The 574,879-nt window shown below is 41.0% G+C and overlaps 12 protein-coding genes and 2 long non-coding RNA genes across 27 annotated transcripts; 6 read left to right on the top strand and 8 right to left on the bottom strand.

The window, feature by feature from the left end:
* Positions 1-31,874: 31,874 nt before the first annotated feature.
* Positions 31,875-74,516, bottom strand: DMRTB1 (DMRT like family B with proline rich C-terminal 1). Its single transcript, XM_055724963.1, is given in 6 exon segments — positions 31,875-31,981; positions 35,092-35,236; positions 36,881-37,113; positions 38,754-39,145; positions 39,147-39,365; positions 74,452-74,516. Coding segments are annotated over 6 exon segments (1,161 nt in total).
* Positions 74,517-114,425: 39,909 nt separating this feature from the next.
* On the top strand, positions 114,426-308,679 carry LRP8 (LDL receptor related protein 8). 3 transcript variants are annotated; one of them, XM_055725293.1, is made up of 19 exons: positions 114,427-114,593; positions 115,443-115,562; positions 232,708-232,830; positions 265,273-265,401; positions 281,545-281,907; positions 288,374-288,496; positions 288,845-288,967; positions 291,911-292,030; positions 292,160-292,285; positions 294,144-294,315; positions 296,206-296,433; positions 296,985-297,103; positions 298,510-298,649; positions 301,050-301,191; positions 301,626-301,778; positions 302,438-302,668; positions 304,813-304,881; positions 305,103-305,275; positions 306,255-308,679. In XM_055725293.1, the coding sequence occupies exons 1-19, from the start codon at positions 114,524-114,526 to the stop codon at positions 306,291-306,293; spliced, it is 2,763 nt and encodes a 920-aa protein (XP_055581268.1). In that variant the 5' UTR covers positions 114,427-114,523; the 3' UTR covers positions 306,294-308,679. The 3 variants fall into 3 exon arrangements, with proteins under 3 accessions (XP_055581269.1, XP_055581268.1, XP_055581270.1); XM_055725294.1 differs by lacking the exon at positions 288,845-288,967 and having other exon boundaries at positions 114,426-114,593; XM_055725295.1 differs by lacking the exons at positions 114,427-114,593; positions 115,443-115,562 and adding an exon at positions 211,668-211,762.
* Positions 308,680-324,998: 16,319 nt separating this feature from the next.
* Positions 324,999-333,806, bottom strand: LOC114016169 (uncharacterized). Its single transcript, XR_003560486.2, has 3 exons — positions 333,540-333,806; positions 328,689-328,806; positions 324,999-328,568 (listed from the first exon to the last, which is right to left on the bottom strand). It is a non-coding gene; the product is annotated as an uncharacterized LOC114016169 (long non-coding RNA).
* Positions 331,330-333,215, top strand: MAGOH (mago homolog, exon junction complex subunit). The gene is made up of 5 exons (XM_055725311.1): positions 331,330-331,486; positions 331,629-331,687; positions 331,843-331,953; positions 332,259-332,341; positions 332,949-333,215. The coding sequence occupies exons 1-5, from the start codon at positions 331,399-331,401 to the stop codon at positions 333,046-333,048; spliced, it is 441 nt and encodes a 146-aa protein (XP_055581286.1). The 5' UTR covers positions 331,330-331,398; the 3' UTR covers positions 333,049-333,215.
* A 115-nt stretch (positions 333,807-333,921) lies between the features above and the next one.
* Positions 333,922-340,756, top strand: CZIB (CXXC motif containing zinc binding protein). 3 transcript variants are annotated; one of them, XM_055725308.1, is made up of 8 exons: positions 333,922-334,127; positions 334,215-334,298; positions 334,717-334,773; positions 335,504-335,585; positions 336,056-336,087; positions 336,521-336,598; positions 339,622-339,687; positions 340,515-340,756. In XM_055725308.1, the coding sequence occupies exons 1-8, from the start codon at positions 334,122-334,124 to the stop codon at positions 340,590-340,592; spliced, it is 483 nt and encodes a 160-aa protein (XP_055581283.1). In that variant the 5' UTR covers positions 333,922-334,121; the 3' UTR covers positions 340,593-340,756. The 3 variants fall into 3 exon arrangements, with proteins under 3 accessions (XP_055581283.1, XP_055581284.1, XP_055581285.1); XM_055725309.1 differs by having other exon boundaries at positions 336,521-336,602; positions 339,626-339,687; XM_055725310.1 differs by lacking the exon at positions 334,215-334,298 and having other exon boundaries at positions 333,957-334,127.
* A 1,801-nt stretch (positions 340,757-342,557) lies between these two features.
* Positions 342,558-349,247, bottom strand: CPT2 (carnitine palmitoyltransferase 2). Its single transcript, XM_055725300.1, has 5 exons — positions 349,090-349,247; positions 348,186-348,266; positions 347,964-348,070; positions 344,457-345,761; positions 342,558-343,536 (listed from the first exon to the last, which is right to left on the bottom strand). Exons 1-5 carry the CDS (start codon positions 349,218-349,220, stop codon positions 343,205-343,207), a joined length of 1,956 nt encoding a protein of 651 aa, XP_055581275.1. The 5' UTR covers positions 349,221-349,247; the 3' UTR covers positions 342,558-343,204.
* A 1,442-nt stretch (positions 349,248-350,689) lies between these two features.
* Positions 350,690-405,292, top strand: SLC1A7 (solute carrier family 1 member 7). 3 transcript variants are annotated; one of them, XM_027806977.2, is made up of 11 exons: positions 350,690-350,971; positions 352,032-352,111; positions 366,371-366,586; positions 378,786-378,828; positions 379,727-379,946; positions 383,804-383,903; positions 385,451-385,684; positions 394,265-394,459; positions 397,594-397,728; positions 401,814-401,913; positions 404,236-405,292. In XM_027806977.2, exons 1-11 carry the CDS (start codon positions 350,831-350,833, stop codon positions 404,392-404,394), a joined length of 1,623 nt encoding a protein of 540 aa, XP_027662778.1. In that variant the 5' UTR covers positions 350,690-350,830; the 3' UTR covers positions 404,395-405,292. The 3 variants fall into 3 exon arrangements, with proteins under 3 accessions (XP_027662778.1, XP_027662777.1, XP_005440425.1); XM_027806976.2 differs by having other exon boundaries at positions 403,981-404,348; XM_005440368.3 differs by having other exon boundaries at positions 350,691-350,971; positions 403,939-404,348.
* Positions 405,293-415,240: 9,948 nt separating this feature from the next.
* Positions 415,241-441,856, bottom strand: PODN (podocan). 2 transcript variants are annotated; one of them, XM_055725301.1, is made up of 11 exons: positions 441,694-441,856; positions 438,013-438,269; positions 436,018-436,111; positions 434,361-434,425; positions 430,055-430,164; positions 427,650-427,806; positions 425,524-425,639; positions 422,854-423,511; positions 420,071-420,219; positions 417,981-418,182; positions 415,241-416,666 (listed from the first exon to the last, which is right to left on the bottom strand). In XM_055725301.1, exons 1-10 carry the CDS (start codon positions 441,839-441,841, stop codon positions 418,014-418,016), a joined length of 1,923 nt encoding a protein of 640 aa, XP_055581276.1. In that variant the 5' UTR covers positions 441,842-441,856; the 3' UTR covers positions 415,241-416,666; positions 417,981-418,013. The 2 variants fall into 2 exon arrangements, with proteins under 2 accessions (XP_055581276.1, XP_055581277.1); XM_055725302.1 differs by lacking the exon at positions 441,694-441,856 and adding an exon at positions 440,699-440,838.
* Positions 441,857-447,948: 6,092 nt separating this feature from the next.
* SCP2 (sterol carrier protein 2) lies at positions 447,949-469,527 on the bottom strand. Its single transcript, XM_055725304.1, has 16 exons — positions 469,393-469,527; positions 466,993-467,047; positions 466,349-466,420; positions 464,328-464,459; positions 463,346-463,410; positions 462,146-462,272; positions 461,216-461,279; positions 460,866-460,952; positions 460,138-460,288; positions 459,088-459,235; positions 457,010-457,117; positions 455,267-455,420; positions 452,222-452,315; positions 451,504-451,633; positions 450,018-450,097; positions 447,949-448,856 (listed from the first exon to the last, which is right to left on the bottom strand). Exons 1-16 carry the CDS (start codon positions 469,432-469,434, stop codon positions 448,761-448,763), a joined length of 1,605 nt encoding a protein of 534 aa, XP_055581279.1. The 5' UTR covers positions 469,435-469,527; the 3' UTR covers positions 447,949-448,760.
* ECHDC2 (enoyl-CoA hydratase domain containing 2) lies at positions 469,433-476,740 on the top strand. 3 transcript variants are annotated; one of them, XM_055725307.1, is made up of 10 exons: positions 469,590-469,744; positions 471,174-471,241; positions 471,850-471,937; positions 472,444-472,530; positions 473,711-473,803; positions 474,434-474,490; positions 474,884-475,071; positions 475,521-475,571; positions 475,834-475,881; positions 476,531-476,740. In XM_055725307.1, the coding sequence occupies exons 1-10, from the start codon at positions 469,627-469,629 to the stop codon at positions 476,606-476,608; spliced, it is 876 nt and encodes a 291-aa protein (XP_055581282.1). In that variant the 5' UTR covers positions 469,590-469,626; the 3' UTR covers positions 476,609-476,740. The 3 variants fall into 3 exon arrangements, with proteins under 3 accessions (XP_055581280.1, XP_055581281.1, XP_055581282.1); XM_055725305.1 differs by lacking the exon at positions 471,174-471,241 and having other exon boundaries at positions 469,433-469,744; XM_055725306.1 differs by lacking the exons at positions 471,174-471,241; positions 476,531-476,740 and having other exon boundaries at positions 469,433-469,744; positions 475,755-475,881.
* Positions 476,741-476,893: 153 nt separating this feature from the next.
* Positions 476,894-499,303, bottom strand: LOC102046092 (protein zyg-11 homolog B). Of its 5 annotated transcripts, XR_008734830.1 has the most exons (15): positions 498,987-499,096; positions 493,350-493,515; positions 490,196-490,950; positions 487,395-487,535; positions 485,994-486,170; positions 485,765-485,829; positions 485,028-485,127; positions 484,893-484,943; positions 484,120-484,281; positions 483,967-484,014; positions 483,122-483,319; positions 482,978-483,030; positions 482,237-482,334; positions 481,005-481,221; positions 479,769-479,907 (listed from the first exon to the last, which is right to left on the bottom strand). XR_008734830.1 is itself a non-coding variant. In XM_055725298.1 (14 exons), exons 1-14 carry the CDS (start codon positions 499,047-499,049, stop codon positions 477,361-477,363), a joined length of 2,157 nt encoding a protein of 718 aa, XP_055581273.1. In that variant the 5' UTR covers positions 499,050-499,097; the 3' UTR covers positions 476,894-477,360. The 5 variants fall into 5 exon arrangements, 4 of the variants coding, with proteins under 4 accessions (XP_055581273.1, XP_055581272.1, XP_055581271.1 ...); XM_055725298.1 differs by lacking the exons at positions 479,769-479,907; positions 481,005-481,221 and adding an exon at positions 476,894-477,440 and having other exon boundaries at positions 498,987-499,097; XM_055725297.1 differs by lacking the exons at positions 481,005-481,221; positions 498,987-499,096 and adding an exon at positions 499,206-499,303 and having other exon boundaries at positions 477,908-479,907.
* Positions 499,304-501,639: 2,336 nt separating this feature from the next.
* Positions 501,640-503,704, top strand: LOC102045922 (cytochrome c oxidase assembly factor 7). Its single transcript, XM_055725292.1, has 3 exons — positions 501,640-501,839; positions 501,920-502,060; positions 503,124-503,704. Exons 1-3 carry the CDS (start codon positions 501,734-501,736, stop codon positions 503,570-503,572), a joined length of 696 nt encoding a protein of 231 aa, XP_055581267.1. The 5' UTR covers positions 501,640-501,733; the 3' UTR covers positions 503,573-503,704.
* Positions 503,705-515,075: 11,371 nt separating this feature from the next.
* On the bottom strand, positions 515,076-534,349 carry LOC114016181 (uncharacterized). The gene is made up of 4 exons (XR_003560500.2): positions 534,182-534,349; positions 519,827-519,937; positions 517,222-517,353; positions 515,076-515,150 (listed from the first exon to the last, which is right to left on the bottom strand). It is a non-coding gene; the product is annotated as an uncharacterized LOC114016181 (long non-coding RNA).
* A 7,320-nt stretch (positions 534,350-541,669) lies between these two features.
* SHISAL2A (shisa like 2A) lies at positions 541,670-562,310 on the bottom strand. Its single transcript, XM_055725011.1, has 4 exons — positions 562,097-562,310; positions 554,364-554,503; positions 547,426-547,511; positions 541,670-542,143 (listed from the first exon to the last, which is right to left on the bottom strand). Exons 1-3 carry the CDS (start codon positions 562,276-562,278, stop codon positions 547,480-547,482), a joined length of 354 nt encoding a protein of 117 aa, XP_055580986.1. The 5' UTR covers positions 562,279-562,310; the 3' UTR covers positions 541,670-542,143; positions 547,426-547,479.
* Positions 562,311-574,879: the final 12,569 nt, after the last annotated feature.

The following is a 574,879-nucleotide window of genomic DNA, read 5'->3' as shown; positions in this document are numbered from 1 at the left end:
AAGCTCAAGCTTTTCATTATATAAAAAACCAAAGCTTGTTCTGTTCCTGTTTACTAGCTACATTCTTTCACAAGCTATAGAAGTAATCATCCTTTCAGTGCTATAGAAGTGCCTCTGCAATTGAGCAAATGAGATGTACATATGTGACATATCGTGACAAAATAACACTATTTTGGTGCCATAATTCTGGTGTGGCAACGTAACACAGGAATTTGCAAGACCAGAGCCTCAGGTCTGCAGTAGGAATGGTTATAGCCTATAGCAGGTATCAGATATGCTCTCATGGAAGGAATACAGTCGGTGAATACATTTTCAGATCATGTTTTCTAGTTACATACACACCAAACAGCAGGAACAGCTGCTGCTTGTGGAAAGGCTTCCCTGCCTGCAATTTTCCTTTCAACTGGATACATTTTCTAAATGGTAGAAGTCCAAAAAAACAAATTCCAGAGCACATTAAGAGCACCGGTTTGATACTGCAATAGATGTCAGTTACGCAAGCAGTGCAAAAAACCAAGCGGTTAAAACAACAACCAAGTATGTGAAAATAAACAGTGACTGTAAATTGAATTTAAATTGCATAAGAGTAAAAGATTTCAATGGTTTTTGTTAAGATCTTATTAAAACCTACATGAGTTTAGTTCAGTTCTCCGGTAATATATTTGTATTAAATTAGATCAGCACAACAGAAGAAAAAATAGCCAGCCTATATCACTTAATTCACTGACAGCAAAAAGACATTGGAATATTCCCTTCTGAGATCTGCAGTTAGACTAAAAGCTGTTCTCTACTTAAATTTCAAAGCAAACTACCAGGTCCCTTTAAGTGATTTGGAAGTCCATGGCCCAAAGTCAGCAGAAGAAGAGCTGTAGATGTCTAGATTGTCAAAGCCTTGCAAGGTTGCATGTCTTGGCTCCACTCATAGCTGCAAAACCAGTCAAACCATGACAGGCATTTTTCTTTAAAGCATCTAAACCATAGAAAGTACCAATCTAGTTAAAGCCCTCACAAGACTGAGCTTTCTACCTGGTTTCTACTGAGATGAAAAGAAATTTGCCCATTCCCTTGGCAAAAAAGATTTTTGTAGTGGTGGGGAAGCCAGAAAAAAGATCAAATAACTCTGCTGTGCAACACAGATTTTCTGGCCAGAGCCAGTAACTCTCATTCAAAACCAAGTGACTCAACTTTAAAAGTGTATTTCTGGCCCTGTGTTACATAGTTCTCTTCAATTAATGAAGGACACCAAGAAAAGCATGATGTTAATTTTCAAAACTTTTGCTAGTTTTGGGCTGCTTAATTTCAAAGGATTTTCTCCCCTCCTTCTGACAGAACCCTCGAAGTGTGCCTGGGTGGCAAGCAGCACACTGGAATGTGCTGCTGGACACAGGGATGATACAGAAACATGGCAGGACATGGGAATACAATGGCCAGGGACCGGGCTAGGAAGGGAGTGCATTAAACTGGTTTATTGGAGGATTAGATCCACCCTCCCACGCTTTCAGGTTTCCTTTTTTCAGAAGGGCACCATAACACCACTCATCCTCTAGGCAATGGCAACCAAGAGAGCCCCAGTGCAGCTCTTCCCCTCCTAGCACCCAAGTTCAATATGTGGTTCAGACAGCAGATTCAGGATTTTCCTCTTAAATAACTAACGGATGGCTTCATTTCACCCTACTCCAGGCATCCATGAGTTCTCAAACCAGCACCCTGGCTTCTTCTCAGGTGCTGGGAAGGGAAAGATGGCTCCAAAGGGGGAGTCAACCTGTCTCAGGAAGACAGTGAGAAGCCGCAATCTTCACTGATGGACATAACAATTTAGACAACAGAAACCCCTCCCAGCATATGCCATGTAACAAGGAAGGCTGAGCCTGCAGTGTGCCACTGTCCTACGATCTCTCCTAAGCAGCCAGTACTCCTCTGCAAAACAGAGCGTGACCCCACACATGACAATCTGCACCACCTCTTTGAGCGAAACTGGTGACCACTGGCACCAAAAGACATCCCTCTGAGTCAGCGTTCGCCCTGAATATAACCCAAAACAACATTGCTGATTTGCAGCGGGCTGAGGGACAGATTTTTTTAAAGGTGTCCAAACACCTAAAGATGAAAAAAGGGCATTAAGTGGGATTTTTCACAAGTGCCTTAAATTGCTTTAATTTAATCCCCAGGTTTTTAATTCCTTCTGAAAAATCCTTTTAGGTGCCTATTTGCATCTTTAGGCACATTCTGCAGATCTGGGCTATATCTCTTTGGATTGAGAACGACACATTTGCCTAAGGAATTCTCTGTGGAGCTGAAATCTGTTAGGATTATAAATATAGGCTGAGATGGGAACAGGCTTTGGAAACTGCCATGAAGACCATGTACAGAAAACAGTGATTCTAGTCACACAAGATACCTGATATAGTTGGCAGGAAGGCAAAGCTAAACAAATGCAGGTTTACATTTTACTATTTAAAGAATAAAATATTCAGCTTGAGTTCCATTAACACCTGTCAGGACTTTGGTATATACTCAAATCCACATTTCTAATTTTACTGCTAAATAATCCCAAACTTGGCAGTTAGAAGGTAAAGCAAAATACCCAAGCTAAACATCTGAAGCAAACTGTAGCTCTCCCGAAGAGCCCTTCTGCTGTATAAATGAAGGTCATATGTATAAATGATTAGAAGCTTAAGGAAATATGTCTTCTGCTTTTCTAAATTGATAACACACACATATTGCATTAATATTCCCACATCAATTATTGGACATGTTCCCTGCTGTAAGAAAAACGATATTTTTTTTTTTTTAATAATCCCTTGGAATAATATTCTTACACTAGCACAATTAACTCTTGCAGTGCAGAGGGAAAAAAGGTTGATTTAATAAACTACATCCCAGAAATGCAGTGCATCAGCCCCTGGAGATGCCACCACCTAGGTGCACCCTGGTTTTGGGGGCGGTTGACCAAGATGCAAGAGTCCTCCTTTCCCTGGTGAAGAAGTGCCAGAGGTGACAGGTCCTCATAGGGATGGGGTAGGGGGGAGCAACCCAAATATCTTGCCTTTAGTGTTACAGCCATGGCAGCACACTGATGACAAACCTGGGAGCTCTGTTTGTTTATCAGCAGCAAAATAAACCCAACAAACATTGCAGAAGACTCATTAAACACTTGCTTTCTCTCTGTAAGGGGCAACTCATGCTTGGCAGCAAGCACGGGGCAAGGTCTCGCCCCACCAGTGCCCAGGCTCTTTAACAGGCAGACTTCCCAGACCCTGCCCACGGGATGCACTGCTGAAGTCAGGGGAGGGTCAGGGCAACTGTTGTCAGTGACCATCACCCCTCTGGCTGCTGCTAAATCACACTTGCAAGAAAGAACTCAATCCTAGGGCCCATAAAAATACTTCTGAAACAGATTTTTTTTCCACTTTGAAGTGCACCAGATCCCACTAAATACCAAGTATTTTTCCACAAATGTTCCCAGGCTAAAATACACCTGGAGCCATCTATAGATGGCTTCGTACCTATGGCTATTGCATACATGTATCCCATTATGCCCTGATTGCCTGGGGCATGGCCAAACACCCCCTATTTCAAAGGGAGGTGGTCTTGGCACAGACACGAGAGCGCCCAGCTCTGGTGCTCTGTGCAAGAGAAAGGCAGAAGAGTTACCAATTTATCACAGCTGATGCTGAGCACAGCAAGCACAAAAATGCAAACAGTATTTATCACTTCTGACAGATTCCTTTATTTTCTGCTTTTTATTCGCTGACATAAAGTTAGGCTTTTTGTCAGAGACAAAAGTCCTTAAAATGGGGGGGGGGGGGGGGGGGGGGGGGGGGGGGGGGGGGGGGAGGGGGGGGGGGACAGACATGACAACAGGAGAATTATTTCCATTGAATATTACTTCCGTATTTTTATCAAGCATCAGAACTCTGTGAGATCACGGCTATGTACAAATTATAGTGCCAGTTTCAAATTTTGCAAGACCATAGCCACAAATGCCCATGTTTTCTTGTCCCAGTGGATGGAAGTATGTACAGACTTACAGGAAAAGCTACTGGAAATTGCCTGCCTATTGAACACCACCTTCCCCTGCACATTTCCAGTTGATAGTCCCGCACTTTTCTGATATTTCTCTTTTCTCACAAGAGGGAGCTCTGGCTCTGGCATAACGGTATGAAAATGTCCTGCCCAGACCCTGCTCTGCTGCCTCTGAAAGCATCCATCTCCTGTCCAAAGTCAAGCTTATAGGGTTCCTTTTGCAGTTAAAACCTCATCACCAAGTGCTTGAATCTCAACATGAATTTCAATGATCAAAAAGATGTCGTAGTCGTAAACTTGCCCAGAAATTTTCCAAGCAAGTTTGATGTTTTTGAACAGTGCCAGAAGGAGTAGTGACTGTATAATAATTTTTTTCCTTAAAAAATAAAAAACAGATGGGCATTATGGCTGAGCAATGAAATCTGATCAGTCAGAAGTAATACAAGGGCCAAGGAATCAGACAACAAGAGTACCAGTAATCCTTATAAGGTCCATTATTGCTATTTTTCTGATGCGAAGACCTCCCGCAAATCCCAGCTAAAGTAACAGTTTGCACAGACTGCATAAACCCTGTGTCAAGATCCACTCCTGCCTCCTGCTCAGGCTCATGGACACCTCCGTGGCTGGCCATGCTGGGCACAGGGCAACAAGCGCACAAGCACAGCCACTGCTCTCCTTCATGGCTGAGTGAAGGAAGAGAGAAAAGCCTCTGTCCCTGGGTAAGGTTAAACTGGAGATGCAATCCACATACACAGGACAGCTGCAAGTCTGCCTGCGATTGGACTGACAGCCATGGAGGGAGCTTTAAAAAAACAACGACCACCCAATTTCAAAGCAAAGTTATGAGCAGCTACCATGGGTTTCCGTGAGAGGTATTTAGTAGGGGCAGGATTTTTGACCCTTCTGTCTGTGGAAGATTGTTCCACACCTTTGCTACATCGGTGCTTAGTGATGGTCTGCTCTGTCCAATGGGCACAGCTTTACACTTTATATTGTTGCTTTTCTTCCCCGCTTCTCTTAATGTACACGGCAAGACCAGTCAATTTTTCCTACGTGATTTTTCAGTCTGAACTGCTGTCACCAGAGCACTGTGTTAGCACACCCTGGATTTCTGTGCTGATCTCATTATTAACAATATTAAGAAAAAAGTCCCTTCACAACTGAGTCTCCCACTCAGCTCTCTTCTTTCCAGCACAACCCAGGTGGCCTCACAGAGCCACTGCACAGTTTGGGGGCTTAAAAATAAGATACTGCAACACTCAAGGGCAGAGTTTATGTCAGGAACACTTCAGCATCCAGGAAACTTGAGTTGGTACGAAATCCAACATTGAGACCGCATGTCCTTGAGCTCCCTCTGCTGACCCCATTATTACTTACACATACAAAAACATTAAGTGCTCTGCTTATCACTGCAACGTCAGGAGTATCTCCAATAACCCAGAGAAATATCCCCAGGCTGATACCAGGTGCACAAGGCTCCTTTGGGGCAGGGAGCAGAGGAACGTGCTAGACTCCTATCTTCTAGGGAAGCCAACCCAGAACAGGCTCCATACGTGGCCCAGGCACAGGCAAATACCCTTCACTAATTGTAGAAGCAGGCAGCAGTGGCTGGGAGAAACGATTGTGCAGCCAGAGGCCCACTGCCCTCCTGCAGAGCACTCTGCATCAGGCTCCCAAAACTGGGCATCCATCCTAGGAATTGCCAGGCAAAGCAGCACATGGCTGGGCTGCAGGGGAAGATCAGTTCCTTCTGATTTACACTAAACAACAAATCTGTCTTGAAAGTATAAATCTGCAAGGATTTTCTGTGACCAGCAACCAAAAGAATTTCATATTCATCTAAGCTTAAAGTTAAGGCGGCATAAAGGCTGTGTGACAGCTTGGCTGTGGGGTCCACATGGCAACTGCAACAGCCACTTTCCAGTCTTGCATTTTATCTATTGCATACTGAACTAAGTTGGAGTAATTAAATGCAGTACATATTTGTGACATAGTGTGAACAAAAATATAAAAAAGATTAAAAGGCGACTGTGGAAAGCTAGCGTGCTCCTCACATAATTAAAACAAGTTGTTCAATGACTGCTGCTTGCCTGCTAGCACAGAGGCTATGGGCAGATTTGCAGGCTAGAAACAAGTCCTGGCCTCAAAACAGCTCTGCCAGAGCCATCAATGGCACCTGGAGTCACACAGGGTGATATTTGGGTCCGGAGCATCTCTCTGCCTTGCCTTCTTTTGCATATCTCCATTTTGCAGTCTTGGTCTGCCTCAGTTTCCCTACATGTAAAACATGTTATCATGCTCACTCCCAATTTTAGAAAGTTATTTTATATCTGTGGATTAAGGATTTTATATCCATGGATCAAGGTCTGAAATTATCTCACTGTCTTCCTATTCAGCTCAGCTTTGTTTAATTAAGACTATGATTAACTGTGAGAGAGAATGAGAACTTGGTTCTTCCAGACAATGATAAAAGTCTGTCTTTACAAATATCTGTTTTGCTCACAGTCTAGTGCAAATACAAATGCCATAACAGTTTATTTACTACAAAATGTTTTTTGAAGCACTATTAGCAACACATAAAACCTTTACTCATGCAATAGATTCCCTCTAGTCCTATTTAATTGTTTCTATTATAAGCTATTTCTATGAAATATTTATTATACAAGAAATACATAATAATTCATTGCAGCAATATTTCTCGACTGACATTTATATTATACAGTATCAAAAACTATGATCAATATAAATACGTTCTATATTCAGATTGTGTCTGAAAAATATTGATTTAAAGGAACTTTAAAAATTTTTTTCTGTTTTCTCCAATAAAACTAATACCCTACTTCCTTTCTCAGATCCATTTTAAACACCCAGCAGATTCCAATAGTTGCAACTTAAACATTTAAAAAACCCCAAAAGACAGAATTTGCCATATCTCCAAACTTAAGCATATAAAACCCACACGTTGACATCTAAATAAAAACTGTCAAATGTTGAACTGTTTGGCAAAGTGGTTCTTTCAGTTATATAAAATCAAAGTATATAATAAGGGTAGAGCTCATGATGGGGAAAAAAAAAAAAAAAAGTTCTGCAGCTCTAATTGAGTCATTTTTTTCCACTCCCAATTTGAAGTTTTAAGGAAAAGTTGGCTGGTTGCACTTGATGAAGCAGCTACCCAAGTTGAAGTCAGCTCTGAATTGAAGATCCAGTGTATTTTAGCCAGAAAAATTCCCTAACAAAGAGATCTTTTTGTTCATATCCCAGCACTTTGCAGCAATGCCTAGGCCTGTATTTGCAAGTCACGTTGCTGATCTGTGCTGGCCATCCCCAGCAGCGTCAGTGCTCTGCACACACCAACCCATGGCAACTACCCTTGCAGCTGCAGGCCCAGATAGATCTGCACCATGGCCAAGCAAACTACACCTTTGTTTACTTAATGGTGCAATGAAAATCAAAGGAAAACTGGCAAATTCAAACATGTTATTCTGGGAAATTCTTGATTTTCTAGTATGGCTGAAAGTATCTGAAACAATCTTAATTTAGGGGTTATATTGGTGGAAATAACTGCTCCCCAGGAGCAATCAGGAAACCTTCCTGGCCAACTCTGTGGACTTCATAAGTGGCAGAGCCTGTTGTGTTGTGTTTCCACTTTTTGCTTTTCCAGAGGTGGAAATTCACCACAGGCAACATCGAGAAAAAGCTGGTGGAGTTCAAGGACGACTGAAAACACAGCTGCCACCTCTCTGCCAGTAAAGCCACTGGCCTTCATTCTTCTAGCCAGAAGAAAAGAGACTGAAATGTGCAGATAGGTGGATCTGCATCAGCTGGTCTTTTGCTTGCAGGACTAGATTTCTTTATGCTAATGTGCAGTTTCCCATCTTGTAAGCTGGCTGACTTGACTGCACAATGAGTAACAGGAGGCAGTGCCAAGCATTTCCCTTCCAACCACCATCCTGTGACAGCAGCAGTCAACATTTGCACTGGAATTCAGTATTACAGCAAGAATGGAAAAAACCTCGTCAGGGAACAAATTAGCTTCACTGAAGAAACGTCCCTGATCCATTCACTGTGCCAAAACAACACAACTTTCTGATCCTCTGCATACACAGTCCTCCCATGAAACCTTGTTTTAAAATCAGCCCAAGTGGGACACAGAAGTTTAGGTGCTGATGTTTTTCAATTGAACTGCTTAGCAAAGTAGCTTAGTTTTTCAGAAACTGGTGGAGCAGAGATGAGATCAAACACAGGAGCAAATTATTTTTAGTGAAGGAAGCAATTAAGATTGTGAACGTAACCTACTGCACATGTGCATTTCTATATTTCTGTTCCTTTTTGTACCATGCAAAAGTTATGCCTGACACATGTATCTTTAAATTAAATGCTGCATTCTTTCTCCAAAAGAAACCATAATGGTCTTTTGTAAATAATTTTATCTACTGTTCAGCATTTTACTAGTCTTGCTATGTTATACTATAGCATTCAGTATTTTACAAGTGTTTGTGTTCTCTGGTGGGAAACCCTGTAAAAAACTTAGAAACTTAAATAATTTTTTTCATCTACTGAATTTATAATAAACATGGGACTCAACAGACAGTTACTCAAACTGTAAGCCATTTGGTTTGTGTCAGGGGAAATGCTGGTTAATCAGGACAGCCTGCTGTTCTGCACTGGCTAAACTAAAGCAAACATACACAAAGTTAAACCTCTTTCACTCTATATATGGGATTTTACAGCTAATGGAGCCTAGCAGATTGCCCAGCATTCCCCCAAACCTCCTAGCTGATTCTGTAAGGATCATGTCCTATGAGAACAAGGATGACAACCCTGGACAAAAGCATTTCTCAGCTCCAAGGATTTCTCCAAAAGTGTCTGCAAGCTGCCTAGAAGTCAGCCCTGCTCTGCAACATCTCACAAATGGGATTTGCCTGGACTCTGGGGGACAGTGCAACATATTTCCCCTAGCCCAGGATGGCCCAGGTCGAACAGTTCACAGCACTGGACAGAGCTCCTAGCACAAAATACTGCTTACAGTCCGATAGAGATGTGTGTCACTGTGTCACAGCTCAATGTCAACAAAATAATGTTTCACTTTTTCATGTACTTTTAGAGTACTCAAGCCTAGGGCTTTTTCTTCTTTGAAAACTAACAGATACTTATCATTTATAAACTGCAGGTACTTCCTCCAGTACTTTTGGCATTTTTGTATGCTGTTCACACTCAGATGGCTTACTACTGTTATTTCTTCTTCTGTTTTCTCATGTTTCCTCTGGGTTTGGTGTTCTGTGTTTTGGGTGTTTGGGGTTTTTTTGGTGTGGTGTGGGGTTTTTTTGTTTGGTTGGTTTGGTTTGGGTTTTTTTTTTATCTTTTCCCTGCACTGTGAAGCCAGCTACAGGCTTCTATTATTGCTTCACCTTTTGGGTATGTTCTGCCCCCAAGGCGCTGGTGGTTTAAGCTCCAAATCAGCAGAAAATGTAGCTCTTGGAAGAATTCACAGATCTTGGACTCTAAAAAATGCCTTTTTGTAGCAGCATGATTTTTCATTATCACTTTTAAGGTTCGTTGTGCCTGCAGGACAGTGTCACAGCAAACAGAAAACAAAAAGGTCACAGCCCATCTCTGCCAGAGTGAAGGATACCAGGTATCTGGAGATACCTGGACATCGTACTTGGGAAGCCTCACTAACAACCAGAAAAACTCATTTCAGTTTTTGGAAGGTCATTTTTCCCTCCTGGATCTTGTCAGTAATGTAGTTGGTGAGACATCTGCCTTGCTCAAGGGCAAGGAACAGCAGACCAGGGGCTAGAGGACGGCTCGTTCCCAAACCCAGGGCTTGGCATGCAAGCACAAGCATATGGGGGTGCAGGGGTTCAGACTGAGTGCCTGAAGCATGGCCCCAAGCAAGGATTCATTTTTAATCTGGTTCTTTGAAAAAGCTTAATTTCTTGTTACTATGCTGCCACAGGGGGGATACACTCCCCCGCCCCACCACTCAGCAGTACATATTTGCCAACATTTCATCAACTTCCTTTCTGAAATAGAAACTGTCATTTTTATATGATCTCTCCCAGTATTGTTAATGAATTACCAACACTGATGCAGTATCTTACTGGTTATGGTGCTCATTACTAAAGATTTCAGATCTGATTTTCAACTGCCTGCTTATGCTTATTTAATTAAAATTATGGTTGATTTCAGGGTAATATTTGTTACATGTTATTTTCCATTCACTTTTAGGTATTTTGGTAATGAAAAACACATGACATTCATGGTGTGCATTTCAGCTTTTGCTTATCCCATACAATACACTATACTTACTTCAGGTTCATTGCTTTTAATATTCATGTGGCCCTACCTGAAGCAGAAGCAACATTTTAGAAGGCTGAACACTCTTAATGTGAATAATCTTCCTCCTCTACACCAGCAGGTGTATTTGTGCAGGTTTGAAAAATGGGTAACACTTGCAGAGATCGCTTTTCCCCATGTAAATTATTATTAATAAAACCAATACTTATTAGCATAATGACTATTTAAAAAATAAAAAAGCAACTCTGCATTACTTTCCCATTGGCCCTGGAGGGATTTTGGCACTCTCCTGATACTATGACCAGGAGCTGCAGGTCGGTGGTCCCAAGAACATTGGGCAATGCCCATTTTGCCAGCTGGGGACAGAAGCCGGTCTGCAAGGTAGTTCCCCAGTGTTGTGCAGCTGCATGCACTTCTGATATCCCACTTTTCTCACTCACTAGACATTCAGTAAGGGAAAGACACGGTAACACATTAAAACACTGCAGGAGAATAGCTGTAATATTTGTCTGATGATTTAAGCATCTGAAAAATTGGTTTTCAGCAATTGTTTTAATTAATAACTTCTCTAGATGTGTACACACACTGTCTAGGATCACTTTCCCCATCATTTTAGATTACCTGGCCATGTCTTTAAACAACCACCTAAAAAACCCAGTAACATTATTCAAAATAACACAATCTGCAAAATAGATAACTGTAATGAAACTAATTAGCCAAATAGTTTATTCCTTTCAGACTCCAACTCTCCTTTTCAAATAATAACTTTGCATGGATAGAAAAACGCCAGCATCTCACCTCACCATACCTGCCTTCTAGTATATTAAACCTTGCTTCTCAGAGCCTTGTGCTAATGAGAAGCATGGACTAATTACTTCCCAAATTACTGGCACACTTCATCAACCAAGAAAAAATACTAGTAGTCATCTTGTTCAGCCTGCAAGCATACACCAAAACAGCACCAAAAGCAAATTTTGAATGGTCATCTCCTGAGAAAACACAAGATTGGTACTGGGGGTAATGAAAGAGATAATTAAAGGTAACGCAAGAAAGATGGGGGGAAAAAGGATTACAGAGGCCAAGGGAGTATAATCAGGAACTGATATGTGGGAGTTTATGATGTCTAGCTAATAGCTTTCTTTAATGAATTAGACAACATTTAAACACAACTTAGTAATAGCTGTATGTCAGAAATTATCCTAAAAGCAATGGCTTCAAGTCTAGCAAGTTAATATTTAAGGCCAAAACAATGATGCATGAAGGTTTCCAGAGATGTTGTGGGAAGGTAAACAATATTGCTGAAGCTATTTTAGTGCTGTGATACTCTTCTAAGTTTCTCCTCACTGGAGAGTCTTTGAAACAGTTAGAAATACAATATGGCAGCTTAAAAATGCTGCTGCCAGACTGTGTTCCTTCAAAGAGAAAACAAAAGACACAACTTGAAAAAGATGAGAGATGCATTTGATACTTTCATTTGTTTTCACACTGGCTTCTCAAACTACCTCAGCAATAATCACTAGATTAAGTAAAGCCTTACAAGTGCTAAAACTGGAAGGTTCGAAAACCAAAAAGAAAAGGAAGACAGTTTATGTCCTCCAGGCAGAGTTAAATTCTGGCAGATAAAACTGGAGTGAAAACATCTTGCCAATTAATTAGTGCCTTTATTATTTTAACTGACGTTATGCTGCCCAGTGACCTTTTGTTGAACATTACGTACTAAATAAAGCTATAAATACCGCTGGAAGTTTTACTTAACAAGATTAAAGCTGAATAACACAACATATGATTGACTCTGCATGCTGGGACTCAGCATCCCAAACTGGCTCATGAGGCAGTTTCCAGTTACACACACATCATCAGTACCTTTGCAGAATAGTCAGCAAATTATGCTATCAGCAATATTTAACACAGCCACAGTCTTTGCCCCTAGCAGCAAGTTTTTCCATCTATGAGAAGTGATGCAAATGAGGAAGCATTTCCCAGCAGTACAGACTGGATGGATAAAGAGAGGATCCTGGGGCCTCACCCTGTGAGTTGTCCCCAGATGCTCCTCAAACTGTGAACAAGTTTAAAAAAAAAAAGTTATAGTGACTACTGCTATGCAGGTTGCAGAGTGAGGCCTCCAATGATCAATATTTTTTAAAGGCCAAAACAGAAAAGTGAAGCCCCTCCCTGAAAACCTCGTGGGTAGATTCAGAGAAGAAAATCTGATGTGCTTGAGATAAAGCCACAGAGGCTGCTGAGCACCAGTGATTCATGGGGAAAGGAACAGACAGCACTGGACACGGAACAGCCAGTGCAGGACATGTAGGGGTTGGAAGGAGTGGGACATGCCAGAGGAGTCATACTAGCAAGGAGCTACTCTTCATAGGCAGGGGAAGCTTGAAGCGACCCATCCCAGTGCGGAAAGGTGAGTGGTAAAGTAAATAGAAGCAATTGGAAGGAGCCAGAACAAGCAGAAATGTAGGATCTGAATGGGAATTGTCCAAAACCTGAAGGTAACAGAATCGACACTGAGCCATATTGTACATTACTGTAAGAACAAGAGCTAGAATAGCAGCAAGAAAGATGTTTCTACAAAGTGGGCATCTGAAGAGCCATTCTGAATGACTCATCTCTGCTTCCCAGTAGAAGTTAGCCTGCAACAAAGGGCTGTGATCAAAGATTGGGGTTTTTTGAAGTTTCTTTACTTCCAAGCCGTTTTCTTCAGTTTGTTCAGTATGTGCACAAAACGCACCCAACACAAGAACCCTCCAGAAAAGAAAAGGCAAGTTCTGTAGGGGATTTTTCAGAATATGACACTCTCCGTCTCTGTTAGTGTTGAACTAATTCCCAGTTCGGTGCTGGGGAAATAGAGCTGCTGGAAAGATAATCTTTCATATAAGAAATAAAACCAAACCCTTGATTATTTATTATTAAGTGACTACCTCATGACACTTTAAAAGAAAGAAAGAAAGAAAAATTTTAATCCTAAGGTCTTGGCCAGCTTGCATTCTTCCTCACCAAAAGTTTCAACAGAAGTAATTTCTCATCAGCTGCTGGATGTGTCAGGCGGGGAGAGCAGCCAGCCCCTGGCTGGCAGTGATGCTCCCCTCCACGGCAATTTGCCCCACCCTCAGCAGTTTTGTGCCTCTAAAGTGAAATGAATCAGCTGTAAAACTGGTTTAATAAACTGGATAAACCAGGCTTAATGCTGCACAGACACCAGTGGCTCCAGCAGAGTCACTGGGTGCTGACAATGCCAGTAACAGCCTAAGAACTGAAAAAGACAGAAAAAAAAGAGATGTATCTGAAAGCCAAAGAGAAACTGCTCCGTAATGTAGGCTCCTTGCTGGCACCAGTTCTCCCTGGAATATGCAATTTGGATGCAGCACTGGTGTTTGGAGCCAGGGAAAAGCAGGGACACAAACACAAGCTCTCCTTGAACAGCTGCAATGCTGTTAGAAGCTTGGGGTGAAAGGTGGTGACACAGAGCTGTCTCACAGAGGAAAAGCCAAAGGGGTGAACCCAAAATACAAGGAAATGCAGCATCAATTGTCTGACCAAGGCTGGCAGCAGATTACTATGTGGATGCTATCAAAAGTAGCAAATTAAATATTTTTCATTGAAAGCAATAAACTGATGAAGAACACCAAGGAAGCCTTACCTCCTTCCCAAAGCAAACTCCACAAAACTGCACACAGAACAAAACTCAAGGTGACATCCAGGCCGACGATAAACTGCATTGGCTCTCAGCATCCTGCTCTGAGCAGATCTGGGCACCGAGTGCTGCCAGAGATTCCCCTCCTGTTACTATGGGATGGTCACATCCATTTAAGAAATTTCTCATGTCAGCATAGCCTCATTGTTCCCCTGGGTACCACACTAGGTCCCAAGGCTTGTCTCAACCTACACACCCTTACTGGCAAGGTCTGGATGGAGCCCGAGCTAAGAAGCAACACAACCTTCACTCGGAGTTTCCCAAGTGCAGAGGATGCTCCAAGCTTTGCCCTCTTTACCAGAAACACATATTAATGGTGACACACAAAAGACAAATAAAAAACTTAAGATAAAATAGTCACCTCACTAAGTGGAGTTTTTGATCCCAGGACAGACTAGGAGAAGACACACCATATGACCGATGCCAGCTGTACCATTTAATGCACAAGTAAATGCTTAGATGCTGCTCTAACAAACCAGATGCTCAAAAGACCAGCTGGGCTCAAAGGTGGGCCAGAGAACTTGGAAAAATTCTCAGTTAAAAAAAAAATCCACTTTCTAAATCAGGAGAGAAGACAATGTGTTGTCTCTGTATAGGCTTGCTGTTGTGCTGTGTCCAGCCTGAGCATGCTTCTTTGGATTATATGGTATTTTTAAAAATATTTTTTGTATCTACAAGTTTTGGTTCCCATTTGTGTCTAGTTCCAGTTCCTTTCTTCAGTCCTCTGCTGGTTTTCTTCATTTTGCCTATATATTTTTCAGAGCAAAAGGATGGTGTTTTTGGAGCTGTGGCTTAGCTGGGTCTTGAATTTGCTCTCACTGCACACTAACATAAATAATAATCCATAATAATGATATACAAGTGCTTTATGCATGATACGTTCCTGGCCAAAGATGAGGCGTAAACCTCCATTTTCAGGCTTCCAGATTTCCTTGTAGTACTTGATAACAGTGGGTGATGCAACTGCCTTGCCTTTCATATGCCAGAGGGATAATCTCTAAAAAGCCCACAACTAACTCACTTTTGACCATCTGAAAGGGTTTTTGGGTTTGGTTTTGGTTTGTCTTTTTACTGTAAATGACGGAGAGCTGGGCACATAGGCAAGACGATGTGCATAAAGGCTGGGCGGCACAGTGACATAAATGAAGTCAGAAGTTCATAGAAACTTCAGCAGCTTCAGCAAATTCAATATCTGAGCCTGACTTCATTCAGTGTCTGGGTACAGTTGCTACACAAGCAGACAATCAAGTGCAAACATTAAGCTGTAAAGTGTTTCACTACTTGCCAGGTCTTCCCACTATGCAAGAGTTTGCATTACAGAACATTTTATTACAGTGTTTTGACTAGAACCAGCTTTTTCCTTTCACCCAAGCAGAAAAGTAACAGAGTAATTAAAAAAGTAATGAAAACTCAGTAAAAATTCCTTAAACCAAAGACCCACGTTGTTGCGATTTCAAAGAGCATATGTCAAGGAAGAATCCTGCTCACTGTCATTTAGCAGGTTGTTAAAAAGTTTCAAAAACGAAATAAAAGTTAATACAAGTTATAAGATTTTTTTCTTTTGTCTCAATTTTTAACTATCTTTTCTACTCAGAGCAGATATGAGAGCACAAATCAGTCGGCACAAATCAGTCAGAACAGTAACTTACAGAATTTCATCCTATGACTTACAAAATTCTTTCATGCAAAGAGCCATGTTGGCTTTAGTGGAATAATTTGCACAGCCAGTACATGTAGGTAGTAGAACTCTGGCCCAAAGCTGTCTAATATTGATTATACAACAGGTACTTGCTTTACAGAAAAATCTTCCTAGGAAGTGTGGCTGATATTTCAGTACACCAGACTCATTCCATTGAAAACCAGTGAAGAAAGCTTTCTTTCATGGTATTGAAAGGTGCTGAAAAGATGATGGTAATTTAAACCATCATCACAAAATACATCCAGCATTATGCAGATAGTCATGTGAATATACTTTTGCCATCAAAAGCTTGTTTTTAAAATAAGCCTTGACTTAGGATGGCATGTAAAATAACATTTTAGAAAGCAGTATCTAGGCAGTAATCAAAGTCCTATTCCTCATTTGCAGTCAAAGTCACAGTACTTAAAAACATTAATTTAGTGTAGTGTTTGTTTCTTTTTTTTAATGGGAATTTATAAAATATTATATAGGAGAAACATAGCAATCAGGCTTAGCCCAGAATATAATGGGCTTTTAGATCCTCTAATGAGTTGTGTAAGAACAGCGTACTAAGAAAAGTCATGCATGTCATACATCTCTCCCTCATTGTAAAACATTGTTCTTAGATTTTATTGCAGCCAAAACAACCTTATCTTTTTAATTAAAAATAAAAAGAAAAAAAGGTATCCAATGTCACTAAGCTTATGCAGGAAGAATATGTTTTGAGTTCTTGAAATCACATTGCAACACTGGTGGATTAAAAGAGGCAGGAGTTCAGGTATATGGAAGGGAGAAGCGTGAGTAAGGCTGAGGCTACCCTAGTGCTCACTGGTGCTAGCTGATGCTTTCTCATGGACGCAAGGGAACCAGAATACCAGAGGGTGGAGAAACAGAGATGATGGCACCTAACACTGGGGCAAGGCAAGATTTTAGGGGAGACGATGATCAAAGGGGAGCACAAGCTAACAAGCTTCACTAAGTCCAACTAAACCACTTTGCTCCCTACCTGGGGATGTCAGAGCTGCCATCTATAGGTCAGCATCAGAAGACACCCAGCAGGAATGGCCCAGAGCTTACAGGAAAAATTCACCTGTGCAGACACTTGGCTCCAGCCCCGATCTCTGGGAACATCCATTTGTCAGCACTCTTGATACTTCTGTTTCTCTGAAGGCAGTGGGTTTTGCTGGATCTGACAGTCACGTCACAAAGTGTCAAACAAAGAATTATGTCAAAAATATAAAATCCCATCTTTGCCAGGATAGTAAACACTGTTCCACACACCTACTAAGTGCCTGGAGGAGTGTGCTGTATCCTCAGCGAACAGCCCATGCCTGTCATCCCCTCCCAGTGCTGAGCATTGCTGAAGCTGTGGAGGTGACTTGAGCTTTTATGCATTTTCTATAGCACAAAAAGAGGGTCCTCAGTAGCTTTACTCCCACAACACAGCAGAGCTGCCCAGCTTTAGGTAACAAAGCCACTTCAGGTATCAAACTCCTTTGCATTCTCACACTTCATGCTAAAAGTGTCTCAGCTATTTGGGACATGGGGCAGAAAAATGGCATAAAATAAATATTTAGGATGTGTTTAGGACTGTAAGACTCCAATTCTAGTTACCACCAAATAAAGAATAATTTTAGTTTACGATTTTGCATCTGCTCTTAGAAAATGTGAATTTCTGCCCATTTTGTTGTGGGGTTTTTTAAGATTAAGTGATGAATACAGCAGGTCAGAATCTGAAGATATCCACAGACTATTCCAAGTAAATGCTACTTCAGTTAGTCAGACAGCTGCAGTGAACAGCTTTTTCTAGCAGGGCTGGCTTCAGACACTGCATACCTAAAACAAACTAAATCCTACCATTAAGAGGTTTAGCCCAGCTATGACTGTCAAAAGCTGTCGATCACAAGGCCGATTTCTCCTGTGTTCAGAGAATTAACAATGAAAGTACCTTTTGACATGCTAAATGAGATTTTGGGACACTTAACAACAGTTGGCTCAAAAGTGCTACCTCAAGAAATATAAAATGCCAGCAATGTTGACATTGTATGACAAATTATATGTTCCTTAATATACTGTGTCACTCCATTCAGTTTTATAATTGGCACTGACTGTAGCTGAAATCTGATCCAAAGTATACAGAATTAACTGGCACTTGTTTTGTCCCTGTTAGCATTTTCTAGGCTACAGATCTTTGTAAATATTTACATAACAGGGTGGCATACTAATTTTTCCCATAAAATATACATGTCCATATCTGTAATTATATAATTAATTTTTTTCTGTCAGATGATGGGCTAGCTGTGTACAGCAGCTTAGACTGCAAGTGATGGGAAACTGCCTTTTGAGTTCAAGCAAAGAAAAACCTATATATAAAGATTATTGTACCCTTTGACTTGTGCCAAACTCATTAAAACCATTGAAATTACAGAGGTTAATAGCCAGCTCATACTTGCTCAGCAGAAAGATTTTCAAGGAACCATTGTTCCAGGGAAAAGTACTGTCAGCATTAAGTCTGGGAATGCACCAATTAAACCTCCTATTCAGTACCCTGTTCTCCTGCCCTGGATGGTGCTGTATAATAGCCCTCATGGGCCTCTCCCCATGATTTTGTCCAATTCCTATCAAAATAATTTAGTCTTTTTGGTCTTGGTAGCATTCTGCCACATAACAGCATGTGCCCTGGGGTCTTCTTACTTTTTGCAACTGAGTTTATTTTGCATTTGCTGACTCTCTGGTGATTAGGATTCTGTAAACCTCTGTTACCTCCATTCCTAAATCTCTTTGAGGACTCAAAAGTCCTAATCAGCTTAATCTCCCCTAGCATGGAAACACCTCAGTTGTGCTGGCTACCTCTGCCTCTCTCTGGGTCAGCCTCAACTCAACAGAGAGGAAGAGTGTCTCAATCCCTGGAGCTGTCCTGGCTCTCTCCAGCTCTCTGTGCTTGGGGAAGAGTTGCAAAGACAGGCAACCCAAGTGCTGGAAATTCCCAGGGATGTTGCAGGGATCAGAAGTCAGGACACCACCTCCCCACCCCACCCCCATACCCTTCCCCTAAACAAATCCACATCTGGACACAAATGATCCACTAATCCTATTAGAAAACAACATTTCAGACCCATGCTGTAGTCAAAGCTCCATCTGCATTCACAGTAATGTAACTCAGGAATGACCCAGATTTACAACAGATAGAACAGTGACATAATGTTAGTACAAGACGAATTACGTTCTCATATATATATATACACACGCAGATAAATATATATTAAAAAACCCACATTTATATTTATTAGAGAACATAGTAAACTCCCCAGATTGTCTCCTGGTAGCAAAACAAAAGCATGTAGCTTGTACTTTTCCGGAACATTAAAATGCCATTTCCTTCTAAACAGAAGAAATTCAGACTATGGTTGGCTTTATTTTCCCCAAAGCTGATCAGTCATTGCAGAGATTTTCAGAAGTCTCGGAAGCACAAAGCTCTCACTGGCACACCCGCCAGGATCGCTGCTTGCAGGTTTGTAGTCAGACATTACTTTTAGAAACATTTCCAAGGATTTTTTAACTGGGCCTGAGGATGTGCCAAACAAGTGAAACTTATTACAGAATCAAGCTCCTAGCATGAGAATTACTTGAAGGGGAGAAAATTTGCTCTGTTTTTAATTTACAAAGCACAGAAACAGCATTTTGGTTTCAGATATTTTCAGGAATTAGAATTATTCATATACACTTGACCTCTAAATGATGCTGGTCTTGATGCAAATGACAGCTCTAATATGACTTAAATATCATTTTCTAAGACAATGTGTACTTATTTCCTCAACTATTTCTCATGCAATTATTTGTCACTAACATTTTCTGGTAGCGCCAGATCTGGCAACATTTTGAGGGCAGCATGCAATAATAACCTGAAAGACACAGGCAGCACCCGGGTTGGATTGTGTGACACCCAGCATATGCATCCAGCCACATCCAGGACTTCACCCCAGACATAAAAGAATCAGTTGAAGATTCCTGGGCTTTGCTGAAGGTTCATCTCCTCCTACAGCCACATCATGCCATCACTATCTTTATTTATTTTTTTAAACCATAATCACTTGGGCTTCCGAGTAATTGGAACAATTAGGGTGATTAATTGCATGTTTGCAATAAAAACAGAAGACCTGGGAGGGTTACATTACAAGCTAAATATTTTCAGAAACCTCTATCAGCTGGTAGACATAACAAATGCGATCAGTCCAATGCAACATGAAGCTGCGTACATTGTGCAAACTGGTTTGCTCTGGAACTCAAAACTCCTCAAAAGAAGCCAAAGTGTTTAAAAAAATAAACTCTGTCAGAGTGCATAGGGGGAAAAGAAATATTGACATGTGAGGCTGCTCTACTTCTAACATAAAGAAACATTGTTTTCCCTTTGGTCCTTTTATTGTCTAAATAGAAAGTGCAAAGCACAGGAGAAAGCTCACAACAAGGCAAAGTGCACAAGTGAAGGTCATTAGCTTTTGCTGGGAAGCAATGAGTTACACTGAAAGGAAAATTAGAAAAACACAGAGTGGGATACCTACAATACTGGCACATTCCTTAATGACAGCAAGAAGGCAAACTAACCTGTTTGCCACTACAACTCAAACACCAAGGGTCTTGGAGAGGGAGGTTAAACCCAAGATCGGAAGATACTCAGACTGAAAGTTTCATTTGTTGAATCCTTGTGTACAAATCTCGGCTCTCATCTTATACTCATTGGTACGCTATTGAAATGCTTAAATACAGCTTCAACCAATGTCTCTTTCTGGATTTCTTTGCAACCACCTGGTCTCCAAAGATCTACTATAGCTAAAAAGAGCATGAACACTTACTCAGATACACTTACCGAAGAACAAGAAACTTGAGTCAAGAACAGGCATTGCCCCATCCCTGCCATTAATGATGTGCCAGTGTATGGCACAGTGCAAAATTCCCTGTAAAGGAGAGAATGTCCTGGATCTCCCACAGCCAAGCCAGGCATGGCTCATCCATCACAACATTGTTATCGTGGCCATCATTTTCCTGGCTGCCTTCTAAAGAACATGACTGCTGCCAGTGTTGTGTGATAAAGCTCAGGTGTGCACTGTAGAAAGGGCTGACAAGACAGGGCACAGCTCCTCCCCGAAGTGGGCAGAATTCTGTCAGCTCATAAGCCACAGCTCTTGCCATCATCAGCAGAGAGCTGTTTGCCCCATGCTCCACCCAGACACACCCTTGTGCAGCTCGGTCCAAACCAATCTTTAACATCAGTGACTCTACAGGACCTAGTCCATGGTGCTCATCAGTTAGTCTTACCTTTGGCTGAGCCTTTACCAGGCTACTCACTGAGGTACGCTATAAAATTTCTACACAAATAAAAAGCCAGCTTCTTATATTGCCCACACTATCACATACTTGCTTGGAGAAAGAAGCGAATAAGGAAAGGTTTTATGTTGCATTGGTATGATTGGAGACTGTGCTTTAACACAAGCACTGGGGTCACAGGGCAGGAACATGGTGTTTTCTTTCCAGTCAGCATGAAACTGACATTTATTAGATGAGTGTTGTGTTCTATTTGTTTTAAGTCGATTACATTTTAACTCAGTTCAACAATGCTGGAAAACCTTACAAAATATTCCAGAGTGTTTGATCAACATAAGCACAATGGACAAATGTCTGAAATTTAAAATCAGGGTATACTGCAACAAAAATATGTTCTTTACACCAGTAGATCTGTCTTTTTGATTCCAGTTGCTGCCAAGTGTTTGTGTCTCGGCATTTGGGAAATCTGTGTTCAACATTTCTCTTTAGTTGAGAAAAGTGCTCAGAGAAATGCCAGTGTTTCTTGAGATTAATTATTGAAGAAATTGTTGGGGTTTTTTAATTTAACTGTGAAATTTTTGTCAAGTTCATTAAACCACCAAGTCCTCACCTATTTAAGAGAATAAGCAACATGAATGCATAAAAGGAGTAGAGGGCTGTGGAAGAGTGCTGAGGTACACACCAGTAGTATTTCTGTACATTCCCTCCAGAAGGGGCCTGTATTTTCTATACGTGTTTTCATGTTTCATCACATTCCAATCAAAAAAAAAAACCCAAAATTAAAAGACTGGCTCTTCTGCACTCAAATGCAGAATCTATTATCAATCCCAAACAGGTTAAACACCAAACTTCTGAACGCATTTTCCGTCCTCTGTTAAAGCCTCACTTACTACACAGGAGCAGGCTTCCTCTACCTCCTCATAGCTGCATTAGTCCCCAACTACATGGTGATTCAGTGCTGCCACTGCCTTCTCTGCAGTGGGGACATGAAAGAGCTGCTGTGGCAGCTGAGACCACCAAAAGTCACTTCTGCCAGCACCTGGGTGCAGCCTGACTGGGACCAAGGCTCTTGGAGATGGAAGCTGTTGACACTTGGGCACAGCTCAGTGCTAGCATCCTTCTCCATCTTAGACCAAGCTTTGCATCAAATATCCAATTTCTTACTGGGATACTAACTACAGTTTGATCACTGCAAAAAAGGCAAAGAGAGTCACCTTGAGAGCCCATTTCAATGGCTAAGTGACTGTACAACAAAATTAATGTTTCCATTGTCATTTTTGTCACTATCACTACTCAAGAGAAAGCATATGCTTATTCCTTTAATATTCACCTGTTACACAGAAAAGTATTCTGAATCCCATGGAGCTCTAACTTCATGTTTAAACCAAGGTCCAGAAAAATTAATATAAAACCAACAAGCACCACTTCAGTGAGAACTTCTGCAAGCATAGGAAACATTCATGAAACAGTGACTAAAATGAGTATTTTTTAAAAAATGTAAAGCCATTTTAATTCACTTCTCACATTATTTAGTACACTACTCTTAACCCATTCACATCTTGTAAAATACTCCTTAAATGGAACAGAAAGATACCTAAAAATTCTTTTTCTGAAAAGCCTTTTTTTAAGCTGTAAAATATACAGTACCTCTGTTTAATGGGTAGTATTCTAAAATAGTGAATAAAGCTGGCTAACACATACAAGAAAATGAACTACCTATTGGAAAAGATCTTATTTTCCCAGTCAGGACACTAAAAACAGCCTCTCCAACATGAGCTTGATTATGTTAACACAACCAGTACCTAGTCATAAGGGTAGTATTACCTGAGGGTAAAGCACGTTGCTGAGAAGACAAAATGAACTTCTGATGATCCAGAAATTCCCCGGAGAAAGGCATGAGTCTGGTTTCTTCATTTCAGTCACTGCTCAGGTTGAACAATTCTGTCACTAGTCACTCAAAACCTACAGATCATCCCCTCTCAAAACAGTTTATTATACTTGCTGAAACTTTGCAGTGCATTGAGATTGTAGTTTCAAGCTTTTTTTACTGCCAGGGACAGAAGTCCCAGTGAAAGTCTTGCTTTGAGCCAAGTGGTTAATGTTATGCTCAAACTCCAAGTTAAGGAAAATGCTTAAATGACTGTGAGTTAGGGAACTGATGCCATGTAGAGAAGCTCACATTAACCAAAGCACTGGAGGCAGTTTCAGAATACGGTGACTTAGATTTAATCTTCTTCTTGGGTTGATCTAACAAGGAAAGCTGCACTGTTGTAATTCAATGACTTCTCATATAAGATGTAGCTCACTTACACCCAAGTCAGACACTTCTGAACTGCATTAGTTCTGCATGCGTTCTCCAAAGACTGATGCAGTCCTTCTCCTATTAAGAAACTGTGCCTCAACATCATGCATGTTTCATGCTTTTAAAAGGATTCTATTGAAAATGATAAATTCTGCTTTGGGATTTTCATTTCAGAGTAACACTGGGTATTCTAGCTAAACATCATACACTGTCCTTTGCCAGAGATACTTACGGTTTTGCATTCTGGATCACGCTGCTTTTCTTCCACAAAATGAACATATTTTGTAAGATTCTGAGCCTGCATTCTGCTTGTAGTTCAATGTGTAGTTCTCTTTGCATTTCTCAGAGCTAGTCTGTGTTTTTGTTGCCTCTGACCACACATCCCTCTAAAAGGAACTAAACTCACTGGAATAAACACTAGCACTCCAACTGCAGTCACTTTTTTGCATGTATCCAGCTTCAGATTTATTTCTCTAGTGACTCTCAATTAGATATAAAAGCATTTATATTTGAAAGGAGAAAGTCTTGTGCCTAGTACGGACAAAGTCAATATTCTAGAACTGTTGTGCTTAAATGTATCAGAAGATAAAACGTAGGAAGTCAGGCTTGAAATACATGAAGTTGAAAAGTGAACTGTGACCAAATGTAAGTAAGGTTGTGCAACTGCTACAAGGTCCTCATTGGGTCTTTTTAGGCTCTGAGCCAGTGTCATTTCCAATAGCTCTCCCTGCTTGAGATCCCACTCCATTGTGATACATTCTAGAGCTTTACCTGCAAAGGTTCTTCGTTTCCTTATTCTCTCACTCAGGTTTGAAAACAGAATGCCATTTTTCTGGGACAGAAGTTTATGGTACTTTAGAATTGCCTTAATTATAATCTACTGCTCTAGAACACTAGCACAAGAGATACCATACAAACCAGATCTGTACACAGGCTGTACTTCCACAGGTTTATATTATACAATTTGAAAATCTTGCAGACATAATTTTGCTGCAAATATTTCAAGTCCAAAGAAGGTCTGTAAAACCACTGATCTGACGAAACCAGGATAAGAAGAGAATTAACTGCCTGACTTTACTCAGTAGGCCTGAGGTCAGGTATTGAACAAAGCCTTCCTGACTCAGCTTCAACTGCTATACCACCCTGGTTCATGAATCATCTACCAAGAGCTAGCTTATTTAACATCTACTTAAAAGCTCTATGATTTAAACACTGTAATAATCACTAATCACTTTGACAAGCTTGAGCTTAGAGGGGGAAAGCTAGAAACTTGGTGTAAAAATATCTTTGACCAATCTTTTCCTTACAGTTACACAAAGACGTTTATATTACTATAGAAGTATATGTAACTCTCATGGAAAGAGGTCCTCAAAAACAGGGTCTTAATCTGAAGGTAACACAATATAGGTCAAACTGCACCAACCACCACTGAACATGCTCTAGAGTCTGAATACCACTGCTTGCCATACTGAAACAAATGGACAGTCCTCACACCACATTATTCTCTTATAGTACTAGGTCCTCTTAGCAGGAAGGTTGAGAGTGGCCTACCCCAAGAGGCAAGTGCCCTCCTGAGCTGCAGACTGTTCTATGGCACCAAGAGCAGTCATTATCCTCTGACCTATCCATTGCATGAGACAGACTGCATTTAACTTGGATTTCTTCAACACACCCACCTGCAATTCTACTAGAGAAGCACGCTTACTCATTTTAGACTTAGAGTAATGGAAAATTCACATCACCCTGTTGGTAACCTGTTCCACTGGTTAACTGTCTTCTCCTGAAGTTTCACTTTTGAACTTGGAAGCTGATGTAAACAAACCAAGTAAGTTTAGCCAGAAAGAAGCACTGTAAAGACTTAAATTGGTCTGAAGGAGTCAGATTTTGTTTGACCTTGAATCTTCTTAAGACTGAAGAAGTTCAACGTGAATAAGCACAAGTCTCACAGGGCTAACATTAGGGCTAAATTTAAGTCCACGGACTCCAAAGCCACAAATAACTGTTGAATTACTGTAAAAATACAGGTATTTTGGCTTGTCTTAAATATCTCCCTTCCCTGTTTTTAAGCTCAGGGTGGTGTGTTTTTTTTCTTTTTAGACTTTTCAAATGGCAAAAATACTCTGAAAGCATGACATTTAGAAATGGGTATGAAATGTAAAGCTACATCAGGTACTGGTACCACAAGTTCCAGGCTTGATTTTTACTTTAAAAGGCAATGCCATATATGCCTTACAAAACTTGGTTTTAAACTGTAGTTGTTACTTTCTGTTTAAGCAGTCAGACAGACAACATAACATGACCTTGTCCTTTACATGCTAGTAAGGAGTTAGATATGGTAACTGACAAAAGTTGCACATTTATGAAGTTGCTAGAGATGTCCAACATGACGTACCCCCAAGCCTTGCTGTCCAAGAACTGTGGCAAACATCCAGCCACCATTACCCTCTCAGTGCTGGCAAACACTTTTCTTCGAACTTTGTTGGAGAGCTTGCTGTTTGCTCTTTACTGGTGAACACACACAAATGCATCAATAGATAACCTTCTTAGTGGACCATTTCCCCCTTTACACTACTAAGGCTGTAGTAAGGCACATTCATTAAAGGGTGCCAATCAGCAGCCCAACCCGACCACAAAGCCACCATTTGCAATCTATTCCTTTGCCAATGCAACACACGGAGAAATTTTACATCACGTGTGGCAACAGGAAAACTGCAAGGGAATCGTGACCTCAACCCGAGAACGCTTGCATGGTTGAACTACGGGAGTAAGCGCACGTCTTATTACGCCCAGGGCTGAGGTGGGCGGCCCCCTACTCACCGCAGGCCTCCTGAGGTGCCGGCCGCCTCAGCCCGCCTCACGCCGCCAGGCGACGCTCGGAGGCGGGAAGCGCGCGGTCCTGCCGCCCGCCAAAGCCGCCGCCCTGTGTCTACCTCAGCGCGCGCGCCCGCCCGCCTTCCCTCTGCCGGGCCTGTGAGGGGAGGTGAGCGTAGGTCGCTGCGAGGGATCCCGCCCGGAAGAGGTGGTCGTCCCCTTCCCTCATAGCCTGGCGTCCCGACACTACTCAGGGGCAGGGTGTGCTTCTGTGCGGCCCCAGGGCTGAGTGGAGTGTGGCCAGGGGTGTCCTAGCTGTGCTGCTGGGGCTCCTGGTCACCCTTTTGCTCCAGGCAGAAGTGACAGGGTCAGGTTGTGCCTCTTGCCGTGGGAATGGGTGTAGTGATATGGCCTTTCTTTTACAGACTCTTAAGTATGCGTTTGCTGAAGTGTATTGATGGCACCTTGGTCTTCAAAAACAAAATTGTGAGGCATCTCCCACTATATGAAAGCAACCATTGGACTTACCTGGATGCTGATGATGGACAGGTGGCTTTCATCTCCATAAGGAAACATGAATCCAGGTTCTGATTTTTCCATCTTCCTCTACAGTATTCCCTTTGAGGGTGCCAGGTGCTTTGCTTCCTTAGATGAAAATTACTTTATTATTTCTCTGTATTTTTTTTTACATTTGTTTCTCTGATTCATTTGTATGCCATTATTGCACTGGCTGCCATGAAAAAGAAAGTGTTTTGAGGAAGAACAAAACCCAGCTGCAGACTCAGTAAAGACAGTAAATTAAGCAGGTGTGGCTTCTGCAGGTCTCTCATCAAAGCTCGGCAATTTTGGGGAATGGGATTACTAGCCTTGTGCATGCTTTTAGAAAGACCAGCAGGAAGATGGCCAAAATGCCCAGAGACATTTAAAACCAAACTTGTAATCCCAGGACTGAGGAACGTCAGGAAGTAAAGAACCATTTCATGATGTGAGACAGTCCATGAGGAAGAGAATATGAAAAATTAACTATCTACAGGTACGTCAGACTTTTGAATTACTTGAATGTAAGTGTGTATTTACTGTTGGAAGAGCAAGAGAAACAGACAATTTGCACCTTGATCAAAAGAACACATTTCTTAATGGGAAACAGAGCCTATTGTGGAAAAACTAGAAAGGTTCTCCCAGGGAACTATGCATATAACTGTTATTGAAACCACATTTTGTAAAAAGAAAATGTTTTGTATTGCTCTAGCTTATGTGGCCTGGACGCTTTTGAGTAGACTGTACCAGCAAGACTATAAAACTCTGACAGTAATTAGTAAATGAAGCCAGAAGTGCCTTCAATAAATCCAGTTGTGTAAAATAAAAGTGAAAACAGCATAAGACCACAGCTGGCCTATCATTAGATCCATAGGGGATCACCTTATGAAGCCAGTAGCAAGGTTGCCACTAATGTTGCCCAGCTGAGGACAATATCTAAAGAGCTAGTGGGATAGGCAAGGAAAGAGAAACATGTTAGCTGCTGTAAATAAAAGTAATACCAAAATAAGCCTGCTGGTTCGGGTGGGGGCTTTTTCAGAAATTTCTAGTTTAGGCTTTTCAAGCCCAACTCTTAAGACATGCCTGTAAGTAAAATGCATAGGTGGGTGAAAGGTCACCTGTGGTGGATCTAGAGCTTTCTCAGTGGCCTGGGCTACAATAAAACATGCAGTGACACTCTGATTTCAGGAACAGACTCCACAAAGTTTTTCTTTACATTTGGATTTCTCCCTTATGTTCTGGCAAGCTAAAGAGAGACATAACTCTGTGACTAATGCTAATGTTGCAGTAGTAAAATATTGGGCAAAAAAATAGGAAAACCAGACCTGCCTGCCCATAAGAATGATTTAATTAAAGTTTCCACTCTTCCAGAATAGGTATGTTTCACATCATAAAGAATTTTTCTGTCATGAAAATTATTTTTTTAAGGGGAGGGAGAATTTTGTTTGCAGCAAGCTGACTTTATTGGTAGGCAATTAAGTATTTCTTTGGATTGCTGTTCAACATTAATTACTCATTAATGTGGAAAAAACAGCTATAGTCTTGCTGTGGATTCAGAGGTTTCCAACTGGGTGCATCTAATTCCAAGAAGAAACAGGAAAAAAAGACCTAGAAAGAGTATTATAATTACTGTCATACAAAAACCTGCTTCAGTCCAGATGTAGAAGCTGATACTGCAGGAAGTGTTAACATCTACCAGTTTGCTGCAGGGCAATGACAAATGAATCTTGCATATGTTTGCAGAATGAATATATTACGTGATCCTTCTAGAATCCCTTGGGTTTGTTTTCTTTTTTCCAAAGCTGCTACAGAAAATGCAAATCTACAATAATCTGAGGTTTTGGGCAGTGTCATTGACACCTCTATATAAAACTTGGATTCTAAACTTGCATACCTAACCAACGTTGTCAACTCTGTACCCTCACAAATAATTCCACTGAAAGTAATGAAATTAGCAGTATGAGTAGATTTTAAAGAACTGGTTCCTAATTTCAGGTTTTTCCCCTTCAGTGTACAAAGCTTGCTGCTCTGTGATGACCTAGGGGTTTGAAGTGAGGACAGAGGATTGACAGAAGTGTCAGGTGTTAGGAATCACATCTTCAGAAGTTCAGATGTATTTAGCAAGGAAGTCACTCCTTAGAAATCAGAAAATAATGATAAATGTTACGTGCAGAATTTCTACTGCAGTCAGTAGCAGCTTGCACGCAGAAAGATTTCAGAAGCGGGTATCATAACTAACTTTCTTTTTTCTGCCCAAATTTTATTAATTTGGCCAAAGTCTCTGTGGCTTCAGCCTTAATAAAAACCAATAAAATTCTGGGATGATTTAGTCTGGAACAACCTCTGAGTGACTTGTCTAATCCAAATCATTCCATTTTAATCCAAATTGATTTCATTATCCCTAAGTCATTTATTTAAATAAATGGAGTCAGAAGAGATCACAGAGTTTAATTATTGGAAACATTGGTTGGCACTAAGTTTGGAATTAAAATTATTCACTTTGAAGTCCTTAAGTGCACAGTATGACAATACCAGTTGTCAAGCAACATTTTTTCCTTGGTTAAAAAGGACAAGCTGAGTATAAAATGGAAGAATGAAACCTTGAATTATCCACATAATTCTTCCTGTCAACTAGAGAGTTACTCACTTCAATTCTCTTACCAAGTCATTTACTTTTCCATGCAGAGATAGATGCAAGGAATTGGGGAAAAATTTCCTAACATGTAAAAATCTGAAATGACACAAAAAGAAGTTTGACTAATTGTGCATATTAAATAGTATTGGCCTTACTATTGATGCTCTAGGAAAGCCAATTGTAACTGTTAAGACTTTAGACTGCAGTAGATGCCTGTCATTTCCTTATGGAAGGCAATAAGGCTGGTCAGATGTCATTTGCCCCTGCCCGCATCACCTTCTTGTCCTTCATGTGTATGGACGTAGCAAGGTTTGGTAATGGTTTTTTGCATCTATTTTGCCACAGCTGACGTGACGTTTTAAAACTGAGCCGTATCCCCCCTCAACTTTCTTCTCTCCAAACAGAAAACTAGTCTATTTTTAGACTCCCCTTGTAAGACAACTTCTCCATCTCCTTGGTCAATTTAGAGTTGCCCTTCACTGGCTCTTTAAAGTTGCTACACTCCTCTGGAGATGAACACTGGTCTGCAGCAATTTAGTGAGAGATATCCTGCTGGAGTACCATACCATCATTCAAACAGCCAAAGTAAAGGTTTTGGTTTACTCACTGACAGTTCAAAAAGATGGAAGGAAAAGAAAATAAGGAGTTTGGCTTGGCAATCTGGAAGCAGTCATTGGCACAGCAAAACAGAGAAAATAGTACTGTGTATGCAGTATATCTGCAATGACTGTGCATTACAGTCAGTGAAATGGGCTGGAGTCCATCTTACTTTGAGATTTAAGGAGTAATACAACACTGAATATGTCTAAAAAGTATCTGGGAAGATTATTCATTTTGTACATTACTATTTCCTTAAACCATTATATTATGTATATAAAACCCCCCAACTCGCCATCCACAGAGAACCTGCTTTGTGGGTGCCGCTGGTGTTTCTATTTGTAGATTTATTGTATTTTGAAAAGAACTTTGCTCTATCCAGATACCTTAAAGAAGTATCCAGATTTTCCCAAGCAGACAGCAGTTTTAAAAGCAGGTTTAGGACAGTCCTGGGAGCAAAGATCCTGTTCTAAGTTAGTATATAACAAGTTGTATATCGGATTATTTGCTATAGATACATGTGTTTTTCAGTTTTTCCTCTTGGCAGTTCTAAGTTTGCCACTTTCACTTTTGTCCCAAATCCCTGTGTGCTGGAAAGCATTCCAGCAAATCATCTACTACATAAAAACAAAAATTAAAAATTAGCTTATATAATTTCTTTACATTTTGCACTGTGCAAGGGATTACTAGTACAAGTAGCAGAAAAAGAAGGTTTATTTAACTGTGCTTACCTCTACTGCAGCAGTGAAAAAGTTGTAGAAGAAAAATACTCAAGCCTAAATCTCTGTCTGTTATACAGTCTGTTATACAGAGCTGTTCAGGGCAACATCTGACATTTGGCTAGAAAAATTATGTGTAGATATGCAAGCCTCAAATCATCAAAACCATACCAACAATCTAATTATTTTTTTTAATTATACAAAAACCTTCCCCAAATTACTCAAGCATTAACAACTGATCCACTTAATACAAACCAAATTCCTCTAGGCAAAGCAGTAGAGGAACATACTTTTCATTTTTAATTAAACATTTTTATTGAAAATGGTAATATGTATGGGTTTAATTATTATTCTAAACGGTGTTTAGTCCTAGTTTCCTAGGCAATCTCTCCACACCTTTGATACGCCACAGTGCACTTCCAATACACAAGTATAAAGCTGTCTACACCAGACCTTTAGAAACAAATAGTACTCTTTAGTTCAGCTGTACTGAGTTAAACAACACTGAAATTATGTATAAACCACCAAGGACATTCAATATCCTGAAGCCTGTGTGACAAAAGGCAATTCCAAATCAGTCTGTCCCAAACCTGAACAGAAGGTGCCTTAAAGGCAATTCACCCAGAAAACAATACAGAGGGCACTGGATTTCAGCCTATACCAAACCTTTCTGCAAATTCCTCCCATGCCCTTCTTGACAAGCATCTGCTGTTCCCTTACCCTGCTGAATCCAGCGAATCAGGTTCTTAAGCAGCCAAGTAAATCAGCAACCCAGAGTGTCTTCCCATCCTCTCTCACTCAGTCTTCAGGCTCCGTATCACCTAATTTTTCCATAATACTCAGAACTAGGTTTCCTTTAAAGCAAATCATATACTAACATATTTTTTACTACTGTCGTGAACATGAGAAGGCTACAGAACATACGTGGCTCAGAGACTTCAAAGTCACAGAGCCATCTAACCTCAGCAAAGGAAACAAATTCAGAGTCATAATAATTTCCTGCTTCCACCTGCTTATGGGGGAAGGGATTTACCATGGCTCTAAAAACCCTCTTCTAGGAACACGAGCTTTACAGTGCTAGGGAGGCAGAGCTGTGAGCCTGGTAGCTATAACATGATAAAGGGAGGCAGAGGAATCTAATCCCCTTCTTATAGCTGTTGTAACTACTCAGCAACTAAATGTCACTCTATGAAAATGAATGAAATAAATGAAAGTAGTGCTGCCTGCTACTCAGCTCTTCTCCAGCCCATTTACTGTTCAGAATATACAGACTGGTCTCTGCTTGTTTCTTCTGGGGAAGATGATGGTTGGCTAGGTTCACAAACCACCCCTGAATCCTGACTGTCAGCTTCAGTAGCTGAAATAAAAATGAAGAACAGAAAAAGGTCAGTTAAACACAAACAAGCCCCAAACCCTGTATTTCAGTTTGCATTACACCTGGTATCAATCACATTTGCAGAGGTAAATTCTCAATGCAAAATTATATTTGTCAATCCAATTTGTTTTTCAACCTAGTTAATTGAAAGGTGCTTGACATTAAGAGCTGTAGCTCTCTGAACTAAGACACTGCACTGCAAACAGCAGTTGATTGTTTCAGCCATGCTTAAAGCAATATAGCAAGAGTGCTTCAAGACGGCAAGTGTTTATACTGCACTGGAAGAGAAGTATGAGGCAGACTCTTTTGCCCACTTAACTGCAGCAAATCTGCCATGCCTTTCTAACACTCCTGCAAATTCTCAAAGGCCTTGACAGACTGAATAATTCCTTCTTCAAATCTAACTAGAGATTCTCATTTTATAAAGTATTTACTTGCCAATTTGCATTAAAAGCTCCCTGATTTCCTCACAGGCAACTTGGGGTTTTATTTTTCTGTGGCTTGCTCTTTTAGAAAGCCAACAATCTGCAATCAGATTCTGTCCTCAGATGCTGTACTGGCTGTTTTACTGGACATACCTTGTGTTTGTTTTGTCAAATTTCCCCAACATTACTAGTCAATACTGCATGAAATTGTGTAACAACATGGCCTATACTTCACATCACCATTGTAAACCTAACTGGCCTCAGTCATTCAAATGCAGTCAACTTTTGACTCAAATATTTCTGGTAGCAGCTTCTAGCCTTGGAAAATCTTTTTCAGACAGGAAGATGTCTTCATCTCAGATTCTGTTTGGGGCAACAGATTACAAACATTTCTTGTCACCAGTTGTCCCCTGCTAGAGTTTTCTATATCCATTTTTCTGCAATAGTTTTGCCAGAAAGCCCGTTTCACCAAGTCTAAGTACAGGTTTGAGTCAGTTCCTTTCTTGGGAAAAAAAAAGACATGATGCAATTCTAACACATCCCTGTGCACTAAATGTTACAGCTTTTCTCTTTTTTTTCAAGCATCTTGGATACTAGAATCAAAGAATTACTAGTTTCACTGTAGCTTCCCTCTACATCTGCATCTTCTTGCTGGCAGGCTGTTTTGTGTATGACCTCATGCAGAAGTATCCCCCCCTCACTGGGTCACAATTGCAAATTCCTACATATCCTGGAGCATAAATGCTATGTAGTGCAATTAATCTGTACTTTCTCTGTAATACTAAAAAAACTGGATTGTTCTCCAAGCAGCACAATCCATGACGCATTGTTTCCTATGGCTTTGTGCCTGGGTTGTGATTTCCGTAGTGTGTAATAAGGGCTGAGGTAATTGGATAGCATTGTGTTCTCTGGGGGGGTGCTCTCATGACCTCTCTTCCCTATCCAGTTGCCCGTTTTCATGATTTTTTGGTCAGTACAACTTCACTCTACCAATACAGGACTGGATTTCCTGTTTTCCTCATGCAATACCACTACTGGTCTCCATGTCCCCCATGCCTGTCTGCTACTCCCAGTTCGTTCCCATTCCCACATACTCCAACAGAATAGCTGCAGCTCCTTGCATGTTCTCTGCCACTGCAGTATCCCCCAGATCTTTTTCCCCTCCAAATCACAACACCCATTAATCCTCACTTTCTGGTTTGCCTGCCAGCCCTTGTTTTCCTCTCTTCCCCTCAAGCTCAGCCTGTATTATTTCACCTCCAGCACACTAGTATCTCCTACATGCTGCATGGAATGCCTTTTGCAGTATCCTAAAATAACTTTACATTTCTATGATGTCTGTATACAACCCCCACTGCCATGTTCTCCATATTCCCCTTGTCCACAACATCTCCTGCTTACTTTTCTTTGGCTTTCCAGCCAGACAAGAAGCAGGTACGCTCTGATTGCTCTGGAGATATGTGCCCACTGCTGGGCTGAGTGGCAGGCACTTGGTTGTTGGCCAAGTTACACACATGTCAGTTGGGAACTGAGTGCAAGCTGACAGCCAGCCAACCACCATGACATGGCTGCAAACAAATGGTTTTGTGGCAGGCATCTGCTTCCCTTGCAGATCAATATTGTGTAGGCCTGTGATCACAACAGATAACGTTTGGCTGAAAATAACTAATGGGTTGAAAAGTTATGAGAGGACTGACATTCACAGAAAATGAAACTGCGCAAGCCTTATGTTGTTGAGAAACCAGTCCAAAAAACCCCCCACCTTACTATATTTTGTCCCTTATAACTACCATCAACCTCTTTTCAATTCAAATGAGTTAATTAGACTCCTCTTTTTCTCCGCCCAGTTATACAAAAGATTTCATTTTTCACTGGGTGGTTATTCTAATTTTTTCATAAACAGACAGATTAACAATTTTGTATTCTCATGTTCAAGAAGAGAAATAAAATTGTATTTATCTCCATTTTCAAAAAGATTTTAAAATAAAACTGGCTATTCATTCATGCAGTGCTAGTGGTTTAATTCTCTGAGCAGCTCTACCCTCTTGTGGTCACAGCTAGCTGCAGCCAAATGAAAAACATGCAAATATAATCACAAATGTCCACATGTAGGCACAATACATGAAAGAGACACAAAAGAGGGGGCAGGAAGACTTAACGTATGCCAGAAATTTAAAATCCTGTGAGATTCAATAAAAGAACTTGAGATTTTGAAGATTCAATCTTTCATTTACAGCTATTAAAATGTAGAATTTTCAGATGAACAAGAAATTTCTTCTTTTCATGCTGTTAGTCTGCTTTTTTTTAAACGTTTTGTCTAAATTGCAACAGAGCCAAATAATTTTAAAAATATGTCCTGCAAACTAGCTATTTAGAAAATTATTTTCATTTTGAGAACATCAACAATTCATATTCTGAAATAGCTCTGAGTCCTGGGGCCTTCAAATGTCTGCATGAGATGCTTGTCAGCTGGAAAGCCCAAGCACGTCAGTCTGCTTGTGCTAGGTCTGCCCTTTGCAGATCCTTCAGGATCTCAGTCCTGGCTCCATCACAGGGATCTGGGAACCCCTGTAAACTAGTTAGAATCAGGGTCTCGGGATTTCCACCTCTAGACACTGAAATCAAGTTAAAACTGTATCTCCCAGGGCCCATCTCATACATCCTTACCATGTGCTTCCTTGGTGATTTCAGCTGACGTGTTCAGTGGAAGGGGAGGTGGAATGTAATGAATCCCTGGCAGAAAACTTGGTGGGATGAACTGAGGCAGAGGAGTGTAGTATCCTTGATGGAAGTTTCCACCTCCATCTGGAATCTGCAGCAACACAAACAGTAAAGCATCTTCCATCTAAAGACTCTCTCCAGGATACATCTGCAGTATCAAACGTCTGTTTCAAATTTTACCTGTGAATATTGCATGTTTTGTCCATTTTGTGGCCATACGCCACCACATCCATGCATGTATTCGCACATGCAAAGCCTGTGCATAGTGTAGCATGTTGAAGCTGAGAAGTAGCAGCTTCTCAGACCATATCTCAGCTGAAATTGACCTTCTAAGTCCTCATCACCTGTTCTGGCATCTCATTAGAGCAGTTGGTTAAAACCAGGAGCAGCTCACCTTCAGCACTGACCTGGTGCATTTGCCACTGAACAAGTCTGGAAGTCTGCATGCAACAGAGTGGCAGTCTAGGAAAATGCTCCTTCCTTGCTACCACCTCCCTGCTAGTCTGTAGAGGCACTCTACCTATGGTGAGGGGCTGGTGTGCAGCACAGGGTGCCCTACAGCCCTGATCTTCTGTGATCACCAGATCTGTTAGTGCATGATAAAACTCATTCCATGTGCAAGGAGGCATTTCCATCCCTCAGAAACACTAGCATCAGAGAAATCAGAGTTTCTTCTCTGGGATCTGGCCGTGCACCCTGCTACAGATAGAACTGGTATGACAACTTTCCACCTGTTTAAGGACAGTTAAAAATTAAGTTCAAAACTATATACAGTGATGGTCTAGATAAAGCATTTCCCAACCTGTGTATATCCAGCCCACCAGGGTAATATGTCTGGACCTAAGACTGCTGCTAGCCACCCTCTTTCTCAATAGCCCCTAAAATATGATGGGGAATTTCTATGCAAGCATAATAAATCTAGAAGTGTTAAAGAAGGTCACTCTGCTTTAACCTGAACTAATGAATTGTACTCCATGCAGACAGAATAGCGCATGGTAGCTGGAAATCTGATAATGTGCCCAACTGTGGTACAAAAACTAGACACCACCAGTTTGAACCAACATGACTGACAGCACTGAAAGGAACTGGAAATGCCCACACATACCATTACAACTGACAAGCAATTTAGCATCTTGTTTCTTACCACGTCTGTGTGGTTTGAAGGTGTGGGCCCTATGATGCTAAACATAATTTTTCATCTGAAACTTCTGTTAACCACAGAATTTTCCACTGTTTTTGAGAAACCAAATGTCTCAAGAAATATCCAACCATGCTGATTCTTTTCCTTGTGGAAGCCAATTTTCCCCTGTTCTTCTCTGTGACTGTGGTGCCTTGGCCAAGCCCTGACACTCTCCCTCCCCATTAGATTTGTCCTGCATGAGAGAAGAAGAACCTCTCAATGTGTATTCTGTGCCATCTGCATTGGCACAGCATGACCATATTAAGTGTCCAACTGCCATCATTCCAAAAGGCTGATGCAGGTATTAGCAGGATGTGTAAGGCCCCAAACACTTCACAAAATCTGTCCCCTTGCAAGTGCATGGGTTTGCTCTACTGGGTTTAGGTCAGGCTATTAACATCACTGTTTGCTGATGTTTTCTTCAGCATAATATAGCAAAATGCTGTGAAGTAACTGATAAGCAGGATAACTTTTCATGGGTGCTTTAGCAGCAAGAAGGCAGCTATAAGTCAAGACAGTAGTATTTCTGGAGCTGATTAAAAGACTGCTACTTACCGACACAGAAGCTGCATTCCCTGGCCCGTAGTTGCTAGGAATGTGTCGGAAAGCTCTCTGAAGTGATATCCCTGGAGGTGATGGTGCTCCTCTACCGCTTGACTCATTGATGGCAAATCCCATGGGAAATGGGTGGTAAGGATATACCCCAGCATGCCCAGGGTACACTTTTGGAGGTTCTTTCTCTCGGCATTCTGGGTTGACCAGGTATTCTGGAGGAACAGCAGTGTGAGCTAGGAAACAATGAAAAAAGAACACATAAAAGTATCCATGTAATTCTACTGAGTTCATTAGAAGAAGCTGCAGCAACAAATTCCACTCTCAGACAGGAGAATCTGGCCCTTTGGTTTCATGGTTAGCACATTATTTTGTGATTTTTCTTTTACGGAGCTATGGAAAGGCACAGCAGCAGATACTGTAACACAGAATAATCTGCATTTCTTTCCTGCCTTGTGCATTGTGAAGCTAGTCCTTAGTAAAGCACTTGGCTGCAGAATCTTAATTCAGTACATCAGCAACAACAAAACGACCTTCCTTAAGACTTTGAACTCTAGCAGAACTTAGAAATTTACAGAAATAATAGAGGTCTAACTTTAGTCCTATCCATCACTTCTCAGTTCACAAAGGTTTGGTTTTAGGGACATATACAGGCAATTTCAGATGCAGGAATCAGTTACTTCCTTTGTTTCTTATCTTGCATCTGGAATCCTCTGAAGTCTTAACAAAGAGAGTGGTAATTTGAATACCGATAGTGTTTTTCTTGTCTGCACATCCTCCTGTTGGTAGAGAAGTGGAAAAATTTTCTTCAGGAGTACAAGTACTAGAATTATACTATTTGTTCCTAAACTTTTTTTAAATTGGCCAGCAGGTTAAAAATGTTATTAAGGGAAAGACTGGCAGGCCCAGGTACAGTTAGTGTCATCCATAAACATGATTTTCTTAGGAAACAAAGCTAGAAAAAAAAGGTAACAGTTATTGACAGATTAGGTGGGAACTAGTGGTGTCCAAAATGAGTCTTTCCTCTGGGATTCTCAGAACAGCATTTTGTCTTGCAGGCTGCCAACCCTCCATAGGCTCTGACTAAATGACTACTGCAGTCTCTAGGGTTTTCCATAAAATTACTATAGCAAATAGTAGTAGTATGAAGTTACTGTAATAAATGCTAATAAACTAGACAAGTCACATGGAAGACTCTATTAAAGGAAGCAATTTAAGAGGTGATAGACCATACAACTGTTCCACCTGCAAAGCCTATGCTCTGCTCTTAAATACCAAATGCATTTTTACACAAGCGATCCCAGCCAAGTTCAGTCTTTGCTGCAGGAATTAAGGCCAAAAGGTCTCTTTCTTTTACAGTGCTATCATAAAATGCTCGCTTCAGGCAACTGGAGCAGTAACTTCCCCATTTACCTGCCGTCACCGAGTTTTTTTAGCATTTTTGTTGCTAGATGCTTGCACCTGTGAATTTATAAACAGTGAGACAGCACTCAGAGAAACATGCATGAGCTCCTGCAGTGCATAGTGGATCACAGTTTGGTTTCTCTCCGGACTAATTTCCCGCTCAGAGAAAAGCCACTTGATAAAACTTGAACTTTGCAATGAGTGGCAAGGCTGAGCACATTGCTCCTGCTGCTGCAGAGCTGCATGAGTCGCATTGCAGACCCTCCAAAAGGGAAAATAAATGCAGGATTGCACACTCAACATGCAAGCTGAGTACCTGTGTCCACTGGGGAAGGAAAGTGGGAGACAGCAGGTATGGCTCTGCAGGCAGTTGGAGCCTGAGGAATCGGCAGGTGCAAACTGCACAAGTGGCAGTGTTTGGTGGAGGGAAGAGGAGTAGACAAGGAAAGAGGGTTTGGGGACAGACCCTTACCGTAGTCCCAGAAAGGAGGGCTGCTGGGAGGTGGCGGCAGCCCCCTGCACGTCATGCCTTTGCTGCCGGTAGGCTGGGTATCCTTCACTGCTTCACGGACGGTCTGCCTGGAGGCACTGGCCACCCCAGGGCCTTCGCCTCGGGGAGCGGGCCCTGCAGCTGCCCCAGCCGGGAAGTCGGGCATCTGCTGCCTCAGGGCCTTCTGGGCAGCCATGATCTTCTGGCGCTCAGTGATGAGAGCGCATTTGTCGCACCGGCAGAGCTTCCAGCGGCACTGGCCGGCATGGCCCTTCACTGGCACCACGAAGCCATGGTTCCGGCAGCGGGAGCACTTGGGTGTCCGCACTGCTGCCTTCGCTGCCACTGCTGTGGCCTCCTCAGCCTCCATGGCACTGGTTAACTACCCTGGCACAACTGGGCCAGCTCCTCAGGGCTTTTATATAGGGCACAGTGTTTGTTGCCCCAACATGTAGCAGCCTGGGCAGGCGGGGCAGGAGAGCCCACCGAAGTGGGTGGGGAATGCCCTGCTCTGGGGAGCCTGCAGCACCCTCCTCTCTCTCAGCCAGGCATGGCTGTACCTGCCCACCTCCCCCTGCAGCCCCTTGGTGCAGGCTGGAGCCTCAGCCATGGGGGGCTGGAGAGAGAGAGAGAGTGAGCAGGGACTGTGTCTGCAGGAGCAGGGGAGAATGTTCCACACATTGGAGTACATTTCCCTGAGCTGGTGCATGCAGAGATGGGGTGTTTTGGATGGGTGGGGTGTGCATGGGAGAGAAATGCAGTGTCTTTTACAGTACTGCCTTAAGTGATAGCTTTCCCTTTTGGCATTTTAACATACACAGTCACTTTCATACTTCTCATGCATTCACCTTTAATATGCATAAGATTTCAGTTCCGTTTTGTTTCCAATTTGCAGCATGCTTCTCTTGATCAGGAGTGACTGCCTCAGGAGAAAAAAAAAAACCCACTTTCATCATTCTGTTTTTCAAAACAAGATACTAAGATGAAGGCAGAAAGCATATGTCATTTGAAAGACCTGTCTCCTTTTCTTGGAATTCCTTCTCTGGAAACAAAAGACAGGCTTACAATTAGAAATACAGGAGTGCTCCAGTTCCAGTATTGCTTAGAAAGCACTTGTTATTTGTTACTGCTGGTAGCTACAAAACCATAGTTTACACAGTAGCCTATTTCCAGGAGAAAACTCTCCACTTTGATATTTCTCACATACACAATAGCTAATTCTGTTTTAAAATCCTGAGATGCCAACAGCCTCTTGTACATTAACAAGAATACCATAAAAATAAACTACCAATTAGTTGTGAAGTTTTTTACCAGTTAGTTTCAAAAGAACCATGTAACATCTATATGCTGCTCTGAAACAATTCTAATATGCAACAGTTTGTTTCACCAGCAGCCCTTCCCATGGAGCAAACCTTCCTGCAAGACTTGGGTGCACCCCTTAACATCTGTGGGGGTGTGTGGGTGTGGGTGCATAGCAGGCCCTTTAAGAGATTTGGCAACAGTCTAATTTGCCTTTGCAGTGGGCAGCCACCCCTGTGCAAGCCCCCGAGGCTCAGCCTAGTTTCAGGCTTCTCACTTTGCAAAAGACCCAGTAGGACTTTGCATCTGAGTCCTGCAGTTTTCCAGTAGGATTTAATCTCCTGGGGAGATGTTTTCCTAAGTGCAATGCCAGCATACAAGCCCAGACTTGCTCTTGAAAGCAATTCAGACCCAAATTCTCAAATGCACACAATCCCTAGACCACCCAGCACAGCTGCAGTCCCAGCCTGCAGATTTTGCCATCCCAGTTGCAGGCTGGGTGTTTGGTAGCTGCTTTTGCAAGGGGCTGTCAGCCACACCTTTTCACCCATGCGTTCAGGAATCCTGTGCAGGAGCAAGGCCAAATCTGCCCAATAACAAAGCAGGTCAGGTGGGAGAGAGCATGGCAGTGCTCTGTAGAAACTGGGTGCTGAACTGCATGCACAACAGCTGCTTTTGTGAGTGGGAGACAGCAAAGCACACATGCAAATGTCATGAGCTCCCTGTCCTCACTTTCAGACCATTTTCCCCAGAAGAATTCTACAGTCTAGAAAGCCAGTTTCATGTGTGTGGGGGTGTGTGCATGGTGGCTAAATATCTCTGAAAATTTGACCTGAAAGTGTTCCCATTCCTTTCTCGTTCAGAAAGGTACTTGGCTGATAGGCCTTTAATAGTAGTAACTCTTAAATACAGTCTTGAAGTGGTGCTCACTTGTGCCAGGGTCGTGATGTTGCTGTAATCATTCAAAACACTGACTCTGTATTAAATATAGACAGATAATATATTCCTAATTTTATGCTCTGTATTTTTGCTGTATGTTAAGAATGTGCATATTTAGCTGTAGAATTAAAGAGGATGGATGACAGATTGTAAAAAACTGTAATTATATCTTTCCATAGATACACAATCTGTGTTCATTTGGATGCTTAAGCAGTGGACAAGAAAGGTAGGCTATGTACATTTTCCCCAGTAATTTTCTATTCTGAGTCACATAATACTATTATTCAAGACATTTACTCAAACATTAAATGTAAAAAAACCCTTAAATCTATCTCTCTCCTCGCTTGAAAAAAGTATACCAGCCATGGGCTGTAGAAGTTTCTCAATTAATAAATTATTTCTTCCAAATTCATATGGATTTTTCTTTTGAACAGTTTTCACCTAAGCATCCAGGATTTATTGTATTCTGGATATAGTTTGTTTCAAACAGAACTAGTCTTGCTTGTTATAGAAAAGTGACCATTTTACTTTGCTTGTGAGGTAAATGTTTATTTCTGCAGACAGTTCAAAGAACTCTGCTATTCCAATCCTGTTACATGTTTCTCTATAAATTTCAGTTAGCTTATCACACACTTTTAGCAAGACAATCACACAGAGAATAGAGAAATAAATTTTTGGAATGAGATGTAGAATTGTATGTGGATGCAGCTTGAGGTCTATTATCATTTCCTTCTTTATTCATATTTGAAAGAAAATGAGGTACAATGAAGACTTTTCTCTAAAACTTACTTGGTTTACTGTAGTGTTATATATAACATATGGTGAGAGTGTAACATAAAGTGTGTGCAGACAGAGTTCTGTATTAAAATAGCATTTATAAGAATTACTATCTTGCCAAAATGAAAGTATCCTGCTGATTTCATGTTATTGAAATCAATAGCAATAATGTCTCTACTTCTTTCAAACCTCTGAATCATATAGTGTGGTTTTGGTATACAGTTTGCTTTGTATGTGAAACAGTGAAGAAAAACAATGATTTAGCTGAAAGGGAACAAATGAAAAGACTGTCTGACTTTAAACTGATTAGCAGAAAATTGGGGTTTGGGTTTTTTCCCTCTTTCTCAGACTTTGCAGCTAACATTTTATGCAGTAAATGTTTTTTGGCAAGGAAATTGTTCTGCTTAGATCTGACATTTCACAGAGCAATACCAACATAATCAAGAAATTTGTTTAGTCTGAGATCTCCATTAACAAATATTTGGAAACTCAGTTCAAAATAAATGTTTTCTTATATGTAACAATGAAGAATGTATTTTATATTTTTCAGACATCACATACAATGATAAAATCTTCTCTTAAAAAATTATCTTATTAGTTTGGAAGTGTTCATTATGTACCACCATAAGCTGTTATATAAAAATTGATATAGTGGATAGTATTATAAGCTTTTCTACATTATAACTGATGAGTCTCATGTTTATGGCTATCTGTTATACTATAATAAACATATAAATGCAGACATTTACCTGCACAGGCAGAACTGCCCAAAGAGGACTAGACAGACTTCAGATGTTCCCCACCACACATGCAATCCCTTTCTGTTTATGCAGTCTTAACAAACACCTTGAACTCACCTGTGAATTGGTAACTGATCTCCTGGCACCACTCACTTTTGGGTTTACAGGGAGATTACTGTGGCTTCCTGCACTGGCTGATAAACTTGCAAGTTAATTTCCAGTCCCTTACTGATCCCTATTCAAATCAGGTCTGGTCCATAGGCTGGCAAGAAACCTCTAAACTGCCAGAGAACACCAGTACTCCCTTCCCTGTCTTGTTGCTGGGAAGACGCTGCTTTCTCCTCCTTATGTGTCCCTGGTATATTTGTTCATTAACATATAGCTTCATTATCTCCACACTTCCCTTTCGAAAGGGAAGCAAAATTCCTTTCATATTTTACCCCCTATCAGCTCACATTCACTGTCAAGATGTGGACTCTCACCTTTGCCTGGCCCAGAATGTCCTTTTACTAAGTAGCACTGATAGCACACCTTCATGCTTTCTTCTGTAGTCATCCTCATGTTTAGAAGCTCCTTATAAAAAACATGAAAGCCTTTAAAACATCCTCTGAGTGACCTTCATTATAAAATCTCCCTTTCACCGCTGAGCTAACACTAGTGCATATCCATCAGTGATACCGGTCACAGAATTGCAAGGTTCAGATATCTACTGACATGCTTATGAGGTTGTCTAATCCTGCCCAAAGCAAGCCTACCTGACAATGAATAAAGTTCTTTGAGTTGCTTCTGTAGACTGTAATTTCCACTTTTCTAATCACTGTGAAATTGTATTGTGGTATACATCTTTTTAAAATGTGAGGAAAAGTGCAGTATAGAAACAGTTCAATATGATTAGATCATGATAAATATGATTAGATCATATTTACCTTAAGATTAGAAATGGCTAAAATGTGTTTGTGTTACACCATTTTTAAATTGGTCCCAGTTAAGTTGTTTAAATGAATATAAAATATTTACCCTTTCAGTTCTCTTTCAGTGCCAATTCCTTTACTTTAAAATGTCGTGTTCAGTAGTTCAAATGGAATTCCACCGGGGTGATTTTTTTTTAATTGTTATTCAAGTTTTAAATGGAGCACAAATGGATGTTGATTTTCATCTGCTCTATCAAAAAGGTGAAACTCTGCTATGATCAGAGAAAACTGGATGGAGTTCATACATAAGTTTAAAATCTTAAAAATTTATAAAAGTTATATAAAGCACTTCTGGTTTCTTTAACAAACACAACTAAAATAAAGCTTGTGTACTTAAAAATGTGGATCTTTTTAATATATAACAGGAAAATTTAGTTCTTAAATATTAACAACAGAGACTTTATTAGTATGACTGCTGTTTGTTTATTGTAACAAGATCTTTAAGAGAAAAGCAATAGTGATTAAACTGGAAACTCTGTGTTCTGCTTATTTCATGAGTACCAGAAGGGCAGGGTGGACTGGGAGAGAAATCAGCCCCAGCAAAGAAACAAAACACATAATAGTTCTTATTCTGCATTAATATATTTCCCATATAAGCAGGAAATAAAATGCATTAAAGGGAAAAGAATGAGACAGACATAAATATACACATGCAGTGTTTCCCAAATTTCCCCAAATAAGTGATGGAGTGTTTAAAAATCCCTATCTAGAAAAAAATAGCTGTGCTAAAAACCTTCTGTGGAAGATGTTCAGTCAGTTTGCAATAAATAAGGATCACTATACTGTTGAAGTCTGATTGTTTTCTTATATTCCTCTGTTTAAGAAACTTAATAATTATCCTTTCAGGAGAAATATTTTGTTTCTTTAGAAGGTCACCTTTGTAGGCATTGATAAAGAAGAGAAACTGAACACCCAGATAGTCTACTCTGTTAGTGCTATGGCAGCTGCAGGGATGCCTTAGTTACAACACCATTTTACTTTAGAAAGCTCCCAAATTTAGCGGGTTTTAGCCTGGATACCACTAGGCTTGTCAATCGGTCTTCTGCCTAAAGAAATATACACATTTTTAATCCGGAGTCCTCATTCTCCTTCCCCTCAGCTACAGTTCCTGTCGTATGCTCTTAGACACAAAGAACACAAAATTATGTTTGAATTCTCCCAAACAGCAAAAAAGGGATTTCATGCAGAAACAGTCACGCTTACCACAGTAAGTACATAGCCCATTTAGAGTCATCTTTGCTTAGCACCTATTTTGTGCTGAAATTGTCATATTACCTTGTCAGCAAGCCTAAAGCAATGCTAATAGATAGATAAGGCAGGAGACAGCTGAAAGACTACTACAAACATCAAGTGTACTCGCTGTGGGCAGGTTTCCATTTGTGATTGTCAACATTGGTATATATCCCACGTTTTCTAACCGCATTTCTCCACCTCACATCTGAATTAGATTTCAGAGTATCTTAAGTAGCTTAAACAATGCAAAATAAATAAAACCAGCTGTATGCCATAGTTTCTTCCTCTTCAGCCTGGACTCTTCACAGATACTTCAATGAAGCAAATAAAAAGACCAAATAGTAGTTACTTATCAGCATAGCATGAAGAGTATCATCAAAATGTTTACCTTGTAGTGAGAACAGAAAAGAATAGTAAAGATTAACCTCTGGCATGCATGCTAGTATTGTTTTCTGGTATTCATACCAATAACACATAATCTGCTCTTTAGGCATGATTCTGGAAATTGGTAGACTCAATATTCACCTCAGTGTGATAAAGCTTCTTCCTGGCTCCTTAACCCATATGTCAGAGGCAAACTGTGGTTTGTAGTGAGAAAGCGAAAACAAGCACTAGCAGTGATGGATTTGCATTAGCTGATTCCAGCCAGGTATACTGAAGGATGCTGTTCAGAAGCATTCCTTCTATGTTATTTCCATAAAATTCTGCTGTGGACAATGACACAGAATATTTCCAATTTAGTCAAAATTAGATTTTATGTATGCACACTAAATGTATATGTACATATATTCAAGGTATATTTTCACTGGAGGGGACTTCTGCAAACATAAACGTAAAAACACGAGTTGACAGAATGCCTGTCTGTCTGCAGCTTGAGGAAGTAAAGCTCTCCTCCCTTGACAGACTTACTTTCTTGCTATGTTAAGACAACTTGCATTTTTCTCTCTTTCCAACATGAAATGTGTTGATGAGCTACCTCAGCTGGCTCCTGGCACTTCAAAGTCCACTAACACAATGTAGAAAGTAAAAAATGGAATAGAAAATAAAATTAATGCATCAGTAGGTCATCCTCCTCTTCTACTTCCTTGATGCGGTCATTTAAAAAAGCAGAGACTTATTCCACAGTGAACAGCAAATCACCTGTGGCAGCAGAGATTACGGACAAAGATGGCATGAAAGTAGCAGAGGGCTGACAAGCAGCTTTGACAGATAGAATGATAAGAGGATGCTGGTGTGAAGCCATACTGAAGTATTTTCACTGTGGAAGCAAGAGGGAAACCAAAGAGGCCCATTTTCTTGGCATTTCATACTTTATGAACATAAAATCAGACTGTCTTTCATCACAATAAATGGAACTATTTGCAAGACAAGTTATTATGAAGCATAAAAATAACATAATCAGACCATAGGATGTTAGCAGTATTTCCTTCAAATCTAAAACAAAACTGATTTTAAGTCAGGAAAGTTTAGTTTGATCAACTCCAGAAAACAAATAGAAAAAGACACCAAATCATCTCTTCAATTTCCCTGAAGCTGTGGGACCTAACTGTCACAAAGGTTGCCTTTTGCTGCAGGGTTGTGCTGTTGGAAAGACTGACCTACGCAGCAGTGGCTCCTCCAGGCAGTCTCCTCTTTAGCTTTTTCCTCAGCAGTGGGCTGTTTCTCTGGGCAACTGCTTTGCTCTGAGATCCAGCTTCTCTGAAGTACCATGCTTAGGGCAGCCATGGCAGTCATCAACACACTCTGGCTCTCTACAACAGCAGGAAGAAATCAAAGGGCAGCTGAATGCCCAGCAGCAGGCCATACAGCCTTCACCATCCAGTACACAGACGTAATGTAGCTGCTTGAAACCTTTCAGACTTACACTTATTCCCATGCCTGTTATATACATATGAAATAAAAGGAAATACAATGTCAGCAGTGGTGGGAAGTCATTGCTACCTGATGGCTGATGGTGAGCACCCTGTTAGTGATCCTTGGTTTTGGCTGAGTAACAGCAGTCCTCTGTCTTTCTACATATGTATCTTCACCTTTAAAATAACAGCACCAGCAAACACACACATTTTCATTTAAAATAAAATACTGGAGGGTTGAAGTCTTACCAAAATTACTTCCACTGCACATTTAAACTGAGGACAGGAGTTGCGTTTCTGGGAGGAGGTGAGGTATGCCTGCTTTGACATATCAGTACAATAACCCCAGCATGAGGAGTATATTTCATGCACAGTATTCCATTTGGGCATAATGTGCTGTAGGGTATGCTGAGCTCTACCTCAGGCATCCTTGGCATCTACCACCAGAAATGTCTTTATTCCTTAAAGACAGTTCACTTTCAAAATAGATTGAGCCCATGGATTTCACACTTTAGTCAATTCACACACAACATTACTGTTGTCTTAAAGTTTGTTAGGACTCTAGTTCTAATAACATGTCTTACCACGACTCCTGTATTCCATGGACAATGAATCTGAAAATGTTGAACTGGAACATGCTGTAATCCAATACTATAGTAAACATTCTCATAGATATTTAGCAGAACATTTATCTTTCAATATTTAATGGAATGAAAACACTAACATGGCTACACGTAATAAAGTTAATTAATGAATTCACATAATGATAAGTGTTCCTGACTAAAGTGCGTATCTATCTACGCAGTTTGTTAAAACCACATATTTACAATATTTGTATTTTATTTTAGCATTCTTTGTGTCAGAGCTCATACAAACCCAAGCAAGTTTGATATTTTTTGAGCACACTGTATTCTTAAAGGTTGAAGTGTTAATGGTAGTTACTGTTATTTGCAGTTGGCAGAAGTGTTCACAGAATATTTACTGGAAGACATCCAAAGGTCTCCTTGCTCTTTAACAGAAAATCTGTACATGCCTGTACTGTATTTTAAATGATTAACCGGGGATAGAAGAGTAGATATAATCTATGCACTAATTAGACACAGTATCTGTCTTTTAAAAAACCACAGCTTTCTAAAAGTACAGTTTTAAAATAATGTCATTAATTTTCTCTGATAAAGGAATAAGGCAACATCACAACTAAAATAAAATATTTGTGTACATTCTTTATTCAGACAAGCCCTACTCAGTACACATATCTTAATCCTTTCTTTTCCCAAGTGTTATTTGTTAAGTGTTACAGTTTTAAAAACAAATTGTTAAAAAGCAAATAAAAATATAATTAAGTATAGGAAATTTTATACATACAATTTCTGATTACTGTAAATAATAGAGATTATAATGAATATTTGTGTTCTGGTAGTAAATGAGGTATGATATGGGTATTTATGGGTGATAACAGAGGACTAAGAATTAGACAACAACCCTCCCAAAATTATATATTTTAGACCTGATGTATTGGCTACATTATCATGACAATAATCTATCCAACAGTCTTGTGATTCAAAATGCTGAACAGGTGAATATTATAGTTTGCTAGTGACTTGATACTAAGCCTGGGGAAAGAAGCTGAACTATCTTCATTATCTCAGTAAGACAAGTAGCAGTCTTTTCCACCTGTCCTAGCACTCAAACATGGAGAATAAAAATTATTTTTCTTGAGATTTCAGGAATGCCTTGTACAGTGGTATTATTTTCATTTATCTACTAGCAATATCACACCTAGAACATTTTAAGATCGTGTTTAGCTTTTCCACACATGTCTTCACAGTAGTGACTCATAGGTAGCCTGTGTTCAACTAACGTATCTCTTCCATGTTTGGTTTCCAGTGCTCAGCTCCTGCTATTGGTTTTTCATACAGTCATTGTATGCTGTTAAATTTCATTTAATTTGTCTTATTCCAGTTGTCACAGCATCTATTTTTCCCTATATGAGCCTTTAATCCTCTTCAGTATCAGTAATATCTCTCAGTGTTTGTTTTCAACAAAATTTCATTAGCATACTCTTTTTGTGTCACAGTTATTACTGGAAATGTTAAATAAGACAGATTCCAATACTGATCCTTTAAAAATTACAATAATACCCTCCCTCTAGACAACAGCTCTTCTTCAAGCACAACTAAGAGGTTTTTCTGCTTTAACATTTTATTCACAACTTAATTTACAAAGGCCTAATAGGTGGTATCTATAGCACTTCCTGCTGATTAAACCATCAGTTACAATCAACAGAAATATATTCACTCAACCTGTTTTACCTTTGGTAAACTTCATTGCATTTTGTCCCATTTTCCATTTATGTCTACTTACACAGATGTTTTTCTTAAAAAATACCTTCTAGAGCCTTGAATATTGTTGAGGTCACTCGTAACGTTTTCTGGTTATCCTTTTTTCTCCTTTCTGAAATACAAGCAAGAGGTCTGTTTTTCAGTGATGATACGCTACCAGTTGTTGGCTTTATTAACAATCCTTGCTGCTGGACATGCAATTTCATGTGCCAGTTCTCTCAGAACCCAGGGACGGAGATTATCCTGTCCCTCAAATTTCAGCGCTTTAAGCTCTTTGAGTTTTTCTTCTACCTCACATATGATAATTTCCATTTATATATCCTTATTCCATTTACATGTTACATTTTTCTTTTCTGGATAGCTTTATCTTTAATTACAAAGTGCCTGGCAAAGCAATTCTTATTAGGATTTATTTTCATAATAAAGGTCCTTCAATAAATCACACTTTGATGTGAATTATTAGGCTTTGCCACAATAAATAAAAACCCCATAGTTCTGGGGTTTGTGCGGGTTTTTACAGCCAGTTCTATATATAAACTTTACTGTGAAAGGAAAGAAACAGTTATGCATCCATGCATGTAATAGTGCTATGACAATGTTACTACTATCAGACCATGCACTGTTTAGAATACAAATACATCCGAAAATAACTGGCTTTGTGAAGTGTGAATGGCAGAACTGAACAGAGAACAGTGCAATTAAATGACTTCCAGGATGAGAGATTTCAGTCTGTTATCAGGCTATTTCATTCATGAACCTCCACCGCATCCCTCTGAGCTCCACAGTTACTTTGTTCGGGAATTACAAAACTTCATAGTCTAAAGTTTGGTGGCTTCTGTACTTCCCAGAGTAGGGTGAGTTCCTGTGGGCTGTTTAGGAAACGGTTATTATTACTTCTGAGGGTTTTCCAGGGTAAGGCTCCTAAGAGTCACTGGTCTAGAGCTGTGAATTAGGACAGTATAATTTTTAGTAATTTATCCTAACAGACAATTGATAAATGGTCTGTTTCTTTTGTATTTGCCATATGATAATTAGCTTGCACCTTGAGTTACCTGTATACTAGCCCTAGATACTCAGAAAGTGGTTGTGGGCAAATGGCTACTCCATCAGCCTTGGGTTATCAGTGAACCTGATGTAAAGAAAAAATTAAATACAGGCCTTATAAGAAGGCCCTGGTATATCCTGATTTGTTTTTCTCAGATTGTGCCTGTATGCAAATTATTGAGTAGCTGTAATGGCATGTACAAAGTCTATGTGCTGTGTACCTAATATCAAGGAAATAAGGAAAAATTGCAAGGCTACATTGCCTGGCAGAAAATTACACTTAATTCTCAAAGTAAGATCTAAAGAAATTTCATTAAAGAAAAAAAATTATTATTTTTCTCAGTTTGAACTCTGTGCACTTGTGTATGAAAAAGATGAAGCAAAGTGTCTCCCTTTTACACTGATTTCCATGATGAAAGTGGGGTTCACAGGGTGAAAAGCATGAGAACAAAAACGTGACGAACAGAGTATGTGGTGAAGAAAGACAGACTAGAAATGGAATTAATGAGAAATAATTTAGAAAGAAAATGTATGCCTGAGAAAAAAATGACAGGGAATCAATATGTATGGGAGCAGAAAAAAGAATGGAGGTTAGATTTACAGAATTAAGTGGAAATGTTGTGATCAGGGTTTTCAGCCTGGTTTTGATCAGTCTTACATTAGATGATTAATAGAAAAATAAAATTTATGTGGGGCACTGAAGGAGGAGGGAACTTATATTTTTAATTTCTTTATGCTCATAATAATGCTTCCAGAATATAGCAATGTATTATTAACAAAAGTTACAATAGATGATCCTAATTCATTGGGCAGAAAGCCTTTGCATTCATCACATGGAACTGTATAACAATACAAGCATTTTAGCAATTCATGAAACAATAGACTTGTTTCTCAGAAAGAACTCCCCTGTAAAGCGTGTTACCTGGTGTCAAAACAGAACAATCATCAACGTAATGGTATATAACAGTTCTGGTGCTGTTGGTACTTACACATGGAATTTAGGCAGTCTTCAACCAAGCAGAAGAAGGGATAAACTGGTTGATATGCATCCTTTCAGTAAAGACTATTGGAAGCAAAAATAATTAATGACAAAATCTGGCCTTATTTATGATCATTTTAGACTGACAATGCAGAAGAGTCTACTCTGACTTTTTACTAGAGTAAATAAAAAAAGCTCTACTTAATTTAATGAAATTACACTAAATTGATATCAGTATAGTCAAGAGCAGAGAAAAACTCATAAAAGAATCATACCAATGTGTTTTTCCAGCAGGGCAGAATCTGGTTCACAGATGTTCACGTGCAGGCAGATGGCATATGTATGTAGTACATGTAGAGGACTAATATTCAGGCATATATAATGACTTTAAAAGCACAATTGGATTTCCCCAAGGGCTTAAAAGGAGGGTTTCAGTATTAACTCAGATATTTTTTTCCTGAACTTTGGTGCTCCCAAGAAATCTTTTCAGGCATCAGAGTGATGACTGTAAAGACACGGAACATCCTGAACTGTGGCATTACCTGAAAGATAAGCCTCTTTCTATGTAAACATGAAACTGGGGTACAGATTATCTGGAAATTTTAGTCAAAATTCGATGGAGGGAACCACAAGTATAGCTGACTCCTCAAATTCAGCCCCTCAAAATGACCAGAGGCAAGCAGAGCTCCTGCCTTTCATGCCGCTGCTTCGCTGACTGGGCCCCTCACTCTCCTCTGCTCTTTGTGTCTAAACAACAAAAGACTAGAATGAGCAAATACAGTACTTCCATTTAAAGAAAAGCACTGTAGCAGCAGAAAGCTCTGCCTGCCACCCTGTGCCCCCTGGTCTTCCTCATGGTGCTCCTTCCCTGCCCTGCAGCACAGCAGCCATTTTGCTGTGCAGAAGGAGGTATGATGATAGAGTAGGTCCCCATGGCCTGCAGCTCAGTCCCTGGATCTAGAGGCTGGCGTGTTCGTCAGGTCTAGGCGAGGGAGATTTTCATGGCAGCTTTTGTGCTTGTGTGTGGGTTGGAGCTCCTCGGGGTCCCTGTATACCTGCCTGCCCCAGCGGGACCCTCCCTGCACCCAGTCCTGCCTCTGCACCACAGTGAAGGGGCTGAGGTGAGAAAAATAACGTGGCCACTGCAAGTGGAACATGAAGCCCAGTGCTGCTGCTGGGGAGAATAGGTGTGTATGGCATCCCTGAAAGTGAACAATGCCAAGGAAGAAATAAAGACACCACAATATGGGGTATCCAAAGTGGGCATTACATGGTGGGGAGCCATTATTCACCCTCCTGTCTTTAGGCCTTGTGTCTCTGCCCTGTGCAGCAGGGGCAAGAGACCCAGCACGTCAGGCAGCAGCTGCCATTGCTGGAGATCCTCACGGGAAGTGTTAGCCCCTCCTTCAGGGAGGCGCTGCCCCAGGAGAGGCACAACATGGCAGTCCCTGAGGTGGCAAAAGAAGCACTCTCACCAGCCTGGCAGATGGTGCAGGGCAGCAGTGCACGGGATGAGCAGGCACAGCGCTGGAAAGATCCCAGGCCTCAGGAGGACAAACTGCAGAGGAAAAGGTTAGGGTTTTTTAACTAAGGAGGTTGGTTTGTGTCTCTTTAGCATTCCGAGGGACTCAGGTGTGGCTAAGAACTTGGCACTGTTATGGCACTGCCTGTTTTTGTAGTACCTGGGGCTGTGGCAGCAGCTGGTGGCTTCTGTGGCTCATTCTGACAGAAACTCCGGGGCAAAAATACAAGTGGGAGAGGAAGGTGGGCTAAACCTGGAGGTTTATATTCTCTCAAAAAATAAGTTTCCTAGAGCTGTCTGCTCTGCAGTCCTTCCTTGGGCACAGAAGCTGCTTCAGCTTCCTTAGCCTGGCACTGCAGAGGTTTTATGTGCTGTGATTATAAACTTAAAAGGGCAGGACGCAAGGGTAGTAAAGGGCTAACAGGCCCTGGCACCACTAGCCCTGCTCAGGAGTCTGGCGCTAACAGCTTCATCCATAGCATCACCTGATTTTTTTTGCTGGCTCTGGCCCTCCTTGGTTGGAGCTGATGTTCTGCCCCTCACTGTCTCTTAATAAAACTCATGACAAAATTTTGCTGTGTTGCAGGTAGATCTAGATAAAGAATTCATGAAGAGGGTTTGGGGATGTGTCTGTTTTTTCAACAGAGTGCTGTTTCTAGAAATTGAAATTAAAATAGACAGTTCTCTTAAGAAAATGTTCTAAGCTTCTGCTAGATCTTATTCCTTTATGCCAGGCATTTATGCTTTGTTTCTGTCACAGTGAAAGGTGGAAGTTTCGTATGGATAAAAGTATCCCTGGCAAGGACTAATTAGCAGAATGTTATGGATTAGGTGGTGTTCCCTGTGCAAGGGTAGAATCAAGGCAAAACTTGTGAGGAGAAAGAAAAGGCTGCAGTGACGAATTTGTACTACTGCCGGTTCTGTTCTTAGTGACCTGTAAAATTAACACAACTTTTAGTGTTTACAGTGCTTTGGGCATATTATTGAAGAAAAATGTAAATGTACATTACATTTGGAAAGAACTGAGTTGAAAGCACTGTTTCAGGAAGTGCAGCCAGGTCCAGAAGAAACTGCTGCACTGTGCATGCATGCTCTATGTACATGACCCTGGTTTTCACAGTATGTACGTATGCCTGAGGGGCCCGTGATGTACTGCATTCTTGTGACGGTTGAAAATCATCTAGCTAATGTCATTATTGATAGAAAAGGAAACATACTTAAATTGCTCTTCAGAGAGAATAAAGCACATAATTAAACATTTTTCAGGCTTCTTTTAATTATATGGGGTCTACTTTTTATCTTCTACTTAAGCCCTGGATGTCTTTGTCTTTGGATAAACAGATAATATGATTTTAATTAATAGCGAGCAAAGACCTCCGGACAGAAATGGAATCCTACAGAAAGAGTTCTGTTGTTGTGCTTTATTATATGAACAAATCTCCAAAGGAAACTTCTAGTGTCCTAATTTTTCTCTTTGAATATTCTTATTCCTCTGAGTAGACTCCAGTTTGGACAGAGGTCAGTGCACATGTTGTCTATCTGGGTCATTTTGCTGTCAGGTGTGACTGCACTTGCCTGTAGCATTCTTTCTCTCTGTTGGTAAAATGGTGTATTTTTGACCCTGCACATCCCCTTTTCTCTCTGTTGCCAGCAGGCTGTGTGCAATGCTAGCTCAGCGAGAGTAATTCCAGAGGTTTTCCTGCAGTGAATTCCTCATGAAACTCAAGGAGTTCAGCAGTGCACCCCAGGCTATGGAGTGAAGTATTGCTTCTCTTTCCTTGTTACCTACCACAGTGATACATAGTCGTTTCTGGACACCACTCTTAGGCTGTGAGCTGTGTTTAGGATGGCAAAAACCTAAGTATATTTGAACATTTTCCTGCATGTAAAGCTACAGGGGCACAAACAAATGAGTTGGGGAATGGAGCAGTTCTCAGAATGTTTCATAGCACTGCTAAACGCCAGTTCAGGGAGGTACAAATAACATCTCATCCATCCTTTCTCAAGAAGAGGGAAACAACAGGATAAAATCAGCCCCAAATCTCAATACACAGTCACTGCTTTGTCTCCACATGGTTAATTTTATAGAAAGTGTTTGTTCTGCCTGCATTGTTTCCAGTGTTTGAAATTTTAGATGCAGTCTTTTTCCAAATGCCCTGTTACTCTTCATACAGGTTTAATCTTCCTTGGTCTCTCTGTCAGCAATCTGGTGTAGTTATTTGAAAAAAAACCCCAAAATAAAACAAAACCAAAAATCCAACTCAGTTATTTTTAAAGAGAGCTGGCATTAAACCTATTTTGAATGCTTTTCAGGCTGAATACCCAAGATGATGGCTTGCGTGTTTTATAAAACAGAGTGCTGTATATCTTTTATGAAAATGATAATGGACCAAACAACAATGATTTTACTCTGATACATCTCATTTAGTCCTACTTAAGTGAAGGTAGGACTGAGTAAAATCTTATGCAAAAATATTTGGTTTTCTACAGAAAGAGGATTTATTTGTATTCATTTTCTAAAGATGCATGACAGTATGTGACATGCATTATTTCAATTCTAACATGCTCAGTGTGTGCAGTGCTTTTCTCAAACATGGGGTGAGGTGGGTATGTGTGCTAGCTCAGGAAAAGATTGCCTTCATCCCAGAACGTGGGACCAAAACAAGTCAAAATTTTCTGAATTATGCAAAGCCTGGAAAGTAGCTTTGCAGTTGTGACTAACAGTATGGCATCGGGAGGTGTAAGAACTGGGCACGTGCAATTAGGGAGCAGAGAGTGCTTGTGCTGACACGATAGAGTCAAACTTGTCAAACTACAGCATTAGTTACAGCAATGAAGTTCAATATAGCTATAGCCCTGCTGTACGCACCAGACTTGTTTATTTGGCCCTTCTTACAGCGGGATATACCTTTGTTTGAAACAGCTAAGATCTGCCTGAAGGCAGAGCGGGGTGGTTTCTGATATGCCGTGCCAGCTTTGAATCAGTAGATGGAGCTCCAAGACAAATCGTGCGAGCCCTGAAGCATTGCAATCAATTAAACATACAGCTGTTAAGAGACGACAGTAATTACAAGACTAAATGATATCCTTGAATAATCACTAGGGATTTATACATCTTATTCTAAAAAACTTGTCATACATACATAGAGGTTTATTAGAGAGAGAGAAAAAATAATTTTTTACTCTCTGCAGATCTCTCTGGTGTCTTTCCAAGTGTTTAGAAGACTGAATGATAGCCAGTCATACATGTATGTACTCTTGGCATCAGTGCTTTTTCTTCAACTGCCTATTGCAGTGTGATTTGTAGAAGTTTGCTTATGATAATATGCTTTAATTTTTACACTCTTAAATTCATTGTATTTTTCCCTTATAATATGAACAGTTAGTACTGACTTCCATGGTTTCTCCACTTTACTATTTTGGCCCTTGGTCTCCTGAATTATGGTCTATATTTAGTGCTGTAATAATTGTTCAAAAACCTGACCCTCTACTTCAGTGCACTTTTAAAATTGTCTTCGACATCTGCTGTTCACATATTTGCTTATTGTTCCCACTGTTTAAATACATTACTTAGAACTTAGGGAACTGGAGATGGCTGAGTGCCTGATTAAAAAAATGCTTTGAGTAAAACAGCAGAAACATCAACAATAAGAATTAACCCTTTAAACTGTGTTGTCTATAAAAGATGCAGTTTTCTGACAATATTTTTATTGTGGCAGCAGTAAAAAATAAAGTCAGAGCACAATTAAATGATCTTAAAGTTATTAATAAAATGACTGAGGATATGACAGGAACGACAGTTGGTTTTATGAGAATTTTAACTTCAGCAAAATAATTTTCAGAGAAACACAAACCAATCAGAACATAGCAAGAAGATTGCCATGCAGCTTCTTTCCAAGTAAGTGAAATTGGGAAGAGTTAGAAGGTTATGAGAACAGGCTCATTTTTTGGAGATGAAAGACAAGATAAGGATTGACTCTTGTAGGAAACTTGGATTAAATCTGAATTAATGTCTTCTTGTTCACAGTGTGGGATGGGAAATGCTGCTGGTTTTGTCTTGTGTTTGGCAGTCTGATAATTTTGTGAAGTACCGGTGAAACCAGGGTTACTATACTAATTTATTTGGACTCTGGCTGCATCCTTTTAGTTAAATAAATATGTATTTGCTTCTTCTGATGTGTGAGAAATCCACAGAGAAGCATTAGCAATATTATATATTAATGTAAAATGAAATTAATAGTGATGTGAGCTAATAGGCTAGACTTTGGACTTTGGCTGCAATAAGGAAGATTTCTTGCTTGATCTTACATCTCAGATAGAGGGATAGTAATCTTCAAGTAGGTGATAGAAAGATGCTGGGACCTATCATTGCAAATCCTAGTAACATGAATTGTTGGAGATGATGAATCACACACCTTGGGGACCTGTTTCCATCTTCACTTTCATTCCTGCTCGTGATTTTCTCAGGGCTGCACCTCACACAGCATCCCAGCTTACCTTCCTGTACCCTTGGAAGAATGAAACCCTGCTTTGTGAAAAGAGCAGATTGACAATGAAAATAATCAGTCTGCTCATCTCATAAAGCTGAGATACAGATTTATTGTGAATGTTACTTGGAAAAGGCATTCATTAGAGCTAGAGTGCACAGCTGACAGTGAAAGTTGAGATAATGTTCCTTCCCTTGGGAACAATGCTGAGACAGAACTCCTTACTTAGCTCCCTGCTCCACCATGCTGCAGGCCCTGCTGCAGGCTAGCAGGAAGATGCAGATGTGTAGCCTTCTACGAGTCTCTGCTGCAAAATGGCTGTGCTTTAGAGGACCAGCTCCCTCCCCTTCCAATGACCTTGGAGGATACAGTAGAGCATGTGCATATAAGGAGCTGGGTCTAAGCTATGTTTGCTGGAGTTTTGCAGCAGAAATTTTCTCTCAGGTTCTGCAGTGTTCCCCTGCTGCAACCTCCTTGCAGTATTTATGAATATTTTTGAGTAAGCTTGTGAGCCCCAGTAAATACCCAAGAGATCTGCATGCAGGATTTCCATTGATGCCACTTGCTGTTAACTTTCACCAAAATCCTTGAGTATCAAAAAACCCCAAACCCAGACCTCAAAGGGAAATCCTTTAAAAAAAGGAAATTAATTAGCTGGGAAAAGCAAAACACTTTCCCCTGTTTGAAAATTCAGTTCCATGTAACTGTAACCCTTGGTACTCAGAGCAGCAAGTTTAATCAGAACCATGGCTGATTTTTTTAGCTATGTTTTCTACTGCAGTCCAGCTTTGCTATTAAAACTCATTCTTCTGTTATGCCTTGAAGGAGAGAGCGTTCTGTTGGGAATAACACAAAACATGTATATTGGATTTCTTTTTTTAAAAAAGAGGTTAAAATAGCAATAGCAACCTTGTCACACAACACTGGCTGAGGAGCAGCTTGTGGAAGCTAATAGCCCCTGGCCTTGCCTTCAGTGATCCAGCCTCACAAGTGATTGTCTGTCCATTGAAAATACTGTCAGTGTTGATTGTTATTTTTAATAATTAAGGTAAACATTTTAAGTTAGATAAGAGCTAAGAAGTATAGCTTTTCAGTTAAAGTAATATCTGAAATATATTAATGGTGAAATTTCCATCTTTTAAAATCCTTTGGGATTTTATTGAAGGAAAGACAGACACGTATATGATGAAGTTTAAGCAGAAAAGCTGTAAGATTTTGCTAAGAAAGTGCTATGGAACACAACCTGAATTCTTAAGCCAGGCACAGATGAATTTGACCATGAACTCCATGATCAGAGCTACTTCAGTCTCCATGTACCTACTGAACAGCACCTGCAGGGAGAAAAGTAGATAGTGAAATGCTTTCTATGTAAAATATTTCTTTGTATTCCTTCAAGTTGACTCTGCTTGCATGAAGTGGAGAAGTAAGCTAAATGAGAATGTTATCAAGAAGTTTCACAGGAAAAAAGGAAATGTAGGATGAATCAAATTTTTGGCATTTCCCTTTCTGCCTGGCATAAACCAGCCGAGTAGCAAGCACTCATTATAAGCAGCACTCTAGGAGAAATTCTCCTGGAAAGATACTGAATGTTCATTTTTTTCATTGCACCACCTGCCCCAAGGCCAAACCTGTCCAGAATTTTAAACAAGCGGTCCCAGGCAAAAACTATTAAAACAGCTGTAGCTTATTTATTTTTTCTTGAGTAAGTACAGTTTGTTCACAGACACTGAAGCTTCAGGGAGCTTGCTCTTGTGTGCTTGTTAATGTGAGTATAAAATATAGTACTGAGCCAAAATACAGGAGCAACAGGAGGGAGAGGTTAAGGGGAGGGGACACATGCTACTGATAGAAATAAAAACTATGCTGTATACCATATCCTTTCTTCTACATCCTATCAGCAGGACCCGCAGACATTGAATGCTTTCTGGCCAAAAGGCAAGAGAAGCAAAAAGAGCTGTAGCCCAAACCAGTGTAACAGAACTGTTGCTCCCTCTTAATGCTTTGTCTTTCTGCAGCCTCTGCCTGGGAATATCAGTTCCTCATTTATCGTCCATCCTTCAAAACTGCAGTCTTTCCCTGGAAAGGTTTCAAAGGAATTAGGGAAGAGCAAAGAAATAAGGAAACAAATGTAGCAACAGAATTCCATCCTCTCATAAATTGCTTGCTGGTCTAAGCTTTAGCTGGAATTTCAAGGCAGATGTTAATGTTCTGATAAGACTTATAGTCACTGGATTTTTTTTTTTTAATAGAAATAGCATTGATAATACTGATTCAGTATTGAAAATAATGATTCAGGAAATGATCCACTTCAGACTAAAACCTCAAAGATAGACAGGCTAGGCTCATTTACTGGAGAAACCGCCCATGTAAAATAATACGCCTCAAATCTCTCTGACCAGGAGACAGCTTATTTCAGAGACAGTCATCCAAGACCTCAGCTAGTGTAAATCAGCATAGCTTGACTGATTGAATCCTGTGAAAACATAATTGTGTAGTGTATCCCCTCCACTCCATTTCTTGGAGAGAGGTAAGGACAGGCCCAGTTCCTGTGGCAAAGAGGAGAGAAGCTGTCACCAGTAGAAGTCTACAGTAGTGACATAAAGAAAGAGAAATAAATTTGTCTGTCAAAGGATTCAAAACAGTTTGAAACAATAAAAAAATGCAATATAGCTGCTCATTTTCAAGAAAGTGTCATAAAAAGGCTGATCAAAAACTCCATCCCACTTTGCAGAACAAAAGATTAAGTAAAATGATACCATTTTCAGTGGAAATTGTAGGGAGAAAAAAGCAAAAGATCTCAGCTCTGCAGAGTAATTACTAAGACATACCTAGTCAATAGCTTTGTTCTGTCAGAGATCATGATAACATATACAAAGATAAAGCCAGACAGTCTGTTTGGCTAGACATCTCCAGATTCCCTCTCCAGATACAAATCTGCTAATGAATCACAATTCAGTTATATTCATAACCAGGATAATGTCTTTCAAACTGTATTTTAACTGGGCAGTATTTTGCTTCATACATCCCACAGACCAATTAAGCATTTTGTATACAGCTATACTATAGATAATGAATGTACTGTACAAAAATGCTTAATTCAGTTTTTGAAGAGAAAAACAGCTTATGTTCGGCTTGTTTTAGTAAAAAGCCAAATGGGATGATTTGCGGGACCTCTCTAAAATGGAGTTCTACAAAGAAGAGAGCAGGGCAATTTTAAGTCTGGGTAGCAGCATGACAGATAGCAAGATTAGCCATTGAAGAAATTGGTGCCTAATCTGATTTTGCAGCATGTCAGTCACAGTATGCTAATATCACAGTCTTTAGTGAGCCTCCCCCAGAGATAGATTTGGCCCACTTAATTTAGCTAGGTCTACAAAGGGTGAAGTCCTATCAGTAAAACATGAAATGGCTGGGAAGCATAAACTCATCCACTAATAGAAGGCAGGACTTTGTAACTCTCTTCTCTCATCGCAGCCACATGGATCTACTCTAGGCAGCTTTTTTTTTACCAGGTCTGAACTCTGCATTAAAATCTTCAATGACTGAATTTAAATTAAATCCTATCCATCCTTGCAAAGAGAAATTACAGAGGAAATCCTAAAGCAAAAATATGCATATGGTTCAGAATCAGAATAGAATCCAACCTCTGCACCAGACTTCAAACAGTGAACTATTTTAATAAATAGAAATTTGCAGGAAGATCAGTAAAAAGCTTTCACAAAGGTTGTCTTTCTCTCCTCGTATAAACAGACAAGCCACTTCAGTCACAGAAGAATCATCGTATCAGCATCTTAATATTAGGGTTTAAGTAACATCAGACCATTTATTAGTCCAGGTTTTCCCCCAAAGATAACTGGGTTTATCTTTGTCCAGTAAAGATTAAAAAGAATGTATGCGACAGAAAAAAATATCTGTGAAGACCTTTTGTTGTCAGATATTTTGGAGCATCTTTTAGGCTGTTCCCTGACGGCTTGAATTCTGATTACTTATCTTCAGTAAGTCAGTATGATATTAGTTCCACTGATCTTGTTGGCTTTGCTTTCATGTGCAGCAGGTAACGCTGGGGAAAAGCAGAAAAGGTGGAGTCATTATGGATTCTGAAAGAAGTGAAAACAAACACCCACCACAGAGCACTTTGAAGAGCATAGGAAACCCTGCAGCACAGTTCTGCCATAACAGCCACCTCATCCCCACAAGCTTTATCTTTCTGAGTGGAAAATTTGCATGGCAATACAGACAAGCTTGTGTGAGAGGTGCAGGCTAAGCCTCAGCTACAGGCAACTAAGAGTGCTTTCCAGCAAAAGAAAAAGACAACTGGGAAATGCACAGTGCTGGACAGAAAATCTTGATGGATTCCAGTTCCCTGATCTACCCAGTCTTGAGGGAAATAATCACTCTACGTAAGCATTAGTCTCTGTCCCTGTGTACTCAGTCCATATTTGAGTTTTATGAATCAGCTGTAGAACGGGCGAGGTTTGCAGTGGTATTTAGGTGCTGGAAGCTGCTGCTAGGTAGATAGTACATTTTTTCCAGATGCCCAGAGAGAGGAGATACTTAGTCCCAATAGAAGTCAGGCAGGTCTTTCCTACTAGGAGAAGTATGATACTAGATGCATATCGCTGTGTTCTGAAATGATTTTGAAGGTTTGATCCTTGTTTTGTTTAGCTCATGCTGCCAGACCCCTTGTTCTAAACACTGCAGCTCCTAGGCTGGACTAAGTAAAATCTAAGTTAATCAAAGTTGATTAGTAAAGTGGTCATTAGGAAATACAAAGCAGATACACTCCCTCGTATTCCCACACCTCTCATATCAGATCCACACACTTATCTACATGTCTTCCTTATACATATGTTCAAGGCACAAGGAGATACCTCATCTGGACATGTCTGGGATTTTGCTTCCTTATTATGCAAATAATGTAGGATGTAGCAAAGTTGATCGTTTTCAACTGTGAGCTCAGCACTGCAACTCCTTATTAAAGAATAGTTCATCTTTCCTGAAGCATGAGAAGGTTCTTGTCTGTAGTAAGTTTTTTACAAATTGAGGCTGCTTTGTATTGCAAAGGAAAATCTGTTTCGCCTGGTTTCTTCTTCAGCTTATTTGTCATATGGTAGAATTGCTTATGTAGAGTGCAAAGAAGAGAACAGGAGCTCTGGTGCTCAGGGAAGAGCATGTAGATGACCTTAATTTTGCAGATCCCCAAGGTATCAATCAAATAAAATGCAAAGGTTTTGCAGCAAAAACCATGGCATACAAGACTAACATATCAATTGAACCAAGGTGAACAATCAAACTGTTATTAGATAGTTTTTCCTATGAAGTGCTAAAAAGCTAAGGCGCTGCCGCTGAAAAAACAGGGAAGTCAGAGAGGGAAAACATGCACACACATCTATGTGTATTTCAGATGGTGGAACTGGAATATTTTATTCACAGCACATGCTAGTAATTGCTATTTTACAGCACTCCAAACTGCATTAGGGTTTGCATTGATAGATTTGCACATTGATAGCTTTGCACTGACGTCCTCTCAAAGCTGCATTTCCCCCAAAAGCTAATACTGAAAAGGAGAGACTTGCTGAGCTGTGCTAATACATAGCTCTGCAAACTCAGATGCTGACATTCATATGACCCATTGATGATCTTATTGGCTAAAGTGCCATGTTAAGAGATTGAGTGTCGATTTGATAGAGCCAGAAGATGAAACCACATGTCCAGGCTTTGATACTTGTACTTGACAGCTGGATTCATATCCCATCACAAAATCTCTCTAAAGATATCAGTGTCTCCCAGTGAAGCAAAAACCCCCAAAAGACAAGGGCAGAATCTTCATATGAGAGGAGAAGGGTGAAGCAAAGACGATAAAATATTTTGCCTGGCTAACATACAGATGCAGAATAATTAGATTTGAATTCAGAACGACACCTCTAAATCCAGGATTGAATGACCAGGTATTTTGCAGGCTGACTTCTTCCATCCCAGCCTGTCAGAAAGGCTGAAGCAGACGGGCAGGTGTATGGTCATACCTACCACTGCAGGTACAGTAGCTATGAGGCAAAACCTGAATTTGTGTTGACTTGTATTTACTAACCCTTCCCCACCTGGCAGGGTTCCCCTGCTGAATGTAACAGGAATATTTTTTATTTCCTCTGAGACATGATTTAAGGCTTCTGCAGAATTCAGAACAGCTGTGCAATGTGAAAAAGACAAGGGACTGTACAAAATGCAAGGAAAAGGCAGAGTAAGTGAAATTAAAGCTAAGTGGAGTGACAGTGGGTAATATAAGGAAATAAAAGCATGACCCTTGCTAAGGCTGCAAGCAAGAGCTTATTAAGTTCTACAGATGTTTTCCCTTGTATTCAGTGGTCTTTTAACCAACTCCGTATCTGAGATTAGGATCAATAGAACTTCTTTTTACCAGTTCCCCAGTGTATAAACACTACTGGTACTAAGAACCAGAAATGGAGGACATCATAATGTTGTTCCACTCACAGAGGACTGCTCTGCACCACTGTGGAGAGCTCATCAGTCTACTCAAGGTGATTTGTAAAGAGATTTTGTGTGGTGTCAGCCTAGCTGTGTCAGGGAACAGAAGGACAGAGTGAATTATTGAAACAAACAGGCAAAATTTGCATGAAGATCTAACTTAACTACCCAGTTAGGATTTGTTATATGGCAGATATGCAAAACTGAAATAGAATCTGGAAGAATACTAATAAATTGATAAAATAAGGATTTTTTGATGGGCACTATGGATCCTCATATCCTCTACCTTATCCCACGTACCAGATTAATCTATCTTCCTGTGAAAGAGCCACAGAGAATAAATTGAGAGATGCAGAAACTGCCAAGATAGGACTTGTCAACTTATGTGAAGGGGCTTTCTGATTGATTGAAGATTTTTAGCAAAACCAGCACATGCTTTCCTGCCCTTGCCCAGGACAGCTTCTGTAGAAGGAACTATTAAAGACAAAGATGATGCCTGATTATTTTCAAATGGAGAAATACTTTTATTAAAGGGGGCATATAGTTCACAGGCAATGTTATGACTTAATTTTTATATGCCTCATGAAACTCATAAATAGTAGTTTATCGCAGCAAGTAAAGAACTGCACTAGGGAAATCTTCTGCAAAATAAAGCAACCAAACCAAAACAAAAAATTGCAGTGTTGTATAGCAGCTCCTACAGGGTACTGTCACTGTGGTTATAGTCAGACAGATGGGACTGCAAAACACCTAGAGCTTGACTTGCACATTTAATGTTCCTCTGCTCCAACACAACAGCAATCTTGGGGCCGAGCCATCTCAGGGCATCCATGGCACTGGCTATGAGAAGAGACATTGAGTGACAGGGAGGCATTTGCTGCAGAAGTTCCCAGCATGGTTCTAGCCAGTCACCCCTGGGGAAATAGGCACTCTTACTGTAAGAATAAACTTGCTAGATTGCAGTTGCTAGTACTAGCCCCTTTTCACCAGCCTTTCCTTAAAACAAAAATGACAGGCAGGCAGCCTGGCTCTGTATTAGAAATTAGTATGGCTGAGGAAAGAATGTTTTCTAGAAATTAAAGGGAAGAATAACTAGAAAAGCTAGTCACCAGTCTTGACTATGCTTTTGGCCACCAAAACAGCTGAATGTCCTATATTAAGTTCTTTCTGTGGTAGTTATAGACAACAGAGAAAGAGAGAGAGAAGAACTGAAAAGTCATTCCAGTTGTGATACAATGATAAGCTGATAAATCAGTCCATGAGGAGCAGAACCACAGATGTACAATGCAAAACTGTATATGCTACAGTGCATCTGAAATTACATTATTAGAGAGTAAATTTGGCCATGTTCTGCACAGCAGAGCCTGAAACAGTCAAAAATCTGTTGTAATTATTCTCTGTTTTAGGAGTAGCATTAAACATTTTGATGTGAGATTTAACAAGCAGTATTCTGTGAAGGAAAAAGATCCTTCAGTAGTGTGCTATCTGGGGAAGAAAGTTAATAGACAGTTCATAAGTCATGTGGCAAAGGCACAAGTGGCTTACATACATACATACACCTTTTAATTCAGTGCCTCTCTCTGCTCATTTCTGGTGTGACCTTCAAAAAGCCATGACAGGTTGCTCTGAGAAACCTGTCTTTGACTAGCTGTCGCAATTCCTCCTGGATGTGCTCACATTTACTCCTATCTGCCTCATCTGAGAAGACTGAATTCTCTGAGGTTGGAGCAGTCACAGTGTCTACATACTTCGCTTCCCATGGTAGGCCCTGATCTCAGCAGGGGCTTGACGTGTCACTGATAATGAAAACTGTAGCCACTACCTTTGGGGAGTGTATGTGGGAATGGTCTGACCTCGTTTCATCCCAAGGCAGGGGTGATATTCAGTACTTTTCTTAAATGCCTATGATCGAGAGGCAAGTGGTAACATGAATTTACTTTCCTTTGGAGAGAAGCCTTGATTTTTCTCTTCTCACAAGAAGCATTTTTAACAAAATACAGACTCCTCAATCATGTGTGTCACAAGCTGCTGCAAAAACTGCTAGGACTTCAGTTTCCAGGAAAAAGAGGCTGCTTTTACTGAGGCAGACTTAGGTGCACAGGAATTTCCAGGGACTCGTGTCTTTCCTCCTGCATTTTGCAGCCTCTTTTCACTACTTTATTGTAAGTTTGGACTGACAGTCCACTGGAGTAGTCTGGGGAGAGTTTGTCTGCACGCAGTCTTTTTATCTGAAAGACCATCATGTCAGCACATCATTTGCAAATGTTAGTGCAACAGGAATTACTTGAAAGGTGTTCATCAGTATGCATACAGCAGCTGCTGTGCACAAATATGTATGAAATTTTGATCACTGGTATTGAAATGGTGATCCTGAATATAAATTAGGAGGCTTCTAAATGTATAAAATTTCAGTTAAATGGGAACCAAGTAAATACTGCATTTTAAAATTATAGACATCTTCCATTTTAAAAAGGGAAATCTGATGTTAGTTCTTTCTTCAGGCTAGCTAAAGACCTTTAGGGGATGTAAAAAAAATAATCCTTAAAATAGTACACACGTTTAAATTTGAAAAATAATTGCCTAGGCATAAGCAAGACTTTTATCATGCATGTGAAGCTTTTAAATCTTTAGATGCTGTTGAGATATGAAAGATAGTACACAAAAATGCTTACCTGTGCAATACCTTTCTATTATCTGCTCAGGGAATAAGTTCTCAAATAAATTGATTATCCTAAACAAACAAAAAACCCCTCTAAACAGAGATAGAATGTACTGTATCTGGTTCCAGCTACCACTTGTGAGGAGTTTGCCTTTACATCATGCTTACTATGGCAGCTCTCTGAAAACCATTAAATCATTGGTCATCTTCTTCCCCTAACATTAAAGAAGAAGAAAGAATTCTTATCATTAGAGATGTAGAAAAGCCAACTTCAAATTTTCTTCAACTCCCTTTGCACAGGAGCTGAAATCCACCTTCCTTTTGTGTTGTCAGCTGTAATCGTGTGAGCAGCAGTTCATACAGTCAATACAGAACCTCACATAGGAAAGACAGCGGTAATTTTTTCTTGCTTTACCAGTCCTTGTCTAGCAAACCCTATTTAATTACCTGTCTCTCTAACAGAGGCTTTTAATTCAACCTGCGAGAAACACCTTGCATCAACAGTGCAATCTTTCAAGTTTGTAAACAGTACATTTATTTATGGTTTTGAGGCAAAGGTTTTCTATCATCAAAATACCAAGAATTACCTAGCAAGATCCCAGTGCTTCTCCTTGTTTAGGAGCTGTTACTGCCTTCACGCCAAATTGCACTTGAGGAGCAAATCTGCTATGTGATAGGACTTGCTGTGTGTTCAGTCATGTTCTGTAGCTTCTGTGCATTTTCCTTGTACAAGAAACACATGGTATGTTAGTACTGCACATGTTCAAATCACCATGATGTAAATATTTAATTAGTTATCTGTTTGTCTTCAGCCAGTCTATGCTTAAGACATCAAATAGGTATGCTTTAATTTTGGAAAAAAATGAATGCAATGAATAGTAAAGGAAATAATGGGAAAGGATATAAAAAAATCAAAAATCATTTGGGAATAACAGTTCAGAAGGCAGCACATTACTGGTAGACTATTATCTCAGTCTCCAAAATAGCATTGGTACAAGATGCATCTGTGTAATAGAGCCACTATCTTTGTGGTGAAACATTACAGTGTAGCATTACTTGCAGTATATTAGGCATGCTGTACAGCATTCTGTCCTGCTGCTGTATGTTTTGGATTGTGTACAAGCTGGACTTCTCCAGAATGTCAGGACGGGAACACAAACACTAATAAATCCAACAACTGTAGTTATCCTGTTTTCCCTCAGATACAGTCCATGGATCTATGGAGGACAATCCTCTGCTTTTAGCCATATTCCATATTCCATCCTGGAAGAAGGAGGAGTGAATGCATTTTCATGCTCTGCTGGGTCCACACTTTCCTCTTATATTGCATATTACTGTTGTCACCCACTTGTGTTTTCTCTGACTTTCTGCAAACTCGTTGGGTCCTGAGCATATTGTTTGGTGCTCACACATCATGCCATATGTGCTGCCACATGCGTGTATTGCACACTAGGCAATGTGTGTTTTGTTTTCTGATACCTCCAACGTGCCCCTGTTTTAGCATTTAACTGTGAAATTGCAGCAAAAGGAGGCTCCTCGTTTTTGGTTGCCTCAGAAATCTAGTTGTATAGGTTTAATCAATAAAGGTAGTCAATCAATGACTTGACAACTCTCTGTCAACAGTTTTGACATGACAATTATTTTTGAACCATATGGAGATGAGTGAAATTAGTGCTATCTTATGTATCTTCGACTGTCCTCCCAAATCACCTTCATCAGATTTCTGCATAGCTGTCCACACCAGTTATATTGGAGACTGTGTTTTTGGCCTGACATCATCTCCCATTTTATCCCCACCACAGCAAGTTACAAACTATGATCCTGACAAACATTCTGCCCTCACTGCAAGTACAAATACGGCACCTGAGTTTCCTCCTTATTCATTGGTATAAGTGGAGCAACTCCACTGAAATCGATGAAATTATGTGACTGCAAAAGTTGTGCAATATGATAAGTGGTTTGAGAGCACTGCAAAAAACAAAAAGCAAGTTTTTCTTAACTTGATACACCTGCTTAACCTCATGCCCTGCTGTATACTAATGCATGGCTTTGCCTTTCAATCAGGATTGTTATGTACAGTGTAATTTCCAAACAGAAGTCCTTCTTAAATGACACGTAAATGAATTTTCAAATTTATTAATTCTGTTTTATGACAGACTTTTATTTCTGGCATGAACTAGACTTCAAATAAAACTTTACCTGAGGCTCTGAGGATTTAACAAGTAGCAGGTTGTTTTTTTTTGTGTATAAGACTTCTACAAATCAATGAGGCTGAGTTCTGATCTGGAGTGTCTGGTCTTTGTGATATTTAATTTCCCGGTATTTTATGACATATTTCCTCTTCCTAGTTGGAGTATGTGATTAGAGGAAAACACATTTTGAGTGGGTGAAAATCATCCCCCTAAGAGACAAGTACTTACAAGCACAAATCCTACTCATGCCCTATTGAAAATTAAGAACACTGCAGACACTTTGTGCTAGCCATAGGAAAGTCATCTGATACATGCTTCTGTGTGGTTTTTTTTTTTCTTTAATGATGATAATATTTATGCAAACAGTAAGCATATATATGAAGAGAAGGCTTGGAAAAAAAACCCCCAGCATTTCAGTGGAATGGCATTTCCAATTGCATCTAATATAGTTAATGTTGTACTGATAAAATGCAGGTCTTGCTGATTACAATACATATCCTTTACTTCATTTCCTTTGCAGGCAGCAAGAAAGCTATCATTCAGATTTTTCTCTTAGTCTACATCTGTCTTAGGCAGTATTCTCAGTGTATAGTACCGTAACAGCATCATGTAAGTTGATGGCTTAATGCCTGATCCTGTTGTTCAAGCCATTTCAGTGAGCAGAAGGGTTCCACAAAATTTGAGAGTTGCGTGAACATCTGAAACTCTTAAGTTAAAGAGGGAAAGCTGCTGATCAGCTGCAAAAGCAATCAATTAATTTTATACCCTTTCCCTCTTCTTGCTTACCACAGTGCAAGAGTGAAGTTGCAGACTGAACAATGATACAGGCAAAAGAAATATTCATGTACAAAGCGAAGTCATGCATCTTTTCAAAGGTGCTAAGATGGAAATCTAAAAACCAATAAAGTAATGGATTCACCATCTCCAGTGAGTTGGCATCTATTCACTTACAGTAAACTGCACTTCTGTGCAAAGACCTATGCACTGTTTCAGTATCATTTGAGCTCAGTATTGCCCCTTTCAGTGGGAATATATGTGTTCTTTAGTACACTTATTTTCATTCAAATTTATAATTCACTGACTCGTCTCACTGGTCACAATCATCTTCTTTCTATCTAGGCATCAGAACTGTTCCTTACTCATATGACAATCCTGTTAACTGAATCTTTTCTGCAGTAATTGAAGAAAATAACTTGTTGTTATTGTAGTTGATGTGGGCATAAAGAGAAGCTTGACTTGAAATACAACATGAAAAGCTGGGAATGGAGACCTAGAATTTTGCCACTGATGGGTAACTTGATGAAACTGCTCAGTGGATTTTTGTATTTGTTTGTATCCCTGTCACTCTAAATCAAAATTGACAATGGTAAATGTACAGACTCATATTTTGTTTTTTCTTTAATTCACATATATTATAAAGTTAGTTACTAATCCTGTATGTCACACCGATTTTAGAGAATGTTAAAACAAGAACAAACTTTGTGATGCATAAAATTGTAAAGTAGAAACAGTTCAATAGAATAAAGCAATGATTATTGCAATGTACAAACATGAAAGCTGCCCTGAGGAGGTCCCTTAAACACATCGTTATAAGAAATGCTTACAAATTGGGTTTTTCCATGTCACTAAAGTCTACTGCTACAAAATACTCCATCACTCAAAGCAAAACTGGAAAGATGCCTCTGGCAGAGTGGAATCACTCAAAAGCATAGGGATAGATCATGCCCAGCCTGTGAAAGACAACAAAAGAAACATTTCTGTGTCCATTCTGGGTCACTCCTGTTTTCCTGTTGGGCAGCAGTTCCAAAACTCTTATTTATTTTCATTAGACCTGCTCCCACTGTAAATTCTGTCTTTAGTCATACATGTAAATTTAATTCCATATTTGAGAAGTAGATCTGGTGGTTCTGTCTTTGTTCATTGCTTTAAGAGTACAGTTGCTAAGGTCTTGCCTGGTTGGTGCTCGTTTTTTCTCCAATGTTGTGGTCATACAAACACGTGTGTGTATGTGTAAGAAAGAGAGCAAGAGCAGAAATGGGGAAGAAGAAAAGAAATAAATGTTAGTCCTTTCTTCAGAATACATTCTCAGAGATGCCTGGATATCTTCAATTTTATTTTTCAGAACTATAACTCCTTTCTCCAGAGTTTTTACCCTGCTTTACAAGCAGGGGAATGTTATCTTCCCTTTCAGAGAGACAGAAAAATTTACACACAGTTTATGCCCAAAGTTATCCAACAATTTCTGTTTCATGTTTTGTTTGTGTTTTTTTTTTAATTGTGTTATTCATCAAATATATTCCTTCATCTAATTCATATCTCTCAAAATGTCTACCTACAAAATACCTATTTTTGCATGGGTTGAGCTTTTTTTGGCCTTAAAATGTCATTCCTTTGGTGCAGAGACTGAGTCTTTTGCAAAAAAGCACCCAGGTGAACTGCCAAGTCAAGACTGAGGGAGGCTTTGAGAATAATAATAATTAGCTATACTTGCTCCTGGATTTGTATTTTAATCTATAAATTCTCCTATTTTGCAAGTTCTAGGGAAGTTTAGTTATAATTTTTGCTTTTCTACTGCAGCATTAATTTATCACAAAGTGATATTTTAAAGCAGGTCAGTAAAACTTTGATCTCAATTTTTTAAATATAGCTGTCTTTTGCCTGACATCCAGTAACTTAAAGAGTATATGATTTACAGACCGTGCATGCTCAGCACTTCCTGAAAGCAAAGTCCCTGTCTTGTCTTTCATGTTCAAAAAGAGAAGCATCCCAAAACATCAGACACATTTTGGAAGTCAAAGTGAATCTTCGCTATAGCATATTTGGTGTCACTGACTGATTTACTTTTTTCTCTGTGTGTTTGGGCATAAGATTACTAAATCTCTCTTGTAGCCTATGTATGTGGAGTAGAATAGATGATCCTTGAAAAATAATTCTTATGTTTGTGTTCATTATTTTCAAAACCTCAAGCTATTTAGGTCTCTGAAAATAACCATTCAGCAGCATTAGAGGTTCTTCATGAGGCAAGTCTGTTCCATTACACTGAAGCACCCAGCCTGAAGGAAGATGACTGATCAAATTGTCATCTGCATCTTTCAGACTTCACACCTGCTTGGAGTCAAGACAGTTTTCCATTCATAGACTTTCTCCCCTCATCATGTTGGCCAAAGCAATTCTTAGTAGTACTGAGCTGAAACAGCAGGTAATTCATACTTGTAAATAAAGGACCAGCTTCTACTGATGCAGATGCATGCAAAACAACACAGTTGTTACACTGAAACCTTTTCACTGCTAATACAGACTGAAAGGCAGAGTCTTACTTCCTGCCATAACATGCATTTACTCATCCCTTTATCACCACAGAGCAGAAGTGGTTTTCACCTGTCACAAAACTACTGGAACTCGTCTTCGTGCCACTAGCATAAGGGTTTCTTTGAAAATTTCATGGGAGAGCCATTTGCGTGCAGTACATTGTGGACATGCTCCAAATGCTGCTGCACCAGAGGCATACAAATGTAGAAATCTTATAAAATAGGGTTTGTCGTGGCTAGTCCTTGAGAGGCGGCATATTGGAAAGAGAAAAATAAATGTATTAATTGAGACCATAGCCATTCATCCCTTATGAGAAGCGTGTCATCTGCCCTCCATTGGTAGTGCTAGTCAATGCCAACTTTAGAGAGACCTTCACATGAAGAAATCTCTGAAGAGACAAGTGGGAATGTACACGGACTTAAGGATTGATATGGAGCGGCTGCAACATTTGCAAATAAAATTTCTAAGACCTTTGATTCAGGAGATGCAGATGTTCATACTGGGGTATTTATGGCTTAGTTTATGTCTAGTAAATAATGAAGTGGCAACAATGGGCAAAAAAAAGGGAAGGTCTTTCCTGACACAGAAAGAACTTGCATAACCATATTACAAGATCCATACAAATGCAGGGATTAATGAACAGCAAGGCATGTAGATGAAGGGCATAATGTATATTTTCAGCATCTCACTTTTTTTGCTATCACAGATCCTGTAGGTAGCAGAAATAACCAGCAGTATGATTCATCATTTTACTGTATAGTATATCCTTTGCTTTTATCATCTTTCACTGATGTGATATATAAAACTTGGTGATTTCTGGATATTTTGTTTTCTATTCAGTAAAATATGTTTACTGCGGTCTCAAGGTATGTGCAACTTATAAACAACAATTAAAACATAAGGAACTGGCATAGCAGTTCAAAATATATCTCCCCAGATGGCAGGGAAGACAAATGTTTGTGTTCTTATCAGTTATCTAACTGGCATAAAAATATTTTGAATCTTTCATTGTCTGTTCCCTGCCTATTTGAGGACAAATTCAGTATGGAAGTGCATTGGTTGTTCCCCTCTAGGAACTAAGATTCTGAGACTGAAAAGGAGACACTTTTACTTCTTCATCAGAAGAGAAAGGATGTGCACATGGGTTGAGAATAGATCTCTGAGTCAGGAATCTTGCACTATTTCCTGTGGAATATGCTTCAGTTTAGGAGATCAGAAAAGGTAGTTGAAAAAACGTATTATTAGGAAGCTTAAATTTGCCATACATGGAGCCACATCCCTATGTCAAACAGGGCTATTCAAGTTGAAAATGTTAATAACTTCATTAATGATTTCAATGAGGTGTTAGAGAACATTATGATTAAATTTTCAGATTAACACCAGAATTGAAGGGCTGCAAGCATTTTGGAAGATAGGATTAGTATTCAAAGCAGTGTTTATAAATTAGAGAGATGAACTGAAAAAATGTGAAGACAACTTGGTAAGAACAAGGGCAACACAGGTAGGAATGATCGCTACAACATCAGGAAAACAGAATGACTGGCTAGAGAGAGTTCTGCGGAAAGGAGTCTAGGGGACTTCAGCAGATCATAAATTGGACTTCAGTCAACAGTGTTGTACTATTGTGCAGATAGCAAACACTTGAGCTGTCCGAACTGAAGCACAGCACGTAAGTGCTCCATGTTTCCTTCACCTCAACAATTTGACCCATTTGGCACATCGCACTTTGAGAAAGACTTGGACCAACTAGTCCTCAACAATGGTAGCCAGAGGATCAGAGGTCAAAAAAACCATGGCTTTGAGGTTGAAGAAGTTGGGATAGTCCAAGGATGTCAGGGTTGATGGGGGTGGGGGAAAGAGAAAAAAAAATTACCATGTAGTAATAAGAAACTTCTTCTTACATCTGTATTCTGTCAGTAGTGTTCTGTTATCATTGGACTTCTAAGGAAATATCTCTGGACAGTGCATTTAGCTTTTTTACTCGCCTACAGTATAAAAATATTTATATCCATTTTCTTGGATAAACAGATAGGAGGATGTCAAAGAAGTCCCATTTTTCTAGGCCAATTTGACAGAAATAATTCAAATATTGCTGTTTATTGTTACCTAATATGACTTTAAAGTTGAAATGCAATAGAAATGACTGACTTTGTGATGGAAATACTGGAGTTTGAATTAGACTTTTTATTTAGCTGCTCTTAATAAAAGAGATTTCCCATACTTACTTTCAAGTATGTAGCTCAGCAGGAACAGGAAAATTATTAATGTTGTTAGTATATGACTTGTTAGCATTTCACACTTATTTTAACTGTTTATTTTATGGTGTGCTTAGATCTTTCTGGGATCCACATCAACTAGGACATTAGTGATTTTTCTTTTTCTTGTCTTTTCCAGAAGAGGATGGAATTGGGAGTGTTTTACAGGCATCAAAGTGGTAGATGAGCAAATCATGCTATGGACATTAGCACTTAATTCTCCCCTTTTAACAAACAAAAACATTTATTTTCCTTGGTTTTGTCTCAAAACTAAGTACAGTATGAAAACAAAAGCAAAAAAAAGAAGGGAACACTGCTGTTATGAGCCTCTGTTACTTTGCTGATGCTAATTTTCAGATTAAGATAAAAGGCGTTTTTTTTGGTAAGAGATCATGCCATTCTGCAGACATAGGTGGACTCTTTCTGAGAGCATCATAGTAATTTTGCCCTTGACCATTTGTATCAAAATAGACATGTGGAAACATCTATGATTGTGCGGCTATGTAATTTTAAAATTATTTTAATGAAGTGATATGTAGTTCATTTAACTATTTTTCAAACATCAACTGTTTCACCAATAAATCTCTGAAACTTACCTATCATTTGAAGTATCAGCCCAAGCAATGTAGAAGGGCTTTAGAGACAGCTTGTGGCTGTCCATGTCTATTGATGATCCTCAGCCTCTTCTGCATTCACTCATGTCACAGGTATTTTTCCAGCAGGTATTGTTTTCCTTTATCTGATGAGCACTGGATTTATGTCCAGGGTATATAGAGTTGACTTGTCTACACAAAGATAGACAGTGCCTTATATTGATAAACTAGTAATTTATTTTCAAGGTTAGTTATTAGGGGCATAGCTAACACTTCTGGTTAGGATATTTTATTAAGATCTGAATCAAAGTTTTAAGATTCAAACAGCTAGGAATGGATAATACTTTGCAGGGCACCTCCAGTGATTACAGCAATTTTCTTAGAATAACATGCTCTTCCATGAAGTGCATCTGTAATTATTTATCTCATTAATTGGATAATCTGCTTTTATCAGCCTGACCATATGAAAATGCATTTCAACATACAGACACAATGCTAATGCTTTGTGTGTGTTTTTATTAATTTTTCAGCCTTTGAAGTATTAGTGTCTTCAGAATGTATCTGTGCAGCAAAGATACTAAATTTTTTGTCACTGTCCTAGGACTAGTATGCATAGCATCGTTACAGATGCATCCAACTTCAGTGTACTATACTGCCTTGGTATCTTTCATACTGCCTTTACATGATGAATCTTTCTTTTCCTCAATACTTTTTTAGGATTTTTTTTTCTTATATTATGTTCTGGTTTGATCTTTCCCCTTTGTTAGTCTTTCATTTTGCCCACTAAACTAACTTAATCTTCAAGGACGAAATGAATCTAGATCTTGACACTGGATTTTGCCTTCCTATAGCTGAATGAAGTTTGGAAATTTTACATGAGCAATTACTAGTTCTTTAATTCTTCTTTGAGAACATGCTTAGTTCAGGGGCTTAAGTGAGGCTGACTGGGCTGTATTTACCTGAGTCCTCTTTTTTATCTTTTTTATAGGTGGGTTTTGCCTTTCTCAAATCATTGGGGTCATAGGACTAGTCCAGCTCTTCTCCCAGTGTTTCTGACACAAGAGATCCAGGGAATCAGGTTGGCAAAGACTGGCTATTGATGCCGCACACCAACAGAGGACCCTTATTGGGATGATCTGGGATTACCCTGATTTTATACAATGGGACAAAAGAAGACTACAAAAAAATCTGATTCTTTATTTTAAATTATAAATAACTTGCACCCCTCTGCATGTAAACAAGGGACTAATGAAACTCTTTTGGTGTGCTTTAGCTGAGGATCTGGCAAAAGCTTACATCCCAGAACAGTGTTTTATTCAACCAGCATAGTAAAAAGGAGATCAATGTGTATTGGTGTCTGGTGATAGGGGTGATAAGGCATGGAAGGAGATAGCAGCACCAATGGAAAAGGACATGCACACTACAAAAAATGATAGTAAAAGGCAGTTATGTGTGACCTAATTTCTATTCAGACAAGTACAATACTATGAAGGCAAGTTACCAAATGGAATAGTAATATAGGGAAATCTCTTTGCCAGTTACTGAAGGCAAATTGGAAGGAATGTGCCCAAACAGTGGTGAACGATTTCAAGCAGCTGTTTTCTCATGTAAGAGGTGTTAATGTATTCCAAGGATTTTACAGCTTTCTGTATACATGAAGTAATTTGCTGGAAATAGCAGTACAAGGGAAAGCCATAGCTACATAATACCAATGTGAGGAACTGCTAAAGTTGCTGAAATCACTTTGCCCCAAGGTACAGAGGAAATGAGACTTCAGCATCACAGTGTGATATCATGCTCCTTTAGGAGGTAACTTGTCCTTTATCTAAGGTTTTATCTTTCAGAGGAGACAGACAGTACCATGAAACAGAGACTATGGAAATTTCTAAAATAAATTAGAAGAAATTAAGAATGGGAAGAGCTCTCTAAAGATGTGGTTATCTCTGGCTGTCATGTGGGTTACTGAATGTACTCCCTACAGCCTCAAGGATCTGTGTGAAAGAGGACAGAGTCATATTCAGTTGTGCTAACTTAGGCAGAGGAAGTGATTTCAACTCATAATATATAAATCAATGATTTGTTCTTAATAATCAATAATAAATGAACTATAAAAACTGGAATCTTTACTCAGCTCAATAAACTGTTGGACAACTGTGAAGCAGCAGACTTCTAAGATGTTCTGCTTTATGCAATGTTATATTCTGTAATGTAAGCAACTCTTAAGGCCATCTCAAATAACATGCATAACCTTAGAACCTGTCTATGATTCTCTGTCCGGCTCTACAGAACAAAGTTGTGCAAGCAGAGCTATGACAATGTGGCAGGGTTACAAACTTTATGATTTTTATTGGCATACTCAGGGTAGCAAAATCCCTGGTGTGAACACAGCTGTTCCAGGAATGATTTTTTTCAGCTTGCTTCATGTTGTTTAGAGAGGTTGTGTTAACTTCTTCTAAAAAAATAACCAACCCCATTCCTTCTGCCATGGTATGCTGTGTTTCCAGCAGCTCTGTGTGCACAGTGGCTGCAGTAAAGGTACAGCTTGAGGCCATATGGGTTCAGAAAAAGTGATCCTGTTTTGCACTACCCTTAGTTTTCTGTGTAGCAATGTTTTGTATGTGTTCTCTGCATACTACCTGCCACAAGGTAGAGAGTTCTCTGTGTACTACCTGCTGTGAGCTGTATGTTGGGCAGTATGGAAGGGCATTTTGTAGGACACTGGGAAAACACTAATAATTATTGATTTCATATGTCTTGAGTTATTCAGAGCTTCTACTTAAGGAAGCTTCTTTTAATTCAGGATTTTCTCTGTTTCATGAGAAATAAGGTACATACTTATCCTCTCTTACACAATCGGCGTCAGTGGAATGAAAACCTTGTGGTTAATTCCCTCCAGGGCTGGGACAGGTACTGCTAATTCCTCTATTTTCTGACAGCTAACCCTTGCAGTTGTTCATCCCGTAACATAAACCAGCTGATGTTAAGTCATCTGTAAGTGGAAGGAGGACCAGACAGTGGAACAGCAGCCAGCTTTCACTTTAAGCAAGTTAACAATATTTTCTCACTGCACGGGGCTCCACCAGGCCATCCACTACACTGATGCACTAATTTTTTATATTCAACCTGAGAAACAAACAGTCTATCATCTGTAGAAGAACAGTGTTCCCCATTACATACAGGATACGCTAAACTGATGCAAGTGGCCAGCTGGGGGCATTGGCCCCCAGAGACTGGCAAGAGAATATGAGGGAGAAATAATAGTGCAACAGCCATTGCACTTCATGTTATTGTAAAGATTGTAAAGAAATACCTGCCTTAAACTGAGACTCAGTGGTGCAGCAGTGGAATCCAAGGAGTTTCCTTCCAGCATGATTCCTGCTATCATGGTGCATAAATTTTCTGTTTGTCGAAAGAGGGGCTTATAGTGTTGTTGCTAATGACTGAAGAAATGCACAAAAAGTGGTTTTGAAATATTCTACCCTTAAGTAGTTAAATGCCGCTTTCTAATATGGTTAAGTTTGAATAAGTAAAGTGTCCTTCAACAGGCTATTTAGCCATCCAACAGCAAATAAATAATATTTGCAAAGAGTATTAGAACTGTTGCTCATCTCCAAGAACTGCTCCTTAGGGAAGCTCTGAGTTTGTGTACTGGATGCTTGTCTGCTTTGGCACCTTTTTTTCATCTTTCCCTCTTTCTTCATATCTTTATCCCATAAAACTAATCCTACCACAAATCAGTTCCTGTAAGATGTATGCAGATCTGTCCCAAATAACTCAGGAACGGGGATTGGTATAGGAGACAAGAAAGCTGCAAGGGTGAATTGAATGGATGTGACATCTCTATTCTCCACTTCTGCATTATGGCTCTTATTTTCCTTGAGGAATGAGACAAATGGGGCTTGTTTCCAAGCTAGTGAGTATAAAGTTGAAGTAATTGCATCCGCAAATATGTGGTCATGGTTTATATGGTTGAAATAAATGACATTGTGTCTCGGTGTTCAGTGATGTAGAAAACACAGTTGGAGACAGAAACATGTTTATTTTTCTTTTTTCTTTTTTTCTTCTCCCTGATTAACCAACATGTCGCATCCTCCTTTTATCTGAACTCTACCTGATGTTGTGATAAGCAGCTGTGTGCTCATTGGAGTACAATCTGCAACAAAACACCTGTGACATGGACATTTGCAAGAGATTTTAATGGTGCTCCTCCAACATTAAACATGGTCTGATTTGTTATTCACTTTGTGAAATCCTGAGTATACAGCACAAGGAGAAACATAGATTTGTTATGCTTTAGCAAACAAACAGCATTTGTGAAAGAGCCAAAATAATGCTATCCACGTCTTAAATACAGGTTGCTCTATTAAAAAGTATGGGGCTTTCCATCAGTGGAGTTCAAATTAACACTTTAGTAGTTAAATTTTATTAACTTAATATCTAATACATACTTTTGCACGGTTCAATTAAGTTAAATTTCAAAGAAAAATTACCTCACTGTGGTTTGTTACTTTAAAGGAAAGTTATCCTCATTTTCAGAAGTCGTGTTACTATACTTGCTGTTGATTCATGGCTGTGTTTTACAAGTAAAAGCAACATTTTTCTCAAACTGTATTTGGGTTAATCATCAAATTTAATCTTGCTGCCTTATTCATGGGAATGAGCCCTTAGATGCTAGTGTAGTAAGATCAACCTGCCACAGGGCAAGAGCTGCCTGCTGTAATAACAGGCCGGACTGATCGCATCTCTATCCCCTAGTGCAGCTATTTTCAAATCTGCTTGCTTATTTGAACTGGTGCCTAGGGTCTCCACTGCAGATTCAGAGTCTGCTGGTTGCTTTAAAACACAACATGAAAGCACTGCCTGTTCCCAGGAGAGACACACATGGGAGAGAATGTACAAATGGGGGACTTGGATACATACAGATATGTAGATACATACAGAGATGTAGTGGTATGTCCATGGATCATTTTACCGAATTGCCAAACTGCTCCTGTAGATAGTGGGGAAAAGGTTGGAAGGAGTGGTTTGGAAGGAGGCTCTTGAGGGAGAATTGTGAAATCCATGTCCCTCTGCCAATAGTAGGAGTGCTGGTACGGCCTTCAGTATAACTATTGAACTCAGATAGTGTGGCATTCAGGGAAGACTGGGCTGAGTTGTATTTATTTTTTGGACACAAATTCACTGTTAATTCTTAAACTTTATATGGTACACGCTGTGATTATTTTAATGAGAATTCCCATCAGAATCCAGATTGCTCCATGTACTTAACAAGGGAGATTTCTAATTCTTAGAAAAAGTTGAGGCACAGTTCTAGATTTATCTGCTTAAGAAGGAGCTCTTCAAGAAAATACATATTGGTATCTAATGATGACTGACTCTGCCCTAAGGGTCTGTCCTAACTTCAGGTTATAAACAGAAGGTTTTTTTGAGAATAATAGGAGTAGTGGGTTGACACTGGTTGGATGCCAGATGCCTACCAAAGCTGCTCTATCACTCATCTCAACTGGACAGGGGAGAGAAAATATAATGAAAGGCTTGTAAGTGGAGGTAAGGACAGGGGGAGATCACTCAGCAGTTACTGTCACAGGCAAAACAGACTAAACTCAGGAAAATTAATTTTATTTATTACCAAATCTAGATCAGACTAGGGTAATGTGAAATAAAACCAAATCTTAAAACACCTTCCCCCACCCCTCCCTTCTTCCTGGGCTCAACTTCACTCCCAATTTTCTCTGCGTTCTCCCCCGAGCAGTGCAGGGGACAGGGAATGGGGTTTGCAGTCAGTTCATCATAAATTGTCTCTGCTGCTCCTTCCTCCTCAGGGGGAGAACTCCTCACCACACTCTTCCCCTGCTCCAGCATGGAGTCCCTCCTATGAAAGACAGGTCTCCAGGAACTGCTCCAGTGTGGGTCCCTTCCGTGGGGTGCAGTCCTTCAGGAACAGACTGCTCCAGCACATGTGCCCCGCAGGGTCACAAGCCCTGTCAGCAAAACTGCTCTAGCCCAGGCTCTTCTGCCCGTGGGGCTGGGGATCCTGCGAGGAGCCTGCTCCAGTGCAGGCTGCCGGTGGGGTCACAGCCTCTTTGGGCACCCCCCTGCCCTGGTGTGGGGCCCTCTCCAGGCTGTGGGTGGTGGGTGGGGATCTGCTCCACCGCTAACCTCCATGGGCTGAGGGGCACAGCCTGCCTCACCATGGGCTTCACCACAGGCTTCCAGGGAATTTCCAGTGCCTGGAGCACCTCCTCCTCTCCTTCTTCACTGACCTGGGTGTCTGCAGGGCTGTTTCTTTCACATATTCTCACTCTTCTCTGCACTGCTGTTGTTCCGCAGTTCCCCCACACCACACTTTTTAAATATGTTATCCCAGAGGTGCTGCCACTGTTGCTGATGGGCTCAGTCCTGATCAGTGGGTCTGTCTTGGAGCTGGCTGGCATTGGCTCTGTTGGACATGGGGAAGCTTTTCACAGAAACAAGCCCTGTAGTCCCCTGGCTACCAAAACTTTACCACACGAACCCAATACAATAGGAAAGAGCATCTCAGCTTGGGCATACAGTCTACTTCTACACCTATATGGTTGAAAAGGGTGCATTGGCGTACCCTTCCATATTCTGTATGAAGTAAAAGGTCATGATGTGCTGGATAAGAGACAGATGCACAGACAGCAATAGCTGCAGTGAAAACACATTCTTCCTTTTTCCTAGCCTAGTTGCTAAAGACAGCTGGAGAGAGTGCAGCCTGGGTACCCTTAGCACTTCTGCATAATTTTGCACTTAGTAATGATTAAAAATTTGCTCATTTACCAATTTCTAAGAAGTCAGTTCCAGTTCAGCTGTGAATAAGTTATTTTTCCAGCTGCATCTAAATGATTGTTTTCATATTCAGCACCATGATTAATGATTTCAGAAACAGTAAGAAAAAGTATAGTTTTCATAGGCATATTTATAATCCTTGCGAATCTGGAAAGTTCCTGTAAATAACTTAGTAAATAATATTTATTTGTGTTGGTTTCTTTCCCCTCTTTGTTTACCTGAACACTGTAAAAAAGGCTTCTAGATGAGTGCCATGTGTTTAAATAGCCAGTGTCCCAGTTTATCCTGCTCATATGATGTAGTTCAAAGCAAACCTGCCTTCAGTGCAAATCTGGAGTAATCCCACTATTGTTAATGAAAGTACTCCAGAATTATACGAGTTCAAATGAGAATATAATATCGTTCTGTGATACAAATCCCAAGCATCCAGCTGAACTCAGCCCTTAAAGTCATTACCATACATGTATTACAGAGCTATGGCTACACAAAGTCACCACTACCCAGTCGATTTTAGATGTGTTCATTTTTATTCCCAGCAAACCTGAAATGCCATCGAATGGTAAATAAAATTCTCTCCATCAGAATGTGAAATCTTGAAATATTCAGCTTTGCTATTTTGTGTTCCAACACTTGACGGCAAATTGATTAATTCTTCTTGCAGTTTTATGAACATGTGAAACTAGTGTCATGAATTAAAGCACCAGTTTGGTCCTGCATTCCTGGATTCCTCTTGTAAGTCCTATGTGCTGTGCTTCAGCTTGTATTTTGGCCTGGGCTGGGTAACTACAGCAAGCACATGTGAGGACACTCATATATATATATGCTTTGGACTGTTAGATTGGTAGGAAGAGATAGGTATATGATTAACGATGAAAACTACTAAGAGCATTTTATTAAAGAACTGCCATTGTTTATGCTTCATGTTTGCTGAAGTGTCTGTCACTATAAGAAAGTGCGTTCAACATGGTGAACCATCTTGCTGTGGCTTTGTGAAGGACGTTATTAGAACTGTGCTATCTGTCTCAACATTGCTGGCTGACCGCAAACCGACATAGAGGCCCTGTAGAGAACTTGTCTATATCTGGCTTCGGCGGGCCACGGACATTTACCCAAAGACCGCTGCATCTGCTTGACCACGAAAACCACACATCTCCTTTTTGTACCCTCACTCCAGCAAGTACACCCAGACCCCAGAGGATGAAAAGTTCTCTGATAAGATGGTATGGGTGCTTGCACCACTGCCAAGTGAGGGGTGAGGCTATGCAAAACAGCTCTTGGAAGGAGCAGAGACTTTTGGGTGAACAACTCTCGAACATCTATAAAAGAACCGTGACAACCAGCACCGAGTGGAATTCCCCACCTGACGTGAAGTCGATCCGGGCTGACAGGACCCCCAGCTCTGTGCGGTGGTAGCTATTGCACCTTTCTTTACTTTATTTTTCCTCTCCTTCTCTCCGTTTCCTGCCTCTATGCAAGTACCATTAAACTTCTTTTCTTTATGGCATTTGACCTCGTTTGGGTCTTAATCTCACTCTGGGAATCACAAAGAATCTCCCCAGACCCGACCATTCCGGACCTGGACAGGCTTCATTTGCTGAAGCCAATTTGGACAGGTATAAACAGATGTAAGTTCAGATCCAGTGATCCATTGACCCACTGATCCATTGGCAACTCCACTGAATTTAGTCCATGAAAGGACAGAACCCCGTATGGCTCCCTGTAGAACATGGTTTCTTCCTTATGTATCAGAAGCTGATTTCAGAGTGTTTCAACAGGTTTTTACCAGAGCTGATAGCTTCTGTCATGTCTTGTACATTGACTTTTTCTAGCTGTGGAGGACTTCGAGCATGAGTTTCATTTCCAGGACTAGTTTATGCTTGGTTTTTCTGAAAATATGAGTTCTTAGCACTGTATTCACTGTTGGTGGCATTTTGGAGATAGTGCAGTACTTAACTTTTACCTTACCAGGCAGTCATTATAAAAAAAAGTTGCTTTACTTGGTTGTGTCTTAATGAATGCTTATTAGCAAGTGCACTAACGTAGTAAGTTTTTTGGCAAGCTGCAGGCTGAGGCTTACTTCTCAGGCACCATTCCTTTATTTGAAAGTTCTCCTCTGCTGTAGACTGAGTTCCTCTGTGGCATAAGTGCTTCCTTGAGCACCCTAGGTAAAGGAGATGTGGCTGACAATTTGTCTTCAAAATGCCCTGTTTTCTTTAGGAAGGCTTATTATTAATAGATCCCTTTATCAGATAGTGAATCTTTTTATTGTTGATTTCCAGTCTGTAAAGATCGCTCATACTTCACCATAGCAATAGTCATCATTACCTTGTAAAGATGTTTTGTTTGCTTCTGTCATGAGCTCATTGTCATTGCACACATTAATCTGAATAAACTGCATGTTGTTTATCTCCATAATTTCTGCAAGCTGATGATGAGCTTTTTCAGTCTCAGAAATATCGAGATGAATGGGTTTCCTTGGAAAACCAATGCCAGGGCAGGGAGCAACAATGACAAATTAAAAGAATAAAGCGCTGAGGAAAAGAAAGGTGACACTTGAAAACTGGGTGTAAAATTGAATCTCCTGGATTTAAAAATAAGATTAAATTCTTTTTGGCTAAACTGTTGGTAGATTGCCTTTGAATTCTCTAAAGACAGTGGGAATTTTGCCTGCCTTCCATGGGAGCAGGATCTTGTGTGAAAATGGTTACATATTTCTTACCGGGTAATTTCTGAGCAGATACAGAGTCCTTTGGAGTTGGTTGAGCCCATTGATTAAGCTAAATACAATACGACCCTGCAGACCACTCAGTTGATCAGATACATGTGACAGCCTACGTGGTGGATTAGAGCCCAAGGCTCTCACCCAGATCTATGTTCATCATGTGAGGAAAACCAATGCGACCGATCTGCTGAACCTTCTTCCTTTCCGTGTAGTTTTAACAAGGCTGTTTCTTTGAAACCTGCAGCTAGGAGAGGTTATACATTTCAATCAGGAGGGCATGAGTGCTTTATGCACTGCTGTAGCTATGTTCAGTGTGCATTTGGAGAGAAATTACAAATGAATAAATTATGATGTCAGACTGCACAAATTATTTCAGTGGGTTGCTTTAAGAGGAATGGCTTTATTTTTATTGTTACACTGACAGTTCAAAGTGTTTAATGCTGATGAGCAGCTGTGAAGAGACACCAGCACCCACATGCTCTTCTGAATCTCGTTTCACTGAAGCACCTCTGAATAAATTGAAGCCCCTCGTAGTTGCTATGGGAGAGTCACTGTGTCTTGCTTCTTACCTTGTAAAGTACAGTACAGGAAACAGTGGAAGTGCAGTACAGAAATCTGTAAATATGCAGAGATCCACCTCTAGCAGCAGAGAGGGAGAAAATCTTCCCCAGGTTTGTTTTCAAGAATTAAATTGAGTGAAAATCTTGCTATAGCTGAAAATCTTTGGATTCAGATAAGCTTTTCCAATATATTTCTTATCTCCCTTGGCTGCTGATAATGACTGACCTTTTCACCTGCAGAACTGCTCAAGAGCACATTAGAATGTCAAGAGCGAAATGAAAGCAGGTGGCACATATTCATGAATGCAAGCGGTAGCTTATGTCCCAGTTTCCAATGAGCAGTTTCATTTGATGTGACAGAAAGCATGCAAATTGGGATATTGGCCTGAACAAAAAAAGTTTTTTGTGCATATCAAGTTACAAAAGAAAGCATCAGTGTCTACATATATTAAACGAATCTGTTATTAAGGTAGCAGTACTTGGAGGAACAGCTCTTCTTGCATTCAGTGGTTTAAAAACTGAATTGGGATTACACAGCAACTTACAGAGAGGGTTTTCATACCAAAGAAATATGTAATTCATGAGGGTGACTGTCCACAAGTGCTATCAGTGGAAAGCCCACAATCATAAGTCCCAAACCACAGGTTAGATTACAACAGTGTCTGGTCACGTGCCTAATGCTAATTAAGTACTAAGCATTCTGAGATTTCTGACCTAAAACCTTAATTGGTGTTAAAATAAACAACAACACACCCCCACCCCCCAAACAGAGGTCAGGCAAATTCACAAGGTTGTGTTTTGTTGGGTTTTTTTTCTTCCTAGAAGTTCATTTAGATTTAAATGGAAAATGCCACTGTTGACATATTTATAGTTTTCTCTCTGGGTTGTGAGGTCTCTGACTTTATGACAAAGCAGAGGAGTGAAAGCTCTGCAGAACAGTTGTGCAAAATATTGGCAGTAAGGAAATACCAAGGAACAGAAATTTAGGCAGATTTGGTAGCCCCCCTTCCTTTTTGCCTCCTTTCTTGCTCTGTTTGCTGGGTCTCTTCCCTTTTTTCTTGAGGCATATTTTCATTTTGTATGTTGTTGCTCATGTTACAAAGCTCCATGTTGCGTGTCAGATATAGGTAGCTCTTAAAGGGTGAACCCAATGATTTGGAGAAAGGAGGATTTTCCTTACCTGTGCAGCAGCTGCTTTCTTTTCCATTGGCACTGATCAAAAACACATGATTGGATCATGGTAGTATGTTCGATCTTCTGTGTATAGGTCAGCTGCTAGCATGTGTAGTTGGTGTTTTTGTTGTGGTTCTCCTCCTTAATGCTGACACTGTTACCAGTACTTTGCTGAGAAGTTAATCTCTGTCCTGTTTTTTGCATTTTAAATTTTCCACTAAACAAATTCTGTTTATCAGTAGAATATCCCTGTGATTCTGGAGCAGGACTTGCAACAACTGTTTCCACATCTTGAACTGTCCAGTGATTCACTCCCCCAAATAAAGTCTGCCAACTCCATATTCAGACATACTCAGTTATACATACGTTGCTGTGTCTACCTCCAGACATCTGATATCTGCCGATATCCCAAAGTGACCCTCTGAGACAGTGGTCTTGTTGAGGAGGAAGAGGAAAAAAAGATGTTCTTCTACTGGCTATTTTCAAGATGATATAGTGGAAAATTTAAGGTTTTTAAATTTTATTTTCAGTGTTTAAAAGTGGAATGAGCTGCAGACAGAATAGAACTTCACCTTTTGATAGCTTGTTCTGCAGATGTGTATCTTGGAAAAGGCTAATTTTATATTGTAATGCTGGACTGTGTTCAAGATGGAGAGAATAAACTGAGTTGGCAGAAGATATGAGCTATAGTTTGTATCTATAACTGACTTATTGGCCTGAAATGAAAGGCAGAAGGCCTGGCATGTGTATACTACCAACCCAAGCCTCCAGCATTTTGGGGACACCTACTGCCCTGCAACAACTATTAAAGTTACATGTGCCATGCAGGTGGGGTGTGCTGAACTGCCCCTTTGTTAGATATCTGCAGCAGATAAAAAGGTTTCCACCTCAAAAAGGCAGGCTGTAGTCATGGCACCTGGAACAGTTCAGAAAGGAAAAATGTTGGAAATGTTTTCTTTTCCCATTCCTTTTTCACTTAAACTAGTGTTCATGAGGGCTTGATCCATGCCCACTGTCTTTCTCTCATTCCTGGCAGCTTGAAGCTCTTCATTTTTCTGAAATATTTGGCCATCTTCTTGCATCTCATATTTTCCCTCCCTTTCTTATTCCTTTAATAGTTTGTTTGCAATTTTGATAACCAAATTGTTTTACAGCTAGTGTCTTTTCTTCACTTAGCTTCTCACTCACAATGTTCAAAAGGCAAGTAAAAATTTTGCAAGATGTCTGGTGACCCATAGTCCATCCTGGACTGCAAGACTTGCACTGTCTTTGTGTTTTTCTCTCTTGAGCTCATTTACACTTTAAAACGGTTTCTTGCTGTCAGCTTCCCTATTTATCTCCTCTATTTCTCCTCGTTGCTTCTGCCAGCATTCTTGCCTGCCACCTATCGTAAGTTTGGAGATGTCATCGCTTTTCCCTAAGCCATCTTTGCACTGAGCACACATATTTAAATATGGATGAGCCTGGATAGATTCCACTTTGTCTTTTGCCTGGCACTGTTATAAGCTTGTCATAAACACTTCCTAAAGGATTGCCACATTGAAATATTTAAGAAGCTGTTTAATCTAGTCACACTGATTAAAATTATTTAGTTCTTTAACGCACCTTCTTTGTCTGGTTATATTTGTTATATTTACTGTGCTAGTTTGCAAATTTGCTGAGAAAAAAGACCAACAAATAATGATACTAATCTTAACAACTTGCATGCTTTTGTCATGAAAGGCTCATCTTTTGCCACTTTCTGCAAAGGAGGAGTTGGCAGGAAAGAAATACACAAAAGAAATATAAATATAAAATATTTATAAAATGTAAAAGAAATACAGTGGCGGGGGTGTTCAACAATTGCTTGGGCAGAAAAAAAGCTATAATTGAAAAGACATTCAAATAATTTGATTCCAGAACTTCAAGCCTAAATTATAGTATCAGTGGCAGTTATGCCACTTCTGTTATTTGGGAAAATTTTTTACTGCCTTTCAATGTCTGGCAAAATCAACAGTCACCTGAGAAGTGTCAAATTATTCATGACTTCTGTTCTGAATGCAGTAAGCTCCTGCTTTATGTGTCATTAGTTCAAAGCCAGTAAGGACAACCAGGTTTTGCTTGTTCTTTATCTTTTATTCCCCTGGATAGCTTGCCATATCTAATTAATATTTTGTTATCCATCACTATATAAGTTCTCAATGCCGTCTTCCATATGAAATGTTTTAATCTGTTTTGCTCTTTGTACCATGTGTTATATAATGGGGTCTAGCCAGTAGACAATAGAAGCAGCAGCTTCTAAAATGTGTGGCAAACATGTCCTGTTCCTTGCTGTGCTGCTTTGAAGCTCAAATCTCATGGTAAGGCTCAAAAGTCAGAAGCCTGAAATAAAAATTAGTCTAGAGAGACAAAAATATTCTATTATCACCAGCAAGTAGCAAGAGTCCATGTTACCTTGTCCATTGTTCTGTGAGTCAAATGAATGACATATGTGGTGCTGGTGGTGAAGAAATAAATAGTAGAAAATAATAATAAGTTTAAAGTATCTTCATGGTACATATTTGTAAAAAGACAGCTCTAGGTTTGTGGAAGACTTTATGAATTTGGAGATAATCATCAGTTGTGTTTTAACCCCAGCCAGCAACTAAGGCTCACACAGCTGCTCGCTCGCTCCCCCTCAACAGGGTAGAGGAGATAATCAGAAGAGTAAAAGTAAGAAAATGCATGAGTTGAGCTAAAGACAGTTTGATAAGTAAAGCAAAAGCCACGTGCAAGCAAAGCAACACAAGGAGTTCATTCACCACTTCACATCGGCAGGCAGGTGTTCAGCCATTCCCAGGAAACCAGGGCTCCATTACACTTAACGGTTGCTTGGGAAGACAAATGCCATCACTGCAAATGTCCCCTCCTTCCTTCTTCTTCCCCCAGCTTTATATGCTGAGCGTGATATCATGTGGTATGGAATATCCCTTTGGTCAGTTGGGGTCAGCTGTCCTGGCTGTCTCCCCTCCCAGCTTCTTGTGCACCCCCAGCCTCCTCGCTGCTGGGGTGGTGTGAGAGGCAGAAAAGGCCTTGGTTCTGTGTAAGCCCTGCTCAGCAATATCAAAAACATCTCTGTATTATCAACCGTATTTTCAGTGCAAATCCAAAATATAGCCCCATACCAGACTGTGAAGAAAATTAACTATATCCCAGCCAAAACCAGCACACCATTGAGGCTTTTTGAGCCTTGGAGAATTGGTCCAGGAGTCTCTCAAAGAGGAAAATGCTGAGCAAAATTTTAATACTGTTTTTTCCTGACTTTTTTTTCAGAGGTTTATCTGCTTGCTGCATATTGGAACTTCTTTTTCTGGTATAATGTGACCAGGTGAGATACAAAACATTACCATGAATTATGGGAAGAAGAAAAGAGCCAACCTTGATCAAGGCTATTGAAAGGTGCCACTACTCATTTTTTCCCACTTATGGTTAGATTTGGCATCTTCCTGCTTATTCAATAATGTTTCAAAAATCTCTCCAAACGTCTTCCAGATGCCTTGTGAAATTAAGCTGGGTGCATGAAATACAAGTCTGCAAAAGTCATATGATTTAGCAAAGCACTGAGTGACCACCCTTTAAAATTTTTAAGGTGTCATAAATTAGTCTTTTTTTTTTTTTTTTTGCGTCTAACAATTGATATAAGTATTCCAAACTTATTGCTAATTTCTGCAAAATCTTGCCTGACATTACTTTGACCTAATTAATTTCTACTTCTTTAACTCTGTTACACCATTTACATGAATATTCCTCATCTACTTCACAGATTTTAACAATACTGAGCTTGTTACTCTGGTATTTATCTCAGTACTTCCATGAAACTGACATTTTTGAAGCCAGATCCTCTGTTTGAGAGAATGGGAAGGCAGAATGATTTGGAAAAACTTACAGAGTACTTCTGCATTGTTGGGAAGTCTCAATATGCTGTAAAGCATCTCAGAAGCATCTGTGTGCCAGCGCTCTCTACCTCTGTCATTGGATGGGTACACAGACAAGCTCTACTGGCCTCTAAGAATAAGATAATTTATCTTTTTATTTATGTTGCGTACTTTGTGTGTTCTCTCTTAGCACTTTACAGGTGGAGATACAGAAATTTAACTGACAGTGAATTGTCCTTTCCCCATCTCTTATGTGGGTTACCACAAGATGCTTGTGATTTAGCAGGAACCAGAATATGGATATTCCACAGCAAGCTCTGTGCTTTTTTCTTTATCCTCTCTTGGGAATCCAACAGCAGAGGATAAGCCACAATGGCATTTAGGCAGATCTTGCCTTTAGGGAGCACTTTGTTTAGGAGGCCACAGCGCAGATGTGCACCTGCAGCTGGTTTTCCTGAGACTTACCTCCATGCATCCAACTCCCTGACTCCCGAGTCCCATGAAAATGCCAGCATGCATAGGATGGCCTCCCTCCTGTCCCCTTTCAAAGGTGAGTCCTGTGCTGTGGAGCTCTGTGGGAACTGCTCAGCAGGCAGAGAGGGCAGAGGTAGCCTTCCCTGCCTGCCTCTTGCCTACCAGGCATTTGTGCACCTGCTCCTGTGGCTGGCTGCAGAAGTGCTCTGGCCCCACTGTAGCAGCATTTGGCACTGAGCCAAGGGAAGTGTGGTAAACCAAACCTTAACTTAGTCTGTGCAATACTACATGTGCTGTGGGCATGATCTAACCAAACCTGTGTGCAACTCAGCAATAATTTCCAGCTCCCTCTTCCTTCATTTCAATGGAAGGAATTTTTTTGTATTTTAGTTTTTCTTGGGAGAAGACTCCTTCAGAACTGAAATCTTGGGACATACTGTTTTGCAATCAATACAAATGTGCTTATCAGTAGCCTTGGGCTTGAGAGGCATACAGACTGTGGCAGTACCTATCTATTGACTCTCATACATTAGCTGACTAAAGTACATTCAAAGAAAATAGCAGCAGTTTGACCTCTAAGTAATGCTGCACTCCCATATATCCTGTGAACTAGGCTTCTTCATTCCTGTTGCTCAGAGAATGTGGATGCTGGAGCATGCAAAAGCAGGGAGATGAGAATTTCACCCTGCAGGTTCAGCCATCACCATTTTTCCTTGTCTCTCCAGCCCCATCTCAGCCCGATGTACATCTATGTAACTGATAAACAGAGCTGGAAATTGGTCAAAATAACTGGGTTGTTATAGTAGGAGAGCCTTTCCCTTTCTAGTTGAGGTGTAAGAACTGGAACCCTTGCTTGCCTGAAGAGCTTTTATTTCAGGAAAGCCACAGTGGCAATAAATTCCATTCTGGGCTTCAGTCTAAAGGAGGCTAGAATGCCAAATCTCCTGCAAAAGGTGGCCACTGGCCAGCTGATCTGATGACCCCAGACTGCTTCTGGTTAAGCAACAGAAGCCAAAACCCATCAGGAATGGTTTTGTTTGTTTGTTCTTTGAGGTTCAGATAATGGTTTCCTGTGGTTCTTTGGGCCTGAATTCTATTTGAAGCTATTTATTTTTTAGGAATTTGTGTAGCAGTGACCTGTATTATTATTGTATCACAAAAGGTATCAATTGACAATAGGGCTATAATGTGGGTCCTACCATATTTACTGATAGTTGGTGGGTAGGGTAAGCATCAATGAGACTTTAAAGCAATCTTTAGTTTTCAAAAGGCTTGGGTGTCCAGGGGATTGAAGACATTTAAACTTTTAATCAAGATAGAAGGGGGTAGCAGAACCGTTTAACCAAACTGGATAATAACATAAAGGTGAATTGAGCAGGGTAAACATGTCAGGCTGTTGCACTGGATGAAATAGTGGCGTTAAACTCTTTCAGTTCTTATACTGAAGAATACAACTTACCTCTTGGTTCTGTATGTTAGAAGCTGGGGTCCTGCTAGTGCCTGCTATGTTAATTTTCTGGAATGAATACAGGAGTCTTTTTATGAGCATAAAGTATTTTGAAACCTTTCCTTGCTTGGGGTAGAAGGGCATTTGTTTATGCTTATGAAGCCAGATTTTACCATGTGCTCTACATAAGAAGTCCCACTGAAATCAATTAAAGAATATATGTCATAAGTGACCATTCAGTATGAGTAAGGATGGCAAAATCTGCTCTTTTGGATAAACCACAGGGGGAGGAAAGTCTGTCTTAATACTTTGTTTTTATAAATCCTGAAGAAAACACAAGACAGATTGGTACAAACATGTTACAGAAATTGAGGTGAGCAGGATTTCTTCTAAATATTCTAATAACTGGGTTGCACCCTACAAGATTGATCTGGCAATGAAACCAGAAATAAACTCATTAGCAGCATTTTCTGTGAGAGACATATCCTCCTGTATTAGCCCAAAGCACTGGGAACCAAAGAAAAGAGAGACAGATGAAAGAATGGAAAATAAAGGCCTTTAAAGGAAAAGACAAAAGAAAAAAAACCCCCACATTTCTGCTTCTGAAGAGATTCCAAATGGATGATTGACATAAAGGATCCTGTTGTCTCCCACCTTCTGTTAGGGCTGTCTTATGGCTTGAACTGAGGAAATCTTTATTTTCTAGACTGGCGTAAATGCAAAAGCATCTTGAATTCCCTGGCCCAATGCCCTATTGAAACATCAATTCATATGCTGTTTCAGAATGGGCCTGGCTAACAAGTGCTTCTGTTTGAGTCCTGAAAAGCTTTCAAGGATATGCAGTGGCTGTTGCCTGGCAAACAGAGAGAAGCTGTCTGTTGAAATCCATAGCTGGTGTACATCTGAAGAGCTGGACAACTGAACATCATACCTGCTCTACTTAATATGTATGAAGAAATCAGCAGGTTGGTGTGGAAGGATGTAGTACTAAGACAGAATTAATGTTGTGTACCTAATTATCATTAGTAACAAAAGACTGACAAAGGGATGTGTTCACTTATCAGGTAACAGCTAAAGCCAGAAAAACTTAAGTAATTTTTTTCTGATTTAAATTTCTTAAAAATGACTGCTGTGATTATTGCACATTTGAATGACAAACAGAAGTACATAGTTGTAATTAAAATAAAACTAGAGAATGCACAATGCCACACTAGGAAGAGACACAAAGAAGAAAAAGAAGAAGAAGAAAAAAAAGAAGAGAAAGAAGACGAGGAAGAAGAAGAAGAAGAAGAAGAAGAAGAGAAAGAGGAGTGTAGTCATGGTCCAGAAGACAAACATGAAGGGAGTTGTGTCATCTCTAGGGCACATGCAGCCCTCATCTGACTCATGGTGGTGATGGGCAATTGCAGCTGTGGTTGATGATGGTGGGCACTGACCAGTGCTAATGTGAGACAAACACCTAAAGCCCCAAGAAATCCCGGCAACCTCAGCCTTTATGTAAGGTGAGACAGCAGAGGTGAGTGTGACATCCAGTGTGTACCATGATGAGGTTACCAGTTATGGCTGGGTAAGGAACAGGATGTGGAAATGTGGAATGAACTGCTTTGCTCTGCTGGGCTTCTGTACCCTGGCAGGAGTACCGGTACTTGGGTCATGTTTTATACACACAGAACGATGTACCAAGATGTAAAGATACTATTTTGTTAAAATTGTAGGTGGCTACATGTAATGAACTGCTACTAGTGCTCTGTTCTAATGACAGTGCCTTTCATGTTCAAAGGATCTTTCTTCCAAGAATTTTGAAGTATTTCAAATTAACCAAGGGCAACCTGAAATTTGTGCAGTTTTGTGTGATGCTACTATCCAGCCTTCTATGCTTCCCATGTTGAAGCCACCTCTGGTTGCTCACTGATGATTCCCTCAGATTTTATTGATTGGGCCATGGCAGAGAACAATTCTTTAGGTACTTTCCTGTATGGGCCACTTGAAAACTTGAGGCTGCTCTTGGCTCCTACAGCCATGCTGGCAAATGACCAGACCAAGGAAACTAGTAGTTCTGAATTGAAACAAGTTCTCCCCCTTACTCAGCAAAGTGGTGGGGAAGAGAGGGGGGAGGAGGAGGGATACATTTCCAATTTACTGGACTTACAGATGTAGTCATTTGTAGTTTGTCAGCTTTTCTGAGATGTCTCTCTATAAATTCATAGAAAATAGACTGCAGCAATCTTTTGCATGATTGATAATGTTGTATACTTCATCTAGTTTTAAACTCTACAACCTTATGTTCTGAGCAGTGTTTCCATATCACTTTTCAGAGGAAAGATACAAATTATCTTGAAGTGTCCTTTTTGTGCTTTATTAGCATTATTAATATATTTTGTTTCCAGTTCAGTCCCATTGAAGTCATATCTTCAAACACATTCACTGCTGAATATCTCATCAGAGAGCGCTATATATTTATAATCCCTGTTAAGAGCTTGCCAGTCATACAGTCTCATGCTTTTCTTCCTTCAGAACAATTTCATTTTTCAGTGTATCAATAGCTCTGACAGTAGAAGCCATGGGTGCTCTATTCTGGACTGTTTGCTTTTACATTCTTGCTCCTTAATGTGTTATACGGTAGTTTCATCTTTCTATCTCCTCCATTCCTTTGCTTATGGAATCACTGTAAATTTATTTTCTATAACCTCCTGTTTTGTACAAGTCTGGGAAAAACATGAGCAATAAAATCCCCATTCTCTCCTCTTCAGGGGAACATGCAGGCAAACTGTAGTGATTATTAGTACAGAGGACAAAAAGAGATTTTAAATCTAAGTAGCTGGATTAAAAGAATGGATACTTTATTATTCCATTAGGTAATTTGTGTGATAGTCACGTTGCTTTATCATCCCACTCCTTTATCACTTCTATTAATAATCATGTTTATTTTCTATTAAATTGTTCCTGGAACTTACATCCCTGGAGCCATAAATTGTGCTGAAATATGTTGAGACTGTGTACTTGTTTATGCAATTTTGCTAAAGCCAAATTGGCTAACAATGGCTGAAAGTGATGCTCAGGATTTAATTCCATTGAATACTCTATCAAAAACATAAAATAATGGATAGTAATTAAATGGTGCAAGCAACTGATTAATGCTTTGTGAATCTGCATATGTAGTCTGCCCTATTGCTGCTGTTTTCAAACAAAGGGCTATGACAGTCACTCTATGCTTCATTGACTTGTGTGAAAAAAATAAAACTTGTACAGCAAGGCCACTTGCATGGTCATTTCACTGCTGACATCTTGATACAAAACCCTTAGGGGTCTAACAGAGATCAGTTTATCAGTACAGTAATTAAGTGCCAGGGAAATCATAAAGCATTAATGTTGTAATGCGTTCAGATTTTGGTCATTATTATGTTAGGAAAATGTTATTAATAATACTTTATGTCTGTTTATAGGAATTCTTACAAGCAATTTGAGATACTAAATGGCAGGTGGGTTGGTCATGCTCTCTTTAGTCAACGAGCTTCTGGATGAAAAGGCAGGGACTCTTCATTTTTCTATTACTGCAGACCTCTGGTACAGCATGGGACAAGTTACCTGAGTCAGTGCAGTGGCACTGACACCGCCTTACATCACAAGTCTCTTCATGCACACTGAGCATTCCTACCTGTCCAAAACACTGTTAAGAACTTCAACTTTAATCCTTCAAATATAACTGTTAAAGACAACCATAGCTGAATAGTACTGTCTTGTGATTCATGCATAGCTAAATTGTGCTGTAGGAAAGGTGAGTCATCCAAGTTTTCATAAATGAGGTCCTCCTCCATTCCCATAGTTGTTCTAGTTCCCTCTAAAGCACTATGACAATGAGCTGAGCCTAATGCCAGACATCTTAGCTGCAAGTGTGAGGGGCAGCTGTGTACTTGCATCCCCTCAGGAGATGCTATAGCTGGTATTGCTACGTATGGCTTTAGTTAACATCTGATGCCAGCTGGCACCTAGGGAAATGGTGATCAGTATCAGTTTCTTCAATTCTTCAGGAAAATAGCACTTTATTTTATGTGCAGTGCCTCTTTTCGCAATATTTCAGAGTGATGGTGATTTCCCCTTAAAAGGCACTGGAATATGTTGCTAATTTTGTGGAGTATACCTTCGGGAGATTAACAGTGTCATATAATTTTACTAACGAAACTATAAGGCACACCAAAGGCATTTCCAGCTCTTCCTACGGCACAATGTAGCTATGCATTAATAACATTAGGAAATGCCAGAACAATGGTACTGACATACTAAACTTTACCTGGACTCTCGATACCCAACCAGGCTTTGTGTTTTAAAGCAACAAATGCATATGGTACTCAGAGGCTTGAAGTTACATGCCCAGGTACCCAGGAGCTAGTCATATCATCAAAGATGCTTTTTAGCACAAATTCTACTTAATCTGCTTTTGGGATTTAGGGGGGTGGTTCGTTCCTTCCTTCCTTCCTTCCTTCCTTCCTTCCTTCCTTCCTTCCTCCCTTTCCTCCCTTTCCTCCCTTTCCTTTCTCTCTCTCCCCCCCTTTATCCCCTCCCTTTTATGCTCGCCCTCCTTTTATTTTTTTTTACTAGAGTGCTTATTGTTTAAGGACAGAAGCAGACTGTTCTTCCTGGTCCCCAGTGACAGGAAAAGAGACAATGAGCACAAACTGAACTGCAGGAAATTCCACATTAATGTCAGAACCTTTTTTATTATGAATTGGTTGAACACGGGAACAGGTTACCCAGAGAGGCTATGATTTCTCCATCCTTTGAGATTGGAGTCTGACTGGACACAGCCCAGGGCAACCTGCTTTAGCTGTCTCTGCCCTGAGCAGGGGGTTGGAGGTGGGGATCTCCAGAGGTTCCTTCCCACCTCAACTATTCTGTGATTCCTCAGAGAAGAAAAATTTGGTACAGATTATGTAATGTTATGGAAATATTAAATATAACTATGTGAATACAGGACAGAAGATAGACTGTCTAAAAGATATAGCAGAGAGAATTTACACACTTATTATCACAGCTGATGTATATTAGCTCCCAGAGAGAATGTAGAGCTTACTATTACCTCTGAGAGGAAGGCCAGGATGTCAGCTAATACTCAAGTCAGTGCTTAATTAACCAAGGAAAAAATATCAATAGAGGTGCATCTGAATGTCACAGATAATATGGAAATACTGTTTCTAATTTAATGCAGTAAAGTCTCTAGACATGCCCACCCCATATAAATGAGATCTAGGCCATTATTAAATAGAAAGGATGATAAAGCAGGGAAAGAAAGGCTAATCTGAAACAGCTTGCTGTAACTTTATCAGAGATATACTGATAGGGAACATCTGTGTTTCTTAACAACTGTACTTTCAGTTTCGTAAATAATTGTTTTAAATGAGTTAATTTGTCATTCAGACTTCTGATTAGAAGTCAGTGCTTCACTATGGTTCAAACAAATAAATAAATCTACCACTGTTTCTTAACCTGAAGGCATTGGATTGATAATATAGTGTAAATTGCAGAGTAGGAGCATCTTTTTTCAGAGCTGCAGCAAGCCTTGCCTGCTGAACCCAAGCTAGAAAGGGTGCCCAGACCCTGCCTGGTATCTGCAGTATCTGAAGCAAAACAGTCCCTGGCCTTTTCACTGCCAGTCCTGCGCTGCTTAATTCCTGAGAGTGGTGTTGGCATATGGAGTTGTTCATACGCATTTACTTTATGTTACTGGAACATCTGGAAGTAATGTACCTGGAAGTAGAGCAAGGTGTTTTCTCTGCTATTTTATTGGGGAACCCAGTGTGGCAGATAGCTGACATTGTCATTGGCAAGAGTACCTGCTAACTGTTGAATCATTCATATTGAGCTAAATGTTTGTGTGTGCAATGCAGATTGTTGTTGCCTTGAACTGAAATAACTCCAGTAAATTGTGTACTGCTGTTTCTTAGCGGGTCTGTAACAGTAGGTTATTTCAAAGTCAGATATGCTTCAGTGGCATGGACTTACACTGAATTTCTGGGATGTTACACTGCAGTCTGAAAGGAAATGGTTCTAAAGTAATATATAAGATGTTGTTTTCCTTTTCTCCTGCTGCCTAAATAATCTATCGCACTTTGGTTGTGTCCTTATTTTCCTGCACTTGAGCTCTAAGATTTGCATACTAGTCACAATGCTTTCTGCACAGTATATCAAATGGGTTGTGTAGTCCGTAGCAACATCATCTGTTTCAGTTCTTGTCATAAGCCTCCTGCACTCACCCAGCTTCATCCTTCACTGTGACTTAGGGGTACTTTTATGACAACAAACCAGTAAATGTTCTTTGATTTGATAAATCTCTCTGTAAGCATGTGTTCTATTCATGAACAGTAGTGGGTAGTCCTAGACACTATACATCTTTTCCTTATCAAACAAAGATAGTGTGGACAGTGATGATGGATATCCTCAACCTCTTGCACAGTAGTCCAGAGTCTTCAAATGTTAATACCAACTGGGGGCCAAACAGTTTCCATAGTTCAGGTGCTTTTCTAGTATCAGTGGGAACATCCAATCCCACCATACAAGGCCTCATTATCTAACACTGTGTAAATTAACAGTTCTGCTTAAAAGTAAATCCACCGGTGTTATTAATTACGATGATCTAGGGATTCCTGTATACCAGGAATTCCCTGAAGTACTGTTTTGCTGAAGCATATGTCAGAAGAGGATCGCACAGGTATACTCTTTTCCCAGGTGCCTGCTGCTGACCACTGCTGGGAGGAGGATACTATTGCTATGCACATTCTTGTCTGGGCCAGTGCAGAAGTGATGTCCTCAAATCAGCTGCTTGCTGAGGGCAACTTCCTGTTTCAAGTGATCTAAATTAATTTGAGCCAGCGGTTTAATTTTAAATGCTCCTTGTTTCATGACTGTAACACATAGTTCTCTGGTTGTGTTAATTGTGGCTATATTCAGTTAGGTCAAAACAGTAAAAATAGTAGCAAAAGGAAATACCCGTGGAGAGTGGAGAAAGTGTGGGAAAAATCAGTATTTGTCAACGTGAAAGCACCAATAGTAAAGAAAAAAAGTGGTTTTTCAGACCCATTAATAAGAAATACAATAAGACAGAGAAGCTTTTGCTCTCTTTTGTGAAAAAAGAGGAAATATAAAGATGGCTGAATTAATTCAGTTAGGAGAATAAGTAAGAATCATTGAGTACCTCAGTACTTCACAGCATGTAATTGATTTTTAACTAATTCTACACCCAGAGAAACTAATCCTTGTGTGAAAAAATCATTGGGTCTAAATAAGTTCTTACTTGAACAAGCAGGTCAACATCTGTGCAAACAAATATTGTCCCAGGGAAGCACATACTGTAATACCACTCAACAGGTACATTAGTCTTCACAGTTTTAAGGAGTCTGATTGTGCACTGCCTCCACTGAAATAGTTACAATTTTGTAGTGAGCTCAGTCAGGACAAAATTACACATCCTAGGAGAAGCATGAGCAGCAGTTTAAGGATGCCCAGACCTGGACATTTTTTTTTGTGCTGCAGTACTTCAAAGCCCCTTTTCTCTGACTGCCCTTGTCTGAAGATGTAACAAAGCTCCTCTTGGCCAAGATGGGCGCTCTGTGCTGTTTGGTCACTGGTCCTGTTTGCCCTCACTCTCTAGGCAGAGCACTGTGAGCAGAGTTTCTTGCTTCCATATAGTTCTCTGAACACCCACCCACTCCTCTGATCTTAAGCAACAACACCAACCTACCTAATAAGGTGCCTTGCTGTGCGTTCCCTTTTTGTGCTTCATGCCAGCTACTGTCTGGGAATATCACACCACTGCACAATAATGTTTCCATTAATATAAGTGCAATTTCCTGGTGCTGCATATCCCTTTATCTTGTGCTCATATGCACAACAGCCTGTATCTGTGCTGTGCAGAAGAATGCATCCAGAATTCATTTTCTTTCTCATGTAATATGAAAGGTATTTCTGAAAGAGTAACTAGTGAAGTGGTGAGAATCCTTCAGGCTTTGAAGGCTAAGCTTTGCTGATGTGATTAGTTTAAATGACTCATTTGCCATATAGGGAAGTGGTATTGATGCATTTGGGTGTCTTCACCCCCCTCTTCTGTTTTGCAATTTGATATCTCCCAACAAGTGCTATTTGGATCAAGCTCAAAGCTGCTCTTGTGTTTCCCTACAGGAGCCCTCCAATATATGTGCAAAGAGGAAATTATCTGGCATTTCTGAGCTGTACTTTTGGTTGCCCATGTGCTACTTTACAATGAATGTGTTTGAGAAGACCGTGGTGGGTGTATAATACAAGCTTAGTTGGAATCTTTCCTCTCCATAAGCCTAGGGCACTTCTGAAGATACATGTTTCTGACTCATAGTTAGACAATTGCAAATGCTTACAAGAGCAGATCCAAGTTCTCTATGCACCCAGCTGGACCTTTTCTGTAACAGTTATTCAACTCCTCAAACAGTCTCCCACAATGAGGATTTATCTTCATGTTTGTTGCCTCAGTCATCTCCTCCTCATTAAAATAAGCTCTCAGCCAACATAACCAAGACATATCTTCCATTTATGTGGTCCAGACTTCCCTGTGGCTGGATATTAAGATGGACTGCATGATAAGAAAACTCGCTTACGCTGAAGACTGACTTGATTTACCAACACACAAAACAATCAATCCTAGAACTCATCATAAAAAAACATTTCAGTTTCTCAAAGCCTCTTGTTACTCAACTACTCCTGTTTCTGCGTTCAGCCCAGGAACAGAGAGAACGGTAGGATCCAGAGATAGATATAAGCTGTAGAGACATAGAGGGATCAGTGTATTGCTGTCATCATTTAAAGTCTGGCTGGAGCGTTATCTTTACATGTTTGAATTTTCCTGTGGATAGTCATCTGCATGCTGACAGCCCAACATCCATATGGATTGAGTCCAAAAAGGCTTGCCAGAGCATCACAGTTGAAACCTCCTATAGTCATATAGTCACTGTGTGCAGTGAGCATGGTCTGCTCTAGCTGAGCAGGGTTTAATTGCAATCATGGGATACTTTAAGTGAGGCTAGGCACCCATCCTCCCTCTTCTTACAGCCCAACAACTGCAAAAGCAAGCTGTCTGACTGACAGTCTGAGATATCAGCTGAGTCTATGGTTTTTGCCAAAAAAGAGAACAGACTTTACGTACATATGCTTAGAAAACCTATGACAAAGGACCACTAAAATGACAGTTAAGTTCACAAAAGATGAGCTTTCCTATGGTGCATTAATTCAGCTATTTTACACACTTGAATTTGGCTAATCTGTAATTACAGGATTCCACACTATATTATTTTGCTTGGGACCTTTGCTTCATTTAAAAGCTAGCATAATGGAGTTTGCTCTGGAGATAAATCAATAGTCTGTAGTGAATGAGCACCAAAGCCTCTCCTGTTCAGAAAGTGAAGAGCACATAGCCAGTGATGCAAGGATCTGCAGAAGGAAAAATGATAGCGCTGTGATGGCTTTCTCTTGTGGCAAGTAAATAGCAGAGGAATTAATTTTATCTCCACATGTGCCAGAGAACACTTGATTCTAAGCATCCTGCTTGCACGAAACAAAACTTTTAAAGAGAGTTTGTCTTTTTTTGTGGTACACAGCTAAGATCTCAGGGTTGTAAACGGGGTAATTGTTAAGCAAGCAGTTCCAGCTGAAGCCACTGGGATCTTAATCTTGAATATATGAAGTACTGTATAGTAGTCTGAAAACACAGGTTTTAAACAGCTTGTGTTAGGTACCCGAGTTTAGCTGGTACTTCTTACTCAGTTCATGTTCCATAAAAATGGCAAAACTGTAACCTTAACATCCCAGAAAGTTTATAAAAATAAATGCATTGATGTCTGAAGCATTCATACTATTCTGATAAGCACTACAGAAAAGTCTATGAAGAAATGAATAATTCTGTTTTTAAAGCAGAATCTGAATAGTGTGTAATAAATAATGCCTGGTGAGAGTGAATAATGAAGGGAAAATAAACTATTGAAAGCTACACATTAGTTGAACATTGTTCATTCTGCGTACTGAATGAGGTAAGGGTCTTATGGAAAAGAGAATATGTGACAGTGTCATTTACAGTGCTATTGTGGTGCCTGTGCACGAAGCACTTGAATTACTGTTTCACAGGCAACCACACCATTTTATGTGCTTGATTAGCAGCCTTTATAATGTAAGCATAGCATAGTTTTTGTGTGCAATAAATAAGTTACATGGTTTTTAACTCATTTGAAGTCCCTATTTCAAGATCTGAAGGTTCTGAAGCCTTTTCAGTTAAATGGTACTATGGTTACTCTATTCCTTCATGTGGGGGAACAATATATTCTCCCTGCTTTAGTTGTCTGAAATACGTGAACTGTTTTGTCTGAAACTAAGAAAGAAAATAAAGAGTCAGCCTGGTGCTGGTACCTCACAATGAATTTTATTAATACTGTAAATGAAAACATAATTTGATCATGGAAAGTATTGGGCAGGGGCTAAGACGTTCATTGGTAACTTCAGGGTTTCCTGTTGTACCACTGTTATTTAGGAACGTGGTGGTTCCTGCACCTCGCAACAGTAGTGACTGGAGATGCCGGACTAGTTTTTTCCTTGGTGGAGTAATCAGTCTTATTTATATTTATGTCCTATGCTGCTGTTACTTACAGAAAAAAAAAAACAAAACATGTAATTATCCATCTTCAAGGATAGAGGAGCAGTTTGGTTAGCCTCCAGGTGGCAAGGATGAATTGCCTATTTTCATAACTGGTTTTTGTAAACAAATACTGGTTAACACCAATAGGATTTCAAGGGTACTCTATGTGGAAGAGAGTAATGCAGTATATAGAGTTCTGAGCTAGGTGGAAGTGAATTGTGAGGTGTTCAGGTTGCTCACAAGGTTGTTGTGAGGATGGATTTATATCGAGTTCACTGCTGCCTAGATAAATATTAGTGCTGGTGACACAGAGGAAGGTGTCAGAAGATACTGGTCAGTCTGACTTCCCATATAGCAGAAGACAGAGAATTTGGGATTTGCCGAAAGCCATGAACAGCCTCAGGGGTATTAAGTAATAAGCTCCTCTGCCCACAGCAATAACTAAAGACAGGCTACCATTCAACTTAAATTTTACTTTTCAGCCTTTTTAGGGGTACTTTTCAGGGATTTGCCCACCAACAAATTCCTGTTCTGCTGTGCAGAACTCAGACATTGGCTTATTTCAAGATAAATTCTCTTAAATACTGATGTCTTTTACATCTGAATCCTTGTAAACTTGGTTAAAAAAAACCACAACACCAAACCACCATGTTTTACTATGTTCGTTGTTTACTCTTGCATTTAATCACAGGAACACTGTCTTGCCCTTTGAGTTTCCTTTGAAGATGGATGAATTCCCAGAGATGTCTAAAGGAAATGAGAATAACGACAATTTTAAAATTTTATAAGGGTGCCAACCATGCTGATTTAATTTTTGATAAGGCATGATACTATATTTCTGCATTTTTAATAAAAAGACTAACAAAAGAGTCATTTAAGCTACCTAGAAAGACAAACTTTTACAACAGGACTGTAACCAACTTAATTGTTAATGGTAAGGATACCAGGACAGTCTGTCTTAAAAGATACACTTACTAGTGTTGCTGCATAAAAGTCAAAAGATTACTTTTGACTTGCAGACACATTATACAATGCTTTCAGATTCTTAGAATTGATTTGGAAATCATTTTGACACTGTGAAAAACTAACATAATAAAATCCATGGAAATACCACCCCACGCTGCAGATAAAACCAGAAAGACCTTAACCCTACTGGATATGTTTGTTAAGGGAAGATTTTGATTTTATATTACCAGAATTTTTTATTTGTTTCAGAAAGATAAATAACCTCAGGTTACTAAACTCTTAAGAATATAATGTATAAGAAAAGATTACTGCTACCATTGGTACAAATTTCAAGTGTATGATACGTGTTATGATCAATAGATCATAACACAAGGATATAAGGCAAAGTAATACCGATGTATTTTTTATTTCACAGCCTAGCTTTACAGATTGTCCTTGCTTAAGAAGAGTGATGTTTATCCATGAAACATTTACACTATGAGCACCACTGCAAGAAATATGACTGGACACGTTTTCTCAAGGTTGGATTTGTGCACTTTGGCTATTTTTGGGGGGCATTGAGTTATGAATTGAGACCTATCATCATCCATCCATCAGCTATGCTAGATGGGTTTAATGGTAAGAAGAAGGGCTCAGTTGATGGGGAACAGGGCTTTTGATAGGGTTTCTATGCATGCAGGGCCCTACTACCTGGTATACTCCCCAGCTGCAAGGCAGTGCCATGGCCTATGTATCAACTATGCCCTCTCCACAGTGGAGAGAAGTCTGACCATCTGCACCCTGCATATGTGACCACAAACAGGGAGAGAAAGGTCACAGTGCAGAGTTGCATGTGGATTTGATCGGATTTGAGCCTCACTGTGGGAAGTGTGCAACAGGAGGTAACGACATTGCTTCCAGCACTGTGAGTAAGATGTACAAGGCTGTTGGTTGCCTTTTGTGGGCCTGTTCAGCCCTGTCTCATTTTTCTTACCTCTCTAAAATGGGTCCTGCATAAATTTTCCTGGCCTGGCAAATTTTTGAGAGGCCAATAATGCTGTCAGACCCTAGATGAACATGAATAATAGCCTGTTTGCACAGCTGATAACTGAGCTGTAAAAACGAATCTGCTCCCAGATGAAACTTGACATGCAAAATTTAAGCTTGGAGAGCAATTCTTTGTATGTATTCTGGAAAAAAAAAGGTGGCTTGGACTGCTTAATTTTTATTCATCGTTAAAATAAAAAACCTTACAGGAGGGTTAGCAGGGAAGGCTTCTGTGTTTTGACATAGAACTTGGAATTAGCTTTAAACATAAAATACAGCAAGTGTTTAATCTCTAATAAAGTTGAATCTGCTCATTTTGGAGAAGAACAATGGCTGAGGGTCGAAGCTTTGGGTTCTGCAGTTGCCAGATGGGATCATTTCCAAAAGGGAATTTGGATGGTAATCAGTGTCCACTGGGATCCATGCCCACTGCTCCGAGTCCGCGTGCCACAAAGGAGAGATTAGGGGCAGAATGAGAATGTGCAGGGTTGGCATGAATCAAAGGGACTCCCTGTAAAACCTATTACATCTGCGCTCTAAAAAATGCATGGAGAAACTGACAGTCAGGAAAATGCAGTTTTGATTGTGCTTTGATGGCTGAGAAACTAAAATTGTGTGGGTGGGTGGCTAAGTGTAACTCCATGTCCATGCCAGCTTTATTTGACTGAGAGAGCCAGAGTTAGGCCAGTTTTCATTGTCCTTTCAGGACTTTCAGAGCAGCAGGATAAATAAAGGAATGAAACGGGGAAATGAATTTATAGACTTTGGTTGTCAAATGATTAACAAAAGGCCCAAGCCTTATGTTTTGTTCTATTGATTTTGTTTTGGCAAGGCAAAGATAAGATTGTGAACCTGTACAAAGGGAGGTGGCCTTTGCTTCCCTCTGTGTCTTTGTGACGGCTGGGTGATTTGCTGAACTGAAGTTTGACTTTCAGACTGAAAGCAGGTGTTACTCTACACTGAATTATGAGATACAAGCATTATGCCATGTTTTTAGGGCCCACAGAGTTGGCTGGTATTAAATTGAAACAGAGTCCAAATGTTTGGGTGGGAATATCTGAATTTCTCCAGTGTCTGCTTTGTAAGAGAAACAATCCTCTTCCCAGATCAAGTTTCATGCGAACTACAAGCACTTGTCATGATCTTTGGGAACCATGTTAGTCCTTGAGACCTGTGCCCTCTAGCAGGTGAGTGTGCCCATGGTTTGGGTCCTAGCCCTTTAACCAGCTGAAGAACATGAGCTGCTTTAACCTGATCTGGCCATGGGATGTATCATTTGCAGGTGAAAGGGAACCGCTGTGCAGGATTGTGATGTCGGCTGCAGCCCTTCAGTGCTCTCCTCCAGTGCTTTGTGTTGGCCTAGTGTTGCCCTTCTGTCCTCCTAGGGATCATGGGCCCCCTTCCCACATGCCAAGACCTGCCTTTGATAACTAGCAGACAACAAATATTTAGCAATTCTACTGAGTGGCACAGGTTATATTGAAATAGAAAAGTTATTTAAAAAAACAGTAACTCTGGGATTAGTTTGAGCATGTTTAAGATTTCTAACGAGTGAATGAAAGGGAGACAAGGTCTTTCTGAGACAGTAACAGGAGTCTTAAGAGGAAAAATTGAAGTGCTTTGACCAAGTGCTGTGGAAAGTGCTTGTGGAAGTTCACACTGTATGAGTCCGACAAGACCTGTACAGACATACAAATGCATAAATACTGTGCTTTATAAGAGCCATAAGAGAACCCAGGGCTGAAGCACAAGAGGTGCAGCAAATCAGGACCAGCTGAATTAGCAGGAGCTGGTTTAGGTTAGTTTGGGCTACAAGTATCTATACGCTTGTACTCTTTCAGGCAGGATTCATCTTAACGTGTGGAACTAAGAGACAATTTTGTTTTGGAAGAAAGGATTGGGGATGGGGGAATATTTTGAAGGGTGTACTAGTAAGGGTAGGAGGAGAGCTGTTTTGTGCTTCTAGAAACTATGTCTCTAGGACATGTTATTCTGAAGTGCATCTATCACTTGATGCTTTATGTGATATGACAAAACGCCACAGGGATCGATCCATCAGTTGCTGTTGTTGCAACATGGTATAACAGGCAGTAAATCTGAAAGGACATGTTTTCTGAAACTTTGTTTAAAAGAACTGTAGCTCTGGGAGTGCACATAAACATGTCTATCACTCATACAAGCATGGATTCAACACATGGCATGAGCTCTGTTCTAACATTTGTGAGAAAAGGTTTCTCAACTTCAAAGAAACAAGTTTTTCACAACTCAGTTACATTGATAACTCTTCTCAAACATATGTAAACAAGGCTGCATTTGTGTAACTAATTTATCTGTAATGAAGCTATACATAGATTATATATACACATACCTATGTACCCAGAAGAATTTTGTCATTGACTGAACAAAACACCGTACAAAGTGAGGAGATATTTGAACATCAGGCCTACATTTGCAAGACAATAATTGGATTCTTTTTCTCTCTTGGAAAAAAGACATCCTAATGTTTCTCTTTTCCTCCCCTCCCACCATTCCTCTTTTGGGGGGATTTTAAAAACAAGTTTGATGTTTATCCACTCTGAAAACAAATAATTCCACTCTGACCAAGCTCAGATCTATTCATTCTCTTGTTATTTAGGAATTGAAAGTGATGAGATGGCAATATCTGATGAGATAGCTTTGAAAAAAATTATTAAAGACAAGCTAGTAAATCAAAAGAGAAAGCAAAAAAAAAAAAAAGCACTCAGAATCCAACCTTGAAAAATTTGCTTTAATGAGCTTTCACTTAAAAAGTAAAACAAATGTTGGGTTCATATTCCTTCATAAAGAAAGACAGCCTTGTCAAGTATCTAAAACAATTTACAAATTAGATGACTTAGACCTTGCCCGCCACTTAGCATGAACGCAGTAGATTCAGCACTAGCTTGAAAGCAAGACGGGTTTTAAAGTGTTCTGCTGTCATACAAAATCCATACAAAAATAATGAGAAACATTCCATGCAGACATCATCCTAAATTCCCATTTGGGTATTATTTTCTCATTGATGTTGTAATTAATGCTAAAATAATTTGTCTGTGAGTCTTCAAGATGCTTAGAGCTTTCCAGAGGGCTGCTAGGAGCTGAGGGAATTTTGCACCTCACAGAACCAGACGTTGTCTCCGCTTCTGCCATCCATGCACGATATACCACTTCTTTGCAGCATTGGGGCCTAAACAAATAAGGTGTGGGAGAAAAATGGAGTAAGCCCTAGCTCACAGAATTTTTAAGAAAGAGAAAAGGAAAAAAAAATAAAATCCAGGCTTGGTACTGCTACTAGATTTCACTGTTTGTATCTAAGCCCTTTGGGAGCCATAGAGCAAACAGCAGCCTGTGGTACTAATCTGCTGCTTTACAGCATTGGTATATGGTTACTGTAGAGTTACACGAGACACTGTCAACTTCAGTTTTGCTCCAATTCATGATTCCTTTGTTAGTAGTAATAGGATAAATAGTTTGAAGTGAAACATCTTGAAAAAATCCCACTGTACTTGTTACTAACTATGGCCTCAAGTCTGCATTTCTGTTAGCTTTCACGGTGATTAGTCACTGTATGACAGCAAAGAGTAGATCAGTCTATAGCAGTGCTTCTCTAGCATGCAAAAGATCTTGCCAGACACCTAATCCTCACTTTTTTTCTTCTTGGTCCCTTCATTCTTATGCTCATTAAAATTAATGGGAAAGGTCCCTATTGTGACTGTAGGTTTGGTTGCACTCAAAGATCTATTATCTAGGGATACTGCTATGGCAGGGTGTTCAGCCTTGGGATGGGAAAGAAGGGCAGGAGCCTTGTGTTAACTCTTCTCTAGCTGAATAAAAACTTTACCAATGGACTGCAAAGCATCTCTTATTTTCCCCCTACTCCCGTGCAGGAGCAAGAGCATGAAGTGGAAGAAGATGAATTTGAAGCCATAGTTGAAAAGTATTGTGAGTAATGCAGTGCTCTCCAGGAAGCCAGGTTCCCAGGGAGCTGCTCTTCCCAGCTGCTTTTACATGGCCAGAGTACTGCTGAATGGCACTGGGCAATAATTCAGTTGATTTGCTAAGGAAAACCAGGAGGAGGTAGTCAAAGTGGGCTAACTTGTGTTTGCAGTTACATATCTCTATATCTCTATAAAAGTTTAAGAGAGTGGTTGCAAGTAAGAATTGCTCTGAAGAATCTGTGAGCATGAGATACAGACTGTTATCTATGCATGTATATATGCAGTTAGTAAATGTGTGATGCAGTTTGTTCTACATTTAAGGGGAAGCTTCGGTCATTAAGTGTTGTAGTCTCATAGCTGAACAATAAGTACTACTGAGATTCTGTTTGGCCAGCAGTGTGGCGGTGTTATTTCACACTGCTACTTATGCTTGAATACAGGAGAACTGAGTGACAGTTTTAGGGCAAAGAAGAATTATGGCTATGGAAGTGAGAGATTCTGGCTTGTAGGAGAGACAATTCTGGGATGATAAATGGAGGGGGCTTGTAGTTTGATTTAAATCTGATTGTGTGATGTCCTCCTTTCTTTACTAGGCCATGAGCTAACTAAAAATAAGGATATCATTAGAAGACTTCGAGTGTTCTAAGGCGGTTAAATTGACCTTTTAGACAGGAAACAAGGAAAAAGAAAGTCCCAGTGGCTGTCAAAGGTCCCTAGAATGTGGCCCCTAGAAAGGGGAAGATGCATCCAATAGACAGAGTATACAGAGTGTGGATTTAAATGAGAAATATGAAAAGCAAAACAGCAAACAGCTGACTTGGGAGATTGGAGTCCTCTGGAAAGAAGCTGAAGTTAAAAGAGAATAAAATTAAGCTGAGAAACAAAAGAGATTATAAAAGATATTGAACAAAGCATTTTAAAAAATAAAAGTTGCAAAAATAAGAGCATAGAAAGGGGAGATCAAGGTATGGACACCATTTAGTCAGATACAAAAAAAATACGATGTGGAAAAAAACCCTCAAGAATTATAGCCCTAACATGCTTTCACACATGCAGAAGAGGATGTGTGCAAATGAAGAGTAGTATCACCTGTCATTAAAACTGCCCTTAGGAAGAGGCAGGTGGGGATGGTCACAATCGGCCCCAGTAAGGGGGCTGGAGGGTAAAATGTTAATGAACACTAATGCTATGGTAACAGTCAGTGGTCAAATGCATGAATTAGGGAAAATTCCTTTAGCCACATGAACAAGGGTAGAAGTATTTAAGTAAGTTAGTAGGGGAAAGTTTTTAATTAGCAGATCCTGGAAGTCAGTCAGGGAAAACTATGAAAAGAGGGGAAATAGAAGAAACTGTCCTGTGCAGTTTAAAATGGGCAGATTTTGAAGAAATTCATCAAAAGCAGAAGACTAAAGTGTCTTAACAGATAAAAACAGTAAGTAGAACATTTTGAAACAGTGTTGAACAAAGTATGAACAAAAATAGGCTTGGTAATCCCAAAAATAGGAAAGAAGGTTGTGAAAAGTGTTAGTAATTTTGAGCACAGCAGGTAAAAATCAGGAGCTATCTAAGAGTCTTAGGGACAAGTTCTGATCAGAAGTGAGCATGTATTTATGCTCCACTGGGTTTGTGGCTTGTTTTGAGCCTGACTTTGTCAAAGCAGCAGAAAATGAATTTTAGCTTTAAATGTAATATACAATACTACCTATAGCAGCAAACTCACAGTAGTTTTGGCAAGAGAATTTTATTTTAAAATGTAAATAATATTGCCGGTACTGACGTATCATTTGGTAGTTTAAGGGATGTGACTGCTAGTGCATTAGTTCAACTAACTTTAATTAAAAGGTTTAATTTAAATACCTGTTTGCAAAACATATTATGTTAGCATATCTAAAAGCCATGTAGGGATTGAAGGAATTAGATTTGTCTAGTTGAAAGACAAGACTGGAAAAGTCAGTCTAAGGGATGGGAGATATTTTTAAAGGTTATTATACAAATAGAGGAGGACAGTTTTTTAAATTCCCATTTGAAAAAAAAAAAGAAATATATTGTAGGAGGGCATTAAGATGTTTGGAGGGAAATGGGGGGGCAGGATGTTAACACAAATATCTTAAGAAACGTGGTCTCCATGGCTTGAAGAGTTTCAGCAGATGGACTGAAGGCTTCCCAGTGGAAGTATGGAAGTATATGTACACTAGTCCCATTCTTTCTCTTCCCTGACAGTCTGTTTTGTTGTTGTTTGTTTTAAAAAAAAAATATCTAGCAAAGATTTTATTGACAAAAAAATTAGGCATCCACCATTTTGCCATACTTGAGAGAGCTCTCTTTGGTTGGAGCTGTCTCTCTGACAGTGGTCACAGGGTGGGGAAGCTGGGGAGGTCCATGGCTTCTTGACATTCCTGATTGTGAGTGGCAGTAAATAAACTAGGGTAAGTCTGTTACCACTCTAACTTGGCATGATCGTGCGCAGGTTCTCATTGTTAAAATAGATGAAATCTGTTGTCTGTCCCTAAGTCGGCATGGATGGTGGTGGTCACCTCATCTTGCACAGGTGGTCTGTGGCCTCTTCAGCTGCAATGTGGTGAATACTAGAACGTCCTGGGTATTGTACATCAGGTGGAAGTGCTCGTAGCATGCTTGGTCTGAACCTGTGTAGTAGTGTTCTGCAAAAGAAGGAAAAGTGTGTATACAATGGACAAAAGCTGGAAACAGCAGATGAACTTTCACTAAAATAGAATTGTAGAATGGTTAGGGTTGGAAGGGACCTTAAAAATCATCTAGTTCCAACCATTTGGTGCACTGCTTTTTACATGCTTCTGAATGATTTTTCCAATTCAAATACAATCTGTGATTACAAGGGTGTGCATCTGCATACCTGTGTGAGTAAACAACAAAAGAACCTGCTATACTAATACGAGCCTGCAGAAAATCCAGTGTGCAGGCTATGGATGCATGTGCTAACATGATCAATCAGTTATTCATCATGACACTGAAGAGACTTTTCTGGTGTATGAACTATAGTTATAATGAGATACATATGGATTTAAGTGACCAGTTGTTGAAAGATGTAAGTATGGAAAAACATACCTGTATTAGGAAAAAAATTCCAGCTATAAAAATAATTTTGTTAAATAGATCAAAGAAATGGTATGGATGATGAACATAGCAGAGCTAGCTGATGGGAAGCTCCATCTGGATGAAGCTCTATAGAAACAGCATTCACTGTTTTGAGGTACCTCCTTGCTGTTAGCGGCTGGCTGATTTGTTGGTTCATGTTGTTTTATGTGCAGCGGTGTATGACCAGAAGTAGAAGAAAATTAGGAGACTACACATAGCGCAGGTTATTGAACTGTCCTTCCTTCACAGCACTTTGATGTGGTCTGAGAGCCTCCTGCTCCCTTCTTCTTTGTGCCCTGGGGCTGAGGCTGACCCATTGCTGGTTGGCCTGCCTGAACTTTTAGGATGACTTTGAATGTTTAGTTAGTAGGTAGAGGTAGAACATACCAGTCACTCAGATGGAGAGAAAAGAGTTGACTCAGCAGCCTAAGCCCAATTCCTAATGAAAACTATACATAACAGCCAGTGGAGACAGTCTGCTACAGCAGGAGCCCTGTACTAACTAGCTTGAGAAGTGTTGAATAAAGCTGGGTCACCTTTATGCTACAGATCAATCAAAAATAAGGAACACGTAGTTCAACTCTGTGCTGGTCTTCTAAAAATCATTAGGATGGCACTGTGTTCCTACGTTTACTTACATTACTTATAAGCTGAAATATTTCCATGTGTGGCAAGAGCACATGTTCTGTGCTATACACCTGGAGCCAGTGAAGACACCAGAGCAACCTGCAGCAGAGGTACGTCACACAACACGTAGAGCTTGGAAACTCCTTGCTTCGGGATGTGACCCCTGCTAAAGCTTTTACTTATATTTGGAAAGAAACTGATATTCATGAAAACTTATTCAGGACTACGTGAATGTCCAGTAAGTCCTTGAGCCACTAATGGCTGGAAGATGGGAAACTGTTCTGGGCAAGCATTGCTGTATGCTGGCTCTGGTCTTGCATTCCCTCTCAGGCATCTGCTATCAGCTGCAGTGTGGGTCAGAAGGAGCTAGAAGGGACCCTTGGTCTCATCTACCATGACCAGTCTTGAGGTAGGAGACAGACTGGTTTATGTATGTCAAATCTATAAAAAAACTCAGTTGCCAACTAGGAAATGCAGTGTGTTACATGTATTTTGTATATGATGGTTACTACACGTTGCATATTAGCTGTTGGAGACTTACTGTTTGGCCAAATATGTGTGTGCTGTTGCTTTACAGATTTCCATACAGTCTGGATAAAAGAAGCAGGAGTTCCTGTTCCAGTTTCTGACTCGAGGTGAGCTCCTGAAAGACACATCTTGGGAGGTAAATTAACAGTCTTAATTAACTATTGGAACATAATGGATAAAACTAGATTTAATTTCTCTTACAAACCAAATGGTTTCCCTTGCCAAGTTACTTCCCCTTTAGCACCTCTAGTTTCTTTCTTGCCTCTGCAATTCCTTGGAGACACATATGTCCACCAGATGGTACTAGGCTACAAGTAGCCCCTGCAATGGCTGGTCAGTGAAGGCTGTTGAAATTGCTGTTGGTGAGGTGTCATCAGAGCATTTAACTAAAAAAATCCCCCCAAAACCAAAAAACCAAACCCCCAAAACTTATTAATAATGTTTTCTGTGAGAGGCAGTCAGGCAAAAATACCTGTTTGGTACTTTCTAGTAAAACAAAATCCTGACAGGAATTGTAGCAAATCATTGCTGTGACTGATGCTCTGCACACTCACACCTCTCTCATAATGGATAGCTTCATTATTGTCTTTGGAGCCACTTCCAATTTAAACTAATTTTGGAAAGAGAAGAATGAGGCCAGGAATTATAGTAGCTTTATGAATCTATGTTTTGGCACATTTAAAAAAGATTTAATGTGTTATAAATACCTCATTTGCTTTAAGCAATTATTGTAATCTATCACATTGATCCAGCCAACACAAACATGCGCTACATTTTGCATGCTAAAAAGTTGTTCAAAAAGGCTTGAATAAATTGTTAATACTCTATAAGCTGCTAGTGAAATAGCTCTATGATTAGCTCTTCTCCTCTTCACATGATTCAAACGCATTAGTGATGCTACTGACTAATGACTTGCAACATTTTTGTTAAAGGCACAGGTGCATTTTTAAATGGTGGACAGTTCTGAAGTCAATGGCATTTCAAGCTTTGAAACGGAAAAGTTTTGTTACATTGGTTTATGTAAAATTAGTGCTTTTTTTTTTAATACCATTCCACATATAATCATGTTAATCCCGTTGTGATGCTAGAATCAAGTTACTCCAGAAAAAAAAAAATTCATAGTAAGATTACTGAAATACTCTTCATCCTGACTGTATGAACAAGGATGCAATGTTAATTACAGACAGCAAACCGTTTTCTCATCAGCACTGTGCAAATAGAGTGATAAACATGGCCCCTGATAGCCTGTAAAACGTTTCCTTTGTAATTACTGATCAAACTGCATAGCTTAAGCAGCAGCAGCAAGGGCAAAGCCTTCCCGGGAAGGGAGGTTACCACCTTTAGCACGATTCACACGTGTTTCACTAATTTGAACACAATTAAGTGGAGATGACCACATCAGGATGGTCATAATGAAATCCCTCAGTGGGAAATCTGAAATAACGAGGAGCGCACGCAATTTGCGACTCGAGGCCATTGAAGAGGGTCTGCGTGTGTAATTGGCTTCGTAAAATTAAGATCACGAACGCTGCCGTCCCTGTAAGCGGGCAGATGGAGGGAGGCCCGTGACCGGCGGGCCCGGCTCGGCGCAGGCCTGGCCCGGCAGGAGCGCCGGGGTTCGCGCAGGGGGCCGGGCCCGGGCCCGCCCCGCTCCTTCGGGGCCCGGCGATGCCGGCCGCCGCCACCGGGGCGGAACGCGGTCCCTCGCCAGGCGCAGCAGGTGAGCCCGGCCGCCGCGACCAAGGCCACCGTCCCCCGCGAGCTGGCCCGCGGATGCGGGCCCGAGCGCGGCGTGTGCCGTCCGCGGGGCTTTCGATAGCTGCCGCCGTTGGCACGGGCGTACGGAGGGAGGCGTTCCGCAGCGTCCCTCCGGCTACGGCCCCTTCGGAGCTCGCCGCGGCGCCGAGCGAGGGGGCGGGGGCCGCTCTCCCCAGGGGCGGCGGCCGGGGCCGTGCCGTGCCGTGCCTTGCCGAGCCGAGCCGAGCGGCGGCGCGCGGGGCCCGCCCAGCGGGGCGCGTCACGGCGCGGCGGCGGCGCGCGGCGGGGCGGGGGCGGCGCCGGCCGCAGTCGGCACGGGGCAGCGAGCGGCGCGCCGGCAGCGCGCACCCCGCACACTGCCACCGAGGGAGCGAGCACCATGTGCCGGCCAGCGCTCGCTCGGCTGCTGCTCCTCCAGCTGCTGCTGCTGAAGCTGCACCTCGGCAAAGGTGGGTCCGGCGCGGCCCGGCGGCTGTCCCTCAGCGCCGGGGCGGTCGCGGCAAGTGCGAGCCTCGCCGCGGTGCTCCCGGGGAGGGGGCGAGCGACCCGCCTGCCCGGGCGCCCACTCGCCCCGGTGCCCCGCGCGAGTTTGGGATCTGCGGAGGGGCCGGGCGCGCTCGGGGGTTGCGACCTGCGGGGGCCGGGCGCGCTCTGTAGCCGGCGAATGCAACCCGCCCACTGGTGACAGGAGCTGCCACCTTTAATCCCTTTCTGAGGGGATTTGTGCCTCATCAAAGCGGCGCTGCACCGTGTCTGCAAAGCAGATTTGCTCCGTGCTGTCCCGCCTCCCCACCCACCCCACCCCCTCGCCCTCAACTTTAGTTGGGTCAGTTCCCTTTTCCCGGGACGGCGCTGGTGCCTGTTACCCCCCCGCGTCCTCAGGTATCTGCGCGTTTCGCACCGGTAACGGACGCGCAGGAGCTCCTAGCATCGCAGTGCTTCATAATTTTTCTTTGTCTTTTGCATTTCGGGTTTAACCGTCTTCCATTCCCAGGCTCCTCTCCCCCCGCGCCTTTAAAACAATGCGGGGAAGCACGGGAACGGTCCCTTTTATCCTGCACAAAGCAGCTTCGGGATCACTGCCGTCCTCCCGCGGAGGCGCGTCTCCCCCAGCCCCGCACCGAGCCGCTGTGCCCTGGCGAGCCCAGTCCCAGTCCCCCCACCCTCGGCCGGCAGCTCCCGGTGCTCTGGGCGGCCGGTGCGCTGCGGGGCTGGGCGGCGAGGCGGCCCCGCGATGCCCCCGCCGCCTCGCGTGGGAGCGCGCCCCGCTGACCCAGGCGCGGCCCCGTGTCTCGCAGGCGCCGTCAAGGAGTGCGAGGAGGACCAGTTCCAGTGCCGGAACGAGCGGTGCATCCCTGCCATCTGGAAATGCGACGAGGACGACGACTGCTCGGATAACAGCGACGAGGCGGATTGCCGTGAGTGTCCGGCCCCGGGCACGGTGGGGCGGAGAGCCGGGGACACGGCCCTCCCCGCGCCGAGCCTGGAAGGGCGCGCTTCCCAGCTGCGCTGCGCCTCTTTTTTATGAATGAATGAATGAAGTCGCGCCGTCCCCGGCTCCGGCGCTGATTGGCTGCCGGGAGCAGCAGATCCGTGACGCGGCTGCTCGCTGCCGGCCGCGCTGACTCGGCCGGGGACACCCGTGAGGTTTCGCCCTCGCCTCCAGCAGCCCTTACGCTCAGAGCGCCTAACGCGGACGGCACACTTTGTGCCCTCAGGGCAGTTGGGAGCGATGTTTAACGCAGGGGGAGGCAGTGCTAAGGGCCAGTGACAGGTGCTCCTGTGAAACGCTGCTTTCGAGTATCCTACAAGATGGTTGGTGTCAGTTTTGTGTTTATATATATTTATTTGCAGTCATGATGAGAAGGGAGATGAACAAGTAACGCTGCTTTGCATTGTCAGCCACGTAACACTGACTGATTCCCTGGTGGTGTAAGGGAAGAGAGAGCAAGGAGATCTATACTTTCAGTCCTGAGAAGATGGCAGTCTTGCCTTCTCCTGTGGTATGGCCCTCGTGCATGTGAGTGGCACCCAGTAAACTTTGGATCGTTTGTAGGGTTGTGCTGTTATTACCTCCCTGTTATCTTGCTTACAGCCTAGGAGAATTTGTCTCAACCATGGCGTGTAAGAAGCCTCTGTAAAAGAAGTTCTAGAGCCCAAGTCTCCAAATAAAAGATACTTGTCTTTAAGTTTTAAGTTGCAAATATTGTATCAAGTCTCTTGAATTATTTCTGTAAGATAATAGACATTGAATGTGCATCAGGCTATAATTCACTGAATGAACTCTTGAAAGTTCATACACCTAGAGAATGTTTCAAGAAAAGTCACTGGCTATGTGTTTTTTTCAGGATGTGACTATTCTGTTTACAGCTTCACTGATAAATCTGTCAGGTGATGCTTAGAGTGAAGTCTAAATAGACCCGTTTAGAGAGAGCAGGGATTCCCAAACTCTTGTTCATGGGAAACATCTCAATGTTGTAACGTAAAACATAAGATTTATTTTGGGTGGGTTTGTATTCAGATGACTTGATAGGGTTTTATATATGCCTAAGTTTATGATCTGAGGAGTTAGCAGCATTACTTAATTCAGATGTAGAAATGGTTTATGCAGGAATTACATTTGCACTAGTTAGAGGTAACTTAGATTTGGAATGTTTCAAATTACAGAAGACTCAGGAAGCCACGGCTGACTGAGAACTAGCTTGGAGTTCTGCGTAGTCATAACTGGGGCAAGTTTTCTTGTAAGTGTTCGAGTTTCCAGAGAGAGACACTAACCTGTAGAAGTGCCAGCAGTCTCTGAGCAGGCTGGTATTGGTATTCTTGAAGCCTCCTATTTAAAAGTCCCTCTGTGCGCTGTTGTACAAAGGCTCAGTGAGCTGCAGGTAGCCTATGGGCTGTGCTTTGGGAGCTGTTTTGGGATCATGGCTAGAGTAGCACCTTGAGGAACAGATTGTGCACCCCGCACTCCACATTGAAGAATAGGTTTGTGGCTTGAGCTCCTTGCCTGGCATGAGTGGGTGGGTTAGTATCTGAGCTTCTGGGCTGCCTTCTCCCCGCCCCCCCCCCCCCGTCAAGTTGTGATCTGCCCTCTAAGCATTCTGTCAGAAAAGAGGGTGTAAAACAATACCCCGTTGAATGTCAGCTCTTTGTGAATTGTGCTGTGTTGGGATGGTTAGATGGATAATTGCATCTGGCTTAGTTTTATTTCAGAGAGTTTTTACAGTTGTTGGGTTTGGGGGTGGTAAAAATGTGATGGCTAGATTGTGGTAGAATGGTGACTTTTGAGATGTGAGGAAAAAGAATTTTTGGATGTGGAGACATCAGAAAGTGTTCTTTGCTTTAATCTGAACTTCGCATATTATTGATTGGTGAACAGACTACAGAAATTACTTATGGACTGTTAATTTAGTTCATATATATATTGACTTTGCAGTTGCTTCTCCAGCAGAGACATCTACATCACATTTTTTCACACACATTTTTCTCACTTATATTGTTCTGAACACTGTTTTCTTTTAAAAATGCATACTGCTTTTCAGCGTATGTAATGTTTCAAGTTATACTCAGTGGGTGAAAGAATATGTTCCACATGTTTTTGCTTCTAGATATCACCTCTGTTATCACTGCTGTCATAAACAGATATTAATTTAAAAACTGTCTTATGAACGTACTCAATGGAAGAAACTGTTCTGGAAAACTCAGCATGCCAGAGTGGTGACAGAGAGGGAGAAGAATATGCTGGTAGGCTGCTGGTAGTAAGTACTGGCACATACCCTGATAATCCCTGTAATTACTTGCTGATGCACTTTTCCAGAGTTTATAACATATTTGTAACAGCTCATTGCTGTTTTCTGTATGTCATCCCTTGTTGAAGAGAAGGATGGTCTTCATCTGTGTTAAAAACTGGTTTATGAAACAAGCTTGTCCTTGCGGTAGACGGTCTATATACACTGGAAGATTTTGTAACCAAGAGTATCTTAAATAGTTCTGGAAGGAGACAATTTTTCTGGCAGTACTCCATGTGCTTCCTACTAGAAGCCATCTTTGCTAAGACTGACATTTTGGGTTTTTTTCTATGTTTCTGTTTTTTTTCTCCCACTTCCTTTAGGGCTTTGCTGGTATAATTTGGCTTTTTTGAAGGAATTTTAGACTCTAAGGAAGGCGTCTTGGTAATCATCCTGTATCATCATCTTGGAATTTGCTTTCTGTTCAGTAATTCTTTTCTGTTGTAGTTGGCCATTCAAGTTACCTGCCATAGGATTGATGTGTGAGTTAATATGGCAGGTGTAGGAACTGAAGCATGAAAAAGTAATGATCTGAGCTGTTACACAATTCAGATTACTTGGTACTGGTTTGTAAGGTGTGTAAGTTTATCCTAGGTTGCTCAGTAACCTCCTTATAATATAGGGCCAAATTCTTGGCAGTTGACTTCAGAGGTTTTACTTGTGGGAAATGAATGAAATGAAAGGAATCCAGTTTGTTTTTCTTCTTTAAGAAAAAAAAAACGTTTAACACATTTTCTTCAACTGATTTTGCTGACCAAGGCAGAATTTATGAGCGCTCTGGCCACATAGCTCACTTATGGTAACAGGCAGTAGAGACTAGGCGCGTGTTAGAGAATTGAGATTTGTTGCTTGCACTATTTGAATTATTAGGCATTGGTTATTTTCGTAAGGTACCCACTGCAATACAGACTAGAGTATGTATATCTCTTTGGTTTCAGTTATCTTCAGAGTTTTAGCATATTCCAGGAAGCATCTTTAAAGTTGAAACATCGTGCCTTCTTGGTCTTCCTCATTTGAGCAAGTATCGGTTCTACATATGGTTCATAATTCATATTGCACACTTCAGTATTAGCAAGTTCTTTAAGTAGTGTTGATGATTTAAAACAGTCAGAGGGCCAACAGAAAAAAATAGATGACTCTCACAGTATGAAGACAAAGCGCTGAGGACTTATGGAAGAGCAGGAAAACAGGGATTGCAGAAAGTGCCTCGTCTGTTGGGGAAAGGTAAAAAAGGAACCGAATACATGTAGGTAGCAAGTATGAATATAGTTACTGCCTTACAAGAGGTAAAAGGAAACAAATCCTGGTAGCAAAGGAGACTACGAGGAAGAAGGGAGGCAGTGCTCATTTGTCTGTAGACATGTGGCTTGTGAAGTGTTAACAAAAGAGGAAGAGGAGGTAAAAATTTGTGTGCATGGTGGAAATATATAAAGCTGTATATATAAGATGAAACGCATAAAGCTGGTTGCTTAAATGTGAAGATGCCTCTATTCTCTCATGTTTTCAGAAAGTTAGGGTTTTCTAGGAAAGAAAAGAAAAAGAAGTTCCTTAAAATGTTCCTGTGTATCTACTAAAAGGAAACTAAACTCATAGGAGCAAAATAGTGAAAGTTCTGGTGTTTGAGCTGCTGGGGAAATCAAGTCTTAAGCTCTGGAATTAGAAATCTTGGCTAGCTTTTACAAGGTTTAAATCTGTATAAGACTAATGACTCTGCTTTATGCAAAATTATTTACTTGAGCTCAATCCAGTTTGCATAGGCCTGACAAGACAAAAACCCAGTCACAATTTACAGCTTGTACTGTCATGATCCACACTGTATGTGATCCATACAATGAGAGCAGGGCTCTAGGGCAGTTTTGAACATTGTTTAGATGCATTTTACTCCTTCCCTGTACAAGCAAGTGATGTTTTTTTCCTCTCAGGAAACTCTGGAAAGTCAACACAATTTATAACCTATTTTGGAGAATATTTGCAGATACACAGTCATCAAGACTTGTCCTTAACGGTACAGCAGCAATATTATAAACCACCAAAGCTATTTTTATAGTGAGAAAAATGTCCATTTTATGAAGACCAGTGTTTTGGCAAAGATTACTCTTTGCTGAGATACTCAGAATGTGGGTTGAGTTTTTTTCTATGTCGCTGTCAGGGTAGGTGGATGCTGCAGGGCCAGGTCAGCCTTTGGGCCCGCAGGCTGTGTGCCCAGGGTGCCTACTGCTGTGTGACACATTGCCCAGAATGGAAAATCCTAGAGAGCTGCTTTGATGGGGGAGTGGCTCTTGTTTGCCCAGTTTTGCAAGTTTCTTCTTGTTTGGCACTGCTGCCAGCAGAAAACAAGGAAGAATTTTCAAATTGTAGCCAGACACAATAGTTTTAACATAAAATAAGAGCTCTTAGTTTGATGGTTGTGTTTGATAGGATTTTATTTTTCTGTGGCAAGTAGGGTTCACATTATCTTAACCCAGACCTGAGGGTGGGTAAAAGAGACTGGAAGACCTCTGTTTGAATGTTTCATTGTTGATTAATCCTTAAATGGGGCAAAGAGTACAGCTGCAAAAAGCAAGCAGTAGCTTAACCAGTTCCCTCAAATGAAACACAAGCTGCAAGGCTACTTCAGCTTTGTATACCTGCCTGCAGGGGGACACAGCCAAATGCAGAATTACTATTTCTTTTTTACAGCTCTATTTTCCATCTTTGTATTGGGATCCTTTCTGTGGTGTTGCTTGCTGGTGAGTACTGTTCATAGGGGTATTTTATACTGGGCAGGATTGAGGCTGCTTCAGGTATGAGATGCAGTCTGGAGAAAGTTACTGTTTCAAAGACTGTTCCTATGCATCCGTAATTCAGGGTAAACAGGTGGCATCTGCAAACTTCTTCCTGCATCAGCCCTTGCCCTGCCTTGGGGCCTCAGTGTGTGACTGTATAGCCGAGACATGCCTCCCTTACTATTGGCAGGAGGAGAGACCGCTGTTCTCCTGCTGGCTTTGTGCATAAAGAATCTGCAGAGAGTTGGTCTCCTGCTGCCTTTGTGAAAGCCCAGGAGGCAGCCTGATAGTCTCCTTGCTTTTCAGTTCAAGTTTCACTAGAGCTGGAATTTGGGAATAAAAGTACATGAAAAGCCTGTTTGAGAACTAAAATCTGGATCCTGTGAAGAGTTAAATGCGGCCTGAGTGGCTTTGAAACACGGAAGTGTAATGGTGTGCCATGCTTGCACATTTTGGGACATGGCAAGGTGAGACAGCAAGTGGTCACAATTGCTACATCTATTCTATAAATTTTTTGTCCTCTGTTATCCGTTGCTCTAATTTTTCTTAATGTTCAGTGGTAAGACAGTATTCTCTGTGCTGAGTGACAGCTGCATGTTACTCTTGAGATGCTGGTGTATCTTTGATATGTGTACATCACCATGTGGAGAGTTTTAGGTTTCATCGACATGTGCATGGTCATACGCTCTTGAGTATGTCTGTGATAGTTCGTGAGTTGCGTGGCCAGCTTACATGCTCATGCCAAAACTGGAAGCACTGGAAAGAGTGGTGCAGAGAGGTAGGGCTTGTTTGCTTGCCTGTGTGCCTGTTGCCTGCCTGTCCTGGTCTGCACTGTATATAATGTGTAAGCTAGGTTCAAAACCAGTTTACTGATCCCTTGTGTTCCACAGTGAATGTTATTTGCTTATCTTCATTTTTTCATTATATTCTTGTTGTCTGCTCTGAGAAAACTAACTTGTGTATTTCTTGGGTGTGGGTTATCTTCCCTGTGCTGCATCCTTTATGTAGAAATTCAAGCATGAAGTATATGTGGGAAATATGTTCTCCATTTCCTCATTTCCTGGCACATTCGCTTGAGGAGTTTTATTATTTCTAGATACTAACGGCTTTCCAGGAGGTTGTGTTTTTCTGTCACTCCTGCTCATGATCTGGGAAAGATATATAGAGAGAACCGCAATATGACCACTGAAGAGACACAGAAGGGAACCTGGGTGTGTGGAATAGCCACTGTGGGCATTACACAGGTACAGAGGGAAGAGTACTTGATTTTATGGAGTGCTGCTCTGTTACAGCAAGAAAGCACAAGTGTTGCTCTACATACAGTTACAGGAACAAGCTGTGATCTGAAAAGCTTTCCTGAGGTCAAGGAGAATGGAAAGACTGAAAATAATGATTAAGTTAAAGAAGAAAATTACAAAAGTGCAGTCAAAACCCACTGTCACTTGGTTTGTTTATCAAAGAGCTCAGAGCTGTCCTTTCAGAGGGTATAAACATATTCCACATTTTGAGCCAAGGTGGGCAAGCTTCATCCAGAGCATTTTAATGTATAAAAAGATAAAAGTAAATGTAGGCCACTTTGTCTGCAATGTTATAGACCCAAGATTAGCACAGGTTTGAGACGTGTTTTATTATTGGATGATGTTAGAGTGGAAAACACTTAGGATAATTTAATATTAATCAGAAAATGTTTAGAGACTAATTCAAATGAACAAATTGCAATTATGAGAACGGAGAAACCAAGTGTAATGTGTTGGTGAATGCATTTATCTGACACGCCTAGACTAAGAGATGGCCTGTGCTAGAAATAATGAGTTTTCTTGACTCCGTTGTCCATCTAAAGGACCATTAAATGTTCTCTAACACCTGAAGATGTCTGACAATTAATGATTCTCTTCGCTGTTTCTAACAGAGCAGACACCCAGCTTTTGTTTCTGCCACCTTTTTTAATGGCACCAGCTTTTTAAAATCATCGGCAAATTTACCGTGTCTTTGATGTGCCTCAGAGGCTGTGATGTTGTATTAGAGAGATGTTTCTGGTAGACTGGATTTGGTGTGAAGTTCTCCTAGTCCTTGTACTGTTGCTTCTCAGAGTCCTTTTTGTCTCTACAACTTTCCCATTTACCTGCAGCTTTTCCCTGGTAATTGCAAAGATGTTCCCAAAGCACATTACTGCTCAGCTTTGCTTTTCAGTGTCGTTACATGACTTATAAAATGCTGTAAGATGTCATTTTCTCTTCTTTTGCTTTGCCCGGGAAAACAAATCGGTAAGCTGAGTGTGAGTGATGGGGATGAGGATTTGTTTTGCTATTTGTTTTCTTATGCAATGGCATGCCATAGGTAGAAAAGTAGTCTGCCTGCTCCAGTGTACCCTGCTTCCAGTTCAGATAGCTGGTTTTAGCTAAAGGGAAGCCTACACTATTTTACGGTGCATGTGAGGGAATGAAAATGATGAATGTAGTTTTTTTAACTCTATTTCCTGTTAAAATTATTAATATTTAGATAGCCATAAGGGAAAGGAAGGGGATAAAAGGCCCTGTGATAAAACTAATGCATGTTTTCTGCTCTGTGGAAAATTCTGACTGAAATACAAGAGATACCAAACTGTAGACTTTAAAAGTTATAATGATGCTGTAAGCTAGTTGAAAAATAAAACTAAACCCATGAAACTGAAGGATTTTCAAACCCCAGATTTTAACTTAAGAGAAACCAGAAGATTGTTAAAGAGAGGCTGTGAGCTCCCATCTCTGGTCTCTCTTTGTGTCTTGCCCTCATAATGATGCTGTGGTAGATTTGTGGTTCCGTTCCTGGCAAGGACTGTGATTTCTTCCCAGAGCTGAGGCTGATCTGGCCGCCCTATGCCTTGCTTCTCATGAAGAGGTAGATAAATGGTGTTATAGTTCTCTGCAGGTGGGAGCTGGCCCTGACTGAGTTGTGCTTGTACAAGCAGCCAGCAGCAGAGCCAAGAACAGAAATGAGGTCTCTTACCTGCATCCACTGCTCGATAAGTACAACCATATTGCTTACTGCGGAGGTACCTGTCAGGCTAGTGAAAGTGTTTCAGGTTTTCCTGCAGATTTCCTGGCTTTTTCCAGTCTTAAGCTAAGGCCTAGCAGTCAATTTAACCTTACAGTTAATGTCAAGAGCAAGTACTAGGGGAGAACAGGATTTGTAGTTGACTTAGAGTAAGGCTAGTAGTCTTTGGGCTGCGGCCATGTAAAGTGAGTTTTATTGCCAATTTTTATCTTTAGATGTTCTGCTTCTGATAGATCAACATTATTTTTGCATTATTAATATTTATTAAATGCTTGAGAGCATGTGTGGCACTGTACCAGGACCAGAGCAGTCAGGGACTCAGTTTCCATGGCAGCAGGAGCACAGTCCTGTACTTGTGGAACCAGAAGGGCTCTTTTTGGCAACTGCTGTCTATGCTGTGATTACTTTTTCTTTTTAAAGATAGATATATAATTAAAAATCTAATTCATTAGTGCTGCAGAATCTTGTCCATCCTGGGTGAGAATTTTGTCTGCTGTAAGTTGCTTTATCTTTTCTGGAGTTCTAGCTTGGTTTCTGTAGCTTTTGTATGTGTGATTTCTTTTACTAGCAAAACCTTGAAAGAGGGGAAAAAGTGTGTTTAAAATCTATTGAAATAGATGGAAATTTCCTCTTGAATTTGGTTAAATTTGAAATGTTTTGTTGTAGGTTTCTCTCCCTTTCCAAGTAGCCTTAGTGTAGTTTTAGCAATTAAAAAAAATAATCGTTGAAGAAACTAGTGTGCACAACTGATATTAAACTCCTAACTGTACTTTTTTCATCGTTTAGGTAACTGCTCTGATTCCAGATTTTAACTTTGTTTTGTATTTTAACTGGTCTTGGTTTGTACTTTTTTTCATGCCTCCATCCTAGAGATGTAATGTGTAGTATGATGTGCATTGAGGTGAAATTTTGCTTCGTTTCAAAGGGTGAATTAAAATTTTCTTTTGATCCTGAGTCTTTGTTCAGTTGTGCATTACCCGGTAGAGGTTTTCTGTCCGTCTTTGCTTTCCATGTATAAAGTTAATGTGATTAATTTCTTTAGTGGCTTTTCAGGCTTTTTCTATTTTCATTGATCTAGATGAGTAACACTATAGGTATCTTTCCATTTTCCTCTGGCATGTGGCTCCTATGATACCAGCTGCTTGGCTTGCTGATTTAGCAGTGATTGTAAATCAATAAATCTTACTGGATTTTCTAGACTTACTCCATTCAGATATGATGCTACTCTGTGTGATCCAGGGAATAGTTAAGAGCATGAAAATCAGTGATAGCAGGAGTAGTGAATACACTTGCACAGAGAATTTAAGAATTTCAGGTGTCAACTTAGAACTGTTCCTGTAGACTGCTCATCCTGAATCACAATTGCATCTCTGCAGCTACTTAGAAACACAGAGAAATGCCCCAGTTTCTTTGATAACAAATGTCAGTGCTGACTGATATAGGCCAAGAAATATACTACTTGTCTCTGTAACTGAGTGGTTCTGTTCTTGTTAGTGTAGTTGCGTTATGCTGTCATCCACTAGTGGCTGGTTAGCAGTTAAGCTTTCTATAAATCTTCACCATACAAATGAACTAACTACTATCTTAAGGATGTGAAAACTGATGCTCAGAGAAGTTTTCCTTTGCCCAAGGCTGTAGAGTGATTGTCGTGGTTTAACCCCGGCCGGCAACCAAGTACCACACAGCCGCTTGCTCACTACCCAGAGGAATGGGGAGGAGAATTGGAAAGAAATGTAAAACTCAAGGTTGAGATAAGAACAGTTTAATAGGTAAAGCAAAAGCCGTGCATGCAAGCAAAGCAAGGAATTCATTCACTACTTCCCATGGGCAGGCAGGTGTTTGGCCATCCCCAGGACAGCAGGGCTCCATCACGCGTAAGGGTTACTCGGGAAGGCAAACGCCATAATGCAGGATGTCCCCACATTCCTTCTTCTTCCCCCAGTTCATATACTGAGCATGCCGTTCCATGGTATGGAATACCTCTTTGGCTAGCTTGGGTCAGCTGTCCTGGCTCTGTCCCCTCCCAGTTTCCTGTGCCCCTCCAGCCCTCTCGCTGGCTGGGCCCAAGAAACTGAAAAGTCCTTGATTTAGTATAAATATCACCCAGCAACAACTAAAAACATCAGTGCAGTGCGGTCATCAGCATTATTCTCACATCACAGCCAAAACACAGCACTGTACTAGCTGCTGAGAAGAAAGTTAACTCCATCCCAGCTGAAACCAGGATAGTGATTCAGCAGCTCATCGTGAACATTAGTGACTCGTGAAGAATGTTCCAAATTTCTTGTTTTCTGGTTCATTATCACATTGTTTTACACAGATAATCCTGTTCCTTGGATTAAATCACTGCTCAAGGGCTTAGTCTTTGCCTTTGACATATACAGTTTTTAAAATATTTAGAAAAATCCCAGTGTTGAGATAACTCGGTTTCAAAATTTTAGTGTTGGGTCAAGTGCAAGATACTTCAAATGAATCACTTGTGTTTGATATCAAAGACAGACAAAATACAGGTCTTTGAGGGGGAACGTTGTATTCCTTTTGCTTTTCAAAACAGTCATCTTATAATAGAGCACAGCATGTATATGGTCAGTCATCACTGCAGCCGCCTCTTCAGCTGGCTGGAAGTCCCCGTTTTGAGATTGCACACAACAGATTTTTTCATTGCTAAAGAGGCTCTTTCCGTTTCATGGACAAAACTGTCTCACCACACCTTCTTTACCTCCATGCCCACACCTTGCTGTTATCTGAGCACTGACTGTTGAAGTGATTTATTACTAGTTCACACTTGCCTTGATAAACATATCCTTGACTGGCTATAACCAAGATGACTAGGGAGGTTTAATTTGCAATTATATGTTTTATTGCTGCCTCTCTTCCTTTTTCCTTTCTTGTGTATAACTATAAAGGTACAATTTAGATTGTACAACTCTCTTAAGCTTGTGCAACAATATTAATTTCTGCTAACTTGATAAGTAGGGCTGTGTCCTTACCTTGATGGCAATAACAGATAACATTTAAATTAGCTGGGTACTACTGGGTGATCCCACTGGACTTGTGCCCATATAGGTTACCCCTTCTAAACTGTGTAACAATTCTTTGGTGGATGATAAATAATGAGTTTCAAAGGGAAGTTCTGGAACAATCTCTGCCAGGATCACATTGGAGTAATGAAATTGTATTCTTTACTTCAAGGAGTTGCTCTTTACTGGGTGATTTCTGTTCCCCTTTATACAAGAGCTTTTTAACAAAGGATTTTGTCCTATTTTTTATAAAATAATGTGTTATGTATGTTTGCCCAAGGTGCCAGTGCATGTTGATCCCTGAAGTTAAATAAGGATTAAGGAGCTGCATTGACAGGTGCTGAAAAGAATCACATCCATCCAGTTCTTGACTGGGGGGACTCGGATCATGGCATGGTACTTCAAAGAGTGTCGGTGCAGAGAGGGGAGAAATCCTGAGGCCTGCGGTATAAATCCAGGCACCCTCTTCTAGAGGGAAATGATAAAGAACATAGTTAATTTTTCTTCATGGTTGTGGATGTGCCTGAGCAATGTGGAGCCTTTCCCTGGCTTGCGCGCAGCATCTCATTGTCTTGCTAGAATCCTTTTCCTTCAAGTCCTTCCACGTGAGTTTAGCCATTAACTCTCATAGCCCTGTTTTGCAGAGTTCCTGTCCTCAGCAGCAATGCACAAAGCCTTTGTTAACACCTTCTCTTGCTCAGGCATTGAAGCAGACTCTGCAAAGCTTGGCAGAGAGCAGCAGGCATTTCTTCACATTTGATTATGCACACAATCATGTGAATACAACCAGCCTTATTTTGTGCAAATACTTGTAGAAAGGCTTAATAGCTTCTGCACAGATGTACTTCTGTTGGCTAGAAGCTTCTAAGTTCACATTGTCCAGACCTGTTTAGTTCATTTACAGTATTTTTAAACTTTGAGACTGAGATCCAGATTGAGGCTGCTAGGGTGACAGTGCTGGAGAGACTGGAGCTGACATGGAGCTTCACACCTGCCTGCTGTTGACTCCAATTAAGTTCATGGCATTTGCGCACCAAATTGTTGGGCATACTGTGAAGTGTATTGGCAAATGATAACCCAGCAGACGTGTGTTCGTAGAACAAAAGCCATCACCTGTCACTGAGCAGTTCTGATCCTCCAGCTTGCAAGGTCAGGACTGAGGTATTCAGCACCATGGGAAATGTTGCCTTCCTGCAGCAAGAGTCAGGTTTGTGCTGGGGCTGACAGGGTTCTTGGCTTATGGGGCTGTTGCCCTGGCACCTTAATCTCTGCCGGCTCAGCACACGGTAGGAGTGTTTCAAGAAAACTTGAAACCAAAATATCCTTTTAGGAGACTGTTTTCTTTCCTTCCTTCTTCATGCAAGCTGGATAGCTGTCAGTGGGTTGTCCATAATAGTAAGGGTTGAGCAGCGAGTGATCTTTGTTACTAACAGGTTCCTTTTCTGTACCATGTTGTGCAGGCTTCATTATCATATCACAGGGTTAATTTTAGAGTGCAAAAAAGATGCTTCTCTGGCAGTGAAAACCACAGAGGGGGAGGAAGGCAGCCAAGTACAGGACCGAATTTGCCCCCTTCCCACAAGATTTTTTTTTTTTTTTCTTTCTGTGGGGGAGTGTGAGTTTGAATGTGGCATTAGAAACATATTCAATGACTGGTTTAGGGCAGAATCTTGCTGTATTGTTTTTGAATATGGTTTTCTCCCTGCTGCTTGTTTTTATTGAAGTCTTGTGGGATTAGGTTTCTTGAGGGAAAGAACAAGCCTGATGAGACCTAGAACAACAAACCAAAATTCCCTAAACCTTTTCTTTTAAAATTGTGGCCATTTTTTTGTGACTGGTACACCTGAAAGCTGGTGTCATTCCTTGAGCTGGTTGGGGGTGGATTTCCTGTAGATGAAGCTTTTTGGTGCATCAGCTTGACCTTTAATATAGAAAAAGAGCATGTGTAAATGTCATTTTTCTACAGTAATCAGCCGGGATTATCTGTTACTGTGTTGGGGTTTTTTTCCACTTTTATAATAGCAGAGATTTTTACAGCAGTTTGACATATAAGAATGGTGGTTTCACTGTCTTACATTGGATAAATTCTTATCAGTAGATGGGAGGGGGAAGATTCATACCTGTTAGTGCTCTGTGTGTGTGACAGAGAGAGTATTGTATTTCTCATTGGATATGTATTGGAAGATCGAGGCTTTCATTCTATTATGTTAGAATGTTAGAAATCAAAATATTAAATGATACGTGTCTCGGGATTTGGGGAATATATTTGCTGTGCGTTCTGCTCTAATTAATTGTGGCGTTTGGTGGGGTTTCCTTATTACTTTAATCTATGGACAGCACCATTCCCTGATGCTGAAATTTGAATAAGGAAAACATCTTGTCTGCCTGATGGCTCAGCCTGATCTTGCTGCTGCAGAAGCCTCTGAGGAAATGCTGATCTGTTATTTCAGATTGCTGACTAACAACTTGGCCCTGCAGCTTCATAGCACAGGCCTGACCTTCTCTCTGCTGGTGTAGCACTGTTGAGACTGATGTCTCTTAGCTGGAAAAAGTGCTGCTGTGGGCCCAGAAGGGCTGAAAGGAGACAGGTTTGTGTGGTCCATGTGGTTCTGCTGAGAGAAGAGCCCTGGTCAGGGTTTTCTGTGGGACTGTACCCACGTAGCTGTGCTGGCAGGGGCTCCTCCAGTGTACACAGGGACACTGTTTCCCATCCAGGCAGAGTTTTACCTTGGGTACGTTTTATCTCCTGAGGTGAAATAATGCCTTGTGCAATAATGGTGAGGGGAGCAATGTTGTTATGAGAGTACGCTGCATGAAACGTCCCATTTTTAAATGGTGTTTCAAGGGTTCTTTTTGTCCTCCACAGTTATGAACATTCACAGCTGACAACGAGGAACCTTTTCAAACTCAAAAATCAATGGTTTCAGTCCTGTTTTGTTCACTTAAAATGTTTTCTGCAGCAGTTTTTGCTAGGGTATTACCCTGGTTACTTTTAGCCTCCAGAAGTGTATGGACCATTATTATGGACCTACAAAAAATCAAGATCAGTCCTGGTCCATGATGTGTGCTTTGTAATGGTACAGATTGAAGTGGTTTCTGCAGTACTGCAGCCAGGAATAATGGTGTGCAGGAAGAAGAGGAGGCTTGCTGGGGAGATACCATATTTGATGACTACTCCTTGGTCGCAGTCAAGTTGTCAGTTCCCACCTAGTTACGTGCAGAGTAGGCTTGATGAGTGGGCAGCAATTTCTGGGCTTGGACCACTGTTTTGTTCCAAATGAGAATTAACTCCTCTGTAATTGTGCCTTGGAGAAGAAAATACATTTTATTGTGTTCCAGATCCTATACATCCCCCAGCTACATCACTGTGTGAGGACTTGCCATAGGCAAGCCATGAAAATAGAAGCCATCCATTTTTTATTGATTATTCATTCAGTCTGTATCCAGTACTTCTCTTGCCTGTGTTCTCCAGTGTCCAGGCAAAGGGAAGATCAATCACAGGCATATTTTAGCTTGTAATATCCCCAGTCGAAGTATGATCTTGCTTTCAATTTGGAGATTGTAAAATTGCCCTCTCACCTGCTGGTAGGATCCTTAGTCTGCATTTACAGCTCTGCTTTTTTGTGGAAGGGACCGAGCTCACTCCAACAGATGCTGTGTTATTCATACAGCTGAAGCAGATTCTTCGTGTGCTGAACTACAGGTCTCTGTTTTGTGGAGCAGAAAGACCCAGAGTTCTCAGTGGAGTATAGGTGTAGTGCATAGATCTGAAGTGTAACACAGGAAGGCTAAAAGAGCAAGAAATCACAAGGGTTAACATTTTTAAATTGTACTGAGAGCCTGCTTATGGCAGTAAAAGAATCCTCACAGTTGCTTTGACTTGCCAGTGGCTGGTGTTCATCCTGCCTTAGACAATGAACATTGCAGCGCCTAAGGTTTCTCCAGACTTGGCCCATAGCTTGCAACCTTACGTATGACAGCAGAGATGGACCCAAGGGAAATAAGCAGTGTTTCTCAGTCCCACAAAGTGGTGTGCAGGCTATGCTCCTGCCAATGCTTGATTTGAGTATCTCCAGTTGAAGCTCCTTGTCCTGCCTGACAGTCTCATATCCTGGCCTGGATATGGTTTGCAAAGCCTCGATATTATTGCTTTAGTCCACTTGCTTATGGAAAAAACCTTCTACGTTCATCTTCTGTTTTAGATATTGTGCAATTTATTCAACTGATAAAGCCAAACAAAACCAGAAAACCAACTCTGAACCATTTGGAGACATGGTTTCTCCTGCTAAGCCGCAGGATATTAGATTGCACACAGAACTCTTGTTGAGTTCAAAGTGCGTTTATTGTTGCTGTGAGAGTATTTAGTGAGTCACTGTAAACCTCTCTAATTCTGTTAAACAGTGTGGTAACTTACATCCTGCTTTTTCAGTACCCATTCCGCAGCTAGTAATAATAGGATTTTCCTGTAATATATAAATACTAAAACACTTCCAGGGTATTAGATTTTTCGTTTGACTGCAGAAAATGGCCAGGAAGAATTTCCAAATGTGAATAGGCACTCTTAAGTTTCTGTCCCTGATGTGCACTTGTTTATATGAATTTGATGGAGATTTGTTTTGATGAGCTTTTCCCAGGCTGAACTTTTGTTCAAACAGCATTATGTCTGAATAAGTGAGTCAAGCTGCCTTTGCATTTTCCAGATTCTGTCTTCTCCTCCAGATGGAGAGCAGGTAGTCATAGTTAGTCCTCCCTATTGTATTACCAAGTTTTTCTCATAAGGTGACTATAGAGTAAAATAGTACTGCTCTTGCCAGGATCCTTGCTCACAAAGGCTTAATGCAGCCCCTCTGGGGACAGTGTTCAGGGGCTGTGTTCTGGGGGAGCATGCAGGTGAGAGCCACGCCTGCTGAAGGGTGATTTGGGTGCTTTGGACAGTTAGATCTGCAGTTGTCCACTGGAAAGGTGCCTCCCTGTGCACACAGCTTGTAGAGTAAGCATGCCTGATTGGGCACAGACACTGGAAGACAAGGGTAACCAAAAGAGAAATAAAATGTCACCAGGGCTGAGAATGAAACCCCTGTGCAAGGTCTGGTGAATCAGCCAGAGACTCAGCTGCGCCTGAATTTTGTGGTTTTAATAAATGAAGCCTGTGTGATGGCTGTTCAGAAAATATGCCCAGTATGGAGAACCCATAAAGGGCAGAAAGAGGATGTTATGGGAAAGGCAGGCTGAAAACCTGACAAAACGTCCCTGTTTCAACAGGCTCTGTGGCAGGCTTTCCCCTCCTCACCCACAGAAACTGTGTAAACTTAACCTCAAATGTCATCAGAGGAAGTCCTCATCTGGAAATGAAGTGCTGTTTGTGCTGAGGCTGTTCATTCCTTAGCCTCAGCGTGTTGTCAGTAATTGTGATGATGTATTCTGCATCATGGAGAACTCACCAGTTCTTTGGGAGTCGATAACTGTCTTCCAGCATCAGATGATGCTAGTTTGATCCCACCTGTCATGCTGTAAAGGTGAGTGGCTTTCTCCATCTCATGACCAAGTCTGATGGGTTGACAGCACAGTTACTGAAACTTGCCAAGCAGCAGATGCACCACAGGAAAGCAGGAAACCTTCGCATTGATTTATTGTAGCTATTTCTTGTGGAACTGGCTTTGCATACAGAAAACTATCACTGTCAATGCCAAGAATTGGAAGGATGCAACTGCATGTCTTTTTGGCTATTAGTGGGGCAGGTAAGTATTACTTTTGTGGCCTAAGTTATTCAGTAACTGCTCGTTTCTTAAAATGAAAACAAGGAAGTCTCAGTTTAGCCATCCAGAGATGCTGGGTACTTAGATCTAAGTGGGCTATTTATTCAGGCAAGGGCAGGGACTTCGTATAAAATACCTTTTTTTATTTTATATTGGTGCCTTTCTAAGTTTGCATTAACAAGGTCCTTAGCTCCTTCAGCTCTCATTTTCGATTTACCCATTTACCTGCTTGTGAGATGGGGAAATTTTAGTTAAATATGTGTGCTTGCAAACAAAATCAGCAAATTGGCATTTGGTCAAGAGCAGCAGCTTTCAAGTTTAGAGGGACGGACTTCTGAATCCAGTAAGAATATTGCATGCAATCCAGATGGCGTCCTGGAGGGAAGTTTTGTGGCATCAATTAGCTTGTAGGTGACCATGCTTCTAGCCAACTGTGAGTTATTTGGCAGCTTGCCATTTGACTGTTAGTGAAAATTCAAGAGCAATGAGATAAAATAGAGTTCCTGAGAGACAAAGAGAATGATGTCTTCACTTGAGCAAAGAGATTTGTGGATACCATTTCTTAAATGATTTAAGCTGTCTACTCTTGTACAGCCACATATCTCAGCCTCATTTATATAAATTTCTTTGCCACATTTGTATAAATAAACCCATTTAAAAATTCTGTCAAATTTCACATGTAATAAGGTTTCAGGAAGGAATCTGCAAAGAAAAGGTCCACCAATAGTTGGACTAGTGCCCTTGTAGCTATTAGAAAGTGAGCTTGATTTAACATTTCCTTCTGAAGATGATGTTCTTACTAGACTTTAGGACTTGGGTATTTCTACTGCAGGTTAAGACTAAATGAAGTTGTTGCACTGTCAACTCAAAAGGAGCTGCCAAATCCTGAAAAACTGGCTGTAGTGTAGTAGATTATAGTACCACAGTTTCATATCAGCCCACTGAGAACTGAGTCTAAAGTGCAGTAAGTCAACACCTGTTATGGGACAGCTGTGAGAATGTGACTTATCTGATACTGGAATGAACTGGGATAATTTTTTGTTGACTTACAGAATGTGCATTAGCTTACAGAAATATTTCTGCATGGCTTTCTTTTTCTTTTTTTTAAGTCCATTTTACAGGGACTTAATCATCTCCATGGCTCTCCGTGTCTTAGGTGCTAACATTTCCAGTGGTTTTTGCATCTGTGCAATGACAGATAGTTAGATTTGTAGAGCAGATGTTCTGGAAGCCTGCACTGCAGCATGCCTGGCTGTTTCTGGCTACAAAGATTTACCCCTGGGTGCACTTGTTTTCTTTTTATGTAGGCGAACAGCAAATACCCCAACAATCTTCTGTATCCAGTGAGGACTTCAAGATCTCATACCAGATTTAATCAGTAAATGTTTCACTAAGAACTTTAGAAAGCAAGTTTAGCTCTCAATTTATTTCAGCTGCTTAGTACTGAGTTTTCACTCTGCACTGAAATGTGTTGTAGCTTTTTCAAAATGAGCAGAAGTGTTTGCAAAGAAGTAATGATCGTGAGATTTTTCACTCCATTCTCCTGAGGCATAGCAATTTAAAAATACACAACAAAACAAACAAAACCCCAGGGAAAGTAGAATTACACCATTATCCCAGAATTGCATTCTGTTTTGTGTTACCTTGTGCCATGCTGCCTGTTAAAGGAGCAAATGTGATTTTGTAAATAACCAGATAGGAACAAGGATATGAATTGTGAATATGGATGTATGCTAAGAGTGACCTAGGGCTAGCTTTATAAAATACGGGATGTTCTTCACGACACTTTTTGGTCTGGAGATGTGGTTTTGCTCAGTTTTATCATATCATGCAGGGTTGCATGCTTCTCCCAGTGTAGCTGTTACAAAAAAGGCAGTGTTTTGTTTTTGAAAAGCATTAAATGCAAAAAGCTGTTAAATTGAGGAAGACTTTTCTTGGTTTTTTTTTTAATCAAAAAGTTACATCTGACTTTTTACAGAACAGATCAATATTATATGCAGATGTGCTTTCTCTCATTGTTTTGTTCAGGTATGCCTGTTTTTTCATAGACAAGGGCTTGGACAGCTGATCTACTGTGTTTCAAAGGCCACCAATTTGCTTCCATTCCAGAGGGGACAGGTCTCCAAAAATTACTTTCCTAGGTCATTCCTTCTGGCATTAGTTCAGTACAGCACACATGTTTGTTTTTTACAACTTCAAAAAGATGTGATATGAGAAACAACAGTAGCTTCAAGGAAGAACCTGGAGACATAGCACTAAAAAATTAAAAGCTTTCAAAGCTTCACAGGAGTGCATGTATGGGGAAAAATCCAAAGCAATACAGTGGGAGATTCTTTGGGTGTATGCTTTCAACTGTGAATCAGAAATGGATACTGGTTTCTTGTTTCCATCTTAGTGCTACAGAGTTCGGGTCAGTTACGTTGCAGTTGAGCAAACTCATCTCCAGTTCGAAGTCAATGGGAATTGTAGGGATTTCCTTGATCTAGTTCTTGTGTTGCATAGTGACTACTGACGAAAGAAACATGGATATGCACTCTCAGGCATTTTACAAGTAAAGCCAAAGCATAACGTTATTTTTAGATCTGAGGTTTTTTTAAATGCCTGCTGAAAAAGCTTTCTGTCTTCACTTTGCATAAGAACGAACCTGGCAATCAGATTCTTATGTAAATAAAACCTGCAGCTCACTCAATCAATATTTTGTTCTTTTCTTGGCATGTATAGAATAAAATCACAGAAGAGCTAATTAATTTTCAAAATTAATGCTGATCTTGCAACAGCAGTCACAATTTTGAGTCACCTGAAATCTAAGTCTCTGCAAAATGCTGGTCAGAGGTTTTTTTTCTTTCTCCAGAGGCTGCATTGTCGTGGCACTCTTCGGTTCTGAGGATTTTAATTTTCCTATCGCTTTTGGCAGAATCATGTTTGAGGGCTGCATGTTTCTTCTCTTTAAATACCACAATAACTAGGAAGACATCCTGACAACTGAGTCATCTGAGTGACTTTCCTCTCATCCTCAATACAGGATGAATCCCTCTCATGCCTGATGCACAGGAATGTTCAATTCCTTCCTCTCAATTACTTCCAGTAGTTTATGCAGTGATCTATCAGATGCTGCGAGAGAGAGAGGAAACAATAAATATGGCAAAGGGCTGCTATGCATATACAATTTGTGTTGCTGGCAAAGTTCAAAGTCTGTTTCAGTTTTCCCTTGATTCTTTCCAAAGAAATCCTCCAAAACGTTCTAATATCTTTTCAGGGCTGTGCTCCAAGGATACTGGATGAACTGGCAAAAACCAAAGTGCTACAGTGCTTCCCGTATGCAACAGCAGCTGCTGCAAGGCGGAGAGGGAGCAGTGCACTGTTTCCTTCTGTTAGCAACAGCAGGAAGATCTTGTAAGGGGCACTGTAATACTTTAATACCTGCTGGGACATTTTATTTTCTTTTTACCTCTGAGGCAGAAAAGTCTCAGCAAGCTGTAAGGCACTTACAATTTGGAAAGTCAGCTGCTGATCATCAGCACCAAGAGCTGAACTTTAAAACTGATGCAGCCAAAGCTGTCTGAGGCTAACTGATTTTGAAGGCACTGGGATGTTTCCAGATATATGATCATTAATCTTCAGAGTAGACAAGACCTTGATTTAACCTCTGAGCCCTCTGCAGTGTCTGTTGTTGTGTTGATGTGTTACTGGTCAGTGTAAGAAGTTCAATTTAATCCTCGGGTCAGAATTTGAACTCATGTGGCTTTCACATTTTTAAGGCAGCACTGCTACTCCTGTGGGATCATCTGGTGTGGGTTTATGCAGGAGCTGTGAGGACATTGGTTTTTCCATTAATGTGAGGCAAATGCTCGTGCTCTTCTCTCTCTCCCAAAGGTTTTTGGCACAGTATTGCATTCCTATCAAGTCATTCCTCTTAGGCTCATGACTGTCCTATAGTCATGGGACATTTTACATTCAGTTTTTCCATTTCATCATGGTGGGTACTACTTGGTGGTTTTGTTGAATGTCTGATCTGACTTATTTATTTTTTTTTTAAATGCTTGTCATCTTTTGTAGAAAAGGCAAAAGGAGGACTCTCCTCTTACCCTCTGATCTAGTGGTGCCAGGAATTCAGGTCAAGTGGCCCAGTGTGATTTGTGTTGGTAGTCCCAGGTGTAGACAGAACAGAAAAGAACATGTTCCCCAAAGAAGTACAGCTTTGTTCTTGTTTCCTGCTTAATTCTCATGCTTAGGTTTGTGTGGCGTTTGTGCCATGTTGACCTCTACATCTGCAAACAGAGTGGTGACAAAATCTTCTCTACAGACTTGTTTTGGCAGCACCAAAATCAGAGGAAAAATGTGGTTTGTTTTCTCTGTCTTGAAAATCCTCCTGCAGAAAGGGTGCAAGCATGGTGGCAGAAGTCACAAAATAAACAGCTGTTGGGTGAGTTCAGACTCTGACTACTTCCCTCTCAAGTAGGAATAATATATTTTGATCAATGCTTACGTTGGCTTGAGATGGAGCAGGGTTTTAAGTGCTAAATATTTCACAGGGAGTTACGGAATCAGAGCTATCCAGCTATCCCATTTTGGTGTTTCCTTAAGTCTTCAGTAGAATCCCTATCTTTCCATTCCAACTTTTATTACTCACAGCAAGGTTGCTTTTAGGATTTCTAATGGCTTTCTGTGTCATTTGACTTTTGTATTTTGCAATATATTATACAAAACTTTGGTCTGATTCCTCATCTGATTACCTCCTGTTCAGTATTTTTCTGAGATGAGTACCTGAAAAGCACAATGAGTCCATGACACTAATGCCGCTAATTATGGCTAGCGAGTGTTTTTTAAAGCATTCTCACGTGCAAATCCAAACCCAGCCTAGCAATGTTTCAGGCTACTGCTTTTTTTTCTTATTATTATTTTTATATATTTTAATTAAGTTTTAGAATTTAATCTTTCAAAGTTTGGCCATAGACAATTGTTGGCTTTTCTTTAGGTCTCTAAGCACCCTGGCTCTGGCTGGAGGCATAGTCTTTATATTACACATCAACATAGAATGAATCTTTTCCATTTCACAAAATTTAAAAATAATTTGGCTCTTTTTAAGTTTCTGCTCTCATTGTAGGTTTGAAATTCAGTCCTGAATCTTCCATTCTCATTTTTTAAGTATGTCTCTATTTTTGCTTGGTTTGTTTGATTTGGTCATACATTGTTAGCTCATAGTTGAGAAGATTGGTGAGATTAGATTTTTTTCTTAATCAGGAGGCATTTATTGAAGAAAATTGCAGTTAGATACAAAACAAGACTTTCCATAAGCACTCATCTTAATAAAATCTGAGCCACATACTGTGTGTCTTACCTGCATTTTCACCCTCCTAGCCCCCAGGAGTCGGCCAGATTTCTATCATCCTGCTTTCAAGAGAACAGAAAAAGCCAGGTACTCTGTGTGAAGCTATGGATACTCTGATTGGATTGTCAGTGCATTGCTGACTGCCACCAAACAGGATGTGTGCAAAGGCTGAGATTTGCTTTCCTTCCATGAGGATTCTAATTCAGAGTGCTCTCACACAGGCTGTCATTTTCTGAATCTGAGTAAGTTCCTATAAAGATAATAATCTTTGAGACCTATACTGTGTTTTCAGATTTGACTGAAATTAATCAGCTGGTTTGATTAGTGGATATTAACGAGGTATAACAGACAGAAAAACAGCATGGTCACATAATCCTTGTGTCTCTACAATACCAGTTTACAAACAGACTGGGCTTCCACTAAACTGGAGTTGCAGCTTTGTCTCTGCCAGTACCGGGGATAAATTCGAGATAAATAACACAGACATCTAGTGGCTGAATACCATACTGCGAATAGAGGTGCCACTGGCAGATCCTGGCTCCGTGTGGATGCTGTACAGGAGAGATACTTCCAGAATATGAGATCTATCAATGTTTACAGCTCCAGAATAATGAAAAATTTGACCTGCTTCAGGGGTGCAGTTGGTTGTGCTCTGCAGAGTGGAATCAATACAGAAATCCCCTGTAAATACCCATGAAGGTGGTAGATTGCAACTGGGAGCAGATTTATTGCTTACGTTGTTGGTCTTTGTTATAGAGAAGTAGACTGGTAAGTTCAGGACTTAAAGTTGCTATAAGAAATGCAGTTCGGAATCAGAGGAAGGCGATGAGTTTCTGGCATGGGATATTAATTGGTTTACATGGTGCTGTAGATAGATGTTTAATGTTCATCTTTCTGTAAACCACAGACATTTTTCTTCCTCTGATTTGATTTCATATTATATTTTACCCTCATAATAGATATTTTTCATGTACATTTGGATGAAGTTTTGTTTAGCCGTGAAGTGCAGCTGTCCCATGTTGGCTCAAAGGACGCTTGTCAGTCTGCTGTGAGGTGATCTAGACCTGATGTTTGTGTTTGGACGGAGCAGTTTTTAGGCAGTTTCTGGCTTTAATCCCGGAATATTTGCCTTGAGGCTCAGACTTGGTGTCTGTGATGCCTCTCTGGCAGTAGAGGCTTTGCCCTGGCTATGAAATTGGTACCATTTCATTAGTACCAAGTCTCAGGCTTGTGACTGTTCCCATGAACTACCTTATTTGACTGCAAAGAATTTATTTTGTTTTCTTTGATTCCATTGATCTGGATTTCCTCATGGAAATCTGATTTCTTCAAGCTGTTTTTCCTTCTCCTTACTCTGCAAAGAAGAGCCTTCATCTGCTCTCCCCTGTACGGAGTTTGGTATGTGCTTGCTAGAGGCCTCACTAGTCCACCTTGACTGTGCAGACTGGCTTCCACAGCCCTGGAGACCTTCAGAAGTGCAACCTTTGATAATGGGGCTGCAGCGTTGGCTAGGGTGCTTAAGCTGTAGGTAGAGAGGATCTCCATGCATTACTTTTTTTTTTTTTTTTTTGTCCTGATTGTGTAAAGTTCTGAACACGTCCTCCTTTTGTGATGGGCTGATGGAGCTCTTAATTTCAAACGATTAATTCAAGCCCTTGGGCACAAACCCTTGCATTTTAATCTGTGTTAGCTGTTTAGCTTGGACTGGAAAATGTGTGGTTTCTTATAGCAGGAATCGAAGCTGCAAATGGTAATTCCAAGGATGAGACTGACAGAAGTCAAGTGTATTCTTGGAGTTTTTTGTTACTGACCTGCAGATGCAGTTTGATGCTCATGAAATACTAGAAGTTGGTATTAAGACTAAGCAAGGAGTGTTATTTATGTGCTATCCTTTGTTGTTGTTAAGTAGGTAAGGTAGTCAACAACTGCTGAAGAAATGTAGTGTGATCACAGTGATGAAAAATGCATTTTGGAGTGTGAATAATGGTGTCACAGGAGAGACATGCAAGGTAACCTTTCTAGTGGAGCTTCTTTCCAAGGAAGTACTTTGAGACTAGTATTGGACATTCAGATTTTTCGTAAAGGAGATTTAGACCTTAATGTCCAAAGGGTGGTAACAATGAAGCTGTGGTATGGACTGTTTAGGGGCTATGTCTGTCACTGGAAATTTTAAGAACAAACTTCTGTCAGGAATGGCACTCAAGGCATTTGATCCTGTCTTGGCTCAAGAGTTCGAGGAGGACATTTCAAAATCCCTTCTGTCCTACTTCATGTATTTCCCTTTGCTGGGAAGGAAGGCGTGGCTGCATAATTTTCCTGCTGCTTCCTCTTTGTGCCCAAATTCAGAGGGGGTGAATTGTTTTGTTCTTGGTTGAGCTGTTGTTTATATAAAAAAATGTATCGGTCACAAAACTGATTGTATCAGTGTGGGAAGGAGGTGCTCTCCTAAAATCATGAGAGTTGTTATTCTTTGGAGTTTGCAGGTTATACTGTGACAGATGCCTATTAAGTTTGCTTACTTACAGGAAATGCAACGCTTCTTCAGATGCTGCAATTGCTCTGTCTGTTTTAATGAGTTTTGTAATTTGTGAGATCTACATACAGAAAAACACACCAAATCTTAGATATCCGTAAAGTACATGTTGTTTTCAACTGACAATTATTGCTGCTGTATTTCAGTTAAAAAAAAAAAAAAAAAAAAAAAAGAATATTCCTCTTTCCGAGCTTCAGATCTCAGCTGTGAGAACGTGATCATAGAACTGTTTGCCTCAGAAGGAACCTTTAAATATTATCTAGTCCAAACCCCCTGCTATGGGCAGGAACATCTTTCACTAGGTCAGGTTGCTCAAAGCCTCATCTAGCCTGGCCTTGAACATTTCCGGGGATGAGGCATCCATAACTTCTTGGGGCAACCTGGTCCAGTGTCTCACCACCCTCACAGTAAATAATTTCTTCCTTGTATCTAATCTAAATCTACTGTCTTTTAGTTTAAAACCATTACCTTTTGTCCTATCACTACAGGCCCTGCTAAAAAGTATCTCTCCATCTTTCTTGTAAGTCACTTCATATATTGAAAGGCTGCAATAAGTTCTTCTGGAGCCGCCTTTTCTCCAGGGATCTTCAGGATGTGTCTGTGTCTCCCGTAGTAAAAGTGATTCAGGGGTATGGGATGTTTTCACACTTGGATTCTGTGATACAGATACCTACTCAGCAAGGCAAAGGGGAGAAAAATGCAAGGATGCTAAAATTGCAGTAGTCTCAGAAAATAAGCATGTATGGGATTCTGATTTCACTGTTGGAGGACAAAAAACCAGTAAGAATCTGAAAGTCTAGACTGCTTATTGAACAGAAAATCCAGTTGTATTTGAATCTGAAACAGAGGCCCTGGCAATTAAAACTTGTAGGTCCTAATTTAGTTTTCAAAAAGGCCAGACTGGTAGTGGTGTTGGGTAGCTTGGGTCCAGGGCTGTGCCTGCCTGCTGCTAGGCTCCATCAAAGGGGGCTGCTGACTCTGTGCTGGGATTTTCTGGTGGCTGTCAGTGCCGAAATGTATTCATTAAAGGGGATGGTGCTGGTGTCAGACATCCACATGCAGGGTTGTCACAATCTGGTTATTCTGCAAAGATTAGTTCTTTTATTGACTTTTTGCTGAAGATTGGCATGCATTTCCTAAAGAAAATCTGGATACCCAGCCCTAAAAACAGCTGAAGACAACTACCTTCTGAGTAGTTTGCAGCCAGTCTGTGGCCTTGGAGGAAACAAATCTGTTCATGAGCTTCTGGAGCCAATCTAATACGTGACTCTGTCCAGTCTTTTACGTGTTCTATTAGCCCAAAGCTTAGACTAGTTCACAAAATCACCCAAAGTGCAACCTCTCTAATAAATTTGGTTAGGATTTAGGAGGTCACTGTGACTCTGAACCCTTGTGCTGGATATGGCTGCCCCAGGTAAATCCCACAGAGGGATTTAGGGTATGTAACCTTGGTCTGAGCTATCAAGCAGTTGAAGTTTTGCTGGACTGGACTATGTTCGCGAAATTGTGATATGTCCATGTAATCAATGAGAAAAATCAATAGGACTCAGCATGTGTACATGAGCGGATAGGATTAATGGTTGTATAACTCACTGTCCTGTTACAGGTCTGCATACCAGGGAAAGGTAATAAGTACCAGTATGTACAGAGAGATGCAGAGGTGTAAATAATTTGCCATGCCTGTATCTACCATCTTTTGGAAGAAATGTGACTCAACTGTGTGGGAATGGCTGTGATGTGACGGCAGAGAGTGAACTGAGGCAAGGTGTCTGTGCTTCGCTGCTTTTCAGAAATTGGTCTGTCCTTGGCTTCAGCTGCATTTTTATGTGACATTGGACAAATGGCTTAACCTCTCTGGGCATCGTTGCTTAAAATGGAACTTGCCAACCTTTGTGAGCTATCACTGGATTAATAGATAAAAATTGCTATATAAAGTGTAAGCATCATTTACAATGTATTTTATCTTGTTTACTTGCAAAGCAGCTGGGCTACCTTGAAGTGTAGCCGAAAGTGTGAGAGGGGACCTACCATGTTTGCCTGAGTCAAGATAGCCCCAAAATTAAGATTACTTATAAATTCTTGGGATTGGTTTAGAAACATATTTTAAATAGGGTTTATTTAGTGTTTGAAGTTTGATGTAGAGCAGAATGTTGCTTTCTCTAATAGGCTGTCTTGAGTGCCATGCTTTCAAAAAGTGCTTAGGAAGATGGCAGCATAGACACTGATAACCATAGCCATCATAAGCAAACCTGGGTAGGCAGAGGAAGAGAAAAAACATAGTCATACTTCCAAATAAGCCATCTTCTGCCTTACTTGTTTAATTCCTTTGATCTTTGTCTTTAGCCTTCTACCTTTAAGCAAACTCTTCCTGTGCATTTTCATTGTGATTATAATATTTAAAATTACAATAAGTATAGTATCTAACTACTTTTTAGTTGCCTTCACTGAGAAAAAGAGCATTAGTATGAAAAGTGACAAATTGTCACAAAGAAAGTGTTTTAAAGGGAAGGTATTTCAGATTACTCCACATAGGATGAGCAGCATACACATGGACAGGTACTGAAGATCAGTTGACGAGTAGCATTTCCCTGTGATAAGGTGTTTCTTCTCCCCACTTCCAACACAGAAATTTAAGACAATGCCTTAGATTTAAATCCTTGAGGGGTGGGGTGGGTGGGAATAATCTTTGATGCTGTTCAAGATGACATCTGTCTTTAGGCACACATGTGCTTAGAATTAGCAGTCCACACTGGACCTGAGAGTGCCCCATATCCTGTTTTTCTGGCGTGTAACTCTGTCCTCTTGCTTTGCTGTTGTGGAATCATCAGCCAGTCCTCCTGCTTACAGCTGCACTGCTTCCGTCCCTGAGGTGATGTTCAGCCCTTGGGTAGTTCTTGGAAGCAGTAACTTTTACTGCCAGGTTGTTTCAGGTCTACAGAATTTGTACTGAAATGATTGTTCGCTGTGCTGTTCAGATGCATCCTCCTGTATCAGACAGTCACTATTTCAGAGTGGCCTGAAAATCTCGCAGCATTGTTCTTGGGCACAGTTACTCTGGAAAAATGGGTGGCCTGAGATTCTCAGCTGTTCTAAGCCAAAACAGCCCACAGAAATAAGGGGCCAGTGGGGGAGAATAGTGAGCACAAGTTGGAGCAACACATCTGAGAAATCTGGCTATTATGGTACCACTTGGCATTTCTGCACTGGACCAGGGCACCATGATGTTGGCCACTCTGCAAACACATAGCAAAGGCTGGGCTCAGAGGTTTTTAATTCTCTGCTAGATGCTGATAGCTGAGAAGTGAGAAGAAACACTAAGATACAAGTGTCTTGTAAGAGTAGGGTATGATAAGGCAGAACAAATGTCTTCGAGTATCAGTCCATCTCCTTGTCTGTGTGACCCTTTGCTATTTATTCTTCGAGCCTTCTGAATGTACTGGTAGAACCATGTTTTCTCACTGCTGGAAAAACTGTGTGTGGCAAATGTAGTGTGACTCAAGCTGTGATTGGCAAGGACTGGCTGAGATTGTCCCTCAAAAGCTTGTTGAGGTTTGCCTGGAACTCAAAGAGGGATAACGGGGAAGGGCTGGGGCAGGAAAGAATCAGTAGCCAGCAGTGTTGTCTTGGGCCAAGCACTGTCATCGCAAAACCCTTTCACTAAGCTAGGAGGAAGATGTTGGGGTGTTCATTTTGATTCCTTAAGCCACAACGGCTGTCTGCTTTTGTTAGCAAGCTTCCCTGTTATCCCGTAATCCCTTCAGACACTTGAATTTGTCTGCTTTTCTGCTGAGATGGTGGGGGGTGTTGGGAGGCTTCTTGTTTCAGAGACAGTTGTGGTCTTTGAATGCAACTTTTTACCCTAATGTGACAAAAACGGAGGCACAAAGCCAGAAATAGCATGCTGTGCTGTTTATTGCTTGATTTATTTGTGGCCATGTCTGTCACACAGATGCCAACAAGTTTTATCTTCATTTACAATAGCCCAAAATGTTTCACCTGGACTGATATACAGTCCTAGGCCAGACAAGGAGGTTCCATAGGGAGATTTTTCTTAGCCTGTAGCTTGTTGCTGTGATTATTTTTTTTTTTTTAACCCCTGCTTTCCTCTCCGACCTTAAGTTTGCTTGTAAAGCTGTGCATGTTTTCAGTGCACAGTTTGGATAATTAAAAATAGCTGCTTGCGGCGCTTGGCTTCTGTGCAGTCTTTTATCAATAGTGCCTCTGAGAATACCTTGTGTTTGGATGAATGGTTTTAAATAGAGTGGTGAGAACTGCATGGAAGACAAATCAAGCAGGCCTCTTTCACAGCAATCTTTTTTACTTTCAAATGCCTAGAAATGATTTTTAAACTGAAGGCAAAGCTTACCAATGTTTAAAATATAATGAATCCTTGTTAATCTTGTTTTCTAGTTACTATTTTTTTTTTCCTTACTGGTGGAAGATTTGTGCTTACAGAAATTAGTTATCAGTGGGTCATTCTCAGAGTGGTGCAAGACATGCAGCACCTGTCACTGCAAGTCTGTCACAGCAGCCCATCCTCATTATTCTGTCCTGTGAAGAGCCCCGATGTGGTGGGCTTAAAGACGTGGTGCCAGAAGCCAGTTAGAAAACCATCAGTGAAAGCTGCTACATAATCTCCTTCAATGATTATCTTAGGCTCTGAAACTGAAGGCATTATATCCCATTAAAACTAGAATTCCCATTTAAAAAAAAAAAACAACAAACGCAAATGCTATGAATGTACTTACGGTCAAAAGATTTGTCTAATTTCTTTTCTACATTTCTGCAGAAACCTCCTCCTTCCTCACACCCCAAATCTCTGGGATACATGGTCATGTTTTCTACTGGAAATCCATGTGATGTTTAAAATCTTCCCCTGATTTATTTGTGGCTCTTCAGCTTCCTAGTTTGCCATGAGCCATGTATTATAAGAGCCTGCAGAGTTCCTAATACCCTTTTGTTTCCTGTGCCATTTATTTATTAAAATACTTTCCTATGCTTTCTCTTCATCTCCTCTCAGTGTTAAACACAGGCTTACTGGAAGTAAGATACATGAATTGCTGTCGTCTGTGGTGTACTGTCAACTTAAATTTTCAAATATTCAAAGCCTTTGTTCTGGTATGTTTTATGAGCAATGCATTCTCTTAAATAACGGTATGTAGATGTAAAGGGAAAAGATTTCACTTCTTTACATGCAATTTTTGGAACATACTGATTCTTGTATTTTATTTTGCAGAAAAATCACATGCGGGTCTCAGTATCTTATTTCTTTTTTAAAAAAAAAGTCGAGTAAGGCTCTTCTGAGCATACTGGACATTCCATGAGCTTCTTGGGTTTTTTGGGGTTTGTTGTTTGTTTGCTTGGTTTTGGTTGGTTGTTTTTTTTTTTTTAAAAAAAAACAGAAATAGCCTCCTAATAGAAGTGGAATAAACCTATGCCCCAGTAGTGTTGCATTGTAATCATAACTTGCAAGTCTGCATGTGTAACGTTATCCAGTACAAACCTTACTCACTTTCTAGGAAGCTTCTGGCCTGAAGAGCTTGAAATCAAAGGTGGTAGGTTTTCTTTAAGCATATACACGCACTTAAAAGTAAAGAACCGTACTTGGGGTGTGTGTACCTTTTTATGATAGGTAATTAAGTCATGTGTTACTGCAGTACTGATTTTTCATCATTGACAGACTTGGTGATGTCTGAGCTATTGATATTTTGAGTCCTGGAGTTGTAGGTGGGTAACATGATAGGTTTGATACTATACTAAATCATCTTGATAATGTTTTAATTTTACCTCTGGTGAATTTCTGATGCTGACTCTTTTGCCTTATACTTTGGGGGAGAAAAGTAATTTATGCGCTCTGAAGAGTGTTTGTAGAAAGGGAAAAAAATAATGAAGCCGTAACATCTTGGTGGTATTTTTTCTCCATTTTTCTTTCCTGTCCTCTGTTTTGCAGTCATATTATGGAGAAGTGAAATGGGAATTTGGTTATGGATGAAGAGCTGCAGAAATAAATTCTCAGGGAGGGCAAAATCTTTGTGTGTGTGTACAAATACACATGAGGATCTGGACCAGGCTATCTCCAAAAGTTTGCTTCCTAGAGAAAATCTCACTGAAATATGTATGTACTTCCTGGTGGTAGGGCTTCCTTTTGGAAAGAATCAGCTTCCCCTTACTGTTTGTGTTCAAGAACAGACAGCAGAGTTTCAGGCTGCCTCTGTGTTGACTGTTATTCTTGTGTTAATTAGCAGATAGCTGTTAGTCTGGTGTGTATGTGGTTTTCAGTGTCTTTCTGACTTCACTTGCTTATCATGATTTTAAATGAGAATTAAATATATAATAAGACCTAAAACCTGCTAAGCACTGACATGGCAGCAATACTCAGCTCTTCTCCTGGTCTGACCAGCAGTATATAAGAAGCTAAATGAATATTAATGCATTCCTTGCAACTAGCAGCTTGGTTTACTTGTTTCTTTCATCTTCTCAATGAAGTATGAGCTTTCTGGCTGGGTCATCAATAAAACAGCTAGTCGGTGATTTATTTTACCCAAAGTACTAGTTGGCCATTGTGCCTCCACTGTCAGCAGTGAATGGCTTTTCTGCTGTTGTCATGGTCTCCCCCTTAGTAATCACAAGGATTTAGGAGGATGCGAAGGACTAGTAGCTTGGGGAACTTGCTTCCCTCACGTCTTGCTCCTGTTGTTCTCATTGTGCAGTTTTCAACTGAACGTGAATCCTCTGTTTCTGGGAGACACCAAGGCCACCTAGGCCTCTCAGTAAAAATGCAGGGACCTTGCCGCATCCCTTCTGGTGCAGGGCAGATTGGACTGCTGTAGCTGGTAAAAAAGAATATAAATAAATAAATAGATAGATAGATAAATAAAAAAATATATATAAACATTTTTTTTCCAGACTGCTGAAGATAGATGGTGTCTGTCCTTTCTGGTCTGGAGGCTGCCTTACCAGCCATCTTCTGTGTGTCTGGTATCTTCATGGCTCCAGGTCTTGACTTTGGGCTGCCTTGGGACAAAGTGCTGATTACCTGTCAGTCTTCGGGAAATATATTATTTAGAGTAACAAAGGTGCTCTGTAGTCTCATTTAAGTGTAAAACAAGCAATTTCATGCAGTGATCTGAAAAACATGATCATCTACTCTGAATGAATCTAATATGTATTAAGGAGAGGGATCTTCCTCTAGAGTGTCAGAAATAGGCTTAAGTTAATTGTTCTGGATTTGGGCCGCTATTCAGTTCAATTAGACCTTAGCAGAAGAACTTGATTCAAAGCTAAATAGGTCAGCAGTGAACTGTGATGTGGCAAAAAGTGTCCTGGCATATCTAGACACACAAACTTCTGAAACAGATCTGAAGGCTGTAACATATATATGGCTTAGACCAGTCAATTTTATTAGAAAAATGAATGGCATCTCTTCCCCTGCTAATTTTGGTATATAATAATCTTTACCACTTGTTTCCAGTCATTAAAAAAAATCTGGAACAAGTCCTGGTTCCAGGGCATTCATTCTTTTGCCTATGGTTTTAGTGGAAGCTGCACATGCATATGCTGGTTACTGCTGAACTAGCCAGAACATTGTGAAAATTCTTCTCATGGATACACTCTTGCAAGCAGGTGATTACAGGTCTAAAGAGGTAAGTATATAATTTCAAAGGCTTCTGTACAGTGCACATTTCCATATATGCAGATGAATGTTTCTCTTTTCTCCTTGTTCTTTTTCCTCTCTTGGGTTTTTTTTTTATTATTATTATTGTTATGTTTTTTCCCCCAGGCACATTTTAGGCGTCTGCTGTCAAAAAATTTGCCCCTTCATTAAGATGCCAACTTTAAAAGACACTGAAAAGCTGAAATAACCATTTCAGCTGGTATAAGCAATTACAGATATTTCCAGACAGCAAAATGACAACCTCAGTGAAGCTTGGACAATTGCTACATAGACATTAATCAAGAGGGACACAGGCAGATTCCTGAATTATTAAAAATGCAATAACATTTCTGAAGCCTTGATGTGCCCTGATGAACCATGCTTAGGGAACAGATTTTGCCTGTCCTAAGTTCTCTTATCTGGTACAGCAGAGTAAGAACTGAGCAGCCTCCTCTCGTTGCCTTTCATCAGTTGGAACATCTTTTCAGCTTTGAATTTCTGAGGCTGTTTCATTGCTTGTGCTGCCATTCCCCCTCCCACCCTTCTGCTTTGTTTGCTTGACAAGAAGAAAAGGCAGAAAGTGAAGCACGCAGCCACATTTCCATAAGCTTAGACAAATTATTTCTTTTTTTTCTACCCCAGACAGGGTGCTTATAATCAGTCATCCCTGCTGTGGTTGAAGCAGAACTTTTAGAAGAAAGCTTTGGTGGTTTCTTACCAGCAAGAACGAGAGTGAAAAATAAAACTAACGCAGTTCATTAATTTGGGGAATACTTGTTAGCCTTGTAATCCAGACAAATAATTTTCTTCAGCCATGTTCGTTAGAAATACTGGAGCTGAGACCTAGTGGTACTTTTCCCAGTCATGCTGAGATCAGACAGTGCTGGCAGCATTTGGTGTCTTGAAGCTGAACACAGAATTAAAATCTTCTTTAGAAAGCAGGCTATTAAAGTGGCGCTAAGAAAACTTGTTACACTGCTTAATGGTTGGGTGGGTAATCTGAGCTTCTGCTTTTAATTAAAAGTGGACCCACGTTGCAGAATGCAGGCCTGGGTTGAGAGGGTGTTTTGTGTGTGTATTTTAAGTCCTCCTAAAACTGGCAGTATTGAGCTCTTGGGTTTTGGCCAATGAGCCGTTCTAGTGCTGAGACAGAGAAGAAAAAGAAGTGGTGAAATAAAACTTAAAGGAAATCTTGCTTCCTACTAGGGAAGTCTAGAGCGTAAATGGTATTGCAGACTCTTCCTGGTAAGAATTTTAAAGCAGCTGTTTGGTGGTAAGATGTGAAATACATGATGATTAACCTTTTAGTTTAAGTGATGGAGAGAAGTTATTTCTGTCACTGTTCTTAATACTTGCTGTGTCATTATCCTGTCTTGTAAGGAGCTAAGATGTGATCTAGCCTTCTCTAACCCTGCAAAGCTTACTCTCTCATCCTTTTTATAGTAGAAAAGGAAATAAAAAATACACTGAAAAATACATACATAGACTTTGGCTATGAAAGTCATATTGTGTTGGAGCAGCTAAGGGGATGAGTCCTTGTAAGTAATGCATAAAATTTCCCTTTGATTTCATTTAAGACAGTTGAGTGTACAAAGCTTGTTGGTGTACAAAGCTGAGCTCCAAATACAGCTCAAATGTAGTGTGAATTCAGGACTTGTTTACACATTGCAGGAATGACTAGCATATTATTACGTATTCTATTGGTGCAAAAATTAGGCCCTCAATGCTACTTTTGCCACATGATAGATTCTTAGAACTGTTGATTCCTATTTAATAGACATAATGTGAACACCAGTTCATTAAATCTGCCTGATTTCTTCTTTTTTGGTTACCAGAGGCAGGTTTGGTTATTTCCCGATATAAACATGAAATCACATTTTTAAGTTATGTTTAATTACTCTGGAAAATTAGTTCTTGCTGGAAACTTGCACCACTGTTGAATTGAGAAATGGTTCAGAATTGCTTGCTCATTCCGGGGGGAGGAACAAGGATATAAAAAAAGGCTTGACTTTCTTAAGCAGTAGAGATTCAGAATTTGGAAAGTTAACCACTGCTATGCCAGGTATTACCTAGTTTTTATTGAAGTAACTGAAATTCTCTTTTACCACTATACATCAGATTTACCATTTAACTGAGTTGTAATTGACCCTTTTATTATTATAATGACGAGAATAATGTTCTGGTAAATATATTTTCCAGTTGCTGATTTTGGTAATAAAAAAACAGCCTTAGATTGCAAAAGACAGAATCTCAGTTTCATGGAAATAAGCTGTTCTTCCATTTTAAAGATAACAGGGTCTTCTTTTAACGTTGGATGGCACTCCCTAACTTGTTTCCTGTCTTTTCTTCATTATGTTGGCTCCTTGCCTTGAAAAGGAGATGGCTTTTTAATACAGCCACTAAATTCCACCAACTCAGAATCTTTCAATCCAATTACTATGGTAGATTAGTCTTGACTCTTTCCCTCTGCAACTATAGCACTTGTGAATCAAGGGTTTGTTTTTAATTGGAAGTTTTTTTGCTAGAATCAAAGGGTTTTCTTTTTTTCTTGTGACTTAGCTTGCATTGTTAGTACAGCTCTCAATGTTAATGACAACAGTTTTTTGTAAAGCATCAGCTAGGCACTGATAAAGCTTGTTGTAAAGTTGTGCTCAGAGACAAAGCAAAGGTTCATATCCTAGAGCTGTGAATGTGGCTGGAAAAGAGTTAATCCTAGCTGATGTTTTGCACCCCCACTTTCTCCCCCAGGAATATTAGTGTTAGTATAGTACAAGTTCTTGTATTGTAGCACCAGTTTGAGGACAAAGCATAGAATGATAAACATAAAAATTGTTAACCTTAGTTATAATCTAGGGAATGTGCCATAAATTCTGAGGTGAAAAATCATCTTCTTGTCTGGCAAGGATCACAATCCTTTGATCTAGAAATGCCAGTTTTAAAATAGGTAGGCTCAGGCTGACATAGCTCATTGAAGGGTAAGATACTTATTAGAAATTATTGCCAGATGTATTTTTGGATTCTAACCTCTCAGTGTATTCTACTGAGTGCCCCCAGCATAGAGTGCAGAAGTTGGATTTGACTTAAAGCATTTTTGCTCATGCTCTGGGAAGGGAGGGTTTAGCCTATATGTTACACTGATCCTCAAGTGGCACCAAAACCTGGCTGGCTGCTGGCATCCCTTTAGGGGAGGGCTGCTCTGCTCTGTGCCACCTAGAAAAGTCAGTTTGCTGGCCAGAAATCACTGTAGTGCTGTCTAATGCCATCCTTGCACATCTGTGGTGTATTTGGTCTTCTCCTTCCCTTCGCCAGCTGATCCCCTCCTCCTGAGGGGACTCCACAGCCATTGCCATAGTGCACGTCAGCCCCAAAGTTACTGAACTGTGCTTGGACATGACCCGTTTAGAGATGTAAAGCTTGTTTACTGTGACTTGTTCTAGTTTAGCATGTAAAGTTTGGCAGAGAAAACTGTCACTATGAAAAATTGTTTACCTACCTAGTTATTTCTTCTAGTGCAGAACATGTTCTGTGTTTAAGAGGACAGATTTTTGTCTCCGAAGTACCTTGCTTTATGCTAGTTTCCAAATGGGAACTTGATTTCTAAGCCAGTTTCTGCTGCAATTTATACCGAAGTTTCAGAAATAGTTGGGACTGGATGCACTGTGAATACGTTAAAGCAAATCCTGTATTTGTGCTCTATTCCCTCGTATAGGAATTGAGCATCTGTTTTGACTGGCAAGTGTCCCTCAGCTGTATTCACACTTATAACATGGGAGTCTGCAGTCAGATGAGATGTGTACAGACATCTCTTGTACATTCAAAAATGTGCAAATGTCTTTACTGCAGGTAATAGAAAGAAATGAACAAAATATGCCAAAAGATACAGAATAAATTCCAGGTATGATGGCATATATAGCAATATATCAAAGCAATATTTTTTTTTTATTTATTGTGTTCCTGAAGACGTAGCTGTCCAACAAATGAGAGAGCAGGCTGGAGCACGTTTTAAAACACATATAAAATGGTGACTTTGCATCTCAGTCAATGAGATTGGAGTTTTTGAGCCTATGTCTTTATGTCTTTGGCCTATTTGCCCATAACATAATGTGCAACTTTTTTCGCATAAGATATGATACACACAAAACCAATAAAAAATAAATAAAACCCATAACAACAGCAAAACCATCTCCAAATACTACCCTAATGCTCCTCTTGTGAGATTATTAATATATCTCAGGTAGTTTTTCTCCATGAGTATTCTTCCTTTTAGTTCACAGATTGTCTTTATGCAAAATTTATGCAAAATATATCAAGTTTATAGCCTGCTGATGATAAATTGAAAGTTTTGAAAACCTCTCCTGTTATATATGTGTAATGAGGATTAAATACTAAATGAAAGGTAAGTAATGTGAATGTAGGCAAAATAGAGATAGGGTGGTTGGCTGGTACTGCTACATGCAGTTAATGTAATTTAGACAAGGATGTTGAGACACTATAGATACCCATTTGAAACTTTACTTCTCCAGCCCTGTGAAGCTGTGTTAATCATTTACAGGCAGATGATTCCCGTCTGGGGTTGCAAGTATCTGTTGCTGTGCTTCTCTGGGTGGCCTGCTACAATGAAAGCTATCAGAGAGGACTTGGGTTCAGACAAATGGGCCAATCTGTGAGCTGAGGGCAGCCAGTAACCACTCTATGTCTCTCAGGCCTCACACCATGGCAGTGCTTATCAGCCCTGCAGAACTACTAGAGACTTCACATTGTTCAAAGTGGAGTTTTGAAGTCCTTCATGCAGTGGAATATACCATTAAAACATGTAATGTGAATAAACACTCTTAATCCTTCAAACCAGTAATATGTATTTGAATTACTGAGCATTAAATAAACATAAAAAAATCCAGGAACATCTTTGGAAAAATTGTATCAAGTTGATGCTTATGTTGTAAATGTATTGCAGTAGTTTCACGAAAATATTTTAAAGAATTAATTTAAAACTAAAAAGGTTTAATAAAAGATTGTATTTAACAGAATAGATCTTAAACATTGAATAGAACAAAATCCAAATTGGAGGGAAACCAACAATATTATTCTACAGCCTTACGTATAATATAATTTCTAGTCTTTAAAAACATTTAATGGATGAATGTAGTAGTATAGCCAGAGTTTTATATATTTCCAAAGTTCACTGTTTTTAAGCAGTATGTGCTGCTTTGTTGGATGAGCTAAATCACACTTTCTGTTAACTCACCTCTTGTAAGCAACCTTTCCGAGCAGGCCTCCCTGAGTTTCCTTTGAGGCAGATTACAACTTCGTACTGCCTTTTACTTCATGGCTGCATCACAGCAGGGTTTGGGGTTTCTTAATGCAACAAGGCACCATTCATTTTTATAGGGAGGCAGGCTTTATGTATGCAGTTGATTAATGTAGCTCATGGGAAGACTAAGCCCTTCCAGATTTTACAATGAAATGTGTCCTCTATTAACTGTCTTTCTTTGCAAGGAAAAAATATTCCAACCATCTCACCTTTACTTCAGATTTGTAATTGTATTTATGGTATGGATTAAATTCCCACATTTAAGCCTAACTTTCTGTGTTCTACTGTTTAAAATTGAAAATTGTGTCACATACTTCAGATACTGGTATTAAACTCTGTTCTCCCTTTATAAGGGAGAAGACTATCCATATATATATATATATAACATAAACATGCGCACATACACTAATTATCTAATCAGTCTGTTTTCAGAGTGATTTTGAACATGCGTTTTTCCTTGTTCTGTTTTAATTTAGTTTGTCTTTTCTTGTGGATACACATCTTTATTGCGACTTTCACTATTTTGATTTCCTAAGAGCAGTTATAAAGAAAAGGGTGATAGCAGATTGATGACTGAACTCTTTTTAAAAAGAAGAGCTGTGAAAAGAAAGACAAAACAAATGAATGTTTCCTTATCAGGTGTGTCTTGCAGATTTTTCCAGTTTTTAAGAACAGTGTCAGCTCCATCAGTTTCTCCAGCAGAACTGGGAATTTTGATGCACACTGTTGTTTGTATTATGCTACCTAATCTTGTTCCAGTGCTTAAAATATTAGAGAGAGAGCTGTTACACTAAGGCTGTCAACATTACTAATGTGAAATTTTGAACAGTTGTTGACAGCAAAGAAAACATTGCACAGTTTCCCCAGTTTTAGATAAGACCATGAAGGGAAGTGTGTTTTAAAATAATGGGAAGTAAAGGCAAAGACACATTGGACAGAAATCTGTTCTTTAGATAATTCTTTATTATACGCTTCACAGTATAGAGAAGATTGGAGGGTCTGCAAAGTCTCTGAACAAATGTCTCACCGGGTTCTGTGTCATGCTTAGATTTCTTTACCTTAGGGCATAAGCTGTCAATGCATCACATAGAGAGAACGTATTCTCATTTGAAAACATCTAGGAAAGAAAAACTTCTGTGGATGCATCACCAAACAGTTGCCTTTATAATTTATGCCTCTCTCTTGCTGCATTTCAAGCTGCCTTTGCTCTGGCAGTGGTGAGGAGCTGAATCCTATTTTGCTCTTCCGGTCTTGTTTGAGGCTCCACTTTCAGCATGCAGTGGCAGGGTGACCCAGATTCCCAGGAGTGTCTTGTGAATGCAGTGCTGATGAATTGCTTTCAAAGTCCTTGGTTAGCAAGTCTTATCCCAGCTAGACAATGTTATTTTCTTCCCTGCTCATCAGTGTATCTACCAGTAGCGGTTTAATATAGTTAGCATTAACTAGCAGCATGTGTGCCTGGATATTTGTATGAATACAAATGGAAATGACAGTTGGATGAAGGGGAAGACAGGTGTGTTTAATAAAACAGATCAGTGGGAGGGGGTGGAGAGAGAGGAAAAAAGCCCACAGGCATAGGAGGTTTATGGTAGAGCCTGAGAAGCTGTGAAGCCAGGTAAGCTTGAGAGGGTTGGAAAAACCGTAATGGAAATAAGATGAGACGGGTGGCTTCTTCCTGGTTGGGAGCAAAAGGAAGCGGGAGTGGGAGCAGATGGCTCTAAATTGTGTAACCCCCTGATGCTCTGTGCCTGTCTGGGATGAAACTGTGATTGACTTCTTATTTGAAGGTGGAACTGAGGCTTTTACAATTGATATGTAGAAAATCAGATCCTTAAAAGGCAAACCCACAATTTTTGTAACTCCTGAAATGGAGCTTGTGGGTGTACGTCTGTGTTGCAAGAGAGTGGGGCATGAACAGCTGTGAGCCTTCTCTCATGGGTCATCATGTTTAAAAGTCACCAAGTCTGTTCATCTTATATTGTCTTAGTTCATTGTGCTTTTTTTTCTTTTTATCTTTTTAGCAACTATAAAAGCAAGGTAGATTGAGGGATTGTTTTTAACAGCTCTCTCAGGTTAGATACTGTATCTAGGGTTCTTCTACCAGGAGCTCTTTACTGCTGCCTGTAGACTCAGTATGTTTAAAGTTGTTTTTTGTTGTGGGGTTGGGTGTTTTTGTTTGTTTGTAAATATACTTGGATCCTAAAACACAGGCATATAATGATATTGCTTGTTAAGACAGCAGACTGAGTTTATAGCTTACCAGAGGAATGCCATGTGAGTGGGGCATTGCAGGGATCCCCAGGGAATCTTCAGATCCCACAACAGTTTTTAGTTTTTCTTTTCTGTGAAGTAAATTATTGATGCTTTTAGGAAAGCCCACCATGAATCATGAGAGGGTAAAGATGCCTCCCAGTCTGTACCTGGCAAGCGACTAGCAGAGCTGGTAAAATAATTTGTATGGGGTCGCCAGTGACTGAGATCCTGGGAGGAGAGGCCTTTCTTGGACCCCAGTGCACAGTGTATCCTATGGTCTGTCTTTTTTGTGCGCTGCTTGTTTCTGTTAACTGAAAGGACAACTTTTAGCAACCAGATTGTTTCCTGGCTGTCCATTAGGCAGAAAAACTTTTGGTTAAGTTCCAGGAACATACTGTATGATGCTCTGCTCTCTGTGGACACTGCAGAACACACTCCTGTTCTAAAAAGGTTTTGATACGGAAAACTATCAGAAGAAGTGAATAGCTTTTGGAATCCTACTAGATTTTATACCACTTCTCAAATATTTCTATATATTCAGAAGAATGACTTTTTGATTTCAGGCTTCCCCCTCAGTCTCAGACATACATCTACTCATTTTACTATATGACTTTAGAGGCTGTGTAGGTCTTATAAGCATTGTCCTTTGCTTTGGGATCTTACTGCCTTTTTTAAGTGAGTGCTTCAAAACATGGCCAGTAACTACAGAATTTGGCTTCAGAAGACTTAAGAAAAGGTGCCTGATGTTTTGTTTGTTGTTTTTATTTATTCCACTTTTTTTTATCATACCTTATCTTTATACTTACGGTGTATATCTGGTGCTCCTCTGACATACGTTTAATTCAGTTAAGCCATTTTTGATGTGTATTGCTAAGACTATAGTCAAGCCAAGAGCTCTTGTTTTTTGAGGAAAAACAAGCCATGGAGTTTCAAACGCTGCTGGTTTAAGTGTGCTTGGCTGAAAGGCATGAAAGCCTTACTTCTGTGCAAGCAGCTGTGTGTTTGCAGCTGCACAGAAATGTGGGTGTGCAAGTTATGAACTCTCAGGCTGTAAGACAATCCTCTGTCTTCAGCCCCTGCTGGGATAAGCTGGCATAACTCAACTGAAAGGTTGCTTTAGGATGGGCAGAGTTTTATGGTCTGTGGTGCAGACTATATTTGTTAGTCTGTTTGCAGGATTGCTGGTCTCTAGGTATTCCTTCCCTTGGCTAGCTTACTCTGTTGACCCTTCAGGGAGGTTAAACATACATCTGTCATGATAATTGGAGCCATGAGAAGTACTGAGGGAATTCCATGTCCTTGTTCATCAGGTCCTGCTTCTGGAGGTAGCAGCAGCTTTCTGGGCATCCCTAGGACACAAGCCAGGGTTTAACTGTTTTGACTGAGCTTGGTTGACTGGAATCGGATAATGATGGTTTTGGAAGAGCAGCAAGAGAGGACTTAAAGTGCAGCTCAGTGAAAAGTTAAGAGGACACCTTGGTTTCAGTTCAGGGAGTCCGTCACATTGGATTGATGACAGATGGTGTGAATGGAAGTTGGCTGTGTCAGGAGACTGTTTTGGCAACCAGAAAGAAATTTGAGCAGACAGACACAGCAAGACAGGAGCTGCAGAAAAGGCCAAGGGTGTAGGAGGGGATGGGTAGAGCACTATGGTGTCTGTACCTTGATGTCCCACCTTCTTATAAATTTCCTTGAGAATTAGATAAGTTGCATTTGTGGTACTGTGCGTTTGGTACAACTCTTGACCAACATTTGAAAAGACCCTTGGAAATACCAAGTTAACTGTACCAGGCCAATGAGAAACTGCTAGGTGTTACATTTCTGGAACCAAGTTATTGTTTGCTGTCAGATCCACAGCCCAGCCTTAAGATTTACTGGAAGGAGTTTATTCCAGGAGAGTCCAGACAGGCAAAGGTAGTAGCACTGACAGTGTGAAACACCTGATGATTTTGGATTGCCTGGGGTAGCATGTTTCAAACTGTGGCCTACAGAGAGCTGTCTGGTACTGGACCGTAAGAGCAGAGAAGGAGAATCTATTGTGGCAGCTGGACAAAAAAAGCTGGAGAACATTGCAAGTCTGCTGTGGGGAAACCCAGCAGTAGTTCCTCTGTTCTGAATGCTTGATGCTTTTCAACTCAATTTAAAGGATTCCCGTGGTCTGCAGGAAGGGTGCTAATGACCTTTCCCTCTTCCTCTGTTTGTGGCGGGCATTTGAAATATAACAGGAAGAAAGCTTGCAGACCATGAAAGTCCAACTATAACATTCTTTTCAGGTTTTGTTGATATAAAAATTGTATTTTCCTTTTGTTGGGTTGTTTTATAAGACTAGCAGGATGTTTCTAAAATACTGGCCAATGTTACTGCCAAAGGAACAAAAAAATATGCAAGAATGTGTGCTTGTGAATACTGCTTGCAGTTGCATGTTCTCCTGTTCTGGGATTATGTTCTTCAGTTATGATGTGCCTTGATCTGCACCATAAAATTCCTGTGTTCAGTGGTGAATATGTTGGACGCACAAGAGGGCAGAACTAAGATTGTACAACTCTTTTGTGTGCTTGATGCTGCAACATAACTAGTTTTAAAATACATTGTCTAGATAATGTAGGATGTAGTATTTATGGCAACAGAAATATTTCAGGATTATGCCTGGAGCAATAAGAGCAGGAAGGGTTATAAGAATGTGCAGATTGTAGTATGCAAAAGTAGAAGATACATAGAAGATACTCATAGCTATTATGTTTAGGGGATGTGTCATTGCTGGCAGAGAGAGCTGAAAATGATAGGGACAAGTCTGGGTGGACCCTGATATCCCTTGAAATTGGCACTTGAAAGCAGGCATGTGTAAAAGGGAAAGGTTACAGCATCCTTGCCAGGAATGACAAAATGGGCAAACTCTTCACTGCTGCTAGCAGATCTGGAAGATGCTGGTGGATTATGAGGAAGCCTGTGGTTAGAGGTGAGTAACAGGTACAGGTGCTTTATCTTCTAGTTAATTTCAGTTTTACATGAATTAATAGTTACCATGACGGAACTGCTTCTGTCAGTGATGAGGATCTATCGTGTAACTTCATTGGTCTGAGAGAAAGCTGTAGATGGCTCATTTTTGGAGAACAGCTTGGCTCTCACTGGTATTCTCTGGTTGGACAGAAGAAGTTCTGTTCTCTCTGTTGGCATGAAAACTGCATGAAGACAGCAAAAGGATGTGAAGATGTGAGTAGGTATCTCTTTCTCCATCCTCCTGTGCAGGCTTGAGGCAGGGTAAAAGTTACAGCTCGGTAGAAGAAAATGCTGTTGATTTCCATACTACAGAGTCTTTGGTATATAGTGTTGAACACTATAAAAATAAACTTTAACAAATATATGCTCTTCTAACTGTCAAAAATTGCAAAAACATGCACTGGGTTTGATGAGCAGTTGTCTAGGCATTGTAAATATATTCCTAAGAAACTGAGTTTGACAGACAGGGGAGGACATGCAAGCTGCAGGATTTCAGCATTTTTGAAACCTCATTTTCATTTCTGGACTCTTGAGTCTTCTTTTGTTTGCATGTGCACAAATACCCTTGAAGGCAGCGTTCCCATTGCAAACTAGTTTCCAACTTTGATGGTTTAGAAGTCTAAAATTGTGCTGTTCGCATTTCAAACAATACCAGAGTTTCTGTAGCATAGGGGTGCCCTAGGCAGCAGTATGCCCGGAGGGGTATCTGTTGGCTGCTGGCTGGCTCTAGAGGAGGCAAGTGTTCAAGGTAACCCAGAGTTTGCCCAGCTAAGGGGCAGGCTGTGTGTTTAAAAAAAAAAAAATATCTGTTGGAGCAATTCTTCTGGAATAAGAATTTTGGGAGAGCTGTTGCGATAAACTTCCATGTGCAGATTACTTCCGACTATCTTATTTTCCTTCTCCACTAATTGCCTTAGGCTCCTGCTAACAATCGCCCATTCCTTGCATATGGAAGGGCAGTTGGGGGGTGGCAGGGATGGGCAGTGCACAGACCTGGTAGGTATTGCAGCCAGCCTGGCTGGCTGCTGTGCCCCACGGCCTCCCTGCCGTACAGCTCTGCAGAAGGACAAGGAGGGGACTGCACGGGGAAGCTCCATGGGGCACAGGCGGTGCTTTGGTATCCAATTCAGAGGATTAATACCACTTTCTGTTCCTTGGACACTGCAGCCAGTTGGCCTAGTGTTCATATTCAGTTTGCCCACTTCTTGAGTGCACTTACTTGTGTAAATCTGCTCAAGCGTTTAAGTCTGAAAGAGCAAACAAACAGGGAAATGAGCAGACGGCTCTGCTGGCTCTGGAGGGGTCGCTTGCTTCTCTTTCCTTGTTTCCATGAATGTGGCCCCTTGCAGTACATACAATGCCGTCTGTCAGCTCTCCTTTTCCAGATGAGGGCTTTGCTGTGGAGTGTAAAGCGCCGTCTGTGCACCCAGCATCATTGCTCCTTTAGAAATGTTTGTTGGGAACTGGACACATACTCATTCCTCTTCCTCAAGGCTCAGTTTCTCTGCTGCTGCCTGTTTGTGCCCTAGTGCCAGGGGCAGGATGGATGACTGAGCCCCCAGGGGTCTGCCAGGAGGAGCTGCCCCAGTGCTTGGTGGCTGCCTGTAAACAAACAACAGAGAAGTGTACACATAGGGAGAGATTGTGCTCTATGCAAAATTGCATTTAAGGAGGTTGGAGGCCTTTGGCTATGTGTGTTCAAACACCGTGGCTTGTCCCATAACTGATGGGCCTCTACTTTATTAAGTAGCATGGTGTGGATTGGCCTGCTTTACATGCTGACCGTACCACAGAGCTATTAATCAAGTCAGGCTGATATCATCTAATAGGTTTTCCCTTGCAAAAGTGCCAGTGCTATTTTATTGAAGGTTCAGGCTTGGTTTGGTACGTGCATACACTTATTACTGAAGAAATTTGTCCATGTTTAAGATTCTCAAGATTATTTTTCTACTCTGTATTACTTCTGTTAAATTGCAATGGTTTTGTTAATCCCTTGCTGATCACCCAGGGAATCTCAATTGTTTTGGATGCTTTGGTCTCCCAGATTATTGCAGGGGTTCTTGGAAACACCTTTCTCTTGCAGAGATCCTATGCTAGATTTTAACATACGCAGTATTGCACCTTCTGCATTTTGGCATAGTGCTTTCTGTATATTACCCTGCATGCTTTGTCATTTCTATCCTCTTAACCTTCATAACTTTCAGTCTTGCACTGAATGCCTAGCTCCTGATTTGAGTAAGTTAGACAAAGCAAACTTTCTGACCAGATTCAGGTCAGAGTTTCAGGCTAGATTTCTCATGGGTAATTGGATTTGCCTATTTTAAATTTCTATGCAACCACCTCAGATGTGACATTTATTCCAGTCTCTAACTCTTCTATGTCAATGTCTGTACTGTTTTTAAAGGCTGCTGCAGTCCGTCCTTGAGTATCTGGCATTATAAAGGCTAAAGACTGCCTTAGTGCAGAATTGGTCCTGACAGTATATTCTCAGTTGAAGGAAAACTGTAATGACTATAATGCTGTCGTGGAAATTCTGTGTTCCTGCTGTCAAAGGAGTGTCATTAGGCAAAACCGAAAAAAAAATCTTAAGATCTGCCACATATTTTAATAGCAATTTGTATATTAAGCCTGTTTTACTCAGTTTAGTGCTATATAATGTATTTGGGGCATTTGGTCACAGAGTCTTCCAGGAGGAAGGTTCTTATTCTTTGGTGTCAGCTGGATATGGTATGGACCCCCAGACAGCAGTGTTAGAGAGGGAATCAAGCAGGTTCTGGACACTTCTGTACCTCAGGTCTATTTCCTCAGTCTGTGCTGGTCCTGTAAGTATCTGGTTTGCTGTGCCATCCATTTCAACATATGCTTCCCTAAGCTGGCTGGTTCATTTAAAATCCAGTGCTTTGTTGGGAGGCCAGTTCTCCAGGTTTTTTGCAATGAATTATGTTTCAAAGCTGATGGATTTTGCTTTTTTAATTGAGCTATGATGTCAGTTTTTTTCAGTGGAACGTTTGGACAAAAGTGGCTCTCAAACTTTTCTGCTTGTGTCTCCATTTTCTGTTGCAAACTCTGCTGCTGCTGTTGAATTTCATCTGACTTGAATCCTTTCCTACTTTCCTACTTTCCTAGACACTCATAGAAGTGTATTGCTTTCTGCCAGACTCCATCAGGAGCTGCTGCTGCTGCTCAAATCCTGAAAGGCATTCTTTTGGTGATACTTGCTCTTGCTTTAGGTGCAGAACGCCGTGCCAAAATAATTCCTGGCATATCTGCATCAAAACCAGGGACTTATTTGCTACGCTGCTGATGATTTTAGTGTTATTACAGAGTGTTTGGCTTTAGTTTAAAATGTCAGCCCTAATCAAACACACAGATGCTCCATGTTGATTGTATCTCAGGTTTCCTACAAGAGCAGTTTGTTTATAAATAATATTTGCAATTCCTGTTTAAGTCCTATGTGAACTCCAGTAAAGTTACCACACCGTTGATTCCCTTCCCCTCCCTTTTCACCGAGGTAAGATGTTTTCTCTGGCTTTTTAGCAGTGCTGTCAGACTCAGCTCTCCATCCAGATAACTTGCCCTATTGCTTTGCATTCATCCAGGCTTCTGTCCCTTGCTATTAAACAGCTGTTTAAAATGTCACAGTACTCACCAGCCTGCATTTTGCCCAGTTCATTTATGAGTATTTATTTTCCTTCCGGTGATGACCTGCTATAAGACTGGGGAGGAAGGGGACTGGGTGAATTTCATGACACCCAAGGTCACCTCCCAGATGGAAGGTCAGTAGCACAGCAAGAGCATTAAAAGACTTACTGATGGGAGCTGCTGGAGAACCCTACTAGCCTGAAAGCTTGTCTGCAGTCTCTCAGTGAGCAGGAAAACTGTCCCTTGAGGCAGGCAGCCCAACCCCAAGGACAGAGGCTTGTCATGTGAAGGTTCGCCATGGGTAAGACATCCAGGTAGAGGTGTATGTTGTGAGACACAGGGAACCTTGTCACAGAAACTATGGGATAGGATGAGAGGAGAAAGAAGGTGGAAAATTTTGGTAACTACCAGTGTGGAGATGGTTCTGTGTTACAAGATGGGTTGTTCTTAAGCCCTTGTAGCTCTCCAGGGTGATAACCAGAGTGCAAGGTCCTGGGGCAAAGAGATTGATGGTTCATTTGAGTCTGACCCTTTGTTTTTTTTCTTGGTTGGCATTGCTGTGTGAAGTCTGGTGACTAACTGCACTAGCAATACCTCCTGTTCCAGATTAGGTAATTCTGTTGTGCTAATACACTGCTTGACTCACAAGTCATGTTCTCTTTTTCTCTGTTTCAGAGTAGAATTTTACATCCCCATCAAATATGTTGCCAAATCCAAAATTGCAGTAAAACTGAAGCTGGCTTTCTTTGGCTTAATTCTGCCATCGATTTTGGGTCTTGACTTGCAGTAGCCTAATCCCAGATGAGGCACTGGGTTCAGTGTGCTGCAGAAGTGGCATAGATTGCCTCACCTGTTCATCTTTTGAGACACTGGAACTACATCATTGCTTAACTGGCCCTGAGCTGCGTCTTCGGGAGATCTGCCAAGGCACTCTGTACCACTTCTTTGACATCTGGATCATGTGTATGGATCTTGGATCTCACTTGTGTTGGAAAGTCCATGTCCTTCTGAGTTGGGATGCTTTGAAGAAAAATGAAAAGGTGTCAGGATTAAGGTAGCTCAATTCATCTGAATTTCATCCTGCCTCAGATTCGGGCTTCTTTTCATCAGAGGAAGACTGGTTCATTACCCTAGGGCAAGTGTCTGCACCTCTGCCCACCTTTTAAGTATTTCTTTCTGGGCTGCTCTGAAACAGTTATCAGATGTGTGATCCTCCAGTAGCACGCCAGCAGTCTTGGATCCTTTTTCGTTTTAGTTGGGGTTGGGGGGGGGGGGAGATGCAAAAACAGTTCCTGGGAGCCCTTAGGAAAAAAATACCATGCCTTGTAAAATTGAGTGGGTTTACTTATTGCCATTGAGGAGTCAATTAACTGGCTAATTAAAGCAATTTCTCATTACATAATTGAATTCTAGTTCATCACCATTTCTGCTCTGCAAGACTGCCCTAGAGAGCAGAGCCATTTCTGAGTGCTTGCTATCACGAATGGAAGAACCAATCACTCTCTAAGTGTACAGGTGTGGCACAGAGGTACTCATGAGTCTGGAAAAGGGAGAGAAGGTTGGATGGGAGTTCCCTTGATTGCTTGAGGAAAGAAACAATGGAATGACATCCATATGGTTAAGAAAAGGGCAGTTTTCTCAGACATGTTTCTAGTGTCAAAGATACATGAAGAAAGGAGGTGATGAATACTGGATACCTAACTGTTAGCACAGAAAACATGAGGTTTAGGATGCCCAGGGTTGTGGGACTCAAGGTTACACTTTAGAATATTAGAATGTCTCAAGCTCAAAGCATTATGCTGGGTTTGGATGTGCCAGTGCTCATCAAATATACTGTTAAATTGGCTGAGAGGAGAGAGCTTTTAAATTCTGGCAGCTTCCTCTTACAGCTTACAGAAAGATAGACTGAAGATGGAGTTATTTTTTAATGAAAGATGAATTAGAAAAGTGTTGATGTACTGAAATGTTGTATGGAAATGAAAGGTATATGGGGGAAAAATTAATTATGAGAATTTGAAATACTTAAAAATCTGCAATATGAGATTTTAATGATGGTAGCTAAAAACAAGCATGGTGTCAAGCCATGCTATCTGAAGAAGGGAGGGCCAGGTTAATGACATTTGTTTCTGGTGAGCCATGATTTGACAGTGAGGGCTTGTGGCAGAGATATTTTTGAAGTTAGGATATAAGTACTTCAAAGCCCAGAGGAAATTGCATTTGGCAGCTGATGTGGACTTTGAAGACTGAATGAGACACAATTAAAAGAGCTGCATGTAACATGTTCAGCTTCCCTTGCTAGTGTGATACCCAGTGACTGAATTCCCTGATCACGTGGTACCTTGGAAATAGGACTCGGGTGGAGTAGAAGCCATATTCACACTGAAGGAGGAAACTAGTTAAAATTAATGTTGTGGATTTACTTAGAAGTCGGGTATTTTAACGGGTGTCTCATTAATGAACACAAAGTGCTTGAGAGAAAATTGTGTGATTATTTCCTTGTTTGTTTGGGGTTTTTTTTTGTTTTGTTTGTGAAGGTGGGGGCGTTGTTTTGTTTTCAGCATTCTTTTCAGGCTACAGATCCCTGGGCTCCTTCCTGAGTATAAGACACCACTGCTTAGGTGCCTTGTTTTCTGAGCCCAGTTTCTCATTTAGAAATTGAATGCATTGCCTCTACATCACAAGAATGCTTTGGGGCACAGTCACTAGTGATTGCACATCCCTCATACCTTGTTGATAATGACCCCTAACAAAAATAACTAGGCTTTTAAAACTCAATGGGAAATGGTTTCATGCTTAAAAAAAAAAGATACTGTACTTTGAGAACTGCACGATTTACCGGATAAGGAAGAGTAAGAGCAGAATTTTAAATAAAATTGGAGTCTGTTGGTAGTATTCAGTGTCTTTGGAGAATGATGAAGGGAGAAAGAAGAGAGAGTAGTGATGGCTTTACACGGTATGGTATTTGTTCCCTGTACTTGGATTTTTTGGTCAAAGTACAGAATGGAAAAAAGGGAAGCAATGGAGGCAGATTGCAATATGAAAGCTGGGGGAGGGAAGAGGAAGGTTAGGAGGAATAGAAAATGCCTGTCTTAACGTATGTTGTAAGGAGGGAAGGAGTGGGTATAGTTCTGTGAAAGACTACCCCAGAAGTGGGAAAGAGCATTAGATTGTTAATGATTGAGTTGCATTTGATAAATATGTTGCCAAGAAGAAATGGGAAATAAAATCTGTGAGAACAGCATATTTTAAACTATTCAGTCAGAAGCTGGAGTGTAAAAAGCCCTAGGATGTGTTGTAGGGAGCTGCCTAGCAGTGGTGGAAACGGATCACCTGTAGAAACAGATCTTTTGTGGGCTCAGTTTAGGTGAGTTTTGCTGTGGGTTGAGTGTGAAGGGGTTTGCTTTTGTTTTGTGGGTTAGGTTTTAGGTGGTTTTTTGTGTTTGTTTTCCCTGCAGCTGGAGTGTGGTAGGAGGATAAAATCCAGGCAACTTTTTTTTGTTGTTGTTCTTAAACGCATAATGTTTCACTTCCAATTGCCGCTGCTTAGTGTCAAATTCTGCTGGAGCTCAGTTCCCACCCTTGACCAGCGGCATCAGCCTCCATATGTTCCCGATACCACGGGTGAAATGGGCATTCCTGATTTCGCATGGTCTGACAGATGCTGGTTTTTACAGTGGCAGTCTTTTCCTCTCTCAATCAAGTTATTAGTGTCATTGTCATGAAGCGCTTAACATCTTTCAGCCCTTAGGGAAGAGGAGCCTAGTTTGGAACAGAAACCTGTGCATCCTGACAGCACACATTGAAGGACTGTGGAGTTAAAATGTACTCATGTTTGTTGTCCCTTAGGAAGCACTCTCATTCCCAGGCTGGCACTTCTGGTATAACTCAATTATGGAATCGTAAGTAAACAATTGACATAGGCCAGGGAACTTAAAAGCAATCGGTACAGTCATAATAGGTTCTAGCTTGATAAATAAGCAATGCTAGTATAGTCTAAAGAATTCTTAATTTCTTTTTTCTTTTTTTTTTTTTTTTCTTTCTGTCTTAGATCAAAGCTTCTTCCTTGAACTGCAGCCTGGCAACTTTTCTTGACTCTTTCTTCCCCCCACATACCCTGCTGATCTCTTGGTACAAGCATCATTACCCATGGGACTGGGTAGCACTTTTCTTTGCAAGGTGTACTCCATCCACTAAATTAATTGGATCCTGATACACATTTGCATGCAAAGTAATTCTTGGAGAATTATTCTTGGCCAGCATCTTGTTGTTGTTGTATTGGCACACGTAGCCTGGCCTCTCAGGTAATGAGGATTACTTTTATGTTGGTTATAACAGTTACGTCCATGCTGTGTGCTCTTTCAGTTGCCTGCATCACAGCGTTGTACCCACATACTAGGGTTTTGTTCCCAACAAGACCAGGACACAGTGAGGGGGTGGCTGAGGTGGTGTTGTTTGCACAGCTTGAGAAGGTTGCTTAGGCCTTTCCCCCAGACCATTTATTACACTTAAAAGCATTTGGTTGATGCATCTCATCTTCACTGAGCCCAAGACTCTTTAAGATATCCAGTCCCTCATTACCAGACTGAAAACATCATGGGACTATCTGAGTGTCGTATGAATCAGTGACAAGCCTTGTGATAAACTTGCTCTGGGTTCAACACCCTTTTTTTGTGCTGCCCTTTTTCTTTGCGTGTCATTGGTATCGGTAGCAAGCTGACCACAGGAAGGTGTGGAGGGGAGCAGGTGCCTACTGTGCTGCCTCTGGCTGCGCTCTGCGGCCTTTGCAGGGAACATGCATTACGTAAAAATTTCCAGTCTAAAATACGGCGAGTCATATATCTGAATTTGTAGTTCTAGCTTAACTTGTGAAGTGTGAACCCAAGCAGTAAATATATTGCGAACAGCTTTTCCTGTTTGTCCTTAGCAGTGGCATGGTGCTGGCTCCAAGGAAAGGGTTCCTCGTGCTTCTGTGTCACAGTGCCAAGTCTGGCACCACCTCTGGAATGGCGAGGGGGTAAAGAAAGCAGCAGGTGCAAGCAGGGTCCTGCCATGAGCATTTAAATGCTGACATGTCAGGAGCTGGGAAATTGTGTGATAGACAGTTTCTGTGTGACCTGGATCCTGAGAGCTTAAGGAGGTCTGGAACTTTTTTTTTTTTTTTTTTTTTAAGTTGATGCATTAATAACAAGCTTATTGCGTGTATATGTGGGAGATTTTTGCATAAGAAGATTGACTTTCTGAGAAATCCCATGTGACGCCTGGGTGTTGATGCACAAGACCACGTACTACTGGGCTACCTCCTGTCCAGAGGAGGAAGTTGCCAGAGTATTCTGATTAAAAACCAAACACACACACACACCCCTAATTCCAAATAAACAGGGAATGAGAAGTCACTGATATTGTTAGCTTCCTAACAGTTGCGTTTACAATGAATTCTGTCAGCAAGGACAAATAGCATCTCTAATTTGGGATTAACAGAGAGAGCCCAATCTCTGAGGAGCTGATCTTTTTGAATATACTGAGAGCTCTCTGGCCTGCCACAAGAGACCCATGTCAAAATAGCGCAGAGCCTGTGCCACGGTCTTTGGCCCAAAATTGTTTGATAAATATTTTAGTGTTTTGCACATCTTGTTGCCAAAAATTCAGAGTCTAAAACTGTCTTCCAGGGAAAGGGATCTTTATGCATGCTCATGTTTGATTCAAGAACTTGTCCTTACTCTGTGTGGTGCAAAAAAGCAAGCTTTAAAATGAATTCTTTACTCTATTAGCATCCTCAAAGGATGTCTCTGGTCACATCAGAGGCAATCTGCTCGCTGTCTACTATATTATTTTAATTTGTTTTGTTTAAAACTTCATCATCTATGAAATCATCTGTCACCCTCTGCAGAGGCCTGTCAGGGCACTGTGTGTATCTGCCTCTGGATGGGAATAACAAAGAAGGTTCTCTGTTGCAGGCTGTCTGTCTGCCTCCTCCATCAGCTGAGGGAGAAGTGGTTTGCTGAGTTTTCGTGGCCCATTTGGTCCTTGGCCTCCTTGCTCATGTAGCTGTTAAGGATGCCAATTAATGTTAATCTGAAGGTATATGCTTCTCTATTAGATCCTGGAGTAATGCCATCAGCTAGTCTCACATGGGTCACCAGGCAGCTGTCAAGCAATAATGTTTATTGCAGTTTTACTTCATATCCTTTACTTCAAGACTGATCACTGTGGCTTATATAAAACTAATAAAATTGACAAAACTTATTGTGAAACCAAGTAAGCAGAAAGTGGGCATGAGAGCAGAGTTCATAGCCAGCAGCTTTACCTACAGTCATTGAGAATACAGAGGAAGGAGAGACAGTGAAATTAAGTGCAAATAAAGGTGTGTTTTGCTTAGATGTCAAACAGGAACCTTGAAAATTTTCCTTGTCAGGTAAGGATGTGATGTTCTGTAGCATGCTTTTAATTCACATATTTTATCTTGTCCTTTATGGTGCTGTATTTTCTGTCCACCCTTGCACACTCACCACTGGATAGGAACAACTGTCAGGGTGATATTTACCTGCCTAGGAAACGGTAAGGTAGTGTAATTTATGCTTCTGATTACCCTCATGATTTATAATTAAGCAGTGAGCTGGACAGTTTGGACTCAGTGCTAGTTAATTGTTCCCACATCATAAGTAAAGTCACTTTATTCATCCTATAATACTACTGTTAAAGAGCTGGATAAAGTGAAAGCGGGATTAGGCTGGTCGATACGGGAGCTCTGCTGTGATGCTGGCGGCCTCTCTGAGCACACCACGACTCACTAGCAAATCTCGGCAGCATGTGCCTGGCCACAAGTGAGGGTATGGACCTGGCGGAGCCCATGGAGCCAGCCGTGCTTAAAATGAAGTGCTCTGTTGGACTCTATCCACAGGCCTCGTTTTGATTGTTTACAATTGAGTATATCAGGCCTGTCCCCGTGGAAATAATGGGATCAATCCTGGTGTGACAGCAGAGTGAAACCTTGCATGCTTAATACAGTCCAATTTTTTCCAGTTTCTGGTCCTTTACTCACATGTCTTGCTTCTTGAATGCATTCCTTTAAATGCATCATGGATCAAAACTGTAAAATACCATCTGTCAGCATGGGTGTAATCCCTGTGCAGTTCGGGTAACCAGCAAATTGACTTTCATTTATTTGGAATATGGGGCACTTAGCCATCCTACTAATGTTGCAGATTTGTGATTTTGTTGTGTGATGGTTTGGGTTTTTTATCTTCAGGTCATTACTTACATAATCTATAGACTAATGGTTGCTGTATGGTTTACATGTAAGTTGCTTTCTAGAAGCCATGTGTAGGCAGGGAACTCAGGATGACATAAAGTAGGATTAAATAATTGTAATATTATGTTGCAGTGCAAAAAAGGGGGTGACTGCAGTATGCGAATGTATCCAGTTAAACCGTATCCAGGCAGAACAGGCAGGAGTGGTACAGCGTACAGACGGATATGTCTTCCTTGACTCATTGTTCTCTGCAGCTAAAATCCTTTCTGCTGTCTTTTAGGTAGATTTGGGAGGACAGAGCTTTCCTAGTGATGCCACTGTAAATTGCAACTGAATTTATCCCAGTCTCACTGAGCTGTGAGCCTAGCTTGTTCTACTGGTGTATTAGTGCCTTGTGATTGTGTGTAGCTTAGTTTGGTATCCCCCATCAGTAAATTTTGCTAATATTTAGCAAATTTAAAATGTTTCTACTCCATTTTCTCCCTAATCAACACCAACTTTTTAGATCAACAGTTTGTAGCTTTAAATAAGCATCTGAGATTTTGTTATTGTCTTTGTTTGGTTTTAATTCTGCTTTGGAACTGTTTGTACCTAAACATGTTTTGACTCAGTGTGAGGTCTTCCTGCCTTAGCTCAGAAACACAGGTTTGCTGAACTCAGCTGGAAAAGGCTTTTGTCAGTGGAGAGTGGAAAGGTGAAAGGAGGTGCTGGAAAAATTCAGTTAACACTTCACTGCAGTGCTTATAGCCCAGCTATTGGCATGTTCTTAGAATGTGAGCACGAATATAGAGTATGAACAGCACGATTTTGTTATACCCAGGATGAACCAAAAAGAAGCAAAAAAATGCAAGATGTGGTCAGGTAAGTTACAACCTAAAATTACTTCCTTTACAGATACCCAGGAGTTCCTACTAAACACAACGAAGATATTTATTTTTCCTTAAGGAATACTTTTTTATGATTGTTACTTATTTAGCCAGAAAAACCCTTAAAGAATGGTACTATGTGTTTGTTCCCATGAGGGCTGCAATTTTCTGCTATGAGAAGTGGGAAAATTCAAGCCCAAGCCTCAATACAAATCTACAAGAAAAAATACATGAGGGTAGACACAGGTGTGCCTTGTCTCTACAAGTGTCTGCAGGGTCTCCCTGTACTCCAGGACAGCCTCCTGTCATTGTGTGCCATGAAGTAATATGTTCACTATCAAACTAAAGCGGTTGGAGTGGCAGTGCCTTTGGGCTCATTATCCTTTGTGGACAATGCAGTGTGACAGTGAAATGGCTGATGAAATCTAATGCTGTCTTTTCAGTTAAAAGGCAGTGTGATGATTGCAGCCATTCATTTCCTGAAGGCAGCTGAGTGGCAGGGATTAACGAGAGCCAGGCAACTGTACTACATCTAATGACCAAAGGTTGTACTGCAGTGTGGAGGTGACCTACCTCCTGAGCAGCCAGACCAGCTCTGGCCTGAGCCCACAAGGTTGTGGTGGCCAGTGTGGTGGTGCTGTGATAGGTTAAGGTCTGAGATAAATTCAAAGGAAAAACAGTTAATGTACGCAGAAAGCAATTAGGTTAACAGCATTGGATGATGTGTAAATGAATGTGTGTGGTCAGGGTGACTGTTCACTCAGGCTGGGTGCTACCTTGAGAGCTTCTATGCGCACAAGGTGAAATTTCCCTGAGCCTTTGATGCTTGTTCTGCAACCCAGAGAATGCTACTTTTGTATGGTTTGTGGCTACTGTTTCTGATGTGGAAGGGTCTTTGGTCTTTTCTTGGGAACCGGGAGGGTTAATTGTAAACCTTAGTGGTAGTTACAAGTCTGAGGACCAGCTGAAGGTCTGCAGGAGTCTTGCACTTGGTGCTGAGGTTGTGGGTGGGTGGGGAGCATGCTTAATAAGGCACAGCTGGAGGCAAGATTGAATTTTTTTCTGTATTTGGTTGCGGACGTGCACTTGTGCTGTTGGAGACCATTGTTGGAGAGGGTGGGTAAATTATACCAGCTTAAGTCATGTTCTTTCCTCAGTGCAGATTTTCTTATGCATTGATTTATCTGCTTTGGGATGCATTGCTAAACTTCAAATAGCACTGTCTATAGAAATTATCAGAACTGGATACTGTACTGTCACTGGAAGCAGGTATGTCGAGCTTCATTTAGCTACATTTCATGAGTTACGGCTTCTTAGACTTACTGTTGAGCATCCTCTGCTGAGGCTCCCGTGGATGTTCCCTGGGATCTGGCTTTCTCACTGGTTCTTTGCAAGATGGTTACAGGCAGTGTCTCTTTACGCTTGGAGCAGTTAAGGTTTTGATGATTTTAAGGATACTTATGCAGTCCGGAGAAGATGCATATTAACTCCTCATACAGCCCTACCAGGGTGTCATCTGATGAACCAGTGCTGACATCTCCAAAGAGCTTAGTGTTTGCCTAGCTGCTGTAGTCACCTTGTGCTGCCATGTTGTCAGTCAAGGGCGTGCTGATTGTTGAAATAAATGCTGTCCATCTAATTAGTATGTGTAGCAGCAGAAGGTTTTAATTATATGGTTAAATCCACAGAAATACAGAATTGTCATATTGGATCAGTCTGTTGGCCCTTTGTGGCTGACATCCTGCCTCCATCAGTAGCCAGTGCTGGATATATTAGTGCATAATATATTTCTTTTTGCCCTCAGAGTAATATGCACAAGCTGTTACCGCAAAATTTCCCCCTCTTGCTTTGTTGAAGCCAGTTTGTGTCCAGAAGAGTAATTACTCCTCTGTGAGCTCATTCATTCTGCTGTGGTTCACGTTAACCCAGGAACTTTGTATTTTATGTTTTCTAGCCAAAATATGGAAGATGAATGAGCTCGCTTATTTTTTCCCTGTTTTTTAACAGGAGACTTGGTCTCTTCAGCATTTCCTGAAATTTGTGGTTTCTCCAGGTCTTCCAAATGCTTACTTGTGCCTGCCTAGTGGAAATTCATTTGATAGGTGACCAACTGGAAAGCTTCCAGAATATTTATGCTCCTGTTACTCTTTCCTTTTCACCTTTTCTTGTGAATATTTCTTGTGCAAATCAGTCTTGCAATTTTTGTTAATGATTTCAGGTTGGTTTAGGTTGTTAGGTTTTTTTGTATTATTTTCACTTTCTATTTAATTAGGCATTGACTGCTGGCAGCTAATTACACAGCTGTGATCTGGAGATGCATAAAATGGTAAGCCAAAACTGTATTTTGGTTCACATGGGATGTGCTGTGTCTCAGTTTGAGCAGGTGAGTATGGAAGGGATGAAGAGAGCAAAGCATTCTTCCTGGTGGCAGTGTCCATGCAGGGGATGTTTCACCATGTGGATGGTGTGTGATGGGAAAAGCTGCTGTTCCTTTAGCATTGTGACCATTCTGCCTTCCTGTTGCGTACGGGAAGAAAGATGTGAAGCAGCTATTGCCATGTGATGTTGCAGGATCCCAGCTGAGTGAATTTTAGTTTTCTCCAAGTCATACTGTCTCCTGCCATATGGAAGGCTTGCTAAATCAGCTATGTTGGTGTTAGAAATAATGGTAAACTCACTCACTGAGAGTCAAGAGGTCTCAACATTTCATTCGCAGAGGTTACTTGAGTGTGTGAATACCAGTCTGCATAAAAGATTTTAATCTGTGGCCATCTGGGAGCCTCCGACCAAGGCTCTGTGGAGTCAGAGTGACTCATCAGCTGAGCCCAGGCAACCTTTGGTACAGATGCAGCTGTTGTCAGCAAAGGAGTAGCACTTCTGCAACAGTTTTTGATCTCTCCCAGACAAATCAGTGACACCTGCAAAAGCCGCAGTCTTGTGCGCATTTAAGTGGCACAAGGGTTTTTCCAGAATGCAAGAATTATCATGAAGCCTCTGTAGCCCGGCAGTTTGTGTGTCTTGAGCTGTAGACCAGTAACACATTTATCTTGAAGGGGCAGGAGTCATATACCCGTGGTTGAAACGTAGATTATAAAAAGGCTCACTGAAGGTCTCTGCAAACTGTGAGATGCTTTTGCTTCTTTGCATACCTTGCACACAGAATTCAGCACAGAGGGTGCAGGAAGATTCCTGGGAAAGTGGGTTCCTGCAAGATGTAAATTCCAGTCACTCAGTGAACACGTATCAGAGTATGTCATAATCTGGGCTAAACGACTGAGTGTTATTTTTTCATTGTGAATGCTGATAAAGGATTTAGAGATCCCACTGGACTGAGAGATAAGCCTAACAGGAATTTTCCTGATTACTTGTTACTCTTTTGACACTAACTAAATTGGAAGGGGGAGGGTGGAAAGATACGGCTCTAATGGTGTGTAGATTTGATTGGTTTAGATGTGGTTGTGGGGGTTCATTTCCCCCTAATTTGGGAGATGTTGTTTAGGACTTGAGGTAATGGATATTCTCTATGTGTGAAATACACTGGAAGCTAATCCACCAAATTAAATGTTCTGTTTCCACAGGTGGAAAAAATTACCTTCAGAAGTTCCTGTCCTCCCAGGTTTCCACCCACTATGCTAACCCCACGCCCTGGTCCGCAGCCCCTTCCCTTGGGCTTCTGCAGTTACTCTGGTGCAGTGTTATAACTGGATTAGCACAGTAACAATGTTTTGGAGTTTTGTGGGGGTTTTCTTTTCATTTTTATTTTTTTTTCTTTTTAAAGAAACAGCACTGGAGAAAATGTAATAATGTAATGCCAGACTGTACCCTTCGCTGCAGGAGTTTACGTGAGATCTCTGATAATAGTATTTGGTGGATTGTAGGTTGTGTAAATGAAGTGATCATCCAATACTGCAAACATACTGATTTAAAAGGTTAAGGTAAGAGAAAAGGATAGTATTAAGGAGTGAGTTTACAGTCTGAGAAGAAAGGAGTACAAGTGTTTGCTATATTGATATGTGTCTTTCTTTCCCAGGACAGTGATTTTTCCTAGGTGGTGCATGCTATATAGGTATTTAGCTATCCTGCTGGATATTTACAAAGCTCACGAAATACACAGCTGCCTGTAAGTTTGAGGTTTTACGTGCAGTTTGCATACAGCTTTCCTGCATGCTCTCATAGGAAGGGAATGGTGAGAGTGAGAGTGTCATGGAGGTTGCTGGATACTCTATTCTTATTCACAGCATTTTGGTGCTTAGTTCACAAAAGGTATAGGAACTGTTTACCTTTTCAATTTATTCTTTCTTTGCTCATAGATAGTTTAACAAAGACATATTCTCCTTCCCTTTTGTAGGGTTTGCTTGGAGACTGTCTATCACTGCCAGAGGAACCGTATTAGAGTAAAATGGTTATAGCAGAAGTACTGATTGTGTGTGAACACTGTTCAAAGCTTCCCTTTTTAAAACCCAGCTTTCAGTTGTCCTAGTTTAGCTATCTAGACCCAAATACGCTGTACATCTGCTTCAGACAGGTTTTGTTGATAAAGCAAAAGATGAGCTATTTATCACAGACTTAAGGAAAATAGTCTCAGTTATGTATGTGGTTTTTAGTCTTTACTGAAGAACTTGAGTCATTAAGGGCTTGAAATCTGTCATGGCTTTGCCTTTGTGTTGAGGATGTGCTTTTAATAGCACCATTAAAATTTGGCTGGGCATAAATCTTCGTGCAAATCTCTGTAGATGCACCTTTAGCTTCCATCCTGGAATTCTAATTTTTCTGTCTTTTTTTTTCTTCTTCTCTTTCCAAAACCTGAGAATAATCTTCAAGGATTTATATTAAAAGAACATTGAAGCCATAGTCAAGCACTAAAAAATTAGATATTGTCAGAATTGACAGTAGGAGCTGTTTTTGCAACCTCTGATACTATTTTAATCTAACTCTTTATCTGCACATTAAATATCTTACATATGATCTGAACCTGGAAGCAGAGTTCCACAATTTCTGGTTCCTTAAAAGGAATTGTACTTTGCTAGAATAGAGAAAGTGTGACAGATGATTTGGGGGGGGGGGCGGCGGCAGGGGAATAGACATTTTTGGTGACACTTACTTAAAAAACTACACTGTAAAAGGGAAATGTACCTGTAGCTTGTGGTAGGTAGCACATGTTGGGAGCAAGCAAGCAGCTTGTGCTTCTGGCCTGGCAATGAGATGAGCTCAGAGTCCAAAATCTTGCAGGTCGGTCCAGGTTGTAAAGAAATTTTAGCAATTCATTAAATACCTTTGCTTCTTTAATGATGGATGGTATTACTTAAAACCTCAAATAGAGAACACATTGAACACCACCCTCCTATAATTTTGACTGGTAATTATTCATGAAGGATATGTCTAAACAAAGCCATTGCATTACTTGGCTTTTCTTTTTCTAAACTGCAATATCTGTCGTCCCTTTGAGAAGCACCGAGACAGTTTTTTGTAAGATTTTCTGCAGCGCCTGCTAGAGGGTATCATTTACTACCAACAGAAGCGATTGCTGTACCTCCCATTCCTCCCATTGTAAGTGGACTGCCACCAATCTTAAAGCAAAATAAGATAGAGCAGCACAGCAGACATAGTTGCCCATTGGTTCACAGGTAGTACAGACCTGATTCTGTTAACATTTTTTTCTTGCAGTGTGATTGCTCTGATTCCACTGTAACTTTTTATATCACTGTAGTTGAGAACAAAATTAGGCCCCCTGTGTTTACTGATGAAATAATGATTCCAAAATACAGCTTTTTAGCTCTGCTGGTATCCCCACAGTTATCTATATTCCAATTGTTTAGGAATTCCCATTGCTTTAGCTTGTGTTTCTGCACATCCCCTGTTGTTGCTGTACCACGGGACTGGACTGCACCAAAATCCACTTACAGTTGCACCTGCCCCAGGAGCTGCTGAATGGGTCTGTCACACAGTAAGGGTTTCTCATCTGTACTGGTATTAAAAGAGCAACTGTAGCTGTGCATCACGCATGCTTAAATGTCAAACCTGGCTGCCAGCAACAATTGGCTTTGTCTTTTTTAGTTCTAATGTCAGTAACAGGTTAATGTGTATATCTTATCTGCTATTAGTATCACATGGGATACTAAACGTAGTAAATCTTGCTAAGAGAAGCGTTTCCATGGCAGGAGAGCTGAAGCAGTAGGATGGACTCAAACTACAGAGGCATTTTTGTAGCACTTAAATTGTCTAGAAATTCTGCTGTGTTTTGAAGTAGCACAGGAGAAATTTCCTTCAGCAAATGATGCCTGGTCACAGAACTTGATGTTTTTAAGGTGGATTGTGTTAGTACTCTGCAGCATGCTTGGTCAGATGATTTGGATTTGGGTTTGGGAAAGCAGCTTAAGTGCTGACTCGAATTGTGAGTCATGGAATCACATGTCTGTGGAGCTGATGGGTGTTCGGGCCGCTCAAAGCGTGTGGTACGGGAAGGAGTCAGGTGAACTTGAGGAGAGGAGAAATACAGTTTATGCAAGTGGAAGTGGGCAATGCTGTCAGTGCAGGAGCAGCCAAGGAAATGTTCTGCCAGGAACAGTGATTACAGATTACATAACCCAAGTTTAGTATTATCAAATACAGCACTGTGGAAGGTGAGGAGGAGAGGAGGGGTTGAGTTTTTTGCACGTCCCCATCGAGCAGGATTGTAGAGGGCTAGAGATCTGGGGTAGAGCAGTAAGAAAGATGGGGACATGGGATAAAATTGGATCACTGTGATTTGCTGGAAGGCAGAGGCATAGGTTGTGGAGACTGAGGGGCTTTGTTTAAGAGCAGAAAGAAAAAAAGACTGGAATGGTAATCTTTTGAACATGGAATTTAATCTGACCAGCCTTCCAGACTGAGCCTCGCTTTTTGTGATCCCTTGGTTTTAGACTGAATATAATTAATCCTCTGTTCCTCAGAGTTTTGTATTGTGTCACAAGAAGTTGTCACCTGTGCAGAGTCCTGGCATCATTTGCACTGTAATGCCTCATCACTCACCTTAGCCATGTGCTTTGGAGGGTCTTCTGTCACGTTAGGTCTCCCTTACTCTGTCCTGCAGGTTTGGCTGCTGGTTCTTGCTTTTGCTGCTTTGCACTCCCTTTTTCAGGGCTGGAAAGAAAGGGAAAGTGATTTTTCTTGCTTTGCTCTAGAGACAGACAGTATTACCCTGTTTTATTGCCTTGTTTGTTATATGGAGAAGAAAGCAGGTGATTTCTGCTTTTTCCTCACCTCTCTGAGCAGAAGACAGCTCAACTTGCCTTCCCCCAGTAACTGGGTTTTGAAATGTGCACATTTTGCACTACTTCTGAGTGACTTGATGACAACAAATCCCAGGTATGACAATGAAGGATGTGAGCATCGCTCCTCCAAGCAAAGACTTGTGTGGCTGAATTGCGGTTTCTGTCGCTGCTTTAGGTCCTATCCAGGCTTTTTGAAAACCTGTCATGGGAGCATTTATAAAGTAGAAATTATCAGCTTGTTATGAAGTTTCACTGAAAATAGAAATAGTAGTGTGAAAACATATCAATACTGAGGTTTCTGTATACAAATGGAAACCATCTGACAGATTTCAAACATGCTATGAGTTGCAAGTAGAGGAAAAGAGAAGAAAACGCCAGGGAAGGAAACATGAGGAGACATATATGAATCAAGGAGATATCACAGGTTGTGGTGTTTGCTGTGAGACAGAATTAAAGATGTGCTCTTTGCTTCAGGCGACAATGCAGAAGATTTGTGTTAATGCATTACAGTCTCTTGTGCCATGGGCAGTGACCTCCTAACTGCCTCTTCCTGCCAAGGAAGTGACAGCAAAATGCACCCAGTGGGCTGACCCCACTAAAAGGGACACAGTAGATCTGCAGGCAAATGAGATGGAAGGGCAGCACTGCAACTTGTGAGCCTACTAAAGATAATAGCAACCTTCCATATAAAGAATGAACCTGGACTGTGCCATAAAGTGTTGATTGCCTTTCCAGCACCCTCCATTTGGAATCTGTTCTTTGGTGATGCTGATGAAATATATAAATGAATAGCTATAACCAGTGCTGTGTGCAGAAAGGAGGGCAGTAGTTTTAACCAGGGAGGTGAATACAGTCATTGTTCCGTAAGAACCAGTAGCAGGTGCCCTCTGTCCAAGCCCTGCCTCACACGCGTATCTTTCTCATTCATTGTCATGCCAACTCTTTACCCTTTTAGTGTCTTTATGTCTCCACTAAAAGTGCAAAGATCCCAGTGAAAGTTCATTGCTGTGCTCCTGCTAAGTGAAAGTTCACTGCTGTGGTCCTGGTATGCTAATGGCTCTTGTGAGGTCCCCTTCACCCAGTTCGCATACTCTACTTTTAGCTTTTGCTTTAATGTGGATCAAAGTTGCATGGTGGGTTTTTTTGCTGTAAATTTTGACCTGATAATATCCAGTATGAATGGAAGGCTAACCTCTTGGATGGCTAAATTGAGTCTTCATTGTAACATTTGAGTTGGCCTTAGTCAATGCTGACTGCCCTTGGAAATTGAGAGCTGGATTTCTCTTTTGCTGGGCTAGTGCTATTATCTTTGCTGGGCTAGTGCTATTATCTTTGCTGGAGCTTGTTCTTAATTTACCCTGCAGCAAGTGAGAACGGCCCCCAGCCTGGGAAAGCAAGCTGAGTGAAATCTACAGCAAGAGAAAGAAACCCTGAGAGAAAAACGCTAATTATATATTTTGACCTTGTTGCATTAGAGATGGCATCACCCACATTAGCCACTACTCATGATCGTTCCCCAGGGCCTGAATTGCTTCTGGACAAGTAGAGAAGTCTGGGGCTTTTATTCTGGCTGCCTGGTTAAGTTACAGAATGAAATATATACCATGTAATGCTTTTGGACAAATTCAGTGGTTCTTAACAGCTACAGAAGACAAATGGCAGGCAAAAGCAGCTAAGTAACTTCTGTAGCAGACAACAATTACAAGGCCGAAATAAAATCCTGAGCAGAGGATGGGAGTGAGCTGCCCAAAGAGGGCAGGGTTGAGCACAGCATTCCCTTTGTGGAAGAGGAGGTAAGTTAGTAAATTCACAAAGGAATTTGTTCTACTCATTTGCTTTAAATGTTGGCAGGTGGCTCAGTTGTTTGCATACATGCCTGGGAGCCAGGATTTGCATTGCAATGTCATCCTGCTCAGTCATCCTTTGAAAATGTTCTTGAGTCCTCAGCTCCTACTCTTTGGTACCTCATACAAGGCAAGATATCTCCCAAATGAGAGTTGGTAACAGATTGAGTTAAGTCTGCTCACGCTCTAAGGGTAGGAAGGGAGTGGGCAGAGGCAAGTGGGAAAGAGGCACTTTGTGAAGAATGATGAGAACAAGTTATTTTCTGTAAACCTTCTTAAATTAAACCAGTGCGGTATTTGTGAGAGGTAGAAGAGCTTAGTGCCTAGACATGAACATGACTGGCATCCTCTGACTGACTCGATACACTCTACCGCTTCCCTTCTTGGAAGAAGCAGTCTACCTGCCTTGAATCTGATTAGAATTAGGTCCAGTTTGTCACAAGGTGTGTTGAGCTCTGCCTAACACACAGCTCTGCCTTTTCCTGTAAAAAACCAAGACTGGTATACACTCACTCTCAGCATATAGGTGTCTGGCTTCTTTTATTTGTGAACTGATTTTCATGGCATTTGAATGAGGGATGGAGGACTCAAAACTGTAAGGAAGTAGGTCCTCCTGCCTCTATCTTTTGAGTTTCTTGGGTTTTTTAGGGGATTGGAGAAAGAGTCTTATACAGTTACATAAGACATCGCAGTATCTGCACCAAGAAATCATGTTCTAGTCTCAGAGAACACTTCATTCATCTCTTGAACATTTTCTACACCAAATCCATTGAAAACTGAGCTCCAGGAAGTGCAGAGATTAATTTGTGTTCTGCATCTGAAACCAAAGTTTTTGTTCGTGAGCACTGATCCACGTCCCAGTGGTGAGCAGTTGGCTTTACCCCAGTCAGACACCAGCTTGTTTTGCAGTAAAGAATGACAAGATTCACAGTGGTGGTCAGTCCTTCAGCTCTGCTTCCACAAATCGCAAACCGAAGAAGCAAAACGGGTAGTAACGCACAGGATGGGATGCTGGACTTCCTTCTTTAGGATTGCCTGTTTAAGCTTCCCAGACTTTGGAAAAGAAACACACATATTTAAAATTTGTTGTAAAACTGTAACTGTATAGATTAGATCTGCCTTTATCTCTTAGGTGTTACCCTTCCCTGTGAGAAGCCTGTGTAATTTTCATACATTAAGCACACATTGTCCATCTCTGCATCCTAACAGTGTCATTTGTAAAGGTACTGATGCTGTTTTTCCTGTGGGTAGAACAAGTTGCCTCACAGAGTGCACCTTGATCTGGTTTGTCATCAGTTCATCTCATTTTCTAAGACTATATTTTATATTGTGGCATTTTCAAACCTGGGCCAAGCACAGATACAGTCTAAACTATTGCCTCATTTTTATTTATTTAAGTCCCATGCTGCCAACTTGACCCATTTTTTCCATTCTACCGACTGTTCAAATCTTGCAGATTAATTAGTCAAGGAAGGCACAGCTGATCCTGGAGCGAAATCCATACCCACACATTCTGCCTTGCTGTGATCCAATCCTCTTGGTTTCTTCCTCATTCTGGGATGTAGGCTGTCTGTATTACACTGTGCTGTAATAGACCTGACTGGCCATTATCATTAGCAGTGGGTACCAGCTTAAAAACCCAGTCATCGAAGAACAAAAATGCTGGCAGCTAAATTGAGAAATCCAGCCAGGAGGAAAACAACCCAGAGCATCAGCCAGACGGCTGCTACTCCCTGTACAGAAGAGGAGGACCATGCAAGAAAAGTAATCTGAATGTTGTCTGACATTTAAAAACAACTGTTGTGTTGTATTTGAGAATGTTAAGAAACACCAGCCCAATGCAAATTGCTGTCAGCACGCCTCAAAATGACCACAAACAGCAAACAGGCTGAATCCCTTTGTTGTGTGTGTGTGCATGCTTGTATGTATATGCAGCCAGTTATCTTGTGTATTGTACAGGGGCCATGTCCCTTATTTATTAGAGCCCTAGGATGTCTTTGAGCTTGCTTGCCCAAACCTTGGCAAATCCTGTTACACCTGAGACCCCGATTTGTGTTCACATCCTACTGAATTTAGCTTTTTCAGGTTTTCTCCCCTTCCCCCCCTTTTATTTTTTCCTTTTCCTTTTTTTTTTTTTTTTTTTTTTCTTTGAAAATGTTATTAACTGGAGCATTAAATGCTGGCCTCCAGCAGGGCCTCTCCATATGTTTACAACAAATGTTTCCTCCATAGGAGGAGGATGTATGCATGTGAGAGAGCATGCAGATATAGTGGGGCAGCTCCCAGATCCTGTCTCCCTGGGAGGCAAAACTCAAGCACTAGAAAATGCTTATCAGTTCAAGTAACTCAGATGGAAACAGATTGTAACATCTCCCAATGCACCTTTCACCCGTGGTGAGGGGAGGACTGCAAGCACAACGACCAGGTTTTTCTCCCTTGTGATGAGTGAAGATTGGCCTGTCTCCTGGGGGAGCGCAGACTGTTATTTGGTGTGGTAGAAACTGCTTTATCAGGCAGGTTGGACTTCAAAGCCAGTTGGACTGACTTGTACCTCTCCACTCTTCTTTCAATCCAAATTCTGTACCTAAAACGCGTTTCTTATCAAGCCATGACCTGCTTGCCCTGTGAGCAGTTGGGAGGATGTAGAGCATCTGCCTTGAGCGTTCCTGAACATCTATCTTTGCTGCTGGCTGGTGCCGCGTGGAGGGCTTTGAGGTTATATGGCTGCTGCAAGCCCTGAGCTGCAGCATTCCCAGAAAACAGCCCTTTCCTATAGTAGACAGGGATCGAGACACTGTTGAAAGTGACTTTTGTAATGCAATTCCCATGGTTTTCAGTTGGAGCTGGGCATCACTGTGTTCCCCTAGTGTCAGTGCTTTGTAGGTTAACTGTTCAGGTAATAGCAAAGGCAGAGTTAATTGCAGCTGTTTTGAACTAGAAATAACAAATAATTTTCATCGGTCATATCCCTTTTTTGGCTTGTAAATAATTCATAAGCTGACCCTTATTCTATAGAAATATGTGCTGCTCACAACAATGTACTTTGAAGGTCTTATTTTCATTTAGTGTATGCTCATCAGCTCCTTCACCTTCATAATTTGTTCTGCTGTGGCTGTCACCTAACAGTGAAGTTTTTGTTTCTGCTTCCTGCTCAGCAATTGAAATTTAAATGGGGAGAAGCAAATAGAGTAACAAATAATATGCTTTGGTACACATTTTCATGAGGAACAATTGTTTGAACTAAAAGCTTTCAGGATTCGTTAACCACTGGGCATTTGTGGAAATGCTATCAGAGTATTTATGAATAATGGAACATGAGTGACTATTGCACACTGAACTCTGCCCTTTTAGTTTATGCAAATATTTGTGACTCTAATTGTGTATATTGTAACATCTCCCAAATCAGCTCCCCGCTATTGCAAGGAGAGGAGCAGAAGCAAGAAAATCTGTTTTTCCTCCTTTGTTCATTTTAAGTAGTTGTAAAACCACAGAAAACAATTGTTAAAATGGAATGTTAAATGTTAGAATTAAAAACATTTAATTGGGAGAACCACATTTCCTCTGACTTTACAGACTAGTGTAGCTTAACTTTGTGTTGTCTGACTTCAAGGTGGTGGAATAAGATGTGCAGCCTGTGCTATAGACCATAGGTAGGACAGTTAAGTTTGAATTATTTGTTTAGCAAAGTTGTAAATGATAGAAAGTCCAGTCCATAATACATATGCTGCACATGATGAAACGTCAAGGTTTTATCAACATGTCTTTGGGAAAGCTACAACGGTTAATACATCAGCCATAAGTTATGTAGGCCATTTCAAACAAGTTCAAGTAAAAATAACTCTATACTGTAAGATACCCACTTGTGTTCACAAGTTTTTATATATGTTGGAGAGAAACTGCCTTAATGTTCCAAACACATTGAAAGATGAGGCAAAATGTAACCCAAAGCTAGCAAAGCTTCAGACATGCCTTTTGGTTGTTTCTGTTTATCCGAGCACTATTGGTACCTATAGGTATTTATTTCACCTTTCCCCAGAAGTTCTTCAATGTTACCTAGTTAGTAGGTTAAGAAGGCTGCCCGGTCTTTGTTCTGGAGCCATGTGCCTCTTGTCCTGCCAAAACAGCCCTGAACTCTGCTGAGATTAGTGTCTGAGAAAATTTTGCATTGTATCTGGTACATAGGCAAATACTTTGGAGGGATTCAAGTAGTCTGAAGCTGGAAGAGAGGCAGTGCAGCAGTTGGGAGGTGGTACAGAGATGATACCTTTTGCTTGTGTCCAACCCAAAGACATGCTTGCTTCTGTCTTTCTAAGTAGGCAGAAGTCATGTAATACTGATAGTGACTGCAAGCCTTTTCCCACTGAAATCAGTCATAAATACTGTCGTAAATGACTTCAGCAGAGACAAAAATGGTCCAGTCCTTTGCAAACTTGTGTTCTTTAAGGGTAATCTAGGAAGTGTAACTAAGCTAATTGCATCACCTCTTGAATTACTGTCAGATGTTAACAAGAAATATTTTCTTTATGTTAACAGCATGTTTCATTTGTTTTCCCAGAACAGTCAGAGCCCCTTCTCCCTCTGCATGTCACTCTTGCTGTGTTGCTCCCTCTGCATTAGCCTGCAAGTATCCAGAGATTTCATTTCAGTTGGGATGCTGTGCTGCTTGAGCCTGATTCACTCAGTTGATTTTATGGTTTATGGTCTGCTGCGGGGGCTTTCTGTCTTCTGCCCAGCCTAGCATAACTCCTGCTCTGTCGCTTCTGCCTTTCTAAACATCGAAGGGTGTATCGGTGCTGCTCTGCTTGATAATGTTTGATGGAAGGTACTGCAGTTACAACTGTTGTGTGCCGTGCCCATGGAGATGGGTTTTCACCTATTTATTTTCAGCTCGTGTTTCCTGAGCATTTTGATGTGATGGTCAGTGACTTTTGCTTGACAAGTTTAGCTTGCTGCTGCTTTGAATGGTCAGGGCCTGGGCTAAACAGTTGGTTAGTTTGTTTTCCAGTGATCATTTCCCAGCTACTTTGATAGCTACCTCATTATGTCTCAGTATTTAATGGTTTATGAAGCATGTGAAATTTTGTCATAACTTCAGGACTCGTTTTCATAATACCATTTTGCAGTAGCTAGATAACTATTCATTTTCACTTTATTGCTTTAATAATTGTTCTAGAAGGTTAATACCAGTAGTCTGGCAGCACTAGTGGTGCATTAGCATCTGTTTTTCACTGAAGTGCGTGTCCTTCTTTCGGGGCGGGGGGGGAGCTGTTCTTGCCCTGAGTCAGGGTGTTAGCAGCCTACAAAGGAAGCACATGCGGACATACAAATCTTTCTTGAACATTTATTCTTATGTTTTGAAATGGGTTTGGGCACAAGTGAAAGCAAAGCTGTCATCTGTGTGGTTGCCTGGGATTTGCTCTTTGCTTCATGGACAGGTAATTCCCCTTTTTCTTCTTCCTTTCATCCCTTCAAAAATCCGAATTTCATTTAACAGTTTATTGCTGCAGAACCAGCAGTGGACTCTGCAACATTGTTCCGAGATGTATTAGCTCCTAGAAATGATATTACACTTCCAATCTGAATTTACCTTCAACCTAAAGTCACTGAAGCACAGTAGACTTGCCTGCTAGCCTAAACGAATCTTCTAATACCCCATTTTTGTTTGCCAGGTAGGTGCTCCCAGTCAGTAATCAAATTGCTCTTCACATCTGCTTTGATAAGCTACAAAAACTGTTATTTCTGTAAGGCACAGAAAATAACTGGTTAATTTGCCAGGATCTCGTTTTTTATAAATTTGTGGATTGCCTTAAAGACAAATGTAATTCACTTCCTTAGATTAGCTAGAACTGATATTAGGTTGATATTCATTGTACTTCAATGCTGACATCACATTAGCTTTCTTTAAGTCTCCTGGAATGACATGATTATTCTAAGATTTAGTGAAAATAAACAGGGTGGAGGTTGGGTTTTTTTTTTTATTGCTTCCCCTCAGCCTTTTAAACACTTGAGTGCAGGTTACTTGCCTTAAAAAGTATAAATTTCATAACTGCTATTTAACAGCCTTGTATTACTTGTTAAAATTGAAGTATTTTTGTTGTCTTCCGCTGTGAAATGGAAACTTTTTTTGAGCACTTTCTACATTATTACTGTCACTTGTAGCGTATTTTCAAACGTCTTTAGTCCTTTAATTTTGCTACCTGGAGAATTTCTTCTTGTATCATGTTATTTGAACGCTGCTTTCAAGAGTTCCTGCCCTGTGTTTATTACTATCAATTTGCTTTTTGGTTTTCCTCTCTTCTGTGTAGGTTGGATTTTTTCTTTAAAAACAGAATCTGCATTTTTATTCACCATGAAATGAACATCAGATAAAATGTTCTAGGCTTTAAGTGTGAGGCAAAGATTTCAGTTCATCTTTGGTTTCTAAGCAGTTGTCAAGCAAAGTGTCCTGTGTATTCTGAAGCAAGTTAATATGCATTTACTGACTTAGCTGGCACAGGGCTAAGGACCGCTTTATTATCAAAAACATGCTGAGGATGGCATATATGTCCAAGGGATGCTAATAACTGTTTCATTATTATTAATTTTTCATTGAAGTGTTTTAGTAACAGACCCTTACCACAAAGATAATTTAGCTGCTACATTATGTCTAAATGATATGTGCGCTTCCACTCTGTACACAGCCTATTGGCACTTCTGTTGAAAACAGATGAAATTGGAACACATTTTATAAAGGGAAGCACATTAGAAAATAGAAATTAGTTTAGTTCTGCTTGTGATTGGAGGAAAGAAACACCACCAACCTTTTGAATATTTTGTATGTTGGGTTTTGGGTTTTTTTTTTCCCTTTTCATTGTCTGATTTGTGGCTTTCCCTGCTCATGTCACTTGAACTAGCAGGGCTGTTGCTGCTTCATCTTTTCTTTGTGAGAGAGCTTCTTTGTGTGATCCATGGTTATGGTTTAAGAGTTTTCAGTACATTACTGACAGAGCAATGTTGCTGAATATTTAACAACAAGCTTTTTTTCTCAAGTGTTTTTAATGAAACAGAAGTTTCTTGTTGCCATCTAATAGGTTTAAATACTATTAAAAAAATCCCCCCCATTTCAGTTAATCAGATTTTGTTTGCTACCCATGATAACATAAGCTTGCTAGTTCTGACATGTTCAGAGGGAGATGACACCTGCATGTTTGATTAAAAAAAAAAAAAAGCAGAAAGAAATTATTTTCATGTGAGAAAACTTCCTTTGCATTTCATAACACCAAGCAGAGATAGAATATGGGTGCAGTAATAAATTTTCTTCCTTTACAGCTCATCTTAAAGCAGAATGCATGAAAATACTTGCAGATTTACCAACAGTAATGTGATTATACTTTTACAACAGTATAGTTTTTTGTCAAAATTTATTACAGAAGTTTGCTTTCTGTGTATGGCTGGGATTTGTGGGGGTTTTATTTGGGGTTTTTTTGTTTGCTTGTTTTTGGTTTTGTTTTTTTTATGACCTATAGCAAGAATATTGTTTGTCGAACACTGGGCTTTAACTACTACAGCTTGGTAACTCTCCAAGGATTACCATACTGCTGACTACAGAAAAAAAGAGCACAAAAAAACTTATTTGCAACCTGAATAGTAAGAGAAGAAGGAATCCCAAGTGACTGTGTGAACTGCTGACATTGAATTGCATGGAAATAACATGTTGTTTTGTGTATTTTGGGATTCAACTGCTGTATGACACTGAGAGCCTCTTGGGTTTGAGGGTAGAGTGAGAGTCCCTTTGCATCTCCGGTGGGCATAGGGGTGCAGCTGTCTCAACCAGGCAAGGGGTGCTCAGGAGGCATCTGCACAAGAAGAGGAATTGTGTCTGCCTTCAACAATTAATAGTTCAAGTTTCAGAGTTCATAATTTTTCAAAATTACACAAAGTTGGTAGTAGTTTTGTAGCAAGGACTTTTACAACACTTCCAATTTATATGACAAGCTTTCCTGTGTTTTAACATTTGCCAAACTGTGACCTTTTAGTCTGACCTTTTCTGCGTGCAGTTGATGTGTTTTTCAAGCCCTTTATTATTTATTTACTGCATATACATTTTTGGTTAAAATGAGTTGGAGACTATGGGGAGAGTGCTGTAAAATGTCACAAGGGAATTGTGAGCTTTGTGGAGAGACTGGATAATGTTTGCTGAAGATCGAATAACCATGTATAGAATTAAAATGGTGAAGAGAGAAATTCAGTAACTCTGTGCTCTGTATATGAGGCTTAGCTGGTAGGGAACGAAAATAGCCCAGGAATGTAGAAGTCTATATTATACTGTAAATGCGCAAGGGAGGTCAGTTAACGGTGTTCAGGAAATCTTGCTTGACAGTTTGCTTTCAATATGTGATTTTAGTAAAATTAATGCTCAGTTAGAACAGTTGTTCCTAAACTACTGTGTATTTTCTAAAGAAGTGTATATTATACTTGCTTTGGGGGGAACCTGCAAGCAAGAACTGTGGGTTACATTCAGCTCACATGATGACTGCTCTCACAAGATGCTGATGAGATGTTTGTGTTGTGCTGGAGGCCAATATGTCCAACACCAACGCCAATTTACGCAGGTCTCTGGCTGTTGGGAGAGAACACATCGTGTGCTCCTTGATTGTACCTGGTTCCTGCTGAGCAGAGAAATCTCAGCACTAAATTTATTCAGGCAGGTCATTGTTCTTACGTGCCTGTGTTTTGTAGGCAGTATTGGGAGTGGAAAAGTGCACGTGAAAGGGACTTGCTGTGTAGACCTTTGGTAGTGGCAGGGACCAGGTGGTTAGCACAGTCCAGCTGCTGCAGCTCCATCTGGGAGGGAAGTTTAAAAACCTTGTGCAGACAAATGATGGAGACCTGGATCATCCCTGCTTGCATGAAAGCAGCGATTTAAGGCAATGTTAATGTCACAGCTTTGGCAAGACATGGCTGGGCAGAGCTCAGAGGGATCTGTACACACAGCAGTTGGCTACAGCTCCCTGGGAGGAACATCTGTAGACAGTGAGTGAGGACCCTGGCTGTTTGTTTTTCAAGACTCTGCAGTGACAGGTATGTTGGGCTGCATCTGTGTTAGCTGCAACTGTGTGGGTTGTTTAAAAACGGGGACCCAGTCCTCCCTTTGTGGGTTTCCTTCGCCTGTTAGCTGGAAGGGTAGTGAGGGGTGATACCCTTCAAATCATTAGTAACACTGAGTTCTGTTATTGCAGAATAATACAGAATACCAAAAAAAGTATTGCACCACCAAGTATCATGCTGTTTTGTCTTTTGAACACAGGACTAGTGAATTGTCAGATTTCTGACTTTTGTACTCAGTCCCTGAGGTCACATAGGTCTTGGCCACAAAGGGGGAGTACATAAACATGTGGATACTTACATGTTTATACACGTGTTTTGAAAAAAGTAGGTGGCTGCTTCCCTCAACTACAGTAGAGTTTTTCTCCTCTTATATTCCTGCAGAGAAAATAATTTGCTTGTGATGCAGTTATGTGCAATTTAGCCTTTCAAATAGTTGATTTCTTTATTTTTTCTTTGGTTTCTTTTTTAAACTGGCATTTTGAAACTGGGTGCCAGTTGGCATTCTGTATAGGAGAACAGAATCATCTGCTTTGTCAGTATTTTACCCTCATGTATCTTGTTCAGTGTAAGTTGAAATTAATTGCCTTTTTCTTTCCTCCACAAAACTGATTACAATTCTGTCATTTATTTAGGATTAATACCACTAAATGTGTCCCTTTTTCCAGATGAATATTCCACTTAGTACACAGGTATTCTGCTTACCCTTCTGCTTATGCATAGGCAAAAGTTGCATCAATTTCAATTAAATCCCTTTAGCCAACTGTTACAGAATTTTGTGGTTATGTCCTTAATTTGAGTTAAATGTGGCTTGTATTAATGGAGTTTAAATAATTTCCTCACTGAATATAATCAAAATACAGCAAAATCAAGATTACAAATGTCCAGTTAAGTGGGTGTCGTGTCCTGTTCATCCCTGTCCATGTTGTCCCCATGGCCGCCTCCCCCCCAGCTTTATACTGAGAATATTGATACAAGACTCATCTAAACATTTTAAAGCAAAAGAGTGAGAAACTTTGGTGAAACTGAAGATGATGGGGATGGGGGGAAGAGGGATCAGGAATCTACTCATGAAAAGAAAGAAGTTCCTACCTCTTGGTTTTGAATACCAGGTACTATTTGATATTTTGGGTATTTTGAGTGGACTGACTTCACTGATGGTGGGAAGGACAAGTTGACTATATACTTTTTTTTTCCTTCCAAACGTTGTATTTGGTTATATTTTTAGACTAAAATTTTTGGGAGGAGTGGTATGATGGGAAAGTAAAGCTAAGCCATGGCCAAAAGCTAAGCCATGGCCATTTAAGCCAGACACAGATTTCAGATGTTGCTTAAGTCTGAGAATGCTTGGCTTTTCTTAGTAATACAGGATATATATGTAAATCCTGGGATTTATCACTTCCAAAGATATCACAGCTTGTCAGATCTGCCACTAATTGTTGTCCCCTTGTACCATTGCCTGCTATACTGTCTCACTCCAGGATCTCTTCTGGATGGAGACATGCATGGAGCAATAAGCAGGAATTTGTCCTGATTATGCAGTGATGTTTCAAACAAGCAGGTAAAAAGGAAAATGCTGAAGGCTTTTGCAAGGGCTCACATCTGTCAGACTCTGTGGGGTTCTGGGATTCATTCTTTGTTTTCATTTTGACCGAGTTTAGCTCCTTGATAGGTCACCTTTTTGTTTTGAGATTGTCAAGTACAAGATTTGGCCCTCAGCCCTGAGTACTCTCCATTCAAGTGGAGTGTGGTTTTTACAGGGCTGTGATGTGGGCTCCCCAGTAATTGGTCTCACCAATATAGAAGACTGACTCCCTCCCATCATGCTTTAGAATGTCAACCCTGGAGATTTTCCTTTTGTTTTTAGTGTGGTCAAACAAGATGTGGGTAAAGCTTGCATGAAAATAGCCATATATAAATTAGCCATCTGCTCCTAAACTGATAAAAAGTGATCTAAATAGTGCTGTGGAGAGGGGTGGGGGTGGGGGGAGGAAGTGTTCTCTAATCAGTGTACACATTGGAGGATACTTTTGTTTGGCTCAGGAAAGCACTCAGCGTGAACTCTGTCCTACCCAAATACTCCAAGAGCTGGTGTTAGGCTGAACCATTCATGTGGCAAATTAAAGTCTGGTGGACGGATGATATGGTTGCGAGAACTCAATAAAACTTATTACCTACGAGACTGATCTTTCTATTCCAGTGACATATGTGCTGGTCGTTTTGCAACAGCAGGAATAATTAAGAAAAAAAAATACAATTTTAGTATTTTGAGACTTCATTTTAATGGAGCAAAAGAACTAATTTCTACTTCAGTATATGCAGGATTAGGTGGAAATCTCCCCTTCATTGCCTTCCTAAAAAGATGTGAGCTTCCTAATCGAAGTCATACCTGTTAAGCTCAAATGGTGATGAAGGCATGAATATATTAGGTAAAACCTTGAGAGGGCTGAAGTAAACAAGAGGGGTATGACTTGCATTGTCGGGGATATGAATTTATCAGTTTAATCTGGAAAAGAGCTTTGTTTCATTTAGATGTAATGGCAGCTGAGGAAAACACAGTTGGTCTTCCCTGTGAGCTGATCTTATAAAAATTCTCCATAAAGTGGTTTAAAAACCAAGCAAGTGCTGTCATGCATCTCTTTGGTCCCTGAACTGGTTGATGTTTGCTAGTGATTCTCCAGGATAGGAAACAATAAGGAAAACTTCAAATCCCAGCATCCAAAACGAGGCAGACCCCTGCATAAGAGTTGTTTTGAACATTGAGGTAAGCGTAATGCACAGCAAGGTAGTAAATGCCAGCTACTCTTGAAGAGCACTTGTCTGCCTCTTCTGCCAACCTGTCTTCCGCGTGACCCAGAAGTCCCAGTGAGAGTTGAAGAGGTGATGCCCTTTGTCTTCCATTTTGAGGATGTATTTGGAAGTTCAGTCTGCAGTAGGAGCAGTGACTTAAGCACCAAAACCAGAGTCAGGTGCCTGCCTTGTCAACCACTGTTTGAGCGGTAAGAAGGGTGTGTAAGGCTGGTAAATGAAACTACTGCATTTCTTTCTATGCTTTTTTCACAAGTGAATGTCAGGTAACTCCTTGAAGTTGAACTTGCAGGCTCTCTGTAGTGGAAACCTGCAGAGGCTGGTTGGTGGCCTTAAAAGTATTGTAAGCATCCTCCTGTTTCTGGGATAGTGTCAAATCATTGGACTCAATGATCTTAAAGGTCTTTTCCAACCTAAAGGATTCTGTGGTTCATCTTCAGTTTCACCAAAGGGGAGTGGGGACTGGTGATAGATCGTCAGTGCTCTGAACCAGAAATCTTACTGGGTAGTCCTATGATTGTGCATGAGAGTTGCAGCATGCTTTTCGATCCTAGGAAAAAAATAATATAGGTTTAAGCCTTTGCTTGGAGCATAGGTTTCTGCAAAAGTAAATTCAAAACAATTGCCATTATTTTGTATAGGCCTTAAAATCAATAGGTAACTCAAATTCTTTTTATTTCCATTCCCACTGGTGGCAGTGTTTGGTATACCAAGAGAAATTCTCATTATACGCTACTGCTATTTCAGCATTTTGATGCCAGCAGCACAACCGTGTGTGCCCTTGATCTTTTTCTTCCCTCTGAGCCAAGTAGCTTCAAGAAATGTTTTGAGCTAATGATGGCCATGCAGTAATAGTGACTCTGTAGTTCTGGTAGCTCTCAATTATTCACATAAAATCAGGAGATGGACTGTAAGAAGTATTTTGGGATGTTCCTTTTGTTCTGTTCCCTTAGCTTTCTCCCCCTCATTTGCTTATATTGTCTTTGGAAGGGTGCCTTTCCTTCACTTGACTAGCAGGGAGGGCCTCCATTGCAGGATGTGATTCTTTTTATAGTCAGTTCTGCTCTTCAGCAGAATTTGCAGATGGAGTAATTGCCGTGTGCATGGCACCAGCTTCCTTTTGTTACTGCCCTGACAGGTTGCTTTTTGGTTGACTTGACTTTGAAGTTCTGAGTTCTTATTTCTAAGAAATTTGTTGTGGGTTTTTGACATTATTTCTTGTATGTTTATGAAGCTTTCCATTCATATTCACTTCTTGTCACTGCCTTTGCACTGGCTGGTTACGAGAGAGATTTAGGGTGTTATAAATAATAAAACAGAACCAGACAGATATATTCCTTGTTCAGTTCAGCAAAGCTCTTGGGAAGCAGCATTCTTATTAATTCTCATCTTTCTGCTGGTGACATGAGAAGGGGGACGGACATGCATGGTTAAGGGGATGGCATTGTTGTGTGTTCATCAGTTTTGTCTCTGTGTGTTTGTGTTGGGCAGAGATTGGTGTGAGTTTTCCAGGTCTTACACAGGATCATTGCAGAAGCAGTTCATGTCTGTTAGTTGTGAACAGATGGTAATGCATTATTTTTGGCACAGGGAACGAAAAGGAGACCTCACGTTGCATATGAATAGCCATCTCTGGGGGTTGTCCTACCAAAATGAGGATGCAAAAGTAAAAGCAGAATGAAACTTACCTGGAGTTTTGTGCACTGCTGTGTAGGACTTCAGTCAGTCCTGGCTTTGTTGCTTCTGGAAGTCCTTCAAACTTATGGTGGATGCAAACATAGTAGGGCTGACAAGCATTTTTTATTTTAGCCAGTCAAAAAGATATTGTTTGTCATTTTTGGAGTAGTATTAGAAATGGGTAGGTAGATGGACCAGCAAGTTGGGTGAGAGACCTAAGGACTAGCCTGACTATAGTAACATAATTTGTCATTTGAGTTCTTATTATTAATGTGGTTGGGACTGCGTTGTATTTGCTATTGTGTTACTGCAGATAAAAAGACCATTTCTGACAGACAGAGGTTATAGTATGTGCACGGGGAAGTGTAAGGAGATGTTGCTGTGCTAAGGTCAGCATAATAACTGCTAGAACAAGCACATTACAAACTTACCTGTATTTAGTTTTTCTTAGGTGGTGTTGCAAATGGCATTTTCAAGGAAGTATTTGAAAGCAGTAATGTGGTTCCACATGGTTATGGCAGCTCCTCTGAAGCATTAGTGACCATGTGAAGGAAAGAAAAAAAAAAATACTTTGAAAATAGGCTAGAGATAAGGTGGTTAGTCCCTTGCTGCAATATGATAGGAGTGTGAGTTCATCGGAGGGATGCACGCAGAGGGCTAAGGTGCCAAAGTGCTGGTCAGTTTTTCTTGTTTTTACCATTGCTTGGCTGGAGGTAGATAGCTGAAAGCAATGGCTGCATCTATTCAAGGACAGAGAAAAAGATCCTACAATTTACTGGGACTGATGAGACTCCAGAAGAGTACCTGTAAGCAGAGAGGAGCCCAGGATGTGCAAGGTGTTGTTTGGACGGGGTACGTGTAAAAAAGGCGTGAGTCAAAAAATGAGACCCAGACTACAGGTGAGTAGTATAATAATGAGGGTAGTTGCTGACTGACTGAGAAAAGAGTTTGTGAGGGGTCGGGAGTAAAGATCAAGAGTTTTGGTTTAGAAACACCTGAACATCTGCAAGGAGGAACCAAGAAACAGACTGACTGACTTCACCATAGAAAGCTTTGTGATTCCTCAGTCACGTGCACACCTCCCTTGCTCCGTATTCCACCACGTTCACTCGCTGCTCAGCTTTCAGTGTAGCTCTCAGGCTGTGTGAGAAGGACTGTAACCCAAAATAAACTGCACAACGCTGCATAGGAGCAAACCTAGGGAGTGAAAGAACATGACCAGGGTTGGAATTGGGGTTGTTGAGCATTTAGGATAAGTGTTCAAAGGGTCACATTTTAGGAGGTGAGTGCAGTCAGCAAATGGAGGAAAATCTGAGGAGCTGGGGAACTCAAGAGATAATGCATCCTGGGTGAGTTGTGGCGTTGTAGGTTCATGTTCATACATTATGGGACTCCGAGTACAAGGTAACCATTCTCTGCCATATCTACGGAAACAAAGTATGAACCAAGACAGAAGACCAAGTATTAGAAACTTCCATTTTCTTTGTGTTTATGCCCATCATTTAAGCTCCCAACAGAATTCCTCCCAGATTGAGGAATTAGGGATTCAGGGGGGAAGCGGAAAGCTCTTCGTATTCTTGTACAGAGTCCAGGCTGGGCTTTCAGAGCTGAGTGATTGCTCTCCAGCACAAAGCCTCGGAGATTCTGAGATGTGTGTGCTGCTTGGTTCCCTGTAGTTTCTTAGTTGTCTGGCTTTTAGTTTGTTTAAATAAAACTTGACTTGCAGCATGAGAAAATTGGTTCTTGGATGCATTTTTAATGAGCTCTTCTACAGTTGTTGGGACCCAGAGGTAGTTCAGTGTCTTCTGCTCAGTGCTTGGCAGAAATGAGTATTTGACAACACTTAGTGATTTTAAAAATCACTGAAACACTTATTATATCTTTTATTTTTAATTCTGAATGTTTTACAGCAGTAGGTTGAGTTTGTTTTGAGTCACTGCTACTTTGGCTTGTGGCTGCATGTTCTTTCACAGAACTGATGTGATAGTAAAGGTTTTCAGGTCAGATCAGACTAATTAAATGCTACGACACAATTGTATGTGAGTGTCTGAGAAGGTCAGCTCTGAGGCTTGCCTTTAGCCTTTTCCTGAGAGAGTATTTATATCGTATCTCACTCTGCGGGCTAGAGTGCTGCTCTGTTACCAAGCCCAGTCAAGTTAATCATGCTGCTCTGAGCAGACATGTAAACAAGGGTTGTACTGTGTATAAAGAAGATTTGGCTGTTCTTGTGAAGACCACTTAAATATAACAGCACTTAGTACGTGGAGATGCCTATATTAGCTTCTGACATAAGTGTGTTATTGCCTTTTAATTCTCTTGGTCTTAATGTAATGTACTGGATCATCATAAGGCATCGATATGCTAAGATTATAAAAACAATGCTTTTCTATTTTTACTACAGTGTGAGTAATGAAAATCTGTAAACCAATAACTTTAGTTTTGTTTTTGTAAGTGACAAAAACTGTGCACTCTAAAAATAATCAAAATTAGAGCACTGTAAGCTTACAGGGACAAGAGTTAGACACATGTTTTTAACCCTTTGTTGGATGCACCTTGCAGTTTCATTTGGGTCCAAGTGATTTAAAAGGTGAAATGTGTATTTGATGTTGCTTGATTTCTTCATAGCAGGTATAACTTGATTTGATAGTAAAGGGCGGTTGTTCATTTGGAACCATGGCCAAATTTGGTTTTGGACCACAGAGACTCCTTTGGGTAATGCTGAAGGAACTGAGAGAAAAACTTCCTTTGGTTTTAGAATGTCTTAACTTACGAAGACTTGCTGGCAGTCAGTTGGGCTGAAAACCACCATTCTCTCTAACTAGTCATTTAAAGTACTTTTGCACATCCAATGGGCTTATCTTCAATTACTCGCTGTTGCTTATGGCAAGCACGTTTCTTCCCTCCCTTCTAACTAACACATGATCAAGAGGGAGTGACTGCATGATGATAGTTCCCACAGGTTTTGGTGCTTTGTGAGAAAACTGGAAATCTCTAGGGTGCTACAGTGTAAATAAACATTGCCCCTTTCTAGTTATGATAAACTTCTGAACCTGGTGTCTTTGTGCAGTATGAATTATGTGTGAAAAATTATTATAATCTAAATTAGCTCTATAAATAAGCATTTGATTTAAACAACTGTGGTTCCCACTGCAATACAGTGCTGTATTTGGGAAGGAAAAAAGGTATTCTATTTGAATGATCTACCAGAAAGATCATGCATTTCTTTGCTTGAATTCAATAATTAATTGAAGACATACAGGAACTTACTTTTCTAGTGTATATACTCTATAATACTTAACAGTATGTAGGTGTCACATGTTAGCTTAGCTTAGTAGCTATGTGGAAACAGAACATACTACCAGCAGCAATGGATCTGGCAAAGCTTCAGGTTGCTTCTGGTTTTGGTGATAAAACTTCCAATTTCAGTTTTACTCTCGAGTCAAAAGGGGCTGGAGGCAGCTTGTTAAGGTTTTATCCTAGCAGCTGAAAGGCCGCTTGAGGGGAGAACCCCACGCAAACATCTCAAAGTTTAAGAGGGCTCTGTGAGTGATAGTTAGCATGCAGAGTGGATTTACACTGACATGCACTGCTTTCAGAGAACATTTACAGTTCAAAGCAGAATCGCTTCCATACAGATTTTGTTCTTCTGTATTGGGGCTGCATTTGTAAATTTGTCTGGATTTTGTACAAAATTTGCCAGATGCTTTCTGTATGGAGTTAAGTGCATGTCATACTACAGCTGTCACTGGTGCTGTCTGGACAAAGGTGTGTGTTTATAACTGGTCCCTTTTTTCTATGATAAATGTGAACAAATACTGGTTTTCGGGGCGGGGAGTTGGTTGTTTCTGAGCGTGAATGCAGCTCACTCGGCCAACTGAAAATATCAGGAGAGCCAAGGTGCAGAGATCTCTGTCCCACAGGCTCAGGAGCAGACACTCTGTGCTTTTGTCTTAGACAAAGAAAGAGTCAAATTCTCACCTGCTGTACAGGCTCTGAAGTCAGTGAACCTTTTCAGTGACCTCCTGTTCATACAGTGTAACCCTGTAATAACCCTAGGCAAACACAGATGGTCGTCATTACTTCCAGGGGCCACCATATCTAAGCTCATCAAAGAGTAGAATGATAAAGCTGTTTCTTGATCTCTGGGTCCTAAAAATCGACAGGAGTAATGACTGCATCCAGACCCCCTGTGACAGTGGAGAGCTGTACAGCGTTGAAACATTCCCCTGGATGAATGTGCCTATGGCTTTGTGCTTGCACCAGCAGAAGTGAACACTATTGTTTATTTCTGTAGAAAAAAAAGACATTGAGGTCTTTGTCATGAAGACCTTGGATTCTAGGAATACAAAGGACATTAAATAAATGGATAAGAAAATAAAACCAATGCAAATATAAACTGATATGCTAGGAATTGACCTTAAGCAGATCAACCCCCTTTTTATTTACATGAAAACATAGATACCAGTCACTGAGAGCATTTGTCATGACTGAGGCCACATTTATTTCAGAAGACCACACAACTTATTGTCATGAATGCCTCAAGCAAGTCTCTGTTGTTGCCAAGTTTGGTTTCAGTGTCAGTAGTTTGCTGTTCACAACAAAACCTCTTGTTTGGAGTGGCCTCTACCAGGTTTCTCTTCAGGGCTGTGATAGAGCTGGGGCTTTTGGGAGAGGTTTGAATGGAATAGCAGGCAGTGACTCAAGGGGAGGCTTCATGGAAATGGGGAAACACAGAAAATAGTACCCAAGCTCCTTAGACTTGTTGGCATATTGGAGCAGCCAAGAGACAAGGAGACTCCAGCAAACACTCTGATAGCCAGGTATTAAAGGAAGGACAGGAAACCTGCTTGGTGCAAAAACACAGTGAAAGGATGACTTGGTCAGCAAGGCTTGCATGGAGGTATTGGTGCCTGCATTCAACATGGATCGGACGAGGGCAGAGAGGAGGAGGCTGTGCATCACTTGTGGTGAAATACAACATGATCCAGTACATTCACTCTAGAGAAAACCTTCCCAGGAAACCAGGAGGTTTTATATAGTCCACAGAGTGACAGCAGTTTCAGCTGCCCTTCAAAGGAAATCCTTTGGGAATTTCTTCTCCAAATCTGGAAGCAGCAGCTTTGTATGCCTTGCCTGCCTGTAGACCAGCCATGGCTGTGGTGCAGCTTGCAGGGTGCTTTGTTTACACTGCAGGAGATCTTAATGACAGAAGATTTGATGAAGGAATAGTAGTACATGGGATTTAAAGTTTTTATTGGTCAGAACTGGCCAACTGTACTGCAGACTTTCTGAAGGCAGATGGAGAAACACAGGTCAGTTAATAGTGGCTGCCCTGAAGCAGATGCCGTTCTGCTCTTGTCAGTGGTCTTGGCTGTAGGCACAAGGATGCGAGGCAACATCCCGCGAAAATTTCCGTAGTACATCGGTTAGCAGGTTCACGTGCTTCCTCTGAGTTCTCCTCTCACTGAGTCTAGACTGACAGTTCCAGCTGTTATTTTAATGCTGTGCAAATGGTCTTTGTATTTCAAAGTGGGGTTTAGACTTCTAACAACAGTACTTTCTGCAAAAGCTGATATTTCTCAGTGTTTTGCAGCATCCAAAATGTCAGGTCCCTTGGGAAATAAAAAGCCTAATGTACAGTGGTCAGTGCTAATTAAACTTCTAAATATTTTCTCTTGTGTTAGGATGTTGAAAATTCTTTGCTTTTGTTTAGCTTGCTTTGTGATTTCCATGCTCTGATTATTTTTTTTTCTTTTCCTCCATGGTTGCTTAACGCATGCCATAACCAGAACACTTGTTTCTCTATGTAGAAAACACTATTTCTGGGGGGGAAATGCGGAACTTGTAACCAAAGTGCTTGCCTCTTCTTAATTTTACTTGGTTTTTATTTTAACTATTGTTGTCTCTGCTGATAGTTGTCAGGTGTTCTCAACACTCACTGCTTAAATAGTGAGCTTTATAGTGTTGTTGGAGAGGGTTGCTTACTACAAACAGAAAAGTAATTCTTTGTAATCCCGTGTTAGCTTTGGGGTCAGTTTGTGCTTGTGGAACTGGCAGACTGACTTACGGCTTTCTGTTGCTTCTTTTTGGTGTTTTGGCAAAGAACTTGTCTCTGGCACGCTGGGCACCCTGTCCTTCCTGTACAGGAGGCTGATCTTCCTGAGAAATAGACCTTTTTCTATTCTTCTCTACAGCTGCTCTCAGCCTGACTTGCTCTTAAACTTGTGGAGACTCTTTCAAAAGACCCGGTCACGTTATTCAGAGCCAGCAGCATGGGGGGTAAAGTTATCCTGGGCAGCTCTGAGAGGTAACCACCTCCGTGTTCCTCTGCTTGGGGAGTGTTGCTGCTTTTTCATGCCTGGGATTCCCATGAGGGTCTGGGGGAGGTACAGGTTTCCTTGTACTCCAGGAGGATACAAGAAATAGAGCCTGGTCATGTTTCTGTCTCTTTGGAAACTTTGAGGATCCAAGGGTACAAGTATGTCACTGGTATTGCAAATCTGTGTGTCAGGGCTGTGGGATGACTCTTAGCATGCGTTTGCCTGCTCTGCAACAAATGTGAAATAAAACATTGGGTAAAGTGTCAGTGAAGGAGCCCTAAGCACCCACACTGAATCATAATACATTAGGACAGCTGCTCTATCCTTTAGCTGAAGCCGTGTATATGACATGTTGTTTTCACATGGATCTTTGTTTTCCAAAGGCCTCTTATACAGTCCCAAGCAGCCTTTGCTGAAGGTGTTTCTTCACCCAACTTTATTTCAAACAAGACTCCTTTTAGGGTCACAGCAATCGGCACTTGTGGGAAATCCTGCCCTGTTGCAGCAAAGGATCTTCCTCTGGGCCTTTACATTTTGTTCCTGAGGGGTCTTGTAATATAACCTGGCACTGAAAAGGGAAGGCACCAGTGAGTGCAGATGCTGCTAGGTTGTGGCTGGTTGCTGCTGGTGTAAAGCCTGCCTGTCCAAAGTGTGAAGGTTGGCAGAAAAGGCTCTGAAGAGGGAAGCCAGAGAGCGATTTGGTCTCCAGGAATGGTGTTCATGGAGGTCATGTAGAAATAGTGGAGCTCTTGTAGCATCACGGTGGAACAAGGTGAAGTTACACTGGCTAAACAGGCTGTTGCTCTTCTGATGAGCAGACATGGTATCTCTGCTATTTCATGCCGTCCAGCTAGGTAACGTTCTGGCATAAAATGCGAGGAGAAGAGCAAGTGTCTCAGCCCATGAGTGTAGAGTCTGAGCAGTTATCAATATTACTGTTCTTTATTTCTGTTCTTTCAAACCTCTAGAAGGCATGACTTAATTTATAGGCTCTCTCTTCTGTTTGCTGTCTGATGTGAAAAAAAGGGGGGAAGCCCAGGAGGAAAAACAACCCTGAGTTTTGAAGTTGGGAAGCTCCGTCTCACGAAGGATGTCTTGACTTTCAGCAGTGAGCTCTATCATGACCCAGCACGGGCAGCAACGGCATTGGCCTTGTCATGGCTGCTTTAGTACTTTTTGAATTAGTCCTCAAAACTCCTGAAGCTATGATTGCTAGAGGAAAATTTTCTGGGCCCTTTATGCATGTCACTTGATCTCCATCTGTTCCAGTTCGAAAGTATGGAAATCCATTCCAAATACACAAATGGTATGGGGGCCTACAAAATCTTTTTAGGGAAGGGGATATACTTGAGTGTGGAAGCTGGAAGCTTAACTGCTCTTTTAAGTCTCTGAATAGCTGCTAGAAAATTTGTCACTGACACTTTTTTGAATTGGAAGACAGCAATCTGTATTTTTGAAGATTCAATGAATCCAGAAGATCAGCAGTCTTCCTTCTGTCATGGAAATGACGCAGGATTATTCCAAACAAGTTGAGTAATGCAAGCAAAGCATCACCAGGATCCCAGTGAAAGCCAGTCATTAAAATCCATTTGCCTCTCAGGATCTCCTTTATCATTGTGTATTTGCACAGTGGTTATGTCTATATGCTGAAAAAACAGCAAGGAAGAAAACCGCTGTGGTCTGGGACCAGGAGTCTGCAGGCAGCACCACCCTGGGTAGCTGTTATGTCCACATTCCTTTCCATCGCACTGTTTTGTATATGACCCTTTGACATTTGCATATGGCAGGAGTCACAGAAAAGATGGTGAAGGATTTAGCCTGAAGGAAAATAGACTCTCATAAGAAAATGAGACTTTCAACCTGGGATATGTGCACACAGTCTGATGGGGGAAGACTGGCTGGCCCTAGTTATTATTTGCTGTGGATATGCATGACACAGAAATGATGGTCTCTGTCTCATGGCAGTGACAATATAGATGGCCCCTGAAAGACTGGGAGATCCGGCATAGGAAAGGGTTTGTGTAGAAGCAAAGTCTCCTGTGTGAAAATGAAGCATTTCAGACTGTAAACAGCATAATTTCCATTGCAGGTTCCAGCTGTCCTTTCCAAGAAAATAGGATTATTTTTTTTTTCCTCCTGCTTCTTTCATGGGATGAGAAGATATCCCAGACGTTAGACTTGTTCAGATGAAGACTTGGTGCCTCTGTACTTCTGGTTTCCAATTGTTTTCCTTCAGATAATTCAGAAAGCATCCCTGTTAGTGTTACTCTGTCGAGGTCTCCTTGGACTTGCTGAAGTCTCAGGAACCATTTTCTGGGCTTTGAGTCATTAGTGCAGTTCTATAGCTTTTGCTTTTTAGCACCTCCTTCCTCAATTCTATGATCTAGATTTTATTTTAATATTTTCTGCCAGAAAGACTCCATGAGATTGCTCGGGTTTGCTTAGGTGCAAAGTGACACTGTCTGTTAGAAGAAAGAATTGGGAAAAAGATTTAAATTAAGAGGAGTTGACATGTTTGCTTTACTTCATCTTTTGTCTTAGTGTTGCTCAGACAAACAGAAATGTCTCCAGTGACTATGTTTCAGCAAAGAACAAAAAAAGGATATGTCTTTCTTTGATGTACACATGTGTATGTGTGCCCATACGCATGGAATCTAGGAGCCTAATAGATTTGTTGGTGATTAGTAACTGTTAGTTTTTATGAAGGCAGGTCCCAAGGGAACTGTCATAAAGTATTAGGACCCTGTAGTTCTGGGGTTCGTGCAGGCATGTGCTAAGGGTAGTCTTTGTCCCAGAGCTGTGACCATGCTGGGGTGGAACAGGGTGCAGGAACTGAACAACTCAGGTAAATGGGAGTGTTGGGGGGCAAAGCGAAAAGAGAGCGAAGGATGAGAGGCTCACATTAAAACTGAGCTCTCTCCTAATCCCTGTGTTTCTGTATTTGTGCTACTGAGGGCTTTAAAGATAATGCAGAATTCGCTAATTTTGAACCTTTCCATGAAAAAGAGGCAGCTGGAAAGGTAAGCCCAGTGACCATTACCCTTGCTTTGAATTCCCAGTTAGATTGTTCCTTCTTACAATCAGTAATGGCTTTTCCTTCTAAGACCAGCTTTTCCTCTTTGCTTCCAGATTCAGCAATGCAGCTGTTTTTTGAATCCTTTATGCACTGCTGTATTGTGCTAATGCAAGGTTTCTCCTCCTCCATAAATTCCCTATTACCCAATAACACCATCCATCAAAGTGGAAAATTATATTTTATATATTTATAATAAATATATCCAATATATTTTTTCTTTAAATTCTCTATTACTATCAATTTAATGTTTTCTACAAATAATCATTAAAGCAAAAACACAGGATAAACTCTTTGTGTAACCAAATAACGGCAAGTATTCAAACTGTTCAATGAATTAACCTGTTCAAGGAATAATTTCCAGAACCTTACAGCATATTTGGAGCAGCTTTGAAGTAAGTAATAGATAAAGTGCTGCATATTTGAGAAAATGTATTTTCCTTGCATCAGGGCTGCATGCCTGACGAGATTTCTTGATGTGGGTGTAAACATAGGGTTGCTATAAGAGAGCATAGCTCAGCTTAGATTTGTAGAAGTGCACCTGCCACAGTAGATTTGGTCCATTACATCTCCACAAGTTTTGTTTAGACCCAAGCCCTTGTGAGTGGCATTGAGGGCTCCACCAGGTGCTTTGTTACTGTCCTAGAAGCATGACTAGTTTGCAAAAGCCGCTTCCCCCCCACCCCTGCGGTGCTGGAAGGGACCCTGGCATCTAGAAGGAAGTTCACTTGTACTTGGTTGCTCTTCTGTTCTAAAGAGGAAGGGAGTTTGCTTGGGATTTTCTTTTCTTGTCCAGCCCAAACAGCACTTCCTGGATTAGGGGATGCTCCGCAGCAGCAGCAGAATAATCCCCTCTTCCATGAGAGGTGAGCTGTGACTTATGTTCTCCTTGTTCCTGCATGGTTTTAGGGGTGAAATAGCTAGATCATGAAATAACAGCATCTGCCCAGAGATATTCCATAGCTCCGTTGTGCTTTGAGAGTGAGTTAAATCCTTGTTCTGGTGCTTGGTGTCTTGCCTCAGCCTTAGGTGCAGCACTGCCTTGATTTTGCAGGAAAGGTTAAACCAGAGGAGATAAGTGGAAGTGGGAAGAATTTGAGCTTTTGTTTCCACTGTCTTTATTTCTCACATATTTCATTTAAACATGAAAAATAGTTTCCTTTTTACTTAAAGGTCTTCCTGCAAAGCTGTGAGTCCTTGAACAAGCTCAAACACTTTGGGTAGTGTTTCAGTGAATCTCTGAAACTTGAGACGGAACATGAGACCTGACAGCTGGCAGGGAGAGATGACCAGGCTGCTTATGCATGAAATACACAGGTACCTGCCTGACCTCAGGTAGCTAGGAACTGGCGAGTTAAAAGAAGCTCTCAAAAGTAACACTGCTGAAATCAGAAGCTGAAATGGCTGTTGTGATAGAGGAATAATGCTTTTGCGGGGAAAAGGAAAGACCATTACGGGGAAGACGACTACTGGAAGAGATGTAACACCCTGTGAGATGTGAGAGCAGGTCAGGTTACTGCGTATGAAGTGGGTTTCTCTGGCAAACTTGCCCTGGTGTGACTTTTACTGTTGCTGAGCTATGGGCGATTTTACAAACATACTTGGTAACAGCACATATAATACAAATGCTCATTATTTATAGGCTGACAAAGTCCACATACCGCTTTTGCATGAATGGTGTTGGTTGATAATTGTGTCAGAAGCTTTTACAACAATTTTAAAGCTTGTACAGCAATAAACAAACACAAATCCTGCAGTGCTGTATGTGTAAGTCCCTGTTCTCAAACTGATACGATGTTAAAGGACTGAATCCGTAGCACCAGTGAATGTAAACAGATGTGATGATTTACGTGAAGCTACACTGGTTTACATCAAATAGGACTGTGGCCTAAAATACTTAGGTATGTTTAGCACAGTGCATTTGTCCAAAGATATGATGACAAGTCTCTTTGCAGTGCCAGGAAAATTGTCCCACAAGCAGTGGAGCGCACTCAGTACATCATGCCAGTTCGGCCAAGGCTGAATAGCAAACAACAAGCCCCAGAACTGGGTAAATGCCTCTGTAATTTGTCTTCTGACATCGTACTGCTTGCAGCTCTGCCAAGGAAATGGAAAAAATGTAGAGAGCACCCTGAGCAACCCGTCACAACACAATGAATCTGGCTTCCAAAGCTATTGTAACCGGGATGCTGCTCTCCTCACACATGCCAGCAGCTACAACTAATTAAACAAAACAAAAGCAACCCCCCTCTTTCTTTAAAAGAAAGAAAAGTAAAATAAAATGTCACGTGGTGTCATGTTTTGTGAAAGTAGCGTAAACTTGGCAGTTTGTGCAGCAGGATTGGGTCGATGTGTGGAAACAACAGGCAAGTCTAGATCCATGTAGTCTCCTTGCTTCAGGCCTTAGCTGTCATATGCCTCTGACCAGCAAGAAGTCAAGGGAACATATAAGATGTTCCTTTTGGTCATGTTCTGCAACATGCACTTTATTACAGCAGTATATACTGATGCAGCTTTGATGAAGTGAAGCAAGAACTGCTCATCCAGGTGGAAAACCTTTTTGACATCAGTGTAGGTGAGGTTCTGACTGCGCAGGGCAGGTCTGTACTACGTTATTATCTTCAGTATGAAGTAAGGGCAGCTAAGCAAGAGGCAAGCTTTTCTTGAAGCTTAGGACCCTCAGAGTTTTGTTGCAATATGGTTGCCTGCTCTGGCTTGTGTCATGGACACGTAGGATCACTCCAGGGATCCCCTATATCTCCAGGGTGCTTGGAGAGACAAAATGGCTTTCTGATCCTGCCGGCATTTAACATCCAGGATCTTTTCCTGTTGTACCATGTTTCCTCTATTTGCCCCCGCCCCACCCTGAGACACTTTATTAAATACAATACTTCTTATTCATATAAAGTAGATTTTTCTCGAGATAAATACATTCTTCAAACAGAACTCAATGGCAGAAATTTCCTCAGCAAAAATAAACCATGTCTCTCTGAAGCTGTGCTAGTGACAAAACTTAGCCCTTTTCATCTTCAAAGCACTGTGCAAACTTTAAATAATGTGTTTTATTGTTTGGGTTTTGGTTTTTCTTAATCAGTGAAGTATATATTAAGATTCCAGATGAAAGATGGGAAACCAAGAAGAGATGTTAAGTGATTCAGTGAAAGTTGTTGGGATCAGAGCCAGCTTAGAGTGGAGACTCTCCGGGCTGCCTGGACCTACAACATGAGATTCATGCTTATTCACACTTCTGCCAAAGACCTAGTAATAAAGTAATAATGTTAGTGGACATTCACTAGGAGTAAATGTATTTAGTTTTATTAATGTGCTGAGGTGCTGCACCACTGAGCAAATAGCCTCAATTATTCAAGAATAGGTAATAAAATGAAGACGAGATGCTTTCTACCTATTGGAAAGAAGGTAATACACAAAGCATCCTGTGTAGTTCACAGCACAACCCAAGCCGATCTGCACACTCACCCTGACAGACCCAGAATTTCATTGTGGTTTATTTGTTATAGGTTCTTGTGGTTGTATTTTAAACTCAGCTGCTCGTTGCCACATGTGGTATCGTAAAGCTCTTGGTGCCTATGCACAAGTGTGTACTATACATACTGTGTGGCAGGAGGGTAAGAAAGAGAGATGAGTGGTTCCAAACTTGAGCTAATGTGCATCGGTAAGGCTGGATCATGGAGCTGGGGGGAGGGGCGATCTGATCTTTTCTGTGAAACATGTTTATTTGCTTGATTTCATTGGGGAATTATTTTTATTGCTTTGACATGAGATGCTGTGCTGTCCTTCTCTACAGCAAAGCTATGAATCTGGCCTTGGTGCTAATTAATGATCAATTTACTCATTTACAAGTACAGACCAGTGAACATGATAGGTTCTAAGTGTACAAGAGCTCATAATTTATATTACTACTTAGTAGAACATGGAAGTCGAAACATCACTCATTTCTGCTGGCAGCAGCCGTTGCTGGCAATGTGTCCATCAAACCATTACTCAGGGTGTCCTGTGAGTTCTGTAAATGCTTTCAATGAATGTCTTAAAAGCAGAGAACATTCTTGGGAGTGGAATTAAACCTGTTTGGTTTTGCCGTTGGTATTGACTATTCATAGGAACTGTTTCCAGGATAGTAACCTCTCAAATGATGTTAAGAAGTAAAGTATCTTCGGAGTTTTCAGGCTTTGGAGAAACCTCAGCTGTACACTTCAGGATGGATGTGTGATATTGCACTGTGGTGAGTTCACAATGTCCTGGCAGCTGTTAGGTGGCTTAGCATGTTGTGATGATAAAGTCTGTTTATTCCAGGCATAGTAACGTAAGCAGCATTGTAACTTAACGGTTTCATTTATTTCATAATTCATTCTTGCAAATGTTACAAAGCAAATAAGAAGGAAATATAAAATGAGCATAAGACCTGGGACATCTGAAGTGAGAGATTTTTAGTCCAAAATGCTATGCAGAGGTCAGGTAAATATGAAAGCATTTGAACCAAATTTTAAAAATGTTGATTTGTAAAAGCAACTGTTGTTTATACACAGGTCACCAAAGGGAGCACATTATGGAAACAGGCAATAAATTAAGATGAACTGAAAGCAGGAGGTGGGTTGAAAAGGTGAACGAACCTACCAGAACACTTCAAGCACAACCCAGTTGAAAGGTCAGGTTATTGAGTGGGAGCTACTGTTCCCATGAGATTAGGATAGGGGAAGACAGCCAGATGCTTCCCTGTTCCTCATTATTGTCAGAAATATTTTTCTTCCTAAGGAGCAGGATTGCCATCTGCAATTTCAAATGGATGAGAGGGTGGTCAAAATGCAGCATGTGGTCTGGAACTAGCTTCAGATATTAGTTGTTTTCATAAAGCACTGACCAGAGCTACAGCGGCGCCTAACGGTCCTTGCCTTTGGTGAGGTACCAGTGTACATCCATAGACAGGAGAGAGGGAGGCGGAGGAAGCACTAACCTCATGCCTCCCCGAACCGAAATTTTTAGTGAAATCTGATTTGTTCAGTGCTCAAGTACCTGCTGCCATTAGCAGCAGGCTGAGGCTTTTGGCAGCTCTTTTAAAAATTAAGTTTTACAGGTGTCACTTAGGTTCACTTGTATTGTTAAAAATCAGGCTGTTCACTGCTGCAGAAGGATGGCATGCTGGCATGGCTCGTAAGACCCCAGCAAAGTTTTTAATGGGGTGTCAGGAAGACTGAATATTCTTACATGCTGGGTTCTGACTTGTTTTGCATGCATCTGTTTGAGCAAGTTTTGAGAACTCAGTGGAGCACAGATGTCTATTCTTCAAAGAATGACTTTGTAGAAGTGACTAGGAGGATCTTCCAAGGTGTGGGAGCTGTAGGGTAGCAGGGAGGTTCTTTGCATAACATCTGTACATCCTTTGGTCATAAATTGCACTCTTGTCCACTTGATCATTGAATCAATAAATAGTAACAGGTGCTTCAGCGTTAGAAACAGTGACCGTGTATGTGTTTATTGGCTTGTAAGTAAATCATGTCTCCTGGAAAACAAGATAAAACCACATAAATACTATTTCTGGTTTTGAGGGTGCTTGGAAAGGTGTATTTCTGCTACATAGATAGTTGTAGCAGTTGAAGAGTTGGATACTTTCTAAATACTTTCTAAATATCTGAGCATGTTAGGGTTGTAACAACTGTGCATGTGTATGAGTATGTGTGTGTCAAGCACATGCATGATAACGGCAGTGCTGTCAGACAAAACTGACCATCCTCCATGCTAAAGTTTACAGCATTTTTAGACCTGTTGGCAGCAGTGTAATGCTATTTGCATAAGACGTTGCCTGAAAAGTTGGCTTTTGGGTTTGGGTTGGTTTGTTGGGGTTTTTTTGTTAAACTCAACATCAGATTTCCCATGCTGCCTTCTGCTGTGTTTTGAATTAAATCTTCCAAATTAGTCAGGAATGAACTAGTTGCTAATCTTTAAAGGGAGTATTTAAAAAAAGAAAGAGAGAAAAAAAGAAAGAAAAAATTGTTTTAGGAAATGCTGTTAAACATTGTTTATGTGTGTCTGTTTTTCTCATCCTTTCCCTTGGGCAAAAATCAGTATTCCTTCATACTGGCAAGAGGGTGTAGATCTATTGCAGGTGTTGGCTCCCTGATACATACAGCTAGAGAAGGAAAGAGGACTGACTATTTGGGATCAACCTTTTCTCAGAGTTTCAGATGAATGTGATTTTATTCCATCTCCATAGGCTGTTTGGTGCTTTGGCCTCTCATAAATAGATTAGAAGCAACTGAATTTCTTGCATGGGTAGATTGATTTTTTTTTTTTTTTTTTTTACTTGCTCCTTAAAATTCATGTGGGAATGTTTCTAGAGCATCTTGTTACTTATGGTTGAAGGGCTATATGTGTTCAAATGAGAGATTCCAGTGTTAGTTGTGTAATGCACACAAATTTAAATAAAAATGGTTATTTTAGAGATAAACTAGAAAAACTAAGACACTACCTTATCTATTGTTTTTCTTTTCTGTGCTTGACTTTGAATTGTTGTCCTTGACATGGAATATATAATAATTCCCTAGCTACATGCCCTTGCTACCCAGCCCTGTGGGAGGCCCTGGAGCAAGTGGGTGATTCCTAAATGGTTTTAATAATGTATGATTAGCATTAAAGTAAATGCAGGTGAAGTTTTGACCTTTTGAATCTGTAAAATTACAGGCAGATGCATTCTGGAAAAGGGATTTTGATATATAGGTGCCCTGGGGGCTGGAAGAAGAGAGCATTGTCACTGTTTGAATGTGGTGTTACGACGCTCTTGACGTATCTTGTCATAATATAGATTGCAAAGCGCTATAGTGTGGGAATGGCATCTCACCCTGCTTCTGTCCAGCCCCATAGAGTATTCGGTTGGGACCGAGAGCTGCTGAGTGTGGCTGTGGCTGTTGGAAGAGTGGTCAGCTTGGAGACATATGGGATGTAGCTGTTCCAGAGGTTTGTCGCTGCAGAGAGCAGATTTTGTAACTGACAGGTTACATATGAATCCTGGGAAGGAATGCAGGTGGCGGGGAATGTGGAGACTGCATTGACTCTCTTTCTTTTCCACCTCTCCCAGCTGATTTTGGAGCTGGCAACACGTTGCTCCATAAGAGGTTATAGGCTGGTGTGTGTGCACTCATGCACTTGTTTTATCTTCTGTTGGGATTTCTGCCTGGGGACACCTGGAGTCCAGAGAAGGAAGGAAACTGTGGGATGATGTAACCGCAGAATGGGGGTTTACTGAATGTGATGCACCTCAGCTAACACTGATTTAGGACTCTGCTGTGTCCTTGCAAGGTTAGAGGGCAGTTTTCATTTTTTTTTTTTCTTTTTCACTTCCATTGTTGTAAGAGATTTTATTGATTAAATAAGAATTATAAAAGAGGGATCACAATTTATAAAATTATAAAAGAAGATCACAAAAATGTGGACCAATAATAAAAGAACTAAGCTGAAAACTAAAGCTTCATCCTGGCAGCCTCTTTGCTGCATGAATAAAAAAAAAATTCTGCAGTGTGACAAGTTTTACAGTAAAACCACACTGAGAAACAGCAGTGAAAACAACTAATAAAACCTGACATAAACGTCCAGTTTTAAGAATAAATTAAAATAAAGCTGAAAACAATATATTCTTTTCAAGGTGGTGATTGGGAAAGAGACAGAAATACCACTGCAGCCTGTATATTTTCCACAATTTTATGTTTACATAAATCAAATATAAGTAGTCTTTTATTGCTGACTATGGAAAAATACTTCATATTGTAAATTTTTTGTATGTGTCTGTTCTGAATGTTTTTATTAGTTTTTAGATAATATTGAATCTCTAAGGACAGGCCTGAAGCTGAAATAATTGCAGTTTTTCTGTTGCTCTGCTGTTTAAAAACTTGTTAACCGTTCTGGTCTCAAAGCAGAGAAGCAGTCCAGACTGTGAACTGTGACTGCAAAGGCAACAGCAGGTGTCTGTGGCTGTCCACTTCTTGGTTTCCTGCAGCTAGAACACAGAAGACCAGATTTTGTTCTCCATTTGAGTTTACATAAATTCAGATTAACCTACTTTTCCAGCCTATGTTTGGAAGCAAAGCTTGACTTGGGGAAGCAGGAGGTTTTTGTCTTTTGATTTGGATTTTGATGAGGATTTCTTGAGAGGAGGGTATAGCTTTGAACAGTGGCCTCTACACAGCCAGTAGGCGTCATCAGTTATGTTTTAAATATTAGTGACTCATCTCTATTTGGCCTTGGATGACTTATGGAGACGATGATGAGGGTTTGTTCTAAATCAAGAGATTGTGTTGGAATTGAGTTAGGAAAGGACTTGATGTCCTCACAGAAAACTCGCATGAGCCTGAAGATTTGTAAGCAACTATTTATAAATTCATCTGCCTTCAGAATAACTTTTTGCCCTTGTATTACACGGTGCATATGGCTTTAGGGGAGAGTCAAATCTAACCTTCAGGAGGCTGCCAGCAAACCAGTAAATCTTTGCTATGCAGGGCGGGTCACTGTTCGCAGTCCTTAACTTGGATTTGGGCACTATTGTGTGTTGTATCCTTAGATATGTGGCTTGTCCTTGCTCACTGTGCAGCACAGCCTTGGAGGGACTGTGAGAGGCCCCTGGCCTGCATATGCACAGGGCACAACCCCAGTGGCGGATCTGACTTGCGTGCAGGACCCAGAGGCTGTGATTCTCGCAGCGTGAGAATCCTTTAGAGTTTCCAGGCAATATATCTGTTTACCAAGTTCCTCCTTCATAAACAGCTATTCCACTGTCAGCAAGCTTTGACATAGTTGCTTCCATGGCAGAAAAAAAGAAAAAGAAAAAAAAATCAGCGTAAGGCAGCTAGCTCCATTACATAACAAAGGTTATCTGGAGACACAGCTACTCTGAGTGTCCCCTCTGTTCTTTTCTATTCTCAGGGACAATCAGCTTATTCTCATTTTAAGAGCTTACTATCAGTTCTGACCCATTTAAAATTCACCTGCCAATTGAATTGTATGACAGGACCTAGCTGACCCAGGAACAAAGTGAAATGTTTGTATCTTATGGTGAACTGCTTCAGACCAACAGCCAAGAAGAAAAAAGGAAAAGAGTGGAGACAGCTGTATGAGAAACAAAACTTCCCCCCTCCCCAAGGCAGGGGATAGGAGCTTTTTTACTAAAATATTCTTAGTGGTTTTGCTCTGCTATCTGTTGGCAGTTTCACATCCTTGAATCATTTAGTCATTCACAAGAAAGGAAGTTTGCAAGTTGCTGTACGTTCATGCATAGATCCCTTCCCTTCTCTAATAATTATTCTGCCAACCTACTCCTCCTTCCACCTCTTTCCCAATAAAGCGCTAAAGGCAGGCGAGAGAAGATGGGTGAGTCTGTGTTACCTGTTTCGACTGGACATGTGAATGACTGTGCTTCAGCAGGGAAATGCCTGTTGGCCAGTGGCTCTATTTTCAAGGAATAGGACTGTTAAACATATGGCCTTTTGGAGAAACTTCTGCCTTCTAAATTTTGCAGCTGCATTTGCTCCATATTTGATATCAGTTGGGATTTGGGGGTTTTGTTGCTTTTGCGGAGGGTTGGGTGGTGGTGGTTGTTTTTAGACATTGTACTCATTAATAATTCATTTCATCATAAATTGCCACATGCATGTCAGAGGGGTACCTGTTAGGTAATTACCTGACCTGGATGGAACTGAGCTGATATTGACTTGGAAATTCATTATTTTGCTTACTTTTTGCCCATAACAGCTAAAGAAACAGGTGAGAAGTAAAGGGCATCAAAGCTAGTGTGCAGTTATTTCTTACCCCTACCCTGCCCTGTGCAGCTGGACCCTTCCCTCTGTTCCTTTACCTCTCCCAGAGGCAACTAACAGAGAGATGTGCACATAGAGTGAAAATGGAACACCCACTGAGTATTGGGGTTGAACTTCCCAATGCTGAGTACTGTAGGACAGTGTCATTAGAACAAAATTATTTCTAACAATAGTGATTTGTGGTTCTTGACTTCTTTAGGCTGAGGGATTTGTTTTTCTTTATTCCCATCTTCTGCTTTTAGGGAAACAAGCATGTGGTAATGGGGGGATGAGATGAGCCACATCACGCAGCTTCTACTTAACAGCTGTTCCTTGTAGCTGTTGCATAGTAGTAGAGGATCATAAAGACCTTTTTATGCCACTTTTGTTTTTGTTTTCAGAATAAGGGTTCTCATTGATTCTGTTAAGTCTCACCTGTATTTGTCAGTTTGCAGGAAACCCTTGGTACTTTTATACATTAGTTCCAGTTGGTACTAAAGTCAGTCACTTTCTTGCCGCTGGCTTACAGTCAGGGCCAGGTACATGTATTAACTATGTCATAGCTTTGTCTGACTCCCACCAAGTTAGGGAAGTCTTTGGTTTGTGCATGTGCAGGAACAGCATCTTCCTCCCATGGTGTGAAGCAGGATGTCTTGGAAAAAATCTTTCCCGCTCCCCTCTTAAAACAATCAGAGGGGACTGTGGCTTTCAGGGAATGGCTGTTGAGTAGGAAAGTTATAGCTGAGCATGATGCTCTTTCATCTTCCATCTTGGCTTTGATTACTGTAGTTTTTAGGGCTTGACGGAGAAGTGAGAGACTCTGTGGTTTTGTCATGCGCTTACTTGCAGAGGGATTGTGCAACAGAGGTGCCTTGTGCCTCCACTATGCCTCCAGTCTGAGAATGAAGAATGTGCCAGCATAGAGAAAAGAGGTGATTCCTTTGGTTAGACTTCTTCCACGTCCTTGTATCGCACACCACTGAGTGTTCAATTACTGCGTTGCTGTGACTTCAGTGCCAGCTGCCAGCATGGACTCAGCCTCCTAGAGCAGTAGGACAGGTACTCTGAAAGCAGATCTTACTTTATTCTTACATTCAAGACAGTGCTGAAACCATTATTTTTTTATTTTGGTTTTAGTGCTTCAGTAACTTTATGAAGGAGTCTTAATTATTGAAGGCAGCATGTTTTCTCCTCAGAGCTACACAGACTTCAGATTTTATGATCTGAGGCTGTTGAACAAGTGGTAAAGTGCACAGAACCTCAGACTGCAAATGCTTCTAACTCAGAGTGACAGAGGCAGGTAAAACTATAAGGAAACTAAGGGTTATGAATTCAGTAATAAGCTGCCAGTCTTCAGCAGTTATTTCTGTGTATATGATTGTTGAGGGATGACATAGATAGGGCTGTATTTAAGTCCTGCTGTGGTTTTACTGAAGTTGGAGTTACAGGGGATGTGTGTTAAGCTTAAGGAGTCTGGTGGAAATTACTGTTTATCAGACCACCTTTTTTTCTCCGGAGTTGGTCGCTGTTCAGTGCCATTGAGCTCTTCTGATCTTGTCTGCTCGTAGTGGCCACTCCAGTAGTAAAGTGTGTCTGCATACAAGGTGATCCTTGGAGCTGCTTTAGGCGTTCCTAACTTCTTGTCCTATATTCTAGGTGGCTAGGAGGTTTCAGGGAGCCTCACTTCACTTGGCTGGCTAGGAACCAAATAGGAACCACAGCCACACGCAGCAGGCCCCTGTGCTGCATCTGGCTGGGAGTTGTGAGCTTTCTGTATCGGCTCAGTTCTGCTGTGAAGTGTAGTGTCTCACGAAACCAGGCATAAGTGAGATGACCAATGCAAGTGTGAGATGTGGCCAGACTGTATTACTTCGGTTAAAACTTACAGGTTGATTTGAAATGGGAAAGGAGGGAGAAGGAGCAGACAAGTTGTTTAGGAGATTGAAAGACAGGGAAATTCTGAGGTTTATAACCCCAGTCAGCTGTCAGATTCAAAGATGAAAAGATGGTGAAAGTTATTGGTAGATTCTGAATATCCCACTGATCTAGATGTTCAGCCCCTTGAAAGCCCTGCACCTGGCTTTGGTAGGGCTTGCCCACTCAATGGGCCACTTCTGACAGTGGTGAATAACTGGGAGTGATCTTTTGGAAAATTTGAGTTCTGTATCTTCAGGGTTATTATTATTTTTAATTATAACGTTGCCATCAAGGAATGGGTAATTGCTCAGCAAATTTGGCCTGAAACCTCTGTTCATCTCTCCTAGCTTTGACCACACGAGGTAAGAGTCACTGCAGGGTTTGCAGGGGAAGGCCCGTGTGGCGCAGCCGATTCAGCACATTGTCATTAGAACTGATGACTGTCATACTCTGTTGTACTGCTCTTCCCCAGTTGCACTTGACATCCAAGTAAAACTGGGCTCACGTAGCCCACGGTGTAGCTCACATAGCCCAGCATGGCAGTTTGATCCCATTTTTGTCTTCTTTTGAGTTGTCACTAAAAAACCTAGGTTTCCATCAAATCCACTGTTACGATGACCACTGTGTGCTGGTACATCTGCACTTCTTGGCTCCTCGCACAAGCAGCAAAGGCTCCAGAGCTTACAGAATTTGGAGAAATACAGTCTAATGCTTTTACTGTCAAGTTGAATGTCCACTGAGTTGGATTTTATTTGAAAACTAAATTTTTTGTGTGTCTCTGACATCTCTTGACTCTGTGCTATGAAACCCTTGGGGTCCTCTCCAATTAGCATACCTTGGCATCTTTGGGCCAGCCAGCAACACGTGGTAGGTTCTAGAAAATATTTTTCTGAGTGTTCGTGAAATGTGAGACACGAAGAGAGTTCCCTTTATTTTTTTAAATAAACTCTTCTGGGTTTTAATCAGTTGTGCCCAGGTGGGCAAGTAAAGGCCTAACAACAGGATAATCAACATCTCAAGTGATTGTAGCTGCACGGAAAATTTGCCACCAGGTTTTGTACTCTAACAGAGGCTCCTGCCTGGTCATACAGACTATCCAACAGTGATTTAACCTGGCAGGAGAATGAGAATTTTTACTTAAAAGCTGCACTTTATTAATCTGGTAGAAAGGACTTCACCTTAGCAAAAGGAAAGGTGGAACAAAGTAGTCAGACTCACATGGCCTTGCTTTTGGCACTCTGCAGTTGAGCTGCTTGCACTTAATACTTTAATCAATAATCCTCTTGTAGCCAAGCACTTCACTTGATAAAGTGTCACTGTAAGAGGTAAAATAAAGGTGTGTGAACACTTCAGCAACACCCAAGCAGCTGTGTTAGCTGTGGACAGCAGGACTTCTGTGCTGGCTTTCATTTGCGTGGGGGATCTGCAAAGCTGCCCGAAGGTCCAGACCTCCAGGCAGGAATATTTCAAGAGTCTTGCTGGAGGAATATGAAGCCTAATAATAAATTTTATTTGTTCATACCTAACACAACAAGTAACAACTTAAATGTCTGTTGATGCTATTTGCTTCATATATTTATATATTCAGGCTGTTGATGATGGTAGCCAAGTGGTTTATTTCACTTACCTATCTTTCTCATTCTTACTGCCCCACTGCTTGTTCTCGACAGATCCAGTTTAGCAAACTCCCATCAAAATGCAGGGCTGTGGGGTTTGGGGTTTTTTTTGTGGTGTGGTTTGGTTTGATTTTTTTGAGGGGAGAGGGTTTGGGGTTCAAACCTTGTTCCCTTCAGTCTCTGAGCTTGTCATACATCTTAAAGTTCTTAGTTATGTTGCCTAAATACTTATACTGCTATTTGCTGGTTGTGCTTGGTTTATTAGTATTTTTGCAAAACAGTTTGTGCATCCAAAGCATTGTCTTTAACACTCAGATTTTTAAGATTGCCTCATCCATCATTGCCAAAGGCAAAAGAAGGTGTATTTCTTTTTTTCTTCTTCTTCCTTCTTTTCAGTTGTTGGGAAAAAAACCCAATGGAAATGTACAGTTCCAGGACTGTTTATAACCAGGCATCTCTTGGCACCCCAAGCTGCCTGGCTTTTTTACATGTAAAGTTTTGCCCCAACATTGGGACTTATTTATAGCTGATATCCAGGACAAGAAGTCGTCAAAGAAAAAGTGATGTTTCCTAGGGAATGAGAAGCCCTCGTCTGGCACTCATGAATTACAAGGCTGAACTTCTTAATGTGTGTCTCCTCCTCCTTTTGCTCTGTTTTGTTGCTGCCTTCAGTAACATTTTCCCTGACTATAGTACCATTGACTCCTGTGATAGTTTAATAGTTTCTGCTGTTTACACAGTTGTCACTTAAATTGTTGTGATTTAAATTTGCATGCAGAGTTGGTAAGTGCTCAAAGTTTATGGTGGTACCCCAAAAGTAATTTGTATTCTGGTTGCTGGAGTTGTCTTGGCAACGCCTAGGTGACTGGAAACCATTTGCAGAGGGGAAGTTTAATTCCGATATTGCTCACCGGCCCTGATTCTGTTGATGACAGGCTGGATGGTGTTCAGTAGTTACAAAACTTTTGAACTTTACCTTTTAACCATAGTCTTCATAGGGTCTTACCTGTGTTGCTATTTACAGAAGAGTTTGGAAGAACAGAAATATTCTATTCCTCTGCTTGTTCCTTAGTTTCTGACATGCTGAGTTTGGGGATGCTTTCCCTCCTGCTGGAGGCAGAATTTTCACCCCTGAATCTCATTTTTTGGTTCTGATGCTACTTCTTAGTTTCTAGAGGGTACTGATAGCTGGGGGGTACAAATAATTTGCTGCAGTGGTAGCCATGCAGTATCGCCAGTATATGTGATGTAACAGACTTAAAAGATAACTTAAAAATTCATGTTGAATTAAAATTATACACCTAGATTGATGTTTTTAGTGTATGGTTAAGTCTGGGGACTCAGAAAATTAGTGAAGTATTGCAGGTTCAGGACTCCATACTCTAGTGGCTAGGCTTTTAAAACTCTTCTTTTGAACAGTCTGAAAACATATTCTGACTTTCTTGTAGAAAGCATCTGGCATCTCATTCTGGTTGTCCTGGATAAAAGTGTTAGTACTTCATCACCTACAAGGACCCAGTACAGAATGGGCAATCCTGGAAAAAAAGATAAAACATAATAAAACAGTCAGCTTGGAGACATTTTTATGGTCACTGATCTCATATAAATCCATTCATAACTGTTCTTATGAAAATCACAGTGATAAAATGCTTAATCAGGAGCCAAATATTGATACAAACTCCTGTGTTTCTGAGCTTCTTGTGGTAAAAGACACCTCTGCTGTAGTATATCTAAATCTGGACTTAAATAACATCAGTGCACTACTGCAATACATCTTGGTGAAAGAGGCTTTTAGAGCTAATCTGAATTATAGTAGCTATAGTGACTTGAGAGCAGGTAAGCCATTTCTCACACCAGCTGAGGGCATGGTGCAGGTAGGGGGGTATTTGGAATTACAGACTGAAATCTGTGGAGCTGCTTCAGCATCATGTAAGAAATGCTTTCTCTGCTTTTTGCTTGCCTTTCCTATTGTGAATGAAGCACTGGAGCATAAGGCCAATATCTGCTTCTGTATTGCTGAAAGAAAGCTATTAGGCTTTTATAGAGGCTTATTTTCAGAGTTTTCTCCTTTTTATGTCTCATTAGAGATGGTTTCTATGGGCTTTACACAGGTAAGTCACTGGCCTCATGAAAAAAAAAAAGTGAGAAACACATGGAAGGGGTGGGGGAAAAGTAATAATCATTGGGAGGATTATATGTGTGAATGTCTTGAGCTTATGGTGCTTGATCTTTCAGCAGTGTTTATGTGGGACTCCCTAAGCAGAAAAAGTTCACTGTTCCATAGACCTTTATGTTCCTTTCATTCTCATAAAACACACAGAATCATAGAACAGTTTGGGTTGGAAGGGACCCTTAAAGGCCATCTAGTCCAGCCCCCCGCAGTGAGCAGGGACATCTTCAACTCAATCAGGTTGCTCAGAGCCCCATCCCCTGACCTCAAATGTTTGCAGGGCTGGGGCATCTACCACCTCTCTGGGCAACCCGTGCCAGTGTTTCACCATCTTCACTGTAAAAAAAAATTTCTTCCTTATATCTAGTCTGAATCTGCCCTCTTTTAGTTTAAAACCATGACCCCTTGTCCTGTCGCTACAGGCCCCGATAAAAGCTTTGACCCCATCTTTCTTATAAACCCCCTTCATGTACTCAAAGTACTCAATAAGGTCTTGCTGGAGCCTTCTCTTCTCCAGGCTGAACAACCCCAGCTCTCTCAGCCTTTCCTCATAGGAGAGGTGCTCCAAGCCTCTGATCATCTTCATGGCCTCATCTGGACTCGCTCCAACAAGCCCATGTCTTGTACTGAGGGGCCCAGAGCTGGATTTCGTACTACAGATGGGGTCTCATGAGAGTGGAGGGGCAGAATCTCCTCCCTCGCCCTGCTGGCCACGCTGCTTTTGACGCAGCCCAGGATACAGTTGGCTTTCTGGGCTGCGAGCACACATTGCTTGTCCAGCTTTTCATCCACCAGTACCCCCAGGTCCTCCTCAGCAGGGCTGCTCTCAGTCCTTCTCAAACACCTTTGGAAATCAGTTCAAAGACACAGTAGACTTTGTTATGCTTGTCAGTCATACCTTTTAATGTATGTTTTAAAATGCTTTTTTCTTACAAAGTTAAGAGAATTGCTGATGAGCGTGACTACTTAATAATGGAGTAAAAAAAAGAAAAAATATTTCTCAAAATAGAGACGATCGGTCTGCAGCTGATGCTGCTTATCAGTGATGTGGGGGTTGCTTATTAAGTAAGTTAAACTACACGTCCTCTGGTTTGCTTTGGGATCACTTTGTTGGTGGTGTTTTGCCACAAAGCACTAACGAGTGTTAAGATGAAAGGCAGGATGCTGCATCCACCTAGCCCAGTTGCATTTGGCTGGAAGGGGCTTAGTTTTTTAAATCGGGGGAAGACTGTTCATCAACATCTCCTTGCACAAAGGGGGAGGGTTGTTTGTGTTTAGAGGCAGCAGGCAAATTGGTTTCTCTTTGTCTTGGCTTTCCTATGCTATTGCCTTGCAACTCCTCCATCTCCAGTGAGAGACTTGCGGTTTCTTTGTTGCTTCCTGCTCATTTCCATGGCAGCTGATTGCACCATGGCAGGCCCAGGCCGAATGGCGCTGCGTGGACAAGCTGCAGGGAAGGAAACAGCCAAGTGTGGGAGCAGAGGAGAGCAAGAGCAAGAATGGAGCCTGTCGCTAGGACTGACTGTATGTAATTGTATAAATTCCATCAAGTGCATCCCATGGTTTCAAGCCCCTGGAAGCTGTAAATAATGTGTTTTAATTAACGGGTTGCCAGGAGCTTTAAAGGAAATCAGATTGGACTGAGGGCTGCAGAATTCGGCAGCTGTAGTGGCTGGAGTGTACGTGCGGTTTGACTAACTGCTGGTTGTTCGTTTTATTTTAATTAAATGACTTTAGAGCTGAAAGCTCCTGCCATCCTCACCTGGGTACTATTGAAATCTGTGAAGTACAGAGCTGGGGAATTGGGCAGAACTGGTTGACAATAACAGCAGAGGAGGCTTTGTCTGAAGGATGTGCAGGGCTGTTACTTCAAAGTCATACGAATCACAGCATTTCCTGTATTGTATTTCTTTGTGTGATCCTTCTGGTTTGGGTTTTGCATTTTCTGCACATCCAGCTTGATTGGTGGTAAACGAGAGAAGCCTTTTGTTCCTGTCCTGTGTTAGCTGAGCTTTACGGCTGGCAGGTGAAAAGCATCAGAGGAGCAGTTGCTCTTTGCAAATGTGTAAAGTACTTTGGAGTTACACGTGCCATAGCTGCGCAGTACAAGTGAATCGTATAGCTATTTGGTAACTCATTTGGCTGCAGAAATGAGAAGAATGAGCAGTGTAAGAGGCTCTGAAGGTGTGTTTTTAATGCCTTTCCCCACGAGCATGTCCCAGCACAGCCAGAGTTAGAGACTCTGTCTCTTTGCCTCAGTTTTCCTCTGTACGCAGTGAGGTTCGTGGTGCTGCCCTGTGGTGTGGAGATGTGGCGGAGAGGAGATGTCTGAAAGATGGGAGCTATGCCAGGAGAGGTGGCAGGGCACAGGTACCTCAGACGGGTAGGTAAAAGGGTAATGTTGATCCCTGGTGTGGCCTGGCTTATCGACAGTCTGCCTGCTGCTCCCCCATGACCTCAGTTCACGGCAACTTGAGAGTAAGGGGAAATGTGCCCACTAAAAATGTTGACATGGTTCCACCATCTGCTTCTACTGTATTAACGTTCCTGACTAATTGCATGTGTGATGCTGTGCCACATGGTAGCTTTGTTCTTCGCATCAAAAGACAAAGCGTCTTTGTGCTTCCTGTGGACCTTTGAACCCCACTTGCCATTGAAGGCCCTGTCAGTGTGACACAGTAGCTGTTGATGTCTTCTTGCCTTGATGATTAGAGAGCTCAGAATAAGTACGCTTGGTCATACTTGTTAATAGGTTAAAGGGTATTGTTGCATGCATCATAATTTCCGTGTTGTGCCTATTCATTTCCCATCCCCAGGGTACTGGTATTTAATATTGCAATGCACAAAAGCATTTGACAACACACAATGATGGGTGAAGAGATTTGTGCTTGAATGGAAAAACTGCATGACCGATGCCTAACTCTTAACCTGACCACTTCACTTAATGTAACGCAAGAGACCATCCGCTCATGCTTCCTGGCAGAATATTAATAGACGTTTGTTTGGCGCTGTTCCGCCGTAACAGACTTGGATCAGAGGATGAACCTGCTGTTCAGTCTGAAACGATGCTGGCTTTGGAGACGTTTTTGAAAATGCTTTTGTGTGCAATTCCTTACAATTCCCAGAGCTCTGACTCAGTGGTCTTAAAAAGCAAGATTCCTGGCAAATTATCACTGGATGCAATTCATGTCATCTTTACAGAGCTGTAGAAAAGGTATCTTCACAGGTACACACACAGGGACTCTGTGGCGCTGGTCTGACTAAAGATCGCTAAGAACCAGGGTCTGCGTGTCGGGGGGTTTTTTCATCACCTTGGATGTTCCTTATGTGTTGCTACCCAGTTAATTCAATGCGTGTTTCTATACCATACGTATTGGTATGGCATAGAAATGCTTTTCAGTAGTGTTTATTATGGTACAGGGGTTTACTATTTTTTTTTCTCTGTGGCTTACCAATTGCTACTTTCCATTTTCTGTTTCTGTTTTTGGTGTCTGAAGCTGTTAAAGAATTTGGGACAATAAATGTATGGTCAGAAAGGGGAACTTTTCATAATCCCAGAAATACATATTTACTCCATAAAGTGCCATAATTTTGCTAAAATAAAATCAGATAGAAAAAGAGGATAAAGCTAAAAACGCTGGATTAAGTCTTTAGAAAAATCCCTGCTCCTTTCATTGCATTCATTCTTATAAGACTGCAGTGGGTATTTTAATTGTAGCATTTTAGCCTCCCAGAAAAGGAAACCGTGGCATGTGGGTTTAACTGTATAGAGCATTTCTTGCATTTTTTACCCTGCAACTTACTGATTAAAGTAGGAACAGGAGACAAAGAGCAAACATTGATCCAATATTAAACAACTGGACCACATATAGAAGTGGCAAAAAACATGGTGTTTCTAATAAGATAGTAAATGCAGGAGAACCAGGCAAAGTAACAGCTTCATTTCACCTGCTGTTGGCTGCCAAACAGAATGCTCACCTGTGTTGCTACACTTGAAATTCCCTAATGGGGAGCACAGACCCATGTTGCCTTTCCCTACTGGCCACCCATGCAGATTTGTACACAGAACTGTCAATACCTTCTCGGTCATCCCATGTCTGTTACACTTCTCTTGTCCCCTCTCCCGGTTCCCTACCTGCAGAAGGCATCCTTTTGCTACTGAGAGGATTGAGTCCTCAAGTATGTGATTCAGGTCATTGATCCTGACTCCTGAAGGGCCTTTGGGTTTGTTGGTTGTTGCTTTTTTTTTTTTTTTTTTCCCCTCTCTCTTTCTTGTTTTGTTAGGGATTGTGAGTTTTGCACTGAGTTCTGCTGAGTTTCCAGCAAGTCATTAGATTTGGGTAATTTATATTACAGGTCAGAGGTACCTGGGCTGTTGGCAACTAGCGCGTTTTTGAGAATGTGTGTTTGTTTGTAGGAATGTTGTCAGTGTGTGTTTTATCATGCTTACAAACACAGAGCTTGCAGGTGTAAATACCAGGTTACTGTTTTTGCACACAGTTGTAGTAACAGTATGCAGCCTGGATCCATGCCAAGTTTTGCAAAACAGGGCTTAAATGGTATATATTTCTCTTCGGTCTGTTTTTAGGCTGAGTTGCAGAGGAAGTGACTTTGTCTGCAATTTTGGGCATTCCCAGCATGTAATCACACTGCTCTGCTTTCAGTGGCAAAGGTGACTGGTGAAAATTGCTGCTGCTTCCTGGCAGATGTGTTTTATGCTCTCGCAGCCCATGTTGGCTGAGCGATCTGGGCTGCAAAATGTGCACACAGCTGTGCAAGGGCAGACTCTAGCAGTGAAGCAGCAAACTTGCAGCCGGGGTTGAGGACTGCCAGAAATGCCTTCACGCTGATTTTAACCCCAGGGTAGATCAAGCAACTGCTTTGAGAGCATGACAGGAGTTTGTTGTAACTGGGTCTGCACAGAGTTCAGGACTCCTGGATTTACCTCTTGCATGCAAACTTGAGTTTCAGCAAACTTGGTGTGAAATTCTGCTGAAGGTGTCGTGTTTTGCTTTGGTGTACTTTAACCTCACAGTATGTACAGTAAATTCAGGCAACGAGAACTTAAATGCTGCATCTAAGCTGTGAAAAGCAACTTCTGTGACATGGTGTCTCCCCTATAAACCCCCGTGTTGTAATGTTTTGATATGACAGCATAACCCAGGCAAGAAGTAGCAGCCTTTCAGTCTTTTGAGGCTTTCTTTGCCATCCTCTGCACTGGCTCAGAGACTTTTATTACCACCACCTATGAAAAAAAGAGTAATACTTTAAAAGTATCAAATAGAGCAGAAATCTTAAGTAGAGACTATATAGGGAGGCCCTTCTTTTCCTCGTATCCCTTCTCAGTCCTGTCTCACTTAGTGACGAGTTGCATTCACATGTCTTAGTCTCCTCCTTTCTCTCCTTTTCCTGAATAACTGATGGTGAATTTATCCTAGAAGTACAGCTGTTCTTTTTCCCTGGTACCTGTCTGACAAGCTACAGGCATGTTTATAGGTAGAAATTAGAACTGTTCTGTGAACTTAAATAAAATTCTGCTTTTCTGCTGTAATATATTTGCTAGCAGAAATGGCCAGTATGTTTTGACCTTGGGAAGCCTGGCTTTTTTTCATCGGAGGGTTGATTGTTTAACCTCCCCGCGGAGAGGGATAGCCATTAATAATTTAGGCGTATGGAGACTTTTGGAGCTCCAGGGACTGCAACACACTATCAGCCTTGCTGAGGAGTCCAAGGCTTGTAATCGCTCCCAAGTTTCAGAGTCTGGGGAGTTTTTCACTGTTTGCACGTTTCTGTTCAGCAATGTTTTCATATCTCTGTTGAACAGCAGTATTTGTAGGTGCCTGCTTGAAGCACGTAGTTGACTTAGGCTGAGTTTTATAAAACCTATATTGAAAACAGACATCAGAGGGTGACATAAAAACATCTGCGTCCAATTTTGCACAGAGGTCACTGAGGCCAATAATTATTCATGGACTTTGGTGATGTTTCATCAGTGTAGAATATGGCCCCTAGTGTTTGATTCCCAGAAATAGAAAGACAGAATAATGTCAAGTGCCTCATGAGGAATTTGCAGACATTCTTCATTGTGAAATAACATACACGTAGGTGCCACCCAAGAGCTTGTGTCTTGCAACAATGTCTTGCTGCTTGTTAAAAGAAAGCAAAACAAAACCCAGACCAAACAGACAAAGCTGGCAATTCCGTCAGCAAAAATCAGTGCGTATGAGTTTTAGTCAAAGAAATATTTAGAAGCTGGAAACTAGGAGCATACCAAATCCTTTGAAGAGGTTGTGATTGCAGCAGTGTGGAGTTCTGGAAACATGTTCAACTTCTGCAGCAGTGATGGCTGCTGTTTTCTTTAAAGAGGAAATTTTGGCTTGACCTTAAGATAACTGCTCTAGCAGATGTGGCTGAAAGATGTGGGTCAGATCCTTGGCTATACCGTGGATTTGTTTCATGACTTCTGGCATGTCATTTAATGTCTCTGTGCCCATGTGCCTGCAACCGAGGACATGCACAACTTGTGCATTTCAAGTTCTCGGATCTCTTAGGAGGAGCAAGTTTTCTGATAGTCCTTTCATACAGTGCTACCTTGCATAATCTTTGTCGTAATAGAAATTACATTTTCTGAAACGTGACCCTGTCTGTATGCTTGCCAGCCTCCTTGTCACTGTTGCTGCTGTATGAGGATAAGTGTCAGTGAGATTTTGTCGGTGAGCGTGTTTTGGCACTGAATGGCAGGTACTTCTTCACACCTGCCAACTTGTCACATTGTAGTGAGGTTGATTGGTAGCATCCAGAGGTGACTGCAGGCTGGACAGGGTTGTCAACCTATTTCTGAGCAAAGCTGGGCATGTATTTAAGATGCTGGTAGGAATATCTGTCCCTTCTCCTCCTTCCTCTGCACAAGGACACGATTTTCCATTTTAGAAGTAGAAGGGGGGGGGGGGGGGGGGGGGGTGTTGGTTGGTTTTCTTGTGGGCTTGTTGTTTGGGGTTTGGTTTTGGTTGGGTTTTGGTTGGTTGGTTGTTTTTTTTAATTCTGGAGACTTGAACACTGAGGTGATGTGGGTTCCTGGAGAATGGCAATGAAGAAATTGTCACAAAACCTTATTTTGTATAGCTTAAAAGATCACTGATGCTTTACGAGTGGATCTTAAAAAAACTGAGAAAGCTGAAGGAAAACTGGAGGGAGCAGATGTTGGAGGGAGCCTTGCCCGAAGGAGTGTGGAGCATGTTCCTCTGAAGTGAGGCAGCACTTGAGCTCTCTGCCTGGGCTGTTCCCAGCTGCAAAGAGAAGCTGCTTCCCAAGAGAAAGCCCCAGAGCCTTGCCAAAGCCTTCAAACTCCAAAGGAGAACTTGTCTTGAATACCCAAGTAGTACATTTTACAGACCTCTAATGCCCTTGAAGGAGCACACCAGTCCAAGTGGTCATGTTGTCCTTGAACTCTCTTCTGGGATTCCTGCTTTTCCTGCTGGTAAAGCTTGGTTTGTAGGGACAAACACTGCATTCATTAGACCAGCTTGTATATTTGGCAAAAAACAGAGCAACTTTTGAGCGTACAGACCCTTCTTGAAGTCTGAAATGGCAGCAGCAACCTGAGGAGGATATGTTGGGGAAACATTTTGTTCAGTTTTTGCCTTGATTACATGAGTAAATTTAGCAACGAAGGCATGGATTTGTTAGTTGAAGTCACTTTAATTTCATACATGAGAACAAACTGCTGTTTCAGCATTGTGTGTTTTCCGTAGCTTTCCATAGCTGCAATTGGGTGCTGCCATTTTCCTCACATTAAACTCAGCATTAAACATGAAAATGTATTTAAATAATTCTAAATAGGAGGCTTGCACATACTACCATTTAAAGTGCACAAAGGTGGATACCTTTGATATTAATGAAAAATCACAGGTGACATCTCTTTCTCCTTCTAATTTAATAGATTTGATTGATCAGAGGGACTAGTTTAGACTCAGCAGCTGCATGTTTTGGTTACTGTAATAGCAGCTTCAAGCAGTTATAAACCCTTTGACTAGGTTTTTGTCAATTGGGCATTGTTTTCTGGGGCCAGTTCAGGGGGTCTTGGGGAGAGGTTTCTTTAAAATGTGTTTCATGTGGAGTATCAAAGGGACAGTGGTCTGTGCCTGAGCACTGGCTGTTTGAGGTGATCTGATTAATCTTGCTTTATTAATGTAATTGCCTGCTGAGATGGCAGCATCAAAAAAAGTGGCCAGATTCAGAGAGATAAATATTTCCTTTCATTACTTCAAGGTGTCCTTAGTTGTCTGAAAATTAAACTGACTTGACAGTCCACATCCACTAGGATTTACTGACATTTCAACCCTCGAATCCTATCTGTTGCCATTTTGTAGCTGCAAACCAGCACATTCCTGAGATTTCCCATGCTGAGGATTTGGCAGCACAGGGCTGTAGCCCTGGCAGAGGTGCTGCTGGCGGAGTTGGGTTCCCAAGATTTGGTGTTTGGGTGCCTAAAGCAGGTGCAGCTGGGCACAGCCAGGGCTGGAGTGCCATCCACCCACCTGCTGTGACCAGGAAACCACAGCAGGGTGGACTGTCCTACACTGCCTGGTACACATCCTCCTTTGCAAAATCGATACCATCTTAGTCAACAGCAGAAATTGAGAGTATTCGGGCTGCAGCGCTGTGGGACATAGGCTAGGATTTTCAAATCTCTTTAAGAGGAGATCCTAAGACATCCTTTGGGTATACAACTTGGCCAAAGGATTTGGGATCAATACCACAGACTTTCTTTGAAGGGCGGAGACACTGACGAAGTATGCGTTTAGGGCTCAGTCTCCTGCTCCAAGAGTTTTCTGGGTTTGGGAGTATTTATACTCCTAACTATATACATATATATATATATATACACACACACATATAGAATATATGTGCATATATATATACACATATATATACACACAATATAGACGTTTCTGGTGAACATAAGTTGAATTTTAAAAAAATATATATTTGCTTTCTTATATTGCTAGGAAGTTTTGTTTGGGAGTGGCATTTACAATGTCATGGTGGCCGTGTTTGTGATCAGGAGTTGACTGAAGACAACTGAACTGTTTGCTGTCAAGTTTTGTGTAGCCCAGAATCTCTATCGAGCTGAATGATGAGCCCAGCCCCTACCTTTCTCTTGGTAAGCAGAAAACCTCATTGGGCCAAGCAAATGACTCCGCTTGGGTGTATTTTCCTCAATGCGGGACTAGATTTATTGAGGTCCTTAAGAAGTGTGGAATGAACCATAATAATAATAATATATTTTGTTCTGGGAGGAGCTAGCTTGTGTCCTGTGTTACACTTTAAGCTGCCATTGGTACCTCACAGGGCTGAGTGATGGCGATGGTCTGTGTTAGGCTTCTGAACTTGTGTGGTGCTGCTTTTCTTCTCATATGGAGTCTCGACAGCGGTTCTGATAAGCCACTGATCAAAGTTGCCATTGAAGTTTCCCAGCATGAAATGAAACCCCATTCTATGAATTTCAATTTCTCTTTCTGGCCTACTATCATCTTCCCATTCTCACATCCTGCGGTGTTGTACTATTTTACTGCTGCAGAAGGATCACAGCACAATTTTCTATTGTATGGCTTTTTACTTTTATTTTATTTTTATAGCAGCTTAGGTGAAACTAGTTTCTGCAAGCAGCCAGCATTCAGCCTTCAAATGAGAACAGATACACAGTTTGATGGGAGGTCTGGTGTTGACTCGGAAGTTAAAGTAGGAGTAGGATCTGTGTGTAGGAATGACAGTAGTGGAGCAAATGAAACCAGTTTTCAATGGTTGTGGTATCTGGAGTTTTCTGGGCATTTGTTTTTTAATCCCTAATTGCCTTCTTCCCTCTGCAATAAACCTACCATGGGTATGAGATGCAGAAGCTGCACAGCTGCAGCTGGCTGGCAGCACATGCTGCAGACCAGCCCAGTGGCCAGTTTCTGCCCTCATCTGCTTTTGCGGAGCTGTAATTTTGATTGTTCTGTATTCAGCAAACAATTTTACAAAAATTGTAGGAGTAGACTTATGTTTCACGTTTTCCCCCTTTTCAGAATTGTTGGAAATTGGCCAACAGTTACTGAGGAGGAAAAACAGAGAGAGAGGGCAGTCTGAGGGGCCTTCGTGGGTTAATGCTCAAGGATGCACTCTCATCAGCCTGGTTTTCTGTCTGGATACACAATCTAGAGTTTGAACAAAACCCTAAATCTAAAAATCCTATGTTCACAGTCTGTTATTATTACATAGGGTTTCATTTTTGGGGCGGGGAGGAGGAGAAAAACTTGTTTAAACTGTCCTTTACAGGCAAGTTGTAATCAGAAAATGTGCTGGTTTATGTGCTTTTACACCATTGCTGCTGTGGCACAACTACAGCATTTCTCAAAAAACTGTTGATGGTAAGAGAGGAAATACTTTCCCTCTGCTTTTCAGCTGTGTTGGTTTGGGAAAATTAGGAGCAGCAAAAAATGAAGCTATTGTGGAGTGGTGTATTGCTTAGTATTACAGATGTGCAAAATAGGAATAAACAAGAGGCATGAATTGGAAATTAAATCACAGAGGGGCTGGTATTTTATGAGTAACTGTAAAGATGTTCCTGTCCCATAAAGCCTCTAGAACCAAGGCAAAAGTTAAGTGAGGTTAAATCAAGTGACTGAGGGCTTATGAGGGGGGTGGGAGGGTGTTTAGTTTTGTTAGAAGGAGGAATAAAGAATCCTGGGCCTCTCATTTAGATTCAGATACCTGTTTGGGTTTAGTGTCAGGGATTTCACCTTTCAGAGAGAGAGACTTTTGTTAGAAGACACAGCCAGTCCCTGTTCCTAGCCAGGTTTGTTTCTTTTAGTATATATTTATTTCTTCCAGTCTAATTATACGTATCCCAAATGACTGCTTTTTTATTAATTCCCTCTATAAATGTTCGTACTCTAAACCAGTCTCCCTGGGTTCGCTGCTTCTAATTTGCTGTAGGGATGAACCCTGAATCCTCACTTGCAGTTCAGGGTAAGAGATGAGTAATGGAAAGGAAAAGAACATTTTGCAAAATGAGGGGCTGTGTTGGTTTGATGCAATTTAGTTTAAAATTCAGTGTATTGGAGTATTTTTCTGTCATGGCTGGATAAAGCTGAAGCCTTCTTTTCCCCCCTTGTCTGTCTTCCTGGAGAAGTGAAGCAGGAATGCCTTTCTTTGACCAAGCCTTCCACTGGAAAGCTGCCCAAGCCAGGGCTCATCCACCATGGGAGCTAAGCCCCTAGGTCACACGGGCGCAGAGTTCCACCCTGGAGTTTCTGGCATATCTGTCCAGCTGCACATGTGAGAAAGGAAAAGCAGATACCAAAGGCAAATCAAGCAAGAGTCAAAAGAAAGGCAGTCTCTTTGGTGTCACTCTCTGCATCTGAGCAGGGGAGAAGATGAAAGGCTCTGTGTATGCTTCAGTAGCCTTCTCTATTCTTGTTCCAGGTATTGGTTTGCCCCCCGAGGAGCAGAGGCGCAGGGATGCTGTGACTACTTACTCTTGTTTGTTTATGTTCATTTTGAAGAGACATGTGAATGGAGCTGCCTGGGCTGCTTACGGCAAAGGAAATGGATCTCGGGGGAACAATTAATTTTGCTTGGCTACTTCTGAGCCAGGTGAAACCATAAAATGAACCTGTGTCCTCCCCATTGTCTAAAAGGGATGTATTTATTTATTTTACATTTTAATGCACCACTGACAATTTATGGCGTGAGCCTCAATGAATTTTTAATAGAGAATTGATAGAAAAAAGCTGTATAACATGAGAGATTAATAGAAAAGGTTATCGGATTTGAAAAAGGAAAAGGAAGAAAAAGACAGAGAGCTGATATTTTAATTAACTGCTCCCTGCCTGTGTTGTGATCCCAGAGACATGATGACTGAGTGCCAGAAGGTGAATCTGCTTGGAAATAGAGTGATTCCAGTTTTGTATTAGAGGTGAGAAATGAGATAGTGCTTCAGTATTCTCACAGTTTGAATAATCTGGGTTGCTGTTTGCAACACAGAGCAGAATTTATTGGAATTAAGACAGTCTGCAGATCCATAATGCAATGTGTTGGAGAGGAATAGTAGTAAAAATAATAACAAATAAAATATAGTATATAAAATGTAAATAGTAAAAAGCAGAAACGGAAAAAAAAAAAGAAATAGCAGAAGTAAATATAATGATCATGGAAAGATTTGCGCTCCCCCTCCCTTAATCCTGCTCCTTTAAGAGATTAGACAGCTTGGATTCAAACAAAGGACCAAATGCATTTCTATCCTGCTGATCTATCTGGCATGGGACTGTCGGGCCTTTGGGTGGGTGTGCAGACGGGGATAACACTTCTTGGTTAGGCCAATGCTGATGAGCGGTTGTGCCCAACTTCATTTTGCAAAGAGGAGCTGCAATAACGCCTTCCAAATGACACCCCGGGACTGTCAATAGTGCTTTTCTCCCTCTTTTGTGAATCCTGGCAATCTATTAATTGTGCTGCCGAAGAGTAGTGTCAGGGGAACAAAGTAATCAGTGCCACCATCTGCTGTGAGCAGGTTGGCCATGTTGAAGGGAATGCCTGTTACGCTCCGCTCTGTGGCTGACCCCCTCGCTGATGCTTGCATCCACATGTCCCGGAAATAACAGTGATCAGAGTGTTAGACTGATGGGAAAAGGAGAGGTTTATTTTGAGATGCAAAAAGTAGTTGTATTGCTGTTTGGTTCTCTAGAGAGTAAGTCAAAGGACCGTTTTCCTATGGAAAACAAGACATTAGGGCATTGAGAGAGCTAGTATAAAACTAAATGCCTTTTTAAAATTAAGTTTCTTATGTCTCCAGTATTATACTAGTCTCTGCTTTCTGGATGAACCTTCCCGTAAGAGCAGATACTAACATTTCACCCAGTTAAATTCACAGTGAGCAGGTGAGTGCTCCAACTGGTTATGCATGCATATCCCATCAGTATCTGGTCAGAGCTTCTGACCATTAAATACGTCAGATTAATTAAATCAAACTTGCATTAAATACACCAGAAGGGATGCACGATAGCCATTTTCACAAGTTCTGGTTTCTAACCAAAGATGTTCAGGAGAAAGTCTTTTCCCTCTGGTAACAGATGTGCAACATCTTTGAAAGATCCGCTGGATTCTTAGTGTGACTGGTCTCTTGTAAAACTCTTGGTCTGCATCGGGTGGTTGTGTTGTTTGGTTTGGGTTTTTTTCTATATTAGTTCATCATATATGGTTCTGAATGACTGAAAACTGTCTCCCCTGCCCCAAATCTGGCCCGTTTAGCAGCAGAAGGGGAGTAAATGTATGTTCTCTTTATAAGCACATCCTGAGAGATTGTACAGCTGCTTAGTGATGCTCTGCAGTGTTTTCCTGCTGGGTGCCTGTTCAGGGAAGCTGCACGTTTTGTGTGTACCAAAAAAAACACAAAAACAAGTACTTGATTTCAGCCGTGCAGACTACCTCAGTACCTCACACAGTAATGTTCCTGTTCCCTGTGTGGGCACATGACCAGTATTTAATGTGGCTCCCTCCCTGACAGCAGCTCATGTAAGAAAAAAAAAGAAAGGAAAATAAAAGATCAAACCCTGGAGACTTATTTTTTGTGTTTAATGCTTTGAAAATGTTTGCTGGAAGAAATATTGATGTAGCAATGTTGTGTGCACATGAATTATATCAGAGAACAGCTATCAAGCTCAAACCTCACTGCGAGGGCAGCTAAGCAGTGGAACAGATTGCCCAGGGAGGTTCTGCTGTCTCCATCTTGGGAAGTTCTAAGACTAGACTGGATAAAACCTGGCGTAACCTGGTCAGATCTCAGAGCAACCTCCTCTTGGGCAGGAGGTTGGAGTTGATGACCTCCTGAGGTCCTTTACTACCCGAGGTTCCCTGTGATCGTTATTAGATTGTGAGCAGCTTTGCAGAGGGAAGAAACAAATCTCCCCATCACCACTTTATATGCAGATTGATCACTAACAAAGGTAGATACCAGCTAGTCATAGGTGTCGCACTTCAAGGGTGAGCCATTGCTCACGACTCTCACGGTGCAGCTGTTCAGTTCCTAACAGAAAAGCTACTCAAGTCACCATCGCAAAAGCGGTGAGTGACTGATGATCACCTTGATACTGAGGACACGGACTGAAGGGGCCAGGTATCTGTAGATGACTTTTTCTGCTGCAGCAGAAAGATGCTGGCTAGTATTATAGGGTGCTGGTTGTGCTGTGCCACTAGCACAGAGGAATAGACAATTAATTGCTTGAGTTCATGTCTTGCATCTTTTTCAAGCCCTAGATTAATGCAAGCATAGCAAAGAGCACAGAGTGGTTGACATTTAATGAAATGATTTTTAGTGTTTGGAGGAGTGCTTTATGATCATCTACTATGGTGACAGATGAATAGATTGCATAGATAAAAACATTATTATTTAGATTATAGTACTTGGAAGGTGAGACTTGTTTGTCTTACCTGTCTGTAAATCATGCAGCACACTTCCAGTTCCATGTAGGCAGCAGCTTTTTGTAGTAAAAGCCTTAAAAAATTATTTTGAAGAAGATCATTTGTGGTTTTCGAACATCTGGAAAAAGATATAAAAGAGTGAATCAGTGTTAAAAAGTGGAGGGATGAGAGTTCTAGCGAGAAGAAACACCCATCTTTGATGCTGGTGTAACTCTGTCATGAAGCAGCAATACTGAATGTGAAAGGAATCCTCACAAAACAGGGTTATCACTATTGTCCTTAGTGGGATTGGATGCCATGGAAGTCTTCTGCACTGCTTATATTCATGCTGAGTAAATTTTTTTTTTTTTCTTGCAGCAAAGAAAACTTGTGCCGAGTCAGATTTCACTTGTGACAATGGCCACTGCATCCCAGCCAGGTGGAAATGTGATGGTGAAGAAGAATGTCCTGATGGGTCAGATGAATCAGAAGCAGCATGCAGTGAGTAGCACAGAAAAGTGGTATTTCTCAGATGTGTTGTCTTACCACAGTATAAAGAAACCGGCGGTGTTATTTCTAGCACTTGCAGGATGATCTGTCAACTTTTGCTTCTGTCGGATCAGAAACTGATTCAGGTCATTCAAATCAGATTATTTCCAAACTTTCAAATATACCAGTTTTCCAGACTATGATACAGGTAGCACTGGTGTGTGTTTCTGCCTGTAATGTAATTAAAGACATCTCTAGCTCTGTTACAGTTTATCTGGTCATAGAGCTCATGAACAGCAGCAGTGCATGAAGATTCACACTCACCTGGGATCAGGCCTTTTGGAAACTTGTATTTGCAGTGGTTTGTATCGTAGGATATTGGGGATTTATCATCACTGCATGTAGTATTTCTGTCATTACAGAGGAACTTTGCAACATTAGAATATTGCTCAATTTTGGGGGGTGAGGGGTGCCTCTGAGAACAAATGAAGAAAAAAGTAGCAAAAGAAAAATGAACAATGTAAAATAACTAAAGCAGAGAGTATGACAGATGTTAACTGCAGGTAACCCTTTTAAAAAACCCATTGATTCAGTAAGTGAAAGGACATGCTTGATGTTCATGTACCACGTTTGATCTTGCTCGTTTGACTCTCTGAGGAGGTCCATTTGTGCTCCATTGTTCTAGAGCTGTGAAGGGTTGTCTGATGTTGAGTTGAAGGGAATCCCAGGGATATTTTAATGAAAACGCTAATTACATAGACTTCTGTTTGTGCGCTTACTTATGTCTGCAGGTTTGTTCTTGGGCAGACCAAAAAGCTGGTACAAGCCATTCTGTTGCATTTCTAGTCATGTACTTCACAGATACGTTCCCATGAGTCAGAAGCAGTGTTGGAGCAAGTATTTTATCAGATTTCACCAGAATGGGGCATATAGAGGACTTGAGAATTAACCATACTTTTATTTTTAAGCCTAGCACCACTCCTGCTTTCTCCCCAATTAAGAAAAGATTAATGTGCTTCCCTCGCATAAAATGAATGGAATAATTTTTGCAGCCATGTACAGGCTACAACAAAAAATTACTTCAGTAACTACATTAACATATTTATGAACTGTATTTGTTGGTCTTTCACCCTGCATCCTCCTTAGTCAAAAGCTATATTTATTAATGCTACTTCCACTACCTGTCTGTCTGGAGGGGGGATGAATAACTCCATTCCCTGCAGTCTCTGTCAGAAAATCTCTTGGCCTACACACAGCCCATGCTATGGTCTCTGACATGCAGCACTAAGATCCCTGATGATTTCTCTTAATCATCTTCCATTTCTTTTCTAGCCATTTCACCTTCCATTTTTCCCCCACTTATTTCATCCTCTGGGGAAATAAGCCTTATAACTTAATATAACTTAAATATCGCAAAAGAGACTTGGCCTGAGCCTCTGATTGTTACAGTACAGGACAGGACTGCTGTCCTGAGAGTAAAGTAATTTGTTCAGTTTTGTATGATTATTTGGTTCCGCGCCCCCCCCCGCCCCCACTTGAACAACCTTCCAAGAGACTGAAATCTGCATTTCTGTGGTGGTTCTGCTGTTCTGAAAAGTAGATTGCCCTTGAAACATCTCCCTGCTGCTAATGGGAGTGGGTCAGTGTCACCTCGACGCAGAAATAAGTATTCCTATTCTGTGCTATATGCCTAACAGATGAACCAGGAATTCTTAGTGAAAGTAGCAGTACCTGTATGGACCAATATTTAATTTGTTTCTTTAAATAAAAGGACTTTGAAACCAGCTCAAAGACTGTGGTATATAACCATGCCATATTTTGTTTTCTAGCTGTCTCAAGCAGACTTACCATGCTTTGCCTCAGCATAAGATATTTAGGCTTTGTTATGAGTTTTAACCAAAATAGATCAATTTTTGTGTGGTTGATGCTGAACTTGTGTTTCAGCATTCACAGGATGCTTGATGCAAGCCTGTGTCTGACTTGTAGCTAGCTTACAAGAAAAGCCAATGTTTCTGTCTGTACCAATTAAAAACTTGCCTTCAAATCTTTAAAAATGACACTAGAATTTTGGAACTTCACTTGTTTTATAGGATTATTCAGATCTGAAGTTTGCACTTCATCAGATGAAGATGAACTAGTTTTAATCTTATGACTATGGATAGTTATAGGCTTTAATTTGTGTGGTGGTAAGGACATTCCTTCCAGATGTTTTATATCCTTGTCAAAGTACGTGTCATCTCAAAGGCTGATCCAATCTGCTGTGTGAGGAAACAGAATCAATGTGGTAATGCGTAAGCACAGTGCTGGTTGTAGGGTTAATTCACATATGTTTGCTGGTCTTCCTACTACCACTGGTCAAGACAGCTATAAACCTGGTGGACTATTAAACAAGAAACTGCAGTGTTAGGCTTTGCTTTTAATTTGTACCCTTAATGTAAAAGGCCAAGCTCTTTGTGTGTGCAGATGTTATTTAAAGGCAAAGAGGAGGCTGTAATGACACATACATGTAGTGAGAGGCAAAATGTACAGTGGGATGTTCCTGTATGATCCCTGCCTCCAGCTCCGTTTTCTTTCTCCCTGATGAAGAGGCAGCTGAGCTTTCTCGCCGTGGCTGAGGAGTGACTGCAGGCCCCCATGGCAGTCTCATTTTCCCGTTCAGAAATGCAGCACAGCCCTTTGAAGGAGCCTGCACTGCAGAGTTTCCCTAGGGAAGGGGCAGGTTAGGAAATGGAGATTTCTCACCTCTGGCAAGATCAAACTGCTTTATAAAATCAATTGCTTTCAGACAGGCCACACAATTGCCAGCACCTCTGCCAGGATCTAGGGTTATTCCTCAATTAATGCAACACTGGGACATTGTCCATAGCCTGTTCAGGCTAGGGAGATTAAGAGCATTGATAATGCTGACTGTTGCATTTCAGGACTATTCCAGCTTAGAATGTGATGAAAACAAGGCAGTTCCTCTCAACATCTAGCCACCTGGTAAATGGCTTTTTATTTTCTGAATGCTTTTGTGGTGTGTAGGGGTTTTTTTTAATATGTTTTGCACTCTCATATTGGTAGTTAGGGATGTTGTGTCCCCATCACTAATGTTCAGTTAAAGGTAGCAGTTTGTGGTAATTTTTTTTTTTTATTTAAGATAACCCTACTGCAAAACTAAAACAGTGCTTTGCTTTTTCTGTTTCCTAGATCACTGAAGTTGCTCAGCTTTGTACCTAACAATACCCTCTCTAGGGATGTTATCCATCCCCAGGTGTTCAGGACAGCATGACCTGTCTCCTGTTGGGTAGATAAGATGACATTGCAGCTGGCCTGACTTATGTTGTGTCTGTGATGTCTAGGGCCTTTTCTGCTATTCGTGCAACTTTTTTTTTTTTTTTTTTAAATTGCATTTCCTTCAAGCTGCTGAATGTGGCTGGGAGCAGTAACTGTAAGGGTATCTTTTGAGTCCCACTGAATTCTCAACTGATGAGATTTGTAGGACTTCTCCTGTTGTGGGTTTTGGTGCTATTTGAAAGTTTCTAGCATGGGCTGATTTTGGAGAAGATGGTTATCCAGGCTTTTGATTTAAACAGGTCATTATGAATAAGAAACTGCTCATATTTCTGCATTTTTCTTCAAGCCAGATCCTTAACCTAAACATGCTTTCACATATATAGGTTTGTCCAACTGAATTATTCATGTAACGTGTGAGTCTCCGCTAAACCTCAGTGTTCTGCCATCTGTCAGTTTTTCAGTGCTATTATCTGGCTGCTGAATTTATTTTGTCTCATTTAATTTATCTTAAGATTTCAATGAAACGTGTCCCCCTTATCTGTGAGCAGATCTCTTCAGGGGCATCTTGTGGGCTGGATCTGTTCTCTCTGAAGTCATCATCAAATATTATCAGTTGGGGAGAGGGTGTTTATTGTATTTTTTGTTTCTGTGTGGAAGCAGAATGAGCTTCTAAATCAAGACAAGCAAAATCATGTGAACTCAGAAATCAGTGCTATCCACAATGCACAGAAGGGACCAAATTCATAAGAAGTTGTGCTGATTGAGGCTGAGGGAGGGAGGAAAGGAGGAGGAATTTACTATTGAAGAGAAGAAAGTTATACTGCGAAACATACTTAATAAAACAAAATAAATGGGATAGTGGGTAAGAGAGAACAAAGAAACACCATTTAGCTGTGCTGCAGTGGTGCTCCTGCTGGGGAAGTGGAAGAGTTAGTACTTGGACGTGCTGATGTCCAGCCTCATCTTCCTTGAACAAAGCCTTTTTAGCTTCGGCAATTGCCTGAACTAGGCCTCTGTTCAGGGAAGGTTGGCTGCTTGTGTGTAAATCAAATGAACCACTTTGGCCTTGCAAGGATACATGCCAAGGGAATAGCTGAGGGAGAAGCCGGCTTGTTGTCCTGTTTGACATCAGCCATTGCTGCTTCTCCCTGCCTGCCGTGAGGGAGAGTCTAGAGTGGGTGCAAAACTGCCAGTGCTGGAAGGTGCTCTGAAATGATAATGGATTTCATCTCCATCGTGCCAGCTTGTTAGTATGCAAGGAGCTCCCCACAGATCATTAAAAAGGGTGGCAAAGTATCTGGAACTTGTAGGAGTAGAGTTAGTGCCTCTGTCAGCGTGACACCTGCAACTCCCACGTATCTCACCAGCAGCTGTTTGGAGATACACTAAATATTTTTGACCTCAGAGTAGGCTCGAACGGTGAGGATCTTATAGTTGTTTGCTGCAGGGTTATACAGCAGCTTGCCTCTGGCAGCTGCAGGAGATCTTTAGTAGCCTACATGTACTCTCCTACTGGAGAGTCCACCATGGTCAGAGCCCTGGACTTATTTTTCATTGCTCTTGCTAAAAGCATCCCAGTGTGGCTTGGTGATCACTCTGAAGCTGTGGTGCAGCCGCTGCTGACATACACAGGGTTTGGTTATGCATACAAAAAGATTTCTCGCTGTTTTCCTATCCAGTTTCTTGAAGCTGAGAGAGGGGGAAGGGAAATCATTTTTCTTACTGAGCTAACAGAGACCTCCAGCAAAATGAATGTTATCTACCTAATGCTGTTCCAGCACAGGTACTGAATCATTCTAGTTTTTTACAGGAAGGAAATCTTAAATTTCCCTCTGAAGTATTTTGATTATTTAACCAGTGACTTAAACAAAAAAAATCTCTAGAGAAAAATAAAAATGTGCTCATAAACAGTAAGAGCACTGAGGGAACACAAATTAAAGGGATAGAGCAAGTGAAAATCTAAGCTGGCAAACTCTTGCCTTAGGACATTGTATATATAATGAGATCAAGGAATGCAGGCAGCATAAACTTACCACTTATTTCTTTATGAGATATGTGACATTCTCCTCGTTAAGAGCAGAAATTATTATATGGAAAGGTATAGTAGGGTGTTATGAGGAAGAAAAAGAGAAGGGGAAAGCTAAATTCATACTGTATTTAATAGGGGAATGATTTAATAGGGCAGGTTTAATAAGCAGCAGTCCTGGAAATAGATTTTTCAATGGAATATAAAATTAAATCCTGAATATTGGTTTGAAATACAGTACCAGTTCATGCAGTCCTTTTAACTTTGAAGTACATGTCACGAGCCATTGAGGGAGATGTATCCAGACTTGACAGTTATATTTTTAATGGGTGTTTTCCATAGTCCTAGGCACTTTGTGTGCTGCTGCTGTGTATGCTGATCTCTCACACTGATCATTCGGCTCTCGCTTTCTAGTAAGTTGCCCAAATGCAAAATTCTGTAATTATGAGTAGTGGGATGGTATTGCTTGCCCCCAGATGTACAGTCCTCTCCTAGCTCTCCATTCACCCCAATTCTTCTTTGATACAGATCTCCTGCATGACTTTAGTTTGGTGGCATTGTTGTGCTTTTGTGGAAAGTGACTTCATAAATTCTCCAAGGGCAGGGAACAGTTTATCCTGGAGGAGGGTGGACTGTCTCATTCAGTTCATCGCATACACCAGGCCATTGAACTTTTAGTAGCAAAAGAAAAACTAGGCCAGATCAGCAACGAACGGCCATATACCAAGTTTTAAGACCTGGGGCAGTAACAAAGAAGATTTTTTTTTTTTTTTTTCCTTTTCATATTCCTTCCCCCCCCCCCCCCAACATTAAGAGCAGATCTGTTTGTATATATGTGATAAGATGGTGGGGGGTTGTAAATGCAGTGGAACATGTAAATTAAAGATCATTCTGTGGATTTAATTTGTTACAGATCATTCAGAGCGTTGAATAAGGTGATGTTAATGTCAGATGTACAGATGCACATTTTACCACTCCCACTGTACTGACTGGCTACTGCCAGCATTAAAATACAGCGGCTTCACTACTCTTCTCACTGCCTCCCTGTCACTGTCCCTGGGGCCACTGGGAGCACCGCTGAATTACAGCAGCTGAGAACCACATATGTAAAACAAATATAGGACAAAGTACAAGATGTGGAAATGCTTCTAGAGTTACAGGATCCTCACAGTGACAAGGCACAAAGGAGGCAGTCTCATTTTCCAGATGCCCAGATTGGTTTGTAGGGCTAATGATGAAAGCTTTGATTTGTCAATGTGATCAAATTTATTGAGACAGAATAAAATGAAAACAGTCCATGATCATCTCTCCATGAAGTCATGGAATAATTTAAGACAGAAGGGACCTCTGAGGGTCCCTAGATGTGCAATGCTCTGCTCAAAGGGGACCCCTGTCCTTGTGTTTGACCACCCTTATTAATGAAAAAAATTCCTGTATCTCGCCAGACTTTCCTTTGTTACAGCATGTCTGTCACCTCCCATCCTATCACTGTGCATCTCCTAGAGCAGTCTGTCTCTATCTTTTCTAGTCCTTCCCATTTTGTAGTTGAAGGCAGCAATAAAATCTTCCTTTAGCCTTCTGTTCTGATGGCTGAAGAAATGCTGTTCCCTCAACCTATCCTTGTATGTAGTCTCTCATTTCAGTTTATTTTGTCAAATAATTGGAAATGACACAGTTGTACAACTAGGATACAGGTTTTTGCATTGCTCGCTCACCTCTTTCAAAGCTTTAGCACATCCAAAATAGAACTTAGAAATTAATTCGTGTTTATGTCTTTAGTATGCTACTTAGCTTCCAGGTCTACTTAGCAGAGGGTTCCAGACTCTTGAAGATTCCTTTCCATGGAAGTGTTTAACAGGACGCTGGAGGTGGACAAGACTTGTTTGAAGCCTGTTAGCAAACTAGTAGTTCCCTGCAGATCATGGCTTGTAGTCCCATGCAGGTTTTTAAAGGCCTGTTTATCCTATGTGTATGTATCTCTGCAAATTCTCACAGATGTACTTTTAACTCATGATTTAGTTATCCTGTCTCAGCCAGTGTATACTTGCTTCCCAAGTGCCTCTGGTTCCTTAACCACTGTAACTGCTTTGAATGCCTCCAGGTGTGTCCTTACTGAGCAGCCCCAAGCTGACCTCAGTATCCCAAAGGACACAAAACTGTGGGGACTAACACAGGAAGTTTTTGACAAGGTAGAGAACCAAATCCAGTTTTTACGGCATCCTGTTCCTTTTCTTGAAGCATGAAATTATCCTTTTTACATCAAAGGAAATTCAGCAAACTCAAAGCCTAGCTATTTATCCCTGGTAGTGGGATAACTTCATCTGTGGCTCATGGGGAGTGAATTACATCTCCTTTTTGATGATTACATGGCTTTGGTGGTCTCAGCACTTTACTTACCTAGAGATGTAAATGAATTAGGGTATGTAATGATTGTGCTCCAGTTCTACCAGTGCTAAAGTGTTTTAAGTAATACCTGTTCAAAACAAAATGTGCTTTTCCTTTAAAGGAAGGTGTTTGGAGCTTTTATCTCAGAAATGACCTTTTCAGAGGGCCGAGTCCTATAGGAGAACCAATAGAAAATACCTATTGGGTCTTTTCTGATGTTTTTATTGTGTTTTTCTTAAGCAATGTTACTTGCAAGAAAGTCACATTTTTCATGTAGCATTGCCAAGCTTTGACATTTGCAGGGTTCTACTTCAGCTCGACTTTGAGCTTTTGATAGGTGACTGCTACAAAGACTTAAACGCTGGCATTTAAATACTTTTTCCTATTGGTTTAATGCCTTCATGCAGTTCATAAACAGGTATGGTCATAAAAGAGTTTGATGCTGCCTTTTTATGGCTATGATTAATCTTGCAGCTATTTCAGTAGGAGATAATAGCAGGAAAAAGAAAGTTGAGCATATGAAGTTCTTGTATATGTAATTATTTAACACACCGTAAATATTAAACTAGTAAAAACTTAAGAGGCTTTCAGAAATCTCAAGCAGTTTTTCATTGCCTAGTGCTTTTGTTTTTTCCGTTCTCTTGCTGTTTGCTTTCTGAAATTCAGATTACTTGATTTTTATATTTATATTTTTATTGTTTATTGGGGGGGGTGGTGGATCAGGGATCGTGGTTTGTTTAGTTACTATGGCTGTTGTGAAAATGAAGTAATTTCTGGGAGTCAAAGGCATAATATAATTTGAAAATTGGAATGTTTTGCTAACTGAATGAAGCAGTATCCCACTGCAAGAACACAGAAAGCAACCCTTTTCTCCTTTCATAAATGGGTGAATTACAGCACGAGGAAAATAAGAGAATATCAAATAACATTATTTTAACATTTTTCACATTTAAATAGCTTCTGTGTTTTAGTATCATAGTGAACTGTGTGTTGTAGCTGTGATTCCTAGCTCCACCGCCTTTTCCTTGATAAGTATTTTTTTCTCTTGTTCTCCATTTCTACAGTTGTGTGATCATGTTTTCATTCAGGACCAACTCCCACTGAAATCATTTGCAGTTTTAATAAGGGTCTCGTGATACTCCACCCTGCTTCCTTGAGGATTAGGAGCATGATTAAGACTGGCTTAATATGCAGTCTCTGCATGCTTTGGTAGATAATTTATGTAATTTAAACCTTGCACTGGAGATTTTTAATTCTCTGAAATGCTTTCAGTCAGATTGTGCTCTGGGGTGAGGCACGGTCACTGACGGCACTATCTGCACGTGTGAGGATGGTGTGGATCATCACCATGCGCGTTTGTGGGATGCAGTGAGCCTCCATAGCTGCTGAGAGCCTTAATCAGGGCTCTGCTTTAGCAGTAGCTTCCAGCCCTCTGTGTAGGGGTACTGTATTCAGTGGCTATACTTGAAGTGGCATATTTCAGCTCACCCCCTTCTGTCTTCTATTTTAACATATTAAAACATCTTAAGAAAATTTTGCATTAAAATACAGAGGACCCAGATTAGTACCTTTGTTAGACTGCACATGCTTACATGTTCCCATTTGAGTGGGCTCATGCCAGTTACTGCACCATTTTTCTGGCTTATGCTGCTAGGGTAGTCATCTGACCATGTCATTTGAGTTCTCTATGTATATTGCTGTACAAGACTGAAATTACTGTGTGAAGACTGTGAATTCTCTGGTTTGGCATAACACTAGTCATTTTAGCACAAAGATAAAACCATGCTTCTCCTTTTTTTTTTTTTTTTTTTTTCTACAGGGAGAAGCATGTCTACCATGTTTGACAATCACCAATTTAATTTCTTAATTTATAATTTTGTGTGCATTTATATGGGTGAAATTATACATGTATATTTAGAAACACACATGTGCACGCACACACAATACTGGTATGGCGTTCAAGCATTTCATCAGGTATATCAGCCCTGTATGGAACATGAATGAGAAATGGTGATTAACACACTGAATTCTGATAGAATGTGTATGTTTCTGTTTCAGTTCCTGTCTCTAGCCATGTTGTCAAACTTGGAGCTGAGCTGTGTGAACCAGCAGGGATATTTGTAACGAAGTAAAGGTGTAGGTGGTAGGGGAAAGCCTTTTCTTCTCAGCCACAGGTCTACACACCACAGTTCTGTGCAACAGCCTGGACACATTCAATTAAAATTGCCATCTAAGCTGCCTGTTCCATCCTCTGAAAAATCAAACAGGTGGGGAGTTCATTGTGTGTATATAAAAGATAAAATGTTCTCTCTGAGATAAGAAACACAATTATTTAATAGCAGCAGAGCCTTTTCAGACTTATTCTTCAGCACATGTAAGAGTGAGGACATACATGAAATTTAAATCTACACTCATCTACCACATCCTTTTTTTTTGCCCTGAGTTCTTCATGTTCTGTTGGTCCTTTTGAGCAGCAATTAATTTTTTTTGGTACCTTTAACACCTCAGAAGAGTAATCACCTGAGCGTGAAAAAGCAGTTTTCATGCTGGGATCTTGATGCAGCAATTGCCTCTTTGTGGCCATGCAGATGTTACCAGCAATGGTGCAGGAGTGGTGCAGCTGCTGTGGCTGCTGGAGGTGGCCTAAAATGGGGTGTGACATGGTACTTAATTTTTACCTTTACGGTATGAATTTTTAAAAGGTCCTGCGTGCTGTTTGGTATATTTGGTCCTTTTGACAGAACAGAGAGGAGACACGATAATGGCAGATACAAGGTGTAATACCAATGTTGCAACAAATTTAGACAAGCTTTTCATCTGAATTCAAAAAAACATACAGGCTTCAGGTAGCAGGAAAAAGTGTTTTACGATGAATTCTGGCAGTTTCCTGGAGACCTGTGTAATTTTTCTTTCTATGATTTTTATCACTCATCTTGGCAGGTTTCATTATGTTTGCTCATCTAGGGACCTTTTGTGCCTTTATTCTCCCTATTGATAAGAAGCACTTTTGTGACCATAATCTCTTTTACAAATGGGTATGGTCTCAGTGCTGCTTGATTCCTTTATCCTTTGTATAATTTTGTCCCCCTAGCGTTCTGTGGAGTTTTTTTCCTCCCTGTTTTGATTAGAATCAGAGTAATCTCTGCGAACAAGAGAGGAAAAAAATGAGCCTGGGAAGAGGGAAAATGAAAGAGCAGCTGCTGATACAGAGGCTCAGCAAGCCCCACGGGTGTGTGCTGGACTCTTAGCCACAGTTGAGAGACTTCTGAAGAGGCTGTCTTTTAATCGCTGTTTGTAACCAACGGGCTCTCAATGGAGCTCAGCGTGCAGCCTGTTCCTTCCTCCCGGCGCCCCGGGTACAGAATTGCTTCTTGATTACTCAGAGAAAGAAAGGGAAGGAGCCAGCGTGCACACGTGCAGTTGTATATGAACCCCCCAGTCACTGGTTTGTACTTGAGCATCAGCAGAAATGGTGCTGCTTCCACTGGACCTGATCTCACTTGAAATATTGGTACATATGTGGCTGTCCTGGGCTGGCATCAACTGCAGAGCACCTGACAAAACACAGGTGTTTGGGGAAAAGGTGGAAACTCTTCAGTTAGTAACCTGACATGGTAGATAACTCCAATTATGGACTTCTCCCTATGAGTCTGATTTCTCTGACTATGTGTTGAATGATGTTACAGCTTCTCAGATCAGGAACCAAAAAGTTTCTCTGTTTGTCAGGTACCTGCAAGTGCCAACTACTGATGTTTCACTTTTAAAATATTTGATTGCTGGCATGCTTGAAAACAGCATGTTAATCAAACAGGTTGCTTCAGCTGGAATTGACTGGGAGGAAATAAAGATAAAAAGCTATTGGTAAAATGTTCTAATCTTCTAGGTTTCCCAGAGTACACCAAGCTTTTATATAGTTTATGTAAAATGAAAAAAACCACCCTGTAATAATAGATTTAATTAAATTAATCTGTGAGGAAAAGTGGGCTTTGGAAGAGGTAATTCAAATCTCTCAACCAGTCAGATGCAATGTTTTGGTTTTTACAAAGGAAAAACATGTCTAAGTTTCTAGTAGGGCTTTTGATTATGGTAATCAATGGTTTCTTCCCAGCTTGCACAATATGTTCACTTAAACAGCAATGCTGTGGAAGATCACAATAGCACAATCTATGGTTTTTCTCATAATTAAAGTTCCATTCTGTTTCCATAATTACCTAGCTGCTTATCTGATGTGAAACTTGGAGGAGCGTTTTCTGATTCATTATAGTCAAGCCAAACAGCAAGCTAAACTGCTTTTAAAGGATTAAAGAAACGTTGTCAACCTTCAAATCACATTTTAAAATCCTTTTTGCGCTTAACTACTCTTCTACTAAGCCTCTTCTATCTGAGAACTACCAAACACTTTACAAACTGTAATTAAACTTGGCAGCTATTTCAGTACCAAGAGGTGTATGAGGTGCTTCAGAAAAGCAGATCAAACCCGGGTCCTGGAATAGCATTCACAGTTTCCTTTATAATTGCATTTGCAGCAGAGCATTGTTGAAGCCAGTGGGGTTCTGCCCAGACCTGTGCATCTGCCTTCTAGCACAGGGTTTCTGGCTGTGGTGATGTTACTCACATGGGACCTTGCAGAGTGGATTTTATATCAGAACAGACTTAAGTAAAGCAATGAGACTAATGAAACAGAGTAATAGCAGGAGTGGAATAAAGATTATGGTAATAAGGTCAAAAGGGTCCCTTATATGATGCCAAGCATGGCTTGAGTGTTACCCCTATGTATACAGAGATATATAATAGATAGATAATTCTATTATATAGATTAACAAGATTATTACAGATTTGGCCAAAGTAACCTCTGAGGGTGGATTTGAGGAAGAGCATGAGCAAGAATTATGAGAGGATGCCCTGTGCAAAGGGCAGGGTAAGCAGCAGCTAAGGTAGGAGGGCAAAAGGGACGGAGGAGAGAAACAGGACTCTGGTGCCAGTGGTGGAGCACAGTTGCTTCTGCTTTCCACACTGAGGAAGTGGTAGGAAATTGACCCATCAGTATGTGTTTCTCAGGGGACTTGCATGACATAGCCTAGGAAAACTGTGGAGATGCAGGTCTAGCAGATAAGAAACCTGGGTTTGTTTTTGCTCTGCTGCTGCCTTGTGCTGGGACCATTGGTGAGCAGAGTGGTTAAAAGTGTCATCATCTGCAAAAGCAGAGTGGTGTAATTTTGTCAAACCTGTTCACAGTGGTGCTGCTGTATCTTGCTAGGTGATTGGAGCACATCTGTTGGATACGTTCCTCTTTGATAGCTAATAATAGGGCTATGAATTGTGGTGGGATTTTACATAGAGTTAAAAGTTCTTAACTCTGATACACTTCTTGGTATAATTTCTTGCCTGTTTTTTTTAGTAACTGAGTAAAAGTTGAGCACATGGGAACATCGTAAGTTGAGTGTTGCTCTTTTGCGATCCCTTAATTTTTTTTTCACACACCTTTTAGTAAGTTATTTTCTGAAGTTAGCATTTTCTAAGAAGTGTAGACAAGGAGTAAAGTCTAGATGTTCAGAAGTGCACAAGGAAATATCTGTAGGCTCTGGAATGTGTTTTTTGAAAAAGATTGCTAATTTTTAAATGCACCTTTTCTGGATGTTTCACTATCGGCAGTGTCTTCTAAGATGAATGCCATAAATTAATGGCTTCTAGGAATCAATTTATTTTGGAGACTTTACTTCTGTAGTGCTAGTGGGAAGGTGGGCATCTGGCCATGCCTATGCTCTAATATCATGTGTACATGCATCAGTAGTTTAGTGAGGGCACTGCGGTGCACAGCCTCTGACAAAAACTGAGCTTAAGCAACTTCTTCAAAACCACCTGTGTGAAAGTTAAATAAAAAAAAGTTTTGAATCTGTGTAGCCTTTGGGCACAGATCATCCTTTCAATATGTGCTCTCAGATTCTGCATGTCACTGTTCTAATGCGTGCTGTAACTGGACTTTATTGTCCTGAAATGTAAAGGTCACTACTGCTAATTCCAGCTATTGTTGGACTGGGAGCATGGGTGTTTGGGTTTTCTGGAAGTCAGCTCATCATTGTCTCAGGACTAGTCATGTCATGCTCTATTGTTTAGTGTGTTTTGAACTATTCCTTGTTACTTTTTGTCTTGGTTGTGAAGGTTTAAGGAGATATATTGAAGCATTACTGTATGTCAGGATTATGGAGAAAAAGCAGAATTTTTATTATTGTTCTTTTTTCTTCCTTTCATTGCCAGACACTGCTGTTGTAAACATTACACCTTATTTTATTTGAAATGTAGAATTATCCTTTTAAAGGATACTTGCAATGAAAAATGGAATAAGTAACAGATACAAAGTGCTGGCGGCCTCAGTTTTCTGGTGGCCTGAATTCTGAGCACAGTTTGAATCCTAACGTGCAAGATTTTTCTGTTTATCTAGTAGTGGCCATTGCATTGTGCTTATGCATGCCAGCTTCAGTACACATGTGTCTAAGTTCTGCATTACGGTTTGTTTGCACAGACTAGTGAGCAAGGAGTTTCCGTGAGTGTGACTGTTCTTTGAGACGGGAGCCCATGATATTTTCATCATATGCTATAAAGTATTTATTACTGTTTTTAAAGGGTGGCTTCAGGAGACGGTCTGTGATGTGACTGTATTTAGTAACATAAATCCAAGTCCTTTTCTTTTTGCATATACTTAAGAAGGTATGAGGAGTTAGTCATGGTGATTTCTAAATACCAGGGAGACAACCACTGTGAAAACATTTCAAAGGGAAATAGCTTGAAGCTATAGAATGTTGTTTAGAAAAGGCTAATTTAAACTAAATAAAAAAAGTAATCCCTGTTATACGTAATAAAATGCAGGAGAGAGCTCTCAAATTGTGCAAAAGAATTTTTTAAAAAAAGAGAAGTCTGGGGTTCCAGTTTCTCACAGGAAAAGTGCGTTCAGTGATTATGCAAAATCAGAAACTTCACAATTGTAGGATCGGTTCTTACATTTTCATAGCCTAACAACAATTCTGCATATTCTTCTCCTTCACTTGGATTTTTTTCATTCATCTCCTGTGTTCCTGGCTTGGAAGAGTGTTTTTTTCCAAAGAGTGTAACGCAGCTGCCAGTGGAAGCTGTTGTGTAACATATGTCCCAGAAGGAGTGAATACATCCCTATCTGCTTGTCAAATATTATGAGAACTAGGGCTGATGTTTCTGGCTTTCAAGACACATTTTCTCTTCTACTGAGCCAAAGGAAAAATTTTGATAGTTTAAGCCCACAGATGTACAGACTGACTTCCTCTGTGCTGCAATTTACCCTCACCACTTTCCCAAACCTCAGCGATCTTTAGAGATCAGAACTGACTGGATGGAGAGAATGGAGAGGTTTGAGAGGAGGAGGAGGAACAACAGTAGCATGCAGTCTTTCAGTGTGATGACACAATGCACCATTATGGCAGCCACAGATGGCACATGCCAGCACACACAATACATGGATGCACAAATCTGTCTTTTAAAAAACATATGCTACACCTGGACCTCCTGTGCATCATGTAGTATGTAGGTGTTGTCAGCTAAAAGCATAGTATGAGCTAGACCTAGACAGCAGAGAGACTGACAGAGCAAGTAAGGCTGTTCTGTTGATAGAAGGGCAACAGGAGCATGCTATATGCTCTTCCTGAATATGCCCACAGAATTTGCATTTGATTTTCTGTATATGGTAGTTTGTTGAGACTGGGCATTATTTCAAAAGAGTGCTGGAATCTGGTTGCTGGGGAGACTTATAGGCTGGTTTTAGCATTCATTGTGGTCTCACAGTGTAACATTTATTGAAAAGGCTGGTGTAATCAAGTAATACATTTAAACAGTTCTGAGCACACTTCTCCAGGCATAGGCAGTCAGGATATCAGGGTTATTTCAAACAGCAAGAAATGGATACTTGATTTTGCCAGATTCACATGGCTACTCTTGCTTGTTTTGGTTTGTGGTTTGGTTTTTTTAGCCCAACAGCATGAAGAATTTTATAGCTCCTCACAGTTTTGATACTTCCAGTTGCTTTTCAGGGAGAATATAAGAGTTTCTTTCCTTTACATTTTGAAGGTTGTACTGGTTCAGCTCAGCCTTTGTTATTAACTCCAGCCTAGGATCATCAGAAGTGTGTGTTGCTCCTGGACTAGACTGTAATTGTGGCACAGATCAAAATCTCTGCCAGGCTATCCTTTCCCTCTTCTAAAAACAGATTATCAGACTGGCATCTGTTTTCTTCGGGGAAGATGGCACAGATGCCCCTGCTGCAGGGGAGCTGACTCACAGCGGTATAGCTGACCTTTCTGCAAGACGTAGGGTAATCCATGGAAGGTGCATATGTGTTTGCCAGCCATCCCATGTCCCTGATGTTAGCAGGCAGGGATGGCGGCTTCTTGCTAGTCTTGTCTTCATTGTGAAGCGGGGCTGGGCAGGTGTTCTGAGTCTTACAGAGAAGGTCTTAGAGTCTGCTTAGACCCTTTCTCCTTGAGCTCCCCATGTCTTCTCTCCTGCAGTTGGCAGGTGGAAAGACCTATATATAGAGAACTGTCGTGTTGTTAGAGAAAGTTTTGGAAAGGCTAGGTGCTGTGAGTGCAGCAAGTTATTTAGAGTTCTGACATCAGACTCCCTGGAGCCTTAGGTGTCTGCATAGGAAATTATAGCTGACCTGCATAGGAAATGAGGTGTACCTTAACCTTGAAAGTCATGAAGATTACTTTATCTAGACCAAATGCAACCTTACCTGCTCTACAGGTGACAGAACTTAGTCTCAGAGATCTATTCTACCTCTTTTAGTTACGCTGTGTTGGAAAAGAAGTCTTTCTGTTGAAAAGCCATGCACCAGCCCTTAAGAACCAGCACATTGTATTATAATTCTGTGAGCTTTTCCTCTGCTTGCTATGTGGGTCATAGTCTTGCGAACAAAGGTAATCTGTTCACTGGGTTAGCAAATAGCTTCAGGAGCACCAGAACTAGTCAAGTTTGTTTGGTTGTGGTGTTTTTTGGGTTGGGGGGGGGGGGGGGGGAGCACTTAGTGTTTTGGGTTTGGTGGTTCTTGGTTTGGTGGGGCATGGGGGTGGGATATCTTCCCGTTCCCCCCTCCCTGCTCATTTGTTTCCTGGGATTGATTTTTTTTTTTTTTTGGTGCGTAAGGGGGTAAGAATTCCAGTTAAAAGTTTTCCCCAGCTTTCCCAGTTTTCTCCTACATGGCTTCTTTGTCGTCCAATATAGGTTGAGCTTACAATACGACATTTTCTTCTGTCAGAGCGTTCTGCCCAGTCATGTATTTTCACTGAAATTATAGGAACTCTCAGGGAGACCTCTTATCTTTTTGTTGGTTTTTTTGTTGTTTCTTTTTTATTTGGCCACTGCATGTAGAAATTATGAGGGCAGAGAAATAGATTATTGGGCAGTTTTTAATTGTACATGGAAACTTTGTTTCCACAGAAAATAAGTGTAAGAACCGACAGTATTGAGAGTTGAAGCAATTACAGTCTAGGTACAAGGGGTAGTTAGATAATAAAGACATTGAATAAGGAGAGCTAGAAGTATGCCTGAAAAGTTTATGGCCAAATATATTGAGGATTGTAAGGAAAAATTTAGCTGTATGAAAAGCAAATCCATATAGTGTGATGCTGGTCAGTGGGAGTAAAATGGTAAGCTGCAGTGGCAGAAAATGAGTAAATACTAATAGTATTTCTAATTTCTGCTCAGAAAAAGGAGGAAGAAGATACATCTGCACATTTAACAACATGCCTGCTACTAAACAGCAGCTATTGAAGTTTTGTTTTTTTAAAACAGAAGTACTAGCAAACTCTCTTTGAAAGACACATGCAGTGACTTTTCTGATCTCTTTTGTTTGTTGTTTTTTTTAAAAAAAACCCTTTTCTTACTGTTTTTTTACAGATGTTGGAACATTGGTGGAAGTTTCATTAAGTTAGTAAAAGCTGGTGTTTTCATGGTAGTTTAAAAGGTTAAACAGAGCGCTGTATAGAACCTGCTGTAGAAGGTCTGCAGTCTAATACTTGAGTTCCTAACTGCTACAACAATACACAATTCAGCTCCAAGAGCTGTATGTGCTGATCATGCTGCTGTTACTTTTGGACAGAACCATAGAAAGGCTGATGATGGAATTGAATAGATCATGATTAAAAAAAAAAATTAAAATGTGTCAGCATGTTAGGGAAAACAAGAGTTGTCTCACTTCAGTGTTTCTTGATTGAATCATGACCTTGTTAATAAGACACTCTGTGTGTTAATAAGATACTATGTGTATTTCATGATATGTGATTTGACTTAAGCATAAAGGTTATAAAAATGTAGTTTACAAAATAATCAGAGCCCATGTTAAACAAATTGAAGAACAAGTGACTGAGAGGTGGTAAAAGACATGGGTAGCTGCTGTAAAGTCAAAAGTTTATAAGACGAGGGGTTGTGAACAATCTTACAAGGCTCACATGATTATAGAGATGAAAAACAGGCCTTATTAGAAGCGTATTTGATTTATTGAAGAGGGGGTGAGAGCTGACTTTATCAATTTACACCTGTCTCCTTAGAGAAGAGGTTTCATCACACAGTTGTTTCTTTAGCTTAACAAGAAACAGTATAATTTGATCCAGTGAACAGAAGTTGAAACTAGATAAGAGAACTAGAGATAAGGACTAGAACTAGAGATAAGATACAGCTCTTAACAGTAGTGGTAAATAAACAAGTGAACTGACTTGTCTAGAAATCTTTATCAATTGAAGTCTTTGAATCAAAGTAGATACCTGTCTTAAAGATATGGTGTCGTTTAAATGGGGTGTTGATGTAGAAAGACAAACTTTTGCTGTACAAGCATTTGCCTGATTGTAATGGTCCTGTAGCTTTCAGATGTGGGAAGCTCTCTCAGCAGGTGCAAACAGGCATTGGTGAAGCTGCAGAGTTTATAGTTAAAAGATATTTGACCCAGCTGCTGCAAGCTGAAGTAAGCCCAGACACCAGGAGGTACTGTATCTGGGAATTAGTTGGGTATCCAGATCACTGGGAAGGAATTTTCAGGGCCAAAATAGCCATGCTCAGTTAAGGAAAAATAGTTTGTTCATGAGTAGAGGAGAGCCGCTCTCCTCCTTCCTCCCTAACCATGGATCATCATTCATAGATCTCTAAAGACAGTCATAGGTATCACAAAACCTTTTTTCTGTTCTGTGGTCCTTGGAGGTCTCTTTCCTCAGCAAATGGAACCCAGGAGAAACCTCTGAGATGAGACATGTCACATGGGTGGAAAACATAATTAGCGAGATTTTGCACAGTGTGTTAGCTTGCTGCCTGATAGGCAGATAGATGGCAGAGTTTTCATGGAGTTAATTGTTCTTCACTGATATGTATCCATATATACTATCTTATATATACACTATCTGTATCTAATGTATCCATATATACTTCTTGTCCTCTCTGATCTGCACAGACTATCCCCAGAGACAGATGTTTTGGATAGAGGAAGGTGTTTTCTGCCACTGGCAGGTTTTGCTGCTGTGACCTGCTTGAATAGGCTTGCTGCCTTTCAGGATCAGGCCCGCTGGGAAGCTGACAGTCACAGTTAAAGCAGGCTCTGTTGTCTGAGCAAACTGGCTCGTTTTCTTCTGATCAAAAGTACATGGTGAAAGGTGCAGCTTGGATTCTTTAAAGCATCTCATTATAGGTTATATTTAGAAGTAGGAAGAATATATTATTAATTACAAGGATGCTCTAAAGCAGAGAAGCTGTTTAATCCATGCCCTTGATGAACAGAAAAGTTACTGTACTGGAGTAAGGTTATGCAATTAACAGTAGGAGTTCATCAAATATCAAACTGTGCTTGTCTTCAGGATAGTGCTGGAATATCTGACAATTGTCTAGTTATTGCTTAAGTAGTAAGAGTGAGAGACAAGAACTGCCACAGGAAAATGTATATAATACAGTTTACATACCTGTTGTCTGCCAGTTTACGTATATACATATATATTTTTTTTACATCTCAGAGTACAGGCTCAGTACCTGTTGCCTCGGTGGATGTGGGGTTTGCTGGGAAGAACCAGGAAGTTGTCCCCATATATTTCTTGGCTTGTGTGGTTGCTAAATGAGCACAGTGTGTAGCCACTTACTGTGAGGATCATTACAGTTTTTCTCATATCTTTGTGTTCCCACAACTCCCCTTTTGCTGAGGCTGGCCAGTGGGTTCATCCCAGTTTCACTCTGGGTGTTCGCTTTGATCTGTGCAGTAGTGTCAGCTCCAGTCTCTGTACTGGTCCCATAAAACAGAGCTACCTTTGCAGAGGCATTTCTCGATCTGAAGTGATTTTTGTAATTACTTTCAAAAGTACTTACAAAGTACAATATTTTTTCTGTTTTCAAGTTCAACCTGACATCTGGTAACTGATTTTTGTTAATTAGGCGATCGTCTGGTGAGCTGTTTTAAACTGTGCTTATAAACCTAGTTTTGAGTTGAGTATTAATTTGCTTCAAAACAAGTGGAGAAGTTGAGAGCTTAAATGTGCTAGAATATGTTTGAAATAAGCTGCCTTCTGGAATTTGTTTCTGGTTTTGCTGTAATAGGAACTGAAAACTCTGGTATGTGTATTATGGGGAATTCTACAAATTAATATATAGGAAGAGAAATAAATAAATTGGTCCTGGTGGTGTGCTCAGCTGCTTGTGTAAGAATTTGACAAGTGAGCAAAGGTGATTGTTGCTGGTAGGCTTTTACTAAGTGAGATTACTGCTAGTGAAAAGAATTATTTTTTTATTTAAATTAATCTTTAACAGTTCAGGGTCACAAGGCCACAGGTTTGAAGAGAGTCTAGAAAACTCTCCATTTTTTGTATCTGTAAACCAAAACCAGTCAAATTAAGTTTGATTCAATAAAAAGTAAATGTGTCTCTTGTCTAACTGTGCAGAAATTGTTCCAAGATGCTTTCAAACTGCCGAGTTACAAATCACACGAGGAGGTACGATTGATTTATTGTATGCTGCAGTCTGGAGAATTTTCTCACTGAATCTTTGGTGAAGAAAGTTGATGCTAATAAAGCTGCAGCATATTTGACCAAAGGCCTAGGAATAAAGAAAGAAGTGTTACTGTATTAGTACAGATTGGGAGAATATAGTTATTACCTGTGTTTCTGTAGAGAACAGCTCATTGCACTGTCTGTGCTACGCCGGTCCATGAGGCATAGGCTTCATAGTCAAGGCTTGAGAGTGCGTCTGGTGTCCTGGGGGATGCCGAGGTAAGGGGAATTAAGCTGTGCTACTTAAGCACACAGCTGACATGGCCAGGCTGATACCTGAATAGATGACAAAAGACTCGTAATAAGTCACACTTCGGTGGAGGAAGGCTAAGCAGTTGTTCCCCAGCTGTGCACCTTTGCTCAGCAGGGCCATCACAGGCCCCGGGAGCTGCGCTGAGGAGCTAAATGCATCAATTTGTCAGCTCTGTGGCTGCGTGAGAAAGTTGGAAAGTTGTTCAAAAATCTATTTGCCCACAAGGCTTTGGAATCACTGATCTAGGGCAGTGAACAAATTCTCCTTTCAAAAGTTGCATTTCTCAGGGTTAATTAGCTGACTTCCATTCATGCCTAGCTTGTGCTGCCTTAACCTCCTGACTCTTATTTCTTCCTTGACGCTCTTCTTTCTTCACATAGCATATCTGTGTTTGAACTTCACTGATTCCCAGCTACATTACTACCAGTCTGTGCTGGGTCAGCTGTTACCTTTGAGTGTTTTATTCTCCTAGGGCTTGCCTGAGTCAGAATTGCCTTGAAAGCATCATGCATCACTAATCATGGGGGAGCACAGTGGATGATCATAGATTTTAAAGGTTGTCTGTAGCCAGACTCAGGCTTTCACAGTGGGCATCCCTGGATACAAGGAGAGGTAGAGGATCTGTGCTGAGGAACAGAGCTCTGCTCTCAACCATGCCATAGACTGGAGTTCAGTTTGATTTCCAGGCTTAAAGAAAAGGCAATTCTTTTTTGCTTCCCCCTCCCCGATGTCACCCATTACTGCTAATGCAAAAAAGGAGGGGAGACTGAACTGCATTGCAACTGGCAACGTGTACACAGACTGACAGGGTAGTTATTAATGTAGACCATGGCGGGATGGGGGGGTTGACAGAACAATGTTGTACATCAGTCGCTTTCAAGCTAGCTCTAAAAACAATAGAATTTTAAAAAGATGTTATGTTCAGGACAGAAAAAAGGGGAGCATTTTAACTGACCTTCCAAAACAAAGTCATATCATTGTTGGATTTTTTTTTTTTAATCTTTGCTTTTGATGGAGCATGAGAAGTGCCTCTCACAAAAGGGAATATTTAATAGCTTTGCTATTAGAAAACTCTCGCTAAAGAAAATTACAAGTCCTAGGTTTTGCAAACAGGCCTGTGTGTTCACTAACTGAGTAAACTGTCAGTTTATTAAACTGAGAATGGCAGTGCATATTGCTGCTGTAGGTACACCAAGAACAAGTGGTTCTTCAGCTCTTCCCATTTCTTACTCTGATGTCCAAGTTTTCCCCTATGTTTATGACCAATATCTCTCTCCATTCCTCTGTGACAAGCTAAGGGCATGACCAGCTGATCCCTGAGATCGGAGATGCTTATTAGTGAGTGAAGAGAAATTTTTAAGTCATGCAAAATGATCTGAAGAACTTTAATATGGAAACTTAGGTTTTCAGTAGCCAGAATTATGTCTTAGTGTCACAGCTCCTCTTAAAGACAAGTTGTGCCTTGGCTTCGAGGTGGAGCAGAGAGAAGAGCATGAAGGTTTGGTGGTTTCACAAGTAGGGACCGTGTCAGGGTTCAGCAGGGCAGGGTAGAGGCTCCCCCTGCTCTGACTGGGTGCCCGTTCCTCCTGCTTGGCCACATGCTGGGCTTCAGTGGCATTTGTAACACCAGCCTCTTTGAAGTCTCTGACATTGCACTTTTTTACCCGTAAATACAGAGAGGCTACTTTTGTGCTAATTTAAATGAGTTCCTTGAACTCTTCCTGTAAGCAGATAGAAGGTAAGGTTTTATCCCTCTTGAGTTTAAAAAGTCTAGTCTGCCTTATGGCTGCTGTTGATAAAAGTGCAAAACTTAACCTTCTGTATAGCTGTTCTCTTAAAAATCACTGTTGCAGTAATATCCTTTTGTGACTTAATATAAGGAAGTAAATGGGACAGTTGGCAAGGATATATTTTGGTTGGTGTCCATATTTAATGTTAACCTTCAGGGTACTGGCTGGGATGGAGCAGTTGCTGGAGCTGTTCTGGTAAATACTCACTGTGACCTGTGACTTTATTCCTGGTCCATTTGAACTCAGCAGCATATTTCTTGGGCCAGGATTTGGCTGTGAATGTGTGAACATTTTTCCATTTTGAATCCAGGGTAAATCAAGGACTTGTTTCACCCATAGAGAAGACATGCAAAGAGCCAAAGTTAGCAGAAGTAGGGGGGAAAGTTGGCAGATGGCCTCAGACTTCGGTTTGTCAAAATTCCTTTTGTTCCCCTAAACGATGAGGGCTGTGCTCCATAGTGATTAAACTAGGCACTAGCCTGTCATTACAGGGCTGCATTAATTTCTTCTCTGGATTAATCTGAGTAAACGTTTCTTATGACCATATGGCTGCGGTGTCAGGAAGGGCTACAACTGTAGCGTTTAGAGGTGCCATGTGGTTCATGGTACACACATGGCTACACACAGTGTAACAGTGTTTTTACTCAGGTGAAGTTGGACTACACCAACTTTGTTTCTCTTCTGCCTTCCCAGGTGGAGTCTTCCCCTTGTAGCTCAGCTCTGCCACAGGATCAATGCCTTTCAGCGCAGTCACCCCACAAATAGGTGGTGACCATAGCTGATTGTGTATGTTGTTGTGGTCCAGAACCTATATAAAATGGTAGTAAGGATTGGAGTCCCAGGGTTATGTTATGTCTTGTTCAAGTTTATTAAGGGATTCGTGCACCCCTGACCAAATCAATGGTTAGAGACATTTAATGAACATCTAAGAGACATCTAGGTACTACTGATCATAAGAAGCTGGGCAGGATGAGCTTGGTGGAATACAAAGGCCAGGACAGTCCAAGGACTGACCTTGTTGAGGGATTGCTACAGCTCTGTGTGGAGGTGTTAAGTGTCCCCTGGGAACGGGAACTTTTGTAACAAGTTGCTTAAGTATAAAAGCTGCTGTAGGGAATGAGCCTTTACAGTATTTTCTTGAATTCTCATGTGTGTAATTGCAGGTAATGAAATGTGGTTTGTTTGGGAGCAGAAAACCTTTATCGTATCATGTAGGTTTTTCTCGTATGTAAAAACCTGTCATGATCTCTTAGAAACTGGTTCCTCTGTGCTCAAGCAGACTTGACAGTGGGGGAATGCCACTGCACGTTGTACAGACACCACTAAGGTACTGTCATTTTACAAGTACTCAACATTTAGAACAACAAAAAGGGAATTTAGTGATGCTCAGCATCCTATATGCTGACTGTTGTCAAACATCTGATCTTAGTTTTTAAATTCTGAAGCTTTAGAAAGTATGACCGTGAGGACAGGTTAAAAACAATTAAAAATCTTCCTGACTCCTACTGAAAGTATTGCAAGTTTCCTATTGTTTTGAGGACAGGGAGGATCATGAAATCATCCAGTTTGACCTCCTGTTTACTGTGGGCCATTAACATTGACTTGGATTTACCTGAAATGAGCCAAGTGACTTGAGTTAAAGGACTTTGTTTCTCAGCAGCAGGCCTGTTGGGCACGTCAAGTAGAGAACAGAAGTGCCGTCAAAACAATATCTTTCAAAGTTATGAAAGTAATTAGGTGGGACATGCTCAGATGATTGCAGTGAGTGTTTGCTGTGTTTACAGGAAGACAAAATCGGCTGAAGTCCTGCCAGTCTGACTGGGGGAAGGAAATGCTTTTCTTATCCAAGTGTGATGGTAGTTTTGATTCTTAAAGTGGGTGAGTAAGACATAGCATTCAGAAATCTAAGAAAAATGATGTGCTGGAAGCCCAGGAGTACTAACCCTTTCTGTCCAGCATGCTGTCTTGAGCTGTGCCAATATTCAGTATTCTGGGAAAGATTTAAAAACAAACTGTGAGTGTGCCAGGATAGCTCTGAACTTGGGTAAAGAATCCCCTCCTGACCCATGCAGATGGCTCAAGTTGTGGGACATGAAGCTTAGTTATTAGTTACTATAAAACCTGATGCCATTTGTCTTTTCAGCCTACTATAGAAACATTTTGCCTCTTTACACTGTGCTCAGATATAGTTTATATTACTTACAAAAACTATTGGCACTAGCCCTGAGAATCATTTTCTTCATTGATGTTGTTTTTAGTGTCTGTGTTTGAAACATGCTTTTCATATAAAAGCTACCCAGCTTTCATTCTGACAGTGAGTCTATATTTCAGTAATTAGGATTAATCTTGGGATTTTGAATTCCTGATTATTTCACTCTGATCTCAGAGGTGATAATCACCAGTGTGATAATCTGCACAAAAGCAAGGTACATGCTATCTATTTTAGACATGCTGAACCCTTTGTATGCTAAGCTTATTTTCTCCCTCCAGTTTCTAGGAAGAGGAGTTGCGTTGACAACTCCTAACCCGTGCTGTTGTAAAGAAGCCGTTCTTACAAGCACACAAGGATGGACTTAAGGGCTGTACTATGCAGTGCAGTGGAGCTGTGTAAATCCTTTTCCATTCCCCTGGGAACTTCTGAACATAAGTCGTCATCAAAGAAATCATACCACAGAATATAACTTTTTATCAGGTGTATCAATGGTTTATACTATTTATGATATGATTTCTTGACCTTTGTAGTGTAGTTTCTTAGTAGCCTTTCCTAATCTGTTTTTTGAGTCACTTTATTAACTTATGTTCAAAGTTTAAAGGTAATGGCCATAAGTTAATCACCTTTTTGTGCAGAAAGAATAGATTTTCACTATTTCTTTGCCTTTGCATGATCCCACAATGGTTATTGCACATAAATATGTACTTTCACATTCAAAAATACAAGTTCAGGTAGCAGCAGTCCAAGCTCCCAGGTCCTGGGAGTCAGCGTTGTCAGCATGCGCCAGTTCTGATCTGGACAGACCATCCCATGCTAGCAGCTGTATCCTCCTCTGTCAACAAAAGCATCAACTGTGGTGGTGGTTTAGTCTCATTCCAAGTTTCCAAGTGCCATAATCTTAGTTCACTTAAGCCACCAGTCATGGCATTCATTTTGGCCTGGGCTGGTTTCAACTGGAAATATAAAGTTGCCTTTATTTTCTCAGTGATCTCAAGTGTATGCATAATACAGATACAGTGAGCAAACCAAATACTGTTGCTGGATGCAGTTGCGCTGGCTAGTAGAAGTTGCAAGTTCTATCCCAGCAGGCTGATGCTTATAGCGTGTTGCTTTACGTGACAGAAGGAGAAAGTCATAACCTTTGGAACCAATTCTTTTATTAGCATTCCCTATAACGTGTTCTGTCTTTGCGTGTTGCTAATACGTAGATCCAAATGCAGGCACCCAGCGAGGCTGTGGGTGTAGGGGAGTTCCTGTGTAGTCACAGCGTGTGTTCTCTGTACGCTGATGCCAAAGACATTCCTGAGACACATCCACCTTGGGTGTTGCTGCCCCCATGCAAATACTTCTCATTGTAAATGAGGCTCTTGTTTGGTACTGTTTAGTTTGGGTTTTGCTTGGTACAAGAAGGACATAAGGGAGATTAACTAAATATAACATATATGATTATATAACACTCTTTAGCAGAAAATCTGATGTGTCTTGCAAGGTTAAGTGAAGTAAACTAAGGCAATAGCAACCTGTCCTGAGCTACAGAGTGAACTGATGGGTGATAGGGCAGAAGCAAGTGTTCCTAGCATCCACACTAAGGGGGAAGAAGGGGCAAGGGATGGAAAATACCAGTGCAGGCACACCTTCAGCTGAGATGATAATTGAAAAGCACAAGACAGATTTTGAAATGCTTCTTATGCACCCTAAATACTTCAGTGGGGAACTGAGGTGTAAGTTAGTAGTGAGTGTACACTGGGATATATGTTCATATACACACACATATGCATATATATTTTTTAAAAAATCCTATATATGCAAACTTGTGACTGAGATGGTTTTTCTGAATTGCAAATCTCTAGGCATTGGGAACTCTTGAGTTCTGAATTTCCCTGAGCAATCTCTGTCAGCTCCCTTCCTTTCTTCTGAACAGCTGCTCATTTAACAATTGTGCTTGTTTTGGCTGGAAGCGTAGAGGTACTAGTCCTGTACATGGGCAAGTATACACCTCTGAGATAGGACTGCCAGCTGTCACAAAAGAAGATTTAAATACTATATTTCAGGAGGGGAGGTCATTTCTAAAAACCGTTCCTTTAAAAAAAAAAAAAAAAAAAAAAGCCAACAACTAAACCATTCCTGGAGAAAAGAGGGGGGTAGGAATTTTAAGTTCCATAACAATAGTAGTAGTGGATATTTTGCATGAACAATTTATTGGCATGTCAGAAGTTAATTAAACCATTTTAGTATGGTATTTTCTCGGTTACAGAATGAAGTTTCAGGTTGGAATTTTTCTTCTGAAGAACCTGGGAAAAACACAGGGGGCAGTCTGGAGAGGATGGGGAATTATTTCAGCAGAGATAGAGAAACTGTTCAGACCTGTAAGATGATGTATTTCCACAAAGGGTGTTCTTTTCAGTCTGCTGATGAAAAGTCTTGTGGGTTTCCCACCAGCAGAAGCTGCTTAATTACATTTTGTGCATGCTCTTAGAGTACCTGTTTGGTGAGAACCTGACAAATGGTCTTCTGAAAGTAAATCAATTCTGTTTTCTTGGGCTTTCTTGAATATACATGATGTCCGGAGCCTGAAAAGCACAGCAGTGGCACAAGAGGAAGCAAACAGTGGGGCGCCAGTTAGGCTCTATGGTTCTCTGAAAGACTTTGTAGCCTCCTATAAAGGAAAAGAAGAATGTGCCATTGGCGGTAGTGAGTAAATGGAACCTTCTTGCCTTCTTTGCTCTTGTCTCCTTACAAATAAACCATTGTTGTCCATCCTTGGCATTTGCAGTTCATTGTGATAAATTGGTCCTGATGTGTCTGACATTTCAACCAAGTTGTTTAATGGTGCTTTTCTGAAAAGGCAGATCTTGCTATAACTCGCGTTGGTCCAGAATATATCCAGTGTAAGAGCACTCACCATCACATACAGCGCTAACCCTTTCCTTTCTGGGTGGATGGAGACGAAAGTAAGAAGTAAACATTTTGGTCACGTAAGCCCAAAAGGCCAGGGTTTGTATAAGCAGTGTACAGAAACAGAAACTTTAACTCTGGATTGCTGTTGCTAAAAGCCTGTTTTCATAGCATGGACAGCGACATTGAGTCCACTTGCACTGCTGCAGCATCTTGGGCAGGAGGAAAAAAAACAGCTTGCTGAAATAATGCATCAAAATTTTGCTTGGAGTTTTATGCAAGATTCCCTGTTATCTGCCAGTGCTTTCAAGTTGTTAGCTTCCATGCAAGGGTTGCTTGGGTGCAGAAACCACAGGAATACAGAAATGTGATGAACTGTGACCAAAAGCAGCTTCTGTGGCTGCATCCCTGCAAGTTCAAGCTTTGATTTACGTTTTTTAAATGTCTGTAATTACTCTGTCAGTGAGATGATTAACACAGAGATTGCTTTCCATAAATAGGAGCCTTCTGTCTGTACCTTTCTAAACCTTTCAGCTTCCCAAAGCTATTAAGTATCTGCCCAGAGCAGCCAAGCAAAAGTAATGCCCATACTTGAACTGTGACCAATAAATAAATAACCTTTTTGGAGGTTAATGATCCCACTGTGATAGAAGACGATTTTTAATTGTATTTCACTTTCTTCAAAATCTGGTGCGTGGAAAGTGTTCTCGCTTGCCTTGGTCCACTTAGTTCTTGATGGAGGTATACTATAAGGATGAAGAGTGCTGGTTCTTCTCAGCATCAAAACAGATTTACCTTTCCATCACCGTAGCCTGAGCAAGAAGAACTAGAACAATCTTTTGGGAAGTGGACCAATAACCTGATCAACAAACATCTACGTGACTGCTTTGGGTCTCCCAGTATATCAGTCCAATACACACCTTGTTCCTGAACACACCGCACAAATGCAGTCAGGAGACAAACTTTTAAAATGTAAAAGCATGGAAATCCATTTGGAGTAATAAATACAGCGAGGAAAGTAATTTTTATCTCGGGCACTCTTAAGCATATGTTTGCTTATGGCAAAAACTTGTGTAAGAGCACAGAGCAGCCTAGAAGCAAACCTAGAAGCAGCCTTGAATTGAGTGTGGGGGAGAAGGGCTCCGTAGGTGCAGGGGCCACGCGGGGGGCTGCAACCCCCTCGCCCCCACAGAGAGCTCCCCCCGCCCAGCCCTCCGCAGCGGCGCCTCAGCACCCACCTTTGGTGGCGGCGGTGGCATTTGGGGGGGGGCAGCTGGCTTTCGGTGGCCATGGGGCTGCACACTTCAGAGCTGAGAGGCTTCGGGGGCCTTGGTGGAGGAAGGCAAAGCCCAGGTAGCTGCTGGAGACGCCAGTCACGTCATCCTTTTGTACGCCATTTGTGGCAAAGCACCCTGCTTTTGCTGACCCTGCTTGGCAGCTCCCTCAGAAAACAAGGCGGCCCTGCTGCTGGGGTTGGGGTCCCTTCCCCACAGCAAGGCTTGTGCCTTTCACAGCCCCCCAGGACTCTCGTGCTGCCTCATACGCGTGGCCTGTGGCCGTCCCTCTCCCTTTCCCAGAAGGTGCTGTCTTCTCCTCAGAGCCGCCACCTTTCTCCTCAGAGGGGTGGATGGCGGTGAGGTGAGCCCTTCGGCACCGTCACTCCCTGGCCCCTGCAGGCTGTAATCCTTGTGTGGCTCTGTGCAGGGGTTGGTTGTTGGTTGGTTTTCAGAACTAAAGTTATAGTGACTTGGCTGCATGTTTTTATTTTTCAACGCAGCGTTCTCTAGGCTCGCACCTTTGCATGCGAGGGCTGGGTGAGGCTGGCAGAAGCAGGATTTTTGGCAGGCGAGCCCTCTGTGCTATGGGGCTTCTAGGCCAAATGGACCATTTTAGCTCTGTGTTTTTCTTCTTTGAGGAGCAGCCCATCAGCTGCCACAGGATTTGTTTCCCTCTGCATCCATGAATTCCTGGTGTATGCATAGGGACGGTGTGCCCTGGCCTACAGCTCGGGGGATGGTCTGTGAAGCAGTTTGACTGCAGTGAGGCGTGCCAGCTTCCTCGAGGGTGAGGGCAAGCACCTTGTTTTACACCATTTTGCACAGTTGGCAAGTGACCTGGTTTTCAGACATGCTGTCTGACTTCTGTGGAAGGACCCAAGTGCTCAGCGCCACCGAGCGTCCCTGGAGTTGTGTATTTTAAATCTGCATCTTAGGGAGACCAGGACGGAGGGGAAGATGCAACGCCTTTGGCAGGGCACCGGTCTGAGCTGGCAGACATGTTGATCCTGGTGGGATGGTGTTGTGGAGCCTTTCCAATGTCAAGTGATTTTTATTACTGATCTGCTGGTAAAATAATTAAGAAGCCTAAGTAATGATTCCTTCCCCCCCAGTTCTGTAGATCATGCAACATTCGTAAATGTTATTTGGGTATGCAGTGAGCAAATTTCAACAAAAATGCTGCCTTGCCTCAGGGTTATAAAATTTCATTACATCTATTATTAACTGTCTGTCTGTGGCAGGACCTAATTTGTCTTGATATATTGGTTGCCCACAGCTTCTAGAAACTGCTTCTTATCACTTCAAGGTGCTAAGACAGAGAAATCCTGGGATTAAATGGCACTGCTTTTCTAAGTGGCTGATTGATGCTTTGGGGCTGTAAGATGCCCCTCTATGGCCTCCTTGTGCAGATGGAAAGGGAGAGGTATAATTTTCATCCTCTTTTGCTCAGCACTTGGGAAGCTGATTGACTTGGCATAAGTACCTTTACCAAGGCAGGATAATGTGAAAGTTTCAATTCAGAATTAAGATTCCTCCTTTTTCAGTAGACCTGCAGCCATATATAGCATTATCAGCATTAATACCAATGGAAGAACTATTTCAAAACATGTGATTTTTTAAAGAGAGAAATTGGTCTGTTTAAAAAGCTAATCCTGCCAAACTGGATGATGACTCCAGAATACCAAACAATTATTTAAACTGTAGAACATTATGCATTCAAGCAGACTTGTCGCAATAAATGTAGATCTGTTGCTCTTTACACTAGTATGAAAAAAAAGGAATTTTGGCAATGCAAAATAGTTGTAAGGGAATGAGCTTCACAGCTTCCTTGGTTCCAGAGAAATTTGGCAGATTTTATTTCATAGTTATATTCTTGTGTATACTGGGGGTTTTGCTTCTGTGGGTCTTCCTGTGTCTCTGTGTTTCAGGTCACAATCTCCTTTAATTTAGGCAGTTACCGTTAAGTTTCACAGAATCCTGGAATGGTCAGGGTTGGAATGGATCTCTAGAGATCATCTAATCCAAACCCCCCTGCTAAAGCAGGTTGCACAAGAGTTGTGTCCCAGGTGGGTCTTGAACGTCTCCAGAAAAGGAGACTCCACAGCTTCTGGGTAGCCTGTTCCAGTGCTTTGTCACCCTCAAGGTAAAGTTCTTCCTTATATTCAGAAGGAACTTCTTGTGTTTGAGATTGTGCCCATTTGTTTAACATGTGTGAGTTCACGCTTTGCTTACCACTTTTTCCCCAAGTTTACTGATCATAATCTGCCTAGATCGTTGAATTTAGAAATTGCCTTGCAATACCAAACATATAAGTAAACCCTTATACTAAAATTAGGCAATTCATTTTTCCTGACTTAATTTGAGGTAGCATTTTCAGAGTAGCTGGTCCAGTACTACTGCTGCTGCGTGCAGGGTGCTAGCATTTTAATAGCAAAACCACAGTGTGTTGGGGGTTTGAGGCAGTCACAAACAGGCAGTGCTGTTGCTGTGTTGAGCATCACTCACACAGAGTATTGCATCCTACTTAATAACCAGCCCTAAGATCTTCGTTGAAATCCCTGTTGATTATTGAAGCAACTCTTGTCAGTTCGTTTTGGTAGAGTTAAGCTTGAAAATAAGAGTGAGGGGTGGTATTTGTTTTATTTGCATGTTCCGGTACAGTTCTGTTCCTGGAAGGGGTCGGCTGGGCCAGGCACAGGCTGGAAGGACAGGAAGGCCCTTGGTTTTGGGGAATCCTGTGCAAGGAGACCTGATTCAAGAGGCAGCAGCATATTGCAGAGCTGTGGCAGCACAAAGCTGAGCACTTGCAGCCCATGCACAGGCCAAAACAGCAAGGAGAAGGTGGGAAAGGGCCAAGAGTGTGTCAAGAGCCACGGGAACTGTGCACAGTTTGTTGCAACGCAGGGTGACTGGGATGGCCAGAAGCAAGACCCTGCCTGCAAGGAAACGCTAGGTAGAAGAAGCTGCATACAAATATGACTTCTGTTCCTCTACCCTAATTCCTTTGAGTTTAAGTTAAGTTTCTGGGATTTTGTTAAAATAAACAGTGGCACCTCCTTTTTCTGGGGGTTTTTTTTTGGGTTTTTGTGTTTGTTTTTTTTAATTAAATGTAAAAACATTGTGATCTCATTTGAGGAACATGTACAGGACACCTCAACATCAGTGTTGACTTGGGATTTCGTTACAATATGTCTCAGGATTGAACCATACAAAATAAAAGTAACTTTTAAAAGTGTAAACAATGTTGGCAATGTCTAGGATTATGTTTAACTTTGGGTTTTTTTCTTTATTTTATTCTTCCAGCCAAGCAAGTATGTCCATCTGAAAAAATTAGCTGCGGAGACTTAAGCAACAAATGTATCCCAGCATCCTGGAGATGTGATGGGCAGAGGGATTGTGAAAGTGGTATTGACGAGGCCGGTTGCGCTCCTGGTGAGTTAGTAATACTTTAATACGTATGCAAGATCTCTCTTCAGGACTATAAAAGTCCTAGAGCGACTATTACAAATTGCACGTAAAGGGATGACTTTTCCTGCCAACAAATTCATTCACTCTACATTTGCTATGCTAAGTAGTAAATTACAAAAAAAAGAGAGGAAAGAGGGATTCTCCAGTTGGAGCTGGCTGGAGAATACAAAGTCAACTCCATGGACAATTAAGTATTCTTTTACTACTGTAGCAAAATATAGTTAGTTTGGAACATGATTATCAGGGTTAATACCAAGATGGTGTGGTAAGGCCTTAAATAACAATGTTGAACCCTTCCTCAGTGGTAGCTCAGCAGCTTACCACTGTGTCCTTCCTCCTGCAGAGTGTAGCCTTATAGACTAAGGCTAGCTTCTTCTGGGATATAATAGATAGGCTTGGACATTTCCTTATTAATAGCTTCTTGGTTTCACAGGACAAAGAGAGAATTATATACTATTTACTGTAACTGTTTTAAATTCAGTCCCTAAATAGCCATTGCCTTTTATTGGGCCTTTCTCTGCTGAATGGAAGAGCTCTTTAACAGTGTTTTCCCTCTGTGAAAACTCCTACGCTGTGCAATCAAGCCATTTCTCAAACTGTCTTTTTGATAGACTAAATATATTTAGTTCTTTATGCTTCTTGTTGTCAGATATTTTCTTTTGAGTGAATGCTTGACTCATTTTTGTGGCTCCCTTCAGTATCCCAGCTGATTTTCCAACTTTCTTTTTAAACAGACCACTAGAACTTAGGGAATATCAGTCTTACCAGTCTGTGCAGACGTAAAATCACCTTTCTAAATACTGTTCTTATATAACTCTGTCATTATTAAATTCTTCTTGTGCAAATGATCCCAGGCTATTAAGAAGCTATCTCATGCTGTGTGTAGTTATTCACCCATCCATCAATATTTCTGATGTTGCATGTGATATCAGCAATGTTAGTTTTACTTCCAGATTACTGATGAAAGGGTTGAATGATTGCACACAAGCACACATTGATGTTTCTTCATTTGAAAACAGAATTTGGGGCTCTTAATACCTAGCCAGTTCACAATCCACATTATATCTTTTCACTGGAGTTGTGTAATTAATTACGTTTTATGTGATCATTTTGTGGTTCCGAGTAAAACACTGTAGATAAACCTATTTTTTTCACACAGCTTTATCAAACAAAATCTTACTGAAGATTTTACTGTCTAAGCAACGTGTTTCAGTGTTTAGCCACTCACTGTAAAAATATTTTTTCTTTGTCCTTTTCTACTTTTTCCTTTGTCACAACATCTGCTTATTGCCTTTTCTCCTTTTGCTGTGCACTTCTGAGAAGAGTTGGCCTCCCACCCCTTTAAATACCAGAAAATTGCAATAAGATCTCCCTCTAACCTTCTCCAGGTTAACCAAATGCATTTCCCTCAGCCCGTTGTTGTGTATCATGTGCTCCAGTACCATAACCATCTTCCTGGACTTCCACTGGACTCTCTCCAGGCTGCAGATGCCTTTCCTGTACTGTCAGGATGGCACAAAACTGCACATAGTGTTTCAGATAGGACCTAACAAGTACCAGCTAGGGGAGAGTAACCACTTCCCTCAGCCTGCTGGCCTCACTCTTGCTAATGAAACCCAGTGTGCCGTTTGTTAAGTATGAGTCTCAGTATGAAGGTTTGATGCAACTCACTAATTCAATTAACTACTGATTAGACATGCAGTTTTTCAAAGCATCTCCATTTCATATTGCACATGACCCAGAGGTCCAGGGCTAACAGTAACAGGTGCTTGTGTGAGCCTGTGCAGCATAGTTCCAGTTGGGTGGGCTCGCAAGGAGAAGACATAGGTTGCCTTATGTTGCCTCCTGTTTCATGTAGAATTAAGTGCATGTGCATGGACAATTCTTAAGTAATAAATTATTATGATATGGTAAGTTGGTGATGTGCTTAGACCCCTGGTCCTGTGTCTTCTGAGTTTAATGACGTTTTGGAAGTTTTCAGAAGTCTTTTATTTTTCTGTATGAAAGTCAGTGTTCTCTCTCTAGCACATGCATTTATTTTTTTCCTTTGAATGGGAGGCTTGAATTATAGACAAGTTCAGAAGATAATTGTAACTGCTATTGAAAAAATTATTCTTTTCCCAATGTGAGTTACTGAAATTAGAACAATTTTTACACTAGTGGCTGTCTCCACTAATTTAATGCTGCTGCTTACACCAGTAGGAGTTGTCTCATGGAGTCTTTTATTTATAATAAAAATCTACTTGGAATTGCTTTGAACTTCTCTTTTCTTTTTTTTTTTTTTTTAAGGCTGTAGGTAACCCCCCCAAATGAATGTAAATATGGTTTGAATGCCACACAGTTTTAGCATCATGATGCTATTAATGGATTTAGAAATAGCTGAGTGTTTCTCTTCTGAATGTTTCAGCATCTCTAGTCTTGCTTATCCTCCATGTTTTTAATGCACATGCGGGTTCTTAAAATGGAAATTTAATCCAAGGACAAATTACCATCTTCTGACATTGTTGGGTAACTCATGTGAAATGAGTTAGTGACTTTCATCTAGTTCCTTATGGCTGAATGTGTCGCGACATAGGCTGCCACCTCGGCAGGTGTGTACTGGTAGTCTCTGCCAAGGGGTCATTGCTGAGTCTGAGCATGGGATGGGCCATTCTCTGGCAATAGGACCAGGCAGAAACTTGGAGCTTCCTAGGTGGATGCAAACAAAAGCTTTCAGTCCTAAGATCTGTTGACTCGGCACCTTTCAGAGGCATTAAATCTCACTTTGAGAAGGAAACAGGAGGCATTGCTGAATGGGAGCATTTTCAGTGAGGTTGCTTGTCAAATTAAGGTGTTTTCCTCATGGATGAGAACAAATGTGTTAGCCGTTTAAACTCAGAGCTTGCACAGGATTGATAGTTATCCTTTCTTTTATCCAAATCTGATAAACCTCACTAAGCCTATCCACTGATACTCTGTTAACATTCCCATTTCTTCTCTGTTTAGAATCCTCCTTTATCTGTTTTCTCTTATCTCAGCAGCACTGCAGTATCCTGACAAAAAAAAAAAAAAAGTCTGTTCCTAGGTTCAGACCTCTTTTTTTCTTTATTTTTAACCTCTGCACTCATGTTTTTGTTCTCATTTTAAAAGAAGCTTCAGCACTGACTGTCATCTGCAGCGCAGCCCCTTGGACCAGAGCACCCTGTCACAGCTAAGGCTGCACCTCTCACAGAGATGATGAACTTTTCTGTAAATAACACATCTTTCTGGATACATGTTTGGAAGGGAGTTTTATTTGTGCTTGGGGGTAATTTCTATGGTGAGAGCTTGCATGTGCAATAAACAAGTGGAAGATGACTTGCAGATACTGTGAGTGAGGGCATCCAGAAGAAAAACCCTAAGCTCTTTCTAAATCCATGTTAATAAAGCTATTACTTCAAGCTAATGTGACACTTCCAACATTTAAACTGTGGATACTCCTATGGCTTGCTAGGAATAATTGACTCTTAGTATTATAAATCTTCAAGAGGACTTAATATGAAATTCATGAACGTTACTTGAGCCCGCATTCCTGCATTAGTAAGTTGTACCACTAGCAATATTGTGCTGACATTCCGATCCAAGAGCAGGGCTTGGTTGTGCTGAGGCTGTGCAAGCGCCTGTCCCTAGGTCACAATGGTTCATAGTCCCAAGTTAAGGGACAGTCTACTGCAGGAGAGGAAAGCAATGATTCTGGTAGTAGAAATCATCCAAAACTGTAAGAACAGTGCAAGTGTATTGTGGTTCTTCTTTGCTGTGTCTGCTTCTGGCCTCCCAGGATTGCTTTTCAGATGCTGTTCTAGACTTGATAATTCTTGATGGATTTTTCTTCTCACAGTTATGTTAATTGCTGTTTAATCAATGTGGAATTTACCCAGCACAGTCAGTGTAGGCACTGGCACGGCCAGCTGTAGAGAGAAAGCTGCTGTTCAGAAATTTGGGGACAGAAGTATAGAATATGAGTAGTAAGACCATCTTCTGTTCAGGTTGGGTGCCCCTTTGTGCTTTGTATCAACCTTATCTTTGGTGCATCATCTTGCACGACTAGAAGCAGACTGGTGTCCTACCTCCCACTCATTTACTTTTAGTCATGGTTCAAGACTTGCTGTTGAGATGGGCACTCTGTGTGATCTGAAAAAGATTTGTCACAGCAATGTTCGGAATATCTTTTCTTTAAGGAAGGAGCCAATTTGCAGTCTGGTATGCTGTCCTTGTGTAACCCTCTTTAGACAAAGGGATCAGATGCAGTTAGCAAGCTTGGGACTTACCTGAGTGCAGGTATGCTGAAAAAAAAATGCATCATCTCAAACAATGGATAAGTCAAATATTTCCTTTGAGTTCCTCATCTCCACTGTACAATCCAGCCCTACAGAAAGCTGGCCTTAGGAGTAAGCAAAGCAGACTGTATTCATCTGGAATAAGAGTCCTGTTTGCCATGTCTGGAGTGAGAAACAACAATTTGATAGATGAAACCCATTAAAATAAAAACTTCTACAGAGGTGTGTAAAACAGCCTTTGCTGGCCTGTTAGGCCTGGTCTGGTACCAGTATTAGAAAAGCAGTTATTTTCGTAAGGAGTCCAGGCACTGACTCTGTCGTGCTACTTGAAAGCCAGTATCCGTGGATGGTAAGGCACCTTCTTGTTGCAGTTCACCCATGAAGATGGAAAAAATGGTGCAGTTTTTACCCTGTGGAAGAACTGTCCAAAGAAGCAACGGAAGCTGTGAATTTTTTAACTTGCAGTGGATAAAGCATCAGTGATTAGGGATCCAGATTTGTGTCTGCACAGACTGTAATTGCATCAGGGATTAATTGCAGGTATTAATCCTTGCATGTAGGTAGCTAAATGCCTGTCTGCCTAAATAATTTACCTCCAGCAGGTAGGCTTTAAGTCCACTGCTAACTTCCAGTGCACAAGCAATTTTTGAAAATGCAGGCATCTGCCTTTTTAAAATAAAAGAGTATATAAAAGAAACTTATTCTTTAGTTCTTTGGAGCAGAAGTAATAATACAAAGTGTGTTGTAGTCATAGGTCAGGTTTAGTCCTCTAAAATAGGCATCAACAGTTAATAATGTAAGAGCAGTCTTGAATTCGCTGGCTTGGAGGTGCTGGCATCCTTTTTCTTACTTCCCTCAAGGTTTTCTGCTCCCAGTGTACCTAACCTTTGTCACAATCGATTGGACAAGCTTAGGAACACATTTACTGAGACTAAAAAGAGAAATTAAATAGAAGAGACTGCAATTAAAGCATCACAACTTGAGTCGGTCTGGACTTTGCTAGCTACTGCAGAACTTGTTAAATTCCTGCTAATAGAGATATTAACCAGTGTTTTGTCAGCCGCTCAGAAACGCAGAGAGCATTTCAGCATGGCTTTAGAACAGAAGAGCTACTACCCAGTAACAGCTGAAATGGGCATTGAACCCTTTTAGTGCACACATCACTTGTTCCTCCTGACAGGACTCTGGGGTGCTCAACAGAGAGAGCAAGATTCTGGCCTCATCTCTTTGATTGTGTTACTCGTTCTCACCCGGACCACTTCTTGCACCCAGTATGGCAATTGTGTCTTGCAGATGAAGAGCTGGAAGTACACAGTTTTGCCCTTTCCCAATAGTCGGATACAGTGAAGTGATGTATTCATTGATACGTAGGTAGCATAAGCTATTTTGCCATACCATGATTTATTCTGCTTAACTCCAGTATAGAGACAGCGATCCATGAAAACCTATGCCTGTAACAGACATACTTGTGCTTATCTCATAAAGTTGTCCAAGGGTGAGAGCCAGGAACTCCTGCAGGAATCTTATGATAGTGACAGCCTAGTATTACCTAGAGCATCTTCTTGTGGACCCTGGTCTTCTGGCTTTTTGTTGCTGACCATGTAGCTGAGAATTAGCTCTAGATTTTCAGCCGTATGATATGATATGCCAGATTAAAACTGAATGAACTGTGTAAAGTTTTTTTAAGTTAATAAGGGAAACAACAGTAAGTACAGTCTTGCGGAGCTGTAAGCCACATGTCCTTGCCATGGTAGCTCACAGCCTTCATATTTCCCACATACAAGATCCTCAGGGCAGGAGATTTTCACTTACTGTTTCCTGGCAAACTTCCAGGCACATGTGTGATTCTCCATAAAAAGCAGCAGTGCCTACCATTGAGGGGAGCTTTTCATGGAAGGTCTGAGTGCAGAAAACTTCCAGAGTCAACTCTTTCCAATGCCCTGCTCAATAACCCTCAGGTCACCTGAGAACCATTGGCAGAAGGCAGAATTTAGAGCAGGCTAAAGCTGGTCTGATCCCTCCAGCAGATCCACCTGGTGATGAGCCAGCTGAAACAGGGAAATTACAAAGCTGATTTAAAGCCACCTTCCTCCACACTGCACCTGCACCTATGCTCACATGAAGTGACTTTTCTGTTGACAGTTAAATTGTTCTATCGTTCTTTATCATTATCCTGTAGCAATGAGGAGCATCATGTCATCTTAGCAGCATTTTCTTCACGCAGTAAAAGGTACCTGTGTTTTGCATCCCACTCACACTTCCAGTGCTACTGGTGGGCATTTGACCAGACTGATTCTGTTTGTTCCAAATCTCCACAGAACCTGCTGAGAGCTTTTTACTTGGTGATAATTTTGTCTTCCTCTGCAGCCTCATCAATGCATGCTTTCATCAAAGTTACGAACTCTGTTCATTATCTTCATTAACAGGCTAGGTGCACAGTGGTGTAGTGTTCCTCAGTCAGCTCAGAGGGAAATCAAACCCAAAGGGTCAGATTCTACCATATTTTCTACCTGAGAAACCCACCAATTTTAATAGGGTCAATGCCCATAGTACTGCATTTATGCCTGTAGGGGTAATATTTATCTACTATCACTAGTCGTGATTATTTTAGCACGTGATGAAAGGCTAGCCTGAAATTCATGTCATTTTATAGAAAGTAGCTGTAATCTGAGTACGCTTGCCATGGTGGAGGAATCTACAATTATTTCCAAGAAGGGAAAGAAAATTACTGTAGATTTAACAAATGAAAGTCCTTCATAAATAAGATAAGGTAGCACAGCAATGATATCCTCTGGGCTTTACATGATGTTTAATTACTGGACAGCTGGAGGGATTAATGCTTTGCATTATGCCTGGGCTCTCAGAAATTAAACATGTACAGCTGCCACTTTATCACTGCTTAAAGTATTAGAGCTCCTTCAAAAGCAGTAGTAATTGCAGAAAAATCCCCATTGTTACTTAGGAAAAATTTCAGCCCATAATCATATTTGTCCTGAGTTCCTTCAGAACAAAACAGCAAGAAAAAGGAGATTGGTAGTTACCTTTAATTGCACTCTTACAGGAAGAATGAAGGTAGTTGCATTTTTAATACGTTGGATGCTTGTTGTAATTAAATGTAAAATACTGCATGAACTTAGGTTAAAGGTAAGATAGTCATTGCATAATTCAAATCATTAAACCCTAAAGCCATAGCCTAAGCTGTGCCACGGCTCTACCTGCAGAAGGTTAGGGCAAAATGGCTTTGTTGTCCCTACTTACGTCTCTTGAGCTTAGTTTTAAAAAAGAAGAGACACATGTAACATTCTGAAAATGGATTTTCCTGGTACTGAGCAGTGCCTGGCTCACGACAGCAGGGTTTGGTGGTGGCCTCTGCACATTTACTCTGTGCTGATCCCTCAGTTACAGATAAATTGTCTGTATCAGTATGTCCCATTAATAATTTATTCTTTAAAGCACAATAGATGAAAACGCAATACCAAAACAAGACAATTTAGAATTCGGTACTTGAAAAATGTTTCCCTGAACGTACACTAGGAGAAAAGAGTAGATGCAAAGAACACGCTGCAAGCACACGCTCACACGCACACAAGCCTTACACACCCCAAATGACAGTTTTTCACAGAGTTGTGGAAGAGTGGTGTGAAAAAGCTGGTTTTATACAAAGATTTATGGATAATTACAATGAAAGTCCAATACTAGTGGACTGCATGTTACCTGTGCACACATACAAAAGCTTTGCTCCACTGCTCTTTAGCAGGAGAAGTTGCCTCTGATTCTTCTTTCCAGTCTCACATGTTATACTGTCAGAGGAGCAAAAATTGGCCTGTAGTTAATGCTTATCTTCTGGGAAGTCTATCTTTAAGCAGTTAGAGCTCTTGGAGTTGAAATAGCCAAGAAATTGCATCTCTTATTGCCAAATATGATTATTTTCTGTGTCTGAAGTGCTTTGTTCATAAGAACAGAGCTGTAATTCTGAGCCTGTTCATCCAAAAAGCAAGAATCGGTTTGATTTTAGTAAGGGAAATCTTCTGTAGCTGTCAGTGCCAGCAGTTGTGTTGTGATGGCAGATTAAGTGGGTAGGAGTTCCATCCTTCAGTGGCCACAGGTACATATGCATTACACTAATTAACAACTGCTTAACAGTTATGCTTCCTGAACATATGAGTCAAAGTCAGCTAGTTTGGACTCAGTACAGTCCTACGCAAGAGAGGACCATGTAAAGTTTGATGCAAAAGCAAAAAACACCCAGTTTTATGAGTCGTGTTAATGGATAAAACATCTGAAAGCTATCTTAGTGGCTGAAATAACACTGTTTCCATACAGAGGAAGACCTAATGGTTGGATTAACTTTGCCTATGTTTTGCAAAGAAATTTTTCTATTTGATAAAATATAACAGGGAAAGTTTAGCTCACAATAAAATACACTTCAATACACTTTTTTCCAACAAGTTTAAAATAATTGTTCATGTTGTACCCAAATCCAGCAAAGCGCTGCCTTCTGTTTCAAAGCTATAGAAACTGAAGGGCAAATCCTAATGCTATAGAAATCTCACTACTGTTAAAGTGAATGCAGTTAGCACACAACCTTTACACTTTTAATTGCAGTGTCACTCAGTGATTAAATGTTCCATTTGAGTAGACAGTCTCAGACATTTTTTTCTAAAAATGATGGCCGTTCTTTGTGGAATTGTACGTTGTTTACATCAAATAATAGCTATGCTCCCTAATATCACATAACTGAAAATAATTAGGGGCTGGTTGTTTCCTGAAAAGTCTGTTAGTCTTTTCCCCCTCCCAAAACCACCACAGTGGTCTTGTCTTTAAAGACGTGGTCAATTATAACATGTGCTTATATTCATAACCTCGAATCCAGCTACACTGAATCCTGCCAATTGTCTCATTGTATTCTCTCTCAATGCTTCTTTTTTTAAGGTACTCTTCCCTTCAGATCAGTTGCCTTGCAAACTGTTTTATTTCAAGAGTATCTTTTTAATTTTTGAACCTATATTCAGACTCACTTTGGATTGCTGTTCCTGGAGAAAAGTGAGCAGCAGTTGGGTAAATGGGGAGTGATGTGGGTTTTGCGTGTAATGTCACAGGATCAAGGGCCTTGTTCAGTAATCTGTGTTCTGGTTGCTAGAAGAACATTTATATATTTCTGAGAAACACAGAATTTTGTGTTAGAGCAGCTGTTGGTTTCATGGATATTATCAGATGTTTCTGAGGGACTTGCCAAATTGGTGTAATTTGTAAAACTGCCAGTTTAAGAAGCAAGTCATGTCTGAGGGAGTAGGAGTGAGCTTGTCCCGTACAGGTTCCAATTTTCAGTCAGAAAAGAAACCCACTAAACACATCCCAGCATATTTTTTTCCCATTTAAATTTTGGCTAATACCAAACATCTCCAGTCTGATTCAGCTGATTATATTCCCATCAGAACACAAAAGAGTATTAATAATGTCTTGATCCCCATGGAGTGTCTTGGATTTTAACAAGAAGCAGCACAGTATCAAGCTTAGGCGTTCTGACCATCCCTTTTTTTACTCCCAAGCTGCTTTATTTTACTCCTAAACCCTCTACCCCAGCCTCACTTTTCTTCTTTTGGGGTCATGTTCAGTCATTTAACCAGAAGAACCTGTGATAAACTTGCTAACACTTTCCTGGATTGAAGTGAAATTGAGGAGACAGCAGGTGTGAGTTAGCAACCTCATTGCAAGTAAGTAAGATTAAAGACAGGGAAGACATTCAGAATGTGCATACCTTTTGTATGTAAGCTGCTTCTCTCTGTAAACTGTGGGGTCATAATTAATTCTATTTTCAGAAATTTAAGCCACTTTGAATGAATATGTGATTCTCAGGAAATATATGCTAAATCAGTAAATACATTTTTGAACCAACTATTATTTATCAGCAGGGGCTTTGGCATCTGGTTGCTCCATTATAATTAACTAATACTATGCAAATACTGCTGCAGAGAATGGAAAAATAACTCATTTGTGTTTGAGGGGAGCAATGTGACAAAGACAGTGAGCACATGGAAATATTAATTTGCAAGAGTGCATGAGATGGCTCCTTAGCTACATTAGTGATTTGAACAATATCAGGAATTACTATTCCTTCTGCAGTCTTCGTCTATATGGGCTTTTCAGTATCAATCACCATAGCAACAACCACTGTTAGTAGTGAGACTGCAATTCAGCTGCATTATTCCCTCCATGGGAGGCCTGTCATTTTTTCAGAGCAATGCACTTCAAGGTCATCTTCATTTACCTCCATCTCCTTTGCTGCCCTTCCTGGAGGGCAGCATTCCGTGGGAAACTTGTCCTTCTAGGCATGAATCCGTGCTCTTAGAGACTGGCATTTGACCGATGATCTGTATGAAATATTCAGGTATTTGGTAAAGCACACCAATTGTCTGCAGACAAAACAATTTAGATACAGTTAAGCCTGAAAATAAATACTAGCTAAATAAAGCTAACAAGATGAGAGCATGGGTAACTGGCCTGGGAGTTCCAACTTAATTTAGCTTGTCTTGGACTCTGTGACCTCTTTATCCATGGTCCAGCTCAGAGATTCATTCGTAGGCAGTGGTAGCTGGGTTTGCACTTTGTGCAGAATACCTGGACAGGTGGAGCTCAGGCATTCTGCTCCTGTAGCCATGTGGAGCTCAGATCCTAAACTTCACAGCTTAGGAGAGTTTCTGAAGTCCACCAGCCTCTCCTGCCAGTGCTGAAGCAGCGATAAATCAACAGCAGATCTCTCCCTCCCTAGTGCAAATGTTAGTATGTGCAAATCGTCCTTTGCCTTCTTTGGGAGATCTGTTACCAGGTTTAAGCAAACACAAAATTTTGAGCCACACTTTTTTAAAGTCACTTTGGTAAGGGTGTCAGAAAAATGCAGTGTAATAATTCATCTTATTTTCTTGTCTTCAGCATCAGTAATTGCTGTTATCCACTTTACCACAAGCTTTACTGAATAATTATCTTCCTTTAAGCCATTCATGTAATTTCAAGAGGAACTGACTTTTTTTTGGAGGAGAGAGATGAATTAAATATCTGACTCTTCCTGAAAAGCTAGAAAACTTTAATTAAAGATTAGCAGTGACAGCAGTTATAGTCCATTGTACATAATTCCCAGCTCCTATTAATGATGGATAACCTGTTTCATGTTTTGAGTTTTATCCAGATTTGAGGATCCATGCTTGGTAGAGGCGTCCATTGTAGAAATGTTATGTACAAATATGTATTTTTGGAAATTACAGTTCTCAAAGAGTGCCTTTCAAACATTCTGCTTTTCTCTATAAGCACTTAAAAAGCATGTGGTAGAATTATCTTAATTTTTTGGTGCAGCGCCTGAGCTAAGATTCTCCCTGCTGCACCAGGCTGCTCACTAAAGCCTGTGGTTAAATCCTGGCTCCAAGCAAAAGCGAGCCAGCCAGTACAGAAATACTAAATCCACAACTACAATCTCTCTCTTTTCTTTTTTTTTTTTCCCTCCTTTTTTTTTTTTCTTTTTTTAACCTCCTCTATCCAAAGACTGCTTCTGCTCCACTCAAGAGATGTGACAAGACTGCAGCTGGAGGCTGTGAGGCAAAAACTGTGACACTTGTCCTCTATGTAAACAGTACAAGGCAGAAATTAATGCAGAACACCTCTGGTGTATATTGTCTATAGGCCAAAGCACATGTACACTGTCATTTAGATGTGATATTTTGCTTCTTAAAACTGTGAAGAACCTTAACGGATTACAGTATTCTACAAAACTGCTTTTGTAATTAGGCTTGTTTATTGCTTTGAAGCCTGTTGGTTAAATACTTCTTGACAAACATTTCCAAGATTTCTACTGGGGTCACTTCACATTTGAAGTAGGTTTTGCACCCTAGAGTACAACATTTATTAATTTCTTTGGCACTAAGGAAAGCAAGCTAATATTTGTTTCCTTTGTTTTGCACGAATAAGCTTACGATAGACAGGTAGCAAAATCAGAGAATGCAAACAAATTGCTCAAGTTGAAGCAAAAATACCCCAGTGATCATTTAATTACTATCTGCACATTTTCTGTTGAAATGCTCCAGAGGCAGTGAAATGCTGTAGTGATGGGACTGTCTAGGTACCCTGACAAATTTATGAAAGGAGATGTGAAGTAAACTGTTCCTGGGACTTGACTTCTCGTCTCTCCAGGTGCTGTGTAAGTTAATTTGTAATGCTGCTTTTTATTAGGTTCTTGAAGCCAGCACCAAACCATGCAGCAGGGACCCCAAAAAGCATGAGTGTGCTGGCTCTTGCCTAGGTGCAGCGGGATTGTAAGCAGCTTTTCTCCGCTGTTGCCTGTTCGTGCCAGAGCAAGTCCCTGAGCGGCTAGAAGCTGCAGACTTTGCTTTATCCTGGTGTGCCCTGCGGATTTTAGCTGTCAGAGAGGATAACGGAAGGGTGAGAGGAATTGGGATGTTATCTGCCTTCCCATGGCCAGCAGGAGAGCCAGCTGCACACGGAGATGGGGGTCCCTGCTGGAGTCAGGCGTGACCCAGAAGGAACTGTCCCATTTGAGCTGGCCTGAAGGTGGCCTTTGGGTCTGTAAATGAAGAAAAAGGCATTTTTACTTCTTGAGTTCACCAGGAGGTGCCTAGAGCAGCCTTCTGTAGTGAGGGACCACATGCTCCCATGCGGTGCTGCTGGTGCACGCACTGCAGTGGCCCCTGTGAAGCTCTAGTGGCTGTCCAGTGGCCTCCTTGTCACGGCACAGTGGTAGCAGCCCGTCAGTCTTACTGGTTGTCCTGTAATTGCCGCTATAATTGCAGGTGGGAAGACCTGAGCACAAAGGGCAAAGAGCTGCTCTTCTGCCTCCTAGGCCTTGTCCCAGTGCAGGCGATGCCCTGCCAGTGCTGGTGCCACTGCCCCTGGCTTTAGCTGCCTGAGCGAGTTGCAGAGGTTGATCCCCACCTAAGGACTGCATGGTGGGAAGGGGGAGTTAGCAACAGCCAGACTGCTGTGTGTGTTCACTGGAGGGAGAACTTGTAGTCTCTAGTGCTGTCATCATACTAAATTTAATTTAAAAATAAAATAAAATAATCATGACCATGCAATATTTCTAGCTAGTAATTCACAAGCTTCACTGAGAAAGTCCTCATGAGAGGTTACAAAAGCTGAACTGCTTCTGTTTTCTGGCTGTGATTATCGGTAATTTTATATCTGTACTGGGATTTGTAGGTGCAGAGGAGGAGCTTTTGTGCAAACTTCCATTGTCTGTATCCCACACATGTTTATCAGTTGCTAATTTGCCAATGCAGCAGATTTCTGAAGGGAAATGCATAGAGACACAAGGAGGGGTAGAGGTGGGACCAGGAAAACAGCAAGGGAAAAAAGATGGGCTCATTACAGCTGGGGGAAAGGAAATTAATGCACATTTGGAGTGTGCAAATCATTACAACCTTGGCCAAAAATTAGGGATCAAAGGACTGTGCAAAATTTTGCTCACTGATCTGTTTCTGAGATTCATCAAAATAATGCCAGAAAAGCATTTCTTCTTCTCAGCCTTGATCTATTACAGAAATTGTACATAGCCCTAGAAATATTGCTGTTTCTTGCTTCCTTTTTTGAATAGATTAGTAAGATTATAACTGTTACCTTAAATTTCCACTTGGCAGTTCCATATTATGCATCATCTAAAGAGAGTGCTAGTTTATACAGCTGTGTACTGATTGGTGAGGTTAATTATTTCTAGTTATGGGGTAAGGATAGAAAAGTATGCTCAGTGAAGAAAAAGAGCAGAATGTGGGTGAAAAGCGGAGCATTTTAATGGTCTCAATTCTGCCATGCGAAAGAGATTTGGATTTTTTTCAGATGCTTCTCTGCCAGACTGTGCTCATATTTTGGGTCCTTACGAGAGGGATTTATCTGCTAATATTAGTGGTCTGATCCCAGTTCCCTCTCTTTGGAGAGGAGAAATATTAGCCCCTCCAAAGGACAGTTCTATCACAAGGTAGGTGCCAGGAGTTGCCTGTTCAGGGCATCTCTCTGTATCCAAAATACCCTACTGAGTACAGAAGGAGCTTGAGCAATGGACTAGATGATACTTCAGTGTCTAACACTAGGTGCTCCTTTGGTGACCACGCTCTTGCATTTAATTATTGATGTCAAGTTAGGCACACAGCAGTGTGCAGCTGAGATTCTCTTGTAACATTTACCTCTGTTGGAAGGAGCTTGGGTCATGGTCGGTGCATGGTAGTATTGCACCAAGGAAGACAAACCTCTTTTAATTAGGCAGATTGGTACTCTGGTAGACACAGTAACATCTGGGAAACCTGGGACTAAACAGGACAGAGCACAGGACAGGCGGGGAAAAGTATATATATTGTCACGCTGTGCTGTAAAACTACAGGCTGCTTAGGTTAACAGACAGAGCCCAGCAGGTTTGCAAGCGAGAATGTAAGTAAGTGTCCATGTACAAATGAACATGCTAGATACGTAACTGCTAGATAGAGTTTCATTCCCAGGTGTAAGACCAACCTGGTCTAGCGGGAGGTGTCCCTGCCCATGGCAGGAAGGTTGGAACTTTAAGGATGGTCTTTAAGGTCCCTTCCAACCCAAATCATTCAATGATTCTATGATAAAACATGTATTTCAGACATAATATTTCAGTAGAATGCCACTAGGTTCCTGTCGTTGGATGAAAGCTGGGTAATGACAAGTGCCTTACAGAGATTCTGCTGCTTTCCAGATGCACTCGCCATCGCAGTGATCTGTGCCAGCTGAACTGTGTGGTTTATCATAGGGGCTCTGCAGATATGACAGTAAATAGTTCTGCATCTGAAGACAAAAAGACTCCCAAGTGCAATGTAAAAAAAAAAAAAAAGTTTTCTTGTAATTTATTTGTATATATTTATTGTACTTGTAATTTATTAAAGCCATAACTTTCCTGTAGATGACTGAAACTGCAGAAACAGAACTCTTTTTTTTTTTAAGTAACTACCTAAAAGTACATACAGAAAATTTCTTCCAGGGTTTTGGTTCCCCCACACTGTGATGAAATAAAGTGACTGTGAAGTGCACATTGTTGGAGTACCTGAAAGTTTAATTTCAGCAGGCTTCTCTGGTTCAGCTGTCCATTAAGCTTGCAGAGGAGAGTACTCCACTCAGCTTCCTATCTGACAAACGCCTCATTTGTATGTTAATGTTGAGTTGTGATTTTCAGGGAAGACATTCAGTGTGTTGTAAAGGGCCTTACTGGCAGATTGCAGCTAAATTGATGCTCAACTCACTAAATATTTACCCTACACATCCCACTTAATATGTCCAAAACCAGGCACACTGTGAAATCCTGAAACCTGATTCTGTGCTTCTGAAAGTCAGGAAGCTGGCAATGTCAGTGCGGAACAAAGCGAAGCGCTGTGCGAGTCCACCAGCGTGTGCCAGTACACCCCCAGCCTGCCCTGCAGTCTCCCTGCTCCTTCTGTGCTGTCACCCCGTCCGCTGGGGCTTGCCTGGCTGCTCTTGCCTCAACACCAGAGCAGCGCTGCAGCTGCGCACCCCTCCAGCTTCTACCTGCAGTTCTCTCAGCCCTGCTGCCCCTTCTCCTTCAGGGCTGCCCATGGCCCATAGAGGACTCGCCCGATGGCACAGCTGGGGAGATGCATCCTCACCTGCTCCTTGCCATGTAGGTTGCCATTGGGAAAAACGTTTTGGGTTAGGACAGGCAAGGTAATGCTTTTGTGCCCTCGCCCTCCCCCTTGTCTCAGACATTCTTGACTAAAGCTAGCACAGTGGAGAGGGGTAGGTTGGAGACCTCACAGCTCACCTGTTTGTTTTTATTCCCAAGCCTGTTCTCCCAATGAGTTCCAGTGCAGCAACAAATCGTGTATCTCCATCATCTTCGTGTGTGACGGCGACGATGACTGCGGGGATGGCAGCGATGAGAGAAAATGCTCCCCTCTCACCTGCAACCCCAATGAGTTCCAGTGCAACAACAGCGTGTGCATCCCAGAGCTGTGGGTCTGTGATAACCAGCCGGACTGCGAGGATCAGTCGGACGAGTCCGTTGAGAAGTGTGGCTATGATGCCAAGGCCCTCAACACCTGCGCGGCTCATGAGTTCCAGTGTGGCAATGGGGAATGCATCCACCTGAACTGGAAGTGTGACGGGGACGAAGACTGCAAGGACAAGTCTGATGAGCAGGATTGCCGTAAGTGTCTGCAGGGGTAGGGCAGGGCCGAGGGCTTCTCTTTGTGGGGGAGAGGGGCCAGAGGGCTGCTGTGGGCCGTGTTCTAAGGCAAGTCTTTGATGTCTGTGCAGCAACTGTGTGCCTGACAAGGAGCGTTTGTGTCCCAGATGGCATGGCTGGGTGCCCAGCCCAGCAGGGTCAGGTGTATTCCAGATTCCTTTTATGCTTTTTCCTTGAGGATTCAGAGAGGAGGTGCAGGAGCTGTTAGATGGTACTGTGCTTCTGAAGAGATTTGTTTCACTAGAAAGACAGGGAATGGAAAATGGGAAAAATGTTCAAAGCCCTCAGGCTGCATGGTGGGGTCACAGCCTGGAGGTTAGAAGCCACAATGCTAAAGGGAATATATGATCACCAGAAAAAAAAATAATTAATTTTCTGCCTCTGAAGTTAGAGTATACTGAACAAGGCAGTCAAGAGCAGTACCTCTGAAATGCACTTTGAGCTTGGCTTGATAAAGGCACAGAGCTAATAAATAATGGATGTCTTTTCAGCTGGCTTTATGCATTTAACATGGTGTTGGTGTGCATGGTATTTCGAATGTTTCATCCATTTTTAGCCACTAAACTGTTCAAGCTGGTCACTTACCTGAGGAAGAAGAGAGAGAGACAAGAAAATAAGAGCAAAATGTTTTTCTAAAATATTCATAATGACAAGATTGAAATAAAATAAAATATTTACATAGCTGTATATATTTAGCAGCTCTGACACTGGGCCACCTCTGGGGAGGAAGGCAGCAACCAGCTGCAGAAACCAGACATTTTTGCAAAGGTACCTAAGAAAATTTACTGCTTTTGCCAGCACCATCTTTTCATAACCATGACAACACTTGAGTCCAGGCTGGTGAGCTCAGAGCAGCTATGTGGGAGAGCCCTTCAAGGAGCAGGGGATCAGACTCTCTCCCGGGCAGAGAGAGACAGATGTAAATTCAGTGGCTTCTTTAACAAGAGGAGGGTGATGTAGTAAGTCCTGGACACCACTGTTTACACTGCAAGAGCAGGGAGATGAGCCACGGGTAACCCTCAAGCTGCTGTGCCTTTAAAAGAGCCAAGGACTCTTAAAGAGAGAGGTGACAGCAGAATAGGAGAAGCCAAATATTTTGTTAGGAAGAGAGTAACCTTGACCACTGGGTACAAGTATGTCATCACTGTCAACCCCCTTCCAAGTAGGGACGGATGAGGTAAAATGTCTTCTTCTTCGTCTCCAAGAAGGTGGTACAGGAGCTGACAAAGCTCTTGGGCAGCAGGTACCCAGGCAGTGCTGCCAGGGTCTGAAGCATCACAGGGACAGTGGAGTCAGGAGACAAAGCTTGTTCCTGGCATCCATTGCAGTACGAAGTGACTGTAAGAAAGCCAGGCAGGAGCACATCCAGTGGAGATGTGCACCGCTGGCTGGGACAGCCTGTGTTGTTTGGTGCCTGATTTTATTCTGAGACCTCCTGCAGACAATGCTGTACTTCTGTCCCTTCTGACTCAGGAGGCAGTGGCTAGGCCCACGTGACAAACACAGGTGAAGAACTGGTGTCTGGCACAGGAGGCTCCCAGAAGAACTGGTACCTGTCCCACAGGCTGCATTCCCTGCAGTGATGGCAGCCTGGCAGGATGGCTGAGTTTAGACAGCTCAGGAGAGGGAAAGGCGAGCCCCCTTCTATTTTCGAGTGGTGAAAGAGGGGAGCGCCTTACCGGTGGTGCTTTCCAATGAAATGTCTAAAATTTCAGTCCCTGTTGTCTCCTTGAAAGGAGTTGTTTTAAGTCCACAGGCACCATTTACTTGGACACTGCGCTGGGTGAGGGGAGCAGGATTGTGCCCATGTACCCTGCCAAGTCAGAAGGAGCACTCTGTTCCCCAGCTTATTTCCTTGATCTCGGAGACACCAGCAATATCCAGCTGATGATGTAATGAAACTCAAACTAACGAGCTCAAACTGCCGAGAAGTGAGGCCCAAAAGGACACAGCTCTGACAGCATCCCTTGGCTACAGAGCGGCTTCATCTAGTAGCACCTCCAGATGTGCCAAGGGCAGCCTCCCTGGGGCAGAGGACGCAGCGCAGCACGGTGCTGACAACCAGTGGAGGAAGGAGGAAATGTGGCAGAAGTGACTTGGGACAATTATATCTCTCTGACTAGTGGAGGTTTAGCACCCGAGGTTTTCTCCAGTAAGTCTCTGTACAGCGCAACGTAAAGCTTATCTCCCCAGGAGAAACGAGCCCGTAAGCAGCTGCTGCTGCTGCTGCGCACAGCCCTGTGGGCCAGGCAACAGCGGGATTCAAAGCCCCATGGTTCAGCTGCTGCAGTGCTCCTCCGTACGGCGTGCCTGGTTCTGCCCTTTAGACCAGGCAAACCAGGAGTCACCCCAGTGCCACAGAGGCGCACAAGCCGGCTGCTGTTCACGCCGCGAGGAGGGAAGTCTCCAAAGTAGTAGTAGCCAGGAGAGGACTTGCAGCACTGGGTGCTTGTGTAGCTGATGGGTCGACTGGGCCAGAGTGAAAACCGATGTTGCTTCCCCATCCTAAATGCAGCCGCTGCTTGGATGCACAAGCCTGCAGTAAGAAAGTGACATTTGAGAGCTCTGGAAACTCAGCATCAGTGTCCATCTGTTGGACTGAAGAGTTCAGGGATTGACCTTTATTATTTTCCTCTCCAGGAATTCTTACTTTGAGATCAGTATCGCGTGGCACACAGGGAGTTACAGGTGTATGACACTGCTCTATTCTCTTAGCAACAGGGGTGGCACAAGTACCACTGGGTTTGACTTATTTAAAACTGCAGATTCCAGCACTACATCTTCTCTTGGAGGAAAGGGGAATCATATGGGGCTTGCATTGTACAAAATTGAGGGATGGGAGCTAATGCTTTAAAAAAAAAAAAAGTCATGAGGCCATCACCAGTCGTTTGTTATAAGCATTTTGGGGGGAAAGAACGAGCAGAGCAGAAATGAAGGGTGACAATTGGTGAACAGGTTTTGGCAGCGAGACAGCAAATAAATAGGAGGGAATGAGTCATTTCAGGAAAGCTGTGTGAGAACATTGAGTGGTTGGGTTTTTTTCCCTAGCATATATATTCAAATATGTATATATATTTATAAAATGAACATTGGGTTAGATTTATTAGTCTCCAAATCTGGAATGGTTATATTTTAAAATGTCCTTTGCAACTCACATTAGGGCATCCGGGAGGGAGACTAAATAATGCTTACAATTGACAGCTAGAAACTAGATCCCTTGAGACCTGACCTCACACTTCTGTGCCTCTGTCTCCCCACCTATAAAATGGGATTGATGCATTTTGCAAATGATGGGGTTTTCTTGAGATTAAGTTCATTTGGGGTGGGGGAACAACAGAAGAAACACACGTTCAGACTTGTATTCTAGAATATATCTGCTGAATCTGAGCAATACAGCTTTGTGCCCAGTATTTGCAAATGGGAAGCGTGTCTGAGTGCACCTGTTAATTTAGCAGAGCTTTGGTAAATTGTTTCATACTTGATTTGTGGAGCAGAAGAGGTGGCTATAATACTGCTGAGATTTCACTGATTTAAATCCTCCAAAATAGCATAGCAATTTTCTGAACATCTTCTGCAAATAAACAGCACAGCTCTTCCCTCTTCTTGGGATATTGCTCTGCTTTGGGAAGGGCCCCGATGGCAAACTGCTGTCAACTCTTGACAGTGGTGCTGAGATGGGTTTGTGTCCCAGCTTCAGGATAGCAAAGTTCCTGGCCCACTCCCCTCAAACTATGTTCTCCAGGCCAGGTATAAATATAGCATTCTCTCTCCTCCTACTGAAAAACACACCAGAAAATAGAAATGCTGTATATGTATTTGAATATCTTTGTGATTAGTAAGAGTTCTTACAGTATCTGCTCTTTTTAGATGTCTGTTAGGAGGCTCAGGGGCCATTCCTCAAAGGTCTGAACTTCCACAGCTCTGCTGGAATGAGAATTCAGCCAGGAAACCAAGCCTGGTCTCCAAACTTCTGTCTCTTCTTTTTGAAGCAAAAGCTCTGTGCAGAAATCTTGTACAGTCCCACGTCTGTGTGTTGCAGTCCCTGTAGCCACCCAGCTAAGAGGCTGTGCTGTCATTTTTCTCTGTCTTGTGATGCTTGTGCTTGTGTCTTTGCAATTCCTGCAAAATTATCCTTCATTTTAATTTGTTTTACGATTAGAAACATTTCTATTCTTAGCATCTAGCTATAACTGCTTTTTGGAAGAGCTTTTACAGTTGAGGACATTTAGTAGGTTTTATAACAGCTGCCTTCCAAATCTGTAGCTGTTGTCATGCAGATTTACTTGATGAACTGGAGACCTGTTCCTGCTCCAGGAAAGACAGGGCCCCCAGTGGCTTTAATTATGTGTTACACATTTGTAGGGGGTTAATAATTACAGTCAGCAATGGAGGACCATCCTTTCCACGTATAGAAGTTGCTACAGAAAAGGTGAAGTAAACATGCTTCACATGTTGGGGGTGAAGATGAGAAATAATTGTGGCAAGGGGATTTTCAGATAGCCAGTAGGAAAAGCTTTGCAATGGCCAAGGTTTAGCTTGGACAAGCCAGGATTGCCTAGGGGCAAAGTGGTCTCTCCGTTGTCAGGGCTTCTCCAGGCAGGTGGTTGTACTTGGCAGGAATGGTTCGAGCAGGAGTGTCTCTGCCTCCCTGCAGGAGCTTTCAGTGCCACTTCCAGATCTGTGGTCTGTGATTCTCCCAGGCCACGACTTTGTTTCTTCCTTTCCTTCATTTTTCTCCCTTTAGAGCAGCAGTTCCCGCATGCTTACTTTGGAGCTGCTGTCCCAGATATCCCACTGAGGTTCTCCATTTCTGAGCCTGAGTTTATTAGCTGAAATGTGGTGACACAGCTGGTCCCATAACTATGCTTATTGCTTGGGATTTTTTTCTTGCTTTGCAGCTTTTTGTGAATATAGTGCATATGGCTTCCCTCTCCAAGAAGCAGTGCTATTTCCAAACTTCCCTCATGTGAATACTGTGTATTTCTAAAGGCAGGATTTCTCCCTTCTACCAGCCCTGCAGTTGTGGCTTTTCCTGTCTCTTGTGCCCTTCTCTGACTGAAGATGCGCTAGAGCTAAGTCCAGTGAAGCAGGCATGAATCTGGATCCTGCATCCTGTGGGATGCAGTCACCACTAATGCTGAGCCTTTGTGCAACTAATACTTCAGGGTATCGATGCTAGCTCACTTCATGTCTGTGGCTCTTCCTGGGTTATCTGAAAGTAGTAATTTTTGTATTAGGACTAGTTTTTCAAATTGTCAGGGAAGGTCTGCCACATAGCTTTCACCTCCCACGTAGTAACATCAGTGCTGGCCTCCTCTAGCTACTCAGAGGCAGTAATTTTCTGTCATATGATACCAGGACGCAATCAGCAAGATGGAAAGGCTAGAATCAAGAGCTCTCCAGGGTACGCTGCCTTAATAGGATTTTAAGAAAACATCTGTAAGACAGGCCCCTCAGAAGCAAGCTACAGACCATGTCCTGGGAATGAGGAGCTGTTCTGCTAGTGAACTACAGGCTGCAGCCCTTCGCTGGCTGGTGAGTGCCTGTACCCTTTGTCAGCACGAGTCTGGTCCCAGCTAGAGAGGTCTCTCACTTAGTGTAACCCTGGGGAGGGAAATACGACTGCTTTTAGTACGGTCAGTGCAGCTGCCCGTTTCCTTTTTTCTCCAGCTTTGCTGTTCATCAGATCTGTTCTGAGTCTGTAATAATTTGACCTGGGCAAATGAGCTTCAGACTTGAAATGTGGCCTGACACTGTGGAGATGGTTTTGGCCTGTAACCCCAAGAAACACCAAGCTACAGCATAGTGGAGCTCTTCTGCCTTCCAGTGGTCTCTCGGCTCATGGGCACCTCGTAACCCACCCTCATGATGGTGGCTGTGTGGCTAGCTTCATCGCTAGTGTGACCGCGCTGGCTTTGGCAGAGACAGTCAATACATGTCTCTTGCCCGTGCCCTTAGCCTGAGCACGTTTTGAAATATATCTTAAATACATTTTTTTTCTGAAGGAAGGAGAGCCGAGGAGCAGCTGCCTTTGCCTACCCAGTGCTACTCTGCACTCATAGTTGGAAAGCAGCCTGGCCTCTCACAGAGGGGCTCCACTGCCGGTAGTTCTGCTGCCTGCTTGCTTTCTTGTGTCTCACCTGAGAAGCTTCACTGCCCGCACTGATTCTGTTTTGACTAGATCTGCTCATACGGGCTCTGGGGTTCTTTTCCTAACGACATAGAGGGTGATCTGGGATGGCAGAGCGGCACAGGAGGACAGTGGCTGAGGCAGCTGATGCCTCTGTTGCAATGGAAGCCGCCAGTGCTCTGTGACATTTGCTGACAGAGGGTGCAAAATTCCAGTAGTGTCAGAGGTACGTGGGTAAAAGGTGCTACACAAAAGATTCACGTCCTCTGTGGCTAATGCTTGAATGTTGTCTTAAAGCTCTGGTGACCTGCCGGCCGGATGAATTCCAGTGTGGCGATGGGACCTGTATCCATGGAGCAAAGCAGTGTGACAAGGTGCATGACTGTCCTGACAACAGTGACGAGGCAGGCTGCGTCCAAGGTAGGTACAGACCACTCTGCGCTCCTCGCGCTCCCTGGCGTAAGCCTGCAAGAGCTGCGTGGCCATTGGAAAGGGAAGAGGCCTGTGCTGCTCCTCTAGGCCATGGCAGGCTGCTTCCTGCAGGGGTTTAAGCTGTTGGCAGCGGGGTTGCTTGGGAGTGATGACTGTGCTGATCAGGCAGACTGCATGGCTTGAGAAGTTCCTCGCATGATACTCAGACTTAATGTTCATGTTCTTAATCCCATCCCATTTCTGCTAACGACACCCTCTTGAAGCTTTATGTCAGGCTTTTTGTTGTCATGAGTCTCGTCTAACTTAGTTGCTTTCCTCTCTTGCCCAACACGACAGAGTCAGCATGTGAAAGTCCCAGCAAGTTTCAGTGTAAGAGTGGAGAGTGCATTGACGGAGGCAAAGTGTGCGATTCACATAGAGACTGCAGGGACTGGTCTGACGAGCCTCTGAAAGAATGTGGTACAGTACTTGCCTTCTACGTGTTGCTCCTGTTGTAACTGCTTCCCCTCTCCTCCATCTGGTGCTCACAGCTTTGAGTGTAACCACATGTAGCTGCTAATGCTATTTCTCACTCTTCTCCTCTTTCCTTGCCTTTATTCTCTCATCACCCTTCATATGAATATAATTAGTAGCCTAATCTGATCATCTGTACGTTTGAACTGTGCCCTTCTCAGCTCAGCTTTTATTCTTGGAGGGGGATATATGAACTGAGCACGGGACTAGGAACCAGGAATTCCCCCTCTCCCCAGCTACTCATGTCCTCCACAGCACAGACCAGTTTATTTAGCCTCATTGCCCAAATTATCTTTCAATTGTAAGATGATGATAGCATCATAAAAATTTTGTATTGGGAACATGCTTTGAAGGTGTAAACACAGAGGGTGGCAGCAATCACCGAGAGATTACTTCAGCCATTTCTGGGGTTGAAATCTTGCTGCTGCTTCCCTTAGAATGACAGCAGGTTGCTCTCTGACAGCGTCCTGCCAGCTCTGGGCTAGCGAGCATGCACAAGTCATGAGAGCCGGGTCTGCACCGGGACTGTCAGGGTCAGCAGAAGGGAAAGCCCGGGCCAGAGAGCTGCGCCGCTCTCCCTAGGGCAGCCCCTCTCCCACCTCTCCCAGCAGGCATTGTGGGCACCCGCCCCAAACCGGAGCATTACTCAAACACAGTTGGTTTTTTCCCCAGTGCAGAAGTGCCTCGGGCAAGCATCCTTTTCCATGACATCATGGAGCACCAGTAGCGTGGAGCTCAGTGCCTGCCTCTTAGATAACTCACATTCAGGAAGAACTGTCGGTCTCTCCTTCTGTATGAAGACAAGAAGCGTGTGTGCACGCCTAGCGAGGATGCCTTTAACTTGTGCTTTCAGTATACCCTTGCTTGCTTCCACACTAATCCCCATCTCCCTGTTTTTCTGAGTGGGTGTTGCAACTTGTCTGTCTGTGGAGGTCTCCTAACAACGCTGGCAGCCCAGTTTGTCTTAGGAGACTGGGCAGTGACACGGCACAGCTGGGCTTGATGCTTAACCTTACAGTGATGCCGTGGCTGACTTGGTGCAGGCCCAGGCGGGCAGCGAAGTGTTGTTTGAGTTAGGAAGCTGAGCAGAGAATAACCCCCAAGGAAACACGTTTCTTTAAGAGTGCAGAATGATGTGGATTGCTGCGAACGTAATGCCCACGCACAAGTAATCCATGCAGAAGGCAGGAGGTGCAGGGCATGTTCCTCATCTTGGTGTGTCTGTCTAGCTGTGTGCTAGACACTGCAGTGCCCTCCAAGATTCCCCCAAAAAAGCATGGCAGAAGACAGAACATCACTTGTCTTATTTTAGGCGGGCAGTGAACATACTGCCGAAGTCTGGGTAATGGGCAGCAGCTGCCCAGCAGAAAGAGAACAGGCTAACAGTTACTAACGTGCCTGGCTCCTCCTCAGCTGCTATTGAGAAGTGCAGCAAGTGAACCAGCACTTGACTTACAGTCTCTAAATCCATTCCGCAAAGCACTTTTGAAACCATTGGACTCATCTGAGGTGAGGGTTTGCTTGTTAGCTGCAACAGCCTTTGTAGTGTTTTGCAGAGAGCAGTTGTGCATGTTTGTGACCCAGTTTGCTAGAGGCCTCTGCACGTTCGGAACCGGTGATACTATTAATAAACATCACTGAACAGTGACAACGCACAGTGCAATTCTGTGGACACCTTGTTGGAGCCTAGTGAACCTGCTTTATTAATAATGTATTGACATCTATGGGTATGTGTCTTTGATAGGAAGGCGAAAGCATCCCAGAGCTGAGATGGGATTCCTTCTGGCATGGTATTTTCCTAGTCTCACTGACTTAACTGGCTTGTGGTTGTTTTTGTTTTCTTCCAAGAGCACTGGTTTAATGGCTCTGCTGTACTGCTCACCTGCAGTGTGCAAGGAAGCAATTAGTAAAAGATAAATGAAAAATTTGCCTTTTAATTCCATTATAGATTGAAGCAAATCAGTTTCACTTGTTCTAGTGAGCCCACTATCCCTGAAATCCCACAGCTTCTGTTCTGCTGAACTCCCTGTTCAGCAGTCTTACTTAGAGGACTTTCTCTCACCTTGTGTAGGTTAATTACAACAAGAAACAGGAAAGTAGCTTTCCTCAGCCTCTCATTCAGTTCTAGTTACAAGGATCCATTTAGTCTGTTTTTCATTTCAGCACTTGAAAGCAGGATCAGAGCGATGGCCTTGGATTAAACGGGGATCCAGGAGAGGATGGGGGCTGTTGCTTCATAAATTGCACACTTGGGCTGATGCAGGCTGCCAGCAGAGACTGTCACGTGGGATCCGTTTGTGGGAGGACCGTATCTCAGTGCTAATGGAGATTCTCGGACAGACTGTGCTTTGGTGTTTTCTGGAATTTTCACATAGATGGTTCCTTGGAACTAGATGGGAAAATAGTACAGTATTTCAAAATAGCTGGCCCCTGAGAGATGAGACTCCCCCAGCATGAATTATTAAAGCTCAGAGAGACTGTTCAGAAAAGTCAACATGAACCAGCGCATAGGGAAGGAGGAGTCTCCTGGAGAGAGCCCTTAGGTCCCTTGAAGTTTCTCACATGTGGCAGAACATGCTCAGAGCAGCAGCTCTCTGATGGGATGAGATGCAGAGATTCACATACGCCGTGTCCCCAGGGCTCCCTGTTCATTTAGCCACTAGCTTTCAGTCCAAACAATCCTACAGTGTTGGTTTGGAATAATAAAGTGCAAGAAAGTGATATGGTGGTGGCTTCCTACCTGTGAAGTCACTTATGGTCTCTGCGGCCAGCTTCTGGCTACCAAAAGCTGATATGGGGGAAAAAATTCTGAGGACATCTCTTTAATTTTATTCAATCTTACGACTGAAAGCCCTGCTTTGTCATGGATAATCTGTATACCCCTTCCAGGTATTAATGAATGCTCTATGAACAACGGTGGTTGCTCACACATATGCAAAGACTTGAAGATTGGTTACGAATGTGAATGCCCGCCCGGATACAAGCTTCTGGATAAAAAAACGTGTGGAGGTAATTTACATGCAAACAGCAGTCCCTTGTGTTTCACCATACAGAGACGTGATTATATTCACTTCAGCATTGCTCCATCACAGATGGTTTGATTTCAAGTTATTGATGGGTTTCAAACACTCTTTTCAGACATAGATGAATGTGAGAATCCAGACGCTTGTAGCCAGATCTGCATTAATTACAAGGGAGACTACAAATGCGAGTGCTACGAGGGATATGAGATGGACACCCTGTCCAAGAACTGCAAAGCTGTAGGTAAGACACCACCACGGGCACTTCAGCGCTGCTTGCTCAACATCACAACTCTGATAAGAAAACATGCTTGCAGGGCTGAGGCCAGGGGGACAGAAACAAAAGGAAACTAGCAAAGCAAGCAAGCGAAGACATCTCATTTGGAGCAGCACGGAACTGGTGCAGTGATAGCAGATGCGTCTGTAGGCAAGAACTACTGATCACGCAGATCAGAATATTTTAACAGTGTACAGAGCAAGATTACAGTCACTAGTTGGCTGTTTGAAGCTGAAACTAGAAAAGAAAGTCTCTTGACAGGTGTTTTTAAAAACAGTGCAGCAAAAACATTTAGTGGTAGAAGTAACAAAAGGAAGAAAACATCCTGATTAAAACATGGTAGGTTAGCCACCTCTCCACCCTCCCACGCAGATACCAACATGAACAGCAGCAGTTTGCTCGACCTTATTGTAAGATGAAGGTTAATGTCAGAGGCACAGAAAGTTGAACTGTGCAAGGCTGAGCATTAGGCGGCCAGGGGTTTCTTTAATGGACATAGTGGGTCTCTTGGGGAAGGACGAGTTACCTGCAACACAGAATTGCTTCTCCAGTGTTATCCTGCGCATCCACATGGCCTCTTTCTTCTCAGGTTCTATATGGTATGCACAGTGTCCTGCTGTCCTCATAAAGACTGTTGGTCTCACACCTGCAGTGAGTTAGGACTGACCCGAATCCTGGGACACTGATCTGCTTGTTCATCAGAAAATTCTCTTGTGCTCCAGAGTCTGTGCTGGGAGCCCTGCAGCACAGTGTGTTCCAGAGCTAGAACCTTATTCCCAGCTCTTTCCTTTCAGTATCATGTTCCTCAATACCCTTCTGTCCTTCCCAATGGAAAGACCCTCTTCGCTAGTACCTTCTACTGGCCACTGTTGGAGACAAACCAGTCTAACCCACTAAAACTCGTTCTGAGCGTCCCATCCTGTCCCTGCCTCAGACAGGAAGGTGCCCAAAAAGCAAACTAAAGCTTTAGCTGTTTGACTCAGAGCTGATTTTAGTGACACTTAAGAACACAGAGAATCACATGCTGTGCTACCTGCAAAGGGCAAGGACAGGCACCTCTTGGTCTGAGCCTAGAGACACAGGTGTCTGCCTCCTCCCGTAGGAAACCGGCCTCCACAGGGCCCACAGCGAGTAACTGTGGAGACCAAGTTGGTGCCTGTGGTCTTCTAAGCAAAATAACTGTGTGGTTTCTATGTGTCCCGGTCTACTTTATGCTGCTTGAGAGGCACTGGCCTGAGAACATGACTGCAGTAGCAGTATCGCCAGCACCCAGGCTGCAGGCTCTGGCCCTGCAAACAGAGATGTGAACTGCCTGAGCCCGAGTGCTCAAGTGGACTGTGAGAGCTCTGCATGTATGTGACAGTCTGAAACTCCTCCCTGGCAACCAGTCCTGGCTTTGCTGGATTCAGTGTGGTTTTATCATGCCTCAAGTCTGGCTGCCTCCCTTCCCTCCAGCCAGCCCAGAGGGCTGTCTCTTCCCTGTCCTGGTCACGAGTCACCAAAATCCGGCCCGTGTATTTTGTATCTAAAATGTGTAACTGGAGGTGAGGACATTCCCCGGAGTTTTGCTTGTGGCTTAGTGGAATAGGGAGACCAGCAGCCAGTGTGCATCTGGCGACCACAGCGGTGCTGCGGTCCTCCCTGTCCGCATGTGACAGCGCTGCCTCTGGGAGCGGTTTACACTTGCTTCTGGTGCGGTGTAAAGCTCCCTTGCAAAGCAGAACTAGCAGCAACTGATGGCTCTGTTGTTGTCTGAGAAATGAAAGCTGAATCCAGCCCTTGGGTCAGCTGCTAAAATGACAAATGCGCTGATTTTCTGTGGTAGGCAAGAGTCCGTACCTGATTTTCACCAATCGCCATGAGGTTCGTAAGATAGACCTGGTGAAAAGGGACTACTCTCGCATCATTCCCATGCTGAAGAACGTCGTGGCGCTGGATGTGGAGGTGTCAACAAACAGAATATATTGGTGTGATTTGTTCTACCGAAAAATCTACAGGTAGGGGGCAAGAAAGGGGGTGTGTTTGATGTCTTTCCAAAGCTGTGGCTCAACCTGTACCCCATAAGGACAGTCTGTAGAGAGGAGCGCAGGGGACAGCGAACCTGAGGGCTTTCCTTCCCTGACTGGATTACCTGTTGTGCCCCAGACTTTGTAAGCTTTTTTAGGAATTGGTAAATCAGGGGCTTGTGCAGTTACCTGCTTTGATAATACAGGAAGGCTTTTCGTCAATAATAGATGCTGCTGCATTTGGGTTTTTTATACTGATTATACTTAGACTCGTTTACTGAGTCATAATAATGATTCACACTAAATCATCATCAGCGTTGCTGAGCGATGCTTAGCGAGACTGCTGCTGCGTTGTGTGCTTGCTGCTCATAAATCAAGAAAGGACTTGGCATCTGAAAGCACAAAGGAGGCAAATGGTGGGTGGGAGCAAGGAGGTAGCAACACAGATACCCACTGGAGTAGCTGCCCACTGTCATCTCTGGTAGACTGGATTTCAATTCACAGCACTTGACCACGGTACACGTTCTGTGATTCTCATTCTCCCTTCTCCTTCAGCTGTTTTTATGGCATCCATCGCAGCATGTACTGGGGCTTGTGAGTGTGCCCGGTCAAAAATACATTTAATTTATGCGCTGAAAATCCCCCATGTATATTCTGATTTGCATAGCTATTGCACCCTATTGCAGCTTCTACAGTGATTTGTTCTGGGTTTTAGCTAATGATCAGGCAAAGGTTGATTAGTTTCAGTGTGTGGGAGCCAAGCCAAGGTTTCTGCAGGCTGTGGTGGCTCCCGTGCCATCGGCAGGGAGGTTTGCCCAGGCTGGGCTGAGTGTTAAGCTGCTTTCACTGCAGGCACAGGCAGGAGTAGGTAAGGGCTTCGTGTTCATGCACAGAGAAGTACTCAAGACACACGGCTCCTTCTGCAGCTCTCTGACAGTGAGTGCCCTGGGATGCTGGGGATACAGTTTCATATCCTGAACACGGCTATACCAAGCCTTTTGCTTCTTCCAAACAGCAGAAGTTTTCTCTTTCTTAGTCCTGCTTCCATTAGCTTTGTTACAAGTCCCACTTTTTCTGCAGACTGAGCTGTGCAAAACTTTCTGCTGTTGTATAACTTTTTAGGATGTACCGAGTTATTCTATGAGCCAGACTAAGCTCTTGGAAACGCCTATGCAAACTCAGAGTAACTCCATCTCAGTCCATGCATTGCAACAGATATTGATGCAGGGGCAAAAGACCAGAATCAGCCTGTGTGCTTGTAGGGGCCACATTGAGTTATTTATGAAACATCATGTAGAGTTTGCTGCCTTTCATTAGCATTTTGAAAGATTTTGAGGCTGCCACTGATATTTAGTGAACATTTTCTTTGTATCTAACGAGATCACTTGCCAAATTAGTACAGCTCCATGAATTCCTTTGATGAATCATGATTAGTTACACAGGTCCTAATTCTGCAATACATTTAAGCACATTTATTTGCATACTGAGTTCAACTCTGTTCAGCAGAGCACTGGAGATTATATTTCTGATGTCCATAAATCCCATGAAGCGATGCTATTGAAGTTAACATGCCTGAAGTCAAATGTTTTGCTGAATTGTGCAGTTATAGCAGGAAGCAGGTAGCAAAATAAAATGACAGTTCCCTCTTCCGGAAATGCCTGCCATCCAGATACAGGGAAATAAGAGCAAGTTGTAGGAGAAAGTGGAAGGTTGCAGCCATAAGGGTTTCTATGTCAATCATGCTGCCACACGTGCACTTTCTTTCTGTGGGGATGCAGTGGTGCTGCCTGGCATTCAGCTGGCTGCATTCCAACCCCACGCACATGTGCGCGGCCCTCCCTGTGCCGTGTGCCAGTCCAGTGACCAGCCCTGTCTTTGCAGTGCCTACATTGACAAAGCGAGTGACACAGCTGAGCAGGTGATTCTGATAGACAGCCAGCTGAACTCTCCTGAAGGACTGGCAATAGACTGGGTTCATAAGAATATCTACTGGACGGATTCTGGAAACAAGACCATCTCGGTGGCCACTGCAGATGGAAGCAGGAGGAGGACACTTTTCAACAGTGACCTCAGCGAGCCAAGAGCCATTGCTGTTGATCCTACACGGAGGTAGGTGTAAAGACCACAAACACTTCCCTTTGCCAACAGAGATGTTCCAGTCATCTTTGTCTCTCTTACGAACTTGTGGGTGGTTCTCATCAAGACTTGAGATACCTTTCAAGATAGATAGATCCATTGAACTTAAATGGGACTGCTGAGATGGTTCAACTGTTTGCAAGGCCGCTGCTGTTAAAGTTCTGAAAGGAATGCTCAGGCCGTGTGTTCAGTGGGCCTGAGCTGGTCCAGGCATATAGGTTGTTCTGGGAACCGAGGTCGCCTGTTGGATATGTATGGGCCGCTTGGATAAGCGAAGTCCACGTACCTAGCAGACACACCAGGAGATAGTTTGCATGGGGTTACTAAGGTGAGATTTTGCATTCTGGTGCACGTTTTGTGGCAGAGTACCCCATGGGACAGTACGTGGCTCCTCTGGGTGCGTATCAGAGTTAACTGAAGTGGCTGAGGGGCTTTGCTATACTAAGGCGAGAAAAAGGCACCTCCTACTCTAATTAGTAGTGCAGATTGCTTAGCCTCGAGTCCAATTTACTGTTTTCTTTCAGGTTCATGTACTGGTCTGACTGGGGAGACAAAGCTAAGATTGAGAAAGCTGGCCTGAATGGCGTGGGGCGGCAAGTGCTAGTGACTGACAACATTGAGTGGCCAAATGGCATCACACTCGGTAAGTGCCCAGGTTAAAGCTACAGCATCCACTGTGACTGATGTAAATTTATTTTTATCGTTAACTAAATTGTAAATGCGCAAAGGCACCTGCATACAAAAAGCCTCCGTCACTTACTGCTCACCAGCACAAGCAATTTGATTTCAGTAGCAAGCACAGGCAGTAAGTCTTGCCACAGTCAGAACTTCATACTGCAGCAGCTTTGAGTTGCTTTTAGGTATGCCCGAAAGCACAGGGAAATTCTGGGGGAGGATGCAGAGCTGCAGCAACCCTCTGGAAGTCCAGGAAGCATCAGAGAGTCCTTGATGCCGGTGTCTGAACCTGGACCTGTCTCAGGATACTTCATTGGGCTGATCAATGCACGGTACGTCAAGGAATGAGACACAGCCTGCCCAGCTGCTCCGGGAGGGGGTAGCAAGATGGAAACCATCTTGGCTCATATCCTGCATCCTGCAGGCCCAGAGAGGGCTGTGGTCCTCCTCGCTGCCACACCAAATTGCAGGAGCAGGAAGGAGGTTTCCTGCCCTCAGGGAGCAGCAGGGGACACCCTCCTCGGGAGTTACAGCTGTATCTGCTCTAACGCCCTGCAGATGGGAGGTTCTCTGGTGGGTTTTATATGTGAAAATTCTGGCCCTGACAAGGACATAGGAGAAAATCCTGCTACCATTGCATAGTGTTGAAGTGCTACTGCTGTGAACAAATAATGTTATCCTTTAGTAATTAAGAAACTAATTAATGACTTGTTTAATTACAGAATTTGTTTTGTGTTGGCACTCATCCACTTGCATTCTGTTCAGTGAATCTCATCCAAAATGAGATAACTTACTCCAGGAAGAGAAAGTCAGTGCTTAGCGTTCTAAATAACATTGGATCCTTCCCTTCCACTTGCCTGCACCCCCGCAAAACCTGGCCAGCAGCACAAGAAGGGTTTCTGGACCCAGGATTCTTCTTCGCTGAAAATGTGTAGATCACACAGCTCCTTCAGAGAGGTGTTTCATTTGAATCACAGTTGTTGTTCTCCAGCAAAAGGCCCAGGACTGAATAGCCTTGACAGGGATGAAGCTTCTCGCGCAGGCACTGATGGAGTGATTCTGGGAAGCCCAAACTGCTGCTGGCCTGCTCCTCCTGGTAACAAAAAAACCTCATCGTACAAAGCTGTCAGTCAGGCGTTCCCCACACACACACACACACACACACACACACACAGAATGTTCTTCCTTTTTAATCTTATTTTATAGGGTCTTATCCCAGCATATCTGGGCACTGATTCAAAATTAGAACTAGTGTAAAAGGGGGCCAATAATAAAGAGATTAGTCATGCTGCCAGCAGGAAAAACATGCTGGGCAAGAGAAAAAGAGTTGCAGGAGCTGTGTGTAATTTTGCTTCATTGTGTTTCACTTCTCAGATTTGCTGAATCAGCGTCTGTACTGGGTAGACTCCAAATTGCATTCGCTGTCCTGCATTGATTTCAATGGCAGCAACAGAAAAGTTCTGATCTCTTCTGTTGATGATCTGAGCCATCCTTTCGGCTTAGCAGTGTTTGAGGTAAGAGTCAAAAACGGATGCAGAACAGACTGGAGACTGCAAGAGGTCTCAGAGCTCTTTTTGATTAAAAGCTCTGCCTTTTGCATAGCACGGAAAGCTCAGCGAGGGCGTTCGCTGCTATAGAAACCGATTAACCTGGTGTGGGTTCAGCAGGGAAAATTGTTTTCTAAAGCCCTTTAGTCAGGAGCAGTGCACTGTCTCGTGCTTTTACCTTATGTACCAGTGCAGCCATGCGGCTCTGGTGGTGCCCAGCATAACACCTCCCACAGAACTGGAAAACGGGTAATGGGTTTTCCTTGTTTTGAATTAAGCCAACTGCCCAAAGGCCAAAACCATTATCAAGGGAAGGGAGAAGCCACTTACCGTGATCAGCAGGCGGAACTGCCCGAGTGACACTTCGGGATGTCTCTTTATCTTTTGAAAGTCAGACCTTGAGGGGAGCTGCCGGGACTCAGCCAGCCTCTCAGCCTGCAGCTGAGCACTCTGCTGCACTCAGCAGCTTCATTTCGAACCATCTTTGCATAGCTGTGTTGCATTTTCTGGTGCCAACAGAACCCTCAGGAGAGGAAGGCCCCTTAAATTTTGGTGCATTGGCTAGTTGTTTCTGTTGCCTCTCCCAGCACCTGCAGAAGCACCCTCAGCGACTTTTTCACCTGTCTCAGGAGTCAAGGCTTCAGCTGGGAATAGCTGTGGCAGCAAGGCACCGGCAGGACTCCCCCTGCAGTCGGTGTGTACCACGGCATTGCTGAGGCTGGGGACTTGGCAGTACAAAGGTGCTTGTTCACCCAGTTCTGAAAGGGTCGGATAATTCTCTTTCAGGCTGAACTGCTCCAGTTATGACACACGTCAGAGAAACTTCCCTGTCCCCAGAATTACAGCTCTGATCCTACAAAGACATAAGGCTATTTTCACAAAGGCTTCAAACTCGTACTTGAGTATGTTCCATTGAAAACCCAATTAGTCTTATAGATTCAGTACTCACGTACCATTCAGTGTCACGCTGCAGCCTTACTAAAAGCAGTGCAGTAATTCATTAAATAGTACAGTTCGGACCCTCAGCTGTCATGAAGGAAGAACTAAGGCCAGCTGAGATCTGCAGAAATTACTATTTAAATGGGCATCCACGTTTCTGCCATTAGTTTTTACACAGCTACCCAGCGGCAGGGCCCAGGGCTAACAGCTTCCTTGCAGTTTGTTTCTCATGCTTAAGATCTAAAAAGACGTGTTCAAAACTGTGTTCCTCATCCGAGCTCAGGAGTACTCCAGGGGTGTGGAAGACATAATTCAAATCCCTCCTTGGCCTGGGTGGAAGCAGAGAGACAATCCAGCTCTTCTGCTCTTCCTCCCCTGTTAGAGGATTTCCAAGCGTCACTAGCCTGGGGCAGCAAAGTCTTCTCTTTTGTAGCTAAGCTCCTTTCTGTGATTATTTTAAAGCTTATGGGAACAAAAGCTTCAAATTTGGCACCTCGCTCTAGGTAAGCTATAGCAGAGAAAGGTGTCTGGCTGGCTCCCTGACAAGGTATGTGTCAGGCTCCTTTCTTTTCTCTTCATTTCACTTAACTAGGTTGGCTTTTGACTCAGCAAAACCCTTATTCCTCCCATGCAACGTGTGTGATATCAAGACATCTAACTTTGGGCCCGAGTTTCCCCAAGACATGGCTGCTTTTTAGTTTTATCCTCATCAGCAGTGTTTGGAAGGATGTCTTGGGTTATTTCACCTCTGTACAGCCTTCCTTATCTGAGTGGCTGGTTAGAAAAACAGACAGCCCTTTTGCTTTTGATAATTTGCCCTTGTTGTCCAGCAGTGTGACTTTCCTCACTGAACTACATGTGGTTTTTAGCAGGCAGCAGCATGCATAGCTGACTGAGCAACGATGACCGGTAACTGCAGTTCCTGTGTACCTCTTTGACCAGTTATTTTGCTTCTTCAATCATAGTATGCCAGGCAAATGACATTAATAAATAGATACTCATCTTCCAGGTGTGCTCTAGGTACTGGCCTCTCCGTAGATACCTGTTTAATGCAGGTCTTATTTTTGGAAAGGAGAAATAATCAGCAGAGATAACAAAAGTTTCTAGTGTGGTCCTTTGGTTCTGCTTATGATCCACCCAGTCTTTAAAAAAAAATAAATTTTTAAAAAAAATGGTTCAGAAACAGAATGGATGCTACTCTTCTGCACTTAACCAAATTTCTGCTTCTCGGTCTCATAGCTACTCAGAATTACTAAACCCTTTAGAAGCGTGTAAGATTGCTGTGCTTTTGAACATTAGGAATGATAGTGTCCAAAAAAAGGAAAAAAGTAGGAACGCAGTGCATTGACTTTGCAGCTACTGGAATTTAATCCAACTTGAGCTGGATTTGAGCAGGGCCAGGTCAGAAATTCTGTGCATTTCCTGCAGGACAGAGTGTTCTGGACTGACCTGGAGAACGAAGCAATCTTCAGCGCAAACAGGCTGAATGGCTTGGACATCTCCATTTTGGCAGAAAATCTCAATAATCCTCATGACATCGTGGTATTTCATGAACTAAAGCAGCCCAAAGGTAAGATGTCCTCAGGGTGTCATGGCCCTAAACCGAGCTTATTTGAGCTAGTAAATGAAATGCTTCCTGATGGTTCTTGATGAGAGAGAACACACAGGTAATAAAGTGGAATCAATGCCTACTGTTTGAAGTTCCTGCATAATTAATTCAGTAGCAACACTTACTGAAAGCCTGCAATTTAATAGCTAATTAGCATCTTTGATAACAGTGAGTTACTCTCGTCACTGTGATGCTTGCCATTTGTTTTGTATTTGGGCAGTTTTTATAGTAGTGTGTAAGGTTTCACTCCAAACTGTAAAGATGCTAAGCAGCCCGATTAATGGAGGTACAGCATGCAAGAGCATCTTCTTAGAGGACCTGATATTTATTATTAGTGGTTCTTGGCAAAGAACTAATTTAAAAAACAACTTGTCTTTTCTTCTGTCCTCGGGTAGCTCCAGATTCCTGCGAGCTCAGCCCCCAGCCAAACGGAGGCTGTGAGTATTTGTGTCTTCCTGCACCTCAGATCTCTCCCCATTCTCCCAAGTATACATGTGCCTGTCCTGACAACATGTGGCTGGGTCCTGACATGAAAAAATGCTACAAAGGTAAACACAATCACATCAGTGTTTCACTATTCCAACAAAACCATACGTACAGTGGATACATTTCCTGAGGGCGGAACATAAACGCTAGCTTTTGTATTCCACTAGTTGCTGCCTTCTGAACGCAGCACTGTGGTGTCCTTTATTGAAAGCATGCTTATTTTTGAAAGCATAACCAGAAATGGAGCAGAAAGGGGGAAAAGGGAGTAAGGCCCAGCACTAGAAGTGTGAACAGTCAATAGGCCATTAAAACTTGCCACATTATTGCCCTACAGTTACTGGACCTGGAGAGGCACACTCATTGCTGATAGTATCCTGAAGAGATGAGTGGTTTCAATGTAGTTTTCCCTAACATGCAAATAGTTCCTGCTACAAATTCAGTATCCTCTGCGGTACTGAAAAAACACACAAGTTTTTGAACTTCTTAACTACCTTCCATCCAGAGTGTTTTATTACTATTAATAAATTAAGCTTGACTTCTCCAAATTATTTCTGTAGCTTTAGGCAGAGAACTATTGAGATAGTCTGACTACCTGGTAAATAGAATTGGAATTTGGTTTCTACTTGTAACCATTCAACATCATCCTCCCCCGATTTACATCACCATTTATGATTTGCTTTGTGTACTTTAAACAAATTTCACTGTTGCTCTTGCTTTTCAGATTTTCCAACTACTTCAACTACCGTACTAGTTTCTACAACCATAGCATCCCGTACTGCTGGTACCACAACCATTGCAACTGTACTTGGCAGTGCCAGCAACACTACTGAAGTCGTCCCCAAAGCTGTATCAGAAGCTACAATTACCACCCCGAGTTTTCATTTACCTTCCACCACATCCATCCTGATAGATTCTGAGATGACCACTGGAAACAGCAATTTATCACAGCACTGTAAGTGAATTACCTTCCTCTCTCCTTTTTCTGTATGTACTGTATCACAAACACTCATGCACTGGTGGGGCAGCTGACCTAACAGCTGAGTTACGAACAGGTCAGATGCAGGCATGTCCTGTTGCACAGCAGGAGACACAGAATCATTTAGGTTGGACAAGACCTTTGAGATTATCAAGTGCAGCTGTTAACGCAGGGCTGCCATGTCCATCACTACATCAGGTACGCTTTCTGCAGACATAACAGACGTGTTACGATAGCTGATGTGATTCTAGTCACTCAGGATGTTGAGGAACTTATGTCAGGTCTTCGTCCAACATACATGAAATGGACCCTAGAGATAAGGCCCTGAGAGTTCACCCAAGTCCATGCCTTGGGCCTCTAACACTAGTTCATCCCAGCTTCAGTGCTGTCGGTAGTACTGCATACCATAGGATGGATGATTCTACAGGTGCTTCACCTATTTTAGTTGTTTAATGATTAATGTGATCCAGCAGAAGTTGTTGGTGAAAAATGCCTCCTGTCCAGCTTTAGCCCTGCTGGACGTTTGGAATCGCTGTGGCCCCAAACAAGCTGCATCTGTTCTCCATGGCTGTGCTCTGCACATTAACGTGGCCTGATCTGTGACTTACGTGGGAAGTTGCACTGCATATCAGGAAAGTATCCCAACAGAGAGCGCTAACAGGCTCTCCTCAAGTTCACCCTGTGTGAGTGAGTAATGGAACACCACCCTACCCTCTAGTGCTAACAGGTAGTCCCTTCAGATCATACTGCCAAGGTAAAGCAGAAAAGCTGAACTGCCTTTCAGAAAAAAAAAAAAAAAAAAAAATCTAGTCCAGAGAGAAGACCTTATTCTTCAGGACTGTCACCATTCAAGACCTCAAACGGATCTACATTGCTTTAAAAACAGTAAAATACTTTTTTTCCCATAAATGTTTCAGTGAGCAGAATAGGCAGTTTCCATTGTATCTGGAAAGCAAAACTAAACCATCCCTGTTTGACTGGGGTGCCTGTTTGTAGGAATAGTGATGCAGCACATCCGTACTGCAGGTGGGAAAGCGGAGTTTGATTTCTAAAATTCATTCTTGTGAGTTCTTTTTGTGCAAATTTCTTTCAAACGCAATGATTAACTTTTTAATAAGCCATGGAAGCAAGGTTCTTTTGTCCACATATTAAATAGTCTGGCTTATTAAGTAAATAACTCTGTAATAGAACAACTTGCCACAGGGAGATACTTAAAAAGATAAATTGCCTTGTAGCAAAATTGGTAGTAGAACGGCAGTAGTAAAACTACAGTTAGTTCCTCCTCTCTCAGTTCCTGATATTTTAGCAAAAATATTTTTTTTGCTGATCCTCTATTATAAGACCTCAGAGCAAACATTTTTAAGTATATAACATGAAAGGGATATTGATTTAAATTTTTTTAGAATTATTTTCCCTAGAATTGTTTTTTTCTGTTGGTAAGTACAATATTGAGTTTTTGGGTTACTTCTGCATGCTGAGGCAGACTGCAGCGATGAGTGATATATGTGTTGACTAGCTCCTTAGCTGTAAATAAATAAAAAAAAATAATTAAAAAGAAAAGCTGTGCAGATGGCTTTGAAGTACATTCTTTTTCTGACAGCTAAATAAATCATTAATTGTGTCAGTACTAGGAAGTGTTCTTCTGTGGATTTTTAAGAGCACTCTTCACCATCCCCTGATCCATGCATGGAATTTCCATTAAATTTCATGTTTTTTTAAAACTGGTCTCTTTTTTTATGCTTGAAAATTAAGAGACACGTGTACAGTCACTTACTCATATCTGGTTAGAGCTTCTCTACCTGGTTAACACTGTACTGAGCCCTTCCCTTCGGCAGCCGCACTCTCCTGGCGTGTAGTTGTCATTCCGCAAGGGCAGCAGCGCTTCCTGGCCGGGCTGTTTATCCTTCCTAAGAAGTAGCAGCTCAGCCTAGCCCAGTTTTGTGTGTATACACTTTTTATCTTCTCCATAATAATTTTATCACAAAACTTTTCATAGACTCTTGGATTACAAAAGCTTTCTGATGGGCAGAACAGCATAGTTACTAATATAAAAATTCTTTATGTGTGGCTTTGAAACCAGCAAATGAGTTAAATGATCAGAATTATTTCTGTAATTACAGATGCAAATAACGACCAAGGCTTTGATTCCACTGTGACAGCAGCTGTTATTGGAATTGTCATACCTGTAGGTAAGCTGATTTGATTTAACCTTTGAGGGAGATCATACCAAAGTGCTCGTGTAAATACACTCCTCTGGTTTTCAGGGTTGGGGGTGCAGATGAGTACAGGAACTGCTGAGACAGGGAAGAGCAGCCTGGCTTTGAGAAATTGTACAAGGTTGGATATTTACATGGGAACACCCCAGCAGATTCATGCCTGGCTAACAGGCCATTCTTTCCCCTTTCCTCAGTGGTCATTGGCCTGCTGTGCATGGGGGGATACCTCATCTGGAGAAACTGGAAACGGAAGAATACTAAAAGCATGAATTTTGATAATCCAGTGTATAGGAAGACCACAGAAGAGGAAGATGAAGATGAAATCCACATTGGGCGGACTGCCCAAATTGGACATGTCTACCCAGCAGTAAGTATCTGAGGAAAGTGCTGACAGAGAAGATAAATTTTGTTGCGAGGTTAGACGCAGAATTATCTCCAGCTGGTTAGTGTTGGTTATTTGCCATATAATGACAAAAACTAGAACTTACTTTAATAATCATTGACTAGGCAGAAGCCTAAACTTCTAGATGGCTTATGAAGTTGTCTTAGAATAGAGTAGTCCATATAATAAAATACTCTGTTCAAATGAAGAACAAGTGTCCTTATCAACATACCTAGTAAGCTGGCAAGTGTAATGCTACCTCAAGAGCTCAGTATGTGACAGCAGATCCTCCACTGGATTCCATTGTATCTGAGGTTGGACTGCTACCAAGTGTCTAAACTGTCTTAAGGATAACTTGCGTTTCTCTGCAAACCAGGGTCCATATTAGAAGAGTCAGATCCCTCACAAGGAGGCGTGAATAGGGTTCAGTATGGAGTTCAGGAAATTTGCCTCGGCAATATTAAGCTTTACAGAAAGCAAACATTGGGTAGCAAGCCCTGTGTATGCAGAAGAGAGAGAACCTGTTCTGCGTGGCAGTTTGTCTGCAAAGGAGCCTCCTTGAAAGCAGCAGCCCTGGTGAGATGCAGCACTGGCAGTTAAAACAGCATTGTGTTTTTAAAGAGAGCATAAAGATCCGTAAGTAATGAGTGAAGGCGATATAGCTTCTATAGGCAGGCATGTAGGTAATGTCCTATATTATCTAAAGATCCTGCTAAAGATCACACTAGAAAAGGTGTCATCCCTTACAAGGAACTTTATCTAATACACAAGTGAAATAACTTTCCAACACCTCTTTTTTTCCACATTTGAGTGAGTGACCCCGGGGTGGGGGAGAGCAGTGCATAAAAGAGATTTGTCACAAATACACTAGGAAAAACCATGAGATTTTTAACAAGAAATACAAGTTAGCAACAGTATCACAAGTCACAAATTTTCTCAAGTGTGCTTTTTTTTCCCTTCACAGCGTGTAGCATTAAGCTTAGAAGATGACGGGTTGCCATGAGGATGAAGTTCCTGCTCCAAACAATACACTGAACAAATTTGTTTTGGATCACAGAACCTGCTTCCTCTTTTTGATGGTTATTTATGTTGCAGAAGGGTAACCACAAAGTTATAATGAACTGCAAACATCCAAAGGATGTGAGAGTTTTGTATGTATAATCTTTTATACACATTTTAACTTGTTGCACTACCCATTTGTGATAGTGAATAAGCGACAGCTGAGCTACTAACTCTGTGTACATAACCAGCCAGACTGAAGGTTCAGTAGCTATTGCTTTATTTTAAGACTATATTTATAGATATTTTGTAAATATGTTGAATATGCTTTGTGGCTATCCATCAACATAAGTAAAACAAATTCTGTACAGGCAGTTTAGAAATATTTATTAACAAAATCTGGATTATAAGATCTGTTCTGTAAATATAGTAGAGGGGTGAGAGTATTTATTTTTTGTATGTTTGGCTTGCTGTGCATAGATTATCTGTGTATATATCTATCTAGTCTAGATAGATATATAGGCATATAAATATATACATATATAAAAATATATACATATATTTTAAAACTACTAGCCGACATTTATGAAAATTAGGGATAATTGAATTTTTACAGGATGTTTGAGAAGTTTGCTTTGAAATCTAAAGACACTACGTAAGAACGAGCTGTAGGTAAGACAGCTGACAGATAAAGCACTGCAGTAACGAACAGAGCTCCTTTCCAGACTGGCTCATGTGGTCGCTTTTAAATTTTCCAGAAAGATTCATCTGCAGTGCTCTGAAGAGCTAAGGCTTACAGCATTTCAGTCAGGAGAAACTCCTACAGCACCCCATTATTTTTTGTCTTACATTATTGCTTTTTACAGCTTGGTACAAATTTGATTGAGGTTTTTCATTTGTTTCTAAATGTAAATATAAATGCTTTTTGCCACTGGGAATCTTGCACCTGTCAAATTAGCTTAGAATTAGTAGAAACAAAGATTTAGCTGTAAACTTCTATACACCCAAAATCAGCCTTGTCACCCGGTTCATCAGGAAAAACTCAACACAATAACAAAGGTTAATTCCTTCCCTCCTTGCCCTTTTCGCCTACTCATACTGATTAAGAGTCCAAATTTAGGAGATGCTGTGGGGCAGCGTCTTGATTCAGTATGTAGAATTCTTTGAAGTGCAGCAGTTCCTTTCCACGTTACTGCCAACAGAGCAGCCTGCACTACGGCAAATCTCCCGTGCCACAGAGCAACTAGGCAAGGAGGTTAGAGGAGGTGAAAAATTCAGAGCTTTTTCAGTATCTTTGGCTGGGTCATCCTCCACCTTGCAGAAAAAAAACACTTTCTTTTTTCTCATCTCATTCTGTAAGATTCCCAGTGGATTCTATGGGAAGCAAATACACCTAACCTCCCACTGCGTAATGGACTAGTACCTCCCTGAACTGTACCAAAACCTAGGGAAATCTTCTTGGTGTTCTTACACCAGTCCAAGCTTTTGTATTCAAGTGAGTAGAAGCAACGCAGCCTGAGTAGGTTTGGGATTTTTTCCAAATAAATTCGGTGTGATGTGAGCTGGAAGTTGATTCTTGACTAAGAAAAGGAAGAAAGTGTCTAAAGACTGAGTATGCTTTACAAACGTAATACATGCTCTCAAAATGGCCTGCACAGACAATGCATAAATAATCAAGCATCCTTCTACGCAAATTTTAGCTTTTAAGGCCGCAAAAAAATAAGATGTCCAATTATTGGTTTAAGGTATGAAGCTCTTTGTACAAATCCATGCACTGTGTGCATGAAGAAAAAAACTGAGGAAAAGGCTGTATGTGATAACACTGTAACTAACAGACGAATGTAAATATATTTGAAAGTTCTACAGTTTTGATACTTTTTTAAGAACACACACAAACAAACCTGTATAAACCACGTATAAAAGGCTACAGTTTTTTTCCAAACTATTGTAAATGAACTCAATGTGCAGGGCTGATTTCAGCCTTTACAGATTTATAAATAACTACTGAGAAGTCAAACACCAAATTTGTTTTTTTTAAGAAATTAATTATTTTAAATAATGGTTCAGATTGTTAGGATGATATTTAACATTGTAATCACTTCTGATCTCTGTCTTGTCATACTGAAGTTCTGTTAGAGTAAGTTCTTGCTTGGTGCCTTTTGTGTTTAAGTTTTTATGTTATGGACAAAAGGACCAGGGAGGGGCGGGGGGGGGATCTGCTCTGTGTAACACTTGCTGTACTGACATCAATAAGGATTACTGAAAACCAAATGAAACGCATTTGTAAAACACTGCACAGTTTCTATAGAAAGATTAAATTTTTTTTATCTGGGACTACTGAAGTAGTTACTTCATAGTGCCTAAAATACTGTCCTAGACCTGGGACTCAATCATATTTTGATCTGAGTTTTCTTTAACTCTTCATTGTCCAAACCCAAAAGTGGGATTTGGGAATGCTGTTGTGTAGTGCAGCTGTTCAGCTGCAGCTTTACAGTAGCAACACCAAAACCAGTTCACATCCTCATATTCATTCTCTGTGAATGAACAGAGGGTTCTGTTCTGAATTGGCTTTCTCTGCCACTTTGCTTTTGGTCACCTTCGAATCACACTGAGAACCATCCAGGGTTCGTTATTTCCTTGAGCTGAACAACTGCATCACTGATGTGTCACTGGAAGTTTTACTCGCTTATTTTAGTTACAAGTCCTCTGATCCTTACCCCCTGTGAGAAAATATTGTCTCAACGGTGCATACAACAAAGCTGGTATAGTTTTTAACCTGAACTATTACATGTTAGACTATTCAACAACTAGTTGCAAACTACTGTTTCTTAATACAGCTTTTGGTAAAGCATATCTACAGAAGCTGAAAAACTTGTTACAGCCAAACATGCACTCTTCTGCCATACTGAAAGAAAGGCAGAAATACTGCTGTTCTTGGAATCGCAGCAGGCAGCCTTTTGGGGTTTTTAAACATACAATCCCCTCTGGACACAAAGCCAAAATGAGATCCGCTGTACTAGAAGTACAATGATATCTTTAGCTGGAGACACAAGCGAGTCAGAAGTACACGTGCAGTGAGCTTGCTCTCTCTGCCCCTTCTCTTGTAAAAAATAAATTCTAGATAAGAAACAAGGATATTGTGAACAATGAGGGACGACTGGCACCATTTTCTGACATGACTGACTGGTTTGGGTCCAATATGAACTTACATACGGCATTTCCCTGTGCAGAGAGAAGCCTGAGCAGGCATGTGAATGCTTGAAAGACTTTTCCTCGTTTAGGTATGGCTGTACATCCCCTTTGGTCTGTCTCTGTGGGACATCTACTGCACAACTTCACTTAAAATTCAAGTTACCAGCACCAAGGGAATAAAGTGGCCATAAATACCAGTATCCACTGCTATGTACCTCTTGAAAACCAAGACAATACAATTGTGTATTGAATGACCGTTCTCTTTCCTAGGTAATTTGCAGGATATACTCAAAGAAGCATTAACAACCAGAGCACCGAAGCCAAGGCAACCTTTCACTGTCACGTGGCGTCACAAAGCCCTGGGAAGCAGTGTATTTATTGAAAGTAACTTTCAGTCCATTTTTGTCCCTAAAGGAACCCTGCCAAACAGCGAACACTTCAGACACAAATAGTTATTACCAAACTAATGTAGACTTCGGTACTGCTAATACCGGTGGTTTACTTTTCTATTTAACTGAAAAAAAAGTTTTTCTTACTCCAAAATATTTCTCCATTGCAGTTAAAAATTTTAGCAGAGTGATACAGTAGCAAATAGAGAAATTGCTGACAACAACAACAGTACCTCCAGGTCCAAACGGAGAGGACAGCACAAATGAAAAGATGTGAAAGAGCATCATAAGAGAGTCCCAAACCTGCCCAGGGCATTGAGGCATGCCTGCCAAAACAGCTATCTCCCGCTCCTGCCCCCCCCCCCTTTTTTTTTTTAACTCTATGCTGTATTAGCAGTAAAATTGTACTTTTTTCACTTTTTAAACATAGTGACTGTATGAGATTATCCCTAGTAATACTCTTCTGCCTGCTTTCATTAAGATGCTGTACAACTACACATACTCCTAAATTCCTTTGTAACTCTGTTACCTTTCTGCCTTCTGCAGGAGTATGTGTGCATCATTTCCTGACACTGTGTTTGTTCTTCATCAAATCAGCCCTTTAACTTTCTGAAACAGCTTAATCCTGCCTTCCTAACTTACATCCTTGCCTTCATGAAAGGAGCTACAGCCATGGGCTATTGCAAGCATTCACTGCTTCGGTGCAGGAGTAGTGCCAATTTTGGTCGTCTCCTACACGCACAGCATCAGCATTGGAAGGATTCAAAGGGAGAACGACAGCAAGAGAGACAGGGAATTTAGATACGGGATACATAAGCCACCTTTTAGATTCAAGCCGCAATCCATTTGCACATTAACATGCTAGGTATTCAGTGGCCAGCTCAAAACACTAATTAACAAAACACCCACACTCGCACACTCCCTCGCTCTTTGCAGGTCCTGGTGCCCTCCACCCAGACAGCTGTAACAGGAGCACTTTTTGTGCTGGCTGAGGGTGCCCTGGGAACAGCACCCTGGTTGATGACTGTATCTGTGCAGTCCCAGGTGACAGAGCTGTTTCCAGTTGTAGTTTTGGGCTTCTTGTGGATTGTCCTGATGACAAAAACTGGGGCTGCAGGTTTGCAGCAGTGTGTTTCTGCAACAGCTTGCAAACGATCATTCCTATGGCATGGCAGCAGGCATGTCCTAGCCAAGACTGTCATTTCATGACGAGGCACAATGTGGTAAATCCGGGGTGAACCAGAGCTCTCAAAGTCTGTGCCAGGGACAGGACCGTGAGCTCCTGCGTGTAAAGAGCAAGACTGAACCCTAATCTGCAATGAGATGGAGGAACAGCACACACCGGTCATCCCAGTCACAGGACAAAAATATGCAGAGCCACGCATTTAAGTAAATAATCTGAAGTCCCTGTGTACTGGGTTTAGTGACTCTGGGGTAATATATTTAATAAGGGGGAAAAACCCTGCACAACAGCAACTACAGCTGGGGAGAGGAACAGCCCTGCAGGCACCCAGCTCAGTGCAGGAGGGCAGGAGCTGCTCCCAGCATGGAGCAGAGAGATCCCAGCAGCCCGTGGGGAAGCCCACAGCCAGGCAGCCTGTCCCCACAGCCAGGCAGCCTGTCCCCACAGCCAGGCAGCCTGTCCCCACAGCCAGGCAGCCTGTCCCCACAGCCAGGCAGCCTGTCCCCACAGCCAGGCAGCCTGTCCCCACAGCCCACAGAGCCCATGGGGAAACATATCGAAGGCAGGAGCAGCAGGGACAGCAGGTGATGGACTGGCCACAGCCCCATCCCAGCCCTGTTGGGGGAGAGGCAGAAGAGACACCGGGAGTGAGGTCTGGCCCAGGAAGAGAGGAGCAGTGGGGAAAGGTGTTCTAACGTTGGGGTTTATTTCTCATCACCCTTCTCTGATGTAGATTCGGTAATAAATTACTTTTCACGAGTTGAGTCTGTTTCACCTGTGACAGTAATTGCTGTGTAATCTCTCCCTGTGCTACTCACAGTGGTAGCATCTACCAGAAGAAACCAACAAGCACCAGTTGAGGCTACATTCTTAGCTCTAACAGGAGGTTAGTATGCTAACTTGTATCTGAACCTGTGCATCAACATGCAGAATAAGAATTAACACAATTAAAAAAAATAATCTCTTTCAAATTATTTGCAGTATTCAAATTTTACTGTGTACCTCAGTGGAAGAACATTTTCTTAAGGGTTTAGCCACAGCTGCCTGCTAAATCCTCCACACTGTTAAGGAAACCTTTGTTACGTGGTCAGCCATAAGGCAGCCATCTTAGCAGTGAGGCAGAAGTTGTGCTAAGTGTAACAAACAAATCTCCCTAATACTTCGATGGGCCCTAGCCTGGTGACACGGGTGGCCGACACAGGATTACAGCAAAGCAAAGGCTGAACCGATACTAGTATTTTTTGTCTTCACATCATAGAATCATTTAGGTTGGAAAAGATCTTTGAGATTGTCAAGTCCACCACTAAACCACATCCCCAAGCATGGCATCTCTTGTATTTAAACACTTCCGGGGATGGTGACTCCATCACTTCCCTGGGCAGCCTGTTCCAATGCTTGACAGCCCTTTTGGCAAAGAAATGTTTGCTGATACCCAGTCTAAACTTCCCCTGGCGTATCTTGAGGTCATTTCCTCTTGCCCCGTCACTAGTTACGTGGGAGAAGAGACCAACCCCCACCTGCCTACAGCCTCCTGTCAGGCAGCTGTAGAGCACGAGAAGATCCCCCCGAGCCTCCTTTTCTCCAGGCTAAACACTCCCAGTGCCCTCAGCTGCTCCTCATAAATCAATATGAAGCTCCAGACCCTTCACCAGCCCTGTTGCCTGTTTCTAGACACGCTCCAGCCCCTTTACATCCCTCTTGTAAGTGAGGGGCCCAAAACCAAACACAGTATTCAAGGTGCAGCCTCACCAGTGCTGAGTACAGGGGGATGGTCACTGCCCTGAATCTGCTGGTCACGCTCTTTTGGAAAGCCAGGACATGATCGGCCTTCTTGGCCACCTGGGCACACTGCTGGCTCATGTTCAGCCGGCTGTTGACCAGCACCCCCAGGCCCTTTCTCACCAGGCAGCTTCCTAGCCGCTCTGCCCAGCCTGTAGCACTGGTGGGGCTGGTGTGACCCCAGTGCAGGACCCAGCACTGAGACTTGAAGACCCTCACACCACTGGCCTCAGCCCATCGATCCAGCCTGCCCAGATCCCTCTGCAGAGCCTCCTGCCCTCCACAGATCCACACGCCTGCTGAACTTGGTGTTGTCTGCAAACTGACTGAAAAGGCATTTGATCCCCTCATCCAGATTGTCAATAAAGATATTAAATAAAACTGCACCAAATACTGAGCCGGGGGGAACCACCTGTGACCCATTGCCAGCCAGGTGTAACTCCATCTACTACCACTCTTTGGGCTTGGTCATTCAGCCAGCTTTTAACCCAGAGTAGTGTACACCCACCCAAGCCATGAGCAGCCAGTTCAGTTCTTCAGTCCTTGCGTGCAGGTAACAAAGTCAGGTGAAAGAGGAGAGGTTTATAACTACAGGTCTTGGCCAGGTACAATTGAGACTAAATAATGAAGACATTTCACATTATTCAGGATTTTATCTGCTGAGTCCGCCAATCAGGAATTAATTAGTTCAAATTGTAGTAATTTATCTTCGTGCATATATTCCCCCACTGGGACTTAGCTGAAAGCACATACATTCATTTAATTCAAGCTGTTACACATAAAGGGTAATGGAAAGACTTATGACCAAACATTCAAGAAAAATGCCTGAATCTGTGTACTTTGATAATAAGGCACAGACCTAAATAAGATCTAAGCAAAGAGTACACCTTGCAGTAATGCTGAGAAGATGAACAGTACATGAGAAGTAATGTTTAGGTCTACGTTTTGACGACAAGAATTTTCTTACAAAGGCTAAGTTGACTTTTAGACTCCCTGTAATAATGAAAAACTTACATGAAAATAATTTAATGTAAATTTCCAATAATATTAGCAATATCCAAAATGTGTGCTGCATTTAAAGCCTGACCTCTATTACTGGAGAGGAAACTTGTGGTGAATACATATTTTTAATTTTGCATACAACCTTGATCTTCCCATCTGAAAAAAGGCCTAACACAGCTAGAAAAGACACTGAGAAGGTCAATAAGGGTAATTGAGGAAAATTCTACATTTTTCAAAGCTTCAACTCAGAAGGACACAACTGAGAAGATGTACAATATCTATATATAAAATAATTAATGGTGCAGAAAAAGCACTAGGATGTAATTATTCTTCTAAGTATCCATTACTAGATACTATCAGATAGGAGATGGGGCAAGTGGAATTAGTCTGATCCATATGACACTCCTGATTATCAGATTAGTAGTTTCTCATATTTGCTTTTCTTTCTTTTTTAACCATTGCCTTCCTTACTATAGGACATGGTAAAATTATAAAAAATACAATAACTGAAGCTTATCAGACATATTGTCCATATGAACAAAGCAGTTCATGGACCTCAAGGGCAGCTCTGGTTTCATGCAGAGCCACACCAGACAGTTACACACCTTTCCTTCCTTTATTCCTTAACATTTACAGGAGAAGGAAAACCTTCACAGTTTAACTTTTTCAGGCAACACCTGAGCAAAAGTCTTTTACCTCCATACTGCCATTGAGATCACAGTAGCACTTCTACACCTGTGCCTGCCTTTCTGTTCCTCACAGTTGCCTCCTGTGGTTCTTTTGGAGCACGTTTCTCCAATAAATACTTAATATGCTTTGTTTAAAAGGCAACATTCAGTAGAGTTGCTTTGACCACACAGGATTGTTAATCATACCCCTATGAGCTGAATGAGAAAGAAACTCTGGCCGGGATGTTGAACTTTTAAGACAGTCCTATCAAACTGCAAAAGAAGTAGCAGCAGTCTTCAAAACAGAAGCATCATCACCCAAAAAGACATATGCAGAGTTGCTCAGGCATTAAGACTGACAGTGCCTAACAAACAAAGAGTGTTTTTTTTAAAACTAATCAGTGTTAATAATTTCAAAATAGGTATTTTAGAGGGTTTTGTTGTTCACACAGGCCTTTTTATTATCAATACTAGATTCTTAACAGAGCAAAGGGCAACAACTGAGGTTTAAGGGCAATGGACCTGAGAAAAAAAGAACATTATTTACTCAAAGGAATAGAAGAGACAGTGTCTTTGCAATCTCAACATTACAAAACATGGTTGAGCATGCACAGCAAAGATTTTAAAGAACTGTGTACAATTATTTTCATTTCCAAAACTGACAGATAAACATGAGCTTCCAAGATCTGTACCACTGTACCATAAATACAAGCACTGTAAGAACAAGAAATTTTAAATAGTTCAGCTAGCTGAGCAAGTTCACTCTGAGAATAAGTTTGTTTTTCAACCACATGAGATGCCTCAACAAACTCATTTATGAACACTGATCTTTTTGCAGGAAAACGCCAAATCTCAAATCCTTTTGCCCTTTTGGGGTTAAGTAGACTGAGCTCCATCGCAGTGTGGTGAGGCATGAACTCTCCAAACTACACCTCTCTGTTTCTTCCTTTTTTTTTTTTTTTTTTTTTTTGTCTATTTAAGAACAACCCATTCAGAACCATCAGTGACTCTGACCATGAATACTCTTGCAGACTAAGAGACAAAACCACAGGGCTTTGGCTCACAATCCCAAACTACAGTTAAGATTGTTCCTTTGCCTTAGCTTTCACTCTTTGCTCAGGACATAACTACAAATGAACAGTGATGTTCTAAGCATCACAACTTACCTGGACAGCCACTAAATACAGAACATTTTGGTTTTTTCTTCAGTCATGTTATCAGTTTACAAAAGGTCATATAACTACAATATATAAGGCAGAAAAACAATGACATTAGGAAAGGTATGATATTCAAAGTATGATCACTGGCTTAGATTCAGAGAACCTGAATATAAAATAATACAAATTTACACAGATAGGGATGCACCCCAAGCCTGATTTATATGCAACCAAAGACAAGATGTGGGCACACCTGTAGACTTAGACAGGTTAACTGAGAAGCTGTGACAGAAGCACCTGGCAGTGCTGTTGCTTTTGTTTGTAGTACATGACTCTGGACGGACTTTCAGCTACACTATCCTAGGAATTCGTTACAGTTAAGGCTCCCCATAGCCACAAGGTATATGGGGCTAATTGTTCAGGAAAAAACAGCTGAGCGGGAGCTATAGCTCCGCACAGTGAGCTTACCCAAGCTTTACCCTGGTTTTCAAGAAACTGAAGCAAGGCTTCCCCATATGCATCTGAAACACAGCTTGAATTTAGTCAAAATGTACTCCTGTTCACAGCAGCAGGTGTTTTACCTTACCCACGCTGCCTCAGACCCTGCAACAAAGCCTGGTCAAATCAAGGAAGAATGGACTAAACCCACTAAACTTTCTCCTAGATTCCCCTAGCCTTACTGATTTAGGAAGAAATGAACACAGGTAAATCTATGTCTCTGCAACAGGATAAGACAGATTAACCTTCACATGCACTTATAATTCATAGTAAAAAAATGTTTGGTCGTTAATTCTTAAGTGAAACAATGCATGGTTTGAAGTACCACCCCAGGGCAGTCACAGGTACTTACACCATAAAAGTGCAAGTAAGCTATAACAAGTACACATCATCAGAGTTATGACCAATTTAAACATTAACCATTATCTTCCCAAGTCCCAAGCACTGCATAATATGTAAATGCAGCCTACACACACACTAATAAGCACTCAAGGAATGGTCAAATTTACCAAAAGCAAAGCCATAAGAACACGTTCTCTTAAACTCACTCCAGCCAAAAACAAATAAACCCAGCCTGGATGGATGTCAGCGTTAACATGCTCAGTAAGTCACCATTCAATACAACAAGCTGACAATTTCTGTTTTCCCACTGTGCCTTCAAAGCAGAAAGCAAATGGTCTCATTTGGCATGGTGGGTGGGTGGGAAGCCTATCTTGAATTAACTGAAGCGGGGGGGGAAATCATCAACCAGCAAGAAAGATGAGGTGACAAAAGCAAGACAGCAGTGGCTGGCATTTGGGAAAGCAACAAATATATATCCACAATAATCACACACAAAATAATATAAACTGTAATTTCATCAAAGATTTTAGCAAGTCTTGTGCACGGGAACCATGCTGACAAAGTCACTATCATTCCATTCACATTGCCTGCACAGTGACTATGCAGACCAGTTCTGCGTGGATCTCGCTTTAAATTGTGACCGTACAGCAAACTACTACAGGTAATATGAACAACTACACACAAATCTCTAGTACCTTACTCGATAATATGCTGTCACTTCAGAGTTGGCATCTGTTAAGAGCTTTCACCTTGCACAGCAGATGGGAGTTTGGCAAATCCACCACCCAGAACTGAACAGGGCAGGGATGGGCCAGGGGAGCGAACTGGAGCTTTCTGAAAGGCGGACAGACAGCAAAGTGTCCAGCATCTGCTCACGCCATAACCAAAACACAAATAGGTATTAGCGTATACGTATATATTTGATGCAGTTATCTCCCTCTTTCCTGAGGGACCCACACACTGTCTGTGCTGCCTATACAGACAGGCTACAAAAGGCTCAATTCAATCAACACTGGAGCAACACCTTCTAACCGGCAGGTATATGGAAGCCTTTTCATTTCAGTGAGCTGATTCAAGGCAAAATCCTAATGAAGACAACATGATTTGTAGTGTTAATGGCTATTAGTGCTATGAAGGCTACAGAATATGCTGACCATTGATTTAATATCTCCCTTTTAGAGCACTCTCTACCTTCATAACAAAAACAAGGCCAAAGAGCAATAATCTCTAGCTGCTCCTGCAGATCAGAAGTCTACAGCCATGTATTATTTTGATTAACATTTTCTCCTTTGAGAAAAATAAACACACAGTGCTATCAGAATATTTATGTCATCAGATCCAATGAATATCAAGTAAAATGTCAGATTATATTCATAAAGTACTAGCTACTGCTTTTTCAAGAGAGACTTAGCAATATGGTTTCCCTTAATCTATTGAAGATCATAGGTATCTCTCGCTCTTCAGGGCTTCAGAGAAGCTCTGACCCCAGGAAGCTACCCTTTCCAAATCAAGCAGAAGTTTTGCTGGCTGACACCGGTCTTATGCAACGCGTTTTGTCTACTTACCCCCATCTCTGCAGCAGCAAGTATCATGTATCTCTTCACCAAAACTTTTAAAAGAAAGGAAATAAAAACTAAATTATAACCAATGATGATACCTAAATGATAACCAAAGTATAAATAAAGTCTGCTTCCAGAGAGGATGAGAGGAACTGATACGGAAAAAGCATGAAACGTGAGTGACCTGAGACCAGTGGCAATTAGAAAGAAATGGAGAACAACTGGGCTGGATCTGGGAGGGGAGTGACCCCAGCTGACACTTATTCAGAAGATTTGATAATCCCCTCACAAGGATTTTTAACCTCAAAGTGCATACACACAGGTGCTGCTGACAGAGGAAACTGAAGCACCTCAAAGAGAAAAATTCACAGGATAACTTTTTATATGTGAATTCATGTCAGCCTTTAGCACCTGATCACTAGTACTTGTACTTGGTACACAGCAAAAATATTTGGCAGTTTGAAAATTGTGCTCACACGTAATTATGGTGCTGGCATTCACTACATTCAAGACAACTATGCAAAGAACTGCATGGTAATTTCTGATAAAAAGACAGGCAACTCCTCAAGCCACTGTTTTATGCTACTATGACAACACAGGAAGCACAAAGATGATTGCTTTCTTTTCTACCACTACCCTAAAATTAAGCCTTTCCCCACTGACACTCATTTGGCTAACACCTCTGGTTTGATGAGCATATTGAAGTCTTTTTTTAGTTTCTCTTTAATCATCTCAAAGACTGCTGGAGTAAAACTGAAGTCAGACAAATGGCCAATGATGAGCTGGCTGTAAAGAAAATGCTGTTTCCTTAGCAGAAGAGTTACATCACAAATTTCATGTCAGGCCTCAGTATTTTTAAACATTTTCCTTTTATTTTCTTTCTTACTTCATGCAAAAAATATTGTCTGAGTCAAAGACCAATTGCTTTGTACTTAGCCTTCTTTACTCCACACTTTCTTTTTGCAATTCATGTCATAAAATCTCCGCCCTAAACCATAACTCTATACCTCACTAACCTTACAGCTTTTGAGGTGCTCAGCAAAAAATGCACATGATTCTTTATTATATGCAAAACCATTACCCCTCTGTAGTCTTTAAAACCATGTAAAACTATAAGTTAACGAGTTGCAATGTAAACCTAAGCATTTCAGGCTCCTGGTTAATGTAGAATATAATATTCAGCATATGATTTGTTGAGCTCTATTAAGGATGACGCGCTGTTTGTACTTACAGCTGTCTTATGATTTAATCCTTTCACTCTAATGACCAAACCATGCTCTCCAGCCATTGGTTCATACTCCAGTTTAGCAGTATCAGCTCCATATGCTGGTTCTGATAGATTCAGAGAAAGGATGCTTACGAAAGTGTCTATAAGCGCTACACTACATTAATGAAAAAGGATATTATAGTGGGAATCAACACAGAAATGAAACATTCAAGTCAACAGCTCTGAGAACAAGAAGTTGTTCATGCTAAGACCTTCAAACACCTGGTTAGGAATTATTTTTTTAATTCAGAGGATACACAAGGATGTCTTCTAGTTTCTTTGGCATGAGATTTAGAAACCCTGTATGCCAGAGGAATAGTAATAATTAAAAATAAAAACTATCAGTGTATGATTACCTGCAGCATTCTCACAAGAATGCAGGGGTAACACCTACCTTGAATAAAGAATGAATTCTCAAGGACTATGTTACCTCTCAGTAAAATACATTTACTGTATATTAACAAAGCTGAAAAAAAATCTGTTAAAGGTAGGTGCACAGAAGACATTTGGAAGTTTCATGGCTTTATCTGAAATGGAAGTGGCCATGATAAGGCCAAAATACGTATAAATGCCTTTTATCACTTTAAGAAACATTTCATGATGGTTAAAAATTGTGAAATGCCCCAGAGTACTAAAATGCTGCATTTCTATCAAAAATTCAAAACCTGTACTGTTAAAACCTAGTGAAATATAGGCTTTTAAAGATACTTCAAATAAATTATTCTCTATTTCATGACGCTCTTAAGTAATCTTATAACTACTACCTTTTACAACAGACAGTCTTGATCAAAGGTTAGTGGACATGCTACATGGAGGGGGATGTAATATATTCATAGAGTTACAAGCAGAAGACTGTGTAATATACACAGACTTTACTGCTGGTCTGTATCAGTTTCTTCCATGGCTACACACCAGAGATCCCTGGTTGTAGAATGTGCTGCCCACAGTTGATGGCCCATTCCAGCAGAGGCTTTGACAGCCTTCTGTTCTAGCAGATTATTCTGATTACCATAAGGGTTATAAGTTACGTTCATATTGAGCCAGCTGCACAAACACCTAGTATGCATTTCCTTTGTCCGCAAAAATATGCCATCTCCTACCTCTTCAAAAGATAACTACTAAGATACAGAGAAAATTAAATGAAAGAAAGGAAGACTTTATTTTAACCTGCACTGGACATTTTAATTGCTATTACTTTATCAAAGACTTAATTTTCTGTCTTGGTCTGCGAGGCAGATTATAGATACTTACCTCTTTGCAGACCTGTAAAGAAATCAAGCAGAAATGTACATAAACTGAGGCAGGAGGGGGAGGGGGGGGGGGGGGGTGGCCAGGGAGAGAGAATGAAGGGAAAAGAAAAAAAGAAAGGGGAAAGGGAAGGACTGCAGAAACACTATCAGCTTCAACTGCAGTATGCAAATAATTTTCCTCTAGATTGTACTGTTTTTTCACCAATTTTTATACTTTGAACTACATCTAAAATTAAAGAGAACTTGGAATTGTAGTCACTTTGCATTAAGAACAGAAAAAGCCACCCTTCTGGTGAAAAAAGATTTAATGTTTATTCAGTTTGTAAACTGCTCAAGACTGGCATAATGTTTTTATCTGTTGCCATTATTTTTATAGATGTTAGTATTACCCCTCTATGTCTAAAGCAATAAAAAGGCCTCTAAAACAATAACAACAAATCCTCTTCCAGTATATAAATGCTACATTAAAAAGCTTCTCAATAAGAACTAAAGTGTCATCCTACTGAATATCATTATGCTAATAATGGTAATATAGTTTTATTTTGTATTTTGGGTCTGTGATTCCAGGTAGTATTTTCTGAGTATACAGAGAAACATGAATGTTAGAGGAGATGGAAGGGTTGTGAGATTTTGGGTTGGGGTTCCCAACTTTTTTGGTTTGCTTTTTTTCAGCATGCTGAATTGCAAGCCCCCAAACTGGTTCCTTCCTCTCAGATGCTTTCACTCCTGAGATGCCCTCATATTTTCTTAGTTAGAGCTCTAGTAGAAATCGGCAGGGTGTGTGTGGGAGTATTAAAAAAAAAAAAAAAAAAAAAAAAAAGAGGGAATAGACTGAGTTGTTAGAAAGGCTTTCAGTTCTTGGAGAAGCCTCATATTGAGAAGTTAGAGGTCAATGAAAAAGTAAGAATGCCAATTCTTGGTCACTGCCTTCTACTGACACTTCATTTTGAGACAGATAATGCAACTCATTCCCCTAAGGAAAGACACTACAGTGGAAATCTCTTTGAGCTCTTGCACAGTGAACAAAACATGAAAAACATCTATGTGAATCTAAGTGGCATATCGGGCTAGCACAGCCAAGACATTCAAGTTGCTATAACCCAAATAAAACAAAGATATAATCACATGCAAGCACCTCTGATATACTAGACTGCACGACAAAGTACCCAGTTGGAGCTGGGTTGACTTGGGACAGGTGAAGTTAGGGGGAAAAAGCAGAAAAGAGAAAACAAATGCAAGAAAAAAAAGAGCTTCAGCATCAGCAGAAATAATGCCATTTTAATGGACCATGGAGTATAAGGTACCCACCGAGATGATGACCTTTTCTCCAGTAGCAAAATAACAAAGCCATAGAACATAAATGGTTATGTGTTCTTCATAACTTCAACTTTACAAAATCAATTTATGTGAGAATAAAAGAACAAAAGACATGACCTTCTCTTTACTATTAAATAAACTAAATCCATTCTACTGAAGTCTTCTTTTAGAGCATAAGTTATTGCCTGACCTTTCTTATTCCACTGCAGGATGCAAAGTGATTGGGCAAGCACTTAAACCCTTTTGTTCTTCCTAAATCAGAGTTTTGTGCCACCATAGAGGGGAAGAATGTGCACACCTCTCCTAACCTCAACACAGGAGCTTCTGTAGAAGAAGAGCTCTGTAACATCTCCCTCAAAGCTGGGTCGAAGACCCCACAGGCTAGCAAGCCACAAAGGCTGGTGCTGAAACCAGAGTGGGTATTTGGGCAAGGGGCCCAGAGGCCAAAAGCAATGAAGGCTGGGGTATGACCAGCCATCCAAACCAGCTCTGCATCTCCTCAGGATCCTGTAACACACAATGTCAGTTCATGGCCTGTACAATGAAGACCGTTAAAAGTGAGATGTGTTTATAGGATATTGTATCTATTATGCCAACATTGAGATATTACACCTAATACTGACACCATTTTGCATGCTATTCTCTAAGAATCAGAAGCATAAAATATATTCCTTCATATTAGCCTTTTCTGTGGTATTATGAGGAGATTAAGTCTTGATCATTTATTGAATTCTCTACACAAACTGTTTTATAAACAGCATGAAACCGACATATAATGAAAATTAATGATAATTAATTAATGTAATGACACAGTCTAAACATCTTTTCACCTGTAAGTTTTCTCTTGTGGGGGGCAGCGCCCAAGTAATGTTCAACAGATGGATGTTGCCGACTGGGATAACTGCAAAACAGGTTTATTCATTGAAAACAAAAATGTGTTATTACTTCCAATCCTTTTAATCCCAAGAGCCATCTGTGGGCAAGATATTTCATTTTATGTAGGAAAAAACATGCATATGCACTTGCATATGTGGAAATGTATAAAAATATATACATTAATTCATTAAGCTCCCATCTACCACTCCGCTGAACCGTTGTCAATAAGGTACTGCTTATGCACCATCTCCATGGTTTAATGGGATAGATTTCTAGTCACAGTTACCTTGACTGAAAATCAAGAATGATTTTTTGAGACAGGGTCAACTCACTTTATTATGAGATCTATACACAGAGAAATAACTCCCTCTCTTCTGGAAAGGGATTAGTTTATTACAGTCAGTACCATCATTTTCATCTTGGTTTGGGTTTCCATCCTCTTATTTTTTTATCACTGAAAAATTGTAAGTAACATGAAACAGAACCAATCTGATGGCTCCTAGGGGCCAGAGAGCAGTTACATACAACAAAGGAGACTCTTGGAAAAGATAACCAAGAACTCTGAGATCAGGGAAAGTGGACAGAAGAACAGCAGGACTGAGAATTTTATCCCCTAGCTATAAAACAATAGTGCTTAAAATACAGAATCTGAAATTATATGCCCCCATGCAGTATGGAAGGGTCAGTCTTTTGCCAAAAAACATAGAGAATGTGGAGGGAATACTAGTACACTTACAGCTGAAGGACAAAGAGCATTAGTGAGCAAAGATGTACAGGAGGGCCTGCAACTGCTAATTTCAGGGCCCAACTGACTATTGCTTCTAAGAGCATGAACACCCTGAACAAAAGTCACAGGGTACTGTGAAAGTGTATGTTCACTGATAAAGCAGTCTTTTCTGGATAAAGAAGAAAAAGGTTGCCACAGCAACCCAGAATGAATTCAGCACATCTCCTGCACATAAAGTCTATCTGCAAGGGCTCTCTTGAAAGTTGAGGGTTTGCCTGCTTCTTGCTAGGGATCCCTGAAAATTATACAAAGGTTTTACAAATAAGGATTGCACAGGAAATGGATGGTACTTTTGCATCCACCAGATCAAAGACTGCTCAAAGGTACAGTTACCTACATAAAAGGAAAGCAATGTATTTTTCTTGACATAAATCTTCAAATGGCTGTAGAGATTGGAAAATCCAATGCATGCAGGGGACAAGTAAGGCCTGGAAGTTTTCTGTGAGAAGACAGGACATGCCAGAGGTCTCTACCTTCTTGCTAATAAAGCCTTATGTTTGGATTTCCAGACCTGCTAGACTAGTTTCCTTCTTTACAGAATAAGGGAAAAGCAAAGAACCAAATAACAGAATCAAACACATTATAAGAACATGAGCTGTTTAGAGGAGCAGACAAGCATGAGAAAAAATGAAATGCAAAACCAATTAAAAAGTATGCAGAAGAACAGGTAAAAAATTAGGAAGAAATAAAATTCAATTCAGCTTCTTTTCAAAGCATAACAGAGAGCATAAGGTCCACTCAGAGCAGCATAAGCATGTCTGTAAAGGTAAAATTCAAATGTTTCTGTTATATATGCACTGCCCCAGGTCTCTCACCTCTACTGTAAAGTTTGTGAAATTCTGGTGTGTCAAAAGGCTCTGTCAGATGATCAAAACTTGGATTTGGTAAACCATTTCATTTACTGAAGACAAAGCAAGGCCACATGGGTGGCAAGGAAAAGTTGCATAGTAGCACAGTCTGAAGTATCATCTTGAGCATCTCGACACAACTAAGATGTCCTTTCAAGTGGCACATTCTAATTTCAATTGGGACATTCTAATTAGAGAGGGAAAATGTTCAGCACTCCTTTGATTATCTCCACAAACATACAGCCCTTTTGTAGACATAACCTGCACCTATAGGAAGGTCATGTGCTAAAGGTTAAATAAATAATTTTGCTCCCTGCCACTTGAGGAATCTTCAAACAGTTTGGCAGATTTTTTTAAGCAACACCAGCTTCCACGGAAATACATGAACAGACTGCAGCACTTGGCTAATTTCTAAATGAAAAGTTTGAAACATGCAGTGACGTAAGATACTTTTTTCTTATGTAATACCAACAATCTGGGGGAACTACTTAGAGGAAAATTCACACATGCTAACTTCAGTCAAGATGTGCCAGATTCTTTCTGCATCTCAGAAGAAACCACTGGATACAAGCTTCAGCCCTCCATGTCAGCCCTCGTAAATATCTCTGTAAAATTCTGAGGTGAGAATTAACACACATCTATTTTTAAATAAGTGCAAATAATATTTTGTGTAAGTTGAAGTTAGTTCTACCATGAAAAAAGCAATTGAAATAAGTAGTATTTATTTTCTTAAATTATTTGTGGAAATAAAGCTATGAGGTGGATTCATCTGTTCCACGCCCCTGTTACTCTTCCTGGCTAGCAATTTTAATACACCAGAGTACACACCAGCTTCTAGCATTGCCAAACCAAAGAGGGTAGAACCAGATTCATATGGGAGCTGACTTTTCAAATGAGAAAGTAAATTACATTATAAACTTGCATTTGCCACAAAAACAATCCATAGAAAAAGCAGAAAATCAAAATCAACCAAAATAAAAAATCTTCATTAAAATTCACTAAGAGATTCACATGAGACACAGCAGATCTTGTCTAATGATAGGGGGACAAACATGGCAGCTAAGACAGTCCCTTCCAGTCCTGTTCTCCATTAATTTCCATTAATCTTTCTCCTCTTCAGACACTCATTTACACATCTGAGTCTACACTAAGTTTAGGATTTTTTTTTCTTCTAATACATACATCAATACACTGCATTTTTGTTTACTTAGTCATCAAGTATTGCCTTGTAAACAAGGATGTGCATTTGCAAAGAACGTCTGTCAGTCAGTATCTGGCAACAGTGGCATAGCGCAGCAGGGAAAACCTTACCTCACAGAGCAATAAGGTCATTTTACTTGGCACCAAAACCAAGTAGATGTTACTTCTTACAGAGCTGTATTTTTAACCATGTAGATAAAATTTACCTGTATTGCAATTTCAAGATACAAAGTGGGAGGTCTTTTTTAAATAGCCTATTACAATGCATAGCTTAGTATTAACAGAGAAACTCACAGTCTTGTCTCTGAACAGCCACAGCAGACTGCCGACTCAGCCATATTTTGATACTAATTATCTTTCAGACAATGGAGGCACAGAAATTAACATTCCTCAAAACTAGGATATAATTCCCTTCCCAGTAACTGAAGAAGTAACACAGGTATAACAGGGATCTACATGCAAAATCAAAATCCACACCATGGAACACATGAAATGCTATCAAATACATTTTAAAGAAACATTTTATGAATGTATTAACGTCCAAATATTATATTGTCTTAATTTAGTCTGTGAAATTAGTTTCTTTGATAAAGGAATCAAAAATAATTAAAGCTTCTGTAGATAAAAGGAAAAGCAACTGCATAAAACTTTTCATGTTTAGGACATACCTTCACAAGTTACAGACAGAAAATATCAGAAAATAACCTGACATATCTAGAATCTATGAAAAAAAAATGTGTCACTCAATTCTCCAAAATATTCAACACTTCTAACGAAGAGAAAAACATAGCAGAATTACAACTATTTCAATGTCATAAACAGGTTTTCAGGAATATACAAACAATTCATACATCTTGCAACCTTGAAACTAAGTTAAATTAGGCTCTGAAGTAGGTTGACTTATTAGAGCTTTCTGCCAGCTTTTACTGACATGAGAAAAAACCCAAATAGAAATATTCAAAAGCATGTTTATCTGATTTCCCCCATTTTGCCAAGTCTCATACAAAACTGCTCCCCATAGGTCAGAAGTGAAAATCATGTAAACATTGCTCTTCTTAAAACATCAACAACAAAAAACCCACTACCCCAAACTTTACAAATTAGTATCAGTATCGAGATTTGATATGCATATTATCATATTACAATCCTTCTATCATATAAAATAATAATGCTAAAAATCTGCATTTATAGATATTTTCTTCAGACAGAACAATTAGTGTCTGTATACGCTTTTAAACAGAATGAAAAGAACTACAACCCACACATTGGAAAGACATTCTGTCTTTCACAAACACAACCTTAAGCCAGTGCATTCAAGTGTAGCATGCTTTTTGATTACAAATGTGTCGAGATCACTCAAACAACATTGTGGCAGCAATACACTATCTACCGTAATGCCATCAAACATGACATTCATTTTAAGACAACAAAAAACTAATACATACACAGCAAAAAATATTTTTATCTTACCCATAATATGCATTCATCATAAAATATGTTAGAATTAGTATACAGAACTCAAAGACAGTTGACACCTCCCACATGAATTCAAATGCAGGTTCTCAGGATAACTCATATTCCAATTTGCTATTCCTTCCAATGTAGCAATTTAAACAACAATGCAACTGATATTCTCAAAAAGTTTTATAAAACAATTTAGACAATTACAGTGGAGTCATTCTCTCACAAAAACACCCTCTGAACTTGAAGTCAAACCTGACAGTACTGAAGAGGAACATACAGAGTTTATAGTTGGTATTACCTTTAGATTGGATGACCAAGTTCATACAATAAGCAGCGTAATAGTTCCACCCTTCAACCTGGTACAAATGCGAGTGTTTCTTTTTTTAGGCTCATGATTTAATTTCTTTGCACTTCCTGTAAATGTTAAGAAAGCAATTGGTCAGCTATTTCTGTATCAGTATGCCTCTTCTACTGAAGGGCCAACTTCTAGATATTTTATAGAATGGAAATTCATAAGGAAAGCAGAGTGCAACTGTGAATATTCAAGCCCAAAGATGAAAAATAATTAATGCTTTTCCACATTTATTAGCTACTACCAAGGGCCTGCCTAAACCCAGGAAACTACGGCCAACAAGCCAGTAAATTTTAGTCACCTATTTTAATTATAACCAGCCCTTGGAGATTACAAAAGAACACTCTTTTCTTTAATTAATATACTTTGGATACTATCCATAGCCAGATAAATAGTGAGAGGACTGGAGAAAACCCCAGAAATTTTAACAGAAAGGTGCCATAAATGACAGAATGATAGACAGGTAGGTTTATTGTGATGGGAAGTATATGGGGACCTTTGATTCAATAACCCAAGCTACTAAGCCCAGCAGCACAGGCATGACTTTGTCCCACTTAGACAGAACTCACTCCAGAAAAACTTTCTCATCAGAAGCCCACATCTGGCAAAGCTTCCTAGTGGTAGCTCCCATCTGTTTGTATGAGAGGGCTTTGCTAGCTTGTACTCGTTAGTTTTAAAGAATTAGGGCAGTATTAAGTGATCACTTTCAAGAAATCTTCCTACAAAAGGACAATACTATTTAAACAAAGATTCACACTGTACATGGAGTGGCACCGAAAGTGCTTCTTACTGGATAGACAGAAGAGCAATGAACCACATCAGCTTCCTGTAAGCAGACAGACAGTAACAGAATAAGGCAATATAACCACATTAGATCTTTTTACATGGAAAAACTCAGGAAGAAGAAATGGAATAAAAAGACATGTGTTTGATCCTTAAATGCTGTGAGAGACTGCAACCCCAATTTACTTTTAACAGGAAGAAAGGACTCCCAACATTTCCTGCAAAACACTTATCCTCTTCTTACGCATATACTTAGAACTAATACGCAGAACGGGCTGAGTACTATCTTTAATTCACAGAAGCTGAGGTCTTTCTTACCATAACTGCTCCAGTGGGAAAATGGCATCCAATGAGACTGTTAGGAAGCTGTAAACCAGAAGAGTCTATGAGGTTACAGAAAGTCATTTAATTGGATTAGTGTAACATCCGTCTTAGTTAAACAGGAGTGAGTGTAGGATGTATCTTTCACATGTGCCAGTCACTTACCCATGAGGAGCTAAACTGAAGTAAACTAAGACATAAATCCAGGCAAAGTGCACACACCAACTTCCTTATGCAGGGCAGCTTTCCATTACAGTTCTCACTTTGCCTCCTAGCACCTCAGCTGTGAACAGAAAAAACTCATGTATGTTCTGAAATCAAATATACCTTCCAGTCAAACCCGGCCAGACCTAATATTTCCAGAATTCCTAACCACAATGTAAATGCAAGAAGAAAAGTGGTTTAACATTTATTTTAAGATTTATACTCTTAAAACCTTCATATAGTGAATTTTTTAAAAAAACTAAACACCCTTTACAGTATTTCAGAGGGGTTTTTTAGTGAACATCTTTCACCTAATGTTATTTCAGTTTGCCAAACTTGTGTCTTGTTTCATTAACAATTTAATACCTTCTGAGGTATTTCTGTAGAATTTTCTTCAAAATTAACCATAATCTTATTTTCTAATAGAAAAAACTCTAACCTCAAAAGATGTTTTCACTTTTGTAATGATTTCTGGCAGAACTCTGAAGATGTCATTCTATTAACTTTTAACTACAGGTAAGGATTAAATTTTCTCTGAGTAAACACAGTACAACACATCATGTCATATGCCACATCATACAGAACAATCAAACCACAATACAAATGGAATGAGTACTGCCAGATTCGATGTAAAAATGCTCTGCTTCATCATTTAGCTGAATTGTGCATATTTAGTTTTTAATCTTTATTTATAAATAGATTTCTCCAGACTCCTCATCATTGTCTTTCAATATTCTCCAGTTCCCTTGGGAAAAGAACATAAGCTGTCCAACCTAGAAAGATGAGAAGGAGCTGGACTTATTACCATGCAGTGAATGACACTAGAGTCCATTATCTGTTCAAAAGTGAGCCTTAAATATTTCACCTCCCTCTACCTTTTTATTTTCTTCTCTCACTCTTGGTGAGTCTATAATTGTTATTTATTTTGTGTGTGTCCAGTGACTAGTCTCTTTAGGTCCAAGCAAATAGTAATTTAAGTTAAACGAGACAATTCTTTGCTCCATTATTTTAATCCAATGAAGTCCTAAAATATATCCAAAGTAGCTATTTAAATTTAATTTATAAGTGCCTAGATTTAAACATTCAGATTTTTCCAGAAAACTACTGTACTGCCTCTCACTGCAATAATTTATGTTAAATCAACAACCAATCCCAACATTTTGGGGGTTTGACTGTCCTAGTGAAAGCTCACAGCTCCTACACAGTCAGAAGAGGACACTAGATCACAAAACATACAGGGCTCCTGAAAAACAAACTACAACCAAATCTGACCTATCAACGGGGGGTTTAGTTTAGTCAGTTTACATATGAATTATGCCCAGATGCAAACACCTTGGGCTTTCCTCCGCACAATTAACTGAGATCAAAAAGATTATTTGAGCATTACACACCATACCAAAGACTGCGATTTCCACAGATTACACCTGAAAGCAGTTCAGTTATTTCCACTCAGTTCATAGGAGTAAATATTACCATAATTAACCCTGCTGTAACTCTAAAGCAGAGTGAGCTTCATTAGCCCTGCACTGCCTGCCTATACCTGGGATGTGACTGCAGCACGACCTAAACCAAATCAAGTTCATCAGCGCTACGGCAGTACAAAATGTCCTCCCTCATTCAGTGTCTTCAATAAAAAGTGCCCCTTCTAGTGATCAGCAAAAGAGACACCCTATTTCTATTTTTTTTTTCCTTCAGAAGGGAATATTTTACTAAATGACATGTCTCAGGCTCTTTCCTTTCTCCCTGCAGTTCCCCCCAAAAGAAAAAGGCAGATATTGCCACCAGTCCCATCACTCTCAGACCTCAGGCCACCAGTGCTGAGGGTACCTCAGCAAACCGGGAGCAGTGAGAGGGCGGCAGAGGGGTGTAGGGGCTGCGTGGGGCAGCACCCAGCCCAGGGCACAGCACCCACCACCACCGGGTGGGTCACCGCCTTCGTCTGAGGGAGGCACAATTCAGATTCTAATGCAGTAATGCGAAACGTTAATGGCTGAATTCATAATAAAAAGCTACCTGCTCCTCAGTTTTCTTTTATTACTACTATGTCTAAATAGTACAAGGAAGCTTTTATTAGCAATGAGTGAATACTTTTCATTTTCCGCCTAGAAAAAAGCCACAGGTTCCAGGGCTGAGCACGCGGTGCGGCCGCCCGGGCCTGAGACGAGGGCCCTGCCAGGCCCACCGACCCTGAGTGGGCTCCGGCCGTCCCGGGGGCCAGCGGCGGTGCCCCGGCCGTCGCCACCACCGCCGCCACCACCGCGGCGGGGCGAGGGGAGGTGACAGATCAGGCACCACTCTGGCTCTTTTCCTGTCTAACAGTGCAAACATTACTACCAGAACACGGCGCGGCGTCGCTGCCCGGGCACGCCTCGGGGATGCGCCTGCCGAACGTCGGCCCCAGGAGGGGGCGCGGCACCCCTCACTTGTACCGCCTGGTGCTGCTAGGGGACTTGGCTGCGGCCCTGCCCCTCTCCCGCGGCGGAGCCGCCTCCCGGTGCGGGCAGAGGGCGCGGGAGCCCAGCCCTCCCCTCACGGGCCCGCCCGCAGCTCGCCGGGGCCCGCCAGGGGGCGCGCGCCAACCGCCGCCGGGAGCGGGAGAGCGCTTCGCCCCGCCCGCCGTGACGCGCTTCTCGCGCGCCGCCGCGGTGCCTGCCGGGGCGGTGGCGGGACCATGGCGAGCGACTTCTACCTCCGTTACTACGTGGGGCACAAGGGCAAGTTCGGCCACGAGTTCCTCGAGTTCGAGTTCCGGCCCGATGGTGAGGGGCGGGGCGGGGCCGGGCGGCGGCGGGGCCGTTCTCACGGCTCCGGGGGGGCGCGGGGCCGGGCCGGGGGCCGCCGCGGCGGGGGGCGGCCTAGCGCTGCCGGGGCGGCCTTTAACGCCCGTCCTGTCTTCGGCAGGGAAGCTGCGCTACGCCAACAACAGCAACTACAAGAACGACGTGATGATCCGAAAGGAGGTGGGGAGGCGGCCCTGCACGGCGGGGTCCCGGTGGGGCCCGGGCGCTGCCGGGGGCTGCCGGGACCCGGGGGGTGGTTCGTGCGGGAGGATATGCGGGGCAGCGAGCCAGGTGGGGCCCGGGGCTGGTCGGTCACGTCGGAACGCTGTCCGTAGGCTTACGTGCATAAGAGCGTGATGGAGGAGCTGAAGAGAATCATCGACGACAGCGAAATCACGAAAGAAGATGATGCTCTGTGGCCGCCTCCCGACAGAGTGGGTCGACAGGTCGGTGTGCAATGCCTTTTCGAGTTGCTGCTTTAATTTTTGTATCTTAGTTCATTAGAAGCGTAACTGAAGATTTTCTTTAAGCCAGTATTGTTTTTAGCCAAGAGGCAAACAAATAGTGTCTTAAAACCTGAGTGGTGCCTAAATGCAAATTTAGTTGTGAGAGTTACTGTGATTCACAAGCCTGCTGTGTTCGATACCCTTGCAATAAAAATGGAAAAGCTGTCATCTCAGTACTTAAGTATTTCTGTAACCAATACCATACAACAATAGTTTGAGTTTCTATATAATCTTTTCTTTTTCAGGAGCTTGAAATAGTAATCGGTGATGAGCACATCTCCTTTACCACATCAAAAATCGGTTCACTCATTGATGTAAATCAATCCAAGTATGTCCTCCGCTTTCTTATGTTGCTGGTGTTTTTGTGAAATGACCTATATTAGAACTTGCTGATTACTAGGTACTTGTATTTTATGTTGTTTCAAAGTGCAGATCATTTCCTGGGGGCACAAGTGCTCTGCGTTCCAGCGTAATGTACCAAATGCTTTTATACTGTGGCATTACACGCTGTATTTTGAAACTGTGAGCAGCTAACCTTACTGTAGGGACCCCTGTTAGACTTACTCAGTCTCTGAACTGAACTGTCATTGGGTTGTCCATGCCAGTGTTCTCTCGGTCTCACACTGGGAGAACCAGTGCTTCTGTGTTTCACCGAAGCTGAAAAGACTGGGTATTGTTGTTTTTTTTTTAAATCGAGACAAAGTGGTGTTACAACTTGCTTTCATGATGAAAATGCACATTTTTTTAAGACTTAAAACATGCATTCTTGGAGTACAGAATGTTTCATCAATCAGTGTAGAATGAAACAAATCCGTTAATGTCTATGAGGACCTCTGAAAAGTCCCTGTAGGCTGTTTAATAGGTTAGTTCTATAAACTGCGCTCCTATAACATACAATTAACTTTTTTCTCCCTTCCTTCTGTTGCACGCTGCAGGGATCCAGAAGGCTTGAGAGTGTTCTACTACCTGGTCCAGGACCTGAAGTGTCTAGTCTTCAGTCTTATTGGACTACACTTCAAAATTAAGCCAATTTAAATCAAACAAATGGAAATTTGTATTGTAATGTCTGTACGGGGGGGTGGGGATGCTCTTTTGATTCCTCACTATTGAGGCCTGAAGCTTTTATGTATGTTGGGGTTTTGTTGGTTGTTTTTTTTTTATAAACTGTCAGTGACTGTCTTAATAAAATGGTGAGATCTGTATTTTTAATTTAGAATTTCTAGTTAGAAACTGACTTCCTAACACTTCTTTTATCATGGTACATTCAAGGTATGTTCCTTCATTTGTGTCACACAAAGCTGTATTTCACTTCTCAATCTATGCAGCAGTAGGAAATGGAATTAAGCCAGGTTCTGCAAAATGAAGCTTTTCCCAGCTGTCAAGATCAACTTTTGTTACTATCCTGAGCTGGCTATTTTGTTGGCCAACTCAAATACACAGAACAACTGAAGCCCTAACTCTGCATGTGGTTACTAGTTGGAGCAAAGACATATGTCAGCTTGATAATGACCCGCTGCAGCAATTACCTGTTTGCCTTCAGAGCAGAAGCAGACAGCAGGCCATCTGGCAGCCATCCTGGATCTGCACCGATAGTCCCGTCCAGCTTTAGAAAACCTGAAATTAAAAGCAATGTATTTAGTTAAGCTCTAGACTAGCAGATCTATTGTGCAGTATTCACTTAAAGAGGACCAAATATGCCTCAGCTTCAGCGTGGCGGTTTTTCTACAGCTCTGTGCAAGACCTCTGCACTGGTCCAGGATTCTGAGGATGTTCCTCACGGGTTTTGTGAGGTGAAAACCTCTAACCCCTCTTAGCTGTGCCAGCACCTGGGGTTTCAGCACGTGGGGCTTCACCCCCCGGCCACAGGCACCGCCTGTCCCCCCCCCCTCACCCGGCAGGGCGGTGACAGGCCGCGCCGCCGGCGCCATCTTGGCTGAGGGCACACACGCAACGGGGCGGAGGGTGGAGGAAAAAACCCGACCAAACCGCGCCGGAGCGGCTTGAAACCCGCCGTGCTGCCGCAGGAGGCCGGCGGGGCCTGAGGGGGACCGCCAGGGCAGGCCCGGTGGCGCGGCGCCTCCGCCAGCAGCCGCGCCCCCCGCGGGGCCATGGGGGTAGGTAGCGGCCGCGGAGGGGCGGGCTGAGGCGGGCCGCGCTCGGGCGGGCTGACTGAGGGCCCCTCGCTGCCCCTTGCCTTGCAGAGGATCGGGCTGCAGCTGCGCGCCACGCTGGAGAACATCACCCGGCTGCGGGCCGAGGGGGAGGACTTCCACTGGTACCTCAAGGTGCGGCGGGGCCGCGGGGGCGGCGCTCCCGGTGCTGGGAGACCGCGGGGCTGCGCGGCAGCAGCGGGGGCACCGGCGGAGGGATATGCGCGTTAGTGCGTGCCGTGGATCCGTGCGCGGTGCTGAGCGGTGCCCGGTGCCCGGTGCCCCGCCGGCGGGTCCCTGGGCACCGGCCACCGCTCAGCACCGCGCTTTGATTTCGTGACGGTGCTTTGTAACGCGCTTTCCGCCCGCGGCAGAGCCTCAGGTCGCGACAGCTCACGGGTCTGTCGGGATAGCCAGCAGCCGATCCCTGCCTGCGGCTCCGCTCAGCTGTGAAACAGCGGGGATTGCAAATCTGGAGGGCTCGCCTGAGTTTCTTCATCTTGTCAATCCATTATTATGGGCAAGCTTTAAATTATTTATGCTTGTTTTCCAGCTGAAATGCGGGAACTGTGGTGAAATTTCTGAAAAATGGCAGTGCCTGCGATTGATGGTATGTCACTCTGTTACAACCTACATCGGAACGAAAAGGAGAAAAAAGCCCAGCCTGTTACACACAAGGGATCTTGGCGTCAGGGATGTGACAACCTGCCCTTCAGAGGAGATGCTATTTTAATAGTTATATGCACTCAGGAAATGCTGTCATACTAAAAAAAGTAATTTGGAGGTTTTGAAATACACCATTGGAATGGTGACTGTTGGTGACAGGGTATTTACGTCTGCTTTGAAAGGCCACATTTCTGTAAAACTATGTGATATGAAGTGATAGCAGAATAAGGTTGTTCCCGTAGCATATTTCTCTGATGCTGATGGAATCTTTTTGGACAAGTTTAGGTAATTCAAAGTGAGTTAAGCATGCTAAATTAGCATTTGGAAACTGCAAAAGCAGGATAAAATTTGTCAGAGATAAGAGAAGGTTCTGTTCTTAGAAATAATCATCCGTTTTTTTTGCATACTACTGAACAGTAAGTATATTTTGAGGAGTTAATGATACGTGCCCAAATGGACAAGACATAACTGTCCATTATTTACTATTTTGTCTAGAACAGAATTAGAACAGCTTTCTGAATTGTAGATCTCTAGTGTAAAAAAAGCCTTCTCATTGCAGTATTTCTAAAAAGCTAAAGACCACTGTTGTGAAAGCTACTTTGCCTTTGCAGAGGTTTCCAGTGGCTCAGCCAGAGCACAGGTAAAAATGATGTCTCTGTTGTCGTGGTTTTTAGGACAGTGCTCCCCTGAAAGGAGGCAGAGGAAGTGCCACTATGGTGCAGAAATGCAAGCTGTGCTCCAGGGAGAACTCCATTGGTATGTACTTAAGACAAATATTCAAGAGGCATTGTCCATTTTACACTTATCCTGAGTTTATTTTTAGTCTCATTTTTGCTTGACACTGTTCACCAGGGATTTTTTTCCTGGTTCTTGAGTTCACAACAGATATGTACTTGTCATCATGCTCATGAAGGAAACAGCAAGGCCTCCTAGTGAGTTCAGGTTTCTGCATGAACAAAACTTGTATCCATGATGTCATTTTACAGAACCATGCAATTTTTTTTTTGTATTGGTAGGGTAACAAAATGGTGTAATGTAAACTTCTCAGGAGAAGTGAGAAAATTTTAGTTCTACCTTTTGAGGGCCAGCTGCAGGAACTGCAGGAACTGCTTGATTACTTTGTATAAGGAAATTTCTTCGAAAGAAGGTGGTGGTGATTGGTTTGTGCTGAACAAAACTGAAGACATAATGCCACTCACTTTTACACTTCTGATGTTTTCTTTTAGATATTTTAAGTCAGACAATCAAGCCTTACAACGTAAGTTTTTCTCTTTTATATCACAAGTGAAAGAAAAAGAAGCAATAATAATTTGAGGTTTTGCTTTATCCACGTTCCTCTTTCAAGAACACAAACAGCTGGTATTCTCTCCTGACAGAAAGTTGTCCCTTGTAGACTCCTGCACAGTCTCAAGTGTAGGACAATCTGACCCATTTCATAAGCAAACTGCAAGATTTTGTCACGCAAATGAGAGGTGATTCTGTAATGCCCATATTAGTTTCCTTTTGAAGGCTTCCTTGTGTGAGATTAAGAAATTCTAGTTAATGACCACTTATTAAATGAGCCCTAGGATTTTGCTGTCACTTGGGACATCAGAGTTGATAGTACTGCCTTTAAAGCAATTCATTCCTAGACTAATGCTTGTCACTGTCGTTCTCTGATGAAAACTAATGGTATCCTGACTCGATTATAGGCTGAAGACAGCGAGAAATTCAAAACGATAGTGGAGTTTGAATGCCGAGGTCTGGAACCAGTTGACTTCCAACCACAGGCGAGTTCTTACTTGTTATTTGTTTCTCAGTTTTTAAGAGCGATTCTTAATAAACTCTGGAGTGATAAAATACACACTATATGAAATGGTACTGCTTTTCCTGGAATGTCCTAGACCTCCCCAGCTTTCCATCCTCTTCACAGTTCTTTTACTTCATTTGACTCCAACACAAGCAGCTAACACTAATAACTCTGGTATTCTTTGTGCCATTAAAAAGTAAAAATAAACACACCTTGGAGTTGTATTCAAATTGCCTTACAGGTGACTCAACACTGCTCATCTGAATTCATTTGAAAGGTCTTCGTTGCCCAGGTTACTGCAAAAGAGAGTCTTTCCCAAATGGGCATTGCAAGAGTACGTAATTAGATAGCCACATTCAGGAGAGTGCCGCTTTTCTTCTTGGTGTGTTACAAAGAATAAATGAAGTTCAGGTTATGAACAGTCTTCAGTATATAGCCTCTAAAAGAAATAAAATTCTCTTTGAGATTTGACATCACCAAAGCCGTAAGAAATATTGGCATTTTTCCATTTGAAGCTAGATCAAAGACTGAAGATCAGCAGCAGTTAAAAGACTGTTGCAAAGCACACCTCAAGGTTCAGAGTTAAAGGATTTCTTCAGAGCCATGCCAGTCTTCAGCCATTCATTTGCTTGTGCATGGTCATGCTGTACGCTAGTTAACTCCCTACTATATTTAACCTATTATTCCCGTTGGATTACGTGTAGACTGACAAATATAAACCTGTCTTATCCTTCCCTCAGACTGTGACACTGTGCTAAGAAACAGACCAATAAAGCGATCCTACAACAAATTTGCTATCAGTAAAATCACCACTGCAGCGTGCAGCAGGATGTCATCTTTTATTAAAGCAAATCCCATCTTTTGAGGAACAAAATGGTTATTAATTTATTCCTGTTTGAAAGATTTGCAGCCAGACCTAGGACCTTGCACTTCAAGAAAACTCTATGAGAAGATTACAAATTTAGATGTTTATAGCTCTGCATTGTAGCTGTCAATTTTATTTTTATCTGCAGAACAAAGTCTTCAAGCTATAATAAAGCTTTTAATGTAATATTCTCAAAGTCTGGTCTGTGCACTGTATTGGACAGTACAGTTGAATCCCCGAGCAGATGTTTCAGATAATTTCCTGATGCCCAAATGAGTAAATATATAGCCTGCTGCAGTTCCAAACAATTCTATAAACTGCTTCGTATCTGACATGATCCAAGCCACCCTGACTTCTCCACAGCCTTGGATCTGGCTTTTGATTATCACCAAACATAGCGTAATGCCATAGCATTACTGTATTTTCTTTGTATTTTTTGATAGATATAATATAGCCATACCTGAAGTCAGTTTAGAGTGGCTTAATGCTGTAGTTGTAGTAGTTTTCTAAAAAAAAATTGTGAGTCTGAAAGAGGAGAAAGTATCCTTCAATTCTCTGATACAAATCTTCCTACCTAGTAGCACCAACACATTCAAACTGGGTACTTGTGTGTTCTGATAATGGGCAAGGACAATTCCCCGGGCCCAGTTCCTTGCCTTTCTTGTTTAATGTGCTTAAGTAGATAGATCTACTGCAAATCTGATACATAATTTTTGGTTTTACCTGAGGACAGTTTAGCTCCTTTCCTGTCCTTGTCCCTCACGTGAATGCTTCAACTAAAAAATTGAGGTTTCTCTATAATAATTCTTTTAAACCTTCTTAAGCTTCTTTGTTTTGTGGCACAACCAATAGTTTCATTGGCAACAAAAGTGCAACAATCAATAGGAATTTTTGCTTCTTTGGCGTGTTTATGCTTTAGCTGTTGGTCCTTTGCCAGTCAGCAGAGTGCAGGCAAGTCACTGCATGGCTCAGCTCCCTTCTGCAGGGATTAAACAAGTCTCTGCTCTGACGCCAAAGCTGTAATGACACAAGTCCCGCTGACTGTCTGGTACAGAAGCCTGTAATTCCAGCCACATGCCTTCTGTTACTTGGAGGGCTGATGAGTATCTCCAGGTGGCACAAGCAGGGCTTCTTTTATTTTCCTAGCACTTCTATACTGCAGCTCTGGGTTGTTGTCCCATGCTGCTGATCTTCCTCTCCAACCCTTGTAGTTCCCTTGAGATGGGCTTCTGACAACTGCATAAAGGCCATATTCACACTGTGCCTTGCAGGTAGCTCTCCTGCTGTGACATCTGCCACACTCTATAGTTTATTTAACTCCCAAGTGCTTATTAACCTTCCATTCAAATCCCAAAATACTTTAATTCTGTAGTTAGAAATGGCAACGTGAGAGACTTTCCTATATGTTACAGAGGTGGCTGAGATTTTTAAATTCTGTTTTAAAACTAGTAAAACTTAATTTACAGCAGGGTAACTGTGAACCCTAAAATGAGAGAGCTCTTCCTATAGAAGAAAAAACCACCACCTTGCTGTTCTGCCATACTCCACTGATAGTGCTACTTCCTTCCTAGAGCTATCCTTTCCTTCAACACTTTACAGCAACAGTAAAGAACTCCCTACTTTTTTCACCTAAAGCTTGCTATTTACTTCTGTACCTAAATCAAATACAAGCTGCTCCTTCTCTACAGGGATCTGACAATATTTAAGCCAAACCTATTAACTCTATTCCACGTTTTCTTTCTGTTTTTTTTCTTGCAGTGCAAGTTTACTATGAAGCTACTTTATACATAATGCCTGTATGGATTCTCTATGCAAATTAAAGCTACTGGTAGTTGTATGCTACTAGATAAACTTAGAAACTCAGGTTTAACATTATCTAGAATACTTGGAAATACCTTTTTGTCAGGAAAAATCGAGGATCATGTTCCCTCATTTCACTCTGTGGTAGTTTATAGATTCCCAATTCACAAACCTTATACTGGCCCTTAACCAGGGAAGAGCGTGACCATTTTTTCTATCTAATTGAAAAGAAATACAATGAAAGTTTGTGCTGAGTTACTTTCTTTAAACATGTTTCAATGATAATTATTTTCTTGGTACAACTTACTCTTAAAAATTTACTGCAAATGTGCTTACAGGCAGGGTTTGCTGCTGAAGGTGCAGAATCCGGTACACCTTTCAATGACATAAACTTGTTAGAAAAGGTATGTTGTCTTAGTTTCATTACTAAATCTAATTATCTAGCTTACTTTCCCTAAGTCACCAGTCTAAAATACACACTTTGCACATGCAAGAAACTAGTTTTGCTCCTTCATGTAGGCAAAGGAAGGTCATAGCTGGAGAGAGAAACTAAATCAACTATGAACAACCAGCATTACTAACAGCATCATTTTAGAAGTATGCATAGCTTAGCAGCTGACAAAGGTAGAAATGCAACTTTTAAGTCACTCAGGAGTTCCAGAGAGTAAATACTTGGAGTACTAAATGGCTGGGGTTATTCACAGTGGTGAACTTATTTTTTTTAAGATGATGCCTGCACTTTTTCCTGCACACAGAGATAGTAAAAATAATATAAAGACACTGTCCTTCAAAGCTCAGGATAATGACTCCAGCACTGCAAATCTTCCTTGGCTGTGAGCAAGAATCTCAAGGTCAAATCTGTTCCCTGGTATCCTACTTGGCACAGATCTGCTTGTCTGCTTACCCACCTGACTAGGGTTTTGTAAATTATAGATAATCCTTTCATCTGCCATAGTTGCGGTCTTGTTCACTACAGACTGTGGACTACATATGAGAAAAAAAAAAAATGTTGAAATAAAAACACTGAGACTGAAGCTCATTTAATTTCAGGTCAGTGCTCTTGCTTCTCTCAGCTATCAGAACTCAGCTCAGTGACTGCACAGTGCTTTCCACAGAAATTTAAGACCCAAATTCTGAGTAAGGCTTAGTTTCTGTTTGAATTCCAGTCTGTGTTTTAGACATGATTGCATTCTATCCTGTGACTAATACTGTGAAATCTTATTTCCTGTAGGATTGGAATGACTACGATGAAAAAACAAAGGAATCTGTTGGAATCTATGAAGTTACCCATAAATTTGTAAAATGCTAAAGTGCATACCCCTAATAAATCTTAACATGCTTATTGATGAAGGAGCTGTAACCATCAGAGACGCAGTTTCCTCGGAGTACTTTTCACATGGCTATACTTCAGAAATGGAAACCTAAGTTGTACTTATTGTCCCCAGCATGCCCTAATAAAATATTTTTCACAGAGCACTTTGAGATGGCCTCAGTACAAACTGATAATAGTATATACACTTGTCTGAACTGTGCCATTTTCTTAATGGTGTCTGTTTTGGGAACATTCATGGTTGTTGTGGACTGTAGCTTAACTACTTAACTTAAAACCTTTCAGGTTTTTAATAGCCTATCATTAAGAAGTACCCACATTTGGTTCTCTAACATGAGCAAACGGGGTCTTTTTACTCACCACTCCTATCACCAGGAAATGGCTATGAGTGTTAGTAAAGGGACTGTGTTAACTGTCAAGGGAAACAGTGCATCTTTAGTAGCTTTCTGCCAGTTCAAGTGAAGACACTGAGGTGAGTTTACTGAGAACACTTACGAAGCTTGACTGCTATTGACGCTTACACATAGCTGTTACAGTCTTCTGAAAATCAAGTTATCTTTCTGACTATACCATGAACTAAACCTCACTCATTTCTAGTTGAAGACAAGACTTTCTACTTCTTGGCAAGTGGTCTCACAATCTTGCCAGCTGTTTAAAAAAAACCCAAAAAAACCCAAAAATCTTCTGTGGTGAATTTAATGCAAAGATTTTTGGTCTGTTTATTGTTTCTTGATACATTATTTCCTTCATCCTCCCAAATGTTCACCTTCCTTTCTTTGTTTAAGTGAGCAAGAACAATCATGGTAAGTTTTAAAGTAAGTTTGAAAATAATCCTTTTCAGCTGAAAACTAGAACAGCACATTACAGCTGCAGAGCAAACAGCCCTGACTAGGAAAAGTTTATAAGCCTTTGGGCTTACATATTTAAAGCATGCCTCTCCCCTTTCTAGGACTTGTGGTTCACCCTTCAAGATACGGTATTGCCTACTTACTGCGATAAAATACTGGGAGAACCTGGAAGTTGAGATATCCAAAGGAAGAGTACAGCCAAGGAGGTTTCTGAGCCTCTGAATCTGATCTGTCACATCCAACCAACATGCTTACATTTTCATGTTCTGCTAATACATTCGGTTGTCCAGGACACAGTAGGCTGTGCTGAAAGACGTGACCTATGTTCATTTTACACAGAGCTTCAGAAGCAAGTGCTACTGTGCTCTTCAGCTCCAGGGAAAGACTCGCCTTCCCAGAAGTGAGACGGGAAGTCAGGAGGGCTTAAAAGGCAGAGGAGTTCAAGTTACACGTACCATAATGAATTTTGTGCAAAAAAGGGATCTCGTGCAAAGGACATCTGTGTTGTAATCCCAGCAACTCCTGAATACCTTTGGCTGCTTGGCTGACAAAGGCCCCATTCCCTTTTGCTATCACCCACTCTGTGGCTGGCAGAGTCCCAGTTGCAAACAGCACATGAGGAACTGCATCAGTTTCATCTCACATTCACCACATCACTGTTTTACTGATTTCTATGCTCAATCTCTGCAATCTTTCAGAGTTCTGATAAACCTTAGTCTTCAGAATTTATGCAACAGGTCCCAACGCATTGACGACACAGCTCCAGGCGCTAAAACTGGCATCTGCTACAATAAATAATGTCAAAAGTTCTAGCTAGTAGAACAAAGAAAAACCTTCTGTTGAGGTTAATCTTCCACAGTAAGAGGAAGTTTGGAAAGAGAGAACCCAAAAAGATAAAGTTCAGTGATTTTTAAGGCAAAAGAACACAGGTTCACATAGCAAAACAAAAGCACATTATTGGACAGACTTCACGTATGGAAGGGGACAGCCAATGCTGCAGAATGCTTTCAGTAGTATTCAACCTTTATAAGAAATAATGAGCTATTGATGAAGGGACTACCAATACTGTGTAATTTTGATACAGCAATAAAATAACTTTGTGGTTATTAATAGATAGCTTTATTACAATACAGTCTTCTCCAGTCAATTTAACAACATGGTGATTACAGGTTACTTGAAAGCCTCCCACTTTATTTTTAGTTTCTCAAAAAGCTGTTACAGTGGAAAGACTTCAAGCAGTTGAGGCACAATCAGTTCTGGTATCAATTCAAGTTTAAAGAGAAAAATGTGACAAGTTAGTAAGCAAGCTTACTGCAAGAGTGCAAATGTAACCACTCTTTCCTATTTAAAATTATTGCTTTTTTTTTTTTTTTTAAATCAAACAGTTTAAGAGTGGTATCACAGTACTGTAGTCTGTCTGAACAGTCACAGGTATTTCTGAGTTCATAAATTCGGTAACAGTGCTTTTTATTTTATAATAACGTGTTTTAAGAACACATGGATCTGTTACTTAATTTCAACATTGTGAATATACTTCCTGGAATATGCATTCAAGGTCTGTACTTGATTTCTTTAAAATAGGTACAGACTTCATAGTGAATCTAACAGTATTCAAGTTCAATCAAGATAAAGGAAGCCAATTAAGCTGGGCAGTCTTGGCCACATTGAACACCAATTAGTATGCCAGTTAGACAGAGTCTGCATTTTATATTGCAGCTGTAAAGTGTTCCAACGTTTTTACTTCTAACTACCAATTTTCTTGCCCTTTAAAACATTAAAGATATCTTCTAGTGATTTGTGTATACACTGAAGGAATTCTTTACCATTCCTAGTTGGGTAAGAGGAAACATTACAACCTATCCAATCATCATGTACCTGATATCCTAGTCCAAAGCCATCAGGGACCACTGGGCCAAACCCTCCTAATTGCACAGCTGGGCTAATCAATGTGCTTGTGGAAATGATGTTGTGATTAAGCCGAGCATAGGCTTGGTCTTGATAGAAATCAGGCAGTGCAATACCTTTGGATAAGGCTAAATAGCGTAAACCAAAGAGATGTCGGTCAAATCCCTGACCTGTCAAAATAAAACAACAAGTGTTAGAGGACTAATTTTTGTGCAAAAAAATCCTCACTTATTTTGACATCACATTTTTTTCAGTCACAAAAGGGGAGGTCTGTAGTAAGCTGGGATTTATTTTCATATTAGCAATAACTGATGTACAGAACCCAGACATTTTGTACATCCAGTGCATGCATCCTAGGGAAGGAGGGCCTTGATGGTTTACTGCTAGCCTCAACCAGGAATCATGATAGTAAACAAAAGTGCAATGTTAACAGACGATTTAATAATACATTTCACTTTTCATTAACTATTTATCTGAACCTATCCAAGTTGTTCAAAACAGAGAAAGGCTTTCCTAAAATTTATGAATCTAGATGGGGATCTTGCATCAACAAAAGGAGGCATATTTTAGACTCTACAGGGTAATGTTCAACTTACAAATGTCAATTTTACTGATCAAGTTATGCTTTGGGGAAGGACAATTCAAAAGAAAGCATTTAGAAAAATACCAGGAGTGGCACAGTCAAAGAATCAGTTTGATTTGGAAGTTGTTAAAGCCTTTGCAGGGATAAGACAGTAACTCCTCAGACATAGAGCGAAAGTTCTCAGTTGCCCTGGGAAGTACAACGTGCACTAAGTATTTATCAAATTTTCAAATTGCCCAGCTGTTATAAGGACAAAACCTAAAGTATAAAAAATTCTCAACACACAAACAGTGAAAAAGGAAGCACAGAGACATTCTCCTCCATCAAGAAACAAGTCTTGCAGAATGCATTTTAAACTGCAGCCTTCTGCTACTGTTTTTTGTCAAGTTTACATTAACATTAGTCCTCCATCAAAATGAAACTATTTAGTTGTGAAGCAAATGCTTACAGCAAGTTTATCAGGCATTTCAGTGCAAATGCAAGAGTGTTTGTCATGTTCCTACTTACCCATAGCAGCTTCTTTTGTCAAACGGCCATGGTATTTTGAGCACTCCACTACCAACTTCTGAAGCTCCTCTGTGCTATGTTTGGATGGTTCCCTGACAAAAGCTTCTGAACATTTCTTTGTATGGATAGACGCAGGACGTATAGTTTCTGTACGACCATGTCTGAAAGCTGCAGTACTACAAGACTCATAGGTAGCAACAGTCTGATTGTATTGTCGAAGGAAAGCCATCTGGAAGGCAAGCTGAGCTACAGCATCTGGGCTTACCTTCTTCTGCTTTAGAAGGTCCTTGCCCCCTTCATGGAATTGAATCAGATTAAGAGACAGTGCTTCTACAGTGGCATCAAATTTCTGTTTGGCTTTGGTAATTCCTGCTTTTACAGCATCATTCAGCTTAAAGTCAAGTTTCTGCACTGCTGTAGAAGAGTCTACTGAAGCAGGCTGTGACTGGGGGCTGATGGCTGGTGCCTTGGTGCTATCTTTAAAAACCTCATTCTGGAACCTGAGCACAGCCACACCATCTCCCCAGGAATGTTCAAAATTAACTCCTGCAGTGCCATCCTTAGTTACGATGAGATTAAAGGATTTGTCATACCAGCGGTTAGCAGCATCTCCATGCAACATCGTGTGGGACAAGTGCACAAAGTCTTTAATGGGAAAATCATCTAAACTTAAACAAAACACAGCAGAGTCTACTTTTTGAAGAGCTTCTTCATTGCCATTATCCATTAGATGCTTTCTCAGCAATGCCCATGTATCTCGGTTTTCACTGGAGAGGTAGCCAAGAGGGAAGGCTGGGGCTGGACTGCTGTCACTAAGGATGAATTTCAAGTGAGCTTGTATTTCTGAAGGTTTCAGCATATTTCCATCTCTATCAATAACATCAAATACATAAAAATTCCCATTTCTCAGTACTAGTAAATGTTTTGCCTTTTCATCTGTGTAAAGCTCATCTCTGTTGAGCTTAGGCAACCGTGTAGAATTAAAAAGCCTGAAGTACTGAGACATATCTAGAGGGTACGCATTGACCATGTAGGCACCAAACCAAGAAAGTGAAGAAGGCACAAATCGGATAATTTGTTTAAATATCTGAGTGTCACTTTTTTCTGGATTGAGGTGAAAAACCTCTGGTTCAAGATAACCAGCCCTGAAGGTCTTCATAAAACGTAGAGCAGAAACAGTCATGTTCGTAGCTCGTATGAGCTGATCGTTATATTCAGATTTTGGGTCAGGATTAAAAGACATAAACGCATTAAAATTAAAAACAACAGGCTCACGTGCTTTTAGGTACATGTCAAACCAGGGACCTGAAAATGGAGAGTTGAGAAATAAGTCAGAACATAAAAGCAGTTTACTGAGTCAGACCAGAGGTTCATGAATAAACACCTATCAAACTGCATACAAACAAGACAAACATATGCAGTAATTCCCCCAAGGATTCTCCCAACCTCCAATTATGAAGAAAGGTACCACTGGCTAATTGTAAAAATACAGTATTTGGAGTAATCCATATCAAGAGTGTCAATGTCATTAGCAATGAGGGCCCATTTCCATGTCTTCTATATGGCTCAGTGATAAATCGTAACTGCTGTGACATACAATGCGGCTCCCCAGCATGGTACTTGGGTGCACACCTAACGTTTGGAGTCGAACACACCTTTATTGACTCTTAAGCTATTAACTTCTGCAACTCTCTGTCACTGATGGCATGCTTCTCTTTAGAACCACCTTTAATCCTGGTCCAGTGTTTCCCTCATTCCTGGCAGCAAACGCCCATCTGCATCTGCCATCTTGCATTTCCACCTCCTTCCTCCTTCCATCCACTAAAATTAGCAGCACAGGGCAAAACTCTTCACAGCAATGCATTACCGTCAGTCTCTCAAGCTGGCAAAAATACGAGGTTAGAGGGGACCTCACAGTTATTCTTCCAGGCCCAGAACACACTTTGGAAAACAGAATTACATTTGATACCCACGTCTGTCAGCATACCACGGAGCACAAATGTGACCCAAAGGTTCCATGCTTGCCAAAACCAAGGGAATCAATCACAGCTCTAGAAAGTAGTCACAACTTTACGCCTGCCTATGAGTAAATAAAAATCCAGGAGGCATAAGCAGAGAAGGAATTTTCAAGCAAGGTCTATTTCATCATCATTAACAACTTCAAACTCGGCAAGCTCTAGTATTACACACTGACTGGTTGCAGACAAAGGACACAAGTGCACACCAACCTCACCTCAAGGTAGCTATATATTAAAAATTATTATTCCAAGTCTGGATCAGTCCCAGGTAGAACTTTCTAGCTGGGCTGTAAAAAAGGCAATGGGTAACTCAAGGACCTAAGTTACAATTTTAATACCAGGTCCTCACAGGTGAGTAACTAGCATTCATCTACAGTTTTAAAACCACATCTGTCATCATCACACAGCCTTTTAACTTTGGACTTGAAAGTCCAGGGTGGAGGCAACTATATGCACTTTCAAAAACCAATTTCAAGTGGAACAGGTCTTTGATGAGGCCTAAAAAAGAATAGTAGCTAAACAAAAAGGAAGACAAACACCTCACAGTTCACAGACGAAAAAGCAGCATGGTAGTTAGCGTTGACAAGCACCATAAAGTCACCAGTTAAAACCCCTGGCATTTGTTCAGAGTGAACATTAAGATAACAAACCCAACAGCAGTTTCTGTGAAATAATCTGGTATTCTACAGAGAACCTGTGGTAGCTAACACACTTATAGGTAGTCTCAACAGACTGGAAGGATAAAAGTGCATTTGCTGGGCAACACGCAAACTTCTACTTCAATAGGTATTTGAGTATTTCCACCTCTATTGCTATCCAACCAATACTTTCATAAACAGACACTTGTACTTGGAAGTCAGTGGAAGCAATAATATGGAAGAATAAAAATAAATAATGTATATGCATGCTCTCCCTCTCTTACTTTCTTTTTCTTTATCATCATCTTCCTCTTTCTGTTGCTCCTTTTCTTTTGCTCTTTAAAATAATAGGGGTTTGTAGTTCTGGGAGGTTTCAAGTCTAGAGCACTGACCACTTCTGCCTCCCAAAGCTTAGTCATATTCTCTGACACCCCCCCCAGAGTTCAGTTTTCTTGATAAGTAACTTGGAATTATTTGAAAATGATTGCTTTAGTTTCCTTAAGGGAGTTACCAGTTAAGCTCCTCTATTAACCTACATAGCCAGCAGTGAAAAAGAAAAAAGGTAAACCCTATAAACTCATATTTAAGTACAGTAACTCCTGAAAAAATACCATTTTCCAATATCCATCTATCCAGAATTCTGGTATATACAAGTTAAGATGATGGGCATTCTTTCCATCAGAGACTCAGAATTTGCTCCAATAGTCACAGACAATATTCACAGCATGTTATTCCAAGTTTATGGAGTAGAGAACTTAAGCTTCAGCCTATTGTATTTATAGCATTGTGAGCAGTCTGTTATCAAGCATGATGATCTACAGTTTCCTTCTATATCCAGTAGGCCAACATACCTGTGATGTAACTAGTATGTTTGTTCTGAGTGTCTTGGGCGACCAGTTTCTCATGCAGCTCTCTTCCAATTCCCTTTTCAAAGTTATGAGCAAGTTCTTCAGTTTTCCTACAGCAATCAATAAAAGCGTCAAAATGCTGTCCCAAGTCCTACTTTTCATATGCAACACTTGCCTTTGAAGCAGTACATGATACTGCAGCATACCCATCTTGTTTGTCCATACCTGAATTGGTCATCATTTAGAAGCGGTTTCTGGGCGTTCAGGTATCTCCTAATTGTATCTTCTAGTTTGGGAATGGGCAGTCTGAAGGAAGGGGACGAGAGAGACATGCATTTTAGGAGCAATGGTACTAATGAAGCCTGAGTTTCTTACACAGTAGTCTCTCCCTGCCTCCCCTCTTCCCTATCCTTCCTTACACGCTGTTATCCAAATGGCTCAGAAGTTTCTTGTGGAAGAAAAGTAAGGCAGTAAGATGGACATAGGTCGTCACAGCATTAAGGATCTTGGAAACAAGGTAGAAAACCGATTTGACCATCTTGTTACCAACATTTTGCAGTGAACGGTCTTAATACCTTACAGGGAGTAAGTACAGTGCCGTGATCCCCTGCAAGGAGCCGGCACAGAAGGCAGCCTGGCAGCCAGCTCTGTGCTGAGCATCTACTCTTTCCTGCAAAGTTTCTTTGCCATCCTCCTCTACGCCTAAACAGGAAAATGCTCTTACTGTAAAACAATCCTGCTGTACTCGGGGAGGTTACTTATTTCGGTTGTTGCTTACAGTCACATTTACGCTTTAAAAAACGAAACCGCTCCTCTCCACCTGAGGAAGAGCACACACAGCAAGCGGCGAGGAGACACGCCGGGAGCCGCCACAGACACGGGGGTGGGGGCTCCTCCCTCCCTCGCCTCACAGCGGGCACCCCCGGCCCGCCGGGACCACCAGCCGCCGCCGCCCCGCGCCCCCCGGCTGCCCTCGGCAGCCGCCGCGGGACTGACACCGGCTGCCCGGAGGCCGCTCAGCCCAGGCCCGGCCCCGGCCCCCGCCCGGCGGCGCCTCAGCAGGCCGCGGGCCGGGCGCTGCCGGAGGCCAAGGGCTGCGGCCGGGGAGCGGGGCTGCGGCCCGCCGTACCTGGGCAGGCTCTTCTGGTAGTGCATGGTGGGCACGATGCTGCGGTGCAGGTACTCGGCAGCGCCCGCGCTGCTGTAGCCCCGCCGCCAGCGCGCCGCCGCCCGCCGCAGCAGCAGCTGCCGCGCCGCCATGATGGCCGCGTCACAGCCGCGAGGCGCCGCCCGCCCGCTCCCCTCGCTGCCGTCCCGGGGCCGGCGGGGCAGCGGCGTACCGCGGCGCCCGGCCCCCTGCGGGGCGGAGGCGGCACCTGGGTCGCTCCCGGTGGAGGAGGGGGCGGGGGGCGGGCAGCCCCGCGGCCCGGGGCGGCTCCCCAGCCCTGCGCGGCCTGGGCGGGGTGCAGGGGGACGGCCGCGGGGCCGGGGGTCGCAGCTGCACCACAGCAGCCAGCGGCGGGGCCGGCGGGGTTTCAGGAGGCGTTTTGGTGTCGGTTCCATTGGGAAGGCCGTTCCATGCATGCTGCCCGGGCAGCGAAGTTACCTGGCTGTTAAAAAACGGCTGGAGTGGGACAGTTCAGCTTCAGTCCCGTCCCCTTTGCCATCCGTGTCAATAAAACCTCCTGTGAGCCTCTCCTTCTGACAGTGCTCTTGTGCAGCATATAGGCACCACGTATTTTTTCTCACACACACACACCCCTTTTTTTTTGCCAGTGTCCATACATCTTACTGACCATACATCATTCAGATCCTGTCTCCCAAGAGAACGGTTTAATCTCTCAAGGACTTATTGACTCATAAGTGAGCACATAACAACAAACACTTCATTACAATATAAAATAGAATACTGCAAAGACACAATTTTCTTGTACCGTATGGAATGTTCTCCATAAAACCACTGAATCATCTTAGAATAACCCAGAAACTACAGAAATGTGTTGGTAAGAAAGCGTGGCATGGTCAACAGTGAGGGTGCTGTATTTTTAGCACATACTAGCATAAAAATCAGCATTGGGATTGAACGCGGACACAGCAAAGGAAAGGAAAGCAATCCCTGTGGCTTAGTCTGATAATCCTCTGAAAGTAAATTGGCCCTACTCTAATCAACATAGTGGTTGGAAGAAAAGTGAAATCATTTCCATTCCACGATAATAAATGCCAAATGCCAGAAGGTGTCCTTGCATGATTCAGTATACAGCTGTTTTCTGTTTCATACATGTCTCTCATGCTACTCATTCAGCCTTTTTTCTCCATGAAAACAAAAAACCAAAGCCTGCTTTAATTAATGAAGTTCAGTTTCACCCAGCTTGCCCTTTTGTGATAGTCCAGCTCAAAATGTCACCTGCTCTGCCCTTTAGAAAAACTGCGCTAACATTACTTTTCCCCATTTGAACGCATGACTTGCGCCATTCCCTTTCTAGGTTTGGATGTCCAGATCCTGAACTGGGGAGGCAGGGGAATGCACTCAAACACTGTCTTTCTCCCAGGAGTGTCACTTTGTTTTGAACCAGTCTTGTTTTAGAAATACTACTGCATTCTGTTCTAATTTTCCAGAGCCCCCTAATCTTCTTTCAAGTTCTTAATGATGTAGTTGATAATAGGATTGTTGGTATTAATTTGGAACAATAATGCCAGCTGCTTGCTTGGTGGCTATTGGCAGAGAGGTGACCTTGCAGGTCAGCTAAGCAGAACTGGAAGTGCTTTGATCTGATCTATACAGAGCTAGATCGGTCCACCCGCACAAGAGGAGTGAGCAAATTCTCTCTCCATGGGATGCTGATTCTTCTCCAAAGAGCACGGAGGACAGCATGGCAGTGGCTTTGGATGCAATCCTCGCTCGGATCAAGGATGTTTGTAAAAGAAATGGTTTGCTCATTCTGTCGGTGTTGTCGGTCACTATCGGCTGTCTTCTCGGATTCTTCCTGAGGACAAGACGACTCTCTCAACAGGTGAGTGTGGCATGGCAGTGTATCACTGCAGAGAAAATACCGTACTTATGTAACAGAAGACATAGCAACTTGTGGAACTTCAGAATGGACTTTTGAAGATAAAAAGCATATATATGTGTTTGGCAGATGTGTTTAATTTCATCTGTTTGTTTATCTACAAGGTTCTTTGGGTTTTTTCACACATTCTCAAACAACACATTTTCAAAGGCGGAGATGCCTAGTTACGTAGCATAAGCACATTATAATGTTGCAAGTACAGATAATAATAGTGGGTGTTTAAGCTAGATGAAATGTAGCATCTAATATTGACCTGTTAAAAACCGGTAGTGCAGTATATTCATTGGATTTTATTTTACTTTGGAGCATGTATATCTAAAGAAAACACCGGGAATATTTTTCATCATCAGATATACTGAGGTACAGATGTTTATATTACACCAGTGGTATTTTGTATTAGTAAATTTGAGATATCCCACTACTAGCAGCCCATGTTATTGAAGTCACTTAAGGATTTCTCCCCCAGCATACTTCAGCTAAGCTCTTTGCAGGTACTCACTTCGTAGTCAAAGTAGACAGGGCAACATGCACTGCTGAATGCATTGTTTGAGCACAAAATATAAATCGCAATTGAAAAATATGGTACTTAGTGAATGTGACTAAACTAAATTCTATGTTCTGCTAGTGCTAACTGCCATCTGAACATCTTTTGTGTGCAATCAGTAGCTTCATAAACATCTAGGAAAACACACAAAATGCAGAATGAAGAAATTATTCAGGGCAACCTATTAACAGTAGTCCTGAGAGATGGCATATTTCATTTTTGTCTTCCTTTGTAAAGGAACGAACGATGTAGTGTGTTTGTTGGATCACAACACAATACGTAATCTAGTTAATTCTTAAATTATCTTTTAAAGCCTAATATCTTTGCCACTGCATATACCAATTTTTTTATTTACCAAATATGCAGATTTTACCAATGTTATCTGATCCACAGTAGGACTCATGACAACATATACAGTCCTTACCTCAAAACAATAAGCATCTCTCCATGTATTTCTAGGAAATTAGTTATTTCCAGTTTCCTGGTGAGTTACTGATGAGGATGCTGAAAATGTTGATTCTGCCACTGGTTGTCTCAAGGTAAGTGAGGACAGTATTGTTCCAAAAACTTGTGAATTTTCCTAAATGAGACATGTCATCACCGCTATTTTAGTTTTAACTGAATTAATGTCAAAGTGCCAGAAGCATTACTGACTGCTGTACATTCATAATTATAGTGGGGCTATGAACATGTTTTTTAATTGATAGGATCATTTCCACAATACCTGATATAGGTATTATTTGTTTTAAAAAAAATTTTTTTCATTGCTGTTTTCTTTTTCACTTGTAATAGGAGGACTTTTTCCTTCAAGCTAACTAGAAGTTATATATGGAATAAACAACCAGCCTTATCAAAAAGCCTACCTTAAACCTAAACAATTGAAACCAACCTTATCAAAAAGCCTACCTTAAACCTAAACAATTGAAATAATACAGTATAAAAATAAGATGGAAAAGTACAGTTAATTTATAGTCTTCTGCAGTATTTTGAGAGATGTGCTGTAGTACAATGACTATTAAAAAAAACTGTGTCTCCAGTGAACTGATAGTATATGCCTGGCTTCAGCTGGAAGTGAAAGTGATTTCTTAGTACATTAAAGGCAGAACCTGTAATGATGCCACTTTATTGATAGCAGATTTAATGATCTAGATCCTGGTATTGATGGATGGTGCATGGTAGCTGCCTTTGCAGTGGGTAGCCATAATTTATGATAGTTTTTTCTTTCCTCTGAGTTTGACTGTCTTCCAACTGACTACAGTCACAAACAAGCACCAGTTGGATGGCCAAAAGCTCTATATGTGCCCAATGCTCAGAGAAGATAGAAGGAGAGATGGAGAGTAACAAAGCTAACTTTACCTTACCAGATCTGAGGAAAAAATTCTTGCAATATTTGGTGCCTTTCCTTGGAGCCTCAGCTTCTAGAACCTAATACATACACCAAAACCTCATCTTCCACTTTAAGGGAAAAAAAAAAAAGTCTCTAGACTTCAAATCACTGTGAGTGTCTGAAAATTAACACAACCCAGCACTAATTTTATTTTTAATTCGGCTACCTTTACATCTACCTTCTCATGTTTTTTCACAGAATGAAGCTGAGTCATGGTGCTTTGTGCCTGAAACTGGGTGTATGACCATAGACTCATACCTGGTTCTGTGCCATGCAGCTAGAGAACATCAAGACAAAACATGTAGAGGTCGTTTGAGAGGTGGAAGGAGAGTTTTCCAAAGAAAACAATCTCACATGAGAAAGTGATGTAGTAAGAAGGACAGAAAAGGGCTGGAGGAGAGTCACATGCCCTTCCCTAAAATGTATAGCTCTTTAGATCCTCTTGTCTTTTTTAGAGATGTCAGGAGGAGTAACAGCACAGTAGGGAAGAGCTGCTGTGACATGGCCTGTGATAGCTCTAGGTGACCTACAGATGTGTTAGGAGTGAATCTGAGCTACACTGTTAGAATGTTAGAAATTATGGATTCCATACTCTGAGGAAGAAAGAGAAGAAACTTTACAGATCTTCAAAGGGATTAACTCTCAGTGGACAACAGTATGAGTCTGTCTTCCTGTATAACAAACCAACTATCACTTGCTATTGCATACTGAAATGTCAGATTCTTGCAAGCAAAAAATACTCCAGATGTAATCATATTATTGTACAGTCCTCTTTTTTCTTTTTTTTTTTTTGTTTGTTTTACAACAAGCACAGTATTTCCCACACATGTATTTCACAAAATGAGTAAACCGGTGCTCTGTATTTCTACCAATTTGCAGTATATTTCTTTGTGGATTTGGAACATTCTCAGCCTGTCCTGCAGCAGCAATGGCATTTGAATTATTTTTAAAATTACTGTATTATTGTTTACAAAAGACAGTGGTACAGCACCATGAAAAGAGCTCTAAATCTTACTTTCCTAATTGAAATTAATGCAAGTTTTTCCTTGAACTAACAAGTAAAAAATGACTTATAAAGAAAAGGAAAGGTGAGAAAGGAAGTTCAAAAGAAGCACTCAGTGCAAAATACCCTGTCTGCAAGTCCAGTTTTTATCTTGAAGGGCTGTAGCAGAAATAAAATGTGGCAAGTGTTTGGCTCAGAAGACTGATAATAGACTGGAAAATCTTACAGGTCCTAGCCTAAATCCAGCCTTAAACAGAAATGGCTAAAAAATTTTACTATCCCTCTTTTGACCTCCTATTTGGAGAGTTATAACAGGAATTTTGCAGATTGTATCCATTAAGAATGAGAAACTGATGATATAGCCAGGTATCTCTGAATGGTGTTTATTTTAAAAGTTCCTTGAAGGCAGAAGGAATCAGTCAAACAACAGGAGACTGTTTCTTCAATGTACAGTTCCTTGTTTTACCCAGCTTTGTCCCAGCACCTGGAATTGCTGTATCCCAGAGCTCTTGTATCTGTTTCTGAGGTCTCCTATCACCTATGATCTTACTTTTTGTTTTCCTAAAGATACAAAATTCTTGAAAAAGTAACCACAACCACTAGCCTGCCAGTTTGAGCCCTGCATGAGTGCATGAGCTTTTGTTTTTGATGTGGACCTTCATTAAGGATGGGGGTTTATATTATTTCAGTTATCTGGTTACATAAACAAGCTTCATAGCATCATACAATGACTCTAAAATAAGTATTTATTGTCCCCGCCGTCTGCCTGAGGTTTATCCCTGCTTATACCTATTAGTATCCACTGTGTCTCATGTATAGAGTTTGCTTTTCTCTGTGATGAGAACAGGTAGCCCACATAGCAAAGGATGCCACTTCTATTAGCGACATAAACAAAAAATTGTAACAAATAGTCTGACAGTTTGTGTCTGCCCTAGGAATACTCAGTAGTGGAGCATTACAAGATCAAATTTTAGACTCTGTAATTACCAGATGAACAGTGTTTATTATATGTATAAATATAGGTTACTATTTTTAAACCTGAGAATGGAAAGAGAGAGCAGGACCCAAAACCGAACTCACAGTTAACACGCTTAGGCTCTGCCTGAGCTCTTACTGCAGTTGGACAATGGGATGTCCTCAACAAGCCTGAAAGATCGAGTGCAGGAGATCTGAAGATCCCTGATTCTCTCTGGGACATAGGCCTTGATCCTCATTTGACAACTGCAATGCAAATAATACATTTTCTCCCTCACATGCAAAAGCTTTCAACACCTATCTCAGGTTTTCAAACAGGCAAGCACATACGTGGCGGTGACAGAGGTGGATCTCAGTGCGTCCGTCCCTGAGTCCTCTGATATGTTTAAAAAACACATGGGTCCAGGTCTTCAGACATCTGCTGATCAGCTGGCCCAAGGTGCTCAAGTTTGTTAAACCATCTTTCCTTCCATGTAATGCATTTCCCGGCGCGGGTGAAGGCGCAGTCTGTGTTATACCCTGTAGCCAGGAGGTGGCTCTGTCTAGAAGACTAAGAAACCATGAGCCGTTGCGGGACCTCAGTCACTCCAGTGCTCCGGGAGGCTGTTGGTCCCAGGCCTTCTCTAATAGTGCTGCCTCCTCAGAAGATAATAAAATCTCTACTCTCTTTCACTATGGTTAATTATAAACTTACACACACACATACGTCTCCTTCACCTGCAGGGAGTGCTTTCAGGACAAGCTGATTGGCAGAGATACCTGTGCATCACTTTAGTTTCTCGAGTTCTGTTTACCCTAGAAAGGAAATTCAACTCTCCCTTTCTCTTCAAAAGGCAAAGGTGCCAGGGAGCCCACAGGGGAGGGGGAGGAGAAGGAGGAGGAGGAGGAGGAGAAGAAGAAGAAGAAGAAGGAGGTGGTCTGGCTCCCAGCATGCTGCAGAACTCTGGGCAGGCAACACCAGACCTCCTGCATCTTCACAGACTAATGGCCAAGTGTGTGTGCTGCACATCTGTAAGGCAGGTTGGAGAAGACGCAGGGCTTGCAGCCCCTGGTTCTTTTTCAAGATAATACTAGAAGCGCACAGATTATTTCTTTCCTGTATTCAGCCATATAGTTTCACAGACCTCACAGGAACTTAATTCTGTCTTTGGGAGCCTTCCATCCCCTCTGTGTAATTTGAGAGAAAGGTTAAAATGTTGTTAGTAAGGGCTCTTTACACACAAAGTTTGACTGCATAAGCCTTGCTTCTTCAGAAAAGCAGGCTAAAGCCAGGGTTACACAGGTTTACACCAGCTGAACCAGTTGAGTTCTCTTTGTCTTACACATCTACCTATATATGTAATAGAAAATTTATCCTTTATTTCAACACCCTCCTTGTTTATATGATTAAGCTTCTATTTGGTAATAGATACAGGGCCTGGTTTTCCAAGACTATGATTAGCAATAAAGCAGTGAGACTGCTTGTGGGAAGGAATCGTCAGGGTAGAACTGCACTGTTCAGCTGTAACAGGCTTGTTACCCCAGTGAGTATTCCCTTCAGAAAGACAGTTTATTTTGTTTAAGCTTAGGATGAATATTACATTTTTTATTTATTTACCACTGATCATTTTCTAGATATTTAAGAAATAATGAGTAGCAGAGATTTGATCCTTTTCCATGTGTAGGCTGTGTTACAGAAAGATTGTTCTTTTTGTAGTCTAAGCCGAATAACTGATTTGACCTGTGTTTTTTAAAATTATACGACTTGTTCCTCTGAGTATGTTGTGCCTGGTACAAGCAAGCGTATGCTAGTAAAATTTTATATTATTTGAAGGCTCATTTTGGGGTAGTAAATATCTGTTACTATTGGGGGTTTGTTGCTGAATTAAGTATGATATGCTAAATATAAAACTGTCTTTCTTTAAGGGGATTCCTGTCTGTAATGCCATCAGTTCTGGTAATCCCTTATCCTTCTGCTCAGATTCCTGAGTGGGTCATTCTTACTCATGCTGTTAAAGCCTAGTATTTAATTAGAAACTACTCTGTTATAGTACCCTTCTCCCCATATCTTTTTCTTTTTTTTCAGAGTGCTCTGATTTGGGCAATGCATTGGCATTTTAACATTCCACTAATTAAAACCATTGCTCATTCTGTTCTAATGGAATTCTGTCATTGTTCAGCTGTACTGTGCTATACCAGATTTTGCCTTTCAAGACTCATTAGTTACACTTGGAGAGTTGACAACTGTATAAACTGTGCAAGAGAATGTGGAGATGCTCTGGGTGCAAGCAGATGTGAGCTCACTTAGCCCACGAGCCAAACTGGGCAAACCAGTGCCAGATCCATGCCGGAAGCCATACAGCCGCATTAGCGTGGCTTTGCGCCCAAGCTCGTATGCCAAGGACTGATGTGGCTATATGGCTTCCGGACCAGCCTTGGCAGCTCAGCGCAAAGGCAGAACAAGTTCATGTCTGCAGTTGTCTGTGCAGACTTATCCTAAATAACTTCACAGCAACAGTATATTCTTTGGGAGTTTAGGGTCTGGTTAAAAACGTGCTGTGAGACAGACCATTAGCTTGGGTAAATCATGTTTTACTTGCTGTCAGCTGTAGATGAAACTGGTAATAGACCGCAGACTGGAGATTATTTGTCTGTTCTACTACTTAAGCTTACCATTTGTTAGGGATGAAAAATCTGACTGAAACACTCAGAGGCCAGTACTGAGGTTTGCAATCTAAATTTTCTACCATGACTATAAATCAGTGCCTGATATGGTCAATATAATGTCTATTCAGAAGGAAAATACAGATCTCTAAAAGGCTGCAAAATCTATCTTTTTTTGTATTTACCATTAAATATAAACCAAGAGGACAGTCTTGACTGGTTTTACATGAATGACAATATGTGCAACACTAGTTCTTCTAATCCGTTCCTGGTACTGAGAGATACTTTCTGTGTTGTGACAAATGCATGTAATTTAACTGAAGACTGAATGGGAAAGGATAGATAACATAAGCTTCTGGACAGTTTTGGCTTGGTTTTTTCTGCTACATATGAATTAAACCATTCCCTCTGGTCATTCTTTCCTAAATACCAGTTGCTCTGTTCTTATGCTTGTGCAGCTGCCAAACTAGGGCATAATCAAGTGCAATCAAATTTATGTACTGTATTATCTAGTGAGGTGCTGAGGAGCAGCTGCAAAATGCTGCCTATGGCTCTCTGAGGAGCCTGCTCAGGGCAATGTTTTATAGTGTTCCAAAGCAACTGTATTTTCACGTGGAATTAAATTCCTCTTTGAAACACAGGGCTTTTTCTTCACATTATTAGACTCTGGATTTTTCTCTATATTTTGCCTGTGTTACCTTGCCAGTAGAAAAATATTGGCACCTTGGAACAGGTCTTCCTCGGTGGAGAAGGGTAAACCTTCTGCTGGGTTAATATGGGAAAATCTGCAGGGTACCTGAATGATAATGTAAAGTGTGTATAATGTCCCAGTTCTGAACTACCTGTCATGTGTATCACTGTAATGTAAATAATAATAAAAATACATTTCACTCCAGTGAGAAACAAGCTGTTAGCCCTTTCCTAGGATATGCAATCTACAGTTTTTATTGTGGAGAAAGTCAGTCTAGAGATATGAGTTTTAAGGATATGCCTAGCGGGGATAAATATATTTACTTTCAGAGTGAAAAGCAAAACTGTACTTGGATGAAACTGAAAGGGAAGGATTACCAAGGGTAAGATGAACTGGTCAGAGAGCAATTTCACTCATACTGGTTTTGAGTGTTTTCTTTTGCTTGTGCAACCTAGAGGTCCAAACTTTAAGTGAAAAATGACATGTTGCAAGTTATGCATGTTGTAATGACAAAATTGGACCAACTCAGTACAAATTATTTAGGCAGTGTCAGTAGGGGTCTAGTGATGTGCAATAGAAATCTATAGTCACAGAGTGGGTGTGGAAAGCACTGAAGTGGTTACAAATGTGGTATGAGCAGTTTGTGACCTGACAGAATTTTTCTACACTTCTCTAAGAGCTCTAACACACTTAGTATCTCACAAAAGAAACGGCAATGACATGTGAAGCTTGGGGGGCTGGCTGGCTTCCCTCTGTTTCCTTAGGATACAAACATGTATGAACTATAAACAGTTGAATAAATCTGACATTTGTTTATAATCCAAATTTGTGTTTCAAATCCTTTTGCCCTTTTCTTAATCAAAAAACACTTGAAAGAACTGACAGAACAGAGGATCAAGTATTATTAAGATTCTTGGCTTTTCCACAGCTGGAAGCTGCACATCCATATTTAGTAGGTAATTTGTTTTCATTTCCGTCATGACCTTTGAATTTAGGAAATACTTATTTTTTTATCAGAACAGCTAAAATCAACAAGCCAGCCTGAATTCTGCATGAACTATACTACAATGTCTCAGATCTCCTTTATCAGTCAGTGATCAAAGGTTGCTGTTCATCCCCTCCGGCATTCGTGGATGTATCAGAGTAGTCTTGCATACGGGGCTATTTAGGAGGAAGCAGTGGCAGAATAGCCATTGGAGATCAGTTCTCACTGTGTACTGTACAAAGTCCTGCCTTGTTTACATTAGATCATAAAAACAGATTTCCTATTGTACACTAAGAAAATACAATGTGCTATGTGAATTCCTGGCAGGATTTTTGCCAGATTTATGTCAGTTTATCATTAACCATTACAAGTATTGGGTAATAAGGAAAAGGAGATCTCAACATTTTGGGTAAAAAATAAAACTCGTACTATTTATAAAGCATAATTTTAAAAACAGAATCTCAAAAAGCTGCATGTTATGATGTACTAGAAATATAGATCTGGTTTCTTTTTTATAATTCAGTTTTTGCAGCAGCCTGGCTTTAAAATTAAACACAATCAGTGCAAACAGTGTATTGCAGTCAACGAGGTCTTCTAACATATTGTTCATTGTTTGAAGATCAAGAGCCAGATTTTCCATCATGCTTGATACCTTTGAGTTTCCATTGTGTTTAGTGAAATATCTATATACTGAGGTGCTCAAGTGCTATTTGTGGCTGATAAGCTAACTGTACAGAACCTGCTGCAACAGTCCTATTTGTAAAACAGCTACCACTTTTGTATTTGGGGTTTTTTGAGCATAGATGCTATTTCATTTATATGAAGACATTTAAACTTTAAAAATGCTGTTTGCTATTATTTGATTTTCAAAGGAGAGGAAACTTAGTAGCCCCCTGGATCTTCAGGAGGATTCCAGACTTCTTGTCTCCTTTGAAAATCATACTGGAATACTATGAAACATTTAATAATACATGACATCAGGAATTATACCACTGACTACAAGTGATCACGGTAGTTCCTTATTTTTGTGCAGATCAGTGGAAGCCTGTTAGTACCCCAGCAGTCTGCAAAACTATTGGAGCCTGAGTAAAATTTGTAGAGAGCCTAGGTGTCATTTTATTGCCTGTCTGGGCTGTACACAAACATCATGGAAAGGGTGTTCATCTATACAAATGGGCTGCCCTTCTACAAGTGCACAAGACATACCTGATCCAGCTTAGTTCAGGGGGTGAGCATGGATTATTGCAGGATTTTACCTTCCTCTGTACTTAGACAAATGGTGTCATGCCACATGAGAAGTCCTGGCATCACTTAGAGATGGGTGGATGGGACTGGAGGTGTAGGGTGACACCAGCTTTCAATTAAGACGCCATGTGATTGTCTGTAATATGTGTACAGGTAGAGACCGGCAGATGTGCTAACTAGCTGTTTGTGCACGTATGGGCAGGAGGCATTTTTTCCTGTGCAGTGCGATATGACAGCTGGAGGTGAAAAAACAAAATTAGAATATACCACTGTAAGTAAGGTCAGACCATGTAGGGTAAAGCAGAGACAGGGATGGGCTACGGTCCTCCCACCAGTACTACTGTCACTCTGGCATCTGATGAGAGCAGCAGGCTTCTCTAATGCAGCCTTAGCGGTCTTGCTCTGTAGGTATTTGGTCATGTTAGAAGAAAACAAAAGAATATCCTGGAAACTGTCTTGGTTTCAACTGGGATAGAGTTACTTTTTCTTCTCAGTAGCTGGTAGAAGAAAAAGTCATTCTGATCCCTCTTTCTCACAGCTGAAATAATTTTAACTGCACTAGACACTAACAGCAAAATCAAGCATCAAACTACCGAAAGAGCCAAAGTTTCTTGCCTCTTCTCTGTCTCTTTCTCTGTTTCTTATCTCTTTTCTCTTTGCTCTGTAAAGAGTCTTAATTTTCTTGTTGCAAACAGTTCCTGCATAAAAGGTACCTCTATGGAAGTGAAGCAGCCTGTCATGAAAGCACAGATAGCTGGGCACAGATGAGGGAAAGTCTGATGATCCACTGCAGTACAGAGGTCACTTCAGGCATATCTCTCTTCACTGTAAATTGGTTGTCTTTAAATAAAGTGCCTTAATTTCTCTGTTTCCTTGTCTGTAAAATGGAGATACTGCCTTCCTGAACGATAGTAGGTTATATTAGTAAAGCATTTTAAGATGATTAAATGGCTTGTGCTGTGGAAATGGAGATTATTACCATGTTGAAACTTGAAGGCACTGACCTTGACAAAAAGGTAAGCGACAGCCTGCCTGCATGATCAAGCAGCATTAGTGAAGCCAGCACTTCACTTTCATGATGCTCAACTGTAATATAATCATCTCTAATGTAGCTGTTAGAGGAGCTTCCCAGCCTCACTGGGAGAACTTGCTTAGGAAGGTCTTTTCTGTGACATGCAATTACAAAATGAGAATGCGAGGGAGGGTATGGGATGAATGAAAACAAACATGATTCTAGGAGCAACTGTTGGTGGTTAATACTTGACCATTACTTCTTGACAGGATTAATGTCTTTCTAATCACACTAATCCCTTCTGATAACTTTATCCATAATCCATCTATTTCAAAGCAACATCCAGATGGCTTCTGCTGGAGAGGAAGACAAAATAAACATGCTGAATGAGGTCTTAACAGCAGCTTCTTGTTTTCTCCCTTTCTGGGGATATAGGTTTTGATCATAAGGCAGGTAAAAAAATGTGCTTTTATTGGAGAGCAAGAGAAAAAAACTAGAGAACTGCAGAGGAGATAGAAATTTCTAATTTTGTAAATAAGTTTGTAAATAAAATACTTCATAAGTACTCTGATGCTTATCAGTGACAGCCAGAACAAGCCTAGAGGTGCTCATAAGGGTTTAGCTACTTGTTTGCATGGGACTAATTAGATTTCTAAGATATTAAAAGAATTCCCTTCCTTATAACATCAAAATTGCTATAGTAGTCTTTGGGGGTTTTACACAGATTTCTCTGAAAGCAGACATGAAACTTACTATGTAATAGTTTCACTGGATTGTACTATTACTAATACTTTAAACAACCTAATGAGTCACATAATAATAATTCCTGGATTTGCTGAGGTCCTCCTCTTCCCTTCTGGTTCCTCCTTCAAAGTTTAATCTAGGTTTCATTAGATCTTCCACTGATCCTGGCTTCGCTCTTATCTGCCACCCTCAACAAGGACCCCATAAAGAAATAATTTATTGTAACCTTTTATAAATCACATGGAGACTGTCTGAAAAAAGTAAGCAAACTTTAGTGAATCCATTCTAGATAAAACAATTTAGCTAGGATTTTTTTAACTAACAATCAGTAATGAAACAATTGAAGTCTTAGTGAAATGATTGTCTAAAATACCTGTCCCGCTAAAATGCTGCAAGTAAATAAACTTTTTTGAATTATTTGCCATATCTGACTTTTTATCAAAATGCTGCTATTCAGTTTACTGGCTTTCTGACTCTTTCTCCAATAAAAATGTGGCTAGATAGTTCAGAGAAGAGACAAGACAAGACAAGACAAGACAGATTTGGCTGCATCAGAACAACTTATTTGCCAGAAAACAAAGCAGAGTAAATTTAGAATGACCTAAGTCCCACTAAATAAGCCAGATATCTTCTACTTGTTCAAAATAGAAATACAAACCTTAGATTGTAAACCTGAAAATATTGTGGAGCATCAGGTTTGCATTGTGTAGAGATCTTCAGGTTATCAAAACACAACTTTGAAGAGGCTTGAAAGCCATAGACACATAAGGACCACAGGACAGATATTCACGCATACACAGCAAATACAGCAGTTTTGGAGGCTATTCTTCCAATCATGTGTACTCTAAGCAGACTATTCTAGGCAAAAGAAAAGCCACAGGAAGATCATTTTTACATGTAAATTGGAACAATCAGTGCAGGAGATAAAGAGGTCATGGGGCTCTTTATTTATTATGGTGTCTGTTATTATATCCAGCACCAGATATTTCAAAGCAAGGTGCAAGAAACCTCTTAAATCATAGTAATCAGAGATTTCACTTAAATCCTGCACTGCAAGATTTAATATCTCATCCAAAACTAATTAACACATATTTTGAAAGCCTTAGGCTTGACATAATTTTTTTTCCCCATACAACTATGGTCCTTGAGCATGAAATTACACTTTTCTGGATTTTTTTTTTTTTTTTTTTTTGCCAGACTGATTAAAGGGGTGTGATGTACTGTAATTATTCAGAAAAACTGCAGGTTGTTTTTCATTGTCTTAATCCTGTTTTGTCCATTTGGCAATCATTAAAACATGTTATGGAAGCTATGCATGAAACATACATGTGGAAGCTACTTAGGTACACAGTAAGCCAAATGATTTCAATCTATGAATCAAATGTCTGTCCTGCTATTTTAAGCCTAACCAGATTCTGAGGCTTGACAAGAATTAAAGGTACACTGGTTTTCATTCCATTGTGTTTCATGGGAGTCTAGTAGTGGATGGCATGGGAACATCTTTGTTCAGTCCTGGAAGAAGCTTGGGAAACTGTTGGGGAAGTTTTTATGTAGCCAAGAGTGTCTGATGTAAATTAGGTTTAAAGGGAAAACCTGAACATGATACAGTGATCTTAAGTTAAACCATCTGGAAGCTTATTCCTCCTGACTTCCCTATTCCCTAGGAAATAAGAAAAGTATTTTTCTTGTCATTCTTTGGCTACATTATGTGAATGTTAGAGCTCTAGGTATCAACAGTGGGGAACTCCTGTGATGTAACTGTGTTACCTCATACAATAACTGTGATAATCAATGTCTTTTAATCTTTATGCCTTCTGTCCTGTTCCCTCTGACATCAAACATATGAAGTCAAATACAAAATAGTTAATGAGTGATTACTGTCTCATACTAATTACAGGCATTTTTTTCTGAAAATGATTCTAAGCAATTGCTTAAAATGACATGACCAGTGTTACTCCACAGCCTTTGGAGAATTGCTGCCACGGGTCCCTTAAAACTGAGCCCTGCAGGCCATGGAAAACACAGGGCTTTGTCCAAACCCAGACCTTTGTTCAGGCTTCTGTCACACCACACTTACCCCTGTTGCACCTCCATAGTTAATTACTTTTGAGGACTTTCTCATCACAGCATGAACTGAGCATGACTTTATCTGGTGACAGGATAATCTCATTACAGATGATGATCTTGTTAATGAATATCCCCAAGACAGAGCAATCTCATTATTAGCCCCCTCAGGATTTGTCACCTAAGAGCCAGGGTATGATTAGATTCTAGCTGCACAACATCCTCCCAGATCCTAATGGCCCAACATCTTGAGGCTGGAGTCCGCATGAACCACTGGACATACTTAATTGGGATTTTTGTCCATACATACTTCTGACGTACTTCTCAGGTGAACAATCAAGACAGTTCAAGCACTATGTGCAGGGTTCATCTCTCCGTTGTTCTGTAGAACACAACACAACACCGCAGCATCAAGGACAACAGAAACAGTGTGGCTCTACCGCATTGATAGTGGCTTCGGGGCAGTGCCAGGACAAGAGGTGTACTCTCTGTCTCCTTGATAGTGCCCTCTCCAAATAATCACTCTGCATGTATCCTACCTACAAGTTACAGATCTGCTGGTCAACAGTCAGACCTTCTTACCACGGCTGTCTTTCCCTGCATAATATATCTATAAAGAACACTGAAAATTATTACCATGGAAAACACCCAGCTAGTTTAAAATCAACCTGATTTTAATTTTTCCCTTTTTTTTCTGGGAAGGTTAGGGTGGAGTGTGGAACATTGCTGAAGTCTCGTACAATATAGGTATCTCCTTTAGGCATCAACAAGCTGTTGAACTGGCTCAATGGCCTGTGAAATCTCAGCCTGCGAGAAGAGTTCAGTCCTAGAAATCTAAGAATAACATAGAGCTTGTTTTACAGAAAACTAACACATTAATTTGAGATAATGTATTTAACTTGACTGTTTTATATATAAAAAAAGTTTTAGAATATTTACCCTTCCATATGGTCCCATTCAAGGAAAACGTCAAGGAACTAAGTATCGTTGCTGCTACCATTATTTTAATGTGTTGTCCTGTGTTTGTACACAGTGCTTTACAAACATACAGAAAGGTGGAGTTTTTATCAAATACAATAATAAAAGAGATGGAAGAACAATGGTTACAAGAGTGAGAGTTATCGAGATTTTCTAAATGATCCATATCACAATGCAACCCATGTTTCCCCTTGCTCCTACAGTGCTAACAAAACCCATGCTAGAGGAGAGATTGGCAATGCAGAAAAGCAATACATTTTCTTAATTAATCTAGTGGATAGCAGGAACCTGAGCACTAAATCCCACCCATTTGATTTTATTAAATCTACTATAAAGGTTAAGCTGCACTTTAGCATTGGCTCTAGACAACCTCAGTCAGCAGACTGAGGTCAAGGAGATCTCATTCAAGGAGGTACAGCTTAGTAAATGACTATTTATGAGGAAAGGCCTGATAAACAGTTCTGTTTTGGTGAGAAAGCTAGACAGTGGGGCACACCAAATAGTAAATACAGTATTTTATTTCACCTGCCGTTTTCCTGAGATGTGTGCTTTGAAGAGTTTGCAGGGAATTATTCAAAGCTAAATCTCAATGTAACGCCCCAAGCAACACTGGTGTCACTGGAAACTCAAATCTCAGCCTCAGGTCACTTGGAAACAGCATCAGGGTCTATGTCAGAGCAGCCTAGTGCAAGTTCAGGGACCAAACTAGTGCCCTGTCTAATTTGCCTATAAAAGAGGGTGAGTGGGAGCTAAAGGACTTGGTGGAGAGTTGTGTAGCCATCACATGTGTAGCTTATGTAAAACTGTCCCTTGAAGTTGAGGCAATAAGATTCAGTCCCCATGTGTGTAGCCTGAGCTTGCAAGTTCCTTCAAGTAATCAGGACCTTGCATGGAACAGTTAGGGAACACCCCTTCAGACACAGAGGCTACATACTGGCAAGCTTTTAAAAACACTGATATGGAGGCAATCCTAAGATTGCAAGTAGACATGAATAATTAGAAAATTAGGTTTTCAGCTGCATTAATGTTATGCAAAAGATATTATATATATGTTGTGTTATCTTTCCACAGCTTAATGTCTGGGCTAGCAGCCCTGGATGCCAAGACTTCCAGTCGATTAGGTATCATAACTGTCACTTACTACCTGTGGACAACATTTGTGGCTGTGATTGTGGGGATAGTTATGGTCTCCATTATCCATCCCGGTGGAGCAGCACAGAAGGAGAGCACTGAAGAGGGTGGAAAGCCCATCATGAGCTCTGCAGATGCACTGCTTGACTTAATCCGGTAAGTACATTCATTCTTTCTGCTTTCTGAAGGTAACATTTTGTACATAACTGCATGAGGAACTGTGGCCTGAGGATAAGTTCTGAACCTAAGGACAAATATTTTGTTTAAATTGAGAAAAAGTAAATTTCAGAAGATGATTTTCAAGTTATCAGATGTTTATACTGGCTGTTTCTAGTAAAATTTAAATGAGTGGCCACCAAATGTATCAGAAGTACTAACCACACTGGGGTAAGGTTTTTTTACCCCCACAGAATCACATGTAGCCTGTGGACCTCACCACCAAATTATTAAGATCAAGAGAGTATTAAAATGTAATGTTATTTAAATAAGGGTAGACAGCTGTAATAGGCAAAACCGTAAATATAGGGGCTGAGATCCACATTTTTCAGGAAATAATTCTTTAAAAGTGCTGTCACAACTGCTCATAGAAACTCTTAGATAAAGGACAGAATTAGAAAGGCCACTGTTGTGATCTTTTTTATTCCTTATTTTTGTCATATTATTTGTTGTGCTTTGTGGATTTTTCTTGTTTGTTTTACTTGGTTTGGCAGAAGGGAGGGTTGTTCTTTTGTACCAGCATTAGAGCTTTGATGGTATTTTGATAGCCTTGCCTGAATATCCCTCTTTGTCTCAACACTTCAAGTGCTAGTGGGATTGGTTTCCTGACTGACATATATGTGCCTCAGATTTATTTTGCTCATGCAGAAAGACCAAGTTTTGCTTTTGGTTGGTAGTTCCTATACTGAGCAAGGGCTTTTCGGCCAAGTGTGTATCTGAACCACAAAGTTCTCTTTGGAATTTGACTTATTGAAATTAAAAATTTTGCACAGTTTGTCTTTCAAAAACCCAAATTCCTGACCCTAACAGGGTGTCAGAACACAAAATACTTTAATTAGAGTTACTAGGACCTCAAATCATAAGGAAATGGAATGAAAAGGTTATAAAAATAATTTTTTTTTCTCCTCTGAATTGCTCTTAGCCAGGCCATCTGAAACCTGCATGTTTTTCTCTTGTATCAATGTCTTACTGAGAACAGGCCAAATTATATTAGTCATGGAGCAGCAGCTGAGAGCACTTGCTTTTGTAGCTTTCCAGAAAGCCACCATCTTCATTTGCAATGGGAAGATGCTCACTTCATGGCATTTGTATCTCCCCAGTGACTTCGGCAGGATGTCTGTGCAGTGGAATTCATACATGTATGTTTGTGATACAATGTTAAGTCACGTGATTCTGTTTCTGCTGCATAAAGGACTGTAATTCATATACCAAGAGGAAGGAATTAAGCAGTTACTGGAGCTCTGAATCCCTTAGTATGACAGAGTAGCATAAGAAGTAAAAGGGAATTTGATAAAACAGAATCTTAATGATTATCTTCACAGTGGCAGTGTCTGGAAACCCTTTCTGGCATGCTGAGCTGTTTCTAAGATCTCAGTCTTAGACAAGTAAAGGCATAGTGAGATGTGGTGCAATGTTATAGCCAAACTGACCTTAGGGCTGTCTCTGGAAAAGGGTCTCCCTCACCATAGGCTCTCATCCCCTTCCTCACACCAGCCCAGTTGCTTTTTGAGACCCAGAGTAAGCTAGTTCATGGATGAATAGTAATTTGGGCATGTAAAATCTAAATTCAGATCCACAGTACTATGTTTGCATAAAATGACCAAATGTCTGTATGACTGGAACCTGAGATCCGAGTTACGATTTCATCTCTTCACCTCTGCCTGGCTAGTCCCTGTACACCACAGGTTTAGTGGTGAGGTTTGGGAATACTTATTCTGCTGAGCTTCACTGCAGGTAAAAATACTGTGTCCTGATCTAAACATCTCAAAGTCTCATCTATAATTTCACTTCCTACAAGCATTTACCTGAGCAAACGATAATAGTTTGCATGCATATGTCAGGTATTCATGTTTCCAGCCAAATGTGTACTTTTAATCTGTGAAACCTTAAAGTCTTCCCTGGTTTGGATAGGTGTCAACAATGACAGGTCAAGGGACAACTCTCATCACCAAAGCTTAAAAAGAGAGAATAAAGCTCACTCTCCTTTTGCAGCAGTCACATCTGATTCTTTCTACCCTGAGTGCACAAACTGATGGCTTTTATTCCTCCACTACAGAAATAATCACATGTACTAAATAAATAAATAAGAATAACACAGTTGCGGGGAATAGGCTTTCAGCCTAGGCAAACAGTATGGGTGAAATCCTGGCTCTGCTGAAGCCAGTTGCAAACCTCCTAAATATCAATGTGGAAGTCTGGATTAAATGTAATGATGTATCTGCTGGTTTGAGCTAGAAAAGCTGATCCTTTAGCTCAATGATAAATCACTTCCATTCACAGCTGGAGACCATCTTTTTCAGCCCAGATTGGCTTATCTTCTCAATTCATTAATTTCCTCTCAATTTATCAATTGCATATGTGCACAGAAGTTTACACAGGAAATATCTGGTATTCTGCAAATGAAGAATGCTAAATGTACAAGTGGAGAGATGATATATGTGACATTAATTGTGGGGTTTATTTTAAAAGTATGACTGTTGGCATGGTGATACACATATTCACCTTCACTGATTTCAGGTTTGAAGCCACTTTAAAATTATGAAATGTGTTATTATTTCTTGTGATGTGATATATGACATTGGTACATCTGGAATTTTTGGCAGGGAGGATGTTGCTAGAAATCTAATTTCTTGACATTTTGGGTGAGGATTTTGCTTTTAGAAGTGGTTTTAATCAGAAATTAAAGAATGTACTGATTTAGCAATAAATGGAACCAAGAACTACTGCAGAGCCTCATGGTCATCCTAAATATCTGCAACGTTAATCAATAATAATACTACTATTCTGCATTATTTTGCAGATGGTGCTTCCCTAGTATATTTGTCTGTTACGTAAAAAAATCCCCAGCAATAAAACCTCCAGTGTATATGACTTGATTAGGACCTAACAGTGACACTGAACTGCATAATTCTAAAATGGCTCTAAACCTCACATCAACCAGGAAATATATAATCTTACCAACATATTGAATTTCATGCCTCAAAAATTGTATGCACAAGTCAACTATTTTTTGCTGTGCTAAACAGCAGTACCTGAAAGACTTCCTTTCTAAGGGGAGCCAGAAGAGTTTGGGGACAAGATCTGTGGATATGAATCTGCCCCTACTGATTTACTTCTAGATTCAATCTGGGCAGAGGCACCACTGAATGCAGCAAAATAGAAGTGTTGTCAACATTCAATTAGTCTTTATACCTAAAATGCTTAGTGTTGCTTTGGCCTTAAATGTCTGAATTTTTGCTTTAATCTGATCCACCTTAAAACCAACTACATCTTCTGCTATCTTGTGGAAGATACCTGTATAACTACATAGTTCACCTTTGTACCTGTGCAGGAACCTCCCCTTGCATAACATGGCCCTCTCTATTGGCAGTGTGCCAGGACCCAGCCTAAGGACAAGTAATTCAGAATGCAGCTGTGAGTCTGAAGCTATGCAGGAGACTCTTCTGATGATGCTTCTCTCTTTAGCTGCCACTTTATTACTACTTTGAGACAGATGTACAAATCTACTGTAATTATATTCAAGGTTTCTGGTGCAAGCACTGCAAGGCTCATGAAAGTATATTTTCTTCCATATTTCAAACTATAAATCCTCAGGCTAAGGATCATCTTGTTCTTTTTAATGCATCTGGTGCTTTATGAATTTTAATGTATTTATTCTCACGATGTGCAATACTTCTGTGAGGTAGGCAAGGACCATTTTCCTTTCTTACAGCTAGAGAACCAAGACATATGGAAAAGTAATTACCTTACTGAGGATTGTTCAGAAAAATCTGTGGTGCCAGGGGAAATATTCTGAGCTCTATGAGACCTAGCAGGGGTCTTGTTCCAGGAATGTGGCTTTTGAGGCACCCCAATGGAAGTAATAGCAGTGAATCAACACACATCTTTACCTTCTTTTTCCTGTGTGAATTACCAAAATTGACTCTGTACTATGTCCCCAAAAAGAAAAGTGAATTTTTAGTAGTCTTTTGTGAGTTAAGAAATGAAAAAAGGCAAGGTAAAATTTTTAAAAATAATTCAGACTTAGTGTTTTGTTCAAAAGAACAAAAAGGGACATACCTACAGAAATAAGTGTTCAATTTAAAATACTGAGGTTTGTTTAATTCTGCAACATATATTCACCTGACAAGCAGAATAGAAAATGTCTATAAACTGGGGATGAACACTTGTAAAACAAGATATATGACTCAGGACCACACTGTTTATATTAGCTGGTAGTATTTCCACCACATTCTGTTGCCATTATCAAAATACCTTTGATATAGAAGGGTAAATCCTGCTGCAACTTAAATCATGCTACTTGCATTTGTCACTGAGGGAAATAAAATTTGGCTTATGAGATAATAACAAAAAGCAAACACCATAAACATTCACGTGAGGAAACAAATCCTAGCCAAACTGGACATTCACCCTCCTGTTTTATATAAGGTTTGTTGTATGTGCAAATCTGGGCACCAGCAAGTGCAAGGTTCACACACATTTTAGTTTTTCTTAAGTATCAACTGACAACATGACGTTGCAAGCTTATTCAGTTCAAAAGCTCCAAATAAAAAAATTCTGTGAATAAAGGATCAAATCGTGCCTTAACCCATGACACACAAATTGGTACATTTCTGAAGTTTACTGGAAGGATAAGTCAGAGCATTTTACCACTGAATATTCAGGATTGCATCCAATTTGACAGCAGGTACCCGGAAACTCAATCTGGCTTAACCAAGAGAGGGGTTTTGGGTTTTTATACCATTAATAGTTAGAAGAGGATATAAACACTGTAAAGGATTTACGTTTTCATGGGAATCTGGAGCACTCTTTAAAATAATTTCCTTTCCCATTTTTCAAGCTAAGAGCTATATTCTATTTTATTGAAATTGTGTTTCTTGAAAATAGGGCAGGAGAAACTCACTATCTGCTGTAGTTTGGAAAAAGTCCAGGCTGTGCAAAACCAGAAATCACCCTTTTAAAAGTTAATGGCTGAAGACTGAATTGTATTTACATGCAATAAGATGTTTGAGTGCATAAAATGATCCAGAGTTTAAACTATGAAAGAACCTTTTCAAATAACTTTGCCCTACATTCATGTATCTTTTGCCAAAAGCTGCTGTGTACTGTAAGTATTTACCTCTCCCCTATGGCAAACTACCATTTTTTACTCATTTCAGATTGCCAGTTTTCTTTTATGTCACAAAATCAGCCTGGTGCCATCACTGTTCTGCACTGTATGTGACCAGATGTTCATTTCTAGTTAATTTTTAAGCAGTTCAGCCTGCACAGAAGCCCGAACCTCAAGTATTACAAAGGATTCTGAAGCCCCTAAATGTGTGGTTCCTATTTGGCACAAAAAGAAACCAATATGGAAAAAAGATAATTCCATGATGAAAACAGTGCTGGGGAGATGGATTATGAAGCAGTTTCTGCTTTCTGGTCAGGAGACCTTCGTCACAGAGGTGGAGGTGCACAGGGGCCAGGAGCTAAAACTGCATTGGGAAAGCTTTAACCCTGAAGGGGAATAAATCATCCATCCTTCTGACAATTGGCTTGGACATCTTCCAGTGTAAACATACACTTTTTATGAAATAACTTCACCTTGCTGGAACCATAGTGGAAATGCATTGGGCCTGTCACATTACCTTTGATATGATTCAGCCTTTTCAAGATTCCTAAAGATGTGATGCACCTGTGCTTCCACTCCAAAGAATTATTTTCTCAGAAAGCCATAGCCCTGTTGGGACTGTGTCAGGACATTTTCTTTCAGAAGAAGTGGGGTAAGGAGGTTCACCCTCCAGATCCCTTACTGGAACTGAAAGGCCATGCAGAAGTGTCACCCTCAGGACAGATAAAAAGTCCATGTGTTTGGCAAAATGATTCCACAATATGAGTTCTGCTCTGATTTGCAAAAAGAGACTAGCAAGACAAAATGACTTAGACCCAATCAGTAATTTTTGCATTCTGTTAGTATCTTTTATCACAATAGTGAGGATTTAAATGCCTCATTAATTCTGAAAAAGCCTTTTTTGGTCCTTTTAGCAGGAGGTAGTAAGATTGATACTGAGAATAGAGATGAGGCACAGGAGGTGAATACTGATGTGCAAGATGCATCCTCCCGTGGGCCCTGAGATAGGTCATTTGTTCAGTCTTGCTGAATTAAATTTTTCCCTTGATTTCAGGAATGCAAACCCTGATGGAGCCCACTGACACCAGCAGGAAAGTATTTCAGAGGTATACACATATGACTAAGGACAGGATTTGTGGCTCATGTGGTACAGTAACAGTAGTCAGGAGTCTACACAGTGGATGATGAAATCATGCAAAGGACAGCAAAAGGAAACAAATTTTTGAGATTAGGATAATGTCACTGAGAAGGGCCTCAGCCTATAGTAAATAGGAGCCAGAGTGCTGTTCATTCCTGTGCACAGCCGTAAAACCTGGAAACTTTAAAGTTGTCATGTCAAGCTACTCAGACTCCATTTTTACTCTCTTTGTATCCCTGATGTATAGAGTGACAGGGTAAGATCTCACACACTGAAGTATTAGAATACTGTCAAATAACCAGTCTTAAAGCAATGTTCTTGCAGGCTCAGCTATGCTAGTTCAGATTTGAGAGCAGAGTGTCCAAAGGTGTTTTATGCCGAGCGTAAATATAGGCCAATAAAATATTACAAGGACGCGTATGTAGCAAAACCCCAGTCTGTCTGGTGGCTGTAATTCCACAGCATGGGGGACTGCAGCCAAAGGCTGTCTGGTGTGGCAGGGATTAGGTACTGATAACATCAAAGTCTGAGAACAAAACCAGATTGCTGCTGCAGAGCAGAGTGCCCCAGAGGGAATGGGTGTTCTGAGTCAAGGCAACAGCATCTGCCATACCTGTGGCTGCTCTTATGCTAGAGCAGCTGGCCTAATTTCTTAATAAAAAGATCTGCAAAAGCTGAATGCTTTGAGTTAACAGATGTTGTAGTCAGGACTCTGAATGACTATTTCAGATATTCAGTAGTATAACTGCAACCAGAGTCTGGCGTATTATTTCTAATAGAAGTCACCCAGGAGCCATCAAACTGGCTACCCCAGTAGCTGTAGGCTAATATTCTGTGGACAATTCAGCTAACAGCATGAGTAGTAAAGCAGTTTAACAGTGTTGATATTCCTATCACTACTGTAGTTCTCGGAGTCAGAAACCTTCCAAAGGGAGCAAGAGGGCTCCCATGTCCTGTGGGCAGGGCAGTGCCAAGGCACAGCCTGAGCTGAAAAACGGCTTCCTAACACAATTCAGCTTCCTAAAGCCGCAGAAATCTGGGGGAGCAAAACTGAGCAAATAGTGGTAATTGGTAGGTTAATTGCTGGGAGACAATAGAGAAGGAAAGATGACCTCCTACTTTCAGCAGTGATAAGGTGCTAAGTAGTCCTGTGTGTAATGGGAAGCTGCACCCTCACTGCTCCTTAGACCAGGTGCTGTCTATACTTAATACAAGTTGTCAGGATTTTCATCAAATTCCATGGCTACCAAACCACAGAACACACGTTGCCTTAGTTATATATACACACTTCTAACTCAATACATCCTTACATCTGAATCCTCTTATACCACACAGAATTAAGGAAGCACTCCAAAATTTGCTAGTGGAAAGAACCATCACAGCAGGATGTAATCAGACAAGGTGTTTAGCAGGTCACTTGTGCATAGATGCTGCTGTCACAGCAAATGCAGGCCAGGTGTGCTGTGCCAGCTGTTGTTCAATAGCTCACAATCTGTAGAAGGTTCACTGCGCTGATATTGAATTTTCATGCACATTCACTCTTTTAGCTGGTGTGGAATGCCTCTGTTCTGTCTGGCAGAATTCCTGAAGCAGAAGATGCTCTGGGAAATGTCCTTCCACAGGGCAGGCAGTATCTAGCTCTGAATTTTTTATGTAACCAGAAACTCTGTGTCTCAGTTTCTGTTTTACACTCATATCTTTGTCTTAGACCTAAGTTTATCTATGTTCCACACCAGCCTCACTCACTGTTATTCTCTATATTTAATTTCCTATTACTATGTAAAATTATTTCTGCTAGGAATGCTGAATTCTACCACTATTATTTTGTGTCTTGTATCTTGTAAGCAGTCTGAAAGTAATGCTGGAAATTGAGAAGCATTTTACCTGCTTAGCTTTCTTAATTGAATAAACACAACAGCATTTATAGATGGTGACAGCAATGATTAGCTCAGCTTGCAATATTGCCTGTCAGTATATTTAATTCAAAATATGTCAGTGATAAACACTGTGCTGTTCTGAGTGGAGGAGCAGCCTCACTTTATGATCCTGACACCAGATCCATGTGAGTAGATCTTTCATCTTGTCCGGAATTGCAGTAAAGCTAGTAGAGATCTGCAGGGGCCAATGTGATTGCAGGCTGAATGCCTGGAAAATAGGTGGGCAGAGGCTGACAGGCTGCAACACCCTGCCATTAATTTTGTAATGTGTTTGAGCAAATGCAACTGTCTGGATTTTGTGCTAGACAGAAGCTCCTACCCCAGCAAGCATTCCCCAGTGCTCAGGTTTGGTGGGCCAGAGACCCACAGGAAGGCTGCCCCAAGGTAGCCAGGCTGGCTGGTAGTTGTGAGGATCCTGCCAGACCTCCTTATCCCAGTTCCATGATAATAAGTCAAATCCTCCAAAACCAGTCTCATTTCAGTCTCTTCTGAAACATTCCCAGGAGATCCCTGCCAAACAGCCAGCTCATGGCTGGAAATATCAATGTACAGCAAAACATACCCCTAAAGCAAGAATTTATCAAGTGTTTCTGAAGAGGCTTGACTGAACCAACAAAAACTCCCAGTCATCTCCTAGATCTAGGTGACAGTTCGATACTTTCTTTCCATTGTTTGGTTTTAGTCCATTAGAGTTCTTATCCTCCAATTGCTCTCTTGAATGTTTTTAATTAACAAAACAAAATTTTGGCTAATACTGGATTTTTTCAATCCAAGTAAACCAGCTTAAAATAAAAAATAAGCTGAAGCTCTGGCAAACATATTCAGGTCAGCCCTTCACTAGCTAAACTGTGTAGCTTTGGTAAGGCTAGTCTCAAAGGCTGGATCACAGTGCATAATATATTAAAAAATACTGGGAGAATTCCAGCATCCAGTATTAAGTGGATAGTTGTAATTCCTGCAGGATAAAGAATGATAAAGAAACAAAATGCTTTAATCCTCCAAACGTTAGACAAATTTGTCTAACATTTAATCTAGCTACTAACCATATGATATTTCCTTTCTCAAGCAGTCTTAATTGTTCTTAATTCTACTAATTAGGACTATAAAACTAAAGGAGCAAGTGGAAATCATCAGCAATTCAATTCATATTTCTTTGTAAAGCAGTGGCTCATACGTGACATGCATATTCAGAGCTGTGCAGAAATCCTCAGTGTGCATGTATGCTTTCAGAATATTTCACATTCACACAGCAGGTCAGAGCACAATCACCACACACGCACTCCTGTAGCGCCTTTCATCTGATTATCTCAAATCACAAAACAAAGGTGATTTAGTATTAATGAAGCCTTTAACAATCTGGAAGCAGAATTCTCTTATGAGGCATATTAAGGCAGTAACCATCTTTACACTCCAGTGCTTCCCCCTCCTATAAACATCCTCTCCATCTTCCCAGGTCCAGCTCCATCCAGCTGTTCATCAGTTAGTCCCCTGTGTCAGCCAAGCCCCTGGGGCTCAGGCAGAAGGTTGTGTCTGCATCTGATAGGAAAGTGATACACAGCTGGCTGTTGTCTGTCTTGCTTTGGCTGCAGATTCAACATTTGAACCAGAGAATGATCAGCTTTATGGATGACTTGCAGATATAACCTGATGCTTTGCTCTGTTACCAGGGTGAAAGCTCTGTTGATGGATGTGCAGCACTCCGACATACAGCACTACTTGAGTGTAGTGAGTGTTCATCACTAACCACATCACTATACTGTGTCTTAAGTGTTTTAAGCTACATCACTCCAATTAAATGAAAGTGTGTACAAAGGCATTGCATTAATTTAACTAAACCTTCTTAACATGATAATTTCCTTATGCGGAAAGATGGACTAGATGACCTTTAAACCTCCCTTCCAACCCAAACAATTATATGATTCCATATGTCCAAAGCTGCTGTCCTCTGCTATCACATCCCCATAGCATACAGCTATCATCATAGCCAGGACTTTTAAACAGCGTTGGTAAAATGGAAGGAGATGTTGCAGTGTACAGCTGGTGTATGCTGTTATCCCTCAGAAATGCCATGTAGCGGATCAGGCTGCAAGGGGCAGGTAATCTGAACTGTCTCACCGGTACTGACGTGAGGAAAGGCCAGGACAGGTAAAGAAGAATAACGAAAGTGCTGTGCATCAGCCTTATATCTTGCCTGGTAGTAACTTCTCTGTGTAACACTAGTTTGCCCTAAAGCAACAGCCTTATCAAAATGACATATGATGCCTTTTTATGTGATTTTTCTGCTTTCACACAGCAGGCCAAGAAAACTGTCTCATTTGCAGTCTTCTGTTTCAATCATTAGACAGCACTACTACCCTTTAATTAAAATTCTTCTCCCTCTGCTTTACCCTGAAAAGGATAATTAATTATCTCTTTGTAGCAAGTGTTCTCAGTGCCTGATGCTACTGAAACAGAATCTGCCTCATAATTTTAAGTGCAACCATAATGTCACATTATTATCACTTAAAATAGCAATAAAATTGTTTTTTCTAAGCCAGTGCTGCTCAGCATGCTCTTGCTGAAACTCCATTAGCAGCAAGTATATGCTGCTGCTGCAAAGAGGAAAGTGGTCTGGAAAATGTCATGGTTCAGCATGCTTTAACTGTATACATATATATATATATAGCAATTCTCTTTGGAATGAGAATGGGCTTTTCACTTATACTTGACTGGTGTACTGTCTTGGGGCTTGGGCAGGACTTTGAATAAAAAGTCTTTTGGTTGGAGAATTCAGGATTTTCTCCTTGCATAAATAAATGTATATTAAAGCATACAACTGGGTCATAGACTGTCACTGTCTTCTGCGCTGAGGTTCAGAAGCTTTGGGCTGAAAATAAAATAGTTCTGAAAATGATCCTATTAGAATCATCACACAAATCTTGATTTCCAAATGCTGCACAGAAATATATGACTTTTTAGCTTTTATGCTCAATTATACTATGATTCCTCTTTGAAGCCTGTAGAGGGTGTGCTCTCCATTTCAAATTAGGATTGAATGTCTTTCTGCAAAGTAGTAATCTAGCTCAAACTGAAGTTATAAATTAGCTCCAGATATTATTGGGTGAAGTGTTATGGACTGAGATACAAAGAAAGTCAGAAAAGATTACAAAGTCCCTTTGGGAATTAAAAATCTATTGGTCTCACTGCAGATCTCAAAGCGTGCGGTCATTGTCTTCTTCTGTAGTGCAGCTGTGAGCAAAGATGAAATTGTTGGCCTCACTTCAGGCTCTTGTTCTGAAGCCTCAGAACCATATTAAAATACAATTTAGCAGAGATTGTACAGCTCTAATCTCAATTCTTTTAATCAGGAATGAGATCCTCTTCTTGAAAAGCAAACTGTTCTTGACCAAACCACTGCAAAGTCTACATCACTTACGATTTTAGTGATGAAAGTGTATCAGGAGGTACTACAGTTTGTGAATTATCTCACAGGAGTACTTAGAAGACCCAAAGTAGGTTACAGTACCCAGGAGTATCAGGAATACATCCCTGAACCCTGACTCTGTCTTGAACAGCTCATTATCTAAGCAGAGAAGACAAAATAGGGAATAAAGAAATATTATTCTCCCCAGTCAGCAGATGGGGAAGGAAATTATAGCAATTATGTTGCCCCAGTTACAATATGGAGACAGTGGAAGAGCCAGAAACTGAAACTAGAGCTCCTGGGTCTTACTCCAGGTATTTAGAAGCAAGTCCCAAAACGTTAATTCTGAGGAACTGTCTCTCTGTGGAGCCTTGCTCAGTCAGGTACAGCTGTACGGCATGAGTGGGAGAGAGTAGCATTCTGCACTCATCCAGCCCTTGCTCTCTAGGAGGGCGAGTAACTGATTTATCATGGGAGACCCATGGGAGACACAGTGAACAGAAGTTGTTTTCAGTTCCATAGAAATTATTCTTCTATTTGTTCATTTTTAGGAACATGTTTCCAGCCAATCTTGTTGAGGCCACATTCAAGCAGGTAAGTGGCTATATTCCTTTTACCACTGATGAAAGAGGTGAGCCAGCATCATATAAAACATGAATCTTTGTAAAACAGAATCCAGATACAGACATTGTGTATTACTCCAGATACTGTTAGTACCTTCAGCATTTAGGAATTAATGAGTCCCTTCCCATTAGCCTCAGCAGCCTCGGTATCTGAATGCAAAACAAGCAAGCATAAAATGACAGTGTGACTAGAGAGTACACATGCACACCTGTGTCAGCTCCACCTCCACCCAAGGCCAGGTCTTTGAGGACCCTGAGAAAGGTGCTGTAGAGAAGTATAACAATTTGTGCTGTTCAGCTAGAGCATGGTTTCTCTTAATACAGGACTGCAGCCACAGGGTAGCTGGAATCTCTAAGAATACACAGTAACACCGCGCAAAGGAAGAACAGAATATACTGTGTCGAATTAAAGAAAGAAAATAATGTATTTGGGAGGAATCTAATTACTCAGCTTGGAATTTGGCCAGAAAACTTCATCTAAAAGTTCTGAGTGAGCAAGAGGCATGGCTATATTTATTTTACCTGAGGGAGTATCTTATGGGAACATTACCTCTGACGAGACAGAGAAGGGCGCTCAACCTCTAGGGAGTCATTTCCAATTATGTCTTTATAGAAAAGTAGCTCTATCAGGAGATGATGTGTTTGCTGCACAAGGGTCTGATTATATGAACCTCTAATTTTGTTATGCTTTTCCAAAAATTCAACTGTTTTAATGTATTTTAGCAGCATAGGGACAGGAGCTGTCATTCTTCTTTTCATGCTTATCCTTTTAACATGCAGCCTTGTTGAAACAGAGCACTTAGGAGGTCTCATTAAACTATTAATTCCTGCTGGGATATTATAATGAAGACTATTTTGTTTTCTTTCAGTATCGCACTAAGAGTATTCCCATCATTAAATCTAACAAAGCATCTTCTGAAAGCACCACTCGTCGCATTATAATATATGGAATCCAGGACGAGAATGGATCCAATGTCCAGAATTTTGCTTTGGATATCACTCCCCCTCCTGAAGTGATTTACAAATCAGAACCAGGCACTAGTGACGGCATGAATGTGCTAGGGATTGTGATATTCTCTGCCACAATGGGTAGGTTTCAGACATGTTTGATTTGTAATAATCCAAGTATCCATTTAAGAGAAGAATATAGGGGTTGGGTTGTTTGGGTTCTTGACTCACCTTTTTTAACTGCTTCTGTCTAAACTTTGTGGTGAAAGAGGCAAGACTTACAGAGCCGTTCTCCCATTCTTTCTAAGATAAACCTTCAAAATCCTTGATGACTTTTGTTCCATGCAGTTCTGTTTTCTGTGTATGCACTTATGTTATTTTTGTTTAAAATTTTTCAGGATTACTTTGAGCTTTAATTTGTGAACTGCTTTTTTCCAGACTGTAAGAAACACTAAGACAGCGTGCTTAGAGGAGGTAGAAATTACTATACCAGGTCAGACCCATGGCCCTTCTGCCAATATTATGTTTTGCTCTCTGGACAGTTGCAAAAATCCCAGACAAAGTTTCAAGGAATTCTGAAATAAACAAGTCCGTAGCAAATTTTCTTTCCAAAGCGCAAGAAGTTAGTACACTTTCAAGGTCCAGAGCTCCAGGTGTTGTATTACAGGAGTAAAGAACTTCCCACACTGCTCTTGGTTCAAGGGGCATCAGGCTGAGACACCCCCTGCTCTCATGGCTGGATGTTTCACCCCTGCAGCTGGCAGTCCAAACACAACCTGCTCCCAGACCAACTCCTTGGCTGAAGTTCCATTCACCAGGCAGAAAACTACTTCAACCCTGGAACCTGCCCTGTCTGTTGTTCTTACTCATTCTTAGTCACATTTTTACCACATGATTAGTATAGAATATAACTGTCACTGTAAGAACCCAACTCGGATAACGAGCCTCAGTGGTATCTTGAATAAATGAGCTACAAAGGTGTATAGTTTTATCAGTTTTAAATCTGTGGATCTTCTTTTTGATTGAAACTTCTTGATTTATTTTTGCCATCCTGCAATCCTGATACTTATATATTATCTAGTACCTTATCGTAGTGGTTTCTAAAAGTTTCTATCTGGCTAATTTATTCAGTTTAACTTGCTGGAGGAACTAATTGGTGCCATGTGTCTTATATTATGTTAGTGGATTTGGAAGAAGGATTTGAACAAACATGCCTTAGTTAATCATAAAGTTCTGATGATTTAAAAAAAACCCGCTGATCAGATTTTACTTATCTAGATTTATTCTTGGAAGTTAGTCTGGTCAACAGAGATAGTTCTGTAAACCATCTTTGCATTTACTATATTATGGTTCATACCAGCACAAGGGGTCAAAAATCAAGCCTGGAATTAACAGATTTGTCTCCCTCAGTTTCTCCAGTGGGTGGTATTCCATATGCAACACTGCTGGAAACTGTCTGTCCCCCAGTTTGTAGTATTTTATTGTCAATTCCCAAACTACAATGTCACAGCAAACACTATTCCAGTCAAAAAGTATTGGATATGAATTAGTTAATTAAATGTGCTTATTAGGGTCAAGGGCAACTTTATGCTTCTGAGAACAGATCATTTATTGTCTTCCCGGAACTGAATGTGTTACTTTCAGCATGCCCCTAAGTCTTGCTGGCCTGGGGCTCAAGAGACGAAAGCTGAGAGATGGTTTCTTCCTGGCCGATGTACAGAGAATGTAACCACCGGTACTGCCATGTACAGCATAGTCCCGGCTGCTGGGTCACCTGTGACTGTACCAGCCACGAACAAACCTGGAACACTAAATGCTCAAAAATTGTCATCTACCAGTGACTATTTCAGACTGTCATTTTGAATGAAGGATGCAGCCAAGCGTTTGTCACTGTCTTCATCTTTCTGCATCACCACCCCAAAACGGAGGCAAAGAAACAAGAGACATGTGCCTTCAATCTCTGTGAAAGAAGAGCATCCTTCCAAAGCTTTTATTTATTGCAAAAAAAAGTATACAGGCCTTGGTGCTTTGTAATAGTTTTGCTCACCTTTGCTAAGTCTTATTTGCACAAAGGCCTTTTCACACCACCTTGGCATAGAAAACCAGCATTAGGCTGGGTATGAGTTCTATAGCTTTTTTAAGGCCCTTGAAAACATAAGAATAGCATAAAGGGACAAGAGTTTAGACTTGAGCTAACTCTTTTCCTGAAGCAGGAGTTGAATTACTTAGTAATCTCAGTCCAGGAATAAATCCTGTGCCTGAATGACTGGACTTCTTTGCCAGACATGCATTACAATAGGCAACATTTGACGGGCAGAATGTGAGGTCACAACGCATGTAAAGCCTGGATGCTGAGCTCAGCTATGACTGGCTGTACCACCTCTTGTTACACAGTGTGCAGGAATTTCTTTTAGAGATAACGACAGTGGCTAAGCACTGAGACACCTGGTCATTTTTTCTTGGAGGAGCACACATTATTTATTCACTGAAGTGGAACTTGGTACGTCAGGGCTGCAAACAGGAGGCCCCAGTCCTGCCTGCTCCCCAGTCTGTCCCCACCAATAGCCACATGCTTAGGTAGGACAGTGTTTTAAAGAGTAAATGTCATTTATTCCTGTAAAATGAAAAAGAAGGCATTTCTTCTTTTTGGCATTACACAGAATTAGAAGGTAAGACTCTTGTAAAACTGCCACCAACCAGGCTACAAGAGCTGAACTATATTTAATGTCCTATTACCAAAGATGAGCAACATGCTTATGAAAGTGTTGTTTTCTGACCTAAAAGTTAGAGCTTAGATGAATATTAACAGGCTTACAAACTCACATCTTGAATGCACTGTTATTGTGAAATCCCTGGATAAGACAGCTGACAGCCTCCCTCCCTGCCTCAGGAGGGGATTGCCCTGGAAGCGGTGCTGCCTGAAACGTGGCTCACAAGCGCAGATGTGGGCTCCAAGGGACGGAGCACAGACTTCTGTTCCAAGGAAGGACACTGCATATGCAGAGCAAGTGGCAGCATGCACCCCACTTGTAGCCCCCTGTTTCCCATGAAACTCCCTTCAAAGGCAGTCTCACTTGGTGCAGCTAATTTTTGAAATGCTTCCTTAAGCAACTAATTTGGTTATTTATAATCCTTTCAGGGAGGGATGGCAGAAAATTAACAATATAGGAAAATTACATCTATTTATATGCATTATTGGAAACTAACACCGCCTGGAGAACATATGGCTAGATGACACATCCTAGAGCTGTATTTCTTTCCTTTCTGAGCACTGGATGCACATAAATGGGTTTTCTTTGCTTTCTTCTTTGCTGGTTAGTCTGTATAGCAATTTGGCTTTTCTTCCCATGAATTTCCATTTCCTTACAAAGTTTTCAAAGCCTGACTGATTACGAGGGTTGGTTGTTATTATGTAGACAGGTAACTACTGAAAATAAGATGAAGGCTCCCTTACTAACTCCCCGTTACCAGAACAAACCTCAAATACTGGCTTTGCCCCAGGAGCATCTCATGGGTGCTGCCCAGTTGTAGGCCACGCACAGCAGTAAGGCAGACTGCAGGCAAAGACAGCTTCCTTTGCTAGAAAAATGTTCTTCAGTTTGTCTTCCATGGATCCCTCAGAGCAGGTAAAACCTTCTCAGGGCTTTATGAAAGATAGTTAAGGAAACAGGCTTGCTACCAGGGGCACTAGATCTACAGCACCAAAGTTTGTACCTCCATAGGGGAACTGCCAGGGAACTGCAAATGAAAAATGACCCAGCTAGGGGAGAAAGCCCTGTATGGAGATAAAGCGCAAGGCTGTGGCCTCGCTCCCCCACGCTCTTCTGTTTCTGTAAAGTGAGATTTTCAGATAACCATGTTTCTTTATACAGCACAAAGATCTATATTCTTCCAGTCATCTCCCACTTAGTTCACTTTGAAATACAGCAGGGAGGGAAAGCACTGGGGCTTTGCATGGAGGCACCTGAGAAACTGAACCTGAATGCCTTTGTTTGCAGGTATAATGTTGGGAAGAATGGGGAACAGTGGCGTTCCTTTGGTCAGCTTTTGCCAGTGTTTAAATGAATCTGTCATGAAGATAGTGGCAGTTGCAGTTTGGTAAGTAACCGTTTCAGTAAGATTTATTTTTTTTTAAAGAGCAATTTCAACAGAAGAAGGTGCACAGAAATCTCATAAACTTATTTCCAGGGAAAGAAATGAGGGTGAATGATCCTTAGCTTTGCAGGGCCTCAGCATACATACACACACATCCTGTCCCTGGCTTGTACTGTCATTTCGACAGAGGCACCCTATATATTACTCCCAAATAACAAAACATGGTATACCTGGGTGTGTGTGTGCTTTATGCACTAGGGGTACTGCCAGCCCTTGGGTATGCCAAGAGGGATTGTAATACATCCAGCCCACACAAGGGAGAAGCGTGATGAGAGGCTCAGACTGGTCCTTCCATCCCTTACAGCACTGCTCCACTAGAAATATCAGTCTGTCTTCGGCTTGCTCGGGAGAGGGGTGGGCTCTGGTGCTGATGTGACTGTACTGTCATTAGCCTGGTTGCTGCTAGCTTGGCTATCTCTGCACTGAACGGTACAGTGGAGATGATATACCCAGAGTGGTTGGCACTCAAGATGTCTCCAGTCAGCAGAATAGCCAGTCTTCAATGAACTGTCCTAGGTCACGTAACTTAGGAAAAGCCTTCAGAGAAACCCTGAATTACACTGAAAGCCAGCTAGACCTGCCAACTCACCTGCCCCAAAGATCAGAGGAACAGTAAGGGACTGCCAACAGTAAGAACAGTCAGCTTAGCATCCTCCCCACCCTTCAGAAGGTCTCCTAATGTGGCTCAGCCTGACAGCGGGGGAATCCTACTACCAGCAGTCAGCCTCTGTTTCTGGCTACCTGGTGGGTCAGGGAATGATCACTTGGTTAGATGGGTCCAAGGGGGTAGTAATTTCTGGAAGGATGAGGGGGAAGTGGCAAGTCTCTGAAGATGGCAGAGCTGGAAGTAGAAGATAGCTGGATGCCCCCAGGTTTTGCTTTTTTTCTTTTTAATCTTGAGCTTTTTGGCACCCATGGCTTTGTGTCTATCCATGTGCAGAAGCACAACAGTTTTGATAAAGCACCTATCCCACATCCAGTCCAGAGGGTGTTCAGAAACTATCTGCCCTGAATTAAACTCCGAGGCAGTCCAAGAGCATGTCTAGTGCATGTCGGTGTTTCTCCCATGTCTTCCAAAGGCAACATAAACATTTACTTAACAGCTTCCAACTAAAATCCATGAACACGAGCACAAATGCATGAGCACAGTTTAGGACTCATTCCCCCTCTCCCTGGTAACTAACCTGCTTTAAGCTAAAAAGTCAGAGCTACCTTCTGAACCAAAACACAAAATTTCAAGTAATTCCTGACTAGCAACATATCCTCAGCTGTGCTGAGGAGTACCCCACATAAAAGATTGTTTAACCTGGTGCTTCAGGCACACTCCTCGAGTGTGAGAGGGGCTGAGTCTGGTAAAAAAAACGGAATCCAGCTGTGCCACTTCCAGGCAGGCTGCTGCTACTGCACTGCTACTGGAAGGATTTTCCCAGCTTGTACTGTTTGATAGAAGTGAGCTTCTCCTAATAATGTTTGTCTTTCTTTTTGCTTAGGTATTTTCCATTTGGAATTGTGTTCCTAATTGCTGGTAAAATCTTAGAAATGGATGACCCTTCAGCCATTGGGAAGAAACTGGGTTTCTATGCCATTACGGTGGTTTGTGGCCTGGTGGTGCATGGGCTGTTCATTCTGCCAATGATGTACTTCTTTATCACCAAGAAGAATCCCATTGTCTTCATCAGAGGGATTCTCCAAGCCTTGCTCATTGCTCTGGCCACATCCTCCAGGTATTATACTGTTTCTAGACAGATGCAATAAAATACTTGCTAGCTGCTTACTACAGCTTTCTTTTGGGAAAGGCACACTATAGCTGTACTGGAGCAGATATATTTGTCGCTGAACAATGGCCTGTGTACAATTCACTGGTATAATTTTAAAAGATGTGACTCTCAACATTTGGAAGTTATGTGGGAGCCATTTGACAATAATGTTTGTCACATTGTTTTTCCTCAGTTTAAAAAAATATTGGACAAAACCGTTTTTTCTTAAAGGACTAGAAAATAAATAAGGATATTTTTTCATAAAACACACATTGTGCTTCTACAAAGTTAATATATATAAGGGACACACAGTTTGTCCAGACTTCAGTTTTTGGTATTAGTGGAGAACCTCCTAGTTCAGTCATATGGAAACATTTTACCCTTTCTACTCATCTTAGTCTTTGTGTTTTAGTACATGAAGAAAAGCCTGTGGTTGCAAGCTATTGTCCAGGACTGGGAAAGTATTTAGTTGTTCTGCTCAAGAAATAATATTTTTTGCATCCTTTTTAGGGAGGATGTACAATGAGTTTTAACCGTAGCTGAACAAAGGTACAGTGAAAATGGGAAACAGCTTGTGAACTGGTTATGAAAATGACTCCCAACATGGATAAACTGGTGCATGAGAAGTGCTTGAAAGGGCTGGAATTGACTTGCATGGAGTGGAGCCAAGAATGACAAAATATCATTTTCATGTAGCTGTTATCATGAAAATACAGTTTCATGGCATCTGTGGCTGGAGGCTTATTACTCTGAAGTAACAAGAGCAGCTATACCTACCGCTTTTTATGCAGTAACAAAAGCCACAGTACAAGCGGAAAATGCCAGGTAAATAGGTCTCTTTAGCACATCTTACATATTTGTAATTTCTACTGTCAGCTGTAAAGGAGGAGGGCTAAAGAAAGGAGAAGATGCCTTTCTTTTATCTCATTTTTGCTTTTGGATTTTTGAAGTTATTATTGTTATTTTACAGGAAGAGTGGAAAATACTAAATTCTTATCCAGATTTGGAAATGATGACTGCTAGTGATAAACACCTACCTTCATCTATCTAATTTAGACTTCAAATTAGTAATTAGTACAAAATCAATGATAAATTGGGAACATCTATTTATAAAGAAACATAATGAAAAATTAAAAGGCTTTATTAACGCCAAAATACTTATTCTAATTAACAATAATGACTGAGAAGTACTTCATCTAGTTATACTTAAATACTGATTACTTCTACCTGACAAAAATTCCTATAGGAAGCTGAGCTCTGATGACTAATATCCTTTCAGGCAATACTATTGTACCAGCTTCTTAGCCCTTGTGCTAGTAATCTTACTTGTCTTTATGATTTCCCAAGTTCCTTGAGGAAGAATTCACTTAATCTCTCCTACGGTGGAGTGATCCACTTAGAAACAAAGTGCATTTGTAACTGGTGGGATTATAGAAGGAAAAGGCAGGAATGACATAGACAGAAAAAGTTCTCAGAAAACAGTCAATAATGATTTAAATAACTTCTTTTTCACAGTCTAATAAGGGCCATTATATAATCAGCACATATAGCTTTGCACAGGGCATCATCACTGATAAATAATGATGTGAGTTTTGCAGAAATCTGGAACTCTCCTGCAAATTATCTAAGTAAATAAATATATGGACAAGTAACAGTGTAACTTCCCTGAACTCAGATTAGCTGATGTCACTAATTTTTGTATAATCTTTTGAAAAACTTATTTTTGTTACAGAACATTTCTTTGCGATGTGATAATTACTGTCAATGCTAAAAGAGAAATAATCTCTATTTTACTGAAGGGACAATGAAAAAGAGAAAACTTAAGTTGTACTAGACCCATGCCAGACTTGGGAAAAGGACTTTAGGTCCTTTTAAATTCTTTTAAATTTAAATCCTTTTAAATTTACCAGCAATTTTAAATTTTTTAAAAATATAAAAAATTTTAGACTTTTATCCGTGGCCCGTTGGCCTGATTAGGCTCTTTATAGTTCTAGCGAGGTCTGACAAAGTAATTTGGGACAGGAAGGTCAAGCGCAGATGGCTGTTTCTCTCACGACTATATGTACAGTGGGTAGGCCAGGAGTAAGCAGAGCAGAAGAAATGTATAGGAATTAAAAGGAGAGTTAGGAATGATTATTTCAGTACAGTTGGAAGGTATTGGCTTCCCCCTATGTTCCATTTTACAAGGTGTTTTCATGTATAACAGTTTGCTCCAAAATGACCTATAAAGAGCAACATGCTGTGAAATACAAAATCAAGAAAAAATTATGTGCTAAACTCTAATTAGGCTTAAATAATTAACGCAAGCTTTTTTTTATTAGAACATAAAAAGTTTGTAGCTTGAGATGTCGTCACATCCCCAGATTCAAGTAAGATGCTAATTCTGCACACAAAGGTGTTAGTGTTGGAAAAGGTTCATCAGGTTCACATTGACACACTTGACTATCTGCCCTGCTTCTCTAAGAATTCCGTTTCTGAAGAACTCTATTGCTGATAACTCAGGTTTTTTAATCTATGCCATTCCATTCATTCTCTTTTTCTAGAAGAAGAGAATTTTTCTTAAAATGCCTATGGTTCATCTTGGAACTCAGCTCCTCATCAGGAAAGTTGGGTTTCTAGGAAACAGCCCCAAAAGCCAGTGTGGTAAGGAGAGCTAGGCAGGCATCATGCATAGCTATAAAGCAAAAATCGCAACCTACAGAACTGATGAGAGGTATCTCTCTCTGCCGAGTCTCTTCAAGGTAAACCAATCCTTACTTGAGATTTTCATCATCCCCATTTCCTTACGCCAAGCTGATGTGAGAGAGCCCACTGACATTGGGGAATACATGGGGAATTCCGCTTTCCCTTAAACCTGTGCTGACATTGACTCTCCTGTGCTCCAGCTCCCAGGAGAGAGCCCCTCTCCCAGGGATACTGACTCCTTTGAGGTTGTGCCTTCTTCCCTTCCACTGTGCAAGGAATAATTACATATTTACAGGCCCAGAGAAGGTGTAGTTTGGGAACAGAGCTCTGGCATCAGCTGGCAGCTCAGCCTGTCAAGAATTACCAGCAGGACTTGCTACCAGATTTAGCCTCTTTATTGTCAGAAGCTAATGTACCACCAAAGTTAAGGTGAGTCCTGAGGAAAGGCTCTGAACTTACCGATTTGGGGACTGGGCATGTTTGATGGGTGTAGCTCTGTTTTCCCCTTCTTAACAGTGTATTTTGCAAATCCAACACAGGCCCAACATGGTTTTTCATGTTTTTTCTGCTAAAACAGCAGTGCCTTGTCTACAGATATCTGAACTTTTCACCTTTGTTACACTGAAAGGAATGGATACTGCACATAACTGAGCTGTTGCCAAAAGAACATGCACAAATAATTGGGGCTGGACAGGCGAGCTGCTTCTCCTGACAGTCAACACATCTGTATTTGGTTAAATAAAACTTGCCACAGGGGCATTATATAACACTCATAATGCGGGTATTGGATTTTCAGATTATCTTAGAGCAGAACAAAGAGTTGGTTTTAAGTGTACTGATGTGTTTCTTGGAGATTTTTCTGTGTCAGTTCATGTCTACATCTAAAGACAGAAAGAAAACCACAGATCAGTGTTCTGATATTCATTCCAGCTAGTCTGCACCTGTGGAAAGCTTTCTTTTTAAGCTAGAAGTCAAACTGTAAGAATCAAAAACAATACCATGTACAAAACCAAAGAATGTAACACAAGGGAACCTGAAAACCACTAAACAGCTGTCTCATGGCAATGAATTTGTTGAATCTGAACAGTATTTCAACCCATTTCCCCTCTAGTGAAAGGTTCTCACCCCCTTCTCAGACCCCTTCTATTTCTCCAGAAACTGCAATCACAGCAATATTTCAGTTTACACAGACATTACTGGAGAGGCAGGGACAGAGAAGAAAATCTCTTGCTCCTTTGGTGGATCATTTAGGACACAATGAACTCAATCCCTACAACTAGCACCAAGTCCCTGCACCAGTCACCTGGCCGGCCAGCCCCTGAAGCGAGGCCCTTGGCCCCAGTATAGGCTGGCTTTGGCAGCAGGCATCCGTAGCAATGTACGCAGCTCCTCTTTACATCAAAGGTGTGTAGGACACGTGCTGTCATTGCTCACCTTGCCCTGCTTTGTTCTGTTTAGACCACGTAGCTGTGGATTTCTGACTTGCTGCTTTCTTCCCCCCACATCGCCCCTGATCTTAGCTTTCTTCATTCCAATGGCAAGAGGGATTTTTATTTTTTAGGTCATCTTTCCATATCGTTAATGAATTAAAGCAGCATCTTCTCAGCGGTACAACCCATGAAAAGAAGCAATTTTCATCTTCTCTGAAGTGAAATGATAAAACATGAGTTTTTCAAATGTTTTGCTGCTTATGAAACACTAAGATCTTGGCTATTGCACAGTGTAAATTAAAGGCAGATTTAGCAAAAGGGAGATGAGATCAGTTTGTTGATTTTTTTGAGCAAATATCAAAATGCATTTGAATGATAAGATAAACAGAGTAGGCTGAACAGCTGTTCTTCCACGGTGACTAGCCGTCTTTGTGGTTCACACTAGTAAGAGCCTGGCCTGATCCAGCATTAGCTTATGCTCAGTCTCTGCAGCTGCGGCAGTTTATCCCAAAATTGAGATAAGACTTTAAAAATGTATTTTTAATTGTTAGTGTTAGTGCTGGGAGAATATACCTCGCATCTTAGCTGAAAGCTTTAGGACAGTTTTTAAAAGACTTAGCAGATTAAGATCAGTGCTTTAGAGTATTTTTTTCCTTCTATTAAATGTTACATGTCAGGCTTTCATGTTACTGCTCCACTGTTTAACACTAGATAAAGCAGCTTTCAAGAAAACAAATTTCACCTAATTTAACTGGAAAGGCAAATTAAAGTATATATTTGAGAATGTTTTTTCTTCAGCCACTGAAATTATATATTATATAATTATATATAATTAAAAAATGACAGTAGGAAAGTATTTGTTTTTTTTTTATTGCCAGCTGTGGGTCACCAAGAGCCAAAGCCTTAAACAAGACACATATTTTCTGGTATGTGCCATATGATACATTACGAGTAAAAAAGAACCATCATTGAACAAGACAATGTTTCCTAGGATACTTCACATAACTTTTGTCACATATATTCAGGAAGAGTTCATTCAGGTTGAAAAAGGTGTTGAAAAGGGTAATCAGGGATGTAAAGTAGCAATCTTGTAAAAGAAGACTTTTTTAAAAAGTCTGATTGGGTCAATCCAGGCTGAGAGGGGACAAAACTGTTTTCTAACAACACGTTGTAACAGCTGGACTGATTTGTGCAAGGAGAAAAGGATAAAGCACACTAAAGCAAATTTAGTGGAAATTGACAAGCGTACATCTAGATCATAAATTAAATTTCTCATCTGAACAGGAAGTCCTGGAAAATCTTTCAATAGGAATAGTTGGGACAGACAGCCTACTAGCTCTAAGATGTGATGTCATAAATTTGAGTGAGACTGTATGTAGTAGTTGCATGTGCTAGGACTGGAAATTGCTTCCTTTTCAAATCGTGCACAGGGTTTTTCATTGCCATTGCACTAATATTCTACCTATTTTCTTTTTTATTATAATATTCAATAAACAACAAAACCAACATCTAGTTATGTGGCCTAGAAATTTGACTTCTAACAGCATGAAATTAAAATGAAAGAAACACCTGCATCTGTAAAATAATGCAGAAGTCTAAAAATTTAATTCTTGCAAAAGCAGTGTCACATATTCTGTTTACAACAGTAGAAATACATCCAGATTTTGCTGGTTGTGTCATTGGTGTTGTGGGATTGTTTTACACACTCGGTCACATCTCAACCAAATCAGAAGATGTCAGTCAGTTAAAGTTTGCACATTTCACAGCTCAGGTCTCTGCCCTCAGAACAGGAAGACATTTAGGTTTAAAATTCTGATATGTCAAAGTGTGGACAAGGTGGAAAGGCCTTGTAAGATTACTTTTTTCTCTTCCTTTTCCCACAAAGAAATTAGGGTTTCGTTAAAGAAAAGCCAAATGGCCGAGGAAAGGCTGTCTTTAAAAACAGGTAACCCTCCACAACTGAAGCAGCGGCAGGGAAGGGAGATAATGAGTAAGTTTAGTAGTTGCTTCTTAGCCATGTCTATAGTTAAGAACATCTAGAAGTGCTACTGTGGTAGTCTGCTCCTAGTTGCAGCTACACCAGGGGTTTCAGTTCTACATTATCTGTGAGCCCCAGCCTCATCCTTTTATTTTATGAACTTTTTATGGTAAACAAGATGTAGAGAATTTCAGTTATTCACAGATGAAGGTGTGAAAAATTATAAATATGCTCAAGACAGAAATTACATCTAATGTGTAGTTTATGGGATTATGGTTTGCTGTGTGTTTTTTTCAGAAGTAAATGTTGATTAAATATTAGGACTGCTGGAATGAAAAAGTTTAATATACTCCAGTTACCAGAGGTAATCAGGTTTCTATTGCTTCCTTGCCCTTTAAGTTTATTGGCATAATTAGAGAATTACTTTTGTCCAAATTTTCATGGCAGTGACTGCCAATCTGTAGTAAATCCTTCACCAATCAGATTTTATAAGGTTATAGAAAACAGTGATATCATAATGAAAGCATAGACTTGTCTTTTTTGTTTTGTGTTTCTATTGCAGGAAACTGCTTTTCCTTTCCAAACACTGTTACTTTCCTCAAAGAACAGCTTGCACAAATACAAAATGATAACCCCTGTTCATGGAAACATTTTGCTAATGCATTCCTGCAAACTTGTGGTCATGATTTCAGAGTTTTAGGAATCTGTGCTTTTGTAGTGTCCCCGCCCATGGCAGGGGGTTTGGAACTAGATGATCTTTAAGGTCCCTTCCAACCCAAACCATTCTATGATTCTATGATTCTATGATTTGTATTGACTGAGAAAGAATTTGTAGGTCAAATGTGTTATCTTCAGCTAAGAACAGATGATGGTAACTATAAGATTTATATCAGAGCCACATTGCTAATGTGAAGCTCACAACACACAGTGACTTAGCAATCTGAACTGCCCCAACTAACAGAAAGATGCCTATATTTCATGACTTGGGGTGTGTAGATCACATAAGAAGAGAACATTAAAGACTTTAGTATAATAATACCAATATTTCCCCTGTAACCATTTATCTCTTTAAAGAGGTAACTTTGGAATAATTTTGAAGGAATTTGCTATTTTACATCTATTAGTCTCAGGAATCAAGCAGTATATTAAAATTAGTATCATAACAAGGCAAATATTTTGAAATTTATATATTTTCTTCAGTGGTCATACTTATTTTCCATACAAACTGATGTACCATAAAAAATAACCCCTTGCTCGCTTGAATGCAAGGTCACATTAGTGAATGTGATAGCATATGGTGAAATGCAGAATGTTACAAAAAGGCTGATCAAATATAAACATGTTTAGGTGTGTTGCTATTTAAAAATGCATGCATCTTATCAAACCCAAGGAAATTTATGACCAGATAATATTTAATGAATTGTCTCAGTTAATGAAAACAAAAGTAAGATTTGGAAGACCTTAAGCTCATTTTAAAATTAATACCTGTCAAACAGTCCTATACCATTCCATTCCATTCCACACACATATGTACTTATATCTCATTTACATATGTACACATTATTATATGACCTGCAGTGATGTGATTGTTACAGGCCACACAAGGGGCACGGGCAGATCTGTCCCAGACAGTGTATTTGTGAATACAGGGGCTTGGTCTGTAGCTTTTATTTTCAGGTGTGCTGTTGATAAGATCCTTGCCTAACCCCTTGCAGAAATAAATTGATGACATATGAGGTAGGATGTTACTGCATTAACGCTTTCGGTGGCAAAAAGAGCAGTTTCTTGGTCAGAGCTCTTGCCCACTGGGTTGTTTTAGAGTTTAACCCAAGCAGCATTCCAGTCTCTTGTAAACTCTCACTGGCACTGTAATTCATTCCTTAAACTGGTCATCTGATTACTGTCAATATGTAGTGAGAAGGGGAACAGTCCCTAAGGGCATTTATGCAGCATTCCCTTACAGTGAGTTAAGAGCCTTTCTTGCTTTGTACCTTTCCTTGATTTATGGTTACTCTTGCTGTTTAAAAATGGCTTTCTATTTCAGAAGGCCTGGAAGGAAACTTTTTTAGAAACCATGAGTGCAGAACAGTTTTTAGAGATTTTACTAATGAGCTGCATAGGGTGTTTCACCTGTCTTGCATTAGAGTGTACAATACTGCCTCTGTGGGATTTCTGTCCCTTTTCTTCAGAAACAGGGAAAGAGAGAATAATGTTTTTAATTTTGGGGAAGCAAAATTTACACTAACTCAGAATTTATATATGTAATTGTTTTTATCCTCCCTCAAGCAAAGGAGTGAGTTACACGACGAGTGAGTACATGTGCAGACCAAGGAATGAGAAGCAGTGTTCAGATGGTTAGTGTAAGGTTTATCCTGCCTGGAGAAGGTTTGCTACAATTTGTTACATTCCCCAGAAATAAAAACATTCAATGTGTGCTTCTCTGCTGTTTTGCAGCTCAGCCACACTGCCTATCACTTTTAAGTGCTTGTTGGAGAATAACCATGTGGACAGGAGGATTGCAAGGTTTGTGCTGCCTGTGGGAGCCACCATCAACATGGATGGGACGGCGCTCTACGAGGCGGTGGCTGCCATCTTTATTGCGCAAGTAAACAACTATGAGTTGGACTTTGGGCAGATTATTACTATAAGGTATAAACCTCAAATTCCACATGCTGCGATTTGCTTGTCTTGTTGAGTCTGACATTCTTACAGTTCTTCAGTGTAGCAATGTTCAGAGCAAAACTAATCTTTGCTATTATCAAAGGATGCATCCCTCGTAGGATGGTTATTTTTAGGTAACATGGAGATCAGGGACTGTACAAAGACATGTACTGGTACTGTTCAATAGAAGCATGTGGACACCAGGAAACGTTTCTGTTTGAGAATAACCATCTAATTTTTACTTTCAGGCAACCCATTGATCATTTACTAGGATCTGAACATTTACTGTTATTGGTGTTTGAAACACTATTTTAACTGTCAGAATTGTTTTCAACTTTAAATCTGGCTTGCATCTTTACATGAGAGGAAAAGGGTTAACAAAATTAAAAACTAGAAGTCCTATATCAGATAACAGGGAATAACATGTGTTAGGAAGCTCTTTGTCAAACCTTGGAAGAGCAGAACAGGGAAGGAGGACAGATACTACTGTCAGGGCAAGATTTCATGAAGATGTCATATCAGTCAGATATTTTTAAATGTCTTCTCTGCTGCTTGTAATGCTGAAAACTTCATAAACAACCATGCTCTCAGTGGGTAGAGAGTGCTATAGCTGCATACGCCATCCTTGAAAGGTCTGTAATGGATCCAAAACACTAGAAGATCCAGCTGAACAATTACTGCCAGAATAACTCCAGTGGCTGCCAAAGAATGCCTCAGGGACTGAAACCTGCAGGTTTCCAGCAGGGAAAAAATGATTAGAAAAACATTCCTCATAGTCAGAGCCTTGTGCAACATATTTGAGATCGGCTTACCTACCCACCCAGTGACCTCCTCACTGCCCCGTTTACATTGCTGGGCCTTGCCCATCTTCTGCTGGACTTGAAAAAGCTTCATGACAAGAAGAGGAGAGTCCTGAAACGCACCCCAGATGACAGCTGAGGTTTGCTAATGGGCTTCTGGCAAGATCTGGTTAGACTAGCAGCAGCAGAAATAAATTGTGCCTAGATGAGCTCTTGCTTCAGGCTTTCTCGCTCTCTCTGAAAATTATTGTAATGACCCTGTGCTAAAATTCAGTCTTTTGTGATTTTGAATTTGGAGGTGTTTTTAGCATGTCCCAGAGCATAGGCAGATATTACATACACCTTGAAGTAGAGAATAGTGATTTGAAAAATGGAGGATGATAGTAATGGAAAGAAGGTAAGTTCTAGCTTTCTTTTAGCAAAACTCTATTTTGTCTCTTTATTTTCACTCCCTATATTAAGTGCCAGTACATAAAGACCAGACTAAAGTAAAGACAATAGAAGGAAAATACAAGTGAGGATGGGGAAAACCCAAGAAAGGAAAAGAAATCAAAAGACTCACTCACGAAAGAAGGGGGTAAATAGGAAATGACAGTGGATCAGTACCTTGACTATCTGAAGCCCAATTCTAACTGTATACTATGGGCTAAACGTGCCCCAGACCTTGATACTCTGGGACGTGGAGATTTAAAATTCAAATATTCCTGAATGCCAGGATATTTTTGCCAGAGAGGAAAAAGATGTTAGAAAAATCATCAGTCTACTTTGCTCACAGTTTGTGAAATCCAGCTTGACAGTTTATATTAATGTGATTATGCAAACCTAGATGTAGCAGAAAAAGAGAGTACAGATCCTATTCCCATCAAATGAGCATATTATAGAAAGAAATATCTACATTAAGGTCAAAATGGAATGAAATAGCAGATGAGCTTGCATGTACAATCTTAGAGAAACATCCCTGCTTTTGCTCCCAATTCAGTCGTGAGACTTTGTGGCCTGAACTGACTTAGGAGGTAGAAGCAGCCCTAATTAGCTGGCCAGTTTATAGCACTAACTGGAGAACCTTTTAATGTTTGTTATAGTTATCTCTTATTTGACTACTGAGTTTCTGTCCCCTCTGTTCTATCTATACTCTGCTTATTACAATGCTATTAGGATGCTGTACAAGCTAACTTTTTCAAAATGTAGTTTGTCTTTCTCATTCCCCATCACACCCACATGCAAATGTATTTTTTTTATTGCAGGAAAGGGCTCTAGTTATAAATACTGATGCTGCTCTACTGGTACACTGTACAGCTGTGAGCAAGATACTGGATATCTCTGTGTCTCAGTTTCCATATGGGTGAATACTGTTACCCTCATTTTCCATCATAGGATGTTCATGAGCTGCTTGCCAAAAGCTCTGAAATTCTGGGTTGATGAATGCAGTGGATTATCAGTGTATATACTTTCTGTCATCCTTTTACAATTGTCAACATTTGCTTTTTGTCTTTCTGCTGGATGGCCTAGCTTTTGGAAGTGGCCAGATGGGCGGAAATGAATATATCCAGTCATTTTTGCTCCTGGAAAAAGGAATGAAATCCCTCCCCTAAAAATAGCATTATGAAAAAAATGTTAAGCCTGCCAGGTCCACTCTTGCCCTGGTCTCTCATTCATTTCTGCTTGACTGGCTGAAAAAATGGTGTGAAGGTCAAGTAAAAATGCTTCCCAGAAACTGAAGAGGTACAGTCACATTCACACTTGCTTCAGATTTAGATCCAAGTATGCAAAGCTATGTGCTATGCAAGGACTTCACCCTTGGCCCAGTCTCTTTACCCGTGGTGTGGCCTCTTTGTGATGGATTGACATTAAAGGCCCTAGCTGCAGCCAGCTGCGGATTTGCCTGGCACAGGAACTGCTGGTGATGACTCAGAGATGTCTGCTGGGAGCTCTGCTGCCAAGGGTGAAGCAGCAACGAGGAGTGCTGGCAGATTCATGGCACACAGTGCTGCATCGTGCATGACCCATGAGAAGCTGACAACTCAGAGAAGCCCACAGCCTGGCTGCCCCCCTTTCTCTGCACTTGTGAGATTAAGAGATAACCAAACTGTCCCACCAGTGCCAAGGCTGCAAAGGTAGAGGGTGAGAATTTAGCACTGGGCAGACAGTTTGGCCTGTTCTTGCTCTTTGACTTGGCTTCTGTCTGCAAAACACTGGCACTTCCGTGCGGCAGCTTGTGTAAAAAGGATTATGATTTAGGAAAGCTCCTGTAGAAACATGGTGTAGTTTCATGCAGAGCAACCCAGCACTGGTAAAGCTTATTCCTTTCTTTTTTTGTTAAAGTATCACAGCAACAGCTGCCAGCATAGGTGCTGCAGGTATCCCGCAAGCTGGCCTGGTGACAATGGTCATTGTTCTGACCTCAGTTGGGCTCCCAACGGATGACATCACATTGATTATTGCCGTCGACTGGGCACTGTAAGTAACATCAAGCTTTTGAGGTTTCCTGTGTGGCCACATTGCTAGAAAGGCAATGGTCTCCAGGGGTATAGTAATACAGGTATACATAAAAGGGATGGGAAGTAATTATTTTGCTTGTCATGGTGCTAATGTGGCCCCAGATTAAATACTCTGCCGAAGTGGGCATTATATTGAAAAAAGACAAATGAGAGAGGGTCAAGATGAGACTTGGTGATATGACTACATGGAAAGGCTGAAAAAGGAGTTTGTTTACTCTAAGACCAGAGAAGGCTGCAAGAGGTCACCACAGCAGTTTCTCATACAGATAAGATTGTCCTGAAGAGGACAGTGATCAATAGTTCTTCACATTCATAGGGAGGAAGGATGAAGAAGTAGACCAAAGTAACTACCTTAAGTCAGATCACAGGAAAATTTAAGAATTATTTTTATCTAGAATGATAGTCAGGCAGTGGAAGTGGCTGCACCTAGCTAGGCTGGAGGATGACCTTCATGGGAAGTTTTAAGGTCAGGCCAGACAAATGTCTGTCAGGTGCAGCTCTGGCACCTTGCCTTGGACAAGGCCAAGGCCAGTGTTCCTAGGAAACGTGGTTTGCCTGCACACTGCTTATCAGCCCACCGACACCTCAAGGACACCATCTCAATGTAGTGAAGTGCTCTGCAAAGAAGCATGAGCCAGTGCTAAAGCAAGCAAGTACTGCTGCCCCACAGATAGCACTCTGCCTGAAATAGCCATGACAGTACAGTAATGGTTTGTGCTGTATATATATAGCTGCTACTACTACTGTAACTAGAGCCATGGTATAGTCAACCTCAATGTAATACTTGCAATGCACTGCATTAGAACTAAAAATGTCTTCCTTCTATCATGGATCCTGCTGCAGTTCTGCTCTTCCTGATTTCAGTGCTAAATAGGCAGCAGCAGTTTGTAGCCCCCTGCGCAGTCGTATTTTGCTAGCTCAGCCGTTCTGTGGAGAGGTTACATTGCTGCATCCCTAATCACCAAGGATGTAATAGCAGAGGCAGAGGCTAAAACTTAACACACTCAGAATAAAAGAGATTTGTGTCACCTATGAGAAGAGCCACTTTAAAAATTCATAAGTAGTGGTTTGTTTGAACTCTTTACTTTTGTGTAAATGTCCATCAATCAACCAAACAATTTTGAATAGTCTAGGAAGATGAATTGTAAAATACTGATCCCTAGCTCATTAGCATTTCAATTAACTACATAATTAGTGTATGCATCCACAAGGAAACAGTACAAATTATTTTTTTATCTATATAAAATATATCTCCGTAAGTACAGTGGAGTTTCATTACATCAAGGTTCTGAGTAAAAACGTGTTACAAGTCCATTCTGTTATATATCCTGTTTTATTCAACTTTAGGCCACCGATTTTTTGTACAAAGAACTGGGAGAAGAAATTAGTTCTTTCCTGTTGAGTGCAATAAAATGTTTTTGTTGTTGTTACTATTATTCTTCATGAGTGTTGTGTCATATGCATACTTTAAGACATATTTTATTTTAGGAATATTCTTCTGTGAAGGATAAATAATATCTGCTGTGGACACCTAAACTGGGGAATGGCAGTTCAGAGTTTAATAAAGCCACTTTTCTAATGCTATTCACTGAAGCTCAATAGTTAATGAAGCACAACAAAATCGAAGTATTTTAAGCTGTATTACAAAAGGCTTTTCCCTCTATATTGCTCGGTTTTTGTCCAGCTCTTGCAACATCAACATTTCATTGTTTTTCCAGTAAGTCTTCCAGCGTATATGGGAACTATGCTTCTTTTTGTCTTATAAAACTTTTCAAAACAGCAGACAAAAATTTTTTTCGGGCTATAGTTCCAGACAGTATGAAAAAGTGAGCAAGGAACAGGCCCAATTTTCTGTATTTTGCAGATGACCTTTCATACAAAAAGTATATTTCTATATTTCAGCACTTGGTGGTTTCAGGAGCCTGCAGATGCAAAGTGTCAATGTGGGTGACATGATGAATATTTTCAGTATTAGTTTTGGAAGTACTGGAGTATGAAGAATGCTTAAAGAAGGCTGGTTAGATGATCTCACGAGACTGAAATACCCATTACAATGCACTGCAGGTATTACAACCCACTTAGGTAGCCATAACATGTATGTGAACTTCATACCTTTAGCTAGTTCCTAAAGACATTAAGAAAATCAAAATATTTCTCAGCTAATTTAATAAGCAGAAGGTAAAAGTTTTGCATCTTTAATAATATACTCTAAAGCTAAAATACCACTGCAACACCTGACTCATGTTTGCACTGAAAGAAATGCCACTAGCGACAGGTTGGCCTCTTAATGGAGAAATGTCAGTGCTGTGCGGTGTGGTTCTACTCAGGCATAGTGCAAACTACTCTGTACACACAGAAACAAACATGCCAGGCAATCTGTTTTTCTTAATAGTTCCAGTGCGGTGCATTCTTTCCTCAGAAAAATCCTTCAGAAGAGATGCTAATCAGAGCCCAAAAGGGAGTGCAAACTCTTGAGCTCTGTTCATATGTACAGCTTCTTCTCTACCACAGCTGACTCTTTGCACAATCCAAAATTAACAGCTGAGAATGTCTTTCCAAGAATCAAAATGTGATGATCAACCAAGGGAAAAAAAAAAGGCCTTTGTGTATCAGGAACATCTATCAATATGTGCTATAGAAGTGTTTTTCCCTGCTTAACATATTCTGGTGGGAAGTTTCCTCAAAGCAAAACCCAAAATCAGAACAGCAGGAATTAGAGAAAGGGATTCAGCAAGCAAGTGTAGGACTGGGTCCTGGAGTCAACAGCTACATCTAGGTGTAGGCTCTGGAATATTATTGCTGAAGTTACTTGCAATTGCATGTACAATTTGGGTAACTGGACTTGCAAATAACCTTTCATGCAGGAACTTTCATGCTAATTAGGCAAGCAACTGCATGAACATTTGCATGCACAGAGTACATGCCTAAAATAACTGAAAAAAATTAGCACACATTTTCAACTCTTTCCTATACTAAGATACAGGCTCAGAAATCTGGGCAGTGTTGATATTGGACCATCACTGAATTTAATAAGCCAAACATCTGGAGATTTCTGAACCTCCATTTTATAACCACATTTATAAATTAAGTTACCAATATGACACAGTTTTCAGATGTGTATGTTTTTCTTGGAAAAGATGTAATATATTTCAGATGTAAAAGCTATATTGTCTATTTGAAATCTCATCAGTTTTAACTAACAGGTTCCAAGCTGTTTCAAGTGTAACATTTGTCTATGACAACCATTTACTTTTGTGTATTTACAGTTTGTATTTTAATAATTTATTTTTTAGACAGTGTGTGGAAGGTGTAAACAGGGAAGAAACAATCCCATAAATTAATAAATGAAAAATAGTAAAACTGTATGTGTTCAAAGTACTGTCAAGCATACAAATTTAAATTGGAAAAGATGACAACTGAAAATGAAGAATCTTTAAGTGCCACTGGTAGCCATAGCAACCGTAGCTGCTTCAGAAATTAACATGATTTAAATATGGTCAGTGCCTGCTTAGTTTGTGAGTGTAGTTATTTAGCAATCTTCTGAATAATTTTGTATTCTGCACATTCTATCAATACAATAATCTTAACTAGCACTTTGGTTGTTTGATAACTAATATAAGGTGCTGGTTGTACTGGCTGCCCTCTGCTTTTACTGAATTAAGATGTTTCCAGAACCAGCCTCCAAATCAGGCCATCATACTGGATCTTAACGTAAAAACTCTTGACATAAATGCAGACTTGTCTGCTGTGTTAAACCTTTTTAGTGCTGAATCAGCTTGCACGTATAGGGAGGCATAGCTACTCTACTTAGCTCAGTTATGAATTAAAATTAAAATATGTGGTAGCACAGCGCACCAAGCTCAGAAAAGGCTGAGCAGCTCAGTAACTAGTGGCTGCCTTCTGCCAGACTCCTTACTGCCATTTCTAAACTTGTTAGCTCATAAAACCAGCAAAACTGGCCTTCAGCTATAATTACCGCAGTGATGAAGGCATAGGAATGTACCCAAAGAGCCAACAACTTACCATTATTATTTCATTTTCCAGAGACAGGTTTAGAACAATGATCAATGTCCTGGGAGATGCACTGGCTGCTGGGATCATGGCCCACATCTGCCGGAAGGAGTTTATCAAGGACGGTGACGAGGTAACAACCAATGCCATGAGCCAGGCTGTGTCAGCACGTGCCGTATTACGGCAAAGAACCTGCGAGCTCTCAGCCTCCGACATTTGTTTCATCTAGTTTATAAAAGGTGTTCCAGAGAGGGGACAGAATTGGGCAATGTGCTGCTTAGCCAGATGGGTTGGAGGGGTCCTTTTCCATGAGGTCATGCCAAAAGCCACTCAAGTTCAAAGCTTGCCAGCCAGCTGTGTCTGGTGCACGGGGGCTGAGAGCAAGAGAAGCAGCTGCACTGCTTTGCAAATGTATGAGGCGCTGGAACTGTGGGTCCCATAATCAGTACCCAAACTTTGACTGGCCAGTAAATTGTCCTTCTAAAACTGTGACCAGCAATAGAGCAGGGGGAGGTAAAGGTACTTATGAGTGTGTATATGTATAAACAATAAGCTCACAACAAAAGCAACTACCCTGGTATTTCAAGCCTTTGTGTTAGCATAACCTGAAGCTACCATCACAATAATTTCCTTTCTGGACTAGCACAAACACATTGCTCCATTTTAGACTTCACTCTCAGACATCTTCATGCCTTCTACGTTTAATACAAGTCCCTCCTTACACCTGTTTTTCCTTCTCTGTATCTTTACTCCATACACCACACATACCTCTGTATTCTGCCCCTGCCTCCCTCCACTCCTATGCTTTTTTTTCCTTCCTCCTTGGCATGCATCATTCAGTCTTTCCTTATACCAGGAACTCCTTATCCTCTTCCTTCAAATCCTTTACAAAGGAGATTCCTTATTCCACTAGCCCATCATGCTTGGAGGTGCTAATCTCCAACCATTTCAGCTCATGGCAGACTCTCACTACCATTATTCCACACAGACAGAATAGTTCATGAGAAAAATTCCTTCATCAGAACTGATTTTCACAAGGCATGTTTCATTTCTGTGCATCATTTGTAGTAGTCTATCTTTCTGGTAAATCCCATTGTCATGCCTTCCTGCAACAGGTATTTAAAATTCCTGCTCTTTCAAGGTTTATATAGAAAGACAGACCTTATCCTCTGAGGTACTTAACACCTGCAGTAATTACTGATGACAGGATTAGGCCTGAATATATGGGTTACACATACAGCTAGCTAAAATAATACTAAACATACAACCTAATGGTAAGGTATGTCATCCATTACAAAGCCAGAAGTGTAATCTGAGTTCCTGCATAACACAGGCCTCCTGACATTTCATTGCTGTATTTCGAACTCAGTCAGAACTCAAGAAGAGATATTTGAAGAATATAAAATCCCTCATAAGGGATTATTTAGTCATCTGTGATGAGATTTTTCTTTGCATCATACTCTAGAATGGTATTAAAATACACCATTAATCTGCCATACATTTTGGCTGCATAATTCGTAGAGTTAGTAATGTATACCCAAAGGCCAAATTTTCTCAGCTGCAAGCCCACTTCTTTTCTCTGCCAGTATTTGCGTCTTATTTTCCAGAACTTCTGGTTTGATTTAAAGGACACTTCAATATTTAACTTATGAATCAGTCAATAAAATCCTCTTTATTTCTTTTGAAACAGTGCAAACTGAAAAGACAGGTGTTAGTTTATTGGGTTAGAAGAAAGGCAGAAGGCAACAACAACTGACTTACTGGTCTATGTGACTGTACTCCAGAGCAAGCATTGCCCACAGCTTAGCATACTGGTCATTGAGAGCGTGTATCTTTCAAACTTAGCCCTGAAATTCTAAGCTTTATTTACCCTACTTATATCACTTTACTGATGCAAGCAGTTATTACTGTAAGTATAAGTTAAATCAGAGTTGTGACAGAATTTTCATTTTTGCATACTTAGAGATATCTTCACTTTATCTAGATGATGCAAAGATGGCTTAGTGTATATGAGAAACAGGTCCTGGAAGTCTGTTGGAGGCCCTAGATAATCCTGGTGAATGTAAAGCAGATCACAAGCTTTCCAAGTAAAAAATTCCTTTCCTGTTGTATACAGCAAACAGTGGCAGTATTCCAGATCTTAATGCTTTTCACATAGGTGCCATTGATCTGTGAAACTAAGCCTATTAACGTCCATCAGATTGTGGCTTACCAGAGAAATGGCTGTGTGAAGACCATGAATGAATCTCGTGGACCAGAAACAGTGAAAGGGTTTCAGCACCACATACCCGTACAAGTGGAGCAAGAAGAAAGTCCAGTGGAGAATCACACTAAGAAATCCAACAGTAAAGACCACTGCACTATTGAAATAAATGAACTAGAAACAAATGTGTAACTGCTACACTCAGTGGTATCTCATACCGCAGTGACCTGATACCCAATCTCTACCTCACAGCTGGAAGAGGGACTCTTTGCCTTGAACAGGAAAATGTGGAATTACCGCCACCCTGCTTGTACTGGAGCTAGGAGACCAGCTGTGAACGTCAGGAAAGGCACACAGCTTGCAAGAGACATGGGCTTCTTTAAGTGGAAGATTTTAATACTGAAAAATTAACTAATGGACGACTACTGTTTTATTCTGCACTCACTTGACTCCAATATAGTATTCAACGCTCCTTTGGCTTCTTTTTTTTTAAGCTTTTTTTTTATTTGACCCTTTCTGATTTTCTAACCAAAGCCTTTTTTTGTGAATGTCAGTAATTATGAACACTGTATTTATGTAGATTTTTTGCTATGTGAAAATGTTTTACCAAAACTGCTAAAGGTACTAATTTTGTCTAATATTGTTAAATACAGAGTTTGTGCTTAGTTTTAGAACAGTGGTAAGAAAATCACACTGATTTCCTGATCTCAAGGGGTTACGTATATTGCTAAAGAACAGTAAGCAGAAGTGAAGCAAAGCATGCATTTTTGCAAGAAAGCACATTAAGGCAATTCTGACGGGCAGCCCTCAGACACAGGCATTCAAGTGTGATACATAACACAAAGAATTCCTAGGTCACTGCAGAGCACAGTTTGCCTTCCAAGTGCCAGATTTATTAACCTTTTTTTAACCTAACTCTTCAGTAGAGTCACTACCACGTACATGCAGTGGCAGAGGTGATGTGAGCCCTAATCCATAAGCACTGGTGCTAATGTGTCCTCTCCTGTAATCTGTAGGCTGTTCTAATGTAAATATGTATAAACCCAAAGCTCAAACTTGTGAATCATATACTTCATCCTAAGGACAGACTGAGCACAAACTGGAACCTGATGATGCTGAGCAATATTGGGGTTTTGTGGGGAGTTTGCTGTGGAAACCAGCCCATTATTTTTCATAATTCAGTGGCTGATCTACATTGACAGTTACTCCCTTTTCACTATTTACTGAATCAGTTACAATAAAATCTGCTGAGTATGTTTCCAATGTTTGTGATAGAGAACATTTTTAATAAACCTGCCACTTAAAAGCAGGCTGTCTGTGCACTTCTGTTAGTGTCTCCTTATTTCTCTGCTAAAATGGAGAGTGGAAGTGAGGAGACCTTTTGAAAGTTGGGATTTGATCCAGAGATTACATACTAGTTCATACCAATACACTTGAAATATTATATTTAGCTACATGTGGCATATGAGTTTCAGATATTGCACTATGCTGTAGAGAAAAAATAACCTCACCTGTAGAGAAAAAAATAACCCAGTCAAAAAGGACAATTTCCACACTCACCAGGAGTACTTCATGCATACGATTAATGGTTTTCCTGGGGTGTGCATATTCACCTCTTTTTTGAGGGCTCTTTCTTTTTCATGCACTAATTAGTTGCCTCAGAGGGCTATAGCATAGGTAGTTTAAATACCAAATTGTAAAGCCAGAAAGAACAATCATACATCTTATTTGCCTATAATCCCTCAGAAAGGATGTATTAATTTGAAAATATATGTAGTTGGTAACTATTTTCCTGATTTGATCCTAAAGTGAAAACAACAAACACAGAACACCAAGAATAGGGAAGAACTGAAATGATTCAGAACTATTTGCTTCTGAACAAGTCCTATAATAGACCTGCTCTACAGAGTGCCATTAAAATGACTGATTTGGGAGAGCTGTGGCTGGTCTGTATCTCTCTGAATGGGCAGAAGCACTAAATGACAAACACAGCATCTGATACTTTAATCTCAGCAGTGCTGGCAGCTCCAGGTCCCCTTCATCCTTCCCCAGCTGTCCATTCCTCTGTGCACTGTCTCCCCTCCTCTCCCAGCTGTACAGACCCAATTATTTATGAGGCCAGATGAAGAATCGGATGAGAAGTATTTTTAATTCAAACCAGTTCACATATGTTTTCAGCACAGTCCTAACAGACAGTTGTGTCAACACAAAGGGGTGACACAGGGACAAAACCAAGCAGCCAGGGATGAAACAGCATAAGCACTTGCGGAGAGGGCAGGATCTCTGCATGCTGACTTTGCCAACAAAGAAAACGTAACATAAAGTTTCAACTTCACACAGCCCATCACAGCTATGTGAAGTGACAGTAAAATCCTGCCAGTCATCTATCACTTTACAGTCACTTTGCGTAGATAAAAATGAAGAGGCCAAGCAGATCCAAGATTTGGAATGAGTAGTTCCAAACTACTAAGTGGGTTTGGATGAGTCTGCCCACACACCATTCCAATGTGCCACAGTCTGCCAAGCAGCAAGTGCTACCAGCCTTACCACCAGCACCTTCTCTAGCCACCTACAACCTCTGGCTAACTACAAAGTGCAAATCCTTTTGCCTGCTTGCCTGAGACAGCTTACTTAGTCTGACACTCTTCAGCTTAGCCATGTCTCAAGAGGTCTAAGCCAACTCTAGTGCTAAGAAGCTGTGACTTCTACAAGTAGAACTTCAGATGAAGTAAACCTCTAAAGACCAGAAGAAGCCGCTTGTTGTCCAACATGAGTCCTACACAACAAAGAAAACCATAATTTTGCCCTTTACACTCTGCTAAGTAGGGAATGTGGAAATCTCATGTGTGAAGGCATGTTTTTATGGAATCAACAGGCTGTTTTAAAATTAGCCTTCTGTATTCAAACCCTATTCAAAGAGTGTCCAGTTTTGCTCTGCAAATTTGAAATGCCCTTTTTTTCTTTTTACATATTGTTTGGATCTTTAAAACTTGGGTTTTATACCAATATGTGCCTCCCATTCAGCTGGGAGGAAGGCAGTGGTCCAGTTTCTCACCTGACCTTTATCATTTGTTGTATCATGTAGTGCTAAACACAGGCCTACGTCACTTCAGCTCTTTGTTCTGGTAAATATTAGTTGCTTAGTGTGGTGTGACTATGACTGGAGCATTTGACTGCTACTACAGTCATTCTGCACTGAACACAAGACACCACTGTTAACTGGAGAGAGGCAAACACTGAAGTTAAAACCGTTTTTATGGTAAGTTTTCCTCCATGTTAGCTGTTTTCTGTGTCTCATGGTGTTTGTTGTCAAGCAGCTTGACACATGGTGCAATTAGGCTAGCAGTAGGTGCCGTATCATACTTGCACGCATGGATCTGTTCACATTTTCCAGCTATAATCACAGTTCCTTCCAACAAAAATAATGAAGCAGTTGATTATGGAGTTAAAGTGTAAGCTTTGTGTTGGTAAATATGCTTCTCCTACTTTCAAAGCATAAAAACAAACATGTGACCTTTATAGTTTCAAAACTTTCATATTAAAAAAAATCAATCAATCAACCAATCAATCACTAATTACAACAGTTTGCATGGAATACTTTCAAGTATATGTGGAAAGAACATATTTCTTAACTGGCAACATTCAACCTTATTTTGAAGTTGCCTCCCCTTGCTAAAAAGAAAGGGAACTTAGCCAATTAAAGTATACTCAAGACACCCTAGGGGAGAGTGTTGAGGAGGGAGAGAGGATAATTAAGAAAGGTGGTGCATTGTATACAACTATGGAAGAAATAATTTGGGAAGTAAGCCAAATTAACATATACATACCAGAGACTGTTGTTTTATCCTTGTTAATTTGCAACTGCATTGCTCTAGTGACACTACTGGGAGGAAAGAAGCCACTCCAGATTGTTGTGGCATAAAATATCATTAAAGACATCTTTAACAGGTTCTTGAGGATTTTGCAAACACCAAGGAAGTTTTGAAGTGTTGAATTGCTGTAATAAATCCTTGTGCAAGAATTAGAAGTGGGAGAAGGAGACATAACCACAGCACTTACGCATCCCACTAAATCCCAAGAGCTTTTGGCTGTCATCCCAAATGTTTATGGAACTAATGTTTATGGAAAAGTTTATGGAACTAATACAGTTAGTCATTTTCTCAGCTAGACTTAATTGATGTCACTTAAACAACTTAATTGCAGCTAAGCTTATTTGTGCCACCTGAATATGTATCCCAACATACAAATAAGATATTCTAAATAATTAGCCGGAGCATTAAATTGTTATACTCCATGCTATACTAGCAATTCTAAAGCACTTAGAATGTACAGTAAGTCTGTAACTTCCCATTTGATGAGGTCTCTCAATTCTACAACATTTATTTTCGTCCCCTTGTAACAGCAGCAAACTCATTTGTAATACTTTCAAAGCAGACAGAAAGCTTCATCTTCAAGCCAGATGCATAGTCTTGGAAACGACCTCAGTCCTGTCTGTGTTTTTCATAAAAATGAGGTAACTACTAGCAGAAGGTGGTTGATGTGTGCAAGCGAAATGTGTAACCTGGGAAATGAATTGAATCTGGAAAACTCAGGCTGCCTTTGATCTTGCCCAATGCTAAGTACTCCTGGGTCTGTGTCTCTATTGAATGACCAGGTGCATTTTTACATCAAGACAGCTATCTTTCATTACAGACACAGTGGCAATGAGGAATTGCTGGTTTTCCCCTCCAGGCACTAAGATAGCTGAGATTACAGCTCTCCAGCTGAGGACTAAATACAGTAAGGAGAGAAAGCAGCGTAGGTTTTTCAGCAGGGATTTTTCTTACAGGGATGCTACTGCTGCCTATCTTGCAGTAGAGGATCACATCTTTTTGCAATAGTAATAGCTGGAAAATGTCTGACTTTGCTGCATTTGGAAAAGAGGCCCCAGAATAGACAAATTTAATGTATCCATTCACTAAGTGCCAAGCTGCAAATGAAATACATGTATTAAATTTCTCGCTTTAGCCTATGATTGCAGATAAAACTAAGGCGGCAATATATGCTCAAAATTACATTCCTCACTAACTACTTTGGAGCATACTGATTGATATTTCTGGAATTTATAGGAGGGTTTGTCCCACGAAACCCCAAATGGATGAAAAAAATAGAACAGGAAGGGTGGCCACTGACTAAGTGCAGTTCGTTATTCACTATCACAGATTTCTCATGTGATCTTATGGTCAAGTGACCACAAGAACGCAGGGTTTGCTTTCCATCTGTAAACAGAGAAAAAGTAGTTTTCTAATTCAGCAGGCTGTTGCATGGTAAAGATAAATCACCTGAAGACTGAGACCGTTACATAACACATTAAAGGGGACTCATATGATTACCTTGGATTAGCCACTTCTCCCTCTCTGGATGCACAGGATTGCTACTCACAATGCTCACAGGAGTTGCCAGGCTCCTGTTTTAAGTGACAAAACCTCAGATTCCATCATTTATGAAGTAGCAACGGTTGCATCCCCATAGCCTAGAAGATGATATATGGGAATGGATTTGGCACAGCTGAGACTTTTGGCAGATTTGTGTCACAGGATATTTTAGATATTTTACAGGCTGTCAAAGTAAAATCATAGCAGTCTGGTACTGAGAGAGTGGTATTTTAGGGAACAAATAAAGAAGGCTTCAGGAAGACAAGATGGTGAGTATTGCTAGGTGAAGAGGAAGAGTGTTTAATCACTTATTCTCCTGCAATAGAATCAAACCTCCTTTCCTGGCTGGCTTCAAGATAAAAAGGTACCAGCAGCTGGAGATGTAGGGATGGAGCAAGCCATCCCTTTCCTCACAAAGCTTCTGCTTGTGGACAGCCACTAAAGACAGGTCTGCAGGTATCCACAAGCATCTGTGACTCACTGGCTACCCCATCACAACTAATTCTTGGCCACCTCTCACTTACTGAAAATTATCGGAACAGACTATGCAGTTAATGGAACAACTCTTTGCCTTCTCCTATTTGTGCTATGATGAAAACTTATTTGTATTCACAAAGACTTCTGGTGGTAGGGCATCCTGGCCTTTCTTCCAAACTAGCATAAAGCATTCAGTCCAGCACAAGAAGGAACAAATATTGTTCCTAAAGTGTTTTCAATTAAGGCACTACAAAACCCTAGACTTCCCATGCCACTGAGAATTACAGTTGTGCTCATGGTAGGTCGCAGTTCTGCTTTTCAAGTTCCATCATAGGAGTTTGACTTCTGTAAGGTACAGAGTTCTGCATCTGTTGCTTTAAAAGCAGTCATCTTTCATCACAAAGAGGTATCTGCATTTCATTTAGGAATGAAATGTACGCTTGCATGTGTCTGCACACAACGCTAGCTGAAAGCCATTATTTGACCCACCACATGAAACTTACTGTAGTTAACTGTTGCTTTTGAACTTTCCTAATAAGGGTATAATATCTCTGGCTTCTCCCCACCACCACCCCCACGAAGAAGCATATTTTAATAAGATGGAAAAAGCAGGGGAAGCAAAACAAGAAGTGTTTTATGTTCGCAGATATCTCACATTACATCTGCTACAAATTCTGTATGGGCTAAATGGCAAAACCAAAAGAAAAACAAGACTGACCTTGAGATGTTTCATTATGATTTCATTGCTTCTAGTGGTTTTATTGGGTTTTACCACTAGGCTATTAAAAACATGTGGAAATTATACAGAACTAAGTAAAACTGAGTTTTTTCAACCCTAATCTTCCATCTTCTTTTCCATTTAAATATTTCAAATAGTTCTTTTATATTTCATGACTTTTCTTCAAAACAAACTCAAAGTACAGAGTTTTGGGTAGTCTATATTTTCCTTATAGTTTAATCAGTAAATGTATGATCTTTGTTTTAGAAAAATCATCCAATCTTCTAGGGTTTTTTTAATAGAAGAAAGCATTTCTCTGACATGAAATCCTTCCTAACCAAATATCTGGGGAGAAAGAAATCAGGATGGCCAGGAGGGTATCAGTCCAGCACTGTGGCTGGAGCTAGCTTGAACAGAAAGTTCAGAAAGGAAGTCTCAAAACTCTCCGATGGAGAGAATTTCCACTATGACTGCTCATTCTCAGTTGTTTTCTCACTGGTGCTATGTGCAGGGCTAATGTACAGCTCCATACTATACTTTCTGCTCAAGTAATCTGCAGCTCTCCAGAGTAAATTTCACAAAAGGTACTGGAGATTATCTGCATCCCAGAGATTTGTTTGTCCCCTCTCTGAAAGCAGGTGGGAACGACCTAGAAGACTCACTTTGGTTGTTTGTACCTGGTTTGGCATTGGAAGATTCACTGTCATCAGTCCTACCTGCTTTACAGAGAGAGTAGGAACAACCAAAGTGCGTCTTCCAGTGCCAAATCTTTTAAGCTGTGGATGATGAGGGTGCCTCATCAACAGTGCAGCAACTCTACCTTCTTCTGCACATCAGTAAAGTGCTTTGAGTTTTATCCTACTGCTGCATTTGAATTAAACAGACCCAAAACAGAGGTCCACCATAAAGAAGGGGAGAGACCTATATAAGTGCTATAGAAGTAATCAAAGTTAATTTTAATCCTGTGTAAAAGATACAGCCTAAGTAAAGATTTTTAAAAGCTAATGCCTTTGATGACTGTCAACAAACACACAATTATATCCTAAGTAACAAAAGCATGAGATTCATTCATTTCTTGTCTGCAACTGGAGCTGAGAATATTGCAGATCAATCTGAATTTTTATCAGAAGCAACATTCTCAGAAGTATCATAATCCTATGCTAAAAACAGATTCTGGAACTACCATGGGGAAAACTTGAGATAGCCTGTACAACTGTGCGTTAAAACAGCCTTTGCCTGATTCAAAACCATTTAAAGGACTTTATTGATGGACTGTTTAATGTCCTTGGATACTACTGAAGAATTTTTATGGAAACACTTTGTATACTGGATTATTAGAACACATTTATCATCCACTGCCTCCATATATATCTCACAGCTGGCTGACTTTACAATAGCAGTATGAATCAGAGCTACAAGGCACACCAATATTTTCCTCACTAAAGGAAACTGAGTTCTTTAGGGAATTTACTCACTGTTCTTATATTAGCAACATAATAAAGCAATTACAATAACCTCCATAAATTAATCCCATTAGAGACTGAAATATCTTTAAAAAATAGGGCTACATTCATATTACACAAAACTTGATATACATTTAAGTTTCTAGGACAATTATTCCCAAACTCAGGAAGAAAGTCTCACCAATATAACAGCATAAAGTGAAATCAATCAATAGGATATTGGACCATATCATAGAAGCTTTCCCAGAGACTGCTTCCTGTCAAAAATGTTAATTGTGGAATATGTCTATATTCTTACTATGTTTTTGTAAGCAAAATTTGTAAACCTGCTAGTGGGCTTAGTCAACATGGTGACAAACAGCATCATAAACTAAACCCTTACTGACCACCAGGAACCACTGTCAAAAGAGAACAACTGTGGTGTTTCGAAGAGATTCCTCCTGCCTCTCCACTCTGTGTGGACCACTGAGGAGCAGAAAAATGGTAGTCAGGTCCAAGGGAGGAGCTTTATTAATGCAGGTCCGTAGCCTTACTCCTGCACATACCTAACTTGTGCTACTCCATATCCTCAGCCTTTTCAGAAAAAAGTCCCCTCTATCTGTCTGGCAAAGCAGCAGAAGAGGAGGAAGGGGTTTGTACCACAGATGCCTTAGGAGCAGGCCCACCAGCTCGACTCTCCAGCACCTGCAAGAGTTGCAGGATCCTCTCCCCCACCATCCCTTTAATGGACAATCCTGTAGTATTTAAGGGAGGAAGTGAAGAAAAATAACCTCCAAGTCCCCAAAGCAGCTATACTTTTGTTCAGAAGATACAGCAGATCTTCACCCCGGCGCGGCTGACCCCGCGGCGGCTGTGAGGAGGGTGGCTGGCAGCTCTCCGGGGCAGCAGCCGCGCAGATGCTGCACCGCTGCCAGAGGTCTGCAGCTGGTGGTTCCTTGGGAGCTGCCGCCGCTTCCCCAAGGGACCACCTTGTAGCCTCCCTCCTGCCCCACCACACCCCTGTTCAAATTTGGCCAAAAGTTTTTCTGTGGAGGTTTTTGTTGGGTTTTTTTTTTCTTAATTAATTTTTCCTTAGAAGAATATCTGCTTACTGTGTAAAGCACCTTTTTCTCATGAAACATAACACTTGAACCCCAGAGAGCACAGCATGGCATGTCAAGGCCCTCGAGGCAGAGCAGAAGCCCCCTCACCACACCACAAAGGCCCTTGGCCTCCCCCAGCCCCTCAGCCCACCTCCCTCCCTGGCAGCATGGCTGCTGCTGTCCCCCACAACTCACCCCTCTGCCAGCTGAGGCTGGGGTCGGCTGGTCACCGGCAAGGTCCTGTCATTCCTTGAAGAGGGGCTCACAGGGCGCCATCTTGGAGGAGGGAAGGCCTCGGCCTTGTGCCACCTCCCTCTGCACAGCAGAGTCATGGCCAGGGCACCTCCTCTCCTCACAGCAGACGGGACAGCTCCAGCTCCTTTGCGGGGGACTTTTCCCTTCCCTCCGTTTGGGGCAGGAGGAGCCCTCCACTTCTGTGAACATGGGGAGCAGAAGGCAACAGGCTCTCTCCAGGTGCAGCCTGGCACACAGCCCCTCAGCGCAGGCCCTGCAGCCCCACCTGGCACCCTGGGAGGGAAACAGGCCACAACCCTCTTGTGAGGAGATCAAACTCCTGGAGACACAGTTATCCTCCGCCTTTTTTCCCCGAGCTCCCCCAGGAAGCCGCTGGGGTTAGCCAGAGGGGAGCAAAGGTGGGAGTGGGTGCTGGGTGCCCCAGCCTCGGGGCGAGGGGGGAGCCTGAGGGAGCAGGGACGAGGGGGAGAATGGCTGCACAATGGCCCCTCAATGCTGCAGTCACAGCCGGGCCCTGTGCCCACCATCCACAATAAAAGCTCATTATCCAGGGGCTACTTTTGGCACCCGTTGAGTTCTTGATAGCTCATGTGCCACATTTGTACTCCTGTGGCTGTGACAAATCGTATCCAATCTCAGAAAAATCCCATTTCCCCGCCATTTTGTGCAGCATCCTCTGTAATGAGGAAATGTGGCCTTTGAAAGAAAAACAGCAAATAAACCCAGACCCGGGCTGCACAGAGAATCACGCACAAATACCAAGCATGTGCAAATGCATACTTAGGAATAAAGGCACCAACTGAATGTTTTAGACTTCAAGTTTTCACTATCCATACATCTACCCCAACCTTAAAAACTTTCTATTCCTCTCTTTGCCAAATCCGAGCAATTCACTGGAAGAAAGTTACAGGAAAACAACAGGTCTGCTGCCTCTTCCTGGCCCAACTTTGTGGCCCAAGGAGCAGCCAACTTCCCAGCTCTCCTCATTTTCGTTAAATGAAGTTAGACCCTGTTCCTGGGTCCTGCTCCACCTAAGGTCTGGGCTGGACCTCTGGATTACAGGTACCACCCACAGCCAAAAAGATATGCCGGCTTAGTCCCATAGACTTCTGACTGTTCCTCATCATCTCTCATGGAGCCTCTTATTCCTTTGAAAGAAACAAACAACCATTTTATTTTGATATTTTTATGTCCTATGTCATAGCTGCTGATGATACCAGGTAAGTGAGGAACCCAGCTTGTGGCTCCACCTCATCGATCTCTTACAGGATAATGAAGACATTCCTCTTGAGGTTCTGAGGCTTTTACTGGAGAGGGTGTATTTTTTTTTCCCTTTTTTTTTTTTTTTTCCGCTGGAAAACTGTCCCCTTTAAAGGACAGATTCAGCATGCAATTATTTTGAAATTAACCTGGAAAAGGGTTTCCTAACTCTACTTGGTCTAAAAGGATATGCTCCTTCATCTATAGGTGGATCTCCTTTGGCAAAGGCTGATACTTAATTAAGAAGTTTAACAGTGTATGTATCATCCCGAAATTTTGGGCCTGATTCTACAAGGTGTTAAAATCTACCTTCACCCCTGCATTCACCACATCAGACTCTAAAGGCATTCAAAGGGATTCTGGGGCACATGACTTCTCATAGAATCAGTGTAAGGGACTGAAGTTTAAGGATAATCAAGCAGTTTTCCATAAAACTACAAATTTGCATATTCTCAGCTTGATCAGGAGCATAATAAATTGGTCTGTTTCACCAAAGACTAGCAGAACTTCCACTGGGCTTTGCTGGAGATAGCTGGTTGATCTGAACTATATTCTGTAAATATTTTATGTAGAAATCTATCCCAAAAGTCAGTTGGAAGGCTATTTTATTGCATAGCCGAAATTCAAAAATGTGGGGGTTTTGCAATTTTTAGAGCCAAGCTTTTTTTTTTTTTTTTTTTTTCAGGAAGCAATCTTTCCTTCTATGATTCATGATCATGTTGAATTGTCTAAGGTAGCAAATATCAGATTGAAATTACTGTCATGTGCTATGGGAACCCAAAGGAGAGTGCAGAACCAGATCTTCTCCAGACGGAAAAAACTTAAGCCAACTGTGTTTCCAAGTAAATCCTGGAATGCAGTATGCAAAACAACACGTGTTCAATCAGAAATCCTCAAAAGAAAAGACCATTTCATGAAGCAGATTAGCTGCCTCAGATGAAGGACATTTTAATCAAATAAGCAACTTGCCATCCAGGTACCTCTGTAGGTCTTCTTTTCCTTGGTTTCTTTATTTTCCATGATACCAACGGGAGCTGAGAATACTCAACACCATAAAACATGTGAGGCTTTAAGAGCATATGACAGCAGGCACTGTCTCCAGAGTTGAACTAAACAGAAATTTCTCTTGTTTTCTCTTAAGATGCCCCACATTCACTTATCTCTTTTGCTTCATTAGTCTCACTTCAGACTCTTTAACGTGAATGATACACAAGATGTGAAAAATTCTACCACATATATTAAACTGCATACTGTTACTCAATCTCCTGGACATACCTTCAGAGACATCCACACAACTCCCACATGGGCAAACAACGGCAAGACAAAAACCTTACCAAAGCTCTAGAAGGCAGACATACAGATTTTTTGTATATATTCACAACAGCATTTGTTTTATCTTAAAACCTTTCTAAAACAGGCATGTACTGCAGGCTTTGGCAGTAGAGATAAAATATTATGGGATCCAGCCTTACTTTTTTTTTTGCATCCAAATATACACATTGTTAGAGGAATAGTTGCATCCAGAATTATTACTGCCGCTTGATGACCAAAATGCCTCATACACTGCTCCACACATGAAACTACTGTTGATATCCGTCTCGCCTGATCAGCAACAGCTTCTTTGAGGTGGAGGAAAAGAAAAGAAGCATATGCATGGTTCACTTAAGATGCAGTGACAAAAACAGCATTTGAAGGCATGTGTTCAAAACAGTCCCATATTGTTATTACAGATGGAAACAGTGAAGGAAGAGAAACAGAAGAAACAAAAGCCAGCTTTTGTGAGTTCCAGAGCAATCCCTTATGATCCGTGGTCTTGTATAAGATGATTTGGAAGCTTTGGAAAGGCATTCAGGGTCTCTCCCTGAATAAGGCACTGTAACACACTGTCTTCCATGAGCCTGGCCCAGTGCCATGACAGTTTCTGCGTAATTCATTGCACATTTTGCTAAGTGTTCTCTGTATATCTATATAGATATATACACATAGACATATATGTGATTTTCCGTATGCTTTCCTGTAAAACATCAGAAAAACAAAATCAATTACATAATGGAATCCAGAATCCAGAATATGCTAAACATAGTACCTGCTGACATGTCACACATGCCCCAAACTAAACAAGAGATGCACTGATTCACAAATTTTATGCACTTTAAGTCTGTAGACAAATTATTTCTTCTCTCACAAAGTTTTCATATAGCCCAGCCAGGAGTTCTAGTGTTTGACTTTCCAAGAAGCTTCTGCCCTTTTCAAGCCCCATTATCTTTTCAACATATTAGCACTAGTCCTAGTAATTCCTTGTGTCATTCTCCATGACAAAATATCCATTAGGGACAAAACTAAACATTTTTTTCAAGTCTTGGAGTTTACATCTCCAAAAGTAGACAGTAGTGTCTTGAACCTCATCATCTTTGAACACCAAATGCTTAAGAGATGCATTAAGCACTTCCCTATTCTTCTAATGGAAAAATGCACGTTCTTCAAACATCATCCCTTCATCTCTTCTTCTGCCGTTGAAAAGAAATAAGGTTCAGCTAGAGAGATTGAGTGGCTGGCCAGATTGTTTACAGAATAGTGAGATGTTAAGTTCAATTACCAGTCTGGAATCAAAATCAGTAGCAATCACAACCTGTAACTGGCCAGAGGCCTTTCAATGAATCTGGATGAAGTGAGCAATGAACCCTCACCAAGACTTACCAGCAGCAAAAGCACAGGCTGTTGTGAGGACTGGTTATCCTGGACCAGCCCTGCATACCACCTCCAAAAGTGATCTGAAGCAGATATTCTTTCCCCAAGAAATATACCAAGTATAGAATTATCTTCCCACTCCAAGTGGTCAGTACTTGAAATAGAGGTTATAATCTTAGTGCTGTGTTTAAACAGACACCGAGGGGTCTATCCTTCTTTTATTTGGTTCATTTTTTTAACCCATTTTCAGCTCACATGGTCTTCTGCATCAGTACACTTCACAGTTTGTTTTTTTGTTTTCCTTAACTCGGTGCTTAAAAATACCATGAAACACCGTGTCATTTTCAGTTATCAGAATTAGTAAATAATGACCTTCACATTTACCTATTGTGCAGCTATAAGATGAAGCCACTATGAACAGTCCACTGCCTGTGACAAAACACAGATATATACTATTTCATTTCACAAAATAATGTATTTTCAACCCTTTTTGATTCTGCATTTCCCAGTCATGTTTTAGTGGCAGTCTTTGAGCCTAGGGCTCAGACACCCACTTGTTTCAGTCATACTTGTGAATTGGGATTATTTACACAAGAGCCTGAGAACTGGGTCCTTGATTTAACTAAACTACAGCTGTTACCTCCCACATGATGTGATTGTGTGAATTCACATTTTATCTCAGCTGTTCTTCCTCTTCCTCATCTTCCACTTCCTCTTCTGAGTCATCTTTATTCTTTGAACTGTTGCTGAATTCAAGGTTCCCTTCAATATCCAGTACCTGTAAGTGCTTTAGGTTTTGGAAGGTACTTTCCTTCAGTGCTCCAACTGCAATCTTATTAAACCTTTAAAAAAAACAAAAAAAGGCCTTCCTGTCAAAATAAACCCATTTCTATATCCAACAGAATTGTTCCTAGATGAGACTAGGAAGAAACCATTCTCCAGAGTTACTCTAACTTACACTGACCCAAGTTACTCTAACTTTTCACTCACCCACAACAGTACTCTAGAAGTCCTGATTCCTCTGGATGGAAAAAGGAAGGGAAAGCAGGTACTGATTAGCAAGCAGGCAAATGCAGTGACTGAACAAAGTTTGCTGACAGCACTGTATCATTGCAAAGGACCTTGCAAGGAAATACTGGGAAACATTAAGTATCTCGCACTGAATTCAAGGTCACTGACTGAGCTTTCAAAAAAAACACTTTTCCCTGCCCCAGTCCCTCTTCCCCCTTCTAGAACTGTATTCTGCAAAGAAAAAAAAAATCGTAACATTGGAAATCCTCCCCTACAAATTCTTTCTCTTGGTATTTCGCTGTCTCCTTCCCAGAGAGGAAAGGCATCTGCTCCATAGCACACATTTCAAAGTGTAACTTGATTTTTCATGAGATTCTCTGTCTTCCCTTGATAGTTTGATTCTTCTCCCAAAAAACTCAAAATACTGGTACAAAGTATCCCTTTAGAAACAAACCAAGATGCGATAAATTTTCATCTGTTATTTGGGTTTCCAACAATATAAATAAACCAATCTGCAATTTAAGAACCTCTCACATATACTGCTTGGTCTGTTACTCTCAAACATGCTTAAAATTTTATTCTGTCTAATACTTCAGATGTATATTATTATTTCACATCACTGCAGTGATTAATAGCCACCCATTAAGAAATACAACTTCGCTTGGGTGGAGTTACCTCCTAAATATGTTAGCAAAACAGTTTTGCAAATTCCTTTTTTCTCTTTATATAGAAATATAGAATGTGGTGTGTGGTTTCTGGTTTGCATCCAAGCATTCACTAAAATCTCATAAATGCGAGCAGCTGAATAGACAGACTGCTCTAATTTACACCAGACTTTGTAATTTTATTTGCTTGGTATAGAACCATTCATCCAAAAAGTTATGCTTCAGAACTATCCAGAACTACAGAATAGTTTACTTGCACAGAGACAAAATAAGGCCATATTTAGTCTGGTGCAGCAGGCAGCCTAGGCTTTTTGAACACATCCACTGGATCAGCTTAATCAAATATTCTGTAAGGGTTCATAAATTACTTCTAAGCAATATTTTCAGTAACGTTCCATCAGATTAAAACTGAATATATTACTAAGCCAGATTCTTGCTTCACTTCTTGTGGTATAAATCTCTGCTTAAATCAGTTACATTACTGTGAGTTTACATTATATGTTAAAAAAGTTCAGTATCTGTCACCTATAAAAACAAAGTCCTTGTCTAACTGACAGAGTAGGAAAAAACCCAGAAAGGCTTCTAAACTTAGTTACATAACTGTCACAGTCGTAACTTGTCATTTGTTTCTGACAAAACCATCAACGGAATACACACAACTTCAAGACTAGTCATACATGCCTCACTAGAGGGGGACTTTGCCAAAAGCCAGGGCTAACAGACACAGGCAATGCTACAGTCCTACAAGTGGACTGTAAACTTTTAGCTCACAGCTGAATACTGGAATATGACATAACATTAAACATTAATTTCCCAGAATTTCTAACATGCCCAGTCCATTCTAATAAGCAAAGGAAGGACAAACTCTCCGAAGAGAAAGAACTTATTATGTGTATCCATGACTTTTCTGAGCATAGTTTCATCATACGTTACTGTAAAACAAAGTTGTTTATTTAGAAAGTTAAGATTTTAAATACTTTCTAAAAAGTAAGCAGTTACAAAGTGGATGAAAAAGAAAAAAATCTTGTGTGCTGAAGTCGAAACTTGACCTTACCTGAGGTAAATCCCCTTTATTTTGGGTGTGGATTCAAAAGCATTCTCTGAAACCGTTGTGATCTTGTTGTTCTGCAGATACAGATATTCTAGAGATTCTGGCAGGTCTGATGGGATAGAAGTCAGCTGGTTGCCAGCCATATCTAGTGACTGCAAGGAAGAGACAACAAAGGGCCAAATAAATAATTTAATTTAAATATTATCAGCACTCCAAAAAGAGATTTAAGTTTGACAACCAATGAGCTTCCAAAGGCTGGCTCTATACACACACCCCCCCACCTCCTTTGGAAGTTTATTCATTGCTTTTTATACATATACACATAAGTCTATAAAAATACGTACATACGTATATATGTACTTATAAAAAAACTTAGTATAGTAACAGTGAAGAAGTGAGACGTTTATGCAAAGCTTATCCAGGATTTTTTGTTTGAAAATCAACTGGAAACAGGCTTTATTTTTCGTATGGGACCTTGGTGAGTCTTGCTTCAGAATCTCCCTTCTGGTGAGGTCAAGAAAATGACAAACACTGTGTACAGTGGAAACTACAAATTGTCAGCTGTGCAGAAAGGTTCAGTTTGAGTTCATGGTGGAAAAAGTGAAGTGATATTTATTATAGCATAAACTAATTTAATCTACCTCTAATTTGCATCAAGGTAAGTGTGGCCATGGCAACTCTGCTTTCTTACACTACTAGTTAGCATCATGATTTCACAGGAGACATCATGCTGTTTTGTTTAGGAGTTCCAACATTTCTTTATCTCTGTCCCCAGGCTTTAGCCCATGCCTGCTTTAAGTGAATTAAAAGCAGACTGGGTTTCAGATATGCTTGATATGACGTGCCTTTTGATACTCCTTGGAAGCTGCTACTGCAAACGCTTCCCTAGCTCAGGTTAGTGAATACTTATGAGTTACGCATAAAAACATACGGAAATATTCTAACATGGAGAATGTATGAAGACATCAGGACTAAAGGCCATGATCACTCCTCAGATTAATCACATTCAAGAAAATGGATCAATACTAGCATTTTGTCATGCTGTATTGCAGCATTTTCATAGCACCGAGCTGACACAACAGTTACACATTATTCAGAGTCACACTCCTACAAATGATTGTCATGATTTCAGTGTTTTCAATTTCCATATAATCCCAGTCTGGAAAACAATTATGTAAATGCCTAGCTTTGCAATTGCAGATAGTCTTCAGTGATTTCCATGGAAACAGTGTCACTGAAGCGTATGCGAAGTACACGCATGATCAGGATCTTATGTGATGGTTATTTGTCAAATCCACTCCAGTGCACCAACTCATAAACCAATTGCACAGTTAAGGCCTTAATGATAAAAAAGATTCATATATATGATCCTGGAAACAGGTAGTAAGTAACACTGTTCCAGAAAAAAGCAACAGACAAAAATGCATTGTTAGTCTAACAGAATTTTAAGTCTGTGCTACTATCTTAACCTTGTGTAATATGCGCAGGGTTTGCTGTGGGGTAGGTACAACTGAAAGGCCAATATTTGAATCAGCAACACATTACTCTGGTTTGACACTGACTACAAGGGAGTGACAGGAGAATAAAAGCAACGTGAAGTAGCTATGAATCAGGCCTTCTGAAAAGGAAAGCTTGTCATTCCAACCAGCAACTAAAGCTGCCTAACAAGTCTCATGACCCACTTTTGTTCGAAAACAACAAACAAATCAGGTGACAGTGCCTACATTTTATTAAGCACTGCAGTGAAATAATTCCAGCATCTGTAATGCCCAACAGCATCTTCCCTCCATACTACTTCTCATCTTAGATATATTTACACCCCCACACCCCAACAGCTCTACAGATACTGTTGCTGCAGTGCTGACACATGTTAATTGAAAAACAACCTATTGTTTACTCCCGGAAACAACCGAAAGGGAAATGTTCACATAGATAAACATTTGGATTGTCTGAAAACACACTGGGGGCCAGTGTGACATACGCTTGATGTCCCTTACCCCTGCTCTACTCTGAGATGTACAAACTTTGCCAGTACAGTGACCTAACCATATGCATCCTAGATGGTTGCCATATGACATAGGTAATACCTTCTACTGTGGGAAACAGGCTGTTGCCTAAAAGGAAATGCAAGACAAATCCTTCAGCCAGCATAACAATTCTGAAAGGTCATTTTGCACAGCACAAATGTGATTGTTCCTGCCTGCCTTATGGTTTGTGTTTAACTTTCTCCAACAATTAAGCAAATGAGAAGACTGCTGATTGAATCCAGACCTCCTAGCTGCTATCCAGGTGCCTTAGCCAGCTGAGCTGCTAAATCCTACAGCTTGGCCTGTCTGACTATAAGCTGATGTGGGGGCTTTGAGAATTAAGAGTGTTTTTGTTTATGCATTCCTTCCTCCTGCTGTCTCTCTTCAGAGCTGATTTTAAACCTTTTGGGAGATAAGCTATTTGAAAGACCTAATTTCAGTTTTAATGACAACATTCACTAATGTTTATCTGAAAATATAGGACACCATTAGGGTTCAGAAACAAAGATATCTTTACATTTCCCTCCCAGAATTAGGAGTGCATTGGTGGACCACCACCCTGGTCAGCAGTGGGCAGTACTCACCTCGGGCACAACAGCACATCATTTCTACTCTAGAAACAGAGATTGTAGCACCTAGAATGCAAGCCCAAAACATGAGGACCATGCACACCTACTATTGCTGCTATACAAACTGGCTTAGGCAGACAGACAAGGACATCAGCATTACTAAAACAATTAGAGAAGGTGATGTTTCTACCTGGAGACTGCTGAGTTCTCTCCACGCTCTTGAATAAATTGAATTTACTTTCAGTTTATTGTTGCTCAAATACAGTTCCCGCAGCTTTGTCATCCCAGACAAAGTCCCTTTTGGGATAATGCTTATCTCATTCTCCTTCAGCTTCAGAATCTGCAAGTTCTTTGGAAAGCCAAAGGGCACGGTGTGGAGATTGTTTCCAGAAAGATCCAAGGACTTTAGTTGCCTCAGTTTACGGAAGGCCTCCCGATGGATCTGGGGACTTTTGAGTTTATTGTAGCTCAGGTTCAGCTCTTCAAGGAAGTAAGTGGTGGCAAAGTCGTTCCTGTTAATCTCAGAGATCTGATTATGAAGGATCATAAGTGTTTTCACTCGCCGGGGCAGCCCGCTGGGAATCCTTTCCAGCATGTTGTTGTACAGGTGGACAGTGTGCAGCTTCTTTAAGCCTTGGAAGGCTAAGGGATGAATACCTCGGGCTTTTAACTTGTTATTGTGGAGCAGAAGGTACTCCAGGTTCTTAATTTGGGTCAAGACATCTCTGCCAATCACCTTAATTGCATTCTTCTCCAGGTGGAGGAGGACAATGTTTCGAGGTAAACCACTTGGAATTTGTGAGAGGTTATTGCTGGACAAATCCAGATATTCGAGACTAGACAATTTCCTTGGGAAAGCAGAAAAGAGAACACTCTTCATTTAGATTCTGCAATGTGAAACAATAACCAACTCCCGCCAGGATTTTACAATCTTTGCTTTAGAGTCTTTTTACCCAACATAGCTCCCACTACTGCCCATTTCTGTCTCATGATATGACTGATTTGGACAGCAAAGCAGGGAGCTCCCGTACTGCCATTAGGGAGCAGGACTAGGCACCACCATTGCTCCCCAGCCATACTAGCCAGAGAACCCGCTGGAGTCCACAGACATTTAGCCACTGGGCTGAGACCTGAGATCAGTTTTGCAGCCTACTGTTATCTCATTTGACACCACAGGCAGCAACATATGAGCAATTTCAGTGAACAAATACCACAAGAACGACACCATGGGAGCACCACCAGGACACAGAATTTAGCTCTCAGTTTCACAAAAATGTAGTCTGAGCATGAGTAATTTCTGTCTCTCTGAAAGTGTGTATTGAAACTGAAATGCAGGTCTGCTTTATAGATGATGAAATATTACTCTTAGGAAAAGCAGAAATGCTAATTCAGTGTCCTAGACTAAGGCAGTGAACTTCTCCTGACCCTCCAGCATTATGGAAGCGACTCAGGGCTAGAGCTGCTTTGTGTAAGCTACTGAATCTGGATTCCACGGACTCAGTTGAGGCTAAAATAAATCCTTAGACCAGCCATTTATACCAACTGGATGTGGATCAATGGCATTATATGCCAGGACTGAGAAGCCTTGTATTCCCTTGTATTTCAAGTCAGTTTCTCATTCAAATGAGACTTTTGATCTGCATGGCACTACATAACCCACTGCAGATGACTAGAAGTTTTCAGGAAATGCGAGAACTAATGCATTACAGACATTACTTACTGGTTACTACACTGCCATTCACAGCTATCCAAGAATGCTCTGAATGAGCAAATATACTCTACGGGTAAAGCACTTCATTGATGCAAGTTGTAACGTTTCCCCAGTTTGGGTACATCTCAATAGCACTGTGCTGTGCTGTACAGACAGTACCATGAGAGCAAGGAGCAATACCCACCCCTTCTGCTATGACTTGTGCCTCAGCTACAGCCACTGTACTCTGTTCACCAGAATCTTAACGGAAATGGTATGTCCAACATAACCTGGAGGTGGACACAACACGGCTAAGGTAAATTACTAAGGGAGGTTTCTGGAACTGGGAAGTGGAAAAGTAAAGCACAGTTTGATACATTTTCATGTACGGAGGTCAGAAAAGGTTACAGAATTAAGCTATGGGCAGGACAGATTATGTGATCTAAATTTTCAGGTAGAACAAGGGCAGCACTCAGTGCAAGCAGAGACACAAATGTTAACTTTTTGAAGTGCTAAGTCCCAGGCTAAATTTAGGACAGCCAAAGGCTATTTTTGCTGCACCAGTTCATAGCAAAGCTTTTGCAGCCATCTGGCTATTGAACAGCACCATTGCATCCCTGCCTACTCCAACAACCATCTGCCCTGAGGTATAGCTGTGCCAGATGAATTCACAACTGTGTATCTGTGGCTGCTTTCAAGTCACCTTCACGGAAACACAGAAGTGGCTTTAGCAAAGACGAAGGTCTGGCCTAAACTTCCAGTGAACTGCCCTTGAACTGGGAAGTCCCAAGGAACCTCACTTTTGACTGGTTCGGAAGAACAGAGACCAGCTTTCAACATTGTTCTACGTGGCCTTTTCCCAGAAGGCACTTAGTACCTGGTGCAGTCGGGTCTGTGGCAATCAGGGAGCGATGCAGTCTGATGTTCAGTGTTGTGTCTTTTGTATAAAAGTATTCTGCAGTGTGAATTCAAACTGCTCACCCAGACCTTTGCTTTCAAATGGCAGCATCTGAATCTAAGCCTTTTCACATAGACTTAGCAGAGACATGCATATCGTCATGCAGGTTTTACTAAATGTACTTTTTAAGATTTACTTTATTCAGCAGATGTACTACTGTACCAGAAGAGATAGACAGACACAAAGGTACAAACTACAGATCTCAGTCTCACCAGAAAGTTTCATTGTCCATTCCTTCATTAGTCAAGTAGTTATTCTGTAAATACAGCTCCCGCAGACCTGTAAGTTCACTGAAGGCTCCTTTGGGAATCTTCTCTAGCTTGTTGTTCTAGAGTCACCAGAAGCACAAAGCACGTTATTTGGCATGAAACAACACAGGACATTCAGGTTCTGCTCAACTAACACCAGGCAGTGAAACTTCAAAAGGGCTAGACATAAGATATTTCAGGGGGCTTATAATTAAGAAATAAATACTAATGCTAGACTGAAATATTACAACCTATTTTTATTGATTCCTCATGGAATCTTTGGGCTAAGGAGTTAGAATTTAGTCCCTGCCCCCCAGACAGTTTTATTCTGTACTTGTAGTCCTTCCACCTATGTACAAATGTATAATGTAACCTAGGCAACTACCTCTGGAGCTTGCTCAAAACTTCTGGATTTTCTAAGACAGATTTCATCATAAAGAATTAGGTTGGAAGCTGGGAACGAGCCATCCTTCTATCATTAATAGCATTCCAAAAGGTACAGTTAGTTCCTGCAATGTAGATTCCAAAATAATTATTCCTATTGCCTTAGTGTCACTTTGGAGTGGCCTGCAGGCAGACACACAAAAAAATATAAAACTAAATCCCACTTAGAAATTTCATATCAGAACTCTAGGAATTAGAAAAGGATAAAACACCAGGAATTATGAAAGGATGTATAGAACACTGACACTGAATTTGTTAAACTTCCCAGAATCCATGTCTATACAATAACATGACGGACAGACTGGAGTAGATTCATGTGACAACTAATATAAAGTGGATATCACCAAAGACAGATGTGGCTGAGTGTCTCAATGAATAGTGAAAGGAAAAAAAAAAAAAAAAAAAAAAGGATTTGTCCCATCTAAGGTACACCTTTTAGACACTTTTGGTCCACCATTGGCTGTCTCTCATTTCTCACTGTCCTGTTTTTTCCCCAGTCAAAATATAAAGGTAAATGTTACTACTGAGAGGCAGTGCACTTGAAAAAAAAATGTGCATTTCCCTCTTCAGCTCCTCCACCCTTAACACAACCGGTGACAGCAGGGAAGGACAGGAGTTCAAAGTGTAGTCCTTGCAGTCTGAGACCCCTTTGGGAACTAATGATTACAATAAATGGCCATAAAATTCAGGGGACTAGTAACTTCACACTTTGCAGAGAAAGTCCAGCAGTTTGAAAGATCAGACTGCCTTTACTTATCTTCAAGCTGAAAAAGCCTGTTTTCCAGAAGACTTTAATGGGAATTAGTGGTGAAATGTTCAAGGGAAAAGAAAGCTGGGAGGCAACACAGAACTGCCTAAGTCCAGGGGCTGATAACAGACTCCAGTCTACCCAGGTCCAAGGAGCTGTCAACACCAGGAGCAAGCAGAACCACGACTCCCCACTGCTGCAGCTCTCCCATTGTTAACAAGACCGGGATCTCTAGCACAGACATGATGAAGCATTTTTATCAAAATCAGATGACACAGAATTCAAAATGCTGGAGACTAGTTAATACCACAGCTTCTGCTATTGCACTATTGCTGGAGGAGTTGTAGCAGTAAAGACCCACTGATCCAAACTTCCTCTGTTGTCTGAATTGCCAGTTCAGTAGCAAACAAAAATCACTGATGCTAGGAAACAGTAGTCTATGTGAAATCGGTTAGCGAACAAAGCTAGTACGTAGCGGGTGAGCAGCTGTCAGGGGAAAGAGCATGGTCGTGGCAAACTTAACTGTGAGGCCAGTCACCGGATAGCCATGGAGAATGATCTACCTTCCTGTACTAGTACGCGTTAGTATCACTATATGCAAGGAAGAGACCAACAATGCTACCACACAGGCATCTGCAATACATTCCCCTGAAAACACAGAAAAGCATTTTTGTCCCCTGTGAGCATTTTTGTGTTTTGCAAAAACACACTGTTACTACTTACGAACAAAAAAGTAAGGACACGGGAGACAGCTACTGTTGAGGATGTAGCAAATGAGACAATGGGCCTGGGAATGTTTCCAAGCACAATGAAATGCCTTGGCTGTATGGTTTGAATCCCATACAAACACGGTACTTTGTCACAATTGTAAAGGAATACAAAACCTTGCTGTCATTACCTTTAAGTGTAATTTATATAGTGCTGGAGGGAGATTCTTTGGAACATACTTCAAGAAATTGCTGGACATGATGAGTATCTCCACATTATCAGAGCCATTGAACATATTATCAGGTAACCCAGCATCTGAAAGTTTGTTGTTATGAAGATATACAGATCTATTGGAAGGAGGAAAAAGATGAAGTAAAACAGATAGTGAGATCTGAGGCTTTTTGTTTACCAAGAGAAAGCTCTTTGAAAACTATATTTCAATCTTTTCTTCTTTTCCTGAGGTAATTAGATTTGCTTTTAAAATGTGCCCTTTAATTTAGCAAGGGGCATAGATGCAAAACCAAATGGCTGGTCCAAATACTCTCTGAAATTTACGCCTATTGAAATTCCAGACCTGGATGTGAATACAAATTTCACAAGTAGCCTTATCTTCTTAAAAAGAAACAAAGTGCAAGTCTGGGATTGTGCAGTGCTTTGCAACAAAGAATGGCAGCGCGGTGGCCTCACTCAAGAGGGTTAAAACTAATCTCTGATTAAATAGATATGCCCCCAATTTTAACTTCTATTTGGAATTAAATCTGGGCTTCTTGGGCTTGAAAAAAATCAACCTGTAGATCTTTATAGAAAGGGCTGTCTCTCACCCCTCCATTCTTTCTGCCCCTCATGAAGGCTGGAAATACCCAGGAAACAGTTTTTCTCTTACTCCTAGAACTCAGAAAGGCATAGAATATTGACAGAAAGACAGCAGATTTACTCAGACTGGAAGAGTTTTGGTTTTTATTGAACTGTTGGGATCAAGAGAAAGAGAGCTTCTTATTTTCTCTTTGCTCTTCTTACTTTTAACCTTTAATACTCACAGAAATGTTTCTCCAGTCAGATTTTTAAAAACGGATTTATTCTTTTTTACACAGGTTTTAATTCCGTACAAAACAATAGACCCCTGTGAAGTTATTCTGCTTTTCATTGGCTTAACTGCTAAATGAATTCATTTGACTTCTTTTTAACAAAATAAATTACAGGATTTTATTGACTTTGACTGCCTCTTCCTTTCCCATGTTTACCCCAATATGCAGCAGGCAACTAAAACTGTAGAGACAGGTTAAAGCTGCAAAAGAGCACAGTGTCAAAGTGCACTTTCTTAACTTGTTCTTGGATTCTCTACCAGTTGCAGGGAACTTGGCAACATCCTTCTGGAAGGAAGAAAAGGCTCAGTGTGGAAACACAATTGTGTGCTCACACACTCCAGGGAGTTCAGAGCCACACTGAAAATATTGTTCACCCTGCATGGTCAGCTGTACTTTTAGCTCACAAATATTTGCCTTTCTGAAAACCTTGCTTTCCAAATAATCAGTCTGAGACTGATGAACTCTGCTGAGGGCAAATAAACAAACTGAAACAACTGTGTTAGGATTTTATATCAGCAATCTTGGAAATCAATGGGTTACTGTTCTGATTAAAACGAGTGCTGGTATAGGAAAGTGTGAAAGTCACTTCAGAAAAGTACAGGAATTTTAATATGAAATCAAAATACAGCAGCTTCTGCAACTCAGGTTAAAGAAGAACACATACATAAATCTAGCTTCTTTCATGATTTGATACTGCCAGAAATCAGTGAGTGACTCAGCCTTTTCAGCTACCAAGACCCTATGAGACTAAAGGCCTAGGAAGTACAGAGTGGGAATAGGGAGTTCTCCAGTTCATCACAAGACTGGGCTCTGGGAGTTCAACTGGGTCAGCTATTATTAACTACTTCCAAACTTCCAAATGCTTGGGCGCATAGATCGCTACCAGGAGTTTGAGATGTCTTTGCAGGATTTAGATGCTGCAGTGCCCACACAGATTACTCAAAATGCCTTTGGAAAATCACCTCCCATAGGAGGTGATCTATGTGCATCTGAATTTGAGATGGGCCAATGTGCTGCACTGGATGCAGCTGAGAAAATCACAACCTGAAACTAGCAGAGACCTGTGAAACCAGATCTGAGGGTATGAACCACTTCTGAAGGTGCTAAAGGTTTAGCTTTGATATAGTTAAATTATATTCAGCTATGCTGAGTGCTATACTCTTAACCTGATTCTATTTATTTAAATTAATGGACTACAACAAAACTAGAGATTTCTGAACAGTTAGTCTCCATTTTAAGAAACCAAAGTTGTTCTTTTCAACTCATAACAAATAAAATGGAGACAATTTAATTTTTATCTATGTATGTGTCTGGCAGCTAGTAAAAGCCCTTGGAATGTGTTTGTCTGAGAGATTATTTGATCTTTCATGCTGAGAATAACAAACAGTCAGCTTCTTTCCAAAAAACATATGTAGGCAATAACGTGGTTTAGCCAGATAGTTTCTTATCACCCACCAACTGCACCCAACCAGTGGCAGAACACTTATTGTTTTACTTCCCAATCCATCACCTCAAGTTTGGTTTCTGTCCAAATGTGAGCCCATATATCTTGGTGAGATAATTGGCTGCAAAATCTGCACTGATCAAGGTATTTGGTAGGAATTTCGGAGCCACTGTTAGCTGTAAAAGAAATATACAATTAAATGCAACAATGTTTTAATCAATTATTAGACCAGCAACACAACACTTGCAACTTTATTTTCGCTAAACAGGCAAAAATAAATTAAACTCAATACAGCTTACATGAACAAAAACAAATTGTCCTCACTCACTAATCTCTCCAGGAAGGAGACAGACTTTTGCTTAGAGATATGTGAATGTTTGTTTTGGTTGGAAGAGTCCTGTCTCTTTTTGATAGAAGAAGTCACAAATTGTTATTCAGAGAGCAAACACTTTGTTTCTTGTTGTTCCTAACTCCCCAGTCTGCTGTGCCAAAAAAATCCAACCCACCTCACAGTGGCCTACTACTTACTCTCTTATGAAAGTAAAATGCGGGGGGGAAGTGTCACTTCATATGTCTGCTCCAATATTGCATACATTTACAATGATCTTTTCAATGGAGGATTCAGGTTCCCAAAGGACAGGGATGCTTCTGAGCCATGGAATATCAAATGGGACTTCAAAGCAAAGACCTACTGTACAGTGATATTTTGTTCATTAAACAAGCGATGTATCAGAAACAAAATATAGAAAGGTCCTGTCTCAAAAACTTTGTAGTTGATGAGAGGTATGGGATTCGATGTGTTTGCGCCTGGTCTATTGCGATTTTCACCAGCGGTTTAAAAAAATAATGCTAGGAACATCCGCATCTGAACAAAAATTGGTGGAGTAAAAACTAGTGATCAAAAAAGCTCAGTTTTACAGAGCATCCAGAAAATACAACAGCTAGATTCACTGCGGGTGCTAATAGCAAAGCCATTCAGCTAGAAACCAGGAATACGGGTTATAATACAGGCTGGAGAACAGTCTTCTGGAAAGCATAAACCCAGATTTATGCATCAAGATTAAACCCTTGGGTAACAGATGCTGTAGTAGATACGACCCTTGAGTATATAAGCAGAAGACTATAATGAATTGCAGTAGGCAGGTGCAATCGCAGTGGCTACAGATGTCAAATACAGCACTAATGAAACCACTCTTAACAGTATTTTATGTACACACTGAGGGGCTCTGGAGAGAACATCTTTTCTAGGGAGACAGTGAATTCTTTGTCATCTAAAGCTTTGAGATCAGGATGGGAAACTTGGGCAATGGAAGAGATCTGCCTTCTGACCTGCCTGAACTTTTTTGAATCTGTAAAGCTTCTTCCTCACAGCGCTGTTGTGTGATACAGTCCTTACAGCCAGCAAGGCACAGCAAGACTCACAGGATGAGAAAATGATTTTTCAAATTTTTACTACCATAAACTGCAATTGGTTATTAATAATAGTGTAAAACAAAAAATATCTAATAGATGAACAACGTGTGAGAGAACAGACACTTTATTGGAGAACTACCTAACCTGAGCCTTCAACTACATATTTACCTAAAGTTTGCCTAGAACTCTCTTTACTAGTTTGACAAGTGTGCATTGACGGACTATATCCATGAACTTGTCATTTACTGGACTCATAATACAGTCCTATTTTTGAAAGATAAAAGTACATTATTTTCAGGTTTTCATTTTCACCTGTGGCAAACCCTCCATCCTTAAGCTGTCTTAAACACTTAATGGCCACAAACACAAGAAAGATCTCTCCCGCAAATCACATTCCTATCAGTACTTCCAGACAGTATGTAAGCCGTGGAAACAGGCATCCTACGCATTACTACAGTTGCCACAGTACTGCTCTTGGCCTTACCAGTAATCTCTCACCTCCTGATCTGGGAGAGATGATTTCAGGGAAGTGGATAAGGCACTCATCTCCAACTAGGAAGGTCTGACAGTGCCTCAGGAAGTAGTAAGACTCTACCGTGACATAATATTGAGAATTCAAACACAGGAAACAGACTTAATCACTTTCATACACAGTGGCACATTAAAGCTTTCCTCCAGAAACACGGTCTGTTAGGTCATAACTTTTACACAAAACAAAGGGCATGGCTCAGATATGTGAAATGAGAAATATCAGAACCACAAGAAAGGGGAAAGAGAAAGAGAAGTTTCATCCAAAAAGAGTTTTCACTTGCTCAGGAATTTGCTTTGGCATTTCAGCACTTAAGTCATGAGACTAACTGATCTTCACTGGTTGACTGCTTGAAGGATTAACGCTAGATTGTTGTGCTAGCACAAATAAAGTTGACTGAGTAGGTTTGACTGGTATATTGCCTAATAAGTAGCAATTTGCATTTCTCCAGGTGCAATTTTTTTGCAGCTTTACTGCTGGATCTGCCTTTCCATATGGCAGATAGTGTTTCTCCACTGTTAACTAATGAGTTAACCAATGAATTCAGCAGGATTATACAAAAGTTATTACTAGATTTGGAACAAGTTTCCTTGCTTATAACAAGCTTTGATATAAACAGAAGTACTGGATGCAGGTGAATCCCATTTCACTTTGGAGATACTGAGGAATGTAAAACCTTCTGTCACCCGAATCACCAGCTTACCAGTAAATAGTAATGACAGCTCAGGACACAGACTACAGTTTGGTGGAAGAGATTTCTGTTACAACATGTGATAGATACAAATTATGAGAGTGAGGTGAAAAATTGAAAAGGAAACTACAGCATCCATTCTTTACTTGAAGTACTTTTTACTCATAAGCCACAGAAGGATAATAGTCTCTTATGATTTCTTTTCTCCCACCAGCTATGCCAGTTTAACAAAAGACAATTTAGCTATGTCTGATGGGATCACAATTGAAGATAAAGCAGCATTAAGATAATCCATAAAACAAGGAGCAAACTACCAGCAAATCCCTGCTCTCCTCCAGATACCAGAGTTACTTGATCTGCAGTGTTTCCTGCTGTAGAGTGGATGCAATCTGAAGCCAATCTGGTTTGTCCTGGCTTGTGATTTATAAAGAAATGTGTTATTTTTGTAGGTCCACAACTTCTCACTATAACTAGTTCTGACATTCGCTGACGTTTGCATTTTCTTTTGGGATCCTTTCCTCTCTGCAGTAAAGCCAGAAAAACCAAACACTTTGTTTTGTCACACAGGGAAAATTGGAGTGCAAAGTTCTGGAATATTAGTCACAGTCTGGCTTGTTCCTTTTTATGGAGTTATTAACTGCCAAGACTGTTATATGGAAATGGTGCTTGAAAGGGAGAAAAGAACACAATGTTACTGTACTAAGGAATGGGTTCTATTCTCAATCACTCCATACAGAAATCTATGGAGTGATTCTGGATGTGTCTTGGCCTAACTGAAACCTGAATGTGGCCACATGTATATAAACAAAACATCAAAAGGTCACAGATTTTAAGAGGATAATAAAAAATATATACAGACATGTATATAAATGTATCTATATAAAGAGAGAGAGGGAGGGATGGAAGGGCAGGGTTTTTGTAGACAAAAGAAGCTCTGCCTGATGTTTTAACTTATACTTTTCTGTGGCATCCCAGTTTCTTCTGTAGGAAGTATTTGTGGACAATCGCTGGGGATAAAGACAGACATAATGGGAACCACCCAGAGGTAAGGATATGTGAGAAGTTATTTCCTAGCCTTGGCAGGAAAGATGTGCTTCTGTCATGACATCCAACTTGGATCATTAATAGGAAAGCACCTAGGACCTTCTCCGTTAAAAAAAAATTAAACTCCTACCGGAGCAGCTAAAAGGATAAATTGCTAAATCGCAGTTTCACTCTGTGTGGGTATCCCTGCCCCGCCCCCATCAGACCTGATAAGAATGGGAGCCAGGGAAAACTGGATAGCTTTTCACAGATCTTGATGGCTTAAACACAGGTTTTAGGACATGTTTGTTCACAGATTTTTCAACCAGCCTCATCTGATGAGATATGCAGCATTTCACATCATTACCACACAGCTTATTTGCATACAGGCAGCTACCAAACCCGCATGCAGCTGGTCCAAAGCCTACTGAAGACAGTGGTAATTTATAAATGCAGGGGCTCTCTGTACCTCCCTACACACATAAGGGAAACCTTTCACCAGTTGCACAAATAAGTAAGTGTTCAAAATATACCGGCATGTGTACCCTCTAATTTTTTAGCATACTGATTGTCTTGACCTTAGATGAACCTGCAATGGAATATCACTTTAGCACAATTTTATGTAGGGTGTATGTTTTAAAAGAATTGAAGGCTTGCTTATTTAACTTTCAGAACTCAATTAGAAAAGAACTCTGAAAGCCTTCTGAGCCTCTTACCTTATTGTTTGCCAGGTACAGGTAATTCAGGTTCTCCAGATGCTCAAATGCTTCCTCTGGTAACCCTTAAAAACAGGAATAACTGATCAGTGACATTGGCACCTTATTGCCTCTCTCAGTGAAAATACCAGAAGGCAGCTTTCTCTCTCAGACAATACCTTTAACGCAAGATTTAAATATTTTTCATTGCCACTGAAACGATCTAATTCAGACCTATTGTTGCCTTTGGTGTTTTTTTTTTAATTAAAAAACAAAACAAAACAAAAACATAGACTGGTAAGAGCAATGGAAGACCATTAAAAATCCTAAGCATGCAAGGCTTGTGGCCAACCCCACTGGCAAGGCTCAGGTACAGAGCTGTGTAGACTTGCTGCACAGCCAATTATCGGAGCTTGCAGCAACCATGCTATCTGAAAAGCTTCTTTTGTAGTTTGCTCATGAATCTGAAAATCATTTTTCTTGGAAGGACATAATCCGAGGCGGTTTAATGATCAGTCTGATCTATGACCACTATGTTGGCAAAATAACACCAGTATCTGCATGTCATAACCCTTCTCTTGTTCTGCTACCCCACAATCCAGATAGCCACGCAGTAACCAGCTGAGAGCTGAACTCGGAGCTTACCCTCCCCCAATAATTATTAATTTTCAGCTGAATCGCTCCACATCCAGCTGATCACACAAGCACAATTGCTGTCACAGTGGAAAGGCTGCAAATAACATTTTCACCTGGCACTTAGATAACTGTAAGTCAAAGGTGAAGCTATTTCCCACATCAAAACATACTGGAAACTCGGGGCTGCACTGAAGCTTGTGAAGAAACATCAGGCCTCAAAAGGTAATAATGTCAAAGTCTGAATCAATTAAGCACAGCCCTCCTTGTGCCATGTAAGAGTGCTGTGGTTTGGGTCCCACGCATCATATGCCCACATTCTCAATAAAGGCTGTTCTCTCTCAGTGGAATAGGGATAGCAACAGCATTCAGAGCAACTGGGTAACGTACAAGTTAACAACTGCAGCTTCTGTACTGCATATCCTCCCCTCTTACTATTTACTCCAGTTCCTCTGTCTCTTTTGCTTTCCTTTACAAACCCCTTAAGCTTCTCTAATAAGCACATGACTCAGCAAGCAAAACCCACCTACGAAGATCAAAATGGTTTTAGAAGGGTAGAAGTTGTTTTATTTGCAATATATATTTGTAATTATACTAAATTTGACAAGGACTGAACTGGACTGAACTGCACCAACTGACTGACTAGACTGAACTAAACAAGTGGACTAAGAAACAAGGTCAGTCAGAAGGAAATCATTCAGCGTGTAGATGTTTCTGGTTCTCAAGTGTTGCATTGATGTGCCTGTGGGACCAGAGGGAGTTTCCTGGATAAGAAGATCTCACGCCACAGTACACAATGCTGCTGCCAGGTCTCCTCCACTGGTTCAGAAAGGCTGCATTCTTACAAACTGAGTATTATGTTTCGCATGATAAAGTGCCTCCATGATCTGTGTGATGGCCAAAGGAGTGAGGCTTATAGCTAACTACTCCAACCAAGTTAATTCATCACTCTGTGGCTTTCCTTATCAGCTGTCACTGGTCTCAGTGCGTTAACTGGTGTTCTGGAGGCACAGGCTCTGTCCACTTCATGGCTCTGCTGGCTTACCTTTTGAAGTTAGCCTGTTGTTTTGCAAATTGAGAGTTTCCAGTCTGTAAAGACGAGCGAGCTCTTCTGGAAAGATTTCTTCTATCTGGTTATTCTAAGAAAATGGAGAGTATTAATCATCAGCAAAGTAATCCAAGAAGGATCCCAATAAACCAAGACTGTGACCTGCAATAAAATTTGGAAATGAACCCACCATGCCAAATCATTGTCAAGAGTTCTCTCTGTAATGAGCCAGACTCACATCTCAAAACCAAGACATCCAAACCCAGCAGCATCTGAAGGCCTGAACCAAGTTTTGTAGCTTGTGCTCATCTCCAGAAATAACTGGCTTATGCACTGGTAGCACACAAAGAGTATGATTACGCCTGGCAAGGCCTACAATCCATCTGCCACAGCCAAACCTTGTAGCTGCAGCGAAGCATTTGCTACAAGGTTGGCACTGTGGATTTCCAAGTTTACTGCTTCTGTTATTCAAGTGTCGTTTTAAAAACAACTTGTCATGGGCAGGGAGAGTCAAACTTTCTCTGGTTCTGCTGTTGGGGGTGACTGCCATCAGATTTTCATTAACATGCTGACTAACATTTTAACCATTAACGGTTGATTTGAGTGTTTTAGCATCTAGGGACCAGTCAAGGACCCACCATGCTGGAAGCCAGGCCAATACACTGAAAGTGACAGCTGCTGCTCCAAAAAGCTTCTTTGCTTTTGGCAGTAAAGGCAGGAGCCATAGCTAGCACACACCTGGGACAGATCTGCTGAGGAAGGTGCCAGCTTACATTACGTTTTTTCTAACTACGCTGCACTTGGATGGAAAGCTCTGAATAAAATCTGCACTTCACCCAGTGAACAGAATTGGCAAATAGAAGCCATAACAAACCCCAGCTGGTGAAGGGCCAAAGAGGCATTGAAAGCCTGGAACTACAGCCACTGCTCAGGAGGAGACATGGCCGGGGCTGCTGTGCTCCAGCCCTACCCACACTCTCAGGTGTCAGGGCACAGGCAGGGGATGGGTGCCTGCCCCAGCGCTGGGCACAGTGATCAACTAACTCAGGAGCACTGAAACCCGCTGGCAGTCTAAGACAGACTGCTGCTTCTCCCTGACGTTTGAATTGCATGTCCTTGCGTGCCCTTATCCTGAGCAGACACGACATCTCTGCAGGGGAACTATTTGCTGCAGGCACGACACCAGCCCCGTGGCCACGGGCAGTGCTTATGGTGAGGGGTGGAATCAGCCATGTTATGGCTGCTCCTGGCCCAATCCGAGCCCCACAGCCCCTAGCACCGCTCACGGCGAGGGATGGCGTCGGCCATGTCACACCCCAGCCGCAGGCACCGCTCACGGCGAGGGATGGCGATGGCCATGTTACACCCTGGCCGCTGGCACCGCTCACGGCGAGGGATGGCGATGGCCATGTTACACCCTGGCCGCTGGCACCGCTCACGGCGAGGGATGGCGATGGCCATGTTACACCCCGGCCGCAGGCACCGCTCACGGCGAGGGATGGCGATGGCCATGTTACACCCCGGCCGCTGGCACTGCTCACAGTGAGGGATGGTGTTGGCCACATTACACCTGCTCCTGGCCCAGTCTGCATGCTGCAGGGAGAGATGGGATGCTGGGGGACACTGGTCGGGGCTGTGTCTGCACTGGTATGCTGTGTTTACAACACTAACACGTAGCGAGTGCCGCCACAAAAACTCTTGTTAATGAAGTGATTTAGGCCATCCTTTCCAGAGACACCCCAAAACACAAGGCCTTAGGCAGAAACAGAATAATGCGCTTGGTCAAAATTTCTGCTCTTGGAGCCGGGAGCGCACGTTTCCTATCTGTTTTCCTGCCTGGATCTGTGGGGTGGGAATTAACGCCGGCACCGGGCGCGTTTGGGCCTGCGGCACCTCCTGCTGCCGGCGCGAAGCCGCCGAAGGCAGCGGGCAGGCGCCGGCCCGGCCCGGCGGCCCCGGAGCGGGAGCTGGGGGCGGCCGCGGCTCCCTTACCTGCAGGGAGAGGTGGTTGGTCAGCTCGGGCAGCAGCAGCGGGAACTCCTTCAGGTCGATGCCGCCGCAGTCCACGACGCCCTCCTGTGTGCAGCCGCAGTCGCGGGGGCAGGCGGGGCCCGGGCCGGGCGGCCGCCGCCGCTGAGCAGCGCCCTCAGGGAAGTCGTTGCCGGCGGGCGGCGGCGGGCGGGCGGCGGCGCAGCCCAGCGCCAGGAGCCCCAGCGCCAGCAGGGCCCGGCCGCCGGCGGGCATCGCCCCTGCAAGGCGAGAGCGCGGCGGTCAGGCCCCGGCGGGAGGGGGCCCGGCCCGGCCGAGTCCCGCGCTCCCCCGGCCCCGCGTTCCCGCTGCCCCCGGCCGCCTTTGGGGCGCGGGCCGAGACGGAGCCGCGCCGGCGGGACCCCGGCTGCAGCCGGCGGGCTGGCAGCATCCCCCCGCGCCGTCCCGGGCTCCTCGGGTTATTTATTGCCTTTTTCATATTGAGAAACGCCAGATGACCCCGGAGGTTTCTAGAAGAGGTGATGCAATGTTATTCCTATCTAACTGCTGGTCATGCTGTTCCCCAGTTTTGCAGAGGGAAGAAAATGCTCATTAGCGTAAACCAGGTGTGCTGGGAAGTGACTGTGGCTGTCAGGGTGCCTGTCGGAGGGCTGCCTCACCGGCACCCAACAGTAACGCAAGCTCACGGCTACTGAAAACAAAATGGGCTTCCTATTGATTTTGGACAGTGCTATCTGAACCTCAGAGGCCTGGCTAACGTTCAGCTTTTATCTTTCTGGCAGCAGGTTACAATAACTCAAACAGGAGTATCTACCGGACCAGCCAGCTGGCCCTAATCCAGCCCCCTCGGTCTTATCTGTCCCCTTCTCTGATTTGGCACCTAACGATTTGCAGTCCGGGCTTGTAATTACTTGTCTTTTATCCTTTTGGCTATTGGCACAAGTATTTCACAGCGATGAGAAATTCTTATTTAAGCAGATCTTCTAAGGCAAAAAAGCACAACGCATTCATGACCTTAATACGAAACAAGCGCTCTGTTCACCTCTGCTGGCCCAGGTTCCTGCTTTGCATTGGGACAAGAACGTCCCAGAGCCAGACTGGCAGCCGTCAGAGCTGGCACGTCTCTGTTTACATCCACAGGGCTTCGCAGCTTTATGCCAGCTGAATTCTCTGGGGCTCTCACAGACTTTGGGTGCTAAAAAAGCATTGGAGGGATCCTGCTCTCAGCCACAGTCATGAAAATCTTAAATAACTTCTGTAAACACTGACTTGTACTTGAAGAAACCAGGAGAAGGTGGGATTACAGGACAGAGCATCCTGAAACATGGATGGTTTTGCTTTAGTCCTGGTCTTTGCTACCAACATGCTGGATGATTTTAAGCATTTAACATTGCTTGCTTGATCCCTCTTCTCCCTGCTCCACTATTTCACAGCTTCCGTATCTGCAAAAGCTGAATATAATGAAATTAATCTCCTTTATAAAACATTCCAGAGGTCAGATAGTGTTCCTTATGTGGCAGCTAGATATTAATAGTGAATTCAAAACTGGCCGTGTGAGTATGCCAACAGTGGATTACTAAAATCCTTAGTATTTGGTGATCTAATCTCAGAAAATATTTCAGAAATCTTAAAGAAAATAATCTCAGAAAGTATGATATATCAGATCTCTAACAAAATATTCTTCGTATATATCAGCTTACCCTTATAGATACTTACAAAAGAAACTAAAGAAAAAAATATGCAGGTCACAACCAGCCTTGCTGTAGCAATACCAACACTGTTCCCAGAGCACACAGTTAACATCATGGTTAGTTTTGGGCTGTACAGACTTGCAACATACTGACTTTTCCACACATATAGCTGAAAAGACGTTAAAAAATTAACAGGAAATATTTTATCTATTGCACACTAAAATTTGTGAGGCAATCTCACCCTGTTGTCATCAATATGCATGCTTCTGCTACGATGCCTTTGAAGTGAACGCTGCTCTGGTGCCACAGGGAGACACTTTGGATACAGAAACATCTGCTTGCATCTGGAGCGCAGGCAGTAAAACCAGGCATGATTTTGATTTTCTTTTAGTTCAAAGAAAAGTCTGAACTCACTCACTCCATTTCAACTCATTCCCATGGGCCTGATCCAAAGCCTTATTAAGAAACCTTACTGAAGGAGTAGCTCAAAACCCACTAGAAAGAGTCAGTCCTCTTCCCCTTACTGTCAGTGTGTTTTGGATCAGGTCCTTCCACCCAAAGACTGAAATTAACACTGAAATCAGCTCAGGGGTTTCTATGGTTGCATCTTTCTGAGTCCACACAAAACCACTACCGATTTCTGCACTTTGCTGCCACACAGCACCAGAGGCAGAGTGCTACAAAAGGCACAGTCTCAAGAAGTAAACTGAAGTTTCAGCACTTACTGTATGCTTCTCAGTGGTTACAGTTACCTCAATAAACAACAGAATCATGTTCAAAATACCCCATCTCTGTACCTATTTTTCTCCACACACATTCTCACAGGAGACACACAGATGGAAAAACATCCTCTCCTTCAAAATCAACAGGTTAACTGAGTTTGTTACCTACACTGAACATCTTTCTAAAAGCTGCAGCTGAAAGGCAGGCTGCTGGATGTTGTCCGACAATCCAGCTTTAAAAAAAAAAAAAAAAAAATGAAGTGCTGAAAAACTCACCTTTGCTGTCAGAAATCAGATGAATGGAGAGGAACATTTCTCTTGCCCCCACAGGCTCCCTCGGCTCATGCCATGTCAGTTACATGCGCTGAGCTCAGAGTGAGTCTCTCCTTTCCAAGCCAGATCCTTTCCAGATGTGAGCAGCAGAACGAGAGAGAGTAATAGGCAACCCTCTACCAACGAGAGTTTCCTGCACTTCCCAACGAAATCGGAGAGGAATTTTCCAAAGTCACCATATGGGAAAATGTGAGTAGGAAAGAGGAAGCAGCTATAGTCTGAATATAAAAACCTGGGGAAGAAACAATCTCCCATTGCTTTTTGTCAACAGCTTGCAAGATCCATGAGATATGCCAAAAGAAAGCATGCTGGAATTGACAGAAGCAGAGACAGCGTGTGCTTTAGCATTTTGTTGCAGGACACCAGAGCTGCACTATCTGTTCCTAGATCTTTAATTTTAGTCACATTCAACAGAAAAACTGAATTCCAGGTGGGAATGTCATCCCATTCTCTGGGGGTCTGGTTCAAATCATCCAGGAACAGACAGATCAGCAGTTTTTCCTGCGTTTCATCTCCCTCCCCTTTTAACTTCCCCCCTGGATTTCAATCCATCAACTGATCTTCAGGGACCAGGGATAGATAGGCTGAAACTACAAATGTCTTAGAGGCAAAAGTCCCCAAATTTGATATAACACCCCATCTACCCAATCTCTTTTTTTATCTTCTAAGCCTCATATTACACCACTAAACATGAAAACAACCCTCCACCACACATAGACACCCACTCCAGCCCTAGTCACATTTAGCCCCGCAGACACATTTCTTATTTTTCCCCCTATTAGTAAAAGAGAGGAACATGCTGTTTATAACACAGTATGCTCTAAGTGCAGCAATACCTCCAAGAAAGAAACACAGCTTTTTGCCACTGACAGGAAAGTCACTATTTTAAATATAAAGCCACCTGTTTTGTGAATGCCCCACAGTGCTCCATACAGTACCTCCACAAATCTGCAGAGGATCTATCCTCACCAAGAACACGACCTTCTTGCTCAATTCCAAAAGAAGGTACACTGATTCTTTCCTCTCAACTCCAGCTGAACTAAAGTCTAAAGCAATTAAGTTATTTCCTCCCTCTCCCGGGCTCATATCAACTGGAACTGATCCCCCCCCCCCCCCAATGCCACGTGTAAGCTGCAAAAGTTAAGTGTGGGAAGTGTGTTTTTACTAAAACAAAAATAAGAAAAAAAACCAAAGCTGGCTGTTTTTTCTTAGTGATTCAGAGATCCAGGATGCATTTGCCTGCTACCCTTTCTATAGTTCAGTACTCTGAGTCCATACAACGTAATTTATGCAGAGTTTTCAGAAAGAGAAAAAGTGTGCTTATATTGGGGGACCACTCCATCTTACCCCAGTCTGCAGAGAGGAGGAAGAGGAAAAGTAGGTTGATAACCTGGTTCACTATTGACGCCAGAACAGCTGACAAAGGAGAGGAGGAGAGCAGGATTCACCCTTCCCCAAAACTGCCTTTTTTCTGTGTTTTTGTTGTATGTCACATAGCTTTCAGAAGTATTACAAGACATTATGAAAAAGAGGGGCATTACGCCTCCTTTAGTGGGGAAACAGAGGGACACAAGTGTCATAGCCAACCCAGGACTATCCAGCAGGACAGAGCCGGTACCAGAAACCAGATAACCCATGTGCAGAGGTAACACAGCCTTACACTATGCTACAGATTACCTATATAGGCTGGGGTTTTTTCCAGGCTTTCACTTCCTCCACACCTTATCCTCTTACATCAATATATCCCAAACTCACAATCTCCTATCTCCAGGCCCAGTGCTGCATTTCCATCATCGGAACCCATACAAATTCCCAGGAAAACCAGAGCTGGAGTCAAACCTACCTGAAGGCATTCCAACCCACCACTAAGCCAAAGGCTGTGCCCTAGCACTGCAGATGGACTCAGGGAACCACTGCTTCTGTTCACTACAGCTTTCTGGTGCTTTCAGAGGAAAGAACTTCCACTGCAGAACTCGCAACACAGAATTAGCGGCAGGAAATATTTCCAGTCAAACCTGAATCTTTGTACTCTGGCGTGTTCCCTGCTGATAGCTGTGAGTGGTGGTTGCAGCCTAAACGAAGAAACATTTTTTAGGTTTAAAACCTGAAGCTGAAGACTCAGTTTAAACTTTGGTATGGTCACTTCTTCAGATCATGTAGATGGCAGAGAAACAGGTCCCTGGGCAAACAACTGCTAGGGTACTTCATTGAACAACTGGCAGCTGTGACAGACAGCAAGACTAAACCTTCTGCACTGACTCCAGCAGACAAAAAGCAGTGGTGGTCAAGGATAGACTGCTAACTGAGCTCTTACTTTTCAAAGATACTCTTGCAGACCTCAGCATAAGGACACGTCCAGGGCCAAGCTGCAGTATGCAGTACACTATATTCCACTACTGTAACTGAGAAAACTGGACAATTTTGTCTAGATTACACCAAGGCTGCACTTGCTTTGTGGAATCACTGAGGATCAGGATAGCACAGGGGTAGCTCAAACCTGTGAGACCCACTCAGCTCTGGCTTTGGAACTATTGTCACTCTCCTAAAGAGATTATAGGTTAAATTTAGATGTGATATCACAAACTCAAGTAACAGACACCCCAGTCAAGCAACAACAGGGCAGAGAACAAAAGGTACAACAGAACTATTGAAACATGAGCTCCAAAACAGTGGTTCTACAGGCATCAGCTCACTTGTGATCAGCATGAAGTGAAGCATGAGGCATTCAGGAATTTAAAGTTTTTGGTGTATCTTAAAGGGTAGTAAAAGATTCTCTACTCTCATCTTTATTTATCTGATTTAAATAAGACTCTGCAGAAATACCGCCATTCCTGAAGTGTCCACTGCTATGTGCTGAAACTGTGCCTTTATTTGAAAGGAGAGAAAAAAGCCCATTAAAATTCTTTTAAATAACTTGCCGTCATTTGCTTCAAAAAATGAATAATCAAAACACAAAGAGTAAAAGAGGGTTTTGTCTCCAAAACAGGAAGGGAAGTATTTTTCAAACCTAAGAATGCACAACAGAGCCTGGCCACAAGCCTGTTGGCATCTGTGTCTTGATCTGAATGAACTTTAAGATGTCTGTTCTCCCAGAGGACATGTACTGTTTAAAAAAATAAAAATAACAATCCATGACTGCTTTTAATCTACCTGGAATATGGGATACAGACAGCATATTTTGTACTTATTTTATACTACCCATGTTCCATTTAGCCTGCTGCAACATTATTAGGATATTTCTGTTCCTGTATCACAGTATATAACTAACATTACCCAGAGAACCCACCCAGGGCCATATAAAGCCATCTGCTTTTAAGTTAGCAATGAACTCTTCTTAGAGATACAAGGTACAGAACAGCTCATGCTGTCACTCCAACAAATTACGCCGCTATTTAAGTAATAAAGGAATTTGTTCCAAACAGTTGGGGTTTTTTTCCAGCATTTGTTCTCCACATGTGGTTTGCTTCCTCAAGTGTTGATTTTTCATAGTTAAGAGACTTTTTCCTGCCTTTTATCCACCAGGCTAATTGCATTCTTATTCTTTTCTGTTTAACAAGAGCTGACATCCAGCCCAGTGCTCTGTAAAACAGGAAGTGATGTTTTTCCTGTCCCAAGGAGGTAACAGTTTAAACTGACCTCTGATGAATTGGACATATGGGAAATGGACAAATCCAGCCTTGTGATTATTTGAAATTTTTCCTATTGTGAGAGGGGAGTGAAGTCCCTTTGTCCCATCCTCCCGCATCCTGAAATGATCTATTGCTCAAAAGAATAGCTCCTTAAACAAGCTGCCACAAACCACACTCAGCTGTTCATACCCTCCTCGCTTGAGCAAACTAATCTCTCTGCTGCTTACCAAAGGAATCCCAGATTACCTTGTACTAGGAGGACTTTACACAAATAAAGCCACCTGCCAGATTCTCCATTCCCTAACACTTGCAGATACGAGCACCTGCAACAGGCACTCAAGTGTTACACACCCCCATGAAGTTATTCAAGAGGTAAAGTCAGCTCCATACATACAGCTGCAATAACTGCCTTCCACCTAGACTACCTCATCTGCCCAGAGATATGCCATCATTTATTTATCCACAGAGAGCTCTCTCACAAACATCCCAAATTCAGCATTTCGTGACAAATTCCTATTTGTTATCCTGATTAACATAGGATAGGAACAGAGATTTCTTGAAGTAGCACATTTTCTTAAGGAAAGGAGCCATGTTCTGACCCTCAGCATTTCTTCTAATGACTCTAATTGTAATAAAAACAGCAATCACTTCTGCAAACACAAATGGTGTAAAGAGTGTAAGTGTAATGTACTGCATTGTACCTATTTCTGACTAGGCAAAGCAGCAGAACTGAAACACAAAACTCGAGTTCAAAAATAAAATCTGTGCTCCAAAACCAAAGCATTCACTCAAATCCCTGCAAGCCAGATCTGCCAAGTCAGGCATCACTCTGCTCACTGGCTCCTACTCTGATGAATCTATTTGCATTTCTTACAGCAAGGAAACATGTTTTACTTTTTTCTTTATTATGAAAACTCATATCTGAAAAAGTTACATGAATTTTACAAAAGAAAGTAAAGATATACCTGCCTACCCAACAGTATCTCTGTATTAACACATTTATCATAGATGGTAAGAAAAAAAACCAAGACCCCATCCCAAACAAACAAACAAAAAACCACCAACCCACCCCCTCAAAAAAACCCACAACAAACCAACCACAAAACAATAGCTGCAAAGGGTATTCACCAGAGTCTGTGAAGAAAGAACAAGCATTTTATGTCTAAAGCTGAAATTTCCTCTTATGTGAACCGGCAGTCTCAGAACACTAAACCCTCTCCTTAGAGGATCAGGATTTTTTTTTCTTTTCACAAGGCCTTTGAAACCAAAAATGTAAACTTTGCTATGTTCAGTGACCGGCCACCTCTTTGCATCTCTAGCTACCTTTCTAGTTCTGCCCTCAGGTTAACAAAACAGAATTGCAATAACACAAACTTCCTAAGAAAGGCTAAGTTACAGAGAATTTTAGCTGGAGAAGAGATACTTAACGCTGCTTGGTCAAGACAGCATTACAGACTGAGAAAGCAAACTTTTGTAGAGATACTTCTAAAATGGTACAAACTTAGGTAATGCTTTAAGTTGTGCAGAGAAAATGTAACAGAACCTAAAGATAATGTCAAAATCTGCTCCGTATCACAACAGCTTTGCCTACTTCCTCATCATGATGAACAGGGCACATTATTTCTGTCCACTGTGGAACTTATTTATTCAAAGTTACTAGATTCTAAGACTGAAGAATCTAAATGGCATTTTTTAGAAAAGACCCCACCCACACCTCACTCCCAGAAAAAAGAAAATTATAAAAAGTATACTTCAAAAATACTCAGCAAGTTATGACACAAAGAAAGTGCTGAAAGTGAAGTAACACAAGACAGATGTCTAAATATGACATTAACTGGTAGATGGGGTAAATATACAACTTTGTCCTTTACTCCACCTTCTAAATACTGCAGAAGGAGAAATACAAAACTATATAGTTCTTTTACTTCCAAGCAGAGAAAGCAGGCTGTGCTAATCTCTCTATTACTCCCTCTAGCTACAATTGATAAGTGAACTAAACATCTACATTTAATCTGGGATTTTTCTGTTATAATATCATATCAGCAAGTGCTTGAACCTAAAAGTCTTGGGTCTGTACCAACCTAGAGATTTCTCTGAAGGCCAGGGTCTCAGACTTGGATATTCTCTCTCAGTAGTGAACAAATGCCAAAGTTATTTCTGCACTGTATTTTTGGGGGGGAAATGTTATTTTGTAGAGAGCTAACGCTGCTTTCATTTGAAAGACAACTACCTACTTCAATCCTTTGTGGAAGTCAATAATACACAAGAGGAAACCTGACTCATATGGCCAAACTGTATTTCAAGAAGTTTACAGTGGAGCAAGGCCATATTCGTCCTATTTAACACCAGACTAATGCCTTGGAAAAGAAGATAAAACAGTGGGGTGATAAAAGCTGACTCATCCAGACATTGAAGACCACGGCTGAGTACAAGAGCTGCAGACAGGTCTGAACACTGAGTGCCCAGACAGTAAAGCAGTTGAAATTCAATATAAATAGAAGGTATGCATATAGAACAGTAATTTAAAAAAAGTTTCAGCTTCACAGTGCAGAAATAAGCACCAAGTTAATATAAAAGAAATGAGCCCTCAGTTTTAAGAGATCCAAGAAAGCAATAGCTCAAAACTAGCAGGGGTCAGAAAAGCACCTGGGGAAAGAAAAATAAAAGCAAAGAAGGATCTTGTATCTTGAAAGCTTTTTAACAGGCCAATCAGAATGCAGCATACAGGAAGGATACATGGATGTCTAAAAGGTCACAAGGGTCTCTCCACGTGAGACAGTTAAATAGAACGTCCTCTTCTTTAAGCTATGAAGCCTGAAGGTGGTAGGGCAACACTATGAACAGGAGGAGTGCTTTGATGCTGTTCGCTGTTTCTTCCATTAAAAATAAACAAACAACAACAAAAAAGCAACTAAGACTTATAAAACAAAACAGCAATGTATAAGATAAAAAGGAATAAATTTAATTCCACATGACATGTAGGTAAACTACAGAAATTCTTGACCCATCCTAAAAAAGCTGTCAAGGATTCAAAAGGAACTGGACAAGCTCATGAAAGACTATCCACCAAGAACTTTAGGTACAGACATACCACTTCAAATTCGTGAGCTGGGAAAAAAAAATTAGTATCACTCTCATCTAGGAAAGTATCCTGGGTAAACAGATGTTTGGGGCATCTTCATATTTCTTCCAAAGTATCAATGGTCAGAAATTATAGTGGGCTATATTTCTGGTCTGATTCAGTACAGCCATTCTTACTTCTCAGCAAACTCTTAACCATTCACGCAAGACAAGCAGAATGATTGGCTTGAATTAGCTAATTTATTATGATTTTAGTCAAACCAGAGAAGTGAAAGTTTATGCATAAAGTTCCTCAGTTGTGGCCCACACACGAGGATATGAAGTGTATATATACTGGACTGAGATGTAGTATCTACTGACAATGACCAAGGAGGAAAAAATGGATGACTGCAGGCACCCTTCGTGAGAACCTGTACAAAATACTAAATTCAGTGCATTAACATGAAATTCATGTATACAAACCTGACGAAGGGACACACAGGAGAACAGGAAAAGTATATTTAATTTTCTATTAAATTTCCAACCAGAATACATTTTCCCAAAACAGAAGTTAAAGCTTTTACATTACTGACAAGAATTTCATAATGATCAACACCAGATTTTCTCAGGAGAAAGCAGGTGAAGTGTTGGTTATACTCCCTCTCTGCTCTCCTGGCAAATCCAATCTTTTTTCAAGGTGAAGTATTATCAGACTCTGTGAATCTCAAAGCAACGTTCTAGTTCTTCCTTACTCCTGGGTATTTTGTTTATTTTTAAATTCCAAAGTAGTAATAAGAAAAGTATTTTATAGCAAATTCCTAAAGCCTATTCTAAAAAAACGTTGTTAGAGATCCCCTTTATAAGACCACTTTAATTTAAGCAGCAGCAAATTTGTTAGAATGGAAGTCTGAAAGTATTTGTATGACCTGATACTACAGCTTTAAAAAAAGCAACTCATTTCATTGATATGTCAAACTGCTTATAACTTTCCTCACTCTCCTTCCAACTAACCTGAACAACAGGGTAAGCAGCCTCATTCAACTCTAAGTTTCTGTTTTAATCAATATGAAAAGTTTTATGAAATTGTCACAAATACCCACCACATACCATTTGTAAGAGTTAGTGCCTCAAGCTTAGCCTAAAAATCTTTCCCATAGAGAAACTGATGGAATTTATTAAGATAATTAAGGTTCCTAACCACAGATTTTAGGTGAGAGGTCCAATCAAACCCAGCCTGTGCCATATTACTGATAATGTCTAGTTTCATTCTACTTTTTTGTCAAGAATATAAGTACTGACTCTTTACTCTAATGAGCTCAAAGTTTAGCTTTGCCTGGCTGAAGCTGTAGATTCTGAAGTTTCATTGCCATGCCCATGTTCCCAGAAATCTTCAATTTGCCTTGAAAGAATGCCTAAAAAAGAAAGATTATATGAAATGCAATACAACATATTAGCCCAAATTCAACAGAAATGTATTTCCTGACATAGAAAGTAGAATAGTGAACTGAAGAAGTTATAAGCTTATTGTATTTTTGTGATATCTAAAGAGAATGAACTTCATATTGCCTGTTTCTTGGATCCATCGTAATGATGGATCTGCATACAAAGCAGGGCAGATTACCCAACATTTTGGTAGTGACAGTTCATAGAATAAAAGTTTACTATTTTAATTGAAGACAGAAAAGCAATAGTGTACAGAAGATGCCAGAACTGATTTCTTACTCGAACCCATCCCAGCCATTACTGGTTCTGTTACTGATGAATTCAGCTTTACAAGTCTAGTTTGTGAAGCAGACATGCTAAAAATTTGGGTTTTTTCCTCCGGACCTTGTAAAAAGATGAACTGCATGCCCTCAAATATCCAAACTGTAGATGTAAAATTGCAATTGCTCCTGAACTTCCTACACGTACGTTACAGTATTTCTATAATGTGTTTTACCTTCAAATTTCTCGTAGACACAGTTTAGGTTGTGAAAATTCTTACTTACCCTGCGATTAACAGACCAAAAACTTAAAAAGAACGTTACCCAGAGCATTTCAAATTTAGAAGTATGGAACAGCAACTGAAAATTAACTTAAACATCCGGTTTACTTATACACTATGGCTACTTTTGACATTCAGAGGAATAAAAAACTCAAACATAGTCATTCAGTGGATGCTTGCCACTGTTTCTATTTTTCAGCATCAAGATTACTCCTTACGCTAATGCCAGCTGTGTGTGTAAAGCCTGCCAAACAAAGGGCCAACATTCCCCCTTTTCTTAAGTTATGCTGCAAACAGTAGTTTCCCCCTCTTCTCTGCAAACCAAGCACTATTATATCCCCTTCTGGACTACCTACAGGATTGTCTGAGAGAATATGTACCTGTTCATACTCACACGTACCTCATCATACTCTTAAGAGTAGATATTGTCTGTCTTGATTAATCTTAGTTTAGCCAATTTGTTCAGAGAAAGTAATTTTTCAGATCAGCCATGGCAGTTTTGGAGGAGGGGTTTTATTTAAATGATTTCAACTTAAACACACTCACAACAAAAACGTCAGTCCTCTTATCTCATCTTAGCTATACTTACTGTCTGAGGATTCATTTTGCCAGTCATAAGCGCTAACAGATCAGCGTCAGCCATCGTAATTGTACAATCTGCCTTCTTATCTGTAAGACAGAGTCGACCATGAAGATTCAAACTGAGAGATGAAACAATAACAGAAGCTGCAACTCCATGAAGAATCTGTTGATACTACAGGTTAGCAAAATGGTACCTGAAGTACATACAGCAAGAGATCACCCAATAGCCAAGAGGCATCTGTGCCACCTTGTAGCACAAACTATCCCAACACTGAAGAAAGACGGACCTTTCTGAAAGGTGCTAAATGAATTAATTCCTTCAAGAAATAATAATCTACTTTTAATCAGAGAGAATGTTAATTGCAGCACTGGCAATCGTCTTAAGTTTTATCAAGCTTAAGTTTGCTAGTATTAGGATCGACTCAAATAAATGTGGTTCCCTCTGTGACACTCTGAAGATACTCATCACTGAAATTTCAAGCATTTCCTGCCCTCTCCTTCAACGGGAAAAACATGTGCATTCTAAAAGCACTCAATTGAATTAATTCAAACCCAGAAGTTTTTAGGATCTTCTTACTAGAAGCAAGCTGAAACATTATTTTAATGAACTCTGATAGAAACACCGATATATATACCAAAGGACTAAATACCGCACACATCTTTTCCTACACCCATCTTATTATTAAACTTAACTCTTTGATAAAATGTTGTCCATACAACAGAAAACAGTGTTTTTCTTTTTTGTAATAACTTAGATCAATGAATTACAAATCAAATCCCCTGTCATGATTTTAATTAAAAGCTTTACGATGCAGGTTCGTGGATATATGGGATCCTGCGGACAGACTGCTGCTTTGGCTTTTTATTTACATAGGATGTATAACTTCAGATACAAGGCAGACATCTTCACGGTAAGGGTACAAACCCTTTGTTTCCAATACTTTTATGGGGCTCACCACCAGCACCCAGCCTGCATGTTTTTTACGTCTGCCTTTTTTAAAGTGGAACTTGAAGTTTACACCAGCTGGTACAGTATTGAAATCAGTCAAATTTTATTGCTTAACTAGCTGCAAAGAAGAACTAACCTGACGAGATAGACCAGCTTAACACCCACCACTGCCTCCAACAACACAACTGAAGAAACAGCTACATGTCTGGCCCAAATTTTAAGAGGCGAGAACAACAAAACCCCTGAGGTTTGAAAATCATTATTTATTTATTTTTAATTCTGATTCCTGTAAAAGTCATATGACAGATTTGCCTGGAGCCTCCAAGAAAACACACAATTATCTATACAGAACTAAGAGTAGAAGACATGTAATTCCTGGTCTGAAACATTATGGATTAAGTGTCAGTAGTAAGAAAAGTTTAGAATGATGGTAGCCCTACACCACTTTTAGTCAAGGTCACTACAGCTTAAACAGAATGTGAATTTATATTCTTTGCATTAGTTGTACGCGTTTTCTGCAGTGACAAAACAAAACAGCACTGACCTGAATTAACTGCCACAGAGCCTTTACCATTTTTCACATCTACTACCCAAGTTGCTTCTTTCCCACCAGGACCATCTTTTATTTTGAAGGCAAAGACTCCACCAATTTTCTTGACAAATTGTTCTCCTTCCTGTAATGACCACGTAATGCACAAATTAATCATTTACTTCAAAATAATTTAGGAATAGTTTGAATTAAACAGAAAATAAATTAAAAACCTTTACCCTTTCTACTAACATAGAAATATCTATTTCCCTCTACAAGGCTTCACTTAAACCATTAAAAAACCCCAAATAAAAAACCCCACGAACACAAACTATGACTATTTATATTAAAATCTATCAACTAAGAAAAATGACCACTGTCCTAACAGCCTTGGCTTGATGTAATATGACAAAAAGAATTTTCTTCTTCTAATCACATTTACCAAGCAACAAACATCAAACACAAACTTAAAAGTTTCTTGTGTTGCTCAGTGAGCTCCTCACATACAATCTAAGCTTGCCTTTACTGAAATACCCTTATGCAGGTAGGAACTGTCTGGAAAAAAAAAATTAAAATCATGACACAGTACAGAAAGAAAGTGAAATTCAAAGCTGTAACATTTGTTTCAACAAGCAGTACTGAGGAAGTGATTGATGCTACTATATTCCCATTAGGTTTCACACACATTTTGTCCGAAATTAAAATCCTGTTGTAGATAAAAGTAGTCAAATACCTCTTGGAGCTTCTTTTCAATTTCTTTGAAGACCAAATGTGACTTAAATCCATCAACAGCTGCGCTGAGAGGCACAGCCGCAAGACGGCCGGTGCTGAAATGAAAAACCCGTTCATTTACATATCTTTAATCACATTTTCAGTATCTTCAAATTATCATGAATAGGCCTAACACCAGTGAGAACTGCCACACTGAAACACTTTTAGCAGTATAGAGCAGCTTATGATACCAAAGTGAAGCTTACTCTTTGATGGGCTTGGTAACCTGAATGACAATCACTTGAAGTAGCCAGATGTTTTTGCACGTACAGACAGGACACTAATTTTATTATGAAAGTAAATAATTAATCTTGTTAAGATATATCAGCAAACACTTCTGTCACACCTTGTGCGAAGAGATCTCTACATGCACCATCTCAGAGAAATACCACTGGGTTGGGTTTTTTTGGCAAAACAAATCCCCTTTTCACTCCCAATTCATGTGGGTCTCTTAACTGTCACCAGAAGTACTAAGCATTTTTCCTGATTCTCTGGAGCAGTCACCCTGCCTGGCCCAACCACAGTACAAAACCCAGTTCTTAAATTTCTGCAGAGGCACCTGGAGCCAAAGTACGTATAGAGGTGTCCAAAGAAATGGCAATTCAAACAGGAGAAAAAACAAGTTTACCATTATTACTATTGCTTTGCAGCACAGTTCAAAACTATGGTCAGGTTTGATGTTGTTAAAAGTGACAGAATCACTTAAAAAACATTGCTAGAAGTTATTTGTGTGGTACTAACTATCCTATAGATGTATGCTAGAGTAGCAATAGTAGGGACTGTCTCATCTGAAGACGACATATCAATTTTGCTAATAAAGCAACGCTGTACGAACAGGATGTACAATTTTAAGGTGTCAAAAAAACCAGCAGAACTGTTTCAAAGACTAATCCAAGATGGATCAATGTACAATGATGTACATTCTTGGCAGCTATTATTAAAGCCAAAGCCACTTATTACAGGCTAGATCTGAATCCAATAATTAAGTCTACATGTATTGCTGTAGGAAAAATGGTATGAAGTATCTTCATAAACGTGAAATACACCACCTTTCCCTTAATTACACAATACACAACATCAATTACATAAGCAGCGTCTGAACAGATTAGCCACGCTGTTTCATTCCAAAGTCTGATATAAATTAGCGTAACACCTTGTGTCAGGTATCTCCCACTCAAAAAGCCTTTGCGAGAGCTAAAGATTTTTAAGCTTCTCTAATGTAAGACAAAACTAGTATTGCTAAGATTTCTCTATTTTGAGATGTACCTAAGAAAGAAATTAAAAAATTCTCAGTATCAATGAAGGTGAAGTGAGCTGCAGTAAATTAGACTTAATTTCTCCAGAAGTGTTATCTACACATGCAAAAGTTTTTTCTTGACAGGAAGACACTACTTCTAGCAGAACCTCAAGGTTAAGGGTATAAAAATAGCAAGAGATTCCCTGTTCCATAAAATTACAGTGTTTTGAGAGACAAAGCTCAGAGCAATGGAAAACAGTATATTCCCTATAACAGTCTTTTTGCCTCTAATTTAAAAACTGTGTACCAACACCAACTGCCAAGTTTTGGGAGCATGTTTGAAGAGAATCCATGAGAAAACCCGATTTTTCTTGTATCACACATTTTCTCATATGGTCTAGCCTCATACACATTACAGAAGTGTTAACAGTTATCACTTCTGACACCATACTTCAAAAAGTTACTCCTGCAGCCCTTCAAATTTCAATTGCTTCTCTCATTACTTCTTCTACAGATTATACTGTCACCTCCCTGGAATTGTACAAGTCTAGCTACATCAGATATCAGGAATATTAGCCAGGAGAGGAACATTTCTTTCTGGAGGTCCAATACATGATAAATTTTACTGTTCACAGGTTTTTAGAGCAAATAGAAAGTACTGGCATCGAACTTTAAAACCAAAACCATAATACCCACAAAGAGTAGCTCAATCTTTCTAATCAAAGTTGAGAATGAAAACATAAAGGCAACTGTGTATTAAAGGTCTCTCCTGAAATTCTGGTATATTTATAAATTGTAAGTGTTTTCTCTCAGTTTCCATCCTTAGCATAGAACAGTAGCAGATTCTGAGACACCTTCGTAGCACTGTTCTCTCCGAAAATACGCTACAATTGCGAGCGCAAATTCTTTAGCCAGGACTGGACCAGTAACATGCCTGAATGCTAATGACTACTTGGAATACCACATGTAACAGGCAGCTGAAAGCACTTCTTCATGAAACCAAACTAGTAACAATGTTAGCAGTGAAAGCAGTAGGCATCTCTGTTCCCATGAGTGTCTTGCTTTTTTGGCAAGACCCTATTTTCAATTAGTTCCTTTTAGCATGGCCTGTTTTATTCTTGTGGTTTTTTGTTTTGTTGGCTATTTTTGTACAAACATTAGACTTTTCCTTACAGGAAACCATGCAAACTATTTTTATGGGCCAGTTCGCTCTTTTCAATAATTTACAACTCACAGTGCATACTGTTTATCAGAAATAAGGTGCCATGTAAGTTACAATCTCTGTATACACCTGCAGGGCTATAAGTACACAACAGTTGCAACTACTGAGCAAGCTTTAGTTTACAGTGAAATTTCTTCTTTACACAGAGGAAAATTATAATTCTAAAAATAGAAATTTTGAAACACAAAGATATGGGAGCACAGTCAACACAAAGTGAGCTTAGTTTACACCACCACTGAACCACAGCAAACATTTCCAATGACAGTATAACCAAGCACCATACACGGATACTGAACACACACTTTCATTCAGCAGGGCATTTTCTTGCACTGCATTTATAGAGTTAAGAGCCTGAAAGGTGACTATTTATTACTGTAAGGTCTTCCAGTACTGGCAGTACTATTCTCCTCCTCAGGAAGTCAGGTACAGGCAGAGGGCAGACCCTCAGCTGCCTCACCACTGCTTCTCCCAGGGCCTTACGCAGCGGAACAGGACCCTCCCGCCTGGCTCAAGCGCTGCGGGCAGGCACAGCGCCGCGGGGCTCTCACCTGGCGGCTCCGGGGAAGCCCATGCCGTACAGGGTCACCACCACGGCCCCGCCGATGCCCAGGTTATGCTGCAGCGCGACCTTTGCCCCGGGGACCTGTCTCCTCCCGGCCAGGCCGCGCAGCTGCCAGCAGAGTTCGGCGCACTGCGCCAGGCCTGAGAAATCGAGCACAGAGCTTAGCTGGGTGAACGAAGCAAGGCACGTACCACAGGTGTATTCCATCAGCTTCCTGCCCTAACAAGATATTAAGCGAACACATGCAACAGGATTTGAGAAAAGTTAATTCTTGACAGCTCAGATCCTAGAAATATATTTTCTCAGGAGGCCCAGAATGAAGAAGAGTCCCTTTCTGTCCCAGCTGTGATTTTCAGGTGCCATTTCCCCTGGTCTCCCCCATGCCATCTGTGGTCCACTTCCACCTCCACCGCACATGCACTTCTCCCCTCTGTCACGCACAGACCTCCATTCCTTCATCTCCCTTCCCCTAGACAACCCTGTAGGCCCCTGGGCAAGGCAGAAGAGGAACCTGCATTTTATGCGCCAAATTTTACACCTTGCCAACCAAAACGTTACAAAGAGGACGAGTAAGATGTTCTGTAATTGAAGTCATAGATGAGAGTTACCAGGTTTCACTTACATTCCTCTCAGCCTCAGGGAGAGAACGTGTACCGTAGTACAACCTGCCCTGGAACAGTTTGGAAATTTAAGACGACTTGTATGACCCCTGATTATCATATAGCTAGCCCTCAGACTGTTCTATAGGGAAATTAAGCCAATAGTCCATAGACATTGTCATTTTCTGCATTTTAATGACTCTCCCCCCTATCCATAGCAACAGAGAGAGGCAGGAACTCCAGCAATTGCCTCTACATTTATCACTGTGTAACTGATGAAAATGTAAACACAAACCTAGGAATTTAACACTCTCATCCTGTTAGGTACTCACAGCCTCATTTACCTGGAATGTTTTTCTTCTGATACTCCCCCCCCCGCCCCGCAACTGCAACTTATCTAGCTGTTACAGCTGGTCAGATTAAGGTCTGTTGTTTTACTAGTTTCCTCTTTCTTAGTTTTCTGACAATTTCTCCTTTCCAAACAAGGAAGATGAATTATCTTCACAAATCCAAACACATTTTATCCAAGAGCCATCTCATTTGGAAACAAGTATAGCGGTTTAAAGAAAACAAAAAACAAAACAACAAAAAAAGGAAAACCTATGTTGCTGGGAAACGGTGACTAACTGAGCTTCTGTTGTAAACATCAGATAAATATTTTGACATCCAAGGCTTAACAGAAATAGCTTTTATTACAGCTAACAAGGAACAGTACAGGCTATTCAGATGCAGTAAAAATCTCCAAAATCTGAACTCTGGAGGATGACAACATATGAAAACAGTAATTCCAACTAGACTCAGCAGAAGTTGTACTATTGAGCACTTATTTAGAAAAAAGTTAAGCTGTTTTGCAGGTTGCTTTCTAACAACAACAGGGGGAAAAAAGCACCATAAAATTAAGTAAGTGCAAAAATGATTAAAATCACACTCCAAGCCTTTTGGTTTGAGCAGTCCTACAGTCAACCTGCCCTAATGCTTGCGTTAGAAGTGAGAATCAACTCCAGAGCTTCCTTCTAGTTTTATGAAGCCTTCATGTTTTGTGCAGACAAATAGAAGTGGGAGGTATCTGCCCGCTCAAGAGCTGTATCTCCTGTCTAACTGGCATGACAAAATGAAGTTGGTTTGCATACCTGTAGCACCAAGTGGGTGTCCCTTTGAAATCAAGCCACCACTAGGATTAATAACCCATTTTCCTCCATAAGTATTGTCTCCTCTGTCAATCAGGTCACATGCTTTTCCTATAAAACAATATTTATAAAAGAAAAATGTTTAATTTTTAAGTGATTTTTCAATTCTGCTGTCATTACTGGAGATGCTGCATGTCAGTCAAAACCTAGGAAATACTACAGCACAGATTTTACAAAGAGCAGACTGAAATTAGCCCAGCTACATTAATAAGACTTGCTCCTATGACTGGAGAATGTGTAATGTGGAAAAGAATTAGAAAGGGTAATGTTGATGCAAAAGCTTTTTAAAATTAGCTGTTGAACTGTTTTGTTGACGTACAGTAATACAATCAATATAATGAAGCTTTCAATGTTTTATTAATGAAACTGCAGTGATAACTGTGTTTTTTGTAAAAGAGGGGTTAGTCATAATTTATGACCCCCAGGACATGGATGTCCTGGTGAACATCAAGTTGAACATGAACCCTTGCCACAAAGAAGGCTAATGGCACCCTGGGCTCCATGAAGACATTGAGATAGTAAATAAAAGTACTCATAAGACTAATACTTAGAATTGCTTAGCTTTCCAGACTATTAGTTCCCATGCCTTCAGCAGCCAGTTCTCCCTTTTAACCCGTTCCTTATTCCTTTGTTCCTCTACCAGCTTCTTCAGCCTATGTTATTAATGCTGAAGCCTAAAAAATATCTGCCATGTTTCCTGTATTTCTAACTTACTTCTGCCATTAAACAACAATACCAGGTTAGTCCACATCTAAATCCACAACGTGGATTTCACCATTTCACTAATCGCTATGTCTAATTTGTCCACAGTTCCAAGATAAGTTTGACATACTATTAAGGTCAGACTGACTGAAAGGTGGTGACAATTGTACTATTAAATTGCCATACACAAGGCTTATTAGTCAAAAAGGCAATTACCGTCAGGATTTTTCAGTGTCTTTGATTAAAGGAATGAAGTTAAAACTTAATGTACCTATAGTTAAATAATGTCAAACGTACTATTTTTATTGCAGATACCATAAAAACACAGTAAAGACAACAGTAAAAAGCAAGCATTCATAACCAAATATTTGAGACCTACAAACACAAAAAAAATCTTCCCGAGTTTCTATGAAATGCTTGTCTCAGTGAGAAAGCTTAGCCTGGACACAATACACCATCTAGTGATAGAATGCAATATTTCCTCAAAATTAGTTAAAAATAAATTAGAGAAAGATTACATCAGGTTATTATTTATGCAAAGCAAAAATACATTTAGAGTTTAAATATACCAAATACTGAAGTAGTAGTTTGATGCATTATTTGCCTGATTTTAAACAAAAACCTCTGCAGTAAAAAGTTTTAGTGGTTTGACTTACATACAGAGAACTGAACCCCACAGCCATTTAACCTGTTGTAAATCCACTCACTTCAATGAAACTGAACTAATCTGGATAGATTGTGCACTGTTACACAGCTGATTTCAGAAGCACGTTCACAACTTGCCAACAACTCTATTTTCAAAGGCAAAGATGTTTCAAGATCTTTAAAAAGTCACATCAAAGATAAGCAACTTGTTAATGTCCTCTATAAGAAATTCTTGTCCAATTTTTATCTTCTTAAAGAGTAATACAAAGATGGAGGGGAATCTTGGGGTAGCAAATATACAGCCCTGGAAGAGGGGCATAACACTGAGAATGATCATGAGAATCCTTAATTTCCTTGCTCTGCTTGCTTACAAGAGCCATCCCTGCACAAGCTAGCTGTCTGATTTCACATAGCTCTCCACCACTTTGTCTTGTATATTTTTTCAGAAATCACAGTAACACGCTCCTTTATTAAACTAATTCTAGAGTTTGCAGGCCTTCCTTATGCTACTACAGTGGTAACTTGCTTTTCCCTCTTATGAGGTTAGCCAATAAGACTTTCAAATATACATCTGTCCAGCAGTCAACTGAAAGTTCTAATTATATGAACAGATAAAAAGATATTTTTAATGCTTTCCATTTCAATAAAACAATAATCTTTATTGATGCTATTACCTTCTGGACAGAGTCCCAGAGCTTCATAGGTAATGAACTCATTAACTGAGAAACAGTCATGAAGTTCAATCACATCAACATCTGCAGGTTTTAGGCCTGCTTTTTCAAAACATTTTTCTGCAGCTTTTTTAGTCATATCATAGCCAACCTGCAACAAGAAGTTGTATGTTAAAATATCATTAAAGAAACATAGCTAGCAATTTCATTTCTACACTTAATTTTAAATGTGCTGTATAGTCCTGTATATATCCTGTAAGTGAAAGTAACCTATACGAGGTGGCATTCTAATTTATTTTAAGGCATCACATACCACAGAGTTTAGTATTCATACAGTATGAACTGTACAGAAACAAATAATACATTCTACGTCTCATTGCTGGCATGTGGATTCTTTTCTGAGGAATTTCCTCTATTTTCTCAACCTTGTTCACAAGTCAAACTGCTCCTTTCCATGACTCACGACCAAAAGCCTTGAAACAAATCCTAAAGCTGTCTTGCTACCTTTTTCTATCTGACTAGAACTGTACTTGAAACCCAAACAGAACATGACTGCAGTAGAAACTACTGGGTATTCAATTGGTTTGACTTACATCCAATTATTTTAGTCAATTTGCAGTGGGATCCAAATTTTGCAGTTCAGGTCTTTTCCTTCATTCTAGTTAAGCACCGTAATCATGACCACACCCAAGAGGTTATTTCAGCTTCAGTATTACACAGACATAAATAAAATTGCTTTAAGTTTCACTAATCTTATAAACAGGAAAATTAAAGAAGTGTTTTTTCTTGCCGTTCAAATTGCTTAAAAAGTAGCCTTTAAATAATTTGGTAAAAACTAGGTTATTAATAACCTGTTTATAAATTTCTTTCCATTATTCCACAACCATACTCTTCATTTACTCCACCTGCCCAAATTAAATTACTTTTGCATGCACCACAAAGTATAACTTGTTTGCTTACTGACATGTCTACAGTATTATTAGGACTTGCAGGTACTAAAAAAAAAAAAAAAAATCCTGAGGAGTATCAGGGAATGCAGAATTGTAAACCTACCATCTTTATACAACTGTTTTCTTCAAATGTGCTTGGATAATCAGTAGCCATCACCTGGGCTAGAATTTCCACAGCTTTGGGCTGCAACTTGTACCTTTTCACAAACTCCTCACTAGCCAAAATTGCAGCTGCAGCACCATTTGATGTTGGACTGATTGAAAGAAAAATAATGTCATCATTCTGAACTAGTAATGTCAATCTTCCATAGAATTATCTTTTAATACAAACCAGAAACCCAAAAGGACAAATAAAAGCCACTTTCTTTGGCTGATGCCACTGAAACTGTAAATTCCAGAGTTTGCTGGACACTTTCAATAATATTTGTAACAGACACTTGAAAAGCATGCTACAAAAATAGAAACGTATCATTAAGGTTTTTCAGTCTGGGGGGTGGGATGGAAGCTTCTACTTAACAACAAGCCCTTCAGGAGTGTCTAAGAAAGGCTGAAGAGAAGAGTTAACACTTAACAGCAACGGATGCACACTGGTAGAAGATGCAGAGTGACATGACAGCCCCACAGTACAAAACATATTTCAGCTTGCTGTATTATACAGTGAACAAATACCTAGATGGCATTTGGTCAAGAAAGATATTTCACGTTTCTTTTCTTTGTAAGAACTTTTACTTAAGTTAATCTGTCAATTTTAATTTAGATGCAAACAGACTTATTTAAATAGATGTCCTACCACATTTGTCTTAACATCAAAATGCTAAGTCCTCTCCTTACCAACACTGTAAGATAGTCAAGTAATCGAAAATTTTGCGAGAATGCAGAACTTCATCTAATGTGTACTCCTGCTGGAACTGGGAATACCTAAGAAAACATATAGATGTCATCTTAGTTTTAGCACAGCCCTTAGCAACAGACATACTAATATCACACTATTAGGCAGCTATATGAGCTGTTTTTACAAAGTATAAGGCACTGGATATAAAATTTATGCTGGGTGTAATTCTCATTCCATAATAAAGAAAGTACTCTGCAAAGTATTTCTAAAACTATTACTCAGTTTTGCATGATTATTTTTTTTTAAACAGCAATATATGTTCAATATAGAGGTAGAGTACATTACTCACGGGTTTTTAGTTGAATGGCTATGATTCTTCCATGCAATTTTTGCAAAGTACTCTGGATTTGTCCCTGGAAGGGGAAAGCAAGTACTTTGTTTACTAAAGAGTGCTAACACAGCATTTTAAATATTGCATCATAAGAATTTGACCTTTACAAGAGATGTGTTATCAAGGCTTTCCTTAGAACTGAACTTGGGTCCAGATGTTAGATAAAGACTACTAAACATGGTCGAGTTTTAGCTAACAGAACATCCTACTTGGATACTTAACACTTACTATGATAAAAATACTGAAAATAAGTGCATTTTATTTAAAGTATTATTATATTACTGAGACTTGAATGTTCACTTTCCTATCAGTGCAAAACAGCTGCAGTGACATATTGGAGTCCAAGTCTAAAATTTTTCCATACAGTAGTCTAAAACTAAGTGCAAATAAAAGATGCTGAACAGGCCAGCCTGCTACCTTGGAGCCAATTCCCTTGTCTGGTGAGGGGGTATGACTCAGCAGTGGCAGCAGCCTAGCACTATATATTAAATAAAATACCTGAAAGCTTTTGTCAAACAATGCAGTCCCAAGCCTATCTACCCGTTCTAAGACACAAGAAAAAAATGCAGAAGTTGTGCAGCCTTTTCGCCCAGACCTTACAGAACCACAAACCATACCATCAGCTTGAATACCGGACACTGTATCACAGCCTTAATTTTGTCTTCTGATGGTTTGGTTTGCCTACACATCACCAATTTTTCTGTAGATAACCCCATGCAAATGTATTCCCATTTGTATTAGCTGTGGATGTTGCAGTTGTAGTACTTAAGTTAAAAAGAAAGGCCAAAGAATGCTATCATTTTTTAAAAACGGAATACTAATATATGTATTTTTTAAAAAAATCACTTCAGTAAAAGAGGTCAAAGAAAAAAATTGATTTTAACATACCATATTTCTCCATATGTTCTTTCCCAGCACTTGCAAACATCTGAGGTGCTACTGGAGCGGTTGCTAAGCCGTATTTATTTATCATAATTTCCAAATGTTTGTCAATTGGACTAGTTCTGTCTGAAAACTAAAAAGAAGGGAAATAGTTATAAAGCAAGTCATAATTTCCTTTTCTTTACAAGATTGCCACAAAAGAGTGCCATGGATTTCAAGCAAAATAAATGGTGGGTTTTGTCTGGTATTTTAACAATTCCACTGGGCAGCATGCTGCACTGCAGTGACATGTTTTGAGGCATTCACGATTTCTCAACTATAAGAAAGAGTAAATAAGCAGAAAATGCTTATTTACATTGTGCAGTGACAAACATTATGATCACTGCACTGATTCATGGCAAGGCCCACTCCAGTGCAATTTCTATCATAGTCACTATTTTCAGCAGAGGACTTCAGGTATTTTTCACCTCAGCTTAAAATCCTATAGTGAATATAGTTCCAAGTTATAAGATCAATACTGTATTAGTATTTTCAATGAAGCTTAGATGAAATATCATAAAGCATGATAAAGATAACTCTTACTCATTTCAATCAGTTGTTAAATTTAACACTTCTCACCCAAACCTCTGCATATATTATCAAATTTGGTAGTTCTGTAGTTAAACAACATATGGGCTCTAATATTGCTTGCCATAAGGCAAAATACAAACAAAAACCCCCACACTTCTTCAGTGAAAACAAAGAAGAGACAAGAAAGAAAGATTTACAGAAGCACTTAGTTTTTCGAGAAAGTGTGTTAACTGGTCAACTGAGTAAGCATCACATCAAAAGCCAGAAGACACAGATTCTTTCTTTAAATTTGCTGCATCACTTGGAGAAAGACACTTCCATTGCTCAGTGCTTCAGTATTCTATCTGGTATTTTCATCATTCTCTATTAACCCTGCCTTTAACGTATTCTTGGCAAAATACTAAAAGCATGATGTACTAAAAATTAATTCTAAAACATTCCATACAAAATTTTTATATCATAACTGCAATCAGAATCACAGAACTCATTAAAAGTTTCCATGGATCAAAAGAATATTTTATTTTCTAATCATCTACAGCCACATCTTAAAGCAACTGGTATTTATGAGAATATGTCTTAAAGAATGAGGTGTATCTACAAATACAATGAAATGTATAAAGTGTTTCAGACACTTACACCTGAAGCAAGGGATCCTTTTGCCATCCTCTCAAAGCCAAGTGCCAGAACACAATCTGCCAAACCTTAAAATAAAATTTATGGCTATTTAAAACACAATGCAATTATAAAGGACATTATGTACTAACAACTCTTCAGTTACAAGAATTATACATAAACACCTACCAGCTGCTCCTCCTCCTTTCTTCATTTTTGAAAGACAGTCAAATTGGAGTGGGAACGGTATTGATACATACATATTGATACTGAAGAATGAGAGGTCACTACCGGGTTTGGGTTTGTTTTTAAACTGTTTGACATCAGTCATCTTAAGATGACCAAGCACTTACATCTCTGCTACAAATACTAAAATAATCCTACAGAATATTACTATAGTTTTCATTACAGAAACATCAGCATTAAAGCGCAAAATGTCCGCAAAGGAACTGCAGAAACAGAAGGAAACAGTCATCTGTCAGTTTCAAGCAGTCTGTCACAAGGCATTGCTCTCTTTCCCTCCCTTCCAAAAATGTGTCAGTCAAACATCAGTGTTAAAGTTAAAAATAAATAAATAAATAATCTTCCTCACAGATTCTTCTCTCCTTTTCATCCTGTAGCCTAGTGTGTTGCAGTACTATACTGCAACTTGTTCTGTATTACTTCAAACAACTTTTCCAGAATAAACTTAACTGGCTTACTACTTATTAGGTTCATACAGCTTATGACGTAGGAAAGGACGTTTATATCCATATGCACCAGCTTACTGCATCACAGACGTAGTCTTAGGTGCATATATAATGCTCCAGTTCACACTGATAGTCTTAAAGTGCTTTGTCTTATATTTGTACATACAACTGACCAACCTTTTCAGCTGAGTGTGGCAGAAAACACAACTTTGCCTATGAGGATCAGACATTCACAGCTCAGTACTCATGCATTCTAGTTCTGCTCTTCATTCAAGCAGTATTTATAGAAACAGCAGCCCCAGAGCAAAACAACTCACCTCCTTCTACTAGTTGTCTGGCCATGAACAAAGCAGTTGATCCAGTAGCACAGTTGTTGTTAACATTAATGATAGGAATGCCAGTTAAACCCAAACCATGATAGATAGCCCGTTGTCCACAGGTTGAGTCACCTTTATACACAAGACACAGTATTAAAATAAGGTATATACTCAAACTTCACTAGTAAAAAGAAATTCTACCATGTACGCACAAAGCTACCACTTAAACTATAAACTTGAACTTTTGCACTGTCATCTTGAGTATGTCTCTCAAGTATCCACAGTACAAGAACCTTCGAAACAAGATGAAAATCATCAGATTTTAAAAACGTGTTTGTCCTGCTTCTGCGATAACAGGGCATGAATCAATGGAAGGTAACTGGACTGGACAGAAACGCCTTAAGACGTGTGGCTTGGAAGCTGCGACAGGTATCACAGCTGACTGACCCTACTTCAGCTGCCATGATACAGTCATTAATAGAGAAACAGGAAGAAAATACATGGAAAAATCTTTGGAATGGAAACAGATTTCCCTATATCAAAATCTGATTTTGACTGCTTTGAGAAATACCTTGGGCATCTGTGAACTGTAGTGACAGGAAAAGGTTCAAACCACTCATTTAACACCATCTCCTCTCACTACAACAAGCAGTGACTGCAAATTAAAGGCTTCTGTTGAGGGTGTCTATTAGAAAATGTGTTTGAGAGTTGTGCTGGTTTTGCCTGGGATATAGTTAATTTTCTTCACAGTAGCTAGTGTGGGGCTACATTTTGGATTTGCACTGGAAACAGTGTTGATAATACAGAGATGTTTTTGATATTGCTGAGCAGGGCTTACACAGAACCAAGGCCTTTTTCTGCCTCTCACACCACCCCTACCAGTGAGCAGGCTGGGGGTGCACAAGAAGCTGTGAGGGGGGACAGCCAGGACAGCTGACCCCAACTGACCAAAGGGGTATTCCATACCACGTGATATCACATCAGCATATAAAGCTGGGGGAAGAAGGAGGAAGGAGGGGACATTCAGAGTGATGGCATTTGTCTTCCCAAGCAACCGTTAAGCATGATGGAGCCCTGGTTTCCTGGGGATGGCTGAACACCTGCCTGCCAAGGGGAAGTGGTGAATGAATTCCTTGTTTTGCTTTGCTTGCATGTGCAGCACTTGCTTTACAGTCTACCTCAACCCATGAGTTTTCTTATTTTTACCCTTCCAATTCTCTCCCACTGTGGGGGAGTGAGTAAGCAGCTGTGTGGGACTTAGCTACCAGCTCAGGTTAAACCATGACAAGGGTCCTGCTGCTAATGAAGGCAGGGCAGCACTGTGCTGGTATGTAAACAATTTAGTTTTGTATATATCAGCTGTGAGGCATTATTCTGGAGACATACTAATGCATGTACTCTCATTAACCTTATACAGTACGTTAAATCATGGTTATGTTTCTGTGTATGTCCATAGGATTAAAATACTTATGAGCATCTCACAGCATAGGTCTGATCTATCACTTAAGAGCTGAATCCATTCAGGTATCTCTCATGTGCTTTTGGACCGAAAAATGCAAGTACACAGTACATGTTTGATCCCCAAAATACCCCTAGCAAGTGTCTTCAACTCAAGAGCAATGGATAAACAAGCTAATCCATTCCAGTGCACTACACAGAGCATCACACAAAGAATAACAGAATTTTCAAGTCTATTGCCATAAACATTAAAATATGGAAGTTTTGCGCTACTTGAATAAATATACCACCTGATCTGGCTGAGCTACTTGTATGAAACACATTTGGAAGACACAACTTTATGGAAGTCTTTCCATACCCACAACTAGAGCCATAAACTCCACAAATAAACAGACATAGATCTGTGATCACTAAAAATAATAATTTTTAGAAGTTTGAGACAGTTCTACAAATTGAGATGATGAATTATTATAACCTGAAATTGATGGGATCCCCCATACTTTATCCGCACAGATGTTGCAAATGTCACAGATGTCACATCCCAGTCAAATGACACTACTTACCGTAAACATAACCAACACATGCCTGTTGCACTGCTGAATACGGAATCCCAGCATCAGTTAAAGCTGCCTGGCCTAAAAAGAGTTGAAAAGTTGAAAAAAAAAGTTAAATATTGAAGGGAGGCAGGGCAGAAGCAACTCTCACAACCATAACAAGCAAACCTAGAGTAGTATGTATGAATCATGCATTCACATACAAGAAAAAGAGCTGTAAAAATGACTTATTACGTAATGTGACTGGTTAACATAGCCTTGCATTTTCATTCTCATAAGGACAATTTTGCAGTATTTTGAGTTCTGAACAAGCTCCTTCATCAGAAAATTTCATGCAATAAATTCTGTGTTCATGCATAAAGGTTATTTGTCCCGATGAAATTATGTTTGAATAATACAGGTTAAGCATGAAATCATTTAAGTGTCCAATCCAATTTTAAGCTATCCTTCTGACTTCAGTACTGGAAGGCAGAGAGCTGAACAGGTCAGTTGTGGATTTTGTAAGTGTTCTTTTTCATCAGTTTTAGATTTGCTTTTTATACGTATCTATTTAGTGAGCAGTAGCTGTTCCTTCATATGTGTAATAAAAAGATTAACTGTGAGACTTAAAGTAAGTGTCAGCAATCACACTAAATGCTTTATTATTAAATTACCTGCCTCCTTAGCCATATCAGGGTAATCAGCACTCTCCTCATTAGGTTTTGTGAACTGACAAGAAAAAAAAAGGGAAAAAAAAACACACAAGAACAAAACACAGTGAGGTTTAATACATCTTTTGCTTAAACTGGTACAGGTATAATCTTAATATTTACTTTAGAAATAGGTTTCTGAACAATCAGTTTTAAATAATGCAAACAATTTAGTTTAATTTAATTGACCTGAAAGTGCTTGCACAAAATCTGCACAGTTCCTAAGTGCTACTGTCAGACCCTGTGACGGCTAAAACCATAAAATAATGCAGTTTTATGGAAGCTGAGGACCAGTTTTGCTCAGTCTTAAAGAAGATCCATGACTTGTATGGAGATGGACAATAACCCTGTCCAAAGCCTCTGGGTGGGACAAGAGAGTAACAGTTGTGTTCGCTGCTTCATTATAATACATGACATAATCTTCACTAAGGCTTTGATAAATACCTCTGCTTCAACTTTATTTTGTTATACTTCTATTTTTTAACAATAAAATGCTTGTTCTTTGTTTGGAACTTGCTTCTACTCCCTTTCCAAGCCATATTTCGCTTTGTTACAAATTATACCAAACCCTACCCTACCCCTCACCATTGGGGTACAGGTTACATTTGTTTTCTTCGTAGTACAACTCATGAGTGTCCACAAACAAATATATGTGCTTTGCATTTTTACACCATACTAGCTTCTTAAAGTTCCAGAAATTATTTGACGTTCACTGTTAGTATATAAAAGATAATTTGCTACCTCCATATGCTTACCTCCCCAACTCCAGTCTTTTGCAACACTTAGCTGTACTTTCTGTAGTGCCTCCTTCCCTTAATTTAGACAAAGAACCTTCAAACTGAAGGTCGTAAGAAAAATCAGTCAATGAACTGATCATTGTAAAAGTCTGTAAGATTGCCTGATGTTACCTGGGCTAACAAAGCGGGGAAGAGAGTATGGACAATTTCTCAAATCACACAAAACTGATAACTAAGATGATCCACCTCCGAAAATGAAAGACAAGGAAACACAGATTGTTGTTTTGAGAAGGTATACCAATTTTTAGCAGATATTATATAATTAAGATTAAAAAAGAGAAAGGATGCAATCCTAAAAGACTTCATAACAAAATGCTTAAGATGTAATATAGTGTCTGAAAAGTTTTAGTTGTCTCTCCCACACTACTGTTCCTTCCTTGAGCACACCACAGGTGAGGTCCAGTAACTTCCAAAACCACATTCTGCAATCCAGTTCAATGAATTCAATGAACAGAATGAAGTCTTTTACCCTTTATTTCCTTCCCTATCACATCACATGCTGAAGAAATATTCATGCAGCCATAAAAAAAAAAAAAGTTATTTAAAAGTGTGGGGGGGTTCTCACTGGCAAATACCAATCTTAAGTTTCATCCACCGAGATGAAGAAGGTTCCTTTAGCTTTTGCTCCTCTTTGAGAATCACAGAATCATTTAGGTTGGAAACGACCTTTCAGATCAAGTCCGACCAGGACTGCCAAGCCCACTACTAACCCATGTCCCTAAGCGCCATGTCTACACATCAGTTAAATCCCTCCAGGGATGGTGACTCCACCGGTTCCCCAGGCAGCCTGCTGCAATGCTTGACAGCCCTTTCGGTGAAGAAATGTTTCCTAACACGCAACGTAAACCTCCCCAGCACAACCTGAGGCTGTTTCGCCTTGTCTTATTGCTTGTGACTCGGGAGAGGAGGCCGACACACACTTCGCTCCAGCCTCCTTCCCGGGAGCTGCAAAGCCGTGCCGTGTGAGCCCGCTGGGGGAACCCGCTGGCCGGGCACAGGCACCCCTGGAGAGTCCGCGGTGCCCCCGGAGCCCAGCGGCCCCCGGCCGCTCACCGCCAGGGGTCAAGCACTTGACCGAGGTTGCAGTGACACGGGGACACACTCTGGCCACGGCAAACCCGTCATATCGACCGGGCTTCAAAACATTAACTCGGCCGCCGCGTCCGTCCCCGCCGCCGCACCGACCAGAGGTGAACTTTGCGTGGCGCCGCGGCCGCCCAGGCCGGGCCCGTGGGCCCCGGCTGCCACCTCAGGCCGCTCCGCGGGCCCCGGCTACCACCTCAGGCCGCTCCGCTCCGCTCCACAAACGCGCTCCACGGGCAGCGACCGCCCCTCGCCAGGGGCCTCACCGCACCTGAGGGGGCCGCGCACGGCTCCCGCGCCACCGCCCCCCGCGCCCCTCAGCCGTCGCCGCCTCAGGAGACAAGACCCGCCCGGGCCGCCCCCGTCCCACCGCACACGCCGAGTTTCGCTCTGCCCCCCTGCACGGCCCGAACGCGCAGGCGGCGCCGGGGAGGGTTCAGGCCGGCGGCGCGGAGCTGGGCCGGCTCCACGGCCCGGCCCGTACCTTGGTCATACCGACGCCCACCACGAACACCCGGCGCTGCATGATGGCGACGGCCAGCAGGTGCCCGCGCACCCCCTCCCGCGCTCCCCGCCGGCCGAGACCCCGCCGAGACCCCTCCCGGACAGCAGCAGCGGAGCAGAGGGGCGGGGCCAACGCCCAGTGGGCGGGGCCAGCGCGCCTTCCCCTCCCTCCACCCCCTCTCCTCCCATCGCCCCCCGTGAGGCGAGGGGCGCCATGCTGCGGCTGGGGCGGGCGGGCCGCCTGCTGCTGCGCGGGGGTGGCGGAGCCCCCAGGGCCGCCCCGCGGCGGGGCGCGGAGGTGCTGGTGGGCGCGGCCGGCGGGGAGCGCAGCGGTGAGTGCGGCGGGGCCGCGGCGGGCCGGTGATTAGGCCGCGGCGCTCGCCTGAGGGGCTGTTTCTGTGGTGCGGAGGTGCTAAGCCGCTCAGTTCTGATAATTCCCGTTAAAACGCATCAGCTGCCGACCTGGGGGGGGGTGTCGTACATATCCCCGGGCCCGAGGGGCTGCGGGCCCCACCTGAGGTGCGGCCCGGCCTGCCAGGCACCTCAGGTGGGGCCCGCAGCCCCTCGGGCCCGCCCTGCGTGCCCCCTCGTAGCGACCAGGGGCAGGTTGCTTCCTATATTTTCCCTTCAAATTATGCCCTGATACATTTTTCTAGAACCCAGCTGCCAAATAAATAGCTGAGTGCAAGGGGTTTTTAAGTTATATGCAAGAGGCCTGAGTAGAAGCAGCCCCGGGTTGCCCCAGGGCACGTCTGTGCCTCTACATGCATGAGAGGCACTAAGCCAGGTGAGTTTTGGTTCAGATTGCCAATGGAATTACTTTCTGGTAAGGGTTAAGTATCGCAGTTCCTGGTAGTTTGGCTAGTTACATGACTGCAGTGACCAGAATTGTGAATTTCCATTGGTTTTGTTTGTGCCCACTGTTACCTGTGTCTCCGTCCCCGTGTGACACACCTCTTGGTTCAGGCAGAGGGACAGACACCTTCTGGCAGGGCAGAAGGACCAGGAATGACAGATGCAAGGTACATCTATGCACCTGCAGCAACAGCATCTTTCAGGGTTGAGGCCTGGGAAGTGAGCAGAAGTCCAGCCGAGGAAACAGGAGAGGTGGTTTTTTCCCTCCAAAGCGTATAGAAACCATTGGGCAAACATTTGCAAGACACAAGTGCAAGGGAGGAGTAGGTTGATGATGTGCTCTTATTTTTCCACTTGGGCTTAGGAAATTCGATTGAAGTCCTTTCCACTGATAAGCTTATTAGCTTTAAATTAAATGGAGCTGCAATTTCAAAACTGTTCTGTAATGCAAACCGAGAGTGACCAGTCTGCAATATTCTCATGCAAACAGCAATACCAAGAGGATGGTTTTCTTCAAGGAATGTACTTGAACACAGTGCAACTGTACAATAAAAACTGAAATAAATAACATTTGGAACAGAAACCTAAGATGGATCATTTGGGTTTGGGGTTTTTTTTCCATTCCTGCAGTGATTCTGGGACATATATTCTTGGATGTCATGTTGATTTTAAAAAGTCTGTTTATATTCCTCACAGTGCTACTGAATTTTACAGTTGTCCTGCATAACTGGGTTTTATAGACATGGTCTACCACCTCCACTTCTAAAATAACTGATTGTTTTAGAGTATACTTTATATGCATTTTCAGGAAAGAGAAGATGCAGCATATGCAGATATTGTTCCCAGTTGAATTACCGTGTCAGAGAATTAAATGAAGTATAACTGAAATTGTCTCCTATTACTAAGGTATTGCTGAAATCCTAATGAACCGACCCCACGCGAGAAATTCATTGGGAAAAGTATTTGTAAATGAAGTGAGTATGGGCCTGGCCTATAAACATCTTTGGAATCATGATCAATAACTAAATGCAATTAAAATAGTTGTGGGAAATCTGAAACAAAAACTTAATCTCTTGCTGAAGGTCAGTGGGAGACTGGGGCAAGGCAGGTTAGCCTGAAGAAAAAGAGACTGACGTGTGTGTGTATACTGCAGTAACTTCAGATGTGGACTGGAGAGAGATATTGGAGTTACTTTAAGTTCCTAACTCAGACGCAAGTCCTTACTTGTGTAGTTACAACAAAAACACACTCATTGTCAGACCTTAGCAGATGATCTGTTTGAAGTTAATATATTGCAGAGAAAGTCTGGCTCATGCCTGGACAGGAAGGGGAGTTTAAGGTACCGCAAAGGTTCATCTGTCAGTGGAAGAAAAAAAGAGATGGGGAAACGTGTTGTTCTGAGGCTGTCATGGAAGGATCCTGCTGGCTCCACATATGTGATTTCCAGGAAATTCCTGACACTTGCAGGGGAAAAAAAAAACCAACATACTTTTATCATAGAGTAGGAGCTTGCTAAACTTAATTCTACACATGCCATATTCTTAAAGTTTTATTTCTCTTGTTTGTACTCCCTCCTTCGTAGCTGTTCAGTGCTCTGGAACAGCTCCGCTTTGATGAGAAGGTTCGTGTGGTGGTGTTCAAGAGCGAGGTGAAAGGTGTATTTTGTGCTGGTAAGTAACACAGGCTCTGCAAATTAATCTTTAAAAACCCGATGGCTCTTAGGGTTGTGTGCTGATCAGATTGTGCAGAAAAGCAGCTGGAAATGCACACTAAAAGGAAAATGGGCTGGCTTTTGTGTAGCTAATAACAAACACATTGTTCTCTTTCACCTGTCTGCCTTTCAGCTTCAGTGATGAAGACGTGTGTGATGGAGTGAGCCACACAGGCTGCGTGGCGCTACTGTTTGGTTTCTTTTTATAACCATCTTCAAGCACAGGTGTCTCTCGTATTGGAGTCCTTGATTTCCAGATTTATGGGTTATCATCCTTACAATAATTGGTGCTCCTTTCTGAAATTTGTTGAAAGGGAACAGAGGAGCACCCTAACCACTGCTCCGGCCCGGATATCCACACCAGCTTCCACTGAGCTTACCTAACCTGAACACTGTACTTGAAGACTTCTGAAATAGTCTGCCCCCGGACAGGGACAGAAGGGAACCTTTTCCTCCTCTATTTAGGTGCAGACTTGAAGGAACGTGCAAAGATGGATGATGAGGAAGTTGGATACTTTGTTAAAAGGCTGAGAAATCTCATGGATGAAATAGGTAAATGATTATCTCCATTGGGAAACTTGTCCTAGACTGCCTGTACTGAGACAATTAGAAATGCTGCAGGAAGGGAAGGATGCTGGCCCCAGCAGGTTATCCATTTTGGAGTAGCTTCCCAAGTGGCTCCAGCTTATGCCTGAAACAGCGATCTGATTAGAATTAAATACCAACTGCCCTGCTGCCCCTCCAAGGACAAGATGCATTTCAGTACTGCCTTTAGCCATGACAAAGAGCAGCGCACACACATGCGTATAAGCAGCACCTACTATAACAAAGCATTCTATATACAGGTCTGTGTAATCCTTGGGAGACGGTGCTGGACAAAATGAGCTGTGTTGGTTGTCCCACTTTCAATACGTGCTGAGAAGCACTCTTGATACGGCAATGACCTATGAAGGTGGATTTGGATCTGTGAATGGATTTGCTGAAAGTCAGGGATTTTGTACCTACAACTCCTCCCCCCCCTTTTTTTTTTGTGAAAAATAATTTCTGCAATTTTTTTTTCTCCTTCCCTATTTATGAATTATTCTGCTCTCACTGGAGAGGAATAGCAAAGTGAAATCTGACTAAAATACCAATCGGAATTGCAGTAATTAAAACCCAAACAACAGTGTAGAAAGAATGACCCTGTCCCGCAAACCACAGAGGCAGCTGGGGGCAGGGGGTAGTTACAGCACAGAACTAGGTCACCTCTGAAGTCTGCTTCCAGCTCCCAGAGTATTTGAAAATGTATCTTGTCAAGCCACTGATCTCCAGGTACCTCAGGTTCCTCAGCTGTGAGGTGACAACAGTGTTTACCAGGTTCAAGAGCCTTGGCCAACAAAAGCACCAGAAGAGCCAGTCATTGTAACAGTGGTTAGGGATGGTGTCTTTGTTTCAACTGTTAAACTGCACCATCTGGATATTTAAATCATAAATTTCCAAGGAGACAATTAATCCTCTTCTCTGTTGCAGTAGCTTGCATTTGCATGCTGCTTTGCATCTAAGGAGAAGTGCAGAAAGGTAGTTTCTACTGTTTAGACACAGTCAGAAAGTTTGTGGCAGAACAAAATTAACTCTTGAGCAATTTTGAATTTGAGAACTACTAAAAGCTTTAGAATTTAAGCATTTACATTCCAGAAGTAAGTGGAACAGAACTTCTGGAACAAAACTGTGTAATACCTGTTGTCTTCTTTAGCTGCCCTGCCTGTACCCACAATTGCCGCAATAGATGGCTATGCTTTGGGTGGTGGACTAGAACTGGCGCTGGCTTGTGACCTTCGAGTAGCAGGTTTGTGTGTTGCTTAATGCAGGGATCTTCTTGTAATCGGTGACTGTATTTTAAAGAGAACTTAGATGCAGGATAGCTGACTGTTAATGGAATCCAGTAGGCTAAGAGAGGTACTTGCAGAGTTCAGGAAATGCATAGGCATTTGTCCAGAAATTGTGATGTTTAGTTATTATTGGGAAAGCAGCTTCCTTGCTTAAAAGATAAAGCTTATTTTTAGACAAGATTAGGATTCCTTCAGAAAACTGTTCATTGGTAGAATTAATTATTATCATGTAATACTAGATCAGCACTCTAGCTAGGTCTAACCTCCCCTACTTAAATCAGTTTGGACTGGAAGACTTCCTTCTTCTGTCTCCATTTTTCCACCCATTACATTCCTTCTAGTATGGACCCAAGGTTCATTTTTCTAGATAAGATTGCTATGTTGGGGTAAGCAGCCATACTACACGTCCCTCGTCTGACTTGAGGTGGACATTGGTTAAGCAGTGTAGTATTCAGACTTTCTAGCTACCTGGAGAAATGGAGTTCCTGTTCAGTACTGACTGTAGTTTTATTCATCAGTTCAGTATGGAAAATTTGTAGTTACATGGATCAAAAAGTAACTAAATCCTCTATTTATTTTTTTAATAGCTTCATCAGCTAAAATGGGCCTTATTGAGGCTACAAGAGGGCTTCTTCCTGGAGCAGGTAACCCTCATTAAATCTTCAGTCTCTTACTTTCTCAGCTGTATAGTAAATATTTTGCCACTAGAGCACCTGAAGTGTTTTGAATGTAAATTAAAGTAGCATCTTACAGTGACCCAAGATTATCTATGAATCAAGAGTTCTGTTCTAAGCCCTGTCTCAGACTTGCTATGGATTTAGGGAAGTCCCTTTACCCCTTTTCCTGTTTATCAAAATAGGCAGAAGGGATGCTGAAGCCTTTCAGATGCCTTGCAGAATGTTTACATGTTCATAGTTATTAAAGAAACATATGATCTGTATTTTTCAAACCTCCTTGTTATACAAGGAGACAAAATAGTGTTGTGTTTGGGGGCATTTCTCAGAAATGGGTAACAGTGGTTTTGCTGTTGTCATAAGGTGGAACCCAGCGCCTGCCCAGATGTGTTGGAATAGGTCTTGCGAAGGAACTCATTTTCACTGGTAGGCAGATTGACGGAGAGCAAGCCGCCTCAGTGGGATTAGTAAACCACGCAGTGCCACAAAACAGTGAGGGAGACGCGGCTTACCAGAGAGCATTAACTTTGGCTGAAGAAATCCTTCCTCAGGTAAGTATATTATTCATGTGGTCAATGTACAGATGGCATTTCTGCTTCCCTTAAGAGAGAGCAAACAAACAATTGAAAATTCCTTTCTATTAAATACTGAAGCCTTGGTTTCCTGATGGGTAAGACCCTTAACTCCGTCCACTCTTTTGAGTGCACTTTCTGTAGGAACAAGTGTTAACATCCAGCTGCTTAACTCACCGGACAGCTTTACCTCCCAGTTGTGGTAACACAGACCTGCAGGACACACTGGAGCCATGCACCATGTGCATCTATTAACTCTCAAGAATGCCAAATTGGGTTTTGGTGTTTTTTTTAAATACTTACTAACTTCCTGCAAATTTCTATAGACTAAAAGGTCATTTGAAGCTAGGATAATGATATAACAACACTTATTATGATGTGGCTTTAATTTTTTTACATGTTTGTTGTGGCTTATTTTTTTAATAAAGGCTCCATTTGCTGTGAAAATGGGAAAACTGGCAATAAACAGAGGAATGGAGGTAATATTTTTTTTTTTTAAATACTGAGGTAAATGAAGCGGACAGGCAGCTCGTAGATTACTACAGTAAAAATGTTTAGAGCAGATGAGCTATAGTCCTTGTTTAGATCAGGCATTTAAAACCATTGTAGGAGTATTAAAGACTTTAAAACAAAACTAATATGGCAGGAATTTTTTTCTACAGATGCTAACACTGTAGTTCTAATAGAGGAGTGAAGGCCACTCGCTACAAGTGAAGTTTATTGATTCCCTCTCATCCCCAGGTTGACATTGCATCAGGGATGGCTATTGAGGAGATGTGTTATGCCCAGGTAGGTAAAGGAACAACTGTACACTTTCTAAAGCTAGGTCCAGGTATTCCGTGTCCTTGTGTATTTTCCTCTCTATAAGGGAACACTAACAGCTAAATCTAAAGCTTTGATAACATACTTGAGTGCAGTTCCAGGTATCTAGTTCAGAATAATAGTTGCTGTTATGCACTACTACCTCTCTCTGCCTGAGACCAAAGTCTGTCCTTAAATACCCTTCTCTCTAAAGTAATTGGGTGTTCTTAGTTTCAATGATACAATTAAAGGATGAGCATTATGAATGGTTTTATTTTAACAAATTCAAAAATTGATTCTTGCTGTGGTCATTCTTTATGACAAGTTTTGAGAGCATGTGTCTTTCTCAGCTAACAGAATAATGTAACTACCATCTTAAAATACACTGAGGCAAAGTATTACATTCATGGAAAACTGTTTCCCTGTATAGTTCTCTGGGCTCTGTCTTAGATGCTTTGCTTGTGATTTGCACTACAACCCAGTCTCTTTATTTTCCTAATTGCAGAACGTGGGACTTCATGTATCATTGAAAGAAAAGCAATCTTAGCCTTAGACTACTACTGCCAAATTAATCAGTACTTAAAAACATATCAGACTTGTCAATGAAAAATATACCTTTTTTTTTTTTTTGATGTAGAATATTCCCACAAGAGACCGTCAGGAAGGGATGGCTGCTTTCAGGGAGAAACGACCACCTCGGTTTATTGGCAAATAATGCTTCCTCAATTCCCTTTGATTTCTTGAGATTATTTTTATGACTCCTTGCCTTTGCCTGCATTTCTGAATACTCCACTGGATCAGTCTGCTGTAAGAATTTCCAAATAAAGATATAACTTTGTACAGCTGATCTTTTTAAAGCATGTACACCTTAAGGCAGTGGCTATAGCTCTCAGACAGCTGTCAAGTATGGAGAAGCTTTGGCTCACCATAAGCAAACTTTTTAAAAAAAAGACAACATGCTGCATCTAAACATTGATAGGAAAAAGAGATCATCGCTCTGAGGAGGAAGTTGACTTACAAACAAGGAAAACTTTCTCATGTTTGCTTCCCATTATCAGTGCTAACTCATCAGACAGAACCATCAATATTAGCATGAGCAGGGGTTTCACCCCAGATGGTGTGAAGAGTGCAGAAGGCTGAGCTGCCACTGCAGCTGACTGAATTTGTCACTTAGAGGCTGGTACCAAAGAAAAGGCAAGGCCTGTGTGCACACATGTATGTTACAGCCGCTGCATCAGTTTATGTGTCATCTCGGGCATCTCCCCTCTCCTCCATCGTCTATTTTCTTCTGTTGCCTGACTAGAAGTTATTTTCTCCCTCTGCTTAGAGGTTCTCCAACACAGAGATGTGCTGCACAATTTAGCTCTATAGCTTTTTACTTCCCTAGACCTGGGCTTTCAAGGAAAAAAAAAATTTTTAGTAAATAGAGGTTATCAGAATATAGTTAAAATGTAGCTTACCACAATTTCACTTGTGCCAAAAGTTAACCAAACAATTCTGTGGGTGAGGTAACCTTATCCAATGATACAAGTTTCCTGTGTAAAGATCTGCAAAGGTAAAACAAAGTCAGCATCTTCAGCCTTCACAAAAAAAAGGGTAAAGGGCACAGGTGAAATACAAGAGTTTAAAAGTCACTTCCGGAATTACTCTACCCTGGCAGGAATTCCTGAAGCTGCACAGGAATGCAAAGAGACTTTTCTGGAACTGGCACATGCAAGTAAATTCAGTTAATATATACCTCATAGGCATTCATACTTTTCAGCCTACAAGAACTCTGCTCACTCTCTCTTTGCCTGAAGCACACAAACAAAATAAGGGTATGGAAAAATCATTTGCAGTCTCAGTGCTTGCTGGTTGCAGAACTTCATAAAGTGCCATCTTCAGCCCCTGAACTGATGCCACCATCATGTGCATTTAGAGCTGCATGTAGATCTTTCACACACACACAAACACACACACAGTTTTGGTTCAGATTCTTCAAGTTCTCCTATTATTAGGAAAAACCAGTACTGTAAGAGTTTTCATCTTTATTTTAAAAATTAAGCAATTGATTTATATTAATTCTGTTAACACCAATTTTGACAAGTTTTGTGTTCCATTTTATGTTGGAGTTCCATAGCCAACATCTCAGAAGGGTGACAGATAAAGGCTTGCAGGCCATTTTTCAAGCCAACCTTCATAATGCAAAGCTAAAACCAATTTTCTTTCTTTCTGAATCAAGAGAACTGCATGTAACCAGATACACAGGAAAATGCTAGCCAAATTATACCTTTGTACAAAAAGTCATTACACAACATTGATTAAATAACTGGATCGGTACCTTTTGAAGTTCCTGAAATACACAATAACTAGATTATTGAAGATTAGAGGTGATGTTTTTTATTTGAAGGATGGGAGTTGGGAGAAGGAGTTAAAAATAGTAAAATATGGTCATCATGAAGAAACCATCCCTGCTAGTAAGCTACCAACCCTAAGTTTTCTTTTTAAACTTAATTAAGAATATATTTACAGAAGAATTTCTGAATACCACTCAGTTGCCATGGAAATACGGAGACTAACCAGATAAACAAAAACAACTCAAAATTAAACAATTTGAATGGACATGCAGTTTGCTTCCATCACTTGTATTTTATGAGGCATATGTATGCTGTGCAACATGTTTCATTCAACACCATTTGAAACCCACAGGTAACCAAGAAAGAACTAAGTTGTTACAATTAGCATCTTTATGTAAAATTTCACACTCCACAAAACAATGCAATTGACACAGGGCTTACATAGAACACTGGGTGGTATTTTGCACTGTGATGACCTGGAAATATAATTCACTGCACAATACTGACAGAATATTTACAGAAAACAAACAGAGCAATCGTTATTCTCTTATAAATAAGGTGACCAAATATCCTGGGCCTCCTATCAAAGACACACAATCCACTGCATGATGAAGGTAAGTCAGTAATTTGCACTAATGAGCCTTCTCCTTTCCCTATCAGTATTCTAAAAACAAAAGATAGCCCACACAACCAAAAGCAGTCAAACACCACAACTCCCTTTCTCGTTACCAAGTTTAAAATCTCAAGCTTAGTTCATCCTTTTAGTATTGTATCTCATTTTAATCCTGTTTCTATTGCTTTACTTTAGCAGGTTCCCCTTTCCCTGATGCAATGGCAGTCCCCACCTCACCAAGAGTGGGGAGGACTCAAGAGAGCTGAACTGCAAAAAGGCATTGCGCTAGCAGTAAGGAAAACAAAAGAACACGACTTGCAGGCAGGCAGAAAAGTAAAGTTGAAGACCCCCTTTGTGTTTAGAAGGGTTATGAGACAACGGACATTTCGGTCGCCTTAGTTACAAGTCTCATGGTAACCTGCATGCACGTACTTTTGTTTTAATCTGTAAAAGTGCTGAATCTCACAACCACACACAGTTCTATTCAAACACCAAACCAGTAAACAGCGTTATGAACCGCAATTGTAGGGATGAAATCACTTTCTCTCCCAGAAGTCACAAAACAAGATATTCCTAGAAGTCTTTTTTTTTTTTTTCTCCAGATGTGCATATTGGTCTGTACAAGTCCCATCTCTGCACAGCCAGCCGTACCCCTACAGGCATGACCAGCTCAAGCCGTGACCCTTTACAAGTTGCATATGCGGTTGCCATTAAAGTTGACATTCACCAAAGGTTACCGTACATGGTGCTGGGTACCACAATAATCGGCAAATCACTTTAATGGTGACCACTATATTACAAGTTACTCCAACTACACACACATCAGAAAGGATTATTACAGAGACAATACTCTACACGCCTATGCCCGCAGCTTTCAGTTTGGTTTGTTTTGTTGCTGTTTTCTACTTGGCAGTGGTCTCCCATGACGCATAATGTGTTTTTCCAAACTATCTAGGATGGCAATAGCAATCCTTTGGACATGTGGATCAGTCTGGACGTTTTCCTTGATGTTGTACAAGTGCTGTAAACCACCTTCTTCAATTAACATGCTGCAGTATCTGACAGCTGTAATAAAATTTAAAAAAGGGAATTAAGAAAAATTATCTAGAGTAAATGTAGCAGATACTGTAAACACAGATTTAAATCCACCTTTTGGCTCTGAGACCAGGCAGCATTTAGGACACTTCCTAAAGTGTCCACAGAAGCGCATCTGTACTTTAACAAGTGACAACAGAAGAACAGAGTTGCTTGGACAGGACTCCTATTACAGTCAGGTCTGTTTCCATGTCTGTCTTAGCTGACTGGAAATTGCCTCTCTCTCCCCCCCTGCCTCCTCCACAGGCATTTTAAGTGCATATATATAAATTTTAAGACATGGGAACCAGAAGTACTATAGAATCTATGAGTATCCAAGGTAAAAATATCACCTTTACCAAAATCCTTGGTACAGAACAGTTACCTAAAAATGGTATCAGATATACCACATCATTTGTACAGGCTTGTGGAGTGAACAGGAACTAATTCCTTTGCAAACAGTTTGCCAAACAGTATTGATGGTGGCCTTTAACTAGTTCTAAGTTGCTATGAATGCCTTTTCAGAAATAAAATTGTACTTTCCTTTCCACTTTCATTATTGATTTTAAAAAGTTGAAAGTGCATCTACATCATCTCCAGCATTATTAGGTACAGAGACCAGCTATAAAAAGAGCCACAAGTTTAATGTAACATGCAAGCTTCAGAAGTTGCTACAAAAAGTTCTAGATGACTGTAATGTAATCCACAGAGCATTACCTCAGATGTGCCCAGTTTCACCATTCATCTTGGTGAAGCAACACCAGAGCTGTTTAAATGCTGACATTAAGCATTTCACTGGGATCACATGTACTGCAGTGCTACTAATATTTTAGCTAAACTAGCTCATTGAGGTGGATACGATATAGAGAGACAACAAAAGGAGAAAAAAATAAACAAGAAAAATCAATCATATTAATTCAAGACTGCTTTTCACCCTCATCTAAAAGAGGTCAAAATAAAATGCATCCCCTCTCCAGGCCAAAAAGCCTTCTTGGTGCCAAGCGCCAAAAACTTAATTAAGATTTTCCCCCCAGATAAGTCTTCCTATTTCAGAATTAACCCACTCCGAGGGAAAATGTGTTTATTACATTTGCTACCAAACATGTGATTTCTCTGCAACTTTGTCCAGAAGCTTCCAGCACCAAATACCATCAGAACTAAGCTTCAGAAATACTGTCTTGACATCAAATCAGGAGGACGCCATCCAAGTATTTCCAGCCTCTCCACTCGAGAGAGCAGTTACTGCCAATACAAATCTCTGTGGCATGTTGAAAGCTCAGAGGTTAGAGGAGCACAAAACACACACTAAAAATAAATAGAATAAATAGGACCATATAAGTTAACAGGGCACAAAAAGAAGTTACAGGGCCTTAATTAAAAACTGTTATCCAGAATCTGGCCAGCAAAACAACTTGGTCAGAACTTCAACATGGGCAAAGTCCTCACAGATGTCTGGACAGCGTACCCTGGGAACTCATTACATTTCTCTCATTATGTTTATTACAATACTTCATGTGCAATTATATATTATGCCATGCTATTGTTTGGTCCTGAATAGCTGTCTTTTCCACTGTAGAAATAGTGATTTATGGGACAGGGATAAACAAACACAGATATACTGCTGTCAAGAAGATTTAAAAAAACCTGGCACATAAAATACTTTTAATACTTTAGAGGAAAGCTGCTTTGTATCTGGTAGAAGTTAATGACAATGCACACACATCATACAGATATATGTCAAAAAAAAAAAAAAAAGGCATTAAAGCCCAGGAAGGTTTGTCCACTCTTACATTTAGGTATGCTCAGGGGATTTATATCCTTTCCCAACACTTGTGCATTTCATCACATGCTCTCAAATAATTTTTGCAGATGGGAAAGACATTAAGAAACAGACCCTCATGTTACAACAAGTTATTGCAAAAATGTGATTAGAGACAAGGATTACCTAAAATTCTCTTCTGATAGTAAGAGATAGCTACCTGCTATAATCATTGTTCTTAATACAAAAGATGTGTTGCCCATTACTGATATTCACATGTCTGAATAAAACCACCTGTGCAAGTCAAAAATGTAGTTAATTTTAACACATGTCCATATTTTGGAATTAGTACTGTGCATTTAAAAGTGAAATTCCTTTAAGTAAAAAAGCATATAAAGAACTTTTACTCTTTTTCCCTGCCCCACTTAGTCAAAGCTTAAATGTGGGTTCTCCAGAGGATTAGGAGTGAATAACCCAGGAATTCTTATTTTTCCCCACTTCATGCTAGTGAATAATACGCTAAGAAATAAGAATTTTAAGGGTAATGTTATCAACACATACGGTTTTTGCTGCAGACGTGCTGCATGGCCCACACTGCCCATAACTGGACACCAGGTGTCATAAAACAGCCAAGTAGTGGAAAAAACGGATTGAAAGACCTATTAAAAAAATAAAAAATAAAAAAAAAAAGAAAGGAACAGCAACTCGCTTTACTACTAGATATTATTACTCCAGAGGTCCCATGTTTACTCATTCAGCTACCGGTTTAACTAGGAGAGACATCAACTCGAGTTTTAGATGCAGCAGGCGAGCCTTCTGTTTAAAGACAGTTACTAGCAAAAATCATATACAGAGGCTATGTGGTATGCTTTTACCATAGCATTTGGATACCTCCTGCTCCTTAAAAACAGGAGTAAAACCAGCAGAAATTCTAAGGATTAGGTGGACAGTAATTATCTAATTGTACTTTCTGGCCTCAAGCTTCTTTATCTAGGATAGATAATGCTAACCCAGTGTTAGCCAATATAGACTTAGACACAAAGATTAACCAGTAAGGTTTTTAGGCATGCAGCTGAATATCTTGAATAGAAAAGCTGCAGAACAACAATACATTTTTCTTTTACAGGAGACCCTGACTTTCTTTGGTCACAAAGGGAAAATTAAGACACTGTATATTTTAAGCCAATAGGTGTTTTTCCACTGGACAAAACCATGTCTGGCTAGCAGCTCACTCTGCTTTGGGAACAAGTTTTAAACCTAGTTCAATTTATTTTCCAAACCCCAAATCAAGCCAGTACTTACCTGTAAGCCACCATCTCACATTCTGGGGTTGGCCAATTCAAAATGGCAGAATGCTGCAAAATACAGAACCAAGAACACTCATTGTTAAATACAAACACTGAAAAAATAAGAAGAGTATGATAAAATCCATCATCATTTCTGTACCAGCTGTTCAAGCAGAGATGTCCTCTGGCTCCGACTGAGTGTCCAGGCCTGCTCTCCTCGAGATATCAAATGAGCAATAATCCCTGCTGCAAAGTAGCTAACTTCCACCTCCACACTGTGCAATAATTTACTGATGTGGTCTATGAAGTCCTTCCACATTAATTCAGAATGGAGCTCTTTAACTTCAGCTATATTATTCTGGAGGGGGAAAAGAAAGAAAAGAGAAAATATCAATGGAAAGAATACTATATAAGGGAGATAAACATGTAAGTTTGAATTACATTGTGTAAACACACACACATAAACACCAGGATGAGATCTTCATACATCCAGGTGGTCACACTAGATGCCAAAATACTACTTCTGCTTTTGAAAACTCCTCCAGTCTAATGCAGGAATTTGCCTCAAAATAAAGGTTTTCTCATAAGTAATTTTAGGCCGTTAGCATGCAGACTACTCTAAACTAAAGGCTAGTTTTAACATTCTCAAACACAATTTCATAAATTTCAGTAGTACACAATTCTAAATTCCACTGATTTTCAACCTACTTTTTGCGTGTGGACTCATCTGAAGCCTCACTCACTGGCCTTTCTTTTTGTTTACTTTAACCATCAATTTCAATATAACTAGTGCTTTTGGAGAATTGGTAAAACAGTAAAAAAAAGTTTCAGTTGTAAAGAATGCACACTATAAAGATTAAAGAAGAATGTAAAAATATTAGGCAAGTTTTCAGATTTACATGGGCTATAAAAAATTTAAAAATCAATTTTAAAAATACATATTTCAGAGTTTGGGGGGGGGGTGTTTGTTTTGGGTTTGGTTTTTGGGTTTTTTCTTCATCTCACCAGAAGTCCAAGAACTTTCTGTTGGATGGATGATTCAGATGGAAAAGACTGTGGAAAAAAGAAACAAACTACAGGTAACCATTTGTGCTTATTATTGAAGCAATGTTAATTATAAATGTATGTTGATAGTCCACAAACAAAACTACTCCTCACCTCCAAGACTCTCATGAAAAGTTCTAGCCCTTGATTTTCAATGAAATGCCGACATGTTGTTGGTGATTCATCAGTGAGGTTCCAAAGTGCACTCAGTGTGAACTTGAGAGTAGTATCTACAAGATTCTGATTTGTTTTCTGTTTAACTATTTGTAGAAGTTGCTGGAAGAAAAAAAAAATAAAAGCGCCCCAGTTATGACTCCACATCAAAAAAACGTATTCGCTCCTCTGCCTCTTTCTGCACTGACTGGGGTAATGCATAGCTATCGTTTCTATGCAGAGTAAAGATCTACATGTTTAGGGTCAAAATATACAAAATAAAACAGCTATTAAACTTTTTACCTCCTCTTTGAACACGGTTGCCTGCTACCGGAATTCCTTTGTTTTCACCATAATTACATGTGTAAGGTGGCACAAAGCCATCCACAGAACTCCGGACCCCACATGAACATTGACAGCATGAACAGTTTACTTCAAATACTCTTTTTGAACATCTTGCGTCTTGTACAATGGATTTCAAATCAAGAGGTGGCTTGCTATTTTACTTTTGTATTAATTGTGTCAAGATTTTCCATTTTGGCTGCTTTTCATCCTCTGATACTATCTCTAATAACTTCTCTAGGCTTTTCTCTTCTGAAGAGCTTTCACATAAATACAGATTAATACAAAATAAATATGAGAGAGAATTCTAAGAATGTATCTTTACAGATACTGTTAGCATGAAGAGCTGGAGAGGATGGGATTTTTGACTGCCAAGAAAGTATCTAACTTACCCTAACAATGAAGAGTTCTGCACCAAGTTGAGCTGTTTGCTCTGTTGAAAGCTGTAAATAAACAAAACCATATCAACAATTATTTTTTAGACTTCAGAAATATTATCCTATGATCTCAAAGCTTAAATTTTGTACCTTTGCAGCAAGAATGGAAATTATGGCTACAGCCATCCTTTGCATGTTTTGATCTTCATGATTACACAGCCACTGCATAACAAGTTTGGCTGCTTCAAACCTGGAAGTTAAAAAATATATTTATTTTTCAGAAGTCTCATAAGGCTTCGTAAAAGAAAGATGTACACAGATAACGCATCGGATAGAAATGCATGCAAGACAAAAGAAACTGGGAGAAGTATGCCTCATACCAAAACAAATAGTAGAACACACAGTGAAATCACAGGTATCGCATGAGCCTCTGTCAGCTTTGTGTTGTCTGCTTAGGGTCTCTTACTTCTAATTATGTATCAAAGTGCACAGGAATTGCTTCCAAAGAAGGAAGAAAAATTTGGCACAATCTTCTAAAACATCAGACCAACACACTTCAAAGCATTTGGACAAAACTTTAAGTAGAAAAATGTCTGCAAAAAGCAATCCTGTAGTTCCCCAGAGGAATCCCGACTTTTGTAACACGCAAGTAGTGATAGACCCATTCAGGGAAAGTAAAACATACCTGTATGTCAAAGGATTTTTTCAGACCTATATTCAATTTTGAATTACAGGCCCAAAATAACATAGGCCAGACAAATTCAGTATGCTGGAATGATTTAAACTGAGCAAAACTGAAACCAGAAACAAACCTTCTGAAGGTACAGACAACAAGAAAAAATATTTTGCAATGCTACAACCCATTTTAACTGACATGTAAAACTTGCCTGTTAAATGGAACATCCTGAAGGATTCTGTCACTGCATAGTGAAAGAAGGCAATTCTTTTGCAGCTATAAGAAAAAGAGTTACTTCAGAGACATACATATTTCAGAACACTTTCTTGCTATGAGTTATTAAACATACTTCCATGGGGTCACGCGATGTGGAGAAACCTTTAAGGTCCACAAGACAGGGAATCCTACTGAAAAAAAAAAAGAAAAATTTTGCTTTTTACCTGTTGATGATTTGGGAAGTGTTCCATGGCCTTCAGAAGCAAGTGAGTGACATCAGCCAGAAGTCGCACAGGCATGCCTGCCGCTAAATCTTGCTTGGTTAGGTTAAAGACACACGCACTCGCTGCTAACTGCACAGGCAAGTTCAGGGGGTGATTTCTCATTCCAATAACCACAAGCTGAAACGCAAGAGTTTTGCACATATTACACATTTGCCCACATACCCAGAGAGCAATCCACTGTTGCTTGAGGCCACAACAATGACCCACAGCACCCCAACTTCTGCCTCCCTTTTACTTAAGTGACAAATCCATCTGGTGTGATTTTCATTCTCAGGAGGAACATTTCCTTCTGCTCAGTGATTCAAAGCTGACAACTTTTATTTCTCCAGGTCCTTTTGCACAGGTTGTGGCTGCATGGAATGCAAGAGATTCCTAGAAAGGTCCAGGGTTTGCTTTACACACTGAAATAAAAATCACCAAACCCTTTCAGAGCTGAATGAGGTAGGACAGAGTTTCCGCAGTGTAATGGTAATGATGTAATAGCTTCTCGCGTGGTGCCTAGCCATTTCAGATCACATCCTAAACTGCTAGGTCAGGATGTATTTTTCACAGCTTCTTCCTGATTTTTTTTCCCCTATGTACATTGATTGTGATCTCACCTATTTTTCTTGTTGACTATTGATTGCCAAAGTTTTTTTGATATTGAAGCCAGCAAATTCAAAGTAATTTGTCCCATATCAAATAGGATAGGAAAAACAAAAATAATTTGTCTTACTGATGCCTCTTTTTATCATCACAGTAAAAATTAAACCATCTCTGGTGTTCTAGACATGGAAAGCCAATACCTAGAATGATTTCTAAGGAAGTTTCTAGTATTTTCCAAGTTAGAGCCCAATATGGAACACCAGTTAGTTACTCGCTTGCTATCATAGTGACAGGTGACAGTGAAAGAAATACCACTGAATGCCTTCCTTGTAACAATAAGGAATAATATAACTGTTTTGTAAGCATCAGCAGAAGGGACTGTTGTACCTGGGAAATAAGACTAGACAGACCTTTGATTTGACCCAGTACAAATAGGTTCTAATGACAGAATTCAGCATCTGAAGAAAAAATTCATCTCATATTCAAAGTTACATGAAAAAACTAATATAGTTGCTACTAAATTTAGATACTATACATTATTCCAGATCAATTTTACCTAACATAAAACACTACAGGGCATCTTCTACATCACTGTTGTTTAAATAGTTGTTAATCTTTACGCAACATTACAACATTAATCTTAAAAATCACAACCTAAAATTGTACAAGCTTATAAAATACTTTATAGCAGGTGTTTGAGGATGGGCTCAGTTTAAGGAACACTGCATGACAATCACCAAAACCACGTTATTTTACCTTTAAAATTTCAGGCTTTGTTTTTTCCATTACATGAGTCAGGCTGAATAAATGAAAGAGAGCTTCTCTCACAAAGAAGGCCCGTTCACTGTAACGCTTTAATGCCTCAGAAATCTGAGTTTCATTTGCTTCTCCTGACACCTATGAACAGAGAAATAATCTTTAAAGATGTCATCATTATACTTTACAAATTTTGTTCTTAAAAAGTGCAGAACTGCAGTTTCAAAGGTGGTGATATTTTTAGCCAAATCCTTCAGTAAGCAAGTGATTATTTTATCTGGCCATATTAATCCAGAACTATACAAACTTCAAACATTCTTCAAAAATAAGAATCTGCATTCTAAGCCAAAATTAGGCTTCAGGCATGTCTTTAAGCAGAACTGCATGAAACCACTAAGCAAAAGTACCGTTTCTTAACTAAGAAGTTAAAAAGCTTACAAGCTGCTTATGGTGCACCAAATGCCTAAAAGCACTATTTGTAACTGAATGCTCTGTCAAATGCGGCTGATCAATTGATGAAGATGGTATTCTGGCTGTAATTTTTTGGCTCTGGGTTCTAGCTCTAGAGAGAAAAAAAAAAAAAAAAAAAAAAAAAAAAAAAAGAGACTTCCATTCTTTGTCTACATCAAGTTTCCCATAAGCTGTATCTGTAGCGATAGCTTTCCAGCACCATATTAAAGAACCAACTCAAGCTCGCTGCAAAAGAAGTAATTCTTAAAACCTAAATAATTCTTAAAAGACTAAATACAAGTGAAAACTAAACAACGAGCTAACTTAGGTAATACTGCATTAGAAGCTATAAGCTGCTGACTAATATGAGTTTAAGTTCAGAATATTAAATCAGCAACTAGCTGCAAATTTTTCCACTTCCCAATCCTATATTTTCCATTTAACTATATTTTATCTACTTGATAACTGTACGTTGTGTAACTGTAGATGGTTTGTTCCTCAGTTCTACTATTTAATGAATCATTGCTGCAATCACTATTTCTTAAAATTCTTAGGGAAGCATACAGAACTTGCTCTACTTAACGTGTCACATAAGGGAAAGCAAATGTTCATAGACTGAAGTGTTATATTCTGTGCATCCTGTATTGTATAAAGCCAAATTTTTGGAAACTTGCTAGATCAGGAATATATTACAGCCTTGAGAGAACTGATACCATCTTGGATTTTGTTTTATATTCTCTACTGATTAGAATAGGGCAATCATATTCACATGTTTTGCAGCCAATTATACACTATATGAAGAATTTCCACTTGGCTTCACATTCCCAACTATGTCTGCATCATGTTCAATCTTTCAAGAGTTTTCTATAACCAAATTTCACAGGACTGCTGTAAGGACAGTAACATTTTACGTCTGCTCTCTCCCCAGCTGCTGTGTCCTGTTTATTCTTTAGCAATATCTAGACTAAGCAGCTGAACATTTCAGTAGAGTCAGTCACAAATTTCAGCACACACACACACACCCCGGCAAAAAAATCCCCCAGTCAGTGCCTACAGTCTCTTCTTGACAACTATACCTTAAAATATATATATATATATATATATGTGCAAACTGCTTTTTGCTAACTACACCGCTACAAGTCCATCATGATTTTCACATTACTAGAACCTTCTTCCTTCTTGCCTGCCTTTTCATAGCACAGTCACCTGTATGAAGCATATATCCTACATAACAAGGATTATGTTAATTATTTTACACCAAACATGAGGTATAACTTCCTGACAACATACACGATCACACCAAATAGGTTGCTTTCTCCAACAATGCATTTCAACATTCATACCCACCACTACCCACTGTGACAACTAAGTACTCCAGAGACTTGGTCATTATCAACTGTCAAAAGTTCCAGGGTGGTGGTGGTGGTGGGGAAGTTATAAAGTTGAGTAGCCAAGTTACCCCAAAACTGAAGTGCAAAACTCAGCTTGCACAGGAAACAGACTAAACTATGGACACATTATGCAAACTCTACTTCTTTCTCTCTGCGGTTTCCATCATCCTCATGGCACAGTAGAAAACAAAACTCAAGAGTCAAAAATTATATACCAGTGACATGTCTAAACCACCTCTTTTTCTTCTTTAATTCTGACCCCTTCATAGCAGGGACAGCACAGGCTCATTCTTCAGTAAGTACGTGAATACTCTACACAATAGGGAAACATCCTGCTGCCTGGCACCAAAAGATAAATAAATGCAAACAACAGTTCATCCTAAGGGGCTAAGTAATTTAGGATTTGTTCAAGCGGAAGTTTTTTTATCCTAAGTAATTGTTCCTTACATGTTCATCACCAAAAGACCTTTCAAGGTGGGTAGAAATGTAATAGGAAATTGAAGTGGTGATGGAGTCCAACAGTAGCTCAGTTATTAAGTTTTATTTTATCTGCTGCGTTAATCATGAACTGCTCCAAGTTTATGCAAATTGTACCCCCACCTCTTACATATTGCTGCCTTATGCTAAATATTGTGCTGGAATCCAGAGATTATTATTCCAGTAAATGACTTCAGACTAGACAAAGTTCAGCTCTCTTCGATCAGATATGTTAATTCAGGATCTAAAGCTCACTGAAAAGGCACAGAAAATAGATGCTTCTTACAATAGTTATTATGTACATTTAGCAGTTTCTGTACCAGAATTAAGTAGCAATTTGACATAAAGTCAGTAATTACAATTAACAATTAAAAAAATTATTCTACAGCCTCCTGAAACACCCACATACATTTGTCACAAATTATTAGTTCTATTTTTCCTGCACATTGTAATTTTTCAGTAAAATTAATTCCCCCACTTAACCTTTAGGTTTCCTTCGCCTGTTAGGAATTCTGAGTAGCCAGCGTCAGTAGCTAGCAGTCCTACAAACTGCATTGTGGGCCGTTGCTGAATAAACGCTTCTACAGCTTTATCTGTAACATGTTTTCTTCCAGAAATGTCCAAAGACACAAGGTTAGGCAAGATATCTTTCTGTTCCAGTAAACGAAGTGCTATGTCTGATGTGAACTGTTTGTCATCTGAAATATCAAGGTGATTCAGGTATTTTAGTTGTCTTATAACATCCAGAATCTGGGTTGTGGTCATTTTCAAGCATTTCAGGTGGTGCATGGTCAAAGACTTGAGTCGGTCTTTGCAGGTGAGGAGTGCCGTTATGTCAGTGACAGAAGTGTTCGATATATCCAGACTTTCCAATCTAGGAAGGGAAGCAACATCTGCCAAGTCCTCGTTGTAGAACAGAACATTGGTAATACTCAACACACGAAGCCCAGACAACTGACTGAAGCACCTCTCGTATGGGTCTTCCAAAGAAAGAGTTAGTGAGTTCAGCACAAGGCACTGCAGATTTTGTTGGATCCATTTATTGCTGCCAAGTCCACTTATAATGTCTGTGATTGTTATATCTGCATTCACCCCAGTAGCATCAAGTTCTACCAGCTTGTGATGGCAGAATGCTTTCCGGAAAGCCACAGCAGAGATTTTCGCTTTCCGGATACAAGCTCGTTTCAAACGCATCTGGTTGCCTCGGAAGATGCCCACAGTTCCGTCATTCAGAAGCCCTGATGGAGAACAGCATTAGTGTTTGGCTCTACTGTTAGATAGAGCATCACTTTTATATTAAGAACCCAAAGGGTACAAAGCATTAACAAATAAAATTAATTGCAAAGTACACTGATCCCAAAATTTTGTATTTGAGATTCCACTTTTAATATTACAATCATACTTCTGGAAAACTCCAGGTATAAAAATAGGAGACAGATTAAGGTGTAGTTTGATTTAGAACATGGAACGTGCAATAAATAAAATGCAGGTATGACTCAAAAACATTCACACTGCTGCCTGCATTTTCTCCATTTTCTCACTGAACTGGTTAGAAATGTGCTAAAAACAAAATTTCAAAATTCCTGAAAGTTATTCTTCCCTGGTCACAGTTCCATTAACCTTAAGATAGTACCAGTACCAGCAAACAATGACCAGTTCTCATCTCACTGTAACTCAATTTAGCATTTGATTGAATTCATAAGTAGGATCAATACACTAAACTAAGCTAATTAAGTCCTTCTATATATCCCTCACGAAGAAGGTAGGAGTGTTGCTCAGAAACAAGCTGAATGTGAGAAAGAAACCTAAGAAGTGATTCAAAGAGGAGAACGAGGAGGACAAGGCAAGGGTGGAAAAGAGAGAAAGACAGCAATGAAAAAAGGAAACACAACAATCTTGTTTGAGATTATCCTTTTGCTCTGTAGCAAGAAGACTGCATAAGCAGTCTTTTCCTGCAGCATACTGGCAACATCCTAACTGAAATAATGCATTTAGTTCCATGAACAGGATTATTCAAAATGCATTGAAAAGACCAAGATTTCTTATTTGAATCTTATCAACAGAAGGATTATTGCTTTATAGAAAGCGGTATGAGAAGGGTATGGTTGCACAAGCACGCACACAAAAGGAATAAGAATAACATGTCCTTCTAGTTTCACTCTAGGTTATAAATGTCAACACTCCTGTTTTTTTATCTCCCATCTTCAAGCATACTGAACATAGAAAAATGCAAAGTATTTTAATAAAACCACCATTGCCACTACAGTTTGGATTTCAGTTACAAGTTAGTAATTGCCTCTGTGACAAAGTCAAATTAATATTAAGATTTGCAGACTTCTGAAGAGCAAATGGTTTAAGCATTTCTGACCAAGTAGTCAGGGCGTTCCTCTTCTGCAGAGAAAGTAAAAATATGGGGTGAAACAAGTGGTACCCGGCAGAAAAAGAAAAATGTGATAAATAATTATAATTTGCTTAAAGTTTTGCTAAATTACTTCTTAATTTTTTGCTCATCTTTTCATTTAAGGATCAAGTTAGGCTCTCTCACTGGCCTACCTTAGCCACACTCTGTTTACCTGGCACGCACTTTTCTTCAATCCTGTACTGACACAGTGTTTGTGATGTTTCTGTGTCTGGAACTGCCTCCATCACTACTAGCACTGGTAGTAAATTTCTGGTAACTCAAGTTTCCTTGAACCCAATTTCTTGGGACCACTAAAAAATTACTTATCAGAAAGTAGCTCGTGTTGAAGGTTTTTTTAATTTTTCTTTTTTTCAAGGACCATTCCTTCTGTTATAACTGAATAGAGCAACTTGGGATAACTAGAATACCAGTATTTGCACAGTAAGACCCATTCAAATCTGCACCTGTAGGTCAGGGTGCTCGGTCTGCTTACAGGAATTTCTCTAGTGTCATGTCTCATCTCTTACTAAAAGTCTTCAGGACTGAGTGTCCTGCCTCCTCTCTAGGGTAATCTACACATTCACTATTTTCATGCTAAGAAGCTGTTATTGAGACAACATTCTCCTTTGCCATGCTTAAAGCAAACAAAAGGGCAGCCCTCTCACCAAAGATGTGCTGACAGACAACACGATAGGTCAGCATGTAAAATGTACCATCACCACAAAGTGGCTTTCACTGATGTTTATACTACTCTTGAAACTGACTGCCTTCAAATAAATAATTCCACTTCAACAAAAGTTCTAGAAGAGATGAGAAGGTATCTTAATGAAAATGACAAGATCATTTCCTAGTTTAATCACAAGGACACACAGTAAAGAAAATTCAGTTAATTGCTCTGCAAGAGATAATGAAATGTTTGAGTGCTGCTAGAAGTAGTAGAATCAAATACATATTTTTTAAGTGATTGAAAGAATTAAGGAATGTTCACTTAAAGGAACATTAAATTAAAATCATAAACCCAAAACAAAGGACCTTCTATTTAGAACTATCTGCATGACAATGTAACATTCAGCTGAAGCGGTGGAAAAAGAGGAAAAAAAAAATTCTCTATTAAGAGATTAAGGAACACAGTTTTAACAGCTGCCACAGCAGATTCTGCTAGAAAATACACCAGAACTGCAGTGTCACATTCCAGTAAAATATTTTCACTGATGACCCATAAATAATTGTTTTTACCATGAAATGCCATCGTCTGCAGCAGTCGATCAGCCACTTCTTGAGGAAACATTCCTGGCTCCTGCAAGCATAGCGTTCCATCTTGCCTTTCAGTGCAAAACTTCTCTAGGTTGGCAGTCAGGAAATTCAAACAGATATCAAGTAAAGAATAAGGAGAAGCTTCCTCCTATCATATGCAAAAAGCAACAAAACAAAGATTTAGTCAAACCATTCTCTCTATGAATCTTCCATTACTCAATAATATTGTTTTTAGGCTAATGATTCTGTTTCGTTAGTCTGATTCTCGTTGAAACAGGCAAACGTTACAAAAAGATATCTCCCTTAGAGCCACGCAAAGTCAGGTCACACGATAAACTGGCAAAACTGATGGGCAGCCTCCTCCCCACCGTCACCCCCAGAACAACATCCAGTCTGGTCTGCCATGCTTCAGCCCTGCTTGTGTTCACAGAGGAAGAAAAGTAATTCCTGATAAGATCATTTGAATTTTTGAAGTCTACTGGGAATTAATCAATCAAGACAGACTGAAAAAAATTTAAATCAAAATTTCTTGATTTAAACTATTTCTTTTAATTTTTCTGGTGAGTCACCCCAGTCTACTACCAACCTAGATTAGAAATGCAGATAAGTTTCATATGCTGTTAGGAGCATTTTTGATACTGAAAGGGCAGCTAGAACTTCAGATCAAAAAAAGGAAACTCAAAAAGAAATATTTTAATTCCAAATTTTGTGCAGCAATAGAGTAACAAGTATTATAGAATTCCTTCTGATTATAGATACCAATTCACTCCTTTTTATGCCAAGCACTGGGAAATCATCTATAATAGAACGCCAGGTACAAAGGACAAGGCAGAATATAAATTCGAGCTTTTCCTTCAGAGTTTGAGACTGTACATTGATATACAAACATCTCAAAGGTTTTTTTATTCCATGTCTAATAATAGCCTACTGTTTTCAGTCACACAGATTAATCAACATAAAGAATGACTCGCAGCACTGTGAATCATCCCCAGCCTTACACAAAAGAAGGCCGAGTGACTGGTACATACTCCCCCAGACAATATTGAAAATAACAGCATCAACTGATGCCAGATCTCATCTGTAGGAAAAAATGTAGCTTCCCTTTTATACTGAAAGTCCTGGATAATTTCACCTTTCTTTTCTAGCTCATTTAAATTCTCCTTCTGTTGCTTCATCGGCCTAATATGCGCATCATAGAAGTACAGAAATACGTAAAAGTTTATATAGAAGAAATACAAAGAAAGTGACAGACATAAATCTTCTAAAATAAGGTGCATATATTTGAAAACTGGGAGGTACCACGCTAAGGCAAAGATGGAATAGAGCTTGTCATCAACAATGGGAGACTGCAGTTTAGTGCCTCCCGAAGACTTAAGCAGAGGTTTGGGAACTAGAAACTCCAAATTATTCAAATACAAGCTCTTTCTGCAGCTTTTGACATGCTCCTTCCAGCTCCTTTGACTCGATTTTGCCAAGTGATTATTTTTTATTCTTTCATTTAAAGCTTGATGATTACATTTTGTTGTTGAAGAAAGAGGAGTTACTTTGTGATGCAACTTGCTCACATTACCAAAAACAGCAGTTTTGGCTGTCTCCAATCCTAAGCTGCTACGAAAAGGCAAGACAGAATTTGGAACTGTTAATATCTTTTATTTCTTTATAATGTGCAACAATGCCTAAGTACTTCTGAGGAGGAAAAAACAATGAATTATTTTTAAATAGTACATTTTTTAAAGGAAAGGGGAAACATTTCTTTTAACCTAAAATTAATACACCACCACGAGGATTTATACAACTGCCAATTCAAACAAAAATCAGAATCCTTACTCCAAGGTATGTGAAAATTATTCCCATTGAAGCAAAGCCATCCTTCTCTCCCATTAGATCTTGTGCTTCTAATGTGATGCTTAAATATGACAAAACTAGAACACTGGCTCTTTCACTCCTTCTGGCACTGTTCCATAATTTCTGCCAGAAAAGTTAAAACACTTTTATATATCAGTGAGCAAACTCCAATGAGAATTTTTAGCCTTGCAGATAGGCCACTAGCATATGACTCAGAATATTTTTTCAACCAGTACCTCTAACTGGCTAATCTGCAATTTGGAGATATTGTTCTAATTTTCATATAAAGTAATCACTGTAGAAGTCCATATAGAACATCTCCATACAATAAAGGAACAAAATTCACAAGCAAGCATCAATTTCATTTGAAAAAAACACAGTATAAATTTTATGAACTCCTTTTATACCTGTTACAGGAGACATTTGTAATCTTTCTTCAACTTGTTGCCGAAAGGCTGAAGAAACACCTAACAAAGGCTCCTGAGGTAACTGAGGTAGGTAGGCTAAACATTTTTATCTGTATCTAATGAAGTCCCTTAACAAGCATCATAAAACCAGCTTCCTAGACTGTCTGCTACTGAAACAGAACAGCTTGACCACAGTCTGTAAACCTTTTATGTGAGCTAGCAGCATTCCTTTTCTCAACTTCTCTTTACTTAAAGAGAATATGTCCAGTTAAAGACCTCATAGTAAAAGTGTTCAGTTGTATTTAAGCACTTAGAAGGTCAGGATTTAAGTAGTTCCTTTCTCTAGCTATACTTCTGAATGTCAACTTGAAAACAAACCTGGCATTTGTTTTCTGCTCATTTCACTTTCTGGTTCTAATACTCTAACGAGACACTGTAAATGTGTGTCAACCGTAGTGCAGGATTATTGTTTTCTATTTAATAAAGATCATCCAGCAATATTTGAGTAGACTTTTAGAATGTATAGCTGACTTTTTCACAGCCATCTTAATTACCTGATATTTCCATGTAACCTCACAGTTTCTGTCATCCTATCAAAATAAGTGGCCAGAAAAAAAAATATTCCTCAAATCACAGAATTACGCATTACCTGATGCAAGTCTGGGCATCTTTATGAGCTCAAACACATACGATGAGCAATCGGGCAGATCTAAAAGCAACTAGCTTATGGATTAGTACAAAAAAACCAGAATAATTGCATTTAGATGGTCTTTTAAAGGCTTATTTAAATTACAACTGTATAAGTGCATAACATAACCAAGGCAATAAAAAAAAAAAAGTGTCTGGGGTGTGGGGGGAGTAAACTGCATGGCTACTGGCATCTAACAGTAATCCAATACACTAGCAGACTGAAATGCAATAGCTACTTCAGGGTGATGTTACCCAGTTCAGCTTACAGCTCACACATTAGTGTGGTTGGAAAGGTTCTCAGAAAGAACATTATCCTCCACATTTTCTTTTAAAAACTCCTTGAATCAACTTTAGATATTTCTAGAGTATATTTAACTTATATTTCAAACCACAATTAGAAAGAAAAAAAAAGGCACTTAAGGGAACATATTAAAATATCTGGAATAACTTAGAGAATCTTGAGCCCAACATTATGCCTAGATTAACTGGCTGAGCGCAAGTATTAAAACAAAATCCTGTTCCTTTGGGGAAGCATCACCACGCAACCACAGTCATTAAAAATCAAACCTTTTCTTCCATAGGTAATTGGGGGGGTGGTGGGGGGGGGGGTGTTCTCCCCCCCACCCCCCAATAAACCAGGATATAACACTGAAGACAAATACCAACTTCAGCTCTAACAAAACCACTTCTGTGACGTACTCCCCAATTTTTGTACTCAGTCGCAGACTCAGTATTACAAAACCCAAATGTGTGTATGCCAGGCCCACCTGCTTTTTTCTCTCTGAAGTCGTGAAGGAAATGGGGTACAGGATAAGTTTTTAAATTGAGGCACTTATTTCTCTCAAAGTTAGCAGGAAAATAAGAGGCAATTATAGAGCCTTCGTCTTTGGCGTTGGACATACCACATTTCTAACTGTTTTCCACCTCTCCACAGCTCCAAAACTTTATTACTTTCTTAATGTGATCAAGAAATAGCAACTCAAGTAAAAGTCATCAAAATTCTTCTCAGAGCTAATAAAAGAAAAGGCAGTGAAAAATAAACAGTTCTGTGATTTATGTTACGAAGAAAGCCTTGTGATTATCCTGCTCAAATTAAACTGAAGGAAACAGATGTAGGCAATTTATTAACCAAATTCAAGGAAGGATTATACTGAAAACTCTCATTTAACTATCCTGGCACAACAAGTAAGAACTACACTGCTGCTAGTGACACAAGTTGGCAGAGGTCAAGAGAGGTCTAAAATTAAATACTGCCACATTAAAACTATGTAGTAAGGCCACTTATTTCAAGATTAACATCAAGAATGTCAGATAAGAGTTCATCAGTTAGAAATGACTGGAGAGAAGAACCTGAATGGTTTGCTTAACCACAAGAAAACAATGTGAGATGGCCAAAAAAGGTATCAGAAGCATCAAGCAAAAATAAGGAAGTAGTATGTAATTTTCAAGACACGGGAATCTCACAGGGCCATTTACATCAAGAGATGCTCGCACCATTTCAATTTGAACATAACAGCTAACAGAATGCTCTGGGGAAACGAAAGATATTGGGAGCAGGAAACAAAACCAGCTTTCCTTAGCTTAGCAAATCAAAAGGCTAGAGAGATGAATGCCACCTGTAAATACAGCACAGTGAACAAAACCTATGGAAGGAAAAAAGCTGTTAAGGTGAAGCACAGTGCCAGAAACGGCAACAAAGGTGCACAGAAATGCCATGAATATGCCGCGAATTTAGATATCAGTACATAGCTCCAAAACGTCAAACAATGAAAAGAGAATTTTTGCTATAAATTTAGATGGCAGTACATAGCTCCAAAACGTCAAACAACGAAGTACTATCCTTAGTCCACTGAATAGAAGAGCAGGCACAAAAGCCACCTACTTTTAAAATAAAGATAAAACGTTTTTTGAGGTTTTTTTTTATACCAAGGGATGAGACCAGATAACCCGGGGAGCTCCCGCCTAGTCCTTTAAAAGCAGTATATATGCACACTCATCTCTCGGAGAGGCACTCAGGACAGCACCCGGGGCAGCCGCATGGTCCGTTCGGCGGATCTCTGTACCACAGCAAGGCTGTTTCAGCCTCGCCGGTGCCGGCCGGCTCCGCGCTGCGGGAGCGCTGCTCGCCCCGCACCGCCCGGCCAGGCCCGCGCCCCGCGGAACCGTGCGGCTGCCCGGGCCGCCCGCACACAGCGCGCCCGGCGGGGAAGGGCCGGGCTGCCCCCGGGCCGGCGGCAGGGTGCGCCGGGGGAGCCGAGGACGGCTGCCTGCCCCGTCCTGTCCCTCACGCCGTCCCGGCTACCTGCGCCGCTCGGCCCCGCAAGGTGCCGCGAGAGGAGCCGGTCAGCGGCAGCCGGGCCGGCCGTCACCCTCGCAGCGCGGTGGCGGTGCCGGGCGCCAGGCAAGGCTGCGGCCGCCCCTCGGCGTGGCGCCAGGTCTCGTCTCCCCTCTGGCGGGTCTCGATCACCCGTTTATATAAGCGGCCAGGCGGCAGCCGCCGCGGTTACGCAACAGCGAGGGGACCGGGGCTGCCGGGCTGGCCCGGCGGCACCTGCGTGCGTGAGGGGACGGGCCCGACGCCGGCCCGCGCGCGGGTCTCCCCTGAGCGCCAGCGCGGGGAGGGGGGGGACACGCGCGGCCAGGCCCGCCTCGCGCCCGCTCCCGCCAACAGCCTCACCTGCCCGGGCGCGCGGCAGCCCCCACCCGCCCGCCAGAGCGGGGCTCGCGGTGGCGCCGCCATAACGGCCCCGTCCTCCGCGGCGGCGGCGGCGGTTCGCCTCAGCTCCCCGCGGCTCCCTGCGCCCGGCTCCGCCACCCCGGGGCGGGGGGCAGCCGCCCGTCCCACCCGCCCCTCAGCGCCTGCCTCGGCCGGGCGCTGCCCGCGGCGCGCACTCACCATCGCGGCGCTGGGTGCCGGCGGTGAGCTCCCAGCCAGCCGGCTCCCGGAGCTTGGCTTTTTTTTTTTTTTTTTTTTTTTCTCCCCTTCACCCCCCCGTGTTTTTCCTCCCCCCCCCCCCCCGCTCCGACCTGGAAGTGAATCTGCCTCAGCCGCTGGGGAAGCTGCGCTAGGCCCGCCTCCCTTAAAGGGGCCGCGCCAGGCAGCCGCCGCCTGCTCTGCGGGTCAGTAGGAGCCTTAAAATTCAGGTTTAAAGGTGAAAAAGCGCCAAGTGTCAGGGAACGGGTCTGGCGCTTGGCGAAGCGAACGGGCATCGGGGGTGCCGGCCCTTCCCTGAGGCCCAGCTGCGTTCCTCATGGAGCGAGGGCAAAGGGCCGGTGGGGCTGTGCAGCGGGGGGCAGCTGGAGGCGGGGGGGGGGCTGCTGAGGGGAAGTAGCGGAGGGGGGCAGCTGAAGGGCTGCAGTAGTCCCTTGCCGTTGGATAACTTCCCAGCCGGGAAGAATTCGACCTCAGCTTTATCCTTGTTACTCACAGATCAACCCCTGTGATTTCAGTGTTTCCTGCACAAACTGGTTTATTTCTGGCGGTGTGAATAGCCGCCTGCTCTACTACAATAGGGTTCGCCACCAGCTTGGAGGTTGGAGAGGAGCTGTGCTATAAGCTTTTCTAGGAAATAATTTCAGGTTTCAGATACAGTTGTAGTGATGAAAACCTGTCTCCCCACAAACACATGCTATAATGTGTCATTGGTAAAAATGATACAGTTATTTTTTTATTTCAGGGTACAAAGTAAAGAGTGATACAATGACCCTGTCAAAGTAAATATAAAGAATTTACTGTTAAACCTTTTAAAGAATTGCTGATTCTATATACAGCAGCTTTGAATAATAGTTGTCTGCAAACCAGCAACATGCCTAAATAAGGAGCAATTGCTAAAATCACTTATGTTTCCATCATTACAAGATGACAAAATATTCTACAAATATCCAACAGTTTTGCCAGTTTAGGGACTACGTAACAAAGTTCTAGTCCCAGTTCTTTAGATTAGGATGTTGATGTAGAGAAGATAAATTATGTGCTCAGGATCTGACAAGAACAGAATCGAAAGTCCTCATGTTCTGAATTTAACCACTTAAAAATCTAACCTGCTTAGAAGAATTAATTTATGAGATTATAGACACAGAAATTAGCCTAGATTAGGGAGGGGCTAGTACTATTATTCTTAGTCCATGATACGTTTCTTCCACCTCCTACTTTCAGAGCTTCCAGGCTGTTCTTTCCATACCTACTGAAAAACATACTCATTCCCTCCAAACTGTATATCACTAGATGCCTTGTCTTTACCTTGTTTTTTTCATTCCTTCCAGATTTATGATAGGAACTACCTTCCTTTCTCCTGCTTGGGCTCAGACAGCGAAAAGTTACAAGCGACAGACTGATCCCCCTGCTCTTGGTGCGGCTCTTGCGTTCTCAGACATGTCAGTGGATTTGGTCGGCACATTTTGAAAACAGGATTTTAGTTTCATGTGGACAATGTGTGTTAACTCCAACCCAAATACCGAAAAAGTCTGAAAGGTTTTAAGGAAATAGTTTAACAGCAGTTGTAACTGGCATTTTGGCAGCATGTCCGTCAGGTGGTGCCATCAGTCCGAGTGGCAGAGGTTCTTGCAATTAGCTCCAGCTGTTAGTAAGGCAATCGGGTTTCTTCCTGTGGGAGCCTATGAAGAGGGTTTAACTGAGTTTTATTTATCCCCAAAGCCTGACAAGCCAGCGTTATGTTATCAAAATGATTTGGGACAAAGCATTCTCAAATATTCTTTGAAATTCATTTTAACTCTAAGCAATTTGTCACATAAATTTCTAATGTGCTGCTATACTCTCAGAAGATTCAGTTCGTACTCAAAACTGCTGGAATTGGATAGTGTGACCTGTTTTGCCTGAGTATCCTAACACCACACCTGGTTTAAGGTCATCTGTAACTAGAGAACTAGGGTTTGTTGTGTGTGTTGATCACTTACCAGTCCCCAGGGTTCCCTCTCCCCAAAAAGCACCTGAAAGCTCTGTTGTACTGCAAAAAGGAGAGATTGCTGACTGAATAGCGACTGGCAGGAACTCCCCCGTCCTAAAGTCGAGTTGAAAATTATTTTAGCCGTTAATCCGAGAGCACAGCATGAGGTAGGAAGGCGGGGTAACGCAGCCCTGGCTTCGGGGCCCTGCGGGGCGTCTTAACGCGTACGGTAACGGCTCCGCGTCGGGATTCGGTTGTCTTCAATGGGACCTCGGAAATAGGTGTCCGGCACTGCGAAACTCTGAGAGCAAAGTGCTAGAAAAGTATTGCTGCTTATTGCTGCCGGCCCGCGGCGCCGGGAGGGAGCCGTGAGGCTGCGCGGGCGGACGCGGGGCCGGGCGTGGGCGGAGCCGGGGCCGGTGGGCGGGGCCGCATCGGTCGCTCGGCGCTCGCAGGAGGCGCCGCATCGATAGCTGGGCGCTCGCGGGCGGCCCTGCGGGGCGGCGCGGGCGGCTCCGGCATGGCAGGGCTCGTCAACTTCGAGGATGAGGAGGAGGTGCGGGCCTACCTGCAGAACCTGCACGTCGAGTACAGCTACCAGTGCTTCAAGGAGAAGGACCCGGAGGGTAAGCGGCCCCGCCGTGAGCCCCCTGCCCGCTGCCCCGGGGCCGGCGGGAGCCTCAGCCCCTTCACCGGTGCCTTGCAGGCTGCCAGCTGCTCGCCGACTACCTGGACGCCGTGAAGAAAGACTTCGCGGCGGCGGCGCGGGTGCTGCGCGACAATTGCGACGCGTACGGGCACAGCGAGAGCTGCTACAAGCTGGGCGCTTACCAGGCCATCGGCAAAGGTGGGCTAGGCCTGGCCTCCGCGTGGCTGCCTCGGCTTACCCGCCGTGCCCGGGCTCCCGTTCCTGCCCTCGGGCCTCCAGTTGCCCCAGTCCCCCCCCGCTGCCCCTCACGCTGCGCCGGCGCCGTGGCGGGGGTGTCGCGGGTTCATCACCCGCAGCACGGAGGGTGCCGGGCTGTGGTGGCCCTGCCAGCAGCGTGTGAACCCCTCTGTGCAGGGGCACCTTGACGCGGGGGGGCGGGTGGTGCCTTTGAGGAAGCACAGCGTTTGCATGGTGCCGAACATCTGCATGTCCTCCTGACCTGCAAGGAGGAACCGCCTGTCCTGCCCCTTTTATGGCAACGTAATAAAAGCTGGGAAAAGTTGGAAAACCTTACACTGCTTCCTTCTGAGGAGTCACCTTAGGTTAGCCACATGTATTACTTTTCTTATAATTACATCTGTATAAGCAGTAAATATATCCAGTGCTGAATGTTGCTGTGTGTTCTGTTCTTAAAGTTTGGATTTCTTGTCATCTTGCTGTTCTTTTTTAGAGAAAGTAAGGAAGAAATAAACTTAGACTGGTAACACTGCTTATATAAGTGGGCTGCAAGTCTGTCCAAAATGTATCTGCTGGTACAGTAACGGGAAGCAGTTACATCAGTGAGGCTTCTTCCAAATTACAATAATAAAGGAACTTACTATTTTTACTTTTACTGTAGTTCAAAACTAGTAGTAACCTCACTGGAGGTATAGTGGCAAAAGAACACTTTGCCTAGTGTAAGCTGTTAAGAAATCCATAGATGTAGTAGCGGAAAGAATGTTTAGTGGGTTTGGGATTTTTTTTTTTTTTTGTCTGCATAAGCTGTTGTGATTACTGGGGAGTGGAGGAGGGTTTTCTAACTTGAAGATGTTAGGAAAACCTGTCTGAGACAATGATAGTGCCTTAGAAGTCCAAAATTTTTACTGTAGCATCTAAAGTGAGGGATGCTGTTTCCCAACACTGGGAGGCATGCCGCAAAGCAGAGCGCTTCTATCTGGTTTAGCATGTCCTTACAGTAATCTTTTGGTTTCTTGGCTGACAGGTGGACTCGACCCAGATTTGAAAGCTGCGTACAACTCTTTTACGAAGTCATGTGAGAAAGGTGGGAAGAAGTCAGTAAATGCGTGTCATAGCGTTGGGCTGTTGGCCCATGATGGGAGAGTAAATGATGGTAAGCCCGACCCTGTTGGCGCTAGAGACTATTACACAAAAGCCTGTGATGGCAATTTTGCCCCTAGCTGCTTCAACCTCAGTGTAATATACCTCCAAGGAGCACCTGGGATCCCTAAGGACATGAGCAATGCTTTGAAATACTCGCTGAAAGGGTGTGAGCTGGGGCACGTGTGGGCTTGTGCCAATGCCAGTCGAATGTACAGACTGGGAGATGGCATAGAGAAGAATGATGCTAAGGCAGAGGATTTGAAAAACAGGGCAAAACAGTTGCATAAAGAACAGAAAGAGGCCTCAAGTTCTTTAACGTTTGGGGAGTAAAACTGTCATTATTAAGACTGCAGTTTTAAATAGCAAGTGAACTTGTTATTTAAATTACGAGCTTTTTCACTTAAAATAAATGTCCTGTATTTGGATATGCAAATAAACTTACGTTTTTGTGGATGCAACAAACTACTGACTGCTGTGCCTTTCTAAGTTTTTGAATATAGAAGTTAAGTGTATTGCTGAGATCCTTCCTCTTTAAGGAAACCAAAAACTTCTGGCCTTTTGGAATTTTGTCCACATGATTTCAAGTATGAAAGGCTCACTTTCGTGTCTGGTGCTTCAGTATCAAGCCTTGTGTTTGGACCAGTTCTAACACACACACAAAATCACAGTTGCAAGTATAATCCCAGTGAGGACATTCAGAACTGTGCCATCTCTCTTGCAAGCAGGTGTGGAACTTTGATAGCATGCGCATTTGGTGATCTGCTCTAACACTGCTTTGTACCGCATGGCTGGGGAAGCTTCAGTAGGTTTATTTGCTGAAGTAACATTTGTTATTCTCAAGTTGTGTTCAGACTTGCTGGTATAGTTACTTTGTCATCATACCATCAAAATGGCACTCGTAACTAGGACAAAAAGATGAGTTGTTATAGGGGAAATAATAATTTGATACCTTGCAGATGTTTAAATTATATGTTTAATGTCGTAATTTCATCTGAGAAGTTTTGATTTCTTAATTCAGTCCGTAGGTTTTACAGGTTGTTAGTATAATTATTTCATTTGTGCAAATATTTCTTATTTGATTGTAAATCAATGTTACGGAATTATTTGATATAATTTGATTTCTGAATAATTAACAGTTGGAGCTAAGCCAGAAGTTTCGTGTACATATTCAGTAACAAACTGGGTTCAGGAAGAAAGGCCATGTGGGAAAGCTGTGAAGAAACTGGGGTGGATCAGCTCAGCATACAAGTAAAAGCTGTTGTATAGTTGGTCAGCTTAGATCTAGAAACATTTAAGTCACGTTCAAGTGATGCCAAGCCCAAAACAGTAATGAGCTTGTGTGGTAGTATGTACATAGGAACATATCTGCCTATAGATCTTGCAAGTGAAATAGGCAGGAGAGAAAGGAACTTAATTGGCTCTGCTGGGCAGATGAGCTACAGGCGCAGAGCTTAAGAGAGCAGAAGATTGTGGAAGAATTAAGAGACCTAGGAATTGGCCTAGATCTACTGAATTACCATGTATATCCAAGGCCAGAGATTCCCTTTCAGACAAGGCATGCACATAGGTTTGAATGCCTTTAGCCTGAATGTTGGGTTTAGCTTCTTTTGTCACTGTGTGCCTGACTGCTTTAGGATTGCTCTCCAGCACACCGTGATCACCCCTTATTCAAATGACAGGCAAATTGAACTTGCCTGCCAGCTTCTGAAACGTTATGCTCTATTTTTTATAATACAGATTTAGGGAACAAGGTGCTAACTGATCAGATTTTGGACTCAAATTTATAGCTTACATATACGCAAACTGTTAACTAAATGTACTATTCTGAAGCAGCTGTCTAAATAAGTAGGGCAGTATATGTAAATGTATTCATGCACTGACATGGTCTTTTATAGTATGAATATATGTGAAGTTTGTGATATGCACATGGATGTTTTGCTGTAAACTCACTGCTGGTTTAGAAGATGAATGCTCTGGCTAAGGTCTAACTAAAGGTACAAACTTACTACTGAAGTGAATTAAGTGGGAGAAAAAACCACCACTAGTTTGCCTGTTGTCGCAATTGCAAGCCAAATTGTTAGAATCTCATTGCATGCTGCCTCAGGCAGAGCATGTGTGAGTTAAAGCAGCTCTTCCAACTTCATGCACTTTTAACAGGCCTCTTGGAAGGGCTGTGCTTGCTGCTGGTATAGAAACCCCAGCACATAGTGTAGAGACAGGTACGCTAACGACAGATGGCAGTCCATGAAAACATTCTTGCATACCGTGGGTTTAAGGTTACGGCTCTTGTTTTCAGCAGCCTGAAAAAAATATTAACAGTGGTGAGAAAAATGAGATTAATTTTTCTGTTAACACAGTTAATATTTTATGGCAGTTCGGGAAGGTAAAGCTCTTTTAGAGGAATACACTTTGCCTGATTCTTTGCTAGGTACTGCTCTGGGCATTTTTTTCGCTTGGGAAAGGTAAGTAAATGCTACTTCTGTGGATTGTAACAGTCTAGTAATAAAACAGTTTGGCAGCTGTGTGTTGAGAAGTAAGCAATTACTGGTGGCTCAAGGCATTGGAGAATTAGGTGACATTTTAAGCCAAATCTTTTTTCTGAACTTGTAACGCTTACTGCCTCTGAGTGCCCTGTTCAGATCCCCAGTCCAAACGAACCTGCCCCATAGAGCAGGCTTTCTTTCACCAGGAGTGATTGCCAGTGATTCCCCCTGGGGAACTTCCAGGCAGCACAGCACATGGGCACCTGGGAACATCCTCAATAAAAGTGACATGCATTGCAGATAATTAAAGCCACATATAAAGTGCATGTTGCATTTTTTCATAGCACTTGAGTACTCAGAGACTTGCAGATTTAAACATTATAAAATAAACCTTTTTCATAAAAGCTGTCATACGTGTTAGTATAGGTAAGTTTATGAAGTTATCACCCAATTTTGTACTGCAGGTTGAAAAGGCAAACCCAAATTAAGGAAGGCTCTTTTGTTACACTAAACCATCATCAAAAGCAGTTCAAAGTATTTTCAGGCTGTCTCTGAGCAGTTTGGTGCCTGTTCTGGACACACATCTTTTTTACACAGACATCAGTGATGCTGTAACCGATGCATTAGATGGGTAAAGGCCCCCTCCTGTTTGACCATTTTCCCTCCAAAGTGGTAAAACATCAAAAAAAACCCCAAAACCTAGCTAGTCTCATATCAGTGTATTATAAATTGTATGTAGTTAATTCAAATGCAGTCTATAGCAGACTACAGACACGACTAACAGCAGTCTGCTCTCAACCTAGAGATTATGTTCAGGAGACATACTCAAAATCCGTTATGAGGTGAAAATTGTACTGCAAATCTTGTCTTATAACCATCTTCCTCTGATATTATGAGGGTATTACCAAAAGGCTGATATTTTCCTGCTATTTCTTTTTAACTGATGTTACAAAGGCTAAATTTTATATCCTCTTAGGAAGAAAACTGTTCCTCCAAAGCCTCTGAGGTCATAAATAAAAAGTTATCATAATAGCATACTTGAAAATATGGAAGATGTCTTGATCTTTTCAGGATCAGTGGATTGTCTAAGAAATAAAGGAGTTTATCTCATCTTCGGAGCTCCTAAACCACTGTCTGCTTTCACTTGTTTGTATCGATCTAAGTATACAGCCGACCTCCTTTAGTAAAGCAGCAATATACTTCAGAAGGAATGGTGACCAACTCTTAATTAATTACACAGATTTAGGAATACATGGCTTTAAATGATGAAAGCATTCACTGTGGGATGCCTCCTGCAGCTGTGAAAAGATTGCCAGTGGAGTGTTGGTTTTCTACCAAGATGGTGCCACATCATGTTGTCTTGTTAAGCGTCGTTTGGATTAATTCTGGACAAAAGATGATGCTGGGTAAAGAAGCCGTACAATGTTGCAGAAACAGAAAAGCAGACTTGTTCTGGTGGTTCTGTTTCTGTGTTACATTATAATAAAAGCCCTATCAGTAACAACTCTCTGCAGTGTGTCTGTGAAGGTACTTCTTGCAGCTGTACACACACCCCCAGGTGGAAGGTCTAGGAGACCTTCTATGTCTAATTGCCACACCAAGAAAGCAAAATAAGTGTTCCTTCTTACAGCACAAACTTTTTGTACTATGTGGAAAGAAACTCACTTTGTCAGCAGTTTTTCACTTCACTGTGTGTGAGAGAATTCTCTTAAGTAGCTCTTCTCCTCCTTTGGTAGATGGAGAAGAAAGAAGGAAGAATTCTTCTCTCCCTTGTGCTTCCCAGCATCTCGTCCACTAGACCACCAAATTATACAGTTCTGCTCAGGGTTGGGCTTTTTTGGGGGTGAAGTAAGAAGGCAGAGGGAGGAAAAGGAGTCGTGGTTTAGCAAGAAAACAAATTGGAAAATAAGCAAGATATCCAGCTGTATTATTATTGCAATGATTTGTGCTGGGATAACACCCAGGGGTTCAGTTCAGGTCCTGATATGGGGCCATTTGTGTGCACCTGTAATGACACCCCTGATCCAGAGACCCACGGTCTGATTCAGGATTGTACAAAGTCCCTAGTACATATTTCAGTATCACACACTAGTATCTTGATTTTCCAGACACTGTATCAACAATATGGTCCAGAATCCACACAAAATATATTTATCTAAGACTCTTAAGAACTTCAATGATCAATTCTGTGCCAAATTTTTGAAGTCTAATGTTGTATGTCACATCTGTAGCCTCCCGGTGCTTTCATTTTTCAGTATCCACACTTGAAGCAAACACAATAACCACTAATTACACTACTTTCAGATTATATCGCATATTTCTAATTTGTTGTTACTGCCTTCTACTCTAACACTAGTTACAACTACCAATGTGATTACATACAAATATAATGTAAGCGAACAGCTAATCTACTGCTTACAATTGCCAATGTAATTTGTTCCAAATATGATGTTTTATACTTCTTATATACACACTTCGTTTTACAGTCTTGTTTGTAACATAGTAATCTGGTTTTGTAATGTAGTCTTTTTTTGTAATGCTTTTTTCCCGTAGATTAACTTGTAAGAAATTTGTGTGATACAGAGTTACAAAAATTAAGGCCACTTTGGAGTGGTGATTTCAGATGGGGATTTGTGAACAGTGTAATTGTAATACATACATATGTTTCGATGCGTGAGTATGGTGGGAGTTTGCTGTGAGACCTCATTCTGTCTATGCAAAACTGAAATATGGTGCTTTAAACATACCCTGGAGAGCTTTTCTTTGCAACTGAGAGACTTCTGGTAAAACAGAAGAAAGAAAGAAGATTAAAACTCCACACGTTTATACAGGAGTTGTCACCCACAGCATTCTAGTGCACTTCACCCAGTGAATCACGAGAAATAAGTTGTTTTTCAGCTCACAGAGCCATTACATAGGGAGCTAGGAGAAGAAAGCCCTCAAAGAAAAACATTAATTGCTTGCCCATGATGTAATTTCATGACTTGAAGATAAGGCTAATTTGAATTTATGTTAGGAGTTCCTTATTCTGACAGTCCTCATTTGATACTTCATGGCCTGCTCTGAGCATTTCATTGCTCACAAAGAACACTGCAAAGCAAGCTGTTTTCCTTCCAGCTCTCCTGCGACTGGAAGCACGCCATGTTCCTAGAGCCTCCTGCCCAGGAAACTCTCCTTGCTTTGCAACAACCTCTTCTGCAAATTCCTGAGAAGGAAACCTATATTATCTCTACAGCACGGGAACGGAGAACAAGGCACTGAACACTGAACAACTATTGACTTACTTCAGGTCACACAGTGTCAGTAGGTGCCCAAATTGATTATTATCCAAACAATATTTAGCATGGCAAGGACTTGTCAATTCTTTGACAAGCCAAGAAACACAAAGATGGGAAACTGGCCTTTGAATGTTATTCTGATTATTTTTGTGGAGTATTATTCCGGAAAGATGCAATAGCCACCTCAGCACAAGTGTTACTAATAACTGCTGAAGAGAAAATAAGAAGCTGTGACACTGTCAACACTGCAGGCAGCCTTGCTGTGCTGCCTTCAGGGAAGTGATTTTGTGTGCCTTCTCAAAGTGGAATGTTTTTTCTACGGCATTGTTTGCTTGTTTGTTCTGCAGTTGGTACAGAAGAAATATAACGTATCTTACTTATCAGGTAGGCTGGGACAGAGTGATGTTAGCTGTCACAGGGACGCCAGCCTGCCTCAGTCTGGCAGCTCACACACCATGGTATATTCAGAGAGATTATATATAATTTGAGGTAAAAAGCTTTAGACCGTTTTGAAACGCTGCGCTTATTTAAGTTCTTTTCTGCTGGGTTTTGTGAGTTTTACATGTTCCTCAGAACCTAGGGGCTGATACCAGAGCATGCTAGGGACTGACATAGTTACAAAAGCCATAGAATGAACAAATTCAATACAAGCGATGGTTTCTATAGGAGGAGCACAAAAGTAAAGGCTTTATTATAGCAAAAAGTAAAAACTTCCCATGCCAGTTAACAGTTAACCAAAATATCTCTGCAGTGTACTTTGCTTTGTAATTTCTGTTTTCTGTGTATTAGCATGAAACATCCAAGCATGTTTGCTGACTGCTCTGTTCATCACTCCCGCAACAGCCTATAGACATTTCCAGATCATGCTATCACCCTGTAGTGACAATGCAGATCTATTGATGGTTTAAACTGCAACACAAATTAAAAGCTAGTTGATGCATTTCTATAAATGATAGGAGATGGGTGATCCCTAGTGATCAGCTCTAAGTTTCTGTGAACTTTCTTTCCTAATCTAATGCCATCCTAATATTAAACTAAAGCCTATGGTGAGAATGTATTTTCTTATGCAGTAGCTGTATGTATCCCTAGTGATCTTTAGGTAAGAATGTAAAGCATTCAGTCCTTTCAAATGCAGGACAATTTTGCCTTAGACATTGTGCAGTTACAAGTTGCAACCTAAAGCTATACTTACACCATAGCAGAGCCCTGGAAACATTTTATATATACTATTTTCCCCATTATAATCATTGCGGAGCAATTTCAAGAAAGAGTTTTGATCTATGATTTGAATAAATAACTAACCTCTGCTTCATTTCAGTGACTATTTTCCCTCAGCATTTTGCAGTACTGAGCCAGAATACTTGCTGTCATCCCACAGGCAGATGCATTGCAATATTTGATGAGAACTTCAGGCCAAATTGTGTAAAAATTGTGTATGTTAGAAGCACCAGCTGAAATGCTGCCCTCTGGAGAGCCAAAGGTGAGGTCCTGTGCCAGAGTGCAATGCCAGCATGGTGCACACAACCTGGGGAAATGGCATATAGAGGGAGGCAAAGACATCTGGTGCTCAAGAGCCCACTGCTCACACTGCTGAAGAGCAGCAAGATTCAGGCTGCTCATGCTTCGCTTAGTGCTCTTGAGAGCCATTACTGTTGCCTGGGGACATACATAAGGTGACAGAAAGAAAGTTAGCAACATCTTTTGATGTTTAAGTATGAAAGAAAGAAGCTTTTTGATTCAGTTCCTGTTCAGTAGGCTGAATCACACGTATTGTGAGACTGGGAAACAGATATACCCTTGAAAACTAATTACACTGAATCTTAATAGTGGAAAATTTTCTTTCAGTAAGGTCCTTGTGCAATCTGGGATATGGGATATTTCTCTGCTTTTTTCACGTCGCTGCAAATTGATCAGATGAATGTGTGGAGAGGAATTGATTTGAGTACTCTCTGTACTTGTGGAGTCTTGAACCAGTAAGCCACAAACATAAATGCTGTTTCTTTTTAGAAATCGCTATGTGCAGTGCTGCTCAGCCTATGAATATAGTTAAAACCAAAGGGACTCTGCACACTTTCCGCAGCACATCAAGCATCAGCTTCCCTCAGCGGGGAGCTATGTGATTGTTTTAAAGGACTTGCTGGAGTGTAACTTAGCTTGGCCCGAACACTCCAAGAAGACAGTTCACAGCACAGCTGTTGAAGAAAACCAGGATCACAATACTAGAGAGTCTGAGAAGAAGGGTGGGTTCACAACAAAAATGAGCCAGAATAAATTGCATAGCAGAGGAATTATTTCTAGCTAGAACTTACCTGGCTTTATACAAAATGAGATCAGCTGATCAATTAATTCAAAGTTAATTCTATTGTTTCTCATTGCTCAATCAATAAAAAACAGGGAAAGCCTTTCAATTTGGCCCCTGAAGCATCTCCTGATCCCAGGAAAGCATCATATCAAACGGCTTTCTTCCCTGATGCCTCCAGTGTGCAGCAAGAGCTACAGTAACACTGTGTGTAACAGAAAGCCTGCTAGGACTCCTTATAGATGCTGGACTACCTTCTTTAGCTCTGGAGTTAAACAGATGATGATTTCCAGAGCTTGGTATGTGTCTTCCTAAAGGAAATCATCACAATCCAAAGCCTGTTTTGCTAATTTAATGAAGGAACCAGATCCAGATCATGGCATATTCAGATCAGGTCTTTCCTGGAATATAGTTGCAGATCAGATTAAATTAGCTTTCAAGATATCTGCAAAGTGTCTGGACAACCTGAGGCAGAAATTATTCACAAGTCCAAGACCTCCTCTGTTAATTCTTCTACAATCCATATGGGGTGAAACTCTCAGCAGGAATACATCCCTATGGCACCAACACGTGGCTGTTGATGTGAATTTATTAAATAAGAGCCTGCACAGAGTTTAAACCCTTGTGGCACAGAGGAGTTGAGGGCTGGGACAGAAACATCTTTCATCACAGGCTGATTCACTTTCTATCTGTAGCCATGGCTGAACCAGTGGGTAGGTGCACACACACACAGAGATCTGATTTTTGGAAAATGAACAATTTCTTTAGTCCAGACCCAGCTGTGCATTTATTTGATGGGATTGCAATAGCTGTTTGAAGCATTCCCAGAACCCATTAAAGGCTGAAGAGGGCCCCACCACTTCAGACCGCAGGCAGTCTAAGCGCTCGGAGTGGGTACAAGATTAGAGCTAGCCATCTATATTAAAAAAAAAACAACCCCAACCCCACAACAAAATCCAAATGTTCTCATGATCTGGCGAGCCTTTTGTGTGCTGTCCTCTCTACATGCTGTTCAGCTGTGTTTTTCTTATTTTCCTGTGGGAGGGCTGTTCCCTTGGCTACCAGTGCTGGCCTCTAATAGTTGGCATTTGGGCACTCAGAGCTAACAGGATGAAAACATTGCTCTGTTTTTCTTCCATTCCTGCATAAGCACAGGGAACACAACTGGACAGGTTTCTGGCAGGCAACAGCTCCAGACGATACTACGGCATCAAGTTCTGTGATTTTGCCCTGCTGTGCCCTTCCCCTCCAGGTGCTGCACGGGTAGACGTCTATTTCTGCTGGCCACTGCCTTGTCAGGGAGGTGCTGACGGGAGAGGGGTGAGGTTTGGGGCTTGTTTCTCTGCCCTCCTGCACAGGAGATGGCACTTGCTACCTTCAGCTGCTCCAGCCAGATGTATTTCTTTGTAGCCACATGCATCGGCAGCAGTACATCATAAGGCATAACATGCACAGCTGGTTTCATGCTAACAGGAGGGGCAGGTCATAGCAGACACAGCTAATGCCTGGGAGCTATAATCAGTGTCTCTTAATCTTTCTGGCTTTCTGTATTAAGGACATTGTTGCTTCTGCATTAGAGGAATGAGAATAATCCTGTCTCCTCTCGAGACCTCAAGGTCTCGCCTTCATTTGCCATGAAGTGCTCCATGAAACTCTGTTTCATTAAAGCCTCCACACAGTGACCTTTGCACAATAACCTGCTCTCTGTAGTCCTTCCATAGTCTGAGGCTGCTCTCATTTAAATTACTGTTATTCTGAGGGAATCAAATACATCTTTTCTCTTCTTAAGTGCCTGGAGCAAACTAATGTCCTTCTGCAGTCATGAAATGCAACAAAAGGACCATGATTTAGAGGACAAGGTGAGGCTTGCAATCTCTATGGAAACTGGAAACCAGCGTAATGACAGGGGAGAAAAGGAAGCAAGAATACGGGTCCATCAGATGAACAGAAACCATCAAACCTCAGACAAAAGCTGAGAAAACGAGGCAGTAACTGTGGTGAGTAGATGAAGAGCTGTACACTAGCTAGCTGGGAACCTGGTAAGGACTTGTGATGATCTGCAATCACCAAATAGTGTGGTACAGCAAAAACAAATACAGACACCATGAATCTGTATTGGGAGAAAACGAGGAAAGTCACAAATACGGAAAGGCTATACTGTACAGATTTCCCCCCCCCCCCCATGTTTTCTGTTGTGGCTATACCAGATGCAAATATGAGCAAATCTGATTATTCAGGGATGTGCCTAGCACACATGCTGATTGATCCCGTCTTTGTAAGCAGGGCTGCTGGCTTTGCCCACCAGCAAGGCTCAGAGGATAGAGGAGGCAGCTTGCAGAGGAGGAACATGGGAGGCATTGGTGCAGGAGCTACATTCAGTGTTTAGCTGTTTTCCAGGAATTTGCACTGTTTCTGCCTAGCTCAAGAACAGAGGGAAGGTGATCAGCAGGTCGGTTTGCTGAGCCTGTGTGACCTGCTTTGCATTTCTTGTTGGGAAGATGTGAGGGCTGAAACCTCTCTTTTCAGATGCCAAAGAGGTTAAACTGTAGGGTCTTGCTGCACAAAAATTGTTAAGAGTTCTCTTTCACTTTGGCAACCTGGAATCAAAGAACTGCCAGGTAAGTGCTGGGGGTCCAACGAGTGGGTCCAGTGAGTTAGGCAACCAGTACAGACTGTGACAGCTCATATCTTCCTATTAAACAAATCGAACTCTCCATTTTATTTCTACAAAGTCTCTCCCTGTCTGTTTTGCAAATATGCCTATTTCCCAGCAGTCCAATCCTCTGTGATTGCCCCAGGACTTGGAGTTCTGCTTTTCCTGGTTTGTTCAAGTGGCACCACTTTCAAGCATGTCCCAGCTTTGTTCAGGGCACAGAGACACACACTCACACCAGGCACGGCTCTCCAGCACATCAGCCGCTGCTCACCAGTTTTCTGTCATGAAAACATCATTGTATTTAGATGCAAAAGTCATACTCTTCATTGTTGCAGATGGCACAAGGTAATTTTGTATGAATGGTCTCCTGAGGAAATAAAATTTTATTTCAGTGTGAGTGATATTAAAATGTACCACACTGGGACACTAATATGCATATTAATAATGTATGTGCTATATAGAAGCCCAGGCAAAATGAGCAAGAAGGACCCTTGTGGTTATGCAGTCTATTTCTCTGTCCCAAGCCAGAATTATCTGTATTTATCATATCTGAAAGCTATTTGCCCTGTCTAACCTCTACTGGAGGCTTCACGGTTGCTGCACGCAATTTTTTTCCTGTGTTTACTGATCTTTCCACCAGAAAGCTCATGATTTCCTCAACCACCATGAATACAATGAATGAATGTAGTAAAAGCACAACATGCAGGCAAGAACAAACCTAGGAGCACAAATGCAGGAGTCCTGGAAGTCTAAGGGAAGTCCTACTTAACTTGAGCGTTTATTTAGTTCAGGTTGACTACAGTAGGGTATTGTCTACCATCAGGTGAAGAACAACGGTCCTTTCAGCATGCTTGAGAGTGCAGACAAGATACAATTCCTCAGTATCAGAAAAGATAACTAGCAAAGGGTCAATGTAAAAATGCAGTTCATTGCAATGAAAGAGAGAGGCAGAATAAGTGAGAGTAGCCTCTTATACTAGTGATAAGGATTGGTCCAGGCTTACTTTTTAACTGTGTCAAAGAGTAACTGCTCTTGATTTTTATTGTTAATGCTGTCATTGCAATAACATGCTAGAAATAAACTGCTTTATTTATTTATTGGTAAGGAAAGAGATTTACCTGCCACGTGATATACTGCTGTTTTCATGCCAGTACAAAGACTGCATCAGAAATCCCAGCCATCTGATTAATATCTGGAATTAGAGGAAAGGCACCTAATGGAAACTTGTTTCTTGACTTTCTGTCCTAGGAGAAGTGCTGTAAAGTGCATGACATCCTGATTTTATTTTAAATACTTTTATTTGAAAATGAAAGCACTCCAATGGCTGTGGTCCAGTTCCCCAGAAAAGAGGGCCCGTGGCAGAGTGTCCATTGCTGGCACAGGCAGCCCTGCTCTGCCACCTCCCTGGGAAGGAAAGCAGAGAGGCCAAAGCTGTTGATCTGACTAAGCAGCTTGACATAGTTTTTCCAGCCCTAATCTGGCAAACGTGCCTCTAAATGTTTGATGAGACAGAATAGAGAAGAATACATTGTCCTGTGCGAAGATGGCTTAATATATACTTTTTTCAGCCAAAACTTCCCATTTCAACAAAGGAAATCAGAGGAAGCCCAGGGAGGACCATGTGAAAACAGAATTCACCCACGGGCCCAACTCAGTAAAAAGGCTTTTGGTGCAACCAGACAACTCAGCCCACTTCCCAGCACCTCATCTAGCAGCGGGCCTCAAATGCCTTTCACTGCCATAATTCTCTTAGATTTCCAAGGCATAAACCACCAGGTCTCATTTGCACAATCTGCCATTTCCTCTTTGCATTAAAACTCTGAGCTGCCCTCGTCAGGTCAGCACTGCAGTATCACCCTCTCCAGAAGGACTTCGGTCATATATATAACTGAATTAATATTCACTTCATCCCGTATGTCGCAAAGTTTACAATTTAAAATACCAAATACCAGCTTGGTGGCTCCAGCAAATCCTAGGAAGCATCGCCAGAATCTCTGTAGCTCCTAACCACCTTGCTCTGGGCCCCCCAGGTACAGCAGTGCTCCTAGGGCGCATCTCCGCCTGTGAGCTGCCCCGTCGCACGTTACAGACTGATGGCCCCAGTCAGAGCGCCAGGGTTAACAGACCATAGTTTCCATTAGTTCAACTTCATGATTTATTGATGCAGCCTAATGAAAAGGAAAGCTGCAGAAACACATTTTATTGTTGACTCAAAAGAGAAATCAATACGTTCGTATATATTAGAGGGAGTAATCTCCATTAAAAAGCAAAGGGGTGAGACAACTATGTTCTTCATACTTGCTAGGACCCCACGGCTTTTAACATGTGTAAGTTTCTGCCTTAAGCCTCTCCCTCAAAAGCTGATGGGCTCACACAAGTGATCAGCCCCATCCACCTGCCCTTACTGACCCGTGGAAACCCACAGCTGATTTCCAGACCCTGCTGGGGAGGCACCTTCCCCAAAAATACCTGGAGGAACTGCCAGGAAGAGGAAGATTCATAAAGATTTTTTTTCCTGTGAATGGTCCAGAGTGATCAGAAGATATAGTGAGATTCAATTTGACCATACTGGCACAGTACATGCTTGCATTTGCTCACTGAAGAAAATAAAATTACATTGATGGGGCTTGTGGTTCCTCTGAATGCCAGGAAATTGAATGGGGCCAGTTCAGATCAAATGAATGATTTTAAGTGCAGTGCTTTGTGCAGGTGTCCTTGTTAAAAAAAAAAAAACAAAAACCAAAACAAAAAAACCCGCCAAACCAAAAGAAACATTGTGAGTCATTAACAGCCTCTTTGTCTCGTGATCGCTTGTGGTTTATTTTACTGAATGAAAATTTATTGGGACATCACTACAAGCAATTTCACTGTTCTCCTTCAGGAACCAAAAAATACGAAGCATTAAACTGGTGCGAGCAAAAAATCCACCAGAGAAGGCAGCAGACATCATAGAGTCCAAAACTGGCACATACCACCCTGGCTTCAGGAGGCCAGGGAGTGCAGATTTGCATGGTTGCAGTCTCCCTCAAACTGCTGTTCATTATAAAGCCTTTTTCTACGGCAAAATCCACCAAAAGAAGTGAACTGTGATGTTTGCTGCAGTAGCTACATGAGAAAATGGTATATTTTCTTAATGAAAACAAGAAACTCTCAAACAGCTCTGGTCACACGTTGCGTTTTGCACCTTCAACGGCTGTGGCTGCAGGACTACAGGACTAATAGTAAGTGTGGTGGAGACAGGAACATTGAGAAAAAGCACTTACCTAATACCAGCAGCAAAATCACCAGCAGACTCACTGCCAAGCTCATGATGAGCTGGAAGCCCCAATGCTACAAAGGTGTAAGCACAACTGCCGTTTCTCATGGTACGTGATCTACGAAGTATCATGGCAGCCCTGAAAAGATAAGAAGTAGGAATGTCTTAACTAAGGAATGCAAAGTGTTAAGAGAAGACTTGAAGAAGGCAGGTCTACCTACCATGTCAAAGCAATATTTGTACATTTGCTAATATCTCAGAGAAAAAACTCTGGGGAGGAAAATCTTCTGTAGTCAGGTAGCTGCTCCAGGGAACCTGGAGTACAAACATGGACTGACGATCACAGCAGAGGGCAGGATCCTTAGCACCACTTTGAGCTGTGGAAATAGTTACTAGAATCTGGCCTCAACTCCTGCTTACCTTATAGCTTGTGGTACTTGGGAAGAAAATCCTGAAAAACTTGTTAAAACCAGGGACAACTAACTGCAGATGATGTGCTTTGTTTCCTTTGATCTGTCTTTAGCTTTGGTTCCTATATGCCAATGAAATTTTTAAGCCTCTACTTTGATAAAACACACCAGATTACCCTTACACTCACTGGTGCACTGACAAAGCAGCTGCAGAACTACAAGGTGTGCACTGGCTTGTCGGACAAGGCCAAGGCTCACAAAGATCCTCCTGCTTGGGATGCCGGGCATACCCACAGTGCCTGTTGAAAACACGCCAGGACCACATCTGCTGTCAATATGGGGTCACTCATGGCAAGCAGCCTGCCCAGGAGTGAGGATTTGTACTTCTGAGTCAGAACTCGCCTGCCTCCACTGCCCTGCTGAAGCACTTTTTGGTTTAGTGTTAACTGCCTCTAAACTCTTATCAGGGTCTCTTTCACCCACTAGTACATGCTGCCTTGGCAAATAAGCTCTGGTGACATCTTTGCTGCGTGTTTGGCCCCAAGTGCAGCTGTGCTATTCACAAGCTAAACCACAAGATGCTGCAGCACCGCCCTTCATACAAAAAGGAGGTAAACTCATGTGGTTACACTCATAGCTCAACCTGCAGAGTAGACATCACTAAGTATATAAACACATTTTTCATTATATACCCTGTATAAAAAGATCTAATTGAATGTGCTTTATCTGAAATCAGTTTTTACTCCCTCTCTGCAAACTCAGTGGAAGTCAAGATAAGCCCATCTGTTTTAATCCCCAAGACTAATGCTGCTTCCTCTCTTTCATTAACATGAGTTTATCCTGCTCTCCCTTGAATGGGAAACGCAGCAACCTTGAAGTTTGATTAGTGGTAATCAGAAAACATCTATACCTGCATGTAGGCAGCGGGAGGCTTTTCAGTTAAAAATGGATTTTGAGAACATAATGTCTCTGTCTTGAAAGGACAAATGCATCTTTCAAGGAATACCAGCTATAACATGCATTTATGTATTGTGTCCCTTCAAGTATAGTAATGCTATCAGAGAATAAAGTAACTTAATTGTTGAAGGGATTAATTTCTGCCCTTTGGAACTAAATATATTCAATATCACTGAAGAAGTACTGGAGAGTTTTTCAAAGGTTGGATGATAGAACAACCAGTGTTTACCATCTGTACAAAAACAGGGCCCTTTTTTCTTGCTCAGTTTAGGTTTAAAACACAGGTCCAAGACCTGTGGTGCGGGCACCTGCACCCGACACAAAAGCAGCCCAGAAAATTCTGAAGCAGGGCTGTGCATGGAGGAGCAGGATGATTAGTTCTGAAGAAAGCAGAACGGCAAGGAAGCGGTGCCTAACTGAGATAAGTTATTTATATTAATTCCGTTTCCAAGTCTTTAATGCCTGTTGAAATAAAACATTTGGAAGAAAAATCCTCGCTGATGGTTTAACTTTCTCACCTTTCGGTTAATTTCTAAAGATGTTTTTGCTCCTCGTTTGTCAAGTTCTCAGTAAAGTCAGAGGAAGGCAAGATTTAATATTCTGTTGCACTTAAATGTAAACTGCAAGCAGAATTATAAACAACATCTACAGGCCTCTTGCATATGCTATAAAAAGCTCAGAAAAGTACATCTATGCACTTCTTTTTCCTTTTCATACTGTCTTGCATCTTTCTGCTTCTATTACCCTAAATAGAAAGATAATAGTATTAATCTATTCCCTGGGGCTCTTGTGAAGATTCATCAGTTAATATTTATGCAGCAAAATGGAGTAAGTGCTGTATAAGTGCTAAGCATAATTGTTGTTCTCTCTCTCTTCATTAGTACATCATGTACATACCAAACAGACCAGATAAGCAGAGAAATTAACTGTCCTCGATGTAAAACAACTGAGAAAGGTAACATGACTGGTACAGAGCCACTAATTACAAACGTTTGCTAGGGGTTATGTCTGTATCTAAGAAAATGACCCACTAAGTTTCAAAGAATTAAATATATTTCTTTACTTATTTGAGCAAGTTCTGTCTGCAGCAAAGAAGCTCTGAGAATATGTCCAAATTAAATATGCTGCACATTTCCATGTGAGTTGTGCTTTGGAAACCACACATATAGTAAGAAGCCCAGGAAATAAATGAGATCTGCAAAGATTCACTCAGAAGGTTTCCAGATTTTAGAATGCAAAACCTACTTGCTGCTTCAGTTGAATTCCTGTTTCAGAAGCTGCTGTGGGAGAGGACAGCCATGGAGGAGTTGGAGGGACAGCTCTGCTCTAGAGCTTTGTGCCGGGAAACACTCTGTGCTGGAAGAGGAAAAATGGTGGGAAGAAAAGTTAAAACCAGAACAAAGACAAATTTCAGAAAAGATGCCTGGCGGATGCCATCGTAGCTGTGGGTGTAAGAGCAGAGGTGAGCAGCGGCGCACCCTTTTCAGTCAGGTGAGCCCTCCACCTCCCAGGCTCACACCAGCACGGAGCCGAGGTGTGCAGTGCCCATGGGACACAGCACCCATGGCATGTGGATCCCCTCACCCCACGGCTCCTGGCAAAAAGAGGAGGCCCAGGAGCCCCCTGCACCAGGAAACCCAATCTCTGCTCTCTCTATCCCACCTTCACCTAAATGCTGACTGCCCCCCTCCCTTTTTTTTCATTACCAACAAAAAACCCCTTGATTGGCCCAACTTCTACCCACAATGTGATCATGTTTCTCTTCAGGGTAGATCTGTAAAATGTAGTATGCTGATCTGGCAACGTTTTACACTTGAGCACACAAAGCCGGTGCAGTGCAAAGTACCTCTCTCAGCTTCAAGACACGCTCTGTCTTGGAGTTTTGTCCTGATCTGGAAAACTCTGAGTCCAATTTGCCTGCAGAAGCCCCTGCTCCTGCAACAGCTGAGGGAGAGCCATGCACCCTTCTCGAGCTAAACCGGAGCACGTTGCAGCAGTGCCAGGTGCTGCACAGCCCTCTTGGTTTGCAACTGCCTCCATCTTTGCAACTACTATAGTAACTAATCCCCATTTCCACAGGTTTTTGATGCAGGAATTGAGATTAGTCCCAGCATCACTGGGACTTTTCATTTGTCCATCTCAAAGCACAGCTGGTGGTTGTGTTTCTACACCTGTCCAGAATACCTTGGCCTTTGCTTTTGGAACAGCTTGCCTTCACTTAGGAATTTTTCATGATGCAGCACAGTATTATTTCCTAGATAAGGCTGGCATGAACAGCGCACAAATACTTAAGCTGAAGTGGTCTAACAGAAATAGGCTTTTTATGCTGTATCACAGTCTGACATAGAAAATTGCCGCATTTCTCTTATGAAAATGTTGCAGGGCTGCTGTCTGCTCAACCATGCATCAGTGCCCAGCTGGGTACATCAGCAAAGGTGCAAGGGAAAAAGGGAACTTCCAGAGGTTCTTGCAATCAAACCCCCTAGTTTGGGAAATCAAACACACATATGAGACTAAAACCAGGCTATGGAACCTGTTTTGCTTTTCTTTTCCAGGAGTAACAACTTCATAATAGCATCCTGCTGGACACAGCCTTCAGTTGAGGGGAGGTGACTTTTATTCCAGCTTATGCAGACAGGGAGTTGAAGCACCCTTCTATGGAAACCCCACAGCCATTTAAGAGCGGGTTTACTCAAGGGACTAATCCCCCCGTAACTGCTGGCTGGAGAGACTGAGCCCTCTGCACAAGCAGCTCTTCCCTGCATCTCTCTACATCACAACACCCTCCTGTCCCACTCTTCCAACCTCCAGCTAAAGCTGCTTCCTCCCAGGATGAACGTGCAGTGGATGACTTGAAAAATGGCAAAACTGAAGGACATCAAGGTGTACCAATTCTGTGGTGTTATGTGGATCAAGTTGCACCTCCCAAACAAACCGATTAAAAGTGTGCAACCATGGAAGGAATAAAGATTATGGAAGAAAATCAACTTCTCACAGCACCTGGAATTTAGGGATTTTGCCTTCCAGTTGGCCAAACTGGGCCCCTGTTTTACTAAGTTACAGTATTTTATTTAATACTGTAGTAAAGCCTAAGACTCCTTCTCACTCACTGTCAACCTATGGTTCTGGGTACTGCAGAGACTCAGTGAAGAGTTTGTCCTGCATAAAACATTTGCCCTTTGGGCATGCCAAGATGGGACATCTCAATGCTAAGGAAGGATCTATCAGTAAGAGAATGCTTGAAATGCGATGTACCTGTACATGCATACACCGGCTCTCCAGGAAGGTTTTAAATAATAGTGTTTCTCATGCACAGCATTCTCCAGCAGAAAGTTCCTTTTGTCCATTATCACAGATATAAAAATGGTCATTACATTAGGTAAGGGAAACAGGAAAGGGATGCAAAAGACTGTTTTCTGGCATAAATCAGCTCCCCAAAGGCAGTAACTTCTTCCAAGTAAGTCCCCCAGGACTCCTCTCTGAGGCAGTTCTGTTGGGGCTAATGGCACCTGCCTTCAGAGCCAGACTCCTGGAGAATATGAAGTACTGATCTCAGAGAGCACAGCCACTACTGTGTCCCTGCTGAGAAGCAGTAATGGCAAGCTCTCTGCTACAGCACTATGGTGTCTTAATTCTGCACTTAAAAATTATTAAAAACTCTGTAATGAGATTCCGTTTGGGGAAGTTTGGCTTTGTCTCTCCTCAGAATGCTCTGTGGAGCTGCCAGACAGCTGTGAGTGGTCAAACTGCTGAAAACCTGCCTGCTCCAAGCCAGCACTGGCAGGTAAGCAGTCCTAACGGGCAGGGTGCATGTCACTGGAGGAAGAAAAAGATCCTTCAGAGTATAAATTGTATTAAAGTGTGCCAAGGGAAATACAGGCTTTTCACGTTTGCAGAGGCCTGACAATCATGACGTGGCTTTGTTTCCCATATCTACTACAGATGTCTTATATGGTTCTTGGGGGTGTTGGTGGATGAGAAGTTCAACATGGCCCAGCAATGTGTGCTCACAGCCCAGCAAGGCAACCGTATCCTGGGCTGCATCACAAGTGTGGTAGTACCTCCCCTCTACTCCACTGACATGAGACCCCATCTGAAGTGCTGTGTTTGGTTCTGGGGCCCCCAACATAAGAGGGACATGGACCTGTTGGAGCGAGTCCAGAGAAGGGCCACGAAGATGATCAGAGGGCTGGAGCAGCTCTCCTGTGCAGCCAGGCTGAGAGAGTTGGGGTTGTTCAGCCTGGAGAAGAGAAGGCTCCAAGGACACCTTAGAGCAGCCACCCAGCACCTAAAGGGGGCTACAAGAAACCTGGAGAGGGACATTTTACAAGGGCATGTAGCGACAGAACAAGGGGAAACGGCTTCAAACTGAAAGAGGGGAGATTTAGATTAAAGAAGAAATTGTTTACTGTGAGGGTGGCAAGACATGGGCGAGAAGCTGTGGATGCATTAACTGCTCTCTCCCTCACACTGATACTCTCGCTGCTTCCTCCTGCATGCAATTTTCCTGTTACACAACACCAGGATTTTGGATTATAACAGAACTGCATCATCTGTGAGGAGATGCTGGACTTCAAAGCAGAAGTGGACATGCCCTTCAGAGCAATAAGGTTTTACAGTGATAACCTGTTCCATTAGCTCAGATTTCATCGCAATGCGATTACCCTTGTTCACGAAGCTGCCTGTTTTAGATTAGGCTTTATGTTAAACCCATGACCACTTCCGTTCTGGAGCTTTAGAAAATAATTTGCATGCTTCAGATTGTGAATTATTGAAGACAAATTGATAGTTTAAGTAAGGGTCCATAAACTATTTTATACAGTGGATGCTGATCCCCCCACCTCATTCCAGTCCAGTCTCTGACCTAAGGTAATCTGGCTCCCAGACTGTGCTTCAAGTCAGAATTCAGCCTTCAGAAAAGACAAACTCAATGCATTGTAAATGTAAGAGTCAAATCTGGCTGGGGAGAAAGCTCATGCCAGCTACCAATCTTTAATTCTGTGATATTACTAGCCTGTGTCCTACAAAATCCAAGCCAGATGTGTTTATTAATAACAAAGATTTTCTCTCGAGGAATATCTGGCTACCTGATGGAGTCTAATTAACCCTGACACAGACAGCTGCCATAAAGAGCATTGAACCATTTCTTGTTCTCATCATTTGCATTTCAGGAATGTCCTAAAGGAAGAGGAGGAAGGATTCACGGCAAATGCTGTCCATTAATTTGCCTGATCTTTTCCTTTCAAGAGAAATAATCACCAACAAGCAGCAGTGAAAACTGCAGATGGCAAGTGAGAATAAGTATAACGTGCAGCTATAAAATAAAATGTCCATTTGCCACAGACAAGAGCTAGTAAAAGAAACTCAGTGAAGCAGGCCAGTTTCGCCCAAAGGTTTTGTTCTGATCAATATGGTCAGAATCTGACTGTCAGGAGACAAAATGTTCGCTTTTTGAGCAGGCCATTACATTGCTTTTTACACACTTTACATTTCAGAACAATTCCTTAAAGCAGATGTTGTTTTCTGGCTGCTTTGAACACTTCTGGGGTGTTAAAAACATTTCCAGGTATGATGAGAGACACTTCATAGGTAAAGGATAATAGCAATTCTTAAAAAGCAAGTTTGTCTTGACTTTTCATGTTCCTAGTAAAGTAACTGGTTTGGGCTTTGTTTGTTTGCTTTTAGTACAGGTTTCTGTAATGAAAAAATGGTTTAGTGCATTTCTTCCATTCAGACTAGGCAAAAAACAATTAATCAATGCAATGTCTGAATCACGTTCCACTAAAATAGCCATCTACAGTTTGTATGAACATTTCAACCTTTCTGAGCATGAAGCACCTCCTTATACAAGAGATTTTCATTATACTCTAACATGCAGTGATGCCATCCCACAGCTCTGCTGGGATGTCACAAACAGCTTGTAGTTTAAATGTTAAATGCCTCCCCCTGCTACTCTGTTAGAGATGCACCCATGTACCACAGCTACCTCCCTCCTGGCACCGCAAATGTTTGATAGCTTTGTTGGAGAACAGTAGGAGCAAGGAGAGCACCATGAGGCAGTTACCAGCAGCTTTCATGATGAGTAATTTTGGATCCTTGCTTACTCATATCAGTACCAATAGATGTTTGCTTGTTTGTTCTTCTGCTGATTTCAGTGATGTAGGATCATACAGTATATTTATCAAAGTGTGAGTTGATCTGCATTTTATCTTTTTCATAAACATCTGTGGGAACTGTGAGAGTTGGACAAAATCCTTACGCACCTCTCTGCTTTTCAGTGTTTACTTATTGTTAACGGTAAGCACACTGCAGTCTTACCATTTGGGGTTCATCTCACCTGCCTATAAATAATCTGAAAGGCAGGCCTCTGCTCCAAGATAGCCACCTGGGTCCCTTCCAACAGCAAATGGCAGGAACACATGTTGCTACAGGGTGAAATAGCTCTTCTGGGGCCGGGATGAATTGGCAAGTGCTGGTTGCTGTCTATCATTTCCATTGGCTACACCAGAAGTGTGGACAAATAGCTGAAACTTTTAGATAGTTAAAATAAGCCTAGACAAATCTACCCTTTGAAGCTGTATCTGTTTTACTTTGCTTTTAAAAGATCTGCTTGGTGTTACAATACATAAGCAAGATTCTTGCTTTCAGGACAAAGCCAGGAAGATTAAAGAAACTTCCTTCCCCCATTGGCACATTGTTACTCTTTCCTAGCCATCTACTACTATTTTTTTAACCTCCTTCCTGCAAAGCACCTGGTAGCAGGCACTCTGAAGTAGCTGCTGGATTGAAATGAACCTTTGCACAGGTTCAAGATGGAAATTCAGCCATTCTGAATTCAGCGATTTTGATGTTTTAAATTAATACTGAATCATGCAGAGGCACACTGCTGGAAATTTTACATTTATCTATTCCTTGCCCTTCCTCAGTTACTAGCCTGAAAGAACATCTTCTGATCCACCAGCCTACACTGCACGGAACCAGTGTGAAACTTGTGGGCTGTTTGTTCCCTTTACTGGCTTTTGCTTTTAAAAAGAGAAACGTATGCAACCCTCTTCTATCTAGTGCTCTGTTTTTGTGACGATCCATGCCAAACCTGAACTAGAACTGCAAACTCAAAGGGGGTCCTATCAATTAACATCATTGCTAACAATTAGGCAATGAAGGAGAAAAACCCTAGTCTTTTAAAAACAAGAGGCTAATTGTAGCAGTAGTTGTTAACTACAATTAATTTGCAGGACTCTCAGAGGAATCCATCATGGAAAGCCATATGTTACAATCCACATCTGATGCTGGGAGAGACGCTGCCTATTACACATAATTGCTGTGTTGTAACTATTTTGCTTTACAGCAGGGTTTGAGTTGGGCAATGGTTTGGGTGGGTTTTTTGCTAATGTAAACTTAAAACTAGGCTAGTTCATATTTTAAGGGGTTTTTTATCCTCGAATATTGTATGATTACCTCTTATTCTCTTGGAGGCAGACAGCACCTGTGCATGCCAGGGCTGTTCTCTGCTGGAGAGCAGTGACAGTCAAAACTGCTCAAGTGTTTTACTGGCTTCCCAGTGAACTGTGTGATTTAAAAAGTAATCCAAGAGGAATTACAGGGAATTAAAAGATCACTGAGGCTGACAGCTCCACCAGGCCAACTTGTGGAAATCATTACAAAAATCTGAATCAACAAGTCTATGGACAAACATGGTTGAGCAGGAGACTGTCAGTGTAGCCCTTGTACAGAGAAGTCTTCCCCCAGATCCGTGCAAGTTCCTGGGAGACAAACTGTGGCAAAGCATCTAGTAATCATCTTCTTACCCAGCCTCATGAGTAATGTGAAAAACAGTCCTGGGTCTGTGGTGGAGGGGAGGGAGGACACACTGCTGAAGTACTGTGACTGGTGCAAGCATCAGAAGTAAGAAGGTGGTAAGACAAGGGGACCCAGAAGGGACTGGGAGCAGGATTGTATAACAAAGTTAACACGTGGACATGATGAAATAATTAAAAGTCATTGAAATCATGCTAAAGAAACTGGAATAGTGAACTTGGTTCTTGAGCTTCCTAATGTGTTCTTAACTATCCCAGTATCACTGATACTCATATGCATAAAAGGATGCTTTTTTTATATAACAATAAATGATTTGTTAGCTAGCCTTCTCATCTGCTCCTTGGTAGTTTAGATTAATAGCATTTATGTCTTTTTTTTAAAGAAATAGTTATTGCATCTTTCCCATGGTGCCAAAAGAAAGATGCCTGTTGCTGTTCTTTATCCTAATACTATACTTTTTAAAAGTCTAAGCTGGTTTTTTTATTCACTTGAACAGAGAATATGAATAGCAAAAGTTAATTACATTTGCAGTGTATAAATAAAGATGACATCACTTTTGTGGTCTTGATATACATTTAGAGCATTTTTAAAATTCTCATATGCCCAAAATGTACATATACACATTGAGGATAAGTAGCTTGTTCAAAGGATAAACTACTTCATTATTATTTATACTGTTTGACTACTGAAATTATATGCTTTCTTCTCCTTCGATTAAGATTCTGGGTAATCTGAAAGGATCATAGCCAGATGTTAGTTCCTGTGGATGTAACTCACTAGTCATCCAGTTTTATAAGCAAGTTTCATGTGCCTTTTCCCTAGAGGATAAGAATTTTATGCCCAATGCTGAAGATGGTCGCATTTTTAGCATAACTTGCAACAGCTTGGTCTTATCATTGGAGGGTGCTGGTTCAGTCCCATAGGAGGACTGCACATGGTCCTTTAAATCATGTGGCAGATGCATTAAAATCCTACTAATTAGAGCTAATTTTAATAAATTCAGGAATAAAGTAGCCTACTCTCTGACTAGCCCTGCAATACTAGGTACAGTATCTTGCCAATTATTTGTGCTTCAAGTTCTTTATTTCATCTCAGTGATGCCGACCACAATGGCGATCGGACATCCCAGCAAACCTAGAGAATTTAGGCACCAAGAGCCAGTGGCCTGGTGTATTCGGGGAGGTAACTGGAGAGCAGCTGTCAGTGGTAAGCGTGTATGAGGTAATGGCAGTACCCAGGCTTTCAACTGGACGCCTTCTCTTACAATCCTTTGGCACATCAGAATGTGACCTTCTCAGCTTTTTCATCACCGGTAAAATGGAGAGGTGATACAATTTGTTAATTGTCTGGGAAGAGGAAAAAACCTAACATTGCTACAATTTTGTTGAACAATTTGGTTTTCATGATCTACATATCTGGTTGCTAATTAGTTCACATTCCCAGCTGTCCTTCACATCCCCCATGACTAACCTCACACTAATAATTCAGCATCTTTTAAAATTTTACTTGAATAAAGCAATTTTTTTTCTCAACTAATTCTGATTGCCTCTAATTTGGAAGCCAGATATGACTTAGCACATCACTAATATCCCTCAACACTCTTCAGTTTTCATTTGGCCACCAGGGAATTCTTTAGTGGCTGAGTGTCAGGTTTTAATTACATGGCTTTGTTGGAAAAGCTGTTTTATTTCAGTCCTTTACCCTTCTGAGCCACATAAACAAAACCATAAAACTGAACAGCTATTTGAAAAATGGGTATTGGAAGACAACATGCATACAACGGCAAGTTCACATACTTTTTGTATCACTTAAAAATCACATGGTGCCTGAACTTGCAGCATTGTACTGTCCAAAATCACAAAACCATTAGGACTGTATTCCTGAGTTGTGCTGAGGGATTTTTCTCCCTCAGTTGTGCTGAGGATCAGTTTCTCTGATAATTGGCATGTATAATTAGGTTATATTTTATTTAAAGAAAGCACCTAGCAAGATGAATTCTGACTCAAATCACATTAATTCACATTAAGCAGGACATTTAATCACATTTAGATATCTGGAGATGCAGCAAAGTGCTTAATTCACATGGTTTGCTGGAGAAGTAGGCTACAGTCTGTTTCATAAACCTAACTTCAACTTCCTTAAGACTGGTCCATCTTTCTTTTCTCTAGCTCTCTCCACAGCTCTCCCAGCCTGTGTTTCAGGCTGGCTGTGAGCCATATGGCTACGAAGGCACAGTCCCGAAGCTGAGCAAATGCAGTTACCAGCAGAGAGTCAGGGCTTTGCTAACCCACTGTTTGGAGATGGTACTTTTCTAGCAAGCACGGGGTAAGATCATGTCTGCTCATAAAGGCAGACCGTTAGTTAGATACCAAGGTAATGTAAATTATTGCATTAGAGCGAAACAGAGATTAAAAGCAAATCTGGCTTTAACGCTCTGTTTATGTGTTGTGCTGCTCGGGGCTTGGCAAATGTTCTCAGCCAGCAAACTCATGGGGAATCTTCTTAATCTGGCTATCAGGCCCTGGACCACAAATCATTGTACTAGAAATAACTAGCAGTGAAAAATACCAACGTTATTTGACATTGTAGAGCTCTTTCTCCAGAGAAAATACAATCACTACAAGGGGGAAACACAGCTTACGGATTTGGGATGTACTTGTGTCATGGCAAACTGAACTTGGGCTACCAAGTACCTACGGAAGATTTTAGTGATCCAACTTAGTGGGAGCTCCTTGTCATCTCCTTAGCCTGCTGTGCTGACTCCAGCCTCCAGCTATGGATTGTACTTCCCTGGAGTCCCTGAAGAACACTTCTGAATGTGGAAGCTAGGTGAGAAACAGGGCATCAGTTCTTACTGATCTTTCATCTACACTTTCATCCCAGCTAGATGAAAGCATCTCTTGCTAGCAGTACCCCTGGGTATTTTCCAGTGCTGGTTTTCACTGGAGAGCACAAACAGAATAGAAAATGCCATCCATCTTTCCTATTACAAAGCAAGGACAGAATGTTTTTCAGTTTACTTATGTGAACAGCACAGCACCCTGGTAATTAGTAGTTTGGGGATTTCTCATTCTGCCAGGTTTAATGAATATTAGCAATGTTGAGGAATACTGCTGTGAATAGCTGAACACTGCTTTAGTTGTTTATCAATGAAAATTTTCAATCTAGGTCAGGCACAAGTGGATTTAAAAAAAAACAGTTTATGAAGCAGTACCGGGTAAAATACAAGCCTTCCTTAAAAACCAAAAGGAACATAGGGGAAAGCTATTATACACAGAATTAAATTAAATAATTTGATCTTTAGACATAATTTAATGCCTTTGTGAGGCATTCTATAACATTTTAGTACTGTTAATGCCACAGTATTTGATCAGTTTGCACAGTAACAATCATATGTTGACAGAGCAAACAATTTTGCCCTGTAATGTTTTCTCCTAATATTTTCTCCTAAATCTACATTCACATCTGCATTCTTTAAAGTCCTTAGATAGGAAAATAACAGAAACATAGTGGAGTATCTCAAGTGAAACCAAGCTGGTCCCAGTATTTACACAGCTTCAAGCTTTTTAAGCCAGGTGTTTTGCATTTTTGCCTACACCAAGTAGCAATCACAAATAAAAAGCAGCCCTAAGCCACCCCTAATAATACGACAAGATGCTTACAAAAATCATGATATTTTAAAATAACAGTTTATGTCTTTGAGGTTTGGCAGGGGGTAAGACTCTAGCATGCAGAATTGCAAGCCCTCCCCATGAAAAAGCAAGCAATATATTCTGTTTCGGTTTAGTGTTCAGAAAAATGTTCATTATTAAATCTGGGATTAAGGCCAGGTGTGGTCACAAATTTGGGAAGGTGAAGTAATTGTTACTTGCTGAAAATAATTGCTTTCTGTTATGATTACCATAGAAGTTAATGCAATTCCCTATAATATTCTTAGGAATAATAAAGTTATTAGAGGAGAACAGCAAACAAATACCTTTGTCTGCTCTAGAAAACAGATTAGTACCAAACCTGGTTTGTTATATGTCCAGCAGGAGAGCTACATTGTCCTTAGCACTTCACTTTCTTGCTTGTGAATGCTTGGCTTAGTCAAAGTTATGGGAGACAATTAGGTTGTTGTCACTTAGCAACCCTAATTGGGTCCAGGAGCAAAGCACTTTGGAGCAGACAGTACTTGACTACTAAACATTACCACTACTGCATACCTAGGTCCACCCACTTCTGTTTAAAAAAGACTGGGGCACAGAAGAACAAAGTACCTTTTAAAAGCGTTCACATTCCATTTTTCAAGCTACTAGTGGAGCTTTATCCTCCCCTGATTTCCCACCACCACATCACCCACACAGATGAGCTTTTGAAGAAATGTGCATATGAGGACAGCATCAGGCCCCTTCTGCTTACAGCTGTGACCTGACAAAAGCACTGTTGAATCACAGAGACAAAGTGGGAAGCTCAGGGCCACGCAGCATTGCCCAAGAGTGAGTAAGTGTGTATTTTCCTAGGAGTTTAAACACAGTCTCAAAAAATGTCTGACAATGTAACAGGAGCTCCCAATGGCAGCAGCAGCCCAGTGTGGCTGGTCTCAGAGCACTAACAGATGAGGACGCTTTTGCCCTGATATTCTAGCATCCAGCTAAACCTTTCAGTTCTGGAAGACCGAATAGATGTAGCTGAAAATACCAGTAAGCAAGAATTTCTCGTTACTTTTTGCTGCTGAAAACTGCTATGGAAAACAGAGGAAATTAATTTGGCTGGGGCATGCGATGCTTGCCTGGTAGTCCTAAGTATTCTGTTCAGCCTCAGTACACAGAAAAGAAAAATGTCTGCATATATTCAGTGAGGGTTCAGTCCTCTGCTTGTCACACTAGGCAGCAAGTCTGTGACTGGCTGGAGCATGCTGCGGCTGCTTGGGGAAGAACAGCTCTCTCTTGCCACACCACCTTGCCTGATCTCTGGCACCAGTGACCTGCTTACTGACCATTCCCCGGAGGTCCAGCTTTACAAAGATCATCTGCCAGTGATGCAGGTACGCAGCAAAAAGGGAGTCAACAGATACAAAATGGAACCTGCAGCTACAGGGCCTTGGCAGCTGAAGAGCAATTGCCTCCCCTCAAAACAGCTAAAGGCAGTAAGTGGACAGGATCCATAGGAAAATCCATTCTTTCCATTGTGATAGCAATATCACAGAAGTCTACATTTACTTGAATCCCTCATTGCACTATTTCTAACTCTGTCCAGCCAAGTTCCTGGTTACCTACCAGCTACATGTATGTTGTGTGTATTTTAATTCTTTACTACCCATCCACAGCTATTGTACCAAGCTGCCCTGTGCTGCTGGGGATCCTCCTCCACGCTGAGAGGCCTCTGCACTTCCATTAGCCATAGCCATGAAGCTCAGCATCTCCTTATGGAGCTAAGCATTCCTAAGTGTGGGAAAGGGCACAGAATCAACATAGCAGAAGTCTAAGAAATGCTTACAGCACTCTTAGGCTTCAGAATACGATGTTTAGAGCTCCTGGGAACTGCAGTCACAGCAGCAGCAGTGAGGTGAGAAGTGATCAACTTGATGTAAACAAGTGATATTCTGTAAAAATGCTAACACCGAGAGCTAGTGGCTACTTAGGGTTTCAAGGTTTCTATGTCTCAAGTTCTTGTGTTTTGAAGATGAAACTAGTACAAGATCCAACAACATTTTTGGTATATTCACATGTATTAATTATATTCTATAGAGAAATAAGATGACATTTAACTGCTTCTAATAATGTAACTGCACAATGAAACTATTCTATTTCCTTATGCTAAAATAAGAAACAAGGATTGTGATGATATTTTTGCTTTATTACGAGATACTATTATTTTTAAACGTGTTGTTCCTATTAGCAGAAAATCATGGATAACCATTGATCTAATTCTCAAGCTCAGTTTATGCTTAACAGTATGTTAAGTCTGCTCCTTAACTGCCAGAGAAATGTAGGCTCCTGGGTATTTCCTTCCAGCTCCTTTCTTCAGCATTTACAGCATTCCTGCCTCCTAAAAGCTCGTTCTATAAAAGGATGTTATGTGTCTCTGATACTGTGGGATCCTATTCTTCCCAGTCATTAGACTGGAAAACCTGTGTGTCATGCAAACATTTGCTAAAATATTCATATTCCAAACTGGCTTCAAGACGTATCTTAAAAAACTCAGAAGAGCCTAGATTCTGGAAGTTACCAGGGTTTAGTCCAATATTTTCCAGTCAAACCCCAGAGTTCTGGGTACTGAACTGAACATAAGTGTTCCTGAAAGAGAAGAAAAATTAGAAAAGTGTAAATGAAGAGGAGGTATGAGACAGAAGCCAAAACTCCCAATACTTTTCCCTGAATCATCTTATGCTGTGAGACACAAAATCTGCACAAACACTGTTCCCTCCTTAGGCAGAAACAAGGAAGAATTTGAAATCTGTAAGGCTAAAACTAACTTTCCCAAATCTTTCTCTTACATTTCTGTTGCCACATTAGACACTAGGAAAAGTACAGAAGTGTGTGAACGTTTGGATGTGAACACCTGACAATGTGTCATGCTGTCATGTGATCTGCCATTAAAAGCAAGTCACACGGGTGACTGTAATGCAAGCATTGTTGAGTACGATAGTGTGAGCTTTGGCAGTTGCAGGATAACAAGAAAGCAACCTGCGCTGAATTCTTCTACTACAGCGGCACATCTGCATCCCCTCTTGATCAGTAAGTCCTGGGTGGAGACTCTTTTTGCTTCACCTGGTCTTTCTTTTCTTCTTTCTTTCTGTGCTTTTCAAATAGCACTTGAAAACTGATGGTGTACCTGGCTGGTATAGTGCCTCACAACTTTGTCTCAGGCAAGCCTGAGCAACAGAATGTTTTGCAGATTATGACAGAGCTGGACCTGGCTGTCTACTGCTCAGTGTCCTTGACAGGACATACCGACACAATGTAACAGACTTTATCCCTAGTGTAAATAACCAGACAGACCAATGCCTTCCACAGGCTTTCTATTATCTGATATATGCTGTAGAAAGATTCCTTTCTGACTCCATCCTTTCCTACTGTGCATGCCTGTTACTCCTCTACTTCCCTTTTCCTGTATGTTACTGTGTGGGATTAGCAACGGATGCTGAGCACTGTTCAGATACAGCCCGATGATCTGCCAGTGAATTCCTTCTATGGGTGTTTGAATTCCCTGAGTGTAACTTCCAGATTTAACTTCGTCCCATTATATCACTGAAACAGAGTTCTGCACTTTCATTATTCTCTGTCCTGGAGTATTTTATACTTCCTCATACTATTACAAAAAGACATGCAAGCAGCTGCACAAAGCATCATGTTCTGTGATGATTTTATTTTTGGCTGACCAATAATTAAGTTACCTGGCAAGTTAAAGTATTATTCCACATACTCTGTCTAACACTACAGAGTGACTGCTCAATACAACCACTTCTTTTTTATTATTATTTAAGATATTGTGGTATTCTGAAGAAGTCAGAAATTTACTTTATAGAAATGTTACTGCTACCACTGAGGACTCTTCAGCTCCTCGTATCACTTACTGTTGCCAAGATGATAAATATGAAACATTGTCTGCTGATAACTTGCAAGGAACATTATTTTCCTCAAGCAGAACAAGCTCTCCAGTTGTAATGTACTGGAGGGATCTTTATTCCAACTGCCACTCATTAATGTGCAACTCAACAGCAAAGTGAAGAATCAAAGCCAAAACCACAAACCCAAAACCTCCTCAAAATTTGAAGGAAATCACTTGCATGTTACTCACTACTAAGGCTGGCATAGGTATGCTCCAACTTTATGGTCTTCCTGTTTTTTTCTCCACAGAGCAGATGACATTTATGCAAAAGGTATTTTCCACGACTGGGTGCTTTAAATCCATAAACTGAAGAAAGAATAATAAGAGACAATGGTGAATCATGACTTCTGAATGAAAAGTGGAATCAGAGGGAAAGGGGATGGAAGAAATCAGAGACTTCCCCCCCGAGTCCCAGAATGCCAGCCCCATCCTCTTCCACCTCCCTTTCATCACCCTCTCCACCGCCCAGGCCAAATTTCTGTCAATAATTAACACAAATTTTCACTCTGTTTTCCCATGAGTGACCTAGACTCCCTCCCCCACAAATGATCTGATCACTCCATCTTCAAAAAATGCAGTTAATACACCTGAAAATAGTCCATGATCATCTGCTACACGGTGTGCGCCAGCATGGTTCCTCTCTATAGGCCCTTCCTGGGTGGGTGCATTCCCAAGTATCTGGCTTCTTCCAAGCTCCAAGGTCTGCCAAGGCAGTGAGTATATCTCAGCTGGCCAAACACCAGGCCACGCCACTCAGACTCCTGGTTGCTTGAAGGTTTACAGCTACTTATTCTCCTTATAGTCTCATTCTTTCTACTTATTGCCTTAATTGCATTATTAATTGCCTTATTGCATTGGAGGTGGGGCTGTGATGCATATTTGGGATTCATATTCACATCTGAGAGGGAAAGGCTTCTATATCCGAAGTGGTAGTTTAACTCCATACGTGGCAGGTTAAGCTTTGAGAGAGGATTTGGTGTACAGTGAGAATTTCTTCCAGTCCCAGGTTTGCTGCTATTGAAAGGGACAGACATGCTTTGGTCTGCATTATGAGCAATTACTCTGCATCAGATGAAGTAAAAAAATGTTAGACAATTAAATAGGGTGGGGATTTTTAAGAATGAAGTCTTCACATTCTCAGACCAAACTCTCAGATTTCTTACCCAGAAAGAAATGAGATGACAAATGCAAGTTGCGCATACCATTTTTGTCTCTAATACAAAATGAACATCATTATTGTGTTGCCTTAGGCACATTTACCTCCACATTTTCTCAGTATGAATGCAGCTTAGATACAGGCAATGCTATGCAGGAGGTAGCATGCTACTTCTTGCTGACTGCTCTTTAGATCTCCATCCTGGAAAGGGCTCAGTGCTCTCGTTTCCATCTAGTTAATGAGAAGTGAAGTCACTTAACACGTTAAGAGACACTGCCTTCCAAACTCTGCTATAAAATCAGCCTGAGTGAATTCTGGCATTTTTTCTCCATCTAACCAAAATTAAAAAAATATTGCCAGGACACAATTGAAACTCAAGAGCTGCCAGAAGGAAGTTTGAGTGGGTCTTATCCTGCCAGGGGCTGGGTTCAAAGCCTGGCACTTGTGGGATAAGAATTGGATACTCCCAGCAGTGGTTACGTCTATTCCCTCAGTTCCAGCACAAACCCAGGCATTTCCTTTCCATCTGTGCCCCTGACAGACCCACTTACACTGTAGTCATCAACATGGCCATAGTGTGCAGTTGTCAGACTCTGAGACTTGAAACAGTGGACAGGTGGACTGGGCTCAATTTTTCGTGATGCTGGTATCAAACAAGTGTCACACTGCTCCCACATTCTGCAGCTCTATTAAAGCTTTTGAAGAAGGGGTCAGTAGACATTCAGAGGACTGTAGGTTTCTTTCTTATTAGCTTCTTTCTTCCTAGCCAATCCCACTGGAGAGGACTGGGATCATCCATGATAAACCCCAAAGCCTATAACAGGGATGCAGTGCACTTCCTAGGACCTTCTCCATCTTGCAGAATTACTTTATAGCATACAGGATTCCCTTTTCGAGCATACCTCTCTCCTGGGACCCAACAACTGCAGATGAGGGAGCCAATTCTGCTCTGCTGCTTTGCTGGGAAGAGAGGGGGATGTGATGGGGAAGAGAAGTGCTGTTTCTCCCCAGCCCCTCCATATGGGGCACCATCACAGCACTGGGGAGAAAAAAGGAATGAATGAAAGCCAAGGCACAGCAAGACCAAGGCAAACCACACCGACAGCCCCAAATGGAGCACAAGATTAGGATCAGGATCTGGATATGATAGTGTATATATCTTTAAAATCACAGTCCTACCACAGTACTGTTGTACCAGCTTTATCAGCAGCCTGTGCTCACACTCAGTAAGTTCATCCTCAGGTACAGAGGTAAGGATCTGTAGGATGTGTATACCACTTCAAAATATTTAACCAGACCTCATGACCTTTGCTTTCCCATCTCCTGCTTTCCCATGGCAATGGAGAAAATAAAAAATAGAAAATATTGACAAATTACAGAATCTAGTAACTTGCCCTTTAAAAGAATCATATTACTCAGACCTGATCTGTACATGTAGGCATTAGAGCCAGTAACTTTAGCAATTGATTTCCCAAACTGTTACTATTTTTTAAAAACAATGTATTGCATGAATACCAAATGTATTTCTTAGAATTACTTAGTGTCTCCCACTAACTGTGGAGAGATCTGAATTTGTTGCCTTGGTCATTAATAAAGCTATTTCCCTGGAAGCATCTAGCTTTTCATTCAATATGAAGTACTCAGATATGACCTCATCTGACATTAAAGTCACTGCACCTTGTCTCTTAGCACCATAAAAATAAGGAATAAGGTAATTATCTCTACTTTAAAATGCAAAGAAAAATGATGCAGCTGCAATATTGTCTCCTCTGTAGAAAGGATTTTGGGGTGACTGATCTTTTTTAAGGACAGCAAAATGCGGAACAATACTGCATTGAAAAAATAGCAAGCTTCTTTACCTTTTCAAAAATCCAAATGCATGAATTCTGGTTCTTCCTTTCCCTCCCCTCACTTTTTTTGCACTTAAAAGATTTCTTTAGCAAAACCAGCAACAGACTGAAGGGTGCAACCAGACTATAAAGCTCAGATGGAGTGAAAAATTGAATTCTGAAACTTTGCAAACAAGTTGCTCCGAGTCAGTTTTCCCACAGCTGAATCTATGCTCCTGTCTGTTCTCATTTCCCACAGGTAGTTACAGCACTGGCAATTTGAAGTATTTCATAAATAATTTGCTGGTAGCTGGTATTCAGCATGTTGCTTTATTTTCTCTCCTATAATTGAGTTGTGCTGGTTTGACATTTTGATTCAGCATTACAAAAAAAAGCAGACTCAATTTACTGAAATTTCTGTGGTTGATGCATTTAGGAAAAAAATACTGATTCAATTTTGCCGTGCATTCATTAAGGGAAACATACCTTACATGTGTTCGCAGAACCAAGTAGTCACTCATCAGGAACAAGGGGAATATCTTGCTCTCCTCCCTGGAGTAGGTCACAACTTCAGATAAGGATAGTTCTGACCTGAGACCTGGTTTCCACAAGGTTCTTCTGGTTTCCCAGATGGATTCCAGTCCCATGGCTATTTGAAAGCCACATGCAGAGCCGTTTTTGTACTCGCTTGACCATACATGAACATCTGAAGGCTTTTCATCTGCTACACACTGTGTGAAAGAAGAGGGAGAACACAGAGCCAGAGGTAATGGCAAAAAGCCACGTCACTGCAAGGTGTTACCTGTGGAATCCAGGTTATCATATTAAACATGAGAATTGACAACATATAACGTTCATCAGCCAGCTACCTGCTCTCCCCTGCCACTTCCCTCTAACTCTAAGGGCAAACCCTGGGTTTTGCTTCTGCACACCCTTTTGGAATTGGTACAGATTTTGCCCGAATGAGGGCTCAGGAGGCTGTCCCATCAACACCTCCACACCCCTTGGCAGCAGTCCATCCACAGCCAACAAAAGCCTGAACTACTTATTTTTTCCTAAAACCTCCATGTGACACTGGCATAATGCTCAGCACAGGTGATGGAGCAAAGAAAAAAATCATGGTCCTTAACATCCTATTGCCACCAGCTTTCTTTTTAACAAATGGGAAAGGGAAGCTGTGGTTTCATAAGATACTCTTCAGCTAGAATTTCCTGAAACATCAACTGCAAAAAAAAAGTGCATACATGCAGCTCTTTCTACTTACACCGTTACCACTAACCAATTTCAACACTTTGTGTTGCTGTTGCCATCAAAATGTACTCTTATGTATATACAGCAAGGCTTTTCAGGCTCTTCAACAGTTTTTTTAGTGCTTTCTGTTGCCATCAAAATGTACTCTTCTGTATATAAAGCAAGGATCTTCAACAGTTTTTCCAAAGGATGTGGATTGGAAAAAGCATAGGAATAACAGAGAAGACTAAAAAGATGTTTTAAAGTAGCAAGTGTGTAACATACCTAAAATCCAAATTTTACCATATGTCAGAGGCTTATGGATTCAGAGATACTTGGATAGATTCTTCCCAAAGGCATTTATTTTATAAAAATGTGCCATATAGACATACACATATATATAAAAATCAATTATCTCTGCCTGTAGACCACATTCTCATGGTCACTAAAGGCACAACAGAATGACAGAAAAGGGATGCTAAATGCAATCCTGTTGACCAGTAGAAACCAGCACCCTGTTTGCAAAGTTCTGTTCTGGAAGTAAATGGTGGCAGGGAAATTAGACAGATCTTGCTGCTGGTGGTTGTTCAGATCAGGTTTTCAATTTTTTCAATTTCTCAGTGTAGCAGAGATCTCTTTTGAACCAGAAATAGTTTCATGTGGCTAGGAAGAGACTCTCCAAAAACTTGTCCATTACAGAATTTTTTCATCCTCTGCTTTTAATGCAATATATTAATGGAGCTTTATCCAACTATTCAGTATCACTTAAAATATGAAGTCTATTTAAACATTTTTTCTTAACTTTACAAACTTCTAAACAAATGGCTACAAAAAGAACAAGTAGATCTTCCATAGACACCTACTAATTGGCCACTTCTCTAACCTTATAGATATAATCACTTCTAAATCTATTCAACAAAATTTTAAATTCCTTACCCCAAATTAAGAGAGACAAGATTTCTGTGAGCTTCAGGCTAACAGATGAAAACTTAAAAGCTTCTCATTTGTGTTCCTAGAAAGTAGCTGAATCTATGCTTTTACTGCTTCATGTTTTTCAGAACTTGAAGGATAGAACAGTCGTGAGGATCTCTAGCATTTGTCATGGTAAAAAAAAAATGAAAACAGACATTATTTTCATTCAGTAAAACTGAGACTTTTCTTTGGTCTTTCTCCATAATTTGGAAATTGCAAAAGCCAAAGTTTTCAGGAATTATACTTGAATAAGGTGATAAATTATGAAAGTCATTAAGTACTTCACTGATACTGTGGAGCCATTGATAAGGTATTTTCTACTTAGACCCAAAGTGAGATTAAAGGTTACAAGCAAATTTAAATATCCAGAGAATTGTAGGGATGGGAAAGGTAGATCACTCTGAAGCAAGCTGCTACTTCTGCCAGCGTGACTCCAAAGAAAGATGCAGCCACTCCCAGACCTACCAGTGGGACCCAGCCAGCCTGGTCCCAGTGAAATCAATCAGGGACCACCGCTTGTGCTGCCTTGCTGGTATCTGTAAAAGCAGAGAGACAAAGCACACTTTCTATATCCCACAGCCCATGAGGCCTATTGCATACTATTACACAATGCTTCTACCACTTTTAATTTGCCCTTATGATTACAAAAATTCCTCAACTTTGAAAAACAATAAAAAATGCTCATAGCAACTCCTATGAGTTTTATTAGCTTCTGTATGGCTGATGATAGCACAACAGCCCTGACTTTGCTTTACAAGGCCATTTAAACAACTTAAGCTTAAAATGTTCCTAGGGCAAAAAATTAGGGCTATGCCTAACAAGTGCATTAAGCCATATTATGTTTATTAAACACAGGGAGCCACCCTTGTTGCAACTGCACATTACTTTCAAAAGCTGTTAATGGGCAGCAAGCCAATTCCCTCACCAAACCAGTGTGGGAGGTACTTTTTTCTGACCTTTAGAAACCCTCAGTTACAAAATAACTGGCTAAAAGGGCAAAGAAATGGATTTTCCTAACACAATACCAGAAAACATCAACAGGCATTGCACATAGGCAAAGAACGGTAAGTTGGGTGTTTTTTTGCATTCTGGTTTTGCTTTTATTCTGCTACTTTGGTATCTTAAGATACTCAAAATGAAGAAAAAGCCCAGTACTTGAGGAATCAAATGTTCAGAAATTGCCCTAGAGACAAAACCCAAAGCTATTTTGATCTGCAACATTCAAAATAGAGTACCTTTTATTACTTTGAAATAACTTTAATACTTTAAAATTTAAAAATTACAAAATTGCTGGTCCAAGTTTGTATGAAGTTGAAATAACTTAAACCTCTTTTTTTCATCTTCTGTAAGTCTTTTATCGATGGTTTAAAATGAAGCATACACTTCCAGAATGTACATGTCAGGGAGAGCTGGAATCCTTAAAGGAAACCAGATGGCAAATATCATATATCTTTTTCCCTTCTGCTGTTTGACAGTCCCAATCAAGAAAGTTATGAGGCTGGAAGATCAGGTTTACGTTCTATTGTTACAAAAATATTTTCTTTGTGCATCCAATGTGGTTTTAATTTTCTAGAAGGCCACAGTAGCAAAAGCCAGTTTAGTGAGATAGGATACGAAAACAGTTATAGAGAGAACATTACCACAGTCTCTATTTCTTTTGAGGGCACTGGTGTATTATTTCACACAAGTAATGCAACTTAAGAGTAGCTTAGACTGGAAGCACTTGGGGTTCTGTTATGCATAATGCCAGACAGCTGTAAAGAAGTTTACATTTCAAGCACTATCACACACAAAGATGTCACTCCCAAAAGCTGTCAAGGATCTGATCTTAAAAAGTTGAAGTTTAGCCAGAGACAAAACTGACATGGTACATAAATAGGCTTCATTGCAAATGGAAGATACAACCTATCTACTGCCTTAATATAAACAGCATGGTTAAATATTTTAGAAACTCTTTTGATCACTGATCTTAAAGAACCCTCACAAGATAAAAAGAAACCCTTACCGTTAATGTTCATGATTTCAAGGCTGAAAGCTTGAAAGACTTGAAAGCTCAAATATGATAGTTAAGATTATGTTGGCTGTTCCTAAGACTTCTGGGGAAATAAAATGTGCAATTAGAGCTCTTCGATTACCTGAAGGAAGTTCAACACTTCACAAATTAGTGCTTCAAACTGGAACACTACTGGAAAATTTTTAGTTAGCTTCAAAATAAATATTCCAACATATTTTGATGTAGAATCTGCAAAACATTTGTGGATGTTTATTTCAATTCATTTCAGTGTTCTCTGTTTCCTATGAGAACAGCTATTCAAATCAAAACTTCCCTACAAAAATTAACCTTTCACTAACTTCACTTGTTTTGTTGGAAAATTCTCCCATCAAAATGATTTTAAGATCCCTGAGAATCTTCTGAGGAAACAAAGGTGGGGGAAAATGATAAATTAAGAAAAATACAACACAAATGTCAGATTTTATTGAGGTACTGCATCACATGTGTTTGTGCAGCAAACAATCACATTTGGCTAAAGACAACCATATTCATGATGTGAAGACACCACGCTAAGATGACACACAATAAAAGCTTAAAATAAAGCTTGGTCAACATGGTGTGCCAAATTCTGCTCTGCTTGACAACTGTGTTATCTCACTGGAACTGCACAGAGTAAAGACAACAATTTGCATGAAAATTACTAGCAGCAGTAGCTGGTATGTGCAAATCAAAATATACTACTTCTCAGTACAGTAACCATACACAAATACATATCCTGGCATAGCTTCAGATTGGCCTCTGGTTACCAACACTGGTCGTAATAGCCAGGAAACACCTCTGGAAGAGTGATTCAGGTTCTTGTGGCTTACAGTCACAGTTCATCTTTGTGGCTCAGGAAATCTCTTGATGCCACTTGGCTTTGTCAAACAGCTTGTTTTGGTGGGGGTCTTGTGAAGGATGCAGCTCTCTATCTGCAAAATACCAATCACAGTTAAGAATTAGACTGAAAGAGGAAGATTTTTTCCCTCGGCTGCATAGCAAAGTTGATAGGAAGATCCTACAAACAAATCTAGAACAAACCACACAGCTCAATCCATTTCACTGGCATTACTTCTTCCCAAGCACCTCATTAGATTCCTGACCTTTATCTTGTGAAGAATTACACCTCTGAAGGGCACTACTACAGCTATGAAACACTAAATGCCTCCTCTGGGGATGTATGTCGATGGGTAGAACTGCTATTGCTCCTCTGCTATGCAAATGAGGATTTCACACCTTACTTGTGATAAACTCAAGGCACAAGGGTGTTAAAACAAAAGAAAAAAGGCTTAGCAGATAAAGACAGGATCATTCATCTAACATTTATATGCAATGCCTCTTGGAAAATACACCACTAATATCTACATTAAACCACGCATTTCATTATTTTTGTATGACAGCATACTCACAATGTGTGCCTTTAATCCTAAAGGATACAAATATATATTCCAAACACTTGAAGAATTTCTGCACAAAAAAAATTACTGCTCATTAAAACGAGATTGCTTTTGAGGAAGCACAACAGCTGTTGGTAGAGATGGGTTTAGAAGCAGATGTTTGTCTGGATATGCAAAAAACAATGGACATGCACTGAAGTCTGGCCAGAAAATCTCAGCTAATTCAGCTACTGACAGATGTTCTGAAGTGTAAAATCTTGGATTTCAAGGCAGAGAGCAACTATCAGCAAAGAGTATCCTAACCACCAAAGAACACCACTTCGGTACTGGTTCATTCATTGAGAGGAATGATGCTTATCTGAGTTATCAGTGATACTTCTTGTACATTCTACATTTCCTTCTGCTTAAGGCTATGAGGATGGTTATACATTCCTGACCAACTTAAATTAAAACATATGAGACATACATATAACCTTAGATTGGTACCCTCCTCCAGTATTGCCATCTGGTTGACAGCAGGCTCAGTATGAGTCAGCAGCGTGCCCTGGCAGCCAAGAGGGCAAACCACATCCTGGGGCATGTTAAAACACAGTTGGTCAAAAGAGGTGATTATCCCGCTGTTTTTAGCCTTGGTGCAGCCTCACCTTGAGTACTGTGTGCAGTTCTGGGCACCAAAATTTAAGAAGGGTGTTAAGGTCCTTGAATGTGTCCAGAGGAGGACAACAAAGCTGGTGAAAGGGCTGGAAAGGGCTTATGAGGAGTGGCCAAGGACTCTGGGCTTCTCTAATTTGGAGAAAAGGGGCTGAGGGGTGACCTCATTGCTCTCTGCAGCTTCTTGAGGCGGGAATGTGGAGAGAGAGGTGCTGAGCTCTTCTCCCTGGGATCCAGCGATAGGACACATGGGAATGGTTCAAAGCTGGGTTTACACTGGACATTAGGAAGCATTTCTTTACTGAGAGGGTAGTCAAACATTGGAACAGGCTTCCTAGAGAGGTGGTTGATTGTAGAGAGCTTTATGGCAAGTGCCAGAGGCCACGACACCTGTGAAGGACTTCGAAGGCTAAAGAAGAAAGAAAGATAAGGTTGGCTGAACGCCTGGAAGAAAAACGGGATTTGAAGCGAGGCTGGAGCGGATGTGCGATGCCACATGTCGGCGGCTGGCTGAGAACATGAAACTCACAGAGATTAGCCAAGAAAAGTGTGAACAGTATTGATTAACCAATGATATTTTAGTATGTTGTGCGTGAACAGCGAACGAGGATATATAAGCGTGGGTTTTGGACTAATGAAAGGTCTTCTGGTCAGATTCAGGAGTCCGTGTCTTAATCTCCTCAGTTGATGCCCCATGCTTGTCAGCGTTGAAGAGGCATTTGAACAATGCCCTTATTTTGGTTTAACCTTTGGTCAGCACTGAAGTGGTCAGGCAGTTGGACTAGATGACCATTGTAGGTCCCTTTCAACTGGAAAAGTCTAGTCTATTCTGCCTCCACATACAGTGTTCCTGATGAAATACCAGATCAGAAGGGAGCTCAGATGTTCGTTTATGGCCATCACTTTTTCTCCAGACTGGGGGGCAGACCCACACACAGCCTGACACAGCGCCCAAGACTGTCTCTACTCATAGCAGTAGTATGACAGACATTTCTTTCCCAGACCTGGACACAGTCTAGAAAAAGCCAAGGACTTCTGGTGTGGCCTAAGGGATGCCTGGGACTAAGACACAGTCCCACACACACTAAGGCTGTAGAGATCCTTCATCTATCTCACTTTTGACTAGTGTGAGTCTAGCCTGTTCAAGATGACCTTGGAAGAAATTCCCACAAGTTGCCTCACCGGCAGGTCCAATATCACTTCTCCCCTTACAGTGTGGAAGTTTTTTTCCATCACTAAACTGGGATCTACTTCAATGTGAAATTTAGCGCATTAGTTATCCTGTCACAGACATGGAAAAATAATCACTGTCCTCTATTTCACATAAGTGAACACTGTCATTCATCTTTTCCTCTCTAGACTTAAGCCAGTTTAAGCCTCTCCTGCTGTTCCAAAATCTTCATCATTTTCTCAATTTTCCCTCGTCTCCAGTATATTAACACCTAAGAGCATTATTATAACAGAGGCACTGCCAGTACTAGCTGCAGCCAATTATTATCTTACATCCTATACACAGCTCCCCTCTTTCGTATGTCAGACTAAAAGAAGAGCCCAGAACATCAATATTCTTGTTTATGGCATATTGTAAATCCCCAGATATTTTTCCACACACACTACTTAGTTATTCTCCCTTGGGTACATCTGGGGACTTGATTCTTTTTTTTTAATACAGTACTTTGCTTTTATCTTTATTGTATTTCACCTTTTTTATTTCAGACCATTTCTCCAGGGCACTGAGATAATTCTGAAAGGTAGTTTTATTCCCAGAGTCCTGCAACCCTTCCCAATGTGGTATCATCCATAAATTTTATAGATTTGCCTCTTACTCCTTCAACCAAGCTTTTACTACTCAACAGGCATAGAGTACTGAGACATCCTTCCCTCCAAAAATCTGTTTGTGAATGAGCCACTGAAAACTTCTCTTTGCATTTTCATAAAGACCCATACTCATAGCCACTTGTTCCCACTTACCTGACAGGCAAAATTACCTTGACAAAGAGAAATTACACTGGTTTGTCATGATTTGTCTTCACTAAATCTGTGTCAGATTTTTCTTGTGCGTAACTCTTGCTAACTATTTCAATACATTATTATTCCAAATTAGAAGCGATGCCTCCAGCTGCCTAGTTCCTCTCCTTTCCCTTTTTAAAGCTAAAAGCTGTGTTTGCCCTTTTGCTGGAAAAGAGCATGCAAAGAAGATTGAATTATATGCTGCACTACAGTTGCAAGTATGTAGGGGGTCCTGTTCCCAATTAAAACCCAGTGAATTTGGCAGAGGAAGTATGCATGTTAAATCAAATCTAATTGCCACGTATAGCTTTGTCACAGCAGTGGAAAGTTCCCAGCCATTGAACTCTCTGGCTTATCACTGCACTGTGAAGCAGCTCCCTGTAACAGGTGAAGGCATGAAATCTGCAACAAGCAGACAACATGGAAAGCAGAAGACAAAAAACAATGAAAAACCTGGAATTTCTACCAACACTTAACCAGATTATCTGTTGAAGTTCAGAAAAGATCCTTGCCCCTTGCCTCCCTTTTCATTTACACAGAAAGCTTCCAGCTGCTCCATTCTGGATCTGGAAGCAAAAAAGCTCACAGGCTAAAGGCACAGTTTTCCTAGTTTTATCCCAAAAAGAGGTCTCAAGTATTTTGAGTCTTCGTAACAATGCCAGCCTCATTTAGCCGACAAAAAAGAACCGGATAATTCATCCACAAACAAAGCTTCTAAATTTTTTGGTCTTTATATCATGCGTGCATTCAAACACTACAAAAAAATGCTTTGCAGCTGGCCTTTCAGTTCTCTCCTCCTTTCTCTCTTCCTGTAAGCAACACTGGTTAGCAGGTTACACTTCAGAGCACTCCACAAACATTAGTCTCTACGCTACAGTGGAAGGCTGGCAAACTGAAGCATGAGGAAATGAGAGGTTCATTGCCTTCAGCAATGCCACATTCACAGACCTGAACTGAGGTCTTATCTCAGCACTTAGCGCCTGCCTCAGATATTTTTGGATTTTCTCACTGCAGATGGCTTTCTGACTGCAGGATCCTTTTTAGTCTTCCCATGGCATTTTTCTCCCACAAGCCATTTCATTTGCAACAGCAGGGGAAAAAAAAGCGTGTGGAGGTGGTTAGGAGTTTGAAAATGAGTTTTGTTACACTTAAGTACTTTCATGAGGACAAGCAGCCCAAACCAACCTGTTATGCTCATAATAGAGTGCTGAGAAAGATGCAGGTGCACTTACAATGCACAGGTACAACAGAAAATACGTGAAGTAGGGAACTCTGACAAATTTACATCCCTCCTCATCTAAGAAAAACTGCTGAGCAAGCAGGCCCACTTTATTTTTTTCTGACAGACATTGCTTATCTATGGCTATTCTCACATTCTGTGGCTGTTTAGCTATGAGCTTTTACACCCTGCATAAAGTAAAATGCATGTTTCATGCCATATGAAGTCTTTTGCGTTACTTACAAATTCCTCTTAAGTCTGAAGTATAATTCATCGGTACTGGCATACATTTGAATTACTATTTTGCACAGTCTGTGCCATAGGCAGTTCGACTTTTAAACAGGATTTCAGCATAAAAATCAGGTCAGTATATGAAACTTCATTTTTTGCAAGATAACCCTCCTCAGTTCTCTATCATGACTTGACTCAGCACTTGTAGGTAGCATCCCAAGAAGCAGGGTATGACTAAACTACCCACCAGATACTTCATTGCTCTTACCCTTTGTCACAGAGTCTTTCTAGCAGTTTGTCGCTAAAGAATTTTTTTTGAATGACAAGTTATAATGGCTGCCCCCTTAGTAAGCTCTGGTGCACCCTGGACAGCATCAGGGAAAGGACAAATACAGCATAAGGGGTACGTAATCTTCTCTGGCACACAACCATGGTGGACTATTCATGTACAAGTAAATCAAAAAGAGATTTCTCTATGGAAGGACTTTGTTCAAATCTCTGCAGATACTTCCCTGTGCAAGGACAGCATCAGGGCAATGTATAAGCAAAACAGACAGTCTGCTAGTGCTTTTCAGAAAGCTAAAAACCCACATAAAAAATCACGGTATTTTAAAAAACGCTTATCATATCTGCATCACCACACGTAAAACAGAGCAGAGGGTATACAAATACAAGAGGAAGATGAAAATAAAAGTTCTCACTGTACCTATATTCATTACAGCATTAGTAGAAAGTAGAATCCATCCAGTGACTCTGTTGTTTAACATATCGAACTCCCTCTAGTCTCACTTTCTGTAAAACAAAAGCATTTTTAGTAAAACTAACAGCATTATTCTTCCTTTAGTTGCAAGCAGTAATACACATAGGTGCCTACTGCACTAGAAAAAATACAATTCCTGGAATCTTCCTCTACAATTTTCAGAGGATGGGATAAACAAGAGCCATCCCACTTCCTATTCCTGAGCCCTGGGAGGCTGCAACTATTAACTTACTTGTGTTAAAAGGGAATAAACGTCAAGATGAAGAGCAGTTTAAGTTAGCAGCACTGTGGTATAAGTAGCACTTACAGCAGGAAATCAGAGTCTGCTAAAATAAATGGCAGAAAAATTTCCCATATTCAAGAAAACAGATCAGAAATCTCAAAATTTAACCCCTCTCCAAATATGATCAGTCACTACTGTAGTCACTGCACCTTCCATCCAGTGATCCCAAACCACTGTGTGAGTGGAGGCTTACGATACTTCCTTGCGTGAAAGAAGCATCACACTTGTTTTTCAGAAAGATTAAAGAGATGACAGGAGCAAATAAAGCAATTTTTAGTTAGGCATTTCACCAGTTGCCCAGAAAATCTCAAGTTCTGGTACCTCCCATCTTTTAAATGTTTGGTTCTCAAGCTTAATAGTATTTGAATATTGTTTTTCAGAGCACAGCTTCATAGGCTAGAATAAATAATAGTTCATCAGATTCCACCGGGTAACTGACAGACATCTGCTTGGAGCAGAAGGGCTGGAATCTTTAGATTCAGTGCAGATAACGTGAGCTTGCCGAGCTGATCAGAATAACCAAAGCAAAAGCAGTCTGCAATGGGTCACTGTCACAAAGGGAGAAGAGAGCACTCTGCCAGTGCTTTTCACTGATACCTGCTCACAGCAGAGAAAGCAAAGCTCAAGGAGGAAAGACTTTCCTGACCACACTTTGAACTTTTTATTTCTTTCCTACCTTATGTTCATTCTTTCATTCCCTTCCCAGTTTCCTCACTCAGTTTCCAGTCCTAATTTTCTGCTACTATGCTTCCCATGCTAGTCCCCATGTCTGTGAACAACAGTTCATACTTTTGAGTCCCTCCCATCTCTTTTCTCTGCCCTAAATCTCTAGTTGTTCCTGTGCATGCTTTCCATCTGCAAGGCTCTCTCTTCATCCCTCTCCTCAAGCACCCCACCTCTGCTCTCCAGACCACCCACAGCCATTGTTCCACTCCCTGGCCCTCACAGGAGTTTCTCCATCCCCTCCAGCATCATTGCCTCCCTGCTCTGCTGCTCTCAACCCCATTAGCCTAGTCCCTCTTCCACATGCTCCCAGGCACATTGAGGTCCTTGCAGTTTCTCCTTTATCTACTGGCTCCAAAACCTCTCTCTACTCCATCGTCTCATCTAAGTCTCCTTATGGAGCTCATCTTCCTTCCAGGCCAAGCTTCCCTGTATTGCCCATTAGCCTCTAGTCCAACACTGTCTTTGACCTCATTTTGCACTTTCCCACTGCTTGCGCCAACACAGAGAACGAAAAGCAAAGCGTAACTGGGCAGGGTGCCTCTGTCCAAGGAAATGTAGGGAAGGGATTTAAAAAGGTTCCCTATATCCAAAAGGGAGGAAAAGTTGAGAATTCAAATATTTTCATTTGAAAAAAAACTGCAACAAAGCAAATTGGGCAAAGGAATCATTTGTTTTTGAAGCATTTTGAAAGTTGCATTTTGTTTGAACTGAAAAAACCTGCAGTTTGGTTTCAAAATATCAAAATGGGATTTGATAGTTTGTCATTTCAAGTCTGTACAATATTTAAGCCAAGTTCTTAGCTGAAACCAGGTCTCTTCAGTGAGTTATTTCAGCTGTGATGAAAAAAAGCAAACCCAAAGAGTAAAAAAAAATAAAATAATCCTAATCAGTTATAGAGGAAGGCACCCTGTTTTGAAGCTTGTCTAGATTTCATATCTAAACCAGCTTACAGCATCTATGTGTATTGTTGCAGTTAAAAAAAAACTGAGTCAATGAGCTGCAAAAAACTCACTACTACAAGAAAGTTTGGGAAACTTAAAAGCTAAGGAGTCCAATTTAACCATTCCCAAATTTAATCTGTCCTAGTGATGTAGCTTTGAACTAATGCTACCCTTCCACTGTATTTGAATTCCCAGCTCCAAAACAGGAAATTTCTTCATTTCCTAAAGAAAAAAGCCCTTTTTTTTTTTAAACAGTTGAGCCCATTAGGCTGATTTTTCCCATATACAAATATCTGAGGCAGATGGCTGGCAAAGAGCAAAGTAGCCTAACTGGGGAAAATTTAAGGCCAGCTGCAGAAAGACTATATAGTGGAAATCATTGACAAACCTAGAAAGCAACCCTATCAATGCATACTCCAAAAACCAAGCACAGTGTCTCTGAAGTCGGATGGTTTCAGAACGAATAGAGTCAGATAACTCTACTGAGCTAAGGAGGAGAAAGTGTGAGAGTTTGGTGCTTTTTCATCAAAATACCTAAATGTTTTGTATATTTGATTAGTGCTCCATAAGGAATGTTTAATTAAGGAGAGAAATAGGGACAGGAAGGTCATCTGGCTATTTTTCGAGCTGATTTTTTTATTACTATGAAATGAAACCATGAACTTTAGCATACTATGATGTCACTGCTTTGTAAGAACAAAGAATTAATCTCTTTCATTAAAGCACACTTCTCCCAGCACTTATGAGTAATTTACAAGGCCATGGTTCTCTTCACACTCCAACCTAAAGGTCCCTGCTGTCTGACTCCAAATACATTATAGAGGGTTTCCTGTGCTAAGTTTTAAAGGAAAATGTTAGTTACCATCACAAAATGTAATTTGCTATTCTCGCTTCGCAGTGATATAGGACACCTTGCCTCAAAGGTCTTCCTGGACTAATGCTGGTAGAAATATGAAGGCAACTCAGAAAATGTGTTTATAAACTGTTTGGGTCACGAAAGCGGGGAGTCTCTATTTACCTTTTTATCTCTGATGGCAAAACCCATTCTAAGGGGTGTGCAGAGATGACTACTGCTCTCCCATCAGCTGCCTGGAAGCATATGTTCACCTTTTCTCAGAGCTCAGCAGCAGATACGCCTCTAGATTTCTGCTTTTCTGCCTGTTTACCACTTCTCTCCTGGCAATTATGCAATCTCTACTCAGTCATCCTCATCTCCTCTAGATGCTCCAGCACTGTTTGCTCAGCCTTAACAAAACATTCACAATTTTGTGACTCCCTAGCTCCCTACATTTTGAAGGGGATAAACTTTTCGCACAAAGGGAAGTTTTTTCATTAGAAGGAGAACAAAGCGTATAGCCAAATTCCCTTTCATCTTGGGAAAATCCATAACTGCATAATGCATAGCTGCATTCTCAGGGCTCAGATTCCTTTGGGGCTTTTTTTTACCACGAAACACATAGTTCTCCAGCTTTCAAATGGGAAAAACAGAAACACCTACAATAAGTTCAGCAAAAAATCCTTTCACTTAGAAAGAGCTTACTGAGCAACCTGTATGATTAAAAAGCAAGTTCACTATGCTAAGAGAAAGTACGGTCCAATGATTTAAGTATTCATCTTGGTCTCAGAAACCACGGCTCAATTCTCTGTACCACAGAATTCCTGTGCCAAGCTAGTCTTAGAGCCACGTTTTTAGAGGTATCACAAGCAAAGGGAAAAAGCTCTTCTGGTTAGTGAAGTTCTTTCAAAATTCCACTAGACAAGAATGTCTAAATTGACACAAAAAGTATTAAAAATATGACACTTCCTTGCAGTTCTGTCTCCTTGTGAGACAGACCTAATGGCACCTCCCTACTTCTGAATGTAGATGTGAGGATAGAAGAAAAAATGAAGCACTTTGACACTTTAGTAAAGCAGATCATTAACCCACAAGCCAAATCCTAGGCGAACCTTGCATTCTGAGACAGAGCACAAACAATAAGAAAGCAATGTATAAAGAACTGAAATTTTGCCTGTAAAAGGAGAGGATTTCATTGAAAGAGGTAAAGTACATTGCTGCTTTTTGTTGAGAAATACTAGATCTGATGAGAAACTAGACTGTGAACTCCTTGGGATGTAGGATCTTCTCGTTTGCCAGTACACACTGTCTTGCATATAAGGGATCTATTCCGCACTCTATACTGCGATACTACAAATAGAAATAAGTATAACTCCATTAACATTTAAGTAGTTACTGCTGGTCTACACCAGTGGCTGAGCTCATTTTCCCTGAAATTTAGTTCTCAGATTAAAACACTAATTTTTGATAGGGCTAACAACATGCTTAGCTAACTCAGGAACCCCAAAGGTAGTATCTGTGGTGATGCTATTGAAGACCATTTGTTCAAGACTAAATAGAGCCAAATTCCAGCTGATCTGTCTTTTGCAGAATCAGAGACTTTAACAAAGGCCACACATCCAGATTATTTTTATATTTATGATTGCATGTGAAATTATTTCTGTAAAAATTCAACAATTCCACTTCTATATTTAGGAGATCTTGGATGCGCCCACAGAACAATGACCAACTTTGGCTATCAGATGTGGGAAGCACACAAGAATCTATTGTATGTTTAATGAAATACAAAACTCCAACTAAGCTGATATATTATGGGTGAAATTGAATATAGTAACAAGTATTGCTTTTATAAATGAGTGCTTTCTAAATGCTCCAGGGGTCCAGACACTGCACAACATCTAATGTGTGACAGCTTTCATCTAAAGGCAAGGTTATGCTAGTTCAGAAAAAGCAGGGCTGAACTGAGTTCACAGTTAAAACTCATGATCCACAGGCCTAAAATTTTCTGAAATTTCTAAAGATTATTTTAATTTTTTTAATTCATTTTTACAGCCTATACAGGATTATGTTCAAATCTCAGAAAAACTGAAAGAGGAGAGGCTGCTTTTATTGTTCCCCAGGCCTGAAAGTAGCTAGCTAGTCATCTCATAGATACTCAGCCCTTGCATGACTTCCATGCAAAAGAAACCCAAGTATAATGAAGATAAGTACTCAGGCTTGTCAATTAAATCCTTCAATATTTTCAAAGATCTCTCAACCTTGGCAAAGCAACTGGCTTTCAATTTCTGGCAACCCACTTCATCAACAGCTAAAGCTATCAGAATTTACATGTGAAATAATTGTCATTCAGAGCAGTCAAAGAAGCAGAATAATAAAAGCAAAAAACACAGGATGAGAGCAAAGTCAAAACAGTGTTCAAATACAAAGCAATGCAGTCTGAACAAAGCTAAAAACAACACAGAAGATGGTTTGGAAAGAGCAAAGATCTCTCAGCTTCCTGGAGTCATAACACCTAGAATCATGGGAAACAGGATGCCTACATGAATGCTGGGTCATCAGTAGAGGAGCTTGGGATGCGGTTCACCTCATGATAGGAAGAGAGGAACTATCTCTAATGCCAAAGCAGGATGTGGTTTTGCAGCAGGTTTTGAGTCTGTAGAGAAAGATGGCATCACTTGGCAGCAGTAGCACCTGCCTCCTTCCCAGCTCCCCATATGCCAAACATGTCTGGCACAAAAACACAAAGCATGAGAAAACCAGCACTGCTGTCCTGGCAATGGATTACAAGCTGATGCCATAGCAGGAAAACCTGAGGGAAGAAATTAAACAGCAACACGTTCAAAAGCATAATGCCAGTTTATAATTAGAATACAACCATCTTGTGAAAGATCACCAGGCATTTTGTTCATCCCACCCAAGCGTTTATTTAGGCTGTTCTAGGTTACAGGTCTTATTTCCACTCTTTCCAGGACAGGTGTGAAGTTTTCAATTTGCAGATTAGTAGCAGTTTGCTGAATGTGTGACTTTCACTTCAGCAGCTTGCTCAGCTTATATAGCTCCAAAGGGAGGCTTTGCATTTCCTGACATCCCTATAAACAACTTATAGAGCAAAGCCTGCATTCTCTGTAGAACAAGACATAAGAAGTTTGGTATGGAGCGGACTATGTTAACTAGACATTCAGAAGGGGTTTACTGCTGTATAATAGGCTATAATTATAGTAACTCATTGGTCATCTATTGCCATGCAGGTATGGAAACATTTTAAAAACTAGTAAGAAAAAAGAATTTGAGGTGAGAGGACTTTTTTCCCAAGAACTATTCCCCTTTTTCAACTTCTTCAACTTCCAAGACCTAATTAAGTACAACATTCCCGTTACTTCCTACAACTTTACTGGCTGAACTACTGAAGCCACATTTAAACACCTAGGAAGTCCAAGACAAAGGGCAAAACTTAGCACACCCCACCTTGCCATCAAAACTTGCAGTCAGATTTCACAAATGTAGTGAAATGTGGCAGCAGCAACAGGTTTTCCCACACCAGTGAGCTAGTGCTGGCTACATGCACTGTTCCTGCAGGGATCCACTGACACAGTTTGGGCACAAAGGTATGAACTACTGGGACTGAAGCAAAGAGTCTTAGACTTCAAAGACTGGATCCTAAGTCAGTATGAAAGACAAAAGAATGATCTCTCCCTGTCACAAGAAAAGACACCTAAAATCTCTTTTGAGATTCTTATTCCCAGAATGGAATCACTACTATATGCTTACGTACTCTTGACAAGAAATCCAGAGCAACTAAATCATTAAGCCTCTTGCTGATAAAGGGACTTATTTGTTGCACACTTACTCAGTATTGCAAAGTTTTATGCTCTTCCTACTACTAAATAAATATACTGAGCTTCTGTTACATTTTTTTCATTTGAGTTTCGTACAGATTTCATTGAGAAGGTAAAACAGCAAGATAGCTTGACTAAATCTTGAAGTCCCCATCAGAAAGAAAATACACGCTGTTTGTTGGATTCCTCCACATCCATTTAAAGACAAAATAAGGCTTTTCCTCTGCAGGAGATAATGTATGTCAAGTAACAACTGGTCTTACCTGCCAGCTGTAAGCTTAAACCAGTATCCAGTTTGCTGCGTGGCTTCGTGCTGATAAACAAATAACAGAGAACACACACAGTGATGATAAAAGCAAAGAGGACCACTGCTGCTATCGACAGGCCCACAAGTGCTCCAACACTAAGAAGAGAGAAAAACAAAGAAATTAAGTGTAAAAACACCCTGAGATACCCATTAAAACAATGGTCAGGATGTTGTCTGGAGGCTGCCTGCACTCCATCAGGGGAGTGACTGTGTATTTTACTGCAAACTGAAGTTTAGAGCTCAATACTTAAGTTGCATAAACTGGAATTATTTCATTGCCCTCAGAATGGTCAATATCACTACACAGCAGCTGAACACCTGGCCCTCAGTGACATTTCATGTTACCTATGCTTACGACTCCTGAGCCTGATTTAAACTGTGTTTATGAAAATCAGAAATAACTTCATGCAGTAACTGGCATCACTGAGATCAACAACTTCTCCAATGCAGGGTATATTCCTAGATAAGCATAGTATCACACAAATATATGCACACACTTCCAGAGCTCCAGGCAGCCCAAGCAAAGTCCTTTTCCTCAAACAACATGACTATTAAATCCGTATTTTCTATTTGAAATGCTATTTTTATTGCAAGAAGAGCCCATTGGAGTACTCCAAGCAAAGTACACATTTGTCACAGACTTCTCACCAAGGAAGACATGCCCATAAAGAACAGGATATAAAATGTGCAAGCCATGTTATTCAATTCTGTTAGCAACTCTGTAAAGCAGGGTAGAGTACTGTGATCACTGTTGTGCCTTTGTGTTAATGCAATAAATCTCCAATCAAGACTGAAGTTTTTCCATGATCTTTGTCAGGGTAAAAGGAAAAGTAAAGATGAATTAATTTACACACAATATCAAAAGCATCAAAGGAGCAGGAACTTAATTATTCAGGAGGCCAAACACACAATACTATATATAGATTTTATCAGTATACTACTTCTGCAGGATAGAAGCTACTTTATAGTTCTCCCACAGATGCTCAGTGAGACAGTATATGTACATACAGTCATTCCTTTAGCAGCTTCCTTATTTCCAATCCTTCTTTTCAAGTTTTTTCCTAATATAATATTCTCATGATGAACTAAAGGACTGGTTGCAATACAGTCTAGCTATCATTTACTATCCTATCCTCTCCTGGGCCATTTTATGCCTTCAGCATTCCAATCCTCTATTCTACAGTCCATGTCAAAGATTTCTGGTGAAATTGTACAGCAGCCTCTTGGTCACAGATTAAGTGAGTCCGAGGACTGAGAATCCTTGTATTACTACTCTGGTATATTTACAATTTTTGGCAGACGTAAAAAGGACAGGAGAGAGATGAAAGTCTTAAATTCTAGGAACCCCATCCTCTAGTGATAAAAATGCCTTTATAAATCACTGCTATCAGTGAGAAGTCAATTCTACTATGACCTTCCAGGGAGATCAGAAGAATTGTGCCTTGGGATGTTTTTATGAATTTTACATTCAAGCTACTGCAAAGCTTCTCTGCAAGTTCCCATAACACCAGTAGACAGATATGTCCATAGGGTAAACTCTTAAGATCAGTAGGATGAGAACAGATACCAGTATGACTTCAAGATGCAGTTCTCATCAGTTATTGGTCAGATCCATTAATGAAGTTTGTGCAGTGTTAAGTTCCATGCACAACTAAAATAATTCATTATCAGCAGAATGATTGGTTCTAGAAAGAACAGCTCTACCCCTATGAAGATTATTCATGGTATTTATCATCCATATGAACTAGACTGTCCTTGTATGTTTGTATATATATGCACATATTAAGCAAATTTTCCCTTATCATTTTTTGGCTCAAACAAAACTTACAGGCAAGCAATATTCTGCTTAACATGGAATCTGAGTATGTCCTTACAGCCAGAGATCTCACCTGTGTTCTGGCCTCATTTTTGCATTTTCACTTGGAATACCTTGACCCAAATGGACAAAACAGAAGACACTACACTAGAGGAGGTTGAGGTGAGCAACCATTGAACCATGGAAGTTCTCCACAGCTGAATCTATTTGAGGAAGTAATACCAACCCAAAGGCTCTTCAGAGACAAGTATTTGTGCTTTTTTGTCATGTCAGTAACTAGCCCTATTTTAATATTCTAGTTAAATAATAGTGTGCAGTGCAGAACAAAGGAGGTTGCTCACCATTAGCCAAACGTTAAGTAGAGTCAGCCATCCTAAAGCTGACTTGATCAAGTACATATTAATCATTGATTCTTTGTCTTTCCATTCAGGCATCTATTACTTCTTGGTTGTAGCTCTCCTCCATGCAGTTGTAAAGATGACGTTAACAATACAGTTGTGTACTGTACAGCATCATGCATCTTCAGTATTACTACGTAACTTGTGTAAGATGCTTTGTAAGATACAAATAGCAAAGATAAGAAAAGCAGTTCCTGAGGAACTCTTCGTTATTTCCTACTATAGGTCAAAGACCTACCACAGGTTTTATGCCACTAAAAGTACTTGTCATGCTCCATCAGCAATGTGAAAAGATCTCACCAAAAACATGAAGATCAGCATCACAAAACCAAATAGACACCCTGGATTCCACTTCCTAAATCAATGAGAAATTAAGACTCAGTTTGTACTTACTCTTTTTAAACAATGTTTCAATACCAGATTGTTCTCCACATGCTGAAGCCATCAACTCTCTTAGAACGTATGACTATTTCTTTAAGGTTAATTTGGTGTTAAAGTTGGGGGGTGAGGCATTGTTTCTTAATTTATTTAATTTAGAGGAATTCAGTATGGCTTCCACAGCTCTGAACACTTAAGTTCCTTAACCACAACACAATCTTTTTTTTCTTTTTTCTTAATAGTTAAAACTGTTTTCAGAAACAAAATACCAAAATAACTATGATCATTGATTATGTTAATGATCACCCTCCTCTGAAAATAAAGACAGCCCTTCAGCACGTTCTCTGGATTCTACAGCAGTTACTGTGGTGCTGCATATGCATCTAGACAAGACCTTGATAAAAACATTTTGCCATCTTCTCGTCTTTACCTTAAACACTAGGTGTTTAAAGATCAGTTTTCTGAACAGAGACACTAAACAAGCAAGCTAAAAAGTCACTCTTGCCCACAGCTATGGCCTCATTAGAAAATGAAAACCTCCGCATTAACATCACACACACACACACACCCTAAACGATGACCTAGCATAAAAATGGCAATGAAAGCCTAGGGGTAACCCCAGCAGCATTTACACAATTCTTGAAACATAAGCAATGCTAAGTTCGGTAGAAGATCCACAGACCAAACAGAACACTCCCAAGTTACTTTCTACAATACTTTTCTTCAATAAAGATACAGCGATACCACACATCTCACTAATGCTCCTACTGCTGTTACACCGAGTGCCACATACGAGCTTGTAGCACTGCCACACACCTCTGCACAAGGGCTCTACTGGACAGAGAGGCTCCACTCTTGCCAGCAGACTCTCTAGGGCTCCCCAGGCTGCTCTCCAGGAAGCTGTTTAGTGGGTCATTGACATTTCTGTCACGGGATGCTCAGTAGCACACACCTACAGTTATTTTTAGTCCATAAAATTAGTCCATCCACACCAACAACAGCTAGGAAAAATTTAAATATTGGCTAAGCAGATGCTGTATGTCCACTGGTAGATTAAAAGGAAGCTCATGAGTCATCCGGAACTGAGTGAATCAAAAGTTTCTAATGCCATCGTTGCAGTGATTACTTTTTTTTGTATATAGTATTTGCAAAGCAAACAAATATTCCCTGAAGATTGGAAGAATGGCCATATGGGAACAAAAGACTTGCTCTTTTGGAAAGCTAAAGCAGACTCCCGAGGATCTGTACAGCTAAGCAAAGCTTGGCTACACCATTAGGTCACCATGGTTCTATGGGTATTAATTCATAGAGCATTTTGAATAAAATCTATACTTGGCCTGCCAGAGTTTTAATCAAATGTGTAATATTACATGAAACTTATAAAAGGTACTGTAATTTTATTTGATACTGAAAGAAGCCATTAAATTGATAAAATAAAACTTAACTGAAGAGTGACAAAAATAATTCTAAATAATTTTAGAACAACGAGAAACAAAAAAGGTGCTGACTGACCCTAACTGCATCACAGTTCAATACAAATGCTACATGCTCAGTATTTCTCCCCTTCCACTCTGCTTTGGAGGTAAAGTAGATGTCATGATGACTATATGTACATGCACAACATAAAGATATGAAGGGCAAGTGGTTCAGTGTTTTGCTCACTATTGTTTTACAGCATCTGTGTTTTGTGGTTTCAAAAGCTGCATAACCTTCTGGCAAATTCTGTACACTCCTGCCTTTTCCTAATGTGCCCTTCCCTGTTCTATGGGCTCCTGACTGCTGCAAGAGACAGAAAAAAGACAATTTTCACTCTTCTTTGCTGAGGTCAGCTTTTCAATAAATGTGTAAAGGGAACATAGGCTGTTCTAACAGAAAAAAAACCCGAACGACTATACTATTTGATTTTAAGTACCAGCAAAAAAAAGAAAGAATAAGTGAGAAAGAAATACTACAGATAATACATTCAGGGGGAAATATGACATGTGCCAGAGTTCCTCAAAGGTCAATTACTTATGGCTGTCCAGCTGCTCCTAGTACAGCGGGTGTTAGGATGCACTTGTCTAACACTGCAGTTTTTGCAGGAGTGGGAGGAGAAAAGATGGTTCCATTTTGCTAAGGGATAGTGCAGTATATAGCTCTAAATGTAGTACCGGCAGTAGTGAGTAGGCAAAAGAACAACAGCATAGGCCTGCAAGTGACTATTGCTTCAGGTTGCCTAGGCGGCTGGTTTCTCCATGAGCTGCTTCCATCAGAGCTGACTGTCAAGTGGTCTGGCAAACATGTCTCCCACAGCAGAAAAAACACAAGAGATACATGCAATAGCTTCCTGAAATTCTACCTGGTTTATCACCAAAATAACCCCTCAGGTACCACCAACCACTTGGTGGTACATTCAGTCACTGCTTTCAAATTAATGGGGGGAGTCAAGCAAACAAAGGTTTAAGATGAGAAACTTAAAAAGCTCTGGAGTAAAGAAAGCAGTCATACTTCTCAGACCCAGAAAATCTTTCTAAATGAAGAACATTCAGAGACATGCTTCATTAAAGCCTCTCATAGGATTCAGTTCTTTGAGGTACTTTCTGAAAAGATAAAGCTCTAACAGTCTCCACTACAATGTCTCATCAAGATGCAAGAGCTAGACGTCATCTTAATCTTTCAGTAGTTCTCCCATGTTGAGAAGGCTTCCTGTGACCAAACCAGTCAAAGACTACATCAAAAAAATCACGTAACATTAAACCAGTATGGGTATTTGATGAGAAAAAGCGTAAAAAAGGACACTTGAGGATGTCTTCTCACATCAGAGAAGCTGAGCAATTCTGTGTCAGTCAGAGCTGCGGCTGGCTGGGAGATTCCCACATTCAACCCACTATCTGCACCAAACTAGATTTTAAATAATTATACACTAAATATTAGACCAGATAAATTAAAGTAAGCCTGCAGTACTGGATAACATTCTCCAAGAGCCCTGAATGAATTCATATGTGAAATTGCAAAACTGCTGGCCAGGGCATGCAACATAAGGCCACCCTGCGAGAGCACTGGTAGGCTGGGAGTGTAACTCCAACCTAAAACAGGGCTGTAGAGGGGAATTCAGGAACTACAGACTAGTAAATCTGATTTCCATCCCTGGCAAGACAGAAAGGTCTGTAAAAAACGGAGTAATATCCCTAAGCCAAGAGATAAACACAATGTCAGGGCGTTGAGTGGGGGGCACAGAGTTGTATCTGACCTTGGCTATTATCCCCAAGCCACGATGCCCAGGCCTGCCCCACTCACCTCACCTTGATATGAGGGATACGTCCTTTGATGGTGAAGCCACTACCCTCATCCAACTTGTTACCACACTCTGCCCTCAGGAAGCTTCTGGCACTTCCTGCTTCCTGACAAAAAAATCTTTCATTAAACAGCCAGCATTACTATGTGGGGGAAATACTGCCTTGTTAACCTGCTGGAATCTATGAGCTGTCAATAAGCAGATGCATAAAAGAGCCCAGCAGACAGAGTTAGATTTTTCAAAAAGCCTTTGACAAAGCCCTGCACTGAGGGTGGGACTAAAAAGACTGAACTGACACAGCATTAGGGAAAAGTTCTGTTACAGATTCAAGGCTGCTTAAAAGAATACGCACAGGGCTAAGTGGTCTCTTTTCAGTATAAAGAAAAGTCACCAGAAATCATTGGCGAGACTGATTTTATTCAGTGTCTTCATCTATGACCTGGAAAAGAATGAAATCTGAGTTTCCGACGATCCTGAGTCCCTACAAGCGACCAAATGCTATGAGGGCAAAGAATGCTAGAAGACTTGCAGAAAACTGAGCAAGCAGGCAAAAGTGACGTAAATGAGCTTCAGTGTACATAATGTAATATATAAACAAACAAAACCAAGCCTAGATGGCAATGAACTCAGAACTGGCAGCTGTGAACTCAAGAAAAGTTTTAGAGCCATCAGTGACAGCTCACTGAAATCATGAGGTCAATGTGCACTGGCAGCCAAAGACATCAACAAAATGGTGGCCACCACCAACAGCAAGGATTTTGAGAGCAAGACCAAAGGCAGCATCTTGCCAGCGTGTAAAACCTTACCATACCCACATGAGCACACAGCTCCAGGTTATGCACCTCTAGAGCAGCGCTGTCGAGTGAAAAAAGGTATGAAAGAAAGGCAACCAAAATGATCAGTGGGACACAGCATCTGTCTCAGTGGGAGTCCAAAAAGACTAAGGCTGTTCGGTTTGGAGAGCTGAAAGCTGAGAACTGATGCACCAAATGCTTACAAAATTTTTAATATTGTGCATAAATTTAACATGCAATTTTTGTTTGCCAAGTCTCACACTACTGCCAGAGGGCACTCCAGAAAACTGGTAGGAAACAGTATAGAACTGCTAAAAGGATGTATCCTCAAACAGCAGGTAGTGACTGCTGCCACCGAGGCTGCAGAAGCAGAGAGTAGAAGCAAGCGTAGAAAGGGATTAGACAAAACGAGGGATAACAAGTCCATAGAAAGCTAATGAAAGCACCATGCAGAGGTGTACTAACACCCTGACACAGCCAGCGTGGACTAAGAGCCTGAGGGGAGCCAGGCACAGCCAGCAGTGGTGCACAGTGATCCAGAGCTACATGGACCCTCGCGCTGACCCAAGCAAGCACAAGCCTGATTATCTGCCATCAACCAAGTGGAAGCGATGTAGCGCTTGATCTCACTACACACAGAAAAGTAGCTAAAGTCCTTGGGAACTTTACGCAAGCAGCGCCTCGCCCGCGGGGCCCGCCGAGGGCCGCTCCCCACACCCGCGGGGCCGCAGGGACGCTCCGCATGCCCCGTACACGGGCACTCAGCGTCCCCAGCGCTCCCCTACAAAGGCCACGAGTTCCTTCTCTCAGAGATCACCCCGACACAAGCAGAAGTCTCTCTGGGTAGCAGCTGCAGCTCTGCCGCTACTCTCAGCGGGACACAGGCAGCCGGCTACAAGTACCTCAGAAACACAAACCCGCAGGCAGGCACGCTCGGGCCGACGTGGGTCTCCCGCCCCCGGGGCCGCGGAGCCTCACCACCGCCCGCCATGCGGGGCCGGAGCCGGGGGCGCGCCGCCGCTCCCCTACCTGAGCCACCACATGTAGCTGTGCTCGTAGGGGAAGAAGCTGTGGGGGTCATCGCAGCAGTACTTGACGTCCTGGAAGCCGCAGCAGTACACGGCGCGGGCGTCGCCGCCCGTCTGCGGGCAGCTGAACCCGCTCACCAGCACCTTGTCGGCGGTGAGGTAGCTGCTGCATTCGGCGCTCATGGTGCGGCGGCCGCCCGCCGGGCTGCCCGCGCCTCGGCTCCGGCGGCACCCGGGCGGGAGGTAGGGCGGCGAGCGGGCGGAGCTCGGGCGGGCGGGGGGCTGCACCGGCGGCGGGCGGGAGCCGCCGCGGCCCCCACTCCCCAGCCCGAGGGTCGCCGCAAGGCGGGCAGCGGCGGGAGCCGCCCGCGCCCTGAGGTGAGGGAGCGAGCAGCGCTTCCCGCCCTTTGGAAGGGGGGAGAGTGCGGGGGGGGCCCTGCCGCCCTCCGCGTTGCTCACCTCAAAGGCAGCACCCCCACGTCTCGCTGGGGCTTGGCTGCCCTCGGCGCTCAGGGCCCCGTCGAGGAGGGATTCTGGGGGTCCCCCTCACCCGTAAGCCTCGGTGGGGTCTCAGGACAGCCAAAGCAAGGAGGTAACTGAGAGAGGCCACACCGCAGCTGGGCTCAGGACCCCTTGGCTTTATTGAGGGGTAAAAACTCCACAAAATATTTAATGCTTCTGAGAGGCCAGTCTCCTGCTTTTGAGGGCATTTCCTTTTAGTTTTTTAGACCACTTTTAAAAAAACAAATACCGGGCCTAGGCAGTTATTCTGTTACCTGTGTGAAAGAGCCTTTCCTGAGGGAAAGGTGGGTAGGGCTCAGCTCAAGATAATGCACATGCATGTCATTTGGTTCATGGAACGAAGGATGATAAAAACTGTCCCGGACAGCAATGGTTAAGATGCTACCCCCTCTACGGACCTGTTCCTCAGTCTCCTCTCTAGGTTACAAGAGAGCCTGGATCAAGTGCTTTGCCACACAAGTGACTTCCTCAAGGAAAAGTTCAGGTTTCAGAAAGAAAGTAAAGTTGTACAACATCAAGAGAGCTAGCACCAATAATACCACATTAATTCAACTAACACTTTACATTTTAATTTCATAGGTCTTGCCTTGAGATCACCTCCAGGCAAGTGGGAGTTTCATGACTTCTAGCAACAGCAAGAGCCAGGAGTGATGGCAGCTGAGGGAGGGGCAGTGTCCTTACTGACCAGGGCACAGTCCTGCAGGATCTGAACACAGCCAGGCTAGTGACAATGACAGGCACCATCAGCAGTGCCAGGCAAGGTAAGATACTGAGTAGAGTCCAGGTCCATCCAAGAAAGACAACAGGAGGCAAGTAACCTACAGCACAGGTTGAAAGTTCATCCAGAAAGACCAGTAAGCAATGCAGACCAGCTAGAGACAGGACTGAGCACAAGCACAAGCATACCTCTGGCATGGTTTAGGGAAGGTCATGTGGCCCTGGCATGAGCTTAAATGTGATTCTTGGACCAGTGAGCAGAGGGGTGTGGGTGTTTTGAGGACCCAGGTGATGCTGCTGGTCAGGGCCTGTTAGCATTCACTAAGAGCCATGGCACTGAGATCTTCCAGTATTACATACAGTCTCCCTGCATTTGGGTCCTTGACTGTACTTGCTAAAAAGTATAAATATTCTTCAGTTGCTTGGTTGATTTTGTGAAATCAACCCTGATTTAGCACCAATTGAAATTAATTCAAAAATTCAGTCAGAGTTTATCTGCTGAATTACAGATTTGCCTTGCTAATCTTTGGATGTATGAATAGCCAGGGGAAATTCAAATTACTCAACTGTTGGGTGCCTTAAGGTTGAGCAAATTGAGAATTTGACTTTAAGGACCTCAAAAACAGGCTCAGTGCTTGATGTTGCACTACACAAAATGCAAGGATAAATGACAGTGATGTGGCTGGAGCGAAGACTCTGGAAAAGGAGAGACTAGGAGGAATCAATGAGTTATGTCAATAGTGCTACTACATGTTAGGATTTAATCATGACTCTTGTGATACTTGAGGTCTTTTTTTAGAGACCAATCTCCTGGTCATTTGATTCAGAGCAGGTTTAATTTCAATACAGTATCTTAGTCTTTCAAAGACATAGGGACTGTGTTTCAGTGGTTGAGTAAAGCCTCCAGTGAGGGAAGGGTGAGTGAATCTCTGCTTAAAAGCGGCCAGCTGGCTGGCCACATAGTGTGTATGCATCAGCTAATCAACATGTGACATGGTTGAAACGGAGCAGTGTATTCAGAATTTATTGCTGAAGGATTGTCAGACCCACAGACAGCATAGTTGTATACATCTTGTTCTCTAATTAAGTTAGGTTAAGACGTGCAAGAAAAACCAAATAAACAAAACAAACCCAAATACAGTGGCAATTGTCATGGTTTCAGAGACTGACTCAAGTCTTTGTGAGGCTGCCAATACTGTGTTCAAAAGGGAGATCTCACGTAAGTCCCACGATTTCCCAGATGGAGGAATATCTAATTCCAGTCTAATAGTTATTTGTCTTTTGAAATATCTTATACGTACCTCATTCAGTTGCTAATAGCTATTTTCTTCCAAAACCTGAATTTCCATCCTTGTTTTTCTTTCTGATTATCTTTATCTCTCTAGGATTTTTTTGCCCATCTTATCCTTTCTTTATCTGTTTCCATTGAGATTCTCTTCATACCAGAATTTGACAACCATGGCAAAAAGAGATTGATCAGAGAATCAAATGCAGAAGTGGTTCAATTCACCTATTCAGCTGACTATTCTCAAATCAAGTGGTCAAGAGGTCAAGAGATGTTTAGGAATATAGGACATTCTCAGTTATTTTTGTATTTCATGTAATTATTTTACTTTTGGAGATTTTTCTCTTATTACTTGGAACTCAGAAAACAATTTTCTACTCGGAATTATTACTACACTGAATTGGAACAAGTAAAATTACTTACCACAGTTTTATACTCAGTCTTACACAATCTTCCATTTATATTTACTGTGTAGAAGGTAGATCTGAGTCAAGAGTTGAAGTAAAGGTGGATTCTTTCTCCAAACTTAATGGAATTTAGCTTCAAAGAAGCCACATGTTATGAAGTGGCAAAATCTTTTTTTTTTTTAATCAATCAGTATACTCATTTATATCATGCAATTGTTTTGTACTTGCCTTGATTTCTGGGTGATAATAATTAGTGTGTTCTGTTGTCCCCATTATTTGGAATGATTTATATGAAACATTAGAAATTAACTTTGAGTTATCTACCTCAGGGACTGAATTAACTATGTAACTGCTGGAGGATTGAAATAAAAAAAACATTCTCCTTTGATGAGACATTCAGAAACAGGACTTGAAGTGAGAGTGGGAGTCTCATCACTGACCAATGGACCATGTGCATCATCCTTTATGTCAGAAGAAAACCACATGACCTTGTTTTCCCATTCCAATTACAAAACACAGATCTCTTCTTCCAGCAAGAGCTAGTGGTTTGGGTCTCATAAAATATGTTGCCCTCTCTCTCTTTCTCCACTACTGCCAATATCCATTTAAGTTACTACGCAGATGCCTGCAACAGGTCTCTGCTGACTGAGGAGTGTGTTTCAACAGTGAGGTCATTCAGCTTTCAGAAAAACACACACAGATCAAAGACTTTTTCAGGACAGGTGTAAGTAACAGACAAATCATCTAGATAATTCAGGAGCAGCTTTCAGAACTGTATCCAAAACAGGATAGTTCTGTTCTCTGAGTGCTGAACTATCGTCCTTGTGAATGAGTCTCTCTTGCTGTGAAGCTCTAGCTCTACCAAGTCTGGTAAAACCTGCCAGCTTTCTCACATGCTTCCAACCCAGCCTCTTCTGCAAATCTTTAACTGACTTACTGGTATTCATATTGCTTCCAAGAGATTGTTTTGACTGTACTTAAAGCCCCTTTCCAAAATACTTGGTGCTGTGGAACTGCATCTTTGGCTTTCTATTTCTTGGAAATAGGAAAACAACTGTTTTCAGGCCTTCCCAATGCAGTCATAAACATAAATATATGTGTGCTGCACTATGCAATAATTAAAACAGTAGCAATTCTTGTAATCATTAAAAAGAATTGTAATCATATAAACTATAATTAATGTGAAAAATGTACAGCCTCTTATTTAATTATCTGACTCCACAATATCCGAGTCAGCAGAACCAGCCTGGTTTAGTTTTCCAGCAACTTAAAAGAGTTGCTCTGGCTGAATACAGCTTAGAGCAAAGGAGACCTGAGGAAGAAGCTAAACCTCCTGATTTAGCCATTTTCTTTGGAGACAACTCAAAGTGAATTGTACCTCTGCATTGACCACTACTTAAGAGCTGAGAACAAATGTTCATAGTAAGAGTTATGGGACGCATTTCTACCATCCAAGCTTCTAAGAAACAGAAAACTGATTATGAGCTACCATTAGAGCTGTCTGGATCAGCATCAATCCTCATCTGCAGACCTACATGTAATGGTTTTTCCTTAAGAGCATAATCTAATTATTAATAGGCTAAGAGCTGCATAAATTACCTTCAAAAGTAATCTGGCAGTAAATTATGCAATTAAACAAAATTGTGGTGCTAAGATGGTGTAACTAGCCCCATTAGGAGCAACAGCTCAAACTGACATCTGGGTGAGTGTAGACACCATGTTTTATCACACGAGTAGTAGGCGCTTCAGGAAGGCAGATGACAGCATAAGGTTCTAAACTGAAAGAGGAACAGAAGTTTAAGGGGTGCATACTTGCAGTACAGCGAGATGCTGTCACTCAGAGGACTAAAAAGAAAGACTGATGCTAGGAGCATTATAAAGAGGAGTATCTGCTTTGGCACTGTGTTATTTGACTCGTGCATTAGTGAAGGTCTGAAATCTGTCAAGAGGATATGATACATCTTGCGTTATGCTCTCAATTCAACTGATGTACAACTGTAAACAAATTGTTTTCACTGTGTGTGCTTCATTGTAACTCTCCATAAATTTTTTATGACAACGGAGTTGTCTGTCACTTGTTTACAAAAGTGTGTTTCGAGATCCTCTCTGTGAAAATGAACACATGTATAAAGTATCATCATGATTTTTTCATGTCACTCTAGAGCCAACCAATTTTTCTAGTAATTTTAACGCTTTTTCATTCACATTATTCTTTAATTGATCCCCCCAGTCAATATATAGTATAGATTTTGCCTTTATACTGTCTCTGCTTTTCAGAGCTAAATGATGAAGGAGTAGAAAGTAATTTTGAGCATCAGGAAGTAAGAAGTTTCAGTCAAAATTTAAAGGAACAGGGAGAATCAGTGAAACAGTTAAGTACACAGATCTATTTTAAGTATTGACACTGGTAATTTTGAAGTGAGGATGGAGCTCTGATAAGTAGTTTGTGTTTGTATGTGTAATGGCCTTAGTATCTAGAGTGTTTTATGTGCTGTCAGAATAATGGCTCACTTAAGCAAATCTTACCCTTTTACACTTACTTGCCTGTCTAGAAATAGGATAGTAAGATGGATAATATAGTTTCCAGCAATGAACCTAGCCAAATATCTTGACTGCAGTTTGTCTTGGTGGAGTGGTTTTTTTCTGTTCAGAGGGGAAAATTCTTTTTACTCAGCTGAGTTTTAGGCACAGACAGAAATGGCATGCTTCTTACTTAACAAAAATTTGCAGTGTGACACTCCCTCAATCATTTAACTTTGCTTTTATTTACCCTGCTTGTAAAATATAATTATTATTAATTTTAGAGATACAATTATATGAGAAGGATACAAATTTTCAAGGATTCTAGTAAGTATGTAGTTTCTGCATGTAGGCGTTGATTATGGGGATAATTCTGAAACTGATTTACCAAATTGCAAGGAAGTTAGAAAGGCCAAAGGTTTGGGCTCTGACCCAGTTTGCAGTAGGAAACTGGAACTGTCATGAGAAATATAAGGATCAGGGGCTGGGATTTAGTAGTTAAAGAGAACAGGGCTAGGATGAAGAGACAGGAGTAGGAGAGTGACCAGAGGGAACCTGAAAGGACAAGGCAAAGAGGACCAGGCTTTGGAGTAACATGAAGTCGTCTGCACTCACTGGAGGTCATTTACTAATGAAGCTAGAAATAGAACCCAAGTTTCCTGCTCCCCCCCTCCCTTTTCTGTCAGCAAATATATTTAAATCCTGTGGGAAAATGTATGCTTCATTTAGTTCTCTTTCACACATATGATGACAATGACTTATTTCTTTAATCCAAACAGGCAAAGTTCTGTATGATAGTTTGAAATATTTCAGATGACTCATGTGGTTGCCAACATGAAATTCCACTCTTGTTTTCTCTGTTTGTTTCAAATATAAGAAACCGCATATACAAAATGACATTCAAAGGCTATTAGATTACTCAGAATTTAGAAATGCCAGACTTACAGCTAATAATATGATCACACACTATTTTTTAAGAGATTCCATCTCACTTGGCAATGGAGTTTTTAAGGATTTTATTTTCTTACTCTTTTCTAATGCATGGTCAAAAGTTTATCTACTGTATGTTAACCATACCTACTTTGAATACAGAATTATTTCAGCTGTGTTTTTTTGGTAATGTTTATGACTGCTTCACAGATATGAATTCATTTTTCCAGTGCCCTGTGAGATGAGGAGATGGATTATTTATCTATTTTGCAGGTACAAGATTTTGTTACGTACCTGTCTCTCACACCTGACTCCAGAGGCACAGATGTCTATTGCATGTCTCAATAGTTTTTCTTCTGGTAGGAAAGCTGAGGAGACATACTTATTATTGGTAAAATGCATGAGATCCTTGAGTGGAAAATTATAGAAAAGTTTAAAGTATTGCTTCTAATTACTACACCATTTTACTAACATGAAAAAACACTATTACTAGCTCTGGAAAGGGGACTTTTCTGTCTCTCATTTGGCTGACACATGGAATGCATTTTTCCTCTGCATTTAAAAATGCATTTTAAAGGTGTTCTCATTTAAAAAAAAAAGTGAAGATACTGCAAAATTCCATAAGCAATTAGAAGCATAACAGAAGTGTCAGTTCAACCTCCTTATTGATGGCAGTGCTCTAAACTGGATGGGGAATAAGTCGCATAGCATATTCCTTCTTGGTTCATGTGCTACATGTATTTTCAGGAAGACAGGAATTTGGACTTCCCACTCCTGAAATTGTTGTGTTAGTCACAAGCAATGACATGCCTTTCTTAACAAGGGTTTTCTTGAAAGAGCTTCAATTTTATTTTTGAGCTGTAAAAGCTCATTGTTATTCCTCTTTTCTGGTGCTGAAGGTGAGTTTGTTTTCCATCTTTGGAACACTACTTGATTTGGAGATGCTGTAAAGATTTGTTTTCCATAGCCCTTCTGCCTTTGGCTGAAGTTAGAAAGCTTTATTGAGTTTCAAATCCCTTTTCACTTCAGCAGTGGAGACAAGGAGCGGTTGTGCAACATAGGTTGTCCTGATAATCCAAGGGAAAGATGAAAAGTATATTCTTATTATGAACACCTAACATAGCCTATGATTTGATAAGATGGTTCATAACATTAAACAAATATAGACTGCTACTAATAACTAGTTCTTCAATGCTTTTGTATTATTTGAGACACTACAGGTCTTTCAACACAATTACATTTGCACAATAGTTACTAAAATACAACTGAGGCATGCGATTGCTCTCTTTTAATCTTGCATATCCATCCTTAACAGAGCACCTCATTACCACACAGTCTGTAATGGATGGAATTACTTTTAGTGATAGACTAGGACTTTTGAAGCTGGCCAGGTGAGCTATTAGTCAGGTCTCCACCTTGTCAGTCCTGGTTTGGCAAAATAGTCACCAGTTACATTTCAGATTAATGATTCATTTGATTTGTGTTAGTCTTAGTCAGTACCAAGATGTTCTCTTAGAAATTGGATGAAGTGATAAGCTCTATTATTTATAACTGTTCTTCCTAACCATCTTCTAGATATTACTGTCCACTTTAAGACAGTTGGCAGAGCAGCCTGAGCATGCTTCAGCACTGTCTCATTACACAACTTTCCCTCATAGTTCAAACAGCTGAAGAAGGCTTCTTAAAATGTCAGGTGGCTTTGTGTTGGTCTGGATGAGGAATGCTCACATACCTTTGTAAGGAATGCTTTTTCTCTGGCAAAGAAAATAAATAAGCTGCAACAACTTCTTAAGCTGCTCCAGTTTGATTCATATTTGCTGCTTGACCCCACTAAATCACTGAAGAAAAAACTGGGGACACAGAATGAGCAGTAAATAAAAATTAGAGCTTCATAGATGACATATTTAGTCACATCAGATGCTTCCAAAATGAACTGGTGTTAGTCTCTCACTAGCTGTCTGGGAACCACTTCGCATTTTGCTTCTCTTGGGAGTGTTTGTATATAGAGATCAAAAATATGTGCCAAAACTTAAAACCCACCATAGTTCATTTTCTCCAAGTCTTGGCTGAAGTCTGTTGGTAGGATCATTGGAAGGAACCATTCATACTGTCCTGCTCTGATGATACATCAAACTTCAGTTTTCAAGACTTTTAGGTTGGAACTTCCTTGTCAATTTTTTCAAGGTACTGATTAAAATGAACATCCACAGTCCAGACAACACTGCTTGCTGAGAAGCATTGTGTACATGAGAAGCCAGCCCTGATTTCTGTCTCACACACCTGGCAGACATCCTCTGAGGATCTAGAGACTCCCTGGAATCTTTGGCTGTCTGGTGTCCTCTGCTTGTCATCTTCAAGCGGCATCCTTGTTTTGAACATTTGACCTCCGATCTTATTTAGGTTTTTCTTTTTCTTTTTTTCCTTAAATGTTTTGCTTCTGGGCTCTACGTGCTGCCTCTAGGGTTGAAAGATAATCTTTTTGCCCTCAGTAAATCTAGTGTAGCCACGAACAGGCTGCTATCCTGTTTATCAACTTCTCTCCAGCACTGATCGAAGTAACTTCCTCTCAGCCTAAGAAGAAAAGATTTGACAGAGAACCTGTCTGGAATTTGGAGGGGACTTCTTCAATTTGCTCCTGAGTAAAAGACTTCTGTCTACTTTTCTCCACTTCTTATGCAGAAATAGGATCTCCAACGCCTTCCTTCACGCAGTCCTTTTATTTTGTATCTTGTGCTCCCCTATCATTCCTGATTGTCTACTTCATATTATCTCAACTATAGCAGATGTGTGGGTCAAGAAGAGAGAAGAAATTGGCATTTCAACAGAACACTTCTTAATCAAATTTTATCACCCATCTGTTTGGCATCCATTTTGGTCAGCATCTGGAAGAAGCTGATGAGCAAGTGCCAAATTCCAACATACACATCTGCCTTTAGTTGCCCGGTCTTTCCTCACCAGCCTGAGATATCAAAGGGAGAGGGATCTTCCACATGAGATCTTGTCTGCTTTCCCAGTATTTTATATTTTAGCAATACATACCACCAGTATTTTCACAGGAAGTTTTTTTTTTTTACTTGAGGAAAAAAGATACTTAAGCACTTCTGTTGCAAAGGAAGTGAGAAGGTGAATAGTTTGGGAAAGTGCCATACTGAAAAGGAATGTAGGGCATATCTTTATAACTGTTTCACTGGAGTCAGCCATCACAGAAGATGTGATTAACTAACAAGAATTAAGATCTGGTTTAGTGGTGCTCACCAGTATAATATCAGGTGTAGTTTTTCTTCCAGCCAAGACTAAACCAATACATGTTTAATGAAGCCTATGACATTTATAATTTTTCCATACATGGAATTTGCACCAGGGGTTTTGACAGGAATTTTTCTATATTGCTACTGAAGGGGAATGTATCAGTGCAGTTCACTGTCACAGACATGATGAACATCTCAACAGAAGTAGCTAAATTATCTTAATTTACAGCAACATTGCTGTTTGTCTTACAGAAGAGAATGAAATTACTTCATTTGTCTGTTGTCATCTATTTGTCACTTTAACTGCTGCCAAATCAATCAGCTTTTACATGACAGAACTTGCTTTCTCGTTTTAAGTTAACTAAAGCTGATAGATAAATCTGTACAAATCTGGAAGCAGGAGATTAAGTTTCATTCACTTGTTATATGCTTTTGGGAAAATGGTGTCACCTACATGCTTAGTTGCTTCATAAGATCAATATCAAGCCCTTTTTCATGACATTGTGAGGTTTCTGAGTCTCAGTAACAGAATACAGTCATTATCATCCTTAACTAAAAAATGTTCCACTTTACTATTCCTTAGTATTACCATAGTTCCTCCATCAGTAACAAACATTCTTGTTGGGTTTTGTCTCCCTAAAAATATTAATGTTTCGAACCTCATTACATTCAGTACAGATTCAATTTAGAATAAGGCACATACCATTTCTCAAAAAAATTGGGAAAACTGTTCTAAAATAAAAAAAAAAAGGACAACTATTTGGGTTGAGGGGTTTTTTGGTGTTTTGTTTGCCATAACTAGGGATGGATTTGAAAGTTAACAAAAAGATCAGCTGAGAAATTGCTTTTCTATTGGCATAAGCAAGAATCCATCCTACTGGACAAAGATTCAGGTCTTAAGTGTTCACAGAATAACTGTCCAAATAGCCTAAATTTATGAAGGCAGCTAAGACCTGGTTGGTGTTAAAAAATTATTACATAATCTGAATTGTAAAGAACAAGGGATTCTCAGGTGAAGACAGGACTATAAGACTTGTCTTCAGCTGTGAATTCTGCATTGATTCACAAAAGCTAGATCTTACTGAACAGAGTTGTGTATAGCTAAATAAATCATAGAGTCAGTGGAAAAAGGCTACAGAAGAGACTGTTGTCAGCATATCACTTTTGATCATGGATGTTTGCTAGCAGTCCATGTTGATTCACTTCATATTAACAAGTTCTCTAAAGCAGCACACAAATGTTTTTCAGTATAGCTATGTGCAGAATAGATTGACAGCCTCTGAAGCTAGCAAGACTTTTTCAGAAGAAGATTGTGTGATTAGGAATTGTCAAATTTTAACCAAACTCTTCCCAAAGCTGAAACTTCTGGAAAAATATCTATTTTGACAAAATTCACAGTATCAATTTTTAAGTTTTAAAATCATCAAAGCTTTCTATATTGGCATTTAGATTCTATTTCTGAGTTTGAATGTATTTTCACTTTTAATATTTTATTTATATTTTTAAAGTTTGAATATATGAGTATCAACTTTGAAACATTTCTTATCAATTGTATCTAAACCAAATGTTTCAGCTTAACCAAACTGATGGTTTGGGGGTTACTTTTGCTTGAAAACTTAAAATATTTATACTCTATCTGGATTTGGAAGGGGAGACTTCAAATGTAAAATGCTTATATGACAGGAAAAAATTTCCCTACGTATCTGTAGTGGTTAGTGGTCTCTCCAGAGGACAGCAAGGTACCAGTAATGAAATAGCTGGTATGTTGGATACAGGAATAATGACAAATCAGAATGAGTGGTGTGACTCCAATTAAGGGTTAGAGAAGCTGATTTATAATTTAAACTGGGAATTCAGCAAGCTCTTTGATTACAAGAACTGTTTGACTATTGTGCCTTTTTTTAAAGGATGGATGAACAATCTGTGGGTTATGGACATTTTCCTTGGCAGCTGTTCTTTATTTAACATTGTAAAGATTTACTTGCTTTCTCAATAAAATGATAATGCTTTATCATATAATTCAGATGAAAGCGCTAATTATGATGAAACATCAATGCCTTTAGGGAAAGGGGGACAAAAAAGACAAGAGGGCTATTTTATATAATACAATAACAGCTTTCTTACTGCATCTTTCCCTTAAGGAAACAAAAACTACAGCTCCCTGAAGCTAGGATTTCTATATTTCTGTCAGATGGGGAAGAGTTTGACAGAACTGCATTTATAGATCAGGTGTTACAGAAGTTTGTTCTTCCAGAAAGTGCACTTTAGTCTTTTCTATTGTTATAGAATACTATTACTTCCTTTTACTATCATTGTTCCATCAATTAGCGCTTAGGAAAGAATCTGCCACTGACTCTGGGGATGCTATTATTTCTGTTCTACTGGGGGAAAAGAATCTACATCAGCACAATGCACTCAAAAACTTTCATGCCTGTGCTTACCTTCTGGAATGCAAGTCTACTTACTTAAAATGCAATGATCCTTTAACTGCTCTTATTTTCTGGAATTAGTTTAGAAGATCTTCTTGTTGAGCAGGTATCTTGCAATACTTTGAGATAAAATGGCATACCTTATCTCTTAGGCCTGTAGATTGACAGCTTGGATCAGATTTTCAAGGCTAAGAACGGAAAGTTACTCAGGGCTGACTTCAGCTTCTGTGTAGAGACAGCTGGAAAAGGTCAGCCTTTATCACTGTACAGGCCCCCACTGTGGTCTATGCCTAGGTACTGCAGAGCTGGCATAAAAGATGTAGCTGAATTTTGTTGTTTCTCATCCTGTATTGTGGGCATCGCTATGTTTGTGAGCTGGCTAGGTAGATGAGTTAGCTGTGTAGCATTAGATCAGAGTCACCTCTGTGGTGATGTTCAGGTACAGGTCAGTTATTTCCTTCTGCTCTGTGTCTCTGCTATGGATCTTTAATATGGTTCAGAGTCAGTTCTCAAATCTCAGTGCTTTTAGTATCTCATCTGTCAAAGGGTTTGTAAACTCTTTTGTGTTCTGTCAGTGATGTTTTTACTCCAGGATCTGTTAATCATGTCACAGAGGCTACCGATCTCACTGCTTACTCAACCTTCTCTGTGAATGAGTCAGAGGTAAGCTTGTTAAATTTCATTTGGCTCTATGAATAACTGCAGTATAAATTTACATGTTTATAG

Source organism: Falco cherrug, chromosome 12 (genome assembly GCF_023634085.1).
Source record: "Falco cherrug isolate bFalChe1 chromosome 12, bFalChe1.pri, whole genome shotgun sequence".
Classification (NCBI taxonomy): domain Eukaryota; kingdom Metazoa; phylum Chordata; class Aves; order Falconiformes; family Falconidae; genus Falco; species Falco cherrug.
The sequence above is the reverse complement of the archived record's forward strand: the minus strand, read 5'-3'. Positions and strand labels throughout refer to the sequence as shown.

What these genes read in the sequence shown, in the direction of transcription:
- LRP8 (XM_055725293.1), top strand. Translation starts at nt 114,524, where the DNA reads ATGTGCCGGCCAGCGCTCGCTCGGCTGCTGCTCCTCCAGCTGCTGCTG. An exon ending in GCCAAATGGCATCACACTCG is followed by an intron (nt 297,104 to 298,509) that starts GTAAGTGCCCAG and finishes TTCACTTCTCAG; the next exon opens with ATTTGCTGAATCAGCGTCTG. An exon ending in TCGGCTTAGCAGTGTTTGAG is followed by an intron (nt 298,650 to 301,049) that starts GTAAGAGTCAAA and finishes CATTTCCTGCAG; the next exon opens with GACAGAGTGTTCTGGACTGA.
- MAGOH (XM_055725311.1), top strand. Translation starts at nt 331,399, where the DNA reads ATGGCGAGCGACTTCTACCTCCGTTACTACGTGGGGCACAAGGGCAAG. An exon ending in ACGTGATGATCCGAAAGGAG is followed by an intron (nt 331,688 to 331,842) that starts GTGGGGAGGCGG and finishes CGCTGTCCGTAG; the next exon opens with GCTTACGTGCATAAGAGCGT. An exon ending in ATTGATGTAAATCAATCCAA is followed by an intron (nt 332,342 to 332,948) that starts GTATGTCCTCCG and finishes TGCACGCTGCAG; the next exon opens with GGATCCAGAAGGCTTGAGAG.
- CZIB (XM_055725308.1), top strand. An exon ending in GGCAGTGCCTGCGATTGATG is followed by an intron (nt 334,774 to 335,503) that starts GTATGTCACTCT and finishes CGTGGTTTTTAG; the next exon opens with GACAGTGCTCCCCTGAAAGG. An exon ending in ACATAAACTTGTTAGAAAAG is followed by an intron (nt 339,688 to 340,514) that starts GTATGTTGTCTT and finishes TATTTCCTGTAG; the next exon opens with GATTGGAATGACTACGATGA.
- CPT2 (XM_055725300.1), bottom strand. Translation starts at nt 349,220, where the DNA reads ATGGCGGCGCGGCAGCTGCTGCTGCGGCGGGCGGCGGCGCGCTGGCGG. An exon ending in CTAAATGATGACCAATTCAG is followed by an intron (nt 348,071 to 348,185) that starts GTATGGACAAAC and finishes TGATTGCTGTAG; the next exon opens with GAAAACTGAAGAACTTGCTC. An exon ending in ACATACTAGTTACATCACAG is followed by an intron (nt 345,762 to 347,963) that starts GTATGTTGGCCT and finishes CTCCATTTTCAG; the next exon opens with GTCCCTGGTTTGACATGTAC.
- SLC1A7 (XM_005440368.3), top strand. Translation starts at nt 350,831, where the DNA reads ATGGCAGTGGCTTTGGATGCAATCCTCGCTCGGATCAAGGATGTTTGT. An exon ending in CTGCCACTGGTTGTCTCAAG is followed by an intron (nt 352,112 to 366,370) that starts GTAAGTGAGGAC and finishes ATCTTTCCACAG; the next exon opens with CTTAATGTCTGGGCTAGCAG. An exon ending in GCACTGCTTGACTTAATCCG is followed by an intron (nt 366,587 to 378,785) that starts GTAAGTACATTC and finishes GTTCATTTTTAG; the next exon opens with GAACATGTTTCCAGCCAATC.
- PODN (XM_055725301.1), bottom strand. Translation starts at nt 441,841, where the DNA reads ATGAGCCCGGGAGAGGGAGGAAATAACTTAATTGCTTTAGACTTTAGT. An exon ending in CAACAGGCTAACTTCAAAAG is followed by an intron (nt 434,426 to 436,017) that starts GTAAGCCAGCAG and finishes CCTGTTTTTAAG; the next exon opens with GGTTACCAGAGGAAGCATTT. An exon ending in TATATAAATTACACTTAAAG is followed by an intron (nt 425,640 to 427,649) that starts GTAATGACAGCA and finishes TGGTGACTCTAG; the next exon opens with AACAACAAGCTAGAGAAGAT.
- ECHDC2 (XM_055725305.1), top strand. Translation starts at nt 469,433, where the DNA reads ATGATGGCGACGGCCAGCAGGTGCCCGCGCACCCCCTCCCGCGCTCCC. An exon ending in TTGTGACCTTCGAGTAGCAG is followed by an intron (nt 473,804 to 474,433) that starts GTTTGTGTGTTG and finishes TTTTTTTAATAG; the next exon opens with CTTCATCAGCTAAAATGGGC. An exon ending in CTGAAGAAATCCTTCCTCAG is followed by an intron (nt 475,072 to 475,520) that starts GTAAGTATATTA and finishes TTTTTAATAAAG; the next exon opens with GCTCCATTTGCTGTGAAAAT.
- SCP2 (XM_055725304.1), bottom strand. Translation starts at nt 469,434, where the DNA reads ATGCAGCGCCGGGTGTTCGTGGTGGGCGTCGGTATGACCAAG. An exon ending in AGCCATTCAACTAAAAACCC is followed by an intron (nt 460,953 to 461,215) that starts GTGAGTAATGTA and finishes ATGTTTTCTTAG; the next exon opens with GTATTCCCAGTTCCAGCAGG. An exon ending in ACACCCACTTGGTGCTACAG is followed by an intron (nt 455,421 to 457,009) that starts GTATGCAAACCA and finishes TCGATTTCTCAG; the next exon opens with GCCTGGCGCAGTGCGCCGAA.
- LOC102046092 (XM_055725296.1), bottom strand. Translation starts at nt 499,049, where the DNA reads ATGGCGGCGCCACCGCGAGCCCCGCTCTGGCGGGCGGGTGGGGGCTGC. An exon ending in GCTGCCGCGCGCCCGGGCAG is followed by an intron (nt 493,516 to 498,986) that starts GTGAGGCTGTTG and finishes TGCATATGATAG; the next exon opens with GAGGAAGCTTCTCCTTATTC. An exon ending in CAGGATGTTCCATTTAACAG is followed by an intron (nt 485,128 to 485,764) that starts GCAAGTTTTACA and finishes TTTAACTTCCAG; the next exon opens with GTTTGAAGCAGCCAAACTTG.
- LOC102045922 (XM_055725292.1), top strand. Translation starts at nt 501,734, where the DNA reads ATGGCAGGGCTCGTCAACTTCGAGGATGAGGAGGAGGTGCGGGCCTAC. An exon ending in CAAGGAGAAGGACCCGGAGG is followed by an intron (nt 501,840 to 501,919) that starts GTAAGCGGCCCC and finishes GGTGCCTTGCAG; the next exon opens with GCTGCCAGCTGCTCGCCGAC. An exon ending in TTACCAGGCCATCGGCAAAG is followed by an intron (nt 502,061 to 503,123) that starts GTGGGCTAGGCC and finishes CTTGGCTGACAG; the next exon opens with GTGGACTCGACCCAGATTTG.
- SHISAL2A (XM_055725011.1), bottom strand. Translation starts at nt 562,278, where the DNA reads ATGAGCGCCGAATGCAGCAGCTACCTCACCGCCGACAAGGTGCTGGTG. An exon ending in AGCTACATGTGGTGGCTCAG is followed by an intron (nt 554,504 to 562,096) that starts GTAGGGGAGCGG and finishes CTCTCTTCTTAG; the next exon opens with TGTTGGAGCACTTGTGGGCC. An exon ending in TTTAAGCTTACAGCTGGCAG is followed by an intron (nt 547,512 to 554,363) that starts GTAAGACCAGTT and finishes TTTGTTTTACAG; the next exon opens with AAAGTGAGACTAGAGGGAGT.